General features: G+C 43.7%; 8 protein-coding genes and 3 long non-coding RNA genes across 19 annotated transcripts; 6 read left to right on the top strand and 5 right to left on the bottom strand.

Moving 5' to 3' along the window:
- Positions 1–12,390: 12,390 nt before the first annotated feature.
- Positions 12,391–32,135, top strand: LOC309535620 (uncharacterized protein). 2 transcript variants are annotated; one of them, XM_082228903.1, is made up of 5 exons: positions 12,391–12,899; positions 25,620–26,024; positions 28,277–28,591; positions 29,175–29,341; positions 30,585–32,135. In XM_082228903.1, the coding sequence occupies exons 1-5, from the start codon at positions 12,686–12,688 to the stop codon at positions 30,627–30,629; spliced, it is 1,146 nt and encodes a 381-aa protein (XP_082085029.1). In that variant the 5' UTR covers positions 12,391–12,685; the 3' UTR covers positions 30,630–32,135. The 2 variants fall into 2 exon arrangements, with proteins under 2 accessions (XP_082085029.1, XP_082085030.1); XM_082228904.1 differs by lacking the exon at positions 12,391–12,899 and adding an exon at positions 16,330–16,504.
- A 6,225-nt stretch (positions 32,136–38,360) lies between these two features.
- Positions 38,361–51,636, bottom strand: LOC309535639 (uncharacterized protein). Its single transcript, XM_082228950.1, has 11 exons — positions 51,589–51,636; positions 50,790–50,856; positions 49,579–49,612; positions 48,657–48,817; positions 48,101–48,182; positions 47,138–47,318; positions 46,313–46,602; positions 44,802–44,902; positions 42,698–42,792; positions 41,771–41,902; positions 38,361–38,562 (listed from the first exon to the last, which is right to left on the bottom strand). Exons 2-7 carry the CDS (start codon positions 50,853–50,855, stop codon positions 46,479–46,481), a joined length of 648 nt encoding a protein of 215 aa, XP_082085076.1. The 5' UTR covers position 50,856; positions 51,589–51,636; the 3' UTR covers positions 38,361–38,562; positions 41,771–41,902; positions 42,698–42,792; positions 44,802–44,902; positions 46,313–46,478.
- Positions 51,637–51,959: 323 nt separating this feature from the next.
- On the top strand, positions 51,960–66,744 carry MMACHC (metabolism of cobalamin associated C). 2 transcript variants are annotated; one of them, XM_082228947.1, is made up of 4 exons: positions 51,960–52,109; positions 56,171–56,365; positions 63,224–63,376; positions 65,795–66,744. In XM_082228947.1, the coding sequence occupies exons 1-4, from the start codon at positions 52,026–52,028 to the stop codon at positions 66,104–66,106; spliced, it is 744 nt and encodes a 247-aa protein (XP_082085073.1). In that variant the 5' UTR covers positions 51,960–52,025; the 3' UTR covers positions 66,107–66,744. The 2 variants fall into 2 exon arrangements, with proteins under 2 accessions (XP_082085073.1, XP_082085074.1); XM_082228948.1 differs by lacking the exon at positions 51,960–52,109 and adding an exon at positions 55,519–55,542.
- Positions 66,745–67,651: 907 nt separating this feature from the next.
- On the bottom strand, positions 67,652–80,420 carry LOC309535646. Its single transcript, XR_014221323.1, has 4 exons — positions 80,316–80,420; positions 75,753–75,857; positions 72,121–72,329; positions 67,652–70,871 (listed from the first exon to the last, which is right to left on the bottom strand). It is a non-coding gene; the product is annotated as an uncharacterized lncRNA (long non-coding RNA).
- On the top strand, positions 79,643–200,746 carry ZSWIM5 (zinc finger SWIM-type containing 5). Of its 4 annotated transcripts, none has more exons than XM_082228825.1 (14): positions 79,643–80,420; positions 166,359–166,715; positions 174,918–175,066; positions 178,220–178,370; positions 186,601–186,780; positions 187,994–188,170; positions 191,070–191,216; positions 191,907–192,044; positions 192,756–193,016; positions 193,932–194,067; positions 195,476–195,630; positions 196,860–197,023; positions 197,413–197,494; positions 198,297–200,746. In XM_082228825.1, exons 1-14 carry the CDS (start codon positions 79,706–79,708, stop codon positions 199,157–199,159), a joined length of 3,675 nt encoding a protein of 1,224 aa, XP_082084951.1. In that variant the 5' UTR covers positions 79,643–79,705; the 3' UTR covers positions 199,160–200,746. The 4 variants fall into 4 exon arrangements, with proteins under 4 accessions (XP_082084951.1, XP_082084953.1, XP_082084952.1 ...); XM_082228827.1 differs by lacking the exon at positions 79,643–80,420 and adding an exon at positions 129,073–129,121; XM_082228826.1 differs by lacking the exon at positions 79,643–80,420 and adding an exon at positions 132,940–132,988.
- Positions 200,747–202,435: 1,689 nt separating this feature from the next.
- Positions 202,436–215,839, bottom strand: UROD (uroporphyrinogen decarboxylase). Its single transcript, XM_082228926.1, has 10 exons — positions 215,709–215,839; positions 214,300–214,412; positions 213,680–213,759; positions 209,750–209,812; positions 209,460–209,657; positions 208,271–208,432; positions 207,061–207,198; positions 204,871–204,971; positions 203,783–203,849; positions 202,436–202,761 (listed from the first exon to the last, which is right to left on the bottom strand). The coding sequence occupies exons 1-10, from the start codon at positions 215,729–215,731 to the stop codon at positions 202,597–202,599; spliced, it is 1,110 nt and encodes a 369-aa protein (XP_082085052.1). The 5' UTR covers positions 215,732–215,839; the 3' UTR covers positions 202,436–202,596.
- Positions 215,840–217,560: 1,721 nt separating this feature from the next.
- HECTD3 (HECT domain E3 ubiquitin protein ligase 3) lies at positions 217,561–233,704 on the top strand. Its single transcript, XM_082228832.1, has 21 exons — positions 217,561–218,086; positions 219,237–219,397; positions 220,769–220,861; positions 221,155–221,290; positions 222,815–222,930; positions 223,950–224,063; positions 225,415–225,497; positions 226,204–226,369; positions 226,768–226,849; positions 227,217–227,399; positions 228,493–228,545; positions 228,956–229,020; positions 229,555–229,658; positions 230,022–230,141; positions 230,648–230,737; positions 231,153–231,359; positions 231,454–231,583; positions 232,153–232,227; positions 232,659–232,740; positions 233,012–233,083; positions 233,500–233,704. The coding sequence occupies exons 1-21, from the start codon at positions 217,730–217,732 to the stop codon at positions 233,582–233,584; spliced, it is 2,574 nt and encodes an 857-aa protein (XP_082084958.1). The 5' UTR covers positions 217,561–217,729; the 3' UTR covers positions 233,585–233,704.
- An 8,296-nt stretch (positions 233,705–242,000) lies between these two features.
- On the bottom strand, positions 242,001–320,350 carry PTCH2 (patched 2). Its single transcript, XM_082228822.1, has 29 exons — positions 320,128–320,350; positions 319,879–320,036; positions 318,066–318,128; positions 315,184–315,334; positions 307,747–307,854; positions 303,860–303,992; positions 296,097–296,599; positions 294,817–295,009; positions 268,699–268,888; positions 268,339–268,408; positions 267,390–267,481; positions 261,600–261,795; positions 258,058–258,179; positions 256,501–256,648; positions 255,852–255,983; positions 255,566–255,721; positions 254,768–254,860; positions 254,526–254,651; positions 254,145–254,263; positions 253,163–253,565; positions 251,990–252,302; positions 250,967–251,109; positions 250,430–250,610; positions 249,907–250,190; positions 248,615–248,752; positions 247,809–247,951; positions 246,938–247,037; positions 246,405–246,653; positions 242,001–245,791 (listed from the first exon to the last, which is right to left on the bottom strand). The coding sequence occupies exons 7-29, from the start codon at positions 296,256–296,258 to the stop codon at positions 245,378–245,380; spliced, it is 4,167 nt and encodes a 1,388-aa protein (XP_082084948.1). The 5' UTR covers positions 296,259–296,599; positions 303,860–303,992; positions 307,747–307,854; positions 315,184–315,334; positions 318,066–318,128; positions 319,879–320,036; positions 320,128–320,350; the 3' UTR covers positions 242,001–245,377.
- Positions 315,842–353,421, top strand: LOC309535649. Its single transcript, XR_014221327.1, has 3 exons — positions 315,842–316,841; positions 319,897–319,974; positions 348,047–353,421. It is a non-coding gene; the product is annotated as an uncharacterized lncRNA (long non-coding RNA).
- Positions 330,507–424,892, bottom strand: EIF2B3 (eukaryotic translation initiation factor 2B subunit gamma). 3 transcript variants are annotated; one of them, XM_082228877.1, is made up of 12 exons: positions 424,838–424,892; positions 415,324–415,480; positions 412,942–413,081; positions 392,984–393,143; positions 391,569–391,680; positions 374,807–374,896; positions 361,283–361,413; positions 360,803–360,993; positions 356,637–356,714; positions 354,935–355,083; positions 338,961–339,064; positions 330,507–330,722 (listed from the first exon to the last, which is right to left on the bottom strand). In XM_082228877.1, exons 1-12 carry the CDS (start codon positions 424,865–424,867, stop codon positions 330,670–330,672), a joined length of 1,395 nt encoding a protein of 464 aa, XP_082085003.1. In that variant the 5' UTR covers positions 424,868–424,892; the 3' UTR covers positions 330,507–330,669. The 3 variants fall into 3 exon arrangements, with proteins under 3 accessions (XP_082085003.1, XP_082085004.1, XP_082085005.1); XM_082228878.1 differs by lacking the exon at positions 424,838–424,892 and adding an exon at positions 416,172–416,328; XM_082228879.1 differs by lacking the exon at positions 424,838–424,892 and adding an exon at positions 415,882–416,165.
- LOC309535656 lies at positions 356,722–369,512 on the top strand. 2 transcript variants are annotated; one of them, XR_014221334.1, is made up of 3 exons: positions 356,722–356,814; positions 365,806–365,981; positions 368,777–369,512. It is a non-coding gene; the product is annotated as an uncharacterized lncRNA (long non-coding RNA). The 2 variants fall into 2 exon arrangements; XR_014221335.1 differs by lacking the exon at positions 356,722–356,814 and adding an exon at positions 364,064–364,110.
- Positions 424,893–443,108: the final 18,216 nt, after the last annotated feature.

The following is a 443,108-nucleotide window of genomic DNA, read 5'->3' as shown; positions in this document are numbered from 1 at the left end:
TATGACTTTGAATCAATATTGGAGCAGTGGGCTGCATAAATTCAGTTCCTGATCACTGAGTACCCTTAGGTAAATCACTAACTCCAATCCTAATTTGCTTCTCACTGTAGCAGTGAGGATGAACAGAATAAGAACTGCAAAGCATTTTGTACTCTGGTGTTACAAAAATATCAGTTACAGCTTTGAAACATGATAACTGCCCTTCTCTTCAGGTTTCCAACTCAAAATAGATACCCACAGCAGCAGAGACTTACCTGATTATGCACCTAGCATAATGCAAAACAGTTATCCCATAATACATCTTAGTATGCTCCTCTTGGTACGCATAACTGAGGTGGTGAATTAAAAGGATACATTCTGTCCACCTTTCAATTAATATTTATCAATAGGGTGGGTGAATTCTAAAGAGGGGAAAAATGTGATCTTGGGTGGGTATGTAGTGTGGTAGTTATAAAGAGGCATAGATCCCTTCTGTACAAAGCGTTGTTGCCGTAGTCTATCAGGGCTTCTCTATAAAAGTCAGATTTCTGTTTTCTGCTAGGTCCTTTGATATCCAGATTACAAATCAAATTTATCAGGAATTTTATGCAGCTCTCTAGCAGCATTTGGGGTTGTTCACATGTTTTTGTTCTTTGTTCAAGTTTAAATATCCCTGTTAGTATTAGCAGATCAGTTAATAATAGCTCTGGCTGCAATCCCAACCTTACTTTCTTGGGAGTAAGCACCTCTGAATTCAACAGACTTTGTGCTTAGGCTTGTGGTGAGTACACTGAGGCTGCAGTCCTGTATCCACTAACCAGGGAGCAAGTCCCACCAAACTCAGTGAGACTTATTTCTGAAAAGAGATGTAAAAAGGTAAAGGGACCCCTGACCATTAGGTCCAGTCGCAGACAACTCTGCGGTTGCAGCGCTCATCTCGCTTTACTGGCCGAGGGAGTTGGCGTACAGCTTCCGGGTCATGTGGCCAAAATGACTAAGCCACTTCTGGTGAACCAGAGCAGCGCACGGAAACGCCATTTACCTTCCCGCTGGAGCAGTACCTATTTATCTACTTGCACTTTGACGTGCTTTCAAACTGCTAGGTTGGCAGGAACAGAGAGTGAGCAATGGGAGCTCACCCTGTTGTGGGGATTCGAACCGCCGACCTTCTGATTGGCAAGCCCTAGGCTCAGTGGTTTAGACCACACAGTACAGTATAGGGCAGTGCTATGAAACATTGAAGGATAGTGACATCTAGTGTTCAAAAGAGTGAACAATTCAAGTGTTTACAGGTACTGTATCTGGAATTAAAATCCTTTGAGAATGGTGTAGTGAGTCCACTTACGGTACTTAAAAATGGCCAGTTAGTTAATATTTAAATGAAAGGAAAGAAAACAACAACAAAGATAGAGGTGCACAGCCAATATATACCTGCTCTAAAAAATACAGGAAAGCAGCTGTTCACAGCATGATCTTGTCCCCCCTTCCATTTATGGACTACATCAGCCTTTACTAAAATCTGTTCTGAAACTCAGTTTATTTTAATGTATGAGTGGAAAATACCATAGATGTAAAATGCACACACATACACAGTTCTACTTTTTCCAGAGAGAGGAACTGATATTTTCTCCCATCTAGCCACAGATTTGTATATTCTGTCAACATATTATTTACAATTAAACAACTAACATATAGAAAGTATGGTGCAGATTCGGACATTTGTGTTATTTATTATTTTTGTGGCACAGTCAATGTAAATGCTACTTTACAACCTGGGAAGCAAACCACATAATTGCTAAAAATGTACAATCTAAACAAAGGCAAATAATGGATAGGAACAGAAAAAAAAGATCAGAATCAAAATAAGAGCAAACACTTTACAAACTAAAGCAAGTAAAAACACATATGAGCTTCCTAAGTTTTAGTACAGTACCATCAGCAGAAATGCTGCTGTGAGAAAGCACCCCTGCTTGCATTAAATAATGTACAGCTATCTGAGAATAGTGTTCTTTTGTGCAGGTAGATATAAATACATAATTTTAGACTAGTTAGTTCAAAACACTATCAGTGTTTACAACCATCAAACCCCTTTCCAATAGTAAAAGCTAATATTTAGTAATATTTAGTTCTGCAGACACACTAATAATTGCACTGTTGTAGCAGAACAAGATAAGGGAGAGAAGATCCATCTCAGAGGTAGAATTGTTTTCAAACATATTTAGCACTATTTCAAACATATTTAGCTGCCTAGTGATGGAAGAACTTTAAGGATTTTGGTAGCTTGTCGAATGAAGAGTATGTACTGCTATTCCTTAATCTCAAGCAAACTCAAGCACTGTTCTCTGTACAGTCTCCTTTGTCTTTTGCAATATACAAAGCAGCCATTTATCAACTCTCTGGGGACATCTTCTGGCAAGCACTTAAATCACTCCTTATTTATATGGAAGTATCCTGTATTAAGTTTTGGAGATCTGAAATCTGGTGCACTAGTTGAGATTGTAGTTAAGAGTCTGAAATTTAGCCCACAATCCTGTGGCTATTTCAGAATCCCAAGTATTTAATCTTATATGTTTTTAATTGAACTTACTGCTGCAAATAAAGCATGGTGAAAAATATGTCCTAGATCCTGCAGAGCAGAGGATTTGAGATGTGTTGCCAATTATCACATTTGCAGCTTGGGAATGCTGTGAGATCCTACCCTTATTTTGGAGGGTGAAGCATCTTCTGTGGCATGAAGCATGTTTTATCTGTTTCAGCTGCCCCCTTCTGGATAGATGTCGCTTCAGCTATCTATGTCTGGTATCATGCTGTAATAAATGCATTGCATGTGAGTCTGTCCTCGTAAACTTCAGCTGCTCCAGAAAACATCAGAAAGACAACTGACCCTAAATCAGCCTTTCCCAACCACGTGTCCTCAGTTTTTGCAAGACTACAACTTCCACCACCAATCTCCACTGGACATGATGGCTAGGGATGATGGGAGTTGTAGACCAACAACATCTGGGGACTGAATGTTGTGAAAGGCCACTTGGAACCTAACTCACCAGTATTAAACACATTTCCCCTGCTTTCAAAGCCTCCCCAGAAGACTCAAACTAAATTCTAAGGGCTGTTTCATATAAGCAGGGAAGCCAAGTGGTACCACCTTGTAAAAACCGCATTGTTTCATATGATAGGATGGAGAATTATACATCTGAATATTCCCAAACTGCAAGGAACACAGTAATCTCTACCTCAGGACAGAGTCTACTACATGCCATTTCTACATGTTCGAACCGTTTCTCAATTATTATCTAAGGCAGGTAGAGATGGGGAACCTATGGTGCTTTACATGCTAATGGACTTCAACTCTTATCAGCTCCAGCCAGCATGGCCAGTGGTCAGAGATGATGGTTATTGTAGTTCAACATCATCTGGAGGACCACAAGCTCCCCATCTCTGTTCAAAGGAATGCTCTAAAAATTACTTTTCTCAGCACAGAGCTTGGCACATCTTCCCTGTCCGCAGTGTAGGAGGAAGCTGCTCAGGCGCCTGGGGCATAGCGATCCGCCCATAGGGACGGGGCGAGGTGAGCTGCCCATGGGGTGAGAGCAGGGCGGGGCGAGCTGCTCATAGGGGTGGGGTGCACCACAGGGCCTCTGGAGTCTGCCTGCCTCCTCCCACTCAGCTGTCCTACAGCTGGAGGGGAGGCAGCAGGTGGACAGTCTGGGCAGTGTGGAACCTGCGTGCACACAAGCCACCGCGTATCTCCCAGGAGAGATTTGTAGCTCGGGTGCGCTGCAGGCCCTGTGGTGAGTGCCGCCCGGCATTTTGTCACCCCCATCCGTGGCGATACCCAGAGCAGCCTGCACCCACCGAACCCCCTTCCTCCGCCCCCGCCTGTCTGTATTTGCAGTGTGCATTCCACTTGTGTTGCCATTCACATGCACAGAAATGAATGTCTTTGCCCATTCCAGCAAAGAAATTAACTTCTAATCTCTGTGCCTTAAAAATGAATGACTGTTGCAAAACCTAAAATAGAGGACAAGGACAAAAGCTAGAGGAAAAGACAGCTGCCCAAAGTGATGCAGTGAGGTAGGTAAGGAGGTGAATTGTTTGTAAAAGATGAGGGAGAAATTGTGGTTTTCAGGAGAAGTGGGTCTGGTGGGAGAAGGCTTGGCAAAGGGTAGAAGGCTATTCCAGCAGCAATCACAGAGTGTGGCAGCAAGACAGACAACTCATTGAGTTTTCCATTACTTCCTGAAGAGTTTAAAAGCAGCACTGGAAGGAAAGGATCAAAGTTAATGTTTCACAAGGGCAACAATCCTTTCTTATTTATCTTCCCCACACATACAGGAAGGCCAAGGAAGGCAGGCATCCTGAAAACCACACTCCAGGAAGCTCTGCTCATTTGCTGTGCATCCTGCCCTCCCCTCCATCCCTTCATCTAATTATACTCTAATATGCCTGCAGACAGATCTTCAGTCCTTGGATTATATGACACCAGATGGCTTTATTCCTCTAAAAGCGATACGCTGCTAAACTGGGATGGAAGGAGGGAACAAAGAAATAACCGTCCCCCTTTCTTAACATTCCAGATTGCTTTGTCTTGCATTTTGTTTGCAGGACATTTCCTTCTCTGGATACACTGCTGCTTTTATTTTTATCATGTGAATGCTCCTAAGCAACCTGTGAAGTTATTCTCTCCAAACATATATTAAGTGTGGGAAAAAGTTGTTAAAATATGAGAATATTGTTTATGTGGCAACCTGCTTCCAAAGGCATCCCAGCCCACAGCTGAGAAATCTGGTCTATGTAATAGAAAGCACATTACAGAAGGGATCCGCACTGCATCTCCTACACAGTCTGCAAGCTGTGAGGAATGAAAGTGGTGTGCTGCTTTATAGCAAAGATGCTACAAAAAAGATCCTGGGTTGTGCATCACTGCTTAATCAGAATCAGTACCTGTAACAAGAGGAAGTCCATCCCTCTGAAATCATATCCAGCTCTGACAGATAAGATTTGCAGAGATGCCACATCCTCTAGGAGCAAAATGCCTCATTATCAATTTTCAGTCGCACTGTGAATGACTAATTTGCACAGAGATAGGGTTGCTGCTTGCCAGCTTTTCCCATGTGCTTTTTTTGGTAGCTATGGGACCATCGGAAATGTAGCAAACACAGCTTTTATTGGCATGGAAATACAGTGACAGGGGCAAAAACCTCTCTGCCTGCTAAATTCTACTTATAAACACAGCTGCTAAAGGCAGAGAAGCTTGGGGCAGGGAGGGGGTGCAACTTTAACCCAGAGTATGCTTGCTATGTTTTTTGCAGAAGAATATGCATTTATCTATTTAAGAAAAAATGTTGAGTGCCTTTGTTGTTGTTTAGTCGTTTAGTCGTGTCCGACTCTTCGTGACCCCATGGACCAGAGCACGCCAGGCACTTCTGTCCTCCACTGCCTCCCGCAGTTTGATCAAACTCATGCTAGTAGCTTCAAGAACACCATCCAACCATCTCATTCTCTGTCGTCCCCTTCTCCTTGTGCCCTCCATCTTTCCCAACATCAGGGTCTTTTCCAGGGAGTCCTCTCTTCTCATGAGGTGGCCAAAGTATTGGAGCCTCAGCTTCACGATCTGTCCTTCCAGTGAGCACTCAGGGCTGATTTCCTTCAGAATGCAGAGGTTTGATCTTCTTGCAGTCCATGGGACTCTCAAGAGTCTCCTCCAGCACCATAATTCAAAAGCATCAATTCTTCGGCGATCAGCCTTCTTTATGGTCCAGCTCTCACTTCCATACATCACTACTGGGAAAACCATGGCTTTTACTATACGGACCTTTGTTGGCAAGGTGATGTCTCTGCTTTTTAAGATGTTGTCTAGGTTTGCCATCGCCTTTCTCCCAAGGAGCAGGCGTCTTTTAATTTCGTGACTGCTGTCACCATCTGCACTGATCATGGAGCCCAAGAAAGTAAAATCTCTCACTGCCTCCATTTCTTCCCCATCTATTTGCCAGGAGGTGATGGGCCCAGTGGCCATGATCTTCGTTTTTTTGATGTTGAGCTTCAGACCATATTTTGCGCTCTCCTCTTTCACCCTCATTAAAAGGTTCTTTAATTCCTCTTCACTTTCTGCCATCAAGGTTGTGTCATCTGCATATCTGAGGTTGTTGATATTTCTTCCGGCAATCTTAATTCCGGCTTGGGATTCATCCAGCCCAGCCTTTCGCATGATGAATTCTGCATATAAGTTAAATAAGCAGGGAGACAATATACAGCCTTGCCGTACTCCTTTCCCAATTTGGAACCAATCAGTTGTTCCATATCCAGTTCTAACTGTAGCTTCTTGTCCCACATAGAGATTTCGCAGGAGACAGATGAGGTGATCAGGCACTCCCATTTCTTTAAGAACTTGCCATAGTTTGCTGTGGTCAACACAGTCAAAGGCTTTTGCATAGTCAATGAAGCAGAAGTAGATGTCTTTCTGGAACTCTCTGGCTTTCTCCATAATCCAGCGCATGTTTGCAATTTGGTCTCTGGTTCCTCTGCCTCTTCTAAATCCAGCTTGCACTTCTGGGAGTTCTCGGTCCACATACTGCTTGAGCCTTCCTTGTAGAATTTTAAGCATAACCTTGCTAGCATGTGAAATGAGTGAAATTGTGCGGTAGTTGGAGCATTCTTTGGCACTGCCTTTCTTTGGGATTGGAATGTAGACTGATCTTCTCCAATCCTCTGGCCACTGCTGAGTTTTCCAAACTTGCTGGCATATTGAGTGTAGCACCTTAACAGCATCATCTTTTAAAATTTTAAACAGTTCAGCTGGAATACCATCACTTCCACTGGCCTTGTTATTTGCAGTGCTTTCTAAGGCCCATTTGACTTCACTCTCCAGGATGTCTGGCTCAAGGTCAGCAACCACACTACCTGGGGTGTACGAGACATCCATATATTTCTGGTATAATTCCTCTGTGTATTCTTGCCACCTCTTCTTGATGTCTTCTGCTTCAGTTAGATCTTTACCACTTTTGTCCTTTATTATGGTAATCTTTGTACGAAATGTTCCTTTCATATTTCCGATTTTCTTGAACAGATCTCTGGTTCTTCCCATTCTGTTGCTTTCCTCTATTTCTTTGCATTGCTCGTTTAAGAAGGCCTTCTTGTCTCTCCTTGCTGTTCTTTGGAAATCTGCATTCAATTTCCTGTATCTTTCACTATCTCCCTCGCATTTTGCTTGCCTTCTCTCCTCCGCTATTTGTAAGGCCTCGTTGGACAGCCACTTTGCTTTCTTGCATTTCTTTTTCATTGGGATGGTTTTAGTTGCTGCCTCCTGTATAATGTTGCGAGCCTCCATCCATAGTTCTTCAGGCACTCTGTCCAGCAAATCTAAATCCTTAAACCTGTTCCTCACTTCCACTGTGTATTCATAAGGGATTTGGTTTAGATTGTATCTTACCTGTCCAGTGGTTTTTCCTACTTTCTTCAGTTTAAGCTTGAATTTTGTTATAAGGAGCTGATGATCTGAGCCACAGTCAGCTCCAGGTCTTGTTTTTGCTGACTGTATAGAGCTTCTCCATCTTTGGCTGCAGAGAATATAATCAATCTGATTTCGATGTTGCCCATCTGGGGATGTCCATGTGTAGAGTCGTCTCTTGTGTTGTTGGAAAAGCGTGTTTGTGATGACCAGCTTGTTCTCTTGACAGAACTCTATTAGCCTTTGCCCTGCTTCGTTTTGATCTCCAAGGCCAAACTTGCCAGTTGTTCCTTTTATCTCTTGATTCCCTACTTTAGCATTCCAATCCCCTATAATGAGCAGAACATCCTTCTTTGGTGTCACTTCGATAAGGTTTTGTAAGTCTTCATAGAACTGGTCAATTTCAGTTTCTTCAGCACCAGTAGTTGGTGCATAAACTTGGATTACTGTGATGTTAAAAGGTCTGCCTTGGATTCGTATCGAGATCATTCTATCATTTTTGAGACTGCATCCCAGTACAGCTTTCGCCACTCTTTTGTTGACTATGAGGGCCACTCCATTTCTCTTACGGGTTTCTTGCCCACAGTAGTAGATATGGTAGTCATCCGAACTGAATTCGCCCATTCCCGTCCATTTTAGCTCACTGATGCCCAGGATGTCAATATTTATTCTTGCCATCTCATTTTTGACCACATCCAACTTACCCAGGTTCATGGTTCTTACATTCCAGGTTCCTATGCAATATTTTTCTTTACAGCATTGGACTTTCCTTTCGCTTCCATGCATATCCACAACTGAGCGTCCTTTCGGCTTTGGCCCAGCCGCTTCATCAGCTCTGGATCTACTTGTACTTGTCCTCCGCTCTTCCCCAGTAGCATGTTGGACACCTTCCGACCTGAGGGGCTCATCTTCCAGTGTCATAACTTTTATATGCCTGTTGTCTTTGTCCATGGAGTTTTCTTGGCAGGGATACTGGAGTGGCTTGCCGATTCCTACTCCAGGTGGATCACGTTTGGTCAAAACTCTCCACTATGACCTGTTCATCTTGTGTGCCCTGCTCGGCGTAGTTCATAGCTTCTCTGAGTTCTTCAAGCCCCTTCGCCACGGCAAGGCAGTGATCCATGAAGGGGATGAGTGCCTAGGAGTACCTATTAATTATTAGTTGTACATCCAACTTCCTCAAAGAATGCTGGTGAATTGTGGCTGCTGTTACACTTTATGTCAGGGGTCCCCAGTATGAACCCTGAGTCTCCCAATTTTATTTTATTTTTTTAATTAAGAAGGGGGTTATTTTATTTTTTTGGTTGTTTGTAGGCTGTTGCTTGCTCTTTTGTCTGTGCCTTCTTTGTTTTTGGGTATGCAGACATTTTGCCAGCTGAGGAGTGGGCTTCTGAGCATCACTAGTTTTTCTTCTCCAAAATGAGTATTTTGTGGTGCCCACAACAGTTTTTTTTTTAGATTTTCAAATGTGTCCCCAGGCCCCAAAAGGCTAGGAACCCCTGCCTCATACACTAGAAGATTTTACCAAGGATCAAGATAGTGCGACTAGTCTAAGTGCTGTATGGTATTGCATTAATTTCTGTCTATACCCAACCATGCATTTTGGTATAAAGGCTGCCTCAAGGCATGAAGGTGTGTGTGCCTGTTGGCAGTGTCCTAGTGTGGTGTAGTGGTTAGTGTGTTGGACTAGGACCTGGGAGACCAGGGTTCAAATCCCCAAGGAGCCATGACCCTCAGTGGGTGCCCTTGGACCACTTAGTCACTCCTAGCCTAACCTCCCTCCCCAGGTTGTTGTGAAGATAAAATGGGGAGGAAGGGAATGATGTAAGCCACCTTGAGCTCCTTCGGGAAAGGTGGGATGTAAATGTGATAAATAAACAAAGCAGGGTAACAAAATGCAGGGCATTGCCCTCCTTAATGCTGGTGCAGAAACCATCTTCTGAGTATTGTTGCAATCAATATATAGTATTGCTTATTATTATTCAAAGGAAAGACAAATAAAGGCTAGCCAGAGTATGAGGAAAGCCAACACAGGTCACAAAAGGGATTACACAAGCGCAGGCATGCATTTTCCTAGCACAAGACCGAAGTAGTGAAGGTTGTCCCATGCCACATCTAATAAAACTTTGTATTTGTTTTAGGTGTGGTGGATACAGAAGGCACACTTCCAAACTACAAAACATGCATTTATGTGAGAACTCCCTAAACACCATATGCTTCCTTAATCCTGGTTGCAGCTGGTCTATTAAGATCCTGCAGTTGATACAACATCAAACAACCTCTGTGCTTTCCCAACCAGCTATAAAGTAAAGGCAGTTACAAAGTTCATCAGGGATGGTCTGAGACACTTTTGCTGTCTCACATAGACAGCAAACACCAACGCCAACCCTCAAATCAAGTGACATATTACTAAAGGCATGCCAAGGTTTTTTTGGCACCTCAGATGGAAAGTCCCACAAATATTTCTCCCTGAGAGTAGGAATGCAATAATAAAAAATTAAATAACTAATAATTTCACTACCCTTTTGTGACACTCAACTGAGGCTGCTGCTTCATTCTGCCTAATGGCAAGAGAATCTCTAGAAGTGGATGTTGCTCTTAGCTATTCCCTGGTTCCTACCACATTGTTTGACATATAAGAACCCATTTATGGACTTACCCTGTGACAATGATGGCTGCAGAGTTAATATTTTGCCATCACTATTGCATCTGCTCATTGTCACCCAATGGAGCTCTTTAGGGTGATGAAGGGCCTCCAGGGAGTGAACGTCCTAGAGCATGGGTATGCAAACTCAGGCCCGGGGGCCAGATCCGGCCCAATTGCTTTCTCAATCCGGCCTACGGATGGCCCAGGAATCATCGTGTTTTTACATGAGTAGAATATGTCCTTTTATTTAAAATGCATCTCTGGGTTATTTGTGGGGCCTGCCCAGTGTTTTTACATGGGTAGAATGTGCTTTTATTTAAAATGTATCTCTGGGTTATTTGTGGGGTATAGGAATTTGTTCATTTCCCCCCAAAAAATATAGTCCAGCCCCCCACAAGGTCTGACCAGATTGCACTCCCTGTGAAGGACCAAGTTCAATGACTTGGTGGTAACTGAGGATGCTCATGCAGCGATGGTGGCTAGAGGTGCTTTTTGCCAATTATTTTTATTGATATTCCATAATTTTTAACAAATTGTCACCAAATTAATACAAATTCAATATAAAATTAAAAGTTGACTTCCCCCCCAGATGTCTCTTCTATTTTCCTCCCTCCTTTGCTGCTCCCAATAAAATAACTTTTCCAGCTATCTTTTCAAAATACATTCATCCCTTTCTCCTTCCACATCACCTGTTCAATTACCAATTTCTGATATAGCTTTTATACATTGTTATAACTTGTCCTCAAAATAGTTGAGTAGAGTAAATCCTCTTCTTTCTATCTATCCATCATAGTCATTCATCAATTTTCAAACATTTCCTTCTGATACCTTTTGAGTAACCCTTTGCCTGAGAAAAACAGATCTTGCTTCCTCCCAGACAACATACACACATTCCTCCTTAACATGGTCTTGAACATTGCTGTCTGACATCTGGCCCCATTAATCAACGACTCAGCCTCACTGGTGAGGAGGGTGAAAATGAAACCTCTAGATCACGGGTGTCAAACACAAGGCCCGCGGGCCGAATCCGGCCCGCCAGACCTCGTCATGTGGCCCATGTAGCTGCCGCCGGCCGCCAGCCTTCACCTTTTATTCTCGCTTTTTTTTTGGACACAAGAAAGCCCCCTCTTCAGCGCATGCGCGGCAGCCTACAAGCCAGAGAATGTCTGCCCTCTAGCGGCGCCGGCCATTCTACACAGGAAACCTCCACTTTACATGCATTCAGGAAACCTCCACTTGTTACAACCGGCCCTTTGAGGGTGGCCAAACTGCTGATGCGGCCCCCAATGAATTTCAGTTTGACACCCCTGCTCTAGTTTTTTTTTGTATAAATATATAATATACATCCCTCCCCTCTAATGCTGCCAATTTCCCAGCGTCACCCACACTTCGCATTTCGCCAAATTTAATCCTTAATTTTACATACAACCAGGTCATTAATAAATAAACACAATCCATATCTCTTCTTTTCTGTCTGAAAGTCTCAGAAGCCGTCAAGATGGTATACACTGTGGTCCATCCTGTCCCTTTCACTGTTCTTATTTCCAGCTTCAAGATCTACTTCCGCCTTGCTTAGTTACAGCCTACAACAACCATTACGTTGTTGGGCACACTCAACATTGCCTTTTTGCAGTTGGCACCACTGCTCTGAAATTCAATCCAACGTGAAATCAACCATGCTCCAACCCTCAATATTTTAGATGGTATATGATGAAAGCCACCATTTTGCCATTACCCCCAGTGGCTACAGTAATAGTAAACTGAGCCCCCCCAAATGGTGCTGTGTTCTGGTTTTTCTGTGAATAAATTATGTTGGGCTTTTTGTTCTTTTGGAACTGGCTTTTAGTAATATATGGTGTTTTTAGTGGTGGTACAATCATATTTTATGGGTTATGTTTTGACGTGCATTTTGTAAGATGCTTGCTGGAGAAAGTCTCTTTAAAAAGCAAGTTGAAATTACTAATTAATCGATCGATCGATCGATCAATCAATCAATCAATCAATTCTTGTTAGCCTTGTTCCTGAGTTCTGTGAACATAGCAGAGGGCATAGAGGGCACATGCCTGTCCACATGCCAGTATCACTTCAAGCTGGCACATACAGTACCCTGAACGCCTGAACTGGGTCATTGTTCCAGCTACAGCCAGAACAATTTTGTTGACCAACTATCAAAATAAGCTTGAAATATACATAGCGAAGTCCTGACTCACCCTCGCAGCATCCCATGATTTAACCTTGAATTGGATGGATGAGGATTTGTGTTAAATATAAGCGCTCAAGGGGAGTAAGGCGAAGGCCCCGTTTGGCCCTTCAGTGGGGTGGGGGCGGACGCCGATGACTTTGCAGCGTCCACAAACTGAAATAGCACAGACTTTGCGCTAGGAAATACTGTAGACAAAACCCAACAGCCACAGGAGTTCCATCCAATAGAAGCCACTCCGGCCAGGCGGCGGGGGAGGATCCACACGTCTTGCTTCGACTCACGAGGCGGGTTGCGCCCGGTGGGGCTACGCCGAGAAGGCGGAAGAGATGAACCCAGGATCCCGCCGGCCTCGTAGGGAGCGAGGGCGGGGGGCGCATCTGACACGCCCAGGCCGCGCGTGGGCTTGTGAATGAACCACGTGGCACAGACTCATTTCCAGCTCTGGAGACGCGCCTGTGCCTGGGACTCTTCAGAGAAATTTAGCGCTTTCTCCACCGGTTCGCTCGCCGCTGCCAGCCTATCCATCCAGAATCAGCCCGGCATGGAGGCAACAACGCGCCGCTCCCTCTACAGCTTCTCCGCCGTTTGCTGCCTCCTCGCTGGAACCTTCCTGCCGCTGCCAGGTAAAAGAGCCTCCGACCGCTTCTTTTCGTCCTAGGTGGGACTCTGGAATCCAGCGCTCTTGCGGGAAAGTGTCCTGATCCTGAATGGGTTCTTGAGATCCCCTAGAGGGCGCGCGCTTGGGGGGCATCCTATAAGTCTCTCAGAGGAGCCAGGACCTACCCTGTGTTTGCTAATAACCCAGTTTTATTACCGCGTCTGATGATCTGGCTTTTTCATGTGATCGCCCTAGATTTTCCGCAGCCCAGGAGACAGTACTGCTCCCTGCGTGCTACTATCCTAAGGGACTGACTCTGTAGCTTCGTTCCCACCCTGGACACCAAGGTGGTTTTCCCCCGCCCCCTTAGAGCGCAAGAACTTTCTGTATCTGTCTGGAAACTCGTGAGCTTGAGGCGCAGTAGTGTCTGTCCAGATGGTGTCCTTCCTTGCGGCGGGGCCCCCATGTCCCGGAGTTCCGCCGTCGGTCCTTGCAAGCTGTTGTGATTGTTGGTTTATAACATGAGAATGTCCGGGGCTTAAGGCTTTCTAGAACCCTTATCCTCGACTGATCTGGAATTTCAAAGCCCTGAAGGAGGCGCTTGGCCGGGAGAGAGAGCAGTCAGGAAAATGCACTCTGCATAGGCTTGTAGTCTCGTCTTTTGTGAGTAGTTCTGCTTCACATTTCGAAATTCGGCGTTCAGAAATATTACAGTGGTACCTCAGATTAAGAACTTAATTCGTTCTGGAGGACCATTCTTAACCTGAAACTGTTCTTAACAGGGGGGCCTCTTAATGGGGCCTCCCGCTGCCACCGTGCCACCATCGCACGATTTCTGTTCTTATCCTGAAGCAAAGTTCTTAACCCGAGGTACTATTTCTGGGTTAGCGGAGTCTGTAACCTGAAGCATCTGTAACCCAAGGTACCACTGTACTGGGTCTGTGCCCCAGCTCAAATGAAGTCCTTGCTTGGATAGATCTAGTTTTCACACCCTCTTTATGTTTGATGGAGGCTCCTTGTGCTTTGCTTTCCCCCTATCCTTGATTCCCTCTCAGTTTCTCCCTGACTAGTTATTTATTTAGTCATTCAATTTCTATCCCATCCTTCCTCCCCAAAGAGCCCAGGGTGGCAAACACATCAGACTTACACACACATACTGGACTAAAAACAGTTAAAAACTTTCTCGCAACCGGTAATCTCAAGGTTGCCAGGAACAGCGCATTTCAGCCATCAGATGCCTGGGTAAACAGAAATGCTAAATTCCGCCTGAAAGTCAATAACAAATTAGGCCTTTCTGTTGTTTGTTTGCTGGTTGCAGACAAGTCTGAAACTATGACGTTTCCTCACCTCCTGGTGGGTGGGACAGTGATGCTGTTGGGGCAGGATGCTGGGGCAGAAGTCCAGGACCACACTAAGACAATGATGTTTCAGAAGTTCTTAGATGGTGTTGGGGAAATCGTTTCTGCCCAGTGTGATTGATGTACCTTTTCAAGAAACTAGATCAAACTCCAGGATTCAGACATGCACTAGAAATAACTGGCAGAGCTGCTTGTTTTTATATCTGGGTTTGCCCCAATCAAAGCAGGGGTCTGATTTATAGAGCCTCCTGAAAAGTTTGTGGGGGAGAGGGTTGGTAAATGGGAAGATAATCAGCCATATTTTTCTTGCAGACTGTATGTACTGCAAATAACTGACATTGGCATGTGAGGGCAGGTGCACCATGAACTGTTTTTGTGGATCAGTCAGTGTAGCAGACTTATTTGCAAGGCTGCTGTCTTCATTCTCACTCTGCTCCCAAACCTGAGAGAGGCTGCATTTGAATATAACACTAAACCATGGCTTGGCACTGTGGCACAACTGGAACAAGTTGCAGGGAGCCTCTGGCTTGTATACTTTCCACAACCTGCATAGTCAGGATGAGGATTTGGGCAGCATTTACTTTCAGTTTCCCAGAATCTCAGCTTAGGAAACTTAGGAATTAAGAACATAGGAAAATGCTTTAATATGCTTTGTTAGACCATAGGTCCATTTAGCTCAGTATTGGCTACAGTGCTTGAACAGCTCTCCAGGGTTTCCAGCAGGGAGTCCTAGCCCTATCTGGAAATGCTGGGGATTAAAGCTGAGTCCTTCTGCCTGAAAAACATATGCTCTACCAATGAACTATGACTGTACACTGAGCTACAACCTAAGACAGCTGTTCTACCTGGCCTTTGGCTTGGAGTCAATTTGATTCCCTCCCCCTCTTTCTTTTTTCCTTTCTCCTCCTGTGATGAGGCTGCATTTTAATGTTTTAATGTTGTATTTTAATCTCATTTTTTAAATTGTATTCAATCAACTTGTTTTTATTATTGGTTGTTAGCCGCCCTGACTGGGGAGGGCAGGGTATAAATAAAATTATTATTATTATTATTATTATTATTACTATTACTATTGTCACTGCATCTGAACTGGTGGTTGTGGACTATCATGAATTACCTCCCGTTTCAAAACAAGTTAGCTTCAAATGGTGGGCTATGAAGCTGGTTTGTTAAAACTGACCATAATTTAAACCACAGATCTAACACAATGGTGAGCAGAGACTCTGGGTAAATTGCGGTCAAATCATCATCCCAGCTGCATGGGATGAGGGAGCATGCAAGCCTGAGTGCTAAATTATGGTTTAAGGTTGCATCTAAATGCGGCCAAAGCTGCAACAAATTTTACCAGACAAATCCACTTTGGGAGCAATAAAAGCAACCAGTCATGAAGTTACCGTATTTGTTACAAGTCTCCTTCTTGTGCTAATTCTGGAAGGGAAAAATAAAAACAAGCTGTGTGTTCTGCTGAAATTCTGCTTCCCTTGCGGAGCCGTCATGAGATAGCAGATCCAAGAGATGGTTCAGACAATCTCTGAGTTAGAACTAAGATAGGCCCAAGCAGCTTCTCTTTAAAAATGTGACTGGGCTGAAGATGCTTAGATATTTTAAGTGTTTTTAAGTTCTGTTCCTGAGCCGTTGGAATGGCTGTCTCCGGAATTGCTTAGGACTCCCTGTGGCAGGAGTTCAAATTTGCCTGCCAGCTCAGTCTCAGCTAACCAATCAGGTACTCGTCTTGTTCAGTAGTGCCTTTCCCAGCTAAATGAAGAAACCCACTTCCTCCAAATGACTTTCAAAAATATAAAACTCCTCCTGAAAGTTTTTATTTTATTTTTTGGTCGGTGAATTTTGGCTTTGTCTCCTGAATGCCTCTGGCTGTGTCTGGGTAGTAGTTGTGTTTGCTTGTCTTCTGTACATGCACGTCTTCAGCGGAGCCCTGATTTGCAGAGAAGCATAAAGCTTAGTTTGTCACAGTTCCAGGCCCTGCTCTATTGCCCTGAGGTCACAGATACACTGGGAGCAGTGTGTAACACAGCCAACATGGGCAGTGTCTGTCTCCTCCTCTCTTCCCACTCCCACCCCAATGCTGCCTTAGTTGCTCTTGCAGCTTTATAAATGAAATGGGACACATTCAGTCCAAGGGGCCTTGTGCAACAGACGAAGAGACAATTGAATGTAGGGAAATGTGATGGGTGCCAGCCACTTCCAAAGCCTCAGGTGCAAGTAACTGGAGCAGGCTGCTGCTCTGTTGCTGTCGGAGAATTTCGGAAACAAAGTATCTTATTACAGTAGCTTTCAACCGGTGTGCCATGGCACCCAGGGGTGCTGCGGACAACACTGGCCTCTGGCCCTCTTTCCTTCCTTTCCTTCCTCCTCTGATGCCCTCTTGCTTCTGTGCCTTCCAAGGGCTTGCACAGCTGTTTGTTGCAGCAGCCCTGGCTACAAACTCCCCAGACCAATGGTGATTATGGGGCTGGCCGGGGTGCTTCCCAGGCCCCTGTGGAGCAGTGTGAGGAGGCACCTCTCTTTGGGGCAGGGTGGGCAGCTCAGAGGAGGGGTGGCAGGAAGGAGAGGAGAGAGGAGGTTGAGGGAACACTCCACAAGGGAGGGTGTTTGAAAAGGCTGCTGGCTCTGCAGGCAAGGGGTGACATAACTGGGCTCCTGAGCCCCACAGAGATGCCACAGAAAGAATGCAGTAGGTCAAGGGAGCCGTGGACCCAAAATCTTGAAAACCCTGTCTTATTATACCACCCTTTTTGGTAAAGGTTCTTTCATGTTAAACAGAACATGTTGGTGGGGTGGCAGCTGAGAGTTGCTCCATTTTCGCAAAGCACTTCTGGGGCCAGTGGTCTGTGTTTGTGTCTGTGGATTAAATGTGTGTACAGCACAATCCTAAATCAGTTTCACTGAATTCAGTACGGCTTACTCTTGAGTGAGTGGTGGATTATTACAGGCCAAGTAGCAGTGAAGAGCTTCTAGTCGATATTCTCTGCACCTCTGGAGTGTTAATGCAAAGTGCTAGTGAGGATGTACATGGGGATTCAATTTTTATATAATTTAAAGAAACACACAAATGGCCCATGCTCTTGATAGAACCTGTAGGGACAGTTGCTGAAAAGGGACAGTTCTAGGCTGCAGTTTGCCAGAGTTTCATATTTCATATCCAGGTCACACATCTATGTTTAAGTGTCCTATCCCTACTTGCAGTAAATGAGTTGGATCCATGTACTCTGCCTTTGGATATAAACACATGCTGTGGAATGAATGAGAGCATTCAGCATTCTGACGCACCTTGGCAAGCAACCAAGCTATTTCCCCAAAGGTGTGGGATACAAAGCTCTGGTGTGTGTTAGATGTTTTTGCGTGGGGGTGGGGGTGGGGAATAGTCAATTAGTATTGGACCTTGTTATTGCAATACATCCTGTGTACAAAGAGTACAAAAAATTATTATTGCCTGCTGTAATGGGTTTAGGGGTTGCTCGTGTGTAAGTTGCCGCCACTCCTGGCTAGGTTACCTGGTTAACCCTTTCTGACTGAGCACCCTCCAGCATCGTGACTGTCTCAGTCGCTGGCAGCATCCGTCAGTGGGCGTTTCTTAAACCTTTTCCAGCATAAAAGTTGTTTGACGCCAAGTCTCCTCCTACTCTCCCTGCGCGGAAGTCTTCTGCACTGGGAGGGTGTGGGCAGCTGGTCTCCAGCGAAGAGTCTTGGAGCCTCCTCCCCGATTCCCCCACCTGCCCCCCTTCTCCACTGGTGTTACGCTGATTTCCTTCCCCAGCAGATGGGCTGCCTCTCTCCCTACTGGGACCCTCTGCTGCATCCCTTTGGAGCCTTCCCTCCGCCTCTAGCTCCGATGGCAGTTCCCTGACACCTGCCTTTGATCATTTACCTAAACCAGGATGGAATTGTATGCAAATGTTCACTCCTCAGAGAAAAATTGGGATATAGATTTGATAGGCAGCATATTACTATTTACTATTGGTTAAAAGTCTAAGCTGGAAGGCAGAAAGTGCCTTGTTCACCTTGGTAATTTAACCACTGTACAGTATCCTCCTTACACAAGCTACTGTATCTTGTTCTCAGATCCACCACCTGCTCTATAGGTATAGTCAGTTATTTTTTTTCTAAAAAAAAATGTTTAGGGGTACTCTCATTTTGACTCAAGAAAAAATGTTTAGGGGTATGTGTACCCCTCGTACCCCCAGAAAAAAGCACTGGGTATATTAATACTGACCTACACAGTGCTATTATATGGATTAGTTATTTATTACACTTGTATCCCATCCTTCATATAAGCAGCTGAAGGAGGCATTCACAGTTATTCCCCAAGCTTTATCTTAAGAACATGAGAGGAGCTTGCTGGATCAGGCCAATGGCCCATCTTGTTCTTGCAGTGGCCAATGAGCTGCTTCTGGGAAGCCCGCAAGTAGCACCTGAGAGCAACAGCCCTCTCCTCTCCTACCTTTTGAGATAGGCTAATATCTCTCATCTCTGGCCCATAGATTACTAAAATAATGTAGGACAAAGTGCTACATAATACCTAGGTATTAGAATTGTCCTCCATGGGAGGGTGGACTATACAGTGGTACCTCGGGTTACAGATGCTTCAGGTTACAGACTCCACTAACCCAGAAATAGTACCTCGGATTAAGAACTTTGCTTCAGGATGAGAACAGAAATTGTGCTCCAGTGGTGCAGCGGCAGCGGGAGGCCCCATTAGCTAAAGTGGTGCTTCAGGTTAAGAACGGTTTCAGGTTAAGAATGGACCTCCGGAACTAATTAAGTTCTTAACCCAAGGTACCACTGTATATTGTTAAGGTAGACAAAGTTATTTTCTATTATTCTGTGAGTCACAATTTCCTTTCTTTTTAAAAAAGAAGGTGCTTTCTAAAGCAGTGCCTTGTTGCCTATGCCCACTTAGAGTCCATGGCCAAAATATGCGTTTCAGCTATGGCTTCCACTCTTTACATTTTTAGAGGGGGTTTTTTTTTAAGTAAAAAAAATTTTTTTGATCAATCAAGTAAACCAATATTATGAACTCTCCTTGGGTGTCGTGTGTGAGAGTGCGTATGCTTTTTAATCAAGTGGGTTTCAGCTTCAATTTTCAATCAATCAAATTTGCACAGGCATATATTTTTACAAGGCTGCAATTGTTTTCTGTTGATTTCCTTGGGCGAAAGCCCCATTGAAATAATAAAAGGCACTTACTGTTGAATAAGTTTACTCAGAAGTAGGTTCCAAGGAGGCCTGAGCCCAAGGAAATCAGCAGACAATTAGCCGTACAGGCTTCTCAGAAGCCTCCTCCCACAAGAAGTAGGGATGACCAGCAACTTGGCTTTAAAAGAGGATTAGACAAATTCATTGAGGATAAGGCTATCACAGCTACTAGCCACATTGGCTATGTTCTACCTCTGCTACTGAAGGCAGAATGCTTCTGAATACCACTTGCAGGGAACTGCAGGAGCGGAGGGTGCTGTTGAGCTCAGTTCTGCTTGTATGCTTCCCAGAAGGCATCTGGTTGGCTACCGTGAAGACAGGATGGAGGGCTAGATCAGGGGTCGGCAATCTTTTTCAGTCATGGGCTGGTCCACCGTCCCTCAGACCATGTGGTGGGCCGGACTATATTTTGAAGAAGAAAAAATGAACGAATTCCTATGCCCCACAAATAGCCCAGAGATGCATTTTAAATAAAAGCACACATTCTACCCATGTAAAAACACGCTGATTCCCGGACCGTCCGCTGGCCGGATTGAGAAGGCGATTGGGCCGCATCTGGCCCCCGGGCCTTAGGTTGCCTACCCCTGGGCTAGATGGACCATCCAGCAGGAACTTCTTAAAACTTTCTCAAAATCCATCATCATCAGTGCTTCCCCTCCCTACAAAAATAGATGCCAGTATTTACCATGAAGTTGTTACAATAAGTGCCACACTTTTTAACAACAAAAAAGGTGCCAGCACTGCGTACCCCCTGAGTACCCCCTAGGGGGAAAAGCACTGATCATCATCACCATTTATTAAACTTATTAATCACTTGTCACACAAAAAGTATAGAAGGGATCAGATCTCCCTCACTAACCCTGGTTTCATCAGTGATGATGACTCCATTGCGAAAAGAAGGCCTTGCTTCTGCCGCAGAGCTACCCATTGGCACCCAGAGCTCTGTGGCCTTTCCAAGTGTCATTGTAGGAAAGGAAATCTAGCCCAAAAGGTCCTGGTTTGCTTTTCCAAACAGACTTAGAATGGCAGAAAGTTGGGTGAGCAACAAAGGTAGTAATAGCAGCAGAATGACTCTCAGCAGTGACAGAGGCAACAGATGCAGGGTGGGGCATTATTGGCAGCAGGTATGGTGGTTACTTTAACTCAGAAAGAGATTGATGCTTGTCCAGGCTGCCTCAGCTTCCAAGGTGACTTCCACCTTGATGGCTTCAAACAGGAGGTTGTGGGCAGGCTGTACCAGTGATATAAGCTTTTCGGAGTGCACAATAAGCAGCCAGCTAATCAGCTCATCTAGAATTGCACGTGTTTAAGTGGGGATACCGCAAATAACAACACAAAAACAAATAACTTCTCACAGGTCTTGAATTTATTTCAGCTGGGCTTTGCGGCCCTAGTTTCAATCCCTAGGTCTACGTTCCTTGCTTGACCAGCTTTCTGTCTGGGCCTTTTAACAGAATACAAGCTCATCTCCTGTATGTACTTTGCAGTGTGTTCTATAACAGACTACTATGTGTAGAAACAGAGAAAAGGACAACCTCTTCCAATGACCAGAGAGTCTCTGGGAGAAATTTCGCGTGCAGCATGCTCATTATGGGTGAGATTAGATGAGTAATCTAACTGCACTGTTCTGTAGTTGAAGAAAGGCCATGCTTGACCAGTAGCTCAAAGTAAGATTCTTCTGCATATTGATCAGTTGGGTGACAGTAGCCAGTAAACAGGAAGGAGATGTTTAGATTGAACATGATTACATTGCTGTGAAGGTAAATATGTCTTTTTAGGTCTGGTTCAGACATAACAGGAAGCCATGGTTTCCTGTTACAAGAACAAGTTGTGGTGACCTTTATGTACTTTCTCCTCCCAGCTTTTTTGTTTTGTTTTGTGGCAGTAAAGAAATTAGAAGCTTCTGCTTCTAATTTTAAACAAACCACAGTTCCCCATAATGTCTGAACTTGGAACTGTGGTTTGTATAAAAGTTGGAAGGGAAAGCTGCCAATTTTCTCCTCCCGTGAAAAGAGAGTGAGGAGCACATGAGCCTGAGACTTGTCTTGGTCCATTCATGTAATAAAGCATAGTTTCCTATTACAGTGGTACCAAAACCATACTTAAACCAAGGCGCAGATTCCGTTCTTAGACCGAGGTAAAGTTCACAAACCGGGACACTACTTCCGGTTTTGCGGAGTTCCTAAACCGAATAGTTCGTAAACAGGGCTGTTCTCAAACCGAGGTACCACTGTGTATCTTACATCTATGTAGATTAGCAGCAATAGGATGAACTATTACTCCCCTGGGCATGTACCTTGTGAGAGTGACAGGTGCTCTGATTTAGAGTATTGATCACTAGCCAGCCTATTTATGTGGAAGCACCATAATGACAATTGCAGTGATCTAGACCTTTGTGTTTATTGATTTGCATGAATGAATATTTTCTGTAATTAGCTTTCTTTCCTTTAGCCTTTGATTCTTGCATCTTTGTAAATGTCCCAATGGACCTTAATTAGACAGAAAGGGTAGGTTTTACAATGACTGGGGTGTTTGCAGGTTTTTTTCAGAAGTGTTTCAAATATACACAATTTCACTTAAATGTGTGGTTCCCCAGAACGTAACCCCCCGCGTAAATGGGGGGGTTACCTGTATGTTAAGGTAAAATATCACATGTTGCAAGTTGGGTTTCAACACAGAGCTGCTGTTTTCAGAGATGTTTCTTGCAACAGGTAGTGCCACCCTTAGCCAGATTCTGTGGTTCGCTGGAAGCATTTAGAACACCCAGAATAGTAAACAAATGTTGGTCCCCTGGAACTGGAAGCTTCTGGGTGTGAACACATAAATAGTACAAATGAGGTTTACTGTCTGCAGTCTTTAAGGTTACCACTTTTCTATTATTATCTTTTTCATTACTAAAGGTTTAATTTATCACATAATGATTAGTTACGCTTGACAGGAAGAGGTAGCCTTTACCCAGAGCCTGGCTCTGCTTCCATCTGCTGCATATTGCATGAGTTGGCTGTACCCCAGTTTTAAGGCTCAAAATCAGCAAATTGTTTCTCAGTTCCCCAGGTTGGTGTGAGACCAGAAAGACTCAGGTAGGCAAAGGACTGTAGAAATGTAAGGTTGAATGTTTAATCTCTTTCACATCCTGCAGCTGCAATAAAAACGGGACTGTGTATGTGATATACTTACTATACATGCTTGCTTTATTCTGGCATGCTACTTTGGTGTTACTTTTTATAACAGCCTATGCCAACCTGGTGTTTTGGACTACAACTTCTCCATTCCCCTTAACACTGCCCCCCAAAAGATAGTGTTGAGGGGAAGGTGGCATGTGGCATTTAGCTGCAGGAGCCGAAAAAGAAGCAGTCCAGAACAGAAGTGAGCATTTTGTGAGCGGCAGAATGCCCATCTCCAAGTATGAGAACATCCACTCAAAGCTCTGCAGGCTTCTAAGTCTTGTGGAACTAACTGTTCACATCTTTGTCAGAGTTGTCTTTTCTGCCACTGCAGCTTTTTTAAAAAGTGAGTTGATATGAACGGAATGATACAGAACCTACAGACAGAATAATCGGCGCTTTTTCAGGGAGTACTCAAGGGAACACAGTACCAGCACCTCTTTTTGTCGTTAAAAAGTGTGGCACTTGCTATAACAACTTCATGGTGAGTACCAGCACCTATTTTTCTAAGGGAAAAAAGCACTGAGACAAATGACATCATACTGTGATGTGACTGCAAATGTGCACAGCTCAGGATAAGAGAGGGTTGGCATCTTAATCTTAACGCTTGAGTGCTTGAAGTGGAGAAAGAACTACTTCTGCCTAGATTAATATTTCCACCTAAAAAATCCATGGCAACTATTGGCTCATGATAAAGTTTTATCAAGTGATTGCTGCATGCTAATGCAAAGGAAAGAGTTCTTTGTTCTAACTGGAAAAAGTATGTTTCCTTTTGTGACTCCTTTGTTTTCTGAGCTCAGAGTACCTGCAGTCTTTTCTTCCAAGCCAAATGCATGCCATGGCAGTTATTGAAAGATGAAAATTGTCCTCATTAGGACTCTGTCAAATTGCCTACCGAGGGAGGCCAAGATGCAAAGTTCCATAGGACTGGTTTATAATATTTATTTTTATTTAATTAATAATACAAATATAATTCAATGTGTATTGAATAAAGAAACAAAGAAACAACAAGTTTCATGAAAATGAAAACGGAACATACACATACACGAACAAAATGAATTTCCTCCACTTGGATGCCTTGCAGGTTCAAAATGAGCAAACTAGTTACTTGACACGTATTAAAAAGCACCTTCTCTCATACTAATCCAATGGGATTTGCTAAATGAGCCAGAGGTGGTATGTGTGTGATTATAAAGATGGTTAAAGGGCAGTATTCATTCTTCATGGATGCCTTTTAGAAGGGTGCAACAGCTGGTTGTTAGAAGGGTAACAATCACAAAGCCCTTGACATCCACATGTTGCCTGGCCCGCTGTGTAAAGCAGCACTGGCCAAGTACCTCAGTAACAGCAAGGCAACAAAGGACAAGACCAGGATCCTGTTGCTACTGCTGTGCTGTAGATCACCACCAAGCCCATGTCAGTGGCCAAAGACTATCACTAATCTTTCCCCTTCCTCAGGATGGAGGGTTTAGTCACAGTCTGGTGTGTTATGTTTACTCTGATGACTGTAGGTAAAAGCTTAAATTCAAATGGCATTGGGGGCTGCCTTATAATAGAAGCTATCTCATGCACACACCAAACTCCCCAAACATTTTGGCATGCTGCTGAGACTCAGCGTGCTGTTTTCCCCATAAGTCATTATCCTGAGCCTGCTGTGTAGGTGTGTTGAGTTTGGGTGAAGAAGCCAGCCCCGTTGTGCTCCAGCATGAGGGTTCTTTCAGCAGTGCAGAGGAACAGCTGCCTCAGCAGAGACCCAAGACTGGAATAAAATGAGTAAAGAGTTATTGAGAAGCTGTAATTCTGTGGTTTGTGGGTGGAGAGTGGGAGTCCAGTTTTAACTCCTGCTTTACTGTGTGAGCAAGTGGTGTGGGACTTCCTCCCATGCCACACTTAACTGTCTTGTTTGCTGTTGATTCTTCAACACTGTATGGGACGTACGAGATCCTTCATTCACGCTGAAATGATTCTTCTGCAGAGATAGCACTGGCTACCAAGCATACTTGGTTCTAATTGTTTTGGGTTGTTCCCCACCATCAGTTAAGACCCTCCCCTTGATTTTTTTTTTGTACTTCTGAAAACTCGGGGGTTCATGGATGGTTGTGCATGGATGGTTCCATTGTGTGTACACCAGGATCGGTACTTAGACTGAGGTCACTATAAATATATATATGATTGATTGTTGCAAAAGGACATGAGATTCTCAAATTGACTTGAACTTTGAGATCATGAAAACTTGTTTTTCAGGGGTGTTAGATTTCAACCTTGGCCTACTGTATTTTTTGTCTTTACTCCTTTTTCATACAGTGGTACCTCTGGTTAAGAACTTAATTTGTTCTGGAGGTCCGTTCTTAACCTGAAACTGTTCTTAAACTGAGGTACCACTTTAGATAATGGGGACTCATACTGCCGCTGCGCCGCTGCTGCGCAATTTCTGTTCTTATCCTGAAGCAAAGTTCTTAACCCGAGGTACTATTACTGGGTTAGCGGAGTCTGTAACTTGAAGCATCTGTAACCTGAAGCGTCTGTAACCTGAGGTACCACTGTATTTTGCAAGAAAGCACCCTCACAAAATGTTTTGGTCTGCATAGCCCCATTGTTATCTTTGGAGGTGGGGAAATAGTGCTTCTTCAAATCCTTGACTTCGTAACTCTGGTGATTTCTCTCTCTGATTCTTTACCCAACAATGATCATCAGTGGCCGTAGGTACCTTTCCTACTCCAGTATGAAGCTCCAATACATTGGTTTGTCATACTTTGTATGTTTGAGGAGCAGAGGGTGAGGTTTGGAGAAAATAATTTCCAGTCTGCAGAGAACTGGATGGCTGCAGTGCGACTAGAGGAGGAGGTTAATAGAAGAGGAGTTTCCTCCCCACCCTGTAATTGTAATTGATTTGTCTTGTGGGCTCTGTTCCTTCCCTTTCCCTCTTATTTTCCCCTTGCTGGAAGCAGCTGACCTTCTGGGCATGTGTCTGTGATTTTAGCTTTCATCTGTTTGTTTTTCCTGCACTAGGAGATGGGCAGAATTTATCATCAGCTCAATCTGGCACTGTGTCACACTTCGTGCTCCCTCACACGGAGGCTGGCGGCCTTGGCAACTGGACAATTCCCCCTACTGCCATAAGTGTGGATGGCAACACCACTGTTGCTTCACAGTTAAATCTCAGTAGCTCAGTCACGCTTGAATCTCTGGCACCTACTGTACATGGCTCCTTAAGCACCACAGCAAGACTACAGAACACAACGCATGTTGCCAACAGTAGTCCTGACATCCATTCACTTCCTGCTGCAACTACAAACTTGGTAGAAGTGAACCAGACCCGTCTGAATGATTCCGAACCCATCAGTACCACAGCCTGGGTTAATTCCAGTATTAATGTTATGGCTACAGAGCCCTCTCAGCCAAAGGACGTACAAGGTAAGACTTGGCAGTAGTCAACCACTTCCCATGGAATGTAGCTTAATTCTCAAGCAACTTGGGTTGTGTACACACAACATTTTGTTCTGCAATCAAAGGAGGCTGAATGCTTGCGTTGTTTTTTTCTATATAGTCCTTGCACAATCTAGATCTACTGCATATTTTTATTTCCCTGAAAAGTATTTCTTGAGAAACTGGTTTCATTCCAAAAATAAAAGCTCATTGTGGATTGATTCTGCAATACCTCACAGTGTGTCCATTTGAAACAAGATGTAGGCAATCCTGGCAGTGGGGGTTGTATCCATACCTGCCCAATTATGTTATGGGTGTGCATACACCAAGACTGCAATCATTGCTTCCTTCTTCAATCACCTGGGGCATGTGTGGGGAGGAAAACATATAGATAGCCTAATCAAGGGGAGGGTTTTCACCTACCCCTGTAGATTGAAAGCCACATGTTGAGGACAAGCATAAATGATTCTCAATGGAGAAACACTACATATCTGTGCTACAAATGGGTTAGTGAGTGCACAGCCTTGGATAGACTTTTCAATTGACTTTATTAGGTGGAATACCTCAGAAAGTTTTTTGGCTCTAGTTGTTGTTGTTTAGTCGTTTAGCCGTGTCCGACTCTTCGTGACCCCATGGACCAGAGCACACCAGGCTCTAGTACCTTATCCCATACCTGCCAAAATTGGAGTGGAGAGAATAGAACACAATCTGAGTAGAACTCCCAAGTGCCTGGAATCATAATTAGATGTTTCTATAACCTAGGCATAAATATTACCTCTTCGATGACAATTATAGTTCTGTTAACACAGGATATTTATTCAATCCCTCATGTAAACTTCAATACACTTTGAAAACCTTGCAGTTTTTCATAAAATGGAAGGCAGGTAATTCTGGGTTGTTGTCAAGCAGTAAATGGAGAACAGAAAGTCAGACACCTGGGCAAATGCCTTGCTCCATATATATAAAAAGTTATGGCATAACAAATTGGTATAATTTGGATATGCAGTAAATTAAAATATAAACAAGGAACCACAGAAAGAGGGAGAGAGGAGTCTAAATAAGTAAATGATTGTCTGCAAAGTAAATTTATATTTATTTTGTATATTGTAAAAGCTTATAAGTGTATTTTTAAAAAAGTTATGGCATTGTAACAAAAATAGGAAAAGTTATTTTCAACTTTCTTCAAAGGATGAGAAAATCACAGCAAGATGTGCTGCAGGGTTCTATATGATTAGCAGGAACCATTCCATACTGGGAGTCCAGGTGTCCATGAAGGCAGAATTCTTTCTCTGATTGTTCTTTGACTACTTTTTATTGGTTTTGGTGGCTTCAGGATAAAGAGCAGTTTCTCTCAGGGAACCATTGTTGACAGTGGGAGGAGGGGAAAGCTCTGTGTCTGATGCGTCAGAAACAAATGATGCAAAACACATATTGACATAGGCATTGATCTGTAGGCACCTATCTCTGATGTGTTTGGGCAGGCAATTGATTGCTGATGCTGTAACGCTCCAAGAGTTTCCTCTATGCACCATGCAGTGGGGCTTGCCTTTGAACTTCCTTTTCCTGTATAGGGTACGCTATGCTAATTCACCTTCCCCCGCCCCCCTTGGGCCACATGATAAAAGAAAAGCTAGGCTGTGTACACGCCATATATTTAAAGCACATCTCCACCACTCAAGAATCCTGTGAACTGCATTTTGTTGAGGGTGTTGGGAATTGTAGCTCTGTGGGGGCAAACTACAGTTCCCATGATTCTTTGAGGCAGGGATGATCTCTGACTCCTGGCTTGTCCCATAGAATTGAAGTATGTTTGGAACTAAAGATTTGGTTTCTAGGATTTCAGTCAGAACCCTCTTCTAATTATTTTGTGTAGATCAGTTTAGCTGTCTCAGTTTGCACTCTAAGATTTCCAGGCTCTACAGCTGAAAAACCCAGATTCTGCCAACTGACTAAGAACGGATATTTTCTGCACAACGCGTCTCAGAAAGCTTGCTATTGTAAGACAAACTATGGCAAAGGGCTATGAGTATCCACTAGTGTGTTTCAGCCATTGATCTAAATCTGTTTGCCAGTTTGGTATACTTTGTTCTGGACTCTGGATCTGCTCCGCCCATGTGCTAGAATTGTAGTAATAGAGAGGAAATGATCATGCGGGATTATTTTCATTTGTTCTTGCACATCAAAGACCCAGGATCCTCGCTTGATTCACTTGTGGGTGTCTCTCTTGTCTCTGCCTCCAGGGCCGACATCTCCTTCCCAGCCAACAGCTTCCACACTCATCACCTCGGGGCCTACAGAAGGGAGGCCAGAAACTATGTCGGTGGCAAACCCTGATGCTATCACAGAAGGGAGCAGTGCCGAGTCCACCTTGGCTCCAAATGCAACTGATACGGATGGAAGAGTCCTCACAGCGAGTGCCTCTAGCACTACCATATTAACACCAGGCATTGTCTCCTCCACACTCACATCTCCCAGAGTCCCACCAGTGGAAACAGAGCAACCAGCTAACCACGTGCAAAAGAAGGCCTCTACCACAGACATGGGAGATGGCGAAGGTACTCACTAGGAGCTCTTATTCCATGCAGATAGAAACAAAGATAGAGAGCAGTTTGGGAACTAGATATATAGTGGAGACGAAGGTATATAAAAATGTATTTGCGACAGAACAAGTTTTGACTTTTGAAGTGCCTAGTAGTTGTATGGAATTGCCATTCTGGTGTTAGGATATTTCCGTTCCACCTTAAAAGGGAGCAGGCATTGTGAGTCAGAGTCTGCACATGTCCTGTTCACAGGATGTTTATGTTTGCTATTGCTTTCGTTTTCTCTCTCTCTGTCGGAGACACTGACGCAGGCAGTCATGTCTTTCTTTGTTCTGATCAACGCTGAATAAAGCTTGTAAATAATGCTCTCCTGAGTGCGACTTTTGGCTGTGCATTATCTGCTGATAAGAGTGTGCATGAGCTCTAGAAGAAACTCATGTCGCTAATTGCTGATACTGCCTGACTACGGGAGATCGATGGATCGTCCGGCAGACGGCTTGGGGCCATGATGGACTTTATCTCCCTGGCAGTATCCCAACATCTGGGCCAGGAACAATAATCCATGTTTGGCTGTCTGACTATTTTTTCCTTCCTGCAGACCTACCTAGTATACCAGAAGCCAGCCCAATAGGTGAGGACCCTCTGGTGATTGCAGTCATCTTCATCTTCATCGTGACAGTGGGGATCCTGGCTCTTATGGGGTTCTTGCGGTACCGACAGCGCAGTGGCCAGCTGCAGTTCCGGCGGCTCCAGGATTTGCCTATGGTTTGTGCCCTCAATTAATCCTCCTCGTTAGACCTCTAACCTGGACTTCACAGGCTCTTATTAAAAGATAGGAAGCTAACCATTGATCTGACTTGGCAGAAGGCAGTCTAGCTCAACCCTAACTGGCAGTAGCTTTCCAGGGTTTCAGACTTTGGTTTCTCCCAGCCCAACAGGAGGTGGCAGGGATTGAACATGAGGTCTTCTGCATTCAAAACAGATGCCCTACCATGGAGTTATGGCCCTTTTCCTTCCTCTGCCTTGAGTGCCCTGCTCTGAAACGAAGGTTTTTTTAAAATATACTTTTCAAATATCATTATCAGAATGCATTTGAAAAGGATATAGGCTCCATAAGTGTTTGTCAACCCTAACTAGGGTAGCATTCAAGTGTAACCTTTTGTGAAGGATTCAATTGGACTTGGGAGGAGAACATCTCTAGTGTCTTCTACTTCATCATTAAGGGTGATTGGATGAAGTGCCTCCAGACCACATGGAGGTACCATTTCAGAGAGAGGGGGGGCTTGAAAATGGCACCATAGATTCCCCCCACAGTAAGAGTGACAAAGGTTAGACCCCCCCCCAATTTAAGTTGAATGAGCTCTCCAGCTGTGGGCCTTCACATTAGGGCATCTCACCTGGAGCATGGCCTAGATGCCAGTACACAATAAATCTTATCCGTCTGCCTCTCCTGAGGCTGTCCATCTCTTTCAAATACAGCAGTAGTCTGATAACAGCAAGAAGGTTACTTCAGGGTGTCTGTGGAATGGGGCAAGTCATAGAGTGCATACTTGTATACCTGAAGAAGTGTCTCCACCCCCATCGTTCAGCCCAGACACAGAGATCCAGCTCTGAGGGCCTTCTAGTGGTTCCCTCAAATCGAGAAGTGAGCTTGCAGGGAACCAGGCAGAGGGTCTTCTCAGTAGTGGCGCTGGCCATGTGGAATGCCCTCCCTTCAGATGTCAAGGAAATAAATAACTATTTGACTTTTAGAAGACTTCAGGGAAGTTTTTAATGTTTGATGTTTCATTGTGTTTTTAATATTTTGTTGGGAGCCGACCAGAGTGGCTGGAGCAACCCTGTTGGATGGGCAACATATAAATAAAATTACTGCTAGTGCTACTACTACTACTTGAGGCATGGGCTGAGGGCCTGTGTGCACTGCTTGCTTTTATGCCCTTCACCTACTCCTGCTCCTTCAGGACTGCAAAATTAACAAGGTCTCCCTTTCCCCCCTTTTTGCTTACAGGATGACATGATGGAGGACACACCTCTTTCCCTCTACAGCTACTAAGCAGTTGGAAGACAATTTTCCTATTCAGATTCTGACCAGCCAAGGGAGGCGTAAAGGCTTCTGACCGGGAAGAGCATCCTCTGCAAGATGCTGTCCTGATTTCCCATGACTATAAAGTTGTGAGTCAGCTGACTTAGTCTACAAAGAGACTTGTTTTTTCTTTCTTTTTTGGGAATTGGCACCAGCCTGACCTAGTCCTTTCCCTTGTCCCTTTGTGCTCCTTGTGCCTTGTGTTCAGAGCCATACAGCTCTCGGGGAAGTGGACTTTCGTTCAGTGACCGCACTAACTCTTGTTCACATTGCCAAGGGAGGCCTTGCTTGGACTTTGAAGAGCTGCACTGTGGGATTCTTGCACAAGAAGTGAAGCAGCTGTGGAGGCAAGTCAGCCCAGCGCAAAACCGCCGAGTATGTTACATGTGAAAGGAGATGCAACCCAACTGTGATTTGGAGGCCTAGTTGGCTCCTTCCTTGAGTTTTACATATATACTTTTAAATTGCACTTCTATTTACACTTTTTATCAATCGGATCCAAAGGTGTTCCAGGGGGTCTAGCAGGAAAACAGGGAGCAGTGACCCCATATTTGCCATAAGAGCCTTGATCCACCAGACCAAAAATCCATTCAGCCCATCATTCTGCTTCCCACATTGATCAGTCACAAGCCTCCAGGAACCTTGCAAACGGGGTTTGAAGACAGTAACCCTGAGCCAAAGTTGTTCCCTAGCAAATGGTCTTCAAAGAGATTGCATAGCCTTATTGCTGTGGAAGATGTGCTCCGCCCCCCCAATTATTGCTGTATTTCAGGGGGAATAAAAGCAGTTTTGATTCAGACAACACTGTTTGGGGGAAGCAGTTTATTTTTGGAGTTTCTCCAGAAAATTCTGCCACTGTTCTTGCTACCAAGGTGTGGCACAGGAGATGCCCAGCAATTATACCAGCCCAGTTGTGCCCAGACACTTGTCCAACAACAGCTCAGATCAATGGGACTCATCTGTGTACTCAGTGCTGCCACTGGAAGTTGTATCTAACTGTTGTATCGCTTGCTTGTTTGTTAGATTCATATTTAATTAGATTCATATTTAAATAGTCCTGGCAACCGTCTTCATGTGGACTCTTGGCAGTTACCTCCTGCTGTTTGCACAGAGCGTTCATTCCCCACCTTGTCCTCTCCTGTTACTTCTTTACCTGCTAATCGTAGAGGAATTGCTTGTGCCTTGTTTGGATGAAGAAATCTAGAACCAAAGATGGGGCAGACCAATTAAGCTGCAGTGTCCCTTTTATGTCTGCATAGGAGTGTACTTTTTACTTCATTTAAAATTCTCTTTATTCCACCCTGTATCCTCTTTTCTCCAGCTGTTTTCTGTTTCTCCCGTTCTGTTTCCCCTCACTTCTTCCACCTGACATCTCTCATTTACATCTTTAGCCTTCTGAAGGCTTGTCCAGAACATAACACCTTTGTGTTTGGACTGTTGATTGTGGGTCTACAAATAAATTGGTTTTCCTCTAAATAGGCTTATTTCCTTTCTTGCTTGAAGCTTCTCAAGTTGTTAGTTGGATGAGATAGGAGCCTTTGCTCAGGTTTTCTGCAACACCCCCAATTTGCATCCCAGCAAACTGGAGGAATTATGTTGCTGCTTCCCCTTCACATGCCTGTATAAAATAAGGAACAGCGTAGATTATTCAAAGAGGAGCTAGAGAGAGCATGCCAGGAACAAATCTCTAAAGGTTACTCTTTAAATCCTTACACACACCATCTGATTTGTAAAAGGGAGTTTTTATTCAGTGGGCAATCATGCAGGGGGATCTCACTCTGACTAAAGGGACTAGTTCTAAGAACTTAGGTTTTTCTTGATCCATCATTCCAAGATAGGGGTACCCCAAACATTTATCTAGTTAGGAAAGCTACCTCTGATGGAAGTTTGAGAACCTCCGCAGTTAAAACTCAAGGTGTCACACTCTTGGGCTTTTCAAAGGCCTGCAGAAAGTTGAGTATTCCATGTGATACCCCTAAGAAAGGGTTTGCACAAATGCTCCCCCTGAAGTCTGCAGAACTGCTGTAGAAGTGAGTAGGACTTGTAGCCACAACTGATGGACTAATCCAGATAAAACCCAAACAAACCTGAAAGATGATGATAGTGTGGCCCTATTCAGGTTTGTTTTGTCTGAAGTTTGTGCCACTGAGATTAATAGGGCTCACTCTAATCAAGGACTGCAGCCCTGCTTGCTAGATAACTGTTAGGCAGGAAGCACATTCATAGAATTGTAGAGTTGGAAGGGACCCCAAGGGTCATCTAGCCCAACCTCCTGCAATGCAGGAATCTCTGCTAAAACATCCATGACACAGGGAGACAACATTTGCTTACTGATCGATGCAGGCTCAGTACACAACCCAAAGTCCTTGCACTAACCCTAACAGAACGTCCACTAAAACAAAACTATTTTCAAAGCCTGCCTTATAGCAGGCAAGGGGGATGCAGAGACATACGAGGCTGCAGGGAGGCTATTTCATACTCTGTCATGCTAAATGTGTGTGTGTGTGTGTGTGTGTGAGAGAGAGAGAGAGAGAGAGAGAGACTCTCAACCCCTCCCTCTGTTTTCAGAGGGCCTCAAAGAAAGAGTGAAGTTCCTGGGCAGGCTTGCCTCAGAGACTTCTGCCCCTGCAAAGCTGCACCCTTCTGCTTTGTAGCTCAGTGAATGTTAACACTGCAGTTCCCCAGGGGCTAGCCCCCAAAAGATATTTGAGGTTTCGTTGCACAAGCAAGGAGTCTGTTTGACAGAGCCACAATGGGCAGTGTGCCAGATCCTTATAGGTCCCTTTGAAGGCAGCACAAGCCTTTGATAGCTCCTCTGGGTTGTTGCTTTTTTCACCATTCCAGGCTGCATAATTATGTTCATTACGAAGAGGCTAGAAATCAATCTCAGTGGCTTACCTTTGAAGCTAGAAAATGGGTGGGGCACAAACCCAGATAAAAAGAAATCTAAGCCAAGCCACTTCCTTGTGGGAGTGTGCGTTCATGTGTCTGTGGTGAAACAATAAAACAGTGGCCATATTTATATGCTGTATGGTGCCTATAAAGCCAGCCAGAGCTGAAGCTATTTTTTTCTGAAAGGTCCCAGACTCTTAATGGACAATGGAAAAGTTTGTCAGCAAAGCGAGTTCCATGCTATGTAATGAGTGAGGGTGGGGGAAACTAACAATGTACAAGGCAGCAATCCTACCCCCAATTTTCTGGGCACAAGGCACATTGAACTCAACAGAACTTGCTTTTGCATAGGCACACACATAGTGTGCTGCAATGTATTACATTAGTGTGAGTCAACTACAGCAGTGCAGGTGAACTTGGACTTCAGGTATATCTAGAGCAGGGGTTGCCAGTCTTTATGGGTACAAATGCAAACTGGTGAAACTTTTCTTGCCCATCTTGAAGGGGAGATGTTTAAGAATCATGTGCTTTGCCCTGGGCTCTTTAAAGGAAGGGATGGTATAAAAGCAGAACAACACAACACACATAGGGCTGAACAGCCCGTTCCATTTTACATTATTCATGCATTACAGATGCAGGGAGTCAGGAGCAACTGTGACTTCCTATTGTATGTACACATGGCAGCAAAATGTTCATCAATATATAATGTGTGAAGCAGGCCTTAGCTATTGCTCTGGGGGAAAAATGTAGTTTGGGCTTAAAGTAACATTACCACACTGTTAGTTTACAGGCAGCGCTGGCCAGACATATTTTGTCAAGCCAAGTGACTGCCCTGAACAAGCCCATCTTTGTATCCTACCAGCCCTGCATCACAGTGCAAGGGATTGTGGACCACCCCTTTTTACACACTACCCCTTTAGCATCCCTGCAACTCTCACCATTCCAACTACGTCATTTGCTTGTGTGATCAGGCTGTATTCACTGCCAAAATGAAGAGGTGTCATTTGGGAGCTGCTTAAGTACTTTGGTCTCTAGAAGCATTGATTTGAGATTCAATTTGCAGAGAGAGAGATGCAGTTGAGAAAGTTGTTTATAATATAATAATAATAATAATAATAATAATAATAATAATAGTAGTAGTAGTAGTAAATATTTATACCCCGCCCTTCCCGGTTCAGAAAACTGGGCTCAGGGCAGCTAGCAATAAATTTAAAACACTTAATTGATGCAACAAAAAATAGAATAAATACAGTATAAAACGTGAACAATAAATTCAGATTTATAAGAGTCTTAAAAGCTAATTTAAAGAGGACAACATACTATTGTCCCTGAAGGAACCTGAGAGAATGCTCTTTATTGTTATATAGTTGAATGGATAACTTAACATGAATGTAAATGCCCTTGATACTTCATGGTTCAGTCAGTGGTTCCCTGAAAGCCCAGATTCTATTCTTCTGTAGTTCACCTTTAAAGCACAGCAAGCCAAAGCACTGGAATCTAGGTTAGCTATCCTTATAGTGTTACATAATAACAAGGCTATTATTATGACATCACTTAGTAAAAGCAACCACAGGGTTTTTTATTTCATTTCAAGCCAATACGCATACTCAGATTTAAGTTTTATTTTTAAAGATGCTTAAAAGGTCACTAGCCTCATGAAAAGCTCCATTTTTCCCCTAACAGCGGCTTAGCAGCCAAGTTTTAAATGAGAAATATGCCTGCTGCATCCATTAACCTTATCAGCTCTCATCTTTAGATTTTGCTTTCACTAAAGCAAAAAACAAAAACACAGCCTATATGTTTCAAACTTTCCTGGACAGGCCTCTTTTACAGTTAAACTGTTCTAAAATGTTAGTATTGTCTGCCCCATGGGCATCAAGGGTCATTTTGCTTCTAGTCAAATTCCCTTACAAAGCTGAGTTTGTCCTTCATTAGCAACAATGAGCTTGTTTTGACACTGTTATAAGTCAGCGGCCCCAGGTGGCATCTTCTTGTGTTTCTCTCTTCATATTAATAGAGTACTGCAGTACAGGCAACAAAGAAGTTTGGGGCAGAGGCAAGACAGCCCATAAGGAGCCATCTTTCCTTAAGTACATTCCCCATATGCCAGTGCTGCTTCCTCCATATCCAGAACATGTCCTAATACATGCCAAGATAGGGTTAGGGTCTAAAGTGGACTAAAGAGCTAATATTTTGTTCTACAATAAGTAGTAAAATTAAAATTTATAATATAATGTAAGTTCTACATGAGCACTATCCTACAATTGTATGCATATTCTCTACAATAGTTGATTACAATGCAAAGACAGACTAAATCAGAACAGACTGAAAAGTAATTTGGTTACCACAATTTTTTATTCCTTTCCATTTATAAAAAGTTTAAGTTCCAGCAAAACCCAGTGTTCCATCAGCTGAGCAGCATCAAATTTGTTGGCGAATACACACGATTTGGTCCCACAAATACAGTTAGTTACATGCTTTGTGACAAACTGTGCTGTCTAGAGGTCATTAATTAAAGACTTCTCGGCCTATATTTCTCCAGCCCTAAAAACAAACCAGTGTGTTATGAGCAGCCCAGAACTAATAAGCTCTAGGAGCAATCACTGCTTGCCAGCACTCTTTGAACTATAATGGAGCATCTGTTGATTTAATCCCCTGTGGGCTAATTCCCCTCCCCTTGCCTTTAATCGTTTTTCCTTCTGAAGTGTTTTTACCCTGAAATTGGACATGCTGTCTACTGCATATGGCCCTTTGAAGGATTCCTCTTAACACAGGCTTCCCTAGTTGGTTTTGTATTTTGGGGTGGGGTAGTAGGAGATACACTTTACTTAATGTTCTAACGTGTTATACACACAAGCTCCAGCTGCTACACTATATTGTCTGAATAAGATGGGGAACTTTATCAGTTGTAACAGGTTTTAATTCAGGCATTGACAAGGGAGGAAGCAGCAGCCATTGATGCAATTCCAGATCAGTAAACTGGCACCCAGTCTTCTGAAAGTCCAGACCAGGAGTTTAAGAATAACCATACTGTACAGGAAAGCTTTTAACGCTTACTCATCCAGGTCCGTCATATAATTCCAGTTTTTACAAGAGTTACCAGGTCCAGACCTGAATATCTTCTCCATAACTTTAAGAATTTTAGGATGTTGAGGTAGACAGGATCACTTTTGCTCAATACAGTGGGTGAACAGGCTGCCCTTTTCACTGGTATGGAGTACAACTTTCTACCAAGGCAAGAAAAAGCAAGCCAACAGTCAACTGAAACAGTAGGGAAGAATGTGTCAACTGCTGCACATTCTCATTATCCTAATTGTGCTGAAGAGCAGCAGGTAGCCCCCAAGTAGTGAGTGATTCCCCACCAATAAAGCTATGGCAGAAGGTATATTTTGTGCAGCAAATTAATGCAATGAAGCCCTTTTTATTTATTTTTAATGTGGAGGCTGCAAGTGTGAGGAGAGGAGTAATGGGAGCTACTTAACATTTTCCTTGCATGAGTTGTTTCCACTAAGTATTGCCCTCCACAGGTTTTCTGCATCTGGAGCTATGCATGTGTGTGTGTGTGTGTGTGTGTGTGTGTGTGTGTGTGTGTGTAGAATAGTTAGGGGGCATTTTTTAAACAAATAGCTGGCAGTCACATGGCCCCTGTCCCAATACTCCTCTGCTCAAAATGGCAGCATTCCACAGCTGCCTTTCAAATAAAATAAAAAAAAACCCAGGATTTTACTATCTGCATTTCCTATATGTCTTGGCTAGCAAGTGGTTGATGGATCTCATTCTATGTGAGCTTCTTACTTAGTTTGAAAGTCTTTTTTAAGCTCAGTTGTGTAATTTTGTTTCAATAAAGTTCTGAAAACTGAGAAGGCAACCAAGACTCTTTGGTTCTGCTCCTACCGGTCTTATTCCCAGAAAGGACCTGATATATGAAGAATATTTAACTAATGCGTTGAACTATATTATGCTTTGCCACCTGATCCAAAATCCAGAAACACTAATGCCACTACTACTCAGACCACTTTAGGTCACTGGAAATCATAGCTCACCAGCAGTTCAACTGGCAAGAAGGGAAAAAAGTTAGCTGCACAAAGTATTTCCCAGATAAGAGGATGCTCCCCACAGGTTTCTTATCACACAGCCAGCCTATCCTAGTCAACTGCTAATGTGGCACACCAGTGACTTGCCAAAGTTGTTTAACATACTATATACTCCCTTCTTCAGTGGACTGTTCCCATCACTGCTGGTTTTGTCTTAGTGCTGAATCAGGAGCTGTTGTGCGGCAAACACCGTGACACAGATTAACACAGGCTTCCTCAACCTTGGCCCTCCAGATGTTTTGAGACTACAATTCCCATAATCCCTGACCACTGGTCCTGCTAGCTAGGGATCATGGGAGTTGTAGGCCCAAAACATCTGAAGGGCTGAGGTTGAGGAAGCCTGGATTAACAGAATCTGGGGTAAAGTGGATTGCTTACCAGAATATTTTCTCTTGCGGCTCAGTCTCAATATTTCATTTCAATATTTCAACATTGCAAATTATGAGTGCTGAGAATAATCAGTTCCTTGAAGCTGGCTGATACGATCCATATCACATCCGCAGGGACCAGCAATGCAATTGTTCCTTTTCCAGAAAGGGACACTGGGAAATCTCTGAACAGAACATATATATATACACAACACACCCTTCTCAGCCCCCTGCATCATACTTGCATGTGCTAATATCACCAGGTCATAGATTGAGGTTAATACTGTCCTTCTACCTCAATGTTGCATCTGTACAAAAGGCAGCGGAGTGTGTGTGAGAACAGTACGTATGTTTCTCTGCTCTTTAATTTGTTTTCTCATTAGAAAGAATGAGGCAATCCTTAGGTGAAGTTTTAAAGGTTACTCAAGTTGAGCTCAGGAGGAGTGTCAGTCAGCTCACTGCTGAGATCTTCTGTGTCCAGCGTGCCACCAGCTGCCCCTCCAGGGGTCTTCTTTTCCAGCTTCAAGCCTGGTATGGAAATCTTGTCATCTACAAGTACAATACAAAGCAATTAGCTGACTATTTTGTGGTTATTGTTATAACATTTTGCAATTCAACAGTATAGAATTAATAAGCTAGAAAGAAGTGCTTTCAAAAAAAGAGGGGAAGTTTAAAAAAAGGAAAAGATTGAAAGAAAACTGGTAGACCACTTTTCTGAGCTACTATGCAGCAGCATATTTTTCCATACGTTAAAATTTTAATAGACAAAGTGTTGTCTTCCAGGACCAACACATGTACAGATGTTAAGTCTTGTATGCGATCATCCACAAGCATCACCGTTGAGCCAGCAATGAGTATATCTATAAGCTTCCCTTTCATATTTATTACAAGTAGTTTCAAACCCATTTGTCAAGAGCTTCAGAAGAGTCTTCAAGCACCCAACTATGGAGTGATTGGTTTTCCTTTACAAAACCCAAAGGATTACAGTGGTACCTCAGGTTACAGACTCCGCTAACCCAGAAATAGTACCTCGGGTTAAGAACTTTGCTTCAGCATGAGAACAGAAATCGTGTTCTGGTGGCGCAGTAGCAGTGGGAGGCCCCATTAGCCAAAGTGGTGCTTCAGGTTACGCACAGTTTCAGTTTAAGAACGGACCTTCGGAAAGAATTAAGTACTTAACCCGAGGTACCACTGTATTTTAAGTATTTAGATTTAAGTATTTAAGGATTTAGATTTGCTGGACAGAGTGCCTGAAGAACTATGGATGGAGGCTCGCAACATTATACAGGAGGCAGCAACTAAAACCATCCCAATGAAAAAGAAATGCAAGAAAGCAAAGTGGCTGTCCAACGAGGCCTTACAAATAGCGGAGGAGAGAAGGCAAGCAAAATGCGAGGGAGATAGTGAAAGATACAGGAAATTGAATGCAGATTTCCAAAGAACAGCAAGGAGAGACAAGAAGGCCTTCTTAAACGAGCAATGCAAAGAAATAGAGGAAAGCAACAGAATGGGAAGAACCAGAGATCTGTTCAAGAAAATCGGAAATATGAAAGGAACATTTCGTACAAAGATTACCATAATAAAGGACAAAAGTGGTAAAGATCTAACTGAAGCAGAAGACATCAAGAAGAGGTGGCAAGAATACACAGAGGAATTATACCAGAAAGATATGGATGTCTCGTACACCCCAGGTAGTGTGGTTGCTGACCTTGAGCCAGACATCCTGGAGAGTGAAGTCAAATGGGCCTTAGAAAGCACTGCAAATAACAAGGCCAGTGGAAGTGATGGTATTCCAGCTGAACTGTTTAAAATTTTAAAAGATGATGCTGTTAAGGTGCTACACTCAATATGCCAGCAAGTTTGGAAAACTCAGCAGTGGCCAGAGGATTGGAGAAGATCAGTCTACATTCCAATCCCAAAGAAAGGCAGTGCCAAAGAATGCTCCAACTACCGCACAATTTCACTCATTTCACATGCTAGCAAGGTTATGCTTAAAATTCTACAAGGAAGGCTCAAGCAGTATGTGGACCGAGAACTCCCAGAAGTGCAAGCTGGATTTAGAAGAGGCAGAGGAACCAGAGACCAAATTGCAAACATGCGCTGGATTATGGAGAAAGCCAGAGAGTTCCAGAAAGACATCTACTTCTGCTTCATTGACTATGCAAAAGCCTTTGACTGTGTTGACCACAGCAAACTATGGCAAGTTCTTAAAGAAATGGGAGTGCCTGATCACCTCATCTGTCTCCTGCGAAATCTCTATGTGGGACAAGAAGCTACAGTTAGAACTGGATATGGAACAACTGATTGGTTCCAAATTGGGAAAGGAGTACGGCAAGGCTGTATATTGTCTCCCTGCTTATTTAACATATGCAGAATTCATCATGCGAAAGGCTGGGCTGGATGAATCCCAAGCTGGAATTAAGATTGCCGGAAGAAATATCAACAACCTCAGATATGCAGATGACACAACCTTGATGGCAGAAAGTGAAGAGGAATTAAAGAACCTTTTAATGAGGGTGAAAGAGGAGAGTGCAAAATATGGTCTGAAGCTCAACATCAAAAAAACGAAGATCATGGCCACTGGGCCCATCAACTCCTGGCAAATAGATGGGGAAGAAATGGAGGCAGTGAGAGATTTTACTTTCTTGGGCTCCATGATCAGTGCAGATGGTGACAGCAGTCACGAAATTAAAAGACGCCTGCTCCTTGGGAGAAAGGCGATGGCAAACCTAGACAACATCTTAAAATGCAGAGACATCACCTTGCCAACAAAGGTCCGTATAGTAAAAGCCATGGTTTTCCCAGTAGTGATGTATGGAAGTGAGAGCTGGACCATAAAGAAGGCTGATCGCCGAAGAATTGATGCTTTTGAATTATGGTGCTGGAGGAGACTCTTGAGAGTCCCATGGACTGCAAGAAGATCAAACCTCTCCATTCTGAAGGAAATCAGCCCTGAGTGCTCACTGGAAGGACAGATCGTGAAGCTGAGGCTCCAATACTTTGGCCACCTCATGAGAAGAGAGGACTCCCTGGAAAAGACCCTGATGTTGGGAAAGATGGAGGGCACAAGGAGAAGGGGACGACAGAGAATGAGATGGTTGGATGGTGTTCTTGAAGCTACTAGCATGAGTTTGATCAAACTGCGGGAGGCAGTGGAGGACAGAAGTGCCTGGCGTGCTCTGGTCCATGGGGTCACGAAGAGTCGGACACGACTAAACGACTAAACAACAAACCACTGTATTTGGCTCATCCCCTAGGCATGAGCTTAGATGTGCAAAATCTTCTGGTAAAAGACAACTCTACAGAGGGAAACAGCTCTAGTAAAGATCCTTGAAAACACTTTGAGGGCCCAGAACAGAACACAGTAGAAATGTAGCAGCTTCCTTCAGAAAGACTGAGTCACTAGGATTAGGGTAGAGAAAAAGCAAAATGCAAAGAGGTTTAAAGAGAATCTGTGCACAAGAATCTTAAGCATCTTAACGAAATAGGGTAAGAATTCCCCTGACGAGAATGTTAATCCCTTTATTCTCAAAACTGAGGGTTCCTCTATGTGGTGCAATATGGGCTTTGCTATTTCAGAAACAGAAGAAAAGTAAACACAGCAAGTAGTATTTTCAGTATCAATCCGTTCCTCTTCCAGGGTACTCTGGCAATGCTGCAATTCAAAAGAAAAACTTGTAGAGATAAACTTCACAGCCCCAGAGCAATCACTAGGTAATGGTTTCAGTAAATATTTCAGAGTTACACCCAGGCTCACCAGCAAGTTGTGCAATCTCTGGTTCACTAAAGAGTTCATCTGAGCTGACATCTGTGAGACTGAACTCAGAGGCTGAATCGTCACTGAGAAGGGATGACAAGGTAGCATCATGCAGCAAAACTCTCTTTTTTCCTAGGGGACAAAGTTCAAGGCAGATTAGGGAGACTAGAAGCTCACTTAAAATTCTGAGCTTTGTCTCAAAGCAATGTTTACAACATAGTAAATAACTGAGCTTGCCCTTACTGTCCAAAGTCCCAACGATTCAAGACCATGTATGCAATGCCAGTATACTTTTTTCTATTTAAGAGCTTTATTATTTCCATTTAAAATATGGCTGGCACCTGGGTTTATCTGTGGAAAGTGTCATGCATACACAGGGCAGGATTCACCTTACAAGTCCTGTCAGTGAAAGCCTGTGCAAGGGGGCTTATCTTTTCCCCAGCACTCCTGCAATTGGTTTCAGCAGCGTTGGGAGAAGCCCCAGGTCAAGGCATGGGGGAAGGAGAGAGGGAATCGTTCCACCTGGTAAGCTGACATAGTGTGACACTGAATTCCTCCCAAAATTAGTAAAACTGGGAAAAGTGAGCTGCTTCTCTGACCAGGTATATTTTTTACAGGAGCAGAATATTTCACAGCTGAAGATGAGAGTCTAATGGGTTGTGCTGAAGCAACACTGGTACAATGAGGGCCATTTTACACAATGTTATATTTTCCTTCAAAAAGTTAATATGTCCATAGCAAAAAGCAAATACTCTTTTCATGCATCTGAGTGCTTATTTTGCAACAAGACTGACAAATGGATGTGCAGCAGCTGCCCAGTCCACAAACTAGCAGCAAAATGAGCCCTCATGCCACACTTCCCATGTGCACCCATTTTCCTAATCAGAGATGCTCTCAGTGTCAGGTGTTCTAAGAACAAGCACTTACTTAGACGGAGGTCTTTGTCTCTTAGTGGACCAGCGTAGAGTTCATCCTCCAAGTGCAGACCTTTCACCTGTTCTTTTAGGTCAGTAACTGTACTTCTTATTAAAACAAATTCAAAAGCCCACAGAAATTATTAGTGCAGATGGAAGAAACATATTTATAAGAGATGAGGCACTCTTGCACCTCATAAATCTGAGCGATGCAGTCAAGTAAGCTCATAACAGCTCTGTGCGATTCACTTAATGTCCGAAAGTATCCGTAGGCAGTGAAATAATCAAGCCTTCAGTTAAAATGGAAATGCTTGATGAGCTAATGAAAAGCAAGCCATGACTGACTTCAGTGACAGAGCAGCTAAGTTTATTTCAATGATATATTCAATGGCTTCTCTAGTGTTGCTTACTTAGAATCATTCATAGGTTTGGGAGGAAGACAGGGAAATAAGAGGAACTAGAGAGAAAAGAGTTTGATCCTCTGAATTCAAACCACTATAATATGACACAGTCACTACAGGTTCTGTGAACCTGGGTGATAATTGCTGGAGAATGTTCCTTCATTCCCAAGAGATGAATACTAGGAAATGGACATGTACTGTGCCACTCAGTACATCCCCTCTTATAAGATCCAAGCAGTTCATGGATAAGATTATCAATGTCTACTAAGTCATGATGCCTATGTACTACCTCCAGTCCCAGATCACATGCAGAAAAGTGCTATTGAACTCATGTCCTATACTTGTGGATTTCCCATAGCCATCTGGTTGATAGGGCTGGGGAAGAAATTCAATTCACTTTGCATTCAAAGGCAACCTTATCTAATTCAGATTTTCCAAAAAAAATATGAGAACTGAAATCCAACCATATTTCCCAATTTGTGCTCCTCCAATTTTTGCAATGAAGTTCCCCAGGCCAGTAATGTGTACAAAAGTGCACATACTAAGGTAAAGTGTGCATACAAATGCATATGTTATGGAAAATAACATACAAAAATGTGTATATTATGCAACATTGCATATAAAATGTACATATTACTTAATAAATAAAATCATACTAACACTCTGATTAATTTTCATGAGGTTTTTTTGGGCAGGGGTAGATGAAAACTGACGTAGAAATGTGAAGAACTGAACTTAAGTATGGAAAAACAGGAAACTGAAATTGACATGTCTGTCCATCCCTACTGGTTGATCACTGCAAAAACAGAATGCTGGACCAGTCAGACCTCTAATCTGAACCAGCAGGGCTCTTAGGTTCTTACAGTTCAAGGCAAAAGCTATAAAATGCAGCAAGGCAAAAAAGCAAATACTTAATCTCAGTGAAAGGGGACAGAAACAGGAATTAGTGGACAGAGGTAGCTGATGTTTGAAGTGGCATGTTTGTGAGCTCTCCTGATAGAAACCCCTCTCTAAACAGCACCAAGTGTATCATCAGATTCACTGGGCTCGTTCCCAAGTTAACTTAAGGAAGTTCACAGAAGGAAAGTTTCCTGCCTTCTCCAGCCACTTGTGCTCCCTGAAAAGTCAGTCTGGGAGGTCAGGAGCCCTCTTGAGCAATGTGGGATGGGTGAATCACCCCAAACCAGGATTGATTTCAATGGGCTCAATGTACAGTTAACAGAAGGAACACTTCCCTTTCTCTTTTCCCCAGCAGTCCCATTTCACATTGCTCATGAAGAACTGACCCTACACAGAAGTTGTTTGGGCCTGGGCTGGGGTGTCAAGTGGCTATAGGGAGAAGGGGATGGGAAACATCCAAACCATTGGGTGACTAGGGCAGCCTTCCTCAACCTGCTACTATCCTGTCTGGTCAGGAATTAATCCAAACCCTCTGGAAGGCCCCAGATTAGGGAAGTCTGGTTTGGGAAGAAAGCAAACTGCTAGCCTTCTGCAGCACCTTCAAAGATGCCTATCTCATCATTGCCTTTTTGGAGGCTAATGCAATGAATAGGAGGCCCTCTGGTGGACAACTGTCTACTAGCAACCATCTACAACACCATTTTTGAATAAGAGAAACAGTGGTAATAATTTAGCAACCATGCACGTCTCAATCCCGCATTGAACCACGGGCAGCTATCAAGTGAAGCACATACAGCATAACATTTGTTTCCCTACTTGACATGACTAAGTTCCTTCTGAGTGCTCTGGGTCTCAATCCTAGCTTTGTCCAAATCCTTAGTCTGAGCTTTATGACTGTCCTTCAGATCTTCCAGCATCTGGGAATAAGAAGACAGATAACTATGGTTTTAACCTAAGCTTTTAGGGTTCATTTTGTTTTTAAAAGAAATTCCCCCCACAAAAAAAACATAAGCAGGGAGTTAAGAGTGTTTTGGGTATTTGCTTGTTTTTTAGTTTTTAAGTATATCCATAGTTTCCCATTCATGTATTCTTCTGCAGAGATTAGCATATACCCACAGACAGAAGCAGAATGGCAAACACATGTGACCATATTCCTAATACCACTGCACTGGTTTTTCCAGGCTAGGGAAGCACAGCACAGTGGTATAATGGCCTTAAGAGGTGCCCACAAGTTTCCACAATGTTTGGAAGCAGTACTAAGTCATTAACTATGTTTTAAGCGAATTAGGCTGTGCACAAGCTAAGCATCTGTGTATACAGCTGTAACCCTCCCACTTGACTCTCCCTCCATGAACAAAACAAACAATGAAATCATTTTGCATTCAAACCAGCACTTCTGGTTTGTCTCCAAATAAAACCTCACAATTTGAAGCCAAGGTTAAATCATTACTTCCCAATAGTGGTTTGTTTGCTCTAAGCCCACACTCTATTTTAATGTGAAAGTTGGAAAGGCAGGACATACATCAAGACTGATGGTGGTGGCTACAGTTCAGGAATCTTTCCATAGCTTAAGAAACCATCATTAGGGAAGGAAGAGTATTTAAACAAGTGGCATCAAAGGTGAATGACTACTTCTTGAACTGAGTATTTGCTAGAGCAGCAGGTGGGGCAAATCTTGGCCAACCAGGCTATTTTCCACAAACCATGCCCACCAGTCAATCTGCTGACAAATCCAAGTGGCATCAGCTGATTGTCAGGTGGGCAGGGTTCAATTCTGCCTTGGCTGCGCAAACAGGTACTTGCAACCCTTTACTTCTCAGCTGATAAGCAAAGCTTAACTCCTTCTCATGTTGGCTGTATGAGCAGGCACCACAGTCAAGGCAAGCCAAAAGGAAGGTGCTTTTTATGAGCACTGAAAGAAAGGAAGAGAGTTTTCACAAGCCAAGGCAGAGTGCATGAGGGAAAAGGCCTTTGCTTGCAAAATGGCCCTTTCTTCATTTCCTCCTGGACGCAAGGATTTTTGCAAGTGGGCAGGACACTCACCTGTCAATCATGTAACATGTCATAGAATTGACGGGTAGGTTGTTGACCTGCGAGGAGGTGCCAGATAAAGCAAAAAAAGGTTCCTCACCCCTGTGTTAGAGTCATCTAGCTTGTAGGTATAGTGTAATCTTGTTCTAATCTTTCAGTCATCTCTGTCTTGTCTGTCCAATATATTTTAGATATCTGGGGTAGGGACTGCATCCCCCCTTCATGTTCCATGCTGGGCCTAGGACTACTAGCACAAAGTGAATGGGTAGCAGCAGGGAACCTTCTTAACAATGTACCTGACAGTATCTTCTTTGAGTCTTCTTTATCTCATCAGTTGCAGACACTTGGTGGAACAGATCATCCTCTTGTTGTTCTAAAGGATGCAATAAGCCATGTCATTTTCTCAATTCTGTACATATTTCTCTCTTCCCAATGAGGCCCACAGGGCACATAGCCTTTATCCTAATAGTTATTACAGGACAGAAGCCAGGGAAGCAGGAGGATCAAGTAGTACTTGCCTAGTTTGTGCTTCAGGTGTTCCATCTCTCTTCTGATGCACTTATATTCTTGCCACAAGATTTTCTTACTAGAGTAAGCAGGAAATCAGGAACAGAATTAAGAAAACAGGGATCACTTTTCTGGATTTACTGCAAAGTCCATTCCAAATTCAGCTGTTTTAAAACATTAACAGTTTTGAAATTTATGGAATTGGCCCCATGCCATTCTGATTCCCAGAGAAATGGTAAGATAGAGCTCAAGCATGCTTGCATTGTTGGCTTTCTATAGGCTAGAAATCAGTGAAAAATATATTGCTAATCTACAGGGGTACACTCAGGTAACACAATTCACTACAAGCAAGTGGTTATTAGAACAGCAACTGTTATTCTTCCCAGCACAGCAGCAACCCCATTCAAGAAAACTTGGCAGAGGCCACAGTTCATTCAAGTCTTTGAAGACATTCTCAAATTGCAAATGACATGCCAACTTTCTTCCAGCAATTAATGATCTGCAGTTGACACTTGGAAAAGTACTGTTCTTTGTCCATCACCACACTATCCCACTCATCTCGAACATCCCTATACATAAAGCAGTTACTTTCACTAGATAGCTCAATTGCTAACCTCTCCCGCATATCTTGCATGATGCCAGGGTTGGAAAAAGGATCAGGAGTACAGTCACCATCTGACTGCTGAAACACTTGCTGCCGAAGGCTACGGAACTCAGTCTTCAGCCCTTCCATCCTGACTCCCAGCACTGAGTCTAAGCTGCCATGAGAATTGTGCTGCAGACGATCCACCTCCTCTGCAACATGAAGTAGGACAGGACGAAATTAGCCAATAGTATTCTCCTTGGCTGTTGTGGAGATACAGTGACATTGATGCCCATTCACCGTTGGTGCACGGCAGTCTGTTAACCACATTCAAGAGAGGTTTGTCCCCATCAGAATACCATGGAGCTGGCAAGAGTGCTGACAGACATAAATGAAGTGTGGATTCAAGTATGAGGAAGGAGGGAGGAGGAGATTCTTAGGTACCACGACATATTTCTCATAACAGGGTTATCAGCTAAGCAAGAGAAGAATCTTCCAACAGTTTCATTGGATTTTTGTTCATTTCTGGGTCCAATTCAAAAATGCTAATTATTAACACTAAAATCTGCTGGAGGGGCTCTCCTTCATGTCTCAGTGATGAATTATGTTAGGTTGGACTACAGCACAAACCTTCTCTGCAGTTGCACCAGCTATGGGGAACTTTTTTTATGTCCACCCTGCTCCATCCCATCAGCTTCTAAAGATGACTCTTTTGGGAGTTGTTGATGTTTGAAAGCTCCTGAACTGAGGCATTTTCTCTGCATGCACGCTCTCTCCCATATTGTGCTTTTACCTTGTATATTTCTCAAACTGTAATTGTAAGCTGCTTTGAACATTTTAATACAAAAAGCAAAAATAGAAAAATACACGTTTTAAGTAAAATAAATAAAACTTGTGCTCTTTTAGGTTTAGAGATGAAACGTTTCAACAGATCAGTAATGGGAGAAAGGGCAGTCTGGCAGAGGCAATGCCAAACTGGACAAATCTCTCATACCCTCCAGGTGACTGATACTCTGCTGCTGCAGTTCCTTCTCCTGTTTCAGCCGATGTACTGCCTGGGTGAGGGATTCTATGACCTAAGAGAAAGAAAGGAGAACCAGAGTCATGGGAACAGCAAATACCATCTAAGCAAGGAGCCCTCAAAACCTTAGGCTGGAACATAATATACTAGAAAAACTAATCCTAACCAAATTGTTGGTTTGAGAACGTGTATTATTTCCTGTTACATGATTTAAATCTCACATTTCCTCCAAGGAGCAGGGGTTGGGATTCATGGAATTCCCCACTATTCTAACTTCACGACAATCCAGTGACGCAGACTAAATTGAGGCACAATGGCTAGCCAAGGTCTCACAGCGAGTTTTATGCCTGAACAGCAATTTACAACCCAGATCTGTCTGCTTTAAGTTCAACCATCTACTGTATGGCACTATCTTCTCATGTGGAAGACTTTGTATGTGGTTTTGCTGGTGTATGCACCCAGATGTATTAGCAAAGCTTTTCTCTACACCATAGCATAGTAGCTTGTGCATCATTTCAGCGTCACTTACCTGGGCTTGGGAATGCAATTGCTTGCTGATGGCAGAAAGCTCCTCAGCAGCCATTCTACAGCATGAGTGAGCTCCACATGTGAAATGCAGGGGTGGTGGTCCAGTCTGTTGCTCAGTCAGAGCAGCACTCTCAGTATTTATTCTGTCTAGCAAGAGATCAGCTGTTGGGATGGAAAGGAACAAACCTGACTGGTCCACCTAGTATGGAAACTGTCAAAAGTATCTGCCTACATTGCTTGCTCTCTAAATCACCTCAATTGCACCCTTCAGCCTACTCCGCTGTGCTATTTCTTGTCCATGTGTGCTCTTGGACATATAGCCCCTGGGTATGGAATTCTTTCCTTTTAAGTATTCAGCTTGTTACCTCTTTCTCTCACTTTTAAGAAATTAAATTATTCTCTTGGGAGTCTATGGGATTCCAACCCTCTCCCTACTCAAAAGTTAATTATTGTAGGCTTTTAACTCTTTCCCCTTTTATACTAGCTCCCTGTGATTTGGGCAGGAATTTGCTATACTTTCCTGCTTCACCTCATGCATATTAGGTGCTTTTATAAATAACACCCAATGGTGTAGAAGTGAGTTTACTACAATTTTTAAAAAAGCAAAGCCAGAGTTGGAAAAGGGAGAAAACAGAGGTGGGGGTGGATGTGTAGGTTCAAAGAATCACCTCGCTGGACCAGACCCAGCTCCATCTAGCCTTTCATTCAGTTTGCAGGAGCAGCCAGTTAGTTAGATGCCTCTAGGTGCTTATAAGCAATACATGAAGGCAATTGCCTTCTCTCACTGTTTGCTCCCAGGATTTATATACACTAGAATCAGTAAAGAGCTCTCTAATCTCAAAACTTCAGAAATTTAAAGTATTAAAGAGATGTTTCTTTCTGCAAAAGGTGCTTTAGAATTATACAATGCAGATCATTCTTACCTTTGGAAGAGATGCTGGCAGTGTTCAGACGTTGCTGGAACAAAAACAGAAGATGGGACAGAAAATTATAACACTGTTTTGAATAAACAGTAGAAAGATTAACACTTGAGTGTATGAATGCACATTGCTTCCACCGAGGGATGCTACATGAAATTTAAGTTAGAAAGTACTGCATAAACACTTGGAGAGGCACTGGCAAGACAAAATGTTCTCATTCATCATTATAGGGCCTTCAATGGACATGACAGTAAAACACAGAGCAAGGTAAATCTGCACAATGTCTTAATGCCACATTTTCCAGGCAACGACAGCAACTGTCATTTGCTAACTTGGCCAAAGATCAAAGAAGCATCCCCATACCTTTATTTATAAGATTTCAAAGCTGCTTTTTAGCTGCCATACCCAAACTGGTGTACAAAACAGTCAATGTATCTTAAATTCACAGGCTAAAAATAGCAAAACTATGATAGCAATACAAGCCCAGAACTAAACAGTTTAACAGCAAGAACCTAGGTAGTAAGGGTGATTTCTAAAAGCAGAAGAAAATTAATAAAAACCCACAAAAATGGTTTTACCTGTATCCAGAATGTCATGGAACAGAGTCAAATGAACAGCTCTTAGAAGTTAGCTCCAAAGCTCAGAAAAACCCTGCAGATCCACATGGATCCTCAGGATTTTTGCATTGGGTCACCCCAAATTCACCATCAGATCACATAGCATGTCCATGGCTACAGCCTGCACCAAAAACACACACACATCCACTGTTTCGTGGGGCCGCAATGGCACAAAAACATGGTTGCAAAGCATGGATCCACATGGATTCTCAGGATTTTTGCACTGGGCTACCCCAAACTCACCGTCAAAACACATGTCTGTGGCTACAGTATGAACCACAAAAATCATACATCCACTGTTTTGTTCAGAATATTTTTTTTCTTGTTTTCCTCCTCTAAAAACTAGGTGCGGCTTATGGTCAGGTGCGTCTTGTGGAGCGAAAAATACAGTAATAGCCACCTTTAACAATCAGCAGCAAAATACTCAGCAGATTTTATTAAAGACTAGTTCTTGGAAAGTATCATCAACACATTTCCCCCTTGCAGAACACAACTTTGGTGTGATCAACTTTTAAATATTTAGCAGCATACACACCCCTTGTTCAATTACACTAGACACTTTTCTTCAACCAGTATGTTGCTCCAAACAAAACTTGCCTTAATTTTTGCCATGTTGCTGTCTGCTGCAGTCAAGAGAGAGCTGAGCTGTGTGTCCCAATCCATGCTGTTAGCAAAAAGATGTTTTAACAACTCACTGGCTGCCCAACTGTAACCTGAGAAGAGTCCTTGGCTAGAAAGAAATTCCAGCAGGAGAGAGGAACGCCTGCAAAAGCAGCAGGAGACGGTTTATTTTTCTCCCGTGAGCAACGCTGAATCTCATCATAGCAAAGGAGGGGTGGGGTGGGGGAAGGTACAGACTTGGAAATGCAGACACTTTTGCAGAAAGACTGCCTAACAAATTTCCTTCACACCACACACAAAAATGCCTCTTAAGGGAATGCAGCATCAGACACCCAACATCTCTGGGACAGATTCACAAGCACCTTTTAACTACTGTGCAGCATCTGCACTAACAGTTTAAAGAGCACAGCTCTAAAGCACAACGCTCCGGAGGCCCATAAACTCTTTCAGCGATAGACCACGGCTCTCTAGGGGCAGAGATAACCAAGCAGTTACTCAGCAGAGGGGAAATGGAAGCGGAGGCGCCCTCTTCCCACCCCCGTCCTTAAGAGACTGCGGCCAAGAGCAGCCCCTCCAGGGAGGTCGCTTCCTGGTGCCCGGGACACGAGCGCTGGGCGAGAGGGTCTCCCTCGGCCGGTCCCACAAGGGAGCGAGCGAGGAACTCCCTGCCCGCCTCAACCCAGCCACGGCCGGTGGTGGCTCCAGTCTGGAGGGCTGGCTCAGGACCCACGTCAGCCTCCCCGCTATGAGGACACCCAAGCCAGGCCCCACTCACTAGCGCTCCCGGCTGCCCCGACCAAACGGAGGCCAAGGGAATGGAGGGCCGGGGCGCAGCCAGACCCCCTCTCCGAAGGCAAAGGATTCGAACGCGCACGTCCGAAACCGCTAAAAACCCCGAGGCAGGTTCCGCCTTCCGCTCCGCCGCGGAGGTTTCTGGAGAGGAAAGTCCGTAAGGCCCAGCGGCTACTGTGAGGAGGGAAGTCACCGGGACTGCATTTCCCATAAGGCTCTTCGCGCCCCAAAGAGGGAGGTGTCGGGAAAAAGCGTCCCCGTTCCTTATTGGGAGAGGCGCGCGGCCCGTCGCCGCGGCAGCGAAACGAGCTGCCAGCGGGAGGGAGGGAGGGAGGACTCGGCTCTCGTGTCCGGCGCGTGGTGTCCGTCCGCCTTACCTCATGGGAAACTACATTTCCCACAGTGCTCCGCGCTTATGCTATGATGGAGCTACGCGTGGTTGAGCTGGAGAAAAGGATCCGAGATCACTTGGAGAAGCTGGGTTTTGAAATTCACCCGCTTAAGGTATTGCAGGAGGGGTGCAGAGTTGGGGAAAGGGAGTCGAAGCGAGGAGGGGGAAATCATCGGTTTCTTAATTGCATGTGCTTATTCAAACATATGGTTGGCATGCTGGTAGGGCAGAGCGGCGTTGCATAAGTGTTAACACTGACCCCTGTGGACCCAGAAGGAATATAGGTGCTATGCTGTAGCTCCACACGGATTCATGTGGTTCATTGTGCCTACTTTGGTTCGTGATTCTGCCATTCTGGTCATATTGCTCCGCTGTTGCATTGTAGTTGCTGCTCCTTGTATAGTATCATTTTTACACGTGTGGCTGCTACCATTTTTTGGTGCCTTTTGACATTCTGCTATTTAAATATGCATTTTTTAATAATGTGTGAAATGTTCTTAAAATAAATATGTGGGCTGCAATTTTCATTTTTATTGCATAATCTGTTATATTTACAACATGGACATCTGAAAGGCTACAAGTAAGCTTGTTAGTGTTGTTTGTGAGCGAACATTATAGGCTGCAAGCCATTAACAATCTCAGACATCAGGCACCATCTGATATACTAGCAGATCTTTTTATGGAAAAACAACCTGTTTCTCTGGTTATGTGCCAAATCATTTTTTACCCATTGTTTCCAAAAGTGTTCCATTTCTTTTACCGCCCTGCGGGTTGCATTCCAGGATACCATTTTATATTTACCCCTAAGTTTAAAGAATAATTGTATTTCTGAAATCCAGGTACATAATATATCAGAGTAGATACAAATGAGATTAGATACAGAGAAGGAATAAAGCACAATAATGTAGAAAGTGGGGTATAGCTGGGAATGTGGCCAACAGTAGCTGGTTATAAAGATGAATGCCAAGTTCTGTTGTCTAGGAAGTTAAAGATTGACATTGAATAGATTCAACTAGTGTGAAGTTGGGGCATGTCCTACCTGTGAGTTAAATATTAATCAAGGTAGAGGAAGAAGAAAAATGCAATTTTCTCTTTTAGGCCCATCAAATCCTGACATTCCTGCAAAAACGTATTCCTGGTTTTCTGTGGTTTAACTATACACAGTTGCAGCTGTCCTCAAACACAACTCTTGCATGAGACAGAGAAGTCATATGACTGAAATGAGTACATTGTGATTTGCCAAAGAGGCAATCAGTGCTAGAGGCTATAAAACAAAGCTCCATTTGGCTTGCTAATTAATAAGGCCTAGAGGCTCTAGAGAAGAAATTAAATCCATCTGTATGACTGTGTTCTCATAGGAGGCGCAAATGCTAATAAACTCACTGGACAGCACAGTGTGATGGGAAACAGGAGATGTGGGTTCAAGACCTGCCAGGGCACTGATCCTCATAAGGCTTGGTTTCCAGACCCTTGATCTTCTGGATCTCTCTTCTCTTGATCTGGACACTACAATCCTGTTAATGCAGCCTAGAACAGCATTAGGTTTTTTTTGCTGCTGCATCACACTGTTGACTGATGTTAAGCTTGTGGTCTACTAAGACCGCTAGATCCTTTTCACATGTACTGCTGACAAGTCTGGTATCCCCCATTATATATTGGTGCAGCTGGTTCTTCCTGCTTAAGTTTAGAGCCTTACATTTGTCCCTATTGCAATTCATTTTGTTAGTTTTGTCCCAGTTCTGTTAAGGTCATCTTGAATCCTGATTCTGTCTTCTGTGGCATTGGCTATCCCTCCCGGTTTGGTGTTATCTGCAAATTTGATAAGGATCTCCTCAATTCCTTCATCCAAGTTGTTGATAAAGATGTTGAATGACAGTGGGCCCAGGACAGAACCCTGCAGCAGCATGTCACTTTTATCCAAGATGATGAGGAACCACGAATGGGCTCTCTTTAGGTTCAGTTTGTCAACCAGCTACACCATCAACTATTGGAAGTTGAGTGAAAGGTGAAAAATGCTTAGGGAGAGGGACTGTAGAGAAAGGTCTATGACAGATGTAGGAAGGACTCGGGACCACCCATACTTTGGGTGTTGACATCGTTCTTTAGACATAATCAGAGCAGGTTTATGGTGAAATGCACTTGGAGGCAGTAATGCTTGTGAATATCAGTTGCTGGAAACCACAGGAGGGGAGAGTGCTATTGTGCTTGAATCCAGCTTGCTGGCTTCCCACAAACATCTGGTTGGCCTCTATGAGAACAGGATGTTGGACTAAATGGGCAATTGACCTGATCCTGTAGGCTCTGATGCATAAAATTGCCACCTGAACAGTTAGTTGTTGCTGGTGTTATTAAATTTATTACCCTCCCTTCACCAGCAGGTCTCAGGGTGGGTTACAATTATTTAAAATTAAACATTAAAAATACTGAAAACAGATTACAAGCACAGGAATAGGGTGGCTTCTTAAACCTATATCTCAAGTGTCAAAAATAAAGATCAAGAGTTGTGTTGATCCCTCAATTCTAAGTATTTGTTTTTTAATTTTTCAGCAACATTTATATGCTGCTTGCAGTAAAACCTCTAAACAGCTTAAGCAGCTTACTAGAAATGTTAACATTATCAATAAAAACAGTTAAATATAATTAATGCTAACAGCAAAAAGATAAAACGCATCAATACCTACCTATCTGGATAGGCTTGCCTAAAGAAAAATGCTTTAAGTGGATGCCAAAAAGAGTACAGTGAAGATGCCTGCCCGGAAAAGGTCGTGGGCACAAATGGGGTAAAATGATTCCACAAATAAACCAGCTGTTAAGGACTTTATATACCAATAGTAACACCTTGAACTTGGCCTAGTAACAAATTGGCAATCAGTGCAAACCTCTGTGTTTTTGTGAGCAACCATGCTGCAGCATTCTACACCAACTGGAGTTTCTAGGTCATGCACAAGGGAAGCCCCACATAGCATGCATTGCAGTAATCTAATCTTGAAGTCACCAGTACCTGAACTACCATGGTCAAGCTCTCGAAGTAGAGAAATGGTCATAGCTGTTGAACCAGGCACAGTTAATTAAAGGCACTTCATGCCACTCAGGCTACCTGGGCCTTCAGTGACAAAGCTGGATTCAGAAGGACACCCTGCCCCCCAGCCTGTGTACCTGCTCCTTCAGAAGGGAGTGCAACCCTGTCCAAGCCTGGCAAATGACCAATTTGTCAGACCCGGTAACAACTTCCTCACAGTGCCTCCCATCTTGCCAGGATTCAAGCTCAACTTATTTTTCTCATCCATCCCACCACTGCATCTAGGCAACTACAAGCTCCATCGTTCATTTTGCTCTTACCTATTTCCAGGTAGTACTTCCAAAACCCTTTTTGTGGTCTCCTGCTGCTCATGACCCCTGCTGCTTGTTCTGCCTTCTAGTTGCTGATCTTTGGGCATGAATCACATGGTTAAACTGCAGGCCCTAGGCTTCTTGTTTGCTGCTGCTCACAACCCTTGTGACATCATAAGGAGCAGTGATGCTGTGTGATTTTAGCCTATGTCAGAGGTTGGACTGTGAACTCTAAATTTATTGAGCTCAGTTATTGCAGTCTTAATTTCTCTACAGCAATTTGATGGATGGTAGAAATCAGAATTTAGCCGAAGTTTCCATTTTATTTTATAATAATTATATTTTATTGGTTTTGTAAGTAACAGTAGGCCGAAGCCTTGCCCATTGGTATCACATGACATCATATCACATTAGGTGCCAGGCAGGTAAAGCTGCAGTGCCAGATTGAAAAGGAAAAATTAGAAGGACACTCTAAAGTGTGCTCATTATTCTTCCTTTGCAACCACAGATTTAAGGTTCAATTACCTGCTTCTTGCATCCCCCCGCCTTTGGAAAAACAACAGCAAGTTCTCAATCCTTTGAAAATCTGAAACCTTGAGAAGCGCAGTGAAGCACAATTATGCAACTCTTTGTACGGTAATTTGTGTTGCTTTCTATGTGGTGTTGTTGAGTTTCCTTGAAAGACTCACAGAGTTCCAGGTAGGGAGGTAAAGACGTGAAGATTGATTGATTGATTGATTGATTGATTTGCTTCTAAAAGCTGTATCTTAAAACCTACATTGCTCAGAGTGTACTCCTATCAGTTTCCAGAATCCAGGCTAATTATATTTTCTCTGTTCTGAAGGTAGGGTGGTACAATGCGGTCCTTTCTCCAGCTTTTCACTTGCCCTACTTGGATGACACTCTGGCATTCGTGGTGCTTAGCACTCCTGCTATGTTTGACAAAGCCTTCAAACCTTTCTTGAGGAATGGGCCACTGAAAAAGATTCGCGACCCTGTGGACCAGTGCATTTCTCATCACCTCACATTGCTTAGGGAGGTAAGAGATTTTGATACATACAGACAAGTCATGGAGAGAGTAGCTATATTCGCTTTCCTAAAGTCAGCCCCATTGAACTCATTGGGGCTTACTTCTAAGGAGGCATGTCTAGAAATGTACTGCCAGTTCCCTATACCTTGGGAAAAGACAAAATATTTGGGTGGTCATCCTTGTTCCTTTTTAACCAAACAATAAATAGAGTATAATCCATATTGTGTTTTGGGGATGGAGTTACTTTTTAACTGGGATTAGTAGACACAGTGGCTAAAAGCCGTTCTACACATTACACTGAAAGAGATGGTAGACTTTTATAGATTGCATATTTAATCCTGCACTGTATAAAAAATGAAACAACAAACCAAAGCCCTGTATTCTGGGAGCTTTCTACTTACACAAGCATTCCGAAACTTGACACACACACACACCCTCCTGCAATCTGAAGCAATTCAATCCAGAATTCTACCGTTGCCACCTCCTTCTTTGTGATGTGTAGAATGGTTTTTGGTAACCAATATTGGAGATAACTTGCAAAATAAGTGTCAGTCCTAGCAAGTACTGTTTGGAAAAAATGTTTTGTTTGGTAAAGGGGTCACTGAAAACTTGCTTTATTATATTGCAATAATCCCACCTCACACTGGTCTAACTCAGCTAAGCTTTCCCTGGGATTTATATGGGATGATTTTTTTCAAAATAAGCAAGCAGTAAATGATGTACTGTTGTTACGATGGTGGCTTTGTGTCATGTGACATGGTTTCCCTTTGTATGGCTTCAGTTTCCTGTCTGCAGAATAAAAATGCTGAGTGGTGACATTGCAGGGGCGTTATAAGGAGACAGGTGTGCAAACACAATGCCATTTGTTGTGATAATGTCCTTGCACCTGGGCCCAGGAAACACTATTGAGTAGTGGCATGGCTATGCACAAAGCCAGTGATGGCTTCTGTGTCTCTAGCATGAGACGATCAAACTTTGTTTTCTCCATTTCACCTCCCCTGCAGTCACCCAGCTTCACTATACAGTGGTAAAGGCTTGAAGGTCATTCAGAGTGGTTTCTCTTGTTCTGCCACTTTGAATATTAATTCAAATCTTTATCAGCAATTTTATTTTATGTATGGAGACTTTTAAAAAAGAAGCCATTGTGACAAGCCCAGGGAACTGGAAGAATTTGCTTTTGGGTTAAGAGCTGTTTGTACCAGCACGACTGCTGGTGCTGCTGCTTGCGTGAGTGCTGGGAGGACCGCTCCCTTTCTGCCAACTCCATCCGGCCTAGGGGGCGGGGCCTGCATTCATCGCCACAGCATAAGAGGTCTGGGAGAGGCCTCCGGGACACGACTGCTGGTGCTGCTGCTTGCGTGAGTGCTGGGAGGACCGCTCCCTTTCTGCCAACTCCATCTGGCCTAGGGGGCGGGGCCTGCATTCATCACCACAGCATAAGAGGTCTGGGAGAGGCCTCCGGGACACGACTGCTGGTGCTGCTGCTTGCGTGAGTGCTGGGAGGACCGCTCCCTTTCTGCCAACTCCATCCGGCCTAGGGGGCGGGGCCTGCATTCATCGCCACAGCATAAGAGGCCTGGGAGAGGCCTCCGGGACACGACTGCTGATGCTGCTGCTTGCGTGAGTGCTGGGAGGACCGCTCCCTTTCTGCCAACTCCATCTGGCCTAGGGGGCGGGGCCTGCATTCATCGCCACAGCATAAGAGGCCTGGGAGAGGCCTCCGGGACACGACTGCTGGTGCTGCTGCTTGCGTGAGTGCTGGGAGGACCGCTCCCTTTCTGCCAACTCCATCTGGCCTAGGGGGCGGGGCCTGCATTCATCGCCACAGCATAAGAGGCCTGGGAGAGGCCTCCGGGACACGACTGCTGGTGCTGCTGCTTGCGTGAGTGCTGGGAGGACCGCTCCCTTTCTGCCAACTCCATCTGGTCTAGGGGGCGGGGCCTGCATTCATCGCCACAGCATAAGAGGCCTGGGAGAGGCCTCCGGGACACGACTGCTGGTGCTGCTGCTTGCGTGAGTGCTGGGAGGACCGCTCCCTTTCTGCCAACTCCATCTGGCCTAGGGGGCGGGGCCTGCATTCATCGCCACAGCATAAGAGGTCTGGGAGAGGCCTCCGGGACACGACTGCTGGTGCTGCTGCTTGCGTGAGTGCTGGGAGGACCGCTCCCTTTCTGCCAACTCCATCTGGTCTAGGGGGCGGGGCCTGCATTCATCGCCACAGCATAAGAGGCCTGGGAGAGGCCTCCGGGACACGACTGCTGGTGCTGCTGCTTGCGTGAGTGCTGGGAGGACCGCTCCCTTTCTGCCAACTCCATCCGGCCTAGGGGGCGGGGCCTGCATTCATCGCCACAGCATAAGAGGCCTGGGAGAGGCCTCCGGGACACGACTGCTGGTGCTGCTGCTTGCGTGAGTGCTGGGAGGACCGCTCCCTCTCCTGCCAACTCCATCCGGCCTAGGGGGCGGGGCCTGCATTCATCGCCACAGCATAAGAGGCCTGGGAGAGGCCTCCGGGACACGACTGCTGTTGCTGCTTCGTGAGTGCTGGGAAGACCGCTCCCTCTCCTGCCAACTCCATCCGGCCTAGGGGGCGGGGCCTGCATTCATCGCCACAGCATAAGAGGCCTGGGAGAGGCCTCCGGGACACGACTGCTGGTGCTGCTGCTTGCGTGAGTGCTGGGAGGACCGCTCCCTTTCTGCCAACTCCATCCGGCCTAGGGGGCGGGGCCTGCATTCATCGCCACAGCATAAGAGGCCTGGGAGAGGCCTCCGGGACACGACTGCTGGTGCTGCTGCTTGCGTGAGTGCTGGGAGGACCGCTCCCTCTCCTGCCAACTCCATCCGGCCTAGGGGGCGGGGCCTGCATTCATCGCCACAGCATAAGAGGCCTGGGAGAGGCCTCCGGGACACGACTGCTGTTGCTGCTTCGTGAGTGCTGGGAAGACCGCTCCCTCTCCTGCCAACTCCATCCGGCCTAGGGGGCGGGGCCTGCACTACCATCACAGTTTAGAGGACAGAGCAGCTACCGGCAGCAATGGACAAAATAGTTTTAAATGTTTTAATTGCTTTTAATTTGCAGCACCTTAAATGGGGGTTGTTGTTTTTTATAATATTATATTATTTCATTATCTGCTGCAAATGTTAAAGATGTTTATATATATTTTAAGGTGTTTTAAAGGTGCTTTTATTGTTTACTTTGTTGTACCACCGTGAATGGTGGTTTTTATTTATGTATTTTTGTTGTTCCATTTTGTTTTGTTTTTGGGGTTGGACACTGAGTGGGGCGGGGATTGGTTTTGTTTGGGCATAATTGTTTTGGTTGTTTTGTTTTCTATTTGTAAATGGAGGTTGGTATGAGGCTTGGGATTGCGACCGTGGAGGGGCGAGGGAGGTATGGCGGTGGGGGCAGATGTTATAGGCGAAGGGGATCGAGATATGGATATGCTCTTACCCCTTCCAATCTGCGCCCCATCCCGAGAGACGAGGGTAGGGTGAGCAAGGATTACTCACCTCCTTCACTGGTGTTGTGCAATGCCAGGTCTATAGGCAACAAAACTGCTACCCTGCGAGATTTCTTTATCTCGCAGGGAGTTGACCTGGCTTGTGTGACGGAGACCTGGGTGCGCGAAGGGGTAACTGTTACCTTACGAGAGATGGCGCCCCCGGGTTTCTCCGTCCTCCACCAGTCACGGACTGTGGGCCGGGGGGGAGGGGTGGCAGTATTAATCCGGGAAGATTGTTCTTTCAGGGCTCTACCATCGCCATCGATCCCCGGCATTGAATGTGTTGGCCTAGTGTGGGGCTCCGAGGAGAGCTTGGCTGTCTGGCTGGTGTACCGGCCACCTAGCGCACCAGCAGCCACCCTGTCAGGCCTGCTGGAGGCAGTGGCCGGCTGGGCCTTGGAGTTCCCTAACCTATTGGTATTGGGAGACTTCAACTTCCACGCTGATGCCACTCCCTCCTCACAGGCTCTGGACCTGGTGTCTTCCATGGCGACACTAGGGCTCTCCCAGTTTGTTTCGGGCCCCACACATCAAGCAGGCCACACGCTGGATTTGATCTTTGGCGCCGGTATAGATGTGATCATGTCTCCTTCGATGAAGGTGCCATGGTCTGATCACTACGCTCTGAAAGCCAGGATTGACTTTCCACCCCCACCCTGCTTAGGTGGCGAGCCGATTTGGGCTCGCCCGCGGAGGCTGATGGACCCGGATAGATTCCGTCAAGCCTTGCGGGACCTTGCTCCCCCTGGCGACTCATTGACTGAGCTTGTTGAGGGCTGGAATACCCAGCTCCTGGCAGCCATCGATGAGATCGCACCTAAGCGCCCTCTGCGACCCCGCAGAAACCGGGCTCCCTGGTTTACCGAGGAGCTTCGGAAAATGAAGCGGGACCTCAGACGGCTAGAGCGAGTATGGCGGGGTGCCCGTGACGGAGCCTCAAGAACATCTTATAGGGTTTTTATGAAAACCTATGAGATGGCAGTGAAGGCTGCTAAGAAGTCTTACCTCTCGGCCTCCATTGCATCCGCTAGCTCTCGCCCGGCGCAATTATTTAGTATAATTCGGTCTTTAACGTCCCTTGAAGGACAGCCAAATTTAAATAACAATCTGACACACAGCTGTGAGGCATTTGCGAGCTTTTTTGCGGAGAAGGTCCTGTTGCTCCGCCATGACCTCTCTGCCAATTTGGATACAATAAAGGAACTGGAGGCCCCTCGACTGTCCTCGGGTCCAGTATTGGACCACTTTGACCGGATATCTCAAGCTGATGTGGACAGATTCCTCCAAGCTGGAAAGCCCACCACCTGTCCTCTTGACCCGTGCCCGTCATGGCTGATTAGAGCGTGTCCAGACGAGGTGCGGGGCCCCCTGGGGGATATCATCAATTTGTCCCTTGGCACCGGGATATTCCCAGGGGAACTGAAGGAGGCGGTGGTGCGTCCGCTCTTAAAGAAAACATCATTAGATCCCTCAGATCTATCCAATTACCGCCCGGTCTCGAATCTTCCATTCCTGGGTAAGGTGATTGAGAGAGCGGTTGCTGAACAGCTTGGTAGGTTTCTGGATGAAACATCTGCTCTGGACCCATTCCAGTCCGGCTTCCGCGCTGGTCATGGGACCGAGACGGCTCTGGTCGCCCTAACAGATGATCTCCGCAGGCAGCTGGATCGAGGCGGGTCAGGGCTGCTGATTCTTCTAGATCTGTCAGCAGCCTTTGACATGGTCGATCACGAACTCCTGGACCACCGCCTTGCCGACGTGGGGATCCAGGGCACAGTCCTTCAATGGCTGCGCTCGTTTCTCTCTGGTCGGGGACAGAGGGTGGCGCTTGGGGGGGAATTGTCATCACGCCACTCCTTGGTGTGTGGAGTGCCTCAGGGTGCGATTCTCTCCCCGATGCTTTTTAACATCTTTATGCGCCCCCTCGCCCAGCTTGTCCGGAGTTTTGGGCTGGGTTGCCATCAGTATGCTGATGACACCCAACTCTATCTGTTGATGGATGGCCATCCTGACTCGGCCCCAGACACACTGACCAGATGTCTGGAAGCTGTGGCTGGATGGTTACGTGGGAGTCGGTTGAAGTTAAATCCTTCGAAGACAGAGGTCCTCTGGCTGGGGCGGGAAGATATGGGATCAGGGGGGCAACTCCCATCTCTTGCGGGGGTGCAATTAGTGCCAGCACCGTCCGTTAAGAGTTTGGGTGTAATCTTCGATACCTCCCTCTCTATGGAGTCGCAGATTACAGCTATAACAAAGGCGGCATTTTTTCATCTCCGCCAAGCTAAGCAGTTGGCCCCTTATCTCTCTCGTCCTGACCTAGCCACTGTGATCCATGCGACGGTCACCTCCAGACTGGATTATTGTAACTCGCTCTACGTGGGGCTGCCCTTGAGACTGACCCAGAAACTCCAGCGGGTGCAGAATGCCGCGGCGAGACTCCTTATGGGGTCTTCGCTGCGAGAGCACATTCATCCGGTATTATACCAGCTGCACTGGCTCCCGGTGGAGTACAGGATCAGGTTTAAGGTGCTGGTTTTAACCTTTAAAGCCCTATACGGCCTAGGACCCTCGTACCTACGGGACCGCCTCTCCTGGTATGCCCCACAGAGAAACCTACGGTCTGCAAATAATAACATCCTCAAGGTCCCAGGCCTCAGAGAGGTTAGGCTGGCCTCAACTAGAGCCAGGGCCTTCTCGGCTGCAGCTCCAAACTGGTGGAATGCTCTGTCAAAAGAGACTAGGGCCCTGCGGGACCTGACATCTTTCCGCAGGGCCTGCAAGACAGAGTTGTTCCGCCAGGCCTTTGGTCAGGGCGCAGCCTGACTCCCTCCTCTGGCAACCTGCACATAATTCTGCATAATTGGTTGCCATCAATTTGATTTAATTAATTTTATAATGAAATATTTTAGATTGTGTGATTATTTGACTGATTATTTGATTGTTGTTAGCCGCCCTGAGCCCGGCTTTGGCTGGGGAGGGCGGGATATAAATAAAATTTATTATTATTATTATTATTGTAGACTACATTGGCGGTCATGCTTCACCTGTATGTGAGAAGATTTGTGAACTCCTTAATGGAACTGGGTGGAATAATTCTGGAAATCCTGAGAAAGAATTCCCAATATAGGACAGATTTTCTAAGGCAGGTCAGCAAAGTGACACATGCCTCAGAGTTTCATAATACACAAGCCTGTAGCTCCTTTATCAAGAGGTCGCATTGCTCGTTCAACAAGACTAGAGGCCCAGCTTGGAGCAGGGGACAGAGTGAGGCTGGGGAATGTAGACTGACTTGCTACATCATCCCATATTACCTGTAGCCAATCATCTTCAAATGTGAGTTTGATCTAATAAAAATTCCTCTTTCCAGAGTCTTGCTGACCAGCAGGTAGACATCATGTATGACTATGACTTGCTGCCCAACCGGAAGCCCAAGTTTCTGGCCCAGACAGCGGCACATATAGCTGGTGCTGCTTACTACTACCAGAGGAAAGATGTGCAACAAGATCCCTGGGGAGAGAAGGTGAGATTTAAATTGGAGCAGGAGAAGCAGCAGAGGGGTGCTTGCTTCTTGGAGAGCCATTGATAAACTGTGACTTTCTTCTGTTTCAGAAGATTTAGTGTGTTTTCTAAATGCTTTATTGGGTGACTTCTTTCTCTCTGTCTGTGATGATCAGGAACGCACCCTCTCCTTGCATTGACCCAATACAGATCCATAGTTTCCATCAAGAAAATGCACATTCTTCTCTTAGATAAATTATGAAATTAAGGGGTTTGTTTTACTTTATTATAGTGTTCATATTATTTTTTTCATTATACTTTGTCAAGGACTTGGATGGCAGAAGACATAAGAATAGTCTTCTCTAGCATTGGTTGAAGCTACAGGAAGGCAAGCCATTAGTGTGTCATGTTTTGCTTGCTAAGGTTTGAGATTTCAGCAAATGTTTCCTCCACGGTTTGAAAACGTTTCCCCACATGTTTAAGCTTCATAGCTGCATTTTTTAAAAGTTGCTTTTAAAAGTAATTTTAGGTAGGCTGCCCAATGTTAGCTATTTTCAGAGTAGATCTACTGAAATGAACGTACTGGTATATTACTAATTAATTTCAGGGTGGCCTACTTTGAGTAGTAAATTATTCCCTGGCATTTCAGTGACAGTGTCAGTTGCCTGCAATAATTAGTGAGATGCCCTAAAGCAGGGCTGAAGAACCTGTGACCCTTCAGATATTGCCAGTCTGCAACCAGTAATCCCTGCCCATTGGCTGTGATGGCTTGGGCTGGCCAGAATTGGAGTTGAACAACATCTGGAGGGCCACAAGTTTTCCATCCTAAAGGATTTCCTACCAAGGATACTTTCCCCTTTCTAATATTATAAAGCACTGTAGCAAAACATTTTGGAAGGGCTGTAGTTTGATGGTAAAGTACATGCATTTTGTACAGAAAGTCAACAAAACAGTTCATTCAGTGGGCTGCCTTCCAAGTAAACATGCGTAGGACTGGGCGGTCTGCAAGTTAACAAGTCACTCTTTGTTTACTTATCTAATTGGCTATGCAATCAGGTCCTAGAATGGAAACTAAGGCTGAAATCTTATGAGCTCAATGGGACTGTATGGGACATGTACTGTATGGGATTGCACTTAGATGCTTTGTTACATACACACACACACACACACACACACACACACACACACACACACACACACTGGATGGCCATCTGTCATGGATGCTTTAGTTGAGATTCCTGCATTGCAGGGGGTTGAACCTCAGGGCCCCTTCCAACTGTACAGTTCTATGATTCTACGAAGATAGTATGTTGGTTGTGATGTTTTCACCTCTGGTTTACTCTTTTTTACATTATTACAAAAACCTGCAAACCCCACTGGATGTTGTTGGCATCCATCTATCTTGAGAAACAATGGAGTGCACCTCTGGGGGTGAAGTCAAACTGTTGCATTAGCAGCACCAAAGTGACTTCCCTGGGGCACAAGCCTGGGCAGTGTATATGGAGGTCCTGGGCTGACCAGACAACAAGACCTCCCTCTCAGTCCTGCTCATGTGGTCCAAAAGAAAGCAGAGCACCAGCTTGGCTGCAGGAGTTTCCAGAAGCAACTTGGAGACTCCACTCTGGATTTGTGTAGGGTTTACTCTTTAGCTTTTTCTTCTCCAGAAGGTATCCCTCAAGGCAGCAGAGGTTTAGGACCAGAGTTTTCTTTCTCCTAGATGAACTACCTTTTCAGGTTGACAAGGCCCTCACTTCCCTCTACAGTACATGCAGAAACTGCCTTCTTGACCATTGGCCCCACTATTGGTCTCATCCACTCAATCTACTGGAGCCTGTCTTTGCATGCAAGGAAAGTCCCTAACTCACCAAGGTTTTGAGTCCTACCAGCTACCCTCACCAGCCAGTCGAAGCCGTTTTCCTGGGTGCAGGAAAAATGTGTCTGTGCACCATGAGAATATCTGTTTCTCTCAAATCACTTCAGATTCCCTTCTAAACTATCTCCAGCCTACCTGAAGGTTGTGCCTCCATGATCACAAGAGCCTGAGGTGTAGCAGGAATGGAACCAGCCCAATTCCTATTAAGTGATGGCAACATCTCTCCCCCCCCCAATTAATTTATTTGCTTCTCTGTTACACATCCTCCACTAATACATAAACTACATACATAATACGTAATACCAACTACATAAACTCATACAGTCCAAACAAAACAAATACATCCTTTCATGTACTTCCCTTCCACTTCTTCCATGTTTCTTATCTCTTTATCTCTTGCTATATAACTTACACTCACATCCTGCTAGGTGCCAACCTTACACCTTGAAGAGAAGCTTTCTTAAATCTTTTGGTTATATTTGTCTATTACAATATCTTTCATTTTTCCCTGTGAGATGTAAAGATTGGCAGGCCTTTTAATTCACTCAGCCTTTTTTCTTTCTCCAGAAGATCTATGGCGTCTGCATCCACCCTCGTTACGGAGGCTGGTTTGCTATCCGGGCTCTCCTGCTTTTTCCGGGTGTTGAGGTGCCTTCCTTGCTGCAGAAAACTCCTGTTGATTGTGTGACAACAGAGGAAAAGAGAATAGAACTTCTGGAGAAGTTCAATTTCCACTGGCGGAACTGGAGCTATCGGGACATTACTGAAGTGAAGGAGAAGTACTCGGAGGAGCAGAAAACGTACTTTGCAACTCCTCCAGCTGAACGGTTAAAATTGCTGACTCTGCAAGGAGGATTGCAAAGGAATGCAATACACTGAGTTGCTGTTCTCCTGGCCCAAGGGGGACTCATAGCCTATTCTACTGTGTCCACTTCCATGGAGGGAGAGATGGGTGGTTTACTTGGGGACCCAAGCTGTAGTCCTGGACATACTTGCTAGGAAGTAAGACCCATTGAACACAGTGGGGCTTTATTACAAGTAAATATGTCTAGGGTTGCACTGTAATATTAGTTACACTAAAAGCCTGTGAATCCAGGTGTAGGAACACTAGTCGTCCCTCCCCCCATTATTATTTTTTAGAGGAATGTAATTTTTAAAACATGCTGCTGTATTTAATTTGAGGGTATTTAAAAATGCTTTTTCTGTGAGAGAGACTCTGGTAGGTGGTGTAGTTATTTTTCTTCGGTTATGAATTCAGGAGAGATATTTTTGTAAATGGCACTTTTGCTGTCCTGTGGGAGAGATGTCCCACGAAGCAGTTGTTTTTGAAGGATGGTGTTGTCTAGTCCTTATTATAGTCTAAAGTCAATTCAGCTTCTCAACATTGCTTCTGAGGCTTTGAAATCATTTTGTTCCAGTGGTTTCTTTTTTACTTTCCACTCCTGTTCAAAGGACTAGAGATGTTGTCTAACTCGTGTTGCGAAGGGGAGGTGATAGTAAAACTGAAGGAAGCAAAACTGTCTGGCTCTTTCTGTTACGAGTCTTTTGTGGCATTCATGCTATGTTGCAAGGCTTTTGGGGGAAAGTACATAGCCTTAAATTAGAATATTAGACTAGGAATGCAAGTGTCACCCAGTCCATTCCTGCCAGGACCTACAATATTACTGTTGGCATGGGTGAAGTGCTAGGTATTTCTGTAAGGGTTATTGACAAGAACTTGCCTTGCTGTTCACATATTTTAAGAATTGGCACACGCTAATAATTCATAATGTGCCTGACATTTTCAATACCCTCAGCAAAGGTTAAAGACTGTATCTAATGCTGCACATGCAGTGTTTTTCTCATGCAATGGAAAATTCCCTTCCTTTCCCAGCACACACCCCAGATTCTGTTCTGGAGGGTATCCCAACTCTCTGGAGCAGATTTTAAGGGTTTTTCAGGGGGTTGCACAGGAGAGGAGGGGGAAATTTCATTGTACAAGTGGAAGTCTGTTAACACAGTGAAACAACAACATGGATGCAACCCCAAGAAAACAATCCAGTCTCTACCTGTAAGCTTACTATACAAAAGGTAGAATGGGATAAAGAGAGTACATTGAGGTATTCTGCATAGGTTACAAAAATGTTTCATGACCTGGCATAATGGCTGCTGAGGCAGTTCTGGGAGAAGAGTCTGTAGTCCTGAGTTGAGCACAGGTTGGAGAATCTCCAGTTCAACATATGGCCCCAAGTCATGCTGCCTGAATTCTGGTATTTTGAATTTTGAATGCTGAAATTGCCCGATGTGTGGTATAAAATCACTGGTGCCCTACTCAGAATCTCCCACCTGCAAATGGAATCTCGCTCCTTATTCTGTGCTTGAGTAGCTGAGGAATAGGCTGGCTGCCCTGTTTAGTGAAGGCCGACCACACTTCCCTCCTCCTCCTCCTCCTTTCTCTTTGTCTCTCTCCCTCCCTCACACACAGCAGGTCATGTTACATTGGGAGCTTATACATGGCATGCAAGGCTCACAAAAAAATTAACATGGGAACAATCTGAAGTTGTACTCTGCTGGTGAGTTTGGGCTCATCGTGTCTGTGTGTGTCAGCTGTTTGCCTCCATGGGGCTCAAATCCGTCTGCATTAAGCAGCAAATTGGGTGTTTAATCCCTACTTGCTGGCACCATAAGCAGTTGGGATTGGAAGGCCACAACTGAAAGATTTGTGTCTGCAGTCTGCCAGGCTATGGCTAATTTCTAAATCCCTCACAGCCTCCTCTCCACATGTCTTCCCTTTGCCATTCAGCGGCTAAGGCTGAGTGGCTGTTGTGGAGTCTAGAGAGCACCATTGTGCACAGTACTACCTCTGTATGCAGCTTGCACAGTCAAGCATTTGATGAGCAAGAGAGATTCTGTAGGGAGCACACCAGCTTCCACATCCCAGTGATGGAAGGTAGCTGCCATCCAAACAATTAGTGCTCTTATTTGAATCGGTTTCTGATGTACAGCATGGGGCCATGTCCTGATTTTACTCTAGAAGTGGATAGGTTGTGGCTACACTTGGCCAGTATTTAATTTAAACTTGGGCCTTGGGCAAAACTGTGGACTATTGCTACCCAACTTTGTTAAATGTTTTGTAAAGTGAAATTATACTAGGTTATGTGCATATTATCTGAACATCCTAGGGCAACCTTCCCCATCTTGACCCCACGCCCTGGCTGATGTTTTTGGACTTCAACTCCCATCAGTCCCAGCTAGCACAGCCAATGGTTAGGGATGATGGGAGCTGTAGTTCAATACCTGGAGGGCACCAGTTTGGCGAAGACTAGCTGGCTGGGTGTCAAAGGAGCTTTCCTGTCCACCTTTTCTCTGCTCTACACTGAAATTTGCCAAGCCCAGTAAGGCGAACAAATAACCCCCCCACGCTTGTCAGCAAAGGCCACCTGTACTGCAACGTGGGGAAACTATGATAAAATATTTTATATGTTTGTAATTATTATTACTCCAGGTTATAACTAGAAAATGGAGCATTGAACAGGCTCAGAATCAGAAGAATAAAATGTAATTGTAAAACCGCACTATTTAAAAAACACAAAAATGCCATTAAGAAGACAATAATAATCAGCTGAGTAGTATTAAATGTCCTGTTCCAAGAATGGATAACATAAATTATGTCCCCGTCTTTCTTTTTCCCTTCCCCCATCCCACAACAGCTGTGGGGTACCCAGCATTAAGCTGGAGAATTGCCAAGTCAGATTGCTTTGGAAATATCTCCCTAGTGGCAGCAGCTGAGCTCAAGAAAATGGGCAAGTGGAAATGAACAGAGCAGTAAAACCATAGGCCTGAATTCCCCCATATTAAATGCTTTCCCCCACCCTCAGGGCTGGCCTCTGCGTGAGGCAAGATGAGCCTCAAAACTCTGGTGGTGAACCCAGAAGGGAGGGCAGCAGAATGAGCACATGCCCCCACCATCCAGCCCACCACTGTGGCCACTACTGCTGGGTGGCCACCATTGGTGCCTACTATCTATGTCACTCCCAGCACACATCCTGCTGCTGTTGTCCCCCTGCAACCATAGGCCAGTCCCGAGAAAGGAGATGTCAACTGAACATCAGGATGAACTTTTTGACAGTAAGAACTGTTCAGCAGTGGAATGGACTCCCTTGGAAGGTGGTGGACTCTCCTTCGCTTAAGCAGAGGCCGGATGGCCATCTGTCATGGATGCTATGGGTGAGATTCCTGCATTGCAGGAGGTTGGACTAGCTGACCCTTGGGGTGCCTTCTATGACCCCCCAAAGAGAGACACTGAGAGAACTGGCTACGTATGCTCTCTGCTGTTGATGAGCAGGAGGGTCCCATAAGTTCCTGCCACTGTTATGGGGGAAAACTAAGCAGTTTTTGCTACCACAGCAAAGCAGCCACAGGTCCTTGCTCCACCTCCATCTCTCCACACATAAGGCAGCTTTCTTCCTCAAAGCATGGCACTGTGGGTTGAGAAGGCTACAGAGATGAGATCTGCAAGTCCACCTGTTGTCACTTTGCTGCTGTGGCAAAAGCTCTTTAAGCAGGAAACTATTACACTTTAAGCAGTGCTTGCCATGGCAAATCAGAAGCACGGACAACATTCGTACAGTGTGCCTTTCCAGGGCCCACTTGCCCCGCAATGCCTCACTCTGAATAAGGACCCTGAATAAGGACCATTCCTGAGAGAAAAGCATTGTGCAGTAAGTGATAGCAGCCACAGAGGATGGTGGAGGAGGGAACAGGGAGGCAATCAGCTTTGCTGCTCCACCTCAGACAGCTAAATGTCTTGAACCAGCCCTGCTTCCCCACACTTAGCTGCAATGTGTGGGAGTTTGGAACTAAAGAGAAATTCAAGAATGTATGTTTTCCTCCCTTTTAGTACAGGCACAACACCATACAGTGAATTGTCCTTTCCTTGCAAGGTTCCTACAGTTGTGTAATATGTGTAGTTCAGCTTACCTGAATTGCAGAATCTGTCATGCCTGCTCACCTGGATGCTTCTGCTCTTAAAGAGTTTTCTCTTCTTTATTGCAAAATTTGGGGTTTCAAGGTAAAGAGCCCTGGGTGGGGTGGGGGGGGCTAGGGAAAAGGCCATGTTGATCATTTACCACCATGCTGTACACTGAAACTAGCTTGAATTGATGAAGGAACTATTCTGGAAAGCTAATTTGAAGTGTCCTGTTTACTCATAGTTTTTGCTTGATTTATTCATGCTCTTTCAGTCTGGCAAAAATGTTTCCCATGTTATTTTAGTATTTCTAATTAACTAGAGTGAACATGAATGATTAGGGGATGTGTGGTTGGGTTGTTTTTTTTGCTGAACTCAGCATTGCTTTCAGCCAAGGCCAGCTGGGCCAGAAGCCTGCTCTCTAGGGTCAATGAGTAACATTTTGGATCTCAACCCCCTTATTAGCATTTCCTCCAGAGGAGAGGAAAAGGCAGTAATTCTTTCTGCAGTAACCCAGGCTTCACATGCCAGTATCTTGATATTTGTCAGGACATAAAATTGTTGGCATTCAGAGCAAATGTATTTGTAACAGAAATATGAAGTAATGTGTTGGATGGTTGGTCCTTTGCTTTCCATGTGGGTACCAGGTTTGAAAGGAAGTCTAGTCATTTACAGTTCGGACTGAAGCTGTTCTGGCTGAAGATTCAAAGACAGAACAATTACTTATAGTTCTTTGTAGGCCGAAGAAGTTGTGCCACCATGTGGCAGGGCAAAGACACCTTCATGGAAGATTGAAAACTAAAAAGAAAGCAGAAACCTGGGGGTCAAGTGGCAGCGCGTTTGTGCATAATTTGCCAGCTTTTCAGTTAATACAAATATAGAGACGTCTCAGCCAACTATGGTTGATGTAAAGCTTACACTGTAAACCATGGTTTCCCATTAGATCTGAATCCAAAATGTGGACCTCACAGCCTCTTCACAATGTGACCCTGGCTTCTCACACAAAGACCTGCCTGTCCAGTTATGTGCTGCTGTCAAACTGTACAAAGTTAGGAGCTTTATATCTATCTACCCATCAGGCTGCCACTCACAAAGGTTAGATAATATATGGGAGGCGATTATTATGTACAAACCTTTTGAAATTTGTTTAAGGTATAAATATTGCCTATACGCAACATGGTTACATTTTGGGTTTTAAAGGGAAGTTCAATAAACTTGGTTATTTTGCCATCTCAGATTCAGTAGTGTGGAGTACCACTTATTTCACTGCAAGAAAAGGATGTCCTCTCCTTAGGCACTATTTGCCAGCCCTTTGCATCTACTATATATTTTGGAAAGTGATTTGTCCATCTATCTGTCCCTCTGTTCTTCATAGGTTCAGCTGCCTCATGAGATACCATTGCCATACTTGGCACGAGGGTTCCTGAGCTGCGGGTGGAGAGGGGGACAGTTGTTGTTGGAGTTTGGATTCTGATTGCCATTTTGAATCAAGGTGGAGAACCCAAATGTTACTTGGGAATGACTTTGCCCAATTTTTTTGTGTAGGTTCAGCTACCTCTCAAGGTATCACCACCAAACTCAGCATGAAGGGTGGCAGACTTTGTCACTGTTTGGATGCCGGGTGCCATCTTGATTCAAACCAAAACGTGACTTTGGAGTGACTTTTGGAAAAGGTTCTCTGTATACTTGGGCTGCTCCTTGTCAGTCAGCTTTTCTCTTCAGTCAAGGACACTATGCATATATATACTGAAGCTCCTGTTTCCTACAGGGAAGGAGAAAAGCTGAGAATGTTCATTACACTTTACAATCCTTGCTTAAACTGCCTGCTTTCTCAACAAAAAGAAAGTCTTGTCTCTTTTAAAATAGTAATTAAGTACTGAATATAACATGTGCAAAAAGGAGCAGGGAATCAGGGTGGGGGGACAGAACCCAATTCAGTTTTTACCTGCAGCATCTCATGGTGTTCAGCGTCAAATGGCTGAGAAATCTACCAGCCTAGATAGCTTGATCCTTTGCAATAGACATCTATCTCCACAGCTACTGCAGCTTTCAGGAACTGAATGAAAGGCTTGAGATGGATGGTACAGTATCTTCCACGTTCCTCTTGAAACGGACTTTTAACATTGCTTTCCTCGTTTCTACCACAAGAGGGACCTGGAATATAAAACAGCATTAATTAAAATCAAGCCTATTTCATTTCACTGCAGGAAAGAAAACAAAGCCTCCACCTGGAACACCCGAGAGGCCATGGGTTGGTTAGCCTTTTGTCCTTTCCAACTTGACATCAGCCAGTCATGGAGAACAGAAAATGCGGAAGTGTTCAGAGTGGATCAGAGGGTGGGGGGTATTAAATTCAAGGCAAAAGAGTTCACTTGGGCACTTGACCACTCTTAAAAGGATTGATTTGTAAAATTAGTATAGTTGTGGACCAAGTTTGGAATTGATTGCTGTTATTTTACTACCAAATGAACAAGATATTCTTTTAAAAAAGGATATGAACCAGGGTGTCACCTGTGAATGTTTTCCATGTTTCCAACATAGGAAGAATCCTCTTTCTCTTTTATTACATGGAACTAGGAGCTCAAGTTTATTTAATTCCTTATGTAAACCTTTGGGCAAGGTTCTAGACATTCTAGATGCCCAAATATAAAGTGATTTGTTAGGTCAACATCTACAGAGGTAGTAAGCGCCCTTTATTCTTTCCTGCCACATGGGACCTGTTTATGAGCAGCTCCCGTACAGCTGGGAAAACATTTAAATAGTGCAATCACAAGGGCGAAAGACAATTGCAAATGACCAACAACTGGGAGGTTGGATAATTTTAATGTTCTCCCAGCTTCATGTTGTGGATAAACAATTTCCATGTGGCGGGAAGAATGTCTAATAGAATGCAGTAACTTGTGCTTTTAACCTTGATCGAAATACGTATGATACCTGTTTCAAACTAACAGACAATAGATGTTTCTTGGATAGAAAGAGTGACCTGAATAAAGTAATTTTGGACGCGCTGTTCTCAAACCTCATAATTTAGCACTTGCATGTTTCCTTCAGTGATGCAATGAGCAAGCGGGGAGGTGGAATGTGTGTGTGTGAGAGAGACTTCAGACCAGGAAACTAGCCAGGTGGAATAGGGCTGAATCCTCGCTATGCCACAGCCCTGATGAGATCAAATCATGGATTTCACTCATCTTTTCAAGTTTGACCTTTATAACCAGAGGCTAACCAGGACTTTAGATGTTTGGATGGTTGCAATTAGCAAACTCTCATTAAATGTTTTGTGCAGGTGGACCAGAGAAGTTAACTTTTCAGAGTGTGAACGTATAATTCTATGGTCATGAGGGAAATGCCTACAAATGTGAGGGGTAGAATCTACGAAAGGCACAGGATTTGCTCTGTTCAATTCGTAGGTGTGAAATTAAATCAGTACAGTATCTGTAAATATTCCTAATTTTCATAATTTATTTTAGTAACCCAAATTAAAGAATGTGAAGTACCGTATTTTTCGCTCTATAACACGCAGATTTTTTCTCCTAAAAAGGAAGGGGAAATGTCTGTGCGTGTTATGGAGCGAATGTGTGGTCTCTGGAGCCGAAAAATAAGGCAAAAATCAAACCGCGCTTCAGGGAGAAGGGAGCTCCGTGAGACAGGAAGTTGCTGCTTTCCTGCATTCTGCCTCAGGGTCTTACTGCCCTCCCTGCTCTGTTTCGTTGCTGTGTTTGCTCAAACGGAACAAAGAGCAGGGAAAGCCCCTCCCCTCCAGGCAAGAAGAGAGGAAAGCAGAGCGTCCGTCCTTCTATCCTCTCCCTGCTCCGGAGGAACAATGTTTGTGAAGGGAAGAGAGATTACAGGTTCGGCTTAAAATTCTGATTTGACTTCCTGCTTTTTGTTTTTGGAGACACACAGCATTCAAATATGCTTTCTTCCATTTAAAAGGATGAAATCCTTAAACAGTGGCTGGCTTGTGTGGGTGGGTGGGGGGAAACTTTTGCCTTCCTTTCCTCACGTTATAGCCCTCTCCTGCATTCTTAGCCTTCTGTGTTTTTCCTTCCCTCCCCACTTAAAATGTGGTTACAAAGCATGGATCCACATGGATCCTCAGGATCTTTGCATTGGGTCACCCCAAATTCACCATCAGAGCACACAGCATGTCCATGGCTACAGCCTGCCCCCCCAAAATCACACACCCATTGTTGCCTGGGGCTGCAATGGTGCAAAAACGTGGTTACAAAGCATGGATCCACATGGATCCTCAGGATCTTTGCATTGGGTCAGCCAAAATTCACCATCAGAGCACATAGCATGTCCATGGCTACAGCCTGTCCCCCCCCAAAAAAAACCACGCACCCACTGTTGCCTGGGGCTGCAATGGTGCAAAAACGTGGTTACAAAGCATGGATCCACAGGGATTCTCAGGATTTTTGCATTGGGTCACCCCAAATTCACCATCAGAGCACATAGCATGTCCATGGCTACAGCCTGCCCCCCCCCCCCAAATCACGCACCCACTGTTGCCTGGGGCTGCAATGGTGCAAAAACGTGGTTACAAAGCATAGATCCACAGGGATTCTCAGGATTTTTGCATTGGGTCACCCCAAATTCACCATCAGATCACATGTCTGTGGCCACAGCATGAAGCACAAAAATGATACGTCCACTGTTTCATTCAGAATATTTTTTCCCTTGTTTTCCTCCTCTAAAAACGATGTGCGTGTTATGGTCAGGTGCGTGTTATAGAGCGAAAAATACGGTCTTTGTGCCAAAATGGCACCACTAGCATGACTGCTTATCCCTTTGTAAAATTGTTCATGTACAATGAGGGCATAAATAATTGTAATACTAATTAAACTATTAATATAAAATGTAGCAGCCACATTATCCATATGGAGAAAGTGCTTGTTTGCCTAAGGGTCTGCCTTACTTCATATTCTATTCAGTGATCTTATGTCAGCTTCCTCTTTTTCCTAAACCCAAATCTACACTCAATTTTTTGCCCTAGTTGTCCTAGTAAGCTCCCATGTTCACAGTTGGGAGTAAGCCCCACTGAATTAAATGCGAGTTGTTTCTGAAGAAACATGCATAGGATTGCACTGTTTAGTTCTGGGTGTTGCTACACTGTGGTACTGCATAAGAATTCTGTAAGCACTGTTACTTGGTTATTAGCTTTATGGTTCACAATCATTAAGCATTTAGTGATCTGTAAAAACATGGGACACGATCCAACCCAAAGCTTTAAAGCCCATTGATTTGAAAGGGAGAGTTAAGTTTTCTCATTAATATCAATGGGGTTTTAAAAACTACTTAACAAAAGCATTCTCATAATTAGAGCGAGCACCAGCATCTGGCATCCTAGGTGCAGTTTTCAGGGCCCACCACAGGTAATGCCGTCCACCAGCCACACACAAATACATGACTGATTTAGGGGAGCTACCATTTTAAATTTCTTTAAATGTCACAGAGTGATGCTACATAGAATGCTCCAAGGCACCATGGGAAATTCAAAATGGTGGCTTCCCAGCTACTTTCTGCTGCCTCCAGAAATACCACCAACTGAGATGCCCTCCATTGTAAGAAGCTCACCAGACAGCACTTTGTCAAGGTCCTGTTCAACCCTGGAGGCAGCCCTCCCCATCATCAGTTATTCAAATAGTCGCAGTTATTGGCTGGCAACAGTCACAGTGGTCACTAAATAAAGAGATTGTAGGTGAGAACTGTAACAGGCACCTTATTTTTATATGTGTTTCGTGTCTTTACTTCTTGTATCAGAACAGCATATAACAGGGATATATATTCTGAGAACTCTTTTGTCTGCTGTCAGCTAATAACCAGATTACATATTGCATTTGTACACCTATGCATCTTATATCGAACAGCCAGGTACATCTGGTAGTGTTTAATTGATTGATTAATTAAAAGCATTAAATAATTTATCACAACAAATGTAACATCTGTAGAAAAAACTTTACAACCTGAAAAAAGAGACAATGCATGTATTTTTGTAAACCAAGAAAATCTTTAATAAAAATTATTTTTATAAATTGAAAGCATAAAAAACAGATACACACATTTTAAAAATCTGAACTGGCTCTCATAGAAGACAGTACTGTGAAAGCAGGATAATTATAAGGAAATAAATTTTGTATCAGGACCTCAAGTGCTTTATTTCTGCTAAGTTCTCATTATTTAACCAGCGTTCCTAACTGTGACAGATGTCCTATATTTGCGTTGGAGCTGTTTCCGCTCCTTTTGCAAAATCCCACCTGCTCCTTCCTCACCTGCTCAGTTTTCAACACTTGAGCTTGAGAAGGCATGCCAAATGTGAGACAGCTTTTGTAAGGTCTGGTCAATATCACTTGCTCTGATGTAACAAAACTAAACCCTGGAACTTGTTAAATTTCCATACACATTGAGTTAACTTTCTGAGCAGGACAAGGATTCTTTATGGGTTTTAATGAGGAAGAACAATCATAGAATAATTTTAATATTGACTTTTGACTGTTTTAGCTTGCAAGTCCACTGGCTGAAGGAGTGCAGGATTTGGTGGAATGCTGGCGGAAGTCAAGATACAGAGGAATATAGGAAATTGTCTTCCACCAAGTCAGATACCATTGGGCCATGTAACCTAGTATTGTCTTCACTGTGTGGCAGCAACTTTCTCAGCCCTACCTGCAGAAGTTGGGTATTGAAACTGGGAAAATATACAAAACAGATGCTTTACTTCTGAGCTATAGACTTTCCCTATATGCTGCTGGGGTGACAAATTCACCAGTGGAACACCTGCGATACACAAGTGGTTGTGTTCTAGTTGCAAAGGCATGTCCAATGATCCAGTTAAAAGACAGAACCTGATCTGATGCCATGTCTCAATGCATGGAGCCAACACAGAAAAACTGGAGACACTAATGAACTATAAAGGATAAAGCAAACCAGTTGCTCTAGGGGTGTTAAACCTCTCCTCAGCAGCTGCTACTTGGGTCACAGTGCTTCCTTTCTTTTTAAAAGAGCTCATCTGCAAAAAGCAGAGAATGCAACTTTTATACATGCAGAAGTCTAGCTGAAACTGTATATGGAGAAGGAAGTCAGCTACTGTGGTACAGGATAAAAACATGGCCAGCTGATCTAGGATTGCAACTCAAAATTAAGGGTTGCATTCAACTATGTTTTACTCTGAGTAGATCTGTTTCAATTATTGGCAATGCTTAACTTAGGTGCACTAATTTCAATGGGTTTACTTGGAGTAAAAGTTAGTTGCCTACAGTTCTAAACTTGAAACATTGACTTGTTAAAGTTTTTGCCAATGTTTGTGCTCACAGCTGCCTCAGCAAAGGCAGATCTAGTAACCCAACAACTGTGATACGGTGCTTTGTGGCATGATCTCTTATGTATATTATCATTGATCCAATATTAGAACTTGTGAGATATCAGGCACTGCAGTGTTGCTTCTCCTTTTTGCCTGCTGATGCATAGAAGTTACTCTCACATACATTTACAATGCAATGCGGTGTCTCTCTTGATAATTTGTGAATACAGGGGCTTCTCTGTATCTCATAAATATTTCCATTGAATTCACACTGAATGTCAAAGTAAATAGCATTTAAATTCTATATTGCCCTCTATGGCCAAGAGGGCCGACATGGCCCTCTGAGGTTAATTTTAGTTATCAAAATTAGGTAGATAACCGTTTACTTTTGGAAACATTGGCACCCATGTTACAGAGCTACAAAATCCAGGTTTTCACCTGTTCCACAAAGTAGAACTCTCCCTTTCTCCCTCTCTATATTCAAGTGATGTTAGTCTCTCTGCCTGCCTGTTTATTGTCTGAGGCTATGGATAACATCTGTATGTGTGTGTATGTGCTTTGATGAAAAGAAAACTACTGAGATTGCACAGCATGTGGCAGGAGTTCCTTTCAGCCACTAACTGAACCAGTCACTCCCAACACAGATTTTGAAGTGAGGAGGAGTGATGCAAGGACTTGCCTAGGATTCTATGGAGTGAGTGGTATAGGATGTTAGAATGTCTTTGTACACATTACTTTGCTTACAGAAGGATACTTTTGACTTAGGCATGTTGTGCCTGGAAGATCAATTGTGCTATGCAACCAGATTCTAAACAGAATTAGGAATGTCTAAACCAGTTTGTTGTGGTAGTCTCAGGCCTGTCTATCTTTGCATAAGAGCCAGCTGCAAGCACTAATGCATGCATACTCAAAATAGTGCTCAGATGATAGCATGGCTGCACACTGTTCTATATAGTAAGATAAAAACAATGCACTTTCCCTTGTGTTCATCTTTGTGCAAATGAAGGTTGTTGTGTTTTTCCCCAAAGGCACAACTAGTTTCTTACAGAATCCAGGGGTGCCAGGGGCCTTTCTTGCGCAATGCCAGGTGTCTGCGATGGGAGCTTGATGGATCCAGAGGTAGCATCATAGAAGATCTATGGAACTGGGTTTAGTCTGTGGGGTACCATACAGCAGATGTTACAGCTGATCGTTTTATATTAGCTTATACTGAATGGCCCAGTTGCTGCCTTGTAAGATAGGAGGAGTACAGATTTCTACCCTCTCAGGTGCCAGTCTCTAGGTTTTTCTGAATTAAGTGTTGGCTCGGCTGTACATTCATATTTTTTTCTAGGGCTTTGTGAGAAGCTGCGAGGCGCATTCCACGGGGCACTCAAGGCATGCCAGTGGCAGTGGGTGACGTTGCAGACTGCAGGTCAAGAGGAGCAATGAATGCTTTTGAGGGTTTGCCTTTCTAAAAGGAGAGATCCTTGCCTAGCAGCCGCCCTCTGCCATCTGCCCTTGAAGCCCTGCCTAATCCTAGGTAGGCGGGGAGGGACAAGCCGCCTTGCTTATTACTCAGCGGCCAGATAAAGACCTTCTGCTCGTCCTGAGAGGCGCTTCTCCGTCTGATCACTTCTATTTCCAGCAGGACTCAGCCCCTTGGGAAGGAGAACGGAGAGCAGATTCCTAAGCTGAGCCTCCTGGCGCAAAGGAATCCCACCCACCCCCAGACCCCATGCGAAAGGTTGCTAAGTGGGCAAGCCCCGTCGACGAAGCCCCCACCCCGCGCAAACAAAAGCATTCTTCGCCCTTCACGAAACGTATCTCTGCGCTTCTTTCCAGAGGAAAAAAGAACTTAGAACGCTACTCAAAGTCAACCTCCTACTCTGAAGAGATTTGCTTTTATTAAAAGGACGTGAAACGGTGGCCGGGGAGGGGGGAGACCTTCGGGGAATGTCTAGAGGGAGTCCCCATCTCTCACCTACGCAGGTTGAAGTCATGAGAAAGAGCAGTTGTTGGAGGGGGGGGAGTGTCAAATGTTCCGAATGAGATTCCTTCCACGGGGAGGGGCCACGTGACACCTACCCCCCTCTCCGGTCTCTGGGGCGGCCGCCCACGCCGTGGTCCCCGTCCGCCCCCTCCCTCCGTCACCCCCCTTCTCCGCCGCAGTCTCCTCCCTCCACCCCCCCCCCGTCGCGCTCGCAGGCAGGCAGGCAGGCACGGGCTGGGGCTCAGTGGGTCGGACGCAGCCATGGCGGAGGGAGGCGAGGGAGAGGAACTGCTCCGGCCGCCGCTGCCCGCCGCGGGCTCGCCGGGCCCCAAGCGCCTGTGCTCCCGGGGGGTGGGCGCGGCGGTGGCGGCGGCTCCCCGCGCGGGGGGCTGCCCGGGGGGTCCCGGCGGCGCGGCCGGGGCGGGCGGCGGCGCGGCCAACGCCGTGGCGGTGGGGCCGCGGGGGTGCTGCCCCTCCTCGGGTGGGCCCGGCCCGGGGCCTGTCTGCGGGCCGGCCGGCCCGCTGCTGCCGCTCCAGCAGCCCGAGTCTCTGCTGGACGCGGCGGCCAAGCGAGTGGCGGGCAGCTGGGCCTTCGAGCGAGTGGAGGGCCGCTTCCAGCGCATCCCCGAGCCCGTGCAGCGCCGCATCGTCTACTGGAGCTTCCCCCGCAGCGAGCGCCAGATCTGCATGTACTCCAGCTTCCAGCCCGGGCGTCCCGGAGGAGGCGGCGCCGCCGGACCCGGCAACGGCGCGTCGGCGGGCGCCACGGGAGCTGCGGGCAGCGGGACGGGCGTCGGCGGCGCCGAAGACAGTCCGGCGGCCCCGGCAGCCGCCACCGGCGCAGCCCTTCCCCCCGGCGCGCCCCCCCTACCGGCCTCGGGCGTCCCAGCCAGCGCCGCCGTCACCGACGGGCTCCCCTTCCGCAGAGGCATCCGCCTGCTGGAGACGGGCGCCGTGGACAACGTGCTGCAAGTGGGTAAGTGAGGCACTTCGGCGGCGGCGGCGGCGAGAGACCGCCCCTTCTGCCCTCCGCCGGCGCGTCCGGCCGCTGCTCCGCTCGAGGATCCTTGGTTCCCCCTCTTCCTTGGCCGCCTCGCATTTCTCTCGCTCTTCCTTCCCAGGCTTCGCCTCCGCTTCCTTCCCCGCTGCCTCTTTGCCTTCTCACGGGCTGCCCTTTCATTCCCCTCCCTCCTGTCAAATGCCATTCCTCTTTCCCCTCCCCCCATACTGTATCCTTTTCCTCGATCCCCTTCCCTCTCTCTCTCTCTCTCTCCACCCCCAACCTGCCTTTCCCCCTATTCTCTCGCTTGGTCCCTTATCTCTGCTGCTGCTTCTGTGCTTTAAGACCCTGAAGATTTCCCTCCTCCAACAATCGCAGCCTTTTGTCTGGTCTGTTTGCTGCTTGACAGTATCCCCACCACCACCACCACCCCGGAGGGCGGAGGTTGGAAGGGAGAATGAGAGGGTGTCCCCTCTGCTTTGTGGCGGGCTTGAGAAGGAGCCGGCTTTGATCTCTCTTCCTTTTCCTAAAGTAGGGATGTTGCTGTGAAGGAGATGTTGGGGGGAAGTTTTCCAAAGGACGTAGGCAGCTGCCAGCATCATAGAGACCTGAACTTGCTTTGGGAAAGGATTCGAACGCTTTTGTCAAAACGCCCCCCCCCCCCTAACGTTGCCTGTTTCCAAAACCCTTCTCTCCCACCCGTAGGTTAGAGAAGGACCAAACCCCACCGCCCCAACATCAGAAGATGATGTCTGTAGGGAAAGCTGGGTTAGGACACCTTGCAACGCATTATTGCTCCTTGCTTTTAGAAAACACTTATTTGCTTTTAAAATGAAATAATAGCCTTCTATGCAAATACTTGAGAATCTCATTGAACATAACAAATAGGGTTATTTTAGGAAGAGTGGGGGAACCAAAGTAATGTATAATGTATAACTTTTGCTAGTGCCTGAATGTTTGGAATTTTGTCATCATTGCATTCCATTTCTTGTGTGAGTATATGCGTGATATAGATTCCATTGGAAACTGAAAATGGAAATGAAGTCCTTGACTTTATTGACATTCAACACAAGGGTTATTATTACGAGCCTTGTCAGGAGATTCGTAAGTCTGAGTGAGTGACAAAGGTTGTTTCCTCCCATCCTATTTCCCTCCTGAAATCTGCTTTTGTGAAACACTAGAAATAATCTGTTTCACATTGTTAGTGGAGGTGAATGAAATGAGTGTTCCCATTAAACTGATATTCTGTTATAATTTTATTTTGCACATTTGAAATGTAAATTCATTTAATGCCGATGCCCATTGCCATGTATAAACGTCTTGTTAGGTCCCCCCCAGATGTTTTAAGAAATGTTTTACTCTTATAGACAGTATGTGTGGCTATTCCACCCTCCTCTTGTAGAAAAATAGGAGTTAGTCAAATTTATTTGCAAAAAAATTAGTCATCACAAAAATACAGGCATAATCAAGCTGAAAGATGCAGTGCTCAGCACAATTTAAGTGGTTGTACAGATTTTTATATATCTACACATTCCCTTAAAAAAGCCTCCTCTGGAATGCTTACACCTTTTAACAATACATAATTAATATATATATATATATATATTCATACAAAGGGCTCAGTTATCCACTATGACTAAAATAATAGGTGGTTGTAGGAGTAAAGAGCTGAAATGGCAACATGAAACAATGTTGTGAGAAGAGAAGTAAGTCTATGAAGAATCTCTGAATATGATTTGACTGTTGAGTTTGCAATCCTTGGATTACAGAACATTTACATCTGATATGTACTTCAACAAGAACACAAATGGTTTATTAAACTTCATATCAAAATAGGTATGAAATCAACTGTAGATTTTATAATGGATGACTCATTGACATGTGAATGTGAGGACTAGAGGTTTTTGGACTGATTTGGTACGGCAAATTAAGAAACACTGTTGTTTTTTAAAGAATTTATGATAATAATGTGAGCAAAATTCTGAATAAATAATTATTAGTATTTATTGAATTAGAAATATAGAAGCCTTTGTAACTTATTTTGTACTGTATTATCAATATTTACTGCAGCAGCTGGAGTGTTTCCTTCAAAGATGACTTTTCTTAAAATACTTGGAGTGGGTAGGAAAGTCGAGGATTTTGTGAACGACACAGGGAAATGGTGAAGGAAAGTACACACAAAGCTGCAGATGGAATGCAACAATTTTTAGACTGAGAACAGACCAGTTTCTCTAGGCCCTTTTCCATTGATATGTCTTTGCCGTATCATGGTTCCATGACTAGATTAAGTAGCCTCTTGCAGCTTGTAGTTCGCAACAGGGCACCTGATTTTGTCAGGTACCATGCTGCATAAATGCAAAATTTAGCTGCAAACAGAATACCTATCCAATGTAAATATAATGTTTTTCTAATACACCACTAGTATCAGGAAGGTGGGAAAGGGAGTTTTTTCTTATTGAACAGATGGAAATATTCCATAATATAGGAATGGCAACCTCTGCTGCAGTTACCGACAATAAGAAGTTGTCAGCTTCCATTGATGTTCTCCCCCTCTCTTTTTAAAGTTTACAAGCCATAGATAAATTTATAACAGGGCTGGAGAATGAGATGAAAGACGGCTGATTTAATAGGGAAAGGAGTTGGTGCACATTTGCATAATACTGTAAGCCCTTTCCTAGAGAGGAGCTGAAAGAGAATTTAAATAAAACAAAATGCTCTGAAGTGATGAATGTTTATCTCATGCAGATGGTGAGCATAATAGTTTCCATATCTGTACTGGTAACCACATCTACTAATGTGTAAGATAGGGTAAGCCTTACCAACAAAGAGGTTTGTTGGTCTTGGAAGCATTTGCATTGAAATTGGAACTTTTGATGCTGTGATGTATGAGAGCCTTTATGTTTTAAGGGAAAATATATACTGGCCACGAAATAAATTAAAAAAATGTTAAGACCATCTGTAGCTCTACTTTTTTGTATGTTCATAACATGATCCCATCCATTCATTGCATTCTTTGATGTCTGTGCATACTTGTTAAAATTGTATGGATGCAGTTAATATTGTTTCAGGACATCCAATGGATATTGCAAATAAAGACAAGCAAATATTTGTTTTATAAGTGATCAGAACAGTAGTGGTGGTCTAGATAAAATATTTTTCATATATATTTAACCTTTTGGTGCCTGGTATTCTAGAGATCTGAGCAATGTTTACGGTGTATGGTCAATTAATAATTCCTTCATGCTTAGTAAAACTTAAACACAGCTTAAGCTTGATCTCACTAGAGTCATTAAATTGATTTTTCAGTGTTAGAAGGCTGCTGGACACAAGCATCTTTGTCTTTTGTTTATATAAGACATCCTTAGCTTTGTGTGGCAGTTATAGTAGGGTTGTTTAGAAATTAGTAGATGGATAAAGGAAAGCTTAAAGGAATGGGGAATATTGAGCCTTAACATGAAGCACACTGTTTGTTGGGATCCCTAAAGGAAGGAGTCGATTTTTAACAAGTTAATTCAAGTGCAATACATTTTCAATAACTATAAATAAATAAAAATATTATATAAATATAAATAAATGGCTATAAAAATGTACGTGGAAGGTATTTTCTTTGGAGAAAATATTGTTTATGGATATTGAGCATAAACTTGTATCCAACATGTTGTCCAACACAAAAAGTTCCACTTCTAGTTTGCACTTTTAATTTAATATAGTTTGTCCTTGAGTTGATGCTTGCATACTCATAAGCAGATGTCTCATTTTTAGATGGGGTGTGTGTATTTGTGGCTCTTTATAACTGCAGTACTTTCTCAGACAATGAAAGATACATTTACACACTGTCAGCCATAACTATCAAGCTTTTTAATATAGAAAATACATCCAGAAACCTGAAATTCACTGTGTTTTATATCCTGCAATACTGGAATGCTTACAGAGAAGTGTATGTGCGCTTCTAGATACACGAGGGGAATTCACTTTTTAAAAACTTACTGTGGAGCCATCAGAAAAGTTTTAAAAAATATATAATCAACAGGGCAATCTTGTGCATGCTTACCTGTAAGTCCCATTGAACACAGTGTGGCTTTGAATAAACATGCTTAGGATTTTGCTGTAAATTTGCTTTCACTTTCTTCCTTAGACTTTCACAATTCTTCTGATGTTGTGCTTCAGGCAGTTTTGTTCACATCTGGGCTAAACATTATTCACCAATTGGGAATCAACATATCTACAGGTGTGGAGAAGAAGTCTGAGTGTTGGACTAGGACCTGGAAGACCAGGGTTCAGATTATTGCTCAGCCATGAAGCTCACTGGGAGACCTTGGGCCAGTCATTGTCTCTCAGCTTGATGTACCTTACAGGGTTGTAGTGAGGATGAAATAGGCAGGGGAGAACCTTGAGCTCTTTGGGGGAAACACAAGAGAGGAAGGCAATACAAAATAATTCAATTAATATAGCTCTTTTATGTCAAAACTGAAGACTTTGAAAATTGTTCAGAGGAAAAACAAACAAGCGTTTCCACCCCCGATGCCTTGTTAAATTGATAGAAATTGATTTGAAGTATCAGTTAAAAAGAGCAAAGTGTTTAACTTTGGGTTTGGGATGATTGTTGTTGCTGTGTTGTCCCAATGACATCACTAAGAGGTACTGCTATTGCTCCTGAAGCAGTATTGTGAATGGCTCCTAAAATTTTAATCTACAAAGTCTTTGATGACTATGCTATTTATAAATGTTTAGGACTATAGCTTGCATTCTGCACTATTTTACTTTGTTCATCTAAAGTGCCCAGTTAAGCATGCTAACGTCAGGACAGTTTCAGTGAGAGTAACGTGTGCCTAATTATGTTCTCAATTTCTTCCCAAGATCTAAATTTAGTAGTGTAAGGAAACATTGTTGCAACTTTCACTTTTAGACATAAACTTGACCCAGATTTGTTGCCAATCTCTGAGAACAGTGTTGTTAAGAAATTAGCAATAGTTCTACAGCTTCTACTAAATAAAATGCATGTTTCGTCATTGTTTTATGTATATGGAATAGCATGTACCATACTTTGATTCAGTAATTATTTATATTTTAATAGTTGGGCAGTTGTACCCAAACCAGCATTGCCACAAAAGAAAAAGGATTTATTTTAACCAGTTAGTAAATAGAACAATTGATGCAAAACCTATAAAATGTAGCTATACTTTGTGTTAGCAAAAATTCTATTCTACTTTTTAACAACTTGCTCCCATAATTTAAATTGATGTTACAGCGCAAATGTTACAGCATAGGTTTATCCCAGGAGGCACAGATACTTCTCAAAGCATATTTGTGGATAATATAAAAAGAACATTGAGGGCCACATCACAGGGCAGCAGAGGTGTTGATTACTGGCAGAGAGATCCAGGCAAACAATAACTGGAAACAGGATTGTTTTAGGGTCTGTACAGATGTAAATAGTTTGCATGGTTAGCCTTCTCTGGATCTCCAGCTTACCATTTTTTTGGTCAGACGTCTAGCCTTCCTCAGAGTAGTGAGCTCAGAAGCAATACTGTAATTTATTTCTCTTTTCATAGGAAGTAAGCTATGAAAGTGCTTATTTGCTGGCCTTTGTGATAAAGAAGCCATGGAGTAAGCTTGGATTGTTGGCTATGGTTGCCACCAGAATTTTCAGGACTGGGGTTTTGCCTGACATGGAAAAGTTTACACATGTTTTTTAGGAAACCAGGTTAAGAGCCAATACGGGCTTAGAATTTCCTGTGAAGTGGCACAGAAAGGTTGGATGAGTTCCATGTTGCATGGCCGAGTGAACAACACCCACATGATGACTTCTGCATACAGTGGCTTTAACATTTAGTGGCACTTGCATTGTTGATCCTCACACCAGCGGCTTTCAGCAATGTGCAGTTCAGCTGTAGAGAGTGTTAAGGCTGTTACGTGGAGAAGCTGCCCACATTGGCTGTGACATTTAAGTTGTTCCTGAATTCTGCATTTGGGAGGCCTTTCAAGATGACCACTAGAAAAAGTGCTCTGACTCAAAATTCTAGTCCTGTTGGAATCAGCACTTCAGATAGCCTGATGCCAGACATGCTATTGTCACGTATTAGCTAGTCGGATGTGTTTCAAGAGATTGTCAGGGCACATGTTATAAAGAAGTTTTGTTTTACATCTCTTAATTGGTTCTGCTTCAGCTGTACTGCAAGGTTTCTCCGGTAACGATGTGAGGCAGAGGACCAAATGTCATGTTACATGCATGTAAAGTAAGCCTATTTTAATTTTGCTACTTGTAGGGAGTAGAATTGAGAGGGGGCATTTTGATTAACTTTGTGGGGAGGGAGCTATTAGGGGTAAAGGGTGCCACTCTTCCAGCAGATAATAAATCTCTTGCTAGCTACCAACTGGTAGATTCCATTTCCCTTTTCCATAACACCCCCTCCCCAAACAACAGTACGTGATCATGTAGCAACACTTTGACAAAGACTTGTAGGTTAAAAAGTATGGCTAACAGAGCAGAGTGTGATTCTTTTGCGCTGCCACTGGAGCAAACCATGTCATTATATGATCATTTCCCCCCCAAAATTCCAAAGCTTTATTATTAACACAAGCAACCTTTCAATAACCTGTGATTGAAATGCACCCATTAGAACCCTTTCAGCATTCTTTCTAGTTCTAGAAATGTGCTGCTGAAATCTTAAATGTCGACTGCATTTAGAATAGATGATCTCTCTGTTCTGCCTATAGAGAGTGGTCTATTTCAGATCTGCTTCACACAGCAACCTTCTTTTTGCCCTCCCTGGTCCCTGGCTCTAAAGTTTTGCCAGTCCCTACCAATAGGATCTGCTCTTTTCACTATGCCAAGTATTATTCAGCCTTTCTTCCCCCTTGAGTGTTCCCTTTAAGTCCACTCCCCTATTCTTCCAGGCACTGCCTACCCACTTTTCTCTTTAAGTCCCACTTCTCACCTTTACTGTCTTCTGTGCCTGCCTTTGACCGTCTCCTTGCCCCTTTACTCCCCTGCATTCTAGGCTCTCTTTCCATAACTATGCTCAGCCTCCCTGAATGCCCAGTACTGCTGCAATTTGCCCTTTTTTCCTGCAAGCCGCAAACTGCAACACCTGCCTTGAGGCCTGATGTGAGGTTTTGCTCTCAGCTAATCCGACAGTTTTCTAAGGGGCCGTGGCCAAAAATTATGCATAGCGTGGAGGAAAGTTGGTTGAGAGAAGTTTCTCTCTCTTTCTCTTAATACTAGAAACCAGGGCCATCCCATGAAAGTGAATATTGGAAGATTCAGGACAGACAAAAGAAAGAACACCCTCACAAAGTGCAGAGTTAAGCTGTGGAATTTGCTATTGCAAGAGGTCGTGGTGGCCACCAACTTGGATAGCTTTTTCAAAGAGGATTAGACAGATTCATGGAGAACAAGGCTATTAAGAACTGTAGCCGTAGCAGCAATGTTCTCTGGATGCCAGTCACTGGGTATCACAAATGGGGTGCTCAGATTCTGCTTGCTGGTTTCCCAAGGGGTGGCCACTGTGAGAAGCGGATGCTGGACTAGATGTGCCTTTGGACTAAGAAAGTCAATATGACAGGGGGTTGGGTGACATATGAGAAGTTAATGTGTAAAAGTGTAGGAAAATGGAAAATGAGATCATTTGAAGAAGTTAAGGACTATGTGAATGACTGGCTGCATTATTTTCAAATTAATGAGATGTTTAGAAAAGATTTAAATCAGAGGGGTTTTGCTGACAAAGAATCAAAATTTCAGACAGAAATATTGAATAATGATTATAAGAATTTAGCAAAAATGTATAAGATATTACTGGAATGGTGTACGAAGGATGAGGAGGTAAAATCAGTTATGATCGACTGGGCCAAAGATATAGGGCATAATATTCAAATGGAGGATTGGGAAAGACTTTGGAAAGATGGTTTAAGATTTACTGCATGCACAGTTATAAAAGAAAATGTTATGAAAATGATGTACCGATGGTATGTAACACCTGTGAAGTTAGCAAAAATGTATAAGATAAGTAACAAATGTTGGAAATGTAAAGAAAAAGAAGGTACCTTTTTCATATGTGGTGGGAATGTAAGAAGGTAAAATGTTTTTGGGAAATGATTTATAATGAATTGAAGAAAATGTTGAAATATACATTTGTTAAGAAACCAGAAGCATTTTTACTAGGCATTACAGGTAATGAGATAAATAAGAAAGAAAATAAGTTATTTTTATATGCAGTGACAGCAGCAAGAATATTGATGGCCCAGAAATGGAAACAGGAGGAATTACCTACGATAGAAGAATGGAGAACTAAAATGATGGATTATGCAGAATTGGACAGAATGACAGGAAGGATCCAGAATCGACGAGATCAAAAATTTACAGAAGATTGGGAAAAGTTTATCCAATATATGCAAAAACTGAGTGATAATAAAATTACGTTCGTAAGCTTTAAGGAAGCTCTGTGAGGGGAAAGGGTTAAAAGGGGAGAAATGTGTAAAAAGTAACAATAGGAAGGAATGGCAGACAAATTGAGGGAAGTCAAAAAAGAGAAGTAAGATGTAATTAAGATGTATGGAATGTATAAATTTGTTTTTGTATTTGAAAACTAATAAAAATATAATATAAAAAAATAGATGTGCCTTTGGACTGATCCACTGTGGCTCTTCTTATACCTTTCCCAAAAGGAGTTAGAATACAGGGGTACCTTGGTTTATGAACTTAATCCATTCCGGAAGTCCGTTCTTAAACTGAAACCATTCTTAAAACGAGGTGCACTTTTCCTAATGAGGCCTCCCGCCGCCAGTGACCTTCCACCGTTCGGATTCCGTTCTTAGACCGAGGTAAAGTTCGCAAACCGGGACACTACTTCTGGTTTTGCGTAGTTAGTTCTTAAACAGGGCTGTTATTAAACCGAGGTACCACTGTACTATGAAACATATGTCATGGAAGCTCCAGTAATAGCTGTGGGCCTTCACAGGTGGCAGCTGAATTTTGAGAGAGCAAGAGAGAATGAGTGTGGTTCAGCATTACACGGCTGGTCTTTGATCAGTCCCAAAATAAAAGCTTCCTCCTTCTACACCTTTACAATGGGGAAAGGTTAGTGTGCTTTATTATGTGCATATGAAATGAGCATCGACACACCTAATTTATTTAATAGGGATAAGCTTTCATAATTTCCTTTCTGAAGCCAGATGCCATAAATGCATTTGGAAATGCATCAGATCCCTTGACAGTGATGAACACTGAATTAAGAGGAGTTGCATCATGCAAAACAGGCTTTTAAAATAAAACCATTTATGGTGTAAGCACAAGAACTACACAAATATATCCAGAGGTTGTGAAACCATCAATAGGTTTTGTCTTGCATCTACTAGTTTTGTTTTAAGGGTACAAATTTATTCAACTACATTTCAGTAGCAATTGATGCTGAAGCCTGTCTGAGAGAAAGCTGCAACAATCATTTACTTTTGTGTGTGTGCTCATCATTGTGGGGAGCATACTATTTTAATATGTCAGAATATGGTATTTGCTAGCATTTCCCCTGCTGCTTTGATTGCAAACGAGAAATCAAAGGTAAATATATTGCATCCAATTATACTTAGGTCCTGTCCCCCACCTCAGTGGCGTCTGAGCAGCTATGTTAATCCACACACAGCTGATGACATCCGCAGATCAAGTTTCTGGCTACTAAAGGGAATAAAATGCCCCAATGTGCTTGAATAGGAGAGGTTGGGTGGAACTCTGCAGACTATTGGCTCATTTAGGAGGGATGTTGTTTCCTCCTGTGGTTTGCCTGTTTTGCTTTGGTCAAATGGCTAGGCAATGAATGTTGTGCCACTGCAGGAAGGAACTGGTAGTGTGAGTACCTCTTTCTGGTTGTGCATTTCTATGTTTTGAAGGCACTTTAAAAGGAACTATAGGAGGGATTGCTCCCTCCCAATAATTTTTACAGACCAAGCCGAGGCTCCTTTAAGCTACGCAAAAATAAGACTTCCTCACAATAATAAATATATCTGCAGCAAATTAGTTTCTCCCTTGCCCCCATCTCTGAAAAAAATAAGAGATGTAGTGAGAAATGTATTGCAAACAAGCTGTGGTTCCTTTTTCTTCCCTTCATGGAAAGGAATTCTTTCTTTCCACTTCACATCGTCTGACCAGGCATAACATACCCTGGAGTATGTTGCATAAAAACATGATGTTTTCTGCCCATTAAACTTCACATGTACAGGAAAGTGCAATCCATGGGTTTCTTTTATAATCTAGTGTTGTTGGTACACGTCACTAGGTCTCCCAAGAGGACATGCTAAAATCACTTATTCAAGGCTGTCTCTGTGTATTAAGTGAAATTTGCACTGTAAAGATCTATGAAACTGTGACCTTTTTCTTTTCAAAGCATTTTCTTATTTTCTTTTAACTGTATTTGTTTTGCATTACTTTATGCTATCAAGGGTTCTATAAAATAAATTTCTCTATGACCTTTCATCTTGCAGGAAAAAATAGGTTAACCCATTTAAAAAAGGTAATGTTGTAGTAGTCAGCAAAGCTGTTCAAGGTTCTTCTTTTGCATGGCTGATAGGCTGAGAGAATGTTCAATGGACTTTGGTTTAGGAGACAATATCTACTTAAATTAATCTTTGTCAGATACATGACAGAACAGACAATTCAAATGTTATCCCTATCAGCACCCCCGCCGCACAAACACACACACATAAAACACATTAACATTACACTGGTTCTTTTAATAAATTATTTTTTTGTGATGGAAGGGTACCCTTCAATATTATAAGGGGTTAGGTTTCTTTTAAAGCAACCTTTCCTTTCTGAGTATGGACTTCTCCTCTCTCAAAGTGTCAAAAATTGTTGGTTTGTTCTCTTTAAACACACACATCTGCTATTTTGCTGCCAACTATAGCCATTTTGAATTATTCCTATACAGAGGGCCTGATACTACAGTGGCAAGGAAGCAGAACGTACCCTTTTCCTTGTAGAACCAAGGCCAGGTATTTGTCATTATTTTTAAGGCTCTTTAAGGAATACATATTCTTTACATTTCATGTCCTTTTCTCCCAGGCATCTATAGAGGTGGGAAAGTCTGGTTTTCTATTCCAATCTTATCATACTAATAGCAGGATTCTTAGTTTTCTGAAATCCACGTGATTCATTTTTTGCGATTCCATGCATGCAGTGCTTGTTTGGTATGTTCTAAGATTCAGATGACTGAGAATGTCAGCTTTCATTGTTTAAAAATAAATAAGGTTTCTAGCCCCTGGCAATTTATTTGAAAGCACATTGGCAATGTCTGGAAAAAGGATCTAGGAAGTAGAGTTACCTGACCCTCTTTCATAGCACCTTTTCTATGACATAAAAGGACGTGGGTGGTGCTCTGGTCTAAACCACTGAGCCTCTTGGGTTTGCCGATCGGAAGGTCGGTGGTTCAAATGTATGACATGCTTCTTTCTTTTTATTTTTTGCAAGTTCTCAAAATTCTACAGTAGTTCTCATTGGAGTTCAGAATCAGGTATGCAAACTGTCGGATTGGCTCATTTCAGTCTACAGTGGTTCTTTTGTCCCTTGGGGTATGCACATTCAGTGTACTTTATCATTACTGAGAACTCTGGCTCTAGGTCAGGCATAGGCAAACTCGGCCCTCCAAATGTTTTTGGGACTACAACTCCCATGATCCCTAACTAACAGGACCAGTGGTCAGGTATGATGGGAATTGTAGTCCCAAAACATCTGGAGGGCTGAGTTTGCCTATGCCTGCTCTAGGTGCACCTCCCACACCTCTGCTCTGCTCTCCCTCCTTCGCTCGGTGAAAGAAGGTGAACACCAAGCTGATGTTCCTAGACTAAGCAGAGCAAGCAGGCTGGAGCGGGTATGGGAGGTGTACATATGCTTCTCATTCCCCACAAAAGCCAGGAAGAATATCTACATATGTGCCCATGCGCATGAGCTGCAACATGAAGTGGGAAAAATAGAACATAAACATGCATGCATGGGGAAATCTGTTGCTACTCAGTTTATAAAGCCTGAGGAAATGCAGGAATAAAAAGTCATTATTTCGTAAGTTACCGTATGTTAGCTGACTGACTGTGCTGCCTTCTTTGAACATAGCTGAACTGTAAGATGGTGAAAGCTGGAGTGTGCTTGTTTTTAGCCCTGCAGTCCTAGGGCAACCCTTACACCCTTTTTCGTTGTTAAAATTCCCATGGCCGCGTAGGAATCACATAATATCACATACTGAATGAAACATCATGGTCTTCAGTACCAAGAATTGTCCAAGAGCTCCATATGTGACTCCATCTCTAAAGCTAAGCAGATCTGGCATGTCATCTTAAAAAGTTAAGTTAGTTTGTCCCTGGAAGGGGGATCACCTGGGAATTCCATGTTTCCAAGACAAAGGGGGCAGGATAAAAATGGAGCCGCATTCTAGATAGCAACAGCATGGTGATGCTACCAAAAAGCTGCTCATGGGGAGAATAAATGCTTCCTCTAGATCAGCCTTCCCTAATCTGGTGACCTCCAGATGTTTTGGACTACAAAGCACCAGGCTGGTGGCAGTTGTGGTCTGCAACATGTGGAACCACTATTGGCCACCCCGGATATCTCTAGGAACTATTCTTACAGGGCATTTCTATGCATGACTACTCAAAAGTAGTTCTTATTTAGTTCAATGGATTTACTCTCAGGGCAGTAAGCATTGTAGTCTAACTAACACTGGGTTTTGTTTTGCAACTGAATAACAAAAGTCAAAGAAGCACTGAGATAGGACAAAGGTCAGGGGACATACATTAAATAAGCATTCACCTGGAGCTAAGATTGAATAGACAGTGTGGAACATTTTACTTGTAATTATGGTGACAGGCTCTTTTGATGGCAAATGGAAAAGCCAAGCACTACATCTTTCTTGTGCAGACAGTATTGTTTCTGCCCTAAAGTCTCTGCTGGCTGGCATCTGAGCAAATTCAAAAGCATGATTGATTTAGTAGAGATAATGGTTTTCCACATGGAAATTCAGTATTGTGCTGAATGTTCTGAAGATGCGAAATAGTCCCTGGGTTGAGTTGTTGCTCAATGGAATGTCTACCCCCCCTGTCACCACATACCCCCTGTACTCTTCCAAATCAGCTGTAGAGGGTTAGGGAAAACCCATGAACAGATTTGTGGGGGGGGGGCACAGGAAGGAAGGGAAGGGAGGGAAATTCCATTATGTGTGTGGAAGTCATTCTGCTTGTGCAGTCATTTAGTTGGATACAAGCCCCTGAAATTGTGTGTGATCATTTCACCCACACATAGGAGACATGTCATATCTAAAATTCAAAGGACTCTGGCTAGCTCATTTTGCAAATAACACTATTTACATGGAAGTTGATATCATATTACAAAATATTGTTAAAAAGGATAGGTGAAAGGACTGTATACAAATACAGCATCTTTTCATTTTCCAGTACAATTGCCAACTTATTAAAGGACATTTATCCTTTGATTAACTATTTTTCAATTAAGTATGTTAAGATATGTTTCTCCTTAATAGCTTACTTCCTCTCCTTTAAATAGAATAGAAGTCATTTGTATGGCAAATCAATTTTTTAAAATACCACTTGAATTAAGAGACAGAAATAAATTGTTTGCAACATTTACAACCGGTAACAAGATTGTTTTACACGCAGTAGTGCCAATTAAATTAAATCCAAGATTTTCACCTGCAGTTAATAGTTCAGTCATTGCTAAGTCACTGTTTTTAGTAACTGGGTGCTCTGCTGCTTTGAGGACTTTTTAGATCCGTTTCGGGCTGCAATCCTGCACAACTCTAGTCTGCCTAAATGCCATTGACTTGGGCTTTGTTTCAGACAGACCAGCTGCCTATGACTTTACTTTTTTTAAATAATCTGGTAGGAAAAAGGAGCCATGCAAAGGAAACTTCCTTCTCATGAGCAAAATCAGCGTAGTAGTTTTTATACCATTGGTATTGCTTATTTCAAATTCAGTCCATGTCCCCCTGTATACCCCATAGTTCCTGACAGCCACATAGTGTGACCAGATGCGTAAGAGGAGATGGGTCCTACACCTTTAGTAATTGTGTAGAAGAGGAATTTAGGTGTAACTTACATGACACACAGCTTGCATAGAGTAACTGAGGTTTTGAATAGTTCAGAATATAACAAACTTAACAGAACAGCTATTTTTTAAATAAAAAACCCCATCAAAGTTATATGAATGAGGTGAGCATATATTTGCAGAGAAAGTTAACGTTTTCTCAGTCAAAGTATAATCATCACCACTATGCTGGCTGCTTCTCACAGGATTATTTTGTGTTTGGTGTGTGGACAGCAGCCTACAAAATATATACCCCACTCCTCAAATATGAATGCTACTCACATCTGATTTCCTCACCAATGTTCCACTTTAAATACATGTGAATAAATTACATAAACCCTTCATCCCTAGCAGGTAGAGTATATTTATTTAGTTGCATCTCTATACTTCCCTTTCTTTAAAGGGAGTTTAGGACAATGTATCTTGAATATTAAAATGGTAATATAATGTACAACCACTCCAGGTAGCCATTCAAGAATGCAAAAGCTCAGCTCTTACAACTTTTTGTTTTGTTGGCATATTGTAATGCTTCTTAGGAGAGCCTTATTCCCCTCACGGAGCTACAATTCCCAGAGCTCCCTGGGAAGAGGAGTAAGTACTGTACCTCATTCCATCAGTGCAAGGATTTCCGTTTGTGCAGTGGGACTCCCCTGTACATGTATGTGCCCTGTACCCTCTCCTAATCTGCTTCAGAGGATTGAGTGAACCACTGGAATGGATTTAGGGGACAACAGGGGGAGAACATTCCATTGTGTCAGCAGAAATCCTCTTGCTGACGGAACAAGGGGCGCAGCACTACATCGAATATTGATGTTTCACAGGGATGATGACTTCAGATAACTTTTGAGAGTCGCTTTTATGTTTTTATTCATTCAAGAGAGCAGCACTGCTATGTTAGCGCTGGAAAAGCGTTTTGTCACACTCTGATAAACCCTCTTTCCTTTCTGCTGTGTCCTCCTATCCCCATTGTGCTCTCTGTAGCAGCAGCAGCACCTCTTAGATACCCCACTTTGCTTTCTTTACTAATTATTACTAATTAGTTATTATTACTAATTACTAGTTTTCTTTTTAAAAAATCTATCTTGCTTTTCTTGGGTAATTCAAAGTGGTTCATGGCACACAGTTAAAACAATAAACAATGAGTTGCTGTGCAGTAAGTCGGAAGATGAAAGGAATAAGGGAGAATACAGTGGTACCTCGCAAGACGAATGCCTCGCAAGACGAAAAACGCGCAAGACGAAAGAGTTTTCCGTTTTTTGAGTCGTTCCGCAAGACGAATTTCCCTATGGGCTTGCTTCGCAAGATGAAGTTGCGAGTTCTTGAGAGTTTGTTTCCTTTTTCTTAAAGCCGCTAAGCCGTTAATAGCCACTAAGCCGTTAATAGCTGCTAAGCCGCTAATAGCCACTAAGACGCTAATAGCCGTGCTTCGCAAGACGAAGAGACTTGCGGAACGGATTAATTTCGTCTTGCGAGGCACCACTGTATTATATACTCTTTCCTTTCCACTTCAGAGGTCTTGCTTCATGTATTCCCACCAAATGAACTTCAGTTGGTGTCCATTAGAACATTTTCACAATAGCTGAGTCAATTTTATGGAACTATTCAGGTCCCAAGTTGAGATAACTCTGAACTGCCATCTCTAGTACACCATCTCTCATATGTCCCTTTTCTTCTGTTACAGTTCAGTCCTATGCATTTCTACTTCCAGGTAAATATATATAGGATTGTATGCTCAGATGCTTGTTATACTCTACTTCTGTCCTGCAGTAAAGGTATTTCCATGTATAATGAGTGCTCCTGACAGGAATTAGTAGCCGATCCTGGCTTCTAAAGGGTGTCCTAGTATTTTAGATAGGTTTTGAAACATGCTTATCTCATCTAAAGATGGGGAAATCGAAGGCATTTTAAGACGGTGTTAGATTAAAAAAATATATTTTAATGTCCCATTTTCTGTGGATTGTTTTTATGTACATTTATGCTTAGAAATAAGATTAATTTAATGGTATGTGTAATGGGTATGGGGTTGCTCGTGCGTAAGTTGCCGCCTCTCCTGGCTATGTTGCCTTGTTAAACCTTTCTGTCTGGACAGCCCTTGAATTCGTGGCTGCCTCAGTCGCTAGCAGAATCCGTCAGTGGGCGTTTCTTAAACCTCTTCCAACATAAAAGTTGTTTGACTCCCAGTCTCCTCCTACTCTCTCTGCGTGGAAGTCTTCTGCGCAGGGAGGGCGCGGGTAGCGGAGGACCCGTGCTCTCCCCGCTGGTGTCCAGTGAAGAGTCCTGGAGCCCTCTCGCCGATTCCCCCATCTGCCCCCCTTTATCCCTGGTGTAACGTTGATTTGCTTCCCCCTCTGCTGAACTGCCTCTCCCCCTGCTTGGCCCTTCTCCAGCATCATTTGAGAGCCTTCCCTCCGCCTCAGGCTCCGATGTCAGTTCCCTGACAGTATGTAAATATACTAAATAAATAAAAATTTTAGATGCACACTTAAAAAAAAATCGTAGGTTACTATACACCTAAGAAATGTAGTGTGTCAGTCAACTCAGATGAGACAGGTTTTATAACATAGCTTTCTGGCTTGAGCAGTTGGGGAAAAATCAGAACAAACTCTGAATGCCTCTATAACACCAGCAAGGAGGAGAACAATATCCCATCTTCATCCCCACAGCTGATGGGCCTGTGTGGCCTCAGAGGCTCCCATAAAAAGATGGGTACAGGCTACAAACAATAGGAATTATATCGGGAGAAGGGGATACCTGGGCCTCATGCTGTGCAGACCCGGTGTTATGTTACCATGTCTGAATACTTTTATACAAAGCATTTACTTCTGTTTGACAAGTGAGTGGAAGTGTGTAGTCTAGGAGACAAAAATAGAGCCTTTTTCTCAGTGTTCTTTCCCATCACTTCCTGTACTGGGAAAGTACTGCTGACCTTGTGGGATCTGTCAGGCTCGTAGCCAGAGAGAGAATGGCAGTGTGCACCATCAGTGCTGCTAGCAATAATGAAGCACTGTTTGGCCTTCAGTGACATTATGCAGCTATGTAAATCAAAGAGCAAGGGTCAGGGAAAAGGATAAGCGTATGTCAAAATATGTGACAATGGGTAATAGTGCATATTATACGTCAAGAGTTCTGTGGCTCAAGCCTAGGATTGTGGCCATGGTACCGTTTTTTGCCCCTTTAAAAATGTTTCAGCCTTGGCATGTTGAAGATTAACCATTTTTGTCATAATGATGGGTCACAGTGACACTTCGTATGTGTGAATGGATTAGTGGTTGTCTTGGCCATGAGTGCAGCTTCTGAAGCAGGCACCGTAAATTTATTGCTATCTGGAGACACAAGGGCTGGATCTACACAAATATAAAAATGTTATGGGGAAAAAACAGCTATAAAAATATATGTGCAGTTTGCCATTGAGCTCTACAGCAGCACTTGGTGTCACATTTTTATAACACACTTACAACGTTATAATTGTAGCTGTGTAGCTGAGTCCAAAGTTTGCCCTTGGTGTTCATGAAGCCTGTAGTAATCATAAATGGAATACATTTTGTAGGGTTTATTATGTTTGGAAGGGAAGGAACTTTTTCAGGAATTTACACTGTTAAGCTTTCAAGGGACAACTCACAGTGTGCTACTATTGCCCTAGCTAGACTGAAAATGAGGAGAGATTGCATGGTATCAGTACTTGGTGGTGACAGGAAAGTGTGTGGTGCTTAAAACAGTGAACTTTGAAAAGAAAATCTTTATTTTATCATTGATTTTTTAAAAAATATATATCTCCATTTGTATCAGCTTCCTGTGCTGCATCAAAAGGGAATGTCGTTAGCTACAAACTTGAATATATCCAAGGTCCCCTTATCTGTGTAAGATAAATTACCATTGTTTAGGAAAGACACTCCAGGGACTGAAGAATTTAATTAAATACATGGGGGTTATGAATATGCATATAAATTAGACAGGCTTGATCTGAAATGGCTTCAGTACAACTGAAGGGAATTTTTCTGACTTCAAACAGATATATTTTTTTTGGTAGGAAATCTGAAGACAAGTAAGCACCCTTACACATTTTGCCAGGTAGTCCTGATGATTTGAAAGGTTTCAGGTAATTGAACAGTGGAAATTATCCATTGCAATACAATTGTTGTCAGACAGCCTGCACAAATGCCACACATTACCTCCCCCCCCTTTTTTTGTTATCCTGGCCTTAACAAACCTTGACAACAACCAATAGGGCAGGGATTGTGGTTATGCTGACCCAGATAAAAGGCTAGGAAAGCAATGAGGATGTATGTTTATTGTGCTTGAAAAAGGGGGGAGATGACATAGATCTGATGAAAGGCTGGAAAGCTTTGTGTCTGGTTATTTCATTATTAGGTTATATGCAGACAGCATACATGTTATTGCTAAATCATTATTGTGGGGTTCGCATTGCTTTTGCTGTTGCCATCTTATTAAATGGGTGCTGGTAAATAATAATAATAATACCTTTATTGTCACTTCACCACCTCTGTGCAGTGAAATTAAACATTCTAGTAAACATTCTAATAGCAACATCTTATTGCTGCCATAATATTCCCAGTACTTGGTATACATTGATAATTTTTCTTATTTAATTTCCAGTACAGTAGTGCATTTTGTAGGTTTTTTCCCCCCACCCTTCACTTTTCACAAAAATAAAATCACATCAAGTTTGTATCAAGCTATTGAAACTTAGCTTTTGGAAATAGTTTCATATGCACAGTTCAAATACATGTATTCATTAGCACTGTGTGGAATTGGGGGATTAGAAAAGATAAGAAAAGATTGACAGAACAATGCAGCTACCATGTTTGTAAGAGGCTGTCACAGTATTACGCCCAGGAGTGAGCCTTGTGGCTTGCTACCTCTGGAAGCATGAGTTGATTCTGACATAACACCAAGCAGGGCATTTTTTGTGATAGAGCTCAGTGGAATGGAGTAGTTTTTCATTTGGTTGCCTCCAGCTTGTGGCGGTGCTTGTATTGCACGATGGGAGGCTATTGGCAGACAATGTGTTGCGACCTGCTATGTCACTGGAGAAGGTAGCACTTTGTTCTTTGTTCCCATTGCCAGCAGTCAAATAAATAGATAGCATTATCACACTGTGTTTCTAGCTTGAGGCAAGCTAATTCTGATTTGGGGCCAGGGAATCAAAACATTGCTGAAAGTATATGAAGCTGGACTAAACATACCTGCTAACCTTTTGGCAAATTGTTCTGCCCTTCACATACAATAGCATTCAAACATAGGTTTTATGTTAAAAAAAAAAGTATCCCCCCCCCTTTGTGATATCTTTTTACTCCTGGCTTCAAGTAATTTAATATTATTCAAACAAAAATGATAATTTTTAATAATCCAAGTGTTTTTGGTAAAACTTAGGTAGTAGAAATAGATGGTTCCCCCCTCTCTGTACTTGCAGATTTTTAATGCATCTGTGTTTACATTTACAAACCAGGAGAGAGCAGCTGAGAATAAACTTTAAGACTTTTTGGCCTAAAAAGATATGCACAGCAATAGAAAGACAAATAGTGTGAAATTTCACAGTCATGCGAATCTTTTCCTTTTCCTTTTTAAGTGACATTCTCAAAGGAAAATAATCACACTCATTTTGAATTTCTTACAGATCAGCTCTGGATTATTTTGTGTGTGTTTTGACAGTGTATTGCTCTGTATAAATCAGGCTTCCTCAACCTCGGCCCTCTAGATGTTTTTGGCCTACAACTCCCATGATCCCTAGCTAGCAGGACCAGTGGTCAGGGATGATGGGAATCATAGTCTCAAAACATCTGGAGGGCCGAGGTTGAGGAAGCCTGGTATAAATGTGCCCTTTTCTGCCAATATTACGTGTTTCCAGGGTTTCCAAATTAAGCAGTGCCAAAGGAAAAGAGCTACCGGTAGTTAAGGTAAAATCTTGACAGGCAGTTACATTTTTGCAGGATGGGGCAAGTACTTTTAAAATGTTATGGGACTTCTGAGAACAAAACAGAGAAGTAGCAACACTTTACACATACTGTACTGTATTATGTATGTACCCTGGATGGTGGGCAGAGCTATCCAAACCCAAGCCCTCACACTGCAGGGGTTTTAGATGAGGCAAAGTTGTGCTGGTTTGGGTCTCTGCCATTGCAGAACTCCTAACTGTGGCCACCTAAACTTCAGGCAGTTAGAAACTACTGCTGGCATATATCCCTGAAAGGGGGAAGGTCACTGAGAGGCCAGAACTATGCCAGCCAAGGATCCACTGGATTCTAAGTTGGTCTGACTGCTAGCAATGGACAGCAAAAGTGCAATATTTCCCTATCTTCCCCACCTTTTGTCCTGGCTGGCATGAGTAAGGGGGCTGCAGATACAAAAGTAGCTCTGCATGACCCATTGCTTTTTAAAGTGTAGTACGCACAAATGCATGAAAATACTCCAAATGTGGGACTCGGCATCCTGGGAGATATATTTTGCCCAATCTTGCCAACTGAAGTGCCTGTTTAAGCAAGTTTTTGGCTTGTCTGCTGTTTCAATGGGAATTTGTTATTGATACTCCATAGTTTTGACTTTTTATTTGTTTCTTTTATATCTTGTTATATTGCATTACAGTTTCATTATTCATGTTTAGCGGTTTTATTGTTGATGTTAGCTGTCTTCAGCCATCGTTTGGAATTGAAAAGGTGCAACAGACATCCCTTAACAAGTTAATAAACCACTTCTGTCTGCCTCAGCTCCATCTGCTGTACCCAGATAAAATATATGGACCCATCTTACGGGGCTGTTGTAATAGTTATTGAGAGAAATGTATGCAAAATGCTTTGAATATCTGAAATGTTCAAAGACAATTTTTGTCCTTTAACACATAAATTAGTGTTAATGAATGCTCTGAATGTATGCGATTGAATAAAATGTAGGTGATTGTGAACAGGTAAGCACAAAAGTCTAATCTGACTTCTGAACCTTTGGTGGAAATTCCTTACTCCATAAATTTTGCACAGAACCATAGTTTTAAAGGTGGCTTGAAAGTCATCTAACTCTTCTTCACTAAGCCAAGGGTCCCATAATCTGTGGTCATGCACATTATAGTGGAATTGAGGGCAAGGAGCTTGCTTTGGTGGGGAACAAAGCCAGGCTTCTTGGGAATCAGAATTCTGAGCTATATTGTGCATTGCACACGCACAATGCATGGCCCCAATGTTTTATTCAGTCTTTCTGCTCATGGAACAAAGCTGTAGGAGGTCACATGAGCTGGTTTTTAAAAGTTGCTTAGCAGCCTGCAAAATGTAAACAACTTTGACCTCTCGCAAAGGGTAGAGATTTAAGAATGGCATCCAGTAGTGTTGTGTGTGAACATGCACCTCATGTGGCGAAGTAGCTGATGGACCAAACTTACCATTGCCCTCTGGGCATGTACTTTGATAAGAATTAGAGGCTGATCTCTCACTGCTTAGAACTGACTCTGTTATTTTCATTTTGCTGCTGAAGAGCTATTGGATAACTGAGACCAAGAAAAGAGATCGAATCTGTCCTGCGTAAAGTGAGGGTGACACATGTATAATCTGGTAGCACAGCATTAGTTGAGGTTCAGATTGATGTCAGGCTTAAAGCAAAGTCAAGGCAATCAGATAAAAGCTTTTTAGTCTATTGGATGAATGCACAAGATCTGGCTAGGAGCAGATTTTTTCAGCAAATGTCAGTCTAGGAATGATCCATCATCACTGATTAAAATTTGTGTTTGGCTGCAGAAACAAATTGCCAAGGCACATGGATGGCCTTTGTCATTTGGAGATTCTTTGGGAAATACACATTCATCTTGTAATTGAACCTAGAAGGCTAATGCTAGAAACACCAGATGGAGGTTCGCTGGCTGTGTTGAGCAAGTATTAAGACAGCAAATAGTCCTTTCCCACCTTAAACAAAAAATGAAGCTGTACATTCAGAAACAGCACGTGGTGCGGTCTTTGTTGGACTACATTGCTTCAGACTAGAGGGAAACGGTTTCATTTGAATGCTCCTCTGTAACAAAAATTCTTATATTTGGGAAGCCATCATGGGGAGGCATTACCTTGCCTTCTCTGTAATGTCTTATGTTTTCTCTGCAGAGGTAGCTATTTATGTAACAAGACTACTCAAACATGTGATTTGCCCCTGCATTTTGAAGTGACGTCATTTTGGAAGGACTATGCCATACAATACTGTATTTCTGAATGCATAATTCAGCGTTGCACATTTGAGAGTTTGATAGGGAATCTCTTTGGTTTGAAGCAAGCATTTTTTATTTGTTTCTGTTACCTCTGCAATTGATGCTGGAATTATATATTCTGTGGATAATTTGTGCTTGAAACTGGCAACTGCTTCTTGCTGTCAAGCAACATTGAGTAGATAGGAGGAGCAATCTGGATGTGAGAAGCAGGAGGGGTGTTTATCTTTCTCCCCTGAGCTTCCCGGCATTTCCCCTACAGCTGGCCCTCCAAACAGTGTTTGCAGCAGGAATCAGTTTTGCCTGATTGATTGCTGGAAAATGTGAAGATAAACCCAAACTTCTGCAGAAACCATATCTGACTGTCTTCAAGTTGTAAACCAAAGTGACAATTTGATGCCTTAGCAGCAGACTTAATCAGCAGCAAACGCAGCTGACATTTTGCCCCTCTAGAGCTAAGTAATAGCCCAGCAAGCTCCACTGGATCCATTTGTCAAATTGTTGTGATTACTTCAGCACACAGAAATCTCACAGCATAGTTGGAAGTCTCCATTTTGTTTTGCGTGTAAAACTTGTTAAATCTTTGCAGAGGCTAAGAAAACCAGCCACTGTGCATCAAATATATCCACTCTCTATTTGTTTAGATAAGAGGTTTTCAACCTTTTTGAGTCCATGGCTCCTTTGACCAACTACGTTCTTTCTGCAGCACCCCTGTGGGGCTCAGGAGCCCAGTTATGTCACCCCTTGCCTGCAGAGCTGACAGCCTCGCACCCTTTTTTGAACACCCTCTCTTGTGGAGTGTGTCCTCAGTCTCCTTTCCTTGGGAGTCCTCTGGGCAGCTGCTGCTGCCATCCATGGTCTCTGAGCTCCCCACCCCCACCCCAAAGAGAGGTGCCTCCCAGAGGTACCATTCACCTGCGGAGCTTGTAGCCAGGGCTGCTGCAATAAACAGCTGTGCAAGCCTTTGGGAGGCAGAGACACTAGAGGGCATCAGAGGAGGGAGGGAAGGAAAGAGAGACAGAGACCAGTGTTGCCTGCAGCACCCCTGACCATCATTCAAGACACCCCAGGGTGCCACAGCACACTGGTTGAAAACTACTGGTTTAGATGTTCCAACCTTGGAACATTAGGGTTCCAACATTAGGGTCCATACAATTTTTTAAGGTGTACGCTTAAGGGCTCCGCGCCCCAAGCATTCTAAAATCCTAGTACGTGAATGAGACAAATACATGCGCTATATACTGATATGTTCATCAGAGAGTCTGGATACATTGCAACTCCCTGTGAAGTGTGCACTTGGTTGTAAACCTGTGTTTGCTGCCATATGATACGTGGGGAAGCCCTTAGCCGTTGCAGTAAACTTAGGCAGATGAACTATTTGTGTGGGATTTTAAAATAATATTTGTTAATAGTTTAATTACAGTGTTGCGTGAGTTGCTTGTTGTGGTTGTTATTAATAAAATGAGAAGTTACTGCTTATAGTAACATCTGAAGAGTCCATAAAATGCAAGTTTCATCCTGTGCTAATATTGGCTTAGGATACAGCTGAATATATTTATTAGAATAACTAGGAGCTGCTGGTGGGTATGCTGAATGCTGCACTCCTAAATTAGTACGGTATATTGCTTACATGAAGATTAATTGCCACCAAGTGACAAAACAGTTTGATTACTTGTATCCTAACTAGTATTTCTCTGCATCAGGCACGTTCCTAGGGATCTTTAATTGATGGATGTCTAACCATAGAATTAGTTCTGTGGTGGTGAACAAGTAAACAGGGTAGGCATATTTGTTAAGCAAAATAGTTGACTTCTGCTGCTTGTGGAGATTTCCTATAATTGTTCGTAACTGCCATGGTGTGTTAAGTCCCCACCCTTTCTGCAAAGAACCTAGTGGGGAAAATAGAGATCAGAATGCCACAGGCACACATTTTGCATTTTTCGTTGACCACCTCCCCTGCCCACGCTATATTCAGAGTGAAATATGGTTCGCTATTCTTTTCATTGCAGATGCCATTATGTCTCCTATCTCCAATTTACTCTGGGACAAACTGGATGTGACACGGGAGATGTCATCAGGCCTTCCAATAAATATTTCTTTGTTTAAAAGCAGCACGGTGGGGGGAGTTGGGTCAGCTCTGTAGCACAAGGAGAAATAATTTGCCTTTAGCTGAAGAGAGGAGAAAAGACACTTGTTTTGGAGGAAGAATTTAAGTCATTAAAATGTTGCATGTGTTAAAACCCCTCTCCCCTAGTGCCTGATCCAGATCAGGGTGTGTGTGTGCATGCACTGTGGCTGCATTTAACAAAAATAAATATTTTGGAGGATTTCTCATTTCACAGCTAGTTTGGCTCTCACTTTGCCTACTTCCTTAGTTTCTACTTACCTGTTGTTGTTTTTTTTTTTTTTTTGTGTGTGTAACTCCTTTCAACTTATTTTCACATGAATGTCAGTTGGTTTTGCATCACATGCACCCTACAGCTGGCCATCTTATTTGCCTGCCGCCTTTCTACTTTAATTCTAGTTTCCCTTTTAATTATCAATGCAGTCTAAAAAGGTATTTGTCTCTTAGTGATGCTGGTCCTTGACAGGCAGAAGAGGCAGTACTGACAGTTCAAACAAGTGTAGGGCAGGTTGAGTCTGAGCAAAGGACAGCAGCTTTAGGTGAGGGTGCACTACAAACCCAGGCTAAGCAAGGGTAACAAAGTCTGGTGGTTTTCCTGTATTTGAAAGCTGGGTTTTAGCAAGAACCTTGTCTCTCAGTTCCACTTTTTGCATTATAGGATAAGAATATTAATGTTTGTATACTACTGTAATTGAATATCAGTGGTCATGATGGGGAAAATGTGCACACCTTCATCTGCAGAGGGCAGAGTAACTGCTTCACAGGTATTGTGGACATTTCTCTGCAGAAGTGTCTTCAAAATAATTTGTGACTTTGCAAATGCTAAAAGAACAAAATGTGTAAATTACACTTGTGGCTAGACCCATCTTGCACTGGTGAGCCTTTTAAAATATACAGTGTAATCATATTTAAACTGAAATCAATTTTCCTTTCCTGTGGGATTTCATGAATATTTTTCATTTTTGGAAGAGCTGCTGTCACCTCTCTCACATCTGTGATTAAACTAGGATTTTTTGAAATGTAAAACCCATCTCTTTTGCTTGAGACTGAAGTGTTGATCTGTGATATTCATGGCAGCTCATTTATTAAGAAGAAAGAATTGCTATAGTGTCTGACTGGCACAGAATTGCATGGTAATCTTGCTTGTGAGAAAGCAGGAAGAAAAAAAATGTTCTTATGAAGCAAATTCAAAAGAGCACAAGTTTTGCAGTGATGCTTTTTCTGAATTATGTCAAGCCTGTTTACATGTTCATCAGGATTTCCTGATAATAGTTGAAGGGATTTTATTTTACCCCTTTCTACTACGTAAAATAACATAGAAAAGTTCAAAGATTTTAGAGTCTGTAGAAAATGCATTTACAGTACTGTTAACAATAAGTGGGAAAGGTCTTAAAAGCAGCAGCTTGAGTAAGCATTTTAAAAGCTGTTTGTAGGCCTCATTTTTTAAAAAAAGTCTTGATCTTCTCCACTGGGCCTGTGCAAACAATCTGGGTTGGCACTCTCCTACCCAAAACAAATGGAAGGTGGCAGAAGTTGCAGCCAAGTAAATGCATTGTTAAGAGGGTGAGTTGACACTGCAGATGTTATGAGTTGAGCAATCAATTGACTACCGTCAAATATTGCCAAAGATTTCTTGAAACAAAGAATGCCTATGTGCAGCTGGCAAGGCCACATCCAGGTTTGCGGCGTTCGGGAGTCAAAACGTTCGACTTGCAAGGCGTTTGGAATCCAATTCTGTATAGTTAAGTTTCACTGGTTTAAAGTGACATGCAAGCAAGGCCACATACTCTTTATCTAGTAACAGGAACATTCCCTCCAACCACTAGGAAAAGCTTACCACTAGAGAAATTTGGCTTCTATTGTCTTTATTTTAACCTAGTACACTATAAAAATTGCTGTGTTTCTTTTCATTACTGTTCTCTACTACAATGAATCTGTGTTTTGCTTAAGGCTGGAGGCACTTCTACAGAACTGCTTAATTTATATTTTCAAAAATGGGGAATTGGCCCTTGTTCATGCATTCTTCATCCTAGTACCTCAGAAGTGGCACAAATATAAATCCTTCCCTCGTGATGGGTTCTATCACAAGAGTGACTTACTGGGGCACTTCCATAAATTAGAACTGTAATGTAAAAAGCAGCACTGATGTAGATTTGTCTCCACGCCTAATTAGCTTTTTTGGGGATGGTGGCTTCTGTAAATTTAGCAGTCCTGCTTTGCATTCTGGCATAAAAGAGTGAGTTAAAGATCTGGGTACAGGCCCAATTGCAGTGCAGAACTCATGCACTACATGCGAAGGTTCCATGTGCCTGGCATCTAATGGAGTTGGGAAAGGTTGCTGCCAATCAGTGTTGACAACACTAAGCTAGATAAACCCATGATGTGGCAGGATGCTTTCTATCTGTGGGTGCTTCAGACATGGAAAGAAATCATCAAGTCAGTCCATCTCAAAAAGTGTAAAGTTGTCTGTAATGTCAAGAATCCCAAAACTGACTTTCACATAGTATGAGGATAAAGTCCTTTTAACATTCTGATTTTCATCTTGCAAGAGTTTATTGATTTTTTAAATTGAACTATTAACAGGAAGATTCAGCATACTGTACAAATGTTCTCTTTCTCTCCCCCGCTCCCCAATTCTAGTTACGGTGTATTTGCATTGTCATTTGATTCCTTTCTTGTTTGTTTGCATGGTATTGTTGGCTGATTTCCAGTGGCTTGGTTTTGAACGAGAGAAAGAGATGTTCCTCACCTGCCAGTTTCTTGTGTTTAAAAACAATAACCACACACAGACACAACAAAATCCAATTTGCTTAGTCACTTGTGAATAGTAGTTTTTAAAGAAGAGAGTAAATATATGAAAATAAAAAGTCTTAGGTCATAACTTTTCAGTTGGGTAACTGAGTAGGTTTGTGTCTCAAGTAAAATCTGAAGCCTACTCAGATGTTTAAAAAGTTGTGGTAATTTTAGTATGTTTTAGCATTTTAACTTTTATATGATTTTAAATATGGTTGTAGATTTTTATTTATTTTCTTGTTTTACTGTTTTTTAAAGTGCTTTGAGGATTTTTATAATCAAGCAGTGTATAAATTTTATGAAATAAATAAATATGAGCAAAGTGTTCTCAAGTTATCACTCTTTCTTTCTGTTCCCCTGCAGTCTTTTAATAGGTCAGTTTTACAGGCCTGAGTGAGGCAACTGCCTTGGGTGGCAAATCTGAGTCATGTTTTCAGTCAAGATTGTCCATTACTCATTTCCCCCATCATTTGGATTTTCTATTTTAGGTGCCAATATATTTGGGTCAGATCTGTATACCGTCATACCTCAGGTTGTGAACACTGCGGGTTGCGCGTTTTCAGGTTACGGACTGCGCCAAACCTGGAAGTAACGGAACAGGTTACTTTCGGGTTTCGGCGCTTGCGCTTGCGCAGAAACACCGAATTGCATCATGCGCGTGCGCAGATGCGGTGCTGCGGGTTGCGAACATGCCTCCCTCACGGATCACATTCGCAGCCCGAGGTATGACTGTATAATTGTGAATCGTGTTAATTATGGTGATTAGAGCCAAAGATTTCAGAGTGAGACACATGAAAAATGTCGGAGTGAGTTCACCACCATTCACTTTAAGCTTTTCTGGACAGTTCTAGGGCCGGTAAGGTTTATTTTTTATGTTCATCAGTCCTTAGGGATAACCTCACATTTCTCTAAATACGTGGAAGTTGAGTAAAGAACTCTGTGAATAGAGACAAACATGTGGCTTTAAGGAGTCACTAAGGGCAATGTGGGGGACGCGGGTGGTGTGGGGGACGCGGGTGGCGCTGTGGGCTAAAGCCTCAGCGCCTAGGGCTTGCCGATCGAAAGGTCGGCGGTTCGAATCCCCGCGGCGGGGTGCGCTCCCGCTGCTCGGTCCCAGCGCCTGCCCACCTAGCAGTTCGAAAGCACCCCCGGGGGCAAGTAGATAAATAGGTACCGCTTACCAGCGGGAAGGTAAACGGCGTTCCGTGTGCGGCTCTGGCTCGCCAGAGCAGCGTTGTCACGCTGGCCACGTGACCCGGAAGTGTCTGCGGACAGCGCTGGCCCCCGGCCAATAGATGTGAGATGGGCGCACAAACCCCAGAGTCTGTCAAGACTGGCCCGTTCGGGCAGGGGTACCTTTACCTTTACCTTTAAGGGCAATGTAAAAAGGTAGCAGAGATCCCCTGAAACTGAAAGCACTGAGATGCCCAAATATTGTAGAGTATTTTCCTGGTTAGCCTGTGATTTCTAAGGCATAAATTCAAACTGTTTCTTTAGAATCTCGTTGGTGAAACTGAACTAAATGCCAACTAATATCTTGCTTTTTTTTTTTGTAACCTAGTTCATATTTTGATTCCCTTAAAATGAAAAGGTTGTTTCCCTTCAACTATTTTTGATTATTTGTTTAGTAATTTGTCTCTTGACTTTGTAAACATTATTCACAAGGCCAGGGTCTGTTATGGATACTATCTGAATGGATGTATAATAATCCTCAGAGGTGATATTCATTATTATCTTGAGAAGAATAATTGACTAATTTGAAGGCACAGGGAAAACTGAGGATAAACCATGGCTTTGCTTGCTATATTTGGATTCCTAGTGAGTTGTGAAGAGAGTCACGCACAGGGGGAAAAATGAAATACAAACAGCAACATGATAGACAGGACAGGATCCTGCCCTGTTAATAACCCCGCTGGTTTGGATTAACCAAATGGGTTTCTCATCTCAATATGTGGCGAGGCCTACTCTTTTGCTGAAGCCTGCTGTGCATTCTCACGCTTTGCCCCTCAATCCCCTTGCTTTGGAAGTTCAGCTTCAGTTGCTTCAGGGTGTGAATGTTGTGCATCTCAGCTTCCCTTTGCCCATTTGGCCTGAACTCAATTTTTAGACGCTCAAGCAGATGCTATCTTAATTTTGATTTAATAAAAGGTGGAACGGTTTCTAAACCCATAGTTTTGTCCAGTAAAGCTTATCTGAAACTGTAATTAAGTGTGCAGTGAAAGAGCTTTTCTTTTTCTATTTTTTAAAAAAAGAAGACTGTCAGATTACTTCAGACCCTCAGAAAAAAATATTAAGTTGCTAGCTTCATTAGTAATTAAATGTCCAATTACTGTATTTAATGTTTCTGCTTTGCTGAACTCTACAACTGCATTCATAAACAGCCCTAAGGAGGGCGTCTAATCTGTGCCATTGTTCTTCAAGTGGTTTGCACATGCAGAAAAAGAAAAGCGAAATCAACTCGACATATATAATATGGAAAGAAAGGGTGGGCAGGAGGGGCTGGGAAGGAAAGAGGAAATCAAACCAGTGTTCCTCCCTCACCAAGCTTAGGACTCTTGCCAAAACCCACAGAGAGCCCCTCAGGCCCCTCTCAAGCATCCAAATGTAATTTTCCACCCAGACAACACTCTCTCTTCTTCGTGTTCATTTTTCTTTTAAACTGAATGAATAGCAGAAACAAGAGGGAATGTTATAATAAAAGAGTAAAGTAACAACAAACAGCCTTGGTGTGAGTGGTGGTGGGATGACCATGTATACAGCTCAGAATTTAAGCAGATATACAAGATAAATGAAGGTAAGGGGAATTGTAATCAAAATTGTTGGGGCCCACTGTGTGTGTTTGCTGGCGAATGTTTTCTGCGAAGTAGAGCAGGAGTAATTTATGAATATTCACTTGAGCTGAAATTAAATTCATTAAAGGGAGGGGCCCTGTTGAGGCCCAATTCACCCTCTGTCTTTTGTTTAGTTATGGCAACAGAAAGAGCTTCTTTGTGAATGTGTGAGCATGAGGGAGCATGTGCACGCATGTGAGTTGTGGCAGGGAAACATACTCTGGATGATTTGGAGACTGTGACAGAGAGGTTCACCCTGATGACCAAGCGCAAAAAGTGAGGCCAGTTCAATTTCTAAAGGAAGATAGTCCCTCACACTAAGTTCTCTTTTATTGATTTTGCCAGCTTTATTTTGTGTTGGCAAAAGCAAAGCTTCTTCTTTGAGTTGGGTATGTGTCTGTGTGTTTTCAAGATTTATTCAGTTTATGGTGGCCAGGTGATTTACCTTCTCAGTAACCTGGGACTACAGAGATGGAGTGGAAAGAAAGCTCTTGGCCATCTGGTGAAAAGGGCAAATAAGGCTCTGGTGCATTAGCAGGTCTGCCTTTTGCCCCTTTATGTCTCAGACACCTTGGAAGGCTCTCTCCTACCTCTCAAAACTGAGAACGATACAATTGCATGAGAGGCAACCCTGCACAGTGGAAGAAGATAAAGGAACTGGCAACTGTCTAAATAAATATGTCTTTAATTTGAAGCAAAAGTCTATTGAGTCAGAAATAGCTACATACCAGTTTGGCTGAAATAATTACCACATTCTATATTTCAGTTTTGGCTGCTGAATACAACTCCTCTTGCTCAAGGATAAAAATTGGGCCTGCTCTGCAGATGGCAGCCCCCCTGTAGAGGGATAGTTTCCTTAATATCAAGCCAATCAAAGAATCATTCAAGCCCTTTGTCATATGAGCATGGGTGGCTTCGAGTAAGGAGATCAGAGTCTTTACTGACTGCTTTCCCCCTTAGCATATTACCAAGTTCCTGTGAGCATGCTAGACAAAGGCTTCCCAGACAATGGACTGGTGATAGCTTCTCCTGCTTGTCTGGTGTGAACAATATCACAATATCAATCTTTCGTTTCCCAGAAAGACAGACATTCTATCGGGTAGGCAACCTAAATCCTGGGGGCCTGATGCAGCCCAATTACCTTCTCAATCTGGCCCGCAGATGATCGGGAATCAGCGTGTTTTTACATGAGTAGAATGTGTCCTTTTATTTAAAATGCATCTCTGGGTTATTTGTGTGGCCTGCCTGGTGTTTTTACATGAGCAGAATGTGTGCTTTTATTAAAAATGCCTTTCTGGGTTATTTGTGGGGCATAGGAATTCATTCATTTCTCCCCCCCAAAATATAGTCCGGCCCACCACATGGTCTGAGGGATGGTGGACTAGCCCATGGCTGAAAAAGGTTGCTGATCCCAGCATTATATGAATGTGTCAAGTACCGAAGTGTTACCATTCACCAATTTCTCTCTCTCCCCCACCCCCCCTCTCTCTCACACACTCAGTTTCTGTAACTGGATCCCCAAAAAGTATTTGCCTGAGTCTACTTAGAGGAATAACAAAATAAGACTTTGAAACAAAATGTTTGCTGAAATATTTTATTCTGTGTTGAACCATAGGCAAAGCATGTGTAGGTTGTTTAATTAAGTACATATTTAAAGCATAAAAAGTGCATGTTGCGTTCAAATTAATTTAAGTTCTCATCCTTTATATTTCTGTTCAGCAATATTTTATGCCTTAGGGAGTAATCCTCCCCCCCCCATGTTGATGTGGGTTGTGGGGTCTAGAGCTGGCGCAGGGGGAAAACGAGATAGCTGCCCACCCAGGTAGGGCTTCAGATGTGGTGATGGCTCTCCCAGCAAATTCTCTGGGCGGGATTAGGATTGCTCTGCCATCCATTTTAACATTCAATTACAGCTCCTTTCTTTAAGGAGGTGAAAACAGCAAATCTGCCTACACCCAGGATTTCTTTTCTGTTTGGTGAAAAATACAATTAAAAACAAAAAAGTCGGGGAGGACAGATGCACTCTTAATTTGGAGGTCCACAATCATTAGACACAGTCCTTCCCATGTTGTATATGCACATTGGTTAGTCTAACTCTCACTGTTTAAAATGAATATTGTAACCTCATTCAAATTTTAGTTTCTGTATCTTAAAAAAATTCAATTTGTTAATCAGCTTTAATCAAGATTGGAGGGACTACATCCCCTTGGAGTTGGTTTAGAATGTACATGTTCAAAGCAGAAGCTTTATTGAAAAAGAAGAAGAATAGCAGTCTCTCCCTGGCTGATGGCTTCCATCACCTAAGGGTGATGGGAATTGTAGTACAAAACAACTGGTGGGCACCAGGTTGGAGCCAGAGGAGACTGCTGTAGATAAATGCTTGACACTGCATCAACAGTGTTTGCTAATGCTTAGAAGCCAGTGAGAGTCTTGGGGCCTTCTTTCTTTGTCTGCATACACACCATATATTTAAAGTACATTGCTTTTCCACCCCCACCCTAAAGGATTCTGGGAACTGTAGTTTGTTAAGGGTAGCAAGAACTGTAGCTCTCAGAATCCTTTTGGGGAAGCAGTGTGCTTTAAATGTGTGATGTATACGCAGGCTCCACCACTGAGCTATGGGGTCTATAGCCATTTGGACATTAGCCACATTGTGGCAAGAAAGTTTGAGTTGGCTTGAATTGCTTTGTATAAGTCATCATTCCACTAATTTTTCATGGAAATAATAGTGATGTGTTTTAATAAAGTTGCTAGGGCTGCAGGAAAAAAATACATAAGGGATGCAATGCTCTTTACATTAAAGGCATGATAAAACTGCAGACCAATTCAATTGGTGCATGCAATTGTATTTGTACCCTTTGATATTCTCTAGCAAGAAAGATTTATGATGGTATGCCATCAACACAGTCAACTCCTCTCACTCGATCACTGCTGCCTGATGTAGTTTCTACCAGAGCATATATGTGAATACATTAATTCCAGAGGTTTTCAATTAACACCAACGTTGTGGGGCTTACTTGGGTAAATGAACTTTTACTTATTCCCTTTATGTAGTTTCTAATGTTGTTTTATTGTGGGTTGTAAAGTTTTAAGAGTGGGTGCTTGTTCCTTTTTATTTTGGCTTCCAAAATGTCATGCAGTGATTTTAAATAACTTGTGTGTTATATATATTGTATAGTGGGGTTGTGAAAGACTCCTGCCCCAAAGCCTGGGAAACCATGGCTTGTCAGTGTAGACAATACTGAGCTAGATGGACTAGCGGTCTGACTCAGCACATGGCAACTTCCCCAGTCTGACGTCTGCTGTGATTAAGGGATGAAGCCAGCTTGAGAAGTCTGCTGCTATTATTAGTTCCTCATTTCCATATTGTGGATCGGATTGAAGGATGGGTTCCATTTTCAGGAAGGAGGCTAGATTTCCCCTCCCCATTTCTGGATTCAGGTGTCTTACTTTGCATTGTGGTATACTGAAAAAGATGCAGTGCACTAGAAAGCAGAGCAAGCTCTGGACAAAACTATATATTGCTTTGCAGTGCTTTGTGTGACTAAATTGTAGCATCACAGAGGAAAGCTGTCATTGCTGGCTTACCATGGGAGGATGGGTTCAGCTTCCAAAGCTGTAAAAGGCACATCTCAAGCAAGTTTTACCAAGCAATCTATTACAGTTTGCTACAAGGTATGGCAGCATGGAAGGAATGATCTCAGAGCCTGTTGATAACTTTTGCAGTCCATGCAACAGTATGTAACAAGTCTGGTGATAAAACATTAGCTGGTTTACAAAATGGCCAGTGTCTCAGAAGAACAAAATGTAGGAGCAAAAGTGTTCTTTGCACTGAAAGTGGAGAAACACCCTGCTCTCAGCATTTCACAAACGAGGGCAGGGTGAGAGCCAACTCAGAGTTATGTAGGTGCAGTGGTGAAACTAATCCAGTGCTTCTGCTGGTTTTCTCACATGGCCCCAACTTCATCACTGCCCTGTTCCATCCTTGTCCTTCCCTGGTTAAGATCAACAAGACTGTTGCTGTTGAGAGGGTGATGGCTCACCACTATCTTGGTCAGCCCTGCTGAATTCATAGCAGAAGTGAGCTTTGAGCTAGGCACATGCTGCATTACTTCTCACAAGCAGCATCAAATAGCCGTTCTGGAGGCTACATGCTCCAGATAATCGACTTGAAACTTGGCTCCTATTTTCAACTTTGCAATTCAGTACCTAAAACTATTTCCTTGGAAGTCTTAGTAAAAAACCGTTTAGAAGCCCAAGTGTATAATGTCTAGTGGATCACACTTATCTACATTATTGTTGACACTCTCAAAGAGTGCCAAGAGCAGGATTTTCATATGCAGAAGCCATAATTGATTCTTCTATCTAAAGCAAGACTTACTTTCCTATGTAATTAATAATTCTGGCTTTATATTGTTTTCCACCAGTTTTTATTGTCACTCTTATTTTATATTGATTGATTGAATTTATATACCGCCCTATACCCACAAGTCTCAGAACCGTTCACAGCTGGCTTGGGTGCTACATGTAGAAAGGCACGATCAATGAATGAATGAATGAATGAATGTGACCATGTTGGACTGCCTGGGGAACTTTCCACTTGCTGATCTTGGTAGTTCCACTGCCTAGAGAAGTTTGGGGTGCTGGTGGTGCAGGTGGAGGCATTATTTGCATCATCTCCTAGATTGTGAAATTTCCTCCTCCACAGAGTGGCATTTTCTTTGTGTATTTCTCATGCTGAAAATGCATTTATTTACACTGACCTTTAACACCTGAGATACATGCTTTGATGATCCACTCTATTACTGTGATTGTAATTTATTTTGAACTGTTTTTAATATGGAATTTTAAATTGTTGTAACCCATCCTGAGACCTTAAAGTAGAGGGCGGAGAAGAAATCAAAATACGTAACAGCAATAATACTGTAGCCACTGATTCAAACCAACTTGGAAATGTACACCTATATCATACACCTAATCTTTGGCCCTACTCACAATTGCAACCAGGGTTGCCTCCCCAGTGGTTGGTTCTCTGTCCAGGTGTTCCAAGGTATAGCTAGATGGCTAGTCATCAAGGGGAGATTGTTTGTTTTTTTCCCTTGAAGGCTGCATCTCTTCTCATAACTTTTTCCTCTTCTGCCTTCTAGCCATTGGTGAGGACAGGAACTGTCTTCAAATTAGCACATTCTACTTAGCAGCGACTAATGTACTTGCACCTGCCTTTTGCATTTTGCAGTCAACAAATTTGCTAGGTAGGAAGTAAAAATAAGATGTGTGCAGTGCCTCAAGCAAAGCCCTGCCCTTCCTAGCACACTCTTGAGAGAGAAATAATGTATTTGGAGGAAAGAAGGAAATAGGAAGAGTTGTGCTTATGTGTACCTGGATGCTTAATATTTTGTTGTTGTTGTTGTTTTAAAAATATAATTGAGGAGAAAACCAGGATTTTACTTTGGCAATGATTCACCTGGGACAGGAGACAGAAAATTGGAACTGCAGTAGGTGAATGGTGACAGTTGGAGAGTATGTGATAAGACATGCCAATAAATCCCTCTGCCTGCTACAACAGATAGCGTAAGCTGGTGAATGGTGACAGTTAAGGTCAAAGAGCCCCAAATTAATATTAAAGTGTTAGTGCAAACAATTATTTTGTGTTGTACATTTGTCACCTGGAGAAGAGAGATATAACCTAAGATTTGCAACAACCTTCAGAACTTTATTTTGAATCCTAGGTTAGGAGTTCACCCTGGTTAGTGATAATAGTGGTGAATATCCATGGTTCAGGGTAGGGAACCATAGCCATGGTTGAGGATGAAGAAACCCATGTGTGAGAAGGGAGGGGCTGAGAGGGAGTTCATAATCCTAAAATCTCATACTTCATTCCAGTCATCTCTCTTAATTTGTTTAACAAGTTGGCAACTTCTGTAGTCTTGCTCTCTATTTTGTGGTATGCACACTGCTAGTGCTATCTGGGGGAAACTGAGCTGAAAGTTTACAAAATACTATTTTGTTGGGGCCATCATTTTATTCTTTTTATAGTTTAAATACTACTCAGATGTGGTTAACATGGATGCTGCTTCATAAGTAGGTGTCAGAGGGGTAGTTGTGTTAGTCTGTTGCTGCAAAAAAACAACGAAGAGTCTTGTGGTACTTTAAAAACTAACAAATTTATTCTAGCATAAACTGTCGTGAATTATAGTCCGCTGCACTGGATGCATGAAGTGTTACCCTGAGTTACAGGAAGATATACAAATGGTTGGTGAGTGGGGAGGATTCTCAGCAGTGGGGTCAGAAGGAAAATGCAGAAAGCACAAGCAGTGATAACCGTGTAATTAACAGTCCTATTCACACACACACAAAACAGTTGCTATTGATAATATAGATACCTTGGCTTTGGTAATCCAATTAACACATTTAATGTGATTTTTAAAACACATTTTGTCCAGAATCATTCCGCATGTTATAGCATCTAACCTCTTGATGAATTGTAATTCGGGAATTCCATGTTGTTGTCTTCCTGTGTTCAATGCAGTGCAGTTCCTTTGTCCAAGGATGAGGACTCTAAGGTCAGTTGCAGAGATATCTTCAGATCAGTCGCTCTGCCATGGGCATTTGCAAGGCCCCACAACTTGCCAACATCTTTACAGCACACTTGGAACACCACTTTCTCAACACCTGTCCTCAAAAGCTTTTCCTGTACTTGAGATACACCAATAACATCTTTCTCATGTGAACTCATGAACATGTGAACAATTCAGCCAAGACTTCAGTAATGCACCCCACCATAGGAGCCAACTCCTAGGGGCCAAGGTGGCTCCAGCCCCGCCCATAAAATATTTGAGGGGGCCAAACTCCCACAAAGTTGATAAGATTGCCATTCAAATGGTGTGTGTGCACTGTGTCATGTGATCGATTATGTGGGGCAGGGCTTACCTGGACCCCCAATATTTTATTCAAGTTGGCACCTCTGCACCCCACTATCAATCTGGCGCCTAGACCAGTCCACTGAAGAGGTTCATTTTCATGAACAATTATTGACACTACAGCATGTATACGTGCAACTTAACTACATGGGTGTATGCAGTAATGACACATGTGTTGCATATTGGTTCCTACATGGAAAATGTGTGGCGTGCAGGAATTAGTTACATCTGAATTGGCCTTGAGAAGGTGCAAGGATCCATGTGTTTGCCCAGTTTTTTGTCTGAAAAGCTAACCACAGGTTTATTAAATGCTTTTAAAAGCAAATATCAGATGTGTCTGGCCCTTCCTTTAATCCTCCTTCTTAAGCCAACATGCATAAAAGTGCCAGTCATATGTTCCTGTGCACTAGCCAGCATAGTAAATGGTTTTATTTATGCCTGGGGAAGTTCAGCCAAAAGATATAAATCCCATAAAAAGTACTGTATAAACTGAACCATGGAAATAATAAACTTCAAATTCATGGAATTTCTAATGTTCCGCTAATGGGTAAAAAATATGTTTAATGGCTGCTGAGTGATACTTGGCTGAAAACGTAAGACTTAAAGTTTTCTTAACTTGCCAATGATATTTCAGAGACTTTCTCTATTCCCCTGGCGTGTGAATTCCCTGCTGTTGAATGTTGGAAATACGCTTCTTATCTCCATTAGTACAATGAGCAGATAGGATTTCAAGATGTAGCTTTGTTCCATTTCCTTTGGCATTTTGTAGTTTCACCTGTCCTATTCTTTGTTATGCTTTGCACAGCATGGCCTTTAAGAATAATTAGGTTTGGGTTACAAATCCTGCTGGAAAAATTGCTTTGAAAGTTATGAGGTGAGAAAATGATAATAGAGTTGGAGCTCATGCAATCCAAGAACCCCTTAAAAGAATGAAACATATGGATAGTTTGTGTAATGCACATAGGGTATGTGGCTCTGCCTCTGCAGTTTGCAGTTATTGCAAAATGTGGCTTTGTAATAGCTCAGCAGGGGCAACTGAAGGGAGGGCTGTAGTTCAGTTTTTCATGCAGGTTTCCATGTTCAATCCTTGATTTCATTAGATAGGGCTGAGGATGACTCCTGGTTGAAACCTTGAAGAGCTGCTTTCAGTCCTAGACAAATACAGTGGCACCTCAGGTTACAGACGCTTCAGGTTACAGACGCTTCAGGTTACAGACTCCGCTAACCCAGAAAGATTACCTTGGGTTAAGAACTTTGCTTCAGGATGAGAACAGAAATCGTGCAGTGGCGGTGCAGCGGCAGCAGGAGGCCCCATTAGCTAAAATGGTGCTTCAGGTTAAGAACAGTTTCAGGTTAAGAACAGACCTACAGAGGACTTCCGGAGGCGGCGCGAAACGTGTAATGGCGGTCCTCTTTGCGCAGCAAAGAGGGGCTCCGCAGAAAAGGGTTGTTCGCTACGGCGAAGCGACGACCCATTAAGTTAAACCACGAGCAGAGCGAGCTCGTGGCCGTGGGATCCGGCGGGCACCGAGAGCGACCCCCAAAACGAAGAAGGGACCCCGTAAGGGGCTCCGGAAGCGCGGAGGGGAAGCGGTGCTGTGGATTCATCGCTCTTTCTGCGGGAGTGAAGCCGCGCAGCTGCTACCGATGAGCGCCGACCTTTCTTCCTTTACATTGGATTACAAAGTAACTACTCGTGAGTAGGATTTATTTGAGATTGGATTACAAATTCGTGAATTCGGCTGAAAGCGGGAGACGAGAAAAAGGAAGTCCGTCTCCCGGAGGTGCTTAATGATCAAAGGCAAAGAAACTGACAAGCTGGAAGCAGTACAAAAGGGCTTTTAAATGAGAGACAGCATACGTCTGGAGAAATTCGGAAATTGAAGGGAAAGGCAAGTTATCTTTATTTTTCTGTGACTGTGTCTATTTTACTTGGGGTTTCTTCTCCGCTAAAATTTTCAAAACTTTAAAGACTTGAAAATCCCTAGTCCCGGACTTTGCAGCGGGCAAAAAGTTGTGTTGTGGATACACTTACAAAGTTGAAACAGATATTTAGAGGCACTACCGGTGGATACAATTAAGCAACTGTATTTTGCACCTTTTAGGAAACTATTGTGGCAAAATTGAGAGGGCTCTGCAAGAAGGAAAAGTTCTTCTCTAAAGACATTTATTAATCTAACTAACTGTAGGAACTTTAATGGCGACGGAAACTTTGTTTCTTCTTTCATGAACTGAACAATACTCCCTCTAGTGGAGTTTGGGATTTACAATTTCCTGAGAACTGACTTTGTTTTGTCTCTCTGTGGTTTGGTGACTCACTCTGAGGCCTGTCTTTCCCATGGAACTTTGGACAGTTTGACCTTGAATCCAAAGACAGGTGTGGAATGAGTGTGGAATGAGTGGTAAACCAAAAACAAGAGCTGCGTCGAAAGCAGGGAAAGGCAAATTGGTACAAACAACTTTGGTTTCCCAGGGCCGTAGATCTTCAGTCCCTGCGGTATTACAGGCTGTACCATTACCAACAACCCCAGCTGAAGAACCAGAACAATTAACAAGTGAAGATATGGCAGCTGGGGGATCCAACATTCTTCTAGAGGAAATGCTACAACAATTTGCAATTTTGAACAAAAAAGTGGATGATCAAACTGCAAAAATTGACTTAGCCACATCTTCAATCAACAAACTTTCTGAACAGGTGGCTAAGCATTCACAAGATATTGGAAACCTAAAGGACGTTGTATCTGAAAATCGAAAATTGGCCGAGGCTGCGAATGAGAAAGTAGAAGCAGTAACTAAAGAAGTGGAGGAACTGAAAGGAGAGGTAAGGCCACTCCATAAACATATTACTGACCAGCAGGCCTATCTGTCTTTGGTGGAACTGCGAAACAGGGAAAATAATTTGAGATTACGCTCTATCCCAGAGATCGAGAAAGAGGACTTGACTGGCTTTTTGACAGAAGAATTCTCTAAATTCTGGGGTATAAACGAAGATACAGACTTTAAAATAACAACTGCATTTAGATTGGGAAGGGCGGCTGGGAAGGACAGACCTAGAGATTGTTTGATTATCTTAAGGACTAAGCAGGAGAGAGACAAGCTACTCGACCTACATTTCAATAAAGCACTTGAGATCCAGGACAGAAGAGCACAAATCTACAAGGACATACCTAAACAATTACTGGATCTAAGATCTAACTACACTGACCTAACTGGACTTTTGAGAGGCAACGGAATACCTTACAGGTGGGAGTTTCCACAAGGCCTTTCGTTCAAATACAAAGGAAAGAAGATAAAAATCAAAACGAAAGAGGATAGCCAGAAGTTCCTACACGACCACGGAGAAGACTTGCAGAAAGGAGCGGTAGCTATTTGGCCACCACCAGAGCTAGGAAAAGAGCCACCACCCTCGGATTTGGACAAAAAAGAAGACACCCAACAAGAGTAACAACAGATTGATACAGGATGTCTCTGCAGCTCTATAGTTGGAACATTAATGGCGCGAATTCCCCAGAAAAACGCAAAAGGATTTTCCATATATTAAAGAAAGAGAATTTGGACATAATTTGCTTGCAAGAAACTCATGTGACCAGGCTACACAGGAAGGTGTTAACAAATAAAAGATTAGGCCAAGAATTTATTTCATCAGATAGAGTTAAGAAGAGAGGCGTGGTGATTTACGCCAAAGAGAATCTATCACCAAAATTTTTGTTTAAAGATGAACAAGGAAGAATCCTGGCTATTGAAATTCTGATCCAAGGAGAAAAAGTTTTGATATTAGGAATCTATGCACCAAACGAGGGGAAATCAGAATTTTATAAGAAGCTGCATGAGACATTACTGGACTATCTGGACTACTCCAACATCATTATGATGGGAGATATGAATGGGGTCGTCTCTACTTTGATGGATAAGTCACAGAATCAGAATTTGACTAAAGACGGAAGACTACCAAAAACTTTCTTTGAACTAACTGACAATATGGACTTAATTGATTTATGGAGGACGAGAAACCCCCTAGGTAAAGAAGGAACATTTTTTTCTGAGGCCCACCTGTCATGGACAAGAATCGACCAAATTTGGGCAACTAGAGGGCTGGCACCTAAGACTACAAAAATAGAAATCTGCCCAAAGACTTGCTCCGACCATAACGCTTTGAAAATGGAAATGAGATTTACTACTGCCGACTCCTTCAGATGGAAAATGAATGACAACCTGTTAAGAGATCAAGAGATCGTAAAGAAGGCCCAAAAAACTCTAAAGGACTATTTTGAAATCAACTTGAATACCTCGGTGGAAAAAAGAATTATCTGGGACGCAAGTAAAGCTGTTATGAGAGGGTTTCTGATACAACAGAATACAATCAAGAAAAAACTTTGGAATAGTAAAAAAGATAAGATATTGGAGAAGATAAGTGATGGAGAGAAAAAATTAAGAGTGAATCCAAAATCAAAAGAGACTTTAAGAGAAATCAAATTTCACCAGTCACAATATGCGAAATTGATTAACCAAGAAGTGGAATGGAAAATCAAACAAATGAAACAAAGATCTTTTGAATCTGCGAACAAATGTGGGAAACTGCTCGCTTGGCAGTTGAAAAAGAGACAAAAATTAAACTACGTTACCAACTTAGAAGTTGAAGGGAAAAACTTTCAGAAACCGGGAGAAATTAGAAAGTGTTTCCAGAAATATTTTAAAAAATTGTACACACAAGAACCCGAGGAGGCAACCGAGATAGAACAATTTTTGAAAGATAATGGCCTACCAAAATTATCTCAAGAGAAGAGATCAATCTTGAATTGTAAAATAACACAACAGGAAATCGAGGATGCCATTCAGAATATGCAATTAGGCAAATCTCCGGGCCCCGATGGACTTACCTCCAAATACTACAGGACTTTAAGAGACTATTTGATGCAACCATTAATGGAGGTTTGCAACCAGATTATGGGGGGAGGGAGGGCACCAGATACGTGGAAAGAAGCATTCATCACATTGATACCTAAAGTGGAAACTGAAAAGACTCAACTTAAGAACTATCGCCCCATCTCACTCCTAAATGTGGATTACAAAATATTTGCGGATGTCTTGGCTAACAGATTTAAAAAGGTATTAAATGCAGTAATCCATAAGGACCAAGCAGGCTTTCTCCCAGGTAGACATTTGTATGATAATACCAGGAACATTATCGATATTTTGGAACTCTTACAAACAAATATTAACACCAAAGCGGTGTTAATTTTTATTGACGCGGAGAAGGCCTTTGACAACATTTCTTGGAAATTTATGAAGAAAAACTTGGAAGGGATGGGAGTGGGAAGGGGGTTTGAGAATGGAATAGAGGCAATCTATTCTGAACAAAAAGCTAAGTTGATAGTGAACAATGTGGTGACAGAAGAACTTCATATTGAAAAAGGAACACGCCAGGGGTGCCCCCTATCCCCTCTGTTGTTTATTTCAGTCCTGGAGGTTTTGCTGAAAATGATAAGGGAGGATCGGCAGGTACAAGGAATACGGGTCGGAGCGAAACAATATAAACTGAAAGCATTTGCAGATGACTTAGTTTTAACATTACAGGAGCCAGAATCTAGCACAAAAAGAGTTTTGGAATTGATTCAGAAATTTGGTCGGGTGGCGGGTTTTAAGTTGAATAAACAAAAGACTAAGGTGTTAGGGAAAAACTTGACGGTTACTGAAACAGAGGGGTTTCAGAGGGAAACAGAACTAAACATTGTTAAAAAAGTGAAATACCTGGGGGTCAATCTGTCCTCCAAGAACTTGAATTTATTTAAAGACAATTATGAAAAATGTTGGTCAGAAGTTAAAAAAGATCTAGAAATCTGGTCAAGATTGAAACTATCCTTGTTAGGCCGAATTGCAGCTATAAAAATGAACGTTTTGCCAAAAATGTTGTTTTTGTTTCAGGCTTTGCAGATCGTGGACAGAGTGGATTGTTTTGGAAAGTGGCAGAAGGATATTTCTAAATTTGTCTGGCAGGGCAAAAAGCCCCGAATAAAGTTTAAAATATTAACTGATGCAAAGGAGAGAGGGGGGTTTGCCCTGCCGGACTTAAGGTTATATTATGAAGCTGCGGCCTTCTGCTGGATGAAAGATTGGATTTTATTGGAAAATACTGATGTCCTAGATCTGGAAGGCTTTAACAATTCGTTAGGTTGGCATGCGTATTTGTGGTATGACAAGGGGAAAACACATGGAATGTTTAAAAACCATATTGTCAGAAAAGCAATATTTATGGTCTGGAAAAAATACAAAGACTTATTGGAAAGTAAAACTCCGAGGTGGATTTCACCAATAGAGGCCAAAGCTCGGAAAACATCCAATATGGAGGCATATTGGCCGAAATATTGGGAAATAATAGAAAACATTGGAGGTAATTGGAGGTTGCAGAGCTTTGAAAAATTAAAGGATAAGGTGCAAAATTGGTTACATTATGCCCAAATTAATGAGGTTTTTAAGCAAGACAAAAAAATAGGATTCCAGGTGGAAAAATCGAAACTTGAGACAGAGTTGTTAGAACCAAAGACCAAGGTAATTTCGAGAATGTACAACTTGCTGCTTAAATGGAACACTCAGGATGAAATAGTTAAAACAGCCATGATAAAATGGGCTCAAGACATTGGTTACAATATCATGTCAGAAGACTGGGAAAAGTTATGGACCACCGGTATGAAGTTTACGGCATGTAATGCCTTGAAAGAAAACATTATGAAAATGGTATACAGGTGGTACATGACCCCAGTCAAACTCGCTAAGATATACCATTTGTCTGATAATAAATGTTGGAAATGTAAAGAGGCTGAAGGGACATTCTTTCACCTCTGGTGGACGTGCCCAAGATTGAAGGCCTTTTGGGAAATGATCTATAATGAGTTAAAGAAGGTGTTTAAGTACACCTTTCCCAAGAAACCAGAGGCCTTCCTTCTGGGCATTGTCGGCCAGAAGGTGTTAAAAAAGGATAGAACTTTCTTTATGTATGCTACAACTGCAGCAAGAATTCTTATCGCCAAGTATTGGAAGACCCAAGATTTGCCCACACTGGAGGAGTGGCAGACGCAACTGATGAACTACATGGAACCGGCTGAGATGACTGCAAGAATCCGGGACCTGGGAGAAGAGGCAATGGAGGAGGATTGGAAAAAATTCAAAGACTATTTGCAAAAGTATTATAAGTTGTATGAAACATAAGATGTCGTATGATTTAGAACGTTAGCCCCAGTAATGAAGTTTAATTATTTAGGAAATTGTTAACATTCGGGAAAGAACCAAAGTTTAAATGGGTTAAATGACATCAGGTTATATTTTTAGAGTAAACGGAGAACAAGAGATTTAAACTTAAATTGCAATTGAAAATATAAAGAAAAACACGAAATAAGGGTATAATTTGCTGATGATTTTATTATCAAGAATGCACTATGCGGGAGACGTGGGGAAGTCCAATGGAAATTTGAAATAAGTTATTTAAATGGATGTTATTTTCTGTTCTTTTTTCTTTTCTTTTCTTTTATTCTGCCTTTTCTTATTTGTAATTTGGAAAAATGTAATAAAAATTATTATAAAAAAAAAAAAAGAACAGACCTACAGAATGAATTAAGTTCTTAACCCGAGGTACCACTGTACTGAGATGAACCAGCGGTTTGACTCACTAGAAGGGAGTTTCTTATGTTAACCATTATAGTCTGACTCTTACTGAAGCATGAGTAATCTAGGCATATCTCTTATTAATTCCTCTAATAATGGCATGTCTTCTCTTTTTGTTGGGAATCTGAATGAGCATGGTTGTACCATGACATTTGTTGCTTGGTTCTACTAAGCATTTATTTAGCGTCAGCTATGTGCTGCAGACACTGCTGGGATTTTGAGCTAAGAGAGTCTCAAGAACCTAGCAGCAGATAATGCCCATCGTGTCTAAGGCTGCCTTTGGCCTGACCTAGACTTAAAACCTTATTGTTTTCATTTTTATGCTGCCTTTTATAAAAACAATCTCAAGGTGCTTCATCATAAAAAAGATAAAAACACAATAACTATAACAGTAATGCAGTCAGGACAAACTCAACATGCTGGCATTAATGGCCAAGATTTTAGCAAGTGCCAACAACCAAGAGCTGTAGATCAGGAAGGCTTGGAAGTCGACTGATGTTTGCACAAATCTTTGGGAGAGCCAGACTTTAACCTTTTAGTTGGATTTCTTGCACAGAGACAGAATCTACATTTGTCTTTGTAATAGTGGCCCTCTGCAAACCATGTGATATGAAATTTTGTAAGGAAAATGGAGACTGGAGGAATCATAGAAGGAACTTTCTCTTTGATGTATGGGGCTCTGAAAGATTACTAGGCTTTGCTTTATGATTTCTGGATTTTCTCGAATAAGCTGCACCTTTCAGCCAACATATTGGGTAAAAAAAAGCTGTATTTTTAAAAGTAAGCTGTTTGCTAGCGCATAAGTAAATTCCTATATAATCAATACACCTCACAGACTATACTTAACCCCATCATCTGTATCCCTTTTATATCACAGTTGTGCTAAGCAAATGTGCAGTTTCTTCTAAACTAATGCTTATGGCTATTACTTTATAACTTTTTGCTAGCACGATTATGCTTCGGAAATGCATCGATCATTGCTTGTGCTGCTTTACCCTCTTGCTGTTCTTGGGTATACAGTAAAAGGCTTATTCTTGGTCTTTTCCTTGTCTGGATTCTGGCAATTTGTTGAGCCTTGCTGACCCTAATAGCTTGCGCCTTGCCTTCTCTCCAACCCAAGCAAAGATGCAGCAATTTGCTTAATTTTTGTGTTGTCCTGTTATTTCGCAAATTGGTCAGCCTATAAGCAAAGATAATAATAAAGGCATTATTGTCAACTTGGTCTGTTCTGTTGCTGGCATACTAATGCCATTTGTGATTTTGCTTTGCTGTATGAGTAACAATATGGGTCTGGGTATTGGCTTTTCTTGCTGCAACTTTAAAAATTTGAATATTTTAAAATAATGCTAAAAAGTAATTTTGTGGCATTTGACTGTTTACTTTCCACCCTCATTTTATACCTGGAGCTTTATGTTCTGGTGACTTTGCATCAAAGTGAATAACAGCTGGAGGCCCATTTTGACCAGGTGTTTGTGAGGTGGAGGGTGCAGGGTAGGTCCCAAAAGAAGATAAAAATACCGTTGGCTGACCATCTTAATAAAACTTAGAAAACCAGGGTGACTGTTTAATATTTAATCAGAGAAAGGTGTTCATAGTCTGGTACTGAGCAAGCCTATTGGCTTAAGTGGGAGCATGATACTTTGCACAACTCAAGGTTTTTTGAGATTTCCAGGGCCCCTAAAAGCATATTATTTTACATTTTGAATTTTAAAATTCTGTTAAACTTACAGTGTAAAAATGGAAAAGTACAGGGTAAGCTAGCAAACTTACGATATCCAACTCCCATAGATGGTGACACTATGTGTAAATGTACCTACCTATAGTTGAGCTCAGCTATTAGATATGTTTTCAGTAAATTATAATAATGTGTAGATTTGTAATAAAACCTCAAAGAAGCTGACAAAAAAATTCAATAAATCAATAAAAGACAATAAAAGACAGGTATTTTAAAAAACAAATAAAAATCAACAACAAAGAGATTAAAACACATGTAACTTCTTATGTCTGAATAGGCTTGCCTAAACAAAAATATTTTAGTAGGTGCTGGAAAGAGTACAGTGAACATGCCTGCCTGATGTCAATAGCCAGGGAGTTCCAAAGTTTAGGTGCTGCTCAAAGAATAATTTCTTAAAACTGCAGGACGAGTATTATGTGGCACCTCTACCAGTGCCAGTTCTGCAGATTTAAGTGATTGAATGGGCAAATATGGGATGAGGTGATCCCAAAAGTAAACTGGTCCCAAGCTGTTAAGGGCTTTATATATACTAACAGTAACACCTTGAACTTGGCCAGGCAGGAAATTGGCAGCCAGTGCAGAGCTCTGAGTGGAAGTATCATGTGCTGGCAAGGCCTCACTGCTGGCAGAAGCCATTCTGCAGCAATCGAAACTGCTTCTGCTTCTGCATCAAGTGTACATTAATCCAACCTGGGCAATGTTCTCTACGTTGCAGTACATGGAGACCTAGGTATATGCTTCCACTGAAGACATGATCACCATCTTGCTCAGCAGCCATTCAGTACTGGCATTGCCAACCATCTGTTTCGTGGGTTTGGACCAGGAGGAGCAGGTTTAAATCCCCACTCAGCCTTGAAACTCACTGGGTGACCTTGGGCCAGTCATCATCTCTTAGCCTCCGCTACCTCACAGGGTTGTTGTGAGGATGAAATGGGGAGGAAAACCACAAAAGCCACCTTGAGCTCCTTGGAAGATAAAGGTGGTATATAAATGTAATAAATAAGAAATAAGAAATAAATAGAGATTGATATAGATGTAGATTTTTAACGTAATCTGCAAAGGCCCTAATAATAATAATATTTTCTGCAATTTAGTAACAGAAAAAGACAGGGCAATCTAAACTGGCCACCTTATATAGAGTCACTTTGCCTATAGAACAACCATGTTCATTTTTGTTCCTGATAGTAAAACCACGTTGGCCCCTGCGGCCAGGGATCAGACAGGGCTCTGCTGTGTCCCTGATCCAATTTTAAAGGTTGTTGTGATTTAAGTTTGGCATGGCCCTGGAAGCTTAGCTTAATTTTTAAAGCGCCCAATGTGAATAATTCCCCTTTGAATACAGATAGAAAGAAGGGATATTGATTTAAAGCTTTAAAGCGGGTGGTTATGGATTTAAAGAAAGGAAAGAAAGGCAGGGGGAGCTTTAATGTTGGAAGAGCTGGCAGCCTAAGTATTTGTCTTTTGCAAAGAGGTTTTTTGCTGAGCACTGTGTAAGGGTGAGGGAAATTGCAATTGTGTTTGAAGTCTGGTTAGCTGGCAGCTGGAAGCCAGCTGTGGGGGCACTCCCTGAATTGTGGTTTTCCCATTCACATAGAAATGTTTGATATAAACTCACAGGCTTCCATGTAAGTGAAGTTAAGTGAATTATGTTGGCTTCCTGCAGGGAGACTATAGAGTTGCTCCAGGTTTCTGAACCCTTCTTGTTAGCCTAATCCAAAGAGTCTGAATGAAATGAAGCATAGGAGTAAGGGAGTGGGAGAAATTAGATTTGTTTTCAGGCCTGTCCTGGCTGCACCTTTGTGCTCAAAGTGGTATTAGTGGAAAAGGCATTAGAGCAGCAGGCTTAGTTCAGGGCAACTGGAAGGACAGTTCAGAGGTTACTAAAGTCCTGCCCAGTAGCTTGTGGGAAAGCTGCAGCATTTTTCAGCGTAGGAGTTGGTCTGTCAGCAAACTGGTGAGATGACTCTGTAACCCCAGCTTTCTGAATTACAGAGGTGCTTGTATTAACTCCTTGTTCTGGTAAAGCTGTGGTCATATATACTTGATGCGAAAAGAAGAGGCAGCACCTTTGCAGTACATTCTGTTGCAAGAAATAAATCCTATTGAATTCAGTGGAGCTTACTCCTGAATTAGGATTGCTGCCCTGGATATGATGTCTTCCCTTGTAAATCTTCCAGACTGATTCCATTACACAGCAAATTGTAAGGGGGAAATAAGTCCATTTTCATTCCTACTTCTGGATCAATGGCCATGATCCAATGAACTGTGAAAAGATGTTTGATGATCTCAAGGGGTTTTACAGCTGAATTCTATGAATGCCTATTGAAAAAGAAGGCTTACGCCTCCTTGGTAAGTACGCATAGGATTGCACCTTTGCCTTATTTTGTGAAACAGCAGTTCCCCAGCTGTATGCTACATTGCAGACTGACAACAATAAATCTGAAACATTGTGACAAGGCAAAGATGCTGTTTTAAAAAAGTCAAATTCTACTAGGGTAACAGAAGGCATTTATTTCAGCCTAGGTAAAAGCCTCTGCCATTGTTGTTGAATAGTGCAGTGATCATTGTGGAACGCTGAAGATAATGTTTTGCAGTATACCGGTACATATTTTTAAACATACCTAAAAGCTATCAAACACATTGGATTTTCAGTCCTGTTTTCAGATTTCTTTTTACTACTTGTTTATGGATTACAATACTGTAAGTCCTTATACTGTTTCCTGCTTTGGTTGCAATACTGTGTTGTCATTTTTTTGTAGCAGTAACTGAACTGTGGCCATCCTGTAAAAAAACATTATTCTACTTGGACCTTTCTGAGAAGGTTCATCCCTTTCCTGTCATTCAGATTTTGCAAATTGCCTGCGATGTATTGTCTTCCCAGCTGAATTTATGGGTTGGAAGCATAAAAAGCTAGTGTTTCAGATTGTCAGTTTTGCGATTTAAAACAAAAGTTTAATGGTTTTGAGGACTAGGAGCTTCTCATCTCAATAGGTCTAATGCCGGAGCCGGTTTTAATACAGAGTTCCCACTTGGCCTTGAGGAAGACCCATAGCTCAGTGGTACAGCATTTGCTTTGCATGCAGAAGGGCTCAGGTTTATCCCTGATATTTCCACACAGAATCATAGATTTAAAGAGTTTGAAGGGATCCTGAGAGTCATCTAGTTCAGCTCCCTACAATTGAGGCATAAGACTGGGAAAGTCTTATTTCTGAACGAATAAGAGCTATTTCTCGTCAGTGTAAACCAGCTTTCCTCAAACTGGTACCCTCTAGATGTTTTGGACTTTAGCTCCCATCATCAAACCATGATGGTTGGCGCTGATGGGAATTGTAGTCCAAAACATGTGGAGGGCACCTGTTTGGGGAAGGCTAGTGTAGGCAATAGCTTACTGTTTCAATAGCTTAATGTTGAGCCAGCTGGGCAGGAACTGCAATATTCTCTTCTACTTCTTGGTAGGATGGGGAAATGCTTGTTGCTTCTATCACCCAGTGGTGGAAGAGTACGTAGCCTCCCCCTTCTGAGTGATGAGGTTCTATTCTTTATTTGCTACTGGAGTAAATAGTGAATAGAGCTTCCCATTTTACAGCAAAATGCTTAAATAAACTTCCTTTGTATGAAATTAATGCTAGATAAAGCTTCCCATTAGTTTAAGCCAGAGATTTTTCAACCTTTTTGGGTCCACGGCTCCCTTAACCAACTACATGCTTTCCATGGCACCCCTGTGGGGCTCAGGAGCCCAGTTATGTCACCCCTTGCCTTCAACAAACAGCTGCACAAACCTTTGGGAGACAGAGATGAGAGAGGGCCTCAGAGGAGGGAGAGAAGGAAAGAGGGACAGAGGCCAGTGTTGCCCATGGCACCCTGACCATCATTCAAAGCACCCCAGGATGCTGCGGCACAATTGTTGAAAACCACTGGTTTAAGACTTAAAATTTAAGGAAATTAGTCAGCAAGAACAAGGAAAATATTGTCACAGGATAGCACATTGTTAATAAAACAATATTTACTGCTGGGAAAACTATTCCGGGGGTTGCCAGCAAGATGCCCAGGGTTGCATATGTGCCCACAGAAGCCTTCCCTGGTGCACGCGAGGCCACCTCTCCTTCAATTAAAGTAGACTTGAAGGAAGCATTCTATTGTAACCCATAGAATAGGCTGCAGGGAAGGGAGAGAGAGAGAGAGGCCCACAACACTTTGTTCGGTTTGCTAATCAGCTCATGAGCCCAAAAAAGTTGGTGGTCTGTTCTTCAATCTCTTATCATACATTTGTTTAAATGGTGACACCGTGTGTATATTATGCCCATGGGGTTGGAAAATAAGGCCAGAAAGACCCTCATACAAATAACAGCAACAGCATGGCTCAAACTTAATAAGATTAACAAAATCTATTTCCCTGCTGGACTGAATTAGGGTACCATATGCTTAAATATATCTAATTGCCCAACCTGATGCATATGTGATGGATGTATAGAAAACATATTCTAAGCCTGCTGTCGCTTCTAAAATGCATCAATAGTGTGGTTTTCCAAAAGTGAACATCTCACATTTTTTATTTTTTTTAAATATGAAGTTGGAAACCAAGAGTTAGAAATGGCAAATCTCTCATTCCTCTCCTAAAAATTTGTGCTGACATATTACCTTAAAACACCAGAGTTAACATCCCTGCAGTGTTGGAGTAACCTAATGCTTTTGACGTAGCACTCTGAATGCTTCTTCCAAACACTTATTTGCTGGTGCAGCAAGTTCTAGGATTCCGCTTAAGACAACTTTTCTGTTATAGAACCTTATGAGTTCTGGACCATGCTGAATGAAATCTGAGTTCAGGCAAAATCCGCCTGTCTTGAGATTTCCTGCCTTCATTTTAAAAGAATTTGCAGACTATACTAGACATAACCTCAGGCCACCTACCCCATTTGTTCCGAACAAGGAAAGTACAGGCTGAGGAAGATTGAGAAAAGAAAGAAGGTTTTCAGCCAGGGTATACAGTAGTCCTGTTCTGTATTTCCCCGCTCCCCAATTCTGCACAATGCCATCTCTTTCAACAAGTCTTTTTGTTATTATAGTCATTGGTGTTGAAAACCACTCTCTTAAACTGCAATCCTACATTCAGTTTCTTGGGCTTAAGTGACATTGAACTCAATGGACTGGCTTTTGAGCAGACATGTGTAGGATTCATTTATACTTCAAGTGAGGTCAAATTGTGCGGACACACTGATGTGAATGCTGTATTGGCTCCAGCAGTGTGTCTGTGCTTCACTGCCAATCTGCTTTTCACCTCACCATCCAGGTAAACTATAGTACAGCTGGGGTGGGGTGGCAGCTCTGCCCCACAACACTGGCCGCTACTGAAAACAATTCCTGAAAAACAAAGATTGCAATTTGTTTTAATTTGCATAAGTACATAATTGTGAAGGTTTTTAGTTCTGCTTACATACATGTGAATGAAGCCTGTAGCAAAGGAATTGTTAATTTCAAATCAGTATGTCAAATTCAGCTCCTTTATGCCTTCTTAGGGTTATCAAGTCACAGTGGTGCAGCAACAGTGGTAGCCATAACTGACAAAACTTGCCCTTTTGAGGCAAAGGAAGGGAATATTTGTCTAAATTCTAGTTCAAACGGCCTCATGATCCATTGCCTCCTTGTCTCTCAGCCCTTAGCCTTCCAGCCTTCTCAGTTTGCCCATCTTGTGTTACCAGGCCCAATGTGAAATTTGGCCTCTGCCCAGTGCCTCTATTTTTTCAGCTCCATTTGTCTAGTACCCAAACTTTCCCCAGATTCCTTCTTTTAGCCCATTGTGTATTTTGTCTCCCTTTCTTGAGCTACTCTGCCTCTTCCCAATACTTCCTAGAAGTCTCTTCGAACATACAGCTTCTAATATTATGTTGTTTCTCTCCTTCCCTTTCTTTCTTGCCGCTGTCTTCCATGCAAATTTAACAACATTGCTCTCAGACCAATTGCAATGTTCACACCACCATAGCCAATCAGTGTCCAAGGCTTTGCTGCTGAAAGCACAATACAACATATGGGTAGGGTGGGGAGTCACACACACATAAAATTTCCTAAGATCCAAAAACTATTGGGTTAAAAGAATTGAGGCACGTACATAGTGAGCTTGCTTACAACTGATGCGCCATGCAACCATTCTGTCGCTTAATCTTTCAGCCCCAGTCCTCTTCCTCTGCATGTTCAAAGTAATACTGAAACTTGAAGACAGCAGTGAGTATCTAGCTGCCTGCTGCTTTCTTGTTATGCTTCAATTTGGGTGGGCAAGTGTGGGATGGCACAGAAAGGTTGATAGGTGGAGAATGTGGAGAGGGAGAGGACAAGTAGACTCTCCACATCCTGAATTGAATTTTTGTGGTTTTAACAGAGTACCCCACACTTTAATGATAGAACCACTTGTGTGTGTCTCTGTGATGTACAGAGTTCTTAAGGCCACACTTGGTTGTGTATTAGTAGTTCATAATTTTCAGTCTATTTGAAAGTAACATTAATTATTAACCTGGAATAAGTGACTTCAAATTATGCTGTACATGATCAGGAGGTACAGCTTTCTGATTAGTGCCTTACCAGGAGTGCCTTACTACAAGGGCTAGCCAACCTGGTGCCCCCCCAGATGTTTTGCACTACAACTCACATCAGCCCCAACCCTGGTCAGGGATGATGGGAATTGTGGTCCACAATATATGGAGGGCATCACATTGCCTAGCTGTTTCTTACTAGTTAACCTCAGTTATAGCACCTGACCAACAGTCTCTATTGGAAAATCTTAGGCTTTAAGAGAAGAAAGAAAGACTTGGTCCTATTTTGTTCTGTGTTTCTGGTCAGGGATTTGGGGTTGGCTTTCCTTCTGAATCCATGTTAACAGGGCAAAATATAATGCTTGATGGTATTTGCAGTTTGAATGTTTGTTAATGAGGGTGAGACTTACAGTGGTACCTTGGTTCTCAAACTTAATCCATTCTGGACGTCCATTCCAAAACCAAAGCCTTTCAAAACCAAGGCGTACTTTCCCATAGAAAGTGATGCAGAATGGATTAATCCATTACAGACTTTTAAAAACAACCCCTAAAAGAGCAATTTAACATGAATTTTACTATCTAACGAGACCATTGATCCATAAAATGAAAGCAGTCTGCAGTCACAAAATCGATCGATCAATCAATCAATCAATCAATCAGTAGCTGAACTGGGTTCCACACAGTCACAAAAACAAAACAAAAAAGAGTAGCAAAAACAAAAATGCATAATAAATAGCAAAAACAGACAGACCTCAGCGTAACACTCAAAATGGAAGTGTGACACTCAAAACGGAGCATGTTCGACTTCCAAAAAAAGTTCGCAAACCGGAACACTTACTTCTGGGTTTGCAGTATTTGGGTTCCAAGTTGTTTGAGTATCAAGGCGTTTGATGTAACAAACATCCTCAAATCATTGTTATCTTGTGTTATAGATAAAATGTTGGGAGCTGATTAAAACCATTGGAATGCTAATAGGGAAGAAACTTTATGGAGCAAGACTAGAATAAGTATCTCCTCCCTCTGCCCCACTTTGACAACATTCAGATTTGGAACAGGCACCTAATACTTGTTCAGTGGTTTCATATTGCCCTCTGTATCTACCTGAGACAGACAGATCTGGAGATGTGGAAAATTAATCAGAAAATCCCAATAACCTATAAATCATCTGAGTGTGATTAATGGTTCTAGGAAGTGAAAGGTGGTGAGATGGTAGCTTGGGTTGTCTTGCAAGGCTAGCAGTTTTTCCATGAGAGCAATTAGTTTCAGACATTGATCCAATAGATTATGTAAGCCAAAAAATTGATGCTTGCTTGCATTATAAGGTTTTTACCACTGTACTAAATTAGGTTTGCAGGCAGAGTGGTGCTGAAAGGCAGTAGATTACATATGCAACCAATTTTCTCCTGGAGATGCAACAGAGGGGAGAGGCCATGAGAGGAAGCCAAGATTTATCAGTAGGCCTATCATAGGTTAGAAGTATTAGTGCTGTGGGCCCTTGCCTTCTGATTTCTTACATCAATAACTGGAAAGTGCCTCTGCTGAGTAATGCAGATTTGTAGCCATCTATGTGTATAAAAAATATTGCAAAAGTCTTAACTGGCATAGAAATATTTTTGGAATCTTTTAGAAGTTTTTTTGCACTAATTGCATATGGAAGTTTATATGACATCTGTAACTTACATTTAAATTCACAAGTTCTCCTTTTCCTCTTGTGGTCAGCGACCAAGTTGTCAGCTGCCATCATGGGAGAGGCCAACACCTGGAAACATTTTGTAAGTGGTTTGTGAAAAACTCTTATTTGTATAGCTTCACCACTGACCATGTATGGCATTTTTGAAGCATTAGTTTTCTTTAAAGGGTTTTTAATTCTGGCTCCTAAGCATGAAAATGAACTTTTGTAAAACCTAAGATCAGAGAGCAAGGGGAGAGATGCAGGCAGGATCCCCCATACTTTTTGGTTGGAATTTAAGGAGAATTGGGAGCGGGGGTTGGAATCTTCTTTGCACGACTCTAGGTGAAACTAATTGAATCAAATATACAGGCAATTCCCCACTTACATGGGGGTTACATTCTGGCACACATAAGTGAAAATCGGGTAAGTGGAGAGCACCCTCTAAACACCCTTTAAATGCCCTCTCTGCAGCTTTCTCTGCAATCCAGATAAAAAAGACCATGGCAAAAATATCCACAACTGAAGTTGAAGCTCTGGGGCCAGCCGGAGGCTGGAGGACGCAAAGAAAAGTGGCTGCTGCACCACAGCGCACATCAGCTGTTAGGTGGGGAGACTGACCAGCCTAAACAAAGCACCGCTGCACCTCCAGTCTCTTCTCTGCCCTCAGTGAAGTCCTCTGGGCTCCGGGAGGGTCTTCATGTGAGCCACAAAGATTCTCCATCTCTCACCCTCTCATTTCCTGGTACAAATTAAATTATTTAATTATACCGCATAAGCTTCTGAAGGAAGGAAACATTGATTCTAATGGAAGGAAAGTATATTGAGAGCGTGTGCTGCAGATTGCTTACACTTAGGTACTCCTAAGTCCAGTTTGTAGATCTGCTCCTGTGCCTTAGACAGGGCTTTGTGATGATGTGCTAACCTCCTTGTTGTAACAATAACGCCTCCTGTGGGGAGGAATTCTCAAAGGGATTTAGTTCTCTTCTATTTATTCTCAAAGGGATTTAGTTCTCTTCTATTTATAACCAGTGGTGGTTATTGACACAAATTAAAATATTTGTGCCAAGGTATCCTATACTCTGCACCAAGAAAAGCTGAAATCTTTTATAAACAGATTTATACATTGTGGATATATTAGCTTATTTTGCACAATTTATTCTGTTTCTGCCCATCACAAAAGGGGAGGACATTGGAGCTTTACACCCTGAACACTGGAAATGGTGCTCAGCCTCTGCTCTTAACTGCTGAGATCCCATCAGACCTTGCCCAGGTGCTTTCAGGTCTATCTTTTTTACAACCACAAAGGGCTAGAAACTTGCAGGGAAACAAGCTCAGATTCTCAGCCTTTTGAGTTTTGGGCCTAATACCATGCATGGGATTTTGTAATACACAAAGCCCATGTATTAATCAGTCTTCCTGCAGCAAAAGGATGGAAATGAAAACTATTTGTGCATAGTTAGAAAAGACTATTTGTGACCATTAGGTCAGTTTGCAACCACACCATTCTAAAAGGCACAGGATGACATTGCAGTTGAAAGAATGTCCAGCTAATCACTGGGCTCTTTTCAGAGACAATGAGCTTTGCTTTTGTATAGCTGTTGGTGTTCCTCATCCACCTTTCCCTGGCCAAAAATGCCTCGCTGAACACAAGACCAGTCACTGAACAGAATGCACTTAGTTTGTGCATAGAAATTGCTCCGAGAGGTATTTAAATCAGAGCATGTTTCTATGCAGCTACGAAGTGGCTTGCTGTATATAAAACATATGGATTCAGAATTCTGCTATTGAGCTGCAGTCTGTATAATGCTTCATCCCAGTGACAGTTAAATTAAGCCTTGAAGTCCTTGTAGGCTTTCTCTTCTCTGTCTTAACTCTCATCAGCAGAATCCCTCCGCGCCCCCAGAGGTTTTAAATGGATGAAAAGGAGGTGGGACATCACAGGATACAAAGGACTCTGTTTTTTAGAGTTTGGGGGATGGACAAAGTAACACATACCTGATGGGACGAGAGTGCAGGGGTGGGGGGTGGGGACACCCACCTGCACCACATTTCTCACTCAACTTTTTCCTGTGTCTAATAACCAAGTCTCAACTATTATATGTAAGCAATTGCCTGTTTATTAACAGTCCCTTTGGCATACCTATTAAAGATTCATGTATTGACCTTGTTCGTATGGTGGCACACTGTGCTGCCTTTTTGGAACGGAATTTCATTCAAAATGCAGTCATCTGCAAGGCACTTAGTGTTGAAGAACACTCGATGAGACCAGGAGCCACTTCACATACCACAAAATTCTTAAACAGAAGTCAGTTTCTGTAGGAAATTGTGCAAATCCAACATGTCTGTAATTAGGTATGACGAGCCTACATGTGTGCAAATCTCTGCATAGACAAATGGTGATCTGCACAAATCTCTGCCTGGAAAGTGAATTCCATGCAGAAGCTTTTTAGCATGTGAACTCTTTTTTAGTCTGAAGAAGATAGATACTTCTTCCTCATTAAGCACCTGAGTCTTCATTTGCGTCAGGAGCTGCAGCCACATCCATTAGTCTGGGTAGAAAAAAGTGTGTGTGTGTGTTTTTTTTTTTTTTTATCATAACAGCAACATTTTTGGTTCTAATAGAATTCTGAATAGTTTTTGAAACTATAAGACCAGTGGTAACAGTTGGCCCTGGAGAATATTAACCACTCTCAATTTTACCCGTGGTCTGCCATCTGTCCGGATTTTAATTTGCTCTGAACTAATTTTAAGATGTATTTTAATTAATTGCTTGCCTGTTTTTATGTTCTTATGTTCTTTGTATACTGTGTTAGTTTTATGATGTTAGCCGCCCTGAGCCCGGCTCCGGCCGGGGAGGGAGGGGTACAAATAAAATTTTTGTTGTTGTTGTTGTTAAATGTGAAGGAAAACATTTACATGAGAGGGTATAATATGGGGTGAACTTATAAGGGTACAAGGTGACAGGAACCAGGAAATTTGAAAGAAAAGTCAAGGCAAGCACCCGTGCAGAGCATGGATTCCCTGTACCCTGCCTCATAAGAACACAAGAAGAGCCATACTGAATCAGATCACAGGCTCATCTGGTCCAGCAGTGTTCAGTCAGAGGCCTATAGGAAGCCCCAAGAAAGATATGACTTCAACAGCACATTGTCACCTTTGGTTTCAGAACCTTTTGCAGATAACCACATTCAAACCCTTCTCTGCCAAGATAATGACAGGAATCTTCTTTGCATAATAGCAGATGGTTCCTTTAACAAAGTATATCACCTTGCTTTTGAATTGTCCCCAGTGGTTCAGTGCTTTTGCTTCTTCTAGCCATGTTTTGTCAGAAGACTGTGATGTAAAATTGTTTCAGAGCTTTGACTCCCACCTGCAGAGATTCGGCACTAGCTGGGAGAAGCATTACTGAAACGCTCCACAACTACAGCTCTTAACAGCATACCCCCTGCTGTGTTTACTCAGAAGTAAGTGTCAATATGCTCATTGATGCTTACTTAGGTATGTGTAGATTTGTCATTTTAGGCAGCAATCCTGCATACACTAAATCTAAGGTACACAGTGGGACTTGAGTAAGCATGTACAGCAGGGGTAGCCAATGTGGTGCTTCTAGATGTTGTGGACTGCAACTCCCATCAACCCCAGCCAGTGGTCAGGTATGATGGGAGTTGTGACCCACAACATCTGGAGGGCACTACATTGGTTATCCCCAATGTACAGGATTGCTCTGTCGGCCACCTTTTTCTTGTAAGATAATATTTGGTTCATTGGCAGTGTGATAACTCCTTTAAAAATGGATGCTTAAGACTGGTTATCCCAGATGAAAAGAAATGTGTACTCTATATTACTTCTGTTTAGGTGTGCTTTCTTTATCTGATTGGTATATGTGGAGTCTCTGAATGCGGTAGTTAACCCTGCATCCCCTCCCCTATGCTTTCCCATTACACTTCTATCTACCTTTGTGATGCCAACACTATAATCCAGTCCTTCCTTCTTGCCAGTCATTGCACTATAATCTATATCACAGATTGTAAAAAGTACCAAGGCAATGTCAACATGGTAAGTGCGTGGAGTCAGACAAAAACATTATTCTTCACGCAGGCCTTTGCTGTTTAAACAATCTATGGTCTTTAAAATGTGCCGTGGGTTTTTTGTTTTGTTTTGTTTTACTGTAAACCACCCTGTGATCTTTGGACGAAGGGTGGCTTCCAACATATATAAAAACAATAAAACATTAAACATTAAAAAACTTCCCCATACAGGGCTGCCTTGAGATGGCTCTGGGGTCAGATAACTCCATATGCTCCAACATTTCTCTTGTGAAAATAGGGACGTCCTAAGGGAAACGGGGCATTCTGAGATCAAATCAGAAACTGGGATGGGTTTTGTAAATCCGGGACTGTCCATGGAAAACGGGGACAGTTGGAGGGTCTGCACTGATCATGGAAAGCTCTCACTAGGGCTGCATTACTGCTGCCCATCTTACTCATATTCAGGCACCAGGCCAAATGTTTTCTATATTCTCAGGTAATTTATATGATTGTGGTTTCTGTTCTATGGACTTCATGTTACTTCTGAGTATTCGTTTTATTGTTTATTATTTCACTTTTGTTTGTGTATGCTCTGAGAATTGGCTTAAAAGCAAGATTGTAAATTTAGAAAACCTGGAACATGTAAGAGAACACACCTTACTATTGCATCTTCCCCCACCCACATCCAATGCTTCTTATTTCAATGCACTCCATGGAAATGCAACCAACTGCCCATGGAGAACAGAGTGAACTTTTCCTCCATGGACAGTTTTGCAGCATGACTCAGCCATGCTCACTTTTGCCTGCTGGTAGGCTCCAGTCAGCTGTGCAGTGGAGAGCACAGTCATGGGGAGATTCGGAGATTGCCCTTGGTGTTGAGAGTGAGTTGCAACTTAAATAGTTTTTCATATTTAGCATTCTGATTTGGAGCCCTTATTCCTGACTCTTTTAAATACATTTTTTTTTGTTGTACTGTTTGGGATTGCCATCCTATTGAACATGGCACAATACCTAGATTTTAGTTCTGTAGGCAGGACCTCATTCATATATTAATTCATTCATTTCTATATCACCCTTCCTCATAGCCTCAGGGCAGTTATGCATATACAATTTTATTAAAACTACAAAACACAATATAACAAATTAAGATTGGTGCTGAACTCCATACCAAGGCAACAGCAGAAACCAGTCCACTACTACAGATAGTCAGCACATAATATAGAAGGGAAAATTGTACTCTCTGTGTTCTCAGTGGCATTTGCTGAACCCCAACTTCTCAATATTGAGCTGCCTGTGTTCAGGCCATAGTGAGCAATAGCATGCAGAGAATCACTATGTAATAGGTTTCAATTCAATCTCCTTTATTATACTCTGGTTTCTCTTCAGATCCTATAAATCTTTCGCAATAGGTTTCTTGGCTCATCATTTCACCTCAGCAAACACTTCCAACAACATGTCTTGGAAAGAGACAGAGTTTCTCACCTGGTACTGATAAAAGATTGCCCCTTTTCTTGCTCTCCTAAGCGGTTAACTTAATGAATGCAAAGTCATTCTCCATTCTGGCAATGCCCGTAGCTCTTTTCAGTATCTTCTCCCACAGTTTTCCTCTGTAGGTGGTGGTGGTGGTTGTTCATTTTCCTTCCACTATCCCATTTGGTATGTTTAATAAAAAAATCACTTAGAAATTTGTAGGTCTTTGTTAAAGTAACTGCTGTTGGTTGAAGGCCATGTAATGGTACTACATGGCTGCATTTTGCTGACAAATTATTCTCTTTGGCTTTGAAAAGAAGGGGAAGCAACTGAGAGTTTTAATAAAATTTTATACTGAAGCTCCATCCATTATGAAAGATCCACATGTAACCAGGTGAATACAACTCCCCCCCGCCATGTTCCTTATGTTTCTGTGCATTATGCAAATACCATTCTGTTATTTGCTCTGCTACTAATAATGCTGCTTATTAGTTAGCCCCGAGGGCATATGATGTAGCCACATTACAAATGCTAAACAGGTTGGGGTCTTTTCAGTGCCTGAATGGGAGACTGCTTAGGAACCAGATGTACACTGTCATGAGTTCCATGATGAATGGAAGGTGGGATATCAATGTACTAAAATAAATACACTGAATCAATATAATAAAATTTCCAGATTACACCTCCCAGCAGTTTCATATAGGTGTTGAGGAGCACTGGGGACAAAATAGAACCCTGTGGGACCACACAGCACAAATGTCATGGTGTAAAGCAGGAGTTTTCCACTATTATTCTCTAGTAGCAGTGGAATCACTGTTATGCAGTACCCCCAATCCTCAACTTATCAAACCACTCTAGGAGAATTCATTAGTATTGAAAGAGGTGTTGAGGATGTGCAAGTGCAGTGGTGGGCCTTGGGGTCTCAAATTTCGGTGGCACCCTATGCAAAACCAAAATTCTGTCCACCTGCTTCTTGAACTCCATTCTAAAGCATAGTTGTGGCATCTCCTGTGGTGCCCCCCAAGGCTCGTCAGTCAGTGTGACTGAACCGGACACATTTCCCTAAATCTACCTCTGGCAATTTTCATGAGAATGGGTGGTCAGCCTCTCCCCTGCAGAAGTCCTTTCTGCATCCTGGAGTTGCAATAACTGACAATGATCCCAAGGACACTGACCAATTGGTAGTCTAAATATCTCCCTCTGACATACAGTATGTCAGCTATGGTATTGTGTGCGCGGGGTCCAACATTATTGACAGATTATGAATTTAGAATCACAGAGAGGAAAGAGTTGAACCCCATCTCTCACAAAACCACAGTCTTGACCAGATTCAGGGAGACCTGCAGCTGCTTTTAAGCTTACATAAAACAGCAATAGGAAATCTGGTCACAGATCTCCCAATGTCACATCTGGTTGCACCCTGAGTGCCAAAAAGTAGAGCCAGTTTTGTTTGCTGTATGTTATGTTTTTCACTAAGCACTATTTAGCTTCATTTGTGTTAGATATCCCGAAGGCCTGCGGACCTCATCCTGTGTATCTCATCTATAGCATGTTTTTATGTGCTACTCCGAAGCCAACTGTGTGCCATGAGAGATGCAGCATTAGAATGTATTGATGTGGTCTGTTGTAGAAGGCTAGAGATCTCGGCTTTGAAACTTTCAGAGAGGAAATGGGTGTCTTTGTTCTAATGCCGGAGGGGCTTTAGAAGTATGAAAATCCACAAGGCCACTCCCTTCATTACCCTGTGAATTATTGGACTCAGATTGTTAGTGTCTTTGTCATGTGAAGTATATGATTATTTTTTACAGTTAACGTTTAACAGAGCTGAAGACCTTAAAGGAAATGGCAAGAGAGCTTCCAGACTTGCAGAGCTTAGTTCCAATAAAATTTATGAAGTGACTTTGCACCAAGGAGATTCTTTCCGCCTCTCCGGATAGGCTAGAAGTACAAAAGCTTTTAATAAATCAGAGGCAGATTGGTCCAGCGTCCAAAATTGGTCCCAGATTCACTTAAATCTCTCCAAGTCATTTTGGTGTCACTTGTATTTGCTAGCTGTACAAGCATGCCACAAGAGACCTGTGTGTGTGTGTGTGTGTGTGTGTGTGTGTGTGTGTGTGTGTGTGAGAGAGAGAGAGAGAGAGAGAGAGAGAGATTCTGAGCTAATTAACCACAGCCACCCACTGCCACACAATATTCAGTCACATGTTTACCAATCTGGGGATTATTATAGCTGTAGTGCATATTTGCATGAAGAGAAAGGACCTGCTTTATGTTAGTTGTGCATGGGTGCATTCACGGTACCAAGAGTGACACTGACACCAGGTTGCCTCACATCAAATGGTGCCTGGACCAACTGAAATCCACTGATTGATTCCATGATGTGCAGCTAACCAACATAAGGGTTGCCATATTTCAGGACGCCGATTTCCCCCAGATGTCAATTCCGCCTTTGAGATCCCAGCAATGTCCGGGAAAATACAGCTGTATGGCAGCCTTAACCAAAATACTGTGGTGGGGGGGTGGGGGTTGCAGTCTCATACAATCAGCACTGAGGATAAGTGAGCTGCTCTCTAGTGTAGTGACTGTGTCAAGAGAAGTGTCAGTACTGTACTATATTACCTCATATTGCATCAGATACCGTATATCCTGTCTGGGATGGTTCATCTTACAGCAGTAGTGGCAAACTCGCAAGTGTTGATACAGACTAAAAGGAATGTGTATTTCTTAACCTTTTGTCATCTTGCTGCATCAGAGCTGTTGTGATGGATCAAGCGGTGTGCGAGGAGCCATGCAGTGGTTGGTTAGACTCTGGAAGCAGCAGAACCTTACTGTGAAAATTAGTCAGTTTTTTAAACAGGACTAACAATGCTTCCACTCACCTGCCCCACTCAGTGTTGTGCACTTTGTTGTTCTCATGGATTCTAGTGCAAGCTATCTTGTTATTCTGTTTATAAAGGTGGCCTGCATTGCAGGAATTTAGGTTGCTTGGCTTCCACGTAACAAGTGCTGTTTTGTTTGCTGCAGCATTCCAACTTGGTACGCAGAACAAAGCCAGAACATCTAATGGAGAGGTATTAAGAGGTTACATCCTCCTCAAAGGGTGATCTCTCTAGTGGCATAAAGACTGTAATTTCTCTGCTCTTGAATGCTCAGGTTGCAAAGCCAGCTACCCCGTTCCCCCTAAATTATGTGCTGTAATTCTGGGATTTGGCTGAATGCCTTGGTCTGGCTCTCCTTCCGAAATGCCTCTCCTTGCTGAAGCCATGGGGATAGTTGAAAAGTGCCTCTGGAATGCAAGCCAGCATTCCTGCAGGGCAGCCTCCGCTGAGGCAATCCAGAGGGTTCATTGTATGAGGCACGTGGCAGGCACTTGTGGGTGAAGGGGGGGAGGATGTTGCTGGGTAGTTCAATTGGGAACATAGATCCTCATGAGTTTGAACTTGACATCTGTATTAGGCAAAGGCGCAAAGCTCTTGACTGACCAGTTCAACCTCTCAGATAAAGAGTTCAAAAATATGAGTAGCTTAGAGAATGTAAGACAAAACCTGCCAAATGTCCAACATCCTGTTCCTGCCTTTAAACCATGACTCCAAATGAGCAATTTAATTAGCTGGAATTTTGCCTTCCCCTTTTCTGCTTGCCAGCCCACAATACAGAGAAGCTTCTACAATATTTGCATTGCACATCTAGCAGCCAAGTGCGGGTAAAAATACTGTGCAACAGCACAGGATTCAATTATTTTATCTGTGTTTCATTGACAGTTTTATTATGTACATTGCTTAGACAACTTTCTGATTAAGCAGGCTACAAATGTTCCTTTAAAGAAAGAATGCAATGCAAGTTGAACAGCAACAGTAAAATGCTCACCAAACGGAACAAATTTCCATTATATCAGAACTATATAGTGTGACTTTAGCATGGTAGCTCTGTTACTTACAGCAAATATGTTGGACAAGTGGAGTCGTGGCTATAACAACAGGCCTTCACTGTTACGGAGAAAAGGCACAGCTAAATACTGGAGACTCTCAATTTAAGCTTTTGAGGATTTTCCAAGAGCAAACAAGGAATAATATATGTGCATTAGAATGGATCACATATTGGACCTTATTTATGAGTGATATGTTGCTGTAAATACACTCTAAAATCCTCAAGTCTAATTCTGCAAGGGGGCTATTGAATAACAAAGTATTAGTTTTTCCCTCTCCAAAACTAGGGTCCTGAACACTATGGGTGATATCCAACGTTAGTCATACATGAAACAGACCCATTGAAATCATTAGATTAAGCCCACTAATTTCAATGGGTCTACTCCGAGTATGACTAATTCTTGATATCATCACATATATGTATTAGGTAGCCAGTATTTTTAATGGGTTCATGGAAATGTGAAATCAGTTAATGGGCTTTGCTTTTTGGGTAATATGCTTTTTGAACTGTGCCACCATAGAAAATGAATGAATAGCTTTTAAGGGTGGGCACTGTGGAATCTCCATTATTGGAATCTTTTGCTAGGACTACAATAATATAGTGATGAAAAATAACTGACCATCCATTCATTCAGACATTGTTATAATGCTTTGTGCATAAGGCAGGGTACAGAAGTTTACAAAACAGAATTAAAAACAGTGTACAATTGAAATGTAGCTATTAATTGGCAGAGCAAACCAACCACGCTTTGTGCCACATTGGGGACTTTGGATTGGTCAGAGGTCCCTTCTACCCAGTCCTGCTGGCCTCCATCAGCTTCCTGTTGGTCCATCTCTTTAGCTTTGTGCCCTGGGTTGTCAGCATCTACTAGAGATCTGGCTTCTTATATATAGCACATAGAGCATATGCTAGGTCCACTGTGCACTCATGCAGTCTTTCTCTCTTTCTCTCTCTTATACCTCCTCCCTGTGGTTCCAGCACACCCCTTAAAAAGCATTTGACATGGTGAACTTGCAGTCCCTTCCTATCATGTTTGTCATTGATTTTTGGATCACACCTTACTTGGAATTCTAAATCTTGTTGAATTTGCCTGCAATATGTCAGTCTCTCTCAGGGTTAGAAATTTGTTCAGAGCATTAGACTTTATTTAGAAAGTAGGCTTCAGCTTTTCTCCTTGAGCTGTTGGAAATTGTATTTCTGGAACTGTAAACCAGACTTGTTTTGTCCAGCTCTTGACGCTTCTGCAGGCATGTGCAAACTCAACCATGAAATGGCAAGGAAAATGGCTCTGTGTTTAAGCCTGAAACAAATCCATTACTTCAGGGCTAGAGTTGCTTCAGAAACAAAGCAGTTATTAATCCAAACAGATGGCTTTTCCAACACAATTTAAACCCTTTGCTCAACAGTGCAAAGTAAATATCGAGTTGTCCCTGTAATTCCACGGGGCAGGAAAGATGTTCATAGACATTGCACGGATTTATGCCTCTGGAAAAACTGCTGGAAAATGTGATGTGCATGGTCAGCATAGCTAGAATGAGAAAGGGAGTAAATGTAATTTTAGGACTTTGCATTTACTGTGGTTTGAGTATGTGTATGCACTGCAGATACCTAGAAAGCAATGGCATAGGTTACTTCTGGTAAAGTATTTTGATCTTTCTTTTCCAGAATCGTTTTTTTTAAAAAATGCTTAGTTATTTTTAACAATTGACAAGAAAGAAAACAATAATAACATCTATATAGGCAGAGCATATTCTCAAAGATGTCACTTACAATAGATACAAAAAGCAGAACATGAACTTACAGTATCCCAAATCTATTTAGCATGTAATAATTGAGATCGTAGAGGGAAAATTAAAAAAACCCTAAATTCCTTTAAATATCTTCATTCCCACCACAAATAAAAGGAATTTCCTCTTTCTGCACAATCTTTCTAGCATTCATCAGAGATCATAGGGTTTATTCTATGGAGTTTTAATAGTGCTAAATACCTTCTATGCAGAAATGTGAATGTTGCTTCTTGAAATCTTACTAACATTGTCCGTTTAGGTGCCTTGTTCCACATCACATTCCATGCTTCATGTTTTTTCCCAGCACCTTCCTGAAATTTACTTTCTGGATTCCTTTTCCCAACTCCATAGTGACTGAATTCTACCATGGCATTCGCCTACCTGGATGTAGATAACCTGACTTCAGTGACCCATGCTCGGGTAACCTCCTGTTTGCTTTACTGCATCTTATTCTGTGTAGCTCTGAAGAGGGTGCAGAATCTTCACTCCATGCAGAATATAATGGTGAGAGCTTTAACTAGCACTGGGCATTGTCAACACAGCATGACAGTCATTTCTTTATTGCACTGGTGTTCAATTCATTTCCAGGCCCAATTTGAAGTGTAGGTTTTGACCTATAAGGCCCTATAAGGTTAGAGACCTCGGTACCGGAAGCAAGATCTCTTTCTATATATTCCTGTTTATGCCCTCAGATAAGCAGCAGAGGTCCTTCTTAGAGTGCCCTATGAATCTGAAATATGGAAAGCAGCTACAAAGACACAGGAGCTGTTCTGCAGTGGCCCCCTGGCATCAGAATGCTCTCCCTAGAGAGTCTTGCCTAGCACCTAGTAACATTTTTTCAGCAGCAACAAACTTTTCAAAAATTCCCCAATACCTTTTAACATATAATGTTGTTTAATACTCTTTTAAAATGTATTATATTTCAAAATTGATGTATGTTAAAGAGTGGCATTAATATTCTTAATTTCCACTTTTGATAGTGGTTGGTTTATCTTTTAGTCCTTAGGAGGTTGTTTTAGCTCTTCGTAGTTGATTATGTAACATAAAAAGGGATTTTTTATGTTTACGTCATAGGCATGTTTGGTTTTCAGTGTTGGGTTGTTTGGGGGAGGGGGTTGGGCGGTGAGGTAAGGTTGGTAATTTTTACTGTGCCAGCTCCCGGGTGGTGTAACAGAAGGGCTCATGTCAGCCCTTTTCTGGGAAACAGTCTGACCTGAGATTCTGTAGATCCATAGCTGGCCAACTCCACCCCACCCCCATAATGCCTCAGGACTCTCTGTATGCTTTCAGCAGGTGCAGAGCTCAGTGGAGGAACTCCTCTACCAAATTCTGACCTCCTCAGGCAGCATTGCTCGGTGGATTAGATTGTGCTCTAATGCATAGAAACACATGCATATATACACATGTATGTTTGTTTTATGTAACACTCATAGGCGCCGACTCCATGGGGCTTGAGGGGGCCCGAGCCCCCTCAAAAATTCGTTTGGGGGGGCTCCGCCCCCCCAATAATCTCGGGCGCCCCTCCAGCAGCTCGATAACGGGCGGCGGGGGGCGCCGGGCCGGGGGCGGGGGGCGGCCGGCGGCCGGCCTGTCTCCTTGGCAACCCCATTGAGCAGCGCCGGCTCCCCCGGGAGGGCCATCCCCCCGCGCCGCCGATCGCCAACACCGCCGACGCTGTGGCTGCCCGAGCCTGAGCAAAAGCCCGAGCCCGAGCCAGAGCCCGAGCCAGTCAGTCAGTCAGTCAGTCAGGAGAAATGGGGAGGGAGACGAGGGAGGAAAATTGCGCGCAGGGTGAAGAAAGGAGAAGGGCTAACGAGACGAGCTTCCAACCCCAAAAAGGGCTGGAAGACTGGGAGGATGAAGGATCGGGAAAGAAAGCGACGCCTTCCCCGCCCGCGACGTCGCCCACTTGTCATTGGCAGCGCAGCGGGCGCCCAGAGGGGCTGGGCACCGGCGCAGGGCCGCTCTGCAGCCGCGGAGGACAGCTGCGCGGCTAGCAAGGTGCGCCGCGTACAGCGCGGTCCTTGTGTGGCCCGGTGGCCGGGCAAGCTCGGGTGGGGACCCCCATGCGAATCTAAGACGGGAGAAGAGGGCAGAGCAAAGGGGGTCCCTTCCCCAACCTCCGGCTCTGAGACTTCCCTGCGCCCCAGAAAAGCGAAAGGATTTTCTCTCTCTTTTTTTTTTATAAATATTTTATTAAGTTTTCAAATACAAAGTTAGAAACATACACTGAAGAAAAAAGTAAAAGAACAAGAAAAAGAAAAAAAGAAAAAGAAGAAAAGAAAACCAACCATTCAACACATTTTTTATATAACTAACTGGACTTCCTCGCATCTCCCTTACCCTGCATTCTTTATAATAAAGATATCAGCAAATTATTACCTTGTTTCGTACCTTATTTTGTACTTTTCAAATACTATACCTCTAAATTTAACATACTTTTCATCAGTTACTTATATCTTAAATTAAACATAGTATTACCTTAGATTTTGACCTTTTCTTACTTAAAATATAATTTCCTGTTTCCCAAATCTAATTGCTGAAGCTATAGTTTCCGAATCGTCTAAATTTTTAACATTCATACAACTTATATTGTTTTTGTAAATAGTCCTTAAATTTTTTCCAGTCCTCTTCCGTTGTTTCTTCTCCCAAATCTCGGATTCTGCCAGTCATTTCAGCCAGTTCCATGTAGTCCATCAATTGCGTCTGCCACTCTTCCAGTGTGGGCAAATCTTGTGTCTTCCAATATTTTGTGATAAGTATTCTTGCTGCTGTAGTTGCAAACATAAAGAAAGTTCTATCCTTCTTTAACCCTTTCTGGCCAACAATGCCCAAGAGGAAGGCCTCTGGTTTCTTGGGAAAGGTATACTTAAATACATTTTTTAACTCATTATAGATCATTTCCCAGAAGGCCTTCACTTTTGGACAAGTCCACCGGAGGTGAAAGAATGTCCCTTCAGCCTCCTTACATTTCCAACATTTATTATCAGACAGGTGATATATTTTTGCAAGCTTGACTGGGGTCATGTACCACTTATAAATCATTTTCATAATATTTTCCTTCAAGGCATTACATGCAGTGAATTTCATTCTGGTGGTCCATAACCTTTCCCAGTCCTCAAACATGATGTTATACCCAATATCCTGAGCCCATTTTATCATGGCTGATTTGACTGTCTCATCCTGAGTGATTTTCTCTTCAACCTGCCCTCCATCCTCTTGCGGAAAACTCTTTGCCTGCCCTGCCCGTATCTCGTTTTTGCTTTTTAATTCCACACACGCACCCTTCGGACTTCGTGGCAATTGGGCGCGCGGGTGCGTTTCCTAAGAGAGTGAGGACCCCCGCCTCCTCCCCACCTGCTCCCTCGCCAGCCAGCCAGCCAGCCAGCCGCGCGCCCTAGCCGGAGAGCCCCGGCCGTCCCCGTCGCGCAATCGGCTGGATCTCCCTTCAGCAGGCCGGGCATCACAACTCGGCCCAGGGACCCCCCAGCAGCGGATCTCCGGCCCAGCTGAAGAATCCGGCAACAAGCCCCCTCCTCCCCAATCGCTCCGCCGAAATACACTCCAAAACCCCCCAGATAGGCCGCCGGCCGCCAAGTCTCGTGGCGCCCTGAGCGAGGGTCTCTCCCCAACACCGCCACCTCGAACTGCGTTCTCCCGGCTACCCGAGTGAAGCAGCGGCAGGACCCCCCAATATTTTTTATAAGTCGGCGCCCCTGGTAACACTGGATATCTGAAAAGCAAGTTCAGTTTCTGGTGGTATTTTATTATCACTTCAGACCAAAAAAAAGAAGATCTCCCTCCTAGCTTTACAACCCTCCTTTCCCTTCTGATTGTTGCTTTCCACCCCCCACCCCTGAGGATTTGTATTATGGATTTCATGCAGGACAAGTACCACTTTTCTTCATTCTGCATCTGCATCTTTTCTCCTTATAGCAATAGTCACCCTGATGATGGTATCATTATAGATGTTTGCACTGCACCAAAAACAAATGAAGGTGGCTGCAGCATAGTTGTGTATGGAATAGTAATGTTTCCTAGCACAGTTTTAATCAGGAGTTTGAATTTTAGTGAGGCAGCCTGCAAAATGCCTCCGCCTTAAGACTGGTGACAGATAGACTTCCATAGTTTGGATGTGTTGAGTCATCTTCCATTTATAATATGAAATTGTGCATTCTGCCACATAAAACTTTACAAATCAAGGTGGTTTTTAAATGTATTTTTATTAAAGATTTTCTTGGTTTACAAAAGTACCGTATGTGCAATGTCTCTCTCTTTTTTCCCAAGTAACATTTTTTACAGATCAGTTTCATTTGTTGAGACATTAGGAAGAAAAGGGGGGAAGATGTGGAGAGGGGAAAGGTGAGTGTGGGTGGGGTGGGGTGGCGATGTTTCTATTTTACTTAATATATGTGAGGTTTTGTGTCAGCGTCGCTTGTGCAGGTTCTCTGCTATTCAGTCGTGTTCCTTTGGTGGTGAGAGAGGTTGGGGTTGGCCTGGGTGTGGTTGTTTGTTTGTGATTGGCTGTGGTGATCTTTGTTTTCATGTGTGAGTGGGGTGGGTGGGTGTTTTGGATCAGGTTAGCCATATTGATTTGTATACTGTTGGTGGATTTTTGTCATTGCCTTGTTGGGCTGTGTATGTGATAAAGGGGAGCCATACCAGGGTGAAGGCGTCTTCTATTTGCCCCCGTGTCAGTTTCAGTTTATTGGTTAATTTTTCTAGTAAGGCTGTTTCCCATACTATTTGGTACCATTGGTCCATGCTTACCCCTGACAGGTCCCTCCAGTGTCTGGTTATGATGTTTCTGGCTGCTGAAAATAGGTGGGTTGAGTTCTCTGTGGTGTAGGGCCAATTCTGGGGTGATTTCTAATACTTGCTGACCAGAAAGGATCCTCCTACTGGGAGGCCAGTGTATCATACAACATCATCTTTCCTTTTTTACTTTTGGATAAGGTTTGAACAGTATAACATTGCTAATTCATTGTGTGTTAACGTAGAATTAATGACTATCTCCTGTCTTGAAAGTTGACCAGTTTCTTTAAGAAAAGAACTAGCCATAGTGTGTCAGATCATGCTGCAATCTGAATTACTTCAGTCTGGAGCAATTTCCCCCCATGACTCATACAACAGAATGGCCACTCTACACAGAACTGTGTATTGAATTGGGAAGAAAGGCACACTTCCACCATTCTGACTGTAAGCACAAAAGAGTGATTTAAATGTGTTAAGAGGCAACTTGGGTTCTTTCTAATCCTGAACATGCATCCTTTCAGCTGTCTCAGATTGCTGTTTTGTTTTGTATGAATACATTCTGAGCAGAGAGAAATGTGAATTTAAATCAAGAGCAGACATGATTTCCCCATGACAATGGATGTTTGTGTACCTAAAGAGAAGATGCTGGAGGTCTGGTTAAACCTCATCAGGACACAATGTCATGAGGATTCAGCCCAGGAGCATACGTGGCACTACTGAATGTTGTCACTTGAGCCGCACAAAAAGCACAACAGTGGTACCTCGGGTTAAGTACTTAATTCGTTCCGGAGGTCTGTTCTTAACCTGAAACTGTTCTTAACCTGAAGCACCACTTTAGCTAATGGGGCCTCCTGCTGCTGCCGCGCTGCCGGAGCACGATTTCTGTTCTCATCCTGAAGCAAAGATCTTAACCTGAGGTACTATTTCTGGGTTAGCGGAGTCTGTAACCTGAAGCGTCTGTAACCTGAAGCGTCCGTAACCTGAGGTGCCACTGTAATCACGACGACTCCGTCCATACATGAGATCAGAGAGGATGAAGGATTCCCTGGTGTGTGTGTGTGTGTGTGTGTGCGCGCGCTTTAAGGCAAGCTTCTATCCTGACAACTCTCCTTTCAGAAATTACATTTCCTCCCTGTGCCAAACCTTTAAAATCCTTTGCCTAGGGAGGCTCACCTTGTTTCTTGATGGCCTTCTGCTGCAGTGTAAAGACCTTTCTTTTGATTTTTAAGGGAGCTAGTTGAATGTCACATCCACACCATACATTTAAAGTACATGGCTACTCACTGCAAACTGTAGTTTACCCATCCCATTGCTACAATTCCCAGCAAACCTAACAAGCTACAGTGCCCAGAATTCTTTGAACAGAGCCAAATGTGTTAAATGATTTTTTAAATGGATAGCATGGGTGTGATCTGAGTTTGCTCAGAGGCTGTGCTTGCTAGCCTGCTGATAAAGTCAGTTAGATGGGCAGATATGAGGGACAGGGTCTTTTTAGCATTGGCACCTAATGTGTGGCATTCCTTTCCAAGGGGCTTGGCTCCCATAGGTTTTGTCTTACAGAGGAGCTCTGAATGGCCTTTAAAAGGGGTGATAGTGATTAAGAATGCTTCTGGCTTTTTGGATTATAGATGCTGTATTGTATTTTAAACTGCCTGTTAGTTTTAGCCATAGCTTAGCTGGTTTCCTTGGAATTTTTTGTAAACTGTTGTTTTCAAATTGTGGTGAATTATTGCATTTTTGGTTTTATGGTTTTAGATTTTCTTCAGGCTGGCTTCAGATGAGTTTTTGTCTTTAAAGGCAACCTAAAAATGTTTTGAATAAATAATTTTAAAAATGTGGCTGCTCTGTAGGAAGCCTTGATGTTTGAATTATTTTGCAGAATTGTTGTATTTATGTTGCCTGTTAACAAAATTTGTCTGTTCTCTTTTTTGTATTGCTGTTTGCCATTATTGTTCTTTTTAAAGCTGCCTTGGGATTTGTTACTGGAAAGATAAGATATAAACATTTTAAACAAACAAACAAGCCACTGCTGCTTTTGGTCCTGCGATCCAGTTCTCCACAAAATAACTAGCACTGGCTGCCAGAGAAGCTGAAAGGTGGAACTCTTATTTAAAAAGAGGCCTGTTCCACAAAATGAAGCAAATGTTACTGTGTCCTTAAGAACTAGTTGGAAGTGAAAGGTAGTAAGAGATATGTGTACTTACCTAGTGGCAACTGTATCAAATAGTTGCCTACATCGCATGTTAAGTTTAGAAGCAGCCAATGGGATGCGGCGGTCATCTTGCTTCAGGCTGAGGGAGCTGGTGTTTGCCCATAGACTGCTTTCTGGGCCATGTGGCCAGCATGACTAAACTGCTTCTGGTGCAATGGGACATTGTGATGGAAGCCAGAGCACACGGAAATACCGCTTACCTTCCCACCACAGTGGTACCTATTTATCTACTTGCACTGGTATGCTTTCGAACTGCTAGGTTGGCAGAAGCTGAGATAGAGGAACGGGAGCTCACCCCGTTGCGCAGATTCGAACCACCGACCTTTCGATCAGCAAGCCCAAGAGGCTCAGTGGTTTAGACCACAGCGTTTATTCAATCATAATGGGCACATTATTCCTTCCCCTTCCTTCCCTCTTGGCCACCCATTGTTAGGGGTAATGGCAGATTTCAGACTTGCTCTATGTGTGAATATATATTTTATATTGCAGAATCCAGCTGCACATAGGGCTGAGCAACATTTTCTCTGTGCTTTCCATCTTGTTTTGAGTGGTAACAATAACCTATAATATGCCTCCTTCGTAGTTTCTTGAAAAGGGGAGTGAGGCATTCACGGGCTGGACTATTGCGATTTTCACAAGGACAGCTGTAGGATTTTTTAAATAGCAGCATATTTACTTAATAGTGGTTTTTAATACTAGTTTTCCATTTACATGTCTAGCCATATGCATATCAGGACAAACCCCCTCATTTTACGCCTTACTAACCAAGCTGTCACCAAGAAGCTGTTCTGGCTAGAGGCAATCAGTAAGCCTGTTCTGCTGCCTGGAGTCTGGATGTGCCCAAAGAGAACAAAAGGCCTGGAAAACTTACAGACTTGGTAGGGAGGCTGTCTCACGGAAAAGCAGGTCATCACTGAGATTGGGAATGCAGACAGCAAAGGACGTTTCCATGCACTGAAGTGTTTTTTTTGCGGGGGGGGGGGCGGTTGGCGGGGAAGAACGCAAACCAGGAGACAGACAATGGGTACAAGGAGACTATGACCGATTAACAGGATTAAGCAGACATAACTCAATTTTTATTCAGGGAGGGATGCTGATGCTAGGCGGTACCTCCGTAGATCTTTGGAACAACTCAAGGAGATCCGAAATGTTCTTGGCTCCCTGCAATAGCTGAAACAAAATAAACCGTTTAATTACTTTGGTGTATTTGCATACCATGTGTTGGACTGCAGTGTCAGCGGATATTATTTATGTAACTGGAAGATCTTGACTACTGGATGCACATCTGAAATCCCCCCTTCCCCATTAAGCTTGGAGTTTGAGAGACGCAAAAGGGTTCTAGTAAGAGTTTGGTGTGTGCTGATTTTATGAGTCAGGCTGTCAGGAACTGTGTTTCAGCATTCAGCTTATTTGTATTTTATAAGGCAACTTGATAGTACAATGTGTATTGTATGGGGGGGAACCTCCATACTAACTATCATTTTAGAGTTGAAAATGTTAGTTAATCAATTGTGGATGTATTTTTAAAAACAAATTTAATAATACAAGCTGCACTTTAATCAGAATGTTCATTCTGACAGTTAACAAAAGATGACCACATCTATTGGCAAAACAGAAGAAATGGATTCGTTTCTCTTTAATACAGCATTGTCCATTTTCCCAGGTCAAGGCTGCAGCCAGAGGCGGAGCTAGCTGTTCTGGCACCTGGAGCAGTGCACATACTGTGCACTCAGGGGCTAGCCGCCCGCGAGGGCAGGACTAGCATCCCAGGGGGCGCCTCCCGTGGCAAGCACCCAAGGGGCGGGGCAGCGATGTCACCCCCCTCAGGGATGACACCCGGGGCAGACCGCACCCTCCTTATTCCGCCACTAGCTGCAGCTTGGATATGAGCTGTTACTTCAGCAGTGAAGCAGCTCAGGAGCTTATAGAGGAGCTCGAGGCTCTAACCTTTCTGGGCTCTCAGGCCCTGATCCAAGCAGGTGCTTCCATTCACTTCCCCCTTAGGCCAAGTAGCCTCACATATAGCTAGCCTAGCACTATGGTGGGACCTGTGATGTTCCTGCTTGGCTTGCCACCCCCCACTTCGCCTCTTCTTCATCCCGAGAAAGATGGGGTGGCGGGGGGGTGTTATGAGAGCAGGCCAGGAACTCAGGCTGCTGGTGTGGGGATCTCTAATCCTGGGGCAGGAATGCCCCACTCCAGTGGTTCCTCAGACATTGGCAGCTTGGAGGACTCTGAGGGAGCTCTTAGGTTTGAGGTGTGGTAGCACCGAACTCTTACGAGCATCAGTCAGTTTATTAATCAATTGTCGCCATTTCCAAAGCTTTTCATATTGTTGGAAGAGACGACAGCAAGCTGATACTGTAGTTCACAAGCAACTTGCTATAGTCAACTCTGCTGACTCTGCTGATGAACACGGGTGTTGATGATATGCGAATTTCAGAACAAACTCGCCTCATTCTAAAACTGGTCTACTACAGATAGATATATAGATATAGCTGACCCTGCTAGTGAAGTCAGACTATTTGGGAATGATTAATGCCAAGGTTTCATTTCCATTTCCAATTTTATTTTGAGCAACCTTGCATGTAGTACCTACTAATTCAGGCATGCATGGGCAGATTATAAATCCATTTGTCTAAGGAATGACAGCCTAGTAGTGGATGTGTTGACTAATGCCTTGGGTCCTGACTGGGGAAAAAGGAGACACCCTACGCCTGCTTAAAAGAACATGCGTTAATAAATTCTGTATTTCTAATAATTTGAATCAGATGGGCAAGGGAGATTGGGGGAGTTTGATTTGTGTTGCTGACATGCAGTAAGAAGAAAGTTTTATTTTTTGGCTTTGAAATAAGCAAACATTCCAAATCCTGTATGGATAGTAGTTGCAAACAGTGGAAAATTGAGTTAATACCAGGGCATCTGTGTAAGTGAATGCTTGAAACGAGCAAGCTGCATTGTTCTTTAACTCTACTAATGCTGGAACAGATGGGAAGCGAAGGCCACTTCACGCATTAGCTGGCGCAGATAAAGAGCAAAGCAAGGAAGGGCCCTTGTGGGTGATTAGAGGTTAACAGGAATAGAAACCAGCAGACTGACTCTTGATTTGCAGGAGGTGTTCTGGGAAAGGAGCAGATGGCAAAGAGAACGTCCCTGCAGCTTATTCAGCTGCTCAGAGAAGTTTATGGCGACCTCTAATACAAACAAGCCTACTTAGAGCCTCTCATTTTAAAGCAGTTGCCTGCATTTCTCTCCACCAGGATCACAACAGTTCACCTTAACCTGCAGACATAGGTGTTTGCTCCTCCCTTTGGCTCATCTGTATGTTTCTGTGCAGGCTGCATGGTTGTGTTCTGATGCTTTTCTGGCAAAGCTTTCTAACAGTTTCATTTTTGCTTAGATTCCTGGTTATTAGGCCTTGCTCACAAGCCAGATGCTTTGTTTATTGTGGCCTTATTCATCAAGGCAGGGACGCGGGTGGCGCTGTGGGTAAAACCTCAGCGTCTAGGACTTGCCGATCATCAGGTTGGCGGTTCGAATCCCCGCGGCGGGGTGCGCTCCCGTTGCTCGGTCCCAGCGCCTGCCAACCTAGCAGTTCGAAAGCACCCCCGGGTGCAAGTAGATAAATAGGGACCGCTTACCAGCGGGAAGGTAAACGGCGTTCTGTGTGCTGCGCTGGCTCGCCAGATGCAGCTTTGTCACGCTGGCCACGTGACCCGGAAGTGTCTGCGGACAGCGCTGGCCCCCGGCCTCTTGAGTGAGATGGGCGCACAAACCCCAGAGTCTGTCAAGACTGGCCCGCTCGGGCAGGGGTACCTTTACCTTTATTCATCAAGGCAGAATTCAGGATTGTGTGTTGGTAATAATAAGGAGGGGGAGCAGGAAAGAAAATGTGCAAAGTTAATGAAGTCCTTCTATTTCTGCAGTGTCAGCATTCTTCCTGCAGAAAAGCATCCTCCTCTCGCCAAGGAGAGGGACCCACACAATAAGGTCTTCCTTGGATGCTGCGGCTCAGCATACACCATCCATTAGTCACAGAAAGAAGTTGCTTTTTGCAAGAAAACATGTATATTGATAGCAGCCATATTCTTTTTTAAAATAGCGATCACAGTAATCACTCTGTATGTGTGTGTGTGTATACAAAAGAGAAATTACAATAAAATATGTTTACTTTCCCATCTGTGGGGCTTTTTTGTTTTGTTTTGGTGGGGTATGAGGTAGGGGGACGACAAAGGGTGGTACATTTTGCTGGAAAGATTAGGTTTTCTTTCTCCATTGTGTGTGGCAACACCTGCCCAGGGAGTCTCTGTGAATCAAAAGAGCAGCAAGCAAAGTGGGCTTAATTGCACACATCTTCAGTGGAGTCTTTCTTGCACTTATAGCACAAAAGGCCATCACTGAGCTGCTTTCAATTGAGCCTGAGAAGACAGGACTGAGAAGAACTCTCCACTATTCTCACAGGCAAGCAAATCACTTTGCTGGAGCATTGTCATGTGGAAATGAGTTCATGAGCCCATCTTCTTTCCAAATGCAAGGTCAGGGATAGAGCAATTGTCAGTTTCAGCTGGCTGGAGCAATTGATCTATTTGCTAGAAAGTGTTTGCTTACCTCCCTTCCCTACTGCGCCAGCAAACAGATAGCTTTGAATGCAGGTTTGTTTGCGTGTGTACATACTACACCCTATATTGACAGTCCTGAGTTCACAACTAGCAATTAAAAATTTCTTAGCTTTGGAAATGTGACGATTGGTGTGGCATATGTAACTGACAGTGTGACAACTGTTAGTTGGTGCTGGATAAGACTTCTTCTTAGGAAAACAACAAATGGTTTGTTTCCCAAGCTACTTTCCTTGAGCTGCGGGGTCCACCTGTGGGTGCGTTCTGAAGAGATTGAATGTGGTATCGTTTTCCTCTACTCTTCCAATGAGGGATTCTGAAATCATAGCACGATTTTGGCCTGGGTAATCCTGTTTTGTGACTTGTACTGGGAACTTGTGCACATCTGCCCAGCCCTGTCAGTCCCCGCCTTATCTGTTTGCTCCTTTTCAACATATTTGCTTGCCTAAGGGATAAGACATTGGGTATGTTTTTCACCATGAGGGAAAACGTCTCCACCACAGCAAGCCATTCTCCAACTAGTTTATGGTGCCCCATGATTGGCCTTCGCTTTGGCCTTTGAAAGGGTGATGTGTTTAAGGTGAGGGGAATGTTTATGAAAAGACAAGCTGGTTCAGGAAGAGCCATGTGATCTTAGCCATTCATCACCATTGCATATCCTTGGTCTCAGGCAACTCTATAATCGGACAGCAGGCTGCTATGCAGCAGACAACACAGTTGAAATTGGGCTAGTCTGATTAGATGTGGGTGTTTCAGAACTGAAGGCTGAACATGCTTAGTAAGATACTGTGCTAGCGAAGAGTGATGGAGAGAAGCAGAAAGCTGACTGGCTACTGAGCAGCTGCACCTTGCTGGCAGGGTGCAAAGATGTACTGTATTAGCAATGTCTCCTGGGAACAAAATGTATCCAGCACTTCTCCCTTGTTACAGAAAAACACTAATCCTGTGAGCAGCAAGCAGTTTCTATGACCACCACACTTTTTGAAGTTTATACCCTTGCTTCTTCACCAAAGTTCCCAAAGTTTAATGCTCATACAGAATTATTTCAAGTGTTCAAAGTTATTTACATGCATTATTTCAGGGATTTTTATGAGAACCCTGTTAAATAAGCCAGTACTATACCCACATCAAAGATGGCTGAAAGAACAGTGGCTTGCTTGAGACTAGGACTAGGTAATGAGTTTGTGACTGAGGTGGGCTTTGAATGAGGGAACTCTTGGCCATCACACTTCCTCACTTCTCAAATAAGAAAATGATATGTGAAAGCTGTGTTAAATAGATGTGGTTGCAGAAATGTGCCCTGATCATAGATTTTGGAATTACTCTATAAGAACTAGACTTGGTGGATAATGAAATATTTTGTGACAGTGGAAAATTGCATAAGGACTTAGGGAGCAATTCCCAGCTATGGTCATATCATTGGAGTAGCTGCTTGAAGGTTTTGCAGAAATCATGTGAAGATGTTCAAATTCTGGAGCAACTATAATCTGCAACAGGGGGAAACTCTTAGGTAATAATTGCAAAAGGCACAGGGTTCTCAGGGTGGCTGCTTCAGCTATTCTAGTTCACCAGTTGTGGAGATTAATGAATTATTTAGGGAAAATATTAAAATATACTTATGTGTGAATGAAAGGATGAGGATCTTGTTTGCTGTGTAGGCACATGCTTTGGAAAATTATTATAGATTAAAAGGTCTCTGTCAGAAAAGCCAGTGATATAGTGTTCAGAGTGCATATTGTTGATTGTAAACAAGGCTTCTTAGATCAAATTATTCCATCCAGGTTTCTATGTTAAACCACTTCTCATATGAGCACCCAGTTCAACTAGTACACTTCAGAACTAAGTCAACTGTTCCACTTTGAGCCCAGAGTGTTATTTCCAGGGACGAAGCTTGGTTCCTGTGTTTGAGATAGGATTACTACAAAAAATGAAACAGGAATGAAGGAGAATCAGTGTAATTGCTTGGCCTTTTTATTTCCTAGGTATGACCTGAATCACATTCTGGTAAAGCTGAATTACGACTCATGCACCAGCAGTTTAGGTTACATAAAAGGAGGTTAGACAAATCTATGGAGGAGAAAACTGTCAGTGGCCACTAGAAATGATGGCTGTGAACCACCTCCAGGATTGGAGGCAGCATGCCTCTGAATAGCAGTCAATAACAGTAGGATAGGGTTTCTCTCCCTGCTTTTCAGCTTCCCACACGCCATCTAGTTGGCCGCTGTCAGAACTGGGCTGGATAGACCTTTGAGCTGATTCGTCTTATGTTTTCCTTGAGTTGATTTAAAGTCCTCTAAGTTGGTGGCCATCCCCACATACTGTGGTAGCAAATTCCATAGTTTAACTGTGTGCTCTTTATTCTGTCCTTTTTAAAATGAAAAATGACCTAAACACTGATACATTTCCTCAGAGGGGAATTGCTCCACCCTTCTGATGATTTTGGATTCCCTTTTGGGCATCCCTTCCAGTTCTGCAGTAATCTTTTTGAGAGATGGCAACCAGCACTGGACACTGCCCATACCAAGCTTCGTATAAAGTCATTACAATACTGGCAGCCAAGAATAGGACTATAGAATAGAATAGAAAATAAAGTAAATGTGCCAAGAAATTATTTGTTGTTCAGCAGGTTGTGTATTTGTGTGATATTTATTTGGACTATAGCCTGCTTCCTTCTAAAGGTTCAGTACAGGTATACTCATAAACATGTGTGAAAATAACCATTTTTAATGAAATGAATGAAGCCTAGTATATATTAGAACACTGCTTCTATATTGGGTTACTGTTTGCCACTAAAAGCTGTCTCAAGGAAAAGGTCCTGCACTGCTTGTGGAAGATGTCAATCAGTTGCTAAGCAACCACTGAGCACTTCCTGCCCTACTCTATGCTATATGAGTGGTGCATCAAAAACAATGAAGGTGCAGCATGCTGAAGCAGAGAGTTAGCACAGAACTACTTGCTTTCCCAAAGCTAAAAAGTTGTTTGTTATTTATATCGCACTATCACAAAGCATACAATAACACAAATAAGAGACTGACGATGCCCTAAGGTGCTTAAAATCTAAATTTAAAACATTATGGGGGAAGGAGTGTGGGAGAACTTGGAATGCAGTCCAAGCAATGTGAAGGTATTCCTTCTCCACAAAAAAAAATTCAAATACTAGTTTCCTCCACTTAAATAAATAAAGGAAAGAGTTTTGTGGAATTGAACCCAGGTTGAAGTTCAAAATGTTATCCACTACAGTGGTACCTCGGGTTAAGAATTTAATTCGTTCTGGGGGTCCGTTCTTAACTTGAAACTGTTCTTAACCTGAGGTACCACTTTAGCTAATGGGGCCTCCTGCTGTCACTGCGCCGCTGCCATGCGATTTCTGTTCTCATCCTGAAGCAAAGTTCTTAACCCGAGGTACTATTTCTGGGTTAGCAGAGTCTGTAATCTGAAGCGTCTCTAACCTGAAGCGTCTCTAACCTGAGGTACCACTGTACATCAGACCTAGTTCTCATTGCTTCAGTAATTTTCTGTATCTCTCTGTAGTGAATGAGTGTGTGCTATTTCTCTTCCAATAGACTTGTCTCACCGTGCCATGAGATTCCCACTTCCAGGGTGGCAGCCTGACTCTTCTTATGAGATGCTGTCCTGTACAGTAAGAGTTTGCTTCCCAGTTTTGTACTGGGGTTTACTAGTGCTTACTGTTAGCTTTCAAGGGCAAGCTTAGTGTGGCTGGCCAGCCAGCCAAAGACATTCCAAGTGCTGATGTAAAGACTCCAAATAAAACGACTTACTCAAACTTGTTTTTTTTTCCAGAACAGTGTTTAATCTCTGGCTAAGCTTTTGATAAATATTTTGCATATGTTTTTTCCCTAGTTAATCTTTAATAGATGTGCTGTCATGACAGCTAGAAATTAAACTGACACTTGATTTAAAGCTAAACACTAGATAAACTTGGCAGACTCCAGATATATTTATGGCTTATTTGATACAAATATGTAGGATGTGAGCTGTGTCCTCTTTCCCTTCGACTGTTTTCAGCTGTCATCAAAATTGGACCAGGATAGAAATTTTGGCTAAATGTAACATGACTCTAGGGTTGTTTCTTGATACCTGAAAGCAAATGATAAAAATTGTGCTGTTCAGTTGGCTTCTGGGTCTACCTTACTAATTCTTCAGAGATTGAGTATGCAGATCAGAAAGTCACATTTGGGCAAATACAGATGACCACAGGGGATTGGGGGAGGGCTGGAAATGTGCAGCAGGCTTGTACAGTTTCTCTTACACATTTTCTTCCCCTTGCATGTTTATTCTAGCTCCCATTTCTGGATTGCTGACACTATAGTTTGCAATGACATACAGAACCAAGCAAACAATGGTTAGCATTAATATCTAAACTGTGAACTGGAAGCTAGTGCTAACCATCGTTGCCTGATTCCGACGTTGTGGCAAACTATGGTTTCAAACCTGGAAATGGAAGCACATGACAGTAGAGGAAGAGAGAAGCACACAAAGCTGTAATAAATTCTCAACAGCACAGTCCTATGCAGATGTCCTGAAAAATAAATCTGGCTGAGTTCAGCTATGCTTTCAGGTAAGTGTTCATAGGAATTGCATCCTAAACCATGGGGGATCATCTGAACTAAGCCATAGTGTTTATCATACAGTGTACAGAATTAGATTTTCCAGCATGTAACAGGCCTTATAGTACTCATAGACCGTAATCCTAATAGAGCAGTAATTGTTCTCGCTGTGGTGAAGAATTCTGTATATGGGTGAAATAGAGGGTTTGCTAAGTTGAAGTAATATTAATGTGATCATGAACTGATTAATTCAGGCAAAGCAGAAATTAAATGTTCCCATTAGTCTAAGGCACCATCTGCCGTATACTTTTAAAGCAGTATTACATCATATTAAACAAAGAATCATGGAAACTAGTTTGTTAAGGATGCTGAGAATCCTTAACAGATCCAGAATCCTTAGGAGATCCAGAGTAGATTTATAGTGGCCACTTACCTGCTAGCTGTGGGGAGGCAGCTGTGGTCCAATGCAGCCTACAGTTGTGGGCGCCCCTCTAGCTTTGGTACAGCTGGGAGATGACATCACTTCCTCCTTTACTGGTCACACTGTCTGCTGGAGCTCACCTGTGTTGGCAGCCTTTCATGGGTGAGCTTGGGGACACGGCTTTGGGAGTGTACCAGAGAGGAGACGTCTCCATGGCTTCCCTCAAGTCTGCTTCTTGGGCATTTAAGCCAGCTATGCCCAGGGAGTTGGGAGTCCCAACAATATCTGGATGGCACCAGTTCACTGGGTGATCTTAGACAAGTGGTCATCTCTCAGCCTAACCCACCTCATAATGTTGTGGTGAGCATAAAAAGGGTGACTGTGTACGTCACCTGGATCTCCTTGGAGGGAAGGCAAATAATAAATACACAAATAGATGTTTACAGAGCAGTTTGCGTAGGAGGTTTATATCACTTACTATTTCTTGCTTTCAGTGCAGGCGAATGTAGTGAATGTTCATTGGGACCCTGTTTGTTCAGAGTGGGAGAAAGTAATGGGTAAATGAGACACTTGTATCCTTGCACAGATAGGGTGATTCAGAAGCACTGTGGTTCTAAGTTTGAAATGTGCATCCTCAGCTTTCCTTTCACTACAGCAGTATTTTTGGTGGCTCATGGAACTGCATTTATTTCTGGTGCAGTTGTGAGTGCAGAATACCGTTTTACGGTAAGAGAGAGAGAGGCAGGCTGGAGAATAAGTCCATTTGCATAGATGTGGGGAAGGTTCTTCATTGAGCAAACAGGGTTCCTTCTTGACAGACAATCCTTATGCTCAGCGCTCAAAACACGTAGCAAAACAATTGGGATACCCAAATACTTTTGCACACTTTTGCTCTTTGTTCCTGCTTGCTTTTGATGAAATCACACAGCATAATAATAACCAAGAGAGAGAGAGAAAGAGGAAGGTTGGGGGCTGTGGATTATAGCTTTTCATATTCTTGGAAGCAATTTATATAGAGCCATAATTGCCCTCGGCACACCGTGTCAGTGTGTGGTGGTACAGGAGGAAGTAGCTCCCGCTGTTCCATATAAATAATTGTACACAGCCTGAGAGTTGCCTCAGATTTATTTTAAACTAATTATATGAGGAGAGTGGATATGTTTATCAGACAAGTTTTGAATGGTCAGTGTTTGGGGGGCATATTTCTGGCCTTTAGATCAATCCAAGTAATACAGCCCTTTATGGTCGTTTACAAGGCCAATTTTTAAAATCCAGTTCTTAAAGTGAAAGAAACCTCTCAATACTTAATCAGATCTGGATGTGGGTTTTGGCACCGCTTGAAAGAGAATAGCAGCATATAGATGGTTTTGATGCTGTTGATTAAAAACCTCTGGTAGAATTTGTTTCAGAAACCTTATAAGGGTTGGCAAACACACAAGGGATTCATGCAGTTAACGTGATTTAATCATTTTTCTCTTCTTTTGCTATCTTTCAGTTTCCTCTGTGCGAGTTTGTGTTTGAAATACATTCCTAGAAACTTTCCAGCGGTAGAAGCAATAAAAGAGCATCAGTGAGGGGGGAAATGATACTGTGGTTGAAGCTGTCTATTAAGAATCTGGACACATGGATTTCCTATAAAACCATTTGACCAGTCCTATTTTGATTTTAGGAAAAGCAGCTGATATTTTAGCTTACTATTTTAATCATTAGCCAAAGATACGCGATGAGAACTGCGGTTTTGTGCAGGTGCACATTTTAGAAACTGTTTTCGATTATTTATTACTTATTGCATTTATATCATACTTTTTCTTCAAGAAGTTCAAGGTGGTATATATGGTTCTCCACCTCCTCATATAAACCCCACAACAACTCTGTGAGGTGGGTTAGGCTGAGAGGCAGAGACTGCCCCAAGGTTGCCCAGTGAGCTTCATGGCTTACCACACTCTGGCTTTCATTGGGGCTTTCTTGTTGATGTTGTTGTTTGGAAGATATTACCCCGTTTTGTGGATTTTCTACTGACCAACTCAGTTAGAAGGGGATATCAAAGATAATCTACCCCAACCTCCTGTTGATGTAGGAAATCTACTAGCAAAGCTTCCCTAACAGCTGGTAATCCAGCCTCTGAATGGTGGCAATCCAGCCAGGAGGGAAGTACAATGACTCTTCCTTACTGATTTTCTGCAGATAAAGTAACAACTGAAGACTTTTAAGAGCTCAGTGAATATTGTTCTTGCTCTTGCTTGCCTTGACAAATAAAGCTAGTTATTGAAAAGGAAGAAGTTAAAGATTGTCACATGGTACTGAATCCAATTTCCTTATGATGTAGATCACAATCACTGTTACCCTGTGTTAAAAGCCTAGTGTGACCCACTTTTAGGTCTTAGAGTGCACCCAGAAATTGGGTTGTGCTTTCAAGTAGAATAAATGAAGTGAAACATTTTCTAGATGTTGTTCCTATTGATTGAGGTCTTGAAATGGGAGACTTGAAAGATGTAAATATTTTAATGCAGTGTGATATTACTTTTGTATTTGTTAAAATTCATTTCTTCCCTTTCCCACCTGCTGTTGCATCATGGCAAAATAAAGAATTAATGTTTTTATTCATTTATTTCGAACTATATAGAATTGGTGAGACTTGTTTCTACTCTTTGGTAGTTTCATGGAATTTTCCTAGCTGACTCAGAAGAAGAGTGTTCTTTCCCATTTTCTAATCCATTTGAGATATGTTTGGAGGTTGGGGCAATTGAATTCAGCATTTTTGTATCATGGGAATGAATGTAGGCTACTAAACAGTTGTACAATATTGTCTATTGCCAATATTGTGCAGAATTCTGCTCTAGGTTTTGCATCCTACTTTTTAGTGAAGCATTGCTCATTTTTTATTCCTTAAAGCGAATAAATATGGATTGATGTTTAATAGACACATGTTGAAATTTTACTCAAAAGCAATTAATGTCCTTTCAAACGAGATTTGGTATCATGTGTTGTATCTTGCATGAGTATCTGGTGTTCAGCTGATTTTGAAAAGCTTGCATTTGCCAAGATATACTACATCATGTTTTCTGGCAAAGAAAATGAGCAAGATTCAGCATGATATTAAAATCACTCTTCCATCAGATGAAGAAGGAAACATCAGGTTGCAGCCAACCCCTCCTCATTTGGGCAGTATAAATAACACGAAGCAATGGAGTGTGAGAGATGCTTTGCAGGATTCATCCTTGCCCTTTAGCTACTCCCGGAACTAATAATAAAACAGCTCCTCCAAGTTTGGTTGTGGCTTAAGAGTTTTAAGACAATCTGGAATTAGTTTTATGCCAGCCCAGCTATTTCAAAAGCAAATTCAATCTTTCACATATGGTTGGGTACTGCTATTAGTTCAGTTTGGGATTATTCTGAGCTGGTCAAAGAGTGCAGAACTTTTCTGTTCAGCTGAAACATCTTCATGCAGAATAGTAAGTCTCAAATATATGCTCATTTTGGAGTGAAAGAAATGTAATTTGTTGCTGTGGCACATTGTTGTTAGCATTTATGCAATCTGAGCGGGCTAGCGGGCTATTATGATAACACTCCTTTGCAAAGCTAAACAACCTTCTCTTATTCTCCTTCCAGGATTCCACCTGAGTGGCACAGTAACAGAACCTGCCACTGCAACAGAAGCAGAAATGACCTACAAGGTAGCCATCAGCTTTGACCGGTGCAAAATAACTTCTGTGACGTGTGGTTGCGGGAACAAGGACATTTTTTACTGTGCACATGTAGTGGCACTCTCACTGTACAGAATTCGCAAGCCTGATCAGGTCAAACTCCGTCTTCCTATCTCAGAGACTCTTTTCCAAATGAACAGAGACCAGCTCCAAAAGTTTGTTCAGTATTTGATCACAGCCCACCACACTGAAGTGCTCCCGACAGCCCAGAAATTGGCTGATGAAATCTTGTCCTCCAACTCTGAAATCAATCAAGTGCATGGTAAGTCTGCCTGTTGAAAATCGCCTTTGATAAATTCCCATAGCAGCATGTAACCCAACCAACAGATAACTCTTGCTCAGTGGTAAGCAAGTGTAGCTGAGATGTTAAATACAATGCTTGTTAATGTTCCGGTACAAAATGCTGTCAGTGATTTTTCCCTTACTCATGAGGGAAGAGCTGGTGATTAGAGCCAAACTGGTAGTTTGCAGTATGCTTTGTACTCCCCACTTGGAAATGGGTATTGAAGCAAATATTGATTGAGAGTTGACACTGAAATCACGGCCTGAGCAGATCATGGAGACCTGGATCTCCTCGCCTCTCATTGCTTTTTGTCTGGTCTGTTTAAGTCACTTACATAATACATTTCCACAGCTTGCCAGTTAAACATTCATTCTCACTATAGCTCTGCTTGTGTGATGAGATGGAGGAATTAAGATGTGGGGGTGAATTAATGTCCATCAAATACTTTGAAGATGAAAAGTTATGTGTGTGTGGGGAGAGAGAGAGAGAGAGAGAGAGAGAGAGAGAGAGAGAGACAGATGAATCAGTAGTTATATAATGGGCCTAGATATTTGAGAATAACATACATATAATTTGATACATCAGTGCTAGCTTGCTGAAAGTGGGAAGAAGTGTGCAATGGCTGCTTTTTAAAATAAAATAAAATACCCAATTGCTTGTTAGGGCAAGTACTAAAAAGGATAAGGAAACTTTTATTCTTGAAGATGTGGGGTTTCCGGGATGTGCATAGGCAAGTAGTTATTTTCAGTTTTCCCTTTCATGCTTAGGAACTCACTGCTGTGCTTTGCAATAAGGAAATATTTGTTTTCTGTTTGTGTGGTTGGCTGGTATTTCTGAAAGTCTTCAGATTTTCGCATTTTCCTCGATGTGTCAGACACGGTGCACCTTTCCATTCTCTGCTTGTGGCACGCTGTAATCTGGATGGCAATGTGTTGTTTAATGCATATAGTCCTGTCCCATTAAGAACATAGGAAGAGCCCCACTGGGTCACATCCAAGGCCTAGTAGTTTGTCCAGCTCCCTCCACAACATGTTTTGACTATACGCAATTTAGGCTTTAGGTGTGATCCCCAGAATGTAACCCCTTGTGTAAGTTGTGAGCTTACTGTAGTGCAGTCTTAGTCCAGAAAGAAAACGAATTGATAACACTGTATGCAATGAACTGAACAAAAACATAGTATGAGGAGAAATAAACAGGGATTTTGTGTTTCTGAACAATTCAGGCCAAGTCCATACTAGGAACATATACAGCAACTACACAGTGGAAAACTCCCTTAGAACCGCACAGGCAACCAGAGCACAAGTTACCTTAGAAAGGATCATGCCATTCTGACTGATTGCTAGGCAACAACAACATCTTCTTGGTTAGCTGTACTTCTAGTGTTGAGATACTCTTGGACTATATACTGAACAGGGCTTTGCTCTTGAAGGTGATAGCACGTGTACCTATCAGCTCAGGAGTATGTGAAAAAGAAAAAAATTAACCCCTGTATCTATAATAGGTGTCAATTCCTACTATAGGGTTGTATGGGGTGTTATGGGAGGGGTAGTACCTCTGGTGGGGGGACACGTCATGCTCCTTCTGGAGTAATTTCTCCACCTTCGGTTCCCACCATGCACTCAGCTCCTAGAAGCTGTCAGCATGCGACAGCAGCCACACCCCAGGAACAGCTACAACTGGCTGCCTAAACCAGGTGAGGGTAGCCAATGGGTCTTAAACCCTTGGTGAGTTAGGGAAAGGGAAAGGAGCTAGGAGAAGGAAAACTCTGATCCTAAACCTTTGCTGCCTTGCAGCTATACTCATTTGTGAGAAAGGTTTCGGGAGTAAACCCCAAGGAACAATCTGTACCCGTAGACTTGAGGGACAACCCTACACAAATTCGTAGCGCAGTCCCTAAGATGGTTGGATGGCATCTTGTAAACCTCCTTCTGGCAACTCCTGCAGCCAAGCTGGTGCCAAACATAATGCTCTGCTTTCCTTTGGATCACATTAGCAAGGCAAGAGTTGTCTGGGGAGCCCAGGATCTCCAGACACACTGCCCAGGCTTGTGCCCTGGGAAGGTCACTTTGGTGCTGCTAACAAAGTGGTTTGACTTCACCACCAGAGGTGCACTCCATTGTCCCTTGAGACAGATGGATACCAACATGTCAATCCCTGGTCTCAAGTATCCTTCCTCGGTGTTTAGATCAATGCATCTTTACAGTGTGTGATCCTGCAGTGGGGCAGACAGTCCAGGATTCAAAGGGTGCTGATAACTTTCAGATCCATAGCCACTGTGGTTTAAAAATCTGGTGCCTGAGCATATTAGCGTGTGGGGATTTGTCAGCTGCCTGAGTGCTAGCAGAAGGCACCCAGAGGCTTTTCGACTGTGATACTCAAAAACTAGGAAACAATGTTGTTTCTATTTGTAGATATTTTGAAGTGAGGAGGAGTGACTAAAAAAACCCCTCAGTTTAGATCTAACTAATTATTTTGAGATGACAAAACAGCTCATATTCACAGCATCTTTTCTGAAACATGTTTTGCTTTCTAACTGCCAAATGCAGAGCCTGTATCCTTGATCCTAGTTGATGACACACAAAACATGCTTCCCAGGGTAGGATTAAAGATCCCTCATGCCTTGGCATTGATTAGGAAGAAACAAATCCTAAATCAATGGACTTCTCCTTTGCATACCATCATTCAGACATGGCCCAGAGAACTTGAGATGTATCACCTGTCCCCTGAGCTGACTTGTATGGTTAATGGTTCAAACTTCAGGAGCATCTCTTGCCAAGTCCAGTATGTCTTATTAGCTTAATCAGCAATGTAAACATGGATACACTGGCTAACTGGAATTCCATCATGAGAGCACACTGGGGAATGTGAAGTATGGAAAATATACAAACATTGAACAAAAGGATCCTTGGGTTAAGGATGCTTGCTGTCAAATACCCAATGGGAGCAATTCTGCTGGCAGGAATTAAACCTCATACAGCTGCCTGCCAGTTTCCCTCTGCACTCTGACCATGTACAGATTTCTTATTTGTAAATGTTTTAAGTTATATGTGCACTTTCCTTGGTCAGTTCAGATTCCCAGGCACGTAGATTTCCCTGGATTCTGATCCTTGACTCCAGCTGACCCTGGGTACCTCCACTTGTGATGTTGAACAAGGTCTTCAGGGATGCATGTTTGGTCCTGTTGTTTGCAGTGTTGGTGCCACATCAGTTCAGATGTAAGAGGGACAAAAAGTGAGTTGGAGATGTAGTCTTTGTTACTTAGGCTTATTCTAGTTTGGAAATGAACTGATTTATTTACAGTATTCCATTTTATTCTTTTCCATTCCGTGAACTTGTAACACATCCATTTCCCTATATTCTGTATCTGACATTGTTGGAGGCTGAAAATGGCTCTGAAGGTATAAGGTGCATCCTGTGGTTGAGCTATGGGCCTGCTGTTATCAGCAATGGATTTTGTTTGCCGCATACTGTACTTGCTTCATCCTCCCAATCATTGATGGATTCATTCTATGGTATACCTTCCTGCTCTCACCAATGTGTTTCTCGTTTCCCTGTAGGCATCACCTGCTGCAAGAGCTCTGTCTGAAGGATGCCATTCATCATTATCGCCCCTCCCCTTTATGGTACACTACCCCACCACCACCACTCAAACTAACACCCTAGGTGAACCTCCACCACCTTCCCTTATGTCATGTGGTGGAACAGTGTGAAAACTATGTTCAGGGGGTTCTCCCCTATGAGGAGAGAGGAAGGGGCTTTATGTGAGAACGGCTGCTCCAGGGCAGGAAAAGCAGAGGTGATACGTGTGGGAAGAGGCGAAATGTTTGGTGTTGCTCTTTGAATCTTTTAAATGTCTCCAGCCATGCTTCCCCTGCTTTCTCTGCTCCATTCCTGTCACGTGGCTTTAGGTTTAAACCATCCCTTACCATGTGCATCCATTGGAGAGCTGCCATTAAGGAGGAAGAGGGTCAGGTAAGGGCCATATTAGGTAGAAAGCGTGAGCTCACAAGGAAGTCGTATGAATTTCTCAGGAGCTCCCCAGCAGAAGCACTTGAGGTACTGACTTAAGAGTTCTGTGGCCATCGTTAGTCAAGCTAATCAGTGTTTAAATATTCATCTCAAGTCTGTGATTTGGCTAGCCACTTGCCACTTGCCAGAACTGGACTTTCTTAAATGCAGTGCCTGATTTAGCAAAGTTCTACTTTCAGTGATTACCTTTACCTTACAGTAATCCTTAATCAAATGTTACTAAGGTCTATATCTGCCCCAATACACCAGCATCTAGTATAAATGCCACCTGTTTGAGGTGAAGCTTGCCTGACATGTCTAGTTGTAAATGCTCTGCAGTGAGTTTGGAGCATCTTTTCATATGGGACAGAAAGGGAAATGCTTGTCTTTATCCTAGAGCTTGTTTACACAGTAGGATAGAATCTCTTAATAAGATTTTTATATATATTGAATGGATAAACTCAGCTTTAGTTCCTCTATTACTGCTTTGGAGATCCATGCAGGTTGCCAGACTGAGTATATCAGGTTTTCTGTGCATCTCCTCTTTACGATTCTCATGCTGTGCAGGTACTGACCATGGCAATGTTTATGTGGCAGATTGCTGCAAAAAAAAAAGTGATAGAACATACCAAGGTGATTATTGGTATTCACATTATTCCAGGCACCTCACTTTTAAGTCACTTCAACCTTGTGAGTTCTGTGCGCAAGGCTGAGGCTGAAGCTTTAGGGGTTGTTATCTCTGAAAAAAATCATTGTGTAAACAGCCCCCAGGAGAATGTCTGTAAAGCTGATCTGAGACCAGATTTTGAAGGTAGCAATGTTGCTGCTGTATGAGTGACAATTTAAGGGGTCTCAAGGCCTTCTCTTTGTTCAATCCTCAATCAGTTTAAGATGAGACAATTGCCCATTGTCTTCCACATGTTACCGTGTGCCACTGGTTGGCTTAACAGCATGTTAATATTGGCAAAAGGAATATGATAGTACATCTTATTAATATTTGAGCATGTTGCAAATTCTGCTGTTTAGTCTGAAATGTGTATCCGTTTTTCCAGTGTAATTTATAGCACATTATTTTCATCTGTGTCATGTGTGACGGAGCCTCCCATTAAAGCATTCTTTTATGAATCTCTGATAAGCAAATTCACTGATTGGTAATTAGATTCACCCCCTGCCTTAATTGCAGTTTAATTAATATCGGACTCAAAATATAAAAGTGAAAATGAAACTAAATCTATATTCAGTAGTTTAAGCTGCATCCTGGTTCTTCATTGCCTTGGTTCCCTGAGCAACATCTTGGCTCCTCCAGGGCTTGAAAATGCCAGCTGCTACTGAACCCATGCAGGAGTGGCAGGACAGGGCTGCTTACTGGGATGGGGAAGGGCAGCGGGGAAGTTGGGAATGTGCAGCCGAACCAACGGAAGCACTAGATTGGCTCTGCCCGTGCTCCTGCACAGCTCCAACCTCACCACTGCTCTGCCCCGGTAGGTGCCAGTAACACCTGTGTCAGCAAAGTGGCTTTGCTGCACCACCGAGGCTGCTCCTTGGCCCATAAAAGTGTGTGGCAGAGTAAGAGTGGAGCTCCTGCAGGACATTGTTAGTCTCCCACCCATCATCTGGACTAGGATCAGGGCAGATTTCTTAACCTGTGATCTCTGAATGGGGGTAAACCTTTACTGACAAGACCAAGCACAATTCTAGTGGACTAGACTCACTAGACTGAACTGGAAGTGCAGTAGCCATTTCCTTTCCTTCTGCTGCCCATGCCTTGCTGTTCCAGCAATGACCCCTTTACTCACTGAAGTGTAGTAATAAGCATGAGGCAAGTGGGTTAAAGTTCAACAGAGCATGCTCCAGGCACCATGAATTTTCATTGTCACGATTTTTCACCCAGCTTTTTCTGTGCACAGAGACAGTCTGGTGTAGGGAACTTGGGTTTTTTTTTTGTTATCTAATGTCAAGCATCCAGATGCAGAGATGCTGATAATTTCTACAAAGTAGAAGCATTGTTCAGCTCTTCACAAAGCTGCCTTTGAAGCATTTCAAAGGTTTGAAAATAGAATCTATTTTTTTCCTGGCTTGTGCAAATTGACTGCAACACGACAATGCAGAATGCTTTCTAATTTCACGGGAGTGCTCTACAACAGAGTGCTTCATAAATATTGCTTTGTCCTCTCCAAGTGCAAGCTACTCCCCCCCCCCCCGTAGCTTCAAAGGGAGGAAGGAAAGCTGGTAAACTCTGCATCTCTCAGTTTTAAGCTCAACTTCTTTTGACTCTACAAGAATTTCCTTTCAGTCTTGTGGCATCCTCTGCATTTAATTGTGCAAGGCACATCAACTGGGCTACCAGCTGCTCTTGCAAACCAATTGCATGCCTTGCAGCATTCCTGAATATAAGCATGAAGAGTAAAAGACACTGAATGTGTGAGGATGGGGAGGAACTAATCAGAACTATACTGAGAAACTTAAAATGGAAAGACATGAGGCTCTGAGAAAGAAAAACAGAAGCCTGTTCTTTAGGGCATGATTATTCTTTCTTAATAAAACACTCCAGATGAGCCATTAACGAGTCTGGCTCCTGTTCCTTGGAGTGAGCATTACATAGGAGGAGAGTTACCTGCAAAACAAAATCTTACCTGTCTCCAGATGCTCCAGAGATGTGAAACCTCTTAAACAGTAGCTAAAGCAAGATGATTCTCCTAAGTCAGTGCGAGACAAGTCACCCATTAAGTACAATTCCAGGGTCCTCAGTGATTCCTCCCTGAATGCACTCAGAACTATACAAGCAAACACACACACACACACTGGTCACATGCATGTGTGGGGCCTCAGACTTTCCAGAAGTAGGAGGCTTTGCCTGGCAAACCAGAAATTTGTCTTGTTGTTTCCTTCTGTTCTTTCCTGCTGCTGGATGAAGGGGGGAATAGAATTTCCCATCTAACAGCAAGTAGCTGAGCCATGAACATTCTTGCCATATAGATATTCAGGAAGCAACTTGTTTTTTAACATCACTTTAGGGAAAAGAAGATTAAGCCCCACCCTACTGAATTGCATTTTTTCATTTGATGGTTGGTTGTCGCAAAGGTACTTTAGAAGCTTGCTGTTGCCTAAAGTGGTAGAAAGGCATCTGTGTCTACTTACATCACTTGGGGTTGACTTGTACTCTAGTCAGCCTGGATATTGCTCTAGTGTCCTATGCGTTAAACTGTCGGCCATCCTGATGATGCCTGTCTGTTAAGCCACCATTAGCCATAGCCATATGTGTACCAAAGGTAGTAATTTTGTTCATTCTGGGGAAAAGGTACTCCAAAAGTGATTGAATAATGTGGCCCTGCAATCATTGCCCTTACAGTGCATTTCTGTCTGTCTTTGTGATCCTGAAACTGCTTCACATAGCTCCCAATTGAGCCTTCCTGGAAGGCCCAGTCCATTAGCTAGTATTAAATTATTCCTTGGATATTGCATGTCTTCTGCATGGACATCTCCTAACCTTCCTTCAAGCTCACTAGATTCCCTGGACCCAGCAGCTGATGGTTGCTTGTACAGTATGTGTTCATTGCCTGGAACAGAGAACTGCACTGTTTTAGAAACATGGTTTCTATCTGCTGATATGTACACAAGAAAAGCTGGGCACGGATCAGCATCAGAAGATGGACAAATATGGAGTGTATGTCATCCAGACTGTTCGCTGAGTCTAGGGGATCACTACATGGCAGATGTGGGTCTTCAGCCTAAAGTAGTATGTTTTAAAGCTCTTGGGAGCTCAGAAGGGTCTAGCACTGACAGTTATCCTAGCTCATTTCATGAGCTGCTGGGTTTAAGAACAAATGATTAATAGCACTGTAAGTGTCATACCTATAACGACAGCAAGGAACTGAAATTTTATCCTCTAGTATTGTTTGGTCTTATCATTCCTTCATTATTGGTCACTGATTATAAGTTGGTGTGTCTGCTTCTTATTTGGCTCCAATGCCCTTACACTGCAGTGATGCTTGTTCTTTAGTGAAAACAAAAATTAACTGCAGAAATATTGCAGTACTGGTTTGCCTAAGAGAATGGTTCTCATTTCCTGTTTTGAATGCAATAGAAGGTATCCTCATAACAAATTTACATGGCAGGATGGACTGATTCCTCTGGACATGGTTTCTTTTAATAGCTGGGCTTCTCTTGCCACAGGTGCGCCAGACCCCACTGCAGGGGCAAGCATCGATGATGAGAATTGCTGGCATTTGGATGAGGAACAGGTTCGAGAGCAGGTGAAGCTGTTCCTCTCCCAAGGAGGGTATTATGGCTCTGGAAAGCAACTCAATTCCATGTTTGCTAAGGTGAGGCGTGGCCTTCTTCTTCCCTCCCCTAAAAGCTCTGCATCCATGTGGCTTGACATCTTATAGTGTTCCTTCACTTTGCAGCTGTTATCCTTTGGAGTTCCAGAAATCAACTTCTGGTGCTTTTCAGATCACTTATTTTACTCCTTTTACAGGCATTGGCATGGTTTAGATTGCATACTATAGGAAGCATTGTGCCCCTTGCTAGTTTGTCACTAGAAAGGTCCACCCAGAGGAACATAAATCAACTTATTTTAATCCTATGAAATAAATAAATGTAGCCACTAAGTAATAAGGGAACTAAGGCTGTTGATCACAGTCTCTTGGGAGTTGGACATGCCTGATGTATGATATTCAAGTCATTTTGAGTTGCTGAATGTGTAGCACACATACATTACATACACATACATTTTCTGCTGTTCTAAAAAACTGGGTTGACAGAGCCCTTAGTTGGTGGTAGAAAGAAAACAGTCCATTTTTTGGTACGTTTTTAGATAGATGATGATGTAGTCCTGGAATTATCTATTGGTGTATGGGTCTGGCAGACATAGCCCATCCCTGCACTTCTGCCAATCAGCAGAGAAGTTGGGAGTGGTCCTCTCCATTGCAGTCCCTGAGGTGCTATGAAGAGAAAAACACTATATGTGCTCTTCAAAGATCAGTTTTCAGAGAGCGAGCTCTGAAGAGCAGAGAGAGCAGTTTCCCCTCCCATTGAAACACTGGGGTATGAGGAGCTGCTGCCAGCCCAGTGCTGTGGTGGCAAGGAAAGCCCTCCACTTCCAGAGGTTCCTCTTCTCCATCTAGCATGGTGCCTTTGCCAGGTTTTATCCATTTGAATCTCCTTCCTTCAACTAGAGCCCATTCTTTTTCCTGTATTGCACCATATTGCTGAATCAGCAACAATACTTGAAACTGAACTTAGATGTGTTCATTCAACTCTTAGGGATTTTCTTTCCCAGTGAAGTCGGCTTAATATCTTGACTTGTTCTAAAGGTGTTGACTGTAGTTTTCCTGTTTAGATGAAATGGGAAACTATATTGAATGGGAAACTTCCTGGTTTCTTTACTCATGCTTTGGAGGGAATGCCTCATCCATTTCTTGGCTTATTAAGCCAAGATACCGTATTTTTCGCCCCATAAGACGCACCGGCCCATAAGACGCACCTAGATTTTAGGGGGGGAAATAAAGGGGAAAAATTTATTTCCCCCCCCAGGTGCGCTGCGCTACACCAGGAGCTTGGGGCGTGCGGAGCTCAGCGCGCCCCAAGCTTCTGCGTGCCGGCAAGGTCTCCGCTAGCGTGGGAGAGCCGGGCGCCTCTCCCAGGGCTAGCGGACCCCTGCGCTAATCCAGAAGCTTGGGGCGTGCTGAGCTCAGCGCGCCCCAAGCTTCTGCGTGCCGGCAAGCAGTCCGCTGCCGCCCCAAGCCTCCCGCACCCCGCAGGAGGTCCCGCTGGGTGCGCGAGGCTTGGGGCGGCAGCGGACTGCTTGCGCGCACCTAGAAGCTTGGGGCGTGCTGAGCTCTGCGCGCCCCAAGCTTCTGCATGCCGGCAAGCAGTCCGCTGCCGCCCCAAGCCTCCTGCACCCCGCAGGAGGTCCCACCGGGTGCGCGAGGCTTGGGGCGGCAGCGGACTGCTTGCGCGCACCTAGAAGCTTGGGGCGTGCTGAGCTCTGCGCGCCCCAAGCTTCTGCATGCCGGCAAGCAGTCCGCTGCCGCCCCAAGCCTCCTGCACCCCGCAGGAGGTCCCACCGGGTGCGCGAGGCTTGGGGCGGCAGCGGACTGCTTGCGCGCACCTAGAAGCTTGGGGCGTGCTGAGCTCAGCGCGCCCCAAGCTTCTGCATGCCGGCAAGCAGTCCGCTGCCGCCCCAAGCCTCCTGCACCCCGCAGGAGGTCCCACCGGGTGCGCGAGGCTTGGGGCGGCAGCGGACTGCTTGCGCGCACCTAGAAGCTTGGGGCGTGCTGAGCTCAGCGCGCCCCAAGCTTCTAGGTGCGCGCAAGCAGTCCGCTGCCACCCCAAGCCTCGCGCACCCGGTGGGACCTCCTGCCGGGTGCACGAGGCTTGCAGACACTCGCCCGAAGCAGGGGGAGCCCTCCAGAGGGCTCCCCGTGCTTCGGGCGACAGGCTGCCGCCCCAAGCCTCGCGCACCCGGTGGGACCTCCTGCCGGGCGCGCGAGGCTTGCAGGCATTCGCCCCATAAGACGCACCCCGATTTCCCCTTCATTTTTGGAGGGGAAAAAGTGCGTCTTATGGGGCGAAAAATACGGTATGATTATCCAAACTCTCCCACTGTGCAGGTCTTCCACACTGCTTCTCATACTTCCTGTTTAACCATTGCATTGTAGAGAATGAAGCAAAGCCACCCTTAGAAATGAGACCATGGAGCCGAAACTGCTCTGTCTACTTTCCTCTTGCAGGTAGCTAAGTGGGGAATGAGGGTGAGGCAAAAGAAATGGGCCATTTTCAAAGCAGGAACATCTTAGGATTCGATAAATGGTAGATTTCGTCTGTTGAAGTCAGATTGTGCCTCTCTCTTGATTCTCAAGGGAGAGATTTCCTAGTTTGGATTGTCCAGCTGCCCTTGAATAAATAGTAATAATAATAATAATAATAATAATAATAATAATAATAATAATAAATTATTATTTGTACCCCGCCCATCTGGCTGGGTTTCCCCAGTCACTCTGAGTGGTTTCCAACAAAGATTAAAATGTAATAAAATGTCACACATTAAAAACTTCCCTAAACAGGGCTGCCTTCAGATGTCTTCTAAATGTCAGGTAGTTGTTTATCTCTTTGACATCTGATGGGAGGGCATTCTACAGGGCGGGTGCCACTACCAAGAAGGCTCTCTGTCTGGTTCCCTGTAGCTTTGCTTCTCACAGTGAGGGGACCGCTAGAAGGCCCTTGGCACTGGACCTCAGTGTCCAGGCAGAACAATGGGGGTGGAGATGCTCCTTCAGGTATACTGGGCCAAGACCTGAATAGACTCAGGTTAGATGAGGCTTGCTTCTTAGTGATGTGTCTTCACAACTATTTAAGGTAGCATGTTGGCCCATAGAAGTATGTAGTTCCACAGGCATGCAAAATATAGTTCCCATCTCTAAATGCATTCTGCATGTAACTGAAATAACACCTCTTTTCCTCCGCTGCCTTAGGTCCGTGAAATGCTGCGCATGAGAGATTCCAATGGCGCCAGGATGCTCACACTAATAACTGAACAGTTCATGGCAGATCCACGGCTTGCTCTCTGGAGACAGCAGGGAACTGGCATGACGGACAAATGCCGACAGCTTTGGGATGAGCTAGGTGAGTTTCCGTGTCTCTGTGTGTCCCATTAGAGAGAGGCCAGTTTGTCCAGCCATTTGTGATGGGAGAAGCTAGAAGGAGTCCTTGTGGAAAACATGTCTGATGGGCTGCATGACATTTGCTGGTCTGCTCTGGGCAAGTGGCTTCTGGAGGCAGCTAGAAACTGTACAGAGGTAGGAATGAGCATTCCATAGGCAACTGTGTACATGAGAGAAAGAATTATTTTGAGGGGAAGTTGATTCAAGAAGTAAACTTTTCCTTTCAGATTTAGCGACACAGGAAACCTCCTGATACCAGGTCAGTTTATTTGTCCAACTAGCTTCATATTCTCCACAGCTATCCAGGGTCTCTGACAGAAGCCTTTTTCTCGTCATCTGCCAGATTCTAATTTAATTGGAAATGCCAGCAATTGAACGTGGGAGCTTTTTATGCAAAGCATATGCTCTAAACTATGGTGCCTCCCCAAGATATGGTTGTCCCCGTCCCCTTTTCACAGGCTTGAATTGCAATTTAATATCTGAGTTTGGAGAAACTTTTGCCCTCATGTTCTTTATCTGCATAGGAAATGAGTAATGCATAGAAAGCTAGCTTGCCTGCAGGCTGCATCTTTGCCTTTTAGCAGCCAGGGCAAGTGCCTGCCACTGTCAGTTAGCGTAAGAGAGGCCTGTAGGCTGCCATAAAAACAGCCTCTTTGAACTTTGCTTGTGGCTGAAAACTGGGGAAGAGATTTATATTCCAAGACAATCTGCCATAGCCTTTTATTTGGGAGATGGTGGTTGAGTTTGGATGTCACAACAAACCATGGTTTATCTTGATGAGAAAGAGCTGCAGTGAGCCTTTAGTGCTCTTTCCCCTCGCCCTCCCCCCGCCTGGCCGGGCTGCAAGAAAGAGATTGGAAGCTTCAGCTTCCATTTTTCACTGACTGCAGTTTAACCAATGCTTTGAAGTGGGCTTGTCTCAAACAAACCATGGTTAGGATTAACCACAATTTGTCAGTTTGGGACAAAATGACAAGTTTTGGTTAATGTGAAACAAAAGTGAAGCTTCCAAGCTCTTCATGACTGCTAGTAATGGGGAGTGTGTGAACTCGAATTGTGGATTGCTCCTGTCATAATAAAGTTGTTCAAATAAACCGTGTTTATTATGATGTCCAAATGCAACTGCTATATCTCTCAGGGCAGCTAGTATTTATCCTTCAAGCCAAGAAGCCTGCTGTTTCTATCGGCCAAATTGAGTAGTGTTTGATCCCGATTTGAAATGAAAATAGTGTTGCAGCCCAGGCCTGAAGTACAGCCGAGTTTGTACTGTTAGAGGTGATGAGAGGAATATTCTTGCCAGGCTGAACCCAGCACTGTGTTTGATCTTTAACAGAGAGAGACCAGGAGTGCAGTTCTGTATATCGGAATACTCAGTGCAACTCGTCAGTATAAATATGTATATTTTCATGTATAATCTTGGCTGGGATAGCAGTAAGAGAGGGGGACACAGAGAGGCAAGGGAAAGAAGGACTGAGAGTCTTGGAGCAAGGAAATATGTGCCCACTGACCCCTGAAGAGAGCTCTGAAGTCCAGACTCCCCTTTCACAATTTGTTTCTAAGTCTTTAGCATATACTGCCTACATGTTTTCACGGGTTTTCTTTGCATTCATGAGAGAAAGTCTGTCTTTCAAGGTTTGTGCCAGATCCAGCAAAATCCTGTGGAAGCAACACTTCATAAGTGGGACCGCAAACCTGTCAGCCCAAAGCAGTCTGGGTTATCTGTATGGAAAGGCATAATGAGGATTGAAGAAACTGTTCTTTGCACTTCTGGTTTAAAGTATGCATGGCTACCTTTTAGAGATGGTTTGCAGATTGTCATTCTCCCTTCTTTTGGGCAAGCCAGACAATTCCTATCCTTAGCCCCCCACCCCAGCTGCCATGTCTGCTTGGGCTGTGTGGAGCATGGTCGCAAGAGTGTTGCAGGTACATATTAAATCATGCTCACAACATCAGTTAGGTGACAAACAGCATGGGCTTCTTCTCCTTATTTGGAGGCTGAGCGCTTTCCCCACTATGCCATTGCTGTGGTGTGTGTGCGCACGCATGTGCTTGCCCAACCATTTAAACATAAAGAGAGAGGCAAGCACCATCAAGAGAGGAGGGAATGTGTGAGCCAGAGGCTCATTCATGTAATGCCAAATAATGGTTTGTGGAGCAAGCCTGTCCCAACCCTGCTCCTTAGACCTTTTCTGCCTCTTACGGACCTTATGAAAATTATGTATTCCTTCTCTTCAGAGCCAAAGAATACATCTCCCTTTTAAAGGCTGCAAACAACACTGGTCCACTGCCCCTCAGTGAGGCACTTCAACCTTTTCCTTTATAGGTTGGGGGGGGGCACCGAGTTAGAAAGCATTCTTTTATATTCCAGAAAGGCCTTACTGATCTTTGCAGGAAGAAGAAAGCTGGCCGTCCTGAACTACATGCTTTCAAGCTCAGGCTGAATTATTCCACTTGAAAACCTCTATCTAGTTTGCAGTGTGAACTGAGATCTATGTTAAGCATAACAGCATCAGCAAAGGTTCATCTAGCCTGGGAAGCCCAAAAGCGAGACATGAGCTCAATAGCCCTCTCTGCATCTTGCTTTCCAGCAACTGGTATTCAGATCCATGGTTCACGGAAAGGAGGGCTTTTATTCCCAGTAACGTCAGACATTTCTTTAAAGCACAAATGGTGTGTGCAGATTATTCTGCCAGTTGAAACACAAGAGCAAAGCTAATATTGCCATTGCATGAGAATCTTTGGAGCTTTAATTGCTGCAGTGCACTATTGGAGATTAGATTCTAATTGTGAGAAGTAGATTGAAAACAGTTGGACTACAGCTTGACCTTAATCTCTCTGGAGACAGTTTATGTATTTCCTTTGTTTACAGTTGGGGATTGGGCTAGGTTTGCAGGGGGGGTGGGGTAGAGAGAATAAAATGAGGGGGAAATAGGCTTAGTTCAGATGAAACACAAAACAAACAAGCCTCAGGCTCCACAAGCTCCAATTACCTCCCACACTTCCTGGTTTTCCATAAACTATAATTTGCCATTTTGTTTGGACTCAAGTCAATAGAGGAAGAGGAGGGAATGTGTGAGCCCAAGGCTTGTTCTTGTAGTGCCAGATTATGGTTTGGCATTATTACATCTGGACTTTGGGTTTTGGTTTCAGTTCAGTCAGTGGCACTGTGGTCACCTCTAGTCTCTCCTTATGATGGTGGTGTTCAAGATTCCTGTCCTCAGAAACATCTGCACATTGCGGAGGGTCTTGGGAGTGTGTTTCTAGGCACATTCTCAGTTTGTGTCAGCACCAGTGAGGCCTGAGGGGGTGGTCTAAGCTGCTACTCTATGCATGGACAAGTCCTTTCTCTGCCATTACAAATAATATCCTTGTGCAACTCCTTATAGGCATCTGTGAAATCCTGGCCATGGAAAACTGTGGTCTTAAGAGAAAAATGGTAAAGTTTTCCTTTTCTTAATCTACTATCATCCTGATAAAAAATCTTTTTTAAAAAGATCTAAAGGATAGACAATAGTTGAGTATACGTATGCCTATGCGAGAGAGATTTTGAAAGAGAGAAGGTTGTGCTAAGAATTTTTTAATGAGATTTTATGAAAATGTATTTAATAAATAAATACATTGGTAACAGTATACTATTTTGAGTGGAAGGAGCAGCTTTTTTATAAAGTGCAGCTAAAGGGTTTACGGTGAGACAGTTTTCTGGAATTGTGTCTGTTTTAAATGGATTGTGTCTATTTAATATTTTTAAGTGGGGCTATAGCTTAAAAGAGAATGTGCTTTGTAGTCATAAGATCCCAGGATCCCTATCCAGGTTAAAAAAGGACACAAGGAATTATTCCGGGTGGATTGGACATTACTGATAGATGAACCAGCACTGGAAGGCAAGTTCATGTGTTCAAGATGATATGGGCAATTTTAATATATGCACCTTTTCAAGGTGATATGGAAAAGCCAGTTGTGCAGTGACATAAATAGCAGTACTGATTACTAGGGCTTTTAGTATATGTACCACTTGGGCTAATTTTAGACTTAACCACTCCCATGTGAACACTGCTGTGTCCTTTTCCATGGTGCTTTCTGTGAAGCTGTAACATTTAAATACTGCTTACATCGTGCATGTCACCCAGTCATTGGAAAGTAGTCTGAAAGGCAAGGTATAACATTTTCAGATTAGATAGAGTGCCCATGCACACCAGCACTGACATCTCCAAGGATACGCCCGCACAGTTGGGTGGTGCACATGACATGGAGCATTTAAACACACCACATTGAGATGTCCTTTCGGCAGCTCTTACATGAATGTGATAACCTTAAAAATGTCTCAAACTCAAGCAAGCATTGATAACATTAGTCATATTCCATGAGTTCTCAGTCTGAAGAGAGAAACATACTTTAGCTAAAATCTACCTGTGTTTTGGAAAGGGTGGATCTTCATCATTCATATGAGAACCAACTAAAACATTTTTTAAAAACTGGTCAAACAAAGCTTAGTCCCCTAAATCAAATAATCAAGTGTTCAGTGTACATACAGAGGCTAGGTGAGGGCAGGGCAGTTGAAGACTGCAGACCTAGAGACAGGCCAAGCATCGTAGGCTACCACAGATTGCAGAGTAAGCTTAGTTTGCAGATTGAGTTGCTGCAGAACATGCAAAGCACAGCATCCGTACAGGTTGTCAGTTTTTCATTGCTCTTAGGCAATAATGGTGTCAGCAGCAGTCAGGGCTTGCGCTAGAAAGACTATACAGAATATACTGGTTCTCATTCCATTTCCTTCAAAGCATATCCATCTGGACCTCTATCAAAGGTATCATAAGGTGGACATCTGGAAGCTTACTTTGCATTGGTATTGTCCAAGAGGTAGGATACTATTGAGGATTGAACATACGCCAGATTCAGGAGTTCAGGTCAGGGATGTCTTGTTATTAGTTGCACACTTTTCAGAAACCAAACATGGGCAAGTGCAATCTGATCCCCTCTCTCCCTCCCTCCCTCCCTCCCTTCCTTCCTTCCTTCCTTCCTTCCTTCCTTCCTTCCTTCCTTCCTGGTAGCAAAGCATTCTAAGTCTCACTTCAGTGGCAGTTCATGCATATCAAACTTGTGTAATAGTGGTTTCATTTGCATGTCATGGTAGACAAAGCTATGACTTACCAGGACTGTGAAAAGATGCTTGTTCGTGGAGAGGAACTCATACCTGCTTTGTTCCTCTCTAGTCTTTTTAAAACAGTGCAGCAGCTAAGCCAAGGAAACCTGGAATCATGGTTAAGGTTTGTTCCCCTTTAACTATGATCTGTTTGCTTTCATCACTTGTAATCCTTTGGATCTAACTCATTTGATGGAATACACTCAGTTAATTCTGCTGCCACTTTTTGTGGGCATCAAATAGGTCTTGCAGATCTTAGGGACATGTGTAGCTTGTCAGTTAGCTAACCAAATTCCTATACAGTTCTCACATGCAAGTTTGCCATCTATGCATAGGAACAAATTCTGCACTCCAACTCCTGGAATCTGTCATTCCAAATCTGAATAAAGTTCTCTTTTTCTTTTTCTCATCGTGTCCCCTGCTGCAAAAGTGCACATTCATGCAACAAATCACTTATGAAGAGGTAAATAGATATTCAAATTGGTGTGGACACAACCAGAGGAAAGGCATAGGCCCAGCCAGCCTTGTTCACACCAGATAGCTATGATGGTTTATAATTAACATCATATTTCTGTCTATATAAAAATATCAATGTTTGTAAGTTGAAGTTGGATATTTGCTGAAATAGAGACATTCTAAACAGTGCCAATGTAGGTTTCTGCTGTTCCCACACAAGTTGACAAACTATTTTTGTTGATTCTATAAGTCGGCTATGGTATCTTGAGGAAGCATTGCATATTTCCAAGTTGGCGCTGGTGCAGTTTCAGCATCCACAAGAGAGATGTACAACTTTGATATGAATGAATAGCAAATTATACATTTATTGTCCAAGAAACATAATTGTGCAGAAATTCAAGGAAGTACCACGATGTTAGTGGGCTCTGACCAGGGTTCTGTGTTAAGTCATATGTTGATGACACAAATTCTGTGTAGCTTATTACCCTCCCCCAACACAGTAACTAGTATCAGATTTCAGAAACAGGGCAATTAGAGAGCGGTCTATCCCCTGTCATTCACTTCCAGCAGCCTGAGGTTTAGATCAGCTGTTTTGTATAAACCCAAAGGAGAGTTTAGAAACCTGCCACCCAGGAGCCAGCTCTGTGAATTACTTTATGCTGAGCATTGTGGCACTCTCCCAGCCCTTTATCAAAAGAACTGACTCTTTAAATTGGCAGCGTTGGGGAAACAGCCCTGCTGCAGGCCATTGAACTCCATGGGAGGACTTGCCGGCTGGGAGACTTCAAAAGCCAGATCTATAGAGCTGCACTCTTTTACCCTGTATGAGGAAAGGGAAAGAGACTCTTAGAAGTTCAAGGGTGGCTGCCCTGTATTTGTGGTTGGGCCCCAAAAGGAAATGCCAGGAACTGCCCCCAAACAGTTCCATGCCGCTGCTGTTCAGAATGCTCTGGAGGCGGGAAAAAGTCCTGCTCGTTCTCCAGAGATTTGTGGAAAAGTCTGAGCCGCTTAAAAGAAGGCTGGAGAAGGAGATTAACAGACTCTCAAGTGGGGGTGAGGTCAAGATGAACAAAACAGAATGGGCAGACACGGATGGCTTTTGCTGCCCTATAGCCCAAACCTGCAGCCTACCAGATCTGAACAGATCCCACCATCTGTGTGTGGAAGCCCACCAGGTCCTTGGCAGAGTTCCTGTTTTAGCAAACAGGCAAGTGCAAGGGGTTTACAGAGCCCCTGGTAGCCCCACACATAGCTGGTGGGCTCTGTGTTGCTTAGTAGGTCATATATTATGCAGACCTGCTGCAGTCTCTGGCTGCGAGTGGAATTGGTAATTTCCCAAGCCAGCAGGAAGAGTCCCAGTCAGTGCCAGTTGTGAGAGGAGAGCAGCCTGCTTAGTTGGAGTTATGCAAAGCTCAAGATTAGCTCTGGATATAATGATAGCTTTTCCTTACACCATGTTCTGTTGGTGGAAATGTATGCAGGTTTTTGAGTTACATAGAACTCCTGCAGGCCGTGAAATTGGCCCAATCAAACATATAACTGTGTGTGCATGCATGTGTGTGTGCTTTAGGACTAGCATAAACAGCTTTCTGCTATAGAGCTTTCACTGAAGGCTGAATTCTCTTCCTTGGCTGGAATAAGGTTCTGTACCACAGGACCAAAAGCTTGACAAAAGCTTGACACTATTTTTAGTATGGTATGGTTGAAATTGTCTTGCCTTTGCATGTAACTAAAATAAAAGCATCAATGAGGTAGACTTCAGTCCACAAAAACGTATGCCATAATAAATTTGTTAGTCTTTAAAGTGCCACAAAACTTTCTATTATTATTAACAAAGAGGCATTGTATGTTGCTTTAGGGCAGATGTGGCTATTCTGTGGCTCTCCAGATGTTGCTGGACTATAGCTCCCATCAGCTCCTGGTAAGGGATGATGAGAGTTGTAGTCCAAAAACTTACATAACTTACTATCTCTTCCTTGCCTCCTCTATGCATTCTGATCACTCTTTTGTTTGACAGCTATGCCAAGATCACAGTAAGGAGTATTATGACAGCAGGGTGCTGTGAAAAACTTCAAGTTTGGGGAGAGTAGTTTTCAGAAATTAACATCAAAAACCTCTTCAATGTAAATAGACTGGAGAACAATGGCAGATGAAATGCCATTGTGATATTTCTTTTCTAAAGTGGAGCAATCGTTTACTGGGTAAAAATCAGGTTATCATTTGGAACTTCTGACTCTTGGGCTTGCTGCAGTATTTTAAAGCAGTCTTTGATGTGCAGTTCAAACAGGAATTTTGTCCTGGCAGATCGAAATAATCTCAGATGCATACGCAATTATTGTCTCCCAATTTCCATCTCTCAAGAATACAGTGGAGTTTCTGTATGGAAAAATGTTGACTTTAGCTATTTATTTGCTTTTATAAATCCTCCCTCCCAATGTGCAGTGCATTTCCCTGAAGCAAGATGTGGATGTTTCTTTTAAAAAAATTCCCCAGGCAGGGAAACAATGTGGGGGCTGGGGGTAACCTTGCTGCATGCTTACACAAGATAGCAGTGAATAACTCCTTCTGCATTTCTTTACCTGGTTCATTCATACAGGGGCCCTGTGGGTGTGTGTGGTGTTAAATCCACACTGCACACTAGAAGAGAAGGGATGCTGGCTGCGACAGCTGCGGAAGTGGGGAGATATGGATGTCTGCCCGCTGGAGGATGGGAATTACGGCAATGAACTTCCCAACATCACTAGTGCACTTACTCAGAGCTCCAGTCACAGGCAAAGTAAGTTGGGGGGTGAGAGTGTCTTGTCTTCTGCTATGTAATGTTTTTCACACCGGGGAACCCCAGTGTTATAACAAGCTGTTGAACAAACAAAAAACATCTGGAAAGACCCCGACTGTGCTCAAATATAAAAGCTTGCTCAGGTGAGAGATTATCCCTATTGTTGTCTCTGCATGCCAGTTGGTAGACTCCTCTATGGAAGCACCAGGGTGATGTTTACAGTATGGAGACAAGCAGCCCTATCAGTAGGGCTTCTTCCACACTACACACTTCATACATGTTCTGTGTAAAATAGCTCATTGAGAGGGAAACTGCTGAAATGCAAATGTTGCCTGGCTTGAATTCTTAGAGCTTTCGGAATACTGACTTTTCCCATTTCTATTTCTAGGTATCTCTGGTGGCTCATGCTTTCTCTTGCTATCCTTCTCTTTATCCATGCTTGCTGGGTTTGGGTCATGGGAGGAATGGTTATCCAGGGAGGGCTGGGACTGCTGCAGGATTGGTCGTTTTGCATACTACTACTACAAACAAGAACCAATACATTTAAAAAGAAGTTAAAGTTCAGTGAATCCTTTCAGTGTCCTCAAATATCCCCTGGGCTGCATTTTATTGTGATGAAGCCCATTCGTATAGCTTGAACTTTAGGGTGAAGCCTGCACAAGCACCAGTGGTGTACTTTGTATTGTGAAGAGTCCATTGCAACCCTTGTAGAGAGAGGAAACTGCATCCGTTTTGCTTTGTAGGGCGTTTAGCAATTCTAAGCATAATTAGTTATTGGAAGCCTCCTCCCATTAAACTGGGAACGCTCCCACAGTTTGGATTAAAAACCCAAAGCTCCTTAACTGTCAGCCCTCCTCACCCTTTGGCCTCAAATCTATCTCTAAATTGGACAGCTATTTAGATTGAATGCATGCTGATTTGCCCTAATTAATTTATAGCAATGGTACAATCTGGGATTTTCAAGTCTTTGCTTGCCAGCAGTCCTGCTGCAAGCAGGAGGGATATATTAGACATGCGTGGTAGCAAATCTCTAGTGAATTACTTTGTTTGGATATGGTTAAATTTTAAAAACATGGTGACAGGAAATTCTGCTTATTGTGGTGTGGTTTGTTGTGGTGATGGCTGAGCACCTCAGTGGTCAGACCCATGGTGGCAAACATTAACCAAGTCCATGCAACACACTTGGCTACCCTGTGTGCTCTTTTCCTTGTAGGCTCTTTAGCAAGGTCAAGACGCACAGTGTTCACTCGTGCCATTGAAGGTTGTGACCTGCACTGGCAGGATAGCCACCTCCAGCGGATAATCAGCAGTGACTTCTACATCTCTCCCTCTTATCAAAGGGAGGGTGAGGGCCTCCTTTTCAACTCACAAGGACAGCCTTTGTGGCTGGGTAAGTTGTTACTCTTCTTGGTAGCAGCCATTATGTTCTTGCTTGGTAGCACACTACTCTGGGGATTCCAGTATGCTGAAGGAAGAATATTGTGTTTGCTCAAGAGATGACTGGAAAATTAAATTTGGAATCCTACTCTGGTAAAATAAGAAAAGTACACATTTGTGGTCACTTTAGGGAAGAACATATCATTTATTCACCTTGCAGAACCTGAGAATTTATGGCATCTAGTCATTTCCTATGCAGACGGGTCCCTTAACAGGAAGCTTGTGCCTGGCCTCAAAGTCATCTTACCTGGCCTCTGGTCCTTTTCTTGGGATACCAAGGGACAGATTAATCTAAGCAGTTGTGTTAGCAGGAGCCAGTGTAATGAGTCCTGCAAGTGCAACAGGGTCTCCTCCCTCTCCTTCCCTGCACCTCTTAAATTGGCTTGTGGTTGGGGTTGGAAGAACCCCTCAAACAGAACACGGGGGGAAGGAGAGGGGAGATAGTTCCATCTGGCAAGCAGAAATATTCGCGCTGATGGAATGGTCATATAGCACAACACTGAATTCCTTTATTTCTTGAAACTTTCTTTGTTTCAGGATGGGGAAAGCCTTATACTGCACAGTAACTTAAGGCCGTTGCTTTGGAGAAGTTTGTCCAAGGCTGTAATGCCAACAAAGATGCTTATCTTCCTGACACTAAACAGGAGACTCCACATCTATGGTTCAAACATTAAGCTGTGGTAGCAGCTATACAGGAAGAAGATGGTGTGTGGTGACACACACACACACTCGTGTGTGTGTGTCTCAGCAAGGCCAAAACCAAGATACCCAAACTCCTTCACACTGCAGATGTGCTTAGTCACATGTTGTCAGAGTGCTATAGGTGTGGTCATCACAGGAAGACAATTTTGCAGTTTCTCCCAGAGTCTCTGCTTCTACAGCTGAGTACTCAGGCTGCACCATCAAGAGCAACATTTGCTATGCTCTTCAGAGTACTGAAGTTCAGGGACTCTCTAGCACCCCACCAGAGCTGAACCAACTGCACCAGCAACCCAAGTGATTGCTTGGGGTGGCAATATCTTAAGGCGTGGCAGTGAAGCTGAGGGGTGCACCTGTCTCATCTCTTGCAGCAGATGTGCCTGGGCACAATTCAAGTACCACAGCCTGGCATCCATAGCAATGCATGAGATCCTGAGTGGCACCATTTGAATCATGTGGAACAACCGTCTGGAGCCACAAAAAGTTCTGGATGAAACTTTGCTTTATCCTGCTCCTCAGCCCTCAGTGGTTTATATAAATTCCTCCCTAGCTTGTGAGATGTCTGACTTGCCAAAGGAATTAATCCCACACGTTGTGATTCTGAAATGTTATTGTCTTGTCTTCCCACTCTCTGGGTTTTTTTGGAGCTCCTCCTAGAGGACATCAGCAGCACCATGGAATTGCTTTTGATTTGCCAGCAGCATTTGAATGATGCCGTGCTTTATATGATGCACGATCACTAGAGATTCTTTTTGAAATGTTTGTGCCTCAAGCCTTCTGCTCATCTGTAGCCTTTAATAGCAGGAGATTTGGGGGAGGGAGTATAGCTGCATTTTAAAGGCCTTTGGAGACCTTGTAGAAAATGCTTCCTTTAGAGGAAGTCATGCTCCTCTGACTTTGGCTTCTACGTTTCTCCACGGCAGAGATATTTGCGGAGAAGCGGGCCCTTTGTTGCTTCCCCCCGACCCCCGTGCGTGTCGTCTGTTCCCCCTTATGACCTCTCCCTCAGAGTCGCAATCCTCTCCACAGCAACTGTGACTTCAGGTGGAGATCAACCAGCAGGAACAGATGAATTTCTGTGCCACACAATGGTGTTTCTCACAGGGGCAAGCTGTTTCCGAGTAATTGAGATCCTCAGGAATGACGCAAAATGCACACTCAGTGGAGAAGTGCTTCCAGTGAGGAATTAAGGGAGATGAGCCCAAGTTGCAGGATGAGATGCAAGTCTTTCCTAGGCAAGGAGAGTTGAGAGGTGTGAGGGGTGGAACAGCTAAGTGTGGCCCTTTTTAGGATGGAGCTGGATGCGGGGAACATTTTCAGCATCAGTTATACAAAGCAAATGCAGATGCCTCTGTTCCATTGGAAATCCAGCATGCCAGGGAGAAGGCCAGGCTGAAAACCTTATCCTTTACTTGGCAGCTTTCCCTATGAAACACAGGTCTTTCCTATAAGGAAACATCTTAACATGCAATTCCTCACCTGCAGTTGGAAGTCTAGGAGCAACATGCACCACATGCTGTTTCTGCCTGTTTGGAATCAGCCATCATCTTCAAAGTGTCTGGCCATTGCACAAAGACTAGTTTCACTTGGTGGAATATAGGAAGCTGCTGTATACCGAGTCAGACCCCTGGTCCATCCAGCTTTGCTTTGTTGATACTGACTGACACCAGCTCTCCAGGGTTTCACACGGGGGTCTCTCCCAGGACTAGCAGGGATTGAACCTGGGGCCTTTTGCATAGAAAGCATGTTCTTCTCTTCTACTGAGCCCTCCCCTTAACTTGATGGGTGGACTTGGTTGCATTAGAAAGTAAGAGGTGGGTCCGTTATTGTTTCTGGCAGGAGCAACTGTGGGCTGGCAGGATTAGGAGCCAGACCGTGTGATCAGAATAACATAGGACAGCCCACCTGGGTCTTTGCTACTTCAGATTACAGGTGGAGGACTGTATATTTGGAAATTCCTCTATGTAAAACAACAACCCCACGTAATATTTATGCACACATGGTTTTGGTTCTAATAAAGAACAAGGCAACAAAATAGAGAATTTAGATACAGAAATTGAATCCCAAGCTCCTGATCATAGAGTTGATTTGCTTACACAGACAATACCATTTGCCTATATTGCCGGCTTAATACTGTTTGTATTATGCCACAGAACACGTTCCCACAGCCTGTGCCCGTGTCGATGCCCTTCGTTCCCATGGATATCCTAAGGAAGCACTCCGCCTAACGGTGGCTATTATCAACACCCTGAGGTTGCAACAACAGAGGCAGCTGGAGATATATAAGCATCAAAAGAAAGGTATGAGTTGGCCTGTTGTTGTGGGTTTAGGTTGGCTGTTGAAGGATAGTTAGGTGCTTTTATGAGCATTGTAGGGCCCTGCAGGAGCTGCCTAGAGCTTTTCCAAACAGTAAAACAACAACAGCCTCCAAACCCCTCTTCCAACATTTTCGACTCATTCCACCTCCTGAGAGCACCTGTCCCTGGATAGCTGAAGAGGCAGCTGGTGAATTGGCAGAGGCAGCTAAGATGGAGGGTGAGGGAGGGTAGGGTTCTGGTCCCATTATCAAGGGTGAACAGATCCAACAGTTCCCCATAGGACGGGTGTGTCAAGTTGTGGGACAACAGCATTGCTCATCCTAGAATTCTGCTTATCATGCCTTTACAGCTGATGCTGAAACTCTGTGCTGACTTTATACCAATAAAGCTTTTGGGAATTTCCCAAGCTGAGAGTCAAAGTCTTTTGTCTGAGGTTGGGAGCCAGGACAGTGACCAGCTCACCTTGCCTAATAGTAAGCTCAGTCTTGTCACAATGGAAGAACACGGTACCAACACAGCAAAAGGGAAGGGAAGTGTATACAGGGGAGTCTTGACTGTCCTCTGCCAGGCTTGTGAAACTTTATGCCTTGGAAGATGGAACCAGAGGAAGGATCTTAAGTAATTACTGTGGGATTTTCTCCCCACTCCCCTTATTCTATTTGCCTACTCCAGAACTGCTGCAGAGAGGAGCAACCACCATCACAAATCTGGAGAGCTGGGTGGGGCACCCCCTCAATCCCATTGGTTGCTTATTTCTCACTTTGACAGAAGCATGTCGAGTAGAGGATGAAAACTGCCTTGAAATTTCAGGTATGAGTATATGAGAACCCCAGACTGCCAAACCCTGAGCCCAGAGCAGAGTTTCTGCTCTTTCCCTGAGCTTCCATGTTGGAGCCATTTTCAAGTTTCTGCTGTTGCAGTCTATAGAGTTGGAAGAGGCTATTTAGTCTGTTGTGGTTGGATTCCTGTGGGACACCCTGTGCTGACCAGAGGAAGAGGTCTTTGAGCAAACCGTTTCTGTGAAATATGCAAAAGCCAGTTGTTGGTCCCAGAAACAAGTGCTGGCCTGCAGACTGTCTGAGTGTTCAGCTGCCTCTGGCCTAACATGCCCTGCTAATCAGGGAGGGAGAAACTGTAGCCCTCCATATATTGCTGGTGTCCAACTTCCATCAGCCCCAGCCAGCATAGCCAGAGAGTTGAAGGCCAATGACAACTGAAAAGTTGTAAGTTTTCTCTCCCTGCTGTAGGTGAGGGGCTCAGGTGCTTTATAGCCTTCCTGCCTTGCAGCTCCCCAGTGCCGGTATGAATTAAAGAACTGTGAAGCTCAACACAGCTCAGCCCAGTACATCTGGTCACGTGAGCAGTGCCAGGAGGCAGGCACTGTGCTGTCTTCTGAAAGCAAGTAGGCTAAGAAGGACCAATGGCAGTGATGGAGCCAATCAGGCTATGAATTTTGGAAGGAGGGAGACCCTACCTGCAGGCTGCACTGCCCATCTTATTGATATCTCTCTTCTCCATTAGATGCTGGCGATGCCAAGCCTCCCGTGTATCAACATGTGCCTGTGGCCAATAGTTGCCCTGAGAGTGGGGAATCCTACCTATCCCTTGCTTTGGAAGTCGCGCTGATGGGGATGGGGCAGCAGCGGGTGATGCCAGAGGGCCTTTATGCTCAAGACAAAGTGTGGCGCAACGAGGAGCAAATCATTGCCCGCTTGCAGGAGCTGCAGCTGGACGCTGTGCTGGTGCAGACGCTACGCAAACAGTGTATCCTGCTCCTGGAAGGTGAGAGGACTGAGATGCTGCCCTCAACCGCTCTGGAGGAAGGAGGCTGAACCTACTACCCTGAAACAGTCTTAAATTCCCAGCATTAAGCAGTATATTCTGCAGAAAATCCCTCTTGATCACAATAACTTACACCAATCATGTATGGATGGCCAGAAGGATATTTGATCGGAGCAATGTATGTATTATGGGATGGGGGTTGGGACCATAATGAGATAGGATCTCAGTATAGATATCACCCTTCCCTGAGCACTAGAAATCCCACCAAAACCAAAAACAAGCCCCTCTTCTTATGCTTTAATTTGATGCTCTCCATACAGGTTGTTTCCCCCATTTTCCCCTACACTCAAAAACCCTCTTAAAACACACGATGCTGGTTTGAGGAGGTTTTTCAGTGAAAAGGAACCCGTTGCAGTGGGGATTGCAGCTCCTCTGTCGCAAGGCTCCCCCCTTGCAGCTGTGTCAAGAAGGAAATCCAAGTCAGCCTCTTGCAAATTTCTGCTTTCCCCATGCTCTCCACTGTGCCAGCATTTTCAAACCTCTGCAGTCCCCGTATATGGAGGAGGAGTTCAGTGTGTGGCCAGAGCAGCAACGGGGGGGGGGGCAGGGAGAGTTTCTTTTGCCCCCTGCTAGCTCCTGGTGCATCAGGAAGAAGGGGAGCAACAGCAGGCCTTCCGTGTGATGGTTAAAGGGGCTGTGCTTCTGATTTCTTTGGGTCTGCAATTTCAAAATCAAGTAGGCCCTCCCCGATACTTAGGAACCCAGCTTCTTTGGTCTGAATCTGTACTATGTAACAAAGGCCAATTGGGAGGTATCCTCTTGCTTGCGGGACTGTTGAGCCAGCAAAACTCTCTGGCTTAAATTCAAAGGGTCTGGTTGCAGGATAGATGCTGACATGGCTCTGCTCCTGACTAGGTGGCCCTTTCAGTGGCCTTGGCGAGGTCATCCATCGTGAAAGCGTCCCCATGCACACCTTTGCCAAGTACCTGTTTTCTGCCTTGCTGCCCCACGACGCTGACCTGGCCTACAAGCTGGCACTGCGCTCCATGAGGTTGGTACCACCCTTCCCCTTCCTTCATTTAATAAAAGGCAGCTTGCAATATGAAGGTGGGAATAGCAAGTGCCCCCCCCCCCCCGATTGCTCTGTGTCTTCAATTATTCTGTCCTCAAACTTCTCCAGCATCCAGTTTGCTACAGTACTATTTATTTTCCTGGCAGGTTTTTCAAGGAAGAATTAGTATGCATTTTCCTTTAAAAAGGAATGCAAAGACAAAGTTACTGATTAGCAGGTGCAGTTGGTCTGTTTCATCAATAGGCTGTTTATTCCTTACTTATATAGGTGTTGTTGTTGTTTTTGAAAACGGGTATTTTAGTCAGAACAGCATTCTGAAATTCTAAGGACCCAGTAGTTCTAGTATCGTCACATGGGTTTCAGGCAAATTGTAGTGATGGAGTACAGCACTGGAGGGTTGGGAATGCTCCCTGATGGGGACCCCACATAACACCCTTAGTAACCAATGCAAAGAGTCTGCTTATAGCTGCTCCTGCCAGATAGAAGAGCCGGTCCCCATGACACAACCAAGCTGACACATGGACATGCAAGATCCCAGGAGAGGAGGCTTTGCTTCATCCTGGCCTTTGACTGCTGCACCATGGCTCACAATGTTGTTGGAATGGGGATTCCGGCTTAAGCTCTCTCCTCACTATCCATGAGCAGCAACCCTCAGCTATGGCCTGGCAGTAGGAAGGATGGGGGGTGGGAGAAAAGCAGCTGCAAAGTGTGCGAGCCCTGCACGTCCACGGAGTCTCACTGAGCCATAGTTTGTTTTGTTGTGTCGTGTGAACCAGATTGTGTAGTGCGTTGAAAAGAGTAAGCAGGCTAGGACTGGATAGAGCAATGCCTTTGGTCTCTTGGGTGGTACCTTTGTTCTTCTTATCAGGAAGGGCATAACAGGAAATGCAGGAAGCCATCAGGTGTTGTAGTGGCTGTGTGTCCCAGCAAACAGGTTGGTCTGGGAGGGAGAGTTCTGGTTTCCAGAAGGCTGGGGGGGGGGGAGAGGCTTTAAATAGAAACATGTGAGCAGGTAGCTCCAAACTGCAGCAGATGCCCTGGGGCAAGACAGCCCCCCTTCCCCGCCATCTCTAAGCAAAACCAGATGACTGCTGTGTGCAAATCATGCTTGGCTCTGACATAAAAGCACAAGAGGGGGATGTTTCTAAACTTATATTTTTCTTTACAAGTTTATAAATCACTCCTTAGTTCTCTCTAGTGGCCTTTCAAGTTTTGTTCAAGGCCGGTCTTGCATCCATATGTTGTAGAAGACCTCAAGGTTTACTACAGAGTTGTTACAGACAGCATACCATGGACAAAGAAGGCCAAAAAAATTTTTAGACTGACCCGACCCCTGGCAGGTATCCCTTCTTCACTGGCCTGACATTGCTGGTTTGGTTCTCCCTAGGCTGCCCGTTCTGGAGACGACAGCCTCAGGCGATGTCACCCACCCTCACCATATTGTTTCAGTGGTGCCTAGCAGATACCCACGCTGGTTTACTCTGGGACACTTGGAATCACAACAGTGTGAACTTGCTTCCACTATGCTGACAGCAGCCAAAGGTAGGTGAAGGACTCCTTGCGTAATGGATTGTAGCCACCAGAAACACTAGCTGGCTTGCTCACTATTTGGACCTGTGCAATGAAGAAACCAGTGTGGTTCAAAAAATCAATGAAGGACAGCTTTGGCCATTGGTGGGTGGGTTGACTCACATGTTTTGGGTGGTCCTTGGACAAGGTAGCCTCAGTGAGCACTCCCTTCCTATCTCTGCTGCCCCATAACTTGCTCTCTTCCTCTACGCACAGTCCACCCACATGGCATTTCCTTGAGAACTGGTTTTATGAGGCTCCAGCTAACTTCTGTCTCTGTTCCTTGACCTTGCAGCAAGGACTTCCAGTTTTATTTACAGGCGCTCACTTAATCAGTTTGGGGCATGCCCTATAGAGAAATGTGATCATTGCAACATTTCTGGCCTCTGTTTATCATCAGGGCTTTGGCTTTCATCACTTAAAACTCCCATTACTAAATTTCCATCTTTATTAGGATGTCTGCGGCGTGTAGGATGAGCTCTCCCGGCCTGAGACCAAATGTCTAGCATCCCGCTCCCGACCCTGGAGAGCCACCACTAGGGTTCATCCACACTTCTTCCTGTCCTACTGCTTTCTCCTGGGGAAACCCACTCTCTAACACTCAGTCAGAGCAAAGGGCAATTCAGGTTTTCTCCGGATTGACCTTTGCTCTGATTTAGCACGTTTTCCCTTGGAAAGGAGCGGTGTGAGGGAAAAACCACTTGGGACTTGTGGCTAGAAAGTGCAGGTGAAAAGGAAAACCGTTTGGATTCATGCTTCCAAGGCACTGGACAAGCAGAAGTGTGGAGGAGCCCCTGGTCAGTGTAGACAATACTGAGCTAGATGAACCATTGGTCTGACTCAGTATACGGCAGATTCCATTGTTCCTAAGCACTCTTGTTGTTGTTCTCCACAGGATATTTGCTTGAGTTGAGAAAGGCTGAAGTGGGTAGAATTTGGGGGTTGAGGAGGGGTCAAGTGAATACTTAATAGAGCAGACGAAAAGGCTTTGATCTGAAATTCAAGGTGTCCCTTTTATGTACACTTCATCCCAATTCTCCCCAGCAAGGCTGTGAGGGAAAGGAAGAATCCACTTTTCTGCTCTGCTCCCAGATGTTTAGGAGTGCAGTACTGTCTAGTTTAATTGTGAGAATGCTGATGTCTTAGTAGGGAGTTGGCAACCTGCCAGGCAGTAGGTGAGCTCTTTCCTGTCTCCAATCCAGGGGACATGCTGCGCCTACGTACGGTTCTGGAAGCCATTCAAAAGAACATCCATTCCTCCTCTCTGATCTTTAAGCTGGCCCAGGATGCCTTCAAGATTGCCACACCTGCGGATAACAACTCTGACACAACCCTGCTCAATGTGGCCCTGGAGCTGGGACTGCAGGTAAGGGAGAGAGGCGAACGCTAGGAAAAGCGGGGAACTTTCCAGGACTATGGCAAGCCTCCCTTGAAGCCAGTGGTAGAGTCTGGACCTGGCTCAGAACTTGGGCATTCTTGCTGCTTTTAGGGTGGACTCTTAACCTGCAACTCTACCTGTTAATTAATGGACAGAATTTACCGACCACCTGAAAAGTTCAAAGCAGCTTAGACTTCATCCAAGGTAGACTTCATCCAAGGAGCTTATGAAGCCAGTTCTGCTTATTTTCTGCAGCAGAAATACATCCAGTCTTCATATCATTCTCTGGGTTATACAGGGTTATACTGATTTAGGAAAGTGCAAGCTTTGTGACTGTCTCTGGGAAAGAATCATTGTCCACTCATTTGCCTTTCCAGGTAATGCGCATGACCCTATCAACCTTGAACTGGAGACGGAGGGAAATGGTGCGATGGCTGGTGACCTGTGCTACAGAAGTAGGTTGGTATCTCTCATTCACACATCTTCCAGGGAGGCTGCTGCCCAAAGCGAGTCTGTACATTCTGATGAGCCAGTGGCAGGTCCTGCTCACACAAAGGATAATATTATTTAAGACAACACTTTCAAGTGTTAAAAGGACTTCACATCTTGCTGAAATCCTCATAACAATTATGTTAGATGGGCACTGATCATCCCCATGTCTCAAATGTGAGGACTGAAAGAGAAGGGCTTGCCTGAGAACTCTTGCTGAGTTTGTGGCGGAGGTAGGATTCAAATCAAGGACATCTTGAGTCATTGCTCCATGTCTTGCAGGCTACATGCATCAGCACCCAAACATCCACAAATGTAGCCGTTTCCCATGTGATAAGATCCCTGCACTAGCAAAACAACAGCAACAGATAAATGTAATTTTATACTAAGGAAGATACCATTGTGTTCAGCTTTTAAAAACATCTGTTTTTTTGGCTAACATAAACCAGAGGCCTTCCACCTATAATGTTAAGCCAGACACTAAGCTTCCTGTGATCATAGCAGTTTTGGTTACTGGCACAGCCCTTCATTGTGAGCCTTGCCAAATTTAGCAGTGATGTCCAGCTTCCAGGATACAGACTAAGAGGTTAGGGTGTGGCTGACTTAGCCTGCACCTTTGTATCACTGCAGAGCCCAATGTCCATAATATTTATGAAGACTGTTTTGAAGCAGTCACTCGGCTCTTTTTTTGCTACTGCCACATACTCAAGTGCTCCAACATCATGCTTGCCACTTTACTATTGGTTGAAAAGCTTGTGCTCTGCTCTTGCAGGTGTACGAGCCTTAGTCAGCATCCTGCAGAGCTGGTACACCCTCTTCACCCCGACTGAAGCCACCAGCATAGTAGCAGCGACGGTGATGTCCCACACAACCATCCTGCGCCTCAGCCTGGACTACCCGCAGCGAGAAGAACTGGCCAGCTGTGCCCGCACACTGGCCCTGCAGTGCGCCATGAAGGATCCCCAGAACTGCGCTCTCTCCGCCCTGACCCTCTGCGAGAAAGACCACATCGCCTTTGAGACTGCCTACCAAATTGTGATAGACGCTGCTTCCACAGGCATGACTTACTCGCAGCTTTTCACCATTGCACGGTACATGGAGCACCGTGGGTACCCTCTGCGGGCGTTCAAGCTGGCATCTCTCGCCATGACCCACCTCAACCTTGCCTATAACCAGGACACGCACCCGGCCATCAATGACGTGCTTTGGGCATGTGCGCTCAGCCACTCTCTGGGCAAGAATGAGCTGGCGGCCATCATTCCACTGGTGGTGAAGAGCGTGCATTGTGCCACGGTGCTGTCCGACATCCTGCGCCGCTGCACCATGACAGCCCCGGGCCTTGCAGGGATTCCTGGCCGCAGGAACTCTGGGAAACTGATGTCCACAGACAAAGCGCCTTTGCGCCAACTGCTGGACGCGACGATAAGCGCTTACATCAACACGACACACTCTCGGCTCACCCACATCAGCCCGCGGCACTACGGGGAGTTCATAGAGTTTCTCAGCAAAGCTCGGGAGACTTTCCTCCTGGCTCAGGACGGCCACATTCAGTTTGCGCAGTTCATAGACAACCTCAAGCAGATATACAAGGGCAAGAAGAAGCTCATGTTGCTAGTGAGGGAGCGGTTTGGATGAGCTTCTGCATTAGTTGAAAAAAAGAAGAAGGAAAGAAGGAAGGAACCCTGATCCCTGTTGGTGGAATCATGCCTACTGGGCCAGACGGACTATGTTTTCCATCCAGAGAGGATTCCTGGATTATCATTATTTTGAGGAACGTAAACCAAAAGCAGCACGGCAGGAAGGGTTTGCTTCCCACCCACTCGCAAACACCTCGGCAATACCAAAAGCTAACCAGGAAAAATTGAATACCTCTTTCCCAAAGGGCATGGCAGATGGAGGCTGAAATGCAAACCACCTCGAAGGAGGCATGGTAATGCGTCGCTCAGCCTCGTGTTGCCACCTTGGCTCTTGGCTGGTGGCCTTGTAAGAGGTGCAGCCTGCCAAGACAGGCACGTTTCACCGTTTTCTTTTTTGTGAAGATCCTTAACTGAAAAAAATACCTAACGTTAACTGTTCTCAGGGATTGCTTTACTAAAAGTAACAGAAGCATTTATGATACTGTAAATACGATAGTATATGTGTCGATTATTAAATTGTAAAGTTCTAATTATTTATAATTATTCTCTTTTTGTTTGGGGGATACTTGAAATGTGTTGTGGGCTGGGGATTTTGGTTTTGTTAAGCATATCCGAACATGAGAAAAAATGAACATTTCTCAGGTTCCCCGCTCCGCCAGCACTGTTGGTGAAGAGGGGCTGGTGGGTGGTGTCTGATGAGTAGAGAGGATGGACCAAGAGTTCATGCAGAACCACCGTGACACAACAGCCCTGGAAGAGAGGAGACCAAGGTGGAAATGGCAAAGCCCGCCATCAGAGTGCATGGACTTGGCCCATGGGCTGTCAGCCACAGCACTCACCCTGCCTCTGCTGGTTTATGCTGTGGTTCCAGTTATGGAATACAAAGACCCCAGGAAGCCAGATTCTTGGCTGTGAAACAGTTGGGCCCATAGTGTAAATAATCAATTTTTTTGGCCTTCCTCCACATGCCTATGGATAGATGCGTGCAAGAGCTGTATGCTATATGCGCGTGGGAAGATGCGTCTTTCCTTTGGCAGATGGGGAGCAGGGAACACATTTTTCTCTTGCTTATGTGTGTCTTTTATTTTCAACTCCATTTCTAAACCGTTGCCTTTGATGGCACCTGCAGAGTCTGGTGCCCTCTGGAGGACAGCCTTCCTGGTCCCATTTCTTGCTGCTCCACCTCCCACCACTGCTTAAGTGGTTCATCTTAATTTTTTAACTTCTTCCAATGAAAAATAAAGTTGGGGGGGTAGGACGCAGGAGCAACACGGCTCTTTCACTTGTCTTTGTGTTCCCCTGTTCCAGTGTGTCCTAGTTTTAAAAGGGGCAGGGGGGGAGTGGGGTGGGGTGGGGCAGGGGTCGGGCTGAAGGGTAGCTTAGAAAATGTGGATTAAAATTACCTACTGTCTGACTCCAGTTTTGTTTTTCACAATACTCTGAGAAAACTGGGCCAGGGAAACCCAGCTCACCCCGTCAGTATTTGTTGCCATAGAAGTATCATTCTTCACGTCTGACTTATTTTATTTTGTGTACAACCTCTTGACCCAATGTTTAATAAAAAAGAAGGAAGATGTTCATACCACTTCTGTATCACTCCAGCCCTTTCTGTTGTCAGCAATGCCAATTAAAAGGGAATAAAAAGACAGCAGTTCAAAGGCAGTTGTTGAGATGGGAGGGATGGGAGTGAATGCAACCTTCTAAACCACCAGCCTTGCATCCTTTTGGTCTGGAAAGAACCACATGTGGCTTTTGCCTCTTCCTGTACTGAGTCTCCAGTTACTTCATCAGCAAATATTTATATGTCAATACCCCCTGCCTCAGATGGAATATACTTGTTGTGCAGGAACAATCCTATAAAGAGAGTATGGATCTTTGATGTATCGTGGCTTAAGGCCATGAAACCTGAAAAAACCTCTCTCTCCTCCCCCCCCAATCGGAACATGGCTGTAGGTTGAAATCTTCTTTGGAGGCCCTGCTATACGTCCTGCCAACAGAAGATTTTGTGTGTGGCAGCACTTTGGAGGAATTCCTTCTCCAAGGAGGTAAAACTAGGCCATCCCTGAGGGTGGTTCGGAAGGCAGGGAAAGCAATGTTATTGGCACTTGCTTTCCATATATGACTGAAGAGTCAGACTCTCATCCTTTCAATTTTAAGGCTTGAGCTTTATTTTTTGCAAGCTGATTATGCCCTCTTTGGTTTTGTTCTTTTATCTGAACCGCTGGAGGTGGTGGTGTTACGTTAGACCTAAACAGCAGTGTAGAGAAAAAACTAACAGGTCTCTGCAAGAGCCCTGCTACTCTCTTAGCTGCTGATGCCACCTTTACTAGCTGCAGCCTCAACACTGTAGCATCCCCCTTCCCACTGTAGCATACCTGTTAACAAAGCGATCATTGCCTTCATCACCACAGTTCCTCCCATGCTATTCCAGTTCTAAGAAAAGCATCCACTGGTCTGTTTACATATCACACACAAGTAACAGAATTTGTGAGGGGGTGGTGCTGCTTGTGTCTTCTATAAACATGTTTCCTTATCATGACATGCGGCTGATAACTGTCAGATGCAACCAGGCTGAATGCTGAAGCAGACACAGGCACCACTATGGCAGCAGAGATATAGGAAAAGGAAGGCTGGATTTCTTTACTGGAGGAACCTGCTTAGCTGTTGCTGGATAATGAACAGCAGTGAGTGAGGCGCAGTGCAGCACAGCATGTTCATATTGAGAATAAACATCACAAGAGTCTTTTCCACTTATTCCTGGGTCACCTGTTCAGCAGCAAGGACATGGTCGCTCATCCTTCCTGAGTGGGTTGTGCATATGCAGACCTTGACTAAGCCAGAACAGCAGCACCAAAGCAGAGGAAGATTCAATCATTTAACTAAACACCATGTGCTGGATTGTTAATCCAGATGGGAAACTATTGTAAATACTTCACTTTGCGGTATGGCACATGGCCATTGCTTCGTAGAGACACATGGCTATTGCTAAAGAGGGCCCCAAACTGAGCAATTGGGTGATACAAGGTACCCTGACCCACCTTCTATTGTTAAACGGCAAAAAACTTACTCCGCTGTGGAGGACAGAGCATAAGAAAGGCCACACCTAGCCACTGGTTGGAAGGGGCAAGAAAAGGATCCACCCCTTTCTCAGATAAGCTTTGTAGTGTGTAGGGATAAAGCCAGGATCGAAAGCATTGAGTGCTTCAGGAAGTGCCCAAGACACATACATTCTCTCCCCCTCTACAACCCACCCACCATCCCAAGCATTGTGCCATTAAAATGTGGAAAGCATTTTAATAGTGCGCTATTACAAACACACATCCTTGTTCTTTCTCTCAGTCCTAGTGACTGGCTCTCCAGCATTCGCAAACATGATCCTCTCTTGCTGCAGTCTCTTTGATGCTTTGTCCATTTTCCATGTGGCTCCCCAAGTCTTCAGGAACATTTCTTCAGATGGCGAGAGTGCCTATGTACAGCATCCACAAAAGCCCCCACGTGCTCCGGGCTCATGTCAGGATACAGGCCATGACCCAGGTTGGCAATGTAGTGCTTGGAGCCAAAGCCTTCCACCATCTTCTTCACTAGCTCCCCAATCTTCTCCTGACAAAAGCGAAGAAGAATCAGCAGGGCAAGACAGTTGAAGCAACCAACCTAGGCTAACTTATACAGTGGTACCCCGCAAGACGAATGCCTCACAAGACGGAAAACCCGCAAGACGAAAGAGTTTTCTGTTTTGGAGGCGCTTCGCAAGACGAATTTCCCTATGGGCTTGCATCGCAAGACGAAAGCCCATAGGGAAATGCTGGCGGTCAGGAGCAAAGACTTTCGCCCACAGCCGGCCTTCAGAAGAGGACCTCTGGCCCCGCCGCCCCACTTCGGAAAGCTGTTCCGAAGTGGAGCGGGGGGGGCGGGGACACCTGGCCCCGCCGCCCCACTTCGGAAAGCTCTTCCGAAGTGGGGCGGGGGGCGGGAACACCTTCTGAAGGCGGGCAGGGGGCGAAAGTCTTTGTCCCCCCCGCCTGCCTTCCAAGGGGCTTTTAAATCGCCCCGGACAGTGGAGATGTCCTCCGCTGTCCGGAGCGATTTTAAAATGCCGCCCGCCAGCATTTTAAGATAGCCCCGCACAGCGGAGAAGTTCTCCGCTGTCCCAGGGTTTTTTAAAATGCTGGGGGTGGGAAGAAAAGCCCTTGTCCCCCCCCCAGCCTTCAGAAGAGGTCCGGGGACAGACTGTCCCCGGACCTGGTCTGAAGGTGGTTTCCCTAGGAACGCATTAATTGATTTTCAATGCATTCCTATGGGAAACCGTGCATCGCAAGACGAAAAAACCGCAAGACGAAGAGAATTGCGGAACGAATTAATTTCGTCTTGCGAGGCACCACTGTAGTGGATTGGAAGAGGGGGGGGGAGAGCGTATTTGATAGACTCAGTGCAGACAGTCCTTACAACCATTGTTTGCTAACTAGGAGCATCCTGTGGCTTTGTGTGTTGGGTCCAACCTCGCCCATTACTGAAATGTGTCCCCCCCCCCAAACAACAGCTTTCCACTGAAGTAACGTGACCTTAGCCCTAAGAAAGGTTCCCTGACATTTGTCTAGGGGGCTTGTGATACCTGTCTCTTTACCTTTGGTGCATAGAGGGCACATGGATCCAAATTCCCTTGTAAGGTAATGTCTTTCCCGATCCGCTGACTGCAACAGAACAAAATAAAACATCAGTACCTGCTCTGGAGGTTGAGGGGGGATACTTGTAGGCACCAGAGCAAGATGTAGCTCCTCATCATCACAAGAATGTGAGATACTTATGAAATCAGATGGTTTTAAAACAGGAAGAGCAATGGTTGGAAGCCGTAAGAGCTAATGATGGTTGCCTACCTGTGTTCCAGGTGCCTCTTGGGTCTAATTCTGATGTATCTGGCTAGCCCTAGTTAGAAGGTTGTACCTAATTAAACTTATCCAGGTTGTACTTATGTTGCAAAGTCATAAAATATCGGAGTTGGAAGCCTCTAGCGAAGAAGAGCTCATTGCCCAACTCTTCCCATTAGGACATTTCTAACAAGATTTAGCCAAAATTTTGCTTCCTTGTTGTTTCCACCCATTCCTTCTAGCCCTGCTTCCTGAAACAGTAGAGTGAAATTTACTTTGTTCCACTGACACGTGATAGAACCATAGAACTGTAGAGTTGGAATGGTACCCTGAGACAGCTATCATGTCAGGTCACAAAACAATACCATTTCCTTGCTTCTGAAAAGCTGGAGAGAACTAATTTCCCTAGGCAGAACAATGGGACATTTTGCCCCGTTTGCTGCACAGTCTTACTTTCTACCCATCATCCTGGGAAACTGGCCTCTAGTCTTAGAAGACGTTTCAAAGATCATCTTGGCTGGGGGACTCACTCAGCTCTAGCCGTATGAAGCAATCAGCTCTGTTTCCCAACTACTGCATGTGAGCAGGGTTTGGCTCTTCATAGCAGCAATCCAATGGAGGAGCTCCCTGCACTTATAAACTGCTGGCTCCTTAGTACTTCACATTACTCTTAGTACTCTTATTTACTATCCCCAGTCCATTCCGCTTAGCCAGTAGTTGTTGTATCCACAATACCGTATGAAGCAAAATTTATGGGAAACGAAAGGATTCTGATATTGGCAAAAGCACTTTAGAAATCCTACCAACCCTCCTAGCAGTCCCTATGGAAGGCCAGTCAATTTCTCACCGAGCAGCCTGGGGGGAGATGGTCCAGTCCAGGCCAATCACCTCGTAGCCACATTGTGCCAAATCCTCTAGGGCATAATGCGCATCCTTGGCAAAGATGATCTGAGAGAGGAGACAAAACAACAGGACAACGTGGTGGGCAGGGCTACATGCTTGGCACCAAAGCAAGACTGGGGAACCTGTTGCCCCCCAGACGCAGTTTGGCCACCTTTGCCATCATCCCTGGCTGGTACTAGTGCTCCTGTGAGTTAGGAGTCCAGCAGAATCTGGAGGGCAACATGTCTCCTCCATTATAAGACGTTCACATCCACAAACAAGCAGAGCTTCTCTTGGTGCACGATGGGAAAGGGGGAACAGGACAACGGAGAAGATATGCAGGCAGATCTTTGCAGGCAGGTCCTTGACCGCTCTGGCTTGCCCAGTTGGCATTGCTTCATTACTTGGCTGCCTTCTAGTGGTGAAACACGACTACTACAACTTTGTACTTTGCTTTTATTTCAAAAGGGGGGTTTCTCCTTAACACAGACACATCAGCCCCAAGCTAAAAGGAAAGACAGAAAACAGGGAATGGCGACAGGCAGCAGACAGACCAAGAGATACCTCCAGCCTGGAATATCTTCTATCACCGCCCCTCCTGCCATCCCAGAATTGGCTTGGAATGCAGGTGATTTCAAGGGAGGTTGTGTGGGACAGATTCCCTCCAAGCAGTCAACAGCTTGGTATATAATCTAGGAGCACAGGAAGTTCCTTCTGCAGGATTCCTTCACTTCCGGTCAATACTGCTGTTCCTGCTATCTCAGAGGAACTTGAGAAGTTGCCTCATGAGCCAGGTCAGACCTAGTTTGCACCATATTCCCTGACTGGCAACACCTCTCCAGGGTCTCAGATTTATTTCCTTCCTTCCTATTATTATTGTTATTATACCTTGCCCATCTGGCTGAGTTGCCCCAACCACTCTGGGTGACTTCCAACATAAAAACATAATAGAACCTTAAACCTTAAAAAGCTTCCCTGTACAGTACAGCAGAGCTTTCCAGACTTTTCATGTTGGTGACACGCTTTTTAGACATGAATCGTTTTGTGACACAGTAATTCAGCTTTACTAGCAAACCGGAGGTTAAACGAAACCCCTTTCCAGCCCTGGGAGGAGTGTGGGGAGTGTTTGCACAGCAAACCTACACACTGCAGCTGACACACTTAATGTGTCGCAACACAGTTTGGAAAGCTCTGCTATACAGGGCTGCCTTCAGATGCCTTCTAAAGGTTATATAGCTACTCATCTCCTTGACATCTGATGGGAGGGCATTCCACAGGATGGGCGCAGCTACCGAGAAGGCCCTCTCTGCCTGGTTACCTGTAACTTCACTTCTCGCAGTGATGGAACCACCAGAAGACCCTTGGTGCTGAATCTCAGTGTCCGGGCTGAACGATGGGGGTAAAGACGCTCCTTCAGGTATACTAGGCAGAGGCCGTTTAGGACTTGGAAACCTGCTACCTTGTCCTTTCAATGGAAGATGCCATAATTTGAACCTGGCACCTCCCACGTGCATATCCTGAGCTTTATCACAGAGCTATACTCCTTCTCAGTGCAGAGGTAGGGATGTCCCAGATTATCAAACTGAGTACTGAGTGTGTTAAGGAGTAACCTCCAGCACATGGGTGTGTACAGTACTAGTAAACAGATGCCAAAAGCCAAACTTCTCCAGGATTTAGGAAAGTTTGTAGCCCACCTCATCCAATCAGGATGAGTTGGGGGAAACATTTTTTTTTAAAGAGAGGGTAGAATTTTCCTGCTCCCCAATTCTTACAGTAGGAGCCTGACTTAAGAGAAGGATACCCAGTCCTGCTCTCACCTTATCCTCTGCTCTCTTTCTGACTCTACAAGAATTTCCTTTCAGCCTTGTGGCACCATGGTCCTCTGCATTTAATTGTGCACAAGGCACACTAGAGAAGATGCCCACACATCATACACCAGTATTGCCCATCTATATTTCTTCTGGAAGGCAGCTCCCAAAGGCCTTCTGTCCTACCCTCGGTATGGACAGATGGAGCGGCCTTCCATGGCTGCTGCTTCAATATCACCATGTGGTATCTGTTTTTAGGATGAACAGAAAACTCCAACAGTCCTTCCAGCTCCAAGATCTGCTGATCCTATGAATCCCACAAGGAACCCAAGAGATCTGTCTCTTACCATGGGCACCAGAGGCAGGTCGTCTTCCCGTAGCTTGCTCTTCACTCGCTTGGCAATGCAACGGATGGCGGGGAGGGCAAACTCTGCAAACTGCTCTGGCCCCAGGTGTCCTGCGTGGGACTCAAAAAGCTGTAGAGCCTGCCAAGAGAGACAGCACCAAGGAATCAGCATCCCTCTTGGCTGACATCTCTCTCCACTCACCCACACCCCAAGGAAAGGTTGCCCTTGGCACCAAAAAGTTTGCCCACGCCTGGCACAGAACAATGCATTTTCCCCCCTAATCCACTCTCCTGACACAAGGCAAGCGATTCCAGTAAACAATCTCGAATTCTTCAACTGGAACCAATGCTATAATTAAACTGCCTTAGGCTGCCATCCTAAACCCCCTATTTGGAAGTAAATCACACGGGGGTGGAAGAATGCCAGTGGGGCTTAGTTCTGAGAACATATGAATAAGATCAGGGTGTTAATTTACAGACCTTATTCTCATCACCATCATCGAAAAGGTTGTGCTCTAGGAGGTTGTCACAAGCGAAGGAAATCAGCTGGAAGGCTACTACTTCTCATGTTCCAGCCGTAAGTTATGTGAATGTGTGAGGGAGGTAGGAATCGCACCAGCTGACCCCACCTCCCATGCATTCCACATAACGCAAGAGGGAGCATCTGGTGCACAGTGCTTGTCCCCATGATGGGGAACCCTGCCATGCTCCCCAATCACATGCATAGCCCAGTGTCACCTTAGTGCTGAATGAATAAACCCAGGGAGGGCTGAAGCCAGCTGGCATGATCCTGGGGAGGAGGAGAAGTTTGCTGTGTTATGCAGAGTGCCATCAGGCAGCAATTTTGGCAAAGGAGGAAAGCTGTTTTCCTTTTCTTTTATTTGCAACCACGAGTGCTAAAAGCCTATTCCTAAAAACAAAGTGATTGGATTCTGTAATAAAAGGTTACATAATAAGATTACGATTAGCAGCATGGCACTACTGATTTCTTGCCGGCACCCTTTACCTTCCTAAAGTAAGCTTTCTTTCCAGATCTCATTTGTCTTAAGGGTCGTGGCTGTAGAAGACGAAGGGTATCTCAAAAGTGCCTTGGAAAATGAGTGGCAAATTTGTCCAACTTACAGCTATGCCTGAAAGCTTGTGTGCAGGAGCTGCCCAGGAGTCTACAGCTCTTCTCAAGCAGGATGATGCCACTTTCTTCTTCCACTCACCTGAGCGCCTGCAGCCACCTGCCCCACCAGGTAATCCACAATTACATCAGTCAATAACGTGAGTAGACGGTGACTGGCCTCAGGGTGCCGGTAGAGCCAGGCCTTGGCTTTGGCCATTGTGTTGGAGCCGCCACCTTCGATCATATAGGACATCAGTGTCCACTAGGAAGCAGACAACAAGCAGAAAGTGAAAGCAGGCATGAATTCAAAAGCACTTGTTCCAATGCCTCACCATGCCCAAGCCAGCTTCTGTAAGGCAAGTGGTTCTTGCAGAAACTGTGAGGCAGCTCTGTTCTTATTATTTTATTTACTATTATCATTTATTGAATTTACATACTGGCCTTCACCTGCATATCTCAGGGCGGTTCACATATCGGGTTACTTGTTCAGTTCAGAACCAGGCCTCAACCCCTCTGGGTTCCTACAAACCAGAAGCTGTATTTGCCTTAACTGATGCTATTCACTTCTAAAGATGTCATGCATTGCCTCTCCTGCCCCAAAACATAAACGCCCAAGCGTTTATTTTAAGCAATAACTTAAGGAGATACAGTGGTACCTCAGGTTACAAACGCTTAAGGTTACAGACGCTTCAGGTTACAGACTCTGCTAACCCAGAAATATTACCTCGGGTTAAGAACTTTGCTTCAGGATAAGAACAGAAATCATGCGCCAGTGGGAGGCCCCATTAGCTAAAGTGGTGCTTCAGGTTAAGAACAGTTTCAGGTTAAGAACGGACCTCCAGAATGAATTAAGTTCTTAACCCGGGGTACCCCTGTACTTGGCACACCCTTTCCAGTGAGTCTTCCCTGCCCAACAGAAAATGCTGGAAAGGAAGGCATAGAAAAGCCGCCTCTCTCAGCCACCTGCCACCCATCAGTTAGTTCCACAAATATCATCCTATGAAGTCAATGTTTGAGCAGCAGCAAGCTAAGGCAGGGAGTCGGGGACCCAGCGGCCTTACTAGGAGAGAGCATGAACTACGCCAGCCTGTAAGTGACACCCCCATGACACTCTCTCCTCCGCAGAGGTTGTCAAATGCTGCAGCTACAAATCCACGGTACCCAGAATCCATCTGGCCTCATGCAGCGGCACAGGTGGCCAGCACATCCCAACATTTCCCAGCGCCCACCAGCATTTATAGGGAATGACACACAGTTTCTTTGGGAGATTTCCAAAGAACTGTACTTACCGGGGCACCAGAGAAACCGATCAAGGGCACCTTCCCTTCCAATTTGTGCCGGGTCAACGTGATGGCCTGGAAGACGTAGCCAAGCTCTGCTGCCACATCCACTTTCTGGCGGAGTTTCAGCAGGTCCTCGACTTCCTTCAGTGGCTCAGGGAAGCTGGGTCCCTTGCCAGGCACCATCACCACCTCCATGCCTAGTGCCTAGGAAAGCAGTAGGATGTTAAGGAATTTCTTTCTATAAGCAGTACAGCCACTGCCCCCAACCGCCCCTCCCCACGTCCAGCATCTCTTACCTGCGGCACCACCAAGATGTCCGAAAAGATGATGGCAGCATCAAGAGGAAAGCGCCGTAGAGGCTGAAAGGAAGAAGAAAACACAGACCTTGTAGAGGGTGCTCTGCCCTGTTTTTAAGCTAGAAATTACAGGTGTGTAGAAAGAGAACCACCCTCTCATAGGAGAGAGGAAATATTTGAAAATACAAAGGCAGTAAGCCTGAAAACTCAAAATCCAGGAAAAACTGGAGGGGGGAAGAAGGGCAAGATTTCTGCTGAGGCCCAAAAGCTAGTGCACTATAGACGTAGCGTATGAACACCAGAACATAGGATGCTGCCTTAGGATGCTGAATCAGACCACTAGTCCATCTAGCTCAGTGCTATCTATACTAACTGGAAACTCTTCTCCAGGGGTCAGGTAGGAGTCCAGTCCTACCTGGAGATGTTGGGGATTGAACCTGGGACCGTCTGTGTGCAAGGCACGTGATCTAACCATGTGCTACAGCCCCTCCTTCACGAAAGAGAATGCCAGGCAGTGGTGTTGCAGACATTCCAATAGGCAGCCCAAACCCTGCAGCCGAGATTTTCAGCAGACAGTGATACAGTCCTGCCTGTGTAGTGCACAAGATGATCTTCCCGCAGCCTGGCCTTCTTGGCCCTTTGAGTCCACATCTCCCCTGATTTACCACCACTGTATTATTACCAAAATATTCAAATTCAGACAGTATCACTTCCTATAAAGGTAAAGTGGGTGTGCTGTATGTGGAGCACAGCATGGGACATGGGGAAAGGCATAAATAGGTTCCCGTGCGCTGGAGGGTATGCAGGGACCCATTCCTGTCTTTCCCCGAGTCCATTTTAAGTACAGATATGTAGGAAAACTGCACTGATACACAGACTACATCAATACGAAGGACAATGTTGGTTTGTGGAGCTTCTCTCTACACCCATCCACCCCAAAAAAGGGCAGACAATGGCTATGCGTATAAAACAGATCTTGCTTGCCGCTTGCTTCCCTTCAAGATAGACAGAGCTTAAGGCAGGATACTGGGGCGGGGGGGGGGGGTCGGAGCTCAAAGAATGTGTTCTCAGTCCACAATCCCCACAGTTCTTGGAAACTCTATTACAATGTTTTTAAAAGGAAAGGAGTCTAGTATTCAAAATTGCAAAAATAAAGGAGCTGTGATTTAAAAAAAAAATGGCAGGAAAAGACTACAAAGATAATAAGAACCAAAACGATAATCTGTTCAAGTTGACTCAAAAGCTAAAACAGCCCAAAACAGAATGAGATTAGAATGTGTAGAAAAAGAGAAAGTGTGTGTGTGTGTGTGTGTGAGAGAGAGAGAGAGAGAGAGAGAGAGAGAGAGAGAGAGAGAGACCAAGAGAGTTATGAACATTAAAAAAAATACAGTAATGTTTACAGGTGTGCTGTCAGAGGGACAATGAACACTGAAAAACATATTGACAGGTTGTATAACGAAGTGAGGCAAAACAGAAGGAAGCACTGTATAAATGCAGTCTTTTTATTTATTTATTTTTTTAAAAAAAGAGGTGGAAGAATTCCTCAAGCAGTCAGCTGCGCATAGAATTTTGGGGTTTCTTTTACAACTGAACAAAAAGGAACAAACGTTAAGTCGTTAATAACATTTTTGAAGAGAAAGACAGTGCAGGGGGGAGAGCGTTAATGAATGTTACTAAAATAGACTTAATAGAAATATTTGTAATGATGTTGCGAAAAAGAACATGGGGAGGGGAAAAAATCAGAGACCCATGCAAGTGCAAGGCATGAAAGTGCCAAAAGCAGAAAAAAGGGAGGAGGTCTGAGAAGTAGACACATTATAAAAGAACAAAGGGAAAGCACGCTGCACAGATGTATGTTATTTGAGAAGGAAACGGGTCTTAGAAAACAATCGTGCATCATCTGTCTTTCAGGACATTGCCAGAGCGTACAACGTGCCTTTGTGCATTTGAAAGCACACCGAGTCCAATCAAATGCTTCCATTTTGAATTAGGCAATCTGATGCACATGTATCAATAGTCCACTTACAGGCATTCAAAACAGTGTGTATGGGGGGGGCTTGCATGTTAGCCCCCACTCCAACCTCCCCATCCCCATGTGGAAGCTTCAGATCTTTGGAAGCTCAGCATGAAGATCTGAAGGCAGTTTCTAAGGGCATTCTACTAGCCACAATGGGCTACATTCTGCCTCCATGGTCGAAAGCAGCAATGCTTCTGAATACCAGTTACAGGGAGCTGCAGGAGGGAAGAAGCCTTAGAAGCCTTCCTGCAGTCAGGACCTCTGCCTTATCAGGGTTCCAGTCATGGATGTTTTAAGCAAGTTCAAATGAATGTCTTCAGAATAGAGCCAATATGTAGTGATACTGGAGCAGAGGCTTCATTCACACACCCTGCTACCCTTCCTGCTACATGGAACACCCAACAGAGACATTATTGCTCAGCCAAGCACTGTCTGTGCAAGGGAAAGCGTAATAATCACAGTGGAAATATCAGTTTCCTATTAGTAGAGTTGCCAAGACTTTCGTATCTTGGTTCTCAAACTTAATCCATTCCAGAAGTCCGTTTGACTCTCAAAACCATTCGAAAACCAAGGCACGGCTTCTGATTGGCTACAGGAGCTTCCTGCACTCAAGCGGAAGCCGCGGAAGCCATGTCAGACGTTCAGCTTCTGAAAAACTTACTTCCGGGTTTGCGGCGTTCAGGAGCCGATTTGTTCGACAACTAAGCCGTTTGGGAACCAAGGTACCACGGCATGTTTTAGCTAGTGAGCCCTTTCTTTCGTATTTCTTTTTAAAATATTTACATTGTATTGAAAGAAACACAAAAATGCATTTATCAAAATTATAATGTTCTGTTAGTAATTTTACATTTGTGGCAATAACTTATTACTTATATACCTATCTTTCATATTTTATCACAATCCGTCTTTCATATTTCAAACTAACAGACTGTCTCTGCTTGCTGGAGACAACAAATTCATCACGAAATGGGGTGGAATTCAGCTAAGTTGTTGCATGAGTAAAATGAGCACCTTCCCTCCCCTACTCCCCTCAAAACCTGCTCTGGAAAATTGGGGAAACAGTCCAGATCAGGTTTAGAGGGCATGTGGACGGGAGCTAGAGGGAAGTCCCATTGTGCAAGGAGACTTTGTTCCACTTGTGAACAGCCTACTTCTCACTATGTTGAATTCCATCCATGGACACTATTGTTTTTATATTCAAGGAACAGTGTAGAACAACATACCAAATTATTTCCTGAAGAATGCTTAGATACACCTAATGAAGAAGTCTGCAATGCTTCTAAAAACTGGGGTGGTGGTTTTTTTTAGCCTGAGAGCCACATTCCCTCCAGGGGAATGTTCCAGGAGTCACAAGGCAGAGGCAACAGTGGGCAAAGCAACAAATGTAAGTTTTCCCTTTGCACAATGAGCTAGTTTCTACACACCCCTCTCTCTCCTCCACCCAGGCAAGCAAGAAGCATTATCAGAGCTCATGACACATTCCAGCCAGACAAAAAGAAGGGTGTGAAGCAGAGACAGTCCCAAGGGACAGATAAGGCCACAGTTGGTCCCTGGATCTGAGGTTCTCCACCCCTGACCTAAATATATAAATTGCCCATGCAACTGAATAGCAAATGCGGCAAGGAGGACATTAAAACCCAAATCAATAACTGCTATTTAGTTTTGCTATTTAGACAGAAGAGACAAATGAAATTGGTTAGGGAAAGGCAGATGAGATGGTGAGTCTGGGGAGCCTCTCATAAAACTATGCTGGTGACCATCTTGTGGGAGCAAATGTCACAGTTTATACTCTGGGGTATATTCAGCTCCTGCCACAGTCTGCAGAACAGGAATAACCCTCAATTGTGAAGGGGGGGGGAGAGAACTCTCCCTCCTGGAACCTTGCACACTTGCAGAATAAGTTCACAACACACCTGCAGAGTAAGTTCACAACACTTCTCTGGTGATCGACAGGTAGCAAAGAAATCCTGAGCTGCTCGTGTCTCTCGGAACTCTGCAAAAAAAGAAAATGGAGTGGAAGGTAGATGCCTCTCAAAAGGAATGCAACTTAACCTAGAGGAGAGATGCGGGGAACCTAGGAGCTTCCAGATGTTGTTGGATTCCAATTTCCATAATGTTCCACTGAACATTCTGGGTGGTACTGATGGGAGTTAGATTCCAGCAACATCTGGAGGGCCATAGATTTCCTCCATCTGTGGACTAGAGGAACCGGCCCTCGGAAATGGATAAAGGCTAATTATGTCAATCACAGAGGTTTTGCAAGGAAAATAACCTAGGCGCAGGACACTATATATCAATGCTTTTCAGAGCTGAAGTTTTCCCCAGATCCATTTTGTGGGCAGATACTAATAGCTGGATTCTTGCTTTCAGAATCCTCCAAAGACTCTGGTCTTGAGAATTTCTTTCCCTCTCCCTCCTACTCATTTTCAGATAATCACCTCTCTCAGAACTCAATGCCAACCAGCAGGCCATCCCAGCCCCAAGGACAAGATCCAAACATCTTTGTCCCAAACACCTCAGTCACTTCACTTACCTGGGAGGTACCTTCCGGCTTGCCTCATGCACCAAACAGGGGTGTATTCTGTCTCTTCTCCATGTGCTGCTCGGAGGAAGGTATCATTCTTCAGTTCAGGGAATTCTGTGAGACTTATCAGGGAACAGAAAACAGTCATTCATCCAAAGGCCTGGGTGAAGAGGTGTGTTTGACCATTTATAAAAAAAACCGTCCAATATAATGTGACTCCCAAGTGAAAGAAGATTCTCCATCTCCTTCCCCTTTCAAATATTAAATTGACGACCAGGGAAGGTAATAAGCGGCACTCACTAACTAAAACTTGGAAAAAATATTTACAGACCATTTCCTCTCTCACTACCATGTTGCGGTTTTCTTTGCTGCAAGAGGGGTGCAGACCGTTTTACTTTATCAAACAAACTATTGCATTACAATATGAGGGAAGCCAGAGGGAAAAAGACACACAAACACCAGTCCAGTCCATGGAACTATCATAAATGATCAGTGCCAGACAGGAACAGTTATTCTCCTCTTAGGTAGTTAGTACAACTACAGGTTCTACATTCTATATATATTAGTCCTTTGGAGGACTATTTCTAATTTTATTTAACAGACATGCTGTGGACCACCTGAATGAAGTTTATGGACTGCTGGTGGTTGACAGACCACAGTTCGGGAACCCTTGCTTTACACTGTGTCATTTGCATCAGAGCTAGATTTGGGCTTAGCCCTTGCACAGTGTTCAAAAGCCTGGTTTGCCATGGCCACATGTGCAAACACAACTGTATGTATATTACATCAGAAGTAGAATCCATCAAGCCCACTGGGGCCTACGGTTCAAGTAAACATGTGTAGCATTGCCAGGCTTAATAAAATGGCTTGCAAAGTGCTTTCACGCTAGCCACAATGAGAGGAATACCCTCGCAGAAGCTGAAGTAGAGCAACCCAGGTGAAAGAAAGAATCTCACTGCAGCAAGCAATGTCTGCTTACAGCACGCAGAATCGTCTCAAATGCGGGCCGGAAGGGGGAAAGAGAAAAAGGAGCCCCTCCTTTTTCCTCATACTCTGTAGCACTGCGTCTTAATGTCTAATGGATAAAAGCAGCGCAAAGCAAGGTGGAAACGCTTCTTAACCCAAACTTTGCCTACTGGTGCTCAGCGGAACCGACATTCGGCGCAAAGCAGACAACTCGGCACCGTGTCAGCCCTGCCTGCACCGGCAACACGAGCTCAACCCCAAGTACTGCACGGGTGGACCTGCATGCCAGAAAAGGCGTCAGGGGCTGAGGTGCTGCTTCCCCGCAGCAGCTGAAGACCCAGCAGCCCGGCCAAGGGAACAAGAGGCAAATGGCCCTCATCCCCTGCGCGGAACCCTTGTCCCACCCCACGAACCCACGACCGCACAATGCCTGCCCTCTCGCTTCCACTCACACGACCGGCCCGTTCCTCTCCATCCCGCCCGCGCTATTGCGGCCGCCCTACTCCCGAGTCCTGGCGGCGACAACAACACGCCTCTTCCTCCCCACTTCCGGGTTCATTCCCCAGCTCCCCCGATTGGTGCTCGTGGGATCCACCCACGGCTCCCGCTGGGCGTGGCCGGGGCAGGACCGGCATTACCGTAATGTGCGCTGTAGCAAGTCTCCCGGAAAAGTTAGGACGGGAGGCGCACAGCACACGCGCCGCCGCTTGTCTGGGGCGCTGGAGAGAGGGCAGAACCAGCACCGCGGAGCAGGGCTCGTAGACGCCCAAGTGGTGGGGCAGCAAAAACCCCTCTGGTCTATTTTGAGCATAGACATCCAACAAGTAATTGGCATTAGAACTCCTAATTAAATTAAATACAGTACAGAGAGCATTGCAACAACCCATATAGTTCATGGGAGCTAGACAAATGCACCAAACCCTTGGGTCAAGGCAACAATTGTGCATGCAGAAATGAATTAAAAGACAGAAATATGCATTCATTTCCCCACAAGTCCACTGCCCTCATGTAGCCCCCGTATTCACAGCCAAGGGGAATGATTAAGAAGCTGGATTAGTACATCTGCTACTAGTTCTACATCCATAAAATATGTGGTATTTTCCTGTCCTAACCGATGAATGCCATTCCCTGTGCTTGGCTGATAAAAACTTTGGACCACCTCCTCCTTGGATACATTGTGCTCTTTGCTTGGAGATAAAAATTACCCTAACCACAGCACCACATGGGACCAATAGATAAAAATGTGGGAAGGTGTTGCCAAAGGCTGCTTTGTCTGTGCCTCACATTTTACTTGGGAATCCACAGCTCAGTCATGATATACATACACTAACAGCAAACACAGTTCTCAGAGATCCAGTCCTTATGTAACCAAAGGTGCAACATATATGTGCAAGAAGGAAGTATTAGCAGGCTCGGGGAGACCCCAAGATTGGCAAAAGAACAAGCAAAAACCTCCACAGCAAAATTTGTCACCAGGCCGAGCAGAAGTTTCCAGAAGCCACTTGTCTTTTTAATCCCATGTGGGTTGTGCATTTGTGTTCACAGATCCTTGTACTGTAGTGTTGCTTAACAATGTTCATCAACACTGGTAAGCCTAAGAAGCAATATGACTCCAGAGCATGGAACATTAATGATGAGGGAGACAGACAAGACAGACGTGAGAAACAGTGTTAGGTCCTTCTGGAAGAGAAGATACAGAGGTGAAAGTGTCAAGATTGTACCAAGCAGATTTACCACTAGATAATTGGGCACCTCCAAAGAACAGTGACATCTAAAGGGCACAACTCAGCAACAGAGAACATGTTTAAATGCGTTAGAGAACCTGGTGGTCTCCAAACTCCCATCAGCCAAGGCTAGTATAGCTAATGATCAGGGATGATGGGAGTTGTGATCCAGACCAGCAAGGCGGGAAAGGCCGCAGGTCCCCTAGCCCTAGTTTAAGGCCACTCTTTATATTACTACTACGTAGTGTCAATTTCCTAGCACCTGATCAGAGATCCTTCCGCCTGTCCTGGTGTTTGTTTTGGAAACGCGAACTTTTATGATATGCCTCATCGCCAGCCATTCACATGAGCCCAGGAACTGAAGTGAAACGCAGTCAGAGGTCTTGCGCGTCGACCTTCCTTGGCCACTTTCACCTTAGGCCTAAACCTCCCTCGCGGGGTCCGGCGCTTGCCGCCGACCCATTCCCATTGTGCGGTTCCCCTGGCTTCTTGCATGCCAGGCTTGCTCATTCAGCCGTCCGCCGATAGAGGCTGCTTTACGGTACACTCGGCAGAACCGAGGAGGAAGGAGGGCGAGAGAAGCAGGAAGCAGCCGCCGCCGCAGCCGCCCTCCTCCCGGTCGCTGCGCTGGGGAAAGACTCGCCGGCTGCCAGAATCGGGACGGGAGGGAAGGGGCCACCGGCGGAGCTGCTCCTGCGGCGGCTGCTCCCTCTGGGCCAACCCCGCCTCGGCGGCTGCAGGCGGCCAGGATGATGCCCCCGACGGCGGGCGAGTCGCCGCACCAGCTGCTAGGCCGGCTGCGCTTCCTGAGCGAGGCGATCGGGTGCCTGACGCGCGCGGAGCCGCTGCCCGCCGCCTTGTGCTACGTGGCCCGCGAGGTGCAGTATAAGATCTGCAAGGACCCCAGCGCCCCCGGGCCCGCCTCGGCCTCCGGCCGGACCCTGCTGTCGGTATGGGAGAACCCCAGCAAGGCCGGCGCCGGCTCCGGGTCGGGCGGCAGGAAGGGCCTGGGCAGGGGCACCATCGAGCTGCGCAAGGGCTCGTGCATCCGAGCCAGCGGCGAGGAATACTGCAACGGGCACGGGCTCTGGGTGAAGCTGACAAAGGTGAGTGTGGCAAGGTGTAGCCTCCGGAGGGGCCTGCAGCGCACGGGCACCCGCACCCGCTGAACGCGGAAGTTCGAGGAGGGTAAATTGCCAGGGCTCCAGCCTGCTAGCGCCACATTCCTCCGGCCATGTAAGGATTCCTGCTGTCCTTAATTCCTGGTGTGAACTGGCAACCCAGCCAGGATGCTTTTTGAAGAGGATGGAAATGCACTCTACCCATGTTCAGAGGCACTTGAGCCGTTATTACAATTTCAAATGTTTTAGGGTTGACACCTCCCCCCCAACTTACATAATTTGCATGCTAGAGCAAATGTAGATGTAGGCTTAAGACACATGTAACAGAGATAAACATAGGCATCTCATCCTCTCTTTCCCATTGCTTTTTGGGGCTGTGTCCTACATGCGCACTCAAGGATGGTGTCACAGGGCACAAGTATTCCTACGTTTCTCAGAGACCGGCACTGTTTACAGACATTGATTACTATCAGCTAGTTTTATGGTTCCTTGATACGAATTTAGCTGACAGAAGAGCCTTTCAGTTTTTCCTGGCCCATATGTTTTTTTTTCTGCCTTGGTTATCATTTTCCCTTTTAGTATTAGTGTGGCAATAAACTGGCTGCCACATTTTGCACTTGGGAAATAGCAACAGTAAGGAATATGCAAACAGCTGTAATACCAACAATGTTCCTTATCATAGTTGGGGAGATTTTTTTGATAACTGCATGGCCCTCAAAGGCTATGTGCTAGTAAACCTCAGTAATTCCTATGCATGTATACCTGGGCATCCTCCTACAATCTTTTAGAATTCAGCAAATTTCTTATAATTATAATTGGAAGGACAGTTTAATACCGTTTTGTTGACAGTGCATGCATGTGCATTCTTTCAAGTGAGAAAGGGGACTGTTGTTGGTCTGTAGAGACCAGAAAAAGTAGTCATAGACACTCATTAGCACAGACTAAATACATGCATTTTGGTTTTTAATCAATTAGTAGGAGCTGTGCATTTCTCTATGGATAATCAGTGTTCCTAACCATCTGTGTAAATCTCTTTGTATGATGTATGAGGATTTGATAAACTGTTTGGATTTCTTAGTTATCTCCAATGTCGTATTTTGTACTGGACATACGATTTCATATTCTTCCCTCATAGGAGCAGCTGGAGGAATTCAAGATTGGCTGTGATCTGGAGGAAGGCTGGGTACTCATGTGTAAGCATGCAGATGGTGGGGACAGGCTGGTGCCAGTGGAATCGATGGAGAGAATCCAGAGGCAGCAACAACTCTTTGGGGTGGATTATAAGCCTGTAATCAGGTACTGAAAACCATCTCTACATTTTGTTTGGATTGATTGGCTTTTGAGGAGGACCATTGGGGAAGGCACTCATTGTAAGCAAATACATGTTGTTGTTTAGTCGATTAGTCGTGTCCAACTCTTTGTGACCCCATGGACCAGAGCACGCCAGGCACTCCTCTCTTCCACTGCCTCCCGAAGTTTGGTCAAACTCATGCTGGTAGCTTTGAGAATACTGTCCAACCATCTCGTCCTCTGTCGTCCCCTTCTCCTTGTGCCCTCAATCTTATCCAACATCAGAGTTTTTTTTCTGGGAGTCTTCTCTTCTCATGAGGTGGCCAAAGCAAATACATAATACTATCAATGAATGTGTGACTTTCAGAAATACCTATGGTTGCAAGCTAAATTAGTAGCTTCCAATCATTTTGCTAACGGAATCAACCAAGAGCATTTTGCCTATATTCAGTTCTTAGTTTCTAATAGAAATTTGTATCAGTACCAAAATTTCAAAGTTTTTTTTTGGGGGGGGGAGTGGCATATGTTCTCAGGTGGTTCATCTCTTGTTTGCTTCTTTCCTGACGGCTGATTTCCTCCTCTGATCTATCGCTTCTGTGCCAAGGGGGAGAGAGGTTCTCTTCTTCTGGATTACATTATTGCAGCCAATTGGGGATCAAATAAGCGGTGTAGTGACATTACAGTGGAAAACAGACAATCAGATTAGACTGTGGTGATGTAACGAAGCCAGTTCAGAGTGAAAGTAGGAAGTGTTGCCCTCACTTTGAATGTCTTTTGGGGGAACAAGGAGTACAGCTACTGCACTGCAAACACTGTCACTCCTGTCTATAGCTCCCAAAGTTGTAAAAAAGGGATATTCACAACTGTGTCAAAAATGTATGCAAACACACACAAACACACACATCACTTGGCTCAAACCTTATCAGTAAGTCTAAGATGTGTTAAGTTCTGTGTGTCCATTTTGTTGTTTTATCTAATAAATGTAAGGTTTTTCAATTTAATAGCAGCAAAAATTATTATTACTATAAGCATTATAAATTACCGTATTTTTTGCACCATAACACTCACTTTTTTCCTCCTAAAAAGTAAGGGGAAATGTCTGTGCGTGTTATGGAGGGAATGCCTACGGGTGGCATGCCTACGGATTTTCCTCCTCTAAAAACTACGTGCATGTTATGGTCGGGTGCGTGTTATAGAGCGAAAAATACGGTAGATCCTCTGTAGCATTAAACAAAGGGCTATATATCAACCCTGTGAATTATTCTCAGATACTTATCCCTTGTTTTAGTAGCTAATAATGCAGTTAGAACTTTTCCTATTTCTGTTTGCTTACACAGAAGTTTATAGTTGTTAATTCTGCCTTTTTCCCTTTTCCAGATGGGAGCAGGTGGTGGATTTAACATATTCCCTCCGTCTTGGGGCAAAGCCAAAAATCATGGAGCCAGATGCAGCTGCGGTAGAGAGACTCCGGTAAAGGGCATGCAACCTCCTTTACAGCAATAAGAAAACGTGGGGCAGCCAATGCACTTAATTTGAAAGTGGTAACTGGGCCCGCGGCACTGGACGTTTCTACATATTATCCAGGCTTTGTATGCCTGAGGACTTAATTCTATTGGGAGTAGTGCTTGTGCAGAAGTGGGAGTAAAAATAATATCCTGGAGGATATAATTGGGTAGTGGAGAGCATGATCGGGGATGTAAATTTCTGTAAATGCAGCTCTCTCTCTCATCCTGTACTATTAACACCAATTATTGCCATTTTAGATTTGTACCACCCACATGGAGCTACGAATGTGATGAGGACTTGGTGCATTTCCTCTATGACCACATCGGCAAGGAAGATGAGAATCTGGGCAGCATCAAGCAATATGTGGACAGCATTGATGTGTCCTCCTACACGGTAAAGTGTCACTATCAACCAGGCTCCTTTGCATAGAGACCTTGCCTTCATGCATACTGTCCCTTGTTGCCTCAGCATCCTAACCACTATGCCATCATTTGCTAATATTAAAGGGTTTGCAAAGGCAGATGTCAGGGACAGGGCTTCCCAGAGGGACGATGAGGGTGATGAGGGGGACAGAGAGTCAGAGGAGGAAGGAGTAGTTTTGCTTCCTTCTCAGCTGTTTGAAGACAGTCGCCCGCAACCCCTTCTCCTCAGCCGGAGAAGAGGAGGCTGGAGAGAGGCCAAGTCGCTGATAAGCAGACCCTAGCAACAACATAGGGGAGGGATGATTCGTCAGAGGAAAAGGTAGGAGGCCAGCCAGAATCTCCCCATTCCCATAGGTTAACGAGGGTCAGGGAAAGGCGTCAATCAAGGAAGTGGAAGACGAGGTTCTGGCGTGCTTCCTGTTGGCGCCGAAATCAGAGCCCAGATGCCTCAACATCTTGAAAGAGACAGTAGCCCATGGGAGCTGCTCTGAGTACAATGAAGGTGTTTAATAAATCTGCTTGTAAACTGACAACATCTACTTGCTGCTTATTAAGTCTGGGAGCCAGCCAGATTGTGACAACAGATAACTTCTGGTTGATATCTATAACCTTAGGGTGAACTGAGTTAAGAATTTGTTAGGTCAGGATAACTTATTTGTGTAAGCAGACTCTGGGTGTCTCTTTGCTGGTAATGAAGAGATTTTGCTGTCTGAGGCAAAGGATAAAATGATACTCCCTTCCAATGCTATGTACAACTAGACCGGCGGTTGAATCTTATTTTAACGCTGGGGACAGGCCAGCCACACTTGGGGGCAGCAGGCTAGCTTTGGGGTACAGGGTAGACCATGTGGCACACAGCTCTGTCCTCCAAAATCTTGCCACTCTCCAGAATCTGCTGTCCGAGGCGACTGCCTTATTCTGTCTAATGGTAGGGCTCTACCCATGAAATGAACTTCACCGGCCCCTGGAATGGGTTATTAGACAGTTGTTCTCTTGGTTCCAGAAAATGAAATAAAATAATGTGTGAAATAATGTGTTTTACTTGATCAACTTTTATAGTTGTAGGAATATATACACTTCTGAATTCTGTGTTGTCTTGGCATAGGTCTGCAAACTTTCAGATTAAGTTGGCCACCTGCTGATTTTAGTGGTCATCAAGTCTTTCTCTGAAATTTGATAACGGTTAACTACCCTGATCAGTGCTAGACACTGTGCCCAGTGTCTCCTCTACCGTTCTTCATAGGTCTGCAGGTTGCCTCTCCTAGGTGAATGGAGAGTGGTAAAAATCCAGGAAGCCTTGAGGGAGGAAGATGTGTTCAGTTATTTTCAGGGATAGTAGGAAGGTGCAGCTGGATGCCTGAGTGTCTGGAACTAAAAGTTCCTGTCTGAGGTTCTAGAGTTGGCATCCTCTTGGGAGGGATCTTGTGGGTTGCCTGAAAGCAAGCTATTACATGGATATTTCTAACTCCCCTCAGTCTGTCTTTGCTTCTCTCAGGAAGAATTCAATGTTTCATGCCTGACAGACAACCATGCAGACACCTACTGGGAGAGTGATGGGTCTCAGGGTCAGCACTGGGTCCGTCTCAACATGAAGAAAGGGACCATTATCAAGTGAGTTCCCTATCCTTTATTAGCCTATTCCTTATATGTGGGGACATCACTGGCAGACACTTCGCTGTCCTGGCCTAATCAGCCATTTCCTATAAGTACTATTGTAGTTAAACCCTGTCTCCTCTGCTCTCACTGAGTGTGAAAGCTGCATCGAGAGCAGCTGGGTCATGTTAATGCCCATGAATGTTGGTCTTGTTCTGTGCTTGGGCTTCTTCCTGCCCAAAGAGGGAATCATGGAAAAGACTTCTAGTTAGGTGCTATGAGGCTTTAAGTTTGGTGCTGAAGATGAAACTGGCCTTTGACACTTGAGATGCATATTTTTGGGACTCACAGTATTTTTGTGACTGTAAGTTGTTTTGAATTGTTTTTAGTGCTGTATTTTAAATGGTTGTTCCCCACTCTGGGACCTCAGGGTGAAGGGTGGGTAGAAAATTCAACTAATACTGCTACTACTATTTTGTGCCTCCATCACAACAACAAAGGAATTATCTTTTCTCACGTATACCACTGTGATTCCACCACTGCCATGAAACTGAATGTTGAGCAATTTCAGAATCGCCCTTTTGAGGTTTGCAGCAAAATATTTGTTTGAATCGGCCCTCTCCTTTCCATATGGCAGACAAAGGCATCCCCACCTTGGCTTTTCTGTTAAGTAAGATTTCTGTGATCACATAGGTTTGTGCAGAATGTGGTACTAGTGATGTACAAAAACCACCCTTCTCGATTCAAAATGGCTGAGTCTTTCTGGCCCTTGTTGGTTCATTCCTGGGAAGGTTTAAGCTTTTCCTCCAAGCCACATAAAGGTCCAGCCTGGGGGAAGCTTCATAGCCAGTTCTCTCGCCTGCCAAGCCCCCCCCCCCCCGCTTTCCCCACATTTCTCAGCTCTTTGCCGTGAAGGTTTCTAAGCATATTTGGACCCTCCATTGTCCATAGGCGCTCTGGGAAGTAGTTTTAAAAGCCAGAAACTTGTCCTATATCTTATTGTTGTCTCACATTTACCCTTTAATTCTCTCCCTCAGGAAGCTGTTCCTGACTGTGGACACAACAGATGAGAATTTCATGCCCAAGAGGGTGGCTGTGTATGGTGGCGAGGGGGATAACCTGAAGAAGCTGAGTGACGTGGGCATTGATGAGTGAGTCAGATGAGGGAGGCGGGGGGGGGGGAGAGAATTTGCTTGTTGAGGAAAGCCAGGTGTGAAACTGAGCCTAAATATGGCTCAGATTCTTTCTCTAGCCCAGACATAGGCAAACTCAGCCCTCCAGATGTTTTGGGACTACAATTCCCATCATCCCTGACCACTGGTCCTGTTTGCTAGGGATATTGGGTGTTGTAGTCCCAAAACATCTGGAGGGCCAAGTATGCCTAGGCTATGCCTTTATGGCACCTTTGATTTTACCTCATGAGGCATGGAAAGGGGAAGAGAAGAAGTGAATGTGAAAGGGGTTCTGTTGTAATCAGATGAAGAAAAGCAACAAAATACTAGACCTGAAGTGTTAGCGGCTAATGGACATCGCTTTGTTTTTGAGCTTGTAGCCTATTGTATCCCAACGGGCTCAAGGAAGGAAAAATCTCATTATTATTATTAACTTTTTTTATTGGCTTGAGGCAAGTGCAGCTGCCCCCTCCCCACTCCCCCCTGGCTATGCCCATGACACTCCCAGTTTATCCATCCTCTGCCATTAGTTCTCCCTCTGTCCATAGCAACTGATATATAATTGTACACACCCTTATAACCCCAAAGACACACAATTAGAGCCCAGTATATGACCTCAGAGATAAGTGAACATCAAGGAACATAGTTAATAGTCCAACCACCAACCCCAGTCAAACACTACAGCACCTGGGGAACTAACACATGCTTATACCAGTCCAGTAAAATGCAGTATGTACAAAATGCAAATGCGACTCAAGGCTATAAAGTACAAAAGGCAAAAGCATAAAGCCACACACAGGGCAGACTGGAGGTCCACAGTAAAGTGCCATCCCCAAATGCAATACTTTTTAAAGTGTGGTAAATACTTATCTATGCAAGGGATGGGGAAACTGTGACTCTCTAGTTGTCCTTCAGCAAGATCAGGGAAGATGGGAGATACAGTCTGGAGGGTCACAGACTCCCCATCTCTGCTCTATACTATGAGGAAACATTTCCTGGCATCTTTCATATTCCTGAGGTAATGCATAAACCTACCATTGCGTGCTACAGTGTCTCAGGGAGAAACATACAGTGTGGTTCACCCCAACCCACTGCCTTCGTGAGCATAAAAGTTCCCTGTGCTCCCTTCAAAAACTATCTGAAGGTGATTGATGGATCACTTTAGGGCACCCAGAAGGTTGGAAACAGATCCCAGGAGTTCTGGTTTCTGGCTCCCACATCCCCCTTGATGTAACTTCCCCTGAGCATGTAAGATTAAAGGATTTCTGTTTTGGAGGGGGGTGGTAAGCCTACCTTGTGCAAGAGGAAATAGATGTTTTTGTGTCTCCAGGAGCTACATCGGGGATGTGTGTGTGCTGGAAGACATGACTGCTCACTTGCCTGTCATTGAAATCCGCATTGTGGAATGCAGAGGTGTGTGGGTGTCAGTTTGGGGATGCGCCTACTAATCCCTGGGAGGTGGGGTGCCATGATCTCCCTGCTTTTCTCTAAATGCTGCACTTTAGAATTTCACTCCCTCTGTAGTTACGTATCCTGGCAGGTTCCATCTAGAGTCAGAGTACAATTAGGCAGAGGGTCTTCTCGGTAGTAGTGCCCGCCCTGTGGAATGCCCTCCCATCAGATGTCAAGGAAATAAAAAACTATCTGACTTTTAGAAAACATCTGAATGCAGCCCTGTTTAGGGAAGTTTTTGATGTTTGATGATTTATTATATTTTTAATATTTTATTGGAAGCCGCCCAGAGTGGCTGGGGATAAATGATGATGATGATGATGATGATGATGATTCTTAGTGGTTCACTGCTTTGACAGCTGCCCTGGTGCTTCCCTTTTGGTGGATGCCTTTTTGTGATTATTTTATCTAGGAAAAACAGCAAAGGCACAATACATTTATTAATCTTTAAGCCACCACAGGTCTGCTGTTTTTGTGGCAAGTGATGAATAAAGCCCTGGAATTTCTCCAGTAGTCACCCCCCCGCCAGTTTGTGATAACCATGGGTCACTTAAAGTGACCCAAAGAGAGACCCTCATCCCTGCTCTTCCCCCCAGTATTTCTCTCCTGCCTCCTGGAGAAACTGTTCCCTATTTGACCGCTGCTTTGTTCTTCCCTTTTAATACAGATGATGGGATAGATGTTCGGCTACGGGGAATAAAGATCAAATCTTCTCGGCAACGGGAACTGGGGCTCAATGCAGATATGTTTCAGCCAGCCAACCTGGTGAGGTATCCTCGCCTGGAGGGAAGAGACCCTGATGTGCTCTATCGGCGGGCTGTGATCATCCAGAGGTATGGAGCAGGGCAGGGCTGAGGAACATGGCCGTTGTTGTTGACAGCATTTCTTTGTTTTGCAATATGAAATGCTTCAAAGAGCGAGAGCTCCCACAGTCATTGTGGTGGTAGCGGGCTGAGCATGTGCGTGTACATGCACTGTGGTACAGCACTAGGTGTCTGTGCTGTAAAACCCTATTGAATTTATTTATTGTTTCCTTTTGTTTTGTTTCACCTGTAGTTGTAAATCCTCACCTGCTTAATCAGCTCATCGGGTGAAATAGGGAGGGAAGCCAACAGAGATAGCAAGAAATGTAGGAGTAAATGTAGGGGTCAAATTTAACACATCTGGTTACTCTGCTGCCATCTGCAATGGCAACGTTGGTATTTATTTATTGCGCTTTTGGTTTGGGCAGGTTTATCAAGATCTTGGATAGTGTTCTTCACCATCTTGTTCCAGCCTGGGACTACACACTTGGCACCTTCAGCCAACTCAAGGTGAGGCGAGGGACTTTCTGATTCCCAATTTCTGTGTTTTCTATCTTGGGGAAGTAAACCATTGCTTTGAATGGTCTACTTTATATTTGACTTTCTTTGGTAATATTTCATTCTGGATTGTTTTATTATCTGATCTTTTAAGGTAGGTTGTAAACTGCTTTGAGACTTTTCATTTCTTAAAAATATAAAGCAGTATAGAAATGAAATGGAAATAATAATAATATATCAAAATATTTCCTACTGCGAAAGATAGGTGCTAGAATAGTTTGCAGTGATGTTGGCAGTAGAGCCAGCTGGTTTGTAAAGTAGGAGAAGGACCGTGCGGGATATTCCTGACTTTGACCCAGCATTACTTTGCCCGTGATAGCACATCAAACAGTTCCTGTTGCTGTCCAAAAGACGTACAGTGCTAATCACCCAGTGCCTCAAAGACTCAGAGACTAGCAAGCCCAACTTCATGCCACGGCTTTACATCAACCGTCGCCTGGCCATGGAGCATCGTGACAATCCTGCACTTGACCCCAGCTGCAAAAACACAGTCTTCACTCAGGTAAGGCCAGCTCACCCACTAGCAGGTACTCTGTGGCAAGAGGGATGGGGGGAGTCTTCTGCCTTTGCAACCTGCTACACGTGTTCCTCCTATTGTACTCCAGAAGTGCTTTTTCAGCCTATACCTTCAAAGCAAGATCCATCTCTGACCATAAGCTCAGCAAACAGTTTTGCAGAGTCATGCAGCTTCTGTGTGGTTGGGAGTCCCACTCAGTGGCCTGGTTTACATGTCACACTAACCCAAACCCTGGCTTAGCATGACTACATGAGCATACAGGCTCAGGGAGAGTAGCTCACAGTTGCTTCACCCCTCCCTAGCCATTTTGCTCTTTTACTGTGCTGCACAATGCTAATGGGAGCCGTGTGTTTTTGGAGCCCTTCACTTTATAATATAAGAAGAAATTCAGCAGTGGCTGCTGGTGACACACATGCACAATGTACCTCAGATAAAATGATAAAATGATTATTATTTTCTCTTCCACATGGGATTAAATAACTAACTTACCTGGTTCAAACCTTTCCCAAAACCAATTAGTTCACGCTTCTCTGAACTCTAATTTCAAGGTGTATGTTAGTTCAGATTTGCAGGAATTGTGTGTTTATGGTTCATTCTCATTTCTAAGGCATTGGGGTAACTGGAAATTGTAGTTCATTGCTTGTTTACTGTTTGTTTTATCCTGTCTTTTCACCAATGAGCTCAAGCTGACATAAATGAGGTTATACCTTTTTATTCTTAATGTTGTGGGGTTAGTGACTTGCCCAAGTGTGTTAAATAAACTTCATGGCTGAGCAGGGTTTTGACTTGGGTTTCCTACATCCAACCCTAGCTATACTAGCCACTTTGTCACACTAGCCTTTTAATTTAAAGTGTGTCCTTTGCTACACATACTTTGGTGGTTGATAGGGATCTGCCTGACTGTGCAGTGCGCAAAAAGAACTTCTTGTACATCTTTGGTGCATGTTGCCTATTGCCAGTCCTTGTGTAACAAATTCATCAAGACCTTCAGAGGACGCCTATTCCCGCTTTGCTATTTGTAAGCACATTGCCCAGGATTCTTCTCTTAATGCCTCTGCTGCATTGTCTGCTTTCCTAGGTATATGAAGGACTAAAACCTTCTGACAAGTATGAGAAGGCCCTGGATTACAGGTGAGTTTTTTCATCCAGCAGCCACCTGTCTGTCTTCCCTGCCCCTTCCAGCTTGGTGTCTCTAGCCTAAGTACCTGAATGCCAAGCACCACAAAGTTTCAAGTAAAGTGAAAGCTTGGAAAGAAAACAGAGCCTTATTTTAATAAATGAGAGCTTACTCCAAATATTTGCAACACACCAGTTATTCAAGGACCTTAGTAGGTTCTGGGCCACACAGAAATATGGCACTATTACCATATTTCTTAAAAATATAAAGCAGTATAGAAATGAAATGGAAATAATAATAATATATCAAAAGATTTCCAACTGGGAAAGAGAGGCGCTAGAATAATTGCACTTTCACCAGCAATGCAGTGCCTCCTGCAAACCTCCCCAGGCAGGTTTCAGTGACCATTTCTCATTCATCTCAGGTGGCCGCTGCGTTATGACCAGTGGTGGGAGTGTAAATTCATTGCTGAAGGCATCATTGATCAGGGTAAGTTTTGCACTTTGTGTAGTCCAAAATGGTAGCTAATAGAAATTTGATCTCTGACTGTTTCCACAGTTTGAAGCTGAAAATTTGGGTTTTCTTTTGAGTCAGTTTCGGAGATTGTTATTATTTGAACAGAGTTCTGGTTAGGAGCATAAACAATAAGGATGGTGATTTGTAGTACAGCAGTTCAGTGTTGAGAACTCTGCTGCTGCCTTTGAGTTGGCTGTTAAACCAACTCTAGAAGGCAATCAAAGTATTGGTGACAGCAGAAGACTTCAACGGAGGCCTGAGCCCCGCTCCTCCAATGTGTCCACCAGGGAGAATACCAAGTGTGAAGAGATTTTGGCAGGGAGGAAACATAGTTTCAAATATTTTTCTTGTGTCCGTTTAGGGTTTTCTGCATCCTACAGAAAATTGGATAGGCCTCAAGAGCAGGAGTGGGAAAATCTGAAATCCAGCTAATGTATTCAGGAACGCAAGCAGGTAGTGACAACATAGCAAAGCTGATCACACACTTCCGTGCGCTCTCTCTCCCAGGTGGCGGTTTCCGAGACAGCATTGCTGATATGTCTGAGGAGCTGTGTCCTAGTTCAGCTGAGACACCAGTGCCGCTGCCTTTTTTCGTCCGCACGTCCAACCAGGTGCTTGCTCCCTGATGAAGCTAACCCTTTCCTCCTCTTAAGGATATTAGAGCAGCATGAGTCTCAAGAGACTGTCAACGTGAAGATTCGGGCAAGCTCTGGAGAAAGGAAAGTGCTTAGGAGGCAGTGCTCTCTGAGGGAGAATATGGACACCAAAGCACTATCCTTTGGTTCCAGCTTTTCCAGAATCCAACTTTTATTCCTTATGTATCCACCCTCTGCTTAGTCCTGGTCAGTGTGGAAATTTAGTGTGCCACTATTCCATGGGGAAATTACTGCAGAGAGACTGGATTGTACATGTGTTTTAACATTCATTCTTATGTCCCTATCAGGACATTTGAGCTGAACTGTCTGTTGTTTCAGGGCAGTGGTACTGGAGAGGCCCGAGACATGTATGTCCCCAACCCATCCTGCAAAGAGTTCACAAAATATGAGTGGATTGGGCAAATCATGGGAGCCGCCCTGCGTGGCAAGGAGTTCCTGGTGAGTATAGGATGAAGGCTGTATCTTTCTTTGATACTGGTGGTGGAAGCCAGACTTTCCTTCTCCACCTGAAGAGCCAGTGTGTTGTAGTGGTTAAGAGCGGTAGTCTTGTAATCTGGTGAACCGGGTTCGCTTCCCTGCTCCTCCTCATGCAGCTGCTGGGTGACCTTGGGCCAGTCACACTTCTCTGAAGTCTCTCAGCCCCACTCACCTCACAGAGTGTTTGTTGTGGGGGAAGAAGGGAAAGGAGATTGTGAGCCGCTTTGAGACTCCTTCAGGTAGTGATAAAAGTGGGATATCAAATCCAAACTCCTCTTCTTCTTCTTCCTAACTGTGCCAAATTGTTTTCTAATCATTCATAATCGCAAGCATTCTTTTAAAATCAGATCTGGGAACTGCCTTGTTTTCCTTCCTGAACATTTCCTTTGAGCATAGTGGGACACAAAAGACCACATCTGGAGGCAATGTGTTGCAGTGCTGCATCTCTCCTTCCTCTTATCTTTAAGGTCCTGGCCCTGCCTGGCTTTGTCTGGAAGCAACTGACAGGGGAGGAAGTGAGCTGGAGCAAGGACTTCCCTGCTGTTGACTCTGTGCTGGTGAGTCACCGGGACGTGTATCTAGGAGTCGCTATTGAAACATGGGGTGCAGATTTCTATTTAGGATTTGTCTGCATGGCCTATGGATTTGGATACTGGCATGGCAGAGCAGCTGGCTTCATTTTGTTTTCTAAAACTGCCAGTGGGGAGGTTGAAGGGGTATGTAAGTAAACTCCCTTCAACATTTCATGATGTTGAACACATAGTAATGGTCCACACACAAATACTGCAGCTTCCAACCATAACAGCTGCACAGTTTTAGACATAATGAATGCTTCCAGGTGATGGAAAGTGTTTGGCAATATCTTATAATAACTGTTTATTTATGGCTATGGGTTTTCTTTAATGAAATCCCTGTCTCCCACTTCCTTGCTTTCTTGGGCATAGGTGAGATTATCCCTTTCCTTGTTTTCAGGTGAAGCTTCTGGAGATGATGGAAGGAATGGACAAAGAGACCTTTGAGTTCAAGTTTGGGCATGAGCTGACATACACCACTGTGTTGAGCGACCAGTGTATGGTGGAGCTTATTCCAGGTGGCACTCGCACTGTGGTGCACTATGAGGACCGCTTGGATTTCATTCGCCTGGTGCAGAAGGCACGGCTAAATGAGAGCAAGGAGCAGGTAATTCAGTATAGCATTCGGTCAATAGGATTTTGGTGCTGACTGGTGGTTCCTTGCCCCATCTCATCTGTCTCTTCTTTCCTGACTCTCTCAGCTTGCGGCCATGCAGGCTGGACTTCTCAAGGTAGTGCCCCAGGCAGTATTGGATCTGCTCACTTGGCAGGAACTGGAGAAGAAGGTCTGTGGTGACCCTGAAGTTACTGTTGAGGCTCTAAAGAAGCTCAGTAAGTGTGGGAGACCTTGTACTCTTCATGGGTAGCATACCGCATGATGTCATCATAAAACATGTGGCGACTCCACATTCAGCTACTGCACTGAGTGGAGATTCACAGTACAAATGCCATATCAGTGGGTTGTACAGTGGTACAGTGGTACCTCGGGTTAATTTGTTCTGGAGGTCTGTTCTTAACCTGAAACTGTTCTTAACCTGAGGTACTTTAGCTTATGGGGCCTCCCACTGCCGCTGTGCTGCCGCCGCACGATTTCTGTTCTCATCCTGAAGCAAAGTTCTTAACCTGAGGTACTATTTCTGGGTTAGCAGAATTTGTAACCTGAAGCTTCTGTAACCTGAAGTGTCTGTAACCCGAGGTACCACTGTACTATGATTTTGAGCTAGCATATTCGCACCTCTTATCCATGTGCCTAGGTATATATTCCATTCTTCCTTAATGTGTTCTGCCCAAATAATTGGCATACCATCTTTCCTCCTCCCCTTCAGTTGGACCTTGGTTCTGTGCCAGCAATATTTTTTCCCGTAACCTGCACCATGTATCTGTTTTTCTTCTTCTCACAGCTCGCTTTGAGGATTTTGAACCATCAGATACTAGAATTCAGTATTTCTGGGAAGCCTTGAACAACTTTACTAACGGTAAGTAGATGTTAGCAAATGCACACTGTTGTGGAGTGATGATGTGAAGAAATCTGTGCTATGAATTGCAGGTTCAGTGGGTTTGGAGAGGCTCCTCCCACTGCGGCTCATAACCACTCCCAGAAAGTGGTTTTGTTTTTAAGAGACTTAACTTGGAGGGAGTCACCGCAGTGTGGCAATGGGAGATGGGAATGGAGAAAAATAGCCCCAAACAGGCTATTACAGGCTATTACAACAGCTCCCCCGACTGAATGGTTCCCCCTGTTTAGGAGGGTCACTTTTTACTCCCACCCCGAACATTGGCTGGCTCCCAGTCAAAGCTTGGGTCCTGTTTTCATTCCTACATGCATACTGGGCAAGCTTGTTGTGGATAATAACTTTTGGTGAGATCTCCCTGGGAGTTTCTGATGGCTGTGTACTCTTCCCCTCAGAGGATCGCAGTCGCTTCCTGAGGTTTGTTACTGGAAGAAGCCGACTTCCTGCTCGGATTTATATCTATCCTGACAAATTAGGGTGAGTGTTGTGGGAATAGACAGGTGGGGAGAGTGCTGTTGTGCTCAAGTTCTGCTTGCGGGCTTCCCATGGGCATCTGGTTACCCAGTGTGAGAAAAGAATGCTGAACAAGATGGGCCTTTGATCTGACGTGTAGGGCTCTCCTTGTGTTCTGTTAATGTGCTTCATATTGCAGAGTGAGTGATGATGGATTGGCAGCCATTTTGTATTTCTGTTGTGTGGTAAAGCCTTCTCCACAGATCTCACTGATTTGTTATCTCTTCTCTCAAAGCTCTGAAACCACTGATGCACTTCCTGAATCTTCCACCTGCTCCAGCACACTTTTTTTGCCAAACTATGCTTCGTAAGTCTTGTTCTATAAATCTCTTGGGCAAGGGTGTATCGGACAAAATCCCAGTGGTTGTGGCACAGACCTGGGAAAGGCAGCTGAAAGGTTTGGGGGGCTGTGACATGGGAAGAACATCGGGTGAGTTTGAGGTGCCTAGAGTATCACCAAGTGACCAGGGACATGATATGCCCAGTTTTTAGTGCAGCAATGCAAAGCGGATTATGGTGGGGGAGATATGGGGAAGGGCTAAGAAGTAGGCTAATTTACTGGTAAGTGTGGCTGCCATTGAGAATAATATGCATGGAGATGGGAGTATCAGCAATGTGGGGTGTTAATTACAGAAGTATAGCATCTCGGGGAGTCAGAGATGAGTTTGGGATAACCAGAAAGTACGTGAAAATGTTGATGTGATTCTTCTTTTTCACTTATAGGGCCAAAGTCTGCGAGGAAAAGTTGCGTTATGCGGCTTATAACTGTGTTGCTATTGACACAGATGTGAGCCCATGGGAGGAGTGAGTTTTTTGAGGTCTTGTTAACCATTTCTTCTGTGTTACATAGTTCCTACATGCAATAATCTCTTACTATCAAGATCCAGAAAGCATGTATGTGTATATATAATAAATTACCAAGTGTGAAGCTTGCAGATTATTGATAAGCAGATACAATAAAACAGACAGCCTGCCCCCTTGGATTTTAGTGAGCCCAAAACAAAAAATGGGAATGGTGAAAAACTCTTCATTTCTGACACAAGTTGCCAGCAAGTGGACAATGGCATGCAGGATTCCAGAATTCAATAATTCTGGTTTCTTTCTCAGGAAAGATGTCAAACAAGAAATGCAGACAGTTGCCAAATATATTTGCTGTTAGTTAACATTTTAGAATATTCTTAATTCTCTTCTGAAACCTGTACCTCTCCCTAGGCTGCAATTCCAAACCCACTTACTTGGCAGCAAATCCCATGGACCTGAGGTGATGTTTATAAGATTCCTCTGTCAATCTTTCTAGCCAAAGATAAACATGAGGGCCACAGCTTAATTATAAGTTCTAGAGGAGTATTGGGGTTTTTTGCAGCGAAAACAAGAATCTTACAGCACCATAATGACTAGCATAAGCTAGTGGACTACTATCCACTGCATCAGATGTGTGTAGTGTTATCATGAGCCTATAGGTTTAGATGCACATTGTTTGGGGAGGAGGGTTGTAATAAGGAAAGGAAATGCAATAAAGTACAGTGATAATTATGTACTTAATACAGTACCGGTAATTTGAAAAACAGTTCTTGATGACATCCTGGTATTGATAAGCTAATTAGCACACATAATGTACTAAAAATCTATTCAATCGGGGGGGGGGGGGGAGAGGATGGGATATATTCAATCCACAAGCAATAGCACCATAAATTCTTAGTACTAAATTACACTGTCTCCTCATTACACACCAACATTGTTAATGACTTCATCCTCAGGTTACAGTTCAGGATCCTCCTCTTTGTAGTGATTTCCATGCCTGCTTCTGTGCAGAACTACAGTTCAAAGTTTTCAATACTCCATCCACCCACTTTTCTTCCTCCAAGTCTTCCTGTTTTTGTCTCAACAGTTGCAGTGGTCAGCTCTGGCCACCAGTGGGCATTAAAGGTAAAGGTAAAGGTACCCCTGCCCGTACGGGCCAGTCTTGACAGACCCTGGGGTTTGTGCGCCCATCTCACATCTATTGGCCGGGGGCCAGCGCTGTCCGGAGACACTTCCGGGTCACGTGGCCAGCGTGACAACGCTGCTCTGGCGAGCCAGAGCCGCACACGGAACGCCGTTTACCTTCCCGCTGGTAAGCGGTACCTATTTATCTACTTGCCCCCGGGGGTGCTTTCGAACTGCTAGGTGGGCAGGCGCTGGGACCGAGCAGCGGGAGCGCACCCCGCCGCGGGGATTCGAACTGCCGACCTTTCGATCGGCAAGCCCTAGGCGCTGAGGCTTTAGCCCACAGCGCCACCCGCGTCCCCCACCAGTGGGCATTATGGCACCATAATTAAAAGGAGCGGTCTGACCATTTTAATTCTAATATTGTTTTGTTCAAATTGTTCAGCTACCCTTCTTACCGGTCCAAAGCATATCGGTATGGCACAATGGAGCCCAATATAATCCCATGGCCTGGCATAGCCAGGATTTTTTTGGGCGGGGGCAGAACTTTGTTGGGGGGGGCAGAACCAATGTGATTGATCACTTAGTATTTCTATTGTTTTACTTGATGGGGGGCAGCTGCCCCACCTTGCCCCCACTTGGCTACACCCATGAGATAATATAATAACATAAGATGATGCTGAGGTTTAGGAAAAGTCAGCCCCTCCTCTGCTTTGTTGACTGTGAGGGGCCACACTCCTTCTAATCCCTGCTTCTATTTCATATTAGGCTTTCTCTGATACCACCTTCATTAAAGCCTTTCACCAAAGCTGTCCCGCGTTGGCTGAGGGAAATAGAACTGTGCTTGGCTAGCTGTTAGAGTCTGTTTGCTAAGATAGGCCGAGTTCTGACATTCTGAAAAGAATTTGAGGGGTGGGGTGGGAATACAGAACCGGGAATATACGTTTTTCTGGGGGATTGCTAAACACTTTTTGAAGATCAGCTTTCCAAAACAGCAGGGTCTGCCTGCTCCCAATGCTAAATGGAGACTGTGGCCCTCAAAAGCCACGAGCTTCACTTTACTCAAATAGCAGCAGTTACTAGTATTTATTTCCCAGCAATGGGCTGCGTTTAATAGAAGAGGGGAGACGGAACACTCTGGCAAAATGGCTCCATTCATGGGTCGAGGATGTACTGTCTGTATGCTGGCTGCCTGGGTGGGCCTCGGAGCTGAAGGTTATTGTAGCCGCATAATGGGCTTGATTGGTAATTGGGGAGGTGAATTTGGCGTGGGGGGAAGGGACGGTGTCATCTCTGCAGCTGGGCTTTTTGTCATGCAAAGCGGGGCAGGAAGGGAAGCTTAAATCCCGCGACTTCACAGCACCTCGGAGCTACTCTTCAATGCTCCTCTCCTCCACCCCACCCGCTTTCTCTTATCTCGGCCGGCGTGGTTCTTGCAACCCTCCCAGCCGTTTCCGCCCCTTCCCGGGTTTCCCCACATAAGAGTCATGAGAGCCTTGGGGAATTTGGGGAGGCGGCGAGCGGGACCGTGTGCCGTTTTTGCTGCAGGGTTAAGCTCAGTAAATTAGGCGAACACCACCGCCTGCCCTGGCGATGGCAGCTTCCCTCCCCTGTCTCAGACCTGCGCACAGCCACTTGCGCATCTGACAGGGAGGAAGAGGGGCTGCTGGAGGTGCCGGCGGGCCCCCTGAGGAGAGCGACAAGAAACGGGGATTAGCCGGGGATGCCGGGGCTCCCCTGCTGGGCGAGGACGTGTAACTCCCCGACACCCTGCGGCGGGGGATTAATTACAGACCACACAGCAGGCCAATGAGGGGCACCGAGAGCGCCGCCGCGCGCGGACAGAGGGCCGCGCCCCGGGCTCCAGAGCGCGCCTGCTGGAGAGTCGTGCAAAAGGGGAACATTCATTTCTGTCCTCTCTCGACATCGCCACGATGCGTGAGGGAGGAACTGCAGGTGGCTCAACATTGCGCGCCGGTCCGGGTAGGGATGAGGCCCCAGGCCACGCGCGTCGAGCAGCAGGACGAGCGCGCAACTCGCAGGTGCAAAGGAGAGCAAGGGCTCCCGCGCCTCCTCTAATAAGTCGTGCAAAAAAGGGAATTTCAGCCTTTTGCATCGCCAGCTGTTGCACCTGCTGAAATTCTCAGCTCAGCTGTGAAAGGTGTGGCGGAGCCCTGCTCTCCGTTGCATGTGGCTCGCTCTCTACCCCGTGGTTCGGCAGGGAGCGGTTACTTGACTGAACCTAAACCGCAGGTGAGGACAACCTGCCACCTTTTAAGTCAGCCATAAGCGCCTAGCCTTTAAGCAAGCACGTGACCTCACTATGCGGTGCACGGGGTGAGAGGCGCTGAGGCGCGAGCGGCTTCATAGGTGGAAGCAGCAGAGCGGGAAGTCGCGGCTGAGGAAGCAAGGTTGAGTCGTGGGTTGGTTAATGGGTCACTCTCGGGGTCTCTTGGGCTGGTTTTCACACAAAAGCTGCTTGAGAACAAGCGCGAGCCGACTTCTTGTGACTGATAGCATTCCCAGCAGGGGGCACTGTAGTCTAGCCCATGTGTGAAAGACCCGCGATTGCTTTCAGCCAAGCCAAGGGCGCTTCCAGACGGATGTTTATTGTGGAATCGGTGCTGTTCCAGCATGATTCCCCCCCCCACCGTCTCCAAAACATTGCCATCGAGATGACAGCCCGCACTTTCCCCACATTTATTGTGGCTTTTGTCATGCAGCAGAAAATCTGTTAAGGAACAAAAATGTAACTCTTTATTAAGAGTTTTGGTACAGTGAAATACTGGTGTTGTGCAAAAACTTAGCATTAAGCAACAAACAAAAAAAACACCAAATAGAAATAGATACTGTCCACCCTCCCCACTCAAAAGCAGCACCCTCCATATTGCCAGTTTTGAAGCATGATAGCCAAGGGCTGGTAACATTTGCTCTTCCACTCTTTAAAATTTCCAGTGATTTCTTTTGGAAAAGGTGTATGCACCTAGGTACAGAAATACTTGTGTGTGAACCCAAAATGGAGAACAGTAGTGGAGGGTGACTGTAGTAACTGAGGAGAGGGCCCAGAAACTCAGCATGGAAGTTTTCCATCAACGACCACCGCCTGCTGGTGTGATATGAAAAACGTAAAACTGAAAAACTGAGTGCCAATTGCACATTCAGAAAAAATAGATCTGAACAGCCTGATAGTGACATAAATTTATTGTACTGAAGCACTACAAGACTTGGCCTGTGAGACAGTTGAAAGACGTTTCTTTCTTTTGCCCCACAGGTCCTGTGTGCTTTCATTCTGTGTTTTCTGTGTAGATTGAGCTTTCTTTAGGGCTGTAGAAGACTATTTTTGCTTTGCAGCCTAAGAGTGCTGTGTAAGGGTTTTTCTGACCCAGACCCTGCAATCATCATCTGAGGCCCTTCTTGATGTGCTTCCTGCATGAGAGATCGGGAGGGTGGCAACATGCGAATGGGTGTTTTCTGTGGTGGCTCCCTGCTTGTGGAATGCTCTTCCCAGGGAGGCTCACCTGGTGCCTTCCTTACATATCTTTAGGTGCTAGGCTAAAACATCCCTCTTCTCACAGGCTAATTAAACAATCTATGGCTTTTTAAATTGTTTATGTTTGTCACTGTGGTGCGTTTTTGTGCTTTTATATTGTAAGCCACCTGTGATTGTCAAATGAAGGGCAGTATGGAAATTTAATAAATAAGCACATTAATTACCATCTTTAACCACTGGCACTGATTTAGTAGGGCAGCTAGGCAGGAATGAGCCAGCGCCTTTAAACTCAGGCCTAGACAAACTGGAAGTAGACCATCACTAATAGCTATTGTCTTCTGACTAGCGTAGCTTGCTCCTTCAAAGCCTTCTCTGTTGCTCTTCGGGTTAAATGTGCTTGCAAGAGGGCCAAGTGCCCACACACTAGAGTCTGTTCTCTAAACTTTTAACAGCACAACTAACCTGTTCAGGGCCAACATGATAGCTCAACTAATCAGCTTTAAGGGCATGGATTGGACCTCTAATATGTACTATCAAGTGCACCATTCTGGCTTCTTGAAGAAAGGAAAAGAAAAGAAGCAGAGATTGAACTCCTGAAGTCTGTCTATCTAAGAGTAACAGAGGCCCAATTCACATTTTAGCCACTGAACATGGAGTACAAAATACATAGTGCAGCATTGGTCAGTGATGCACCTGTATATAAAGGGCAAGTGGCAAAAATATGTAACATTGCCTCAGTATATATTTTTATTAAGAAAAGCAACTTTGAGAGGTTGCTGTTTTGCATGAGGGAGCTGGAGGCAAAGGATGCTTCATACATTTCTTGCTTACTGTCCTATTCTAAATTTACCCCGAGCGTTATAAACATACCCTTGTAATAAAAATGAGAAAAGGCAGTGGAGTGATTTTATCATGAGAAAACAGCAGGTGAGAAAAGGGTAAAGCACTCATTCCTTTCCCCACTATTTTTCCACTGAAAATTGAGCTTTCTAAAGCCATCTTTGTTAACAGAAAAGGGTCTAATGTGTTGCTGTAGAGTTCATCAACATGCTGCATGCCACAGGAACACATGCACCACCCACAAAGGCCTTCTCTGGCACCCTTCCTTTGTTTCCTCCTCCCACTGTGATGCTTGAAGAATTGTAGCCAATAGAAGTGTGTATGCTTGGTTGTGGCATGTGCATGCTGCCCATGAGAGGTTGTCCTGTTTGTAAATGTGCCAACGGGCCGCATATTATTTGTCCCTAAATGGCCTTTTTCCTGCCCCCTGAAATATACATGGAAGTGGCTGTCAGGAAAGGAATAGGCTGTACACTATTCATAACTAATGCACTGCCTGGGTATTTGCACTCAGGAATGTATAGCCAAAAACGAGAAGTTAAAGAGAAAATTAACCTAGATAGAGATGGTGCCAAAGAAGAGATAAGATAAACTCGGAAAGAGATGAGGGAAGAAGTTCAGGAAGACTGCAGATGGTGGTAATTATGAGTCACTTAATGAGGAGCTCAAGACTAAGCCATAGGCTGCTACTTGTAAATTCTATCAGGTTCTTGCAACATGCAGAATTAATGGCTATAACATAGGGGGAGAACATGACAAGGAGCATCTGCTATGTCAAGAAGTGTTTGAACAAGGAAAGAAAAAGAAAAATCTTGTGGCAGTATCTCATAGAAGAGTTCCAAAAGCGAAAGTAGAAGTGCAATAGGCTTGAACAAGAAGCTTCTCCTCCCTGGGAAACGTGGTGATATCATGCTGAGAAGCATCTTGCAGGGGGAAAGAAGAGGCAGGTAGTGGGAGCAGGGTGTTTAATGCTCAGACACAAAGTCTGGATCCATACAAACTGCTGAGTGAACCATATTTTTAATTCCCAGACCACAGTTGTTTTAAATGGGCTAATAGATATGCACACCTGTTGAGAAGGGAAGGGTTGGAACTAGCAAGATTAAGAGTTCTCTTCCACTGCTCTCCATTATTCTAATCCAACATTCTTTCCCCTGGGAGTAACCACTGAATTTTGAACAGAAGTTGCACATTGCTATATTCAAGCATCTGCCTGCCCCCCAGTGCTTTAGTTGCTCCCATAGACAATTTCTCTCTGCAAAGAAATGGCAAGATACAAAGCAATTGTGGAGACACCTAATAGGGCCATCAAGTCTGATGGACTTTTGTGAAGAGGGTGCCCCTTACTGAGTCTACAATGCTGCCTGTGTGTGTGCAAGCTCTGGTCTCGGTTTGTTTTTCTTTATTCTGCTTGTTGCTCTGCTTGCGGAATCTGCTCAGCTGTGGTCCCTGTGGCTGCTGACAAGACAACCTCCTAGCCTGTCCGCCCCCCCCCTTTGGCTGGGCTGCACCATGCTGGCTTCCTGAACACACTGGAAAAATAAACACTGCCAGGCAGCTGCAGTACAGCCATTGCTGAGATGGGGTTGGAGGCTCAAGAAATTGATCGTGCCAGGGAGGGCAATACAGGGCTGGGGGGTGTTGTTCCTTGGCCAGACTCCTTTCCATGCTTTTGAACTTACAGTGTCTTACTTCCAGCATAATAAGAGTTGAAAGCAGACACAGGTTGTGTCTAATTACATAGTCCCTCTCTGCACTTTCCAGGGAAGCAAATAAAATGTTTATCCCACTGGACAATTGCTTCCCACTTCATACACCTATTTTCTGCTGGTTTGTGGAAACCTGTGCATATTTATAACATTAATTGAAGTTTATAAAGAATTGAAACTAAGTTGTCACCCTCAACCAAGTTAAAAAATCCAGCTCTTACATCAGAATCGTCTCCCTCTTCTGCAGAGATTTCACGCTTTTACTGGTTGTTACTGACAACCTAGTATAACAATCCTTTATATTACACGCTATCTTTGGCCATGTCAACTTCATCTGTTGGGGTCTCCTGCTGCCTTTGACAGGCTGGTGCAGAAGCTGATTTTCACAAATTGTACTTGACTACATCTTCTGCATCTGTAAATTGCACGAAAAATTACACTAAGTAGAAATATACATTTGCTTTTAAGTGATCTCTCTTTAGCTTTATTCTGTCTCCTCAGTAATATTCCCGCATCATAAATTCAGATCAAAAGTAATTTAGTACCACCTGTGAAAATGTCCAGAGACAACACTCAAGTCAAGGCACACAGATCTTTTCTTCCTTTTTTAAAAATGAAGCACAGTATTTGCTGAAGACTGAAAAAAGTAAACTTTGGATGGTTCCCTCTAGCTACTGCACCAGTACTTTCCATGCTCTATCAGGCCTTGAAAATACATTTTAAATTGTGTGAACAGGTTAGTCAGAATCAAATATGCAAATTATATTAAAATGTTTCCTTTAACTAATTAATCCAAAGCTTGCACTTTCTTGGGGCAGGATTTGAACTTTCTGGGAGCAGAAGAACGTCCAGCTATGCATGCATCATCATATATATTAATTATATATAATATGCATCCTTACTCATGCATACACAAACTCCTTTTGTTCATCAACACACACTTCTCTAAGATGGAAGTCTAGAGCAAAACAAGACACAATGTCAGAAATCTGCGATGGAATTGCATCCTCATTAAGTTTTACCAAATAATAGCCAAAAGGGAGATTCAGACCAGGACAGTGGTGCTGAGGAGAAAGGCGCTTAACCCTTTCTCCCAGCACCATTTCCCAGCTTAAAGCTTCCTCCCCCAGCTGTTATTTGTCCTGTTAAGAGAAACCTATGCGTACAGCCTGCATCAATCTAGTAGGTACACTCTTGACTACAAACACAGAGACTCCAAAGCAGGGACCAAAGAACTGCACACAGGCACCATTAGAAGATAGGTTTATATATAATATATATTTACTTTTAAAAATAAAAACTTCCATTGCAAGGCTAGAGGTCTGTACAAACTACAAAAATAAATCTTTTTTCTTTTCATATAAATAATTTATATGGCATGACAACATTTCAGGTTAAAAGGTCTCCAGCACACCTGCTACATACTCACATGCACACGCGCACACAGATACACACATGCACACACAATGTGTCCCCCTTTCCACCGTTTCCTGTGCTTTGCTGGTCACAGACTTGTTGGCGGGGGGGCGCGGGGGGGGGGGGAGGAGAAACACAATTTCTATTGTGAGTTAGCTAGAAGCACTTAGCAGTTTTTTAAGCAGTGGGTGGGTGGAAAGGAGAGCGGGAGAAGTGGGGCATACATGTCAAATGTTGCTAGGTTCTACCTATGACAGTGGTTTCTGGTCTAAATAGTTTCATGGTGAGAAAACAGGACAAATCTAAATGGTCAGAGGAATCTCTGCCACATGGCAAGTTTCTGTGTGCAGGGAATTCTCTCCAGATTCTAGAAGCAGTTCTTAGTTTTAAATCAACTGAATTAATCCATTTTAATAGAAGGCCCAATCCTATTGAAGCTGCTAAGGGGGTTCACACAACCAAAATGTGAAAATCTCAGCAGAAACTCCCTTGGCAGCAAGAAGTGAATAGGCAATCCGGCATACTTTGGGGGATATAATTACAGCAGTTATTGGGCGAAAGGGAGGGGGAATATAAAGTGCCTGCGGTCGAGAAGGAAGAATGTCACTGAGGAAGTGGATTCAAAGGTGAATCAGCCCTGCCATCTCACACAAGTAAGCTATGGTGTGTCAGTCTCTGTGCCCAAAAACTACACACAATTTTATGCCCAAGTGGGTCAGAATTTCACACAGAGCCCCCAAGGGACAACTCCATGTTGGCAAAGAACAGCTAGAAGACATCTGCACTTCTTAATTTATCTCATTCTAAAGACAAAGTTGTAAAGTGTTATTCCACTGCAAATGTCAGTGCCGCCGAGAAACTGGCAAACTACTTGTGTATATAATTGCAGTGCAGAAAGATGTTGAGCAACTTCTGCAGTTGGAGGGGTCTCTTCCTGAACCCCAAAATCTCCAAACCTGCAATCGGGAGTACCTAAAGTTATTTCACTGTCTTAAGTGAAAAATACATTTGGTCCCAAACCTTGCATCTTGTTGAAAGAAATGTGTGTGTGCTGAAAACTGTGGCACATCCATCAGGTTCCAAAATCACTCAAGACTCCTAACAAACAGAATATTTTTTCCCCAGCTGCCATCTTTTTACTTTAGAGTAGGTCAGAAAGAAAGAAAATAACTTTTTTTTTAAAAGTATTGTGTTTCAGGATTTAGGTTGTGAGCTGTTGTTTTGTGATTGATGCACAGGGCAGAGCTGGCCAGAAAACTGCACTTTGAATTTTGTGCAAAATTCGGATTTGTATCCTGAACCAGAATGGAAAAACTGAAACATTTCATAAAGCAATTTTGACTTAGCTATGTGGAAACCAAGCATGTCAGATGGAAATGGAACTGGTCCTTGAGAACCAATCCTGCTGCCAAGCGACAGTTCATTTCTTGTTTTTCAGCCAAAGAAGCTGAACCGGAAAGAGATCATTCAGAAACAGAAAAAGCAACCACAGCACTCATACTTTTGGGCAGGAAATGGAATGTTTTGCCCAACTCGTCTCTCCCGTTGAACATTTTCTGCTCTGATTACTACATAGGGATGTTTTTAGGTGGGAGAGAATCAAAGGATAATTTTACACATGATTTTTTTTCCTACACAGAAATATTTGTGAAGAGATGGGGGGGGAGTTCTGTACACCATCAGTTGTGAAGGTGCAGCATGAATGTTTGTGCTGAAAGTATGCAGGTCAGGAAGCTAATAATCTCAGTATAGGAAAAACATGTGTTGAAAAACTCAAAACGGTACATTGTCCTTAACAAGGGCAATGAATGGCTGAATTTACCACAAGGTCGCCCAGCTTTCTTATTAAAGTAAGCTTAAATTTCCATTTGAAACACTTCCTTCGTAAACCAACACAGTACACATACATTTTTGTACTCAGGCAGCAGTCTCAGACTACAAACTCACTTGTGAGAAGTACCTCTTAAAACATGGAAGCAGAAAAAACATAAACCCATATAAACTGCTCTTCCAGAAAGCCCTGCTCTGATCTCCATCTGTGTGGGGTAAATGTCCTGCAGGGCCCAAAAACCTGCCCTGAATGATTCTCATTTTCTGTTAGTCACAAATTATTCCTCAATGATATTCTTGGGAAATGATGAAGCTTAAAATGTAAATTCTAAAAGGAAGTACTTATGGGACACTTGCGTGATGGGCTACCTTGGACTGATAAAGAGGCATGCAAGCAAAAAGAATAGGGCAGAAAGGTTTTTGTAGTGTGGGATAGGACAGGGAGAAATTTAAAGGGTTTGCAACAGCCAGATGGCGAATGCTGGCATAGGCAGACATGCCGGTGGAAGCAGGAGCAGAGTGCAGCCCATCCCACACAGCTTGCATAGAAGGCGCTAAGACACATTGTGCCCCTCCATTGCATGCTCCCTCCACTCCACACGCCCAGGGGGTCCTCTCTCCATTACCACCTCACCCTGGTGTTTCCCCTTAAAGGGATACGCCACTTTTTTTTTTTAATGAGGGAGCTGTAAAAATAATAAAAAATAATTATTATAATTATAAGGGGGAGGGTTCGTGACTCTTTTTTATACAGCTTAAAATAATAATATTAATATTAATAAAAATAAAAGAATAGCAGCACAATGTGGGAGGAGTTTCCCCACGCACAAGTTGAGTCCTGTTCTCTCCATGGGAGGGTCAGTGTTTGGGCAATTCTCTCGCCCTGCCCCGATGACAGCCATGAGATGGTTCACACAGCATATGGGGAATTGTCACTTTCATTTTCCAGGTTCGATGGGATTGGAACTTTCCCTGTCTGCAGGTGAGTGGGCACAATGTTATCTGGGCTATCACAGTCCAATGTAAGGATGCAAACTAGGGATGTTTTGAAGCCAGAAGTCCTGGTAACCAAGAAACCCAGCATGTTTTTGGTGGCAGATAACACCTAGAGAAACATGGGAAAGTGGAGCACCAGGTGCTGAGAGATTCTCCCATCAACCTTTTCACGGCAGTAGCTCATCTGGCCTTCTTGCTCCAGTTCCCAAAGGCACTGTCTACAGTTGTTTAAACACAGTGCAAGAGCTTCCAGGTATCCATCCTGCTTCACAGTCTGTGGTGTGTGTCTGTGTGAACAATCTGGGCCCCTGACCCCACCAGGGATACTGTGCACATCCCATCCCTGAGGCAGGAGTTCTAGACCCAAGGTCTTGGGCCTGGCAAAAGTGAAATGCTAGTGCCTCTGGCCTAGGCTCTGCAGTTCCAAGCTGTTGGGTGCGTCTTTACGAGGCTCCTCAGGTCCATCAGATTCAAAGCCCTCGTGTGTGTAGCCCCGGCATGAGCCAGGCAGGGGTGGGTGCAAGGCCAGCATCACTGAGGCAGTGGCTGTAACTGTGGTGAAGGTGCCACCGGATGCAGGAGGCGGCACTTTGGTGCTGTGGGCAGTAGGGTCGGTCCGAGGGGGATTGGGGGCAGTCTGAGCCAGCCGAGGCCTTTGTTTGTGGTTTGGCTGCTCTTGCTGCTGTGAAGCGTCTTTGACTTCTGTGACAGTGGGTGGCAAATGTCCTCCAGGGGTCACAGTTTGGGTCCAGTCTGGGCTGCACAACGACAGAGGCGATTCTAGGCTGGTCTTGTAGCTTTTCACCACCTGCCCAGGAAAGGAAAGGCTGGTGTTAGTGTATTGGATATGGAAGGGAAGAAGGCAACAACACAAGTGCAGTTGGCATGGAGTCCTTGTGACAGCAACTTCCAAACCAGAAAGCAGCAAATTCAGTAAGAAGAATCTGAAGCACAAAGAGAGTGAATTATGTTGCCCTAAGGTACTAAAGAGGAGACTCCAACCACTGTACATCTGTCACGGATGCTTTAGCAGAGATTCCTGCACTACAGGGGGTTGCACTATCTGTTTTAACTCCTGGGACCTGGGAATAGAAGCCAGACTCCTATTACCCCATTATACATTACTATAGCCACATTGCACCCCAAAGATATGCGCCAAGGTGCTATGGTCTGTCTTTCCCAGAGATCCTAGGAATTTTGTCTCACAGAGACATGCCCACCCCAGTCCTATGCCTATTGACATACTAGCATAAGAACAGAAACAAAAATTCCTGGTTCTCTTCTTGCCTTGCCTCCCAACTCATTTGGGGACATTATTTTTACACTTGAACTAGAATCCAGCTGCCTTTGAACGCTGAGACCACTCTCTCCATCCAGAGAAACCAGAGTTCTGGCTTCCCTGGCTCTTGATGGGCACTTACAGTGATTTTGGGGAAGCTGGGGCTTTTGCTGGCCTTGACCAAGATATGTGATTGCGCTGGGGGGATGATGTAGGTGCTGCGGTCATCTTCACCCGTGTCTGATGCTCCTGTGCTCTCTGAATAGTACTCGGAGTCTGAGGAGTCACCAAAGGCTCCACCGTGCCGCTGTACGTAGAAGCTGTGGTGGCTGATGGGTGGGGGGACGGGGGACGGTGTCGGCAGGCGACTACTGTTATCTGCTGGTGTGACCTAGATGAAAAAAGCAGAAAGCACACTGAGAAAACAGGGTGTCAAATAAAGGGTCTTCGTGCATGATCCCTGAGAGGCACAGGCTTTCCATTCATTGTAGTGAATCCTGAAATCTATTGATAGCAGGTGAAGCCAAGACCTATGTTCTATTACGACTTGTGTGACTGTTCAAGCACTTCACCTCGATCTGGCAGTGGGTTTTGACAGTGAGATATAGGACCCCTTCTGCTTTTCTCTATGGTTCTCCACTAGAGCAACCTGATGGGAAACAGAAGTTTTCTTACCTCTGCAGGTGGTCCAATGATAGACAGCAGGACAGGCAGCAGCACCAAGCCATTGAGCAGTCCCAGAATGGTCAGGATGGTGAGCACAGCAAAGAAATACCTTTGGGGGGGGAGGTCAAGGTGGTCAGTAATGGTCAGATTTGTCATTTGTGCAAATCATCTGCATACAATAGAACTTTAGGATGAGAATCAGTTACTGCTCTGTATATTTTTCTTCCCCATCCCAGCAAGCTGAGATGCAGCACAGTTCTGCGGCCTTTGTGAAGAGGGAGGGTTACTTATTTACCCAGGTGGCAGTAAAGCATCTCAGCCTCTTTTCAGGACAGCCAAGTATAGAGTTAGTTCACCAGCACACATTCATTTACATTCTCTTGCACACTCATTACTGTTACACCCATGCACTGACAAGTGCTATCCCTCAGTCTCAGCTCAAGGTTGCTGCCTATAGAAGATAAGAGCGTCCCTTTCTCTGAGCCAGCTGACTTGTAGAGCTCACAAGCCTTAGCTGCCATATGGCAAAGTCTCAGAGAAGGAATAAATTTCTTGTAGAATGTCTTCCCCTCAACCCGTTGTAAGTTGTGGTCTTGAACAGGGAGATTTCTCCAAATTTGGCAGAATGTACCAGTGCCCCGCCAGGGCTGCCCTGAACCCTATTAGATTTTGCCTTTATATCTATTCTTGATCAGATACCTTCAGACCTATTGCCCCATGTGGTGTTACCCAAATTCCCAACAGATGTCAAGAAAGACAATTTCCCATTCTCTAGCCACTCCTTTTACTGATACCTCTCTGGAAATGGCCCCCAGCACATTGGTCCAGAGCACCACCAGAATAAGTATACCAGGGGAGAAGAGAGACACATGACAATCACCTCAGAATGAAATCGAACTCTGAACCAGCTAGCATAAGGAGGCCAAGCAACGTGGAGACAGCACCATCCATCACAGGGGCAAACATGTGCTCTAGGGCCACAGTAGTGCGCAGGTTCCGGTTGCCAATGGCCGTGAGAAAGCCCTGAGAAAAGACAAACAGTCAGAATGCGACTAAAGAGAGTGACTTGTCCAAGCAGACCCTCATAAAGGGGCCAATCACCACACTGCATCTTGGGAGGCCCACCAGACTGGGAGAAAGAACAAGAAGCTAAGCCCAAATCTGTTCTTGTGCACTGAGTCAGCTGGTGTTGCCAGAGCTGGAACAGGCTCATCTCGAAATGACAGCTTGGACTCTGCTTTTCATACCATACACAGCTATATCATTATAGTCAGCACTAATTAAAAGAACTGCCAACCCTTGGGTGCTGCACCCACAATTATGGATTAAATTCTGCTCTGACCACCCAGACTGCAACAGAGTGATATTAAGGGATATTAAGGGGTAATGAACCCACAATTTATTGATTCTCCCTTATAGACTCCACTACTGATCAGGTTTGATACAACAGATAAAAACCTAATAATCTAAATGTTCTGGCTGGGTGCCACTAAAGCTATTTGAATGTATATGGTTGTAATACTATACACCAAGTTCTCTGGTGTGAAAAAGAGCTCTGCAAGGGTGTTCAGGGACCCTGTTCCTTTCAGTATGGACCCACAGAGCTTCAAAAAGAGGAAGTCTCACTGAATCACATGCTCTAGACATGATAGCAGAATGGGCTGTGCTCACACAATTGCTTCTTACCAGAGCCACATGTACGGTGAATTCCACGCCAATTCCCACAGAGGCGATGAGGATGACTACTGGGATGGCACTCAGCTTGATGCCCATCAGGCCCATGATCCCAAAGAGCTCGACTGTCATCATAGCTAGAACGAATACCTACGTCAGAGAGAAGGGACAGTTCAGTATCTTACCTGCAAGCCATGGTTATGGACATGTCAATTACAGCAATGAACAAAGCCCAATGTAGTGGTTAACAGGTAGATTAAGAATAGGTACCTACAAATCCATATGCTCATAGGTATGTAATTTCTGAATTCAGAACTAATTCAGAAAATGTATACATCTCATTGTGGCACATGAATACCGGGTTGTTAGTTAAGAGTAATCACCCACCCACTACTACCATGCCTGTTTGATACCTTGATTGTAAGTAAGTAAGTAAGTAAGTAAGTAAGTAAATAAATAAATAAATAAATAAATGTTTGTTTAAACTGCATTATACGCTTTTGTATGGTATGGGGTATGGGGCTGTGCACACACTAGCCCTAAAGGTGGATAAGGATGCAAATATAGTAGAGCACCTGCATGTTAGTGTGCAAGCTTAACCCTTTCAGCACTGTGGAAAGAAGCTTGGGGAGAGAAAAAGATATTTACTTTTTGCTGCAAAGGTAAAGCTCTACTTTACACTCTATCTGGTAGCAAATGTTTGTTTATCATTGCATCTGCATACACTGGGAATTGGTCTCATTCCCAGCTCCTTGGTGTGTACACCTGTACAATATGTACATGGTGTCTGTTGTGTGCAAACCTTAATACATTTATGGGAAAATATGCGTATGTTCATGTTTTTTAAAAAAAGAATATGAGAAGGTACGAAAACATCCCAGACTTGCAACAAAACACTCAATTTCTGCAGTCAGAATAAATTCTGCGAACTACTGCAGCAAGTTGTCTTTTTTAATGTATTACAGTACAGCTGCAAAATTTTGAGTTTGGGCAGAACCTGAATGGTTTAAAATGGTCTTTGGTATTGAAGGAAAACTTTTTAGGACACTATGTAAGGCAAGGGAGACAGAAAGGCAACTGTGCAGAGATTACAGGAAGCATCGCACTAATTCTCCCCCACTCCTATTTCCAAATTTCCTGTCCTAAACACGAGAGCCAAAAATACTGATTTAACTAACAGTGACAGTGTTTGACAACCATTTCCCTTGTTGCACAATGCCATATTGCTACTACATATAACGTCTGGAGCTAAAACATCTCTCTTACTGCTAGACACCCTGCTGCTCATGAAGGAGGATACTCACAATGATACTGGCGGTCCAAGGATTGAGGAGTAGCAGGGTGCACACTAGAAAAGTGCAGGCCAGCACAATGCTGATGGCCTGTAGAAGCCAGTGTCGAAGGCCAATGTACTGCTCCCAGAAGAGGAAAGGGTAGCCGCTAGGGTAGCTGAGGACACCATGCGTCTGGGCCACCTCGTCACAGATAGCACGCACGCTCTCGATGGCTGCCACGAAGTCTGATGTCTGCCGCAGTCCATTGAGGTAGAAGGGGAACTGAGCAAACTCCAGAGGCTGTGCAGCAGGGACTGTCAGAAAGAGAGGCAGCCCATCAGATATAGTGGCCTTCTACCCCCTACTCCCATCTCTAGGGCCAAAAATGAATTGCTTCCTTTGCCCATCTGCCAGGCATGGCTTGCAAATGTGGGAAACATACATCTTAAGGATTTACACTGTGGAATTGCCATAGAAGTGGGGATAGGACTGAGCTGAAACAGTAATGCATGATGGAAAGCGGAACAAGAATGAGGCTGCTGCCTGAACTCACTTCGAAGGTTCTCGCCAGTGGCATCGTATTTGTCGTGGATCCATTCTGGGGGTGGTGGGTAAAAGTTGGCCTGAGATGCAGCAAAGCCAAGAGGGTCGTTGCTCACCCACACTGTCAAACAGATGTAGAAGATGTCAGGAGGAATGATCCCATTCTCATCCACCAGGCGGCGAGTTGTCAGCTGTAGGCAGATGGAAGGGATGCAGGGCGGTTAAGAAGTATAGCAACTGATAGTAAGTAGTAGCAGGGGTCAGGGTGCTACTAGACAGGTGCTATCATTTGGTAGGAAATAGGGCTGAGGCCCCTGCTTGGGCACCAGCTGGCCATTCCCAAAGCCATGTAGATCTCCTGTGTTCCTCCATCTCCAAGGGACCCCAAATGCCTGTGGGAAAGCTTTCTCTTCTCTCCATTCTTTTGCAGTGGGGATCTATCTCCTCCTTCCCTCCTGGTACACCAAGGACTCACCCTTAATTCTCATGGCACACTGGGTTCTCTTTGCCTGCCCACTCCCAACTTTTAGATTGCTCCCCCACTTACTTGATTGAGGTTTAAGGGTTCTTTCTTGTTGCCTGTCTGGATGAGGAGCTTGTAAGCCAGGGCACCATCTTCTGATCCATTGCGGTAATTCTCCTTGGTGATATGCCCAGCTTCCCAATCCCGGTCAAAGGCTGCCTGTAGACCTGCAGAACAGGGGGGTATACAGTTAAGGGAGTGCCATCTGTGGAACCCAAGGCCCAGAAGCAAGAGCTCCTCTTACTAGCTATGCCAATCCCTTCCCCTCTTTCATGGCCTCCACCTCTTTGCTGTTTAACTCAGATCTCTCAGCCCCTGCAGCATGTTTCTGTCCCTACTTTAGAGGATCAAGAACAGAGCTGGTAGTCCTAGAAGACAGAAGGGCACCTGTACAACTGTGCAGGTGAGAATGTACACAAACATTTATATTTATTTATTTATTGAATTTATATAGAATTTATATACTGCCTCATACCCACGGGTTCTAGGGTGGTTCACAGAATAGAATCAGAATATAAAAACTACAAAATACATAATCAAAATAAAAACAACAATCCTATAACCCCAACACATTTTTAAAGGGCAAAGGATATCAATCAAATCAACCCAAGGCCTGGTTAAAAAGCAACGTTTTTGCCTGGCACCTAAAGGTGTACAATGAAGGTGCCAGGTGGACTTCCCTGGGGAGAGCATTCCACAGATGGGGAGCCACTGCAGAGAAGTCTGTAAACAGTGTTTGCCTAAATGGATGTGTGTATAAGACACGAAAACTGTGCGAGATGAAGAGCTTCTGGTTCCTTAGAAGCTAAAAATCATTTCTAGCACTTATCCTGAACATGGTTGTGAAACGGACATTGATGCTTTCCTTCCCTGGAAGCAGCTGGCCACTAACACCTCATCCAAACTCCCATGCACCTTCTAGCCTTCAAGCAGGTTTGTACTAAAAGCATCCTGCACAGAGAGCTGGAGGAGGGCATCCCACCCCACTTCTTGGGGCAGAGGCAGTGCAGGACAGGAGAGAGGGTTGGCAAAATGTCCTTGACTCACCTCGCAGCCAGTCCTGGAGGTAGTGCAGCCACATCTTCGGCAACTGGCGGTTCTCATCACGCACAACATACTGGATGGTGGTGAAGGCCTGGTGCAGGCTGTAGAGGGCCTCCTGTGAGCTGGGGTAGTCAAAGCCACCCTTTGTAACCACAAACATGTTATAGAAGGAGAAGTATTTGAACTGAGCTGAAATGAAGGCGTGCTCCTTTGTGCCTCGTGGTAAAATATCCGTTAGGTAGAGTCCATCATGCACCTTGGTTGTACCGTAGAGGCTCAGGCCCAGCAGTGCCAGGAACAGGACTACAACAATTCCCTGGAAATGCAGAAAGGAAAGAGTGAAGACGGATGCACTCCGACCCCAATGTCTTCAGAAGCTAACTTTTCCTCTGTTGCTGTCAAGAGACTTGACTTAACAAACATAGGGAGAATGGAAGAAAATCTGTGGACAGTGGGCACAGTGGACAGCCAGATGTTTATGAGAAGCCCACAAGAAAAGCAAACAACTGCTTGGGGCTGGAACTGCAACTACCCAGCCCCACTTCCTACTTGTACGTGTAGGGTATGAATTGCCTCTAATGGAGTTTATATCAAAATGTTCCATGTTGTGGGAGTATGGAGCATACTTGTAAGGCAAGAGAATCAATAATGACAGGTAGGGAGTTTTCCATGCAAGGGGGCACATAACACACACATATATATTAACCTTGAGAACATAGTTCTTTTGACTCTGTACCTGGCCCTCTCCCTCTCTGAAGGTAAACACACACACAATATATTAGATCATCTAGATTATCTGTGACTGACATAGCCACTTCATCTGGAATTACCCAAGGAAGATGCAGAGCCTTCATACCTAACTTCCTAGATGTGTAAAAATAGACTATAGGAAAGATGTACAGCTCTTGTTTTTGAATGACTACTTGGGATGTGCAATCTTTGCCCCTGAGGGCACAGGGGAGAGCAACACCATGGTCCTCATATAGGATGACATGCACAATGACTACATTTCAGATTCGTTCTCTCATCTCCGAGAAGAACAGGGAGCTTTAGTTCTCTATTGGCTGTAGTGCTGGCATCACAGACTTGCTACCCAGGATGCTGTACTCCCCCCCCCTTTTCTTCCAACATAGGGCAGAATGCTACCCACAAAGAAAGCGATTCTCAGCTGCCTACCTTGGTCTGGCTCTGCAGCAGGATAGGTGCATATTTGTCGCGAGCAAAGCTGGAGAGGTTCCAATGGCAAAGGGGCAAGGGCACACACTCCTGGGCACTTTTGTTCTCATCCAGCTGTGCCAGAAGATCACGGGTGGAGCTGGCAGGGGTGAAGACTTGCGACCCCAAAGGGTTGGCAGGCAGGAGAGTGGAAGGGGTGGTATAGACATGCTGGGTGGGTGGTAAGATGGTGACCACGTGACGCCCGGAGGGATCGCACTGGGTGAAGGCCTGAACCGTAGTGGTGATGCGTGTGCTGGTGGTCAGTGCTGGATGTCCATGCGGGAAAGCAGGTGCCGTGGGGTTGTCATTTGCATCCGTGTATTCCTGTGGCTGAATCTGGATGACGTGGGAGGAGCAGAGGCTGTGGGGAGAAGAAGACCTTGAGAAACTCCTGGGCAACACACAGTCCCCTAGCCAGCCAGGCATCCTAACTCACACTCAGCATCTGGACATAACTATCACAAAAAGTTCCACTTCTCTTGGTGAGCAGATAGAGATACTCTTCACAATGCCTTTAAAGGGGCTTTTCAGAGTATGCTGATTTTATGTGCAGTTTGATGTGCATTTTGACTTGTTCTTATAGATAAACTTTTGCCATAATAAAGAAATGTGTTTTTCAAAATGTTGTTGAGAGCACTACCATCTGTGCAGCTGGCTTTGTTCTCTTGCTGTTTTCCTTACAGCTGCATTTGATCCTCTCTTCTTGGGCTTAATGACTTTTCCAAACCACTGCCCTCAATTGCAGCATGCGTCTCCTCTCCTGGGAGATCTGATGGAGCCCAGCCTAGCCAGGGAGAGCGCAGTACTGCCCCAAAGGAGAAGGGACTCTTTTGGGGCGGGGGCAACTGCCCCTCCACCGCCAGCAGCTACACATATTTATTTACAGACAAACAAACAAGCAGACAGACAGACAGACAGACAGACACACTTAAGACAGTACCTGTAGAAGCAGCACAGAATATCAAGCCTCTTGTTTTCACGCCGGTGAAGGTCCAGACTCAGGATGGCAGGAAAAATGAAAAGCACCATGGCAAAGTTGAACACTACCACGACAGCAGCCTGCAAGTAGACGAAGGAGGGAGAACAATTAAACATGCTGAAGATCCTGAGCCAGGGCACCCTCTGTATAAGGAGGGGCATCTATCCTTCAAGGGGAGGGATCACCCAGCTTTCCAGCCAAGGCCATGGAGACTGGGGGCACAGCTACCTCCAGAGTGGAAGTGAAGGCTTGCCTGCAGGGAGATTCAAAGAAAATGCAAATGTGCATAAGCACAGTTTGCTGACAAACCTGCATGGAGGAGCAACTAGCAAAGGGGCTTACCTGTAGAGAGAAGGCACGTAGTGCTGGGATGGGCACAAGAGCAGCCATGAAGAAAGCAATCATATTATTGACAGAGGTGAGTGCCACACTGGTGCCACTGCGGCGCAGGCATTCCCCAGTCCGCTCCTGCATTGAAAAGGTGCAAATGAGGAACCGTGAGAATAGAGTTGAGGACAGATTAAGCGTGCACTGGAAATGCATAGGGACTCAAAGGCTTGTGCGAAAACAGGGAACCTTCTTACCTTGACAGGGACGTGCTGGCTGGTCTCTGTGAAGGCATGTGCCAGCAAAAACATGTCATCCACACCAATGCCCAGTGCCAGAAAGGGCAGCACCTATACAGATATGGAGGAAAGCACAATGGGAGGAATCCCAATTAGAGGAGCACATCCAGAACTTGCTCAAATCCCACAAAAGTAGAAACAGGTCTCAGGTTGCAAACTGTGACTGGAAGGCACCACAAATTCTTCCTTTTGCTGTTGTACTCAGGCTCTAAATGATTCTCATGTTAACCAAAGTCAGGTCGGTTGGTGACTCTGGCGGGCTTTTGCTTTCTGTTAACATATATTTGAGTCACCTGCACCTGGTTTATTAGGCTCCTTCCTTGCCTTGCAGGCACCTTAGCTAAGGCTCTCTTTGTGGCATACTCCTAGTCTGTACCTGCCTCGGTACAAATGGACAGTTGTTCTTTTTTAAAAACTCAGCTACTAGGGAATATACAGTATCGTATATTCCTCTGGAACTTCTGAACAAGAAACAGCATGTAGGCAGCTAGAGCGATCTGATTGTGCTGAAGGCAGCATGATGGTCACTGGAACCTCAGGAACAGCCATGCATCTGAAGGTCAAGTGCTCTTTACAACACAGCATCTTCTAATGCCAAGCAGGGATAGAGAGGCAGAACATAACCTCAGCATTGCATAACCTGAGAAATTGATGGAGCAGACAGTTCTCCTGCTTGCTGAGCAAAGAGGAGGGGAAATTGATGGAGAACAAAGGGTGGTCATTAGGGAAGGCAGACCTCTCCAAAATGTGTCCTACCTGGGTCGTGGCTGCATTGAATGAGATTCCTAGCAGAGAACACAGTCCAAGTCCTGCTGCCACGGAAAGGGCAACCAGAAGAACCCCAGCCAGGCCCACAGCACCCTGTGATTTGGAACAGTCCCAACGCAGCATGGTGACACAGGCATACGCCAGCTGCAAGTGGAGGAGAATTGAGACGGCAATTAATGAGAAGAAAGGCGAAGACGGAAAAGCTATGCTTTAGTACACAATGGAAGATAAAGGAATAGGAGGGAGGGAGGGGAGGGAAGAAGCTGCTACACACCATCAGCAGATACCCGCCAGCCACACGGATAGCGCTCACATCTGAGAAGGATTTCATGATGTCATCGAGCGTGGTGGTGGAGAAGGCATGGATAGTCTGGGAGGAATTCGCAGGGAGGGATTCCTGGGCCAACTGCAAAGAAGCAAGACTCATGAGATACTGGGAGGAGAAGAGTCACCTCAGTGGCTGGGATCCTTCTCACATACATAAATGCATCCACAGGATCCATCTACATGCCAGGCATAGGCATGAAGGCTCATAGGCATGAAGGAGCCTATATGCTGCTATACATGTCATGTAGTACAGAAAACTGTACAGGGTCCATACACTCAATTCAAGAACAACTGGCTATGCTTTCACCCTATAAATTGTTTTTCATGCCATTCTACATGCTTGTAAGCATTCATGGTGGCACCCAACCTTTTTACACGGGCAGATGCATATTTGCATGCAGCCCTACATAATATTCTGCTCCTCACTGACAGACCTGCATGCAGTTTTGCCCGTCATCTTTCTAGCATCTTCCCTTCCATGCACACACTTTTCCAGCCTTTTGTAGACACATTTGTGTGTTCACCCTTGCACACACCTGCATCAAGCAGCCCTGGAGTTCCCACAGAGATGCCACAAACCAACCTGTCCATCTCACCTCAACAAACTCCCGCTGCCAGGCCTCCAGCACAGCAGCTGCCTTCTCCTCACTCCAGCTGATGTCGTGTATCTCATAGTCATCCCGGTAGTGCTCAAAGAGCTGTCGTGGGCTCATCAACAGGAACATGCTTTGTAGGGCTTCGGCTCTGCAGGAAACAGAAGCTGGATGAGAGACAACCCTTCTACTCACAGTCAAGGAGGCAGGGCTCCTTTCAGCTCTGGAACTAGAGCCTTTAGGCCCCATTGCTCCCCCACTGCCCAGGCTCAAGGCAGAAACCAAAAGCCTGATTTCTGCTTTCTTTATCTCACAGTCAGCCCTCATTCTGTGCACAGTTCTTTCACAAGCCTACTTATGGGGCTTTTTTCAATTGAAACAGGTGGCTAGCCACCCCTATCAAAAAAGTATGCAAAAGGTATGCATGCCATGTCGATCAGCTGCCATAGAAAACAAGTCACTGACTAACGTTCCACACAAAACATGAGAAAAACCAACAGGCAGATGATTTGCATAGAAAGTTCACCATGTATACATCCCAATCTATACACAACAAGAAAAGCCTGCATTATTGTGTTCTAGAAATGCATGAAAAGAGCTGGAAATGGCTGCAGATGCACCTCCCTGTAATATCAGAAGCACATCTCTTTCTTCTGCCTGAGCCTTCCTACTTTAAAAGGTGAGGATCTTTTCTCCCATTTTCTGGCTGCTTCCCATTTTCTGGCTGCTTCCTTGCATGGGGTTTTAAAACCAAAGCAAGGCGATGTATAGCAGCAATAACCCTTGTCTCCAATCTATTGCCCATTCCTTAGCCATTTTTGCAGCTCTTTGCCTTGTGAGATATGGAAGGGTTCAGAGACACAAGAATTCCCCTCTGAAGAACAATGGTTTTTAAAAGCTGACACCGATTATGACACTGCCCCCACCAGCATGCGGAACGTGCCCCACCATGCCAAAACAGAAGGTATGGCAACCTGACGAACAGATAACTGCAGGTGCCAGCACAGTGCAGACTTGTGTGGAATCAACCTCCCAATGTGCATTTGAGCCCCTTTTTGTAGGATCAGGGCTGCGGATTGCTGCAAGCAGGTGTCTGTGCTGTGTCTTCCAGCATCCACGGCAGCTGGAAGAAATTGGGGTGGGGGGAGGTGGCTTCGGGAGGCAAGGGGTGATGGCAGCCAGAGCTTCAGGGATCAACATAAATCCCATGGCTTAGGAATGCCCAAGCCAGTTGCTCCTAGGGTCAGGTCGCGGACATGCACCCACGAGAATATGAACCTCAGTGGCATCAAGTTACAAGCTGGCTCAGGAGGCAGTTTACTACCACCCCCAACTGTGAAAGGGGTAGCAGTGAGAGTCCAAGCAGTTCCCAGGAGCCACACTGTCCTCTCCCCTCACCATTCAAACACAACATTTATGACTTTGTCCATCCTTTTTAATTGGCCCTGCTTGCAGGGAAAAGCCATCTGCTCTGCATAAAGAATTCCTTAGCTACTGAGTTATTCCTGGCCACAGACCTCTGACTTGACAGGCACACACACCACACAAACACACACTTACCCCTGCAGTTTGCCCTGGGAATCCTTCACAGTGCCACCCAGGATCAGTTCCTCTTCCCAGTGCATGTATTTTCGTGAGAAGCCATGGCAGCCACCTGTGAGCTCTGAGGGGATGTCTGGTTCCTGGTGGAGACAACAAGAATGGAATTAAAAATAGCAGCACAAACTCCAGACATAAGCACAGGTATTTTAGATGCATATTAAGGACACCACTATAGCCCCATCTCCTGCTTTTCATGGAGGAAGAAGTATCTTTGCACACTTCTGACTTGTGCACTGTGTACATTTACTACTACTACTACTACTACTACTACTACTACTACTACAATTGAAGCAGAACTCTTCTGCTTAAGACTAAGGGATTATATGCTATAGCCCTGACTAGCTGGCTAATAAAACAAAACCCAGCTGTTATGGAAAGCAAGGGCAAATGTTGCTCCTCTGCAAATGTCACATGTAAAAAACAAAACAAAACAAAAACCGCACACACACACACGAAATTCTCAGTAGGACAGGCAGCCTGCTATAGCAGACAGAATATTGAATTTGAGTGACCCAAACAGGTTTAAATTCCTGCTCAACCATGAATTCATTGAGCACTTTGGAAAAGTCAACATTTATTAGCTTCAGTTTTGTATCCAATAAATGGAAATAAAATAGTGAAAAAAATGTAAAGCACTTTAGACATTAACCGTGCTACTGGAACAATCCATGTCTCTATAAACAAAACAAAGAATATTTCCCATTATTCCGTAACACTATTCCAGCATTCTGTCACATCCAGGAGTGACCAAGAAATTGAACCTTATAGGGAACTATACAAATAGGAACAGGCTTAATTCTCACTGGCTGGAGCTGGTGTAGCCCAAACACCAATGAGGTGCCCAAGTGCTTCTCTTTACCATCACCCATTAGTGAATAGCTGACGTCCTCTTCTGTGGAGAAAAGTAAATTTCTGCCCTTTGGGACAATGTTGGACTGGGGGCTAAACCTGCCCTGGGTGGTCAGTCCCTTGCTGATAGGGACCTTACATACACATATGCCCTTGAAAGGCAGAAAACAGACAGAAGCTCTCTTTTAGCAAACACCACATACATAAACATAATAATATTGCATATTCTGCTGGTTAACAATAATGGGCAAGGCTTGAGATCCTCTCTGGAAATAATCCATTCTGTTCCTAGCTATGTAACCTCACATCTGACAATAATAATCCACATTTCAGTTCAGTGACATTGGCCTGGAACAATTAAGAAGGTTTACTAACAACTGTCAGAATAACTACTCCTTGGAGCAGCCTGATGCCTCCCTGATTGCCGAGGATAGAAGACGGCGACATGCCATATGGCATTGCCACCATTATCATAATGCCTGGAACCCTGAGACATAATAAATCACACAATCTCTGTGCAGGGAAAGCAAGCAGAGCTGAAGAGATCTGATAGATTCTAGCTTTTATGTGACAGTGCTCCACATTGGTTCTCCCCTGGCCTAGGTATTCTCATAGAATGATGACCCAAAATCAGTCTGGCTCTGTCGCCCTGCAATCACCAGTGAGTCACCCACAGTCATAAGACAAACATCAAGCAATGGGAAAAGCAGGAAAATTCCTATCACCTTATAAGCTGGAGGACAGCACTTTCATAAAGCATGCCAATCATGGCTTCACTATCTATCTATCTATCTATCTATCTATCTATCTATCTATCTATCTACCTTGCAAAGCAGCAGTGCCACATTTTCAGCCAAAAAGGATAACAACAACAACAACAAGAAGAAGCAGCAGCAGCCCATTTGGACAATACCAGATGGATGAATTCAATTCAGCTAATGCTTGATAATATTTATCCAACTAAGAGAAATATAAGAAGACTCAGTATTATATCAGGCAACCAATATGCTTTTCTGCATATAAATCATAGTGTCTATTTGCATTTGATTGAGGAGTTTGCAGAATCCATTCTGACTATATCATCCTGTGTGTGCGTGTGCTTGCCCACAGGCACACTGGGTGTTCCCTTCAATCCTACAGGCATCTCCTTCCTGCTCCTGTGGTGGCAGCGAGAGAAACTGGATAGCCATAATGATAACAGTCTGGCTTTCAAGCCAGGAAATGTGGACTTATGGCTGCAACTCCATCCTCCCGCTCCTTGTGCTCGCCCTTGGTCATATGTGCTCCGTGTGTGTACGCACACACTGCTCTCTCCCCCCTCCACCTTCCAAAAGCTCCGAAGCTGCCATCTGTTCTGGGACGCATTCCAACTATGACCACCTGCTGGTGAGCACTTGCACTGCGTCTGCCCGGATCAGCACCATCATTCCTGCCTGTGCCTCTCTGGCACGCTGCCTTGCATTCCACATCTCCCCACACTCCTGGACACAGAAGGGCAAAGCTAACCAAATGGGGGACCCCACAGTGAATCCAGCCTTTTGGGGCACACGGTGCCTGAAAAGAGGTCCCTAGCTCCAACAAGACACAAGGAAGCTATTCTGTTGCTTTGCACATGTGTTACAATCTGAAGAGCTCTGTGACTTCATCGAGCCTCCTCCCCACCCCTCCCAGAGTCCAGGCCGGAGAATCAGCTCTACTTTTTGTAGCCAGAATGTTCATTTACTTTGGCTACATCAGTCTTATGTCATGCTATTTAGTGTGTACCTTGCAGGGGTGCCAACTTGAATAAAATAAGCCCCACCCTGCATAATCGATCACAAGATGTGGCATGCTCGCACCATTTGAATGGCAATGCCCATCAACTTCGGGGGGATCCCTCAAATATTTTATTGGGAGGGCAAAGGAGTTAGCTCCTATGGTATCTTGGCTACAGGTATCTTGAAGCAAAGGTATAACAATTGGGGAAACTGCCTTTTTATTTGGTTAGCATGTCTTAAGAGCACTGAATGGCACTCTCCTTTTTGCCACATTTATCTATGGAATTTGCAGATCTCTTTAGCTTTGTGATCCCAGGTAAGATTAATCATTTACCAAATTCTTTGCCCATGTGGCAAATTTTGTGTCCATTCTGCAGAATTCCTACTGAGTGCACTTCGCAACATTTCAATTCTCTCCTTTTCAAAAAGGCTATTACAAGAAGGTTGCATTGTGTGTGCAGCTGTCCATCCTGTCTTAGTGCACCTCTTAATGTCAGATCTAAACACCCATAAAATGGAACTCTCCTCCTTAGGAACATAAGATGCTGCTTTACATGAATTCAGACCACTGGTCCATCTAGCTCAGTTCTGTCAAAGTTGATTGACAGTGGCTCTCCAGGGTCTCAGACAGGAGTCCCTTGCAGCCCTACCTGGAGATGATAGGGACTGAATCTGGAACTGTCTGCATGCAAAGCATGTGCTTTCTTACAAAAATATTTATTATGTGTTGAAAGCCAGATAAAGCTCCAAATGTTTTATTGCTGGAGAGTATGCCATTGCATGAGCTGTCATCTGCAGTGTGAAGAACAGTCCAGACATACAAATTTACCCTGAGTCCAGTCCAGACATACATATACACTGAGTAGTTGGGGAACATGCCTGGCTCAAACCTACCTGCCGGCTTTGGCTGTTGGGGGCACTTGTAGGACACTCAGGGTCAAAGGGGTCAAGACAAGGCCGCTCCATGTAGGCCTGGCCAACCTCTGCCTTATCCAGCATCTCCTTGAATCCTTCCAGCGAGGCAAACTGACCCAACTCCTCCATCAGTTGAATGGGGTCTAAGTTAGTCCACTGGATATCGCGCCGGCCCCTATAGAGATAAAATGTGGGTTAACAGGGAAAGAAAAGTATCCAGATAGCATCACTTATTCCTATTACAGATTATATTAAATGGATGATTTTAAGAGGAGGCTTGTAAATTCATATATGTATAAGTAGGCAGGTAACTACATTTTTTGGTAGGCTAGTAATTTGTGTGAATATTTGTAAGGCTAAACCTGACCATATGTCTGGGCTGTAGCAGACTTATGCAGCAATGCATACTTGAGCAGCTTTTATTTTCCTTTGGAGCAATAAAGAGGCTAGAGAAGGAACGTGGACTTGTCCCCCAAGAAGTAAGATCTCTGAGCACACACACACACCACATACTAGGTCTGGCCATAATTTAAGTCCATTTCCCTTGTCCTGTGTACTACTGCTTCTCCCTTGCATACAGAGCCCTGGCTCTCCCAGCACTGCCTCTATCAAGATGTTAGCACGCTGGCGTTAATTGCCCTGACTGGCTGCACAAGACTCATTTAGGGGGTGGGAGGGGTCTGCTCAGTGCTGATATAGGGCTTCATTCCTTTTGTTCCCGTGCATAACAGGATCAGGCATGCTGCTTTCATTTGGCATCTGGTTTAGAGTGCCAGCTCCAGAGGATCTGGACAGTGCCTCCTCTGGGAGCACCAGAGCTGTGTGCGTGCTGTAGGCTGGGGTCATGTGCATGTAGGGGCATCAGGGTGTATTCCAGAAGCAAAAGAGAATCTTGCAACAAAAGCTGGAAAGGGAAGAGGGGTATTTTCCATGCACAACACTTGGCCCGATGCATTTGTGCACAGGGATGTACACAGCAGTATAATTTGTTGTGTGCATATTTTATTCTTTCTGTTTATATAGATGTCTAGATAATATACACATATTGAAAAGGCTTCTTGATGGGAGAAAAGGCATTTAGCTTCTGCCCAAACAAAAAGGGTAACCCTTGTAACATGCAACTTAGTTAATGAGCAAGTGTGGAAGGATCTATCCCAGGAAGGCTTCATCTCCAACCATTGCAATGACAGATCTGTTGTACTAAAGAGGAAAGGTCACATCCCCTGAAAATGTAGTATTAGACTTAGAGTTTCCCTACCCACCAAAGAAAGGGCAAATTGTGCCAAGTTCTGCCCAACATTATCCCGAGACAGTAAATTTCACAAGAATCTTGTGGAAACTCCATTATTTGGTCACTTTCTAGTTTCGCTGAAAATGTTCCTTGGCTTCACACTGTGAGAAAGGGTCAGTGACCCACCAAAATGAGTATTTGGGGCTAGGGAGAAGAACCACTGAGACAAGATATTCAGAGAACTAAACCCAAGCAACTTGCATGACTGCTTCTGGCAACATATAAAGTACTGGCAAAGGTCAGAGAAGAGGCAATAAGAATGGTTCCAAAGGCCACAATGAGCCATAAAGGTTAGTTTTATCTGTATAAAGTACAAGGGAGTTGCTTAGGAATTAATTCCAGCTCTAGACAGATAGGAATACAGTTTTGCAGAAAGGGGAATCGTCTTTAAGGGATCTCTGATTATAGTAAACTTTCCAAATGGGCAACTTTTCGAGGGGGCAAATCCTCTGCTTGGTCTGACAAGAGATTAACTGATAAAAGATATTTCCCTAGACCAGTACCTGTTGGAAAGGGTGGAGGTTTTGAAACTTCATAGAGTAGAATTTGACAGTGAACTCAATTAGCCAGTATATTGTAATTGATCCAGGCTTTGTGTCACATTCTCCGAGATCAAGGTTATAGCTACAATCCAAACAAATCCTGGCATCTTGTTTCAGGTCTGATTATATCCAGCAACTCTCCTCCACTGCCATTCATGCAGCATCTTCCTAACATGACAGAAGCAAATTTCTAACAAGAGGCCTATTTCCAAAAAGCAGGGCAAGTGAGAGCTGTGGCCCAGGGAGATTCATGAGGACCATATACAGAGGCCTGGAGGGCTGCATTAAAATCCCTGGGCCTGAGGCTCCCCATCTCTGCTTTAAATGCTGTAAACAACAACAACAACAACCCTGAGGCTGGAGCTACAGTTCCTCTGATGCCACTCACTCTTCCACTGGTGCTCTCATGCATTCTTTTCTTCAACTTCCTGTCATGGAGTGCTTGCATCATTGAGGCCACAGAAGCAAGGGAAAGTGGCAAGGCGACTGCAGTCTCCCTCAGTGCCTTGATATAATCTTAGCAACCGTACTTCTTCCCAGTGGATTGGAGGTACAGACAGTCCTGCTCACATAGCCCCGGAGTAATTAGCCCCTAAGTTTCTGGGTATATAAGAGCTCTGCAGCAAGGAAATTTGCCAGGTATGATTTTCCATGTTCATTTTCTCATTCTAATGGAAGAATCTGTTCTTGTTCCTGTTGTGCAGCCATTAACATCGGAGGAGCTTGTCCATGCAGGATCAGGGCCTGAAGACCTACATGCTATACTCTCAGAGCCTATCAAATTACTGAAAGCCTTGATAGTCAAAGCTTGTCTCCCAGACTCTTTCTAGAGAGCTGGCTGCGAGGGATTTTTTCTGTCTCTCCACACAAGTTTGTAGCCAAACAAACCAAAATAAATTGAAGAAAGGGGGGGGGGGAGTTGTTGGATATGAAGAAGGGAGTTGCAGCATTTTGTCCTTTCAGCTGGAATCACAAAGCAAAGTCTATTTTGCTTGCTATTTTCTTTTTTGAAAAACAGAAGGAAAAAGCAAAACTCCAAGATGTGGAAAGCAAGAAAGCCAGGGGCAGGGAAAGTCTTGTCATGCTCAGAGCAGAATCACTCTCCAATCATTCATGAACCCCCAGGTCCCAAGAAGGTTCTTCCTTGCCTGATTCCCACATTCCAAACAGCCCAGCTCCTGCTCCCAAAGAGAGCTTCTTTTATCTGCTGTTTCTTGCTTCACTGAGCCAAGTCGGGCCCTTTTGTTTTTCCATAGATTGCTGCCCTTTGTTCTCCCAAGTTTTCTCTCCCTTTGCGTTAAAAGGAAGGGGGGGGGGGGAGAGAGAGACCCTCAGCTGAACTGAAGCGGAAGCTGGACCTGAGGAAAAGACTCCCCCATTCCAGCCACTGACAAGAAAACTTTGGGATGTGTGAGTGTGAAATTTCTGAGCAGTGGAGGAGGGGGGATACAAGAGTCATTATAAATAAACAAGGAACCCAAGAAAGTAAGGGAGCAAGGACATGACGTTTCATGGAAGAATCTAGGAAGAGCAAGAAAATCCCCAGGCTTCCTTGCCAACTGCCTTGGTTTGCACATGAGTCTGAGCTGTTATGCAAAGTGTGTTCTTAAAACCCCATACTTCATCTACTTTAAAAAAGGAAAAGAAAAGGGAAGCTTGAAAGCACCCCAAAGTCTCAAATTCTGTAACCTTTAGCTCTCCTTTGGGGGGGTGCTTAAGAGTAACACTCCATTTTGTTCAGTGAATCACCCTGCAAATAGCACCCAACATTTGTATGAGATAAACTCAGTGAGATGAAACAGACCCTGTTCCCTTAAAAAAACAAAACCCCACACCTTGCATTTGTGCTGCTCCCGAGTTCAACGGAAAACACTTCACCCTACCCCAACCCTTATTCTTGGCAGTTTGATATTAAAATCCCTCCCTCTTTTAATTTTTCTGAAATCTGTTTTCTCCTCCCTCCCTCCCTGTCCCCTTTCTCTCAGCAGCAGGCTGAATAAAGCTACTATTCCATTTGTTGGGCAACTTGGAGCTTTCAAAGTATCATTAGCATGAGAATACGTGGTGTTGCCGTTTGCTGACAAAGCATAAGTCTCCAGGGCCCCTTATGGACAAACACACTTGTAAACAGAAAGAATGCTGGCTATTGTTCCTGGCCCTCCCTCCCCCAGTGCCTCCAGTGGGGCTGGTCCCCACATCTTTACCCTCTCTCCCCCTCCATCCCCCATTTTGTACACCTTAATAGAAACATAATTACGAGGCAGCAGGAGCAACAAAACAAAGCAATTGGCCCCAAAGTAGAAACTTAGGGGAGGGGGTAGGAGACTAGAGAAAGCGTTTTCCCTCTGGTTCGGAAGTGGGACAGGGAGAAACTGCTGGGGCTGTGGACCTATACCCAAATTCTGTGGGGGCAGGCTGGAGGATGTGAGACTATCCTACCACCCACTAACTGTTACCACCCCCTCCCTAATGTGGCATCGCAGAACAAGGGGGGGGGGTGTAAGCAAAATCCCCTTGGCCATGCCGTGGTGGAATAGGTAAGAGGAGAAAAGCTGTAGTATTATAGTGGTAACTTGCAAATTATGCTATTCTACAGCAGATGGACAGTACTCTCCTTCCTGTGCCACAGGTGCCACCTTAATAGTATATGTGCCACTGAAAATGAGAACTATGTTTCCGTTTCCCCAAACAAGCAATAATGCACGCTGAAAAAATACTGAAAGGTAGGTAAGTACAGTGGTACCTCGGGTTAAGAACTTAGTTCGTTCTGGAGGTCTGTTCTTAACCTGAAACTGTTTTTAACCTGAAGCACCACTTTAGCTAATGGGGCCTCCTGCTGCCGCCGCGCCGCCACTGCACAATTTCTGTTCTCATCCTGAAGCAAAGTTCTTAACCCGAGGTACTATTTCTGGGTTAGCCGAGTCTGTAACCTGAAGCGTATGTAACCTGAAGTGTATGTAACCTGAGGAACCACTGTACCTTGGAAGCATCAGATACAGGAAGGAAGCTTTTCCCCAGGTGCCAAGCAAGCCAAGCAAGAAACCCAATTATTAGGCAAAGATCCTATCGCTTATTAGTACAGGAAAATTATGAAGCCACAAAGTGTTTTTGCAACCCGTCTTCCTCCATCATCATCAGCTATGCTTTCTAACAATGCCTGCCATGGCCAATCCAGCCTGCAGGCCTTAAAGGCAAACAGGTAACTTCAGCTCTGATTTAGTGGTAAAAGAGCATTATTGACCAAACACAAAAAGATGCCACCATCTTTTTGGGCAGGCTCGTGTACAATCCTTATCATGACTGGTTCTTCCTCTACTCCTCGTTCTTGACCAGTGACTGCAGGCAAACATTCCTGCTACATTCAGATGTCTTACTCCTTGTTGGGACCTTGCTTAGCTGCAAATAAGAACTGGGACACTGTACGAGAGGTTAAGAGCTTGAGGTGTGACGTCTGAGCTGGAAATCCCCAGTTCAAATCTCAGCTCATCCACCAACACACTGGGATGCAAGAGCCTTTAGTAATGCCTTCTTTAATACTGAAAGAATAGGACCATCCTACCTTAAAAGTTTGTTATATTTATTATTGTGTTTAGTGAGGGAAGTGGAAGTGCTTTGGGCACTTTAAGAAAATGCTAAATGATCATACTTCACATCCTGTGAAAGAGCTTGAAAGCACTCTCAAAAACCTGAGCGGGGCTCAGATAGAAGACAGTGTGTGAGAGTGTGTATGTGTATAGACAAGCATACTTCCTAAAGGTTAGATAAGTCTGTTAAGTCTGTGGAATAGGGAACAGACAAGAAATAGCTAAAAGCATGTCAGGTCTCAATCCCTGTGCTGGATACATGCTTAACCTACAGACAGCCTTCTACACAGACTTGGCCTCACAGGCCAATCAGAACAGGGCAGAAAAGTACACCTGAAAAACAGGTACTCACGGGAGGTAAGCGGAACCCCCTTGCAACTTGGCACCATCCCAAAAGCAGTCCAGTGGGGTCACGATAACACAAGGAAAGAGCTTCTCGATCATCTGGGAATGACAAGAGCCACAGTCACAGAGGAAAACCACAAGCTCATCTTTCCAGTTCTCTTTTGCTCTCTTTGTCCCTTACCTTCCTTGACCTGCCCAAATGCTCACATAATTTTTTTGCAGGTGGGACTACCCTCTCTACAACCAGTGTCCTACTGCAACTTAACTTACCTTGTCTCCCCATTCTCTCCCTTGCAACCTTTTGGAACAGTGAACGGCTTTGGGAACCAAAGAGTACCATCCCAAATACAAGCCCTCAATCCGAACAGATCCCAGATATGAGAACCTGGAAGACTTGTCCTAGCCAAACGGGCTACAGTGGGCCACGGGAAGTTCTCACTCTGAGGATACCTGTCTAAGGGGACAGCTGTCTCTTGCAACTGAGGCATGCAGGATGTAAAACCCTTATCACCAGAGGTCAGGCACTGCTGAAAGCAGTTGAGGATAAAATAGACTTTCCTCTTTCTACTCCCCCAGCATATGGCCGGAAGGGAAATAAAGCCTCATAGTTAGCTCTTATCTCAGATACACAGGAGTGATTGTAACCAGGGTTAGGGGTCTAGCAAAAAGAAGCATGTCCAGTCTATGCAGAAATGTCCAAGTCTCTGAACCCAGAAGGGTGCTTTGGGAAGCTGCTCCTTTGTAACACCATCCTTTTTTAAAGATTCCACCCTATCCCCATAGCAACCTGGATATCCTCTCTAAGACCCACCCCATTCTCTAGCCAACCAGCTAGACCCCAGGGAATTATTTATGCCATCTAACAAAGAGATTTCCCCCAGCTGATCTACCTAATTTCTATGGGTTTTAGTGCAACCCCTGTCCCTGCAGATGCATGCATTCCCTTGGTAACTCACCCGTGCAATCATTCCATTCTCAATTATGGGGACACCTGACTTGTAGCATATTTTGTTGAGATCCCAAGACCTGAAAGAAGAAGCAGAGGCAATGAATGTAAAAAAAAAGTCAGAAGAATTGCTGGAAAGAGGAATGTTAACTAAATGGAAGCTGCAGAGGCAATGTACCTCTGAGTAACAGGTGCTGGGCACAAACATTGGGGAAGGCCATAACCTTCATGCTCTGCTTGTGAGCATCCAGAGACACCTGAAGATTGATAGAAACTGAATGCTGGACTAGATAGATCCTCATCTAATCCATCATAAAAAGTGTGTGTTCTTCTTATGAGAGTAACATAGATTTTCCATTTTGAAACTCACTTTCCGTAAAGTAAGACTTGCACTTTGCTTGCAGCCAGAGCAGCTTCAAGATGCATTCCCAAGGCCTCTGGGGTCAGGATGTTTTCACCTTCCCGTTTCGGAGTTTGTATCAGCATCTGGGGTGTGTACAGAGACTCTTCTCCTAGCTTTTCCTTTGTGTACCGGAGCTCCTGGCTGACACGGCTGCCCTCTGGAGGGAAAGGGAAAGAAACACTGGAGTTAATATACCTCCCCCACTTACCTCTGTCCTCTTACTTGGCTCTTCGCTTATTCACATGAGACCCCCTAGAACTGAGAATAGGCCCACAGGAGAACATCATGCAGTCTGGTCTTCCCTTTAACACATGTATTCTTCTTCACATTATCATGGTTAAAAGAATACATTTCCCCAACCCTTGGAAGATTTAACTAGTAGACTGATTACTCCAATCTGTGTTGGTTGTCTAATTAATTAAAACAAATTAAAAGACACAGAGAAGTGTTGTGCTTGATCACACATAGTATTTTTAAAAAATAAAACAAAACACAGCTGCAGAGGTAGAAGTGAGGAGGGGCTCAAGAAGGAGTGGTATTGCTTGATAAGCTCCCCACCTAGGAGCAAAATCCTACTGGAGAGGAGGCAGGTGTTCAGCAACTTGCAAGGAGCGGTTTTACTGGGGGAGGGGGACACCTGTTGGAGGGAAAGAGCTAAGAACTGCCTCCCCCACAGTCTTCCGCTGTAATTGCAGCTCCTGGGACTGTATTTTATTTTTGAAAAAGAAAGGGAAAGGGCGAGTGGAAGGAGAAACTACATATTGAGAAGCTGCTACCAGCACAGAGAGCTATACAGTCATACCTCGGGATAAATACACTTCAGGATAAGTACTTCCGGGCGCGTTACTTCCGGGTTTTGCCGCTCGCGCATACGCAGACGGTCAAAATGATGCCACGCGCATGTGCAGAAGCGGCGAAACGTGACCTGCGCATGCGCAGACATGCAGTTGTGTCTTACGTTCTGTTCAGGATACGAACGGGGCTCCGGAACGGATCCCATTCGCATCCCGGGGTACCACTGTAGTTCATCGTCTGCCAGAGGAAGTTGCCCACCGTATACTGTAACTGACCTGGTGCTCCAGAAGCCACAATAAGTAGTATATAAATATGACTAATGTAGTCAGTATATTAAAAACTGAAGGGGAATAACTTTGTTTGCCCCTTATGGCTTTGAGTGGGATGAGTGAACTAATAATGCCAAGGGGAAATTCACTGTGCCCCAAGCTTCCATTCTGAAGAATCCCCCAATGGTAGCTTTGCTACAAAATAGTGCAAGTTGCGGAGGAAGTTGCCTGCCTGCCACAGAACAGCTGTATATAGCAAAGGATTCTGGGAAATATTCTACAGCGCATACTCAGTTCAGTCATAGTAATGCCCAAGCCTGTTGAGCCTCACATTCACTCTGTACAAAGTGAAAGTACACCCTAGCACACACAAGCTTCTGTGGCTGCACATTGCAGAAGATAGGAAGTTAAAGAGATAAAGGTGACTTTCAGAGACATTTGTTTGCCGTTGTTAAACTTCTCATTGAGGAATATTGCACAAGTGTCTTCATAAAATTTTATTTATAAAGTTAACAACAGATATACCATTTGGAAATTGACATTGAATTGACATTGCTTCAGTATTGCTTCAGTAATTTGTTAAGTAATTTGTGTTATAAATTTAAACCATCTTTATGGTCATTGCGCTTTTTTCAAGGGATTATATCTGAGCACTCAAAGCAACCTCACAAAAACAACTACAATTCCCACACTTCTCCAGGGGAAAATCCATGGCAGTTAAACCAATTTCATACTGGTTTGGGTCTATAGTGTAGACATTCCCTTAATCATCCTTAAAATAAGAATGTGAGAGAAGTTGTCACTATTTCCATTCTGCAGATATAGAGACACAGGCTGAGAGACAGGTTACTGAACCGAATGATAAATTCTGTTTTGACTACAGTCTCCCATTTTCAAGCCATTGCAGAAGACTCTCAACATTTGGCTCCAGGTTTATGGGGCTAATGACAACATAGCTGTCTCTTGAGGGTCAGAATCCAAGAAACACCAATGCATTCTAACATTTTCTTGATTTTCCCAACTCCTTTTCTTCTAAACGTGTGTGGACATATCTGTCTTTAACTGGTTTAATACATGTTGCCTCTCTCCAGAAAACACCACAAATTGCAATTCCCAGGATTATTTGATGGTGGCAGCAGCAGGGATGGGGACGAGGAAGGAGTATAGACAGCTAAACTGGGGCAAAACCAAAATACGTTTGTGACACAGGTACGTCTTATGGCAGCAGCTGTGGAGCACAACAAATGGAAGGTTCATAATATGCATTGTAGGATGCTTGCCAACTATTCCCAACTATGTGACTCTAGTACAGCGTTCCTCAACATGGTGTGCTCCAGGTGGTTTGGACTAAAACTCCTATCAACTCCAGCCAGCCTAAGCAATGGTCAAGGACGATGAGAGCTGTAGTCTATAAAAATATATGGGTCAAACCATCACAAGACGGGCTGAAATTTTGGGAGGTTGGAAAGTTACAATGGAATTGTCTTGTGGGCAGAGTGCTCATTTTTATTTATTTATTATTATTACTTTGTCAAAATAAAAAAAATAAAATTATCTTTCTATCTGGAGGTCACCAAGTGGGAGGAAGAATGCTCTACAGGATAGCCTATCCAAATATTGTTCATATTAAAATAAAAAACATTTTCCACATATTATCTTTTCCTTTTCAAATTCTCTGGCTCACCTTATTTTTAACAGAAGCAGAAAATGAGGACATAAAAACCACATATTCCACAGCCTGATAATTCTTTTGCTTATTCGTGCTTCTCCCCCTCCATCGTTCTGGGTTCTTCATCATAAATTTTATTTCTCAAACTTGGTGAGAGAGAGTTTGTGTAGACATTTTTACTACAAGCTCGCTGCTGAGCTCAACAATTCTATCATGTCCTGCTATTTTGTCACTTTTTGTAAGTATAAATTCTTCTTTTAATACTTCGTAGCTGTTGATTTTTATAAATATATATATATATAAACCCAAGCTGATTGACAGGCATGTTTTTGGTTTCCACGCCACTCTCCCCAAAGGAACAGCTGGGATGCCAGTGAGGGAGGAGGCTATGCCAAGGAACACAGGGAGGGGACAGACACTCTGCGTCTGTCCGAGATGGGAAGAGCTGGGAGGGAAGCATCAGAGGCAGAATCCAAACCATTCCAGGCTGTTTGGGAGGCAAGGCACCAGGAGTCATGCTGAGCTCTGCTGATCTTGACTAGGCCACCCAGGAGAGAAACCACATGTACAACCAGAATGTAGAGGAAGGGTGGGGAACACATTCAGGCCAAACTTTGAAGCCACAGGCGAAGATGGATCCCAAAAATTAGAGGAGTCCTTCATCAGATGGTCTTTAAGTACAAAGCTTCTTTTTAAACAAGTGCCAGGAGATGGTTTTGTGCCATGTGATGGCCGGGACAGAAATATGCAGAGAGGGAGAGAGAGAGAGAGACCCTCTCAACAACCTTGTTCTTGTCATTGCCCAGGATGAGTGATAGTAGGAAGTGGACATTGGGAGCCTTATTTATTAACAACGTTCGGAGCTGAAATGACAGTACATCTGCAAGTGTTGTGAAGAAGGGAAGAGAGGGAGATATTCCTTGTAATTAGGGTTAATTTGGAACAGGACAATCTGAAGCTTCAAAGGGGAATGAGGAAGCCTCAAATTCCAACACCCTAATTAACCAGGGAGCAACATGAAAAGACAAGGCAAAATGAGAGAAGCTGCCAAGTATGCTTTACATGGGGCACTCTCTTGTCTGATGGGGAGGGCGTTAAACTTAGGTACTGTCACTCTATGTGCCACAGCCTCCCCCCCCCAGCTGCTCCTGCTTAACCCCCCTCCCCTCCACTGAGAGAGCAGCATTGTTTGATACAAAGTTGGGGGAGGGGATTCTGGGCTACAGCGAGGTAGCAACAGTGAGCATGTTAATGAGGAGCCCTATGCAAATTCTTTTTTACTCCAATTAACAAAGGAAGCCCTCTCCTTTTTCATGCAAAGGGTCCCTCTCCCTCCTGATCAAACTCCCAATTGTACTGCTGCTTTGGCTTTGAGTATTAGATTGGATTATCCCTCATTCCACCCCACAGGCATTGAACACGTACACACCTCAGATATGCTATATCTCACTCTCACAGCCTCCCCAGGAACATTCAAATATCTTCAGAACAGCAGGGATGAAAACATTGGACCACATCCTTGTGAACATTAGGGTCTTCTTGTACTCAAGATTCCCAGGTTTCTTTAAGGAGAGGCTGCAAGCTCCATCCCATCAGTTGGCCCTTGCACTGTGTGGGGTCCGACAGACTTACACTGCCCCATCTTGCTAGACAAGCCAACTGTGTAGGACACTCCTCCCCTAGCAGGGCCTCTTTGGCTCAGAGGATGCCTCACAGCATGCTCCCAGAAACACTCCCTGTCTCCCCACAGCAGCAGAGCTGGGTACCAACAAGGGCAGCCGAAAAAGCAGAATTGGTTGGGAGCCAAGTGGAGAGATGCCCAGTAACCCAGAGCTGGCTGATCTAGGAACATCTCCACAGCACGTCCGGCAGGACTTGTGTCTAAAGGGCCTAGCCAATTTGCTTTTGCAAAGAGAGTCTGGGTTGCAAGCCTAGTGCAAGAGCATGCCTGGAAGTACCAGTGCCAACAGGGCACTGGAGCAGAGCTTCATAGCAAGGTTATTCTGTGGAAGACTTTATTTCCTGCCACCCTTTCTCATTCCTCAGAAGCCACTCCAAGCCACACCCTGGGCTTCACTATGACATCCTAGTCTACTAGATTCCGGAGTGCCACTTCAGCCTGGCTACATGGTCAACTGCCCTCAGGGCAAGGGTCATCTCTTAACCCAGCTGAGAAATGGGTAGCTATGTAACTGAGGAGCAGGGGAGATCAATTACCTGGTGTTGACAAAAGCAACTTATCTCAGTCCTGGGTTGCACATGCTGACACCGTCTCTCCCTTTTCTCTCCCCCTAGGTTCAGCAGAGCCGCTTCCCAGGCAGTGGAACAGGCCTTCAGAATTATCCCCATAATTGCAGGCTCTTGGATAAATTGCTGGGCTGGGCACCTCCTCCCTCCCAGCTGGGCCACCCAAATGCAGCCCCCTGCTCTGTTTCCACACCAGCTGGGAGGCCCAAGAGAGCTTCAATTAAAAGAGACAGGATAGGGCTCTCCTCTAAAGGGCCCACCTGGCTTGAGAAAATGTGCGGACAATAAACTCCCCCCCCCAAAAAAAGAAAACTCCAACCCTCTTCTAGGGTAAAACCTCCTCTCAACCAATTTAGCGCTACCATACTGGAGTAATCTGTTATTAAAGCTTCATAGTTATTATTATGGATATTTATGGTAGAAGGCAGAGATCCAGCCCCAAACACAAAAAAGTAAGAGATAATTTCTTGCCTCAAAGAACTGAAATTTTGGTCTGACTGGGCAAGAGGAAAGTCAGGCCCATAGAAGGGAAGGGACTGGAATTTCTCCAGCCCCACAGCAGGGGCTAAGAAGGGAACAAAACCCTTATGCCCATAGCACCTGTGGGAAAACATCACCCCATAGACTGAACAGAAAGAGTAGGGGTGGCAAGTGAGCAGCAGACAAAGCTCTTGAGAGAATCCCTTCTCAGAGCCTTCCCAGACATTAAAAAGCCCAGCTTTTATTCAAAGCAGGATGCAATAACACAATATCCTGTCTCCAAAGCAATTCATAGTAGTTTTGCTGTGGACATAGTTTTGTTGAAGGAGGTGACTCACCCACCACTTAGTAATAAATACATAAAGGCATCCTAAAGAGGGTGTTGCTGCAAAGGGAGTGTTCCTTGCTAACATGCTGGAGTAGTTTAAAGGGGGGGGCAGGGCCCAAGCATGTGGGCAGAAGTGGGCAGAAGTGGGACAGTGACTTTCCCCCTGGTAAAAACAGCAGCTGGGAGGTCAAGGCCACAGCAGGGACAAAGGGTAAAAGGTCCTACCTTCACATTGCTACCCCAAACAGGACACCCCACCCACAGGTAAAGAAAAGCACACACAAAAGCCACTTATATAGTTAACACAATGTCTTCGTTTGTGTCAAAGAGATATACACCCTTTTACATAAGATGCTCTCTCAAGAGCCACAACTTCCATAGTTCCTATGTTCCTGCTGACATTTCCTGTGCACACTCAAGAGAATCCAACACTGTTATTGTTTTAAAAATTATTTATACTTTTCAGTTATTCATCTACTTTAATTGTATACTCTTATGAAATTGCAGGTTGTTACAATAATCCTGCCAATGTCCTTATCTGTTTACAATTTGTTTGTAAATATTTAATAAACCATTTCCATTCTTTTATAAAAAGTTTGTTATCTTGATTTCTTATTTTTTCCAGTAAGTTTTGCCATGTCTGCAAAGTCCATAAGTTTTGGTATCCATTCTTCTTTCATCAAGACTTCTTATTCTTTCCATTTTTGGTCAAATAACATTTTTGCTGCTGTAGTCGCATACATTAGTAGATTTCTATACTGTTTAGGTAGCTCTATCCCAGATCCAGCCCAATCGCCTTCTAAATCCGGCCCGTGGGCGGTCCGGGAATCAGAGTGTTTTTACATGAGTAGAATGTATCCTTTTATTTAAAACCTCTCTGGGTTATTTGTGGGACACAGGAATTCATTCATTTCTCCCCTCCAGAATATAGTCCGGCCCACCACATGGTCTGAGGGATGGTGGACCAGCCCATGGCTGAAAAAGGTTGCTGATCCCTGCTCTATCCCTATAATTCCCAGAATAAAAGCTTCTAGTTTTTTGTTTTGTTTTTTTGAATGTTATTTTAAGCATCTTTTTCAATTCATTATATATCATTTCCCAATAAGCTTTAACCTTAACTGCAAGACCACCACATATGATGGTCTTTAAACATAAAATCCCAATAGACAAGAATCCAGCACTTTTGGCATCTGACTGCCAGAAGGAGGGATGAACAAGCACTGTACCAACCAGGGACAGCAAGACAAGAGTGCTGCTTGATAGGATTTGCAGGTCTCAGAACATACGTCAGCAAACATATTAGGCCTCTAGCCTTCACAATGTGTAGAACTTACAGTAGGTCCATGACAAGGGAACACAGTGCCTATACAGCATTTAGTATGAGATCCACCCACCCACCCACGCCCATATTGCCACATCTGGCTATAAATACAAATCAGGCAGCCACTAATAGAAAGAGCCTCCTTAGTTCCCATTATTTATGCTAACATATTCCAATCAAGCCTCTAATTTTTCAAAATAGACAAAGCCTTTTGTGGGGGGTTGGGAGAAGAGGGAGGGAGCAGCAGAGAGGAAAGAAGACTCGTGTTACAAATTTGTACCAGACCCCAAGAAGTGACACACAGATACTTGGTGGGGGCAGCCATTACAAGCACTATCCAATAGGTGTCTGTAACTCTCATGCCATGTTGTTCCATCCAGTATTCACAACAGAAGGGAGGGGGGTCAAATATCATTTACTCAGCTAATACTGCAGCTTGAGCACTGGAAAAATGCAATATGCATGAAACAGAAATGCTTCCTTGAGGAAAGCTGTCTGTTTCCCATATATAACAAATGAGTAACAGCAGTCTCCACAAATCCCATGTTTTCCAAGGAAGGGAAATTCCAACATTTGCCTCCCCTTCTCTCTTTATTTGTGGAAGTTGGGGTGGAGGGGGTGATTCTCCAGAGTGAAAGGTGTGCAGGGGAACAGAAATTCAACCTTGAGTTAAAAAAGCATTTGTAACTGTTTCGAGGTTGAGGAAAATATACATGGTCACTTTCATCACAAGGGTTTTTTGTACACATGGGCAGGAAACTTACAGCAAGCCCACATAGGGCTGCTGTACTTCCTGGTCTGATTCACATGGGCTTCCAGAGAAGCCCTTCCTGGAGTACAGAACTGGGCAGTTTGAATGTTACTGGAGCTCTCTAGGGAAAACAATTGCCTTGATTCCATGAGTAGGGCAACCCTATAATTTGCCCTGGATCGGGTGTAAGTATTAATAGCAAATATTGGGCCAGACTGAAAAAGGAAAGCACCTGGCATTAGACTCATGAGACCCTCCAGGGATGCAGTGACTACAAGGCATTAAGAAACCTTTGGGTAATTAATCAACTGGACAAGAAGACCCTTCTCCATGCATAAAACTGGCATCTACCTTCAGTCTGCCCTCTCCATTCAGTCTAGCCATTGTCACTACAAATAACAATGGAACACAGAGTTTGTCTTTACTGCTTGTATTAACACACATAATGTTCCTTTGCACCTAACAGGAGATATCAGAGGTCGTCAAAGGAGAAGGGACAAACAATCCAAGAGCATACCAAAAGATCATCCGGATAAAGTGAGAGGATAGAAACTTGCCTCAGGAACATTGTTAGGATCCTGAAGGCTTATCCAAATGATTAAAAAAAATCTCAGACATAGCCCTTTAGTACTATATTCACAGAAGTCATATCCAGCAACAGTTGTACAATATCCTGCTCAAACCTGTGACACCTGTGCAGCCACATAACATGTTAACACTTCAAGTTGCACTGGCCCTTCAAGCTAAGGAGATTTTCTCATTGAAACTACATTGTAGTTTGTGTTGGGAAAATAAAATAACCCTGAAACAAAAGCACTTCCTTGATGGAAAACAACAACATCCTGAAGTACACGAGCAACAATTTTACATTTACTGCTGAAAAAGATTCTGGATTTGATTCATGAGACACAGATGATATAGAGCAAAATCCTAAATTCTAGCTACTTGCAGAAATCAGAAACTGGAGGAGGAGAGGTTTCAGTACCTGAAAATGTGAACTAGGTGGTTTCTGTACAGAAACTAAGGTACAACAAATCAATTTCACACAAGCACTGAATTGACACCCGTGTTATTTACCTTGCATCCTTCTAACAGGAATTCTGAGTGAAAAGCATTTTCTTCTCCCAATTATGAAGGCAGCAGTACTGCGCAAAGAGACTTAATATTTTTACTGAAAGCCACTTTAAGACACATAAAGAAAATAAGGGTATAAATTCCTTAAATAAATAATAAAGTCTGACATTGCCTGCAAGCAAGAGCAACAGATTACTTTTTAAATTTTCAACATTTAATGCATGAAAACAGGGATACTAGTTTTACATTGAGGCGGACCTGTTGTGATTTCAGAGGGTGGAAAGCTAGACATCAGCTGGGGCTCTACAGCAAAGACCCCACCAGCCCAAAAGTGTCTTGCCTAAGAGCCCCACAGATCTTGAGAGATGGATGCTTAATGGTTTAAATAATTTCTATATTGTTTAGGTAGCACATGCTTAATATCAATTGGAAAATGGAGGCTAAAACATGGATAAATATATGCCGTAGATGCCTCTTGACCATGCGTCCTCAGTATATTGTCCTTCGTCCTGCCTTTACCCACTATCACTGCTGGAGATACAGAAGGATCTCATTTCAGTTGGGCAGCTGAAGCCCCAGAATTTTAAGTGACTCACCCATGATCAGAAACCAAGAGACTAAATACAGTAGAGGACTTTTGAGATTTGAACTGCTCGTGTTAATTTAGCACACATCATCATTTTATACTGAGAAAATTGACATTGTCGTAAGATATCTGAGCATGACCCCATCGTGCTTCACTCAGCCATCTGAAGACGAAGGGCTCTGTCACCCACTGTGGCACCATTCCGTGTACTGCTTAGTATCCATATATGTTCAGTTCCTTATTTCCAAGGAGCGGGAGTCACTTTTTGTACAAGATCACTTTTTGTACAAAACTTGCGCATACCAACTTACTTTAAAAAAAAATAATTCTATACTTATTGTAAAAAACAATCCGCAGTTTTTAGATTGACTTGCCTAAGATCCAGGACAAAGCACCATCTTAGTTCAGCATCTTGTTCTCATAGTGGCCAAGCAATCATTTGATTATCTACAGCTGAATGTGCAAAACTGCCTCACTATAATAGTGCTTCCACATTCAAGGGAAAGTATTCATGATCTGTTTGATTTCATTACTTGAATGAGTCTTAGTTGTGACTAGCTTTTGCTGATTGTGCCCACCATTTCTGAATTGCAGTGAGAAGGCTCAGAAGCCCTGCCTGTGATGTCCGATCTGTAATGGTGGTTTCTGTCATTATGAACTTCTATTTGAACTTATAATTAACAGTCTTCCCTTTCTGAAAAATATTATGGAAGAAGCACCCTCTTATGGGGGACATGTTAACACTGCACGGTAAGCTGATCACTGTATTTCAAATATCTCATAACCTCCATTTAAAATGCAAATCACAGACATTTAGGATAGGTAGAAGGTATGATGTTGGACATAGAAGTATGTGCAGCAGTGATTCTTGGTTGATACTTTTAAATTGTTACTGTACCAGTGATGTTTCTGGTATTTTCATGGGATGGTGTGGCGGCAGCATTTGTATGCTAGAATTTTTTATTGTTATTGGTATGTTTTATATCATTATAATAATTAATAATAATAATTTTGTTATGTACACCCCACCCATCTGGATGGGTTCCCCCAGCCACTCTGGGTGGCTTACAACTTATCTAAAAACATCAGTCCTTAAAACTTTCCCTAAACAGGGCTACCTTCAGAGGTCTTCTAAAGTCAAGATAGTTGTTCATTCCATTGACATCTGAAGGGAGGGTGTTACTACCGAGAAGGCCCTCTGCTTGTTTCATATTGCTTGTAAGCTGCTTTGAGACTGTTTGTCACCTTAGGCAACAAAGCAAATAATTAAAATAATAAATAACAAAGCAAATGAAAACAAAAAGTTGCCATGGATAAAAATATGGGGCTTGTTGTCTAGAAGAGAAAGGTTATTCAGATCCACAATGGATCTCATCTCTTTTAAAAAGCAAACTAGACTGAATGTGACAAAACAAGCTAGTGGGTGTATAAAAGAAAAGCAGGAGTAATCAACTCCTGGAGACCATGTGCTAGTGGTCAGGGGTAGGCTTCTAACTATAGCAGCCAAAGCAACAATATTAATCCTAGTCCAAGGTTGTTCTGCATTAGATGGAGTTTAGAGTGCAACTGAACAGCATCTGAACTGTTGTCTCTTAGGAACAATCCAGTTTTTTAAACATAGGAAAGTGTGTCTTTGTAATGTCAAGAGGGTCAGACATGAATATGGGACCCATGAACTCCAGATAAAAGCATGGAAGCATTTTCAAGACATAGGTCTCTCTCACACATCTGTCTCTTCCAATATTCAAAGGATGCAGTTCCCCACAATTATTTGCTGGAGGGGAAATATAATGCTCTTAATGTATCAGTAAAGAACACGTTCCTGGCATCTGCTGAGATCCCATCCAATAGAAAACACATGCCTGTGGGCACCTCTATATAAGCCATGGTAACATCCCGGAAATCATATATCTTCCCAATGTGCTTATTTAATAAGCAGACTACATATTTTCTCATTCCTTTTATCATGTGCAAACATGTGCACCCAATACTGCAGTGTACCTGCCACTTGTATTTCTGTAGGTAGTACAAGACTGGCTTACTTGATTTTATTTCCCCATTTCCAAAGCATTCACTGAATTTTGAAACATGTTCATCTTTTGAGAGATAATGACTATTGCAAGATACAAGTTTTACAATGCATTGTTTTCTCAATTATAAGGATATTTTCATAAATTCCAAAGGGATAGCCATGCTAGTCTGATACCGCAAACCTCCCCACAAAAAAATAACTTGTGACACCTTAAAAACAGATTTATTATGGCTTATGTGAAAAGAAAACGGTCTATAAGGTGCCACAAAATTCTGTATATTTCGACATCAACCCTTCAGAACATTTTTGGTCACCTGTCTTCTAGTCCAATGGATGAAAGTCATCTGGGGTAAAGAAGTATGATATTGATATATGTCCTTATGGGGTTCAACTTGACCTCCTATCATGGCTGTTTTGAGGGACCATAACCAAATGTTCCTTGACACCTTTTATAGCTCCATCTTTTCAAAATGATAAAGACAATGCCCCACCCCAGGATCCAGCTGGGATTCTTCTGCTTACAGCAGTTTGCCAGAGAAGAGGCTTCAGTTATCAGATACCAACAGCTGGGTGGACTCTTTGGGGCTGGGAGGAGCATCCTTCAAAGCCAGCATGCCGGAAATGGATATGGGGAACTCTCTGGATCCTTTTCTGCAACAAACCTACTTGGTGCTAGAACAAGGGCAGAATCTTGGCTTCCAGAACAAAAGTTTAAATAAGGATTTAACAGAATGGACACAAGAAAACCAGAGTAACTTCGGGCTATGCCCTGTACCATCCAAGCTCAATAGAAAAGGTAGACATGTAGAAAAGAAGCACTAAGGTCTATACCAGCCATGTCCCAAGTCCGTTTCGGGGGCCTAATCAGGCTCGCCGGTCAGTTTAATCTGGCCCCTGTAGCAATTTACCTCAACAAATTCAATCCTAAAAAAAGGTTAACAACTTTGGTCGGCCCTCAAAGCCCTTCACTTCATCAAATATGGCCCTCTGTGAAAAAAGTTTGGACACCACTGGTCTATACTATAGGAACATTCCAACCTTTCCTGCAAGTCTCTCATTCACACTTTGCCCCAGCAAATGGTTGCAGACGCTTTCTAATCTCTTCCTTGCAGAGACTTGAGTAGAATATCCTTTGGGTTGCTGGCCCAGTTTATAAGGGCAGACAGAAATTAGTAGAAGTTCCTTTAAATTGGCCTTACCCCCCAGAAACCTCAAATAGAATGGCAACTGGACAAATAACCATCCACTTCTCAAGTTGAGTCACACCCTTGCTATCTTCCCACCTTTCTAAGGGCTCAATTGATGACAGTAAGAGGATGTAAGACCCAATTAGAATGGAAACCTGGGCCTTTCACTTGCTGTTTTCTCTCACCTTTGCATTACGAACCTGAGCAGAAAACATAATTTAGTCAGAACTGAAGTTTGGGGTCTCTTATTAGACCATTTGCATGGACTTACTATGCTTGTGTGATCTGCGACACCACAAACTGTTCAAAGTTCATCGCTCCCACATTGTATCACCAACTACCCTGGTCACAAACAAAGCAGGACACTCCTCTCCTACTCTACATGCCTGCATCCTAAAAGTCAGATGATTTGGGTCAAGTGGCATGGAAATCTTCCCCATGAGAGACTGCTCTTAGGAAGCCCAAGCCAGCTGATCAAGATTCTATAATTTCTGGTTTCTCCATAGGAGGGACTGTGTGGGTGAACTGTTTAGCTCTGATCACCTTATAAATGAGAAACCTCAGCTTAAGTAAAAGTATAGCTCTTAGGGTCAGTAAATCAACTCGAGTATTTCGAGTCAAGCTTCTCTTGAGTAGATGGAGCTTTAATGAAGGACACAGCACTCCCCATAGCTTGTAATATCTGATCTACATAGTTTAAGAAAGAAAGTGTACTAAAATGAAATCTGTGTGCTCTTAAAGCCTCTGCTGCAGAGTTCCCTGGTCCTGGTTAATTGATCCTTGGGCTCAACTTCAGGGTGACAAAATGTGGACCTAAACATCAACAAAATGTCTTGAGCAGTGGGTGCTGGCCCAAAGACTGCTACATTGTCTGCTTGCATAATGTCTCTGTGTGTCCTAACCACAAACCCCTCTGATCCAGGGCATGGAAAACTGCCATATTCAAGTGAGAACCTGCCCAAAGAACATATGAAAAGCTATTCACTGATTTGGAAGCAGGGCAGTGGCCCTTCCCTTGGCCCTCCAAAGCTCATTCTTCTGACAAAACACTCATCAACCAATCCTTTTGATACTCTAGCTACTTGTACGAGCACAAAGTAACCTCAACTGGGACATAAAAATACTCCTAGAACTTCTCTCATCATCAGCCCAACAACAAGAAGTGTGACTGACTCAGGCGCCCCACTGTGACAGATGCAGTCCTAGGTGCCATCTCCACAAGCCATATTACGGAGCCTGGTGCATAATAAGTGCTTTGTTCTCTCTCTTCTTCTTGGAAATCTTTTGAAGAGACAACTGATGGAAAGAGATAACCCAAACCTTGCTGTGGAACTGGTACTAGATGCTCAGCAGGGTATTAGTGTTCATTCTTTCATTTTTCTAATTTGAAAAGATCATAATAGGGGAGTAAGACTTATTCTATATTCATCTCAATAAATTCATCAGACTTTAACTTTTTGCATGGAAACTAGATGATTAAATGACATCTATCCCCCCCCCAATAAATAGCACTACTGTATCTGTATCCAACCTTGCTCTTTGGTTCAGTCATAGTGTGAGTGCTGCAGTCTTGATAAACAAGCAAAGTGGAACCCAGGTTTCATGAAATCCAGAGGGGAAAACCTCTTCTCTTGACAGTGTTACACATAACTTGGATAACTGCCTTTTAAAATCGGAGGATATCCTTGAAAGAACTACCTAATCTGTCATGATCTGGACTCAGGAGAATAGTTCCTCAAAGAGGACTTCTTCAAGGACACAATTCAAAGCCTTGGAAATAAAAAAATGGACCTTTCTGCCTCAAAAGTGAATACAAAGACAAATTTGTTCTACAATAGAGAGAGTTTCACTGGCTTTGGGAGTAGATTCTCTATCTTAGAAGCGCCAATGGGCCTCTTGTATGTATTCCCACCTCTACTGATCCTAGGCAAGGTGCTTTGCAATATTGTAAGAGACTTGGGTGATCTCAGTCACCCTGTATTTATCTCATGGATTGTGGATTCACAACTTATGGGAGTGGATTCACAACCTACTGTGTTCCAAAACCCAGTAGCTTATCCACATCTGTACATTCTGAATCTGACCACTTGGTGCCCTAAGCCAGGAGCATACAAGGTCTTTGGTATTTGATGTGATATTCACTAAGACAGTCCACTAATAGAATTTATGAAGCTAGCTGGAGGACATTTGTGTCAAAACCCTATTAAGGGTTGGCCCAATACAATTTGGCACCTGAGGCAAACCACAAAACGCTGCCCCCCACCCCGCCAGGGAAGAAGGGGTAAGTGAAGATCTACAACAGGAACAAGGAAGTAATAAATATTTACATCAGGATCTGTTGCCTCTGTGGAACCTGCCACCTGAGGTGGTCATCTAACCTTGCCTCATAGGTGGACCAGTCCTAGCCCTAGTCCCCCACATCCTAGATTTTCTACAAGATGGGATATAAAGGCCTTCTGCCAAATACTCTGAAGAGGTAAAGGTGGTAACTTTGAAGAGTGTTATCTACAACAGCCAACCACAGAGAATATTTGGTGCTTCCATAGATTTTGGAGTGACACATAAGAAAAATTGGAGAAACAACTACTGGAAAAGGAAAAAAATATAGGAGGACAGGCAAACAGGTAGCAAACAGACACAAGACTTAGTTGGTGGGAGGGCCTGACTTAATGGGGCATAAGTTCTGCAGGCCTGATCTAAAACCATATGAGGCAAACTAAGGTCATTAATTAGGATAGCTATGAACAGGAGAACAGATAAACCAGAAACAAAAAAATAAGGTCTAAACATCAAGTGAAAAGGGACAGAAAGGAGAATGCTTGTTCTGAAGGACGAGAAAAATAATTTAAAATTTGCAGCAGGACTAGGGCTACAACCACATCATACCTCTTATATATTACAAACCACTACAAATCTATGAAAGGTGAACTTGGGATGAGCATAAATAAATGCATAAACATGAACTGTTGCTTTTTTCTGCTGTAGGATAAATGATGTCCTCTTTGCTGCTCTTTCCCTGCTTCAGATACCCTTTCCACCTTTAATATCCCTTCAACTGTCTTGTCCATTTATACTCTTAGACATTTGTTCTGTGCCTTATTATTTTACTATTGCTCATTATTATTTGTATACCCATTTTTTAAATTTAAAAATCTGCTGGGATGTGGCTTTTTAATTTTACATTGCACACAGCATTCTGCACAGCTGGCTTCTGTTGGAAAATAGCAGAGACAATTTAAGCAAAGCTTGATCCTCATGGAATATTGCATGTATGACTAAAATAGGATGGGTACAGTTTCACAGTGCAATCCTATACATGCCTGCTCAGAAGGAATTCCCAGAGTTCAATAGGCTTATTCCCAGATAGATGTTTATAGGATTGCAGCTCAAACCACACTAATTATGCACATATTATGCACATATGTATGCATCCTTCATTAACTGAATATTCACACAAGGGATCGTGAGAAATAAAAACTTAAAGTCCAGTAAAAGAGAAATAAAACAGCTATCTTTAATAAAAGAAATCATGAACCAATATTGTTCCTAAGAAATGTACTACTTAGGAAATTCAGTGTGATAAAATATCATGTAAGTTATTGCTGTAGTGTGGTATTTTGCTTTAAGATCCTGGATCTAAACAAATCAATACTGTCATGAATATTAGGTTTTAAAGCTACACACTGAAGACTGCTTATTTGTTGTCCACAACAATAATGCGTTAAATGTGATTTTTTTTTTGAAGAATGGCTTATATTTGTCTTCTTTGCAACTGCATGGGTTTATCCTGATTCAGAGACCCACGTTTTGACTGCATTTGTGAACATGTTGATCTAGATTATATAGAAGTATAAGGCGTCAACTGAAATTTTGGCAGATTATGCCCACATCTCCACTCACTGGGAAATCTCCTCAAAAGCAAAAACCCCAACAACTAGAAGCTGCCTGATCTGAAGCAGGATACTAGTCCAGATAGCCTTGGAAGTGAGCCAGGTTGAAAGTGAGGCTTCATCATGGACAGCTTATGTTTTGGTTTAATCCATGACTATTCCCATCAGCAACAAATTCAATAATGCAACTAAACAGAGAGTAAGTGGACAGCTGTGTCCCCTCCATATCCATGTGGAGATCTGATTCCTTGACAGGCCTGAAACAGTGAAGAAAGGATGGGGAAGGCTAATATGCACCCACCCCCCTCTCACACTCCCTCCCTTATGGCAGTGGCAGCCGCAGCCGAATCTGATTTCTTGCAGCGTCCTCAACACAGTGCTGCACGCACATGCCTTGGGCCACCTTCAAAGTGTTGAGGGGCGGATTAGCTGGATTAGGGAGGCTGTGAAAGGAGCCATGCTGCTCGGGAGGAAGTCTCGCTGGGGGCGTGCTAAAAGAGCCATTTTTACCTGTCCTGGCTGCTCTGAAAGGCCTGCCAGCCGCTAGCTGGCCTATGGCTGTCAAAACACGTCCAGCCAGGATCCTGTTCACCATGGAAAAGCAGCTAGCTCCATCAAGAAAGCAAGGGAGCCCAAGCACCCCATTAAACTGACACCCTGGGGCTAAACATTGCTGAGGGCCGAGGTAGGGGGAGATGTGCAGCGCCGTGTCCCTTGGTGCTTGTTCTCTAACAAACCTAGTCTGACAAAGACAGAGACGCCAGGCTGCTTTCTAAATAAACAAGGCAGAGGGGGTGGAGGTGGCTGGCAGGCTGGATGGGGGAGCTGGCTTTAAGGAGAGCACTGAAAGGCCCGTTTGAGGCCTACTCTCCATTCCCCAGGCCTGGCCTGGCCTTTTGTTTATCCCAGACCTAAATTAATGTCTTTATTTACCAGAAATCCGAAGGGCTCAGGTTCCCAGTGTGGAGGGGGCGGGTGAGGGAGAGGAACGGCATGAAGGAGCCTTGGCCAAAGACGAGGGGAGAGCCCGACCCCCGAAAAAGGGGGCTAAAAGAGATTCAGTTGGGAGCCATTCACTGCTAAGACTCCTGTCAGCATTGACATAAATTTCCACTGGTGTTGGCATTTACGCATTTGGCATTTCCATATGTATAGAGTTGCCTGGACTAATTATGCTAATCATCCCCTCTGTTGGCCGCTGTGAAAAATGCCCACATTAAGCACTCCACTGCCTGCTAATGTGACTTAATGTGCGGTTGAAACATACATTCATCCCCCTCTGAATGGCGAAATTTTTCCACATTGCTGCCTTCATTCAGGCAAGAAATGAATTTTTTGAACTCAGACCACTTTTCCAAGCCAGGGGGGATGGATCAGAGAATAACACTCCTTCTCTCTCCACTTTCTGTTCCCCACTCACAGCTCTTGCTAATAAAATAAAAAATAAAATCTCTAGGGCTGGGTCAGACACCCTTCTTCACATATCATTTAAAAATGGAATCTCCATATGTACAACCAGATCAGCGAGGTGGGGAGACCCCATCTTTATCTAGAAGCATCCGTCCTCTCACTCTTCTCTTGTCCACCCCCCCCCCCCAACAAAAGGAGCTCTTTCCTCCCCCAACCCTTCAATTCTTTGGGAAACTGAAACAGCCTGAGTGGCAACTCTAGCAAGTTTGAGCTAGTCTAAGAAAAGAAAGATCCTTTCAAAGCCGGCCATGGTCACAGTAGAAGATGCCTCTTAGAGCAAATGTCAAAGCAGAGGCAGAAAACAAAGCAGATTTAGAGGATAATGGCCAACGCTCTCCCACTCTTTCTCTCTCTTTTAGAGGATAGAGAGGCTGAAGGGTATCCTCAAATACACTATTTTTTAAATAGTAGTTACAACACTTTCTATTCTGCAGGTATTATTTACTACTTGCATGTGCGATCACATGTGCAACCCTCACAGCAGTTATTAGCAATCATAATAAATACTATGAAGCATATGAGAATTGTTCAATGATTTTTTTCTTCTTCAAGTGTGGTTATAAACAACTGCATTTAGTTAACTCCAGTGTTACTTTGCTACTGGCATTTACTACCAATGGAAATTGGTAATGACTTGGTGACAAAGAAAAAGAACAAAACTAATGGCATTTCCCTCTTTGTTGGACTTTATCCTAGTTTGTCATCATCATTCCTACCTGCACTGATAGTAGCATTTTTCCACTGTGGCCCATAGACAATTGCTTTTTCATTTGTGTGGTGTTGTTTTTAAAATGTATCTATGGATTCTGCCCAGCTTAAAACCTCTTTTCTTTATTGTGCCAAAGTTTATGTGTTGAATCCTGTCAAATGCCGGCCAAAGGAAACACAAGAGAAGGGGCAAGGTGGCTATGGAAGAACCTAGGAAATAGGTTGGCTTAAGACTAGACTGATCATTACCTAAGACTTCCACAACAGGAGGTTTATTTAATATATAGCAAGTGTGGGAGAATCATCACTTCTACAGAAGGAAGAGAGACACATAGAATATTAACCAAATCTAAACTATCAAAGGACATACCAGCAGACATCTCTGTAAAAAAAACACTACAAGAAATACAGTTTCTTTCTTGGAAACAATGAGGAATTGTGTATAAAATTTTGGAGGGTATGAGGGAAAGATGCTGGGACACACTCCAAAAATAGTGCAGAAACTGTGTGCCCCTGTGGCAGCCTGATGGACTTCTTTATGGAGGAAATTTGATAGGCCTTAAGTTTATACCCAGACTCCCTGAATTACCTAGCTTCTCCTTTCGTTGTTGGATTCACATACTTCCCCTGCATCACAACATTCTGGAGTTTGCTTTTCCACTTTAAATAGTCCAGTTTACTTTCACACTGTCTATGTGAGATTATAAATTCTTTTTTGTAGATTCCTTAATTCTGCTGCCAGCCTCCTTTGCCTCTAAGGAATGCAAATGTCCAACAATATGGGAAGCACACTTGTTCACGTCACCCATCTCCCCCATGGCTCTCATCCTTCCTGAAGTTGTCCTCTCACTCTTATCAGCACCAAGGCCACTTCAGAGGCTTCTGCTAGCCACTAGGCCACCCACCTCTGCTGGCCACCCAAGAACATTACGTACATATATACACTGAAGCCCCCTTGGCCTCTGCACTCAGCTGCCTTGGGGGCTTGTTTATTTGCTCTTGTGAGCGAGGTATGCAGGCCCCACATCCACAGTTTATTTATCTGTTCAGAAGGAGAGTTCAGAGTAGAAAAGCCTCATTGAATATATACTGGGCCTTCTAGTATTTCTCACATGGCCTGCCTTCATGGGGTTCATCTCCAGTCTCAAACACCCTGAGGTCTGACCTGATTTAAAGGCTGCTTCACCTCTCCCATCTGCAGGAATATCAGGCTAAGTTTGTAAAGGTGTCAGGCGTCAGCTCTCTCAGACTAGATAGACTCAGAACTCCAGCACTCTTTAAAGGAACCATTCTTTGCTCTCATTTCAAATGGGCAGTTTAGACATCTTTCACTGGGCATCAGATACAGATAAGCCAATGGTGCATGATTGTTATACTGAGCTGAAATCCCTAAATGAGGCTAGGTTCCCCAGTCATTCTGAGCTAAATGCCCAGTTTGTGTACCCTACAAGCATCCAAACTACAGAATCTCCCTCCTTTACAAGTTACCTCTAGTCATATATATTTAGATGTTCACTCCCTCAAAACACTACTGAGAACTGAGCTGCATCTGGCATCAAAGTATTCTCCCAGGTTATAAAGTAGAAATTCAATCACGCCACTCCACAAATTACACTCCAGGAGTTGGCTTCACTAAATCCTGTGCTAATTAATTAATTCCTTTTTAAATATTGACATTATCCTATCCCAAGATATAGGCCAGTACAGTGAAATAATTTCATTTTCTCCAGCATGAAGGCATCTTACAACACTTTATCCTGGAAAATGTCACTACTGTCCTCTCTGGGTGTTCTGACTCATTCAAGATATAGAAACACGTTCAAGGTCAATTTTGACTGCCAGCTCAGAACAGCAACTGGGCTCACCACCAAGTCTCTTGAACAGTACCTTCCAGATCTCTGCATACTGGTCTTATCACCTCAGCATGCTGTCTGCAATCTGTCCAGCAAGGGTGTCTATCCATTGCCCCAGCAGTAATCCATCAAACTCTTCATTTCTTCCGAATCCTTGCAAGTTCCAGTATGGGTGGGCAAAAATCCTTCATTGGTTTTTCTTGCCTCCCCACACTCTCAGGAATTCAAAGATAAAAACATTTCCTCTGGCAGAACAGCCATTCAGTAGCTGCAACCTTTAAAAAGGCCCTGCAGCCACATAGCTACACCAAAATGTTCTGGTTAAAGATTAAACCTGCCTTTCTTTGAGGTCACCCTTAGCCTATAAATCAACCATGACCTTTTGCCTCTCCAATGCTGGTTTGTTTTCAAGCCCCAAGCTCTAGGGTTTAATTCCCACTCAGCAGTCTACCCTGGTCATAACAATACCAACAGGCAAGTACCTTTATAGAGATTTACCTATAAGTGCCTACAGTCAGTTCCTGTTGACATCAGCTCTTGGCATTTTCCCATCCACTGCATTTTTTATTTTTAAGCTGTGAACCGCCCTGAGATCTACAGATGAAAGGCGGTATACAAATTTAATAGATAATAATGACTGGTTGAGATGACTGGCGTCAACACTGTTGTAGAATAGATCACACACTGAGACACCTGATCTTTAGTCAAGATGGGTAACCTTGCTGTTTTCAATTGAGTTTAATTCAAGGCTTTCAGCTGCTATTGCACAGAAGGGGACCCAGAAACTGGAGAGAAATGCACACTTGCCATATAAACTGTTGCATGGGGTAGATGTGGGATATATTCGTGCATTTTACACCAAATTGTTTACAGACTTCAACACTCCTCCTTTATCTCAACATTTCCAAAAATAAGATGCCAATTCTAACAAGACTTGGTAGATATTCATGGAATAGATCTTTCTTAGTTCCTCACAGTCCTCTGAGGTCACTTTGTCCATAGGAAACAAAGCCAATTTCTTAAACATGAGCATTTACAGTAAGAGTGGAATTAATGAAAAGGCATACAGTATATGCCCAAACTGTGAGAGAGGAGCTCAGTCTTTCACTGCTAAAGCCAAATGCCAATACAAGGAACAAGAAGAGCCTGCTGTTAAAATGGACCTAGGATGACACGCTGCCATCCCTTTAATACCCAGCAGGTCCCTTGTCTCCTCTCCTCTCCTCATCTAAACTAAACAACAGTGTGAAGTCAGAGTGCATCTGTGGATACAACACAGTTCCATGGACAGAATCTACCAACCACATCATATAACCCCCAAATGGGGTATCAGTAGGGCAAACAGCTCATTCACCAATATCAAATTGTTTGATCTATTCCCACAGTGTTTCCATTTATCTGCCTCAGTAAAATTCAACACCATTCATAAATAAGGGTCAAATGGGTCAATTCAATTTGGCAGTTCTTTAAACCCATATATCTATACTCCTCCCTACTCTCTCTCTTGTGGACAACACACACACCAACAGAGAACTTTCTAAGGTCCAAACATACAGGTCACAGAAGCATATTCCTTCTTTTAAACATGTTTTCTCCTGCTATCTCTCATGTTGTTCGGTGCTGATGAGAGTTATATTCCCAAATATCTGGAGGTCACCATGTTGGAAAAGGCTGATCCACAACAGCATTGCAAACGGAAGAGGTTGGTAGGAGGAGGAGTTTAGGGAGGACGATTGGGCTGGAAGGAGAGACAGCTATGGTTACACTAACGCCTAGAATGATACCCCATCTGTTTTAAGGAACCAGAAGTTCTGTTGTTTTCCACTATACACAAGGTCAGGGTGCTTCACCCTGCACACACACACTCTGGCTCACACACTCTGCATGACAGCTTCATGTTTTGAGCACAAATACACTCAACCATCTTTTCCAGGGTGACTGAAGTGTACCACAGTGCAAAAAGTGTGAGAGGCTACCACAGATATTTGTTCATAGAACAGTGGTGAGTATGGGGACTGTGACCTTCAAACAAGAGTCAATGGTCACTTCCTTCAAATTATGTGTTTCTGGATTTGTCTAATTTAAGTTAGTGAAAAGCACCAGTGGTAGAAAGAGCTTCTATACTATACTATCATTATGAAAAGAAGCTTTCTCCAGAGGCATTTGTACAGGGCTATGCACAAATCAGATCAATCAAATGTGGCAAAGGTCATGGCATAAACAAAACTCAGTCATGGAGCAACTGCCATATTGCAGAATGGCTAGGCCTGTGGATAATTTGCAGTTAGATTCAGCTGGTTTTTCACTATCAATGCTGCATGTTGCTTGTCACGGATGCAAGGGAAGCTAAGGAATTTCTGGTCTAGGAATCCAAATCTTGACAGCAAACCATTTCTGATCCAAATGGCCCACAACAGAGGATAAGGGGGATGCAGTACAGTTCAAAGCTCAGCTTCACAGAAGTATCCTCAGAGCGCCATGGGGTTCCAATGAAAGGAGCCTGCGTCACAGCAAACAAGTAATCACAGCAACATTTTACACACTGGAACTATCCACAACAGGAGATCTACAGCTGTGAACTTTTTCCACTTCTACTTGTATGCCAACTCTTCCCAGCCAGCTTTTTTGCCACACACCAAGCAGCCAACCGAAAGACAATATTGCAAAGCCCCACTTGGCAAATGCCAGCCAGCTGAGAGGATAAACTGTGATTCAAGGAAATGCAAGTGATAAATCAGAATATCGTTTTTTTACACTGTTTGTTGCAGTACCTAATTCTAACATGCATAATTTAAAGTAAAATAGTATCACTGAGCATTTTTTAATCTCAATGAAGATATATCCAAATATAAATGTGTAGCAAAACAAAACGTCCAACCAAAGAGCTCCACAAAGTTTAGTGCTCTTTTCAGTGCAACATCCCCAAGACCTAGATCCCGTGTGCCTTCTGCTTTATGTAGCTTACAAGCCATCACTCCAACTATGGGACAGCCAACAGATTTTTTCTTTCTTTTAAAGCTGAGCAAATGTCAGCATCAAAAGCAATAAATAAGTACAAGCCCAACCGTGCAGGTTCTCAGGGGATGTTCTTGATTTGGGCTGAGATGGGCTGGTTACAAAAAGGGGATTTCCCTTCTTTAAATGTTTAACAGCTGCAGGTCTTGATGGATCTCCTTTTTGCTACAAGCCTCTGGAAGGCAGAAGCAAGGAGAGAAGGGGAGGGGGCAGAAGGCTAAGGTTAAGGCATTTTTCCCTTTCCAGTCCCCCTTCAGTGTGTGAAACAGGTGGGTAAACTTTACTGGCATTCATGTGAGTGTGGGTTTTATTTAAAAGGGAGTGGGAGGGTGGAAGAGTGAAGTTGCTTCTATTGTTGAACAAAATCCAAGAGTAGTTTAGGACCACACATGGAGCTGGGGTTGTGCAGGGGGAGGAGGTGTGGAACGCCAAAGATCGCTGACAGTCATCACAGAGAAACATCTGCTCTTGGAAAGCTCCCAGGCTGCTTGCAATTTTTTTTTTTTTTTGTTTAAAAAAAGAATAAAAATAAAATAAAAATCCTAGGGTGTGAAAACTCAGCGTAACCTGGTGTTGGAAAAGAGAGGAGACTGCAATAAGCAGGGGATGGAAAGCAAGCAGCAAACCCCAGGCACTGCCACATGGATTGACGGCAGTGCCGAGAATGGAGGGGGCAACATAGCATGCTGAACTTATTAATAACAAAGGCATCATTTTTATCAAATGTTTCCAGTAGGAAATTAGGATTTGCTCCTGGGTGACCCCTTTTGCTTTTGGCTATTTGCATTCAACCCAATTCCATTCTCAGCTGGCAGGCAAGTGTAACCCAAGTTAAACTTCAACTGACAGCTCTGCTGTAGACAGTAATTATCCTCTCCTTCAGCACCACCCTCAGAAAGGTAATTTAGGATTTTAATGTCAATAATGCAATGCAGCAAGCAGGGCCCGGTGGCAAGAAAAACCATATTATCTGAGATGGGGGAAATAATTTAATTGCACTTGTCTATGTGGGGGCATGTATTTGCACCGATAGGGATCTGGACTGCACACATGGCATGGCGAACACAGGCACACACATGCAGAGCAGCATAGGAAGGTTTATGCACACTCGCACACACTCTTGCGGAACAAGTTCAAGGTGGAAATCTCTCTCTATAACACCACAACAGCGCCAAACCCTTTGGGTTACGGGGGAGGTCTGTCTCCCAATATTTCTGGTGTATAAATCATTGTTTCTCTTAGATTGAGACCAATATAACCAAACAAGATTGAATCCAAAAAAAGGGAAGAAAATTCCATGCCTGGACAGTGAGGATCACCACAACACCTTTCTTTCTGGAAGGTGGTCTGAAGGTATAGGATGAGTGAGATTCTATTGCTGAAGCAAAGCAGGTTAAGCACTGTATACTGCTTGGATGGGAGACTGCCTGGAAACCACATGTAAGGAAACCACTCTGAGCAAGTCAGAGGAAGAATGGGCTGCAAGGCAGGGTGTCATATATGTGATACATCCCATTACTGAGACCTCCAAGAACAGAACTGCCAGGTGCCTCTAAATCCAAACCATAATCGTTGGCACAATCTTCAATTATCCAAAAGCACTTAAGGCAACCCTACATTTTCCAGTTTTATACCACGTCACCCCACAAGTCTACATGTAAATTTAGGGCATGGAAAGTGTCTGTCCCATCATTCAGTATTCACAAACAGTGCTCATTACCATCATGGAGAATAGTATTTAACAAACATTCAAAAGAATTCTGATTTGGGCTCTAAAAATCAGAGAACTGGCTTAAAAACCACTGGCACAACCCACTGAAAACATTTCTGGAGGAAGCCCCTTCAACTTGAATGGAGTTGCACAAGGGCACTCACACATTATCATCCAGCTCTTATTCATATCAATGGGGCTTGCACAGAAGACGTTCCCAGCATGATTGTTCCCTGTGCAATTATCTTTTTAAATAAAAGAGCTTCTTGTTTTCATCACTTTGCCAGCTGGTCTTGGAGGCTTTCTAGCCTGTTTGACAGTCACATAATTCAAGCTTTTCTCAAGGCTTATAAACTCTTCTTCAATTATCGAAAAAAGTTAAAATGGGGAAACAGGGTTTTATTGCAAGACTTGAGGTTTTAAGAGTTCCTCAAACTGGAATACAGTACATTTTTATATCCAAGAAAGTACTCTCTATCCCCCTGTTACTTGGTAGCTTCCCCCAAGATGCCAATTCCAAGAAACTGTGTGCAAATCTGGAGCTTAGAGAGGTGCCCCTTTGCAAACAACTCCCTTTAAAAGGCTCTTCTAGGCCTTTTGCTTCCACTATGTTTGACAACTGCTCCACCATCACCCAACAATGTCCTAAAGCGCTATGCAGCCCTCCCAGTATTCACACACTCACAAAATGGAACTTACCTTCCACCCAGAGTTGCTCAATATCCGTTTCTATGGAGGCTACTCGCAGCCCTACAGCCAGCGTCCCAAAGACCAGCAGCCCCACAAAAAGTACTTTGCCACAGTGACGATGGATCCAACAGCCCAGTGTAAACAGCAGGGCCTGGAACTGGGCCCGCAGCCACAGCGGGGCTTTCTGGCCCACAGCCTTACCCTGGGGAGAGAAATGGAGAGTTAGCCAAGACACTGTTGCTACAGGGAACAGCAACATCCTGCCCCAGGGTAGCTGGCACTGGGGTTAAAGCAGACCTCAAGCCTTTGGGAGCAAGCATTTCAGCAAGAACCTTGCCATAGATTATTTGTGGGGGCATATATGTGCACGCCTGCCTGTCCCTGCAGCGCTTCCATCTGCTAGCAACTTGTGGAGGCCAGTGCCCATATCCTCTCAGTCTGCAGACAAATGAACTCCTGAGTGACAGCTGTAGATGTGGGTGAATCCCCTACTCAGGTGGAGAAACAGGCCGCTGGGAAGCTCCTGCCACAATCCATGTGTTATGTCTGTGAGGTTGCCCAGCAGCAATGTCCCTCCTCTGTTCCTCAGCGGTGGTCTGTTTCCCTTCCCCAGTTCCAGATACACTCCTCACCTCCAGAGCAACCCAGCAGCTGAAGTGCCCTGTTAGAAAGGATCTCTGCAAAAGGCAACCCGGTATGTTAAGGAGTCCTTCTACAGTCTAGTTTCCAGCTCTGGGGAGAGCAGATGTCCGCTCCACCCTTTCCTCAGGTGCGTCCTTCTGACCTGTCAAGTTTCCTTGCCTTCCCTTGCGGGAGACTCCCCCATTGTCTCCCTTCCTCTCCTTCCACCGATTTAGCTACTCAAGTCCACCCGCCTCCCTTTCTCGCCCCTGAGCGAAACGCTCCACGCAGACCCACCCCCGAGCCGCCGTCTCCCCTCGCAGATCCGATCCGGGGCTGGCCTCTCCCGCGCGTCCCTCCTGGACGGCTCCCCGGCGTCTCCCCTTTCCATAAACAAACTCCAGGGGCCACGGCGCGGGCTCGCTCTGGAGCGCGCCGGCCAAAGCCTGCCCCCTTCCTTCATTCCCTGGCCCCAAAGAAGCCGAAAGCTTCGAAGAGGACCCCCTTTCCCAGCCCCCCCCCCGGGCCCAGAAGAGCCGATCCCTCGCCTTTTTTGTCCTCTTCCCTGCAGCTGCTTGCGCGCCTCTCTCCCGGTTGGACCGGGTCGCCCCAACTTTACTTCTCGTCCCCCCCACCCGTGGGAAAGCGCCTTCGCCCCATTCCCTTACCTTGGAGATCTGTTTGAGGGCAAAGGCAGCGTGGCAGTAGCTGGGTCTCCGGAGAAGATCCGAGTTGGCAGTTGCCGCCGCCGCCGTGGCCGCCGCCGCGTAAGACGGCGGGAGTTCTCCCCGGAAGCCCCCGGCCCCCGGGACCGGCCGATCCGAAGCCATGCTCCAGGGTCGAGCGAGGACGGTGCTGGCGGGAGGCGCAGGGGCGCAGGCGGCTTCCCGGGAGCGGTAATCCAGAGGGGAGAAGCGCGGGGTCGGAGGCTTCAGAGGAGTGGCTGCTGCGGGGATCCCATGTGGACATTATGGGGGCGAATCCGAGGCCATCCAAGCGCGCCCCATGCGCCCTCGGCGCTTCCCAGCGTGGCCCCTTCGACTCGCGGCAGCAGACGGCGGTCGAAAGCTCACACAGCCTCCGAAAAGAGAGGCGCCCGGGTGCCCGGCGGTGCAGTGCGCTTCGGATCGCGTCCCACCAACATTTGGAACAAACAGTCTCCTTCGAGATCCTGAAAAGAGGAGCGGGGGGAGGAAGGTTTGGTTTGATGGGAAAGTGCCCCGGTTCCCATTGGCCGAGGAAGAGGCAAATTACTCCGCAAACATCTCCTATTATTAGCTGCTAAGCAACAGCTCACCAAAGTGGAGAGAGAAGAGACCACCCAGGCAGCGCCCTCCCCCGCCTCCCTCCTCCCCGCCTCAAATCAATGAGGGCAGAGGGAGGGAGAGACTTGCCTTCAACACAGGAATTCTGCTCCACAGATTTTCAAATGCTGCCCGTTGCCCCCTCCCAGCTGCCCCCCTCCCAAATCCAAACCAGCTCCTTTATTTATTATTGCAAGCGGACGCAGCGATGTAGTGGGACAGCTGCAAACTTTGCGGGGGGGGGCACACAGGGTGGACTCTCCAGGATTTGGGGAGAAAAGGGTAAAAACTTTGGGGTTTGCTGTTTTGGTTTTTTAAAAGGCAGGTGGAGAGGACTGATTTATTGAAAAAGCTTAAATAGGTATAAACAGTGGGAGAAGCCAAAGTGGCACTATCACCGTCATCAAGGGGGGGGGGACACAACACAACACAACACAACTTTTCTTATCCTGTGATGGCTTTGTAATGACTTTGAGCTGTGTGTGTGTGATCTAACACGCACACACATGCACACACACCCTTTCCCTCACCAGGACTTGTAAAGCACACAGGGGCAAAAGGCCTTTGAACATGTACAGAGTGCTGTAGTCCCCGTCCCTTGCACTGAGAAACCCTGATTATTCTGCAAACCCCATGGACAGAGGGAATGCCTTCCATGTGAGCAGGCATGAGTATGAAACTTCCAAACAAAACAGAGCCCCAACACCTGTCGCTTAGAAATTAAGCCATATCACATGGCATAGATTCTTGAACTCAATACATTTGTATCTTGAACAGATACAAATCCAAGAAAACAAATTTATCAAATCTTTAAACAACACAAACCAAGGAACTCTTGTTTCAGAAGCATGCAGGGTTCCTAATGGGGCAAAATAATAATAATAGTCAACATCAGAAACAAAACTGTATTTCCATAAAAACGGAATAACTAATTATTTTGGCCATATGGATGGGCCAAAATATGAGCCAGGGTCCTCCAGACCTTCAAATTATAACCTATTTTCAATGGCTTAGACTGCAATAATTTAATCCCATGACTACCATATCTACTACTGTGGGCAAGAAACCCGTAAGAGAAATGGAGTGGCCCTCATAGTCAACAAAAGAGTGGCGAAAGCTGTACTGGGATGCAGTCTCAAAAATGATAGAATGATCTCGATACGAATCCAAGGCAGACCTTTTAACATCACAGTAATCCAAGTTTATGCACCAACTACTGGTGCTGAAGAAACTGAAATTGACCAGTTCTATGAAGACTTACAAAACCTTATCGAAGTGACACCAAAGAAGGATGTTCTGCTCATTATAGGGGATTGGAATGCTAAAGTAGGGAATCAAGAGATAAAAGGAACAACTGGCAAGTTTGGCCTTGGAGATCAAAACGAAGCAGGGCAAAGGCTAATAGAGTTCTGTCAAGAGAACAAGCTGGTCATCACAAACACGCTTTTCCAACAACACAAGAGACGACTCTACACATGGACATCCCCAGATGGGCAACATCGAAATCAGATTGATTATATTCTCTGCAGCCAAAGATGGAGAAGCTCTATACAGTCAGCAAAAACAAGACCTGGAGCTGACTGTGGCTCAGATCATCAGCTCCTTATAGCAAAATTCAAGCTTAAACTGAAGAAAGTAGGAAAAACCACTGGACAGGTAAGATACAATCTAAACCAAATCCCTTATGAATACACAGTGGAAGTGAGGAACAGGTTTAAGGATTTAGATTTGCTGGACAGAGTGCCTGAAGAACTATGGATGGAGGCTCGCAACATTATACAGGAGGCAGCAACTAAAACCATCCCAATGAAAAAGAAATGCAAGAAAGCAAAGTGGCTGTCCAACGAGGCCTTACAAATAGCGGGGGAGAGAAGGCAAGCAAAATGCGAGGGAGATAGTGAAAGATACAGGAAATTGAATGCAGATTTCCAAAGAACAGCAAGGAGAGACAAGAAGGCCTTCTTAAACGAGCAATGCAAAGAAATAGAGGAAAGCAGCAGAATGGGAAGAACCAGAGATCTGTTCAAGAAAATCGGAAATATGAAAGGAACATTTCGTACAAAGATTACCATAATAAAGGACAAAAGTGGTAAAGATCTAACTGAAGCAGAAGACATCAAGAAGAGGTGGCAAGAATACACAGAGGAATTATACCAGAAAGATATGGATGTCTCGTACACCCCAGGTAGTGTGGTTGCTGATCTTGAGCCAGACATCCTGGAGAGTGAAGTCAAAGGGGCCTTAGAAAGCACTGCAAATAACAAGGCCAGTGGAAGTGATGGTATTCCAGCTGAACTGTTTAAAATTTTAAAAGATGATGCTGTTAAGGTGCTACACTCAATATGCCAGCAAGTTTGGAAAACTCAGCAGTGGCCAGAGGATTGGAGAAGATCAGTCTACATTCCAATCCCAAAGAAAGGCAGTGCCAAAGAATGCTCCAACTACCGCACAATTTCACTCATTTCACATGCTAGCAAGGTTATGCTTAAAATTCTACAAGGAAGGCTCAAGCAGTATGTGGACCGAGAACTCCCAGAAGTGCAAGCTGGATTTAGAAGAGGCAGAGGAACCAGAGACCAAATTGCAAACATGCGCTGGATTATGGAGAAAGCTAGAGAGTTCCAGAAAGACATCTACTTCTGCTTCATTGACTATGCAAAAGCCTTTGACTGTGTTGACCACAGCAAACTATGGCAAGTTCTTAAAGAAATGGGAGTGCCTGATCACCTCATCTGTCTCCTGCGAAATCTCTATGTGGGACAAGAAGCTACAGTTAGAACTGGATATGGAACAACTGATTGGTTCCAAATTGGGAAAGGAGTACGGCAAGGCTGTATATTGTCTCCCTGCTTATTTAACTTATATGCAGAATTCATCATGCGAAAGGCTGGGCTGGATGAATCCCAAGCCGGAATTAAGATTGCCGGAAGAAATATCAACAACCTCAGATATGCAGATGACACAACCTTGATGGCAGAAAGTGAAGAGGAATTAAAGAACCTTTTAATGAGGGTGAAAGAGGAGAGCGCAAAATATGGTCTGAAGCTCAACATCAAAAAAACGAAGATCATGGCCACTGGGCCCATCACCTCCTTGCAAATAGATGGGGAAGAAATGGAGGCAGTGAGAGATTTTACTTTCTTGGGCTCCATGATCAGTGCAGATGGTGACAGCAGTCACGAAATTAAAAGACGCCTGCTCCTTGGGAGAAAGGCGATGGCAAGCCTAGACAACATCTTAAAAAGCAGAGACATCACCTTGCCAACAAAGGTCCGTATAGTAAAAGCCATGGTTTTCCCAGTAGTGATGTATGGAAGTGAGAGCTGGAACATAAAGAAGGCTGATCGCCGAAGAATTGATGCTTTTGAATTATGGTGCTGGAGGAGACTCTTGAGAGTCCCATGGACTGCAAGAAGATCAAACCTCTCCATTCTGAAGGAAATCAGCCCTGAGTGCTCACTGGAAGGACAGATCGTGAAGCTGAGGCTCCAATACTTTGGCCACCTCATGAGAAGAGAGGACTCCCTGGAAAAGACCCTGATGTTGGGAAAGATGGAGGGCACAAGGAGAAGGGGACGACAGAGAATGAGATGGTTGGATGGTGTTCTTCAAGCCACTAGCATGAGTTTGATCAAACTGCGGGAGGCAGTGGAGGACAGAAGTGCCTGGCGTGCTCTGGTCCATGGGGTCACGAAGAGTCGGACACGACTAAACGACTAAACAACAACAACAACAACAACAACAAAATACTTAAGACATATAGAATTGCACTGCCAGTCTTGGAAACGGGGGAGGAATAATCTCTGAACATGTGCAAAGTACTCATCATTGAGTAATAATCACTAGCTTTCATACGCCTTGGAGCAGTGACAACTTTATCCGGTTTTTTGGGGAGGGGGGAGGGGGGTTGAGGGAAGGATGGGTTTCTAGTCTGTGTGACATCCAGACAGGCCTGAAACCCAAGAATTTCATTTTGGAAATTTACTGACAAACTTTCCTTTGACCAAACCCACAAGAAAGCCAGGAAACACAAAGCCAGCTGCAAAGTCAGTGCCTCACTTTCCACCACTGAGAAACTACAACCAGGCTGGTGGTCCACAAAGGGGCAGGATTGTACCACCCCCTACACCATACTCAGAACCTCATACAATTTTTTTCTAAAGTAACATTGAAATACACTTCTCTGATACTGAAAAAAAGTGACAGGTTTCAATTAGCAGGTGATGAGCTCCCATTAGGTTTGTTTTCTCTCAGCCCCGTAAGATGCCCATTATACCTTCCTTTGCCAGAGAAGGAGGCAGCAGCGAAATTAACAGGAAACCAATGAACAACCTGGATTCTAGCTGCAGAACTTGGACTGGAAGAAAACAGACCCACTATGTGGGAGGGACTAATCTGGCTGAGAGTAATCATGTGACTCACTCTGGGCTGAAGTGAAGGCCTGTACTCATGACACATGTACACATGCAGTAAGGTCATTGCATTTCACTGCATTTCCCACCATGTTTGCACATTGTTGTACTCATGAACATGGTTTGATGCATATCTAAGTCGCCTGTTGTATATCTCCACTGGTAGACAGAGACAGGGTGGGACTTTTCTTACCCAATGAGCAAGTCTTAATTTGGATTGAAGCTGGTTTGGAGGAAAATGCATCAAAACGTATGTATACACAATTTCCGAAACCCGTGGCAGGAGTGTACTGGATGCAAAGTAAATGGGAGTGTGCATTAATATGGAGAACCAAGACCAAAGCCAGTAGCGTTTAATTGCACTTCTCCATCCTCCTTTGATGGAGGCACAATCACTGCTGTTCCCATATTAGGAAACAATAGATTGCTCCTTTGATGAATATTTGGGAATGTAAATTTCACAGAAGAACTTGGGTGGTAAGTAAGAAGAAACGTATTACATATTGGAGACCGTTTATTTGTTTTTTTGTGTTAGGGTTTATGCATGTGTATTACCGCGTGAATGCATGTACATGCTATGTTTTGAAATAAATGTGAGTATTATGTAGTGGCTTTTTGGGGAGGTATGTATGGAACTGGACACTGACAAAATTATAAAAGTGAAACATTTTATTTCTTCTAAAGTGATCAAGTGGGAACTAGAGAAGATTTCAAACTAGATAGACAGATGTTTTAAAAAATCCTATTGGGGGCTTCCTTGGATGGTCAGCCAGACCTGAAACAACACCCACTACCTTTAAAATCCAGTAATCTTCTTCACAGTGTTCTCTCTCTCCCTCACCCTCATCCCTACCCTGCCCTGTGCTCCTACCAACAACCAGGGTGAGGAAAATGCATTATTGACGTAACTCTGTCTTTACTATTATCTGTGCTAGATGGTTTCATGTTTTTGCTGGGGGGAAAGTTTGTGGAATCCACAATATTTAATTCCGGAACAATTGCCCACCTTCAGCATCCCCCAAAAGTGGCCTCACCCTTTTCTTCACCAAGATCATACATACTCTGAATCATCAGAAAATAAGCAAAAATTACAATGGGATTTAAAAGTTTCTGAAAGGCCCCAGTCCCCATTAGCACAGTATTGCTCCCGATCCTTCCTCTGAGGCAATGGGATGCTGACATATTTAAGGCAGTCGAGGTAATGAGAACAAGCCCTCCGCATAACATCCCACACATTCTGTCTGTCTCTGTGTGCACAGCACCAGCTGAAGGATGACTCTTTCCCACCCACCCGCCCCCACTATATCCTGAAATGCAACTTCCTTACAACTGCTAGCTTGCTGGGGTCCCAGTCAGCAATGTAAGTGAGGGCCCTGGTTTTTCCCTTCTAAGAGCAATTCATCTGTCATCTACTGGCTAGTTGCCTATTTGGTATTACTGTTTAACGCTGGGGCTTCTGGGCTTCTTTCACAAAAGCCTAAAAACAAACCTCCACCACCTATCCCCTTTATTGGGAAAAAAAAATCACCCACAGGAAACGATGAGCCTCCGAGGATGATGGTCTTTGCAGAAATATGGCAGTGGCCAATTTTGCTCTGTGCTGTTGGCCATGCATCCTGGCTTTCTCTCTGGTGGTGCAGCTAGCGCAGGTGTGGGAAACCTTTGGCCCTCCAGATGTTGCTGAACCACAACTCCCATCAGTCCCAACAAGCCTCAGCAGTGGCCAGGAACGATGAGAGTTGTAGTTCAGTAACATCTGGGAGGCCAAAGGTTCACGACACCAGAGCTAGTGTCAAAACCCACAGCTCTAGGGATCTCCAAGATGACAACCTAGAGAGAAGCAGATGTTGTGAACACTGGCAAACAGGCCTGGCACTAGCACCCGGGCCAGTGTGGGGATGCCAGGTCTCATAGACTGACGCTGGTCACTGTTTTGGCATAGTGAGGTAGAGAAAGAGAAAGAGAAAAATTAGTTGTGTGCTTCACTATTTAGGGAATATGCACGGCCATCTAAAGGGGTCTGGGTCTAAAAGTACCTGGCTGCATTCACTGTTTCCATTCTACAGGGACAGCAGCTGGTGCTGCAGCAGGAGGAAGTGTCAGATCTTACATTAAGCACTTGCAAGAATAGTTTGCCCGCAAACACTGGTCCTGTTTACTTTCCCCTACATGAGGCGGCATGTAAAGTCTAATTCATGGGCAGTAATGATTTTCTTCTGGAATATTGCTATACCTTTTGTTGTCTGCTCCCCTTCTGGGGCAGTGAATCCCATAGGATCAATCTGGTCTTCCTTCACCTCTCCACTCTAGTGGTTGGCCCTTTTTTTAACAAAAGGGATGGGAACCATTGGCCCTCCAGATATTATTGGATTCCAACCAGCCCCAAACAGCACAGCCAGTGGTCAGGGATGAAGAGTATTGGAGTCCAACAACATCAGGAGGATCGCAGGTTCCTAATCCTTGCCAGAATGTTAAACACTGGAGAGCAGTACCACTTGTCCTGCTTCCCTTCCTTTCCCTTCCCTTTGATGAGTGTCTATACAGAATAGTATCATGCCATCTTATTGTCTCCTTTTCAGAAGCTACAGGCTCATACCAGTTCTTTTTGTAAGTCTTTACAGCTTCCGTTTCTGAGCACACATCTTCCCTAACCCCTTATACAGCTTCACAATCATCATTTGGTCTCAATATTCAGGGGGGTTTCATTTCTCTCACCAACAAAAGCCTGGCATGGAGGAGGCCTTTCCTCTCACTTCATTATCCCAGTTCTGCTTTATCTGAATTAATGTTCACTGGACATCAGTGGTAGCTGGAACCCATCAAACCTGGTGGGACTGCTGGATGCCTTCTGCAATGTGAGGAAAAAAATATGTGAAACGCTGTGATGAAAGCTACCACTTGCATATCTAACGTTAAACACTAATCCTAGAGAGGACTATAATAACTGCAACAGCTTCATGGCTCCACTAACTCAGTTGGTCAATGAGAAGGACCCAGAACACAAAAAGGAGCGAGAACCCCCCTAGTGGACAATGGTGGGATAAGCTGCCACAGAATGTAAATTTGGTGTTATTCTCCCTCCCTCCTCTTGCATAAATTAGTGGCAAATTACTAAGGGAAGTCTGTACTGCACAGGCACTGAAAGTTTTCAGAATATGATATGCTGATAAATTCTGACAATGAGAAGGAATGAGCTGAAACTGATAAATGCTGAGATTTCAGAGAATAGCTCTATATTTTTAGAGGGGTACCTGCGTTAATCTGCTGCTGCAAAAATGAAAAAGCACTGTAGCACCTTAAAGACTAAAGGCTTGTCCACACTTCCTCTGGTCCAACTGTTCCCCCTCACCCCCACCCCTGGGGAAACTGCTCTTTAGTGCTCAATTGAAGCAAATGTCAATTTGGGTTTTCCCTAGACAGCCACTTGTTCCAATCTTTCTCCAAAGAGCGAGTTTTCCCTTGGAAAGGGGTGGGGCAAGGGGGAAAACCATTTGGACCTGTGCCTAGAAAGCCTGGGTCAAGCAGAAAACCACCCAGACCCATGCTTTCTAGGCACAACACAAATGGAAGTGTGGGCGAGCCCTAACACATCCCATCAACTACAGCCAAGCCCTGTAATACAGCTGCACCTCTTCTGACCCACTGGACGGAGATGCACAATTCCAGCCATTTATTACATTGTAATATCTACCAAATGAAGTGAAATGGTATCCAGGAATAATATGCTACAGGAGAACACCATTGGCACCCAACTTGGTAAAAATCACTGTAAGCTATAATCAAGGATTACCAGCAGCCCAATGAAAACCCATGCTGATGGGTTAGGACATCATCAGCATGCCACGCATCAGCCTGGGTCACCACATGCTTGAGGTGGTAGATGATTTTTTATCTCCCTGGGCTTTACCACAACCAGCAGCTTCACCACCAATGCTGAGCTGGACAAGCGTATTGGGAAGGCAGCTATGGCAATGGCTCGCTTCTCCAAAAAGGTATGGGAGACTGTGATGCTAATGAACAATACCAAGATGAAGGTCTACCAGGCATGAGTGTTGAGCATGTTGCTTTATGGAAGTGAGTCGTGGGCAAGTTACACCTGCCAGGAGTGACGCCTCAATGCCTTCCATATGCACTGCATCAGGAAGATTTTGCACATCACATGGAAGGACAGAGTCTCAAACAGAGATGTGCTCTCTCAATTCCCAGCATGTTTGCACTTCCACGGACATGACCAACCAGTCCTTGTCATTGTGAGTCCTTGTTTGCCTCTGTATGTGGGCACTGTAATCGACACAATCTCTGATGGGATGTTTTGAGTGTGTCTGTTCCTCCACCCTCCACTGTTTTTTAATTGAACATGTTTTCCCTCTCCTCTCCCATGCCTGTATTAGATTTGGTTGTGACTCCAACCCGTTTAAAAGAAGTATGGGCACTTTTAATAAAAGTTCGCACCTGCAGTAAGGCCCATTGTGTTGAATGTGACTCACTCCCAGGTAAGTGTGTATGTATGGAATTGCGAACTTAGGCTTACTAGTGAGGAAGCCCCATTAGACACTGTGAGATTTAAGCCCACTTAAGTATACACACATTGTAAAGACACAGTCCTGCACCTATAGAAGTAAAAACTCCTGCTGACTCTAACGAAGGAGGCTTGTAGTACCATATACTTTGGGGCTACAATAATATGTACACTTACCTGAGACATACTTCTGAGTTAAAATGTGTAGAATAGTGCTGCATTGGCTACAGGCTTGAAAAAACAAAGCTCATCAACTATCAGACCCTTCCTTCCTTCCTTCCTTCCTTCCTTCCTTCCTTCCTTCCTTCCTTCCTTCCTTCCAACATCTACAGGAGAAAGGTACGCTGTCCCATCACTATTGCACCCTAGATTGCACAATCTTTGCATTCTACCATTAGACCAGTGTTTCCCAACCTTTTTATAATTGTGGTCCCCCATGGGCGTAGCCAAGGGGGGGGGCAGAGGGCAGCTGTGCCCCACAAATATGTAAAAGTCAATACAAATCTGAAGTTCTGCCCCCCCCAACAAAAACCCTGGCTATCCATGCCCCCCTCCTACTGGTCGAAAGGTATCTATTTAAATGTTTTGTTTATAATTTTTATAATTTATACAAAATACAATTACATAAAATGATAAGAATATAATGAAATATTGTTGAAGCAGAAAAACAGAGACTAATAGAGCTGGAAGGGACCCCAAGGGTCATGTTTCTAGCCCAACCCCCTGCAATGTAGGAAACTCAGCTAAAGCATCCATGACAGATGGCCAGCCAACCTCTGCTTAGAAACCTCCAAGGAAGGAGAGTCCAGAACCTACCGAGGCAGATCCATCTTTCATGTATTATAAAAAATAAACAACACTTATTTGACCCCACTTATTTGACACAGAGGGGGAAACCTACAGATACAGTCCAAAAGGTATGTAGGAAGTTCTGTATATATGGGATTTTTTAAGAAAAGCAAGTGGTCTTCACTGACCTGGTGCAAAAAGATCTTGTCATGCGGAGGAGCCCTGGCTGCCCAGATTAGACACTATAGTCTCACACACCCTTACCTGTGAGTAAGGCCCACTGAACACAGTGTGGCTTTCTTTTGAGTAGACTCTTAGTTGTTTACTAGATGCAAGTCAGCAGCACCAGATGACCCTGCTTGGCTAGGTGCTGGGGTGGATTGCACCCTACACATTGCAGAGTCAGGCCCAGGCTGCTCCTGGGCCCAGCACTGGCTGCAGCAACAAGCAGCTCACCCAGCCCTACCCACTGCCACCCTACCAGTGCACTTACCTGACCTGGGGGTTCTGGATCGCGGGCTCTGCTGGTCAAAAAGGGAGCCTCAGTGATCATCCTCTCCCACTGGAAACAAACCAGGACTGCTCCCAGGTGGCAAAAAGGAGTGCTACGCCCTGGTGGGCTACCCCCTTACCCGCTTGTGATTGGCCAAGCAGATAGCCATCCAATCAGAATTCCCCCCCTTCACTTCTCACTTCCCTCAGTGGTCCCCAAGCCTTGTGTTGTGGGCCCCTCATTTACAAGATTTTAACCTGTAGCTCCCTTGGAATATTCAGGGGGGGGGGTATAGTCCCCGGTTGGGAAACAATGTGTTAGATAACTACAGTGGTACCTCGGGTTAAGTACTTAATTCGTTCCGGAGGTCTGTACTTAACCAGAAACTGTTCTTAACCTGAAGCACCTCTTTAGCTAATGGGGCCTCCTGCTGCCGCCACGCTGCCGGAGCACGATTTCTGTTCTCATCCTGAAGCAAGGTTCTTAACCTGAAGCACTATATCTGGGTTAGCGGAGTCTGTAACCTGAAGCGTATGTAACCCGAGGTACCACTGTACTTGAGTAATATGTGACAAAAGTTCAGATCTGGAAAATGCTGGAGAGCTCCCAGGGCAATGCATAGTTTGAGGGCGTCTGGACAACATTTTGAATGAGGCAGAATTGTCACCAAGGGAAGTGGTGCCCTGACAAGCTCAGCCTATAGGTGGTTCACAGATCACAAAGGCCTGGTTTCTCTCCCCACCCACCCACCTTAGTATTTGGTTGGGTTTTTGGGAATGGCTTGCCCAGCTTCATACTTACCGGTATGTGAAATCCAGACCCTGAGAGGGCTCCTGTATCTTTAAGAGTTGCAAAGAAGGGGACACTCCGCTATATGCATAAGAGCAGCTTCCTGTTATCACTGCAACACTGTGAAGAGAAAAGGTGCAGTGGATTAAAGTACTTCTTACATTCTTCCTTTAGAATCCTAAAGGAGCCCACTCAGTGCTCAGGCCTGGCAAAACCTAGCAGGTGTTAATGCTACAGTAGGAAGATTCCCCCCCCCTCCCCATCATAGGCCCTAGAGGAACCTGCCATAGAGGGCAGAGCTTTTGTACCTTTAGGATTTATGCAGGGAAGGTAGAAATGCAACTTGCCCCCACTAATATTAAGCCATATATGAGGTGCAGGTTTAAAATTCAGCAGAAGCAACAGTAGCCAATTGCAAGTTAACGAAATACTGCTGAACTAAGGAAATGTGAAAAAAGAACAAATTCAAGGTGAGCAATAAATAATAGCTTACATGAACATAACCCCAAAAAAGAACTCAGTTTCAGTGGGGGCTTGTATCACCCATATCATGCATTAAGTGGGACTTTGTTCTTCTGTGTCTGCATGCTGCTGAGAGAACTTCTATTAATGTAGATGGTCTAGAGATGCATTATTATAGTTCTAGCCCTGGAAGCTGAGTAGGTGGAGATGGATGGATGGTTCAGCAGAGGACTGCTAGAGCGTTTTCTGCATTTTCCTGAAATAACCAATATATAGAGTTTGGGCTACAGGCAGATTTTTGACAGCTTCCCAGGAAGACATCCCTGCCCTGTCTAAGGAGCCAGAGAAGGTAAGAGGCATTTCTTCAGCTGTGATTGCAAGGGAGGGTCACAATGCTTGTGTGTCTGTGCACGTGAGGAACAAGGCACGGACAAATGCAGGCTGTTCCAGCCCTGCAAAACAGGGATGACTTGATGGGTAGCAAGGGAAAGGGGGGGGGCAGGCACTTGGGAAGGAATCAATATACATCAGTGGGGGGAAGCAGAGGTGGGGGCAGGCAAAGAGAAGACAAACCTGCACTCATCCATTGGGGGTTTATTTCACATCCTGCTTTGCCTGCCCAGTGTACATTAGTGCAGGAGTTGGTGACATGACCGCCACTGCCACCTTGGGAGACAGAGGGCCTCGCCACCCACCGCCAGCCGCAGGATTAATTATGATAATGTATTTCTTTCCCCTTTTGTCACCCTAATGAATGGGCCCCTTTAAGATTTTAAGGCCTTTTGTTTGTCCAGTTTTTAAGGCGGTATTGTAGGGTAGGGGATAGCAGGTGGCATGGCCAAAACAGGCTCTTTTGTCTTCTTTGGGGGCTTTTCTTTTCCTGTGGTGGATTTGTGCAGGGGGGGGCAGCCTGGTTGAAGATGCAGAGAGGCAGAGTAGAGACACTCCTCAGTCAGTTTCACTGCACTGATAGTGATAGGAGAGAAACTTCCTTGTTTGGGGAGGGGAGTTTCAGAGAGAACCCCCTCTTTCTCCCTCTTTCTTTCTTTCTTTCCCGCCTCACACACCTCCCATGGAATGGGACCCATCCTGTATCCTCCAGATCACTCCCAAATTCCCAATCTGTATTATTTATCCTGCATTCACATGTGAGCAGGTCTAGACAAATCACTGCAAGCACATCTCCCAAATCAAAATGTCAGTGTCTGTTCTATCAACTGCTACAAAGAGCATAGCAATCCAAAATTAGGGGTGTCGTCCAGAGATGATGGAGCAATAATGTCCCTTGATTCTGCACTGCTTCCAATGTTTCAGAATGGAGTTGTGCTAGTCATGCTTCTTGAGGCTTCTCAGGATAAAATATGACATACACCTGCAAAACTATTTTGTCCCAAGACTGTGGTGGGGAAATTGACCACGTGTATTGCAGGCAGCTACAGTTTAGGAATATCACCTCTGAGTCCCTAAAAGGGCTGCTTTCTGTACTCAGCAGGACATGGTTTCTTCTTCAGTGTTTTAAATATTAGGAAGCACATGAAGGATGCTTGCTCATTTTATGCAAGAACAGGCAAAGAACATCTAATGAAACTGGCACTACTATAGAGAGTTAATGGTCTCTCTGGCGTACAAAGTGCCACACCCTTTTGGAAAAGGATGCCAAATAATGTCCCACAGAAACAATGGGGGGGGCTGTGTGTTAAATGTTTTCATTGTGATTTGGATGAGCACACTGTGAGCATGTTTATAAAATCTGAAGACAGAGTGATATTTGGAGGGATCTCAAACATTTCAAAAAACAGATCAACTTGATAAATTTGAGTACTAGGCAGAGAGTAGCAAAATAAAACTGGACAAGATGGACTTTGTTGGAGTTTTCCAAACTGGGGGTTTGGGCCAGTTAATCTTTAATGCCCTTTACTTAGTGGCACCAGCATAAACTGGATATGGGGGAGGGCATTCATAGCTGAAATAGCAGGGGTTGGGAAGGCTGGCGTTGATGAACTCCATCTGGATTTGGTATGTCTTAGAGGAACGAGGTTCAGTCACCCTTTAGCACAGATAGCTTTGTTGGTCTGAATAACCCTTTTCTAAATAATTTCCAGCCTTTAAGTAAGGTTTTACTCTGACCAAGAGTGGCTCTGTGAGTGCCAGCCTGATCCTCTTAAGCTCTGACTGTATAAAGGTGAGAGGCAAAAAAGAAAAAAAAGCTGGCCCAAGACTAACTTATGCTCTCTCTTTCCGTGCATATTTATAAATAAATCTCCTTTCACTGCACTAAGTCTAGATGTCCAACGTTCTGAATCTGGCAATGAAATGGTGGGAAAGGTGATGCCAGATGGGTTAAGCAGGACTTGTGGTTGCATAGCTTCTGGAAGGAGCCCAGGATCTGTCAGGACCAGTGAGATTAGTGCTTTTATTGACCCAACCTGCATGGTAAGGATATGCTGTAAGCAGGGTCCGTGGCATGAAACTGGGAAGGACACAGAAGCACCTCATCCATTTTGGGGCATCTTGCATTCTCTGGGACTCATAAAGTAACAACTCTTACAAGATGCAGAAATCTACCCGGCTGTCAGAATGATTACATTAATGCAACATTCAGCTTGGAAGCCCCAAAGAAGAATCTGTAGCGCAGAAAGGGTTTGTAGGGGAGATTATAAACAGGTAATGGGGCACACAAGGCGGCAGCAGCACTGCTCAATACATGATTAGAGGCTTGGTCTTTCTAGTTCTTTCTTCTTCTTCATGGCTTTCTCAACAGAGAAATAGCATCATGGAGGAGGGAATGGGATGCATCCCTGTAGTCCCTTTCATACCAAGTCCTGTTTGTGAGGGAGGAAATTGCAATTCAGAAGCACCGTTGAAAATGTAAGAAAGCACCTTCTGCAGGCACAGAGGTCAGACGTCTGAGCGAACGCCTTGAAACTTGGGTGGGCTCTGCCTCTGCCTGGTGAGGCGAGAGCAAAGCTTTTATCTTGTCCCTGCTCTTCCCTTCTCACTCCTCCTCTCCTCACACCCCAAAATCTGCATGAGAGAAACAATAGAGGCGCAGTTCTTTGCAGTAGGGCATTGAACTGAGGAGGGGGAGGAGATGGGGAGGGAGAGGACAGCAGGAGCAGGGAACTCGCCCACTCACAGTCCCAGCACACAGCAGTCGGTCCAACCTGCTTTGCACACACATACATGCCTCAAGCATGGATGCATGTACCCTTCAGGCATGCACACACATTGCCCTCCAGACATCTATTGACTGGCGCACACACACACACACACACACACACACACACACACACACACACGGCAGGGGGAATGCAAGGTCTCTAGATTTCTCTCTTAGAATCAGAGGCCAATTCAGCAGTGGCTAGTCCATTAAGGCAAATGGGGGCTCTTCCCCACCAACCTCAGTGAGCTATCAGTCAGCTCCCACCTGCCTGCCTTCTTACCTTCAACCAGCCCAGAGAGCAGCCTTGGATGATCAGCTTCCTCTTCCTTAATCTTAGTGTTGCCTTTGTAAAACTCAGCAGGGAAGAGGGGATGGGGACAAAACTAGAATGAGTTGGCTCTGCCTGTTGTTGGCTATGGCGCCACCTACTGTCAATCTCCCTGCCATCTGCCCTGCCAGTCCACGTGGACACCAGCCACCATTGGGGACCATTGACTGTGTCATATGCTCCACGGTCAGTAAGACTGTCAGACTGCAGAGACCAATAGAGCCCTTTTAAGCAGGAAATTTGCCATGTAATAGCAAGACATAAAACATGGCCTTTCCAGAGCCATCCTAGTGTAGCTTATTTTGCCTGCTTAGATCCTAGCATGGAATTCTGAGTTTATTTTACTTATTTATTAAATATTTATATTGCACACTTGCAACAACACAGGGTCCTCAGAGAAGCTTAAATAGATTTAAGAACAAGATAAAACATGGTCAATATTAAAAACGTTGGCAGTACCATGAAACAAAACTATTTAAACTTGCCATCTGAACACACTCGAAGAAGTAGAGAGAGGCAAATATTCTGGGGCAGTGACTAGAGTGGGTGCTGATGATTGAGAAGGCCCGATTATGCATTCCCATTCTCACAGGGCATAGAAGGGCCTCTCCCATTGACCTCAGGGTGTGGATAGATGCATACAGAGGAATTGTTCTAGACAGCACTGGTTGTGATAATATATTTAGTGGCAAGAAGAGTAAAATGGAAAGTGTTGTATGATACATACAGAAACATAGATAACCAGTGTGGTATAGTGGTTACAGTGTCAGGCTAGGGTTTGGAAGACCAGAGTTCAAATCCTCACTCAGCCATGAAGCTCACAAAGTGACTTTGGGTCATTCACTGCCTCTCTCAGCCTAACCTACGTCATAGGGGTGTTGTGAGGATAAAATGAGAAGGGGAAGAACTATTAAACTCCTGGCAGGAAAGGTGGGATATAAATGTAATAATAATAGCAATAATATCAAGCTCCATGTTGGGCAAAAGATTTCTGCATTGCAAGGAGTTGGACTAGATGATCCTTGTGGGGCCTTCCAGCTCTATAATTCTATGATTCTAACAAAAAGATGTATTGAACCTAGTAGATATTTACTAGGTAAAGGTAAAGGGACCCCTGACCTTTAGGTCCAGTCGTGGCTGACTCTGTGGTTGCGGCACTCATCTCGCATTATTGGCCAAGGGAGCCGGCGTACAGCTTCCGGGTCATGTGGCCAACATGACTAAGCTGCTTCTGGCAAACCAGAGCAGCGCACGGAAACGCCGTTTACCTTCCCGCCGGAGCGGTACCTATTTATCTACTTGCACTTTGACGTGCTTTCGAACGGCTAGGTTGGCAGGAGCTGGGACCGAGCAACGGGAGCTTACCCTGTCGCATGGATTCGAACCACCGACCTTCTGATCGGCAAGTCCTAGGCTCTGTGGTTTAACCCACAGCACCATCTGCGTCCCATTTACTGGGTACAGCATGGCAAAACATTATGAGGGTGCCAACATTAAAATTGTGCTCATAATTGAGCCCACCAATGCAATGCGTCCTTTGATATATTTTTGTAGACCAGTGACACCCAACCCTCCAATATTTGGGTAGATATGCATAGTAACCTAGGTATGGATTATAGGGACAGACAAATTGAGGCAAGTGGGAAGGCCTACTGTACTCATAGCAACATCTCACCAGCAATAATTAATTGTACAGGTTTGTGGCTATGTAGCTAGCTCCGTGGTGGCAGAACCATTTTCAGGTTTTGTGCTCTGTTGTACCAGCTACATGCACAATGCCACAACTCTGCATCTGGCAATAACAATTGTGCCAAGCATAGAAAGGCTGAATTGCCCTGCTGTGGTATTATGATACCATTACAACCTATGACTGTGCACACCAGGGCACGTCAGTCTATGCTGACTGAGCACTACTCTAACCCTGTATTGGCTGGCATGATGATTACCAATTAAATTGGCTTTTAGATTGGAGGTTTAAAACCAGAGGCCTGCTGGGTAGAATTTGGTCTTTTTAAGAGTGGCTCCTCAGCTGACAATCCAGAAGTGAGAAAGCAACGAAGACAAAGTGATGACTGTGGAAACAGAACTTGCTAGCAGGACTTTTTTTTTGGCAGGGGGAAAGGGCCAGCTCCTCAAGGCGACTCTCCTGCAAAACTAATGGTTGACAAGGGTTTCAGATTGTGTGCTTCATCAGTTTTATTTAGCTTAATTTGGCCCTAAGGAAAATAATTCCAATCCTTTGTTTGTTTGCTTCAGTTTTCCTTGGGAAGTAAGGCCTCAGACCATTAAACAGCTGTTGAAGGCCTTGACAACAGTTAAGAGACAGGAAGCAGGAATGCTTGTGACTCCCCCCCCCCCTTTTCACAGAGCAAAGTTACAAATGAAGGAGTTTTCCATGTATTTATCTTGAGAGCTAGCCAAGTCTGCAAAGCAACATGTTCCTAATTTTCTGTAGTTTTAACTCCAAATTAATTTGTAAGTGATCTGGGTGCCTTGTTCCTCGAATGACACCTAATAGTGCAAGGGAAGTGCCTGCCAACTGAAACTTTGCAGCGGGCAAAAAGAAAGCAGGTCAGGAAAAGGCCTGGAAGCACGACCCCCTGTGAGTGTTTAACAAGGTGTCAGCCCACGATGTTTGCAGATCAGACTAAGTGGCTGTGACATCAGAGTCCTGGGCAGAGGTGGAAAAGGGATTATTCTGATGGCCTGGATACACGGCAGTACAGAGCAATAGCAGACCCATCTTCATTGATGACTAGGCAGCCTGACTTCAACCTGGTCAGGATTTGTCCGTGGATTAGGGATAGACATGCAAAGGGAGTGTGCTCACACACACCCTAATGTTTTTAAAAAACTGGGGGTCAAGGGAAGCAGACAGACAGAGATGCAAGCAGAATAAAAAGGCTGGAATGGATCTACGGCTGTCTCTGGAAGTGGTGACAAGGCAATTGGCTCCAGTGATGGCAGTAAGGAAGGAGCAGGAATTCCCTCCTTCTCAAGCAAAAGCTACAAATCCATCCAGCCTTCTTCTTCTTCTTCTTCTTCTTCTTCTTCTTCTTCTTCTTCTTCTTCTCATGGCTCTGTCTCCATCCAAGCTCCACTGGCCACCTTTTGTGGAGAGAGATCTGTGGGGTGAGGGGCTGCTTTTGTGGCATGCAAGCAAGGGGGAGGAGCCATTTGGCCCCTGGCCCTCCAGAATTACCCTGCTTCTGGTCAGCTTGGCAAGGGTCTTTTTCTCTGCCGGAAAAAAATCAGTAAGACAGCTGGAGACATTGGTTGAGTGCTATAAAGATGTATCTTGGGGGCTGAATGATGTCTGGGCCCATGCATGTGAGAGCCCATTGGCACTCCCACTAGGGGAAGCTGCTGGCCACCATTAGATATATTCTGAACCTCATTCAGCCCTAGGTAATAAATGAGCTGGGACCACCTATGAACATAAAATATGCTCATGAAGGAATATTATACAAGAAACTGATATGAAAATTTGCCTTACCATGCTATTTGGAATTTTCATTCAGAAACTTGGATGGAGCATGGCAGCATGGTGGAATCGCAGGAACAGTTGAAGGTTAGAGGTCACAAATTGGGAAGTTTCCTGCTGGGCATTACTGGAAACTGGCCATGTATCTCTGCATCATGTCTGGCTGCAAGACAGCAATGAATCAAAAGTTAAGTAGGTTGCCAAAAGATCAAAGGCTGATTATGTGTTTTTTTGAATTCTTATACTTGTGTTCATTTGCTATGTTGTGAGCCACTTTGGGTACAGTTTTGTGGAACAGTGTCATACAAATAAACACATGATGATAGCAAAAGGAAGAAGAAAGTTCCTGTGCTAGAAAAGTGTGATGCAGGAATCAAAGACAGCTATTTGACTATGGCAATTAGAACCCCACCCCTTGGAATATCAGGAAGGAGGTAGAGTAAGAGTGAAAATGAAAACGGGAGAGGCTACCTCCCCCCCCCTTCCCATCCTAGAACATTGTAGAAGAAATTACAAGATGGTGATTTATCTCCTTTCAGTTTGGAGAGATGCTGGGAGGAGAGTATTGACCTAAAGCAAAAGAAAGGAGAAGTTTGTAAGGTAAGCCTGGAAGTTATGGTAAACACTGTCTGAAATTCTGGTGGGCATATTTTTATTTACAACACTGGAGAGCCAGGCAGCATAGACAAGGTTTAGACAGATGGACCTATGATCTGACTCAATACAAAACAGCTTCCTGTGGTTGTATGAAAAGCCCCCATATAGGAGTCTCACTGGGGGCAGCAGTGTGTACATGTGTACAATAGGTGCTGTGGCTGCCGAGCAGAGGAGACATCAGGGGAGTGATGGCAGAGTTGGGCCTCCACTAGCCATGCTCTTTCTGATGCGTTCACAGTGAAGAAACAAACCTCTGTGGTTCCATGCTGAACAGGGGGGAACTAAATTGGCTCAGGCTCTTGCGTCATGGGAAGCGTGAAGGTTTGAGTTGGCTGGCAAGGTGGTTGTAACCTTGGCACCTGGACAGACACCCCTTTATTCCAAGCCACCTTCTACCTAGTAACTACTGAAGTTGGCTGCATCATCACAAGCTGCCCAGCACTCACCTCAGGCCTTCTCAGCCATGAAGAAGAGAGCAGGCCAAACCCACTGCGGTTCGCCAGTGTCCCAGTGCTCCCTGCTCTTAATAGGCCACTGCTAGAAACAAGGAAGTCTCTGGCTCCCACCAGGAGTTAATTAACAGAAGCAAAACACTTTTAAAGGCTGCCAAGCAAGCAATCGACAGTGTCAGGCAAGGTTACCACTACACAAACTGAGCTCAGCTACACAACTTGCAGCCAGGATCCACAACGCACACACACACACACACACACAGAGCTGCTGGCAATCTCTGTGAATGAGCAGCTCACCAGCAAAATGCCTGAGGAAAGGGCAGTGGTTCAGCTGGGAATCCAAGTTATTTGCCTGTTGGCTAGGATGGCAAGGCCAGGGATTGCTTCAAACCTGTGGAGGACCAACTAGAATCCAGACACTGAGAAGTCTCAGGCCTGAAAACATTCAGGGGAAGCAAGGAAAAGAACTAGTCAAGATGGAGCGTCCTGAATTATGCCACTTATCATTGGGATCCTACCCACAGGCAAAAGTCTGAGGGAAGAGGATTGACGCAAATATAGGTGTGTGTGTGAAAGCTTTCGTGCGTTGGTAGCTTCTCATTTGGATTATTAGAATGTGTTTGTGGGTGGGGCTGTGTGTCTCTGGAGTCAGTCGGGAAGCTTCAGCAGATGCCAAATATGGCTGTGAGAGTGTTAATTGGGACCAGACTTTATGAACATAATATATCACACTTTTCTCATCCTCACTGTCTCCTAATTCAAAGTGCTGGTTTTGGCCTAAAAGGCCTACACAATCCGGGGCCTTGGGACTTGAAGGGACGCCTCTTTCTGTCTATATGGTGAGCTCATCTATGGGTGCCCTTTTCCAGGTGCCCCCTCAACCCAAAGTTGTGAGGGTGGTCATGAGAGGGAGAGAGAGGGTCTTTTCAGTGGCAGAAAGAGTTCCCTGCGGAAGTTTGCCTTCTCTGGCATCCATGTTCTCTTTTTGGCATCAGGCTTAAGACTTTTCTGTTCTCTCAAGCCATTTAATATCATGTGTTTGGTTTTCTTTTTAGTCCCTGTGATAGTCTTAGTGGTCTTTGTGTACTTCTATATTTGCCGGTTGTTTTTTAGCTCCTGTGGAGTTGTATTGTATTTTATTTTGTTGTTCTTTTGGCTAGATGTTTAAGTTACAGTCTGAATTTTTATGGTGCTATTATGCTTTTCATTTATTTGCATTATGTCCGGAGAACTTATTTATGAGGCATCTGACAAATATAAACAAATATATAATAAATAAATAATGGTATTACTAATTAGTGAGGAATTGCGTAGAATTTTGCCTGCCCTTCTATCTGCATGTGTAAATTGCCTAGAGACTTTGAGGGGAAGGGAGAAGGGTGAAGAAGGAAAGAAAAAGGAAATTCAGGAATGAAGCCCCAAATTTGCCTGAGGTATCCAGACTCCTACCATGACAACAGCTCTGATCAGAATGTTTAGAGTTGACAAACCAAACCCTCTCACATCAGCAGCCAAAAAGTCTTTATAAAGTTAGCTCAGGCAGAACAGAAGTCAGACACAAGCAGAGTATTCTTGAAAGCCACGTTGCTATCTCTGCCCAGTCTATCATGCTCCTAAGGCTGCTCTCTATGTCTAAGACTAAGAGGGACCTAAAGGCCTGGCTCAGAGAGTCAAACAAAGAAGAACAAATCTCTTGCTTAGTGTCGGTCATTAAACAACTCATGGGGCTTACAGAATAACCTAACAAAGTCCTTACTATGTCACATGAATGGTCTCTCCACGTACCTTGCCTGTGACAGCAATTAGCTTGAGATGACCCTTCGACAAGGCAAACAGCAGAACAGGCCTCTACAAGAACACTGAAAGATGAATAGGAAGGTGCCATATGACATACCCATTTGTCCACCTGACTCATTGTCTCCATTACACTGGCTGTGCTCATGCCTCATGGTCAGCCACAAACATGGAGAACTGCTACCAGTCAGTGGTCCTGTCTGCATGTTGCAGAAAGCCACAAACCATGGCTTACTGTGAACAAGCAGAGTGCTAGTCCATGCTGCTGAATCAATCCCATTTTACTCCACGCTTCCTCAAACTGGGAGGAACAAACAAGACTTGGCTTACTATGACATCTGAAGCAGCACTTGTGGGTTTGCCCCCTGCTCCAAACATACCACAATGGTTAACCAAGGTTTGTTCATTGCTTTCAAATCATGTTTTGAACAAACCATGAGTGCTGGTTCATATGCCATGGGAAACGAAGGCTTGTGGTTTGTTGCTCCCAGCTTCAGGAGGGCAGCGATTTAGCAGCATTCACTAGCATATGAAAGGGCCCACTGACTGGCAGCAGACTGCCAGGGTTTTGGACCTACTTGGAGAAGCAATAGATTGGAGACCTGTCATTAATGTATGTTGTCTGTTTACCCTGTAAACCCACATCACAACCATGTCTGAATTTTATTCTGTGTGGTGGTACAGTGGTTCAAGCTGTTTATACCCCGTTTTGTATTCACTCCTCTTCCATCATTATGCCCAGTGATTTAGCACACATTCAGGAAGCACTTTAGGAATTGGTAGGTATCATTCCCTGAGATACCCTGACTCACAACTGGAAGCTAGCCTTGTGAACTGCACTGCATATCTAGGTTCTTCTCAGTTTTGTGGAACAGCAGGAACTGGGATAAGTTATCTCTACAGTGGGTCTGGGAGGGAAGCAAAGAGTTTCTGACCTACAGTGAAGGAATGAACGGGTATGGAATAAAACCAACATATATTTATTTACATCAAAATGATGTGTCTAAGTGGGGCACAATAAAACCATTCCATAAAATGCAAAATAGGTTAAAATACAGATCACAAATCCCAACTGCAACATACACAGATGTCTAATGCCAGAAACAATTTGTGAAGAAGTAAAAATATAGTTGAGCCTTCATCAGGAAAGACACAGGTTGAAGAAGAAGAAGAAGAAGAAGAAGAAGAAGAAGAAGAAGAAGAAGAAGAAGAGTTTGGATTTGATATCCCGCCTTTCACTCCCTTTAAGGAGTCTCAAAGCAGCTAACATTCTCCTTTCCCTTCCTCGCCCACAACAAACACTGTGTGAGGTGAGTGGGGCTGAGAGACTTCAAAGAAGTGTGACTGGCCCAAGGTCACCCAGCAGCTGCATGTGGAGGAGCGGAGATGCGAACCCGGTTGCCCAGATTACGAGACTACCGCTCTTAACCACTACACCACACTGGGTTAAAAGTAAAATGAGGATGTCCTAAGGAGTGACCAGCCAGAGGACTGCTGGACCTTTTACTCCCCAAAGCCTCAGAGCTCTGGGAAAGAGCTTATTGGGAAAGAGGTTATTGGGCTGCCATAGACCCCACAAGCTGACCAAACTCACTAGGACAAGACTGAACTTCTGGTGCCTATGGCAGATATCATTGGAGGGGACCCCAGCACTGAGAGAGGCAAGGCACAACTCACTAAGAAGGAGTAGTTGCTGCTGCTCTGATGGCTTCTGGGACTATATTCTCTGGAGAAAGAAATGTAAGGTTTGGGATCTGGCTCTGTACCAAGGGCCAAAGCTCAGTTTGGAGTTGACACACTTTACCTGTTTTGTCTTTAACAGGGGCTCCCATCTGAGTGTATCCCCCGTGGAACTGATGGATCAAAGGGCGTTCCAATGGTCATTCCCTTTGGACAGCAGGTCAGTCTCCTCTGTATAAGGCAGGTTCCTATGTATGCCAATATCATAACCTTAGACTTGGCCTGGTAAAGGTAGATGCAATGGAAAATTTCCTTGGAGCAAAGATGGGATATAAAGGCAGTAAAATAAATACTTTCCGTTTTGTCTACTCACCACACTCCATTTACATCACATGTAAGCCTATTATTCCTAGTTTTTCTCTTTTGTCTGCTTCTGAAAGCAAGTTAGTGATTCTCCCACAATCCTCTACTTAGATGAGAGAGACAGAAATCACATCTTCACCATATATGGAAAGCACTCTTATAGCAGTCATGGCCTCTTCCTGAAGAATTCTGGGTACTGCAAGTTTGTTGGTGCTGAGTGTTATTAGGAGACCCTTTATAAAGCAACAATTCCCAGCACCCTTAACAACTACAGTTCCCAGGATTTGGGGGGGGGCGGGGGTAGGCCATGACTGTTAAAGTAGCACAGGAGTGTTTTCAATGTACAGTATGGATGTGAAGAAAAGTAGAGACAAGGAAATGAATGAGACATCTTGCTTCATTCCCTGTTTGGCAGAGTGATCGTTCTATTAAATCTGTTATCAAAACTGTGTTTTGCCAATCTTTCCCCACCCACCCCGCCTACACCCTATGCCAACCAGATCTTGCTTGGGCATCTTTGACCTTCAGGGTGCGGCCTTACTGCATGAAGCCAAGGACAAGATGGCACCCATCATTCAACATTCAGAAATCAAGCAGGCAGGCAACTAAATTTGTATTTCATCACTAACAACATGACAATGTCCCATTGAAGACAGCAGGCTAGTTTTTGGAAGAGCAGAGTAGGATATGAGGCACATATATCACTCTGCAGTTCAACAGAGGCGAATTACCTTGGTTGGAAGGGGCTGCTGCCTCTGCTCCCCGCCCCCAGCACTCAGCAGCTGCCTCTCAAGGCAGCTTCCTTTGCCTAATGGCAGGGCCTGCTGTGGCCTTGAATAAAGCCACTGACCACAAGGTCTTCTCTTCTGCCTTCAGCAGAATATGGGAGCATTATGATTGCAATGTGTGAACGGATCTGACTGAGTGAGCCTACCTCTGGGTAGAGTACATTATCCAGGATTATCGGGGCAGCATAAGTATTATTGATGTTTGTTTTTAATTCCTTTTTTACTTTTAACTTGTTTTTAACTTTATGATTTTTTTGTTTGGTTTTATGATTTTATATTATTATAAACCACTGTGATATATCTTTATGATACAGTGGCATATAAATATGCAAACAAACAAACAAACAAACAAACAAACTTGTCCTACTTTATCTTTACCCTGTAAGGAAGATTAGGTTGAAAGATAATGATTGGCCCAAAGACACCCAGTGAGCTCCTTTCCAAAGCAGGGATTTGAACATGGGTCTTCTTGGTCCTAGTCTGACACTCTTATCCAGGAGTAGCCAATGTGGTGCCCTCCAATTCTCATCACTGCTAGCTGTGGCTGATGGGAGTTGTAGTCCAAAACCTCAAGAGATCATGATGCTGGCTATTGCTTTTCTAAACACTGCACTACACTGGCTATCCATCCATATATTAATACATGCACATATACATATCAGCAGTGACACAGTTTACCACTCTAGAAGTCCAAAAACTTGCCGATGTGGAAATGAGTGGAAAGGCAGTAACTCTACCATCGGACTTGAGCATGACAGGTACTACCATGATATGGTAACAGAACTGGCACTTTAGGGCCAAAGAAGATGCAGAGTCTTTTCATTCAGCTAGTGAAGCGATACAGACATTTGGCCAAAAGTGTTATGAAAAGCTCACTGGGGGAACTTGGGCAAGTCACTGCCTTTCAGCCTTACCTGCCTCACAGGGCTGTTGTGAGGATTAAATGAAATGGGGGGAGAACCATGAACACTACCTTTAGCTCTTTGTTAAAAAGGCAAAATATAAATGTGATAGATAGATAGATAGATGATAGATAGATAGATAGATAGATAGAGATAGATAGATGATAGAGGATAGATATAGTCTGTTCTGTTTGCTCCCTCTCTGCTCTGGCTTCCTTAAAATAAAATAAAAACACAATTCTTGAGAAGGAAGGCATGGGCTCTTATTTTACTGGCCTCTGGCAACCTAAGTGTAGCAGTGGTTGGGTTAAAAAGTGCTTGACAGAGGAAGATTAAAAACAATCCAAGGAATTTGTTGCAAACTTCCTGGATGGTTCCCCACACGCAGTGGCGTTTTCTTGGCTGCCTGGCTTATAATCAGCAGAGTGGAATGTTGTAAATTAAATATTTTTAAACAACTTTGCTCTCTCCCTGGTTAAACATTGCAAAGATTGCTCTTTCTTGTCTGTTTCATGCTGGGTGGTCTCTCCCCCCCCCCCATTTGCCTGTACGTCTTCCTCAAACACAATTAACCATTTAGATGTTGCACAAAGGATTAGCTTATGCATACAAGGCCAGACGCTAGTCCTTTTCCTTGAGGTGGGGGCGGAAGGGGGGTGGGGGCAAGGAACCAAGGGGCAGATCTTTTACTTTCCGCTAAAATACAAAAGCCAAGAAAATCCCCTAACCCCTCCAGTTTTCCTTGAATGATAAAGGCCCAATGGCAGGCTCCTCCGCTGCCCTCAAGTGCAGGCCTCACAAGCTCCTTGCTTTCTTATCTTAATGGTCAGCACTGAAACAGCCTTAAGCATCCCAGTTGATGTGGCACCCAGAAATTCTGGTACCTTATAAACCCGAAGTTTGCCTTAACACACTATCTGTTTATGAGCTTTGCCTATCCACTGGTCTGCTGTGCCTGCAACAGTTATTTCTCGACCCACTGCCACTCATATGTGGAGGTAACCTGTATTCTCAAATGCAGATTAATCAGAGGGATGTTAAGAGACAGTGTTCTGAAAAGTGGAGAGTGTCATTCCTCCTCAGGTATACCTACCAAGTACTCACATGTGTGGGCATAGTCTGTTGATGTATAAATATTTTTACCTCTCATGAGAACAGCAAGCCAAACCTGGGAGATGAAGTAAAACCCTGCTACTTCAGGATTAGCCACACTCCTTAACTGGAGTTACCAGCACTGGGGAAGAGGAGTATACAGTGGTGCCCCGCAAGATGAATGCCTCGCAAGACGGAAAACTCGCTAGACGAAAGAGTTTTCCGTTTTGGAGGTGCTTCGCAAAACGAATCTCCTATGGGCTTGCTTCGCAAGACGAAAATGTCTTGCGAGTTCCTGCGGTTTCCCCCCTCCCCCTTTTTCTAAGCTGCTAAGCCGCGTATCAGCAGATCCGATAAGCCGCTAAAAGCCGCTAAAAGCCGCTAATAGCGCTAATCCGTCAATGGGCTTGCTTCGCAAGACGAAAAAACCGCTAGACGAAGAGAATCACAGAACGGATTCTTTTCGTCTTGCGAGGCACCACTGTATACAGGTGCTTCCTCTCTTGAGAGCCTGACAATGGCAGAAGAAGCCTCTGTTTGAACTTTGGTTTGGCAGCTGTGTTGTAGTGTGGTGTAGTGGTTAAGAGCAGTAGACTTGTAATCTAGTGAACCTCCACATGCAGCTGCTGGGTGACCTTGGGCCAGTCACACTTCTTTGAAGTCTCTCAGCCCCACTCACCTCACAGAGTGTTTGTTGTGGGGGAGGAAGGGAAAGGAGAATGTTAGCTGCTTTGATATTCCTTCGGGTAGTGATAAAGCAGGATATCAAATCCAAACTCCTCTTCTTCTAAATGACAGCAAGGGGTCAGAAACTGGTGTGCACCCTCACATAGACACACACATATTGTGCCAGAGCCATTTCCTCAAGGCTGCTTTCTTGTACTTCTGGCCAGGGAGCAGGGAAAGCAGTTAAGTCCAAAAACATCTACTGTCCAAGCTCTCCCAAGAAATGCTGAGCACATATGCCCTTCTTCTGGGCTGGAGCAGGCTCTGAGCTCCCTAGTTTACTGCATTTGTAGAGCTGGGACACTGGATACCTGCAAGTGTCCCTTGTCTGAAGCTGCTGTGCACACTGACTTAATAAAACTGTAGAGTTGGAAGGGACCATGATGACCATCAAGTCCAACCCTCTGCAGTGCAGGGATCTTTTGCCCAACGTGGGGCTTGAACCCACAACCCTGAAAGTAAGAGCCTCATGCTGCACCAACTGAGCTATCCCACTTGGCTGTTGTGCATGTTGACTTAAATGGCCCTGGGCCATAACTCAGTGGTAGAGCCTCAGCTTTGGATGGAAAGGGTTCCAGGTTTAATCCCCAGCATTCCCACATAGGACTGCAAGGGACTCCACTGGTAAACCTTATGAGCTGCTGCTTGTCAGGGTGGATAATAAGGATCTAGATGGCTCCATAGCCTGACTAAGTGCTAGGCAACTTCCTACGTTCCTAAATGTAGTTCCTGGGATATGTTTGAAAGGCTACCACTCTGGGTTGGCAGCTTAATTAGAGTTGGTATAAATGTATGGCTGCATGTATTCATGTGTATATGGATATCTGCACTAAACCTTGTAACTCAAGGTCTGAAACAAAGCATGTGAATTTTGTAATTGATGCTGCAAATTTGCTTAGATATGCGTAATGTGCATAACGTTTTGTAGATCCCGTGCTAGAAAGCTCAGTGCCTTGGGATATAATAGAAGCTATGCAGATTTCTAGACCTTCAGCTATAACAACCCTGCATGTCATTAAGATGAAGAAAATCATATCTTCCCAGCAATTAGTGTGCTTAGGAAAACTGTATTCACTCATAGCAAAATTACACCGATTAATTGGCAACGCCGCTGGTTTTGGCCACACACCCAGCAGGGCCAAAAGCACATTGGTAAGATTTGTTTTACATCTAGCTTTAAAATTACATCTAGAGTTTGCTGCTGTGTTCAAACAAGATTTTTAAAATTGCATCTAGTTTTCCAGGCTGGAAAATGGGCATCTCCAGACACAGAGTGATAAATGCACAATCTGCCATGTTCCCCTGCCCCTCCTGCCAGAAAGCAGAGTAGGTATTGTATCTTCACTATTCTTAACAGCAATCTCAGCCAACACATTCATAACTGGTCTGACAATGTTAAACTGGCCTGCCACAAGATAGGCTGGCATATCTATCAGAACACACAGGCTGCATATGACACACCAGAACAAAGATATGGTTGATTTTATTATAAAAATGTTGGAGTCTCTTGAGCCTCACAGCATTTAGAGAACAATTCTTCTCCGTTGGCTTGTAAATGCAATGCAAATGCAGTTACAGGGTACATTTCTAATGAAAGAAATACTTCCCTGAAGAGAAATGAACCCGTAAGTCAGTCTCCAGGTCTTATAATCACATTTTGAGATGTATGTCAAGAAACTAGATACTACTGAAAGGACAGCGCAGATGATAAAAAGTTTCAGTTCCATGAAAATAAAAGGATGAAACAGGGAAGGAGATGGGTCTGCTCCCTGCACCATCCTGTGTGGACCCACTGGCACTAGAGGCCATCTCCCCTCTCCTGGGCCCTGATGAGAGATCTCTACCTTTAGGCTCTGATGGCCAGTCTACAGGTCTTTTGGGGGAATCAAGCAATCCGTGAGATTTCCCCATAGCTGGAAACCCCATTACACCAGGAAAGTGTGTCCATTTGGGCCAAGTTATTTTTTATCACAGTGCAGAGTGCTTTTCTAGATGATGCTTGAAGAGGAAACACCTGATGTGGTATTAGTAGTCTTGCAGCCCTCCTCCTGCCTATTTTAAGAGTACAGCCACATGTAATTGACACATTTTCAAACTTGGCCTCACGCAGATCTGCAGGGATGAGAACGGGAAAGGGAAAATGAGGTAAAGATGTGGCTGTTGCCTCTTTTGATACTCATTTGCCTGCATGGCACTTTGTGCCAAAGGAAATGTGGTGCTAGTCATGTGTGTCGATAGCAAAGTGTGAGCTCTTTAAGTTTAATGTGGCCATATAATTTCATGTTTAAATTGGACCTGTTGGTCACATTTGTAGCTCCACCAACTTCAAAATGATCTCTCTCTCTCTCTCTCTCTCTCTCTCTCTCTCTCTCTCTGTGTGTGTGTGTGTGTGTGTTACAAGAATGTACAACAGGCATATTGGAAACTGAAGGTGTTTTGGGGGGGCGGCTGCTTGAGCCCCAGGGCTTTTTGAAGGAGGTACTGTGAACTACGGCATATCATGGCTTAAGATGTGTGATGGAAATAGGTCACAATAAGTAAAATGATAAATACAAGATATAACTACAGTACAAGAGCAGCCCACTAGAAAAGCCACTGCCTTGCAGAGATCTGTGCAGTTGTAGGGACTCAAGAGCTGATGGTTTCCACTTAGAAGAGGTTGAGGCAAGCGGCTGCTAGGATGCAAGGGAGCAGGAACTAGCAGTGTGAAGGGTGCCTGCTATAAGACACAACTACATTAGCATGAACCCAGAGGAAGCACCTCTGTTACTGGAAGGATGTGTAAGGTGAGCCTTGTTCAGAGCAGACCCCAGAATCTCACTGCCAGATCACTAGAGGGTTAAATTAAATCAGCTATCTTGTGATTTCTAGAGGAACCATTATTTGGAATTATTCATAATTGCACTGCTGCCACACACAGTGACTACATCAAGAGCAAATCTGTGCTTTGATAATCTACTTTTATCTTGCCCCAAACACCTGCAGGTCATAAAAGGCAAAAAGGAAAAGCCGGTTCCTCCAGCAGTCAGTAGCACTTGCAAGCAGCAGAAAACTTGAATTGAGGACCTCAGTTCTAATCTGCTCACTGAGGCTTCCCATCCCATCTCACGACACTAAGCAAAACAGGATTATGAAGACAAGGAGATAACATCTGGTATAGATATGGGGAGTTATCATAGGAGCAAAGACCTTGCAAAAAACTACGATGCCAACTCCTCAGGCTCACTTCTCAATTTACATTTTGCATTCTGGATACTTGCGTACAAAAGACAGACATACAGTATTGTGTCACCTAAGATCAGCACACCTTTGTGATTTTACCACACCCTTGTGATTTTCTCAGTAAATTCACTTAGGAGAGTGGGAAAGGTTGATCTTTTCCCAACTGCTGCTTCTATGCGAATACACAGGCTTAAATGCATGAGAACCATTTCCAGCAAATGCAAGCAATGCACATTTTGTACTTAGCAAGCCCCAAAGTTATAGAATGAATCATAATATGATCTGGGTTATCTGGCTATGTATGAAGTAGAGCAACATTGGGTTACAGTAGAATAACACAAAGGGGCAATGGATGAGATTCTCTATTTTTTAAAGTAAAATGTTAAGTTTTTAAAATGGAGGTTGCCATCTGCAAACTTCTGCCCAATCCACTAACCTGAACTTTAGACAGATCTCACAATTTATGGCAATATCAGTGCTATGTGGACATAAATCTAAATGCCTTGACTATGTGGGCATGCTTTTGTTTTTTAACCTCCTCACAGGATGCCCCAGAATAGTCCAATATGTTGGTACCTTGAGTTCTATCGCTAGTTACATTTTAAAAAGATAATGGGGTGCTGAAGTTTCCTCTGGGTATTTGTGGAACAAAGTTATCCTTCTGCATTCTTTTCCACAAGTGCAATGTGACATTAGATGCTGGAGCAGTTCATAAGGACTTAGATGCAGGGTTAACTTGGGCCATATAGGAGGACCAAAGAGCTGCACAGGGCTGCATGTGGAGAGACAGGCAGCCTTTCATCTTAGACAGCTGCTGCTTCACATCTTTCCATTTGGAGCCAGTTCTTTAATGTGGTTATTTTTAATTTATGAAGGAATGGGCAGGGTAGGCTTATAATTTTGATTCTCCTGTGTTAAACGGAAAAAAAAATGCTGCTCCCCTTAGGGGAAAAAAAGATCAGGATCATGTTTATCACTTTGTCTAATGAAAATGAACTAATATTCCTCTGGGCCAATATCTGGTAGCAGAGACCAAACAACCAGGCTTAGATGTGCAATTTAAGAGTTCTGCTAGTCAGATTCCTGTGAAACAAACATTTTAAGAAGCGAAGAGCCTCTTTCTGACACAAAAGTTCAAGAACTTGTATTTTGCACCATGATCCTGGAATTGTATTTTGAATTGTGGTTGACAGGACATGCGTGTTGTTTTAAATAAAACTATTTAGTCTAAAGGGTTAGATGCATACCACTCCACTGGAGCTTCTTTTACCATGACTATGCTAGTATAGTAATATTCACATTTAGATCAATATTTAACCTTCAAGAGGCTTAAGAGATTTTAAACTGGATTCGGGTTTACCATTTCTCTCCTGTCCTCCATCCATTAAAAAAAATATTCCCTTGGTTTCATGGAATCCATAATCACTGCATAGTCTTGGTATTCTTATGCAGGGGGTTTATTGCTTTGCTTTGTTGTTGTTTTTATTATGTGTTTTTATTTTGTATTTTTATGCTATGAACCACCCTGAGCTTTTCAGATGAAGGGCAGTATACAAATTAATTAAATAAATTAAAGGAATGAATAACAAAGTTTAGGGTAGTAAGTGCTACCAGTTTTTGATGCAATGAACCTAAAAGAGGTGACTAAATGTGGAACTGTAAAACAGTGACATAAAGCACTCATGCTTTCAGTTTCTGCCAAAATCAGCAAAGGTAAGGCAAACAGTGACAAAGCACAGGAAATGGTGTACTGCGTGCTCCATCGTCAGGTGAATACTAACAACAGAACAAAAACCTTCTGAGTGGTCAGGATACACTCTAAGATAGTAAAGGAATGGTAATATATGCCCCGAGGTAAGCCAAAGCTTGCCAAAAATTTAAGATAAACAACAGGAGTTGGTTCACTAAATGGCTAGCCTGTGGTATATTTTCCTCCTCCTCTTCTTCTTCTTCTTCTTCTTCTTCTTCTTCTTCTTCTTCTTCTTCATATCTCACCTTTTCCCTGGCTTGGGACTTAAGGTGCCTTACAAAAAAAGTGCAAAATACAGCTAAAACAGAAAAGCTAAAAACACAGAAATCATTAAAAAGTAATTAATCAATAATATAAAATATGAATAACAACAATAAAAACATCACAGCAGCAGCTCTTTCCTTAAAAACAGGCAGTTCCTAAAGGCCTGTTGGAATAAAAAGGAAGAGGACAACAGGGTAGGAGCCAGTCTAACTTATTCCAGGAAGAGAGTTCCAAAGTCAGGGAGCAGCCACCAAGAAGGCCCTCTCCTGCATTCTCAGAAGCACATCTGTGAGGGTGGTGGGACTGAGAGAATGGCCTCCCCCTGAAGATCTCAGGGCCTGGGCAGGTTCATATGAAATAATAGGGTATTGCAGATAGCCTGGGCTAAGCCATTCATATGCAGGTACTGTTCATCATGTGGAAGCTTGAAAAATATTTGGGTTTACATCTGCACAAGGTGGTTTGATAACATAAGTGGTTTAAGGATAAAGTGCTCATGAGTTTATGAGCAAAGCTTAGTTCATATTATATATTCTACCAGGTAGCAAGTGCTTGCAAATGATTTTAAAAACACACATTACCCACCTGGAAGGGCTCTTTCATGAGCTTTTACTGAATGTATGGTCCCCAAAGCAACTACTTGTGGCCTTATCATTGTGAGACGTCCTTCTTTCTCAGATACATGTATATTCTGGCATTTAATTATAAACCTTGATATAACCTTGACCTATCTGCTGTATTATGTTGACATGGTGTGATCACAGCTCTAAAAGCTTGTGTGTCTGTGCATTTCCATGAATAAGGAGTAAGATCATATGGAGCCAATTCAGATACTGGATTATTGTCACTCAAATATACTTAAGAATTTAAAATTATGTAAGTGTGAACATGTCCTGCAAGCAAACAATCACGCCTTTTGCAGTGAATCCCAAAACTCAGGCATTCATGATTTTAAATACTATTATCCTCCCCCACTTTTTTCCCTTGGAAGGAGATGAATCCTGATCTGCTTTGGAAGGCATTCCATACTCATGACCACCTTGTTTTTCTGTAGATCTTTCAGTTTTATTATATTATTTTAAGGTGGAGTCAGCAGACACCTAAACAATTCTCAGTATACTGACTGCTGGGCTAATGTATGTATGGTTTCTGAAATATTTTATCCCCTTTCCCCAACATTCAGCTTGCCTTTTGAGGGCTGCAGTGATTTGTACTGACAATTTTAGGGATGATAGGCGCAGATGCCTGAGTGAGACTAGTTAATTCAGAATCAAAGTGGATTTTTAGCAGAGAATATTTTTCTCACTATGCATCACCTTGCAGTCACTGCTTCTCCTCCCACTGTTATTTAATTGTTTTGTAACATTGCGTAGTTAGCCTTAAGACTGAATCATCTTGTACTATCTTGCTTTTTTAAGGTACTGGAACCCAGAAAGTTGGCACTTTCATCACAGTGAGATCAGCTAAGCTGTTCTTTTGACTGAGTACAATCTGTGTGGTCCCTGCTCTTAGCTTGGTTGGCAACACACAGCATTCACTGGATTTACAGGAACCAATATCACCCTGTGCAAGGCAGCATGCATGTCAATGAGGGAGGATATGGCGGGGGGGGGGGAGGAGAGTCACACAGAGGAAACAGAGAGAAGTTCTTGTAAATATTTATTTATTAAGGAGTAAATAAGAAGTTAAAAGCTGGAGAGGATACCGGTGTCAACGATGCTAGGAGTCAGATCATGAAACAGGACTGCAGGCTCTAGCCATGCCATAAGCTCAGGCAGCCAGAAAACCCTCTTTTAAATCTGTCAAATTCAGATTTCCATCAGCTGTTCAGTACCCATAATAACTTCATTAATGTGCTTAGCTGTAAGAGAGAAAGAGAAACACATTTTAAAAAATGAGTTATTTAAAACCTATGCCTTATCCAATTTAGAAATGAATTTATTTATTTTTGAGGGGGAGGGGCACAGATTCTTTGGTAAGTTAGGCACAGTAAACAAATGATCTGTTCCTGTCTGAGGCAGGCACCTAACCAAACATTAGAAGGTGCCTTGAATGAGAGTGCTTACAAGTATCAATCACTGCCACATGCAACAAAGGCAGAGAGCAACCAGCAGCTGTAGCTGGCAGGTGTATATCTGGAAATCAGCGTGGAGTCACACTGGCCTAAAGGAAGGAAATGCTGTAGAAACTAAATCACAGTACGACCCCACCCAGACCAACCTCCCTTTGGCAAGAAGCTGAACCCTCTTCTGTCAGCCCCGTACGGAAGTGGGCCCAGAATTAGCAGAAACAAAAGGGCTCTATGGGAGTTTTCAGTCCCGGGTCGAGAGGCAGTTCTTTTCAGCTGGCTGCACCCTGTTCTAAAACCCAGATAGGGTTTTGCAAATTCTCCACCTCCTCAAAATTTTCTTACCAGGCTGTCTTTTATTTGCCATTGGCAAGGTTACAGATGCATTCAAGCCGCAAAGAAAAGAGAGGGATTAAAGAAGGTACTTTCAAAAGGGTCCCAGAATTTGGGCTCTGCTTGGCACAATTGTTTCAGACTGAGAGCATCTGTGCCAAGCAGATCCAGAGCCACATCAAAATGTCTGATTAGTGCTTGGTGAGGGAGCACTGCCTGGCACATTTGTTCTGGGTGCTCCAACCTGAATGGCTTGGAAAATGTGTCACTTGTTACGCAGGAATTTCTGCTGGGAACAGAGGAGTGCTGCAACAAGCAAACTCCTTGGGAAACACAGACAGAGAGCCCCTCACAGAAAGCTTGGGATCTAGAAGGCTGATGAACTTCTGTTGCAATCAAACTGCAATTTGAATAAACGCAGGGACAGAAATGACTCAGTCCCAGCAAAACTCCATCATGGCAGTGGGCATTCATGACAAAGTGCTTTCCTCCACCGGACAGCAGCTATTCGCTGGCAGCATCTGTCCTGGAGAGCCCTGCCTTCAGGGGGAATATGAAAGCATCTCCTTGTTGTTTGCTCAATTAGCTCCAGACAGATTGCTGCTGGTGATGGCAAAGCTAAGCTGTAAAAGAGGAGGAGGAGGAGGAGGAGGAGGAGGAGGAGAAAGGGTGTGTGGGAAGAGAGAGAAGGGGCTAGGGCCAAAACCCAGGACCACCACGAAGCTCCAGCCCTCAGGGGCTCCAGAAAACGTTTAGTTTACTCACTCAATTACATACACTGTTTTATAAACCCTTAAAATAAAATAGAAAACAGTCCTTGGCACAGAGTTCCTGTTCTATTATACAGTAGTGATGAAAGACTCCGCTGTGTATGAGCACTCCTGAAAAGCCAGAGATGAATTAATAATAATAACAATAACAATAATATTAAAAAACAGAATAGAAAGGAGAGGGTGGGGTTGAGATTGCAGAAATGCAAAGATGAAAAAGCACACTCTCTGGGTGGCTTGAGCTAGTGCAAAAAGCAACTCCTTTCTCTCTCTTGATCTGATGGTAGGTGGGATAGAGGGGATACCCACAGACGCAGGGAGCAGCTGCAGCTAGAGGTCAGGAGGTGGGGTGGGGCCCGGAAGTTCCATGTGGTGAGGGAGAAGGGAAACAGGTGGTGTGGGGCTGGTTTGTTTGTGTTGGTAACAGGAGTGGGAGCTTCTCACAAATGCTTGCTCTATTCCGCTCAGGATTTATTTAGACAATTCAGTGGTGCCTCACAGGCCTAATGTGGTGGATGGTGTTGTACACTTTAGCCATCAACAGGGGCAACTGCAGCTCCTAGGATGCAATGCTCTATTTAAATAGGAGACTTTTGTTAGTTGATGCACTCACTATAATGGGGTGTTTCAGTAGGCTGAGCGCCTTTGGGTCTTCCCAGGTGTAATAAATGGGGAAAGACGTAGTAAATCCCTATTGTTGCATTCACCTGTTGGGTAAACAGCCAAAATATCTATTATCAAAATGTTTTCACTAAAAACAATTAATCTGAGACTTCTGCCTGGACAATAACCACTTAGTTTGGGACTAGTTAGCCCCAGAAAGCTATTCCCACAGTGAAAAGTCTTGCTTAACCAGGATTAATTATGGACTGATGTCTTCTGGTGTAAGTGCTGGGAGCTGGGCAAGAAAGTAAATGTCTTACAGAGGAACAATGGACAAGGCAACTAGGGGCAAAACAGGAGGAATTTGCTTCTGCAAATATCTAGGATTGGAATATCCATCCAGCTGTAGCAAGAAACCACTAGCTCTGCCTCAAAGTTCTGAATTCAGCACCTTTCCTGCTTCTGACAAATTAGGCATATTCTGTGATCATGATGGAGGTAATGGAACAGCTGCAGCAACTATGCTCAAGATCCCTGAAGAAAGCTGCTTACTTGGTTCAGTTCGGATAGGTTGCCCCTCATGCACTTAGACCAGGGGAAGGCAGAATGGCGCCCCCTCCAGATGTTTCTGGACTCTGACTTCCATTATCCCTGACCACTGGTCATGCTGCCTGGGGCTGATGAGATATGAACTTCAACAACATCTGAAGATGAACAAGCTGGCACCCTTGACTTAGACCAATGGAAGAAGAGCCAGCAGATGAAGTCCAGGAGGCATGCACACGGAGAAGAAGGACATACATGTCCCTCCTGTTGCTGGGTAGGAAAAAGTCAGTAGATGCGCCAGGAGAACCCAGGAGCTTAATGGTCTCCAAGAGTCTGCAAGCCAAGACAAAGGGAAGGAATGCTGGTATGAGAGAACCCCATTCCAGAACCAAACCTAGAAACCCTGCTGGACCTACCCAGAAACAGAAGGAAGGGAGATTGGTTTGCTGATTTAGGTCTTCTTGAGACAGGCAGAGCTCCACATCTGAGAAGGAAAAAACTGAAGAGTTCTAAGACTAATATTTCAGGATTTAAGGAATTGCCAAGGAGCATCAAAATCCCATTACTTCAAAGACTTGCACTAGAATATTGAGATCACTGCACACAACGTGGTATCATGTTCTTCTGGGGCTTGATGGGAAAGTGATAGTGGTTAAACAGACCCTTCGTCAAGTCAAGGGCAAGATAAAAAAGATCAGAGCAAGCCCCTGGGCAGCTCCCAGTGTTCACTGCTGACTCAGGTATAGATGATGTCTCCATCAAGAACCACAGTCATCTGAAGACTTAAAGAACAGACTGGCAAGGCCTTCCCTTTCAGTGGCTCTGTCTCATTGAGAGGGCTATATGCAATCTCTTAAGGGGCCTGTCACTGATTCTGCAATCACATGTTGCAGATAAGCTGCTACAGGGGTGCTATATTTTATTGTGAACAAACAGTCCTAGAGTTAGATAACAATCTTCTTGGATTAGCAAGAATTTGGATATTTTCATATCTAGCTCACATCAGTCTATATTTTGTCTTTTTATGGGTACCTCCTATTATTTGAGCAAGAGAGATTTCATCAAGCCTGACCTGCTACTCTTGCAACCAAGTCCCTAAATTTAATAATGAGAGAGGAAGAAATGGCATGCTTGTGAAGCAGAGCTAAACAATAATTTTTAAATATATGTAGAAAAATTGTGGAAAGCATTGTCAGCATTTCCAGGTGCATATGTGACAGATGCATATTCAGGGCTCCTCAGCCCACTTCTGAAGGTGAGTTGGGGAGAAACAAGAACAGGAGATGAATGGGACTGCAGGTTCTTACAATGTGCTTTTTCTATATTTCTGCAGAGCCACCCATATGCAGATGCCACTGTAGGCTGCATGTACACAGCCCCTAAAGTCAGTTCCCTGGAGTTAAATTTCCAAGGCCTTCCAGATGCACAGTTGCGATTATACAAATGTCATGCAGTGATTTGGACAGCTAACAACAAGGTCTCTGACTCACATGGGCTGTTTACAGAGAACCTCAGGCCACACAGAGCAGTTTCCTGTTGTGATAGATTCTAGTCCAGGATAGACCTCTGCATTCAGAGTCTGATCTCTTCTGACCTTTCTGCAAAAGTATGATCATTATTATAGAAGAAGAGAGAAACGTTTTACATTTTAAGGAGACAAGCAGCCTTTTAACTTTAGCTTGGTTTACACTGAAGAAGGTAAAGCTGGATTACAAGGCTACTGCCAGCTATTGGCTACAACAAATGTGCCAGGCGGGTTGTAAAGCTGACTTTATATTTAATGGGCATGTGAAAGATGAATGCTTGCAGCTCTTGGATTCATGACTATAACAAATTGTTTAAGACCTACAAAACCATAAGAAGCAGCATGCCAAAAAGGGTTATATACCCATCTGTTCTTGAAGAATATTATTTCTTAAGTTTATAAATCTATTAGCAAATAAAAAGTATGTTCAAATCCTTAGCACTGGACCCGTGATGGCTTTTCCAAGGAAGTGCAGCAGCATAACAGAGACTTGGAAGGGTCAGAAACATAGAACTGAGTATAATGTAGAGCTGAGTGTAAAGAATAGCATGAGGAAGGATTAAGCTGCCTTTAATGAAACACTGTCCACAAGACACTGAAGCAAAATAACTGTGTACTAGCTAAGCTTTTGGTCATCAAATTGTAAGTACTGTATGTGAACATATTGAGGCAAATTAAGTGGGGACCTACAAAAACAATAAAGAACACAGAACACATGACATATGAAGACTGGCCACAGGAACTCCAGACTTACTTTAGAGCAGGCATCCTCAAAAGCTGTCATTATGGGTCTTACCAAGTCAACAGGATCATCACTCAATACTCCCCAAGGAACTGGAAGAGTGGTTCATAGTTTGCAACATTCACTTTAATTCTTAGCTTAGGGGTCAAGGCAATAAGTAACTGGGTAAACAATGTGTTTGTCTGCCTGTGTGCGCATTTGCATGCATGTGGAGGAAACAAGTGGTTGTTACCCACCAAAGAAGATCAATTGGGTATTAGTGCTGATTTCCAATGGGCATTTAGCACTGATAATCAATCACCTGTGAAAAAGATTCTTTTTCAAGATACATATAATATATGGTGGTGGTGGTGGTGGTGGTGGTAGAGTCAGGGCAGAGTTTGAATCTTTTCTAAAAATTGCAGGTGCCTCACAAGGGATGCCTACTTCACTATTAGAGAAGCAATGGTCCAGAGGGAAAAAACGATGAAGAGGAAATAAGATGTTGTCAAATATTCAATAAAGATGGGGAAAAGAAGGAGAAACAGTTATCTGCTAGGATAACCGGGAGATAGCTCCCAAACAAAAACAAAACAAATGACAACTCCAGTGGGTTCAATTTATAGTGGACTAGACTGAATGTGGGTTGCAGAAAGCACTTCCCAGCTGTAAGGTTAGTTGGGCAACTGAACGAAAATGCTGCATGGCATGTTATTTCCTGGATTACAAAGCAACCCTAACTCTTGATCACCACCTCTACATCTGAAGCCTTGTTGCCTCCTATTGGTCAGGAGGGCAGGTGGGGGGGGGAGTGCCAGTGCCAGACTGGCACAGCAGAGAGCTCAATCTGGCATCCATTTAGAATACACATTATTTCTACAGCTCCAATTTCACATCTCTCTTCTGCAAAGGGGCTGGCTTAATATCCAGCTGATCCTTTGCCAGCCCAGTTCTCTGTACAGTGGTACCTCGGTTCCCGAACGGCTTAGTTGACGAACAAATCGGCTCCTGAACACCACAAACCCGGAAGTAAGTGTTCTGGTTTGCAAATTTTTTTGGAACCCGAACATCCATTTCAGCTGCTGGAATTGTTTCCGGGGCTAATCAGCCAATCAGAAGCCGCGCCTTGGTTTTCGAACGTCTTGGAAATCAAACGGACTTCCAGAACAAATTGAGTTTGAGAACCAAGGTACCACTTTAATTGTTTTACTGGCGGTCTATATGCTTTATGCTGTATTTGTGACTTTCTATTATGTTCTATCATGTTATTGTTATTTACTGTTTGTAAGCCGCTTTGGGATTCATTTGAATGAAAAGCGGCATAAAAATATAATAAATCAAATCAATCAATGTTCCTTTGCACCCCACCCTCAAAATCCCATTTTGGGGCCTCTCATCAGTGGGAACATTGCCTGTGGTAGCTGTAAAATAGTCTGTGTCAGACCCTCCCTGCCCCTTACAGAGATATCTCCGCTTAATCCAAACACCTAGCAGCATGGGTTGGGGGTTAGGATTGCTCCATTCATGTCCCCGGGGATATGCTAAATCTCGAAGATTTGGCCTATGTGAGTGGGAAAGGCAAGATTAGATTACTCTTGCGTTCCCTTCAATATCGAACATGAAAAATGGAATAGTGGAAGCAAAGTGCACTCTTGATGGGATGTGGCAATAGCTCCAATTGATAGCAACAGGAAATACCGCTTCTGACTGGGGTAAGTACAGCAAACAGTCAAGGAATATAAATAGGTATTCCTGGGACTGCTCCTCACTTTGGAAGTTCTCGCAACCCAACAAAGTCCAAGCCACAGCAAATTATCCATGGCCAAGATGAGCATGAGGGTTTTTTAAAAGGCAGAATTTAGAAGATTCATTACTTATTACTTTGAAGTATTGTCCAGCTTACACTGTGGGGGATAGGGTGGTTTAAACAAGTAAAAGAAATAATGACGAAATCGTTATGATCAGAAAGCCTTTGTGGTGTCTGTTCATGCCCATGAGAACCAAATGCATTAGTGTCCAAATTAAATGACAAAACACAGTGTAAACACTTCTGCAACTCGGGTCATACACAGTGTATACAAATCCAGCCAGCCTTTCCATTACAGACAGTTAAAGCCTAAAAATCAGCTTGAGAGAGAAGGCCAGCCAACCATTTCTACCACAAATTAACCACTTGGGTGCAATGCTTTTGTCACAGTTCTACATCCCAAGCAAAGGAGGTACCAACCCTCCCTCCTCCACTCATTTTAAAACCCTGGTGTCAGGGAACTGCCATCAGAGGGAAGAGGAGAGGAAAGTCGCTCCCGTGATGCAGGGGAGGGAACTAGCAAGGAGAGAGAGAGGGTTCCCACGGGGGAAGGAAATCCAGGGGACACCAGGGCGGAGGGGAGGCTCAGAGACTCTTCCAGTGAAATCAGCGGAGAGAGCACAGGACCTCCGCTTGGCACGCCCACGCTGCGCAGAAGGCTTCCACGCAGGGAATCTAGGAGGAGACTTGGAGTCAAACAACTCCTATGTTGGCGCAAATTTACGTCCCGCCCACTGACGGATTCTGCCAGTGACTAAGACAGTCGCATTTCAAGGGCTGTCAACCGGGGGAAAGTTTTAGCTACACGGCTAGCTTGGAGCAGTTTGCAATTTACGCACAAGCAACCCCAATTCCCATTACACCTGGTTTCAGAGAAGATAGTTTAAACAGCTAGTCCTTGATCAAACATGGGCTCTCCAGCTCAGATGGGCAGTTGCTAAGACTTCAATACCAGCTCCTTTTAATGTAGGGACCAGTTTTTGATGCACCTCATGATTATGGCAAAACTGTTTTAGGCTACTTTTTATTTCACGTGTGTATGTTCCACCTTGATTCGAGTGTGTGTTTCATGGCTCCAGGCACAAGGCAGCATGTTGGTCCCTGCAACTTCTATTGCCAGCACTTTCAAAGGTTAGAGGCAGCATGGTCCAACTTGGCAAGCTGCGTATCCTCTGAACACAAACTCATTTTACAGGCCCATACGTTTTAGGAGGTACTTTCAAATAATTTAAATTATTTGTTGAAATTGATGCCATGAGAATCCAGGAACCAAACTATAGATCGGCAACAATGGATCAGATCATGGATATATTGACAACCCCTCTCCTCAAAATGGCCACAATCTAATTTCCCACTTGTATTCATGCCACCAAGCATACCTGATCTGGGGCATGTGACAACAGCTAGTTAGTTAGTAACTCCTTGTGTTGCCTGACACTTGTGCGTGATTTAAGGGCCACCATCATTTTAAGGATAACTTTTATTCATTACAGAGCTATTTTTAGTATGCTATTGTCTACATTTGGGGCAGGATTCTAAATAATCTCCATTTCACGAAGTTGCTTTTACCACCAATGTACTCTCTTGGGTCCACTGATTCGCTAATCATGTGCACTTGCATATTGCTCTACCTGAGAAAGGATAAATCCTGGAAGTGGTGATGGATGAGGAATAGTAGCCCTTCTAGAAAACAGTGGTAAAGTTAAAAGATCATTCATCTGCTTACATTTGGGTTCCAGATGCTGGCTGTTTCCGATCAAGCAGTCCTTGATATCGGCTCCGCTCTCTATCACTGCATTATGGCACACAACACAGTTCTGTAAGCTGCACCTGTAATGCAATTATAAATGGGGCTTTATTATTATGATATTTGTTTTATTATTTCCTATATCCCACCTTCTCCAAGGAGCTCATGGTGGCATACACATTTGTCCCCCTCTCCATTTGATCCTCACAGCAACCCACGGAGGTAGGCTCAGCTGAGAGCTAGTGACTACCCCAAGGTCATGCAGTGGAGGGCTTCATGGCTAAGTGGAGATTTGAACCCTGGTCTCCCAGGTCCCAGTCCAGGACTCTTAACCACCACTCCATGCTGCCTCTGAAATGCAGCAGGAAGTTAGGCCAAGAACAGTAGTGACTCCTTGACCAACAATAGCACCGCTACTGCCACCAGGGGACAGGAACCATAAATGTATGGTCTCAGATTCCATCTCTGTTGTAAAAAAGGATCAGGTAGTAGGTGAGTAAAAAATTCCCTGCCTGAGACCCTGGAAAATGACTGCCAGTCATAGCGGAGCAGACAATACTGGTCTAGATGAACAAATAGCCTATCCTTGTGTAAGGCAGCTTCCTATGAGCAGACCTGGGATATAAAACCTGCCTTTCTTCCAATTCCAGTCTTCTTCTTTCCCAGCCTGGGTGCTTAGTTGCTATGACAGAGCTCTGCTGCCAGATGTCACAAAGGAAGCATACAAAAGGACAAAGACAAGACAGTTGCCACCTTTCACATTCAGGATGCTTTTCTATTTGCAGCTTCTACTGCCTTGCAGAGCTCCCCCCACCCTTTTGTATTAGGGTAAATATTGCCACTGACTTTGTATTCATGCACACACAAATACCCTGCTATGTTAAACCAACAAAAGCCAAGGAAATAAAGCCTGGAATGCTCTCTGGTTCAGGGATTCCCAATTGGTGCAACCTTGCACACTGTTTGCTAGAATAACAAGGACACAGCCAAAATAGTGAAAGGTATACTACCCTGCCAACAGTCTTTGCAAAAGGATGGTTTTAAGTCACAGTTAAAGAGTCAGAGGAGAAACAAGCAAGCAAGCACTAGATTCCTAATTTCAGCTCTCTCAAAATCATACATCTAAGTGGTACTATTCCTTTGCATCTCTGTCTCATGAGAATCCATCATCAGACAAAATAGGGAGTGTGAAAATCAGTGTTAGAAATATTCACTGGCATTACACACAATTTCCTTCTCAAACACATACCAAAACATTGTCAGATCATAGGCTTCTTGTCTGTGCACCAGCAAGTACAAAAACAGAAAAGCTACATAGGCATCCAGCTACTTGAACAGATGTGATTTCATTATGTAACAGAATCCTAGAATTGTAGAGTTGGAAGAGACCATGAGGGTCATCTAGTCCAACCCCCTGCAATGCAGGAATCTCAATGCAAATCCAGAAGTTTCTATTCCGTGTGGAAACAGAAAATAACAGCACACAGAAATGCAGAAATCATAATGCTTTTTGGATACTTCCAAAAGGCTGGAATTCTATGTGCTCTCCCTAAGCCCTTTCACAATGAGACACAAATCTATATTTCTTTTCATCACCTAGTGTTTGGTATCAAATTCCAAAGCTCTATTAAAACCTGGATGAACTGGGGGAAAGTTTTAATAATTTTCACATTTTACGACATTTACTCATTTCTGGTTGAAGAAAGTGACAGCCTCACTTGAAATGTAAAATTCAAGCTTTTCATGTTTCATTCCCAAGTTGCCCACTTGCAGCTAAAGAAAGCTGCACTCAAGTCTCCTGGCACAGGATAGATTCAGACCCTGAGAAATTGCTCCCCCTATTGGTTGCCCGTCACTGTTCCAGTGGAACACGGCTGTCAAAGCAGGCAGACTGCCCTGTGAGCGCAAGCAGCATATACAGGGCTTCAAATATCAAGACAGAGACCTTGACTGGACTTAATGAAAATTCGCAAGGATACGATTATAATGCCCCGGGTTGCTAAGGAGACCGACTTCCATCTCAGACAATTGGGAACTGAGCTTCTCCAGCCAAAGCTGAGTTGACAATCCTCTTGTTGAAAAGAATTTAACTCCCTCTCTAAGACATCATAGGGCTCAGAGAGGAGCAGGCCTATGGTATGAAAAGGGAGACATTTTGAACAGGCAAGACTCTCCTTGCTGTAAGCCCAACTGCCTCCCCTCTCACACAGCAAGGCTGCACAGTTATGCATGATGGAGTCATCTAGCTCAGGTTGCCTTGGCAAGGCCTCTTATTGAGATGTTAATAGAGGGGAAAGGCTGTGTAGACAGCTCTCTCTCTCCCTTTGCTCCCTATCCCTGCTACACTGACACAGCTGCTTCCTTTCCAACAGCTCCATTTACTGCACAACAGTGCTAGCATGAAGAGTATCTAGGATTCACTGGTTTACACACTGGAAACCCAGAGTGTTGTTGGGATTTTTAAAAATGCACCCCAAGTTCAGGTGCAGCCCTTGCAAGATACCTGTGGTTTGCCATCGCGGAGAATTGCAAACTATCAAGCTGAAAGTTTCTCAATATCTTGATTTCAAGTGACTCTAAAACAAATGTCATGGAAAACAAATCAAGAGCACATTCTCTCGCATACTGTTGAACTTACCCAAGCTTCTAAGCCGGCTTCATTTGTGATGCTAGGCTGTGATTTCAGGAGATACATAAAGTAAACTGCTCACCTCTACATTTTCAAAGGGTAAGTTCTTTATACCAGTATGCTTTGGTGTTACAAAATATTTTACATTGGGGAAAACTGAAATCAATTAGTCTGCAAAGAACTTCCAGAAGCATCCTCTTAAGACATATGGCAAACAGGCAAATACCCTCACCCTCTCCTCCATCACCTTTTTAAACAGGGAGCTTGAGGAAGAGTTCTGTGTTACTCAAAAGCTCGCTTAATGTTTTGTGGCTTTTCTTTGGCCTAATAACGGCATTCTAATACTGCTCTTGTTTGGGCTTATTAAGAAACAAAATTTGGCTGCTTTCAACATCTGTTGGGCTGAAAGAATCCGTGAAAGAGCAGAAATCTCATTCTGGATGTCAGATTCCAGCAAAACAAGGGAAACGTATTTTCCAGCTCCAGGATGACAAAAGCTTCCAGGGATGGAAACATTTTAAATTCAGTATCTATAATGCAGGATTTCAAACACACACTGATAATTCTAAGCTCCCACTAGGACCCTGCCCCACAATAGAGCAGTTTGGCCAGATTTTACCACAGGAGTGGAAAACAAATTGAAGACGTAAAACACATTTTGTGGGTGTTCCTTCCACTCACTGACAGATGTAATACAGCCATTTGGAAATTACTTGCAAATGCTTTTTTGTGCACATTTTAAAAATCAAACTATAAAGACTGCCAACAGAAGAATTTTGTGTTTATTTTATTTCAAACTCCTTTCTGTCCCCCCACCCCTGTCAAGAAATAAGCTTATTTTCTTATGTGGTAAGCATCTGATTTCCTGGCAATTTGATTTCCAGTTTTGAGTACTGTATCCCTATAAAACTACAAATATAACATTAGCCTGTATAACAGCTTTGATGCTAGCAGTCACCTATGTAAGAATGTATCGGATAGAGTGGTTTCTAATGGGAAACACATTTATTGTTGCGAAAAGGACAATCTACATTTTCAGCACTGTGAAAGTAGATATCTTCTGATGCTAAAATCTGCAGTGCTCACCTTATTAACAAGTCACAAGTGATTTAAAGGTATACAAATTGGCCAATGTAAACACAAAATCAGCCTCTATGCTAATCATAATATATTTAATGCCCATTAAATTCCGCAACTCAATAGTCAAATTTCAGGCTGTAAAATCAATACAAAATAAAACACAGATATCAACAAAGACATTACGAGACAGAATAGTACAGTGGTATCTCGGGTTACATACGCTTCAGGTTACAGACTCCGCTAACTCAGAAATAGTACGTCAGGTTAAGAACTTTGCTTCAGGATGAGAACAGAAATCGTGCAGCAGTGGCACAGAGGCAGCAGGAGGCCCCATTAGCTAAAATGGTGCTTCAGGTTAAGAACAGTTTCACGTTAAGAACGGACCTCTAGAACGAATTAAGTACTTAACCCGAGGTACCACTGTATTTATTACGCTGAAAAACCTGTAAGATATCTTGTAATTATTATTATTTTAATAAGTAACGAGGGTGGTCTCTTTGCTTAATAAGTCTAAGGAAAATGATGAAATTAAAATTGTCATGCATGGGCAGAGTTGCTGCTATTAGAATTAATACACTCCTGAGGTTTCTTTTTGTCTTTGAACATGTGCCAATTAGTATACATGCACAAATACTGACAACTTGGCAGGAAAATGTTATCTAATTTTGGTTGGGAGGGTAAATGATAATGAGTTTCTTTGCAGAATTCAAAAGAGAAAGAGAACAGCCTGCCCAAACTCTTACTATTTTGTCATGGCACTGAAAATGACACATTAAATACATGGCACAAGCCCATTGGAAGATACTCCGTTCTGTTCCATTTGGAACTGTTTTACGTGTTTTGCAATTGTAGTGGTTTTGTTTTTATAATGGTATATTCAGTGGCTCCCAAGTGGTTTTCCCCATGGACCACTTAAAAATTGCTGAGGATCTTGGTGGACCAATTCATTATTTTTCTGCCTCTTGTAGCAATCACAATATGCCGTGATAGGTGCTGTATGGTTTTTATTTGTATCTTTATTGCTTTTTTATTTCTTATATTGTATTGTATCCTATTACAATTTGAATTCCACAGAATTCTATGGAATTCAAAAGGCAAGTGAGTTCTTCACTGAAACTGTGCAGACCACCTGAAGGAAGCTAGTCCGCAGACCACTTTGGGAACCCGTGGTATATTTTACGAAACTGTGTGTTTTTAAGTATACAGAAAACCAGACAGTAACAAGATCTCATTATTGAAATACAGAATGGAGAAATGGGGAAAATATGAAAACAGCATTCACTGATTTTGAAATACTAGTTGTTAATTGGAACGATTCCAAAAATGTTCTTTAGAATTCACTGTCAATTTGCTATCTGTTAATTACTAGTATGAAACAAATCTTTAAATGGAGAACAAAATTGTTTCAGTGCCTGACTGGGATAAAATCTGTACTAAATGTTTTGCTTTGCCAGTTAATATTAATATGAGGGAAACATTATAAAATAATAATAGTATTTGAGCCCCAACAAACTGAAAACTATGATTATGTCATTCATAAATGCTGGAGATGTGATCTATTGTGTGATAATGTGGCATGGAAATGTTTTCCGACATTACAACGTACTTGTTTTATTGGATGGAATGGTGAGAGATGAACACGACATGCTCACCTCTCCTTTGTTAATGGTGGGTGGAATTCAACTGGTGCTCTTGTGCTCATGCTAGTGGAAGAGCAAGGGAGGCATTTTTGCCTCTCACAAGCACTCTGCAGCTCCCACTGAAAACTAGCTCCAAGGAGTTGGGGGACCCTCCAGGACAGGGTGAAGAATGGCACAAGGGGCTATAGGGAGAAGGGGAAACTGGCAAAAACCACCTCTCTGTGCTGTTAGCGGACACCACTTGACTGCTCCTATGACATAGCATGAGACTCTTAATCTCAGGGTCTCAGTGGTGGGTTCATGCCCCACGTTGGGCAAAAGATTCATGTATTGCAGGGGACTGGACTAGATGACCCTTGTGGTCTCTCCCAACTCTACAATTCTAGGATTCTACACGAGATCAAAAGCCCTTTCATGAGCAAAAGGGCATCACAATTGGAGGTGGCCAATTGATTAGTTGTTAAAAATAGGCACAGACCAAAAAAACTACAATTTAAAAATGGTTCTCCAAAGCATGGCACATTGTACAAATGTCTAAACTTACTGAGATTGTGAAACTTGGGATAAGGAAGCCAACAAATGGAAACCTTTGTGAAAACATGGCATCTATTCATTAAATTTGGAAGGCTACGTATACATATCAATATGAATGTTTATACAGGTTTTTAAGTTCAGTAGCATAATTTGTGTTCTTTTTTTGTTTTGTTTAAAAGGCTTTTTAAAGAGTTTTTAATTTTTTTAATAATGAAAAAGCTAACAACCACAACAAAACTGTGATGCATCACAAACCGTTTGACTTAGAACTGAAATTATACCTAGGAGTTTTGATTGGCTTCAAGCAAATCCAAGTAGCTGAACTGGTCTTCTCTGGAGAGGAAGGGATTTAGCCCAATTTTGTGATACTAATGCAGACACAGCCATCTGATGCTAAAATATGTTAATGTGTTGACCAGGTGTGATAGAGAGAAAAAGGGGTTGGGAGTCTGACTTTTGAGAGAAATGGGGGGGGCATGGAGAAGAGGAGTGATGACCAAGACTTTTGGGGGGGGAGATTACAAGGATTTAAGTCTTTAAAGCAGAGACCACCTAACAAGATGACTCTGAAATGCTTCTAATTTCAGTAAAGCCGCAACCCACCCCCTCCCCTCCCCCATGCCTCCATTGTAAACAACTAATCCCAGCAGAAAACAACAGAGAGTAAAATGTATACTCATTCTGCAGCATTCCAGGCCTTGCTTTATCTTTTATTTATTTTTCTAAGAGGTCAGAGATTGTTTGAAAGAAGGGGGAGGGAGGGAGGCAAAGACACAGGCCATCTCTTGTGTGGGCTTGAAGGAAGCTGTTTTAAAGGCAATGTCCAAGAACATACAATCTGGAGTTTTTATAGCAGAGCAATCCCAGGCCTCATTCTCCCCCCCCCCCATTTTGTGGTAAAGCTACACAGCTTTAAACCAAAGGACAGGGTGGTCGATTACTTCGGAAAGAAATGTAAAGAATTGGGAAATAATTCCTTTTCCTGTTGAAACTATAAATAAGGAAGGCTGATTTACACAGTGCCAGGACTGCTGACTTTCAAAGCTTGCTATCTGTCTATAAATCAAGTGCGTTGAGGGAAGTTAACTCTATACTTAAAGAGAGAGAGAAAAGCAAAGCCTCCACCACCTAAAGGTAGCGAGAGAGCCAAGGAATTGTGGTCTTCTATTCTCTTTAGCCCCAGAAAAATGCATCTGAGTGAAATCAAACATAGTGTGGAGGAGTGGGGGAATGGGAAGGGTGGGAGACTAAAATCTGCAGCGTTCAGCACACAAGGAACAGGCTGCAGAAATCCAAAACACAGCCCATAATTACAGGCTACCCGCCAATTATTTAGGACTCAGTGATTAAAGTAATGAACAGCCATGGAGGAAAAGGAGCTTAGATGACTGAGGTCAAGACCTCAAGCAGTGCCCCAGCCCTAGACTCAGCTACCCAAAAAGGTATGGATGACAAACCCTTGCCTTGCAGCCAGTCTACAGACATGGAGAAGCACAACACATCTATTCTTTTATGTGGTGCTTTTAAATGCCAGGGTAGTGGCTAATGGAGCAGCAGCCACCTATTATTTGACACAGGGCAAGGCTGGCAATGTGGTACACTTCAACAAGCCCTGGCTGGATTTTGCACGAGGGCTTATGCTGCTCTGAAGAGTTGTGAAGGAATATGTGGTGAATCATTCAGCCCAGTAAGGGGACAGGAAAGTGTAATTAGCCGTAACTTGTAAAGCTTTCATCCTTTTGGTCAAAATTATTGCAAGTTTTGAATATGCATATTTCATGTCGGAACCTGGGATAGTCTAGAAATCTTGCAGCTGGATTGAACATTCAGCTTCTTAAAACAATCTGGATCAACCTGTCTCAGAGCTGGTGTCTGTGACTCCAGGACCTGGTGTCCTAGAAAATGCCAACATCTGTATCAAGTGTGTCAAGACTGGCTCAACATTTCAAGGCTCCTAAGGGAACCACAGATCTCACCATGTATTGTATTGGCAGCCCCACAGATGTGGCAGGATATACAGTGGATTTTTAAATTCCATACAAGCCTGGAATCTGCTAACCTGTATTGTGATGGGACTAGAATGTTACCTTTGACTGCTTTGTCAGGGCATGACTCTCAGGGATACTGATCTATGGATCTGACTCGTTTCCGGAACTCAGAATTGCTCACTTAATTCACAAGTTTTCAAGGTAATGATAGAGTCAGTTTCTGGAAAAAGGTCTAATATAACACAGAGGCTGTTGGTACAATTGCTCCTAAGTGCTTCTCTACCCCACTCCGAAGCCACCCATAATTGTAGATTCAGTCAGTTACATTGCTTACAGAGAAGCAAAGCAGCAGGAGGAGCGACAATGCAAGTTTAAATCTGACCAAATATGCCACAGAGCCAATCAGAAGGGCTATAATGCGGCATAAAAATCACCAACACAGTTATGCCCAGAAGAGCTGTTCCAGCTGGTACAGAGACTATGTTTCCCATGTTTGAATATTATGGCATTTAAAGCTAATGTGGACTTTTTTTTTTTTTTTTTTGCAAAGCAATTTGCAGATAAAATAATACAAGCTTAATATGATTGTTGAAGCAGAATCCAAAACAGAGATGTCACAGTACCTGCTTGTCAGAACTGCTTAGATACATTTCAGTTGTTGCCGAAATATGTTTATATTCAGGAATTATTAGCGCAGTTGTCAAAACCCTGTCCCTAGGTTATTTCACAACTGCTTAACACAATAACATTTATTTCAGCCATGTATTTGTTACAGTGTTTGTGTTACTGGAACATCTTATCTTTGATCATTGGATCATGATGGAAAGGCATTTTATTCTTCCTCATGTGGTCAGATCATTACTTTTGAGATCATGTCCCACAGACCTCTGGATCGAATTTAAGCCCAAACACTCATTGCAATGCACCTGCACTCTCTATCCTTTCACTTTTCTGCCTAAGAGCAGAACAGATTTCTTTTTTAAAAAAACACCTGTTCTAAAAACAGCATGAGAATTTCTTACTGTGGCCACTTGCTGAATTCAATAAGGCAATAAAGGCTATGGCACTGTTTTGGGAAACAGCTTGATGTTTGCAGTAACAGCAGACCCCATCACCTTCTATTCTCATATAAAGTACCTCCATATTTCATATGCTTGATTTGGGGAATTATCCATTCATATAAGTTCTCTTCAGATTTAGGTACCATTCTCCAACTTTAAAACAGAGTGCAACAGCCTTATGACTTGGAGGAGGGGAAGAGAGAGAGAAGTCACATAAGTGCTATTATATTTTCATTACTTCTTGCAATATTTTCAGTTATGTACCTTCATCGTTGCTTCCAGCAAAGTGCAATGAACAGTTTTGTAGAACTCTTCACTGTAAAAAGCATCATGTAAAATAAGGAAGGATGGGGGCAAATGCTACAAATGTCTCAATTCTTCAAGCGGGGACTTGGTCTTTGGGCAGGGCAACAGGATCACCCCCCTCTCCCATTAAATCCAGTGGGCATTCCTACAAGCTTATGGGCCATTATGCAATGGTTCTGGGTGGTCTGCTAACTAGAGTCCTTCATAATGGTGAAGGACATGTAAGGTGTCAAGAAGCGACATTCTCTATTAGTATAATGCAGTGCAGAGCTCATCCTGGAGCTCCAGAGGCATAGTTGGCCAGGCCCAACGCCAAAGCAAGCATCTTGCTGGCTGTTTCTTGTCTGTCTTTGGCAAGAGCTGCTTTGGCGTTAAATATAAATCTTATATGTAGAATATTTTTGTCCTTTTTAAGTGGTGGACATCTTCCACAAAGCCCACTCAGTATAAACAGGGAGTTCCAAATTCGTGCTGCTTCAGTTTTGTGGGGCAAATGCTTTCTCCAGAACAGAAACAAATTCTGGTTCACATTAATGCCAGAGCACTTTGTTCAGCCCATACTGCCTGACTGATGGCAAAGTGTCCTCCAGAAAGAATCTACCATTTATCACTGGACATAAGTAGCCTGCATCAGTGTGTCCATTATGATCACCCTTAGTCTAGCCCCACAAGCAGCATGCCAAACCAGCAACTGAAGAGGAGGCATTCCTATGACAGTTACCATCCTAGGATGCAGACCACCACAATATAAAATGTTTTGATCATCTCCACATGAGTTCCACATTATTTGCAGCTTCGCAACTATGAGGTTGGAAACAACTTCATTTTCTCATTCCTACTCAAGAGGGATTATGTTGTAAAATATATTTTATGATGCCACACAAATATTGCCTTGGCAGCAGGCTTGTTCCCTTGTACGTGTTATACAAGGTGGGGGTGGGAGAAAGCTTCTGTGCTTGTACCCCTATAAATCCCCAATACCACCCTGGGCTTAATTAGAACTTTCTTCAGATCACTCGCAACTTTGTACATCAGGTGCTGATTTGGCACCATCGAGGAAACAACTCATAAACTTCACAATCAATCTGCAGTTAGCAGCCAACTCCTCTTGCCTTGCTGGTTGGGTTTTTTCTCTCCCCTCCCCCGCCCTTGTACACATTCTCATAGAAAGTAGCATTAAATTGGAGACATGTGGTAGGCGGCAGCGGAGCTTAACTAGACACATGTGCTCTTTCTCCCATCAGCCTGCTGCCTAGTGAACAGTGAATGCATCTACATCATTCACTCAGGCAGGTAACTGAAAAGGTGCTTTAGAAAAACACAATCACCATCAAGCAGCAGCTCATTTCCTAACTATGATTGACTGTAGAAGGTCCCAGATATTTCTATCCCATTTTTCCATATAAACTATAATCGAGGCAGTTTACAAACAATCAAGAACAATAAAATAATGTAAGCCAGCTCACAGCAGCAGCTTCAGTAGGAGTAAAATCTTTATCTCCCAAAACGTTTCATTGAAATAAAGCCACTGCTCATCTGAAAGTGAAGAGTGATGGGACCAGGTGTACTGGCCTTTGCAGAATGTTCCAGATTCTGGATGCCAAATATATCATCTAGGTTGTGTTCAAATATTCTTGTTTATTCCTCCCCAACACTTTCAAAACTCCCAACATTTTATCCAGGCTCTTTCACCTCAACATCCTTGTCTGACCACACTGATTCCCATCAGAATGATCCTTAGCATTTAAACGGAGCAATTCTCTTGGTGCACTCCACTGAATGAACAGGAGCTATACAAAAGGACAGGGCTTGCTTTCGCAATGCCCATTCATCTTCAAGCAGCATGAGCAGAATTTCCCCATAGACAGTGCCCTGTGGCAAGGGTGCTATTTGGATTTTGTGCCTCAGACACCAAAGTGCCTGTTCACTTCCTCACACTTCCCTCAAGTCATCATCCCCACAAGTGACCTCCCTTGTCTGTTTTATCACATGATATTGGTAGCTTTCAAGTCACCAGGCCCTTGTCCCAACCCTTGTCCAAAATTTTATCCTCACCTGTTCCTTGAATTGACCTGTAAATTACCTAATTAGGCAAGTTACCTCATTTAACAAGTGTCTAAAGTATACAAAGAGGCATAGCGCTATTACTGAACAATACCTCAAGCGAACTTCAGATTGTATTGTGCATGTGAAGCTCACCCACTTGCATTCCCCTAGAAGAACATGCAAGTCAAGTGATCCTCCACAATGACATCTTTTCAGATGGAGACCCTAGTCATGCAGCGTATCTGCCTGGTTGGTGAGGACAGCAGGCGTGAGATCTCTGCAGATCACATGCCCTAAGTGTGTCTGGCTCACACATTCTGTGAGGTGTCTGTGAGGGGGAGGGGCTCCCACTGCCATCAAAGTGCAAATCAGGGCAGCGATTCTCTCTGGTCCCTTAACTGGGAGGGGACATGTTTAAGTGGCTGCTAAAGATTTATTAGCTTCAAGCATCAAATGCATTTTTACACACCGCACAAATGGAGGCCAATATGGATTATCTAGACTAGTTCTAAAAATGCAAGAAAACTGCAGGATTAGAAGTCGTCTATCCTTCCTAGATTGAGTGTTCTATTACCATGCTTATAGGCAAAAACTCCATGCTTTCACTTGGGGGAGGGAAAAAAGTGGGCCAGAAAGTACTTTGTTGATTTTCTCTTGTCTTTTAACACTTCTATCCCAGTGGATTAACCATGCAGACCCAGAGGCAAACATTTTATATACAAACATAGCCAGCTTAAGCCCATGGCATCTTGGAATGCAGCCGAGCACATCCAGTGTTTTAAGTAATATGCTGAAAATAAAACTGACTGAATTATACAATAAGAGCAAAGAGCCTGCCAAACATGTTACTGTTACCAATGACATCAGTTTTACTCTGATGACATTCACTACCACTTGTCATTTGGCAAGCAATCTTCCCAGATGTGCTGTGCATGCCACATGATAGGCAAAGCCAGCTCAGTGCTGTGAGAACTTGGCTGGAAGTTCCCAATGGAACGGCTACAGTCTCCTGCCCATGTTATAGTAGCAAACTGAGTATTTTTAACATGGAGAATAATTATAAATTGTAGGGCTCTGTGACAAGTTGCAACAGAATCCCTTTTGAATGAGTTGGTTGAGCATGAGACTAGACACCTAGACATTCCTATTAAACAATGCACAGATAATTTGTCAATTGAGTATCCCTGAGGTGTTTCCTCTACATTCCATTTACATGTCAAAAACTGAAATTTGGGTAAGACCTTGATGTTTCTGCTTCACTGTTTTTTCCAACTTAATGAAATTCAAAATTAGCAACTCCAAATGTGGATCTCTCTAGTACTATTGACTAAACTTAAGCTTGGGAATATGCAAGTTTGTCCTTTGTCAACTTTGCTTCCAAGATTGTTCCTTCCCCGTCCGCTGTCTGGTGTTCCATTTCCCTTGGGAATCAGCATACTTCTTGTGAATCTCCCACCTCTAACCATAACATCTATTAGAATCTGCAGCATAACTAAGAGCCACTACAGTGACCACCATTCCAATTCCCCACTTTCTACATGGCTGTGGAATATCTAGGTTTAAACTCATGGATTTGTGATCCTGACACCCAGTTTGGCTCTGAGTGCAACTAGTTGTGGATCATTCTGGGGTTCTAGAATCAACTTTAATGCTACAAAAAACAGAGGCTCACTTGCTCTGTTGAAAGATACAGTAAATGGAATAATATGAACGGCATCTTGAAGATATGCTTCTATTAAGATTTTCTCTCCCCAGCACCTTCTGATACTATGCAACAATCCTTGACTGGACTGGTCACAACAACTGGATTTCAGGCTGTAGAAACTCAGGCAGATTACCTACTGTTAGGGATGGTTGGGGTGGGCTGTGGGAGAGTTGCTTCTACTTAGCTGAACTGGCTTTGATACAGAGATTGGCTATTAACTCACCAGCCAATCTCTATGCTCACTTCTCATTGCAAGCCACACTCTTCCATTGGTCAAATATGTGGCAGAAGGAGCAGAACAGAACCAATGAGAGAGCTTGGAGCCAAGGGTCACCTTTCAGTTATTGCCAGGGGCCGTAGCTGTTTGCATGGTAAGCAGCCTAAAAACAAAAGACTTAAGTGTCAAACACTTAAGGCATAAATCATGACTCCTACCTTGCCACACTTTAGCCAAAGTAAAAAAGCCAACACCCATTTCCCAGCTGCTGTAATGATTGAAGGAGAGCATGTGGCTACTGTGCACTGTGCATGGATGCACCTGGCTGGCAACTGAATAGTCTCTGCAGTGTGGGTAGCAGTTTCTTCCTGGCTGCACAGCTTAGTGCAGTCATTTGTCACTGAGCCCTTGGGAATGTCCACAAGGAAACATGGGCATTTTCTACACTCCTGCCTGTCACCTGGTTTGCCAGCATCTCTCAGCACTTATACTCTTCTATAAATTACTTCCTTTGACAGCTTTTACCAGTTCACCCCGCCTGCTTGCCAAACCTGGTCAAGCATGCCTGTCATTCAGCACATATGGAACTTGCGTTAGTTTACTGCCTTCTGAAATGGAAGAGCAAGCGGTGTAGTGAGGAAAGCATTAAGGAGAGAACTGATTATCTCACTTAGCTATATTGGATTCTTTTTTTAAAAATGCTAAGGATTACTTTACCAAACTAGGAATCTAGACTTGATGTAAAAGAGAACTGGCTCAAAATAACTCTTTCTGTCATAGCAAATCAATGGGCTCATGCACGCTAATTAAAAGATAAACATTATTAAAGAGTTGCCTTGATGCAAATTCCAAATGTCTCCACATTTCTTTTATTGTTGAAAACAGCACTGTAGGTTGAACACATGCAGCCAGGTAAAAACTCTCAGGTGAAAAAGTGAGCTAAACCACAACTCTAAAGAGAAGATCCTATCTGTTATTTGGTGCTGAATTCCTGATTCATTTCATGAAGGCCAAGCAGCACAAGGGCTATTTTGGGTTGATGGGATTTCACAAATACCTTAGAAGAAATACTCAATCTAACACAGAGGAGCTCTATCAGAGGGTGAATCATGGACAGCAAAGCAGATGGGTAGTGGAATTTTAAATATTCAATATTTAGAATAGTGCAGGAAAATATTATTTAATGCCACAGCAGAAGGTACAGAATAATTTCACACATGAGATATTCAAAATATTTCCCCACCCAATGAACAATCAGCTTTTGATATTCATTGCTAAATGTAGTATTTAAAGCACCCAGATCCATTTTGTTTGTCAAATGTAGGGTGCTAAATCAGAATAATAAAAAAACCTGCAGTTACTCTTTAAAATATTCCATTTGTTTATACACTGGAGATCCTTATATCCCAAGCTTTCCATTTTCACCAAAAAGTTATTTCCCTCCAAGGTAAAACTCTCAACAGAATATGAGTACCATTTATCAAGTGTAATTCATGGCACCAAAACTGTGGGGGATCAATTTAGAAATGAACCAAAGGCTAGCCATTATTTTTGAGCCAGAGGATTTATGATGTACTCAAAGTTTGGCAACTGGGCACCACACTCACCTGTAGTTTCCTTTATGAACTACAGTTTTCTCCAGAGATCTGACATCTTTTGCTTCCTCCCCTCCACCCAAGCATGTGGCTGTGAGAACCAACTTCACATTTTTCAGGGGTCTCACCACCCTCATGAGATCTATGAGTCAACGTCAAGCTTAAGCAAAAAGGAGTCAATAGATTGTAGGGTTTCCTATTCACTAGTGCTCACAGGAAGCTGCTCTGTAAAGGGAGGTGGAAAACGTTCATGACAGCTGCCATTCAGGTAACCATTTGTTGTTGTTTTTTAAAATATGGAATGCTTCATGAATTTGCGTGTCATTCTTGCACAGGGGCCATGCTAATCTTCTCTGAACCGTTCCAATTTTAGCATATGTGCTCCCAGAGCAAGCACAGTAACCATTTGTTTTTATCAAAGGTTAAAACTATGCTGAAGGACTGGAAGGTCAGTGTACCAAAGACTGAGGAAAGCCCTGGGAAACTCCACAGAGGCTGCAATCCTTGGGGAAAAATCTGTGAGTCCTACATAAACAAATAATAAATGCTGCCACTTAGCATTTGTGGAGTGTATGAGTGTTAGGAGGACACACCATGCTCCTTTTGGGGTGGTTTGTCAACCTTTGGTCCCCACCCTGCACTCATCTCTCACCTGTGGCTCCTGGAAGCTGTCAGTATGTGACAGCAGCCACACCCCAGAAATGGCTTCAACTGGCCAGCTAAAGCAGGTGAGGGTAACCAATGGGTCTCAAACCCTCAGTGAGATTGGGACTTCTCCTGCATGCAAAGACAGGCTACGGTGGATTGAATGGACGAGACCAATAATGGGTCCAATGGCCAAGAAGATGATTTCTGCACATGCTGTAGATGGATATGAGGGGTAGAGGGGGCTCGTCAACCTAGAAAGGTATGGTTGTGCTAATGTAATGTTCACCATAGTGCTACACTGAATGCAACCCCTTACCTTTGCAACTTAACATTTATTTTTCTTTTATCATTTTTCTTTTGGTCTTGGGAGATGAAAGCTTCTGTCCTGGGGCTTTCAGCCAAGATCAAGTGTGCTTGGAATACTCTTACTTCAGCAGACATTGGTGAGTCAGTAACCAAAACTTAAATATGTCAAACCACAAAAAAATTAAGAGAACTACCTACCCTTCCTCAATCCTGACAGAGTTCATGATGATACAGTTAGTAATTTTAACTTTGTCTTTGATCACACATGCAGTACCAATGACAGAATGTTTAATTGCCGTTTTCTCTCCTAGTTGTGTTGATGCACCTACAATGCTGTCAGATCCAACCTTGAGAGGAGCAGAAAGAAAACACAGTTAAACTTCCTATTTACCTTTTATGGGGGGTGCTGCTAGGTCCAATGAGCACAGAACAGATACAAAGGACTCATGGAAGCTTAAATGAAAACCAGCAGGGAAGAACAGTCCCTTACAGCAGACTAGGAGATGGGAACCCAGACAGATATTTGATCTCTGAAAAAAGCTATGCCTTCCCCCAGTCATACGAAGCATGTTTGTGATCCAAGAGTCTTTTCCGCATAAACAAGGTCTGTTTATTTCTTTTCAGGGCCGTAGAACTAAAGAACTGGCTCCAGGATATGAATTTTAGCACTGAAGAGGGTGGTGTAAGCTTTGTTCATGTAGAACTGTGTATGTGTGCACTACAGCTAGTGGCACCGCCCACCCTGTGGAATGCCCTCCCATCAGACGTCAAGGAGATGAGTAATTGTATATCTTTTAGGAGACATCTGAAGGCAGTCCTGTATAGGGAAGCTTTTAAGGGTTTAATGTTTTACTATGTGTATATATGATGGAAGCCGCCCAGAGTGGCTGGTGCAACCCACATAAATAAATAAATAAATAAATAAATAAATAAATAAATAAATAGTAGAGCAATGGTGTCCAATGGTCAAAGTCTTTGGCTACCACCCTAAAATCTATGAGGAATCAGGAAAAAGCATAATACTACTGTTGGTTGCCACTCTTACTTAGAATTTAATACTTTCCAATACATCCTGCTGTAAATGGTAATTGGTTGCATTAGGTGGGGGAAGACAGATCTATCTGACTTAATGCTTACCTCAAGATCTACAAATTTGATACATAACAACGATGCCTGTCTGATGGATCAGTTTGAGAGAGGAGCTGACTTGACTTAAAGCTGGATGCATTCTGGCCCAGTCTGTGCAATTATATATTGGTTAAATAAGCTGAGCTATGAGTGAACCTTATGCCTGTAGGCATGCAAGCACTTCCCTTTTCAGTGCACCTGAATGCAGTGTGGTAGTTTTCAATTAACCATAGTTTCTCATATCATCCAAACCAGGAAACTATGGTTACTAGCCTCAAAACAAACCAGCATCTTAAACCATGTTTGAGAGTTTGTCTTTTTCTAAAGTTGGTAACCACAGTTTCCTGGTTCAGATGAAATGGAAAAATAGGGTTAATTTGAGACTTCCATACTGCATTCAGGCACCTGGGCATAGCCACGGGGAGCAAAGGGGGCAGCTGCCCCCCCAACTGCCCCCCTAAATCAGTTAAAGAAATAAATATACTTAACTAACTGACCAATTGTGTCACAGATAACTCGGTTCTGCCCCCCTCCCAACATAAAGCCTCCCCGCCAAAAATAAATCCTGGCTATGCCCATGTTCAGGCATGCTGCAAAAGGGTGTGGCTGCATGCATGAACACAATTATCACTCATATCTCAGCATAGTAAGTCCAAATACAGTCTCTGAGAACTTTCATTGTATTAGGCGGACAGTTAATATGGAAGGAAATCATGTAAACTAAGGACTTTTTTTGTTTCAGCATCCCATATAAAGAGATGTTGCTACTCACCAGACCTCTGTCAATTACTTGTGCAGTACAGTGAACCAGAGGTTCTTCTGGGCAAAGCGAAGACAGCATTTTAGGAACCTGAAAGATGATATCCAAAGTCACAAGTTACAATCCATTGCAGAACTGGGAGAAAAATCTACACCCAAAGGGCTTGTTGGAACAGAACGGTCCTCAATAGGTACAAAGAGACAGCAAAAATAGCATTTATCTGATATATATCAGGAGGGAGTTCCAAAGTGTAGCTGCCACCACGTTAATAATCTGATATGTACATCATATGGAATGAATCTCCTGATGCGATAGTATCTGAAGGAGTGCTCCTGCAGACTGAAGTGATTGTCTAGGTATATCTGTGGTGAGACAATCTTTTGGGCGCCTTGGGCCTTTTTTTCAGCTGGAATTCTCAGGTGGGTGACATTGCTATTTTAAGAGAACAAGGGAGGTGTTCATGATGAGAAAGAAAAATACTACTAGTCCTAGTTAATAAAAAGCAATCAATATTATTAGAAGCAATATGCTGTGTGACTAGAGAGCTATGACCTAGAGCTAGGGATGGATGTGTTGGGGAAATATTGGGGCACCATCAATTTTGGTTCTCTCAGTTTCTCATTTTTCCAATCTGAAAGTCAGTTCTCTGCATCTTTTTTGTCAATCCTCAAAATTTATTCACCATTTTAATTTTAATCTCTCCTAACTGTATGCAGTTTTGACCAATATACACATTTTTGCAAGCACTTTCACCTACTGTTTTGCAATTTTTTGTATACCATCTTCACTAATTTTGTACCCACTTTCCCCTGATATATGAAAGAAGATGTAGCAAAGGACCATACAGAGAGCAAAGGGAGAGGGGCTGCCGAACTCTTTCCCTTCCAGACATTTCCTTGCTCAAAACTGTTCCAATCACAAGCTGCTTTCCTGCCCATCTGTAGGAGAAAAGGTGCAAGAGCTTTGTGAAGCTTTAAAATGTGTACCCCAGTTAAATAATGCAAAAATCGTCAACTAAAAGGACACCATTCCTGCCTGTTGCCTGCATGAGAAAATGAAAATAATTATCTAAGAGGCAAATATCAGCTATGCACCTAAGAACTGAAACATTCCAAACAACCCAGGAGAATTTTTTTCCTATGCTAGTTCTGCTACCTAGATTTACACCTCAGAAGTCGAGTAGAAAAACTCACTTGCTGCTAGTAGGAGGCAAGGACCAGGCATGAAGAAGAGACAAAGTCCCCTCCTCCCCAGTTACAATTTTGGGCTGGTTCAGGATCAGGCAGTTGTTAGATCACTTTTTGTTCCATGTTGAAGACCTGTTTTGCCTGTGTAAGGGCTAGAGACCTTGTGCATAACGCTGGACATATTTAGCCACCTTGAAGACTTAAGAGATGAGGAGAGAGGAGCCAGAATATATTTATTATGTATTTATTATTTAAAGTACTTATAGGCTACCTTTCGGGGGAAAATCTCACAAGGCGGGAAACAATGAGATGGGATACTTTAAGATACACTGGAAGACTAAAAAATTGTAAGAATACAGCATTGTAAAAAAAGAAGTAGTAAGAATCAGTGGCAAAGACTGTTAAAGACAGGCCATCTGGAATATATGAGTTCTCAAGGTATGTTTGAAGGCTTCTGGTATAGGGGAGGTATGTAGTAAGAATAAGATTTAAGACATAAGGGTAGATAGAAGGGCATGATCTCTACCAGGTCAAACTAATGCTGACTGTAGTAAATTCCAGGTGCTTCAGTAAATGCATGAAAGAATAGGAAAATGTTCTGTTCCACAATAGTCACGTCTTCAGAGGAGCGAGTAAGATACACAGATAATGTGCATACTCAAGGCACAATCCTCAGTTAAAATATCAGAGCCCATATAGTAGCAAAAAAAGTGGCCAGAGAGAGCGGCTATACATAGAAAAAGGAGATATGAAAGATAGAGCAGTACTTGCAGGGAGTGTCAGGGTCAAGAGGAGGTTTAGCTTAGCTTTTCGTTTTTCTGAAGAAACCTACTTCCTGTTCTCGGAGCTACTCCCTCCTGCTGCCACCTGCCCACACAAAGGCAGCGGCAAACTTAAGAGGTCAACTGAAAACAAGTAAAACATTTCCTGAGTGCAAGGGCAGGGAGGTAAACTGCTGTTCTGTTTCTGCTGCTGAAGCATTAACAGCTGTTTCGCAAGTTACTGATAAAAAAGAATATACTGTGTGCACATCTGCACATGCATCTCCTTAATGGTGTGGCTTATGTATGGTGAAGCAGAAGCTAATCTTCTCTCCCTCCATGTGATGGAACAGGTATACATGTAGCCACTCCAAACCTAACTATGCAACATGCACACAAAGGGTGCGAAGAAAGCAGTAATGTGCAAAGCAGGCTTAAGAGAATAATGCTGCAGGTAAATACTCTGCTTTCTGAAAAAAATTCTGACTTTGGCATAATTTTTATTGTACCATGGACTAAATATGCTCACAAACAAATGAGTGAATGAATTCTGAATGCAACTCCACAAATTAAAGCAGAAAAAGTGGGGTGGGATGTGTGTGCAGATCGAACAAATACAGATTTTTTTAAAAAGGAGCACCTCGAACCAAAAAATGAAAAAACAAAATCAGAATGTTAGAAACAACACTCCCTTTTAAGGACTCCTCATTGACTTTTGCTGTGATGTTTTCCCTCGGCATAGTTTCCTTAATAATGTTACCATCCTGGAAAGTTAAACATTCAAGGAAACTCTTCTCTGACCATCGAGACCCCTGTGAAGATTTGCACATTAGTTGGGATTACCACCCAGGTGCAAACACATTTTCAGTCCTGACCCCAAATGCTTCAACTGTTTAGATATCTTAAAGGCAGGGTGGGGGAAGGGTTAGAGGCAACCCACACAGTTTCTGGATGAATTCAACTTTGTGGCTTCTTACACAGGCTGACAGCAAGTAGTGGCCCCCTTAGCCATACTGCTCAAAATTAGCAATGGTAGCAGCAGTGCGCTCTCTCTCTTGCCCCTGCCATAAAATGGCTGCCATCCCGGCTATGCCACAGCACAGGTCCCATTCATCTCAAATGGCAGAACAGCTTACTGTCCAATGCCTGGGGCTCCTCCAGATGACCTGTTTATTAAGCATTTATCCTGATTTCTTTCTACAAAATTTACATAGCTGTAATACTATACCTGCTTTTTATTGAGCATTTGTACAGTTTTGTTTGCAGGGATATTACATGGCAATGAGAATTCAGGGTGGTCTTCCTACCAATACACCCATATCCCACACTTTAGGATGCATTTCCCTGTCACTTTCCTAACTGCAAGAACTCTCTCTGTGTGTTTTTTTTTAAGTGGATTTGTTGTACCAGAGCATTTTAATCTATTTTGATTGTACAAACCTAAATGCCCTCAAAATGGTGGCAATCTGGAGAATGCAATGGTATCCCTTAAAAGTGTGAGCAGTCTTTGGCCACTCAGTCTCCTTCCTCTAAGTGATGCAGCCAAGATGCAGAAACTTCCCACCTTACCCTTCCTCTAAGAGCCAGTGTGGTGTAGTGGTTAAGAGCGGTAGACTCGTAATCTGGGGAACCGGGTTCGCGTCTCCGCTCCTCCACATGCAGCTGCTGGGTGACCTTGGGCCAGTCACACTCCTCTGAAGTCTCTCAGCCTCACTCACCTCACAGAGTGTTTGTTGTGGGGGGAGGAAGGGAAAGGAGAATGTTAGCCGCTTTGAGACTCCTTCGGGTAGTGATAAAGCGGGATATCAAATCCAAACTCTTCTACTTTTCTTCTTCTACCCATCAACAAACTCCTGCAGTATTTTTGCCACAGCTACACACAGTATTGGAAATTTTACTACGTATTTTGTTTTTTATATTGTAATATTATATTGCAAACTACCCTGAGACCTACAGATGAAGGGTGATCTACTAAATAAATAAATAAATAAATAAATAAATAAATTGACCCATACAGTTTAGATTTCTAACAGATAAGCACAGGGTGCCCGACAAAAGAACACAGTAAAAAATAAATTCCCGAAGTTTGTGTATTTATGATCACAGGACACCAGTCTATATTGGACTGTTGCAAACATGTACACACCTCCATCTTCCACAAGTCATGCAACATCTCAAAATTGTCCCAGTAGACAGAGAAGCATGCAGATGTGGGTTGTTTTTGTTTTACCTGTCTGTTAGCTTCAATGTAAAGCCCAAGAGTGTTTACTCGGTAGCACAGCCCATCTTTCATTATGTGAACATAACAACGAACTTTCCCTTCATGGAATGCTTCCTTCATATCTCCTCTCCGATTGTTCCAACAAAGGTTGTCTGTGCCCAATTCAAAAAGGCTATCCTCCTTCAAGAAGCTATAGATGTCTGTAGAATATGCAAAAGCCATAAAAAGGAGATTTCAGTGAACATCACATAATATTTTGAAACCATTACTTGGGAAAGCATACAGCACATCTTCACATGCATGTTTCTGTGTGCTGTACAAAATGCCATCCACAAAAGTGGATGTGGCTCTCGCATGCATGCACACATGTATAGGATACTCAGCCCCCCATCAAATGATCTGTGCAATTCAGCTAAAGCAGGTGGGGTTGTCTATAATTAAGCAGTATATAAGCTGTCTACATACATACATACTCCTTTTTGAACTAACCTAGTGGTTTCTGGTCCTTTTTCCTTTGGTCGTGCTCTTTGATGTTTTGTCCCTGTTGCAATGGTGCAGGAGAGGAAAACTGCTTCCTAACCAAGTATGGAATCAGCTCACTTCGAATTGATGTAAATGACCTAGGGGAAGTCAAAACAAAACAATATACAGATATTAAATCTGGAAACACTTCGAGAAAAACAGGTTGCTTATTTAGAACTGTTATCTTTGCATTTATGCCATTGGATTTGAAACCCGAGCAGAGCATTTGCAGAAGCTTTAAACTGTGAGCAAGTAGACATGCACTTTGGTTTTGACTTCTGTACAGCACCGAGCACATATTAGATACTTTATATATAATACAGAAAGATGACACAAGCCAGTGAGTTGGTGCTCCTGTGTCCCTTCTCCTGAGACATAGAGAACTAGATTTGGACAAGAACACTGTAGTGCTCATTACGTTCCACACAACCTCCTTATAACAACCAACAAAGACGACACAGCGGGAGCAGGGAAAGAGAGTGTGTTAACCCCAGTATACTTGGCCAACTATAACTTGGACGGATGGCTTTAAAAGAGGATTAGACAAATTCACAGAGGAGAAGGCTACCAGTGGCCACTAGTCACAATACCTACGTTCTACCTCAGAGGCAATAGATCTCTGAATACCAGTTGCTGCAAATGGCAGGTGGGGAGGGCTCTCTTGCCCTCAGGTTCTGCTTGTGGGCTTCCCATAGGCATGAGGGTGGCCACTGTGAGAACAGAATGCTGGACTAGACAGGCCTTTGTTCTGGTCCAGCAGGGCCCCTCTTGTGTTATACTATACAGATGACAACTTGAAGAACACGGGGGGTAAGATAAGCAGGTTGCTTTTCTTCTTTGAGGTCTCTGTGTAGCCTCACAAGTGGACGAATGGTAAATAACTGGATCAGATCAGCAGGTCTTGGGACTGAAACCCAAGTACTTACAATACCGTAGCTAGAGTAGGAGGAGAAGCCAAAGCAGACATGGGAGACTTTGCCAACGTGTTACTGTGGCTGCTTCTGTTTTTTTTTTTTTTATAGAATTTTTATTGGTTTTACAAAATTTTTAAATAACAAACAAACACTTAAAGAGACAAACATACACGTATAGTTTCATAACATATTTTCATAAACCTCTTTTCTTGGACTTCCCCTTACCCCCCCCTTTCTGCATCCCGATGTCCATAATTTTTAGCAACTCCCAATTATTACTTCCAACCTCTGTCATCTTAGTCCTCTCTATATTCTGACCTTATATCACTGTATCCCTTTGTTTCTAAAAACCACAACACTTTAACATTCATTAAGTTTATAATAGTCCTTAAGATAGCTTTTAAATTTTCTCCATTCTTCTTCCACCGTCTCCTTTCGTTGGTCACGGATTCTGCCTGTCATCTCAGCCAATGTCATATAGTCCATCACTTTCATCTGCCATTCTTCCAGAGTGGGTAGATCTTGTGTCTTCCAATACTTCGCGATGAGTATTCTTGCTGCTGTTGTAGCATACATAAAAAAAGTTCTATCCCTTTTTAACACCAATTGGCCGACAATGCCAAAGAGAAAGGCCTCTGGCTTCTTAGGAAAAGTACATTTAAGTACCTTTTTCATTTCATTATAGATCATTTCCCAGAAAGCCTTAATCTTCGGGCACGTCCACCAGATGTGGTAGAAGGTGCCTTCAGTCTCTCTACATTTCCAACATTTATTATCGGGCAAATGATAAATTTTTGCCAGCTTGACTGGAGTCATGTACCACCTGTAAACCATTTTCATAATATTTTCCTTTAAGGCATTACATGCCGTAAATTTAATACCAGTGTTCCATAACCATTCCCAGTCTGCTGACATGATATTGTGCCCAACATCCTGTGCCCACTTAATCATAGCCGATTTGACTGTTTCGTCCTTAATCATAGCCGATTTGATGCTTCTGTCCATCAGAAATCTATTTATTTATTTTAACATTTTATAACTACAATGATATTCTAAGCTATGCACAAGAAGCTCAATTTAATGCAAATAAAAATCAAGTACGTGGATCTGAAGGGGCAAAGAGCTTTGTCTCCTCTGAGTGCTTGGAAGTCTTCTTGGTGGCATGTTCAGTCTTAGGCAAGAGGTCTTAGTCATCAGAAGCCAATTGGACAGTGGGGTCAGAAGCAGAGTTGGAAGGTGCCAGAACAGAGACTGTTTATACTGCTTCCCTGGAAAGTCCCCTCACCAATTCAGTAGGGAGAGGAGGCCTTTACCAAAAACATAAACTCTAAAATGATAATTTCCTTAGCAACAGTGCTCAGTCTTGTGCTCCCCAACTAGACATATCAAGCAATAACCTTGCCTGCTTCCACACATGAGGTACTTTTTAAACATTACCTACTGTGTCACAGGATGGGTGGTAAAATAAAATGATTTTTGCAAAATACAAATGGAGTCTAAGCCAATTAACTGAAAATACTAAGAAAATGGAAGAAAAATGAGTAAAATCACTGAGCTCAGAGAGGACTCTCAGATAAAGTTCTCTGTTATGTTGCAATGATCAGAAAAGAACTGAGGAAGGCACCACTTTGCCCCTTGCGACAAATGCATGAAAGGCCTGGCTAAACTGTTGTTCTGTCCAGTTGTTCCTAGGCTGCAAGTGTCCTCAGCCCCAGCCAGCATGACCAAAGGGTTAGGGATGATGGGAGCTGCAGTCCAGTAATATCTGGAGGACTACAGATTAGCCACTCCTGCTTTAGAAAGTTCCAGAGATGCTCTGATAGGCACAGGCACTACAAGCCCTGTCCCACTCCACATTCACAACATAAAAGCATTAGCCATGTCAGTTTAAAAAACAAAGCAAAAACCTGGGTAAAATTAGAATCTAAATAGTTATGTTCTGAAAATATTGTTGGTACCAAGCAGCTTTCACTCAGCAGGTGTTCCTTTTTATAATCTTATCATGGTTTCAGACAAACAATTTAGTGGTGAAAGGATTAAAACAATTTTTGTGGCACTATAGCTTTCTCCTCTATGTTTGTAACTAGGACACCTGGGACTGATTTGCTGTCTCCTTGTATGTTCCAGCAGTGCTGACTTATTTGCCTCACGAAATGAGGATAAGAGGCTAACTCTGCTTGTTTAAAATTGCAAGCTCTTGGACCACACATGGTTCTTTCCTCAGGGAGGAAAAAAGGCATTGCTTCTAGGTTGGCACATAGCAAAGATGAAGATCATAGAAATAAATCATGGAGAGTGAGTTATTTCACATGTTGAATGGATTCTTAAAAGATGCAGCATATGCACTAAGAACAATCCTGTGGTAGTTTGGTCTTCTCATAGTACCATATGTATGACACTTTCTCAAACATGGAAATTGTTTGTAGTGTTGGAAAATGTGTATAGTGTAATATATGAAGTGAAATGAGAGGGATGTGAACATCTCAGGTTCATACATCAGGAAGCCATGGTGGTATTTGCTTCCTGATGTGTACAAGCCACCCATCATATATTACAGGACACACATTTTTTCCTACTCAGAGATGATGTTTGAAAAGTAATATGCAAAATGGCCTTGAGACATAGAGGAGTTGGATTAGGTTTGAAGCCAGAGTTGATTTTTTCCATCTCTGACTTCCATGGGATATTTCAGCTTTCATCCCCAGACCTACTGTAAAGATTAAACCCAGCATTTTCCTGGCATTGGTACCACTGAGGTTTTCAACCAAAGTTTCATAATTGTACCCTATAAATTTTTAGGCACTGCTTGTGGAGCAATCTGAAGTATCTAAACATAATTATATTATTTTGTCATAATTTTAGCCTCCTCTGTGCATTGTATTTTGCAATCTGTCCTTAATGTCTAAAATAATGACAGAGCTTAAAGGGGGTATAATCAAGAACTAATGAATAACTCTTCATTCTTGAATCACAGCATCTCTCCCTGCTGTTTACAACCTGAGTGCACCATAGTTCCTCCCCCACTGCCTTGCCTTCTGCCATGCATGTGGGTATGCAGATGGGCAGTTTACTAGCTTAAAATGTTTACACACAGCTGTGCCATTCAGCAATGATTTCCTGCTTGGGTTTTATGCTGAGTCCAAAACTGACAGTCCTGTGTTTCTCTCAGAGGCTGACCAGAGCATTTATGGGATCCATTACATATAAAATTGCTGCGTTTGGCAGAGGCCAACATTGTCTGATGCAATGTTGCCCAGCAGGGCATTAAAGAGATGGAAATGGGAAGATGGCAAAGCTTGTCTTAGGATGCTTCTACCTAGCATTATATTGCCCTTTAAAAAATAAAAATAGGGGTGTATGTGATAAACAGCATGATCTCTAGCTTGGCACTATCAACCTGCTTCCTTATTACCACACATTTTGTAGGGGGAAAAATAATCACATGTGAATGCTGGTCATTCGGTGCTGCTTAAGCAGGGTTTATTGTGGATTGTCCCAGGGTCTAATGCTTTTGGAAGGTATTGTTTTATTAGCAGAAAGGCAGCGAGCAATAAAGCCTTTGGAATTTTCTTTAAGGCTTTTGCCAACACTAGTGACGGCGTGAGAATCTTACATGGAAGTCTGCCAGCCAATGTGGCAAATTAATATGGAGCTGGAGCAAGAAGGAAGGAAAAGGCAGGAGGATTAACACTAACAGAGGCCAATCAGAAGGAAGATGGGAAGAGCCAAAGTAGCCCATCTTGATTCTTCAGGTAAGACAGAAGCAGCAGCTGCCTGCTCAGATTATAACATAGGTGCCATCTGCACTATACATTTAAAGCAGCATCATACGACTTAAAACAGTCATGGCTCCCCTTCAAGCATCTTGGAAACTGTAGTTAGTTGAAGATGCTGTGAGCTCTGATAACTGTAGCTCTTTGAAGGGAATAGCAGTCCTCTAACAACTCTCATCACTCTCTGCAGATGGGGCATAAGAACAGGCAAACTGATAAAACCCAGATATTTTCCCTCTTATCCTGAATCCTATAGCTTCCCCCAAAGGCCTCCAAGTGATTGGATTGAATTGTACTGTCTGATCCACATACAGAAAATAATTCAGCCACAAGTTGGTGAAAACTTGCAGTCATGGCAGCTGAAGCCTGCAGAACTCTGCAGGAGGAGGAATATAGTGAAGCAGAACAGAGGCAGGCCACTTACACACTGATGGCTGAAACAGGACTCCCTAGCAGCATAAAAATCTCATTTGAAAAATGTGGGGTTTGGCCTTATTGCCACGGACAAAGTCTCATGCAAAAGGTTAACTGAGTAAGAAAAACAAACTGCATGCAAAATCTGTTGATTTCTAAGACAAATCTAAAACAATTCTGGGGTTGGCTTTTTATTTTGAGGGCTAATATTTTTAGGACAAGGGTAATGCACACATGTCCACCAAATGAACATCTACACTTCATCGCACAGGAAGCTTCATGAATGTTTTCATGGAAGGGATGAAATTTCCATTATCCAAATAAAATATGTAAAATTAGCCACAGGCCTACAGCTTACAATATATTTATAAAATGTCCTTCATGCAGAGCAAGATTCCCGCCTCTGCAGAACAGGATCCCAAGAACTGGCGTTTAGCGAAACACACCCTAAATCCTGAAAAATATTTGACAATGCTGTTAGTAACAAAAACTGGCCCACTGTCATGCCAAAAAGCAACAAAACCAGCTACTCCAAAATCATGTCATACAGATAATTCTTGGATGGTCTCCTCTGCCTCCTAGTCCTCAAAATGGTGCTCTTTGGCCTGACCCCCGGCAGGGATGGACACAGCTATTGCTTATACTTCCTTGTACTGTTTCTTGCTTGCTTGCGATGTTTTTACTACGAGTGTCACTCCCATTTCACTGGCTGTCATTCATTTTTATTTTCTATGTTTAAAGTTAAACACCATAAAACAGTATTAATGAGTATTAGCATTTTAATAGCGCCTCGTGTGTTTTTTTAATACCGATCTGTGATGAAGTGTGAAATCTTTTATTGTTGCCAGCCCCCACCTGTGAAATCTGCTATCCTTTCTTTAGCACTGCTTCCAGGGTGCGAGTGTTGCCCTCCTCATTAAGAAGAGCAACACCATCACTTATTTTCTCAGGTATAATAGTAGTTACAAAGACCAAAGCAACAGAGCAGAATTGTTCCTTTAATTTCAGGGTCTCCCTGACTGATTGCTTCATTTGAAGGTTTGTTGAGACTGTAGGTAGGGTTTCTTAACATACTGAGGGATTAAGCCTAAACAATTATAAAGTTACTTCCCTGGAGCTTTTGAAAAGAGCTCTTTGGTTCTTGGCTCAGTTCCTCTGTTGCCTCCCTCCCACTTTTTAGTATCTTTCTACTATTAATATCTGCCACTGCTTTGCCTTCGCCTCTCAAGCCAGCTGCACCTCCTATGCGAAGTTCACCTGACACTTCTAGAGAGCTGTGACTTGATATTGCTCTGGTCTGTCTTTTACACCACCATCTGGTAATATCTGGCTAGAATTTAAGTAGAGATTTGGCTAGGTTTCCTACCTCTATTATGACCAGGAAATTCACATTGATCTTAATAGGAATAGACCAGTGTTACACCTATAGCAGTATGGGTTTCTAACCGACAGATGCTTGTCAGTTAAGTATTAATCCCGCCAATTCAGTCCTGATGAGTTTTGCAGATTCAAAAAAATAAGAAAGATGTAAGTGGGGGCAGAGGAAGGGAGGGAGGGACAAAAAAGTAAAGAGGATAGAAGAAAGAGAAAAGTTAATTATGAACCCTGTTGGTACATAGTTCATGGTTCTCATCGTTTTAAGGGATAAAGCCAAATAACGTTTAAAAATGCCATGTAAACCAGGCGCACTCTTGTTGGATCTCAACATTATTTTCTCCTGATCCTTTGATGGAGATTAAAAATTTCCATGTGAATACAAATAATGAAACAACAGTTACTTGGAGGTTTCCCCCTAGCTCTCTATTTCTCCAAACTAGAGCAACCAGTCACAATTCCCCTCCCCCCCTCAATCCCCACTGCTTTAAAGAGAAAAAAAAGTCAACTCACTTTGAAGAAAAAAGACAAAACAATGCCAAGAACAGGGGGATTAGGGAAATGATATTTATATCATGGACCAAATTAAAATGTCAATGCAGGAGGCGGGCAAACAGCCCCTACCATATATACACACCAAACATGTCTCTTCAAGGAAAGGGAGAAGAGATTTGAAAAGAGTTAATGCAGCCCCCAGTTAATACCACCTGCTTCAGACTCAGCACTCCTTAAAAGACAGGGTTTGGGTTGATTTCCCACAATATGGCTTTAGTGAGCACAATGGAAGAAGCCATTATTAGCTTCTTCTTTTTTTAACTTTCTTTACTGAGTCCCGTCTTTAAAACTTAGGAATTTCAGAGACATGCTAAGAATGCAGTGCTAGCAGATGTGTGTTATATGCAACAGTAGGGAAAATAAACAGGCATACAATTTTTGGCCTGGACTGCGTGTACATCATTTTGCCTCACGTCTTTCCATGCTCACAGCTCCTGTTTGATCTCCTGGAAAAAAATGGCATCCACAAGTGTGGAGATTGCACTACTTTTCCATTCTACTGAAAAAAAAGTCGCCCTGCAGTCTGAGAATAGATGGAAGAACCTCAAAGAAAATACAGGATGACAATGATGGATGGTGGTGCCATGAGGGTGTTTCATAAAAACAGTGAAGAAAGCATGGCAATTCCACAGTATATGTCTACTGTAGAAGCACTGGATAAAATCTATTATTTCCCTCATGCAGTGCTTATATTGCCACTGAAAGTGTCACATGGCTGTGGTTACAAAATGATACGTTCATCTACTGTTGTGTACCCGTTATATTACTAATGATGAGAGTTTAAGTCCAAGGACACAGATCAGTTTGATGACTTCAGGGTCTCCATACAGTCTGACAGTTCTACGCCATTGAATTTTATAACACAGAACAGGTACAGACCTTAAGTGGGACTATAAAGCCATGTTCAGAGATGTACCATATCTTGGAGTTAGTTATTCCAGACTCCCGTTCCCAACTATTCATTGTTTCTGGTAACAAATTCAAAAAACTAAACAATAATCTCACTTAAATCAAACTAAGGTGCTTCTTAATATACCCCAATGTATGCAAAAATGTCCAAAGGTACTCAAGAAGGTGGTACAGCCCCAGGAATGCTTGGATAAAACATTATTTGGAGCCAAACTGGCTTCAGACTGGTTTGGGGCCTGAAACTGACTCAGTTGCTCTGGTTGACCGTTGTCGGGAGAGAGACAGGGTGACAGCAGCTTTTGATACCACTGACCATGGTATCCTCCTAGACCACTTGCAGAATTTGGAAGTTGGGAGCACTGTTTCATGGTGGTTCTGCTCTTATCTCTGAAAGCAATTCTAGAGCATAACACTGGATGACTTCTGTTTGGTTCCATGAAAGTTCTTCTGTGGTTGCCCAACAGGATTTGATCTTGTTGCCCAAGCTATTTAACAGCTATATGATGGAGTCATTAGAGGATCTGGGGTGAGGTGCCATCACTATGTTGATGACATCCAGTTCTCTCTCTGTTCCATCAGTGTCAGGAGATGAAGTCCAGATATTGAAGCTGTGCTTAGAGGCAGTAATAAGCAGCACGTGGACCAAAAAACTGAAGCTAAATCCAGGTAAGATGGAGGTGTTGTTTGCAGGTAGTTCCCAGGTCTGGGACCACCAGCCTCTTCTGGATGGGGTTGCTCATATTTTAATATATCAAAAAATCAAAGGATTCGCATACAGTTCTATGATTCAAAATACTCAATATACCTACAACACTCTGAAATGACAGTTACAAAGACTGTTAAAATCTGACAGTGTACACATCTGAAAGCTGCAAATACAACTGAGACCAGCTAGGAAACATAGGCACCAAAGAAATCTAAGTAGCGCTGAGCAGAGAAAAAGCTTCCGGTGGTGACTTCAGTGCTCTCAAAGTTTCATTCCCTTTCAGGTACTCTGTCCTCCCCTACTGCAGGACCACCCCCAACTCTGTAAATCTTCAGATTTAAGAGTTATTGAGATAGAATAAATGGGACTGTTTAAAATGTAGGCAAGTGTGAAGCAGTGGTGTCCTCATAAGTAGGAAGGAAAAACAACAACCACATATCCTTAATTGCACATTTACTTAACAGACAAAACTTCATATTCGACATTATAAATAATTAGGACATACATTTTGTTTGCATTTTGATTACTAGAAATATTGCAATTTGCTCAGTTTCTTCTGAACAAATTTGTTTCTTTATGCATTTTAATCACAAGGAAAGTATTCATTATACAACCTGATTTTTACAGGGCAAAAAAATACATTCCAGCCATACGGCTGACGTGTTCTCTATTAGGTGTCCACAGAGCAAGCTCTGTTTTGCAGCCATCTTTTCGGCATGCGAGAAGAGAGAGAAAGAGAGAGAGAAAGCATGCATTAAGCCAGGAGTTTGGCTCTGCCAGACCTCCCTCACAGTCTGTAGGCCTTGCCAGGAAACACAGGTGACAGTGTGAATGATAAAAAGGCATTGAGAAGGGAAAGCAAAGCTATGGGCTGGTTTAGTCTGGGCAGCATCTTAATGTAAACCTGCGGGGGCCTCTGTGTACAACATACCACAAAGCAAATCAAGCAGAAGCGTATGGACAAAATATACCCTCATCAACTGAAGCAGAGCTTCCCACCCCCTGGTAATCTCAGTATTCTTCATAGGAGGTACAGGACACATTTCAACTTTTCCCTCGCGGGAAGAATTTCAAACTGTAGTTGAGGTTGGAGAAGCGATCTTTTCTGGAACACTTTTCCAGAGAAAGGCAGGTCTGGAAGGCTGGCTGAAGGAAGAGGAAGGGGAACTTCAGAGGAAGTGGTTTATCAAAATGCAGGGTTTTTCAACCATTTATAGTTGTTTTTTAAATTCCTGTTTTTCAGAGGCACTAAAGGTGACAATTTAGCTAGTCTGAATACAAGCCAGCCAAGAGCTTCAGCTGGAATGTAACGAGCTTTTCAGCAGAGCACAGTAACCACGTTACTCAGCGAACTGCTCCATGCATAGCTGTTGAATCTCACTAAGGACAAAAAAATTAAAAATTTGACAAAATAAGACAAAACTAATTCATCCGTTTTAAATTCTAGTTTGGTTTATTTAAGAATATATATAGGAAGGTAGGTTACTCAAGAGGAAGTTTTGTGATAGGTGCCTGATTCTATTTTGCTCTCCTTCTTGTTTAGTCAATGCATGCCCCCCCCCCCCCGAATCAGGCTCAAAGGTTCATTTTGCTAAATAATTGTCTACCCTAGCTGTGGAGTAGATGAGTGCTAGCATGGTATAATGGGCTCGGACCTTGAGCCAGTCACTATCTAATGGTCTACCTTACCTTACAGCACTCTGAGCTCCCTGGAGGCAGGTGGTGGAAGTGGTTAACTGTAACAATGAATGAAAACCAACCAACGCAGGTTGAATCTAGATAAATGGCAACTGCTTGATCTGGTGATATAGGAAGGTGTGGAACTACCTGCTATAGATGATATCCAGCCCCCCTGGTCCTGTTCTGCTGGGAGTCACGAGGACTAGAACCAGAAATTTATTCATTTCATAATTTTCTATCTTGCCTCTTTCACCAAAGAGATTCAATGGGACTTATGAACAGTATTAAGGACAAAATTAAAATAATCCCTAAAAGTACCCCCATAAGCATTCAGATTAATACATTAAGAACAAATAAATCCCAGAAGCACAAAAGTAAGCAAAACTGACCCAGCAAAACTTAAAACATTAACCAAATGCATTTTTTAAAGCCACGTTTGAGCTTATCGTACTAATCAATGGAGTAAGGGTTCCCAATAGAACTTGCACAGAGCAAGGGACTCTATAGGGTAGGTGGCACAACAGAAAAGGCCCTACTCATAGCTAACACCAGCTTCACCTCCCAAGGCTGAGGGATCTGAATCAAAGCCCCATGTGACACTCAGTATGTTCAGGGAGGAACATTTTGAATAAGACAGTTTCCAAAGCATACGAATTCAAAGCTACGTTTAAGACCAGCACCTTGAATTGAGCCCAGAAAATCACATAGAACCCACATGATAAAATCAGAGTGCTGAGCTTCTGTCAGCACTCTACATGCAGTATTCTGCAAAAACTGAAGCTTCCAAATAGTTCCACATAGAGCATATTACAGCAGCCTAATCTGGAGGTCACTACAGAATGCAAAGTCTGCCTTTCTCACAAATGGCTGTAGAATATTCAAAAGCACAAAGGCACAACAGAATATTCTCTCCCCCCTCTCTCTCCACAGCCCCCAGCACCCCCCAAACCTGTTTTAGGGGTTCTTGCAACAATTTGGAGCAGATTTGTGGAGAGTGCAGGGTATGCACAGCGGGAGGAAAAGTCCTGTTGTGTAAGAGGAAATCGTTGCACTGATGAGATGTGGGTAGTTGAATACAGTACTGCCCCTGTCCTTTTACCATTCAAGTGCATTGTACTGAAGGGAACACCCTGCATGTAGATGTATTTTTGAAGCTGACCTCTCTTCCTTGGCTGGCTTTTTCATGAACAAGTTAAGGTTTAGTAAACTATTATCTCTGCTGTATCACGTAGCAGCAATTTTTACTGATTTTCACTCTATCCCACTCACACCAGCTTTTTTAAAAGTAAAAAATAGAGTTGCAATCCTGAAGTTTCCTAAATCCAGACATTTGGCTTTCGAGGTGATGAGAGACACTGAAGTACACAACCTATCTCATTTACGGTAGTGACTACGGCAAGTGGTAATAAAAGCGAGGGTCCATGGGCTCAACTATGGGCTGCTCCTGATTTTAAGGCAAATGCGCCGACTTTTTCCTACAAAGACTGTTCTAGCCAGGATTGCTCTCTTCCATAAATGGTTGTTTTGCTTCCTCTCTGTGGGTGGTCTCAGTTTCATAGAAGAAACACCACAAGTTAAAGAATACAGGATGTATCAAAGATGTGCAAGGTTATCCAGGATGGGGTGGGATTTGCAGATGCACAAAACAATATACACACAGAAGATACACACAAAAGGAATGGAAATATGTTAATTTTGTTAACAAGGAAGCCCCAATAGATGTGAATTAAGAGAAAGCAGGCACGTATTAGGTTTCTCTAAGAAACCAGAATGATTATTGGTTCAGTGTGGTATATCCCATCTTCTATTGCTACTGCTTTTGGGTGGGACGTTATCAGTCATAAAAAAAATACACATTTGAGGGTTTGGATTTAATTTAAGTGTCTAAACAGCTTGCTTTGGTCTTGTCAGATACAGTTAACTGTCAAGCATTTATGCTGAACAAACTTCCCTCTCATTTGATATGTTCAGCTAGCAGAAGTCCTGTGGTAACTTCTTAGTTAAAAACAATGAGCCTTCCCATATCACACATGGCGCCAGTGGTCAACTAATTTTGGACAGACTAGGTGGCCAGTGAACTTTTTGTCAATATGATCAATGTCATTTCTTGTTGTTGATGTCGTCTTTATAGTGATTCAGTACAATGCCTTGCAGCTGTGTCTGCAACTGTGCAATCTGTACCAATGTTTCAGGAAAACTCAGTTAAAAAGTTAATGGTTAAAAGAACATAGCCATCACCAAGAAGCAGCTCTGACACCAGCTGCATCTCTGAAACACAGCAGAAGGTCAAGGACAGAGGCACCTCTGTGGTTCTCCTGCAGTTCAGAAATGGAAAGGGGCTGTGGACTCCTGCAGGCCTTCTCTGCACCTGCCATGCAGCTGGAGTTCCATCCACCTGAGGCACAGGCACAAAAATGAGCCAATGGGGAGGGCAAAGGCTTGTTTTAGCTCTTTGTGGCATCGAGCAAGCTAAAGCAAATTGCAACCTTCCTCCCATCTTTGGGGCTGGAATCATCCCTCCACCTTTGTAGCTCTGTTTCTGGGAGGAAGCTTCTGGCTTCTCTCGTTCAGCAGAGCCCAGCTGATTTTTCATCAGGTGAGGGCTAAAAGCAAGATTGCTGAACACAGTGTCTCACCACAAGTGTTTCCACTAATAGTGTGCAGGGGTGATATACAGACAGGGTTGTATTCAACACATCACTAAGCAAATCATTCTCTCCCTTTCCTCCTCCAATGTGCTTCCTAAAACTGTTCTGAGCGACCCCCTCCAAAGCAGATTTGGAGATTGTGTGGCATAAAGGGGCATTTGTATCTGACATTGTCACTACAGGGTTGGCATAGGAGGTGGAAGAGATTAACCTAAGGAGCAGAGGTTGGGTAGAAAATACTGCAGCTGCTAGAACGGGAAAGCTCATGGGTTTGTTGTGTTTTTGTTTGTTTTTTAAGAGAAGAGGAATTTAGGAAGCATTCAAACCCAATCACAGCAATTAAATTTGGTTGAGAATCATAAAAGTATCTTCTCTCTGCCCACCCACCCTCTTCCAACAGTGGAAGAATCTCTGAACAGAAAATCCCACCTTATGCATTCCACGTAATTTCTAATGTGATTATTTAAACACTTAAAAATGCACATGTGATTTAGACTCTAGAAGACCTCTTTCCTTACCTGTTCTCTACAAGGAAATCTACCACACATTTCTTCAAGCAGTACAGATGAGCATCCATCAGTCCTGTCCTAATGTGCATTTTAGAATGCCTGGAAAGGGAATGAAAGAGAGTGAAGTTATTCGGCTCTGCATTCCACAGCCATTTTAAGAGCTCCACTTTAAAATCACTACATGGTAAAACTTTACAAGAGACATCTGTGTTCCCAAACCCTTGCTGCGGAATTAGTAGGGAGGTGAATGTTGATGGCTTCCATGACTAGACTGTGTCATACAAACATACACCTGTTCATCCATTGCCCTTATTCCATAAGTGCTGTAGGCTCCAGCCTGCAAAAGCTTAGGCCACAATTAATCCAATAGTCTTTGAAGATGCCACAAGACTATTTGATAAGGTGGTGGTGGTGGTGGTTGTTGCTGTACCTCTAATACAATGGGTATTCTTCACGAGTGTTTTGCATATATTTTCTTTATTTTTTATTAAATGCAGAAACCAAGTTAATATGAACTGTAGTAAGATTTCAAGTTAGGTATACCAACATCACTTTGCTAGTTATTTCTATAGAAACAATAATTTTCTCATATACTATATGGGATTCCCCCCACATGAATACATTTTAAATCAGGGTTTGTTTCTTCTTAAGAGACGGTATTACAAATGTTGGTGTTGGTGGCATCCATCTGTCTTGAGAGACAATGGGAGTGCACCTCTGGAAGTGAAGTCAAACCATTGCATTAGCAGCGCCAAAGTGACCTCCTGGGGGCACAAGTCTGGGCAGTGTGTATGGTGGTCTTGAGCTGTGCACACAACATGGACAAGAGGATCATGACATGCAGAGGAGAAACATGAAACCTAGGTATTTTTTTGTTTGTTTTTTGCTAATGACCTGCATCATCACTTTAAATTCTGCTTGACCTGCAAATGTTTTTAACACAGATAACTCAATCAAAGCAAAAGTAAAATACTACATAGTGTTTCTTGTTCAGTCCTGTCTTCTGCACATAAAAGGAAACATGTACTGTAAAGAAACTAGAATCATACAGTTTGGCACTGACTTTTGAAACCAGGCTTACCCAATGAAGCAGCATAATCAGGGTCAGAATCTAACCATGAGGGTCAAAGCAGAATATACAATTGGTGCATCTTGAATGAGGCAAGATGATAGTTCCAGTTTTGCTCTCTCAGCAATTCTGCTACTTACATCCATGGGATAGGATTCTATTATTTATAGCACAGTCCTATTTCTAAAAAAAATGTTTAGGGGTACTCTCATTTTGACTCAAGAAAATCACCATTTTATAGTTCAAATCAGGAAAAAGAAATACAGTAAATGGACAAAAGTACAAAGATTCACCAAATGTTTAGGGGTATGCGTCCCCCTGCGTCCCTCCAGAAAAAAAGCACTGGTCCTATGTAGGTCTACTCAAAAGTCCCACTTCTGTGTTCAATTTTCAGTGAGGTTTAGGGTAGATCCAATAAAGTTAGAAGAATAACTTTCTTCGCCCTTCCACCTGCCTTGCTACACCCAACCCAATCGGCTCCAAAAGTTCGGGGAAACCTCCAGACGAGATTTTAGGAAGTGCAGGGGGCACACAAGGCAGGAAAGGGCGGGGTAGTTCCAATGCACAAACAGAAGCCATCCTGCTCATGTAATGATTTTGTAGGATACAATCCATAGTTCCAGGTAAGTGTACAAAGGATTGCACCTTTAGAGTACAAACTTACACAAATTTACCTCTGAGTAAATCGCACTGAACAGGGTGGGACCTGCTTTTGAGTAGACATGTGCTGTTAGTGTAACTTTTATACTTACTGAAAGTTCCCAGAAGCAAGGTTACTCATTCACTTAAATGGCAGATTGCACCCTGTATGTTGCTTTGACATGGGATAGGAGACTTCACTGAGTACACAAGGAACTTTGGACTGTAGCCAAAATATTGGCTTTTTATTAGCTTCTGCTCAGAGAATTTGGGATAATGTATAATTGATTTCTGGGTCAATACCTGTAGTATCCTTCCTATTTAATTTGTTGGTTGAATTAAACGTTTCAGCCAAGTGTGGCAAGTACAGAAACTGAAGAAATTGTTGGAAATAAAACTTCTTCTTTTCTCTTGTAAACTGGAGACAATGTGCTGGAGAATTTGGAATTCTCATATGTTGCCACCCCACACAGCTCTGCTCAAATCCAATGCAGCTGCAGGTCACATTTCAACAACAAAAAAATCCCATATGCATTCCACTAACAGTATAAAGCAGGAAACACCTCCCTCATTCAGAGTAGTACACCACAAAAATAACGAGGTTTTTGTTTATATCTGAGCTTTAAGAGAGCAATTCCAGAAACTGCAAGTTCCTACATGGTAGTATTGATTTAATTAGCCTGAATAGCACATTTTGTTTGCGTTAAAGACCTCCAACACATTTATTAAAATGGAGTCATAAATGTTAACTGCTTGCTCAACTACTTAAAGATGACCAAGTGCGGGGAAGATACTTCAAAACTCATTTCAAACTCCTTTATAAGCAAATGCAGCATGTTTTAAGGGAGTTCAAACTATATTTAATTAAAAAAAATTACCCAGTCAGTCAATCAGATCATACAAATCTTGCAACCCTGCCAACAATCAAATACAAATTAAAGTCATGAAAGAATTTATGGAAGTACAAACCCTGAAGCACTGCAATTCTATTCCTGGCAAATACGACAACCTTCCGTGTTAAAACAAATCTAGGCAGGATTAAAAGAATATTGCCCTATGGAGTTCAAACAAGTATGGATCCTCAGAGTTTTGAGGCTAAATCTAGAACTAAACACATCAGAATAGAAAAAATAAATATTAATAGAATAATATTCAGGCCTCTTAATTACCATACTCCCTAAATTATCAGTTTCCCTCCTCTGACCCAACACAGTGAAACTAGAGCACCTACAAAACTGACTGATAAAGATTAGATTCCCATAAAATATGGAAACTCAACTTTCAAAGCAACAAGGGCCCTAAATTTAATTAACATTCAGTATCGTCACATATCTCTGTCTGAGACAGCCTCTCAAGAGAGCACTAAATTCTTCCTTGCATAGAGGCATGAGACAAAAGTAGCACCTTTGCCTTTTATAATTTTAGGGATGGTGAGGGGGACAGAGGGGGCTTTAGTCTTAAGGTGCAAGTGTGTGTTTTAAAGACTAAAACCATTTCTGTTAATTTCACTGAGGGATAGTGGGAGAGATATCCTTAGTGCTGGAAAATAGCTGGAAGCTGTACAAGGTAGGGCATTAAGAAAAGCTGCAAAAGAATTCTGGGGATGACATAGAGTCATAGACAATAGAGAAGTCCATAAAAAAACACAATGGCAATCTTCTATTGGAAGACAAGACAAGGGGCAGGACCTAACTGCTTATAAAATGGAGGGGGGAGAATCATTTCAATAAAGAATGAAAACCCATGTTCTGACTAATGGATTCAAAGCAGATGGAGGTAGAAGATTGATTTTCAATGACTTTGCTTCTGTTTTAAGCAGTGCTTTTTTCTAAAAAAAAGTTTAGGGTACTCTCATTTTGACTCAAGAAAATCACCATTTTATAGTTCAAATCGGGAAAAATAATTACAGTAAATGGACAAAAGTACGAAGATTCACAAAATGTTTAGGGGTATGCGTCCCCCTAGAAAAAAGCACTGTTTTTAAGAGGCTTTCCCCTTAACAGAGACTTGAGCTATGGACAGACTACTGAGCAGTGGACGACGAAAGTGGTGCAAGGGATGAAAGTCCAAGAACACCAACATATGAATCTGCCATCAAGTTTATCTAATTTGGTCCTGTTCTTTATGGAATAAAATTAAGGCTTCCTGGAAAAAAACAGCAGATACAAAGCATGCACAACAATGGTCTAGTAGCTATTCAAAAAGACATTTTTGAATATGGTGTTTTAGAAATGTAGAGAGAATTTAGGAATCTATTAAAAACTGCCATGTGGTCAAATACAATGGAACAAAAAGCTGGATAGGCATACATCAAGCACAAACAGTTAGTTTGTGTTGGTGCTGCTTCTCACTAACATCTTCCCAGTTTTATAATGAACATTTAGAACTTGCAGGAATAATTCAAGAAGAGACTATATACACATTGCACTAATTATGGTAACATTAGCATGGAACATACTTGAGGTTAATAAACCAGTTATGAATAAATTTGAATATTTTGGGTGTACTGCCTTGACAAACACAGGATGCTAGAGCTAAGCCTCTAGAATTATGTTTTTACACAGTAAAAATGGAATAGTGTAGTAACTGCTTCATGGAATATTTGTAGAATATTCTACAATGGAGAATTCAGCGTGGAGTCCTGAAGCAGCAGCAGTGTTATATTCAGTGGCATTAGCACAATAGAAATATCTGAAATGAACTGAGACATCAGTGTCAATGACATCTTAAAGAGGTGGCGATGGATAAACAGGGCAAGCATTAATCAACATGCAAGAGGGGAGAGCAAGGATGACCATGCTAGTTCTGCCCCCATTGCTCTCAATGAGCTGGAGAGGGAACTTCTGTAGCAGGAAAACTTCTCTGCTTAAGTAGGCTCCTTGCAAGACTTAGAACCACAGAAAATATGGGTTCTATATCATGCATAAGTAGAGAAGGTTCCCTGCCCCAGGAGTTATCCCTCCAATTCATGGAGGGAGACTGGGTGCTGGTGGTAGAAATTTGTACATGTTATCTCACACTCCCCTCTTGCATCTTGTGGAGATGTAGAAGTAGAACATATGAATAGGATAGTAGAGTCAGTTATATGGGGTAAGGTAGTCACAGAATCATAGCACAGCTCAAACGTGAAGTATGAGCTGGTTCACATGACCTGCTAAGCCAAATCTTGGGTTTTAATTTCATCACCAAAGTCCCTTCACCACTGAAAAAAAGACAGCAGTAGGGCTTTCCACCAAGAGAGATAACATAGACTGGGTTGAATGGGTTTCGAGGAGGAGCTAACAGATCTGTTCTACAGCCATCTCTCTCTGGACCAATTCAGAAAATATGCAAAAGCACTGAAAAGAGGATACTTTCCCCACACTTCCAATTAGGGTGACAACTGGTTTTCAATATTGTGATATATCACCAGCTAAACATTGTGATATATTGCTATGTCACAATATCTGAAACAAAGAAGGAACCACGCAGAGGTGAACAGGAAAATGTCCTGGCAACTGCTACTACTTAGGGTCCAAAACGGATAAATTATGATATTATCAATCACCTCATGATCACTTTGATCAGCAGGCAAGCCAAAACGCAAGCTGAAAATGCAAGTTGGATGGAACTATACAGAGGCAAGTTGCCAGGACAAGTTGTCCTGCTTGCCTCTGTATAGTTCCATCCTTATTTCAGACATTGTGGTAGATTGCAATGTTTACCTGCTGATAACACTGCAGTGTTTAGCTGGTGAATTATCGCAATGTTCAGCTGGTGAATTATCATGATGTTGAAAACTAGATATCACCAAGTCCTTACACACATTGTGATTCGCAATATACAGTGGTACCTCAGGTTAAGTACTTAATTCGTTCCGGAGGTCCGTACTTAACCTGAAACTGTTCTTAACCTGAAGCACCACTTTAGCTAATGGGGCCTCCTGCTGCTGCTGTGCCGCTGGAGCCCGATTTCTGTTCTCATCCTGAAGCAACGTTCTTAACCTGAAGCACTATTTCTGGGTTAGCGGAGTCTGTAACCTGAAGCGTGTGTAACCTGAAGCGTATGTAACCTGAGGTACCACTGTATTGCCAGCTCAAATATTATGAAACAATTATCATGATGTGAACTTCAAACCGGTTTTGGACAATAAATCAATATATCACCCAGGCCTACTTTCAATTTAACTGTCTTAGGCTAAGCAGAAACCTCCATATCTTCCTACAGTCTTCTGTGCATACTCCCCACAGGAGAAGTCCCCACTTTGAATATTATGCTAAAACAAAGGAACAGGATGCAAGAGTCACCTGTGTCATCCTTTTTGGCACCTCTGAATAACACCAGGAGTAACTCTTTGATGAGAAGTGTTGTAGCATAGGGACTGGGATTGTATTCAGATTGGATCCACAAAACTCTTTCTACTGAAAGATGCTTTTATTCAGACACCTTGCAGAAAATATCCACACAAATTGCACTAATGCAAGTGATTCATGTACCTTAGGAGAGTGTCTTTCATCATAAGATTAGACTACTCTCTCACTACCTTCATCTCTGTCTCACATGGTCATAAAAATTCTTTCAGATGTGTGATGACTGAAGTTAAGGAACTGCCATAGGAAATAGGATTACAAGGCAAAACTTCTCCTTTGAGGGGTTTTGCTGGCTTTCTTCTACGTTTTTACTCCAGACACTCAGTAGCTGACAAAAACTTTTATTCCTTTTTTAAAAAAATGAATGTTGTAGGTAGCAAGCCAAAGTTGGTGGAATTATTAAGCCCAGATATAAAAATCCTTAAGTCAGTGCCTCTAAAACTGTGCCTTTGTTATTTTTTCTTTAGCACAGGTTATTAAACTCACTTGTTTTTCTGAAAACAATTAAAGTTGTCATTCAGTTTTCAGGATTCTGATAAGAACCCAAAATATTCAGCTCTCCACAACTGTTCAGTTTTATCCATACTAGAAAGGAGTCACTTCACAGAACACACACTATTCTAGACCCAGCAAACTCAAGCAGTGTGTTGGAAAATCAACCATGCTAAACATACACACCCATTACCTACAGCAGCCTTCCCCAACCTGTATTCAAAATCACATCATCTCTGACCACTGGCCATGCTGGCAGGGGCTGATGGGAGTTTTAGTTCAGCAACAGCTGGAGGTTGCCTGTTCTCACCCTGGCTTTAGTCCATCTTCAATGGTAAGCACTCACGACTTCCTACATTTTTCTTCTCAGTTTCCTCTTTTTAAGTAACGTGAGCCATGCAATTGTAAGAATCCTACTCAGCTTCCAAAATGTCTATTATCTTCATACACCAATGTACTTTTCACAATGGCTGTATCCTAGCACTCTATTATTAAAGAATAGGTATATCAAGCAGAGGCCGGAGAAGGAAAACAAGAATAGAACATGAAGGAATGCTCTGTCTTATCGTGCAGACAGATAGTGAGGGGGACCCCCCAAAAATAATAATAATGAAAAAACCCACAGGTTAAAGGGCTTTGCCCAACACAGAATTTTAAATTCTGGCCTTCAGCATTCTCATTAAGTACACTTGGGGCTGAGAGGGTGAGCAAAAGTAAGACTGAAACACAGAAATGAAATAATTTTGACACAACCGTGCTCCAGTAGTCTGGCCATTAGGAGAAGAATGGAGCTGAATGTGGAAAGAATCCATTATTCTTTCAATAGCGTCTGGTGCAGTTAAATATGTGCTCACATACTCTCCTTCCTGAAAAGCTTAAAAAAAAATTCAATAGCTGCTTGGCCTGGGAAAGAGGTGTTCACTGAAACACTAACGCATGGACCAAGCACAGAGCAGTACTCTACCTGATGAACAATATGTTTCAAGTACTCTTAAAACCAAAGGCTGCAGGAGAAAAGGGAGTCTGAAGAGGTCCTGTTCTCAGGGGTTCTTTTTAGATATTCTATCTGGTGGCTGCCCTTCGGGTGAAATGTTCCAGCCACAACCCTAGCCCATTCTACTGCAAGAATTGAAAAATGGGGCCCCTCTGAAAATAATCAGGCTTGCTGAAAAGCCTTTCCTGCACAAATAGTTTTAATAATAATGCAAACAGAAATTGGCATCCTCCCCACCTAGGTTCTAGATGAATTTATAGTACCCTGAGATTATGTTATTACTGTTCTATCTGGCCAAGACTCAGAGTTTCAAGTAGGGAGCTCAAAGATATTCAACAATGTTCACTTTATTTGACCATAGCATATCCAATGAGTGTGATGTTCAACTTCTAACACTTTAAAAATAAGTGACGCTTACAGCAGATGAAATGCAAGGAATCTGTTAGTCCCTGGATTATTATATCAATAACTGCTGTAGTATTTTAAAGCACATAAGCAGTTTTGACATCTTTGCTTGGCCATCCTCACAATCCATTATACACTTCAGCTAGTATTCAGTGGCAAGCAAAATTTGGCACCATTTTTATTTCAGTTTTATTGCAACAATTTATTTAGTTCTGCGTGTTTCACCCCACAATCAATTCCTATTTTTGAACAGCAGTTTGAAACTTTGCCCCCTTTCTTTTTCTTGGTTTTTTAAAAGGTTTTCCTCAGTTTTCAGACGGCATCCCCTTGCCTTCTGCTCATCCTCAGAGTCAACGTGAAAAAGACACAAGATAATCCTATTGTACACGTGGGGAGCTAAAGATGAAAGGTAATGACTTGCCAATAATAGCTGAAACATATAGACAGTGGTCATGATCCAACAAGCTCCTTCATATGCCCACCAGATTTCTCTCAGGAGCATTTGCAATCCACATGCTGTACACATTTCGTATATAGTCTCAATACACTATTGCAACCAAGTTGAAGTGCATGTCACTAAAGTGATTGACTAGAGTTCTCCAGCTTACATCTGCCTTCCCTTCTGCTTTCCATTGTGTCTATTTTTAGAATCTAAGCCCCTTGTGAAATATACAGTTTGAGGAAACCATATATATTTAAATTATTTATTGATACATTCATTTATTTAAATTATTCATACCCTATATTTTGGTATGCCTATCCTTCCAAGATGTCTTACAAGTAATAATATTCTCATGGTTTTATTAATGTAGCAACTAACCACAACCTTCCCCACAGGATTATTGGTGGCAATAGGTCAGGGAGGAGGGAACAGAAGGGCCAATCCAGCTCTTCGCCTGATTTTCTCTCTCTCTTTCCTGGGAACATTCCCAAAGGGCAGTTGATAGTAGAACTGCCTATGGGGGCGGTGGAGTGAGGGGGGATAGAAGCAGTACAGTCCTGCTAGAACACGTATTTTCTTTGCTTACCTGCCTCTTTCATCTTCCTGCCTCCCACTTCTCAAATCCTTTGCATATGACAATTTGGAGAGCAGCTGGGGGAGGCTCCAAGGTGGTCTTTGCCTTCCTCCTTCGCTCTCTTCTTGAATCATTCTCCATAAATACATACATACTTTTTTCCTACACCCGGGTTATTATTGTGTGGAAATACTTGTTTTCACTTATGCTTCCATCTGACTAGCCTAGAACCAGAACCAGACTTTTGAAGTGGCTTGTCTAGTTTCTTGCTCCCACAAAAGGCTTCCAATGTTAGAGGCAGTGCATTCAGCAGCTGGAGAGAACTAACTTTCACCTTTCAGTTGTTGACTATTCATGTTCCACAAGGCATGAAGATGGTGGCCATCAAACAGGGTAAAAGCTGATATAGTGTCTCACTCTTTTATTCCTTTCTCCAGTTACAGTACAACCTCTACTTATGATCATAATCCGTTCCGGAGGCCCGGCCGCTGGGCAAAACCAGACTTTAGTAGAGGCGCCATTGTGCGCATGCACATTAAGCACCAGCGCACTTCTGTGCATGCATAGAGGCGGCAGCCGCTTCCGCGCATGCACAGGTGGCAGATGCCGCTTCCGCACATGCGGAAACTGCGGCAAACCCAGTGTTTACTTCCGGGTTTGCCGCGGTCGCAAATTGGAATGTCCGCGAGAAGAGGCAGATGTAAGTCGAGGTTCCACTGTACTTGGCCTGTCAGGGAAACTAAAGAGAAATAATACTTGTGCATGCGCTCTCTCTCCTGTGCTACCAATCAAATTAATAATAAAACCACAAGAGCAATTCTGGTTGGGGACCAACTGAACAACAGTCAGAAGATGATTCAGTGGATTTTCCACCAATAAAAGGAGGATTTTAAAAATATCATCAGTAAATGTCCTAAATGACCTCACAAGCAATCCGCTAGTTCATGTTTCCTGCTGATATTTAATTTGCTGTTTCGACCTGATGGTGCTGAGTTTCACCACAGTGAATAGCATTGGCCACGCACAACACTCCCTCAGCAGCCAGTGCAGTAAGTGTAGCAAATTGGCATTATGTAATTCCAGTTAGTTCAATCAATACCAAATGTAGCTAAGTTTAAAAACAATGAGATCACTTTTGAGTATTCTTTCAAACTGCATGCATGTGTAGACAAAATGATTGGGTTTGAGTAACAGCCCTATCTGTCCTAGGCTTCTTGGAGTAAAGCAAATCAATAGTAGCTTGCAAAATGAAAATGAAATGATCACACAGGTAGCTGAAAAAATAAATCCCACAGGGGTGCAGGGGAATTCCTGTACCCACCTTAAAAAGGCTGTGCTACGGCACAACATTAGACATTTGCGGGATAGTAACAGAAGCTGCAAAAAGAGCTTCAGATGAGTTTAGTAGCAGTCTCGGGTCTCTCAAGGATTGAGGACATTTAACGTTTTAGGAAGGAACAGCCACATGCCTCACATTACTCTTGCAGTGCTTCATGTAATATTTCTTCTCTATTCTTATTCCTTACATTTGTCAATATATTTCCAGCCAGGGCAGGGGTGTTAACTCACTTTGCATTCCAGTCTGCTTTGCGTCATGGAGTTCCGCAGCCCATTGATGAGTAACATATGTCTAACATGTGGCCGAGAAGATTCAGGCCGTGTTCAAATAGGCATGGATAACTCTTCTGACCTCTGACTCAGCCTTCTGCGCCATCCCAGCAGCACAGTAAAATGCGGCTAGACAGCTTAGGAACAGTCCACTAAGAGGATGCTGCCCAAATTCAAAAGATCAATACTTTATATATATATCTCACACATACAGGCCTGTTCAAACTATCAAATTTGACCATATAGAGTTCTATTAATATCTGTGTTACAGTAAGAGGCAGAAAGCCACCAGGATATTGTCTCCCATATGACCAACATGCAGCCGTTTCACACACTATAGAGAAGTGGGACGCTTAAATTCAACAACTCTAGCACAAGTGAATTCCTTATTCCTTATTCAATTCTAGGCAAAAAGTCCACATTCTGTGTGCACATGCAACAAATAAAAAAAAATTGATATAGATGTGTGTGTGCATGTGCACACACACTCACTCATGTTCACAGAAGAGTGAAAAAGGTGGGCCATTAAGATGCTGATGTGGTTCTGCAACTTTGGCGTTCATCCCAAGCAAGATCTAGCATGCTACATATCTTTTCAGGCAGCCAATGAGGATACATCTGTTTTGCTGAGACTTCCATTATTGCAAGGGTTTATAGCTAATTTAAACTAGTTAATGAGGTTTTGACTTTTTTATATAGTTTAAACTACTGAAGTAGTTTCTAGCTTGCTTTCAAAACATTGGACCCCCCCCCCCCATGCACAGCTGTTTGCACTTGAGGGAAATTGCTTTGGTATTTATTATTATTGATCCAGTCTTCTCTAAGCACTGCAGCATCCATAGATAGGAACATAGGGGCCTAATCAGCCCTCTCCCTCACATTTCTTCAGGTATGCATGGATTTTATAGGACTACATGCACAGCTTTCAGTTCTACAAAAGAGCTGATGTGCAGAACTGCAATGGGGGAAGGGAGAGGGGCACATACAGAGGATATACAGTGGTACCTTGGGTTTCAGACGCTTCAGGTTACAGACTCTGCTAACCCAGAAATAGTACCTTGGGTTAAGAACTTTGCTTCAGGATGAGAACAGAAATCGCGCGGCGGCAGCAGGAGGCCCCATTAGCTAAAGTGGTACCTCAGGTTAAGAACAGCTTCAGGTTAAGAACGGACCTCCAGAACGAATTAAGTTCTTAACCCGAGGTACCACTGTATAGCTCAATAAGAGGACTTATGCTTTGCATGCAGAAGGTCCCAGGTACAATATTTGACAACACCAGAAGTTTTGTTCTATTGCTTATTATTAGTGTAAGAGTTTGTGTCAACATCAAATAGGTAGGTCCTTTGTTTATGCATTTATGCATTTATTTATATTGATAATGCAAGAGATTAGGGGGTCCTGAATTTGGTTGGTTGCATTCAGTTGATTGTAATGTAGCTTGTTATATGTGTGTGGAGGGGGCAGGTTGTTGGGTCAGGCTAGCCATATTGATTTGTATGCTGTTTGGGGGGTGGGGTCATTGTCCTGTTGTGCTGTGTATCAGTCTCTACAGCCACAGCAGGCGCTGTAACCTTCCAACAGTTTGACTTCACCCCCAAAGGCACATTCCTCCATTGTCTTTTCTGAGACAGTGTAGATGGATCAATGGTCTGACTTTGCATGAGGCAGCTTTCTGTGCACCTTTGAGATCCCTTAATTTGAATAAGGAAACAGGACAACCCTGAAGTATTTGGTGTCACTACCAGGATCAGTTCATAGCATTTATGCCAAGTACAAATAGTGACCCAAGGTACCCCCCCCCAAATTTGAAGAAAAAAATATGCATCCAAACACTCACAGAAGGTGCTCCATCACAAATCCACACTCTGCAAAGGAGGTTAGAGTTAAGGCAAACTGATGACTCACTCCATGGGCACACTATTGTAAACTCAGGCACACTGCCAACTATAAAGTTTGATTTCTTAAAGAAGAGTAATTTAAAAAAAAATCTCTTCCAAATGATTCTTTTCTGGTAATTTCCCCAGGATATTTAGACAGAGCTTGTGGCTATTGCAGGCAGCTTGGGACAGCAGTGTACCAAGAGCATAGTAAACTATATTTTAAAAATCAGCACTTAGTCTGACATGCAGAGAATTCCATCCTCCAACCACTCTGAATCTACCAAAGGGGGGGAGGGAGCAGGGTGGGTGGGTGGGTGGATCTTTTAGCTATTTAACATGCCCTTCTCACTAGCTACCCCTTTTCTAATCATGGTGATTTATGGTGCCTTGGAGGAAACCGTAAAAACCTCAACATTGACATAAAACCCAAAATTAACCTGAAATATGTACTTTATAGCAGCTACACTCTGTTATGGTATTATGCTCCAAAGGTACAAAAGGAGTCAAGTTGGCTTTTAGAGAGGGAATTTAAAGAGAAGAGCGTGGCAAAAAAATTAAAAATGTTGCAAGTGAACCCAAGGGTTGATGTTTTCTTTTGTTTTAACTTAGGTTTTGTCTTTATTTTATATTCATTTTAAGTGGAGATACCAGAACCAAAAGTCCCCGTGATCTACCAACATTTGTGTGTGTGTGTGTGTGTGTGTGTGTGTGTGTGTGTTGCTGCACTTAAAGAGGTTTTCATCTATTTTCCCCACATTAAGAACCTCAAGAGGACTATTTTCATTTGCATCTTAAAGTGAGACAAGGGAAAGGGGGGGGTACCCCAAACACCCTGTTTCAAATACATGATGAGCGTGATATTTTAAAAGAAGGCTGCACTGTCACTTCAAAGCCATTCTTGCAATTACCCCATACATTTATATAGGAGGTATTCTTTTCTGTATGAGGTAATGAGTAGTCCGGATTGTCACTGTGATTTATTAGCACATCCTCTGGAAGCAGCACTGCACCTGCATTTGCACAGATGGAACACCCACGAAGGCGGATGGTTTATTAGGGACAGCTCATCCTCAAACAACCCAGCAGCATTTTAAAAGGAAATGCTCCAAATTTAGACCTGCTCCAACAGGTGTCTTTTACTGTGTTTCTTTGTGCAACCATAAATGTCTTAAGGTGAGGCAAACAATTCCCTGCCCATAATAATCACTCTTTGAAAACAAATATATCAGCCCCCACATCCTTGAGGGGGGGAACGAAGGCCAATGGAATTCTCATTATTTCCTCAACCCCATGGCTTGCCAAAATGCTTTGGCAAAGTTTGGTGAAATGAAGCTTCTGTGGGGTAGGAGGACACTGTACAGAAGTCAGGAAAAATGAGCAGGGCTAGCTGCTGCCCTGCTTTGACCAATAGGGCATAAAGGGTGAGGGTGGAGGTGGTGCGAAGGTGTCAGAGGCAAGGGATCCAGAATGAAATGGAGTCCTAGGTCACTTTAAGGCAAATATATTTTCATGGACACAAAAGAGGGTACCAGGATATATTTTATCTATGACCTTAAGAAGATTCGTGCAGTACATGAGTAGATGATAGGCCTAAATCTCGCAAGCCTAACTCTGTGTTGGGTCTACGACATAGAATTTAGAATTGAGTTGTGCGTTATGTGTGTAGCTCTATTTTAAATATTGTATCTGAGCTCATCAGATTCTATACCAGAATAATATTGACCTCTAAGTAAATATTGCAGACATTTCAATTTTCAAAATACGGGGGGGGGGGGGACACAACAGGATCCTCACCGTCATTATTTTTTTTAGAAAGTTAAGATCTCTAGTGCAACAGAACCTGAACAGCTACATGTTAATGTTAATTTATGTTAATTCATAAAATGCATATAGGGCTTAATATAACAAAAAATCTTTAAGCAGCTTATATAAAATATTCAGTATTATCGTCAGATCACTCACTATTTCAACAAGTTTGGTCTCTTCCATGTAAGTTCCAGCAATTTTACAGATAATCACCATATTCTGCTCCAATTTCTAAACAGTTTGGAACCTGGCTACCTCATGGATTGCCTTCTATATAAACCTGCCCACACAAGTTACCTTTGAAGGCCTGGCTTCAGACTCCCATTCTGCCAGAAGCGCAAGGATGATGGCACAAGTTTGGTGCTTCTACTGAAAAGACCCTAAATTAAAGAACATCTTCCTCAGGGAGCCCCACCTTTCTCCTTCTCTGTTAGTTTTTAGACATCAGGTGATGACAGTTTTAGTCAAGAGGGTGTTTGGGATCAACTGAATAAACTGCTGCAGCTTTTAATTTATTTTAGTAGTTGTTACTGAGGACATTGGTTTGTTTGGGGGAGACAAACCATGAGCCCGGGTTCAGATGTAACATTTAGCCAATCCATCATTTAACTTCTTGCAGTGCAGCAACAGCAAGGGAGAAATAAAACAGATGCAGTTTTCCAAATATGCACAAGCACACATGCTCGTTAAACTTAGCCATGGTTTAGCTTAGTGTCATGCTCAAACTGAGCCAGTGGCTTACAAGGTTTAAGTAAACTGCATGAAGGAAGCAGTATGTTTCCCCACTCTAAGATCTAATTGAGAAAAACCTGTGGTGGTTCTATCTCTAATTCAGTTGGTAGCCACAGAGGAAAGGGCACTCTTGGTGGTGGCTCCCAGGTTACAGAACCAGCTTTCTGTCAAGTTCAGGAACTTGATTTTTAAAAACAGACTTTTTATAAAGTACCTATTTATTTAGATCAGGGGAGACAATGTGGTGTGCTTCCAATATTCATGGACTCCAAATCCCATCAACTCAAGCTACTTTGGTCAATAATCAGGGATAGTTGGAGTTGTACTTCAGCAACATCTGGATGATACTTTTGATGTTTAAAGTGCCTGGTTTTATTTGGGTTTCTTGATTGCTGTTTAGTCTCTTTGCTCACAGTTCCTTCTGACTGTTTTACTGTTGTATTATATTTTGTTTTATTTGTTGAGAATTGAAAGGCAAGTTATAAAAATGCAACAAACAAACAAAATATGGGTTGAAAAGAAATGCTTGAGGCAGAAATAGGATTGCTGAATCCTCAACGCAGATGATTAGGCATGCAAAAGAAAGACAGTCTGAAAGCTTAAACGAAATCCAGTGCCTGTGTTGCTTATGGTATCTTCACATTTAAATCGGTGTTATTTTCTATGAAAATCAAGTGGTTTTCTATGAAAACCAAGTCTGTGCCCCACAGACAAGATAAGTACAGTCAAGAAACAATAGGTTGCATCCAATGAAATAATTTCGTCTTGCACAACAGAACATCCCCTCCCTCTCCTCATTCCATGTCCCTCCCCCAAATTTATTCAGATGTTTTGAGGAAACTCCAGAACAAATGGGGAGGTTACATGGAGGGAAGAGAGAAAAGAGTAGTTCTGTTATGTAAGTGGGAATCCACACATGAACAGGACAACTTCACTGGACACAATCCAACTGACTGGTAAGACAGTAAGTTGCATTTGGCATATGAGCTAGCAAATAATAACTGCATCTACAACACAACATAATCAAGAGAAAATCCTCTCCAAAAAGTGATACAGACAATTCAATAATAATAGAAACATAGAATTGAAAATTGGAAGGGACCCCAAGGGTCACTTAGTCCAACCCCCTGCAATGCAGGAATCAAATGCAACCATGCTGATTAAGAAAGGGAACTGCATGTGTTATCGCACACTAAGAAATATGGTAATTGTAACAAGTGAAAAATCAGAAGTCAAATGTTCAACATTAATCCATGGCAGAGCAGCAGTCTAGGAATTTGTTTTAGACACCATTTAATACAAATGATGCTGAAGGGGGGGAATATTTGTGAATAGTTTGTATTGGCTGTATTTCTAAATTATATAACTATGGTCTGTTTCCAGCGCTAGTCCTACTCAGAGTAGATCCACTCAAATTTATGAACATAAATAACTTAGGCCCATTAATTTTAATGGGTTTCCTCTGAGTAACCAAATGCAAGGCAATGCTCTCCACTCAAGAGGCAGAAGCTATGTAGGTATTTCTTAAGGAACCCTCCTCTGACTCCAATTTAGCTATTACCAATTATTGCTTGGGCATAGAATTAAAATTTGTAAGGGACAGAATATACATCCAGCCCTACCTATATTCCCACAACTACCTACAGGAGCTATCCTTTATTTACCATTACAACAAGTTCCTTGCTTTTCATTTCCTTTAACAACCCAATCTGTTTTCAGTACCCTTAGTTATACTCTCCCACTCCAAATGAGTTGGCTGAAAGAGGAGTCCCAAAGCTTACTTCTGAAGGATAGATCTCTTAATGACAATTTCTTCATCCAGATCCGCTTCATTGGCCATGAAGAGCAACCTCTTTCCAGAGTCATCCACTCCAATGAAGTCACGCTGTTCCACTGAAGTAGAAAATCATAACGCAAACATTTTACACTTCTGTTTTAATGCAATCTAATGATAGATATTCCAGCTGAAACACAGCATATATAAATGTCAGCAAAGTTCATTCATCAAAGCTGAAAGAATTCCTGAAAATTCTGGAGCATACTCATGCCATTCAAGGGAGGGGAGGCAGAAAAGCTGAGGAAACAATATGTGTCACCCCTGCAGCTACCTGCATCTATAATTTGGAAATGATATATGTAGAGAATGCAACCCTCAGAATACTGGGTGAATTTTAGATAGAACTCCTTCCATACATTTTTGGCACCGCATCACCGCTTTAAAATTTGCCTCATTAAGAAACAGCAATAGTAAGGTTGTCATCACAAGCCACTCTTCTCAACATAAATCAGATTATTTTTTGACATGGTTCATTACTGTAGAGCTTTTCATTTTGTACAAGGATATTCTTCAACACCTAAAATCTTGGGCACATGCTTTGGTTTCCAGAATAAATTCTTGAAACAAGTCATCTCTTTAAAAGTGACAATACAAAAGTGAAAAGGGCATAAACAGCAAAGTACAGTATGGGTCTCAGGGCGGTGGTAGCTTTGTTCAAGAAACTGTTTACTCTGCCCAAGAAGAATCAAAGCAATCCATTCTAGATTCTGGCAAGGCAAGGGTTCCAGGATATAGTGGCACCCTGGACAGCTCCATAACAAGAGAGATCAAGTGTTGTTTCAGCACCAGTGAACTTCCAACAGAGCTTTAAACTGCAGCACTCCCTTTTCCTTTGAAGGGGCTCAATCTACTTTAACAGTCCAAAAGAACAAGAAATACTGATTCCGCTAGGACTTCTGAGCTGGCATCTATAGTGTGAGAGCAGGGCAACAAAACCTCCTCTAACTGGAGATGCACAGGAACAGGCTCCTCTAGTGTCAGAATTTCTGTCTTTAAAGAATATTTGGGGCTGACTCTGAAGGAAATTCCCACTCTGAATCCCAGGCCTCAAACCCTAAGATGGGGAGTCTGACTATGGTCAAGACATTAATAAGTGATTGATAACTGTTCAAACAAACTAACATACATACTTTGAATTTTTCCCCCTGTACATGTGGATATTGGAATTTTTTCAGGACAATGTGGCAACAATGCTAAGATTACAGAGGGATTGGCAGACACAAATATAGGAAACCAGACACAAACATGGAGAACCATTTCAGCTGGCAGATTCTGCTCCAAGTTTGTGAAAACTGTCATTTTCTGCTGGCAATCCCTGTGAAAATGACAGGACTTTAGGATCAAGAGCACCCAATTTACCTAGCTTTTTCTTCCCTTTATGTCCTGGTATAAGCTCTGTAGGTTCATAAGCTTTCTTCATCAACATGGAGAGTGTGGCATCATTGGCTCGGAATAAGTCCACTACTTCATGGAGAGCAACATCTGTAATCAGATCACAACTCAAAACCAACACATCTGTCTGTCAAAAGAGAAAAGAGGGGGAGAGATCATACACATGCAAACACATCTGAAATACAAACTGTCAAGGAAAAGTCAACGTGGAAGGATATCCCAACAAATATTATTATTTTTCTGGAATCTGCATCAAGCTACCAGAGTTACCAATGGACCATTCCACTAAGACATTTTACCTGTGATACTTACTTATAGCATACAAAGCTTAAATGATTGTTTTCATTTTGCATATTTCTGCTGCTGGTGCACTACCCAGAATCAGTTAAATCGTTCACCACTTTTTATCAGGTTACAGAACACTAGAATCGTATGGAAGTCCCTAGTTAAAACTGCTACGTTTCTTGGCTCAGTAGTAGAACATCTACTTTGATTGCAGAAGGTTCATTCCCTGGCATCTCCAGGTAGAATAAGGGAAAGACCCCTTGCCTGAAACCTTGGAAAGCCAGTTGGCATACACAATACTGAGCTAGAAGAACTGAGCTTCCTCTGTTCCCATGCTTCCTAGTTTGTGTGCCATGTGAGAAAATAAAGTTTACTGCATTTGATTCTCTCCTGACCCCCAAATTTCAAATCACAACTTATCCACAGATAAAAGGAAATATGCAAAACATTTTAAATAAATGGGCATTCATTTAAAAAGCCCTTTTGTTTAAATCTCATTTAACAGGCTGTTTTTAAAAAACAAATGAAACCAAATTTCACCTATCTTAGTTTAATTTTCACAAATTCACAGGTACGTTATAGCACAATGATTTCTATCCAGAAGAAATATCCACTGAACTCAATGGGTGCAAAACTCCAGGTAAGCCTAAGGTTGCAATCCTATACACACTCACCTGGGAGTAAGTCTCATTGAACTCAATAGGACTTAGTGCTGAGTAGGTATGTATTGAATTGCACTCTCTCCAGGCAAAACATCTATCCTATGTTGCTTTGCACTGAATAAGGGAATATGTGAATTGCTGCTTTTGAAACCAACACACTACTTCAGAAAGATATATTTACTCTGAGGAGAAAACAGGACTGAGCTTTCACTGGGTCTTCAAGGAATAATTGTTAACACCAGGCTACCACTTATGAAGTGTAAACTCTACAGAGATAGTAACATAACCAGAAGAAACCAAATTGTACAAATTCCAGAGAAAATGTGTAAGTGCACTGGTAAAACTGCAAATGTTACTGCGGCGTTTGCCTCCTAGGTGGGTCATAAGGAAAGGGTTAAATGAGTGTGATGTAATTGGCCAGAGAGAAACTGATAGGAGGAGTTAGAGTTAGAGTCTGAGTTGTGTGAAAGTCAGTTGAGAGTTGGGAGTTGGAGAAGGAAGAGGGAGAATAGTCTGTGGGTTGGTCGAGTTGTGTTGTGAGGGAGTGAGTGGAACTGTTAGGTGGAGTCAGATAGATAGTTGGAATAATCAGTTTGAAGTTGTTAGGAATGTAAAGGTAAAGGTACCCCTGCCTGTACGGGCCAGTCTACACCGACTCTAGGGTTGCGCACCCATCTCACTCAAGAGGCCGGGGGCCAGCGCTGTCCGGAGACACTTCCGGGTCACGTGGCCAGCGTGACAAAGCTGCTCTGGCAAGCCTGCACCAGCGCAGCACACAGAAACGCAGTTTACCTTCCCGCTATAAAGCGGTCCCTATTTATCTACTTGCACTTAAGGGTGCTTTCGAACTGCTAGGTGGGCAGGAGCTGGGACCGAACGACGGGAGCGCACCCCGTTGCGGGGATTCGAACCGCCGACCATGCGATCGGCAAGTCCTAGGTGCTGAGGTTTTACCCACAGCGCCACCCGCGTCCCTGTTAGGAATGGATAGGACAGTAAAAGAAACTAAGATTAAGAAACTGCCAAGAAAAATTAACTGAAACCATAAGTTTGTTCATGCCTATAAAATAAACTTGATTAACAACTGTCTGGGCTCAGTGTGTACCCGAGAAAAATGGGCTGGTGGCGGCAAAGAAAGCAATCACAGTGGTGGCACAGGCTCAATAGACCGTTAAACATCCAGGGACCCTTAACGCCACAGTTACCATTATCAAAGTACCCATGTCCCTGCTAAAATGCTGTTTTCCAAAGATAATGTTCTTCCAGTTGTCCCCTGCCCTGCCTTCAAATCAAAATTACAAAGGATAAAACACCACTTGTCCGCTTCAGAGCAACCCTACCTCAGCACAGAAGTGATCCCTTGTACAGCAGAAATAAAATTCCACTAATAACTTTTGACAGTTGCAAATGGTCATAAGCTAATCTTGAACAGAGTGAAAAAAACATGGAAGTGTTGAAATCTGTGAGTGCTCGGCCTGTCAAGTTCATTGTGACAGCACCAAAAAAAACTGTCGAAAATGCTTTAGCAAAAAGTTTACGGCGTAGCCGCTGTTAAAGACTAGACTGTTCTTTTTCCATTAGGAAACCTCTTTATTTCAAAATTGAAAAGAATTCACATCCACGATGAAAACTACGTCAGGGCCACGGACATGCCTTTAGAAACAACTATCTGGACTTGTTAACTCAATCGTGCAATTATTTAACTATGTACTTTAATCTGTCACCCTAGTAAACTGCCAACAAGGCTTTCATAATTGCGAACAGGCTTCTAGTTTTAGGATGAACTTTGGCAAAGGCTGAATGCAAGACCCCCGAGGAGCACAAGGGAACAGAACCACCAAATGTCTGGTTGCCATCTGTTCTACCCATTTACTCTCTCAATATGTAAATAAACGTCAGAGAGCACAGGGACCAGTGAAACACACGGTTGCTAAGTAAAGCCCACATTTCTGCCTCTCCTCCTGATGAGCAGAGCAGTGGCCTCAGATGCACGCTGAGAGTACACCATGAAAGGCTCTTTTGGGATTCAACAGCCTCCCCTTTGAAACACCAACACCCTCATAAATAAAGCCCTTACTGTCTGATGGATGCCCTTTTTCCAACGTGGAACCCCTGAAAGAATAAACTAATGGCTGAATGAAAAAATAAACCAGGCGAGCACCCTAGTAGAAGGGTGTATTTTCCTTTACTTTCAATAGTTGGTGCAGTAGAAAGAAAATAAATGGTACAGTCTGTATTTTTTAAACTATATAATACAATTTTTTTTGTGATGAGCCACTGATTGGAAGACAATCACATACAGAGTGCATGTCCACTAGGAAAAGGGGGGGGGCGCAAAAATGTGGCCCTACCGCTTGATTTCATAAATTCCACAAACGTTAAAATCCCAACAGAGCAAATCTTAATTAAAAATGTTCCATACCGGATAGATCAAACCCCAGTTATTAAAAAGGGACGCAATAAGAAGTAACACCGATGCTGAAGTGGGCTCTGTGTTTCAGGTTCAGTCAATGCAAACAGAAATAAAAATCATGCAGAACAACTATACTTTCATAACATAGTTAGGGGAAGAGATAAAAATTATACCTGTTGTAATCACTGGGATCTAAATATTCAAAGTATCATGGGAAGCCCCACAGAAAATATAGGACCTCCCAGATCACCTATAATTATATATTTTTCATTACTTATATAAACATCCTTTATTTGACACTTGTACATGAAAGCTGAACAGAAACATGGCCTTGCAGGACATCTAGTGCAATCCTCGTAAGTTGAGAATGAAGGAAGACTAGAGTAGTGTAGCAGCTTCAGAATGCTAGAATAGGACTTGGGAGACCAGGGTTCATATCCTAACGGCCATAAAGCTCACTGGTGACATTGGGTCAGTCACTGTCTCCTAGCCTAATCTACTTCACAGGGCTGTTGTGAAAATAAAACGGGGGTGGGGGTGTCATGTATGCCACTTTCAGCTCCTCTGAGGATTGAAAAGGCAGGATATAAATGTAATAATAAAAAATAAATAAACTCTACAGTCTCTACTTCAATACTTTCACCAAGAAAGAAACACAATTCTGGTGAATAGTCCCATTGCCAAAACTGCTTTTACCATGAAGAAGTCACTCTTAATGTTCAACCTGTTCAGACTGTGATTTAAATCATTCAGAACTGCTCCTCAGGAAAATGTTTGTATTACCCCCACTTTCGCTACCCTAGGTCCTTGTTAGATAAACAGATCCCAATTTCCTTTTAGTGTATTTTATTTATTTATAGGCTTATATAGTACACAATAAACAACTTGTTACCCACAAAATCACTTAGGCCGAATTCCTTGGTGGAAAAGTGGGATATAAATTTAAATTAACAACAACAGTAACAAACAGTACAACCCATACAACTTACTTACTTAACAATTTACTGCTCTTATTACCTAGCTTTTAGTATTTGAATTTTTCTACTTTGGATTTTAAAAATCTTTGTCTTTACTCTACTGCTTTTTATGGAAATTGTTGTAAACCACCCTGGAATTTTCAATGAAGGGTGGCATATACAGTAAATGTCTTAATAAACAAATAAAATAGAATAAATAACCAGGATAAAAGGCCAAGACCCGTTCTAAAATATTACATTTCAAGCACAAACTTCCCAGCAGTTTGATTCTTAGGATGGTGATGTTTTTGTTTCTCTTCCCTATAAAAACTGCACTGCCAAAACTAGTTATTTGAAAGCAGCACATGCTACATATGGGGAACACCTGCAACACTCCCCCATACATATCCCTTTCACCCCATACATTTGTGCTTGGGATTCATGCCAGCTTAACAGTGGCTAGACTAAAAAACAGGGGAACCTGTCCATCCATGCCAGCAAAGGCTTGCTTTTTGCTGCTAATAACCATGTCTGCAGAGAGCTGAAATGGGGTTTTGGCTGAGGAAAGGACAGGAAAGATGCAACTACACTCTGGTTAATCTAATCATCCCATTCAACCCCCAACTACACCAGAGAACTTTCTCTCTCTCTCTCTCTCTCTCTCTCTCAGGTCATTCTGGCTATTTAAAATCTGGCATGCTGCAGAAGTGTGAATTAGTTAGAATTACAGGGGGTAGGGTGGGGGAGGAAGAGCCCTGGTGAGCAAATACTCCCCTTGCCTGCCAGCCAAACATAAATCTGGAAGATTTAAATGCATCTATTAAAGTATTTATGTCCTACCTTTCCATTTGGAAAAAAAATATGCCTAAGGTGGTTCAGATCATAATTTTAAAAAGTCAGAATATAAATACACAAGGGAACAAAGACAGGAAATGCAGATCTTAAAAAATGCCAAGAGGCCAAGCGTTGGTCAGGTAAAAGGCCTACTGGAAAGGAAATGTCTTCATACAGGGACAGAATGCTATCAAGGAGAGGGCCAGGCAGATCTCCCTCTCTCACTCACTCTTGAGTGTGCAGGGCAACAAGAACCACAAACAATTGCAGGGATAATGCTCAGCTGAAATGGAATGAAATACATCTTTTAAATCTAGATATTGATGGTATTTGAATTTGAAGCTATTTTTGGCTCTGTACGTTCTAGATTCCTAGTTGGACACAATACTGCTGCTGCTGCTGCTGCTGCTGCTGCTGCTGCTCCTCCTCCTCCTGTTACTGCTACTAATTTATTATTTATACCCCGCTCATCTAGCTGGGTTTCCCCAGCCACTCTGGGCAGCTCCCAACAGAAGTTGTAAGTTATCACTCATTTTAATATGATCTCACACTTTTGGAGTAATAAACTGATACACACACATGCAAGAACAAAGAACAAAGTTATCCTAAAATACAATTATTTGTTTGTTTATCCCCATTTTACTAGTGGTTGGGCTTGAACAGACCATTTTCAGCATCAGTGTATTTTCCTCTCAGTTCACTGACTTACCAAGCAATGACTGATGCTTAGGAGGAAAGAAAATGTGTCAAGCTTGTTGTGATCTACAGAATTGCAGTAAGTAGGTCAAGAACTCAAATAAAACTTTCTTTCCCACAAACCTCATAATTCAACATGAAATACAAATCCTACGTTTCTTCACAGCACTGACATGGTCTAAGACTTATATAAATCTCATCAATGAAATGTCTGTCAATTCAGCAGTTCCCCCAGACCCTCAATATGGGCTGTAGTGAGATCTTTATTCACCTGTTGAGCATCTCACACATCTGAAATAGAACCTATCTTGACAGTGAAAACTCTCTACGTCGACATGAAAAAGCATTTCAATTAATCAATTAAAGAACAAGCGAAGTCCTGGCAGACTGGAGGAGGGCAAATGTCCCTATTTTCAAAAAGGGGAAAAGAGAGGACCCAAATAATTATCGCCCAGTCAGTCTGACATCAATACCAGGGAAGATTCTGGAGCAGATCATTAAGCAAACAGTCTGTGAGCGCCTAGAAAGGAATGCTGTGATCACCAATAGTCAGCATGGATTTCTGAAAAATAAGTCATGTCAGACTAACCTGATCTCGTTTTTTGACAGAATTACAAGCCTGGTAGATGAAGGGAACGCAGTGGATGTAGCCTACCTTGATTTCAGCAAGGCATTTGACAAGGTGCCCCATGATATTCTTGTAAAGAAGATGGTAAAATGCGGTCTTGACTATGCTACCACTCAGTGGATTTGTAACTGGCTGACTGACCGAACCCAAAGGGTGCTCATCAATGGTTCCTCTTCATCCTGGAGAAGAGTGACTAGTGGGGTGCCACAGGGTTCTGTCTTGGGCCCGGTCTTATTCAACATCTTTATCAACGACTTGGATGATGGACTCAAGGGCACCCTGATCAAATTTGCAGATGACACCAAACTGGGAGGGGTGGCTAACACCCCAGAGGACAGGATCACACTTCAAAACGACCTTGACAGATTAGAGAACTGGGCCAAAACAAACAAGATGAACTTTAACAGGGAGAAATGTAAAGTATTGCACTTGGGCAAAAAAAAATGAGAGGCACAAATACGAGATGGGTGACACCTGGCTTGAGAGCAGTACATGTGAAAAGGATATAGGAGTCTTCGTTGACCACAAACATGACATGAGCCAACAGTGTGACGCGGCAGCTAAAAAAGCCAATGCAATTCTGGGCTGCATCAATAGGAGTATAGCATCTAGATCAAGGGAAGTAATAGTGCCACTGTATTCTGCTCTGGTCAGACCTCACCTGGAGTACTGTGTCCAGTTCTGGGCACCACAGTTCAAGAAGCACACTGACAAACTGGAACGTGTCCAGAGGAGGGCAACCAAAATGGTCAAAGGCCGGGAAACGATGCCTTATGAGGAACGGCTAAGGGAGCTGGGCATGTTTAGCCTGGAGAAGAGGAGGTTAAGGGATGATATGATAGCCATGTTCAAAAAATAAAAGGATGTCACATAGAGGAGGGAGAAAGGTTGTTTTCTGCTGCTCCAGAGAAGCGGACACGGAGCAATGGATCCAAACTACAAGAAAGAAGATTCCACCTAAACATTAGGAAGAACTTCCTGACAGTAAGAGCTGTTCGACAGTGGAATTTGCTGCCAAGGAGTGTGGTGGAGTCTCCTACTTTGGAGGTCTTTAAGCAGAGGCTTGACAACCATATGTCAGGAGTGCTCTGATGGTGTTTCCTGCTTGGCAGGGGGTTGGACTCGATGGCCCTTGTGGTCTATTCCAACTCTATGATTCTATGATTCTAATGCACCGTCCTCATCACTAGACTTGATATGCCTCATACAAGCCTACTTCTACCAATAATATCAGAAAACCAAAGACTCATAGGAGGAATAGATGGCATGGTTGGTTGCCATGCTCTTAATGCTCCTCCTGGGAATAGGAGCAATGCTAGCATGAGAAGAAAACTCTTCCCACAAGATCTCTGACTTTTTACCAAATGGCACATGTAACAAAGGGAAATGTTGGAAGAGGTCCCTGCTGCATATGGTAGAAACCCAAACCACATAGAGCCACAGATGTGACCAGGAAGTACAGCTCCTTGACAAATATAGGACAACACCCTTTTAATTAGGCAGATATAACTGGATCATTTCGACTATTTGATGAGAGTTTGGAACATGAAGCTAGTATGCTGGAGTATATGCATGTGTTCCCATATACTTTATTTTGTTTTTCCTAAGTATTTCTCATGCTGTTAAGTTCTTCTCTGCCTTGTGTCACTAGCTATACTCTGGCCAGCTATTAAGCTGTAGTGTTACAGCAATGGAAAATTTTTACATTTGCCTTCCTCAATGAGTTCTTAGTTGGGTGATGGAAGCCCTGACTAACACACAGCAAACCAGTCTTCATTATTTAACCTTCCCTTTTTGCTAAGACATTGACTATGAAATAATGTTCTGTCAGATGGACTACCTGGTTTCTCCTTATTTTTTTCAAAGTAAAGTTTTTTAAAAGGCTCACAATTCTTCCACAGATGGAGAGAGAGGGGAATAATGTCTCAGAACAGCTAAACAAAGACCGAGAATCCAGATCTTGTTTGGTATGTACATCTTTTGGAGCCACATTGTGGAAAGTGTGATGTCACAGCAGTGGTCTGTATGCTGCTGAGGATCACTGATCCGTGTAGTCTTGGATGGAGCAGCTTAGCGCTTCACTTCCTCTGTTGAAAAATCTCCTTTCCAAACACATGATGTAAGAAGGCTCACTGTAACGGCTGGGAGGTGGAATCTGAATCTCTTGTACAGTTGACGAGAACTTGGTGACCATGGAAAGAAAAACTTCAAACTCATATTAGAGATATTTTTGGACTGTTTTGGTGGATTTTTTTTTTTAAGTACCATGAAATTCATCTATGAAGAGACAAATGGGACCTTTTCCTCCCTCACTTAGGAGTGGATTTTGAAAAAGATAAACAGAGCAGTTAGATTTCTTAAAGCATTTCACCAGACTCCTTTAGTGAGGCTGAAAGGACATTCTCTGTACTTTAAGGCTGAAGTGCGTCCCTCTAAAATACAAATAAAAATTGCTTTGCCTCACTTACCTCTCTTGATGGCTCCATGGAGACTCTTGTGCTTTGCATATGATGTTAACACATTGTATAGCAAAAAAAAAAATATCAAAAAAAATATTCAAGGGATTGGCAGTGGAGTACATAACGTAAAAGAGTGGAAATAGCCCAGTTGGAGCCCAATTCTGATAGTGGAACACATGTGAAAATCATTAGGTCACAAAGTGAAATCTGCATACATTTTTCAGGAAAGAGCCATAAGCAGAAACAGGCAGGAGCCTAACTATTTCTTTGCTAATATTGCATATGAATTCATTCTCAAGTATTGTGGATTTTAGGCAGGGGAAACTCAATCTTAGAGGGCTACTCTGGAAGATTTGGAGGTTAAGTGATATTATGCTTATTAGTTTTTCTAAACAATACAAGTTTCTTTTATGTACTGTTAATACCAAATTCCCAACACGTGTAATGGGGATACACAGTTGTATTTATCTGCTCTGATGCCATGCAAAGATCTTAATGGGAGACTTGTCGAGTTAGAATCATCAAGGCAAGGAAGATGATGGTCCAAATTCAGTTTGAAGAGAAGCATAATTGATACTGCTGTACAAGAGTAGAAAGCTGGATGGTTACATATCCTGGGTCTTCCAAGACTCTCTTTGAAGCTCTTTAAAGGTGGCATACATTCATTTAGACTTCTTAGGCTTGGAGTTGTCGTTATAAAGTCTGAAGCAGTGGAATGTTAGGGTTATAAGAAGAGTGGTGATGGGAGTCAGCATTCCAGTAATGTATGAGATGGTAGGTAGCGCAAGAGAAGGTTCAAGGGTAAAGATGGAAGATGGAGAACCAAGATATAAAGTCAAGTGGGTCTTGTGGAGTAGCACTTCAGGAAGGAAAAACCATCTTGGCAGCAGTGGTTTTAATGAAAACTGCTTTTAAATCTCAGAAAACTGAATGATGAAATTTTGTCCAGGTTTAGACTTCCCACTTCCTGCCAGGTGGGAAGGGGGCACATGGAGTGATCTGGAAACAATGCCTCAAAACATAGGAAGGCAATGGATATCCTCCCACCCCAGCTCAAAAAAATTACTTGTACTGAGAAGTCAAATCTTAGTCCTTCACGTTGAAAACTAATTCTGTTCATAACAGCTGTGGTAATAAAAGTTTCCGCTTTATCACATGGTAAAGAGATATACAAGTCAAATTAAAACATTATAGCCAGAGTACCAGGTGGAACATGTGGATCATTTCATGGCCTAAGGCAGCAATGAGAAACCTGCGAACCTCCAAATGTTGTAGGGCTCCAGTTCCCATCAGTCCCAGCCACCATGGCCATTGGTGAGATATGGTAAGAGAAGGAGTTCAGCAACAGCTGGAGGGGGCTACAGGTTTCCTACTGCTGGAATAAGGTGACCTAGAATTTTCTTGAATTTACTGAGGATCCAACAGCATAAGTTCCATTGATTTACGATATATAAACCTTTAGAAATCAGTTCAGGTGGCTCCCCAGGAATCATTGCAGCTGCTATCCAATGGAGTCTAACATGTGCAGAGTCATGTGAGAATAATTCCTAAACAAAGTGTCTGGTAAGGCACCAAAGGGATGTGTATTGCAACATCACTGAAACCCTTGGAAAATTGCTGTGTTAGAACATGGTTGTCTTCTGTTTGGCGTCATCTTGCTGAGGATCTACCAGAATTTTTTACATACAACACTGGTACATAATGCACATTTGCTATACTCCAGCCCACACCTGTGACATCATGGCTTACTCTGCTAGGTAGCATGACTTAGGAAATAGGATAAGAATGGCTGTGCACAATATCCTATCTAAACACACAACAAATCTGCAATCAAGCAGAAAATTCCCCCAGACTTGAATTAAAGGGAAGAATAGATAAATGTGAGGAAACCACTTGAATTGGGGTAACAAACAATGCAACATGTCTCCAAATGTATGTACCTTTAATGTATTTTTAAGCAAGACAGCTGAGTGCACATGAAATTAAATTACATGCAATTAAAAAACATTCTGATTTTTTCTAAGAACATTGAAAAATCACATGCTAAAGGTGACATGGCGGTCCCAATCCTGAAATTCTTTTATTAATTATACAAACTAAGATTAAAGAAGGGATTAATGTTTAGAAAAGACAACATTTCTTGGGCAGCTCTGGAACAAAAGCAACTCAAAATACATCTGGATTGTTTGTTGTGAATCAGTAAGACAGCCAATTCATATTTGTGTTTAAACTGACCAGGGGGAGGGTATTTTATTTGCTGTTTTTAAACATTTTGGATTTTTTATTTTGTTTGAAAAACATCACTTTTATTTTAACTGGAATATTTTGAAACTGTGTTTTACAGTCAGTTGGTGGGATACAAATCCAACAAACCAAACTGTTTTACAAGACTTTTCTCCACTTTGTTACTCAGCACCTGGGATGAATTCCAGAATATATTGAGTCCCCATTGTCTGCTTGCCTATTTGAAACCCTCCCTTGTCTGCATGACTGTTTGAAAAAGATTTTAACCAGTCAAACTGGGAAGGTCTAATGTATGGCTAGAGAAGAGAGAGAAGACAACTGCCATGAGGTAGCCACCTGAGATTCCAGATTTGAGGAGGCATTTGCATCAGCTGCGTGGGAAAGAGCAAGTAAACCATCTCATTTCAAAGGCAGCTTGTATAAAAGGATATTTCAGCAGATCGTGTCTGTCAGGGGTTCAGAAGCAGAGACGCAGAGAAGGGTGGAAACAGAGAGCGAGGGGGAGGAAGCCGAAGGGAGAATGAGTGATGATGACGACCCGAGATCTCCAAGCCTAAGCAGTGAGTCAGAGGACTCCCAAAAGGGAGCCCCAGTGAGCAGAGCAAGGGGGGGATCCGGGGGGACACCCCAGGAGGAAGGGAACAGAGGAGATTCAGAGAGCAGCAGCTGGAAGTCGGGACCCACGCTCATAACTGAGGGCGGCAGCAGCTGGAAGTCGGGACCCACGCTCAAGACTGAGAGCAGCAGGGAGGAAGGTAGCCAGGCATCGGGTTCCGGAGACTGTCAGCAGGAGGGAGGGCACGAGTCAGGGGTGGTCACGCCCTCCTCAGAGAGCGAGGCAACGGTTAAGAGGAAAGTAGAGAGTTGGGCGCGCGCGCCAAGTTCAAATGCAGCGGAAGCTGGAGCAGTAAGCAGCCCGGAGAGTGAGCCAGGTCCTAAAGCCCGCCGCAAGGAGGCAGAAGGATCAGGGGGGTCAGCGTCAGAGGAGAGTAGAAGGGAGGAGGCCCAGGGGGGCAGAAGGACCCAGAGACGTAGGGAGAGGCGAAGGAGGTGGAGCAAGGCTAGGGTATTAAGCTGGTGTGCAAGAGGCGGGGACTCAGACGGGTCTTCGCCGACCTAGAGCAGAAGGTGTAGAGCTGCACGCTGCAGTTCGGAAATGAAACCTGTAACTCAATAAAGACTCTTTTAAAGTGGACGCTGTGTGGCGTGGTCCTATGTGAGCTGGGACCTGGTAGCAGCTCTGACAGTAAGACCCGTCCCATCAAAGCTTCAGAAACCTGAAACCTCGCAGCGGGAGCAGAAGCCGCTAGGGGAGGAAGAGGGGTGTCTGTAAGCGAGCTCACAAAGGTTAGCAAGATGACGGAAGAACAGAGGATCTCCGCGCTGCAAGAGGCAGTGACCCAGTTGTCCTCAGAGGTATTGGCTTCCAAAAAACGGGAGGAGGAGACTACAGCCGCCTACAGAGACCTACACGCCAGGTTTGAAATGCTTGTTAAGCAAGGGCAACCGGGACCCAGACCGGAGGGCGTGGGATTGGCACGGAGAGCAGGAGGGCTTGTGGCTCACTTCGATGGGACTTTGCAACAGTACCCTAATTTTAGAGCAGACGTAATGTGCGCACTGCAACTGCTGGCAAAAGACTTTAGAGATGAGGAAGAGAAGGTGGGGTTCATATTGTCCCATTTGCATGGGGATGCCAAAGCCTGGCTGCGCAATTTGTGGAGGGATAAAGATCCGGCGCTTCAGAATGCAGATGCCTTTATCAAAGCGATGGATGCGTGTTTTTTGTCTACTATTGATGTGGATCTTGCCAGACGGGAGATTCATGGACTAAAACAAGGGAGGGCGAGCGTCCGGCAGTATCACGCCCGATTTTTTGCGCTGGTCAGTGCTTTAGAATGGGATCGGGATTCGCCCCCTGTCAGAGACCTCTTCTGGGAGGGTCTAAGTTCAGCGGTTAAGGATGAAATTGCAAGGGGGGAGAGGCCCCGAAGCACGCAGGAGGTGGTCCAAAGGGCGCTGACTGTGGGGGTGAGGCTGGAAGAACGTCCATGGTGCAGAGATGAAGGACGTGGAGGGCGCGAAGCAGCGAGAAGTTTCTCTTTCGTTCCGAGGGAAGCAGCGCGTGCGCAATCCACACCTCCGCCAGGAGGGGGAGGGGAACCGATGGAGGTTGGAGGTGCAAGGGCTCAGTCAGCAGCCAGAGCCCTAGCACCGGCAGCAGTGAAAGCGAAGCCTCCTAGAGGGAACAGGAAGTGTTACATCTGCGAGGATCCAGGCCATTTGGCGAAGGAGTGTCCCCGGAGGCTCCACAAGCACACTGCAGCCTCAGCAATGGTGACTGCAGCAACGCAGCAAGGAGAACCACAGCAGGGAAACGACGATGTCTGGCTGGAGACGGAGGCACTGGGGCCCAGCCAGACGCATCTGTGAAGCAGTCCCCAGCAATCTTGCAACCCACGGATCCCCTCCCACCCAAACCAGTAGTGCAGCTCACAGCATCTCTCCAGCTACCCGACGGCGTCACTATCGAAGTGCCGCTTTCTGTGGATTCTGGAAGCAACGCAGACTTTATAGCGCAGAGCTTTGTGGAGCAGCACGCTATACAGCTATTGCCTGCCACTCTGCCCCTGCAAGTCGTCACAGTGGATGGCAGAGAGTTGCTAGGGGGGCAGGTGGTGAAGCAGACGCCACCGATGGTGATGCGCCTTGGCAACCACAGGGAAGTCATCAGTTTTAATGTCACCCAACTGTCGGACACGCCCATTGTGTTGGGCATGAGTTGGCTGGACAGGCACAGTCCGACACTGGCTTGGTACCAGAGACAACTGATCTTCGGCTCCTCTTATTGCGCAGAACACTGCATCCTGCCCCGACGGGAGGGAGAGGAGGAGGAATCACAACTGCAGTTGGGAACGTTGCAAGCGGTCCCCCACAAATACGCGAGCTTTTTGGAGGTCTTCTGCGAGAAGGAGGCGGACAAGCTACCCCCTCACCGGCCATATGACTGCAAGATTGACCTCCTACCGGGGGCGACGCTGCCGAAGGGGCGGCTATACTCCATGTCTGAAGATGAAATGCAGGAACTCAAACAGTTCATCGAGCATAATCTGGAGCGTGGCTTCATCAGAGAGTCCAAGGCAGTGGGGGGCAGTCCCGTTTTCTTCGTGAAAAAGAAAGACACGCCCCAAAAAAGACTAGTTGTGGACTACCGCCTTTTGAACCAGATGACCAAACAGTCTGATTACCCCATGCCCAGGATTGACGACCTCCTCGCGACGGTGCGCAAGGGACGCGTGTTCACCAAGTTGGACCTGCGAGGGGCGTACAATCTCATCCGCATGCGGGAGGGCGATGAGTGGAAGACGGCCATGTTCACGCCGCTGGGCACCTACGAATACAGAGTTATGCCCTTTGGATTACAAAATGGCTCTCACTGTTTTCAAGCTTTTATGCATCACGTGTTGGAGGGACTCCTCTACAAGACATGCGTCTGCTTCCTGGATGACATCCTGATTTTCTCTGACTCGCAGCAAGCTCACGACCGAGACGTGAGGGAGGTGCTCAGCAGGTTGCAACAACATAGACTGTACGCCAAGCTGGAGAAGTGCCAGTTCGACACGACGGAGGTGGATTTCCTGGGATACAAGTTGTCGGACAAGGGGATAGCCATGGACAGCACCAAGGTTCGTGCGGTATTGGATTGGAAAAGCCCGCGCAACCGGAAGGAGGTCCAGCGGTTTATCGGCTTCGCCAACTTCTATCGCAAGTTTATCAAGGGGTTCGCGATGCAGACGGCAGCAATTACGGACACGCTCAGCTCCAAAAAAAAGAAATTCATCTGGACGGAGCAGGCGGAACAGTCCTTTCAAGCGCTCAAGCATCTCTTCGCATCGGAGAAGCAACTGCTGCATATCGACCCCAGTAAACCGTTGAGGGTAGAGACAGACGCGTCAGACAGAGCCGTGGGAGCTGTCCTGCTGCAGCGAGACCCGCAGGGGGTGTGGCGGCCGGGAGCGTTCTACTCCAGAAAGCTCAGCAAGTCGGAGCAGAACTACACCATCTGGGACAGGGAGTTGCTGGCCATTCATGCAGCTTTCAAGGCGTGGAGGCACTTCCTAATCGGCGCCAAGCACACGGTGCAGGTCTGCACGGACCACAAGAATCTGGAGCACTGGCGCACGGCTCAGTTCCTGAACCAGAGGCAGATACGTTGGGCGGAGTTCTTTGCTGACTTCAATTTCCGAATAGAGTACGTCCCAGGCGACACCAACATCATGGCGGATGCACTGTCCCGAAAACCGCAATACCTAGAAGAGGTGACGCCAGCGGCGGCCATGCACATCTTCGCACCGACGGCGTGGGCGTGTGCCTCAGCTACAGTAGACCTGGATGCGGTGCGACGTGCATTGCGGGACGACTCATTCGCGCAAGACAAGATGGCGGAACTGCTCAGAGGCACGGCTACCACGGACGAGTTCCAGGTGCGGGACGGCTTGCTCCTACGCAAAGGGGCTGTCTATGTACCAGGAGACGACCTTCGCGCCAAGGTACTGCAACAGTTGCACGACGCACCCACGGCCGGTCACTTTGGCACAGAGAAAACGATGGAATTAGTCGCGAGAGACTTCTGGTGGCCCAGGCTGAGAGGAGAGGTCGCGGACTACGTCGCGAGGTGCGACACCTGCCAGAGGGCCAAGCCGGTACACAGACCACCGGCGGGACTGTTAGAACCGCTGCAAACACCGTTTGAACCGTGGGAGAGGGTGGCCCTGGACTTTGTGACGGATTTACCCAACTCGAGAGGCAAGACAGCTGTGCTAGTGGTGGTGGACTTGTTCACCAAGATGGCACATTTCATTCCGTGTGCGAAGGTGGCCACGGCGGAACAAACCGCCAAACTGTTCATAGATCACGTGTTCAAAGTGCATGGCCTGCCACGGTCTATCCTGTCCGACCGCGGACGCCAGTTCATCTCGTCTTTCTGGCAGAAGCTGATGGGTTTTCTAAATGTCAAGGTCAATCTGGCATCAGCAAGACACCCGCAGACCAACGGGCAAGCAGAGAGGGTCAATGCCATCATGCAGCAGTACCTGAGATGCTATGCCAATCAACAGCCTGCGACGTGGGTGGATTACCTGCCGCTAGCCGAGTTCGCTTACAACAACACGAAGCACGTGTCCACAGGAGTGACGCCGTTCTTTGCCAACAATGGGAGGAATCCCAGAACCTTCCCGGGACTGGAGAGAGTGGGGGAAGGAGAACCACAGACGGCGGACGCGTTCGCGTCAGAGCTGCAGGCGGTCCACGATCAACTCAGACGGCAGCTGGAGCTAGCTAAGCACGCCTACAAGGTGCAAGCTGACAAGCACAGGCGGGTTGGCGAAGTGATCCAAGTGGGAGACTGGGTCTGGTTGGCAGCCCACGCAGTGCCGACCAGGTCGCTTGCCAAGAAGAAGTTGGGGCACAAGCAGATCGGTCCGTACCAAGTCGAAGCGCAGATCAACCCGGTAGCCTTCCGACTGGCGCTGCCGGAGGGTTCCAGAATGCATCCGGTGTTCCACAGGTCGGTGCTCACTCCCTACAAGGCACCTCACAGGTTCCAGGAGCCAGGGACGGCGCCAAGTCCGCTCCGGGAACGGACGGAGACGCGGGAGGTGAAGCACCAGGACCACATCAACGAGGTCACGGAGATTTTGGACTCCAGATGGGGGGAAGAGGGAGTCGAATACCTCTTAGCCAGAGAGGGCACCCGGGCCAGCGCCAATAGCTGGGTACCAGACTACGCTTTGGAGGAACCCCTGCTCAAGGACGAGTTTCATGCCCTCTTCCCACACAAACCCATGCCAGCGAGCTTCTTCGACGACTGGTTGTTCACACCCACACTTTCTTCCAGCACGTTCCATGGATTCGACTCAGAAGGGGAACCCGCACGGAGCACCCGTTCCCCAGAAGGTTCACCGGCAGGTTCGGCATCAGGCAACTCGTATTGGTGGGACGATCGACCAGAGGAGCGATGGCGCAGGAAGTGGCTGGAGATGCCAGGTCGAGCGACCGACGCAGAGACTGACATGGACGTGTTCGGGGAGGACCTCGGGTTCGAGCACGGCGGTACAGAGATGGAAGAGCAACAAGTCAACGTCGACGACCGCGAGGGGGAAGACTCGGAGGTCTTCAGTTGGCGGCCACCCACGGGGAGCGACCTGTATCCAGCATTCCCTCCCATGATGATGGAGCGCCCAGCACCCACACCTGACAGCGGGGAGGGGGGAAGGGGGGGCTTCGAGGGGGGGATGGATGTCAGGGGTTCAGAAGCAGAGACGCAGAGAAGGGTGGAAACAGAGAGCGAGGGGGAGGAAGCCGAAGGGAGAATGAGTGATGATGACGACCCGAGATCTCCAAGCCTAAGCAGTGAGTCAGAGGACTCCCAAAAGGGAGCCCCAGTGAGCAGAGCAAGGGGGGGATCCGGGGGGACACCCCAGGAGGAAGGGAACAGAGGAGATTCAGAGAGCAGCAGCTGGAAGTCGGGACCCACGCTCATAACTGAGGGCGGCAGCAGCTGGAAGTCGGGACCCACGCTCAAGACTGAGAGCAGCAGGGAGGAAGGTAGCCAGGCATCGGGTTCCGGAGACTGTCAGCAGGAGGGAGGGCACGAGTCAGGGGTGGTCACGCCCTCCTCAGAGAGCGAGGCAACGGTTAAGAGGAAAGTAGAGAGTTGGGCGCGCGCGCCAAGTTCAAATGCAGCGGAAGCTGGAGCAGTAAGCAGCCCGGAGAGTGAGCCAGGTCCTAAAGCCCGCCGCAAGGAGGCAGAAGGATCAGGGGGGTCAGCGTCAGAGGAGAGTAGAAGGGAGGAGGCCCAGGGGGGCAGAAGGACCCAGAGACGTAGGGAGAGGCGAAGGAGGTGGAGCAAGGCTAGGGTATTAAGCTGGTGTGCAAGAGGCGGGGACTCAGACGGGTCTTCGCCGACCTAGAGCAGAAGGTGTAGAGCTGCACGCTGCAGTTCGGAAATGAAACCTGTAACTCAATAAAGACTCTTTTAAAGTGGACGCTGTGTGGCGTGGTCCTATGTGAGCTGGGACCTGGTAGCAGCTCTGACAGTGTCCCATTTTAATTACTAGGAAAAGCACTATTTGCCTTTGACCAGCTTTGCTAAAGGCTATAATAAGACACCACAATCTTTCACATGAGGAAGTAGCACAATAATGGGCAAGGCAACCACTTAAATAAGTAGTTTAAGATTATGCATAAATATCTGAGAAAATACTTGGTTATTAGCTAGCAATGGTGTTTATGCAATGGAGATTATATAATTGTAACAAAATATTTTACAAGAGGGAAAGTACTGAAGGCATGAAACAGTGTGAAAAAGTTTGGTTTACATAGGCTCTGGTTTGGGTCCCCCCCACCCATAAATCTAAAACATTTTTTACAAAGCTGTTTTACTGATATCTTACACCATGAGAAATACACAAAAATGGTAAGAATCCATCCTTTTTGTTTTTGTGTTTCAAAAGGATTAAGTCTCTTAGAAAAATTATTAGGCATCTGGAGTGAACGTATTTATATTACTCGATTTGGGAATAAGGGTATTAAACAAAACAAATAATGGAATTAATATTTCACATTTATTTATGTACTGCATTTATATCCCACCCTTCCTCCAAGGAGCTTAGGATGGTGTACATGACCTACTTGTTCAAATGTTGAATTATCTTAAAGATGCTGTGCCCAGGGATTGACTGAAGTGAACAGCAAATCTATTCACTGAAATTCACTCAAGTACAATATAATGGAGAAATAGTAAGTTCAAAAACATATCCATGACTTTACAAGGTCTGGCAGATTGCTAAAATTATAAAATTATTGGCTGCATATAGGCATTACACTATAGTTCAGTGAGACAAGAACAAGCTGCAGAAAACCTCTGGCTACCATGTTCTGCCCCTGCCTCCCCGCTCTGCTATGAAATTGAGATTGGATGATTTTAGTTGCACAGCAACAGTTCAACCACAGTTTACAGTTTGGAATAATGTTAACTATGGTTCTTTTAAATAAGCTAGTTTCATAACTCATGGCACAAAGTTGACTTGTTTCAAACCATAGTTAGTCACAGTTTGTCAGATTTTGAAAATACAGTGGAACCTCGGGTTGCGAACGTGATCCATGCGGGAGGCACGTTCGCAACCAGCAGCGTTCACAACCCGCAGCGCCGCATCTGCGCACGTGCGTGACGCAATTCGGCACTTCTGCGCATGCACAAAGTGTGATTTAGTGCTTCTGCGCATGTGCAAGCGCTGAAATCCAGAAGTAACCCCATCCGGTACTTCTGGATTCGGCGCATCTGTAACCTGAAAACGCGCAACCCACAGCGTTCGCAACCCGAGGTATGACTGTACAACAAGCACAATAGAAGGAAATGCTTCCAAACTCCTTCTCACAGTTGCATTGGAGAGCAAAGGTTCACTGCAGCTCATTTTATCATACTAAATTGTGATTTAGCATGATGTACCATGATTAAAGAACAACCATTAATCTGATACAGGAAACCTAGATATGGGAAATCTAATACTTTTTTTTCTATTTCTTATATTTATTTATTTTTAAGTTTATTTCATTTCTTCATTATAGAACACTTATTTGTACTAATTGTGTTATTAGCTTTTCCTTATACATAATTGCATTATCCATATCTACTAAAAATTCTGTTAAATTAATAATTTAAAGTAAAATTTTAAAATACAGTAATACCTTTATTTTCTCGTGAATATGCCGCAGTGAGTCTGCAGTCCCCATATCGGCATCATCAGTAATACATACAATATCAAGCTTCAGCTTCGTCTCCAAGTTTAGCACTTTCTGAACTTCTTTTGTTGTAACCACAATGACTTCTAAAGTGCAGAAGAAAATGTTGCATGAGTACAACTACGAAAAGTTATAACATTATTATGCTCGTCTACTGAACTAAATATGAATCAATCAAAGCTTGTTTTCCCCCAAGACCAGCTGCTATTGTGGGAAATCTAGAAAACCTGCTTTTTACTGACTAAAAATGATCTGCAGTAGAATATGTAAATGGTTAAATATTTTGGGGAGTTAAGTATTTTATGACATTAGTTTTATATTTGTGACACAGGAGCCTTGCAGACAACAGTCTCACCTAAAGGAACTCACAATCAAAGTATAAGAAAGTTACCAAAAACGTACGGAGAACAAGAAGAAATAGTAGCACCTCTGCTCAGTGTGGCATTCCATGGACTTAAATGGACACTCTATATTTACATGAACAGATCATGTTTGAAACATGTGACTTTATAGGTACGCAAGAACACCTCACTCTGAAGAGTATCTAGAATGCTTAGTTTGGATGTAGGAAATACAGGTCCAACTCCTCCATTAGGATATTAATCACACACCTTGGGTAAACCATCAACTCTCAGGGCCACTTGTTAAGGGTAGCAAAACTTGTTGGGTAAGTTTGGCTAATGTCTGATCTCTGGCAAGAGTACCTGCATGAGAGGAGCAATTGAAGAACATCTGTTTCCCAGTACCCCACTTTGCAGCTATCACATTTCAGGAGAACAGGGCCAGGAGCCAGATGACATCAATGTTTAATACCATAAGTAGTACCTGGTATTCCAGATTTACTATTGCAGAGGCAGTAATCTACCTATAAATCCAATTTTACTACTGCGAATTGCTCTGAGAACTATTAGGGCAGAAAAGCAGTATACAAACAACAATTTACTATTTGAAAGCTATACCTGGAAAATGTTACCTATGCACTTGGAAGAAAGGTACTGTATAAGCCGACTTTTTCAGCACATTTTTTATGCTGAAAAAGCCCCCCTTGGCTTATACTCGAGTGAGGGTCCTTTCGGGCTGCTCTTTCCTCCTCCTCCGCCTTTGCCACTGTAGGCGGTGGAGGAGGAATGAGCAGCCCGAAATCAGCCCTTTGGGGCTGCTTGTTCTTTCTCCGCCACCGCCACCACCAGGTTTGTGGTGTGGTGAACAGGCTTATACTCGAGTCAATAAGTTTTCCCAGTTTTTTGTGGTAAAATTAGGTGCCTCGGCTTATATTCAGGTTGGCTTAGACTCGAGTAAATACGGTACTTTAAACTAACTGCAAGCCACAATCTGGTGAATCAAATTAAAATGAACCAAACTATTCTAGAGAAATCCAGATTCCGCATAGCTGCCCCATATTCAATAGTCTCTTGAGAGACACATATATTCTTTATATTTAATTGTGGTGGCAACCTAAAAAGATGCTTACATTCAATTTTTTTCTGTGTTTTCATCACAGAAGTTGGCCCTACAAGAACCCCAAAACTTTAAACTTTCTCAGACTCAGAAGGCATTTTTGAAACTTGGCACAACGGTTTTAAAACAAAAGATAATGCTGCTGATGTGCACTGTATTGCTGCTTGCATGCCAAATCCCAAAAGTGAAAAGCAATAAGAATAATTCTGGCATATGCATCCCTCTGGATCATGACCATACTATAGAACACTCATATTTAACACCAATGCATATAACCCTACACTTAAATATAGGAATTACCAAGCTATATCAGTCAAGGATCAGAATATAAGAAAAGCTTTTCAGGACCAGAACAGAGATCCATCCAGTGCCACATCCTGTTCCACAGAGCAACCAACCAGTCACCTCTGTGGGAGCCCATAAGCAGGACTTGAGCACAATTCTCAAGCAATTCTCCCATTCTTGTTTCCCAGCACCTGCTGTTCCACAACACCAGTGTTCAGAGACACTGTTCCTCTGATCGTGGGATCATGACTAGTAGCCACTGATGGCTTTTACTATCCACGAATATGTCTAATTCCACTTTAAAACTGACTACATTAGAGGCCATCCCCAGATCCTGTGGTAGTAAATGCCATAGTTTAACTATATGTTGTGTGATCCCCTCCCTCAAAAGCCCATTGAAGAGTAGGGTGACAGTCTGGGTTTATTTGGCCTGCATATATGAAGTGAAATCCTCCAATTTTTCTTCTTCTTTGTACCTCATTCCTACACCTGCTGCAAACAGCAGGTGTATGAATGAGCTTATGTGTAATTTGATCACACTACAAGTCATCTTATCATAGGCATTCTGCAATGCTTGGTGCTCACCTTCAAAACCAACTTGTTCCAGCAGATTGAGCGGGTACCATATTAAGGGTTTGTTGCCAATAGGTAAGAGAGCTTTAGGGATGCTTGAGGTCAGATCCATCATGCGGGATCCACCCCCAACCGCCATCACCACTGCTTGAAACTCCATGGCAAAGATCTGGAAAGACAAATTAGAGAGCATTCTAGAAACAGAATCAGCAAATAGGCAGTCGCCTAGGGAAGAAAATGCAGAGCTAGTGTCACCCTGAGGCAACTGCCCCTGAACTTATCTACAGGCACTGCCTTGGAGCACAACCATCACCCTAATCTCTTATTTACGGACAATTAACACGCTCCCAACCAGGCTAACCTGCTCCCAAAGGATGTCTACCTCAGAAATGAACTCAAAATTTGAAACACAATGATCCAGTTTATAAAACCAGAGGGGCCAGAGCTGAATCTTCTGAGACAGGACAGGTTGTGGTAGCTCGGGAGAAACACACTTTTCATATGCTCAGAGGTTTTTCCTTTATTGCTTCATGCTGAATTTTACTTTTACTTTGTGTTTACAGTACTTGCCTTACTGGGTTGGCCTGGCGAGGGCTACAGATTCAGGCAAGCAAGCCAAAGGCGTCCCACAACTGAGCTCTGGTATTAAAGCCTGTTTGCAGCGCCCACGGACTTCAGCCCCTGGCCTCAAAAGCAAAGGAGGCGGGGTTTGATGATGTCCCCTGGCAACTTCGGCCTCTTTTATTATGCTGGACAGCTGAAGACGGCCGAGGTCCCCCTTGCCCAGTCACAGCGAAGAAACCCCCGGTGGGCTCGCCGGGCCTGGGCGCCAGAGCTTCGCAGCCCAGCACACCCCTCACCTTGTCACCTGGATAGCAAAGGCTGCCGGTTAGTCCCCTGCCAGAGTGACAAGGAACCAATCGCAGTGACTTCCCCTTCCTTCAGGGTCGCTTCCGCGCCTGCGCCGCCGCAACGTGCATAGGCTCGCGCCAGCGTGTTTACCCGCGGAGCGAATCGATGAGCATCCCCTCAGGAAGAGCGCCGAACAACCAATCCTCCTCCTTGCGGGCGGGGAAAATAAGCCGGGCGCGAAGAACACCGAGCTATCGATTCCCGCAGCGGCAGCAACGCCGAGCTACCGATCTGCAGGTTTCTTTCTGAAGCTCATTCGGATAGGAGGAGCCCATTCCCAGCTGCTCGAGGGAGGGGAGGCGGGTGAGGTGGCTTGCTGCCTCTTGCTTCCCAAAGTATAACTCCCAAAGAATAAAATATCGACTGTTTCTCGTTGGTGAACCTTCGCCCCTGCCCCGTTGTTAAACTGCAGCTTCCACCAGCCGCAGAGCAACATAGCCTGCATGGTCAGGGATAATGGGAGTTGTAGTCCAGAAACATCTGGGCTGAGTAAAGCCGGGTTCGAATGGGGCAAGTCAATCTGCACAACCTGGCGCGGATTTATCTCTCTGTGTGTGTACTTGCCGTTGACTACTTTTGCCTGATGGGAAGCAGTGAAACTTGAAATCTCACGTTGTTTCAGCTTAGAATATCTGCCAATACTATCTGTATTGGCCGTGAGTCTGACTGGGTTTTGTCAAAATTGGCTCTCGAAGACATGCGTAGTAACCGAGGTTCAATATAAACACAGCTGCCACGGATTTAGTGACAGATGCAAATCCAGGGTTGTGGAAAGTTTTTAACCTTTCTGCCCAGAAACACTGAAATATCAGAGAGGCTTTAAAAAACAAATTTGTTGGCTGCTCACTATTATCATCTCCAGAAAATGAGGTGAAAAATAAGATTCATCTTCAGCTACCGTTTCAGTGTTTTGTTTTTGTTTTTGTTTTTTGCATCAGTGCATGTACAGAAGGCTTCAAGATGCTGGAGAAGATAGCAAAATTAGAAAACAGGAAGCATATATACGGTACATTGACTCTAAAACAAAGAGTAACAGCACAATATAAAAACAATTAAAAAAAACTGACACAGGAAACTGCAGTGCCAAAGATCTAAAAACTACTAAAAAGACTTTCCTAATAGCTTGTGGGAATGAAAAAGGGTCTACCTGGCACAGAAAGCCCACAACATGAATCAGTGCCATGTGAGCCTCTCTGGGAACGGCACTCCAGAAACATGATTTGGTTGCAGAAACCTTACACAGAAGTTAGATTATATCCTGTCTTTATTGAACATTTACTTCGCTTGAAGGGTGGCTATATAACATTGAGCATTCTTCCTGATTTGCCACTCTGGGGTCTTCCTGTTTCTTTTCAATGCATTTCCCTATCACTTTCCAAATCACAAAACGTCCAACCTTTTTTAAGAGTGGATTTGCTGCACTAGGGTGACTGAACCTTTTAATTAACTTTAATTGCAGAAACCTTTGGTATGCGCTTAACTCTTTCCCATGAAATACAGTCTGGAAGTGACCAGAATGTCATTGTTGCTTCCTGGTCTGCAGAAAACCAGACTCAGTACAGCCGCTTGACTACAGCATTCCCAAGATAACTAGAAGCTTATTGTGGGAAGGGAGGTCGAACAGTTGAAGCAAGACCAAGAACATAACATTTAGGGGCTGAATCTCTGCTGAAGCTTAACTTTGCTTAACATTGTGAGAGACGACACAAGGCAAAAGAGCAGAGTAATTTAGAACCTACTGAGTTTCCACATGTACGGTAATCTTGCCAAGTGGACTGTATGTTTAGGTAGCAAGCAATATGTCACTTGGGTATGTGTAGGTTGGATATAATGAGTAAAATGGAAAGGAGTTATTTTAATGAAGAACAAACACACTCCCCGCCCCAAAAAACCTGGTACCTAGATATTATAGGTTGCATGCATTGGCTCCCAAAGGATTAGGAGTTCTCATTTCCTGCATCGGCTCATGAAACCTAGCCTATGAAAGTTCAGAACCAGTTACTATCTTGGTGCTGCCCTTTAGCTTTAAGCAGATTACTCCAATATCGCAAACATAACTTCTTGCCTGATGGAACGATCTGCCCTCTCCTCCCCCTGCATACTGTTCTTGGGGTTCTCCTGAGCCAATTTGGGAGGAAATGGGGATGCAGGGGGGAGATGTGGGAGGAAAGCACCATTGCGCTAGTGGAAATCCTTGTGTGCTTCTACTTATGGGGCTTAGTTGCTGAATCCTGCCCATACTTTGTGTTCTTACCTAGAGAGACTATAGATGGATTGTCTAAAGGCCAAAATTAGGCAACAGAAGTAATTTTGAGGGATAGCCTCACATTCTGCAGTATATTTGCATGTAAATTTTAATATAGCCAATGGAAGTACTGTAAATGGGGTTATTTTGTATTTATAACAGCAGTTTGGGTCTCATCGCTGAATGGTTTCGAGCTGTGGTTCCCCAAGTGCCTTCTATATGGGAATGCAGAATGCTTATATATGCTCTGCAATAATCACTTAATGTTTCCAAAAGTCATAACATAAAAAAGAGTCAAGCTATGATGTGAACCAATCAAAAATGTTATGCTTCTGCTGATCCTATAGAACTGAATGTTTAAAAAAGAAATTAAAACATATGCAAACATGTTTTTCCATATTGTAAGATGTACATTAATGACAGAACTGACAACTTAAAAAAAAACCACCTTGTGTTTATCTGGGCCAAAATCAGGACTAAATAACATTTAGGCAGGGCTTGTGCAAATGTGATGAATTAATGGCAGTTAGGCAAGGCAGTCCATCTCCAGTATTTCTCCTGAGTGAGCTCTCACTGTTTTTGTTTAATACTTCATTTCTTCAAGGTTCCTCACATCTGGAAGCTCTCTGAACAATGTAAGTCTCCTGAGCATGTCTGTGCTAGAGTACAGCCAAAAATGGAATCCCCATCCCACATGAGAGTCTGATGTTTCAAAATTCATTTTCATCTCCATATGGAATGGTGGAAAATTTGAAATAGTAAACTTTCTTTAATTCAAAGACGTTTGGGCTTGGTACATAACACGCATTTGGAAATTCAGAATCATAGGGTACAATCCTACACAATAGCAGAGGTTAGGAAATGGATATGTCCGGTGGGTCAGGTCCAGATCTGGCTCACCCTCTAGGCCACCTTTTGATAGGTGGGTGGTAAAACATTTGCTCTCATCTAATCTAATGCATAACTGCACTGATTATCTCCCATGATCCTACACCCCTTTGTCATGTGTGAATACTGTGTCTTTTCTGAACTGTATTGCTCCAACACTTTCCCCTCCCAATAGCAGGGAGTGCTGCCTCCCCCAAATATGAGGCACTCCATTCCAGCCAATGGCATTGTTGACCAGTACAACTTTCGGGTTAGGGAGTCTTCCTAAAAAAACAACTTTTGGGGTGTCCTGGTTTTACTTTTTGAAATATGGCAACCCTACTGACCAGTCATGAATACTTTTGCCTTGCAGGATCATATGGAACAGAACAAGCGATGGCTGGACACAGTGTTTCACTACAATCACCAAAAGAGAGGGAATAATAATAATAATAATTTATTTGTATCCCACCCTCCCCGGCCAAAGCCGGGCTCAGAGCAGCTAACAACAGGTAAAAATAGCACAGTGTACATAAAATTGCACAGTCAATTAATTAAAATACATTCTAGAATCAATTCAGAATCAAATTAATGGCAATCATTGGGTTAGAGTTCTATGAAGATTACAGAAGGAGAGAGGGGGGGTCAGACTATGCCTTGGCCAAAGGCCTGGCGGAACAGCTCCGTCTTGCAGGCCCTGCGGAAAGATGTCAAGTCCCGCAGGGCCCTAGTCTCTTGTGACAGAGCGTTCCACCAGATCGGGGCCATGGCCAAAAAAGCCCTGGCTCTGGTCAAGGCCAGTCTAACCTCCCTGTGGCCCGGGATCTCCAAGATGTTTTTATTTGAAGACCGTAAGGTCCTCCATGGGACATACCAGGAGAGGTGGTCTTGTAGGTATGAGGGTCCTAGGCCGTATAGGGCTTTAAACCTTAAAACCTGAACCTTTACTCCACTTGGAGCCAGTGCAGCTGGCATAACACTGGGTGAATGTGATCCCGCGGCGAGGACCCCATACTCAAAGTGTACTCAAAGTCCCTGCAGACTCCTGCTTACTTCCTCACGCCTACTGTGCATGCAAATTCAGGGGCTATGTGCTCCAGCTGCTTCCTGTTTCCCATTACTTTCTCGATAGGTTACTTTTCTCACAGGTACAGGATCTATCCTGCGACTGTTCTGTGCAGGTGAGGAGGCAGACCCACCTCTTGACCCACAGCAATGCCCAGGATGCTCCCAGCTGTTCCTATTTGGAATTGTTAAACTATCTGCTCCAGGCAGGTATGCAACAGACAAAGGTATACTTAGGTGACAATTATGCAACAGACAAAGGTATACTTAGCATGCAGGTGGTGCTGTAAGGAATAGTGCACCATACTTCTGTCAGCCAAGCCACTGTTCAAGGTACAGGAGTCCTGACTGACTGTCACTTCCACATATGGGCCTTTCCTGTTCAGGTATCTTCTCCCTTCCAGATTTGACACTGCCATGTGGTTTTTTTGTGTTTCCTAAAGGTAAAGGTACCCCCGACTGTTAGGTCCAGTCGCGGACGACTCTGGGGTTGCGGCACTTATCTCACTCTATAGGCCGAGGGAGCTGGCGTTTGTCTGCAGACAGCTTCCGGGTCATGTGGCCAGCATGACATGACCCCATGGACCAGAGCACGCCAGGCACTCCTGTCTTCCACTGCCTCCCGCAGTTTGGTCAAACTTATGCTGGTAGCTTCGAGAACACTGTCCAACCATCTCATTCTCTGTCATCCCCTTCTCCTTGTGCCCTCCATCTTTCCCAACATCAGGGTCTTTTCCAGGGAGTCTTCTCTTCTCATGAGGTGGCCAAAGTATTGGGGCCTCAGCTTCAGGATCTGTCCTTCCAGTGAGCACTCAGGGCTGATTTTCTTCAGAATGGGTAGGTTGGATCTTCTTGCAATCCATGGGACTCTCAAGAGTCTCCTCCAGCACCATAATTCAAAAGCATCAATTCTTTGGCGATCAGTCTTCTTTATGGTCCAACTCTCAATGTGGAAGTGGTAAATAGTGATCCCTCTCCCATACCCTATTGTGATCTGGCTTAATCCAGCTTTACGATGTGGCTCTTGAAGGGAGGACAAGAAGCTTGATGGGCTCAGGGGCAGTGGTCTCTCCTCTTTCACTCACTCTTTGGTTCTTTGGACTTCAGCAGCCGGGCCCTAAGAGTGCCCAGGTGAGACAGGAGTTGCTGCCAGGATGCATGAGGCAGCCCCTACCACATTAGGACCAGGGATCCCCCTCAGCCATGAAGCTCACTGTGAAACGAAGCTACCTTATGATGGCATTGTGAGGTTAAAATGGGGTAAGTGGGGAGAACTCTGTATGGGACCCTGAGGTCCCAAATGTAATGTGGGTTGTACAGAAAATAGCCTGAGATACCACCAGCAGCCACCACTCCATTAATTTTTTCATAAACTTTCTGGGCAGATGAAAATGCCTGGTAGCAATCAACCAGAAGTAATTCTGGGAATGATGCGAATTTGAGGCACTCTGCCCTATACTAGAAGAAGAAGAAGAAGAAGAAGAAGAAGAAGAAGAAGAAGAAGAGTTTGGATTTGATATCCCGCCTTTCACTCCCCTTCAGGAGTCTCAAAGTGGCTAACATTCTCCTTTCCCTTCCTCCCCCACAACAAACACTCTGTGAGGTGAGTGGGGCTGAGAGACTTCAAGGAAGTGTGACTGGCCCAAGATCACCCAGCAGCTGCATGTGGAGAAGTGGAGATGCGAACCCGGTTCCCCAGATTACGTGACTACCGCTCTTAACCACTACACCACACTGGCTCTCATAATATTATACTAATATTATCCCTGGGCGCCTTCCCTAAACCATTGTCCCTACTCCTATTTGATTATTTTCAAACTCCAGGGACTTGTCCAAAGTGGCAGGGGCATAGTATGCAGTAATAAATCTTCTTTGGAATCTGCTGTGAGCATAACGTTGAAAACCAGAAGCATTTATTGCTAGGTGCAGAAGTGACTATATGGGCAGGGAACTTACTCTTGGGTCTTGTACTAGGCCAGCCTTCGCCAACCTGGTACCCTCCAGACGTTTTTGCAGTGCTGGTTTAGGCTGATGGGAGTTGTAGTTCAAAACACCTGGAGGACACCAGGCTAGAGAAGGTTGTGCTAGGTGCATGCAGTAAAATTTGCCTTTTGCCAAAGTTAAAGAGCCACTGAAAGACCTACATCCAGGTAGCTGGGATAAACAAGTAGAATAACAAGTACAGTGGTACCTCAGGTTACATATGCTTCAGGTTACATGCGTTTCAGGTTACAGACTCCACTAACCCATAAATAGTGCTTCAGGTTAAGAACTTTGCTTTAGGATGAGAACAGAAATAATGCTCTAGTGGTGCAGAGGCAGCTGGAGGCCCCATTAGCTAAAGTGGTGCTTCAGGTTAAGAACAGACCTCCGGAACGAATTAAGTACTTAACCCGAGGTACCACTGTACCAGATATTAAACAATGTGCATTGAGTGAGACTGCACCAAGCGCCATAATAATAATAATAATAATAATAATAATAATAATAATAATAATTTATTATTTATACCCCGCCCATCTGGCTGGGTTTCCCCAGCCACTCTGGGCGGCTTCCAAAAGAATATTATAATATTGTGATACATCAAACATTAAAAGCTTCTCTAAACAGGGCTGCCTTCAGATGTCTTCTAAAAGTCTGGTAGTTGTTGTTCTCTTTGACATCTGGTGGGAGGGTGTTCCACAGGGAGGGTGCCACTACCGAGAAGGCCCTCTGCCTGGTTCCCTGTAACTTGGCTTCTCGCAGTGAGGGAACCGCCAGAAGGCCCTCAGTGCTGGACCTCAGTGTCCGGGTAGAACAATGGGGGTGGAGACGCTCCTTCAGGTATACTGGACCGAGGCCATTTAGGGCTTTAAAGGTCAGCACCAACACTTTGAATTGTGCTCGGAAACGTACCAGGAGCCAATGTAGGTCTTTCAAGACCGGTGTTATATGGTCTCGGCGGCCGCTCCCAGTCACCAGTCTGGCTGCTGCATTCTGGATTAGTTGTAGTTTCCGGGTCACCTTCAAAGGTAGCCCCACGTAGAGCACATTGCAGTAGTCCAAGCGGGAGATAACCAGAGCATGCACCACTCTGGCAAGGCAGTCCGCGGGCAGATAGGGTCTCAGCCTACGTACCAGATGGAGCTGGTACACAGCTGCCCTGGACACGGATTTAACGTGTGCCTCCATGGACAGCTGTGAGTCCAAAATGACTCCCATGTCACCCTCTTAAGCATCTTGCCCCCAAAGGGGACATTCGCCACTGAGTGATAGCTGCTTAGCACTTTAAAGTCCGGGGGGACCTCTTAAGAAGGGGATGACCACCACCTCCTTCAAGGAGAATGATACTTCCCCCACCTCCAATGAAGCACTGATCACTCCCTATACCTGCCCAGTCAACCCTCATGACTAGCTTTCAGAAGCCGAGATGGGCAAAGGGTGACAGTTTGTCAGTCACACATTTTCAAGCAGTTTTTCTACATCCTCACATCACAACTGATCCAGGACAGATGAAACAGTTCACTGAATGCCTCAATTGGACTTGTTCTAACTATTTTTAAAATGAAACTGTACTATACAAGTATTTCAATAAATAAAGTAAAAATATCCATCTTTAATAAGAAGTTAGAGTAGCGCTCAAGGCAGCTACAACTGTCCCTTAAAAAAAAAGCCAGACTTTCTGTGGTAAGAAGAAAGACAGAAGCAGCACAGGGGAAAAACAGGAGGGTGAAATATAAGCACCTAAGGCAGGGCGGATTCCACACTAAACACCTGTTGTGGAAGCAGACTAACTCCCAGCTACTCACTCCCTCAGCCAGAAAACTTTCTAGGATTGAAACATTTCCCAAGATCTCCCTTTCATACGCTTTTTCAAAAAAACTATCAAACCAACTCCCAAGTGAGGGCACCAGAGGTTGGGCCCCTCCCCTTCCCAAGGCACATGGTTATTGATATTTGGTTCTTGCTTTGCCAGATCAAAACCGGTGCAGCCCACTCAGACAATCCCCATTCCTAAATCAGGCCATCCTCTCTCCCATGGGGTGGTGGCAGGAGTGGCAGTTGAGCTGTATCAGGAAGGAGGGGGGCCTGCACCCCTGCATGCTGACTCCATCCACCCCCAAAAGCCCTTTCTTCTCATTAACTCAGGGATCCTGTATACAGGAGAGAGAGAGAGAGAGAGAGAAGCCCCCTTTTCACTATTCTAATCCCCTTCCTTCCAATTAGGGCCTGCAGCCCCCTCCTCAAGTATGTTTCTCTTTTTATTAGGGAAACAGTTGCCAACTGAGGCAGGAAAACACCCGCCTACCCCTTTATCCCCTGGCTTGTTTGCCTCCAATTCATTCCTGGGGCCCGGTTGGCTGGGGGGAAACATTCCTATTTCCCTCAGTCTAAAGAAAAATGGCTGCTAATTAGTGGCATGAATAGCTTCAACCTCCCCACCCGCCCTTTACTCACCTGCTTGTGAGGAAGAAGCTTAGCAGGCATCTGACCATGAAGAATGCCGGGCAATGGCGGAGAAAGTGCATTAAAAAAAACCTGAGCATAATAATACAAAAGGTTAGTGCAAATATCACTTCTGCAGCTTCATGCAGCCTGCTGGCACCCAAGGAATAAACTGGAGTGTTACATGACATCATTTTGATAACTTCCGACAAGCACTTTGGTATAATCATGTTACTTTAGGTATCCTATCCTCTTCTTAATACTGATAGTAAAATTAACAGGAAAATAAGATTAAAGGATAAAAGCCAGGGCACGGTAATCAGCAAGGAGACCAATGCAAAAAGTTATCCTTTTTATAATCTATATTATTTTTTACTCTTGTATTTTCTCGTGCTCATACCCCACCTCTCTTCCGTCATGGAAGCCAAGGCTGTGTCACTTGTGGATCTGAGAAGGTCACTCATCCGGCCCTCAGCAGAGCCAGGCCTACTTAGCCTTAGCAGGGTGGTACCCTGATGTGACTTCAGAACTATGTGGACGTTATAGCTACTTCAGAGCTACTTCCACAAGGAAACATCTCTGTGGAAAGTCTCGTTAGTTCCCAGCACATCACACTGTAGTAGCGTTATAAATATCCTATCTCTGTGTGTATGCCTTCTAGAGGACAAAGCAGTGTGTGCCTCTGAACACATGCACAGGCGTGCAGGCATGCAGTTGCACACACAGACACGTCCCTGGGGCCACACAGTGGGTGGTTTTGGCCTGGGAGAGGAGAGCGCACGCACAAGCGCGCACACACCCCTTGCCCCCAAAATTGCAACTCCACAGTTGCTTACTCACCACTCCCTGTCTGTACGGAGGAATTGGACGTGTTACCTAAGCCAGACTCACTGGGGTGCCTCACCCACAAACCAGCTGACTTCCTCAGCAGCGCTTCAGTCTGCCAGATGGTTATCATGGGAATGCCTCACGCTGCAGACAGCAGGGTGTGTGGAGGGGGACTTGGAGCAGGAATCCATTCCAAAGATTCATAATAATCATTACCTTTTCTTAAAGCAGCTTCAGCATGACTGGACAAGCCAAGGGGGGTAGGGAACGCATCCTGATCAGGGTGATTCATCCAGCTGGTTGGTACCCGCCTCTGCTCCCCCAGGCCCCATTGATGGCTAAGGGGCCATCAATCAATCACTGATCAACAGCTGAGATGCCTGTCTGTGCCAAGGAACCCAGTGAGGGACTGGATTTCTCATGTGAGCTTGTCTGGAACTACAGGAAGAATCGCTTTCTCTCTCGCCCCATTACTGGGTGAGACTCCATCCTGGGAGGGAGGGGGCTGAAGAAAACGGAGAGGGAGAAAGAAAAGATGTGCCCACTGTGTCTCATTTCCCAGCCAGACCCAAAATAGAGTGCTGTCCCAACATGCAGGAATCAGAATCCTGCTTTCAACAAATATTGCCAGTCTTGGCAAGATTTGTGGATCCTTTAATGTGTAGACCCCACCCCCCACTCGCTACTTGCCAAGAAGATTATTGGATTCACATGAAAAACATAATTAACACCAAAAATGGCTTGGGGAGAAAGAGAAAGAAAAGCATGCAGCAGTTGTAAGTACACTTATTTGGAAATAAATTCTATTGAGTTGAATGGGATGTGCTCCTAATGTTGAGGACTTAGGAGGGAGAGAAGGACTGGAACACACACAAACACACACACACCAGAAGCGGATGGGGAAAATAAAGTAACTCCCCAAACTCTATTTTGGTATATGGAGATTTATAATATAAAATAACATTTTGTACAAAAATTAATAGGAATTGCTACTTATCTATCCTAAAGTCAGCAAAATTCAAGGTAGATGTTAAATTCCAAATGAATTCAATAAAATATGGCTTCGTGCTAAGTCTAATGGGCTTTTGGAACTCACTGCCCCAGTACATGAGCAACTGTTTAAACAAATGAGGTGAAGAGTAACTGGATGGTGGCAGCAGACGGAGACAAAAATGCTTGTAGCCCAAAGAACAGTAGAGGGCCTTATCCATGTACATATAAATATAACTTCCTTAAGTATTTTAATGTTAACTATGTTGGAGCTGTATACATGCCACAAAGCTATGGTACCTCGCACAAAATATGAATAAGTTATTAGTCATCTAAAGAAGTTTAGTGGACCATTATTTTCTTGACACCTGCCATAATGCGTAACAAAAAACTCCAGGAAATTTTGAATTAAGCCTCTGTTCAGGGAGGGCCCCTCTCCCTGTTGCTAAAATGTTTCCATCTGACACATTGGACTAAATTATTATTATTGTGGAACGCCCTCCCACCAGATGTTAAAGAGATAAACAACTACCTGACATTCAGAAGACATCTGAAGGCAACCCTGTTCAGGGAAGTTTTTAATGTGTGACATCTTAGTGTATTTTTGGTCTTTGTTGGAAGCCGCCCAGAGTGGGCGGGGTAAAAAAATAAAATTTATTATTAACATTCTTATTCTTATTCTTATTCTTACAATTACAACTACTACTACTACTACTACTACTATTACTTGAATCTAGCAGATAGATGATTCACACAACCAAACTAGGAAAGTGGGGGGGGGGGGACTCTCCTTGTTTGGTAGATTTACTTGGTATACTTCCAGACAAGGGCCTTATATTACAAATGGTTTACATTGCAAACGTTTGTAAAGATCTGACTGTAATGTGTGCAAGTTCGGCACATTAGCTTCCTCACATGCCTCTTTTTTAAGTCATGGATACTCATTGCTATTCTCCTGCATGTCATCCATACCAGTGGGTGGAGCCTTTCTGCCCCTCCTCTCAGTTCTCAGCCCTCCACTATATTTTCATGCTCTGGGCATGTGCACAGGTATTTATTTACCTGTGCGCACACACCTTTAAAAAGAACAAATCCCTGGAAGTATACAAGAACAAACATCACCAGCCTTAATTACTATGTTTCATAATGTGCAAAATTGAGGCTTTGTTGTGGTGGTGGTTGATTGGGGGCGATATCCATTTTCATTTCCCCTTTCCATTTCCAATACTGAGAACTTGCATAAGAATATTTACCTGACTTGCATAAGGCTTGCATAAGAGTGATGAAGAGGTCTTGCATAAGACCTCCCTATGAGGTTTTTTTTTTTTTTTAAAGTATTCAATTAATGTATATGCCGCATACGGTCTCTAGAATAATCCCTCACACATGAGCAGTGTGGAGACAGTTCCTCCAAATCGGATTGTTTCAGTTTGGGATTTGCTTTCAGCATGCATCAATCAGTGGGAATAGACATGCTTGTATCATTTGGGCCACCTGAAACAAATGAGGAGCAAACAGAAATAGGAGTAGAGTGATAAGGGCCACCTACCAAAGTAAATGCGCTAACAAGCATCCACAACAGTGGTGACTTTGGATGTACAACAGTGGTTTTTCCATGTTAAAAGTATGAGCTGACATTTTGATGCTGACAGCATCAGTGGCAGCTGTGAAAAGCATGCATGCACAAGCAGCACTGTTTCTTCAATAAACTTAATTGGGAGCATGCCTGAGCTGTGAGGATTTGAGGTGAATGACAGACATCATTGCACACTATCGGATGCTGTGCCAGTCACCTAGGCATGGTGGGGCTGCCCTTGTCAGAGACCGAAGGCCTGGTTGCATGAAACATGGAGTTTCTCCACCCTGCTTGACGGTTCCTGCGGTGTCCTCATGGCATCAAGGAGCATGAACTCTGGAGCATGGATTCTGTGTCAAGGGAATCCAAAATGAATGTTAAATCTAAGACAGGAAGGAGGAGGAAGAGGAGCACAGATGCCTGCTGCAATGAGCTTACACTGAAGCAGCATGGAGAGTGGAGTGGGGCGGGTAGGGCTGGATAACAGAGGAAGGGGATGAAAGGGATAAATGTGAACACGTGCAAAAATACCCTGATTTTGAAGATCAGATTAGTGGGTTCAGCAGGGCTTCTAACTTTCAGCCCCCTTGCAAAAAGTGCTTCTGGCTGTGTTGCCGCTCCCTCCACCAGCCCATGTGGATGGATTGCACAGTCAGCTTTTGCAGTGGGCTAACGGGAAGGACACTTCCTGCATTTGCATTTCTGTGTTGTGGTGGAACCAGGAGCACAGGAAACTGCTCCGGACAGGCCCTGAGGGAAGACTTCCACAAGGCTGTGTCTCCCTATTCACTGGGGGTGGGCATTCCCCTCACCCACCACACTCCACGCCTGATCTTTCCAGGCAGTCCACAGGCTAAGCCAGCTGTTTGATCTCTATGGGGGAGCAAGGAAGGGCTGCTCTGCCTCCATGTGTGGCCCTCGCACTGGGCCAAATTACTTTAAGGTGGGTGAAAAATCAATTGACAATTTGTTTGGAAATAGTACTTAGTTGCTCCCTGCCAACTTGGGAGGCTGCACTGAGTGAGGCCGTGTGAGGGTTGGTCACTGACCAAAGCTTTTACCTAACTATGATTACAGAGCAACAGGAAGGGCAGTGATCAAAACGGCAAAACAAGGTTGTAATTGTGCAATTGCCAGCACTTTAAATAGGGCTGTAATTCAGGAGATGTTTGATAACATTTTGGCAACTGGGTAGATATTTTACAGATGGTGAGCATTTAAAAATCTATTGTAGAGAAAAACAGAGTAAAAACAAAATTCTATCATATAAAATATGAGCAGGCTGACTAAACTTTATTGCATAAGCTGCTCTGTGAATATTGATATTGAAAGGTGGCATAGAAATTTTAAAAATAAAATAAAGTTAAGGAAGGATCAGTGTGTGCATATGTGTCTGGAGTGGTTGCAGCATGGATGCCTGAAGACAAAAATATGATGGGTGTGTTGGTTCTGTCTCCAAAAAACAAAGAAGAAAACACTGAAAAGGTTTGTGGCAAATAGAGTGTGCCCAACACATTTTGGAGCCTTGCCTTTTTCAGAGACAAAAGATTTTGTTCCACTTATTGTGGTAATTTACAATAAGCTACCACAATGAATGGAACAAAATCCTCTTGCCCCTGAAAAAGGAAGAATGTGTTGGGTACACTACATTACCCATAAATCTCATTTTGAGCAAAAATTCCTGAGGAGGCTTTGAACTCTTTGGTGGTGGTTGCTTTCAATTCCCTTGGCATTACCCCAACTTTTTTTCCTGATCTGTGTCTTGCCTCTTCACAGGCACGCACTCACACATCTCAGGTTAATTATGTTCACTCAAATGGCAGAATAATTTTCTGCTCTGGACAAGTGGACAAGTGGTAAGAAGCTAGACTTTCTTATGGAGTGATAAGTGGTCAAAGAAGAAGAAGAAACCGAGATCAGTAATAAACAGATAGTTCTTGCAATGTTAGTGAACTACCACATGTACACACCTGCCATGGACTCATGAGAGGAAATTGTCAGGACAACACTTGAACATGCTTACTCAGAAGGAAATCCCAGCCATGGTCACTTAGCCCAGTCTACAATGTCATGCATAGAATAAGGCTAAAAGAATTATATGCAGCATCAATTTCAAGGATCACAATACTGTATACACCAGAGGGATTAGGTCTTCTGTCACTCTTTTTTCAGAGCTGGTCAACTATTCTGAACATTTAAAATGTGGCCAAGCAGCACCACCTGCAGGTAAATCTGCAGTATAGTCGACGTCCCAAGCAATGAGAGTTTACTATGGTCCAAAGTGGATCTGCAACACTGAGGCCAAGGACACATCTGCACGTTTAAAGCACTATTATACCACTTTAACAGCCATGGCTTCCTCCAGAGAATTCTGGGAACTATGGTTCATCAAGGGTGCTGAGAGTTGTTAGAGGTCCCTATTCCCCTCCCCCCTGCCCAGAGCTACAATTCATAGAGTGGTTTAACAATCAATCCCTTTTCACAGAAGCTGCTGCTTGCTTTATACAATAAATAGCAACTACTGCATGTGTACTGCTGTGAGTCATCCCCACCAGGATTTTCTTTATCACAGAAACCACTGATCAGTTTTAATCACTTAAGGCACTGTACCCTTTGGGAGATCTACCACCCTCCTCGGATCTGATGAAAAGGAGAAAATAGCATACTTGCATGTGGATGACCTCCACCAACAATTTCATTCTAGACAATAAAAAGCATGGGGGACAAAACTGAACCCCACAGAACACCTCTCATAGGAATGAAAAGTAGCCTCCTAGCACCTTCTGGAATCTGCTTTCCAAGAAGAAGTTGAAATACCACAAAGCAGTGTCCCTGATCCAAACTGGCAATCTAAAAGCAGGTTTGTCATCCTCATCCTGAGTTCTCTGTCTTCTGCTCTCTAACCATTGTCCCAGACCCTTCATATGCAACACTTCCCACTAAAACTGGCTATCTATTCAGTGGGACAGGACACCTAGGAACAATTGTGTCAGCCCTCCCAAGTCGATTCCAGATATCAACCAGGCCAAATCAGCTGGAATTTGGATCCCATTGGATCCAAAAGCCTCTAAGGGGGAAAATATTTTTATAGGTTCGCTGGCATTACAACATTTCAAAACTCTTGTTGCCACTATAAATACCCAATGGAAAAGGGGAATTCATCATGGAGAAAAAGCTTGCCTTGCCCCAAACCCTCTTTCGTATGTTCCCCGCTCCCCTAGCCAATTCTGGTATCCCCACATTAGCCAACCAGGCAGCTAGAGGAAGGAGATGAAACTTCAGGAAGCGTCTGAGGCGCCAGAAGCAATGGTCAGCACTCTACATCTCAATTGGTTGCATCACCGCTCCTTTGACAGGACAGCCATCCCTGAGTGCTGTCTTATTTTGCACAGGATAACATGTATGGGAAGCCAGCCAGTATAACCTGGAAGTTCTGGCAGTAGGCAGCTTGATGGAAGCAGGTGGCTTGTGGGTGCATTTATCAATTAACATTAAATGGTGAAGGACAAGAGGACTGGGCAAAGGCTTCAGGAGAGTGAGGAGTAGCTACATAGGGTGGCATTCACTGTGGTTGCTCTTTAGTGGCAGATGCCACCATGTGTGCAGGGTATATAAGTACCATCCACTTTCCCATTTTTAAACTGCCACAAGTCAAGCCACCTTTCAACTGATCTCTCTGAAATTTTGACAGCTTGCATCCTAAATCTTCCATTCTGACTTTTTTTATAGCAACAGGATGAATCATATCAGTTTCCCTAAGAAACAGCATGCTCGTGATTTAAAGAATAATGAAGCTTTCAATATAGAACCGTTTCCATGACTATATACTATATGGATGAACACTAGGATGCTCACACAGGCTTCCTATAGGGCTGGGAAGGCCTCACATCAACATTCAGCAAGTGATGCCAGTGTCCTAAAAATGTAAGGAGAGACCTGCTGGCCAGTGGCCCATCTATGTAGGCCACTTTTCCATTGTCTCTCGAGATAGACGGATGCCAACCAAGTTAGTAGCCAATGGTAGCCTTATCCTCCTACCTTCTATATTATTCCATATTTCACAGAATGAAATCATACCCCTTGAAGCTTCACTGGAACATAGGAAGCTGCCTTATACCAAGTCAATTTAGCTCAGTACAATCTATCTACACAGACTGGCAGTCTTTTCCATTCCTACCTGGGTATGCCAGGGATTTTAACCTGGGACTGTCTGCATGCAAAGCATATGCTCATATTGCCCTGTAGCCCTTCCCCATATGCTCTTCATCCCATCCTCTTCGCCTCCATGTGCCTGGAATCCTTCTGCCATCATACCTTCAACAATCTGTTCCAACATTCAACCTCCCCCCCACACACACTATAGAACTGATATTTAATACAATATTTCAGCAATCAACTCACTTATCACATTACAGAGAAACAAGCAGATTTACAAACAAAATTACAAACAGACTGAATGACAGGTGGGTGAGTTAACCCAAGAGCAAGGTGTGCATTTTGATTATGGCAAAGCTTCAACATTGGCCTGAGCCTGGGAAAAACTAAATTTACCAACAAAAAATGAATGACTTCAAAATGCTTGGGAAACTTTGATGATGATAAAAATGATTCACTTCCAGAAGCTGTGGGAGAACTGACACTCCACACATAATCCAGTGGAAGTATTTTGGGTTACGTTGGACTAGAACTAAAATTCATGAAGGCATGTGTCAGGCATATGCCGAATACTGTATCGTTCTTGTTGTTTATTTAATTATTTTATAAATGAAAGTAACCCCATGTATGTTCCCTTTTGGTTAATTCTTTTTGTTGCATTTTATAAGAATAAAAATATTGGTTTAAACCTGTATTCTTTTCTTTTGATAAAATGCCTTAATTTATTGTCCTCTGTCGTCCCCGGTGTGGAATATGGGAATTCCCCATATGCGCTCCCCTGAAAAGTAACAGATTAAATCCATACCCACCTCATTGCAGGTCCAAAATATGTTCCATGTCAAACCTGGAGCAAGACCATTTGCTTAGATCAGGGGGCACCAGTGTGACCACTGTGCTCACCAGTACCTCCTGTGACACCTGCAAATTGTCACAGTAAAAATATGCTCAAACCCACCCCACCCCCCATGAAAGCCTATTGCCTTTCCTGCTCAGTTCCTGTCTGCACTGACTCATTCTCTCCTGCAATTCCTTAAACAGGCCCACATTTCTTTGGATGCCAGTACTGGACATCCACCTTCCTTTCCATTCGGAACAGAGGAGCGGTGCAAAGAGCTTATCTCTTTGAGTGAATGGGGTAGTGGCTGATGTAGGATTCTTTCTTCATTTCTCTGCTAGTGGGGCTGTATGTACCCCAGCATCATTTTGTGGCTCTCTTTTTTTGGTTGTTGTTTTTTGCCATGGCAACCTTTTTGCATTATGCCATGCCCCTCTAGGCAGTCATTTTGTGTTAAGTTATTATCCTGTGGCAGCGTTTTCTGACTGGTACCATTTCTGACTGGCGCCTTTTCAAAAGACAGCACTTTTTCAAAATTCCAATTTGCCTACTTGTCCAAAAAGGTTGACTACTCCTTGGTTTAGATATGTGGCGGACCATAAATCAGTACCCTCTTACATCCCAGATGGTAACCTTTTGAATATTAAAAATGTTATTAATTACTCCTCTCTGCACCTACTTCTTTCTCATGCATATTCAGTTCCTTCAGCTTTTTCTCAACAACAAATAAACTGGAAAAGAACAAAGAAATTGGATTCAAACAGGGCTGGTCAACGGCATCATGTGTGCCAGAGATCTGTTTTCCCCACCAGAGGGCAGTGTAGAAGTACTAAAGTGATTCTCTGCACCTAATTTTTACTAACTGAAGTTCTCTCTTTGCTTAGCTGAGTAATAAATTTGACTCTAGAATGGACAGTGATCAATGGGTGTGTCTGAGTGTGCCAAATATGTTCTTGGTAAAGGCTCATATAATTTGACATAGGATTCCTGTACAGTACTTTTTGAAACTTTGCTTACCACTCTACTTTCCCCCTTTTGCATCCCCATATGCCCGCCAACCCTCTTTAATTAGGGCAATGGCCAAGAAGCACAGTAGGTGATCTTGATCCCCCTATCTCAACCTGTTCTACTTCATGGGCTTGTTGTGAGAATAAAAGAAACTCAGAGCTCTTCGAAGGAAAGGAGATTGTATCAGGTTGGTAGAGGTTGATATCCAATCAGACATGGAGTGTATTTTTAATACACATTTTTCTCAGGGCTACTGAGTTTGGAAACAGAGCACATTCTGTGAAATTATATTTTGCCCACAGAGGGGTGTTTTTCAGGTCTGGCTTTTTGGCATAGTGCCACAACATGTCTGGGAATGAGATACAGGTCAATTCTATAAGCTGGTGATGAAACCAGTGTACATTTAACTTTGGGTGTTGAATGGGTAGCCTCAGGTTTATTTGCTTGTTTTTAACTACATAAAATGGGTATTCCCAAAGTTTTGAGAAGGGTCATGGGACGGTTCTTGTGTTGGCATAAGCACAGATTTAAGAGTGCACCAAAATAGTTTACACAGTTCTGATTAACGGTTCTGTTCCCATGATGGTTGGCACATTTACCACAGTTTTGACAGCACCTCTCATCTGTTTGGTGGAGTGTGATGTCCTGAACCCGATGAAAGCCCAGCAAGAAAATCCTTCTCCATGTATGAAAGTGACAATCTTTGATTTGACTAATTGATCTTGGTGCAAGAATCCTAAGTATGCAAATTTTCAAATTAAACAGGACTCTCCTTCTTGCAGTCTGGGTGTATATACTGTTATAGAAATTGGGGGGAATCCCCCTAAAACCTAGAAAAATTTTTTTTAAATACTTTTTATTATATTTTCTTCATCATACACAACCAAAAAGGCACAACCAAAAAGAAACATTAAAAGTTAGACATTAAACATTAAAAAAAACATTAGATAGAAAAAGGAAAAATAAAGAGAGAAAAGTGAAAGAAAAGAAAAAACACATACCACACGTTTACATCGACTTCCCTCCCTCCTGATTTCGGGTTTCTACTTTTAATAAGTTCATGTTACAGCTGGTGTTAATTTTTAGTTTATGACATCGGAAGAGTTAAATCAAACCTACTGCAGTTGTTATGTTACCAGAATTGCCTTCACTATATACCATAAATTTATTCCAATCCTCTTTTAACTTTGTATTTTTTTGATTTCTGATTCTTTGCGTCATTCTTGCCAATTCTATAAAATCATATAGTTTCAGTTGCCAATCCTTCACCGTTGGTGTAGTTGGGTTTTTCCAGTTTTGGGCGATTAGCATTCTAGCCGCAGCTGTTGCGTATTGGAACAGGGTTTTATCTTTTTCTGGTATTTCTTTTCCAACCATCCCTAGTAAAAAGGCCTCTGGTTTCTTGGGAAATGTGAGTCTAAGTATTTTTTTTAGTTCATCATATATCTGATTCCAAAATTTTTTTATTCCCTCACATGTCCACCACATATGTATAAAATTCCCTTCATTTGTTTTGCATCTCCAGCAGGCCTTGTTACCGGTCTTGTACATCCTATTTAGTTTTTCTGGTGTTAAATACCATCTGTATATCATCTTTTCTAGATTTTCTCTAATTGCCACACTTGCTGTGAATTTTATTCCCTGATTCCATAATTTCGACCATTTCTCGTATTCTATATTGTGCCCCAAATCTCTAGCCCACTTTACCATAACTTCTTTAATTTCTACATCTTTTGTATCCTCTTCCAATAAAATATTATACAATTTGGATAATAATTTAGATTTACTTTCAATTATTTCGATTTGGAATTTTGATTTCTTTTCGCTCATTCCTACTTTCTTGTCTTCCGTCCATCTTGCATTGATCTGATGGTACTGTAGCCAACCCTTCAGCTTTCCTTTCAGTTCCTCGTACGGTCTTAGTTTCCAATTTTCATGGGAGCTTGTCAGTAAATCTTCGTATGTTAAATTTTTCTCATCCAAATTTGTTTTTTTAAATGATAAAATGTCTATTGGGGACAGCCACCAGGGTGTTCTTGGTTCTAACAGTTTTTTATTTCTTTCCCAAACTTCATATAATGGCCCTCTAATGATATGATTTGAAAAACCCTTATGTGTTCTTCCTTTATTTAACCAAAGGTAGGCGTGCCAACCCCACCTGTTGTCTACACCTTCAAGTTCCAACAGATCCGTGTTCTCCAAAGTTATCCAATCTTTCACCCAACATAAGCAGGCAGCTTCATAGTATAGTTTTAAGTTGGGTACCGCCATCCCCCCTCTCTCCTTTCGGTCTGTAAGTAGTTTGTATCTGATCCTTGGTCTTTTTCCCTGCCATATAAATCTTGAGAGGACTTTCTGCCAATCTTTGAATATTTTGGTCCCTCTAATAACCGGGATATTCTGAAAAAGGAACAGCATCTTGGGGAGAGTGTTCATTTTTATCGCCTCCATCCTACCGAGCCACGAGAGGTTGACTCTGCTCCAAACATCCAGATCTTTTTTAATTTTATTCCAGGTCATTGTATAGTTATCTTCAATTAAATTTATATTTTTTGGTGTAAGCCAAATGCCTAAATATTTTACTTTTTTAGTCACTTTAATTCCGTGTTGACTCTCTAATTTTTCTTTTATATCATTTCTCAAATTCTTTGTTAATATTTTGGTCTTTGATCTATTCAGTTTAAATTCTGCTAGTCTGCCGTATTCTTCTAATATTTCCAGCGCCTTTTCGATGCTCCCTTGCGGCTCTTCTACGGATAACATCAAGTCATCTGCGTAGGCTTTTAGTTTGAACTCTTTTGATCCTATTTTGATCCCTTTGATCTCCGGTGTTGATCTTATTTTATTTGCCAAGACTTCTAAAACCATAATGAATAGGAGCGGGGAGAGGGGGCAACCTTGCCTGGTTCCTTTTTCAATTTGGAACGTGTTTGTAAGATTATTATTTATCACCAGTTTGGCAGATTGGTTTGAATATATTGCCTGTATTCCTCTCAGAAATTCTCCCTCTATCCCCGCTTCTTTCATAGTCTTTAGTAAGAACGGCCAAGAGACATTATCGAACGCCTTTTCGGCATCTATGAAGATCAAGGCCGCTGGTATGTTGTTGTTAATTTCCAGATATTCAATTAGGTTTATAGTGTGTCTCACATTATCCTTCAGGAATCTATTTGGTAAAAAGCCTGCTTGGTCTTTGTGAATTAAATTCAATAGGCACTTTTTTAATCTGTTTGCCATAATATCGGCGTATATTTTGTAATCGTTGTTCAGTAGGGATATTGGCCTGTAGTTTTTGATACACATTTTATCTACATCCGGTTTTGGAATTAATGTTATGAAAGCTTCCCTCCACGACTCAGGTATTTTCCCTCCTCTCAAGATGTTGTTCATTGTATCACAAAGCACCGATGATAGTTGATTTCCTAAAACTTTATAGTATTTGGCCGAAAGGCCATCTGGACCTGGAGCTTTTCCTGTTTTCATTTTTTTATAACATTTTGAACCTCTTCTATGTTGATGGGTTTGTTTAGTTGAAATCTTTCTTCCTCCGCGATGGTCTTCCCTTTATGTCTCTTTAGATATCTTTCTATTTGCGTTAGGTCCTCTTCCCCCTTCTTATATAGTTCTTCATAAAATTCCAGAAACTTTTTTTGTATTTTAATTGGGTCTACTATCAGATCTTCCTCTACTTTTATTTTATTTATCATATTCTGTTTCTGTCTTTTTCTCAATTGCCAGGCCAGAAATTTCCCTATTTTGTTCGCTGACTCAAAGTATCTTTGCTTCATTAGTTTGATTTTCCATTCAATTTCTTGACTCATCAGCATCGAATATTGTGTTTGTAACATTTTTATTGCTCGGATACTTTGCTCATCCTTCGGGTGATCTGTTAATTTTTTCTCATACTCTCTTAGCTGCTTAAGTATTTCTTCTTTTTTCTGCTGTCTTATCTTCTTCTTGTAGTTGTTTTGCTGAATAAATAGACCTCTTATTACCGCCTTACTGGCGTCCCAGACCACTTCTATGCTTGTTCCTGTATTTAGATTTAAGTTAAAGTATTCTTTTAGGGTGGTTTTGGCCTTTTCAATAACGTCGTCATTTTCTAATAGGTATTCATTTAATCTCCATCTGAAGCTTCCCTGTGTTATCCCTTTGATTTCCAAAGTTGTCATGTTATGATCCGAAAATGTTCTTGGGTGAATTTCGCAATTTATTGTTCTTAGGGTAAATGCTCTCGAGGTCCAGATCTGATCTATTCTGCCCCAGCTTTTATGTGCTTCGGAAAAGAAGGTGAACTGCTTTTCTGTTGGGTGTTTATATCTCCATATATCTATTAAGTCTAGGTTTTCTTCCAAATCTTGAAATGATTTCGGTAACTTTCCTTGATTTTGTTTTCTGTTTTCCGTTTGTCTGTCCCTTTCTGGTGACGGCACCGCGTTGAAGTCTCCCAATAGTATCGTCTTGTTGTCATCTAAATCTAATAATACTTGTTCTAATTTCTTGAAAAACTCAGGTTTGTTTGTATTTGGGGCATAAATGTTAACTACATTAATCTTTTCTCCCTGGAAATTGATTTGAACCCCTAGTATCCTCCCCTCCTCATCCTTGTATATCATTTTTGGTTCCCATTTTTCCTTCACATATACTACCACCCCCTTTTTTTTTCTTCCGTAGAGTTTATAAATTCCATACCCAAGAGTTTGTTTGTTAAGACATGTTTATGCTTTTTAGCTACATGAGTTTCTTGAATACAGATTACATCCAGTTTTTCCTTTTTCAGCACATTTGCAATTTTATTCCTTTTGGCTTTTTCGTTCAAACCATTTACATTCCATGTTACGATTTTAAGGTTCATTATCACTTTTGTCTACTAATAAGTCAGTAATTTCCCGGTTTGGTTTTTGTCTGTTTAGATTCGGGTGGGGTTGTCTTCTGTTTGTTCTTCGACCTCTTCCTCCTCCTCCTCCTCCCCCTCCTCCCCCTCATCTTCATCCCCTCCTCCCCTGGCTCCTCCCTCCCTCTCCAGTCTCTCCTCCAGACGCACCCCCCCTCTTTCTTCCCTCTCTCCATCCCTCTCCCCATGTCTTTCCTCCACCCCCCCGAGGTCCTTTTCGTATCTACGTAAAAATTTACTGACTTCCTGGTTATCAGTTATCTTAAATCTTTTCCCTTTGTAAAAAAAGGAAATCCCTTCTGGGAATTCCCATCTATGTTGTATGCCATTTTTCCTTAAAATACCGACTATTTGTTTATAGCCCTCTCTTTTCCGAAGTAATCTGATTGGAATTTCTTTGAAAATAATAATTGGTTTTCCATCAATTACCAGTTTCTTCTGGTAGCTCTCCCTCAAAATCATATTTCTCATGTCTATCGATTTAAAGATCACTAGGCAATCTCCTGGGACTTTTTTCAATCTGTTTTGTTTGGGTCTTATTTTTATTCTAAAAGCGTTTTCTATCTTTTGCGCAACCTCTTCTTCTTTCAATACAAGCCAAGTCGCAAGTTCTTTGATCATTTTCCCTTTTATATCTTCCTCTCTTTCTTCCCCTATTCCTCTGAATTTTAGGTTTAACTGCTTTTGTTTCATCTCCATCAAGGCTAGGTTGTCTAACACCTGTTCTTGAGTTTTACTCAATTCTCCAAAATTTTCTTTAGTTTTTTCAGCTTCTTTTCTCTGATCTCTCAAATCTTTTTGCATTTTTTTATTTAATTCTTCTAAAGACTTTGTTTTGACTGTTAAATCTTTTATTTTGTTTGAGAGTTCCCCTGTAACAGCTTCAATCTTTTTATCAAAGGATTCCTGCATCTCTCCTAACTTTTTTCTATACGTGTCTCATTCTGTCTGAATTCCTCTTTTATTTTCAGCCATAATGCATCTAAATCTTTTATTTCCTCTTGCCTTGAAGTTCTCCTATCCATTGGTGTTCCCACAGCCTTCTTTCCATCTCTCCCCATCATCTGTCCACCCCCTCCCCTCCCCACCACCCACCCACCCCTCACAATGAATTAACTTAAGGGTTTTTGAGGTTTCGCCGGCAGGACATGCAATCTTAGGTATTTTAGATATCACAAAAACAGTTACGTTGACCTGCTCCCTGGGTTCAAGCAATATTTATGTTAATGATATTTTTTAGGTCAATGTAAATTTGTCCCCTCTATTTTCATACTCGGTACACAATTAGATCTCTTGTACCATACTGGGGGTCATCCCGTCTAATTTAAGTATCCTTGCACTTAGCTGATAAAACAACTGAATTTCCGCTGAATGGTAAAGGTGTAGAAAAGCCAAAAATGAGAGGGAAGGGGAATGTTAGGATATACTGGAGGTATGACCCAAAGGAGAAGCAATAGAAAAGTTAATACAGTCTAAATAAAACAGGTAATATGAAGACTTCTCTTTTGGTTTTCAGCCACTTGTTTGGCTTAATCCGTTCCCCCGTAAAACAGGTTCTTGTCCTATTTTCATTAAATCAGCCGCGTGCAGTGTTGCTGCCTGGATAGGTAAGCAAGGGTTCTTGTCCTGTTAATATTTCCTTAGATGCAACCAGCGGTCAAAGGGCTTGAAATACAAAAAAAAATAGGGGAGGTGGGCATGGGAAGGGGAGGGACAGTTGGGGGGGAGGGGGGGCAGAAGGGCAGACGCCGGGACAGAGATTCCTGGAGTTTCAGGGTTTCTTTGCCAAGTTTGGGTTTCTCCAAGAAGGGGAGGGGGAAGAGTTTGAACTCAAAAAAGAAAGGTCTAATCCCAGTCTCAAAAAGAAGAGGCAAGGAAGCGGCTAAATCAGCGGTGCAGGTTCAATCCAAAAAGAAAGAGGCGAAAAGTTCCTTCCCAGTCTCTAAGTCCTTTGCGGAGATCAGCTTCAGGTAAGCCCGACCGGACATCCCCCAGACAGAAGCAGGCTGTTTCTTCTCACACACAGGCACTTGCGCGCTGTGTTCCTTTTAATATTAAACAATATGGCAACAGGCTACAAAAACTGGAGAGCTAAAAAGAATGCAGGTACGGCAGGTCGGGGTAGTTTTAATCCGTCGTGGGAGTTGACGGAGCGGGGGTTGGTGGGGGGGGATTTGCCAAAGCCTTCAGGCTGACTTGCTCTCCCTTTCCCCTCTGTATATCTTCCCCACTTCTAGAGTTTCTCCGTTCGCTCCTCCCGATTTCCCCTTCAACTTTCTATCCAGCTCTCCGATAGTCCACTTTTCAATACAAAGTCTCTAAAATTTCCTTTCATTTGTACACTTCTTTTAGCAGTTACTTTACTTTGCCCCGCGGAATCCCTGGCGGTTGCTTCCCTCTCTTTGTTCTACAGCGGGTGAAGCTTGTTACTTTGTCTCGCTCTTCCGATTAGCTTCCCAGCGCCATCTTGGCCCCGAAATACAGGTCGGGCTCCTTAACTTAATCCATTAACATCCGCTGCACCTTAAGGTCTATTTGTCTGATTTTTACAATTCAACATTTATCTTTCAATTCCAAAGGCAGCAGTTCTAAAAGATTTCGGAAGTCTGTTGCCACTTTTCAGCGGGGGCTCGAGACATAGCTGCACGGGGTCGCAGAGCTTACCGGAATGCGTCTCTCGGTCCCATTGCTTCAGAGTCCTCCCCAAAATAGAGAAGAATCCAAAAGGCTTCGGACCTCTCCGACGCTGCTGGTAGCGCTTCCTACCAGGGGGCCCCCCCTGGAAGTTTTTGGGGGTCGCAGTGCCTTTGCGTTGCCCCTCAAAACCCCCGCGCAGTTCGGGGAAGTCGCTCAGCAACTTCTCTGCGCTCCCATACTGCTGGCGATCCAAACCGGAAGTCCCCCCCTAAAACCTAGAAATTAATAAATGCTAGGATTATGGGTTCTTTGTGATATGCAGGGGAAATATAAGCTGCAAAGGGGTTCCCGGGCTGCCTTACACAAACCAGTCAACAACTCCGTGTTCCAGGTAAGACCAGAGACTAGGGATTTGGAAGGTTGCCAGGGTAACTGCTCTGGGGGAGTGCAAGGGGCTTCTGGGAAGAATAAATAGGAAGAAAAGGGGAGACAGATCATGGTGAGGGTGAAGGAAAAACAGCCTGCAATGATCTGGGTCATGCTGTAAGATCTGGACCCCCTCCACACAGACCAATGTGGTAATTAGGCGAATAAACCCTATTTCTTAAAGCATGACAGCCTCCACTGTATCTTCTGTTCTCCAAAGGGACACAGACCCTGTGTGGGTGCCTGAGATCTCATGTGCTCTTGCCATGGACTTGGCAGAGAGAGGAACAAGCGCCTGACTGGTTACAAATGTAATTTAGCAGCCTGTTTTCAAAGATTTCAGCACTTCAAATGCAAATTGTGCTGGCTCACAAGAGTATACAATACAATTGTAACGATCCCAAAATATCTCCGTTCAACTTTCAAAAAGGTGTGGTAGGTAAACAACTCCTTGTATTATAAGTAGTTAGGTGTCAGAGGGAGTGGCCATGTTGGGAATTACTGAAATAGCTTCATTTGACAAAGCATTCCCAGAAAGAATTGCATTCCCAGTCTGCCTGACTAAGAGTTCTGTGTGAGAAAGAGGCTTACATACTCCAATGTAAGACGATCCAGTAGAAGATAACACTGTACCTGCTTTGTATTATGGGTATGTCTACATAGCAGCCGCTATAGGCAGGCATATGACTGGTTGTCCAGCAAATCTCCCTGGAAAGGACAGGCACCATCATCCCAAAAATGCTGAGACGACGACAGTTTTGCATACAGTGGGCTGGTTCCACTGTTCCCTTAGTCTCCCCCAGCCATGTAGACACACAAACGGCTGGCATAGGCAAAACCCCGCTACACATTTCTGTTATTTAGACCACATGAGCTCAACAGTCAATGCTATTAAAAGAATAGCTTTGTGAGCACGATGACCTTACTCTCCAGA

The sequence above is a fragment of the Podarcis vaucheri genome, assembly GCF_965113315.1.
Source record: "Podarcis vaucheri genome assembly, chromosome: 6".
Lineage (NCBI taxonomy): Eukaryota > Metazoa > Chordata > Lepidosauria > Squamata > Lacertidae > Podarcis > Podarcis vaucheri.
This window is presented reverse-complemented; position numbering and strand designations above follow the sequence as displayed.

Excerpts from the sequence above, each read along its gene's own strand:
- LOC309535620 (XM_082228903.1), top strand. The coding sequence starts at position 12,686 with ATGAACCACGTGGCACAGACTCATTTCCAGCTCTGGAGACGCGCCTGT. Across the intron at positions 28,592-29,174 it reads AGACATGGGAGATGGCGAAG|ACCTACCTAGTATACCAGAA; the intron begins GTACTCACTAGG and ends TCCTTCCTGCAG. Across the intron at positions 29,342-30,584 it reads GGCTCCAGGATTTGCCTATG|GATGACATGATGGAGGACAC; the intron begins GTTTGTGCCCTC and ends TTTTGCTTACAG.
- HECTD3 (XM_082228832.1), top strand. The coding sequence starts at position 217,730 with ATGATGCCCCCGACGGCGGGCGAGTCGCCGCACCAGCTGCTAGGCCGG. Across the intron at positions 225,498-226,203 it reads CCGCATTGTGGAATGCAGAG|ATGATGGGATAGATGTTCGG; the intron begins GTGTGTGGGTGT and ends CTTTTAATACAG. Across the intron at positions 226,850-227,216 it reads GCACCTTCAGCCAACTCAAG|CACATCAAACAGTTCCTGTT; the intron begins GTGAGGCGAGGG and ends TGCCCGTGATAG.
- MMACHC (XM_082228947.1), top strand. The coding sequence starts at position 52,026 with ATGATGGAGCTACGCGTGGTTGAGCTGGAGAAAAGGATCCGAGATCAC. Across the intron at positions 52,110-56,170 it reads TTGAAATTCACCCGCTTAAG|GTAGGGTGGTACAATGCGGT; the intron begins GTATTGCAGGAG and ends TCTGTTCTGAAG. Across the intron at positions 56,366-63,223 it reads ACCTCACATTGCTTAGGGAG|AGTCTTGCTGACCAGCAGGT; the intron begins GTAAGAGATTTT and ends TCCTCTTTCCAG.
- EIF2B3 (XM_082228877.1), bottom strand. The coding sequence starts at position 424,867 with ATGCCTGCTAAGCTTCTTCCTCACAAGCAG. Across the intron at positions 391,681-392,983 it reads TAAAGGGAAGAAAAAGCTAG|TGGAACAGCGTGACTTCATT; the intron begins GTAAATTGGGTG and ends TTTCTACTTCAG. Across the intron at positions 356,715-360,802 it reads ACATTGAAGCTAACAGACAG|GTTCCTAAAATGCTGTCTTC; the intron begins GTAAAACAAAAA and ends ATCATCTTTCAG.
- LOC309535639 (XM_082228950.1), bottom strand. The coding sequence starts at position 50,855 with ATGGATTGGGACACACAGCTCAGCTCTCTCTTGACTGCAGCAGACAGC. Across the intron at positions 48,183-48,656 it reads AATTGCATTCCCAAGCCCAG|GTCATAGAATCCCTCACCCA; the intron begins GTAAGTGACGCT and ends TCTTTCTCTTAG. Across the intron at positions 47,319-48,100 it reads GAGTATCAGTCACCTGGAGG|AGGAGGTGGATCGTCTGCAG; the intron begins GTATGAGAGATT and ends TTCATGTTGCAG.
- UROD (XM_082228926.1), bottom strand. The coding sequence starts at position 215,731 with ATGGAGAGGAACGGGCCGGTCGT. Across the intron at positions 207,199-208,270 it reads AGGTGGCTGCAGGCGCTCAG|GCTCTACAGCTTTTTGAGTC; the intron begins GTGAGTGGAAGA and ends CTCTCTTGGCAG. Across the intron at positions 204,972-207,060 it reads ACCTGCCTCTGGTGCCCATG|ATCATCTTTGCCAAGGATGC; the intron begins GTAAGAGACAGA and ends CTCCTCTCTCAG.
- PTCH2 (XM_082228822.1), bottom strand. The coding sequence starts at position 296,258 with ATGGCTTCGGATCGGCCGGTCCCGGGGGCCGGGGGCTTCCGGGGAGAA. Across the intron at positions 254,861-255,565 it reads TCAATGCAGCCACGACCCAG|GTGCTGCCCTTTCTGGCACT; the intron begins GTAGGACACATT and ends ATATCTGTATAG. Across the intron at positions 248,753-249,906 it reads CTTGGACCGCCAGTATCATT|GTATTCGTTCTAGCTATGAT; the intron begins GTGAGTATCCTC and ends TCTCTGACGTAG.
- ZSWIM5 (XM_082228825.1), top strand. The coding sequence starts at position 79,706 with ATGGCGGAGGGAGGCGAGGGAGAGGAACTGCTCCGGCCGCCGCTGCCC. Across the intron at positions 186,781-187,993 it reads GAGCTCCAGTCACAGGCAAA|GCTCTTTAGCAAGGTCAAGA; the intron begins GTAAGTTGGGGG and ends TTTTCCTTGTAG. Across the intron at positions 197,495-198,296 it reads GACCTGTGCTACAGAAGTAG|GTGTACGAGCCTTAGTCAGC; the intron begins GTTGGTATCTCT and ends CTGCTCTTGCAG.